This window comes from Loxodonta africana, chromosome 7 (genome assembly GCF_030014295.1).
Source record: "Loxodonta africana isolate mLoxAfr1 chromosome 7, mLoxAfr1.hap2, whole genome shotgun sequence".
Lineage (NCBI taxonomy): Eukaryota > Metazoa > Chordata > Mammalia > Proboscidea > Elephantidae > Loxodonta > Loxodonta africana.
In genome coordinates this window covers 64,404,936-64,981,651 of record NC_087348.1, presented here as the reverse complement: position 1 = coordinate 64,981,651, position 576,716 = coordinate 64,404,936, and the positions used below count along the sequence as shown (strand labels likewise).

Sequence of the window (576,716 nt, the reverse complement as noted above, 5' to 3'; positions counted from 1 at the left end):
TAAAATCTTCTATTGCACTGTCCATTTCTGAAATCTTGTTTATCTTTTGGATTTCTAATTGATGCTTTTTGTATGATTTCTAGTTATTTATTTTGACATTTTGTGCCTGTATTATTTTCCTGAATTCTTCCATTGTTTTGTTTGTCTTTTCCATGATTTTTATCTCTTTTTTCCTTATTTTTGTCTGCATTTTCCTTCATCTGTTGGAGAACCCTGAATATTAGAGTTCTGAATTCCGTATCTGATAGTTCTAGTGCTTTTTCTTCTAGCAGAAGATCAGCTGGTGTTTTATTTTGTTTGCTTTCTGGAGCCATCCTCTCCTGTTTTTTTTTATGTTTTGATACTGTCTGCTGTTTCCAGGACACTCAGGGATTATTTTCTTTCTTTATTGATTGTTTCATCCTGCTTTTATTGTTTTATTTTGTTATGTCTGGGCAGGTGGGCTAGGTGTGTTTTGTTGCTTGCTTGCCTGTGGGCATGATACTTCTCACCACCTTGTCCAGGTGCGCAGGGCTCGTCACTCAGCTGTGGTGCAGCAGGGCAGGTCCAGTAGGGGTGGAGTGGTGGGGTTAGGTAGTTTGCAGCATGAACTGGGGGCGACGAGGCAGGTCTAGAAAGCAGTGCAGGGCAGCATCCAGGGACCACGTTGGAAGTGCCTGGGTGCGTGGCAGTGAGCATACGGCTCGAGCCCCCATTTGAAATCTTCCATTCAATTCTTTTACTTCATCATTTCTTCCTTTCCCTTTAACGACTCTACATTCACGAGCAACTTTCAGAGTCTCTTCTGACATCTACTTTGGTATTTTCTTTCTTTCCTGTCTTTTTAATGACCTCTTGCTTTTTTCATGTGTTATGTCCTTGATGTCATTCCAGAACTCATTTGGTCTTTGGTCATTAGCATTCAATGTGTCAAATCTGTTCTTGAGACGGTCTCTAAATTCAGGTGGGATATATTCAAGGTCGTACTTTAGCTCTCATGGACTTGTTCTAATTGTCTTCAACTTCAACTTGAACTTGCATAGGAGCAACTGATGTTCGGTTCCACATTTGGCCCCTGGCCTTGTTCTGACTAATGATATTGATCTTTTCCATTGTCTCTGTTCACAGATATAGTCGATTTGATTCCTGTGTATACCATCTGGTGAGGCCCACTTGTATAGTTCCTGTTTATGTTGTTGAAATGGGTATTTGCGATGAAGAAGTTGTTGGTAGGGCTGGAAAGGGGGAGTGTGCTGTCACATTATAGGGATCACAACTAGTGCCACATAACAATATGTGTATAAGTTTTTGTATGAGAAATTAACTTGAGCTGTAAACTTTCACCTAAAGCAGAATAAAAAAATAATAAATAATAATTTGAGATGCTATAATGTTAAAAAAAAAAAAAAGAAGTTGCTGGTCTTACAAAATTTTATCATGAGATCTCTGCCATCATTTCTATCACTAAGTCCATGTTTTCCAACTACCAATCCTTCTTTGTTGAGGACACAGCTCTTCAGGTCCTGCACATATGCCAGAATCCTGCTTCTTGAATGTGCAGGATTCTGGCAGCAAATTCAAACTGTGGTTAAGGCTGTGGCGCGGTCGGGCAAAACCACAGTTAGAAGCTGTGGCTTGGCAGGCTGCAATGGGGGGGAACTGCGGTGGAGTGTGGGAGGTCTCGGTGGAGGCTTCATTAATACCCATGGGCTCTGTTGTCCCATGGTGGGTAATTAGGGATAGCTCATGTCTTGGGTAGCTATGCAGTGGGAAGTGTTCACATGGAGCCTGAGCCAACAGTCCCCATCCACACAGTAATAACAACCCAGATTTACTGAGCTCTTAATATGCACCAGGCACTGTTCTAAAAGCTTTACATGTACAAATTAACTAGATTAATCCCCAGGCTTAGTCCTTTAATCATGTGAAGTAGGCACCATTATTCCCTTCTAACAGAGAAACTGAGGTACAGAGAGATTAAGAAACCCAACAAAGTCCCAAAGAAGAGCAAGATCTAACCCAGGGACTGCTTTAAAACAATTTTCTTTCCTTTCCAGGAGCTGGAGATATGTTTACAGCATACAGGGACATAAGAGAAGCCAATTTCATAGGTACAGACAAATACTTGCTTGAGGGAACTATGACGCTGTCCAAAGGAGACCTAGGAGAGCCTGAGCGGCAAAAATGATCAGGTAACGCAGATGCCAGGGGTTAATGAGCAAAACTTGGTGGTGCTTAGAGAGTCAGAAGGGGACACATCCTGGAGAAGTTTCCTGTAGGGGCTCTCCCCCTCCATGCCCAGTGTGGGGTCTGTGTGGTCAGCAGAGCCAAATCATGGCTGGTGGGATGCGTGATTCCAATCCTCCCTTGCTGGGTCTCAGGACACTCTTCATCCATCATAAGTGTGATCAGCCTAGGCTGACTAGGACTCTGACCAGGCAGGGTCAGTATTTTAGCCCTTCTTTCCTTGTCTGGAAACCCAGGTGGTATAGCGGTTAGGAGCTATGGTTGCTAACCAGAAGGTCAGCAGTTCGAATTTACCAGGTGCTTCTTGGAAACTCTGTGGAGCAGTTCTACTCTGTCTTATAGGGTCGCTATTAGTCAAAATCGACTGGGTGGCCATGGGTTTTTTTTGCTTTTTTTGATTCCTTGTCTACTCTCACAGTCATCCCTTGGAAATGGAAGAGGATATGGAGGGTAAGCCTGTTGCATTATCAGCCTGGTGATTAATCTCCTGAGTCATAGACTTTTTAAAGTCTGGAGGCCGTGGCCATGGGGTAGAGGATTCAAGGGCTGACAAGGATGCCAATGAATGGGGCTGGAGTCCCAAAGACCCCAAACACTTTAGACCCGCTGGGCTTCCAGTCAAGTACTGAGCTCCGTCTTCACTTGTTCTCAGACACCAGGCTATGAGCCCCTGAGGGCAGGGACAGTTGTTGAGCTAGAGTTATTTGTCTGTCTTCTATGTATCCCTAGTGGTACTTGATATAGAGCTTATAAAATTGCTTAATAAATGCTTGTGAAATCCAGTTTGTTGTTGGGACCTGGAAACAGTATGTGACAGTCTTCTTGGGAACGTGGACCAATTTATCACCCCAGGGAATGATCAATAAACATGATTGTTTTTACTATTAATAAAAAAAGAATAAAGCACTCATGCCATATTAGGAATTAAGACATAACTACACATACAACAGACGTGGCAAAAGATAATAAGAGAATACTATGAACAACTTAAGCAATAAATGTTAAAACTGGACAAAAAACAACAAAGTTTTAGAAAAACGCAACTTACAAAAACAGGCTCAAGAGGGAATGAAAACCTGGATTGCCCTATAATTATTTAAAAAGATCGAATCCTCCCACCAAGAAAACACCAGCCCTACATGGTTCTATAAGCAAGTTTAACCCTTCAAAAAACAAGTAATTCCAGTATGGTACAAGTAATTTCAGAGATTAGAAAATACTATCCAACCCTTTCCATGAAGGTGGGAAAATGCTGGCACCAAAAAAAGTGAAAGAAAGTCCAAAAAAGAAAAAGTACTATGAGTCACTGTGGATTGGCCTCAGCAATGATCATCTCCCTGGGGTCAAAGTGCAGCCCTGAGGTTATACCTCTTGAACCAGGCAGTCATGAAAGGGTTACTAAGGGTTATTAACCATCCCACCATAGTTGTTTTTCAGAAAAGTCTACTCTTGCTACATTTTTGTTACAGCTTTTACAGCACTTCACCATGCCCAGGCTTGTCTTCTGTCCCCAGGCTGAGGCACAGGCGCGCTGACCCCAGATCTGCCCGCTGTATGACCTTCCTGAGGTGGTAGTAGGAGCCGTGGCCATTTTTTCGGGGCTGTGCCGTGCAGTATTTTTAGAGCCTGTGCAAAGAGCCATTCACTAAAATTATGCAGACTGCTCACGCATCACAAGACTGAAGATCTTCCCCTCACTGTTCATGCATATGTATGTCACTCCCTATAGAAGGAGCAAATCTGCCCTGGTTCAGGGAGCTGGCAGCCTCAGGTCATGAGACCCTGCCTGTCTCCCAGTTTGCAAACTGTGAATAAACCTTTCTGTTCTTCCAACCCTGTGTCTGGCTGACTTCAATTCGCTAGTCTGCTTGACAAGAACCTATTAGTTGATGGCTTCACTCTTGCATGATTCCTGAAGATCCTGGAATCTTCAAGATAGGTTTTCAATCTCAGACACCCCATACCGTTTCCTCTCCAGATCTTGCTCGCCTAGGTGTCTCTGGCTACAACGTACTGTGTCTAGATCTCCTCTCTGCCCAGTCAGCTGTGTCCCTTCCCTTCTCTGCCTTCTGAGAATCTGGGTGCCTCAGTGGTCTCTCTCCCTGCCACAGAGGCCTAGTGCCAAGAGTCTGTCCCCTTTCCTGTAGGCTCCATCCTGATCCAATTGTTAACCAGTTCCTGTCGATGTGACTAAAAAGTACCTTTCAAAGCCATTTCTCTACTCTTTCTCCACTCCTTGTTTTGGGCCATGATAGAATGTTACTTCCTCTATGCACCAAATCTGTCGATCCCTAAACCTTTATCCTTATTTCAACATATATTTTGGGGGGACACAGTTTAATCCATAACACACTTCCAAGCCAAGTATAAGTTCTTTGAGAGCAGGGTCTTTGTCTTCTTCCCTGTTGTGTCTCCAATTTTAGTGACACCAAAAAAAATGTGGTGAGTGAGTTAACAAAAACGCACCAAAAAACTAAATGACTGCCTTCAAAATGTTATGCAGCCCTTGTTTTTTTGTGTGTTATTTCATTCCTTTCACGCTTTATTTTCAAGGTTAATTATTTTAATGAGATGTTACCTTGATTTATTGGCATAATGAAACCTTTTCAGAACCTGACTTCCCAGTGGAAGATGTGAAATGCTCCTGGAGTTAACATTGAGACCTTCACAGCACCTTGTGAATGTCCGTTTCCACATCTGTAAAAGCAAGTTGCAGGACTAGATGATCTCCAAGTTTTCTACTAGAATAAAGACAGAATTATCTTTCTATTTTCTCTATAGAAAATAATTTTACAAAACCATTGCTGTACTAGGAAATGATGAAAGAGAACTCAGCCAAAACTTACACACAAAAAAGCATTACAGAGGTATCAGGCTGCTAATTATAAAAATATCTTGTTATTTTTCTATATTTTGGGATATTTATGATACTTGTCCGCTATTTAAAACTTGTTGTGATTTCTTTTTTTCCCATTCTAAATAAATATTTCTTATTGTAACTAATTTAATATTTGTAATTTTGTCCTGTTTTTCCTAAAGAAGGCGCCTCAAATGGCATAAGCTTCATGTCTCACAAAACCTGGATCTGTCCCTGCACATAAGGTAAAAAACTTGTTTGTAATTATCCGAGCCTAAGGCCCAACCACATTTTATATGTCAGCAAAGTATTCTTGTCCCATTTTAATATGCCTTAAGTTTTCCAGAAATGCAACTCTTGTGTAAATTGGAACTTTGTTTTAATAGAAACGTCGCCACTACTTGTTCGTCCTTTTGAGAAGCCATGTCCCTTACACCACACTTGTATCAGTCTGCATTTGTAGCTGTTGGGTTCGCAGTGATTCTATGTATATGTGCAAGCATCTGCCACTGCCACTGCCGTCAAGTTGATTCCGACTCATAGCGACCCTATCGGACAGAGTAGAACTGCCCCATAGAGCTTCCAAGGAGTGCTAGAAGATGTAGTAAAGGTGACCCTGGTGGTGTAGTGGTTAAGTGCTTCAGCTGCTAACCAAGAGTTCGGGAGTTCAGATCCACCAGGCACTCCTTGGAAACTCTATGGGGCAGTTCTACTCTGTCCAATAGGGTCGCTATGAGTTGGAATCGACTCGACGGCACTGGGTTTTTTTTAGTGTAGTTAGTTGTGCCTGGGCATTTAAGATGTTAAGACATATATTATTTTATTATAAATTTATTTTATTTCTCCTTTATTCTTGTTAGGACATTATATTGATATTTTTGAAATTATGGGTGCAGATAGGTTATATCACTATACATTTCATTTCATTATAGTAAAGTAGGTGTTCCAATATATTTGTTCAGGGGGAAGGCATTGGGTCTGAAGTTCTGTATGACTTAACTAAATAGAACCAGAAATAAAAAATACAGGGAGTTCGGATATTGGCATTCTTACTGGAAATTTTGTCTTTCCCAGGATTCCAACCACACCTGGGAGAACAATGAGCACTGGAGTTCCTGGGTGATGCAAATGGTTAATATGCTCAACTGCTCAACTGAAAGGTTGGACGTCCCAGTCCACCCAGAGGTGCCTTGGAAGAAAGGCCTGGTGATCTTCTGAGAAAGCAGCCATTTAAAACCCTATGGAGCACAGTTCTACTGTGACATACACAGAATTGGCATGAGTTCCAGTCAACTCCCCAGTAACTCGCTGGTCGGTTGGTTGCTGATGTCCTTAAGAATGGAAACGGTGGCCAGAGATCAGAGGATGCCAGGGTCAGAAGGCAAATAACTGAGCCCAAGTAGAATAGGGCTGTTAAAAAATATACATATATATAGCATAATTTGCTCTGCCAGACAGAGAAAGGATGGGAGTTTTTATAAGCGATAAGAAGCACAGAGACAGAGGCAGAGAGACAGAAACAAAAGAAAACAAAACAACTTTCATATATTTTGACATATCATTAGGTCATATAAGAGCAGGATGTACAGAATGACCAAACATTTAAACGTATCTCTTCTATTCAAAAGTCTGTATAATGTGTGAACTAAAGCTTCAAGCAGAGATGTTGTGAATATCAATGAGGTCAAAGCTGACAGGAATTCCAAACAAGGGGGGGCCTTGAGGTGGAACTATCCAAGCCTCTGTAACTCTTTCCAAGGGTCTTTTTAACTCCAGCGAGTCTGGAGAATAAAAGAAATTCAAGAGGCACCAAGAGCCTCTTGACCCGGTACCGAGAGACACTGGCCTGTTCCCCACCCTCTACTGTCTCCCTCCAATCAGGCTAAGAGCTCCTGGAGAGATGAAGTATGTGGTCCAGTGAGGATGACAAATAGTAGTAATGATTAAGACCCTTGGTAGGGTGGGGGTGGGGAGATCGAGTTACGGGAGGGGGGAGCGCGGAGCTGGCGGGGCATTCTGGGCTGAGCTGGGCTCTTACGCCCTTCCCGGTTTCCGACAGCAGGCGGCGCTGTGGCAGGAGCCGCGCCAGGCGTTCCGAGGCCTCTGGCGCCTGGCGAACGCTCGCTTCCTCCCTCGACTTCCGGCGCGGTTCCCGCAAGCCGGTTACGGCGGAGCCATGGATCGCAATCCGTCGCCTCCGCTGCTGAGTCGGGACGAGGAGAAGGATGAGGAGGTGGCCAGAGGAGACTGCATCGGGGGCACGGTCTACAGCAAACACTGGCTTTTCGGCGTCCTCAGCGGGCTCCTCCAGGTGCGTAAACTGGCGCCTCGGGTCGACTCCCGTTACCCCGCCAGACACTCCCGTCGCGTCTCTGCGCAGCCCCTTCCTGTCCTTGGAGTTGTCATCCCCGCGCCGGCCCCTCCCCAGGCCCGCGCCACGGGTCCTCACTCCTTGCGTCCTGGCCGCTTCCGGCGGACCCGAAACTGCCTGGGGCCACTGCGGGGCCCCTCAACACAAAGGGAAGCACAGAGGCAGGGATGCTGGAACGCGTGCTGTTAGAATATTTTACTTTTGCACATTTCACAGGAATATATGACCGTGGAAATACATTGCTCTGCCTTTTGCTCCTCATCCCCATTGTCGTTGCGGAAGCCGGCGGCCTGAGTATCTGTTTCATGGACTTCTGTTGTAGTAGAATGCTTGGCGACTTTGGAGTCATAGGGCTTTGCGATCAAAAACCAGGCCTCAGCACCTGCTAGCTGCGTGACCTGGGGCAAGTCACTTAACCGTGCAGAGTCTCAATTTTTTTCTCAGCTCATGTAAGATGAGATTATGATGGCCACAGAGTGCTTAGTGTTGTCTTCTGCTCTCCTTTCCCTAACTAATTTCCTTGCTTCCAGTCTTTCTCCTCGCCAGTCCTCTTTACAGCTACCAGAATAACTTTCAATTAAAAAAAAAAATGCAGTTTATAATATTCCTTTTTGTTTCCTTGGCTACAGCGGAAAAATGCAGATTTCTTAGCTTGGAATCCAAGACACTTTGTAGCCTTTCCAGCCTTATCACATTTTATGTTCTATCAGCACTAAACTGTTGATCATTTTTTGAACTGCCTGGCCCTTTCCTGATTCCGAACCCTTTGCTTTCCTCTGATCTGAACGCCTTTCTTCCCTTTCCCACCTGGCAAACTCTTGTTCTTCCTCCAAGACTTAACTCAAATATCACTTCTTAAGAGATGTTTTCCCCAAATTGTCCCAGGTATAGGTTCTTGGTCTATCGTTTTGCTCCCACGACTCTTTATCCACAATTCAGTTGAATTACTTAGCCTTTTCTGTTGTGATTATCAGTTTATTTGTCTTTTCTCCACTAGATCGAAACTGCTTACACACAGGGATTTATGTATCTTTGTGTCCCTAACCCAGTGCCTAGCAAGTCCTCCATGAAAGTGGAATGAATAGATCTACCCAAGGCAATTTTTTTTTTTATGATTTTTGCAAGAGAAGATAATTTGAGGAGAGTGTCTTTGTGACTTCTGAACAATTATGGGTTAATATTAACTTGGGATGTACTATGGATAGCTTTGACTCATCCCTTTTCTTTGTGTTTCTGAAGATTATTAACCCTGAAAATACCAAATCCACCTCAGGTGATGAGGAGCAGCAGATGGAGCTTGATGAAGAAATGGAGAATGAAATTTGCAGAGTATGGGATATGTCAATGGATGAGGTATGGGTATGGATGGGGTAATAAGCTGTTGGAAATAAAACTCTGAAAAAACTTGGGTGACAAGGTGGTGAATGGATCTTTAAAAAGGTTTATTCCTTCAGCCTCTGGGGAAAGGCCCCCATCTTTAGTGTCTCTAATCACTCTTGTGTAGTGTACGATCTGAAGTCTCAGGAGCCAGAAATGCTAAACTTTTATCTTTGAGGATAGAGTCTGAGCCAGGTAACACTCATTCATTTCAGTTAAATATATAGCTCTCATGAATGTTAGAAGGTTTACAGCCCAGTAAGTTTTGGTACTTATCCACCTAATGAGAGTTCTGGCCTTGTATTTGATAGCAGGTTAAGAGTTGGAAGACCGCTGATGCACCACGATTCAATTAGAAAGGGCAAAAAGGAATTAATGTGTAACTAATTGCAATGATAGTAATATTTTAATATTCATATTATACTCATTTTCATACGTATTATTCCATTTGATCTTCACAATAACCCTGTGATATAAGTAATACTGTCATTTTACAGGTAAGAAAGTAGTGGCAAGAAGAGATTAATTAATCTTACATAAAATCTCATTTTATTACTTGGACTTTTGCAATAGATTCCTGATTAAAATCCTCGTTTTAGACTCTTTCACCTCCCTTATAGCCTCCACATTGCCAGTTATGTTTTTTCTAAAACAGATTCAACTTTTCCGTCTTAAAAATTGTAGATGGCTAATTGTCTTCAACCATATTCTTTTTAGTGGCATTTTTGAGGTATAATTGACAGAAGAAACTGCCTATATTAAATGTGTGCAATTTGATAAGGTTTGACATATGCGTGTGAAAGCATCACCATAATCAAGGTAGAGAACTTATCCATGACCCCCAAAAGTTTTTTTATGCCCCTTTGTAATCCTCCGTTGATCCTCCAGCATCCATCCACCTTTTCCACAAAAAATTCTGCTGTCACTCTTGATGAGTTTGCATTTTCTAGTTGTTAGTTGCAGTCGAGTAGGCTCTGGCTCATGGAGACCTCATGTATAACAGAAGGAAACATCGCCCAGTCCTGCGCCATGCTCTGTTTCTACCACTCTCTGCCTGGAATGGCCAGTGGCTGGCAAAAACCTAATCTTTTATGGTCTGGATTAAATGTCACCTCTTCTGTGATGTCTTTCCAGACACTCCAGGCAGAAGTGATCTCTCTTACTTCTGTGCTTTCATGGAACCTATTCACTGTGTAGCATAATGCTTGTTATTCAGCCCTTGTTTTGCATCCCCTTGTCCCTTGATAGATTTGAGTGTCTTCTCATCAAAGCTTAATGTCATTTCTTCAGAAATACCTTCTCTGATGTCAGATCTAAGTAGCTCCCCTTGTCCTGGTTTCTAACACGTACCATCTTGTTTATTTTCTTCATAGCACTTAGAGATTATGTAGTCGTTTTGTGTTTATTGTCTCATCCCTCTAGAATGAAAACTCCATGAGGCTGCCACCTTATCTAGCTTGTTCCTTGATGTGTCCCCAGAGCCTAAAACAGTACCTGTTACTTAGGTCTTTCGGTAATTATTTGATGAATAAAGAATGAATGAGTGAGTGAGTACATCCCTGAGAAGGTAACATGGTGTGGTGGTTAAGAGCATGGCCTTACATCAGACTAATCTCAGCTCAAATCTTGGCTTTGTCCCCCTACCGACTGTATAATCTTGGACAGTTTTGCTTAACCTTTTACAACCTCAGTTTACCAAATCAAACCCATTGCCATTGAGTTGATTCCGACTCATAACAACCCTATAGGACAGAGTAGAGCTGCCCCTTAGGGTTTCTAAGGAGTGGTTGGTGGATTTGAAGTGCCGACCTTTTGGTGAGCAGCCGAACTCTTAACCACTGTGCCACCAGGGCTCCTTAATAGTATAACGGAACTAAACAAAGTGATTTCATGAGGTTGTTGTGATAATGAAATGAGATAGTATGCAAAGCACTTAACTGTGCCTGGCGTTTAATACTCGTTCAGTAATGTTAACTGCCATTTTTATTGTTGGTGGTAATATCATTAGGCCACTCTTGTTTTACTGCAGGAATTATTAGCCGTCATTAAATAAATAAATCCCCACATACTGCAAAGAGTTGAGAAGCAGCTTAATCTCCTACAGTGGAGAACGTCTGCTGTGTTACTTCCAATTTGGGGCAAATCTTTGAAAACATAGTGTTCTCTGACCCTGGTCTCTTGGTGTGTGTAGTATGTCTCTCCCAGTCAGCATCACACAGGTTACCTCATTCTCAGCTGTTCTAGGGGTTAACTGCCTCTTTCTTGGAGGTCCCCAGGGTCCTTGAAAGTGAATTTTAACCTTAGCCAAGTAGCTTGTATTTTAAGTTAAGCTATCCCAAATGTACACTCCAAATTTGGTGAAAATCAGTGGTAATGGGCAGTCAGAAACTTAATTTTATTTACATAGTTTACAATGCAGATCTCCACAGCTAACTTAGTTTTTGTGTCCCACATTTCTAGGCAAGATTTCCCCAGTTTGCGTCACGCGTCCACTCCAGGTTCAACTGCCTGTGTGGTATGCCCCTTTAGGCGCTGTGGACTGGGTATACTGTCTGGGAAGGAGGTGTGAAACTGTCGTAGTTCCATTGGGATCAGAATTTACTTTCTGTTGAGGATTTTGCCAACCTAAGTTCTGATGTTGGACATAATCCAATAGTAGTTTTCACCTGGTTTGTTTGAGCTCTCAGAGCACAGGAATTAGGAGTTTTACTCTTTTGTCTCCTTCTTTTAGCATGAAACCTGGCAATCAGCAGGTCTATTTGAATGAGATAATAGGAATTCCTGGTGGGTCGGAAAATCATTAAGGTAAAGGAAATGTCTTCAGGGCAGAAGAGGGATGATTCTCTGGAGTATCACAATTAGCTTAGATTTGTTTATGGAATAATTCCATTGCCTTGGGACCAGATACCACAAGGACTCTAACGTTATTTTTGTTTGCTGACACAATTCCTAACCTTAAGGGTGAGTGTGAGAATGTGTGTGTGTGTAACATTAAAAGGAGGTATATATAGAATTAGAATTTATTTTATTGTTGCCTACATAAGTTACGGGGTTTTAAGAGCAGTATTTAGCATCTAAATAAATAATCATATTTATTTCCAGGATGTGGCTTTATTTCTCCAAGAATTTAATGCTCCTGACATATTTATGGGAGTACTGGCCAAATCCAAGTGTCCTCGATTAAGAGTAAGTATGTACATTTCTAAAGCCTTTCAGGTAGTGTAGGGTAGCCTTTCATTTTTCTCACTTTAATTTATTTTCCTAACTGGCTATACATCAGCACATCAGTCTGTAAATGTTTATTGTATATCTGCCAGGACTGTGCTATTTAAAATGGGTACAGTCATAGGATTTTAGATTTGGACTGGACCTGGGAGACCTATGTTTTGATTTACAGCTGTGGAAAACCTGATAGGTTGTTTAACTTTACCAAAGTTATGCTGCTGATATTTGGCAGAAAAGAGAACAGTGCCAGGATCTCTCATTTCTCAGTTCATTGCTCTTTTTAACGTAGAAAAATCCCCCTTAAAGATTTCTAACCTTCATTCCAAACTCAGCCTGTTGCTCAAGGCTTGCCACAATCTGAGCCTAACTAGTTTTGCCAGGCCTGCCTACTCCCCAACTCATGAGTTGACTGTACTCCTCGCCCCCCTCTGCCCCCCTTTGTATACCTTCCATCTTCTATTGTTATTCACATCTGTCATCCCGGGTGGTGCTTTTCTTCCAAGCCTTTCCTAGTAAGTGAGCTCTCAGTGATGGTTGCTGATTGTAAACTCCCAAGAACGATCATCTGTACCTTTCATTTAGTCTGTATGTACTGTGCAGTGGTCTTGTGCTTTATTGCATCGAGTCGATTCCAACTCATAGCGACCCCATGTGCCAGAGAGTTAAACTGCTTCCTAGGGTTTCTTGGCTGTAATGTTTATGGAAACAGACCTCCAGGCCTTGTTTCCATGGCATCACTGGGTGTGTTCGAACCACCAGCCTTTAGGTTAGTGGGCAAGCACAAGCTGTTTGCTCTACTCAGGGACCTCCCAGGATTATGAATAATTACTATGTGTTGAGTATTTGGTTTTACTATTCCTATCAGGTAGATATTATCTCTGCTTTACAAATTAAAGAACGAAACCTCGGATTAAGAAATTTGTCCAGAGTCACACAGCTAGGAAAGAATGGAGCTGGGATCTGAGCCTAGGCCTGTGAGGTTCCAGTGTAACGTTGTACCGTATTTCCTCTCTTCTTTGAGATTAAAAAGTGGGTAAATCTGCACTATATTGATAAATTGTATTATATTTTTACCAATTGAATATTGAATTAAAATTTCTTACTTAGTAGAATGCTCCACTTGCATTGGGACCTGATGAACTACTTTTTCCTTGAGTCATTGTATTAATATAAAGATTTGATAACCATTTCCCATCAGGTTGATTCTAACTCATGCTGACCCCATCTGTGTAAAAGTAGAACTGTGCTCCATGGAGTTTTCAATGGCTAATTTTTCAGATTTCAGAAGTAGACCGCCAGGCCTCTCTTCAGAGGTGCCTCTCCTCACTGCCCCCCTCCACTGGGTGCAGTGAAAGTTTTTGTTCATGTTGTTATTTTTGTACGTGTGTGTTTTACCTCACAGCCATTGCGTCCTGTGAAATTTGATTTTGCAGGAAATCTGTGTGGGAATTTTAGGCAACATGGCCTGTTTCCAGGAAATATGTGTGTCCATCAGCAATGATAAAAATCTTGGGTAAGTTTGACTACATAATAATTTTTTTTCACAGATTCGTATTTTATATCCCTAAGGAAATTCTAATACATAGGAAAGATAGGAGAATATTTTTTTTATAGTCATACATATATTCTTTCCTTTAATGAATACTTTCCAGGAACTTGATTGTGTGTTGATGGTGCCAGGGTCTTTGTCACTATTTATAGATATGACTCAGGTTTTAGACATATTTTTTTTTAATCAGTAGAAAGGGGACCTAAATTATCAGCAGATAGTAAGTCATATGTAGGATAAAAAATAATGGGGCAAAACTTGGAGTTGGGGACAGCCAACCATAATCCAAAACAATTTATAAAATAAGCGATTACCTCTTTAGGTGTGGAGGGATTTTACAATCTTAGTTGAAGGAATTTATTCCTCAGTAATTTACAATATTCATGGAGCAAAGGACTCAGGATTATGTTGGGTCTTTGGTGTTCCACATCAAAAATCTGATTATGAGACATAGTAGCAAGTTTTGTAAATTGGGAGGGAGGACTTATCCAGTTGAATGCTTGTCTTACCATGAATTAATACAGAACAATTTATGTTGCTAGTGGGATGTATTACAGGAGCACTGCTTGAAATAGCCCCAAATTGGCATCAGCCCATATGCCTACCAGTAGTAGGCTGGACAAATGAATTGTGATATTGTCATACAGGAAACCCTGGTCGGCGTAGTGGTTAAGTGCTATGGTTGCTAACCAAGAGGTCGGCAGTTCAGATCTGCCAGGCGCTCCTTGGAAACTCTATGGGGAAGTTCTACTCTGTCCTATAGGGTCTCTGTGAGTCAGAATCGGCTCGACAGCCCTGGGTTTGGTTTGTTTTTTTATAGTCTTAACAGTGGAATGTTCTACAGCAATGAATCAAAAGAACAGCAGCTACAGGAACAACATGGTTGATTCTCACAGACATAATGTTGTGCAAGAGAACTAAGATTAAAAAGAATACACTCAGTGTAATTTCCTTTATATAAAGTTTAAAAATAAGCAGAACCAAAATATATAAAATAATAAAACTATAGAGCAAAGTAAGGAAATGACTGCTGGAAAAATCCAGATAGTTGTCATTTCTAGGTAGGAAATAGGGAATTCTAAGGGACGCATGGGCTATGGAGGTGTCACACTGTTCCCTTGGAAGCATGAGTGTTTGCTTTATAATTGATTAACTGTAGATTTGTATCCTATGGGCTTTCTGTATGTATGCCATATTTCACAATAAGAAGTTTAAAGAATTAAATGAGAACTCTACTTTGATATTTGAAAAGAGAGAAGTGAGACATACTAGGTGAACATTTTTGTTTTTGCAGACAGGTATTATTGCACTGTTTGTATGATTCAGACCCCCCTACTCTGCTGGAAACAAGCAGGTATGTGTCTCTCTTTATGGGTTCCATATACTCACACATAAGGGAATCCAGAAAAATATAGTTAATTCTTCCTGTGAAAGATTTCTACTTGCTTGAATTTTCTTTACTGTTATGAAAGATAGAAATTAAGGTCACATTTGTCATGTAGGTTGTTGCTTACTTGCCTTTCCCAGACAGAAGTGGCCAGGGTCTGGGTTGAAATGATCCGTGAACAACCAGCTATTTATGATAGCCTTTGCTTCATCATGTCAAGTTCAACAAATGGTAAGTCACCATGTAATACTAGAAAAAATTTTTTCTAGATTCTGTTTAATTGTTGGGAAACCATGTAACTAATTCTGAAGCACACTTTAATTTAAAAAACAGAAAAAGCTGAGTATGAGGTGAAAAAGTATTTCTATTCAAGCTATGAAGTTTCTTCTTAAACTCCTGAGGCTCCATTTAAACTTAAACTCCTGGGACTCCCTTTAAAAATGAAGGAAAACAGCAAATGTAAATGTAGGAGGTAAAACACATGGCCCTTGGAGTATGTAATGCTTTGTTTGTCAGGACGTGACTTTCTTGGAAAGCTTTAGGAATTTACATGGACCATATTGCTTTTTTAACATTTTGTTTCTCTTTTCAATATCTGTTTTATTCTCTGCAGTTGACTTGTTGGTGAAGGTGGGGGAGATGGTAGATAAGCTGTTTGATTTGGATGAGAAACTAATGTTGGAATGGATTAGCAATGGGGCAGCTCAGCCTCTGGACGAACCCCAGCAAAATTCTGAAGAGCAAGCAGTGTTTAGGATTGTGCCCTGTGTACTGGAAGCTGCCAAACAAGTACGGTAGGTGAGCCCTTTTGTGCAAAATGTTGGGGAAAATCCAGTTACTAGAAGCATCCTCAGATATAAAAGTTTCCTTTTGACAGGATAAATAGCACCCACCTGGGTTTGTTAGGTTTACTAAATTTGTAGTGACAATGTATTTACTCGTTGCAAGAATCATAATGGTTACAAAATACTGTTCTATCATTTAGTTACAGGCTAATCGCTCATTATTAATTGTGGTTACGATCTAAAAATCATCTGCAATTTCGTGTAATTTATATCAAAGAGAAATGCTTTTCTTGTGCTTTATTTTATATTGAACATTTAACAGTTTCTTAATTAGCATTAGGTATTATTTGTTTCACTCTTTGTGTATGTTTGCCCATCTTGGATAAGTGACTGATTTTGGGCTCTAATATCTTGCAAAGAGTGACTACTAGGTCTTGCAGGTCATGAAACTACTATTAATCACTTAGAAGATTAATTTATACAGTGATCTGTTTAATGGTGACTAGTGCATTTTTGCTGCTTAATAAGCTACAGTAAACCCTACTAATTTTCTGTCCTTAATTCAAGTGAGGATTAAACTCAGCTCTTTTCCCCTAAACCGGCTTCTTTGGTGTTCTGTCTCTCAGTAAATGATGCATTCATAATCCATTTGGAGAACGTGAATGAAATGTGAAAGCCGTCGCTCTTCCCCATCCCACTCTTTTCCCATGGCCAGTCGTCCTCCAACCTTTGTTCTTGACTTTTTCTGGGATCCCATCTACACTGGCCACTCTTGTCTTTCACCTGGACAGCTGTAACATTCTTTTAGCTGAACTCCCTACTTCTAGGCTTGGCCCTTCCAAGCCTAGACTGCTACAGCAGTCTTTCTAGAACACACTCATCTCACTTTCATGTGTAAAACTCTTCAGTTGCTTTCCTTAAGATAAAGTGCAGATTCTTTTTCTCTTTAAATATGGCTTAAAAGCTCCGCATAGTGCCTTTTCATCCTATTCCTTGTACTCTGTTTCAGCTATATAAAATTTCCTTCATCAAATGAATCAAGCTCTCTTACCTCTTAGCCTTTGCACAGTATAGTTCCTGTTCCTTAAACACTTGTTTTCCTCTTCAGGTTTCTGCATACATACATATCGTTTCTCTTAGGATATCTTCACTGACCCTCTAAACTAAATTAAGTCTGCTTGCTATGTGGTCCACTAGAACCTTGAACTTCCTCAAGTCCTCTAGTGTAACATTCACAGCACTTTATTATAATTACCCCTTCAATTATCTGTCATTTTAGACTTTTAGGCTTCACGAGGGCAGGGACAGTGTCTTAGACATTGCTGTTTTCCCGGCCCCTAACTTAGTACCTGAAAACAGTTAAGTAATTAATACTTGCCAAACCATCTTTTTAATTGTTCGTATCTTTCCCCTTAATTGTTAGAAGAACCATGAGTGAGTTTCTGGGAATGCAAATTGTTGATCACAAGAATTATGTGGTGAGACCTGTGAGAGCTAGAACTTGGTAGGACTGCCTTGTTTTTCTGGGTCTCAGAAGTTTTCAGCCTTTGACGGGGTGCCCTCTTACCACTTTTCTGTTGCTCATTTTAGTGGAAAATATTTGAGTTTTCTTTCTCTGACAGGTTTCCACCTTTCACAGGTCCTGGCTTTCACAGGTTTTATTGTACTTACATGGTTTAACTGTTTCTCAGCTAGGAAGCTAGGATTATGCTGTGACATTTTAAGAACATCATTATTGTTGATGCTTGACATAGTGGGTCATACGTTCACATTATAAAGGTCTCGGTCACTTTTTGTTCTGATTATTCAAGAAAGCCAGATGGTGAAGCATGATGTAGCCGGTTTCTGTATTGTTGCTTTTGTGAAGCAGGACCAGTGAGGCGTCTTAGTTCTCGTTTTATATGTATTGATTATATAATATTGGTTTGGTTTTTTGACTCTTTCCCTCATTAGAATGTAAGCTGTAATGAGCTTAGAAACTTTGTCCTGTCTCTTGTTTTATCCTCAACATCTAGGGCAGTGGCTAGCACATGATAATAAACGTTCGTTGGTTGAAGTGTCGACTGAGTGATTGCAATCCCCTCAACAGTAAAGTTGTTAATTCAGTGCTTTTGCTTTTTGTATTTAGTTCTGAGACTCTAGAAGGGCTGGATGTTTACATGCACATCTTACAGCTACTTACCACTGTGGATGATGGAATTCAAGCAATTGGTAAGATGGCTTATGGGGACGTGCTATAGTTATTTGTTTTTTGCTTTTAAATTACTGTTTTCTTTATCATCTTTATCAAGTACAGTGTCCTGATGCTGGAAAAGACACTTGGAGTTTACTTCTTGACCTGGTCTGTCATGAATTTTGCCAGTCTGATGACCCACCCATCATCCTTCAAGAACAGAAAACTGTGCTAGCCTCTGTTTTTTCAGTGTTGTCTGCCATCTATGCTTCCCAGGCTGCACAGGAGTATCTAAAGATAGAAAAAAGTAAGTATCATTTCAGTTCACTGAATGAAGTTTGAGTCTGTCCGATTTTAAACCCAGGCTTTTGTTTGTTCAGTAGGTTCTTTCTCCCATTTTATTTTTTATTCCCTATTTACAAAAATATTACATGTTAAAAAATTGTAAAATTTATGACAGTCATCAAGAAAACATAGAGCTTGTAATCTGTCATCCAGAGATGCTACTATACACACACATGCATGTACAGATATTTCTTATCGATACACAAAAACCCAGTGCCGTCGAGTCGAATCAGACTCATAGCGACCCTATAGGACAGAGTAGAACTGCCCCGTAGAGTTTCCAAGGAGCGCCTGGCGGATCTGAACTGCTGACCCTTTGGTTAGCAGCCGTAGCACTTAACCACTATGCCACCAGGTTCTTACTGATAGGTGTGAGTTTATCGTAGTCATACTGTTGTGCCCCCTCCCCCCCTTTTTTTTTCTGTGGTGCTGACGTTTCTTTGTTCCTCTTACTTTCCTGTGCTGCATTCCTTTTGTTTGTGGCTTTTTTTCATTTCTTTTATTATATTTTGTGTTTACTGAAAGACTGTGTTTTTCTTCTTTTTTATTCTGATGAGTAGTTTTGTTAACTTTCTTTATGGTTATCTTGAAATTTATCCTATCTTCCTCAGTTTGAAGCAGTCTTTTATTACTTGATACCGCCTTAACTTTGTCTCCATTTGACAAGTTCTGTACCTACACCATTTATTCCCCTTTTTATTGTTTTGACGTTGTCATCGTTTACACACTGATACCTCTGTTTCCCTGTTTTAAGTCTTTTAGCTTTGTCTATTATTGGGAATTCTTTACCCAGGCTGGTATCTGGCTGATGCTGTCCTGTGTCATAGGCTCCGGTTGTTGTCTGATGTTGTTGGTTCTCTAACCGAAGGACTCCATTTAATTTTTTTTTTTTAATTTTTATTGTACTTTAAGTGAAAGTTTACAAATCAAGTCAGTTTCTCGCACAAAAACTTATATACACCTTACTACATACTCATTTAATATTTCTTTTAAGTTTGGATTGGTTTTCAGGAATTCCTTTAATTTCTGTTTATCTGGAAATGTCCTGATTTCGTCATTGTATTTGAGAGAGAGATATTTGGTATATATTGATATGTATTTGAGAAGATAATGTTATTCTTTGTTGGCAGTTTTTTTCTTTCAAGGTTTTATGTATGCCATGCCATTGCCTCTTGCCTGCGTAGTTCCTGCTGGGTAATCAGAGCTCAGTCTTAACTGTTTCCCCTTTGTAAGTTCCTTTTTGTTTTTCTCTAGCTGATCTCATGATTCTTTCTTTGTCTTTGGTTTTGGCAAGTGTGATTATGATATGTCTTGGTGACTTTCGTTTGGGGTCTTTTTCTCTGTGGGGTTTGTTGAGCATCTTGGAGGGTCAGCTTTTCATCTTTCATATTTGGGAAGGTTTCTGCCAGCAGATCTTCAACAGCCTTCTCTGTGTTTTCCCTTTTCTTCCCCTGTTTTGCAACTCCTGTCACATGCATATTTTTGCACTTGATTGTTCCCCACATAATTCTTAGGTTTTCTTCATTCTTTTCTGTCATTTTTCCTCAGACAAAGTCGGGTGTCCGTGGATTTGTCTTCAGTCTCACGGATTCCATCCTCCGTTGTTTCAGATTTCCTCCTAAACCTTCTATTGAGTTGTCCATTTCTAAAGCTGATTTCCAGTTGCTGTTTTTGTATGATTTCTAATTGTTTTATTTATTTTGATGTTTTATTCTTGTATTATTTTTCTGAATTCTCCTATTGCTTTGTGTTTTCCTTGATTTTGGCTGTGTTTTGGTTGGTTTTCTCTGTGTTTTCCATGATTTTGTCTGCATTTTCCTTGATCTCTTTCCTCATCTCTTAGAGAGCCGTAAACATTAGTCTTTTGAATTCCATATCAGATATCTCTGTTGCTTTTTCTTCTACCGGAAGGTCCTCTGATTCTTTATTTTGATCACTTGCTGGAGCCATCTCGTCCTGCTTAAATGCACCTCTCACTCTGGCCTGGGGATGATAGGCTTCTGTGTGGGCGAAGAAAACCTCCAGGCCTCAGGACTGCGGTAGCAGCCAGAGGACTCTGTTCCTGGCCCCCTGAGCAGCCAGGATGCAGGGTGGGTTGGGACAGGGCTCTGCGTATATGTTTTTAAGTACTGCTTTTTAGCTAGCTTTTTTCACTTAGCAGTATAAAAAGACTATTTCTCTGTGTTAACAAATGTTCTTTCGCAGAATGGTTTTTTATGACTGAAATCTGTGATGCATCTAGAATTTATTCTGGTGTCACATTTGAGATATAGTTTAGTTTGAGCTTTTTTCTAGATAGCTATCCGTTTTTCTCAACATCACTTAGTGAATAACCCAGTTTATCCAAACTGATCTGAAATGTCATCTTTATTATTCTCTAAACCACCCTATAGATTTTATTCATCTCCATTGCTCTATTCCTGTGTTATTACTCACACTGTTTTAATTGTTAAAGTTTTTTGTTTTAATACCTAGTAGGGCTAGTCACAAGGAGTCCTGGTGGCATAGTGGTTAAGTGCTTGGCTGCTAACCAAAAGGTTAAAACCCAGCAGCTGTTCTGTGGGAAAAAGATGTGGCAGCCTGCTTCATAAAAATTTACAGCCTTGGAAACCCTGTGGGGCAATTCAACAGTGTCCTGTACAATTGCTATGTGTTGAAATTGACTTGAGAGCAGTGGGTTTGGTTTTGATATTTTAGGGCTAGTCACCTTTCATTCTATCTTTTCAAAAAAATTTTTTTTAACTATTATTCATGTTTAACAATGAATTAGATTGACAAATTTCCAAAACCAGAAAATCTTCCTGATATTTTTATTAGGGTCATGTTCAATTTATAAAGTATCCGAAAATACATTATGCTTTTCTCTTTGTTCAGATCTTATTTTGTGTCCCTCAGTAATGTCTTAAGGTTTTCTGCATGTAGATCCTGCATTTTGTTTCTTTCTAGATATTTTATCTTTTGGATTGCTATTATCTATGAGGTCTTTTCCTCCACTGATTATTTCTGTTGGCATATATGAAGGCTATTTATTTCTGTATTAATTTTACATTCAGGAACAATATTGAATTCTCCTACCGTTTTTAATAGTTGTTCTGTGATAATTTTGGGCTCCATCTGGTACTGCTTTAGGCTTAAGTTAGATATGTTTTTTATCACTTTTCTAACTGAATTCTTTCTCTTTTCTAATCAGGTTTCCTAGTATCTTTGGTGTTAAATAATAGTGGTGATAGACATCGTTACCTTGTTCCTAATATTAATGGGAATGATTTTAATGTTTCACCATTAAGCATGATACTCTTTTGTGTTTATGCTATTTGTTTTATCATTTAAGGAAATTGTAATTTATTCCTATTAAGAGCTTTTAATCAAGAATGAATGTTGCCGAATGTTTGCATCTGTGTTTTCTTTATCTATTGAGTAGGTGACATTGAGCATAGACCTGATAGAGGTAACAGAGTGAGCCATGTGAATACTTAGGTAGAAAAGCATCCCAGACAGTAGGAACAGCAAGTGTAAAAGCCCTGAACTAGAAGTATGCAGTGAGGCCCCCATGCCTGGGGTGGAATTAAGAAAGGGAAGAGAAGTAGCACACGGGACCAGAGAGGTAACGGGCTAGATTATGTAGGCCCTGATTTTACCTTTTACTCTGAAGGAGATGGGGAGGCATGAATGAACTTGAAGTGACTTTGATAGGCTCACTCTGACTACTGTGTTGATCAGAAATGTATGTAACCAAGGGTACAAAAGGGAGACTACTTGGAAGGCTATTGTGATAAGTGAGACAAGAAATGATGTACCTTGGATCAAGGTGGTAACAGTGGAGTCGGTGGAAAATAGTAAGACTCTGATACATTTTTAGGTGGTGCCGGCAGAATTTGCTGACAGATAGGTTGGGAAGGTGAGAGGAGAAAAGTCAAGGATATCTCTAGAATTTGAGGCCTGAACAGTTGCCGTTTACTGAGATAGGGAAGACTGGTTTTAAACATGTTAAGTTTCAGATGTCTGATAGACGTCCAAGTGGAGGTATTGAGCAGGTGGTTGTATTCATGAATCTGGAGTTGAGGAGAGAGGCCTGAGTTAATCGGTTTTGGAGTTGTCAGTTGTTACGCTGTTTAGGTCTTCTGTATCCTTAGTCATTTCTTTTGATTCGATTTGATGTGGACTGAGAGTAAATTAATGTCTCTTTACTATTAATTTGTTTGCTTCTCTTTTTATCATTTATAGTTTGCTTTATGAGTGTTGATGTTATGTTAAATGGTATGTAGACATTATTATAAGTTGTTCTTCTTTGTCCCTTTTAATACTTTTTTTCCATTAACCCTATTTTATCCCATATAAAGATCACACCCCTGTTTTCTTTTTGTTTGCATTTGCCACTGCTACCTTTACCTGTCCTTTTCAGTCTTTCTAAATTGTTTTAGGTATATCCTTTTCTTTTTAATGGGTGAGTTAAACTCACTTACATGTATTGATCTGATAGATAGGTTTGATCTGAGTGCTGTCATATGATATTTCCTATTACGTATATACATGCTTAGAAGGAGCTTGGTGGTATAGTGGTTAAGAGCTTGGCTACTGAGAGGTTGGCAGTTTGAACCCACCAGCAGCTCCGTGGGAGAAGAGACCTGGCAATTCACTCCTGTAAAGAATTACAGCCTAGGACACCCTATAGGGTGGTTCTACTCTGTCCTATAGGGTCCCTATGAGTCAGAATTGTCTTGACAGCACACAACAACAATAATAACATACACATTTAAATATTCTACTACGTGGTTTATGTGCTTTGTTTTTTGTATGTAGCTCTAACATTTAGGATGATTTATATTGTGGTTTAGTGGTTACCTTTATAATTATAATTGTCAAAAAGATATATTTTTTGTTTTATTCTTAAACTGTAATGACTTAAGAAAGATATATCTCAGTGTTGACCGTTCCTTGTCAGTTTTTCCTGGTACTTTTCAAACTACATATTCAAGTTCTTGGGAGTAGGTTTCTTCCTGAGTTTGATTCTTTAAATATTCGTTGTGTTCCATCATTTTTGCTTTCTTCGAGGGCTTGAATTATGTGAGTTCCCCTTTCCTGTCTTTTGTAACTATTATTTTCTCTCTTCTTTTTAACTCTGTATTTCCATTCCTTTTTTTTCTTTTTCTTGATCTCTGTGTCCCTTAGTGTGTTTTCAGCAGGGTATGTTCCCCTTTTTGCTGCTGCCAGTTTTACCTTCATTTTGGTAATGGCTGAAATTTCTTCTATTAACCTCTTCCTTGAGTTCTACCAGCTCAGGTTTCCCCTTCTGTTGTCTTTCATTTCTTAGTCTGAGTGAGCTCTTCTATCTCTGCTTTGTGCTTGTTTACATATTGTTGTTTTAAAACACATGACTAATTATTACCTTAATACTCATAAGCTTCACGTCAATATTTTTGATGAGTATTACTTACGAGCTATTTTTTTTTTTTCCAGGCCCTTTTTTCTTTTAGTATCTTTTCCTTGTGCCTATTCTGGTTCTGTTTTGCTTACTCATCTTTGAACTGAGTTTTTCCTGGACTAGCTTTGCAAGAAGTTCACGTAGGAGAGGGCCTGCGGCTAAGTTGTAGGCTAACAGGAATTTGACCTGTGAGTCTTTTAGTGCTTTTTCCCAGATGAGAAGTAGCTATGGCAAAGTCTCCCCTTTCCCCTTGCCCTTTGCTTCCCGCAGATATGGCCGTATGTGGGACATGCTGACTTTGAACCCCACTGCTCTTCCTAACCTTCTGTTGGAAATCATATATAGAGTGTTTATCTGGAATGCCGGGAACACATCTTTCCTGATATTAAGGGTCTAGGAATTTTTTATCTTTCTTCACCCTGCCCAAAACTTAATGTACGATTTTTGTATTAGTAGAGAGAATATAAAGATGCTTCTTTAACTGTAAGCCACTGATTAACTTTCTCCTCCTCCTCACCCTTTCCTGAGCCTTTAAAAAGAGCATTCCGGAGTCAGTTGGGGTGAGAAAGAGAGAGGGGAGGCTGGTATAGACTGATGTGACCTATAGGGAGGTCATGGAATAAAGAATTGAGCCATTAGTGTCAAGAGTGATATAGTGTAGGAGTAAATACACAAGAACATGAGTTCTAGTGTTTGTGGGTTTATCCGTTAAGGAGCTTTACAGGGGCCAACTGAATTTCCTTGGCTGCTAATTTTTTTTTTTATGTAATTTCCATTTTGTAGGTGACTTAGGTTTGGAAGTGAAGTTAAATCTTTTGAAAACGTAACTCAGTGTCACGGAAAACTTTTCCTGGAATTTGTAATTATCAAGCAGAAATTATGAAGTTAGAATCTGTGATTAAATCGGAATGAGATACCTTTTAGCCTTTTCATGCTGTAACATATTTTGAGACTGAGGTTTAGTTTTATGTTCAGCTTTTATTATAGGCTAGTTAGAATAATGGTTCAGTCTTTTAAGAGGTCGCACTGAATGTTTTTATGTGTAACGATAAAATTTAAAAGCTTTGTTTAAAAATTTCATGATAGCTAAAGTATGAAATTCTCTTCTTAGTGTGGCCTCCGAGGCCCTGCACAATAGAGCCCTTGCCTGATTCCCTGACCTTGTGTTGTGCCATGCCTCCCCCTTGCTCACTAGGCCCAAGCCACACTGTCCTCCTTTATGTTCTTCAGGCCGTCTGACATATTTCTTCTTTGGGCTTTTGTACTTGTACCCTCCGTCTGAAATGCTTTCTTTGAACTACTACTTATCTTTAATTCTCCACTGTGTGTCACCTCTTCAGAGTGTTTCCCCTGCCCAACTGCTTAATTATATACCCTTTTTATTTCCTTCATAGGAGTCCTGGTGGAGCAGTGGTTAAAGCACTTGGCTGCTAACTGAAAGGTCAGCAGTTCAAACGCACCAGCTGCTCTGTGGAAGAAAGACGTGGCAGTCTGCTTCCTTAAAGATCTACAGCCTTGGAAACCACACTGGGCAGTTCTACTCTGTCCTGAGGAAACACTGGTGGCATAGTGGTTAAGTGCTACGGCTGCTAACCAAAGCATTGGCAGTTCGAATCCACCAGGCACTCCTTGGAAACTCTGCGGGGCAGTTCTGCTCTGTCCTGTAGGGTCGCTATGAGTCAGAATTGATTCGACGGCACTGGGTTTGGTTTTGGTTTTTTTACTCTGTCCTGCAAGGTCACTATGAGTAGGAATCGACTCAGTGGCAGTGGGTGTGGGTGGTATTTCCTTCCTAGCAGTTACCAAAGACCAAAATGATCTGTTTTACTTATTTAAAGTGTAAAAATGTAAATACTTGAAGGCTGAGGCCTTGATGATCTTGTTTACCACTCTGTCTGTAGTGCCTGAAATAGAATGCCTAGCATAGTAGATGTTCAGTACATGTTTGTTGAATAAGTACATGAATGAGTGAATGAAAAACCAAAACTTACTGGTCTATCCTATGCCTGTTTATTTTTGTACAGTTGCTCTTCCTCTGATTGACAGCCTGACTCGGGCCTTACAAAATGTGGAACGTTGTGAGAAGAAACCAGAGAACTCAGCAGAGTCTAACACAGATGAGACTAAGAAGTCTGACTTAGTGGCTGATGATTTACACTTGAAAATCTTGAAGGATGTTTCGTGTGAATTTCTTTCTAATATTTTTCAGGCATTAACAAAGGTATGGAAGCAGTACTGATGATTTCTTTAGCAAAAGAAAGTATGGATTGCTTAATGTTCCAGACTTTATTAGTATTATTTTTTTTTTTATATGTAGAAAAATAGTAGAACAACTATAGTACGTAAATGTGGGGAAATAGAGGAAAGTTGATAAACCAGCAAATGTTGTGGTTTGGTATCATTTCCTTCCAGTCAGTATTTACGTATGCATCTTTTACGTGCATGTAACCCGGTATATATAATTTTCGTAGACTGTTTTTTTCACTTAACGTTATAGGTGCTTTTCCTGACTCTAGATCAATTCCCTGAAAAGCATTTCTCTAAGAGTCAGTTGATTAACGTTCGACTTGCCAAATAGTTGATTTTCCAAATTTATCGTAAACTTGTTTTAAGGAATATTTTTCCTGAATATGTGTATTGAGCATTTTTTTCCTTTGAGCATGCTCTTTTTATCCATATGTTTAAGAAAAAATATATATACGAATATAGCTATGAAGAATATGTTCTTTTCAAGTAGAATATTCCTTAAAACAAGTTTTTGTTATTCTGGTGAATTGTTTTTTGATGAGTCGTCCTCCTTACCTTTTCCATATTGCTATATAGTCTTAATAACTATGATTTATAATGTCCCTGTGATATTTATGTTAATAAATTTACCATATTTTACCTAATTATTCCTTATTAGTCATTGTTTAGGCAGTTTCTAAATTTTTTTCTCTTCTATTTTAAAAATGCTTCAGTAAACATTTTTGTATTTTCCAGGTTTGGGGTTATTACATTAGCATAGGCTTTCAGAAGTTAAATTACTGGATTCGATGTTGTAGAAGTGAAAATGACTGAGGCATAATGGTTATGTATTGTCAGGATGCTTTTGACATGTGAGAGCATTGGTTTTGTTGTTGTCGTTAGGTGCCTTCAAGTCAGTTCCGACTCATCGCGACCCTATGCACAACAGAACGAAACACCGCCCATTCTGCACCATCCTCACAGTCGTTGTTATGCTTGAGCTCATTGTTGCAGCCACTGTGTCAATCCACCTCGTTGAGGGTCTTCCTCTTTTCCGCTGACCCTGTACTCTGCCAAGCATGATGTTCTTCTCCAGGGACTGATCCGTCCTGACAACATGTGCAAAGTATGTAAGACGCAGTCTCGCCGTCGTTGCCTCTAAGGAGCATTCTGGCCACACTTCTTCCAAGAGAGATTTTTTCGTTCTTTTGGCAGTCCATGGTATATTCAATATTCTTCGCCGACACCACAGTTCAAAGGTGTCAAGTCTTCCTCAGTCTTCCGTATTCATTGTCCAGCTTTCACATGCATATGATGTGATTGAAAATATCATGGTTTGGGTCAGGCACACCTTAAGTCTTCAAGGTGACATCTTTGCTCTTCAACACTTTGAAGAGGTTCTCTGCAGCAGATTTGCCCAATGCAATGCATTTTTTGATTTCTTGACTGCTACTTCCATGGCTGTTGATTGTAGATCCAAGCAAAATGAAATCCTTGACAACTTCAATCTTTTCTCCGTTTATCGTGATGTTCCTCATTGGTCCAGTCGTGAGGTTTTTTGTTTTCTTTATGTTGAGGTGTAATCCATACTGAAGGCTGTGGTCTTTGATCTTCATTAGTAAGTGCTTCAAGTCCTCTTCACTTTCAACAAGCAAGGTTGTGTCATCTGCATAACACAGGTTGTTAATGAGTCTTCCTCCAACCCTGATGCCCTGTTCTTCTTCATATAGTCCAGCATCTTGTATTATTTGTTCAGCATACAGATTAAATAGGTATGGTGAAAGAATACAACCCTGATGCAAACCTTTCCTGACCTTAAACCAATCAGTATCCCCTTGTCCTGTCCAAACAACTGCCTCTTGATCTATGTCAAGGTTCCTCATGCGCACAATTAAATGTTCTGGAATTTCCATGCTTCACGGTGTTATCCATAGTTTGTTATGATACACACAGTTGAATGCCTTTGCATAGTCAATAAAACACAGGTAAACATTCTTCTGGTATTCTCTGATTTCAGCCAAGATCCACCTGACATCCGCAATGATATCCCTGGTTCCACGTCCTCTTCTGAAACCGGCCTGAATTTCTGGCAGTTCCTGTCGATACACTGCCACAGCCGTTTTTGAATGATCTTCAGCAAAATTTTGCTTGCGTGTGATAATGATATGGTACTATAATTTCCATATTCGATTGGATCACCTTTCTTGGGAATAGGCATAAAAATGGATCGCTTCCAGTCAGTTGACCAGGAAGCTATCTTCCATATTTCTTGGCATAGACGAGTGAGCACCTCCAGCGCTGCATCTGTTTGTTGAAACATCTCAACTGATATCCCATCAATTCCTGGAGCCTTGTTTTTCACCAATGCCTTCAGAGCAGCTTCGACTTCTTCCTTCAGTACCATCGGTTCCTGATCATATGCCACGTCTTGAGATGGTTGAATATTGACTAATTCTTTTTGGTATAATGACTCTGTGTATTCCTTCCATCTTCTTTTGATGCTTCCTGCATCATTTAATATTTTCCCCATGGAATCCTTCACTATTGGAATTTGAGGCTTGAATTTTTTCGTCAGTTCTTTCAGCTTGAGAAATGCCGAGCGTGTTCTTCCCTTTCGGTTTTCCATCTCCACCTCTTTGCACATGTCATTATAATACTTTATTTTGTCTTCTCGAGAGGCCCTTTGAAATCTTCTGTTCAGTTCTTTTACTTCATCAATTCTTCCTTCTGCTTTAGCTGCTTGATGCTCAAGAGCAAATTTCAGAGTCTCCTCTGACATCCATCTTGGTCTTTTCTTTCTTTCCTATCTTTTCAATGACCTCTGACTTTCTTCATGTATGATGTCCTTGCACAACTCGTCTGGTCTTCGGTCACTAGTGTTCAATGTGTCAAATCTATTCTTGAGATGGTCTCTAAATTCAGGTGGGATATACTCAAGGTCATATTTTGGCTCTCGTGGGCTTGTTCTGATCTTCTTCAGTTTCAGCTTGAACATGCATATGAGCAATTGATGGTCTGTTCCACCGTCGGCCCCTGGCCATGTTCTGACTGATGATATTGAGCTTTTCCATCATCTCTTTCCACAGATGTAATCGATTTGATTTCTGTGTGTTCCATCTGGTGAGGTCCATGTGTATAGTCGCTGTTTATGTTGGTGAAAGAAGGTATTTGCAATGAAGAAGTCGTTGGTCTTGCAAAATTCTATCATTCGATCTCCGGCACTGTTTCTGTCACCAAGGCTATATTTTCCAACTACTGATCCTTCTTGTTTGTTTCCAACTTTCTCATTCCAATCGCCAGTAATTATCAATGCATCTTGATTGCATGTTCCATCAATTTCAGACTGCAGCAGCTGATAAAAATCTTCTACTTCTTCATCTTTGGCCCTAGTGGTTGGTGCGTAAATTTGAATAATAGTTGCATTAACTGGTCTTCCTTGTAGGCGTATGGATATTATCCTATCACTGACAGCGTTATATTTCAGGATAGATCTTGAAACGTTCTTTTTGACAATGAATGCAACACCATTCTTCTTCGAGTTGTCATTCCCATAGTAGACTATATGATTGTCGGATTGAAAATGGTCAATACCAGTCCGTTTCAGCTCACTAATGCCTAGGATATCGATGTTTATGTGTTCCATTTAATTTTTGACGATTTCCAATTTTCCTAGATTCATTAGTTTTTCTTGACCCTTATTACTGGATATTATCATTTTTATATCAAGTAAAGTTTAATAGGTGAGAAATTATACCTTATTTTGATTTGCATTTTTAATTTATTACTGAGGTTAGGCCTCTTTCCATATGTTTGTGTGTTATTTGTAGTTTTTGTTTTATAGATTTCTTCATTGGTATTATTAATTCGTATGAACTGCTAGGGTAATAATATATCTTTAACATATTCATTAAAAGTATTTTTCCCTTTGTTTGCCATTGCTTTTGTTTTATGTTAGTAGAGTCATAATTATTTCTTAATTTTCAAGTGACAGGAGGAAAACGTGCTGAGAATATGCCAATGATATGTCGTAAAAATTCTTATATGCCATGCTTATGGAATTTGGACTTACTCTTGATGAGGCTGAGAGACTACTAGAGGTTTATTTTTTTTAGCAGCAAGCGATAGGATCAGTTTAGAAAGATTATTCCAAAAACAGCAGAGAGGAAGGAAAAGACTCCAGGTTGAAGGCTAGGAGACCATTTGACAAGCTTTTGTAGATAATCTGCAGGAATAATCTGACAAATAATGAGGGCCTAAGCAATAGAAGAAGTGTGAATGGAGAGGGAGTGGGATAAGAGAGATTTGGGAGATGAAATCAGTAGAATGTATTGAACACTTGTGGGAGGGTCAGCAACAGGAGAGAAGTAGTCTTGGCAGTGACCCAAGTTTTTGGCTTGTGTAGCAGGGTGGTGGCGCTGTTCACTAAAATAAGGACTACAGTGGAGAACATTTCTGGGTTATGGAAGGACGAATGGTGACTGGAACATTCAAAATGGCTGTGGGATCAATAGGAAAGTGTATATACCGATACAGCTTTAGGAATTTCCTCTGATGACATTAAACCCTATTTTGTTTTAGGAGACTGTGGCTCAGGGACTAAAGGAGGGCCATTTAAGCAAACAGAAGTGTTCCTGTGCATTTCAAAATCTTCTTCCTTTGTATAGCCCTGTGGTGAGTATGGGTAAATGTATAGATGGCTAAGCTTAAGAAGATAACTAGGTAAACCATTTTCAAGCAAGTGCTTGATCTTTGAGGGCATTGTTAAAGAAGGTAGTGCTTACTATTCACAGAACTTAACGCCTTTGTTGGATAGATGACTCAGCTCCTTCTTGGGACTTGCCTGAGTAACAATTTTAACTTTAAAAGAAAGGAACCAGTGCTAAATTTATGTACATCTTTTTGTCGAGAAGTAGATAACATATATATTAAGCAAAAGTAAGATTCTTAGACAGGAGTAGTTAATAAAGTTCTATAACTATTCAAATGACATTGTATTTGTTACTCTGAAACCTGTTGCTGTCAAGTTGATGCCAGCAAACGTGAGACAATTCTAAAATAGGAATTTTTTTTGGAAAATGACGTATAGCATGTGAGAGCGAGGGGTACGTAAGCAAGGAGGATGGTAACAAAACCCCCCAGTGATGGACCCTAAAGGGGAAGCAGTGGAAGATAGGTACCAGCACAAGAGTAAAACGAGAATGTTAAGAATAGACACTTGGTGATGTTTCAGAGGAGATTCAGGAAGTACTGTCCTTGTCATCTGGGGATCTATCAACACTTGTCCGTTGGACCACGTAGATACCATAGGTAAAGCATTTCTGCAGTCAGCTATCAATATCTTAAACCGCCTTTCTTCCACTTATATTTATTTGGTTCCTTTGTTTGACTCACAGGTGCAAGACTTTCTTAAAATCCTGCATGAGGTTGATAAGACCCTTGCTGATGACCTGGAGAAAAGCTTCCCAAGTTTGAAGGTTTAGACTTAAGACCGAATTGAAATTTCCTCTGCCCAAGAAATAAACTTTATTTTTCCTCACGACAGTTGAAAATCACATATGGATAATATCAGCTAAAGCCCATTTTAGACCATAATTATCTGGCAGTACACTCATGCCCTCCTTCTTTCCCCAGCTTTATCTCACATTTATTTAGGATTAGGGCCCGGAATTTCAGATCACTTATCACTTTTTCATAGTTAGAAACATAAACCACCACCATCTCACCACTTGTTTATATTGGTTATTTGGTATTCAGTATCTTTACTTGAAGAAAACAAAAAACACAAGCTTATCCTGAGGTTCTTTTTAGGATATTTGAGGGGTTGGTGAGGATTTCTTTATAATTCTTAGTTCTGGTTTTTATGTGAGAATTTTGTATTGTGTCTGTTGCAGGTGCACTCAGCTGCGCTAATAGAAAACCCTACTACAGTTGCTTAAACTGATAGCTTGTATGTATCTTTTGCAATAAGAAATCCAGGGGTGTATGGTCCAGGCCTGATAAGGTAGCTCAGGGACCCTGACTCCTTTTACCTTTCCACATGGTCTGCCATGCAGACCTTTGTGTTTACGCTTATTTTCGTTGTTAAAGGGACTTCATCATTTGTGGGCCCTTGTCCACATTTAGGGAGGAAAAAGGAGAAAGAAGCAAAGGAGCTTTCTTCTAGCAAGTCTGTACCTTTTCATTTGGGAAGGGCAGCCCACCCTAGCCAGAACCCTGTTGCATGGCCATCGTTAGCTATAAGTGTTTGAAATTAAGAGCTTTTTTCTTCCTAGCTTCTATAGGAGAAAAAGGCAAGACTGTCAATCCATGGTGTTTGACACAGTATGCAAACATATTTTAGCCATTTTGTGAGTGTAATTTGTGTTGATTCCACACCAGATTGTTAGTAACAGCTCAAAAGTTACTGCTTTTAGTTTAGCTTTGTTCAATTTCAAAAATCCTTTTTTCAGTATGAAAATAGAAATGCTAACATTTGCATTAAAACTCACTAAGAATATGCTCTATTTTTAGCATAATTCCAGTGGTAGAATTTCAAGAAATTATTTGTGTCAGTGAATACAAGATTTTTAATTTAAGATTGAGGAAGTTTAATAACTTCTGAATGTTCACAAACTGTGCTGTACGTGATGTTTCCTGTCAGATGTCATCACTCCTTATAGTGCTTCCTAATGAGACATACTCAGAGAATCGGCCAGGTACACTTAACAAAAGTAGCCGTTTGTATGATTTTAATTTCTGAAATTGGATTTTTAATAGATTTTGAGAAAATATCAGTTATGAATAACAAAGCTTTTTAAACATCTCTTCTGGGTTAGCCTCTTCCCAGTTTATTTCAGGACCTTTTTGGTTTTGAAGCATTGCTCTCATGTCACACTTTTATTTTCCGTGAGTGACTTTTGCAGATAAAACACAGAGGATAGCATTATTAGTAAGAGATACACCGTTTCCATTTAGGAGGTAGTTTTATTATTGAAAGTGTCACTGCTGAAAACAATTAAACGGTAAGATTCAAATCTTAGAGTTGCATCCCTAATTGGTAGATTTACTTTATGTGCATTTGCCTGTTTTGGGGCGCTGGCCTAAACTATAGGCTGAGTACGTGACTTTTTAACGTAGATTTCAAAGGCACCAATGAAAGCACGCCTCTGCCCGCTAGCTGATATTAAAATCTCCACATTCATTATTCCTTTAAGTTTAAAGTCGTTAGGATGCAAATATACTTCAGGTTGTTAGTTTTCATTGCCTACATGCATATGAACTTCATTTTTTCATGAGAGCATGTTTTAAAAAGGGGAGCATAAGGTCCTTGGATATCTGAGGGAGGGAGTGCCACCCAAAAAGAATAAGTTACAGAGAGAGAGGATACATTATGGGAAGACTGGGCATGTCCAGGTTGTCTGTTGTACATTTCTGCCTCCAGCCTGCCCTGTTTATTTGTTACTTCTTGCTATTGTGATATTATGAGGTGGCATTTTCATAGTATTTTGATATGTTGGAAAATTTCCTGAATCTACAAATATTAATAAATTGTTTTTTTAAAACAATACAAACCGTAAGCAGTGTTAAAAACTTTTTTTTAACCCTTGGGTGACATGTGGGACATATGGTATCTCAACAATTTTTATGCCTCTGGAGTTCTTTGGGAAGGAGGTAGCCAGATTTTGACTCATTTAGCCTCAAGGTGGGAGCCTTTTGAAATGTGTGAAACTCAAGAACCGGAAATTGGAACCCAATTTTCGTGTAGATTGAGTGTTGTCTTAGGTGATGCCTTATGGATATGTGAATTTTCTAAACTTTTGACAGGGTCTGCCTTTATTTCTGTGACATAAGCCTCCCCACTGTATTTCCTAGTTACTATGTTCTTTTGAGGATGTACTTATTGCTAGAATAAGCTATTCCCAGTCTTCATTCAGTCATAGTGGCTGTTTTCTCTTGGATGCCATTCATTGTTTCTAGGTGTTACTGGCTCCTGGCTTCTCTAGCTTCAAAACAGTAAATAATGCCTTTGCAATAAAGAATAATGCATTGCAGTGGTACTTCTGTTCAAGAGACACAAACTCCTGTAAGTTATTTTTATCCTGTATTCCGTCTTAGGGCCCAATCATTGCGTCCATGTGTAGCAGGTGGAATGTGCTGCTGTGAGCAGTTCTACAGTATTCCAGGGCAGCTGTTGCCACTTCTTAGTTGTTAGTTAGGACTGCTTTTGTTACGATAAAGAATACATCCTAGTGGTAATTTTCCTGAGATTCAAACTCCTTTAGTTTCATTTATTTGGCCTGTCAGTACTGCTTTTACAGTAATAAATACTGCATTTTAACAGTAATTTTCCTGAGATAAAAAATCCCTTGGCTTTCTTTATTTGGGCTTGTAAGTACTGCTTTTGTAGTAAGGAAGAATGAATTGTATCATGTTTTGAAAAGCTTCATAAAAAGTAATAAAAAAGTTAAGAAGAATGAGAAGAAAATGTATGTGCAGTCATTGCCAGGTGCCTTCATGTTTTCTGAATTTCCAAGAAATAAAATGAAAAAAGATTTTATCATTGACTCGTATCAGTAGAATTTATGACATCCAGGGCCTGCTGGGACCCAGGACCCAGGTAATGAGTATCAGAATCCATAACTCACAACAAAAATCCTGAATTGGTCTTTTAATCAGCATGCCTTCTGTTAGTGAAAACACATGGTAGCAACAAAAAGTTCAAAGCTGAAAATAATTGGGTGACCAAAGGGTTTTAAATGCTACATGATATGAAGAATTCACCAAAAAAGAAAAAAAATTTTTTTAAGTACTTGAATCAGTTACGTTGGTGTTTTGAAATGGTGTTATCCCCAGAAGCATAAATATGAAATTATATGTACAAATGAAATAGAAACTTATTTTCCCATATTTTTTTTTTTTTGCTGAGTAGGCAAAGAATTACAAGAGGAACTTGAATTAGCATTTGTCATAAGTCATTCTCTTTCTAATTGACTTTGAGTTTAATTTTTAAATATCTGAACCACATAGAAAGAAGACAGTATATTTCCTTCTACCCTTTTTTTTTCCAAGAGATATTTGTCCCCTGCAGTTAATGGGATATAGTTAAACTGTTGTTTTCTCGACTGATCCATCTTTCTAGATCAAAAGGCTTTCCACATTATTTTTCCCATTGCCCTGACTTGAAGTCAGTTACCTTGAATAACTTTGGTATGTAAATGAAAATGGAAGTTTAAAAGCCGCTCTAAGCTTGTATATATACTTGGGGTGTTTTTGTTTTTTTGATGGACTACATGCAGAAACCATCTGTAGACACTGAGAAAATTGGGGATTGAGAAAATCTTAAGTGCATGATATGTTGAACACCATCTTCTGTTCTGGGCCGGGTGTAGCAATGCTGTGTCTAAGCTAGCTGTGAATTCAAGGGAACTGAAGAAGAGGAATACGGGGACTGTAGATTAGCTTGTGTTTTAAGTAGTATTCTTTAGAAATTTGTCGACAGATTAAGCCTAGCCTATTTTTTCAAGAAATAAATCTGTTATTTTTAGAACTGAACTATGTGTTCTACTATGTGTCCTACTTGAGCATGTGTTCTCTTCCATCACTTTGTGACTTCAGTCTCCTTTCTAGCAGAAATTTAAGAAAGGGAGAATGATAAACATCATCTTTATTTAAGCCAAAAATCCAAGAGCCACTATTAAAAGTCATGTATTTATAGTGAAATTATATGATGTGTTGGATTTGCTTGATAATAGTCTGGGGTGAGGGGAAAGAACTGGGTCAAGGGAGTGGCTGAAACAAGATTGATCATGAATTGAAACTGTTGGAGCAGGGTGTCTTAGTGGCCTAAGGGCTGCCATAGCAAAATACCAAAAAGTGGGTAGTTTTATCAAACAGAAATTTCTTTTCTCCCAAGTCTGGAGGTTAAAAGTCCAAATCAGGGTGTCGGCTGTGTTGATTCCTCCGGAGGGCTTTGAGAGAGGAACTGCTTACTCCATGCCTCTCTCCTAGTTTCTGGTAGCTGCTGGCAATCCTTGGTGTTCCTTTGCTGCTTGTGGATGCAGCCACCTCCATAGTTATTTGGTGTCTGTTTTCTCCTGTGTGCGACTCTCCCTAGCTTCTGGTTTACGCTTCTATAAGACACTAGTCAGAAATGATTAGGACCTGGACCCATCCTAGTCTGGTCTGAATTAACTAATAGTATCCTCAAAGAAGACCCTATTCCCCCAAACAAGGTCACATTCACAAATGCAGGGGTTAGGACTTCAACTTTTTTTTGCGGGTGGGACACAAGTCAGTCCATAATATTCGGTGATGGCTATATGTTGAAGTCCTAACTATGAATGTGACCCTGTTTGGAAACAGGATTTTCTTTTGTTATGCTAATAAGATAATATAAGAGTTTAAAAAAAAACAAAAACAAACCTGTTGTCCTCAAGTCAATTCCAACTCATAGTGACCCTATAGGACAGAATAAAACTATCCCATAGGGTTTCCAAGGAACACCTGGTGAATTTGAACTGCTGACCTCCTGGTTAGCAGCCAAACTCCTGACCACTAACACCACCAGTGTTTCCATGTAAGAGTAGGGTAGGTTCTAAACCTAATTCCTCGTGAGTGGTATCTTACAAAGGGGAGTACAAACACAGAGAAACACACACCAGGGGGAGATGCCATAAAACAAAGGAGGCAGATATATCTACAAGCAGTGAAGAAATGCCAAGGATTGTGGCAACACCAGGAACTAGGAGAGGTCCACAGAAGGAATCGACACTGCTGAGACCCTGATTTGAACTTTTAACCTCCAGAAGTGTGAGAAAATAAATTTCTATTCTTTAAAACAAAAAAAGTAAATCACATGCAATTTAAACCTGAATTTAATTATGAATGATGCTTATTTCTTTTATGTCTAAAAAACTCAAACTGTTGTGTTAGCATTAAATACTATTGAAGCCAACACAAATTCTTGATAGAAAAGATTATCGTCAATATATGACCGATGATATAAAAACTTAGTATCTTCATTGTTTTAGCAGATTTGGCAAGGAAGCTTTTGCCATTTCTGTGTTTGGAATGCAGAACGTTAGTGACTACTAACCAGATAGAAAACTGATGTCATATATGTTTTAGCACCATAGTGAGCTGCTTTTACTAACAAAAATCTTTATTGGTGATCTTGAAAGGTGTATTTTGTAGGTAGAGAAATACTAAGGAAAGGGAGCAGAATCATAGAATTTTAAGAAGGACAAGTTCTTAGAAATCACCTATGTCCAGTTTTTATTCTTTGGGCTAGTCAACCTACAAGAGCCTGGGCCCGTGTCATCCCGAGGGCCAGGCTAGACCTAAAGCAGCAAGCAAGGGAAACCAGGTGAGACTGGAGGTGGTGGTGCTGAGCTTCCACTCTCACCTCACGGTGTTCATTCATCATCGGACTCTTCCGTATTGTTGTGTAGAGTACAAAGTCATCTGTATTGCTAAAATTATGCAGTACCTTAGGTAATTTGTATAAAGTCACGTTTGTTTAAAGCGGATTTGCATAACTCAGGGAATATCTGTAATATAAAAGCTAAAGAACCTCCATGAGTTTTTAGTTTTCAAAGCCAAAGATTTTGGAATATTAGGCCAGTCCTTACACCATGGGCATTGTGCCTGCAGTGACCCTTAACTACAGGAAACCTGCAAAAGCTGGAACCTGTTTCATGTGGAATCTGTCAGAGAAGGAAAACTCAAATATTTTCCATTAATAGTGATAGTGGAAGTGATAAGATTGCACCCTGTCAAAGGCAGAAAACTCGTGAGACCCGGAAAAACAAGGCAGCCCTGTTCAGTTTTGGCTTTCACAGGTTTCCCTGTGTATTGTGCCCACAATGACCCTTTCAGCTCTAGTGTCCCTGGATGTCCATGTCTGCAAGCTTTCCATAAGTTGGCACCTTAGACTTGGCCATTCTCATTTTACTATAATTGTCCATGCATCAGAGCCCTGGCAAGAACACCATTCTGGGAAAGTGCTATGCCACGTTGAAAGCAGCCTGGAAAGGAGGGATCTGTTCCCAAGTGGATAGCATCCGGAGTTACTGATAGGCTCTGCTTCTTCAAGTCCCAGTATCACTTGACTTCCTTAGTTCAGTCCCAGTTACTGCTATGTTAGGACATCAGCTTGTATGTAGACCATCAAAGCCCAGCCACTGTAATTTTTGAGATTGTGTTCTCCCTGCTTAATCACTTTGTTCTGTTGGTATTTTTTACTTTAAATTTGTGACAGAGGGATTCTTGCCTAGTTACTAGTTAGTCGTTTTATATCAGGCAGGTGTGGTCACTGCCCAGCTTGTGGATTGGCTTCTTTGGCCTAAGTGTGCATCCCTAGTACAATCAGCTGAAACTAAGATTAAAACGAATGTGATACAAAATCTGCCTAAGGGCACAGAAGGTTGCGGTATATACCAGACCTCCACGCCAGGTAGAAATGGCCACCATTTATGGAGGGCTTATTATGTGTCCACACTCCATGAAGGGCTTTACATCCATTATATTATTTAATCCTATAATAATCCCATAAAGTAATTGTTACCATTTTACTGATGGGGAAATGATGTTTCAGAGTGGTTAAGTAACTTGCCCAAAATTATGTAGATAGTAATAGCTGACGAAGGTGGCAAAGATACTTTCCAGTACTGGGTGGCACATGACTATGTTAAGAGTTTGACCCTGTAGGCAGTGAGAAGCTGTTGACAGATATGATGCTTAAAGTGTCGTGATCATGCTCTGGAAACCTTATGAAGGAGGAGGGAGTTGATGAGAGATTTAAACAGTAGAGTCAATGAGATTTGGTAGTTGATTTGAGGCAGGGGAGAGTGAAGAGTCTAAGATAATTCCCAGACTTCTGGCTGGAATGACTGAGTAGATGATGGTATCGCTCACTCTGATAGAGAAGTAACCTAGGGGGATGGGTGAAGGATGTGTACTTTTTTGAACTTGTTAGATTTAAGCTGTTGGACATCCAAATGGAGATGTCCAGCTTACATGTAGACCTGGAATTCTTGTTAGAGAGTGGGGCTGGAGATATAGATTTGAGACTAAGGACAGAGCCCCGAGGAGTACAAACATATATTTTTAATTTTCTTATTGTGTTTTAGATAAAGGTTTACAGAACAAACTAGTTTCTCATTAAACAGTTAGCATACATACTGTTCTATGACACTGGTTAACAACCCCACGACCTGTCAACACTTTCCCTTCTCAGCCTTGGGTTCCCTGTTAACAGTTTTCCTGTTCCTTTCTGCCTTCTGGTACTTGACCCTGGGCTGGTGTACCCCTTTAGTCTTGTTTTGTCTTATGGGCCTGTCCAATCCTTGTTTGAAGGGTGAGCCTCAGGACTGACCTCATTATTGAGCTGAAAACGTGTCCGAGGGCCATACTCTCAGGGTTTCTTCAGTCTCTGTCAGGCCAGCAAGTCTGGTCTTTCTTTTTGAGTTAGAATTTTGTTCTACATTTTTCTTCAGCTCTGTCCGGGACCCTCTATTGTGATCCCTGTCAGAGCAGTCAGTGGTGGTAGCTGGGTACCGTCTAGTTATACCGCACTCAGTCTGGTGGAGGCCCTGGTAGATGTGGTCCATTAGTCCTTTGGACTACTCTTTCCCTTGTATCTTTAGTTCTCTTCATTCTTCCTTAGAGCACAAACATTTAAAGGACTGACAATGTTGACAAGAGAAATAGGAATTGGACAGGGAGACGTTGGACTAAATTGGAGGAGATATACAGCTGACTGGATTTACAAGGAAACAGTATAATAAAAAGGTGTACTCCCTATCCACCATTCCCGCCTTTGAGTGACAGCTCCCCCAAGAGCTCAATAAAAACAGTTTTGAGTGATGAATGGGCATTGGGCACTCAAAACCACCAACCTTCTAACAGAAAGACTTTCCTATAAAGATGTTACATTCTACACCCATGTTTGGCGTAGTGGAAAGCACATTTTTAAAAAGGTTGTAGCATATCGTCTATGAAATATGATTTCGATTGTGTTAAAATGCATAGAACATTGACTAGAAATTGATCACATACTAATTGTGAAAATGAAAAACCATTGATCTGGGGTCATTATTACCTTGACCAAGTCACTTAGTGTTTCTGAGCATCCTCTACCAATGATGTTAAGCTCTGCCTACCTTACAGGATTATTATAAGCGTTAAATGAGATCATATAAAAGCACTTCAGAAACTGTAAGTCCATACAAATCTAACATTAAGGAGCTTCCAAACACTAATGTTTTGTTCCAGGAAAATCTGAATTTCAGGGACCTCACCAAGATGATGCTTGATGTTTGTTAAAAGAGTTTACTGATTGCTTTTTAGGTCTTCTTGAATGAGATCTGAGAAATCTACTTGAACAATATTTGAAAATCCTGCAATCACATTCATTTTTCACTGGAGATAAACGAAGTGAAGAAGGTATACCATATTTGGTATTTCCTTGCAAACCTGATTTGTACTAGAGCATCAAGGGCTTTTTAGCTGTGGTCTTACCTCTTGGTGCCTCCAAATGCCCTTCCTTATGAAATGGTTTTAAATGAACTTCTTGTAAACACCAGCTTCCTCTGTCCCACTGCTGGGGCTGCAGCATACATTTATAAAAACTTTTCTGTTCGTTAGGACACCCAGTTAATTAAATACTGAGCTTGTGTCAATATTGGGCTTGTTGACCTGCAGGCTGTTTAGAAGTTGAAGCCTTACCAGACCATCTGCCAAACCCAATGCTGGAAATGCTTTTCTCTATTACTGTAATGCAATCACTAAAATCATTTCCTGTTCCCTGTCCTCCTTCAGATCTTCTATCTTCTGTCAACAAGAGGATATTAAAATACTCAGGAAAGTCCACACATCCTTTTTATCCTGCTCCACAATGTAAGCACATGGCTTTGTGTTTTAGTATTGGAAATAATAATGACGTCAAGCCTATTGTAATAAAAGAAGGCTGGTTATTAAACTCCCTTTCTCTAGCTGTTTTTCCTTTGACATTATGGAATCTGTTTACAATAACTTTTATGGGTTTTCCCCCTTACCGTTCAGGGTTTATATGATTCCATGAGAGATGGAAAAGTCTGGGGAATGGTCCTTTCACAGAATTGATACCTTCCTGCTCAGACCTAATGTGTATGCAGACTCCAGCAATGGGGTAGTGGAAAGAGAGAAAGAAAAGGCTTTCTGTGTTCTCCTGGGGGAGTTTGACCTACTGAAGTAGGGGCTTGCTTCCAGGAAGGAGTGAATGTCGAAAGCACAGTTGGGTGGGTGGGTGGGTGGGTGGGTGAGAGGGAGTGCATATTTATCATAGCTGCCAATTCAAGAGAATGTATATACAGTGGCTTTATTACGTCATTCAGTCAATGTAGGATCATGTAGTTTTGTTTTGAGTGCTGCCTGTTGGCCCTGTAGCATTTGAGGAGTTTGGTATCTCTAGAAATTCATTCTACCTTTGGGACTGTATTTGGGAAGGCTGGTGGCATTTGCAAATCCTTGAGTGTGTTTTCTTTAAAATGCTACTAGTGTTGGGCTTTCCCTACCTATAACCCAGGAAAAGGCATTCTCTTGGACAATCAGCAAGTACTTCTGGAGGTAACTCTTAAGTCCTTTAACTCCCCCTTGACACATAATTCTGTACTCTCATCGTTGGAAGAAAAAAAAATCTGTTGTTGTGGGCCTTGGAATGGAGGCTCTAAGTTAAATTCTCTTAATTTTTTGGTTTGTCTTAGGCTTGGACAAACCAAATAACTGTCCTATTTGTCCTAAATTACCTCTAGGAGTTATTTACATTTCTAGGATGTCTTAGTCATGTGGTGCTGCAATAACAGAAATACAAGTGGATGGCTTTAACAAAGAGAAATTTATTTCTCACAATCTAGTAGGCTAGAAGTCAAATTCAGGGCTTGGGCACTCCAGGAGAAGGCTTTCTCTGTCTTCCCCCAGACTAGAAGCTTCTTCAGGCAGGGTCTGGGTCCAAGGATGAAGTCTGCTCCGAACACTGCTTTTTTGGTGTATGAGGTCTCCTTGTCTCTCTCCTCACTGCTCTCTTTTATATCTCAAGAGATTGGCTTAAGACACAATCTAATTTTGTAGACTGAGTCTTGCCTAAACAACTGCCGCTCATCCTCCCTCATTAACATCATAGAGGCAGGATTTACAACATACAGGAAAATCACAGAATACCGGGAATCATGCCCCAGCCAAACCGACACACACATGTTTAGGGAACATAATTGAATCCATGACATTCCACCCTTTGGCCCCCCCCAAAATCACATCCTTGCAACATGCAAAATATTCGCCCCATCATATCATAGCAAAAGTCTTAAATCCAAGTCCAAATTCCAAAAATTCCTCTTCATCTGTGAAACCTAGAATACAAACTGTCTGCTTCCAAGGGTACAATGGCAGAACAGGCACAAGCTAGACATTTCCATTACAAATGGGAGAAACTGGAGGAAAAAAAGGGATAGCAGGCATGAAGCAAGTCAGCAGAACACATTACATTAGCCCTCAAGGCTTTGAAAATAATCCTCCATTCTCTGAGACAATTTACACAATGGCCTTGCTGTAGGTATTGGTCAGACTCTCTGGATTCTGAGTGGAGGCCCCTTGGCCCTGGGCTTCAGCTCCACTTTCCAGGCTCACTGGGACATCAACTCTGCTCCCTTGGCTTTAGGCGCCGTTCTCCTAGTCTACCTGAGTGGTAACTCCATCCTTAGAAACACCAGAGGCAATGGCTGCACCTTTTGAAACCCCAGAGGTCCTGGCCATACCTTTTGAGACTGAGGCAGCTTGGCTTCTTGTGTTCCTTGTCTCTTCAGCTTCTGCTTCCTGTGGCCTCTTGGCCCTTGGGCTTTACATCTGCATCTGCCCTGTTGGGACAAGTGTTCCGAAGCTCTGTAGCTCTACCAATAAGTGCCTGGAGGCACCGCAATCCACCAGGAAGCCTCCTGAACACAGGCATTCAGCTCTTTGACTCCATGGGCTGGCTCAAGCACTGTCTGGCAGTGGTCTTCTGGTTTTGCTGCTGTTGGTTCTCAGCTGCTGTCAATTCTCTGCCACCGCAGTGGTCCTTTGCTACTGCCACTCCTCTATCCACAGTTTCAAAACCACTTCTACATTTTAGGTATCTGTTAGAGCAGCACCCCACTCTTGGTACCAAATTCTCTCTTAGTCATGTGGTGCTTCTATAACAGAAATACCACAAGTGGATGGCTTTAACAAAGACAAATTTATTTTCTCACAGTCTAGTAGAAGTCCCAGCTGCACTGAAGGTGCTGGCAAAAAACAAGGCTCCAGGTATTGACAGAATGTCAATTGAGATTTTCAAGCAAACAGATGGAGCTCTGGAAGCATTCACTGGTCTATGCCAAGAAATTTGGAAGACAGCTACCTGGCCAACTGACTGGAAGAGATCCATGTTTATGCCTGTTTCAAAGAAAAGAGATCTGATATCATTAATATCACACACAAGTAAAATTTTGCTGAAAATCATTCAAAAGCGGCCGTAGCAGTATATTGACAGGGAACCGCCAGAAAGTCAGGCTGGATTCAGAAGAGGAAATGGAACCAGGGATATCATTGCTGATGTCAGATGGATCCTGGCTGAAAGCAGAGAATACCGGAAAGATATTTACCTGTGTTTTATTGACTATGCAAAGGCATTCGACTGTGTGGATCATAACAAACTATGAATAACATTGCGAAGGATGGGAATTTCAGAACATTTAATTGTGCTCGTGAGGAAACTGTACATAGATCAACAGGCAGTTGTTCAAACAGAACAAAGGGATACTTCGTGGTTTAAAGTCAGGAAAGGTGTGCATCAGGGTCGTATCCTTTCACCATACCTTTTCAATCTGTATGCTGAGGAAATAATCCAAGAAGCTGTACTCTATGAAGAAGAATGGGGCATCAGCATTGGAAGAAGACTCGTTAACAACCCGCATTATGCAGATAACAGAACCTTGCTTGCTGAAAGTGAAGAGGACTTGAAGCAGTTACTAACAAAGATCAAAGACCACAGCCTACAGTATGGATTACACCTCAACATAAAATAAAAATTCTCACAACTGGACCAATAAGCAACATCATGATAAACGGAGAAAAGATTGAAGTTGTCAAGGATTTCATTTTACTTGGATCCACAATCAACACCCAAGCAGCAGTCAAGAAATCGAAAGACACATTGTGTTGGGCAAACCTGCTGCGAAAGACCTCTTTAAAGTGTTGAAAAGCAAAGTTGTCACCTTGAAGACTAAGGTGCGCCTGACTCAAGACGTGGTATTTTCGATCGCATCATATGCAAGCGAAAGCTGGATGGCGAGTAAGGAAGACCGAAGAATTGACGCCTTTGAATTATAGTGCTGGCAAAGAATATTGACTATACCATCGACTTCCAAAAGAACGAACAAATCTGTCTTGAAAGAAGTACAACCAGAATGCCCTTTGGAAACAAGGATGGTGAGACTATGTCTCACATACTTTGGACATGTTATCAGGAGGGATCGGTCCCTGGAGAAGGGCATCATGCTTGGTAAAGTACAGGGTCAGTGAAAAAGAGGAAGACCCTCAATGAGATGGATTGACACAGTGGCTGCAACAATGGGCTCAAGCATAACAACAACAGTGAGCATGGTGCGGGACCATGTGGTGTTTCATCCCGTGAACACAGAGTCGCTATGAGTCGGGACCAACTCGACGGCACCTAATAACAAAAATAACAGTAGCCTAGAAGTCCAAATTCAGGGCATCAGCTCCAGGGAGCATAGTATCCAATATTGAACATAGTTTAGGGGCTTTCTGCTCTAAATGTACCCCTTTGCTTGTTGCCTACATCTAGTGATAAATGAATGGTCTTAAAAGATCCAACTTTCACATTTTTAGATGAGCCTTGAGTGACCTGAAAATCTCTTAGTTGATTTTTCTATTTATTCTATTTGAATATGCTTTAATGTGGCATGGCCATTTCTCTCTTAAGAGCAATTGTGGGGAAACATGAAATTTCCCAGAACAACTCATGGGGAACTTAAGGGTTATTTTGTCTCTTAGGAAATCACCACAGGTTGCCCTCTGTGTACTTGTGGCCCCAAGGGAAACCAGGAGGATCATACTGCAGAAACCCTTTGGAAGAACGTGCCAGCTGCTCCGTAACCATTACCTGGCTGTCCTTTGATGAAGAATAATAGTTTCCATAATCATATCATCCTGGTTGCTCTGCGCCCAGAGTTTACTCAGACTTGAAAGAAGTGAAGTTAATTGAAAAGGGGGTGGGGTGGGGTGGGGTGGGAACTCCTCTTCCTCTCTCATCTCCTCTCCAAACCTCTCATCCAGAGAATAGATGAGAAAGCAATTCAAGGATGTTGCCAGTGAAAACCTACATGTTTATTTTCTTCAGCAATCTGGATAAAAAGAACCAGAGGAAAGCAACTGGATGATGGGGAGGAGGTAGGCACAGGGAGAGGGGTCCAGCTATGCTTGAAAAATTCATAACAGCACAGACACTGGGCAGTGGACCCAATACACATGTGGAGGGGTGTCCTGTGGAGCCTGGACATCTGGTCCTGGAAATCAGTGCAGAGGGAGAAGAGAGGGGGTTTTGTAGCTGATGTGATTGTCATCAGAAGAATTAGATTGGCCTAGTGATTTTTATTTGTATCTACTACAGAGGAGGAGGCCTGGTGGTGCAGCACTTAAGAGCTATGGCTGCTGTCATGGATTGAATTGTGTCCCCACAAAATATCCGTCAGCTTGGTTAGGCCGTGATTCCCAGTATTGCGTGGTTGTCCTCCATTTTGTGATTGTAATTTTCTTCTGTGTTATAAATCCTACTCCCTGCCTGTGGTTGATGAGGCAAGATTAGATTATGTTAAAGAGGATTAGGGTGGGATTGTAACACCTTACTAAGGCCACATCCCTGACCCGAGTTTCTCCGGCATGTGGCCTGCACCACCTTTTATCTTACAGGAGATAAAAGGAAAGGGAAGTGAGCAGAAAGTGGGGGGACTTCATACCACCTAGAAAGCAGAGCATCCTTCGGACCAGAGATTCCTGCGCTGAGAAGCTTCCAGACCAAGGGAAGATTGATGACAAGGACCTTCCTCCAGAGCTGCTCAAGAAAGACTTCCTGGAGCTGATGCCCTAGATTTGGACTTGTAGCCTACTAGACTGTGAAAAAATAAATTTCTCTTTGTTAAAGCCATCCACTTGTGGTATTTCTCTTACAGCAGCACTAGAGGACTAAGACAGCTGCTAACAAAAATATCGGCATTTTGAATCTACCAGCTACTCCTCGGAAACCCTATGGGGCAGTTTTGTTCTGTCCTATAGGGTCGCTATGAGTTGGAATCAACTCAAGGGCAACAGGTTTGGTTTTTTGGTTTTTACTACAGAGGAGCTGCCATGAGCTCACCACTGTGCTCGGTTGGTAGGAATACAAAGGTGAAAACTCAAAGTAGGAGGGAAAAAAAAGGAGGGGGGAGCTAGTTAATAGCTATTCATCTCATCAGTTTCTGAAAGTCAAGGCCCATGTCACTTCCGTGAAATGATGTACTTTCACTGGTCCAAGTTACAATTCAGTTGAGATCTGGGGCTCTCCTCAGGCTTACCTAACTGATACAAGAGATCCATAGGTCCTTTTGTAGGAGGCTGTCCCTCTGCAGTTTATATGTAATGTCAATAGCACCCTTCCACCACTGGACACCCTCCATGGCTTTTAAGGACAGGACAGATAAATGCTGGCCCCACTTCTCTTGTGGGACTTTACCTCCCAATCCAATGTAGGGCTTGGCCATATCCTACCTGCCTAGAGAGACTGACTTGTAGCTTTCTCAAGCTGGCTGAAGTTCCCATGTACTATCAGTGTTGAATTGAGAGCTAGTGGGCATGCCAACAGGCCTGCCATAGCAGAGCAAGATAGGTCCATAGCAGAGGATGAAGGGGAGGGGAGGTGCTGGTCCAGGAGACTGGAGGAATGGGGTGTATGTAAGCTGAAATGAGGCCTAGTCATTGATCTCAGGGTGCACTATGGGGCTTCACCCAAGCCAAAAGAGACAATATCCTGAGTTTACATTACCTGTAGGATATAGCCTCAAATACTGGCGGAACAACCTGCACTCTGGAAAGTAAAGGCCAGAGTTAGAAAGGACACAATCCTCTTTACACCCATGTGAGGTCTCATAGCTACACTGTTTCTCCATCCACCCGGACACCATCTTAGGGTGAGATGCAAGGGCAAATGGAGGCCATTTAAGACACTAAACTTTTTATTTTTTTGGTTAGAGACTGGGCAATTCTTCAGCCTGAGTAAATTTAAACTAGATCAGATCTTTGATTTTTCCATTTTCTTGCTACTAACGAATGTGGGTTCCAGAAAAAGGTCATATTCATTGTGGACAAAATGAAGCTGTTACCTTTTCCCCCCATATCTGAATAACACAGTGAGTTGAATTTTGAGACCGTGCATTATGGGGAAAGAGTAAGAGGAGATGAAGTTGCCAGTGTTTTAGCAGGTAAGTGAGAACCCTTACAGACTTCTTTCAGAATCTCAATAGGCAGATATACTGAGAATTCGTCTCACATATATGGTTTCATTTCCAAGAAAACAAAGAGGAGGACGATGGATGAAAAAGAGATTTCAGAAATCAGGATTTGCTGACTGGCTTCTTTTAACCCAGAGTTCATCAGGACCCTCTCATATGCACAGTGGAAACCCAGGGTTCTCTTTTAAAATGCTGACATATCTAAAGGAGGAGATAAACCAGAGAATTCCAAATCCGGTCTGCAATCAGTCTCCTGTGAGAAACAGGAGGGATTGTCTAGCTTGTAATGTTCATTCATACGGTGTCATGGATTGAACTGTGTCCCCTCAAAATAGTGTGTCAACTTGGCTAGACCGTGTGATTGTCTACCGTTTTGTCATCTGATGTGATTTTCCTATGTGTTATAAATCCTACCTCTATGATGTCAATGAGGCAGGATTAGAGCAGTTATGTTAATGAGGTAGGACTTAATCTATGGGATTAGGCTGTGTCTTAAACCAATCTCCTGAGATATAAAAGACAGAAGTGAGCAGAGAGATGGGGGACCTCATACCATCAAGAAAGCAGAGCCAGGAGCGTACATCCTTTGGACCTGGGGTCCCTGCATTGAAAAGCTCCTAGACCAGAGGAAGATTGATGGCAAGGAGCTTCTCCCAGAGTAGACAGAGAAAGAAAGCCTTCCCCAGGATCTGGCACCCTGAATTTGGACTTCTAGCCTCCCAGACTGTGAAAGAATAAATTTCTCTTTGTTAAAGCCATCCACTTGTGGTACTTCTGTTATAGCAGCACTAGATAACTAAGACCTGCAGTTGGTAAGCATTTACTGATTGCCGGCTACATGACAGGCCCAGTGCTAAGCACTGGGGATACAGTGTTTGACATACGTCAATTGCTCCACAAATGTCAGCCGAATAAATGAATGGGAACTGTGCGCCCTCCCAGAGGCAGACTCTCCTGAAGCTAACGAAGCTTAAACTTAAGGCAGTGGTTCCCAAACTTTGATGGACCTTGGACTCACCTAGGGAATCTTTAGACAATACTGATTCCTGGCTCCTAGCCCCAGATGTTCTGGGTTCATTGGTATGGGGAGCAAACTGGGCATCAGAATTTTTTAAAGTTTTCCATGCGGCTCCCTGATGTACAGCAAAGTTTGGGAACCACTAACTTAAGGGCCTCTTACTTGCTCAGATCCCTCCCAAGGCACTGAAGGGGCCTAGCAATTTTGGATTAATTTTGTATGCTTTTTCTTGAACAGGACTCCAAATTGAATGAACTTCAGGTACCACAAAACCTACATCTGCCCTTCTCTATCCTTGAGGCAGTTTTAGTCCTGCCAGCTGGTTACTTAGCTAGCTTAGCTTTTCCAAAGTGTGATTTGGCTGTAAGATGCTGATTAACAGCCCTGTCATGGCTACCACCACAGGAAAGCGAAGCAATTACAAGCAACGGATGTCACTTTTTGTGATCTTGTCTCTCTTTTTTTGGCCTATGACCGTAACAATCATTTTTGTAATGCTCTCAGAAGGAGCTCCACTGTGGTGTGGAAGAATTAGTTGCTGCAAGTGGCAGGGTTCTATAGTTTTATTGCAAAATTATACTGATTGGGTTTCATGGTCATTGATTATTATTTCATAGCATTTTCTGTGCAAGGCCTTCAAAAGAGATAGGCTGTGGCCCTTTTCGGTATCCGTGGAGTTCTATACCTCACCATCAGCAGCTCCCCTTCCCTGGAGGAGTTGCCTAGTGACTCTTATGAGACTGATTTAGAGCTCTACAACATTTATTCAGTGATTTTATTACAGAGGCAAACAGTAACCATTTCTGCTAGACGTGTGTGCAGGTTGGCAGACAGGATGGCCACATGTAGAACTTCCTCTTCTTTGCCTTTGGCCAGGTGCGCACCTGGGACTGTGTCTCAGTGAAGTGAGCATGAATACAGCCTGAAGAGGAGAGAATGGAGCCCAGTGTGCAGGAGGTGACAGGAGGCTTTCAACGGTGTTTTAAAGTGGCTCTGAGTTGCTAAGGGGCTGTGTGAGCTGTGCTTACCCGTATCATCTGTAAAGTACAAAGGCTGCTCTAGGCTTCTCTGAGGCTTCCTATTTCTGGCCACACTTTGTTGTGAGTCCTCTTGGCCCCTTCCATGTATCAAACACGTACAGTACCAGGTCACATCCAGATTATTTATGCAGCTAATTATCTGGGACTGTGTTTCCCACTGAGGAAAATCTTACATAATACATAAGCCAGATGATGAATAAAGTGGTGACTAAAGGCAGATTAAGGGCATGGCTGTTTCTCTCTCTAGGGAAAGACTAGGGATTTATTGACTAATTTTTGCCACAACAGAATGTGTAAACTCTTCTAATATCTGGCATCTCTGGGGCCTGGGACATTAGTGCCATGGAGGTAGGACTTTGTCTCAAAGATGAGAGGAAGATCTTTCTGTCCATATAGAACTCCAGAAGTGGCATTCCTTGTCTCTCCACAGATTTATTTTCTTGTCTTGACTGTTCCAGGTGGTCACATCTGGATTTTGTGCAAATCTTCCTGATCACTGTGAAGACTTGGTCACGCTACCTTGAGCTCAGCTTGGAAAAACAAAGAAGGAAAGTTAATCATCAAGTTTGCTCATTTCCCTTGATGTAGACTTAGAGATGCCCTTTCATAAAAGCTTCAGAGATTGTTAATTAGACAAATGGAACTGGCTTTGCTTTCTGCAGCCCCAACAAATGCTGTTTGACTCATAGGAGTAAGGACCAGTTGCACTGAATGAGAGGTGTGTTTCTTTAAATACCACAAAGCAAACATTGAAACAGCAGACGCTGGGGGAGGTTAACCAAGTGTGCCCAAGGAGCAGGGCCTATTTCTCCAAGCACAGTTGTTTCTCACGTATAAAATCATCTCCCTCATCCTAAAAATCCTAATAACCAGCACTTCCTAATGATTCAGAAGTCTATGTGTTTCTCTAGTCAGTGACATTTGCTCAGATAATTTGCATTGTTAACTTCAGCAGGAATGCAATGTCACCCAACTCCAGGGGGCACCATTCATATGCTTTTGTGTAAATGGTGCTCCCTGGACTTAAAATGTCTTGACTCTTCCACATGGTATTGGGGGCTTTCTTAATTATCTCTTAATAATAGACTGAGAGTTTTCCATGTGACTCTAAACCTTAACGAAGAAACTAAAAATGAAATAAATTCTTTGGATCCTTCCGTCCATTTTTTTTTTTTGAAGTTTTGTGGTGCAGCAAGGTGAAAGATTCCTTGGGGTAAGTGAGATCTTGGATTCTGGTTCTCCTCTCTCACTGTGTAGCCTTAGGTAAACAGTAACACACAGGAAATGGAAAGCTTTGTCATTACAGATATTAACTGGGCTATTTTACCCAATGTGCTTGAAATGACCACAAGCCAGTATTTCTCGGAATGATGTGTTGAAGGAAAGCATGATAAACAGTTTCCAATTGTAATTTTTAAAAGTGCATTTGAGCAGGGAAGCAGATAGGGAGTGAAGCTTGCATAAAGCCTTTCAGGTGCTATTTGGAGATGTGTTCTCACCAAAGACGTCGTGTTGGGAAGATCAGTGTCCTTTTTGGAGGAAGATTTAGTAGGTCTGGATTTTGAGAACTCAAGAGATTATGCCCTGGCCTGATCTCTCTCCTCCATCCCTTTGCCTCATCAAATTAATTTCCATTTGAACATGGACAGAATCCCATAGGGCCTCTAATATCTGAGTTCTTGCAGAAGCAGCCTCTTCTTCATACGAGTAGTTAACATAAATGAGGCTTTGACCTTTCAGATTAAGGATTACAGACAGCATTTTGTTGTATTAGCACATCTTTCATTTCTCTCATGTAGACTTGTTCATTTATGGATTCATTCATTCTCAGCAAACTTGTATTCAATAATGATTTATTGAGCACCTTCTCAGTAAGGAGCACCGTGTTAGATCTTGAGCCATAGAGATGAAAGGCACAGTCCTTGACCTCAAAGGCTTTATGGTTGGTCAGGGAGAGAAAAGAGGAAACAATCACAATGCCATAGACAAAAATAAGCTGAGGGTGCCATTCTCACTGCTATTGTGGTTTCTGAAGGATGGTTGTTTCAGGAATCTCTTCCATTAAGTGCTAAAATCTAAAGTAAGCACATATTCATTCACTGGAGTTCAAACTAAATTTCCTCTCAGAAGTGGTAGCGTGGTGTTGGATAAAACAGCAGAGGCCTGAGAGAGAAAAGCTGGCTTCTAGTTCTTGATAGATCACTTACAAGCTATATAACTTTGGACAAGTCATGAAGTCTCAGCTACTTAAAGACCATGTTAAATGACATAAATAAAAAGGCTGTGTAAGATGTAAAGCACTGTATAAATTTAAGAGATTATTATTGGGAAAAACCTCGGTTTGCTGCATGCATACAGGAACACATCATAATGCTGGAAAATTATAAGCACAACTTGTACTCTGGGCCTAACTTTTTTTCCTGAGTATTTTTTCTTGAAAGGATTTTTTTCTTTATCATACACATAAATCACTTTGGGATATCTAAAACAATTTTTTCTTTTATCTAAGTCTGCAGTCATAAGACAATTAGAAAGCATGCATTTTAGACCCTTAATTTGTGTATAACATGGTATTAAAGTTCCCATAGATCAGCCTGAGCATAACTTTGCAGAAAAGATTCCTCCTGAGGCATGCATACTTGGAGGCAAGGCTGTACTTTATATTGATCTTACTGCACACAAAAAGAGAAAGCTCTCCATACTTTTCATACAATATATACCCACATTTGATATATCATTTAATGACTCAGCATTAAAGATTTGGTATAGCTTTTGCTCTTACAGAAGTATCATACCTTGGAACTATAACTTTTGAAAATAATTGTGTAGGTCACAAATGCTGGTGTTGCTTTTCAAACCTTGATAAAGTGTTTATGTAAGGACTTGGGGTTAAGACATGTATTAAAATCAATGTTCCTGTCTATGCTAATACTAGAGTTAGTGCACTGTACTGAAAAACCATAAGGAAAGGGAAGGGGAAGAAAGCTTGCAATTACTGAGTGCTTACTTTGTGCTCATTCAACTCCACTGCAATGGTTTTTGGTTATTTTGTGCTGGGACCTGATCTAGGAAATTTACATAGATTATCTCAATGCAGCAGTCTTACACGGGAGATAATATCATCTCCATTTTTGGATGAAGAAAGTTTCAGAGAAGTTAAGAAATGTGTCAGTGATCACAAATGGTAACTGGAAGAGTTGGAATTTGAATTCACATTTGTCTGAGTATAAGGCCCATTTTCTTACCTTAAAATGCTTCTTCTTCTACATCTCTAAGACATGAACATGATCTTCGGACACCTATGGGTTCCGACTCATAGTGACCGTATATGACAGAGTAGAACTGCTCCATAGGGTTTCCCAGCCTGTAATCTTTACAGGAACAGATTGCCAGGTTTTTTTCTCCCGTGGAACTGCTGATGGATTCGAACTGTCAACCTTTTGGTTAGCAGCTGAGCGCTTAACCATTGTACCACTAGGGTTCCTTGTTGATAGGGATATATGCAATTTAAATATACTTGTTAAACATTTAAGGGTAATCATTATTAAAACAGAAGAAGGATGTAGGCTTTTTAAACCACTAGATAAAAAAAGGAACGAAAAATATCATCGATCTGCAAAAATCAGGATGGACAAGAGCTGTCCTGGAGAGTCGCTCAATGCATGCTAGACTTAGAGCAAGAGAGAAATAAACTTTTGTTGTGTTAACATTAAAAAGGGGTAATTTGCTCTTGCAGGATTGCTTACTTGTCTCTTGATTTTTATGTACCCCAAAACAGAGAATTGACACTCTTTTCAAATGTAAATGGAACATCCATAAAATTAGAAGATATGATGAGCCACAATGAACAGCCTAATAAATTTTCATAAGTAGAAACCATAAAGCACATTCTTCAATTCCAGTGAAGTAACACAAAAAATCAGAAAAGGAAAGCCAAAACAAAATAATCACACAGAAATTAAAAAAAAATTTTTTTATTGTGTTTTCAGTGAAAGTTTACAAACCAAGTTAGTCTCTCATACAAAACCTTATATACACCTTGCTATATACTCCTAGTTGCTCTGTCCCTAATGAGACAGCACACTCCTCTCCACCTTGTATTTCCGTGTCCATTCAGCCAGCTTCTGTCCCCCTCGGCCTTCTCCAGACAGGAGCTGCCTACATAGTCTCCTGTGTCTACTTGATCCAAGAAACTCAGTCCTCACCAGTATCATTTTCTGTCTTATAGTCCAGTCCAATCCCTGTCTGAAGAGTTGGCTTTGGGAATGGTTCCTGTCTTGGGCTAAGAGAAGGTCTGGGGACCATGAACTCCGGGGTCCTTCTAGTCTCAGTCAGACCATTAAGCCTGGTCTTTTTATGAGAATTTGAGTGCAGTGCATCCCACTGCTCCTCTGCTCCTTCAGGGATTCTCTGTTGATCACACAGAAATTTTAAAATAATGGATAATTCTCTGGTAAGATTGTAAATATTAAAAGTAACCCAGGAAGAGGTAGAAAACATTAAAAGGCTAACAGCGACATTGAAAAGTTAGCATAAGAACCACTTCCATTCCTACCCCAAGGCAACGAGAAATGGTGGGAAATTTCCGAATTAGCTCTTCAGGAATAATGTAATCCCGATAACAAAAAAAAAAAGATAACAAAGCAGATATAAATTGTCTTATCGAAAAAAGAAAACTAAAGGCCAATCTCATCTATTATGGATGCAAAAATTCTCAACAAAATGCCACCAAATAAAATTTATTATGACAGTAAAAATGTAATAAAAATATAGATTTAAAAAACTTGGCATGATAACAGTTTACAAAGAAAATATTCTACATTCTACTTTGGTGAATGGCATCTGGGGTCTTAAAAACCTGTGACTGGCCATCTAGGATGCTCCACTGGTTTCACCCCTTTGGGAGCAAGGAAGAATGAAGAAAACCAAAGACACAAGGGAAAGAGTAGCCCAAAGGACTAATGGACCACATCTACCACAGCCTCCACCAGACTGAGTCCAGTACAAGTAGATGGCGCCCAGCTACCACCACTGACTGCTCTGACAGGGATCACAGTGGAGGGTCCTGGACAGAGCGGAAGAAAAATGTAGAACAAAAATCTAACTCAAAAAGAAAGACCAGACTTGCTGGCCTGACAGAGACTGGAGAAACCCTGAGAGTATGGCTCCTGGACACCCTTTCAGCTCAGTAATGAGGTCACCCCTGAGGTTCACCCTTCAGCCAAAGATTGAACAGGCCCATGGAGCAAAACAAGACTTAAGGGGCACACTAGCCCTGGGGCAGAGACTGGAAGGCAGGAGGGAACAGGAAAGCTGGTAATAGGGAACCCAGGGTTGAGAAGGGAGAGTGTTGACATGTTGTGGGGTTGTTAACCAATGTCATACAACAATGTGTGTACTGACTGTTTGATGAGAAACTAGTTTGTTCTGTAAACCTCTGTAAAGTTCAATAAAAGAAAAAAAAAAAACTCAGCATGACCAATAAGCATTTAACTCAAGTATTTAAGGCTATTAGGAAATCTTTTAATGTAATTTGCTATATTAATAGATTTCAAAAAATAAAACCCATGTGATTATTTCAATAAATATCATCAACACGTGATAAAACTTAACATCTATTTCTGAGAAAAACCTCTTTGTAGTTTGAAATAGAAGAAAACGTCATTAACATGATAAATGGAATTCTCCAAACTCCTATAGCAGACATGGTTCTTAAGATATTAGAAACATTCCCATTAAATGCTGGACCAAAATGAGGATGTCATTATTGAATATCGTCCTGCCAATCCTAGTCACTACAATGAGATGAAAAATAGACATAAGGTATAGATATTAAAAAGGATAAAAACGCTATTATTTTTTAATTTTTTGTTAATCTTTTTCTTGTAAAATAAAACAGAGACATCTGCAAGAAACATATGTACATATTACCAAATTATTAAAAAGCAAATATTTCTATATTTACCACCAAGATCAAGAGATGGGATTTTGCCAGCCAGCCAGAAGCCTTTCTATATGCCTCCTCTTCTCCCAAGGTGAATCAGCGGCCTGACTTTTATGATAATCATTTCTTTGAAAAGTGCCATTTTTTTTTTTTTTAGGTACATTTTCAGGTGACATAATTATATACCTAGGAAGTCAAAGGATGCACCTGACTGACCCATTAGAGGTAATTAGAGCCCAGTAGGACGGACTTACCCATCCTGCTTTCTTAAATCATTCATTTCTCTACTGGATCACTCTCTTTCTCTAGTATCACCTTTCTTTAAAAAAAAAAAAAATTCCCTCCTTTCACCCCTCCAGCTACTGCCACATTTTTCTGTTCCCCTTCACACCAAAACTCCGTAAAAGAGCTGATGTATAATCTCTATGGCCTAATCCCACTTCTGCTCAGGTAAACTGGATTTCCTCTGCCTCACCACCAAAATTGCTCTTGTCAAGGACTCCAAAGATTTCCCTGTTGCTGACTGAATCCAGTGGTTACACTTCTGTGCTCAACTTGAAGCTCTTTCTTAAAGCACTTTGTCCTCTCGGCTTCTGTGACATCATGTTCGCCTGAGCTTTCTCCCTCCTGGGTGTCCATTCCTTCTCAGCTCCTTTTCTGGTTTCTTCTCCTCTTCTGTAGGGTCACTATGAGTTGGAATCGACTTGATGGCAAAGGTTTCTTTTTTTTTTTTCGGTTTTCTTGTCTCCTTAACCTCTGAACATTGGTGTGCCCAAGATCCCAGTACTAGGCCTTTTTCTAATCTCTCGATAAGTCTTTCTCCAGGAAATTTTAGCCAGACCTGTGATTTTACATAATATCTTTATATGTGATCATTATGCTCCTGACTTCTACATTTATATCTCTGCCTGTAGCTTCTTTCTTAACACAGACTCCCATTTCTTTCTTTTTTTAAATAATCTTTATTGTGCTTTAAGTGAAACTTTACAAATCAAGTCAGTCTCTCACACAAAAACCCATATACACCTTGCTACACACTCCCAATTACTCTCCCCGTAATGAGACAGCCCGCTTTCTCCCTCCACTCTCTCTTTTCGTGTCCGTTTCACCAGCTTCTAACCCCCTCCACCCTCTCATCTCCTCTCTAGCCAGGAGATGCCAACATAGTCTCAAGTGTCCACCTGATCCAAGAAGCTCACTCCTCACCAGCATCCCTCTCCAACCCATTGTCCAGTCCAATCCATGTCTGAAGAGTTGGCTTCGGGAATGGTTCCTGTCCTGGGCCAACAGAAGGTCTGGGGGCCATGACCACCAGGGTCCTTCTACTCTCAGTCAGACCATTAAGTCTGGTCTTATGAGAATTTGGGGTCTGCATCCCACTGCTCTCCTGCTCCCTCAGGAGTTCTCTGTTGCGTTGCCTGTCAGGGCAGTCATCGGTTGCAGCCTGGCACCATCTAGTTCTTCTGGTCTCAGGATGATGTAGTCTCTGGTTCATGTGGCCCTTTCTGTCTCTTGGGCTCGTAATCGCCTTGTGTCCTTGGTGTTCTTCATTCTCCTTTGATCCAGGTGGGTTGAGACTCATTGATGCATCTTAGATGGCTGCTTGCTAGCGTTTAAGACCCCAGACGCCACTCTTCAAAGTGGGGTGCAGAATGTTTTCTTAATAGATTTTATTATGCCAATTGACTTAGATGTCCCCTGAAACCATGGTCCTCAGACCCCTGCCCCTGCTACGCTGGCGTTCGAAGCATTCAGTTTATTCAGGAAACTTCTTTGCTTTTGCTTTAGTCCAGTTGTGCTGACCTCCCCTGTATTGTGTGCTGTCTTTCCCTTTACCTGAAGTAGTTCTTATCTACTAATTAGTGAATACCCCTCTCCTACCCTCTCTCCCTCTCCTCCTCGTAACCACGAAACAATGTTTTCTTCTCAGTTTCAACTATTTCTCAAGTTCTTGTAATAGTGGTCTTATACAATATTTATCAGACTCCCATTTCTTAGTGCCTGAGTGACATCTTCTTTTGGATAGCTAGGAGGCACCCCAAATGTAAAAAGCCAAAACAGTTCCTAATTTTCCCTTCTTTGCCTAACCTGCTCTCTCCCTAGTCTGCCTCTCAGTAAATGGAACCAGTCTACCCAATTCCCAAATAAAAAGTCTAGGAATCATCCTCCTTTCCGTTACTGTTCCCTGCCATCAGCTGATGGTGTTGGCTACATCTCCAGACCCTCAGTTGGTCCTGCATTCTCTTCATCTCCACTTACTCTATGTCCACCATCGTATCTCACTGGTACTCCTTCGATAGCCTTTCAACCAATCTCAGCTTCCACTCTTACTCCTTGCTTGCCCTTCCTCGCCCCCCAACCAATCTCCATCTGCCTGGTTTAGAAATAGGAGGAAGGGGAAGAGTGTGATTTTTTGGCCCCTTAAACTCCAATATCAAAGATTGATTTGACTTTGTAAAAACAAACCAGAAACAGTTGTAAAGTATAAGAAATCTTAAATGAAGTTAAAGACAAATGAAAGGCTTGGATAACAGCAATGCCTATAACAGATGAAGTTAATATCCATCATATTTAGAAAGTGCCTACTTATCAATGAGAAAAAATGATTGAAAAATGAGCAGTGACATTAGAAATTTGCATGTGAACAAATGAGAAGATGCTCAGCTCTGCTAATAATTAGGAAATGCCAACTGAAAAATGAGATACAGTGAAACCTGTGAGAACCAGAACTCGATGGGACTGCCTTGTATTTCTAGGTCTCTCAAGTTTTCTACCTTTGACAGGGTGCAATCTTACCACTTCTCTATTGCTTGTTTTAGTGGGAAATAGTTTTCCTTCTCTGACAGGTTTCTGCCTTACACAGGTTCTGGCTTTCACAAGTTTTACTGTACTTGTTTATGTTACTGAAATTACCAAAAATTAAGGAGGTTAATAACATCCACTGTTGGTAAGGATGAGGACATTGTTTTATATTCTTTTGAGTAGGAATGTAATTGGCATAATCTTTTCAGATGGCAGTTTGGCAGTATTCCACATCTACAAATCAGTTTTACAGAAATGCTAGAATGAATGCATATATACACATGTATTTGAACATAAGTTCTATCACTCATTTGTAATTCATTGGAATTCAACAAATATTGATTGAGAAACTACCATATGCCTATGTGCCAGGTGCTAGACTAGCTAAGGGAGATACAATGACAAAAAGAAAAGAAAGAAAAAACAGACAATTCTTTACCTGTGAGGGACACTGAGATAAACAAATAGTCACACAAACACCTGTGTAATAACAGGTGTTACAAGTGCCCTAAAGTAAAAGGGCAGAGTGTACAAAAGAGGCTGATGGGGAACCTGATTTAGACCTGGGAGGTAGTCTTAGTTCAGGGAAGGAATTGACTCTTAAATGAAAACCTAAAGAATGAGAAAGGAGTTAACCAGGTGAAAAGGCAGAGGTGGGTGTATAGGGGTGGGGATGTTCAGGCCTGAGCCTGTGGGAAGGCCCTGAGGTGGGAAGGAGCTGGGATTAAAGGAACAGAAGACAGGCCAGTGGGGATGGAATGCAATGGTGAATGGGAGAGTGATGGGATAAGAGGCCAGAAAAGTGCAAAGGAGGCAGATTTGGGGCCTTTACAGGTCACATAAAGAATTTCAAACTCCATCCTGTGGATAATGGGGAACCATTGTATAGTTTTAATCAGAGTAGTGACATGATCATCTTTGCGTTTTTAAAATATGGCAGATTTTTTGTATAAACTCTACACCACAGTTTTTAGCATATTTTGTAAATGACAGTAGATAGGAGGAGGGGCTAGGCTGGAAAAAGGGAAACCAGTGAGGAGAAACTGCAGTATTTCAGAGAAGAGATGAGGGATTGAACTAGCATAGTGGCAGAGAAGATGGAGAGGAGTGGATGAATTTAAGTATATTTATTGGAGGTAGTGTAGATCAAACTTGATGATTTATGGGATGTAGGAGGTGAGAGAGATGGATATGCAGGAAGGAAGGTTTGGAGGGTGAAGAGATCAAGTTCACTTTTTTGAGGTGAAATTCATATAACATAAAATTATCCAATTTCAAGGAAACAATTCAGTGGCATTTAGTACATTCCCATTGTTGTGCAACCATGACCTCTATCCAGTTACAAAGCATTTCCATTGCTCCAAAGTGAAACCCTTTACCCATTAAGTAGTCACTTCCCATTCCCCCCTCCTCCGGTCCCTGGAAACCACTGCTCTGCATTCTGTTACCTATTCTGAATATTTCACGTAAATGGAATCATATATGTAACCTTTTATGTCTGACTCCTTTCACTTAGCATAACCTTTTGAGATTCATCCTCATTGTAGCATGTAGTGGTACATCTTCTGAACATCTCTTTCTTGAGATGGGGAGATTGTTCTGGACTATCTGAGTCCTTCCAGTGTAATCACTAGGGGCATAGTAAGTGAAAGAAGGAGGCAGGAGGGTCAGCTTGCTACACAGCTTGCTTCGATGATACAGGAAGGAGTCATGAACCAAGGATTGCAGGCAGCTGCCAGAAGCTGGAAAAGGGAATGGATTCTTCCCCTAAAACCTCCAGAAAAAAACGCAGCCCGGCTGACACCTTGATTTTAGATGAGTGAACTGACCTCCAGAACTGTGAGATGATAAATTTGTGCTTTTTTAAACCACTGTTTGTGGTAATTTGTTACAGCAGCAATAGGAAACTAACACACTCCCTGAAGACTGCCCTCTTTTCTTCAAACGTCTTCATATGCTTTTTCTATAACTTCCATGGAAATGTTCCCCCCCCCCCGCCCACTCTATAATATCAGTTTGGGACTAGGAATTAATTAAACAATTAGGCAAATATATACAAAGTTTTATCCAGCAGATGGTCCTTTCCCTGAGCCTTCCCAGAGTAAGCGAAAATTCTCAATTGGTGGAATTCCAGCCACAATGCTGAAGATGTTTTGGGAAGGGTTGGGGTCTTCTTAAAATTCTGTCAGAGGAGAGGGAAAGCCCACAGGTCTCGAGTTTTCCAAGGTCGTGGGTGCCTGTGGATGTTCAGAGAGGCTTGGAGAAGGTTCTTGCTGTGCTCACTCCTTCAAGGTGACCTTAAACAGGAGTGTGGGGGATTCCTGTTTTGGTCACCAACCCTGAGAGACAGTACACGCCCATAGAAGGTCATTCTGTCAAGATAATAGATATTATCTTGGTTTGGAGGGAGCTTCCACCTCTGCACTGTTTAGTATTAGTCAGACTTCTGTAGTTAAGGATGGCCTAAAGTTAGCTTAATTAAAAACACGTGCCAGATATACCCAGTGGGTGAGTGTCAGGGCGCAGGTTGGCGGGGGCGGTTAGCCCCGAGCGGAGGTCAGCTCCAGTGGAAGCTCCCCGGCTAGCAGGCGAATCCCAACCACGCCCGTCGGTCCTGCCTTCTCATTGGCCACTGTCCGGCTGCCCCCGGCGCCCATTGGCCAGCTCCAACGCCCGCTCCTATAAGAGGCAAGCAGCGCGGCCCGCGGGCTGACCCAGGCGGCAGCTAGCGGCGCCCGAGGTGAGTGGGTGGCCTTTTGCTGCGGAGATCGGGGCCACTGTGGAGAAGTTGGGGGCGCTAGGCTGGCACGGGGCAGGGGCAGGGCCATCCTCTCAGCAGGTAGATGCCTACGCGGAGCCGAGTCTGGGAATTGTGAGTTGACTCCTGAGGGCACTTTACACGTCCTCTCATTTTACCTCCACAGCAAACCCTGTGAGGCAGGTATTTCCTACATTATACAGATGAGGAAACTGGGGTTTGGAGTTGAACCCAAGTCCGCGTGACTCCTCTTTATCAGCAGAAACGCTTTCTTCTTCCTCTCCTTCTTCAGAGGGCAACATCTTTCTTTCCTTCTCCTCCCATAGATGGAACCCCACCCTCAAACATTCCCCACGCCACAAAAAAAAAAGGAAGTGTCAGGTGCAAAACCTTGTAGCATCACACCCAACCCATCAGCTCCACCCCAACACAGGGACTAACCTTGTGTCCTGTTGCCTTAGTGGATTCAGAGTCACAGAAACCCTGTAGGACAGAGAGAATCCAAGGCTGTAATCTTTAGGGAAGCAGACTGCCACATCTTTCTTCTGTGGAGTGGCTTGTGGGTTCGAACTGCCTACCTTCCTAGCAGCTGAGTACTTAACCATTGCTCCACCAGGGCTTCTTAAGAGCTTGGGCACAAGGTTACAATGGCAGAGAGGCACAGGTCATAGTAGATCAGATCCAGTGAATGGTCCAGGTAAGCTTAACCTTGACTCTGACAGTTTGATTTTCAGAAGTTTAAAATTATCTCCCTGCTGATGTTGTACTCTAATTGGATTTGGGGGAAAAAGACTACAGTTGAATTCTAACCCAGTAAATTTGGCACTTGTCAATTAATTCTCAAAGAAAGATGGAATTTATTTATTTGGTCTAAAAGTAGATGTGAGCACAGCTTAAAGTAACTATAAATGTTTCTGTAAAGCTATAATCTGTGCATTATGTATTTTATCACTGTATTTGTACGTGTATTATTATCATATTAGACCATATTCAGATAGGGATGTGCCTTCTATTTCCATTTTCTTTGCCAGTGTCTTTATTTCCTAGGATGATGTTTTCCTTGGGCAGTATTTTCTCTTGTATTTCATCTTAATTTTCATTCTTAGTCTTATCTCCTGTTTAGAAAAGAAAATCAAGACCTCTCTAGAGAATTTGCTCCCTGTGCACTGTTCTGACCTCAGACAGCATCCATGTCTTTAGAAGGTTTTAATTTGATAGTGCTTTGTGCTCATTGGTTAAGAGCTATGGCTGCTAACCAAAAGGTTGGCAGTTCGAATCCACTAGCATCAGCTGCTCCTTGGAAACCTTGGGGGGCAGTTCTACTCTGTCCTATGGGATTGCTATGAGTTGGAATCGACTCGACGGCAGAGGGTTTTGTGCTTCCTAGATCAAATGAATTCTTTTCACACATCCTACTGATTAAGCCAAGGGGAAAAAGAGTTAGTCAAGAGTTAGGGTACAGATTGCCTTATATTCTACCAAGGGGCTATTGATCTTCCAACCTCCTTGGTATGTCCTCCTTATTTCCTATGGCTGACGCCTCTTCCGTCAGGCCAGGAAATGCAATGGGAGAAGAGCTCCCTGCCTTTCTCAAGAAGAGAGAAAGTGCCAGTTGACATCGGTCTGTCAGAGTGTTGATGTAAAAAGAAAATCTATACTGCTAGCAGTTATTCTTCTAGTCTACATGCGTCTGGGGCTGCTCAGGCCCTTGAGTTACAAAAGAAATGGAAGGCCTTTTTCCTGCTTTCATGGAACTTGCTGCTTTGTTAGAAGATAAGACATGTATGAATAAAACAGTTGAAAAGCAATTCAAGACCTTGTATAATCAAGTGCTAAATCTGTGTGCGTGGCGGCGGGGTAGAGCTTCATGGAGGAAGAGAGCTCAGCTCAGGCTACAGTAGTCAGGGAAGTCTGCACGAAGCCAGTTGGCTTGAATCATGCCCTGAACGAAGGATTGGGTTAGAAAAAAGAAAAGAGAACTATGTGTACTGTATGCCTGTTACTTCTGAGCACTGTACTAAGCAGCATTTCATCTTTCTTTGTTCTTATAACAGACTTTCAAAGCATGTCTGTATATTTGTGTTTTACAGATGAGGAAACTGAGGCCAGAAAAAGTTAATGTGCCCTCAGTTGTCAAATATTGTCTACGTTGCACAACTTATTTAGCCTTTTATCTGTATTTTCCTATTTTAATTTTAGAGAAGCACACCAAATCCATCATGATTGAAGACAATAAGGAGAACAGAGACCATTCCCTAGAAAGGGAAAGAGCAACTCTCATTTTTTCCTTAAAGAATGAAGTTGGAGGACTTATAAAAGCACTGAAAATCTTCCAGGTAAACACTTCCCATATTTCTGTGTAAGACTCCTAAGTACAAGCCTCTAAAATTATTTTAAAAATATAAATTACTGTAAATTATTTAGAGATGGGGCACAGCAATTTGTTAAAAACTTAAAATATTGCTTCATTCTAAAAACTGGGCAAAGGATAGAAACAATTTACGGATGAGGAGCTACAAAAGCTAATAAGGAAATGGAGGAGAAAATGTTCACTTCATAGATTTTAAAGAAGCAAATTTTAAGAAATCTGTGATTTTTTTTTTCATATAGTAAAAGAGCAAAGATTCTGCATTCCCTACCATCCATACATCTGACAGTCACATACACCTCCTGTATGAGGATAAATTGGTGCAACCATGTGGAGAAACAATCTGGTGATATGTATTACCAAACCCACTGCCGTCGTGTCAATTTCAACTCATAGCAACCTTGTAGTACAGAGTAGAACTGCCCCATACAGTTTCCAAGGCTGTAAATCTTTATGGAAACAGACTGTCACATGTTTCTTGAGGGGAGCGGCTGGCAGGCTCGAACCACCAACCTTCCGGTTAGCAGCTGAGCGCTTTAACCACTGTGCCATCAGGGCTTCTTATGAACCTTAAAATATTCGTATGTTTTGACTCAGTATAAATCTGTATTAAGTAAATGGAGGTCAGTCAGGCAAGTATTTTTTCAAATTAATAGTATTTATTAAATACCAGATGAAACCCTGGTGACACACTGGTTAAGAGCTTGGTTGCTGGTCAAAAGGTCAGCAGTTCGAATCCACCAGCTGCTCCTTGAAAACCCTGTGGGGTAGTTCTACTCTGTCCTATAGGGTCACTATAAGTCAGAATTGACTAGACAGCAATGGGTATGTATGTACCAGATGAGGGCAGTGGTGTTCAGTGGTAGAGTTCTCCCCCATGTAAGAGATCCAGTTCAATTCCTAGCCAGTATTCCTCAAGTGCAGCCTCTATCCGTCTGTCAGCGGAGGCTTGCATGTTGTCATGATGCTGAGTTTTCAGACTAAGACTAGGAAGAAGGGCCTGGCAATCTACTTCTGAAAATTAGCCATTGAAAACCCTATGGATCAGAACGGTCCCATCCCGTTGTACACAGGGTCACCATGAGTCAGGGCCCAGGTTTGTGCTAAGGTAAAAAAAAAAAAAAAAAAAAAGGTAAGGGGTGAGTTAAATTATGCTACTAGAGCGACATTGTAGTCAGGGTTTTGGGCTGCAGACACAAACCTTCTGAGTTTACATCTTGGCTCTGTCACATGTTAGCTGGGTGATTGTGGACAAATTAATTAATCTCTTTGTGTTTTAGTCTTTACATCTACAAAATGAGGGCTTTTGTGAGGTTTTGTAGAGGTAATATATGTAAAGTGCTTAGGATAATACAAAGTAAATGATTGATAAATGTTAGCTATTTTTTTTTTAAATCAAGTTTATATGGCCCCCCGACTCTCTGTTAGCCCAAAACTAAAACCATTCTCAAAGCCAACTCTTCAGACAAAGATTAGGCTGGACTATAAGACCTAAAATGATACTGGTGAGGAGTGTGCTTCTTAGCTGAAGTAGACACATGAGACTATGTGGGCAGCTCCTGTCTGGAGGAGAGATGAGAAGGCAGAGGGGAACAGAAGCCGGTTGAACAAACACGGGACATACAGGGTAGAGAGAAGGAGTGTGCTGTCATATTGTAGGGAGAGCAACTAGAATCACACAACAATGTGTGTATAAGTTTTTGTATGAGAAACTGACTTGAATTGTAAACTTTCACTAAAAGCACAAAAAAAAAATCAAGTTTATGATCTATATGACATATTAATATATAAAAATATATATATAAAAAATAGCTATTTTAAAATCATATTTTCAAAGAATTAAATTTTAACAGATTGGTTAAGTACTCAAATGGTCTAGAAGAGTTTGTGATGACAAACATTGGTTTTCCTACTCAGCACAACATCTGTTCAGTCCCACTATCTAGAGGCAGCCTCTTTTAACCATTTCTGTTCTTCAGTTCTTTTAGTGGTAAACTTTAAAAATCTAAATATTGATCTTGTATCTCTCTTTAAGCTATCAACTTCACAGCACAATATTCGTTTACTCCCTTTTATGAACACTCTTACTCATGATACCACCTCCTTCCCTTTCCCCTGCCCCTCCCCAAATTTGATAATTATATTATTATTATTAGCTATTCTGCTGATTACTGTTGGATATTTAAATTATCTATGTTTCTTCTTCCATCAACTTTCTTTTTTATTTTTAATCAGAGAATATTTGGATATGGTTAAAAAGTCAATCTGAACTATAAAACTTACTAAAAAATAAAAACAAAGAGAAAAACCCCAGCAATCCTCTGCTCCATTTCTCTTCATTCTCAAGGTCCACTGATTTTTTTTTTATTAACCTTAGGAGCAGGGGGTTGAGTTAATCATACTTGTTAGATTACATGTACACTGTCATCATCATCATGGACCCATGTAATCTCCTCTTGTTTTATTTAGCTGTTCCCTTTCAGCTCCATTTTCTCCCCCTTGCCCATAGACAGCTGCTCTAATACGTTTGATATCTACATTCATTTTTTTAAATAATTTTTATCATGTTTTAAGTGAAAGTTTACAACTCAAGTCAGTCTCTCACGTATAAACTTATATACACCTTACTGCATACTCCCACTTACTCTCCCACTAATGAGTCAGCCTGCGCTCTCCTTCCAGTCTCTCCTTTCGTGACTGTTTTGCCAGTTTCTAATCCTTTCTATCCCCCCATCTCCCCTCCAGACAGGAGATGCCAACATAGTCTCAAGTGTCCACCTGATGCAAGTAGCTCACTCTTCATCAGCATCTCTCTCCAACCCATTGTGCAGTCCAATCTATGTCCCATGAGTTGGCTTTGGGAATAGTTCCTGTCCTGGGCCAACAGAAGGTTTGGGGACCATGACCACCAGGATTCTTGTAGTCTTAGACCATTAAGTCTGGTCTTTTTATAAGAATTTGGGGTCTGTGTCCCACTGTTCTCCTGCTCCCTCAGGGATTCTCTGTTGTGCTCCCTGTCAGGGCAGTCGTCGGTTGTGGCCGGGCACCATCCAGTTCTTCTGGTCTCAGGATGATGTAGTCTCTAGTTCATGTAGCCCTTTCTGTCTCTTGGGCTGATAATTACCTTGTGACCTTGGTGTTCTTCATTCTCCTTTGATCCAGGTGGTTTGAGACTCATTGATGCATCTTAGATGGCTGCTTGCTAGCATTTAAGACCCCAGAAGCCACACTTCAAAGTGGGATGCAGAATGTTTTCTTAATAGAATGTATTTTGCCAATTGACTTAGATGTCTCCTGAAGCCATAGTCCCCAAACCCCTGCCCCTACTCCACTGACCTTTGAAGCATTCAGTTTATTCAGGAAACTTCTTTGCTTCTGGTCCAGTCCAGTTGTGCTGACCTCCCCTGTATTGAGTGTTGTCCTTCCCTTCACCTAAAGTAGTTCTTATCTACTATCTAATCAGTAAATAACCCTCTCCCACCCTCCCTCCCTCCTCCCTCTCGTAACCACAAAAGAATGTGTTCTTCTCAGTTTAAACTAGTTCTCAAGATCTTATAATAGTGGTCTTATACAATATTTGTCCTTTTGCATCTGACTAATTTCACTCAGCATAATGCCTTCCAGGTTCCTCCATGTTATGAAATGTTTCACAGATTCATCACTGTTCTTTATTGATGTGTAGTATTCCATTGTGTGAATATACCATAATTTATTTATCCATTCATCCATTGATGGACACCTTGGTTGCTTCCAGCTTTTTGCTATTGTACATTCATTTTTATGTATACTTGTAGAATATGTAGCGTTTTTGTATGTACGTACCTTAGGAATTAATATCAATGTTACTGTACAGACTTTTTGTTTTTACTAAGAACTATGTTTTAAAAAACCCTTCAGGCTACCGTGTGTACATCTTGTTTTTTCTAACTGCTGTAGTGTTCTTGGGGGCCACCACCCCATTTTACTTATCCTCACCCCGATAATGGACACCTACATGAGGCAGCCATATTGCAACTCTCTTAGCTATTTTTTTCTAGCATTTATTTCCATATTTCTAAATAATATGTTTATTCCGCTGTTTTTTTTTTTTTTCAATTGTAGATATTATCTATTGGGTTCCTACAATGGAACTAAAGGTTTAGCTTTCTTGACACAATCCCCTCAGTTTCGCTTCCCCCCATGCTCCCAAAGTAGTTGCATCCCAATTTTTGGCTATATTAGTCTTTAATATCTTCATTACTGAGTTTATGCAAATATTGTTCAAAGAAGAGCCATATGATCCACTATTTTGACTCTTTCTTTCTTGTACAAGAGGGTTACAACAGTGTTTAAGAGCATGGACTATGAAGCTGGACAGCTGAGTTCGAATTCTAGCTCCAACCCTTATTAGCTGTGTGCCTTTGGGTAAATGGCTTAACCTCTCTTTGCCTTTGTTTCTGTGAATTGAAATATCTGATAGGGAATGTCTCATTTATTACTCGATTTTGTCTGAATTTTCCTGAATTTTTGACTGCATATTTTTTCTAGATGAACTTTAAAATTATTTAGCTACATTTCCTCATCAGATTCCTCTGAAATTTTCATTTCAATAACATTTAATTTATAGGTTAATTTAGGAAGAATTGATTCCCCATAGTTTAGCTCCATATTTATTCAAGTCATTTATGTCTTTACTAGTTATTTTTTATATATATCCTATAAATTTCTTTAGAATTTTCTATTTTATAATTTTTACTGTTACTTTAAATAGAATATTTATATATTAATATACATATCACTATTTTAATCTGTTTTTAAAATTAAGTTTCTAATTGCAGGAAATAGTTATGAATGAATTCTTATAAAAATTAATAAGAAATAGATGAAATTCTCCTTTACTCCCAATCAATTCCTGTGTATTTTTTAACTGTCTGTCTTTTATTAATTCCATGATAAATTCTCTGTTCCAGGATAATCCCTACTTACTCCAATTTCCCAGTACCCCTAACACTCACTCTCCTTTTTTGTTGGCTCGTTGATAATTTCTATCTACCCCAACCCTCTCATTTTTTAAAAGTGAAAGTAGTGTTGGGTGATTGGTCCTCATGTTTCACTGATGCCTTATCTCAGTTACCCAAATCATAAGAGAAGATAGCCCCCTCCCAGGTGTTCACAGGGGACCCACAGCTCAAGCTGACACAGGAAGAGATCAGAAAAGGCAATCTGGTGCAGCTGGTTACTAGGCTTCTCGTTTAGGAGATTTGAGGTATTAAACACTCTGTGTTCACGCTTTTCATCTAAATTTATTAAATGCATTTGTGCAAAGTAAACTTCTCTTTCTAAAGGACTAACTTGAATATCACTTCTCTGAAAACTAGCTTTTACTTGTGAGAATTTTCAAAAAGCTTCTTTTTATCCAGGACACTTGGTATTTTGATTTGAGTGGTAATCAATTTTGACAACCTGATGACCTCTTAAAAACAAAACAAAACAAACCTCTAGTGGATATTATTTTATTGGTTTCTTTTGAATAGTACCTGGTATTTAAGGGGAATTATTTTTGCTGTTGGCGTCACTAAAAACTGCCTTTTTTCCTTTTGGCCATTATGACCAGTGTGAAACTGATTTTTTTTTTTAAATTGTACTTTCAATGAAGGTTTACAAAACTAGCTTCTCATTAAACAGCTAGTATACATATTGTTTTATGACATTGGTTAACAACCCCGTGACATGTCAACACTCTCCCTTCTCAACCTTGGGTTCCCTATTACCAGCTTTCCTGTCCCCTCCTGCCTTCTAATCCTTGCCCCTGGGCTGGTATGCCCCTTTAGTCTTGTTTTGTTTTATGGGCCTGTTCAATCTTTGGCTGAAGGGTGAACCTCAGGAGTGACTTCATTACTGAGCTAAAAGGGTTTCCAGGGGTCATCCTCTTGGGGTTTCTCCAGCCTCTGTCAGACTAACAATTCTGGTCTTTTTTTGTAAGAAGAATTTTGTTCTACATTTTTCTCCAGCTCTGTTGGAGACCCTCTATTGTGATCCCTATCAGAGCAGTCAGTGGTGGTAGCTGACAATGTGGTAAGAGACAATGCTAGAGGGTGACCAGGGGCCAGATCCACTGAAAGATTTTAAGCAGGGGAGGAACAAGATGGGATCATGGTTTGTAAAAATCATCCTGAATGCTGGGCAGAGAGGTAAGGGAACAAATGTCCTGTTTTGCTGAGGACAATCCCAGTTCGTTCCTATCGTTATTAGTTGCCATCCCACTCATGGTGACCTTATGTGTAAAAGAATGAAATGCCCAGTCTATGCCATCTATTTGGTCCATAGTATTACTGTTTGAGTCCATTGTTGTGGCTACTGTATAGTACCTTCCAACCCAGGAGGCTCACCATCCAACACTATATTGGACAATATTCTGTCAATTTTTCATTGGCTAATTTTTGGAAGTAGATTGCCAGGCCTTTCTTCCTACTCTGTCTTAGTCTAGAAGCTCCACTGAAACCTATCCACTATGGGTGACCCTGCTGGTATTTGAAACACTGGTGGCATAGCCTCTAGCATTATAGCAACACACAAGTCACAACATTACGACAAACTGACAGATAATAGTGCCTGTTGGTGTTACCCTGACATAATTATTAATAGGGCCCTTTTTCACTCTTGAAAGTTACCTAAGTTGTATAATAAATTTTATAGTCACCCTAATTAGAAGCATAAAAGCAAAAAGCAGTGAAACTAGAAAGGAGGCTAGTGCAGTAGCCTTTAGTTCATGGTCATGCAGAAGTTTTCAAGAAAACTAAAGAGGCCTGACCTCACGGGCTCAGGCCGGCTGAGAGTTCTCTGGGTACAAACACACAGCCAAGGCTCCCCCTTCATGCTGGTGCTCTTTGGTCACCCCTCGGTACCAAAAGTGATCACAAAGAAGACACGGTTTTTCCACTAATTCCATTTCTTAAAAATTTATTGGGAACCTGTGATGTGCCCTTTGCTAGCTTCTGGGGACACAGAACTCAATAACCCTGTGTCCCCACCCTCAGGGGCTCACAACCTCATATCTGGGAGCAAGTGAAGAGGAAGCTCAGTACTTGTCAGGCAGCCCATGAGGTCTGAAGTGATTGGGGTCTTTGCCACTGCGGCCCCATTTGTTGGCTTCCTGGTCAGCCCTCGTGTCTTCATCTCCACGGCCTGTGAAGGACTGAAAACCCTCTCTGGCATCGCTGGAGTCAAGGAAAGGAAGGCAGGAGATGAGTCTCCAGGCTGATGTGCAACAGTCCCGCCTTCTGTACCCTTTCCCGTTTTCAAAGATGACGTGAGAAGAGACAAGGAAAACCAGTCCTCAAGGAAGGAGGGACTACAATATTAACCCTGCCTGGGCAATGTCCCAACTCAACCCAGACGTATCACCCTTGTGCCAAATGAACGGCCAGAGGGGACAGGTTGGGAATCACTCTTTGGTCCTCACTTGCATTTGTGGCAAGTGTGACATGTCTGCACCAGCCATGCCCTGGCTCTGCTGGCCACCAGGCCCAGTATGAGGCGTCAGTGGGTAGGGTGGGCAAATTGGGCATGAGGACGAGGGATGACGGCCCTCCTGATTGTTTAAGGCAGCCGAGCTCTGCTACCCCTTCGCTAGCATCCCTAGGTGTCTGCATTACCTGATCACTTCAGCTGCCCAGGCACCCCCAGGTCCCCTTCGTGCAGCGTCATAGTTCCCTCGAGCATGGAAGTATTTGTCTGCACCTATGTAATTGGCTTCTTTCATGTCGCTGTAGGCCCTCCACATGTCCCGAGCCCCTGGAAAGGAAAGGAAATGGCAAAAGGGATGTCATGTGAACACAGACACTCTGACAACACCTTAGAGAGGAATCTAGTAGTGAAAAATCTTCCCCTGGCTTTAGATTTCAACCTGTGAGCACAGCATCCTTAAGCACCATAGGCTGAGAAGAACATTCCTTAATCCTGATTGGCTTCTGCAGGTAATTATAATCAGAGGCATTTAGATGGGGCTCACCTGTATTGTCCTGGGTTGTGTAACTGCTATGTTGCACCTTACTTAGGGCTAAATGTGATATGCTTAAAGGAGAGAAGGGAGATGTTACCCAGAACGAAGTTTCCCAGCTTTGGCGCTTTGAAATATTGGGCCTGGTGACCCTTTTGGGGCACGGCTGCCTCGTGCACTGCAGGGTGTTTAACAGCATCTCTAGTCTCTATCCACTAGATGACAGTAGCACCTGCCCCTCAAGTTGTGACAGCCAAAAATGACTACAGACACTGCTCAGTGCCCCCCTGGGGCGCAAGGGAGAACCACCCTCACACAGTGCAGCTGCGTATGGTGAGATCCAGGGGACAGTGTGAGCGTGGTGGTGACCTGGGAGGCAGATCCTGACAGAGGCGGCAGACATACAGCACTTTGTCCCTGATGCTTTAGAAGAATGTATTCTTGCAGTCCAAGTGCAGATAATTCTGACTTGACTCATTCTGACCATTAGGGACATAAATATCACCCTGAAAACTTTCAGAATCGGTTATAGTGATGATGTGAGTTGCTTTGGGCAGCGCAATAGCAGTGGTGCTCAGCCTTGGCTGCACATTGTAATCACTTGGGGAGATATATAAGGTTTCATTGCCCAGGCCACAGCCAGGCCAATTACATCAGACTCTGGGGGTGGGTCCCATGAGTATTTTCTAAGGTTCTCCAGGTGATTCCAGTGCATAGCTGAGACTGACAACCTCTGTGCTCTAGGAACAGGCTAATCAGATGCATCTGCCTGGCAGAGCTTTTGCATCCTGCACAGCTAGGGTCAGACCTCCACTCTGCCACCTACTGACTGGTGGGAAGTCCCTGGGCAACTGACTCAACTGCTCTAAGCCTCAGCTTCCTCACCTTCAAAATGGGGAAAGACGTCTGCCTCACCAGGTTCTTCTGAAGTTCAAAGAGAGTGACCAATTGTCCCGGTTAGCACTGAAAGTACTTTGTCATGGGAAACCCCTGAGACCTGGCACACCGGGATGGTTGGCCACCCTAAATGACAGGAAAGTGCTCAGTTACTTCTGGAGACTTGCTACACACTGGTTCCCTTTGCCTGTCAGTTCAAAGGCTGCAAAAGGGAAGGAAACAGACCAAACCAGGAAGAGAGTCATAGGCAATAGGAAGCATCGGGAAGAGCTAGGCTGAGGTTCTCTTTAAATTATCCAGCTAGAAAACGGAAGGAAGAAAGGAAAGTGGAAGGAAGGAAGGAAGATAAAAAGGAAAGGGAAAGAAGGGAAAAAGTGCTAATAGCTTTAATTATACTTTATACTGTTTGGTCTGAGGGAAATTTATACCAGTTCCAGGCCTTATTTTGTGCCTTCTAAACAAACAATCGTTTACCTTTCAGCTAGGAATGATAGTTCTTTTCTGAGTAACTGAGATAGATCCTGTGGTGTCCGATGTGTTTAAAGACGAGCTTCTCAAATGCCTGGCACATTCTACCACACAGAGCAGCGCAGCCTAAGACACAGGCTCCTACCCTTATGAGTGCTTAGGGTGAGCCCGGTGGCAGATGGGTGCCAGCCCCCGCCCTCCTCCAGTGGCCTCACCTCCAACAGCCTCAGGGATGAAGCTCCACCAGCCTTGGCTGCTGACTCCCAGGACCAAGGAGCAGAACATGAGGCCTGTGAAAAGCTTCATCGTGCTGCAATGAAAGCAGACGTCAGGGAAACAGGGACAAGACTCATACATACCACTCTGGAATCTGTACCTCAAAGAGAGTCTGGGTATTTATGTCCATTTGTTCTAGGAAACATTGCATGCAGTGGGATCTCGCTCAAAACCACAGCCCTCAATCCTTACTCATTAGCCCTGAACCCCAAGATTGTATAAGAGGAAACCAAGGTGGCACTGATTCAGGGAGAGGGGAGTCATGACCAAATTGCCACTCTCTCAATCCGCCTATAATTAATCACAAAGCATGCCCCATGTGCTCAGTCAGCACAGACCTCGTATAGGAAAAACAGAAAACTGAATAAACATTTTTAAAAGACAATGATAATCTTGGTAAAGAGACACCAGAGTAAATTTTTTTAAAAAACCCTCTTTGAAGTAACCCCTCACCTGAGTTCTGGGGAAGCAGAGCTGCTGATCCTGCCTGCTGGGGAGAGGCAGCTGGTATTTATACTGAGCCTTCCCTACTGGAATCAGGTGGGAGGAGAAAAACCAGACAGGGTGCTGGGAAAATCCTTCCCCAGGTCATTCTTCCCAGAAAACTGCAAAAGAAAATTTACAGGACACCTGTGTTGTGTTTCATCCAAAGGCATTTCCCCTATTGTGCAACCGTGTGGAACCAAGAAGGGCTTGCTGTGGGCTGGCAGCACCAGGTCAGGTCAGGAGGACAGCTTCTCAGCAGTGGAGGAGCTGAGGCAGGAGCGACCCTGGGGGGCCGGAGAAAGGGGTGTAAGAAATGGGGGGACAGAAGAGGGCCCTGCTGGGCCAGATGGCAGATGTGTTAGAAATGAAGCCCTTTTGAGCTCATGTCTAAAGCCTATGATCCTGAAAACTGACAGGCTTCGTCCTATAAATCACATGCATGACCTGAGAGGTTCCCTTCACCTCTCTTCCTTGATTTATTAAGCTTTCAGCTCCAAGTCCTAAACTAGATGAGCACAACACCCCTGCTCATCTAGTTTAGCCAATTAGGGAGTATATTGTCTAAGCTGCATCCTGAGAAGGGGGCAGTCTAGGGCAGGGACCTTTCTGCTTCCCGGAGCCCAATCCTGGAAATGCCACATAGTGACAGGGAAGTATTTAGGTGTAAGGAACTAAGGCGTCAACGCTAAGCCTATAGTAGGACAGAAGGAGGTCCAACCTGGTGTGGTATAGATTGGTGGCTCAGGCTGGGGACAGGTTGGGGAGAGGACTTTGTTTACTGAATTAGCCTGGTGTCTGCCCCCTTTTTTTCTGTGAGACAGAAATATCAGCAGAGTCAGCCCAGCTCCTCAAGGGCTGATGGAGAAGAAGCCTGGGGGTGGGGGCCCTGGTATGAGTTCAGAACTCAAGACTCACGCAGTGCCTTGGCCCAGAAAGACTGAGGCCGGGATGATGAGTAGAGGCTGGTGGATATTATAGCCCTGCTGGTTTCTTCTGTTTTCCAGCTCTTTAGACAGAATGTCCCTTGTAGTTCATCTTAACCAAAAGCATTCTACAAGGAGAATGCCAGAGATTGTAGTTCAGCTTAAGACAGGTCAACAAATCAAAAAGCCATTATACACAATTACCCTGCTTCCTGGGAATCATGCCTTTCCCACTACGCTTATTCTCCCAGAGCTGTTGTGGTTCTTTCTTCTTGAATGATGAGAGACAGTTTTCTGAGGTTGTGGTTTTTGCCTCTTGGAGCTCTGCTGGGACTGTGGTGAGGGGAGAGGAAGACTCCCAGAAATCCTGCATCAGGGTACAATCAATAAACCAAACCCATTGCCATCGAGTCGATTCTGACTCATCTTGACTGCATGAGTTTGAGTGGAAGTGCTCCATAGGGTTCTCTTGGCTGTAATCTTTGCAGAAGCAGGTAACTGGGCCTTTCTTCTGCCGTGCTGTTGGGTGGGTTCAAAGTGCCAACCTGTAGGTAGTACTTGAGCACAACCGTTTGTGCCACCCGGGAACTTTTTTAAGTGAAAGTTAACAAATCAGGTCAGTCTCTCATACAAAAACTTACACCTTGCTATACACTCTTAATTGCTCTCGCCCTAATGAGACAGCACAGTCCTTCCCTCCACTCTGTCTCCTCATGTCTCTTTAGGCAGCGTCTGGGCCCCTCTACCCCCTCATCTCCTCTCCAGGCAGGAGATGTCAACATAGTGTCATGAGTCTACTTGATCCAAGAAGCTCGTTCTTCACCAGTATCATTTTCCATCACATATTCCAGTCCAATCCCTGTCTGAAAATTGGCTTTGGGAATGGTTCCTGTCTTGGGCTAACAGAAGGTCTGAGGGCCATGGCCTCTGGGGTCCTTCTAGTCCCAGTCGGACCATTAAGTCTGGTCTTTTTATGAGAATTTGGGGTCTGCATCCCACTGCTCTTCTGCTCCCTCAGGGATTCTCTGTTGTGTTGCCTGTCAGGGCAGTCATCGGTTGTGGCTGGGCACCATCTAGTTCTGGTCTCAGGCTGATGTAGTCCCTGGTTTATGTGGTCCTTTCTGCCTCATGGGCTCATAATTACCTTGTGTCTCTGGTGTTCTTCACTCTTCCTTGCTCCAGGTGGGTTGAGACCAATTGATGCATCTTAGATGGCTGCTTGCTAGAGTTTAAGACCCCAGATGCCACTCTCCAAAGTGGGATGCAGAAGGTTTTCTTAATAGAATTTGTTTTGCCAATTGACTTAGATGTCCCCTGAAACTATGGTCCCCAAACCCTCAACCCCCTCCCCCCCTCCACTGGCCTTCGAAGCATTCAGTTTATTCAGGAAACTTCTTTGCTTTTACTTTAGTCCAGTTGTGTTGACCTCTTCTGTATTGTTTGTTGTCTTTCCCTTCACCTAAAATAAAACTTAGTACTATGTAATTAGGGAAAACCCCTCTCCTTCCCTCCCCTCTCTCGTAACCATCAAAGAATATTTTCTTCTCTGTTTAAACTATTTCTCCAGTTCTTATAATAGTGGTCTTATACAATATTTGTCCTTTTGCAACTGACTAATTTCACTTAGCATAATGTCTTCCAGATTTCTCCATGTTATGAAATGTTTCATGGATTCATAAATGTTCTTTATCAATGTGTACTATTCCATTGTGTGAATATACCATCGTTTATTTATCCATTCATCTGTTGATGGGCACCTTGGTTGCTTCCACCTCTTTGCTATTATAAACAGTGCTGCAGTGAACATGGGTGTGCATATATCTGTTTGTGTAAAGGCTCTTATTTCTCTAGGATATATTCCAAGGAGTGGGATTGCCAGATCATATGGTAGTTCTATTTCTAGTTTTCCAAGGAAGCGCCAAATAGATTTCCAAAGTGGTTGTACCATTTAACATTCCCACAGGCAATGTGTAAGTGTTCCAGTCTCTCCACAACCTCTCCAATATTTATTATTATGTGTTTTTGTATTAATGCCAGCCTTGCTGGAGTGAGATGGAATCTCATTGTAGTTTTGATTTGCATTTCTCTAACAGCTAATGATCGTGAGCATTTCCTTATGTATGTTTTAGCAGCCTGAATGTCTTCTTTAGTTCGTGTTGTCTTCTTGAAGTGGAGTTTTTGCAGAATCATGTGGATTTTAGAGATCAGGCGCTGATCAGAAATGTCATAACTAAAAACTTTTTTCCGGTCTGTAGGTAGTCTTTTTACTCTTCAGGTGAAGTCTTTGGATGAACATAGGTGTTTGATTTTTAGGAGCTCCCAGTTATCTGGCTTCTCTTCAGCATTTTTAGTAATGTTTTATATACTGTTTATGCCACGTATTAGGGCTCCTAATGTTGTCCCTATATTTTCTTCCATGATCTTTATCGTTTTAGATTTTATGTTTAGATTTTTGATCCATTTTGAGGTAGTTTTTGTGCATGGTGTGAGGTTTGGGTCTTGTTTCATTTTTTTGCAGATGGATATCCAGTTATGCCAGCTCCATTTGCTAAAAAGGCTATCTTTTCCCCAATTAACTGACTTTGGGCCTTTGTCAAATATCAACTGCTCATATGTGGATGGATTTATGTCTGGATTCTCAATTCTGTTCCATTGGTCTACGTATCTGTTGCTGTACCAGTACCAGGCTGTTTTGACTACTGTGGTGGTACAATAGCTTCTAAAATCAGGTAGAGTGAGGCCTCCCACTTAGTTCTTCTTTTTCAGTAATGCTTTACTTATCCAGGGTCTCTTGCCCTTCCATATGAAGTTGGTGATTTGTTTCTTCATCTCATTAAAAAATGTCATTAGAATTTGGATCAGAATTGCATTATATCTATAGATGGCTTTTGGTAGAATAGACATTTTTACAATTTTAAGTCTTCTTATCTATGAGCAAGGTATGTTTCTCCACTTATGTAGGTCTCTTTTGGTTTTTTTGCAGTAGTGTCTTGTAATTTTCTTTGTATAGGTCTTTTACATCTCTGCTAAGGTTTATTCCTAAGTATTTTATCTTCTTGGGGGCTACTGTAAATGGTATTGATTTAGTGATTTCCTCTTCGATGTTCTTTTTGTTGGTGTAGAGGAATCCAACTGATTTTTGTATGTTTATCTTGTATCCTGTACTCTGCTGAACCCTTCTATTAGTTTCAGTAGTTTTTTTTTTGAAGATTCTTTAGGGTTTTCTCTGTATAAGATCGTGTCATCTGCAAATAGAGATACTTTTAACTTCTTCCTTACCAATCTGGATGCCCTTTCTTTATCTAGCCTAATTGCTCTGGCTACGACTTCCAGCACAATGTTTAGTAAGAGTGGTGATAAAGGGCATCCTTGTCTGGTTTCTGTTCTCAAGGGGAAAGCTTTCAGAATCTCTCCATTTACGATGATGTTGGCTGTTGGCTTTGTATAAATGCCCTTTATTACACTGAGGAATTTTCCTTCTATTCCGATTTTGCTGAGAGTTTTTATCATGAATGGGTATTGGACTTCGTCAAATGCCTTTTCTGCATCAATTGATAAAATCATGCCACCCAAGAACTTTTGAAGAAATTTTGACTGAACCAGTTGATAGGTAAGGAAGGACATAATAAAAGAGCTTCTTACTCCTTTTCCTTTATTACAAGCAGCATGGAAAACTCATTCACAAGGCCTCAAATCTTACAAAGAAAAATTGACATAGAAACATATCATGCCATAAGAGTTCTTCCTCTAGTCCAGTTGCTAGTGGACCCACAGATTAGACTCTACCTGTAGATAGATTGCAAAAATGGACACAACATTTTGTATCTCTTCCCATCAAGAGGCGTAATCTATTCCCCACCCTCCTTGAAATTGAGTTGGCCTAATGACTGCCCTGGAGCCCTGGTGTCACAGTGGTTAAGAGCTTGGCTGCTAACCATAAAGATCGGCAGTTGGAATCCACCAGCTGCTCCTCGGAAACCCTATGGCTCAGTTCTACTCTGTCCTATAGTGTTGTTGTGAGTCAGAATTGACTCAATGGCATACAACAACGACTGCTGTAGTAGAATGCAGTGGAAGTGATGTTTGGTGAGTTTTGAGCCTAGAACTCAATAGACCTTGCAGATTCCTGTGCTGCTGTTTTTGGGAATCCTACAGCCACCATTTGAATAACGGTGGGACTGGCTTGCTAAATGATGAGAGACATGTGGCCAAGTTTTCCCCACCATTCCAGCCAAGAGTCAGCCAGCAATAACTGGCCAACTGCCAGCCATGGAAGTGAAGCCATTTTTGATCAACCAGCCTCCTGCCAAACGCCAGCTAACAGTAGATGCACGTGTGAGCCCAGTAGAGATCAGCCAAGCCAGTATAGTCCAGCTGACTCACAGAATCATAAACTAAAAAAAATGGTTGTCGTCGTAAGCCACTGAATTTTTGGGTGGTTTCTTACACAGCAAAAGCTAACTGATACAACACTTTCTTTTTATTGTGCTTTAAGTGAAAGTTTACAAATCAAGTCAGTCTCTCCTACAAAAATTATATACACCTTGCTATATACTCCTAGTTGCTCTCCCCCTAATGAGATAGCACATTCCTCTCCACTCTGTGTTTCTGTGTCCATTCAGCTAGCTTCTGTCTCCCTCTGCCTTCGCATCTCCCCTCCAGACAGGAGCTGCCAACATAGTCTCATGTGTCTAATACATACCACTTTTATTGCGTGAGCCAACCCTTAGATACTTTGGCTGCAGGCAAAGCAATAACAATGACAGAAAGCCCTATATACAGGTGAATTCCAAAAACACTGTACCAGTTAAGATAGGCTAGGTTATGATGCAGTACGAACAACTCCAAAATCTCAGTGGCTTAAGACAACAACGGTTTTTGTTTTCGTTTTTCTTGCTACACATCCATCCATAATAGATTGCTGTAGGCTCTGTTTAGCATTGTCCCCTGTTGGGGACACAGGCTGAGTAGCCACTATCTGAAACATGGCCAGTCATGGTGGCAGAATGAAAAAGAACTCATGAGGTTCTCAGACCTACAATTGAATGCTTCAGAATTAGTCACATAGCTCTACCCAACCCTTAAAAAAAAAAAGTGCCTGAGAATTGCAATTCTATCATGAGCCTGAAGGTTGTTGTTAGTAGCCATGGAATTGATTCTGACTCATGGTGATCCCATGTGTGCAGAGTAGAACTATTCCATAGGTTTTCAAGGCTGTGACCTTTTGGAAGCAGATGGCCAGGCTTGTCTTCCCAGGCACTCTGGGTAGCTTTAAACTGCCAACCGTTCTGTTTGCAGCACCCAGGGACTCCTCAGCCTAAAAGTAGAGAGTAAAAGACTATTTGGTGAACAAAGCAATAATATTGTAATACTTTCCCAAGGTTTTGAAAGTTTTCTTAGCAAACAAATCTTTAGCTCCATTGTTCTAAATTGTCTAAAGAAAGATTGAAGAGAAAAGGCTTAAAACCAAATGAAGTTTATTCTTTCTTTCTTCCTTCTGCCAGGCTTTATTTCGACTAGCCAGCAGGTACTACTATTTTTCATGCTCAAGTCCCTGCTTGGTTTAGTCATCTGTTATCTTGTCACTGTTCACCAATATAAATGAGATATAGACTTTCAAATTCTTGATTTAAATATCTAGCACATTGGAGAATAGGGACAAGCCAAGATTTTCCTTTGACTGTCTTTTGGCTTGTAGGTATTTATACCGTTAGATAATAAAAGATGTAAAGCGTATCCATTATAACACTGTTGGGGATGGTGCGGGCCAGGGCAGCATGTGCGTGGGGTTGCCACGAGCCTGGCCCACTCCACAGCAGCTAACGACAACAATCAGGGCAAAAAATCATCAGTTAAGACAACCAAGCAGATTTCTTTTTTGGAGGTTAAAGGTACAGGAAATAGAAACAATTCTTGAAGTCTGGTTGCCTTAGCTTAAATAATTCTTCCAAGGACCAATTTAAATTTAAATTAAAAACAGAAACCAAAAGGAGAGTAAGAATGGTTACACAACTTGAAGAATGTAATCCATGTCAATGAATTGTACATGTAGAAATTGTTGCTGTAGGTTTTGCTGTGTATATTCTCAACAACAACAAAGTAAATTATTAAAAAAAAAAAAAACAGGAACCATGTCTGGCTCGTCACCCTTGTCTGTATACCGGTTACCACACTATCTAGGATATAGCAGGTGCTCATTCATTTACCCATTCATGACAGACACTTCAAAGCCCAAGGACCCCAAAGACCAAGTGGACTATAAAAAGAAGCAATGGGGATGCCTTTCTGAACTCCTGCCAAAGGTGCTAAAGTCTGTTACTAACAGGAATTGTTCAGGGAGAATGGAGGCACAAGGGAGGACGATAGGGAAAAGAGTAGTTAGTAAGAGAGATAGAGTATACTCCCAACACCTTTGTAATATGAAAAATATATAAATCAGAAGTTAGTTTTTAAAGTTGACACACAGCCTTCAAATCTGGAGGCAATAGGCCTAATTCAAAAGACCAAACCCACTGTCCTTGAGTTCAACTCTGACTCATGGTGACACCATATATGACAGAGTAGACCTGAGTGCCACAGGGCTGTCTTGGCTCCAATCTGTACGGAAGCAGATCACCAGGCCTTTCTTCCGAAGCACTGCTGGATAAGTTCCAATCACCAATCTTTAGGTTAGCACACAAGCACGAACCGTTTGCACCACTCAGGGTCCATAGACTTACTAGGCCAGGTGTTTCTATTTTCTCAGATCTACTACTAGAATCAAATTACAAGAATCAAATCGACTACATCTGTGGAAAGAGATGATGGAAAAGCTCAATATCAGTCAGAGCGAGGCCAGCGGCCAACGGCGGAACAGATCATCAATTGCTCATATGCAAGTTCAAGTTGAAGTTGAAAATTACAGTAAGTCCACAAGAGTCAAAGTACGACCTTGAGTACGCCCCACCTGAATTTAGAGACCATCTGAAGAATAGATTTGGCACACTGAACACTAACGACCAAAGACCAGATAAGATGTGGAAGGACATCATACATGAAGAAAGAGGTCATTAAAAAGATAGGAAAGAAAGAAAAGACCAAAATGGATGTCAGAAGAGACTCTGAAACTTGCTTTTGAATGTTGAGTAGCTAAAGCAAACAGAGGAAATGATGAAGTCAAAGAGCTAAACAGAAGATTTCAAAGTGTAGCTTGAGGAGAAAAAGGAAGGTATAATGAAATGTGAAAGACCTGGAATGAGAAAAGAAAAAGGGAAGAAAAAGCTCGGCATTTCTCAAGCTGAAAGAACGAAGAAAAAATTCAAGCTTTGAGATGCAATATTGAAAGATCTATGGGGAAAATATTAAACGATGCAGGAAGCATCAAAAGTCGATAGAAGGAATATACAGAGTCACCATACCAAAAAGAATTGGTCAATGTTCAACCATTTCAGGAGGTAGCATATGATCAGGAACTGATGGTACTGCAGGAAGAATTCCAAGCTGCACTTAAGGCACTGGCAAAAAACAAGGCTTCAGGAATGGACAGAATATCAACTGAGGTGTTTCAACAAACAGATGCAGAGCTGGAAGCGCTCACTCGTCTATGCCAAGAAATTGGAAAGACAGTTACCTGGCCAACTGACTGGAAGAGATCCATATTTATGCCTATTCCTAAGAAAGGTGATCCAACTGAATGTGGAAATTATCAAACAATATCATTAATATCACATGCAAGTAAAATGTTGCTGAAGATCATTCAAAAACAGCTGCAGCAGTATATCAACAGGGAACTGCCAGAAATTCAAGCCGGATTCAGAAGAGGACGTGGAACCAGGGATATCATTGCTGATGTCAGATGGATCCTGGCTGAGAGCAGAGAATACCAGAAAGATGTTTACCTGTGTTTTATTGACTATGCAAAAGCATTCAACTGTGTGAATCATAACAAATTATAGATAACATTGGGAATACTGGGAATTCCAGAACCCTTAATTGTGCTCCTGAAGAACCTGTCCATAGATCAAGAGGCAGTCATTCAAACAGAGCAAGGGGATACTGTGTGGTTTCAAGTCAGGAAAAGTGTGTGTTGGGTTGTATTCTTTTGCTGAGCAAATAATCCTAGAAGCTGGACTGTATGAAAAGAATGGGGTATCAGGATTGGAGGGAGACTCATTAACAACTTGTGTTATGTAGGTGACACAATCTTGCTTGCTGAAAGTAAGAGGACTTGAAGCACTTACTGATGAAGATCAAACACCACAGCCTTCAGTATGGATTACATCTCAACATAAAGAAAACAAAAATCCTCACAACTGGACCAATAAGCAATGTCATGATACACAGAGAAAAGATTGACGTTGTCAAGGATTTCATTTTACTTGAATTCTACAATCAACAGCCATGGAAGCAGCAGTCAAGAAATCAAATGATGTATTGCATTGGGCAAATCTGGGGCAAAAAGGCCTCTTTATTTATTTACTTTTGAACTTTTTGAAAATTATGCTTTTTAAAAAATTTTATTGTGCTGGACTCTCATACAAAAATGTATAAACACCTTGCTATATACTCCTAATTGCTCTCCCCCTAATGAGACAGCACACTCCTTCCCTCCAGTCTCTCTTTTCGTGTCCATTCGGCCAGCTTCTCACCCCCTCTACCCTCTCATCTCCTTTTCAGACAGGAGATGCCAACATGGTCTCATGAGTCTAATTGATCCAAGAAGCTCATTCTTCACCAGTATCATTGTCTATCCTATAGTCCAGTCCAATCCCTGTCTGAAGAATTGGCTTCAGGAATGGTTCCTGTTTTGGGCTAACAGAAGGTCTGGGGACCATGACCTCCGGAGTCATTCTACTCTCAGTCAGACCATTAAGTCTGGCAAAAGGCCTCTTTAAAGTGTTAAAAAGCAAAGATGTCACTTTGAGGAATAAGGTGCATCTGACCCAGGCCGTGGTGTTTTCAATCACCTCATGCATGTGAAAGCTGGACAATGAATAAGGTAGACCAAAGAAGAATTAATGCCTTGGAATTATGGTATTGGCAAAGATTATTGAATATACCATGGACTGCAAAAAGAATGAAAAAATCTTTTGGAAGGAGTACAACCAGAATGCTTCTTAGAAGCAAGGATGGCGTGACTTTGTCTCACATACTTTGAATATTTTATCAGGAGGGATCAATCCTTGGAGAAGGACATCATGCTTGGTAAAGTAGAGGGTCAGTGAAAAAGAGGAACACCCTGGACAAGATTCATTGACACAGTCGCTGCAACAATGGGCTCAAGCATAGCAACGATTGTGAGGATGGCATGGGACCAAGCAGTATTTCATTCTTTTGTACACAGGGTCACTATGAGTTGGAACTGACCCGACAGCACCTAACAACAATAAAAATTACTGTAAAGAGGACCCAGTTCTTCTCCCTAGGAGGTGCTTTATTTACCTATGAATTCATCTTTTATACAGTCACAGACAATTCATTCTTTTAAACATGTACACCAGATTTCCTAGGAATGATTCTCTTTTTCTCATGAAGAAATAATCCACCTCCAAATGCCTTTTTGATGGAGAACATAACTGGCTCACTCAAGGTTCAGAACCCCAGATTCATACATAGCCTTGGCCAGAGCCCTTTCTACTCCATCTCTTTGCTTTCATAACTTAACAAAAGTTCTTTTCTGGGAACTGGTGTACCCCTTGAAAAGCAGAGGGGTGATTTATGGTAATTCCATGTTGTATGATTTTGTTTGGGAGAATGCCACGGGACACAGCAGCCTCAGCTTCTTGCAGTAGAAACCTGGACTTTGCCCCATTCCATTTTGCCATACCTCTTACAGAAAATCCTATTACAAAACCACCAGAACAAGAACATCTTTCCAGTAGAGGTTGTGACCCTGAATTCCCATCAGAGACCTGACACCCAGCTATCTGGACTTGAAGGCAACATGGCACAGAGGTTAAGAGCAAAGCCCTGGATTTAGTCAGTTTTTTTTAGTATGAGTTTAGCTCTGCCATATACTGATATTGTGGAAGAACACTGAATGACATGGAGAAGTGTAGATAATGTCTTAAGGGAAAAGAGTGCAATGGAATATGATCCCATTTTTGTTCAAATACATGTTCTCACAGTGAATCACAATACAGAAGTTGCAAAGTTTCTAGGTAGTGAGTTCTGTTATTTGGGGTTTCAGAATGTCCTACAATGACTTCTGCATTTTTTCATCAACAAACTATTCTTTGAATGCCTTCTATGCAACAGCCACTATACTAGATGTTGGGCAGCAATGTGGGGAGGAGGGAATAACCACATCCAGGCTGTGCTTTCATGAAATGAGACTTGTAATGGGGGTGGGGATGATTACAATATACATATATATAGAGAAAGCTCATACTTATTGTAAAATCAGTAAGATTCCATTAAATGAATGGGAAACATTATAGTATACAGAATGTATAATGACAGAAAAGAGAGGGTAAGGTGTCACTAATCATTCTTAGGTTGCTGTGTCCCCCAAAGAACTACAATTCCCAGGTACTAACTTCACTGCTCATCCCCATCCCGTTCCCCTGAAACTAAATAAAATCAGGAATGGCTCAGCTGTCAAAAGCTCTCCTGCCCCTTTACTTTCTGCCCTCTCCCAGCTAACCTGGTACCAATTACTGCAATTGGCAGGACAGGAGAAAAGACATCTGTCCTGTTTCTTCTACTTAACAAGCCAGTCATCAGGAATGTGGAAGAACCAGCTATTTAACTGAAGGATATAGAATCCTAATTCTGTCTGGTGTGTCCCTTCTTACAAAGCCCATACCTCCTCATGAAGAGAGAGTACTTTCCTCCTATCTTCGGGTTTCCTATTTGCACTCTTTAGGCATCAGGAAACCCTGAATTCAAGCCCGTCTGTACTTAGTTCTGTGTCTTTTCTCCTAAAAGCTGTGGGCTGGGCTTATTGTCTCTCGAAGCCTCCTGCCCTCAGTCTGATGGAACACACGAACATAAAAGGCATGTGAGGGGAATGTGATGAGGCTGTCACCTGCCCACTGCCAGCCACAGCAAAGGCCACGCTCAGAGCCTGGAGCTGGTGTTGTTGAATTACAAACAAGCTCTGCACTGGGTTTGTTGTTAGGGGCCGTCAGGTAGATTTTAGACTCACAGTGACCCAGTGTGACAGAGCAGAACTACCCCATAGGGTTTTCCAGGCTGTAATCTTTACAAAAGCAGATCACCAGGTCTTCCCCAGAGCTGCTGGGTGGGTTCGAATCGCAAACATTTAGGTTAGCAGCCCAGTGTTTTAACTATTGCACCACCAGAGATCCTTGTATTGGGTTTTCTTTAGAAAAAAAATTTTTTTTTTTTTTTTAATGTTTGCTAAAGGGAGTAGTGAATTATAGATGTCTCAAAATCCAAAATCTCCTTATGGGATTTTATAGTGTTGGGGGAAACTAAGAACACATTTGGGGAGGGAAAAGACTTTAAATCCCAATAATTCTTTTTAAGTTCTGTTTAACTTTGAAGTGATTAATAATAAGTACAACTTACAAAAGGCGCCTGGGTGGCACTAGCAGTTTGTGATCAGCTGCTAACCAAAGGGTTGGCTGTTAACACCCAGCCAGCAGGTCCTCGAAAAAAAGAAAGAAAAAAAAAAAAAGAAGGCCAGGTAATCTGCTCCCATAAAGATAACAGCCACGAAAACCCTATGGAGCAGTTCTACTCTGAATGTGGCGTCGCTATGAGTCAGGGGCTGACTTGACGGCAGCTAACAACACAACACACCGTATGAGCCATCATTAACCTTCTGTACCAGTTATGTTATTTAAATATTGAAACATGTAAATATTTCACAATTTCAAAAAATATAAAAGGTTTTCATTTTAGATGAGCGGTAAAATGTTATGTCAGCAAGAGACTCCATTTATACTCATTGGCAGAAAAATACAACAGGGGAAAGTTGCCAACTAGGATTGAGCAAAGTCAAATTTTTAGTTTTACTAGAGTGTCTGTCTCAATCTGATTAGTTCACAAAACAAAGAGTTCTTGTTTGGCTCTCTGTGTCCTAAACTTTCATCAACGTTCTGGTTTCTTACTTTCAGAGAGACATGATTTATAACATAGTGACTGGATAAACAAAAAATGCTTTCTGGTCCAAGCGATCTGCCTTCCATTTTACTTTGACCAAAGCTGATTCTCTGACTAAATGGGAACTCACATCTCTCTTGACGTATTGACTCTCTCCATAATCCCAATAATGATCTTCTCTGGTCAGACCTGCTGGGTGGGCACACTTCCCAGAAGCAGAACCCACTACCTCTCTGAATTCCTCGATCTTATTCAGGAGCTCTGGGCTCACCACATAGACTCCCAGGTATGGGGAACTCACACCAAGGAGTCCTGACCTGACCCCACCAGATCTTATAAGAGTTCACAGTAGCCTTCCCATGAAATCCCATGCTCACACATTCCAGAGGCAAATACATGAGAGGTTAACACAGTCTACTAACCTAAAGGTTGGCAGTTCAAACCCACCTAGTGAAACCAGAGAAGAAAGGCCTAGCAACCTGCTTCCATAAAGATTACAGCCAAGAAAACCCTATGGAGCAGTTCTACGCTGTAACATGTGGGATTGCCACGAGTCAGAACTGACTAGACAGCAATGGGATTGGGCTTGGGTTTGTAGCTCTGCAGTCTTGTTATACCCCCTCTTTGCACACATTTGATCTAATGAACTCTCCACTTGGCCTCTCCAAGCAGAAGACAGACACAGCAGAAAGTTTCTGGGTATGATTCTCAAGCTGTGTACCGTTACCCCTCTGCTTATGCCCCATAAATGAGGAAATGGTGGGGAGTCTCACAGAACACACATGCAATTTGATGGGGATCAGCCTGTTTGGAGGCTCATGGGCGTTAGACTCAAAGAGACTTAATTCCTGATGCCTCGGCAGTCTGGCCCAGTGGGGCCCAACAAAATGAGGTGACCATAAAGCCAGGTCCTTTCTGAAGAGCTGTCCTCTAACACCACACTGTCCTGCAACAGCTGCCCTCACACACTCTGCACCCCCTTCTCCCAGCCAGGTGTCACTCCTGCCTCAGCTCCTCCAGCGTTTACAGATTGTCCTCCTGACCTGACCTGACCTGGTGGCTGCCAGCCCACAGCAAGCCCTTCTTGGGTCCACAGGATTGCACAATAGGGGAAATGCCTTTGGATGAAACACAACACAGGTGTTCTGTAAATTTTCTTTTGCAGTTTTCTGGGAAGAATGACCTAGGGAAGGATTTTCCCAGCACCCTGTCTGGCTTTTCTCCTCCCCCCTGATTCCAGTAAGAAAGGCTCAGTACAAATACCAGCTGCCTCTCCCCAGCAGGCAGGATCAGCAGCTCTGCTTCCCCAAAAATCAGGTAAGGGGCTACTTCAATGAGGGTATTTTTTTTAAAACTTACTCTGTTGTCTCTTTACCAAGATCATCATTGCCTTTTAAAAATGTTTATTCAGTTTTCTGTTTTTCCTGTACGAGGTCTGTGCTGACTGAGCACATGGGGCATGCTTTGTGATTAATTATAGGCGGATTGAGAGAGTGGCAATTTGGTCATAACTCCCCTCTCCCTGAATCAATGCCACCTTGGTTTCCTCTTATACAATCTTGGGGTTCAGGGCTAATGAGTAAGGATTGAGGGCTGTGGTTCTCAGTGAGATCCCACTGCATGCAACGTTTCCTAGAACAAATGGACATAAATACCCAGGCTCTCTTTGAAGTACAGATTCCAGAGTGGTATGTATGAGTCTCGTCCCTGTCTCCCTGACCTCTGCTTTCACTGCAGCACGATGAAGCTTTTCACAGGCCTCATGTTCTGCTCCTTGGTCCTGGGAGTCAGCAGCCAAGGCTGGTGGAGCTTCATCCCTGAGGCTGTTGGAGGTGAGGCCACTGGAGGAGAGAGGGGGCTGGCACCCGTCTGCCACCGGGCTCACCCTAAGCACTCGTAAGGGTAGGAGCCTGTGTCTTAGGCTGCGCTGCTCTGTGTGGTAGAATGTGCCAGGCATTTGAGAAGCTCGTCTTTAAACACATCGGACACCACAGGATCTATCTCAGTTACTCAGAAAAGAACTATCATTCCTAGCTGAAAGGTAAACGATTGTTTGTTTAGAAGGCACAAAATAAGGCCTGGAACTGGTATAAATTTCCCTCAGACCAGACAGTATAAAGTGTAATTAAAGCTATCAATTAGCACTTTTTCCCTTCTTTCCCTTTCCTTTTTACCTTCCTTCCTTCCTTCCCTCCCTCCCTCCCTCCCTCCTTCCTTCTACTTTCTTTCTTCCTTCCGTTTTCTAGTTGGATAGTTTAAAGAGAACCTCAGTCTAGCTTTTCCTGATGCTTCCTATTGCCTATGACTCTCTTCCTGGTTTGGTTTGTTTCCTTCCCTTTTGCAGCCTTTGAACTGACAGGCAAAGGGAACCAGTGTGTAGCAAGTCTCCAGGAAACTGAGCACTTTCCTGTCATTTAGGGTGGCCAACCATCCCGGTGTGCCAGGTCTCAGGGGTTTCCCATGACAAGGTACTTTTAGTGCTAACCGGGACAACTGGTCACTCTCTTTGAACTTCAGAAGAACCTGGTGAGGCAGGCATCTTTCCCCATTTTGAAAGTGAGGAAGCTGAGGCTTAGAGCAGTTGAGTCAGTTGCCCAGGGACTTCCCACCAGTCAGTAGGTGGCAGAGTGGAGGTCTGACCCTAGCTGTGCAGGATGCAAAAGCTCTGCCAGGCAGATGCATCTGATTAGCCTGTTCCTAGAGCACAGAGGTTGTCAGTCTCAGCTACGCACTGGAATCACCTGGAAAACCTTAGAAAATACTCATGGGACCCACCCCCCCAGTCTGATGTAACTGGCCTGGGTGTGGCCTGGGCATTGGAGCCTTAAACATCTCCCCAAGTGATTACAATGTGCAGCCAAGGCTGAACACCACTGCTATTGCACTGCCCAAAGCAACTCACATCATCACTATAATCGAGTTTGAAAGTTTTCAGGATGATATTTATGTCCCTAATGGTCAGAATGACTCAAGTCAGAATTATCTGCACTTGGACTGCAAGAATACATTCTTCTTAAGCATCAGGGACAAAGTGCTGTATGTCTGCCGCCTCTGTCAGGATCTGCCTCCCAGGTCACCACCACGCTCACACTGTCCCCTGGATCTTACCATATGTAGCTGCACTGTGTGAGGGTGGTTCTCCCTTGCGCCCCAGGGGGGCACTGAGCAGTGTCTGTAGTCATTTTTGGCTGTCACAACTTGAGGGGCAGGTGCTACTGTCATCTAGTGGATAGAGACTAGAGATGCTGTTAAACACCCTGCAGTGCACGAGGCAGCCGTGCCCCAAAAGGGTCACCAGGCCCAATATTTCAAAGCGCCAAAGCTGGGAAACTTCGTTCTAGGTAACATCTCCCGTCTCTCCTTTAAGCATATCACATTTAGCCCTAAGTAAGGTGCAACATAGCAGTTACACAACCTGGGACAATACAGGTGAGCCCCATCTAAATGCCTCTGATTATAATTACCTGCAGAAGCCAATCAGGATTAAGGAATGTTCTTCTCAGCCTATGGTGCTTAAGGATGCTGTGCTCACAGGTTGAAATCTAAAGCCAGGGGAAGATTTTTCACTACTAGATTCCTCTCTAAGGTGTTGTCAGAGTGTCTGTGTTCACATGACATCCCTTTTGCCATTTCCTTTCCTTTCCAGGGGCTTGGGACATGTGGAGGGCCTACAGCGACATGAGAGAAGCCGATTACATAGGTGCAGACAAATACTTCCATGCTCGAGGGAACTATGACGCTGCACGAAGGGGACCTGGGGGTGCCTGGGCAGCTGAAGTGATCAGGTAATGCAGACACCTAGGGATGCTAGCGAAGGGGTAGCAGAGTTGGGCTGCCTTAAACAATCAGGAGGGCCGTCATCCCTCGTCCTCATGCCCAATTTGCCCACCGTACCCACTGACGCCTCATACTGGGCCTGGTGGCCAGCAGAGCCAGGGCATGGCTGGTGCAGACATGTCACACTTGCCACAAATGCAAGTGAGGACCAAAGAGTGATTCCCAACCTGTCCCCTCTGGCCGTTCATTTGGCACAAGGGTGATACGTCTGGGTTGAGTTGGGACATTGCCCAGGCAGGGTTAGTATTGTAGTCCCTCCTTCCTTGAGGACTGGTTTTCCTTGTCTCTTCTCATGACATCTTTGAAAATGGGAAAGGGTACAGAAGGTGGTGCTGTTGCACATCAGCCTGGAGACTGATCTCTTGCTTTCCTTTCCTTGACTCCAGCGATGCCAGAGAGGGTTTTCAGTCCTTCACAGGCCGTGGAGATGAAGACACGAGGGCTGACCAGGAAGCCAACAAATGGGGCCGCAGTGGCAAAGACCCCAATCACTTCAGACCTCATGGGCTGCCTGACAAGTACTGAGCTTCCTCTTCACTTGCTCCCAGATACGAGGTTGTGAGCCCCTGAGGGTGGGGACACAGGGTTATTGAGTTCTGTGTCCCCAGAAGCTAGCAAAGGGCACATCACAGGTTCCCAATAAATTTTTAAGAAATGGAATTAGTGGAAAAACCGTGTCTTCTTTGTGATCACTTTTGGTACCGAGGGGTGACCAAAGAGCACCAGCATGAAGGGGGAGCCTTGGCTGTGTGTTTGTACCCAGAGGACTCTCAGCCGGCCTGAGCCCGTGAGGTCAGGCCTCTTTAGTTTTCTTGAAAACTTCTGCATGACCATGAACTAAAGGCTACTGCACTAGCCTCCTTTCTAGTTTCACTGCTTGTTGCTTTTTTCTTTTCTAATTAGGTTGGGTGCAAAATTTACCATCCAACTAGGTAACTTTCAAGAGTGAAAAAGGGCCCTATTAATAATTATGCCAGGCTAACAAGAATAACCACTATTGTCTGTCAGTTTGTCATAAGGTTGTCACTTCTGTGTTGCTATGATGCTAGAGGTCATGCCACCGGTGTTTCAAATACCAGCAGGGTCACCCATGATGGATACTTTTAAGTGGAGCTGCCATACTAAGACTAGGAAGAAGGGCCTGTTGATCTACTTCCAAAAACTAACCAATGAAAGTTTTCTGATCACAACACAATATCGTCCAATATCATGCTGGATGGTGAGCCCTGGGTTGGAAGGCACTACACAATAGCCACAACAATGCACTCAAACAAACCATTGATCACAAAGATGGCACAGGCTAGGCATTTCATTCTGTTACACATAAGGTTGCCGTGATTCGGACGCCAACTAAAAATAGGAACAAATGGGGACCATCCTGAGCAAAACAGGAAATGTGGTCCCCCTACCTTTCTGTCCAGCATTAAGAATGATCTTTACAAACCATGATCCAAGCTTGTCCCTCCCCTGCTTAAAATCTTTCAGTGGATCTGGCCCCTGGCCACCCTCTAGCATTGTCTCTTACCACACTCTCCCAAGCTCACCACTCTCCAGCCATAGTGGCCACATTCAGTCCCACCACCAAGACAAGCTCCAATTTGTTGCAGTAAAGAGCCTGCTGTTCAACGGAAAGGAACGCAGTTAGCTGACAGCCTCTAGCTATTGGCACCTTCAGGACCTTTTCAGCTTTCAACCCAAGGTCACACTCTTCTCAGGATTCCCAGCCCATGTATGAGCATCGCAGCATATTAGGACCCGGCCATTTCTGTCTAATGTAAGACTCCTCTATGTGGCAGTCTGTGCTCCTGTGCCCCCACTGGGTTGGCTGAGACTCTGTGATATCTGCTTTATGTTCTGAAGGCTTTCCCTGCCCAATCGTGCTGCTTCCCAGAGGGCCCATCTAGATACATATCCCCTGAATCAGAATCCACATTTTAACAAGATCCCCTGATCTTGTTTTAGAAGTACTGGTCTACAACTAATGGATTAGACTAATGAGTAATGGGAAACATCTCCTAGGTAGAACTGAGGCAGGGATGACCACGAGGTTTTGAGCCTACACTAGGGCAATGACAAATCTAATAAGCACAAGGAAATGAACTTCAGTTTTGGTCTCACCACTCCTGGTTTCATATAAAGCAATTTGTATTGATCTGATGGGCGGTGCAAACGGTTAATGCACTTGGCTGCTACCTGGAAAGGCTGGAGGCTCCAGTCCTCCCAGGGGCACCTAGGACGAAAGGCCTGGTGATCTACTTCAAAAAATCAGCCACTGAAAACTATGGAGCTCAGTTTTACTTTGACACATGTGGGGTCACCATGATTCAGAATTAACCCAACGGCAACTGGTGATGGTGGTGGGGGTGGCTCACTACTACTTTCAACATTACCTGCTCACTATGTCACAGGCACTGTGCCCTGCACTTACGGTCCCATTTAATTCTAATGGCCTCCTCTAACTGCACTCCTTCTATGTGCCACCGTGCTGCATGCTTTATGTTCATTATCGCGTTTAATTGTTGAACCACCCTGAGTGAGTGCTACTATTATCTCCACACTGTAGATGAGTCTGTCACAAAAGGACAATTCTTGCATAATCCCAATGATACGAAATGTCTAGAATAGGCAATTTTATAGAGACCACAGTTTATTAGTGGTTACCAGGGTGAAGGGGCGAGAGGAAGAAAGGAAGATACAATGCTTAGGGGACACTGATTTTCTGTTAAAAGTGATGGAAAAATTCAGGAAAGGTTAATGGTGATGGTTGAACAACATGATAAACATAATTAATGTCACTGAAATGCACACATGAAAACTGTAGAAAAGGCAAATGTTCTGTTGCCAATATACTTACCACAATTTTTTTTTTTAAAGGAAAATGAGGCAACCATGAATCACACTCAGTTCTAGAATTTTTAGGCAAGTGCCAGATACAAGTTGTTTTTGAAAACATTGCCTAATACCCAACAGATTAAATTAAATGTTTAACTGAAGAGGAGTTTTTTGTTTGTTTGCCTTGGAAAATAAGTCTAGAAGATGATACGATTTAAAAACATTTTTTTAATGCTGGAAATTTCTCTGTACCCTTTTGGCAAATGAGGACTGCTAGAATATGCCCTGGGAAGGTCTGTCAGGAAATAATTGCACAGTCATGCCAGTTCAGGCTGTCTCCTCATCATGGGATTCCCAGTGGGCACTCTTTTGGACAGTCTCTGTAGAATGACTAAAACTGACAGACAGTGAAGGGAAGCTCTCATCCTTCACCTTAGTACAGAGTCACATTCAACACAAAATAATACAGCCAAAATCCAGTTGATCCTAGTGGAAAAGTTTTCCACACTTCCCAAAATTCTAATCTTTGTGAAGTCTCCTTTCCCTGACAATCTCTTGAGTCCATCTGGTTGTATCATACTCAAGTGTCATGTGTAGGTATGACAGCATTTTTGGTCTGTAGTTCTTTTTTTTTTTTTTTTTAGTTCTCTGTCTCAGTCAATGTATCCAACACTTGGCTTACTCCACACTGAGTTTACCCCATGCCTTCCTGTGAACTGCTCAAAATAAACCTTCTCAAGGCTAAATTCTGGTCAAATGAAAACTTTAATCAGATTTTACATTTACATTCGTCTAGTTATATAACTTAAATAGTAAAAGCACTTGCTGATGTCTTTATTAGTACTCAGCTTTTATTATGGCTTTTAAAAAATAATACTTAAAAGTGCACGATGATTAGTTAAACCAAGATTTAAGACAAAACATTTCCAGTAATAAATTAGTCCATTGCATACAGGTTCAGGTTAGAAAATATCAAATAAGTACTGGGAAAAATATATTTTAAAATTAGCTCAATTTAGGTATGAAGCCATTTTATTTAAATATCTAATTTAAACCTTCAGTATTTCATTTATTTCATGCATTAATTCCATTATAAGAGGTCCTTTATTCCAGCAATTCCTAGATTGCCCAAATGAGATATAAGAAGAATTCCACTCTGCTCAATAACATAATCTGTTTTCATAGGACCATGACTAGAAATTCTGCTCCCAACACAGGAGCCAGAGTGGAAATATAATTCCCCAATCCAGTGGCAAGGAGCTAATAATGCTGCAGTCCAGAATAAGGAGTGCACAGCTGGGAATGATCACATTCTGATCCCTGAGCACTTAACCTGAGCAAACAAGGCCTGACTCCTTTCAAAATTCAACTTTGGTTGAAAAATATTGGGGTCACAGACAGAGACACAAATGCCAAGGTGAAAGACACTGACAGAAAGTACCCCAAACAAGGTGGCAGGGTTTTCAGGTGGTGCTTTTCCTTCGATAACAACTACATTCAGAAAGTTCACATTCCATTTTCTCAAATTGCCATGACATTGTACCAAATCTTCTTCCGCTAGGCCTGCTGGGACCAAAAAAACCGATCACATTTTTCAAGCATGCTTTGAATCAAGGCTCTGAAATTCCAAAGAAAGAAACAAGCAAAATTAGTTGTTACTGTTCATTCTTCATTTAAAACCACAGAGAATTACAGTTTTAAAAAGTTGACTGAGCCCATTCGATACTCGGTATCAATAATACAGAATCAAGTACACATCAGATTTGAGTATTTGTGTTCATCTCAACAGTAGGAATTATTACCTTAACTGTTTTCATTAACAGATAGGTCTCCGTTCCCTCATCTGTTATTGAGGGGTTATAAATGGATGATCTCTACAGTCCCATCTCTCTCTGAAAGCCTGTGGGGTTTTACGTTCTCCAAGCACCTATGGAGAGGGCATTACGGATATGCATTACCTCTGCCTTTTCTCAGCAATCCTCAGGATATCGCAGGTTCTGGTAAACCTCTCTGACAACTCAAGGGCCAAACCACATTCCTGTAGCAGAGACCAGGCCCGATCTGGGCCCATAGCCTTAGCTAATAGAAGCGCCACATTTTCCACACTGATGGGGGAAGGCCCATCACTGAAGTTCCCATTTGGTGACTCTTGGGGGGCTGGCCTGGTGCTCCTGTTCTGTACAAGATGTAAGAGAAGCTTCCATTCCTCCATAGTCTCTGGGATCCAACCTACACACACAGAGACACAATGTTGCTCTGACTGCTCTTAGTATACTGCCTGAATATAGAAAACGATGGAAGTTATATGTGAACATGCTTAATACAAAAACATAAACATATTCAAGAACATAATCTAACACAAAGTTGTTTTCTGAACACGCTGAATAAATAGTTTATGATAAACAGCAATCACAAAATTAGCTTCAACATTCTTTGTCGTTGGTGTGTGCTGTCCCGTGAATTCCGACTCACAGCGACCCTATGCGGCAGAGTGGAACTGCCCACAGGGTTTCAAAAACTATAATCTTTATGACACCAGACTGCCAAATCTTTGTCCCACAGAGTGGCTGATGGGTTGGGACCGCCCACCCTTCAGTTAGCAGCTGAGTGCTCGACCATTGCACCACTAGGGCTCCTTATTCTTTCATTTAGTCACCCAATAAATAATTAGTCCAGGACACGCTCTATGCCACACAATGGATACACAATGACGAACAAAACAGATACGATCCCTGCACTCTTGTGGAGCGTACGGTCTGGTAAAGGAGACAGAACTTAACGTATAAATAAATATATACTTTCAAAATGTGCTAAGTGGTGAGAAAGAAAAGAACAAGGAACCATTAGAATGGCAGAGGGAGATCTAATTTTGTTTGCAGGATCTGAGAAGAGCTCTATGAGGGCATGAACATTTATTCAAGCAGACAGCTGAAAGATGAGTCGAGCTTGGAGAAAGGTGTGTGCACGGGGCCCACGCAGGTGCAAACGTGTGGGAGAGTATCAGGAATGGAAGGTGAAGGGGCACACATTTCTGAGAAAGGAAACATGGAAGATGGCTTGAGACAGAAAAGAACGTGGTGAGTTCACGAAATTCAAAAAAGGCTTACAGTGTGCAAAAGGAGTAGTGAGTGGTGAGAATGAGATGACAGGGCCAGGCCTTATGGTCCAGTTTAAGAATTTGGGTTTTATTCTGAGTGTAACACACAGGGTTTCAAAAATGAGAGCCATAAAATCCATTTTTTGTTTTAAAAGAAACATTCTGGCTGTTACATGGAAAATGGATTGAAGATGGGCAAGAATGGAAGCCAGATGACCAGTTATGAGGTTACTGCAGTAGTTTAGGCAAGTAGATAGGACGGACCAGTGATGGTTGTGGGGAAGAAGAAAGTGGATGACTGAGATACATATTTCCGGGCAAAATCAACAAGTCTTGGAGAGGGACTGATACGAGTTGTTAGGAGAGAGGTGTGTCAAGAAAACACCTCCATTTAATACAAGGGTAAGAATCATTCTTGTTATTACTAATATTCTTATGATATTAACAAAATATTAAGAGTATTTTTATGTGACAGGAGGATTTTAGGTGATACTTATTCTTCCTTGAATTTTGTTTTTCCTATAACACACACATTATGTTGTAATTTAAAAAACGTAAAACATTTATATCTTAACTTTCCTGGTTATTTTTCAGAAAGGTGTGCATATCTATAATTCTATTCCTACTAAACCACCTGGCTCTCTTGTTTCATTCTGGAAACAAGGATGATCTCAGCAATTAATGCTACAGCTGGACATACGAAACCAACCCTTGCTAGTCAACTGGCTTCTTTGTTCCACCTCTGACTTTCCATCTCCCGGGCCAACAGGGCTGAAAAAGGCTGTAGGTCACACTGCTAGATAAAGGGCCTTGATGTAAAGCTGTTGACATCTGTACTGAGATGAATAAAGCAGCACCACAAAACAGACCAAGACCACCTATCTGAATGCAGGACAGACTCTCAGACTTCAGGTATTTGTGTGTCAAAGTCCTGGTGTTCTGCAATTTCAGCTGCACTGGGTTGATTTAAAAAAAAAAAAAAAAGTGTATCTAAATATGTATGAAGGTTAGGGAGTTTGATCACTACTCCATTTAAGTTTCATCATACTTATCTCTACCACTTGATTCTCTGTGGAAAGACAACATGATACAGGGAAAAGCAGCTGAGCACAGGCTTTGGAGATAGTCAGAACTGAGTCTGAACACCAGCTCCAGCACTCACTAGCTGTTTGACCTTGGGAAAATTAATTGCCCTTTCTGGCCCTTAATTATAATATCTGTTAATCAGGAGGAAACCCTGGTGGCATAGTGGTTAAATGCTATGGCTGCTAACCAAAGGGTCGGCACAGTTCGAATCTGCCAGGCGCTCCTTGGAAACTCTATGGGGCAGTTCTACTCTGTCCTGTAGGGTCTCTATGAGTCAGAATCGACTGGACGGCACTGAGTTTGGTTTTTGGTTTGGTTAATTGGGAATTATATAACTGTTCTGAGGGTTTGTTACCTCATTTAAAACAGTGTATGGAAAGGACCTGGTATATTGTCTAACATATAGTAGTCATTCATCAAGTAAAAAGTTACCTAGTTTTATTCCTAATTATGATTTCATAATATATCAAGTGGTACAAAACCTATGGATCAGTTCTACTCTGCACACATGGGGTTTCCATGAGTCAGAATCAACTCAACAGCAACTAACAAAAATAAAAAGTCCACAATTTGACGGCTAGCTAGAATTATATACATGATCATTGAAATGTTCACCCTATTTCTTTATTGAAAAATCTGAAGTGGTTTCTAAACACTATAACCAAGAGTAACCAACTGGGATTTACATACCATCGTCCCCTTCCATCAGACTCATATCATTCAGATGCACGATGTTAGTGAATGCCTCTCTTCTTCTCTCCAGCTCCAAGCAGAGAGTAAGATATCCAGGCCAGAAACTTGAAAGACACCAAAGTTGAGGAAAGGGATAAAAGGTAGTGAATTTATCTAGAGCTGTGCTATCCAAATACAGTAGCCACTAGTTACAGGTGGCTGTTTAAGTTTAAATTTAAATTAATTAAAAAAACCCAAAAACAAGCCCATTGCCGTCGAGTTGATTCCAACTCATAGGGACCCCACAGGACAGAGCAGAATTGCCCCATAGGGTTTCCAAGGAGTGGCTGGTGGATTCGAACTGCTGACCTTTTTGCTTAGCAGCATAGCTCTTAAGCAGTGTGCCACTGGGACTCCAAAATTAGTTAAAAGTAAATAACATTAAAAAGTCAGTTTTTCAGATGAACTATTCATATTTCAAGTACTCAATGGCCACATGTGGCTAGTGGCTACTATACTGGACAGCACATTAGAACATTTCCGTTATCACAGAAAGTTCTCCTGGATAGGCATCATCTAAAAGGCTTAAGAAAAAACTAAAAGGTATTAGTAAATACAGACATTTGAGGCCAAACACCAATCATAAACATTTATGCTTATACCTTTATCAATTTTATAAGATTCAACACCAAACATGCACGTTTCTTCTCTAAATTATACGCAAACCTTGGCAGTTCTCAACTGTCCCCTCTCCTTCATGCGCTATATGCAGTATCAACAAGTCCCACTGCACCTTTCTTTGAAATGTCCGTTGGTTCTGCTCCTTCTGCTGCCCTGCTAATCACCAATTCACTCATACTGGAATTACCAAAATGGCTTTCTTTCTCTAATCCCTCTTGCGTATGACATCAAAAATGATCTCCAGAAAACGCCACTTTGATCATGTCATTTCCTTACCTAAAAGGGTCTCTAACCAGACCAGTTGTTGATGACTTGATTCCAAATCATGGAGACCTCATGTGTTTTCAATAGCTGATTTTTCAGAAGTAGACTGCCAGGCCTTTCTTCCAAGGTGCCTCTTGAGGTGAGCTTGAACCGCCAACCTTTTGGCTAGCAGCTGAGCACATTAACCGTTTGCACCATCCAAGGATAAAAGGTCTCTACTGCTAACTAAATTCTTCTGACCAGCTTTCAAGGTCCTGTATGACCACGTCACCCATCACCTGCACAGTCTCACTGTCATTATCCAAAAGAAGCAACTGCTGCAGTCACCCAGGTTTTAATGAACAAACATGTATTAAGCACCTACCACTGCACAAATTAGGCATAATGAGAGAAATGGAAGACACCAGTCCTTATCTCCAAACGATTATAATCCTGGGGGAGTGATAAAAGAATATGACCAGCCAATAACTAACTAATACGTGGTACAGAAAACAAGCAACATCAGTTTTTTATGCCTTTGCTCTTGCTGTTTCTCTCACCCATCCTGCCCTACCCCCTGGCTCCTTTACAAATCCAAATCCTATCCAGGCTTCTGGGCTTACTTCCACAATCTCACCTCCTCCCTGAGTCCTTCACCAGTGATTTTATTGAACCCATTCGCTTCTCCGAAGCCATATTATATATCAACTTTAACTAGTATCACATAATCTGGTGTTTAGTTAAATACCATCTACATGCCTAAAAATGGGTCAGCAACTAGGCTGGAGGACAAGAGGGAATTAGCAAGGGTCAATCTTTCCTATACGAAGAAAAATTATACACAAAATTTAAAAGAAAATGTTTACTATTACTGAAAACAAAAAAGTACTTTTATGTAGCAAAGAGAATTCCCAAATGATACAACATATCAACTCAAGCCCTTAGCTGAACAGTTATTAACTGATTCTGTTCTTCACCGCAGCATCTAAGAAAATTCTCACTTACCCACAAGACCTACAGATGTCAGTCATTTTTTCTTTTGTTGTAAAATCTGCAGGAAGTTTAATTAAATGAAGGATCAGCTGACTGTAAGTCCAGGAAAGTAAGTGTGAATGAGGCCTGTTAAAGGGAAAAATACTAGTAAATTAGATGGGAAGTAAACTTTAAAAGTGCGTATTGGTCCCGTCATAGGTAAGAATAGAGTTTAATGATCTTTGTTTCATCATTGTAACATTTTTCAAACATTTCTACTTGGCCTTTAGAAAACTAAAAATGTTAATTTTTCCTATAACAAACACCTGCTCATTTTTTAAAATTAGAGATTTTAGGTAATCAAAATTACAGATAGCCATTGTATCTTCTTCTAGACCTTTTCTCTATGCATATAAGATAGGTATTTTGGGCTTTTCTCTATGCATATAAGATAGGTATTTTGGGCTTTTAAAAACCTTTTTATGGAGAAAACACAAGGAATTTTTCTGATCCATTCTAAGTATCAAGATGCATTTTTTGTGAATTCCATTTTTTCTTAATCCTAATCAGAGGGTTATGTTCAGAAATCTCTTGGCAAAATTTCTAGGAAGAAAACACACATGGGCGCACACACACACACACAATATTTTCTCCCTCTCACCCAAGTCTACTAATCGGGGTCTCTTGATGTGAGTCCATGGAAGAGCTTCAGTGTGTCAGTATAATTCTCTCAAATCATGTGCTAAATATTCCACAAATGTGCATTTTTCTGAGAGGAGTCATCAGATTCTCTAAAGATCTATGACCCCAAACCACCAAGAACTAAACTCCGTCTCTCTACTACCATGACTTGCGTCAGCCTCTTCTCCCACCATAACAGTTTTTGTAAGTAAGCTCAGAATATTCTACATGAATAAACCATTTCCACTTCCAAGGATTTTAGGAGCTTAGTAAAAGGACTCTTCCATACCTGGGGTATCCTTCATCATCCATAGTGCTTGTGCTTGGTGGTGCACCATGGGACACTGCCAAAAGCAGCCAATCCAATTTTAAAGACTCTGGCTGTAGAAGGGACTCAAGGAAAGATGGCCTGAAAGAAAAGAAAAGAGAAAAATCAACAATCTTCATATGAGAAAGGAAACAAAGTATGGGCAGGTGAAGAAAATTTAATTACAGAATCAATATTGTGCATGAAAGAACTAGAAAATCCATCAGGAACAAAAAGTACAGAAATGCTGATGAAATCAGAATAGTCATTTAAATGCATAGTTGGGCTAAAAGATAAAAATTTGAAAGGGCCAAAAAAGGGGGAGTAGAATGGGGGATGAAAACCAGTGTGGCAAATATGAAACATCAGAGAAAGAAAGAGACAGGGGCAAGTTGCTAGTCTCAATAGCCAAGGCGGATGGTGTTTATGGCCACATGGAGATAGAAAATGAGGCCTCAGCCTAAAAAGAGGTGAAGAGCTGGAACTGAGATCCACCCACAAAAAGCTGGGACGTCGTCAATAAATACGTGAAGGTAAAACTCTACTCACTGGCAGAGAGATACAAGGAAGCTTATCTATGTTAGCCCAGGCTGTGAGGCAGTGGTTTAATTTTACACTGATGCTGTAAGAATCCCTGAGGAGGAAGAAGGGAAGAGCAGTACATTACGTGCATGTTTTTGGTGTGTGCTGAGACTGGTACGAGATTGCCAAAATGCCCCAAATATGTACTAGCTAATAGTCAAAAATGTTAAAATTGCTTATAAAAGGGTAATAATGCCCTGTCGAGAGAGAGGGAAGAGCCTGCAAACCTGTTGTCTTTCTCACCTTTGATCTTCAGGCCTTGATTTCACCAGGCTGTCTAAATAGGCCAAAAATTGAGCAGGATGATCATGACAAAGTTGTATGATATCCGAAGGCAAAACGGATGGGTAAAACCTGATTAAGGACCGAAGGGCAGATTCACCAAACTTCTCATACAACCTGCATTTAAAAACAAAACACTTTCCATTCCAACAGCAGTGAGATGATAAAACTTGTTCACACAAAGTACTTTTTAGAAATGAAAATGAATACACTAACAAGTAAACAAGATGCTGCCAACATGAAATTAGTAAAAATTTAAAGACTAAGATAAGAAAATGCACGTGCTTTAGTTCATATAAACAACATACAAGACAACCTACCAGGTAGCAATTTTTTTCCTAGGTTGAGTTAGTTCATATAAACAACATACAAGACAACCTACCGGGTAGCATAGGCAATCAATAAAGGACTATCAAAAGGGACTGAGTCATCTAGTAACTTCAATCTTGTTGGTAGGTCTCCTTCTTCCATGGCCATATACGCAGGATCGGAACTTGCCATTTCTGAAAGATAAAGCACTTTCTTTTCCTTTCACTTCTTAGCTGTAAATATTCATTAGCACATTTATTTTACAATCATTAGTCATGCGCCTAATGTGTGCAAGGCCTAAAATCTATTAAGCGTTGTAGGAGAGACAAAAAGGAACGTTTAAGGACTTTAAAATCAAATCAGGACAGGGGACACAACAGAGAACTCCAGAGGGAGCTGGAGAACAGTGGGATGCAGACTTCAAATTCTCGTAGAAAGACCAGACTTAATGGTCTGACTGGGACTAGAAGGACCCGGGAGGTCATGGTTCCCAGATCTTCTGTTAGCCCAAGACAGGAACCATTCCCAAAGACAACTCTTCAGACAGGGATTGGACTGGACTATAAGACAGAAAATGATACTGGTGAAGAGTGAGCTTCTTGGATCAAGTAGACACATGAGACTATGTGGGCAGCTCCTGTCTGGAGGGGAGATGAGAGGGCAGACGGGATGAGAGGCTGGCTGAATGGACACGAAAATAGAGGGTGGAGAGAAGGAGCGTCTCATTAGAGGGAGAGCAACTAGGAGTACACAGCAAGGTGTTTATGAATTTTTATATGAGAGGCTGACTTGATTTGTAAACTCGCACTTGAAGCACAATAAAATTTTTTTTAAAAATCATCTATATGAGATAAAAAGCTCAACAATTACACTAAAGATGAGAAGGGCGACAGAAAATCAAGAGCACAAAAAGGGAACAACCAGAATGCAATTAAAGAGAATGTTGACACATTGTAAAAAATGTAACTAGTATCACTGAACAATCTGCGTAGAAACTGTCAAATGGGGACTTAATTTGCTGTGTAAACTTTCACTGAAAATACAATATTATTTTTTAAAAAACAAACAAAATCAAATCGGGAGGCAAAGCATATTAGAGGTTTTAAACAGAAGAAAGGAAAAGATACCTGAAACATTTAAGCATCTGGGGAGACTGTGTACGTATCTACTACCCATGTCAAACTGCTCAGTTTTTTTCCTAGAACCATTGCCGCTACTCTATCTTTTAGAATAGAATAAATAAATTTAATTTAAAATATCTGATCCACTTTGTAAAATATCAGTCATAGCAAATCTTCATCTTTTGAAGAAATGCTTAAAAATGATTTGAATTCAATTCTGGTGAGTGAAGTGAGTGATGATATAGTTTAAACTATTCGTAGTAAAAAAAAAAAAGGAACTTAGAGTAACAAAATTCATTTTTTCAAGAAGTTCTCAACTGGCTCTGAAGACAAATACCAAAGAATGGTTGCAAAAGCTGTTTTCCATAATAACATCATTAGAAGAAGTGCAGACAGTTCATTTTAGAAGAAGTGCAGACCATTTTAAAGAGCCAATCCTCAATTTCTGATATATCTATTTTTTAAAAAAGTCTCATTTTTCCCAGCCAGTCTCATCGGCTCCCATTTGACTAGTCAGGTAATAAATACGTAAAAGAGTCAGCAAAGGAGCGCCCCACTTAGAGCTGGAAATGTGAGGGAAGGCTTTAGGATTGAGCGGCAACTAAGCTGGATCCACAGCATACTGTGTCCATCCAAAGTCAAGCAGTTACAGCTTCTCCAACTGCCCATCACGTAAGTAAACAGTCATTCTGGCTGATGGAGACTTTTCTCTGCTATCTCCTGTGATCACAGTTGGGTGTGAGCACATAATAGAGACAGACACAGCAAACTTCCTGTGGATAATAATGATAAACAATTCAACCTATGTGAAGACATTTAAATAACTTGTTTCTAATTTCACATAAAAGACAATCTACCTCTTCAACTTAGAAAAAGAAAATGAAATCATTTTCTACGCTTTTAACTGCTTAAATGTGAATTAAAGCAAAACTGTGTGTATATATATACACACAGGAATATTTAATAAGTACATTTACATATATACATATGTAAATATATATATTTAAAAATCTATATATATAAATACACACATTAACTATATATAACTATCGGGTCCCTGTTGGTGCCGTGGTTAAGAGCTGGGCTGCAAACCGAAAGGTTGGCTGTTCAAATCCCCCAGCCACTCTTTGGAAACTCTATGGGGCAGTTCTACTCTCTCCTATAGGGTCGCTGTGAGTTGGAATCAACTTGATTCAATGGCCAACAGGTTTGGTTTTTTTGGTTATGTATAACTATATATCAGTGTTTCTAGAAATCTAAAAAATCTTTAAGTCAGATAATATAAAAACGTATCACTACCTGTTTACTTTGGTAATGAATAACAAATATTTCCAAAGTCTAAAATCAGTCATCAGAAACATGGCATCTGTCACTCAACAGGGTTTTGAATTAAGAAGATTCACCTCTTCAAAAACATGGGCCTATGCAGTAGAATGGGCATGCATGACCTTTGGGATACAAGAGCTGGTTTCTACATCAGGATGACAAACATTACGACCTTCACACAAGTCTGAGGCAGAGACTGCTGGCTGCCCACCAAAATCTCTGAGACAGACATGTAAGCTCTTCACCCATATCTGTTCTCTTCCTCTTGGATTCCTGGACCGGATACATTTCCCAGCCTTCTCTGTAGTTAGGTATGATTGTGTGGTGAAATTCTTACCAATGGAACATGAATAGAAGAGATGTGAACAACTACCAGGGTAGATCTAGGAGAGAGCACTTCTGCCCCTTATAGCCTCTTCCCCCTGGATTTATCAACTCAATCTCAATGATAAACCCAGAGGAATGATGAAGTTCCAAAAAATGGCAAGCACCTGGAATTCTGAATTACCATATGGAAAAGAGCTGCCCAGTGGCCTGACACACTTGCCCTGAACTGTTGTATCAACAAGAAAAAAAAAAAAAAATCTAAGTAATTACATTATAACATTGCTCCACCATTTTCTGAAAGTAACTGTCTGAGAGAAATAAAACTAACTTCTTATAGGAGTTACAAATTAAACCAATGCTTAAAAATCTATTAAAAATTAAATTGGGCAGAAAACAGAATGAAGCATTAACTAGAACAGAGGTGATCTTCTACTTAAATCTTTTTTTTTAAACTCCAAAAAATCCAAGATGCCACTGCCAATTTCTATCCTTGGTAAGGCAATCTGATTATTACCTTTCAATCCTTCAATGAAAGTATCCCAAACACAAGGACTGTTAGCATAACTAAGCTTGACACTCTCCTTTGCTCTTTTCAAGTCCAGGAGAAAAAAGTACTTCTTTAGGAACTGACAAGCCAGAATTTCAGGAGAGCACTGTTGCAAACTGAGGTCCACGTGTCCATCTGTACATTCGACCTTAGAATTCAATACATTCAACTCCAAGCACAACGTTGTCAATTCAGCCAGGTCCTGCCGAAGGTCATTTGCTATGATGCATGGAGAACACACTCGGAAAAAGTCATCCGAGGGCTCTCTCAGACTACTTACAGATTCACGTGCTGCTTGATCCATAGTTTCTTCATTGTCTAAAGAGTCCCTTTTTTCTCTTTCACTAGCATCATCTAATATTCCCTTTTCTGACTCATCAAGCAACAGCGTATCCTGGTAGGATTTCACAGATAAGCTGCTGGTGTCCGAAATGCCTGAAAAGTCCTTCATGGCAAAAGTTTTTTCTAACTGTAACAGCCACTCCTGTAAAACCATTCTCAGAGACCTGGGTTCAAATAAAACCAGTGGGTCCTGCAGCAAGGTCCTATATAAGACAGACAAGTATGAAATTTATGTTTTATATGTTTTTCTTTAAAAAATGATTTGATGCTAAATAAACCTAATCCATACAACATACTTATCTGGCATACAGACTACTTTTCGACTCTTTTAAACGACAATTATCAGAGCAAGACGATAATACAGAGAACATTCACTTTGTAGTACTTCACTAATTCTTGAATTTCAGTTTCAGTTTACATGACTCTGCCCCAAACTGTCTCTTCACCACTACTGATGATCTCAGAAAGCCATTCCCATTCACTATAAAACTTTCTCATTTATACTCACATTGCTTCTGTTGTTGCTACTTTGAGCTCTTGTAACCAGTCTTGTTCTGGAGGTTGACTAGTTGCCTCTTTTTTTTCCCTAGACAAGTATGAAAAAGAGACTTAGAAGAATTCAGAGCTTTCTCGGACAAATATTTCTAAGCATTTACTGAGTGGCAGGTACTGTACTTAATGTTACATGAGACACAGATGAGTATAAATAATGGTCCATGGCTGCAAGAAAAGTAAGCTCAAGTCAGAGTAAACTCAAGTCAGACAGAAACACATGCAAACAAGTAACTATAATATAATGAGAATAAAATGAATGCTAAAGAGCAGCACAAGCATTGTGCTATGGAAGCACAAAAGAATGAATCATTATTCTGATAATCAAGGAAAGCTTTCCTGAGAAGGTAGTATTTATGTTAGGAAAAAAATGGTGGAAGAATACTCCTGACAGCTGAAACAGAATGAAGAAAGGTAATGAGGTATCAGAGTACCTGCCCAGTTCTCTGAGAGGCCTGGAAGTCAGAGTTCTTAGAACGATGTGGTTGGAAATGAGGCTGGCAAGATGGGCTAAGGTCAGACTGGGGCTGCCTGAAAGGCCATGATAATAAACTTATGCTTTTTTCCTAGAAACGCGGCAGACTTGCTAACTTATTCTGAGGATGACACACTTTTTATTTCATCTGACTGTTCAGGTACTCTGGGTCTGTGCAACTCTTTCCCAATTCCTGGATGTGTGCTGAGCTTGTTTGCCTCTATTGCACATACACCCTGAGCTATGAGATTAGGTGGAGAACAGACAGACATGACACTGCACACTGTGCCAGGTCAAGGGCTCTGCTACAACATAAGGACCATACCACCAGCATATCATAGTAAAGGACATGAGAGGACATCAATGCCAACACTCTCATCTCACAGACCAGACAGCACTAGTGACTTACCCAAAGACACACGCAGGTCAGAAGCAGAGCCAGGACAAGGCCTAGGTCCTTAGTCATCCTACTCTTAATCTAATACCCCTTCTCTGCATCCAGAAGTTTAAAGAGTGGGGGGGTTTATGCAGGTCAAAGATGGGAGAGGTGCACGATTAAAACTCTCTCAATAGATTTGCTGTAGGTTGAAGCAATTTTCTAGTACCTTGTGGCATTCACAATTTTTATGAGCTGTACAAACAATCTACAATGAACGGGATCATGCAAGCACTTTTTCCAACAGGGTTTCTTCAAACTGGCAGCTGGCTCCTCCAGAATTTACACAGATTTACAGGCAAGGGCTTACACAGTGTCTTCCTCCTTTGGGTAGGTGACTGGACTCATATCCTCTTCACATGACTGTTCATCATCCCTTGGTTCTGGTCTCACTTTCAGATCAGGGCTTGTATGAAAGGTGCCAATTTTCTCAGTAGTTTTACGCACAAAGCTAGAAACACTGGAAGCCAAATACAGAAAAAAACTAACATGAAAAAAATATCTCAGCTCTGCCAAGATGAAAAATTCAGTACCTGAGCTCCCTATGGTCCTATAAGTCCCAGGATGGCAACCTGGACTTGACAAAAAGACTCTGTTTATAGTAACTTCCCTACTCGCATATATATATATATTACATAAGGTCCATGTAAAATTCACAATATAATGATTCACTTCATTTACTAAGCTATCCTGAGAAATCAATTACTCAGTGCTAAAGAAAAGGTTATTAACAACAGCTGTGTCTGCAATGTTTCTGTCAATTTAAGCAAAGTAAGTCACGTGATCACCTGCCCCATCCTGGCCATAGGATAACGAAGAAATTTTTTCATAGAAACTCAGTTGCTGACTAGTCACAATACACCCTTAACAAGCAAAAGGTGTATCCAGTAGGACTCCGATAATCAGTGAAGTAGCAACACAAAGTTACCTCTTTCAAACTCAAATGCCAATCCTGGTCCCAGAGAGTAAACAGAGTTCCAAAAAGTCTCTAATTCTGAGCCCAGGCTGAGTAAGGATCGAGAAATGACTAATGACATATGGAAACTGTTCTTATTAAAAATGAGGAAAAACACAGCTTTTTAAACTTTTGCTCTGTCTGGGGAAAAAACATACTTGTAACAACTCAAATATCCACTTATTCAAATAAAGAAAGAAGATAAATTCTCCAAGACTAAAACGAAAAGTTAACAGCTCTTGGAAAAGAAATAACCTAGCAGAATTTCTTTTTCTCATTTAAAATGTTTTCCCATTTTCACCACAAAGAACCTAATGACACAACTGAAACAAAACCAGAAATGGGATTAAATGACAAGACCAATTGGTTTACCTTTCCTTGACAGCCTGAAGAGACACGAGAGGAGATGGAGAACGAAATGATAATGGGATGCCAAAGGGGAGGAAAGATTCATTCTTCTCTGCCTCAAACGTCACTGAAACATGAGAAACACTGTCTAATGAATGGAGTTGGGGAAAAAGAAACAAAGTCTAATCCCATGGGAGTTTTCCATTTTTAAGAAATGCTGAAATGAATAAACCAAAGGAAATGAAGGATTTGATACCAAAATCACAACTGATCCAGATACAAATGAGCAGAACACAGGTGTACAAGATGCACAGGATGGTCCACAAAGAAAACACTTAGGCAGGTACCTTCATTTCCTACTAACCCTGAATCCCCATAAGTCAAAAAGGAAGTTTAGGGTCTCTATTAATCTCTTCTCAACAGTTCGGTCACAGGAAAACTTGAACATCAAGAAGTGAAGGGAATGGCCCCCAAAACTGTAGTAATTTTTCATTCCTGATGGAAAATAATTTGGTTAGTCACAATAAAAATCTTTTCACTCTTTCGGTTAATGACCACCTTTCTTAACCTTTCAAGCATTTTGATGCATGATCAAATTTAAGTACTTACCAATGTTAGCCTAAACACGAGGGGCAAAAAACCTCTATATATAAATCCACTCTTCTAGTGGTGAGCAGATGTATAGGTCAGGATGGAAAGCCTACCAAATAAAGTACTAAAATGATTAACGTTTTATAGAAAACTCTATGCACAAGATAATACTGACAACCAGAAGTCATGGGAGATAATTGCCTCCCATCAGCATCAACAACAGACACATTCGTCACCTTCGTTTTCGTGTGAGCCACAGCATTGCTCTGGCTGGTCTTCTTCCTGATGTGAGGTGAATTCTTTAAGTCTCTCGTCTTCTGAGAGGGTTTGGCTCTGAAGAGAACAAGAGTCTTCATCTGACTGACTGCCTCTTCTACTACTAATGATACGATAGATACCAGAGTCCAAGATGCTGAAACTTTCCTAAAAATAAGAAGTCCAAAAATTCAAAGTAAAGTTTTATTTTATAACACAATATAGCCTTTTAAGAGAAATACCAACACCAAAGTAGAAAGTCAGGAAAAGCAGTTATGAATATTAGATTAAACTGGTGAGCAAGGTTTTGGTTGCTGGCAGCTGGGTCACTCTGATTTGCCAGTAGTATAATGCTACAGCATTTCTCTACCTTGCCTTCATAAAGCCCGACAGTTAGAATGGGGATTAGATATGACAATTCTGAGATGCACTGAGACACACATTAGCATTAGCATGAAGCACATAAAATCACATATTAGGAGCAATATAACTTATGCTGGAGGTCATATGAAGTCTCAAATGCATTTGGGAACAGGAAATAATAATCAATTACAAAACAAAAATGTGGATCCAAGACACATCTAGCCAGAGGCTTCCTGTGGCCGTCCAACAGCGAGAAGAAAGGCCCCCCAAATCTATTATATAGAAACTTTCCTAAATCTCGTAGCTAATAACTGGATATTTGAGTTGTTAGCTTATTCTGAAATAAATAAACCAAAGGAAGGATTCGATTCCAGAATCACAACTGATTCAGACACAAATGAGCAGAACACAGGTGTACGAGATGCATGGAATGGTCCGCAAAGAAAACACTTAGGCAGGTACCTTCATTTCCTAACCCTGAATCCCCGTAAGTCAAAAAGGAAGCGTAGGGTCTGTGTTAATCTCTTCTCAACAGTTTAGTCACAGGAAAACTCGAACACCGAAAAGTGAAGGAAAGTGAGTGCAGCCTGAAGAGGAAAAATCTTACTCCACAGCAAAATGCTTTTAAAAGCAGAGAACACCTACATGTGATGAAATGGAGCTTCTTCTACTGCTGCAAGCTGAATCCAAAGGTTCAAATTTTAAGATCAATTCTTCCAACTGAGAAATTAGATCGCTGCAGCTTGAGTGGTCCAGCTGAGATTTCAAATGCTCCAATTTATCAACAGTCAAACTTTTTCTTGCCTAATAAAAGAAAAAGTAAACATCCATGGGTACTGTCAATAATGGAATAGTTTCTTGTCTGCAACTAAATCTATACTCAATGGCCAATATAATGAAAGAGGTCTAACATAGCAAATAAAACATCTGAAGTGCTTTCTAACAGGCTGATGAAAGCCCTAATGAGAATCACCTTAGGAATTAAAAATCTAATCAACAATAACCACACACATATGTATAATCAAGCCCCTTAAAACAAGGCCTGAAGTTAAAATAAATTTGTGGGTATATGTGATATGCCTGAAGTTAAAATAAATTTGTAGGTATATGTGATATTTTTAACAAAATAAAAAACTAATGAAGACAAACAATTTTATAACACAATCGTGCAATTTAGGATGGCATTAACAACCCATGATGAACACACCTAGGTAAGTTCTCTGACTTACTCTGCTGGCAATAATAGAATTTTGGAAGAGACAGCAAGTATGAGCAGCCAGGTTCCATAGGCCTCTCCTTAGCAGGCGTTCCACACAGCGTTCCACAGATAACAGCGAAAGATGTGAGACTTTCCCATTTAGGTGCAAACAAAACAGCTCATTCTTGCAAACAGCCACATCCTGAATATCTATAAAAACCACAGAAGTTAACATGCAAGATGTTAACCAAATCACCCTTTTTCATTTTCTTAAGGGCTAAAATTATTCTGGAGCCCTGATGGCACAGTGGTTAAGAGCTCGACTGATAACCAAAAGGATGCAGTTTGAATATACCAGCTGCTCCTTGGAAACCCTATGGGGCAGCTCTACTCTGTCCTACAGGGTAGCTATAAGTCGGAATTGACTCAACAGCAATGCGTTTGGTTTTTTGTTAATTATTCTAATACATTCACTTCTTATATAGGGTCTGGCTTGACTGAATTTCATCTCTATTTTTGTATTTGCATTTCAACAAAGAAATAATATTTTAGACATTTTCTATTCTAAAAAGATCAAGAATAAAGGATATGAAAAAAGAACTGCATCTCTTTGATTTAAAATCCTGTGTTTAAATGCTATTTTCTGTGAAATGAAATTGTGACTTAAAAAGAGGACAATCTGCATTAGAGGCCAGACTATAACATTTCTAAGAGTTACAATTTGATGTTCAATGAATAGGCTGACACACTGTATGTAAACCAATAAGCAATTCATGAGAAAATATGTCTTGGCAGAGTATCTTTTTTTTTTTTGGCAGAGTATCTTGAAAGGACTTAAAACCTGAAAAGTCAATTCCACCCAAAGCAATATACAAATACAATGCAATCCCGATCCAAATACCAACAGCATTCTTTAAAAACTAATCATTAATTTTATATGGAAAGGGAAGAGGCCCCAGATGGGTAAAGCACTATTGAAGAAGAAGAATAAAGTAGGAAGACTCACACTACCTGATCTCAGAACCTACTATACAGACAGCTATGGTAGTCAAAACAGCCTGGTACTGGTACAACGACAGACACATTGACCAATGGAACAGAATTGAGAACCCAGATGTAAATCCACCCACCTCCAGTCACCTGATCTTTGACAAAGGCCCAAAGTCCATCAAATGGGGAAAAGACAGTCTTTATAACAAATGGTGCTGGCAAAACTGCATGTCTACCTGCAAAAAAATGACACAGGGCCCATACCTCACACTATACACAGAAACTAATTCAAAATGGATCAAAGACCTAAATATAAAACCAAAAACTATAAAGATCATAGAAGAAAAAACAGAGTCAACGCTAGAGGCCCTAGTACACAGCATTAACAGGATACAAACCGTAACTAACAACATATAAACTCCAGAAGATGAGCTAGGTAACTGGGATCTTCTAAAAATTAAACACTTAAGCTCATCAAAAGACTTCACCAAAAGAGTAAAAAGAGAACCTACAGACTGAGAAAAAAATTTTGGCTATAACAAACTGAACAAAGGTCTAATCTCTAAAATCTATAGGAAAATTCAACATCTCTACAACAAAAAGTCAAATAATCCAATTAAGAAATGGGCAAGAGATATTAACAGACACATCACCAAAGAAGACATTCAAGCAGCTAGGAGATACATGAGGAAATGCTTATAATAACTAGCCATTAGAGAAATGCAAATCAAAACCTCAACGAGATACCATCTCACTCCAATATTACAGGCACGAATCAAAAAAACAAAAAATAATAAATGTTGGAGAGGCTGCAGGAAGACTGGAACTCTTGTACACTGCTGGTGGGAATGCAAAATAGTACAACCATTTTGGAAAACAATATGGCGCTTCCTTAATAAGCAAGAAACAGAAATACCATATGATCCAGCAATTCCACTCCTAGGAATATATCCTAGAGAAATAAGACCTGTCACACAAATAGACATATGCACACCCATCTTCACTGTTTCACAACAGCAAAAAGGTGGAAACAACCTAGGTGCCCATCAATGGATGAATGGATAAACAAACTATAGTACATACATACAATGGAATACCATGCAACGATAAACAACAATGATGAATCTGTGAAGCTCTCACAACATGAATAAATCTGGAGGGTATTATGAGGAGAAAGGATAAATATGAGACCTCTATTACAAAAACTCAGGAAAAGGTTTACATGCAAAAAGAAACAATCTTTGATGGTTACCAGGGAGGGAAGGGATGGGGATGGAAAACCACTAAATAGACAGTAGGTAAGTGGTAACTTTGATGAAGGGTAAGACAGTACACAGTACTGGGGAAGCCAGCACAACTTGACTAAGACAAAGTCATGGAAATTCCATAAACATATCCAAACTCCCTGAAGGACCAAATTACTGGGCTGAGGGCTGTGGGGACCATTGTTTTAGGGAATATCTAGCTCAACTGGCATAACATAGTTCATAAAGAAAATGTGCTATGTTCTACCTTGGTAAGTAGCATCTCAGGGCCTAAAAGGTTGTCAGACGCCATCTAAGATACTCCACTGGTCTCACCCCATGTGGAGCAAGGGAGAATGAAGAAAACCAAAAAGATACCAGGAAATTTTAGTCCAAAGGACTAATGGACCACAAGTACCACAGCCTCCAGCAGACTAAGTCCAGCACAACTAGATGGTGCCCAACTACCACCACAGACTGCTCTGAGAGGGATCACAATAGAGGGTCCTAGACAGAGCTGGAGAAAAATGTAGAACAAAGTCTCTCTCTCTCACACACACACACACACACACACACACACACACAAGGACAGACTCACTGGTCTGTCAGAGACTGGACAAACCCCAAGAGTATGGCCCCTGGGCACCCTTATAGCTAGTAACAAAGTTACTCCTGAGGATCACCCTTCAGCCAAACATTAGACAGGCCCATAAAACAAAAGAAGACTAAATGGGCACACTAGCCCAGGGGCAAGGATGAAAAGGTAGGAAGGGACAGGAAAGCTAGTAATGGGGAACCCAAGGTTGAAAAAGGGAGAGTGTTGACATGTTGTGGGGTTAGTAACCAATGTCGCAAAACAATATGTGTATTAATTATTTAATGAGAAACGAGTTTGCTCTGTAAATCTTCGTCCAAAGCATAATAAAAAACATTAATATATATATATATATACACACACACATGTATATCGTTTTCAAGGGACACCTTTAAGGAATTTGATCCACAAGAAATCAGTGTTGATCAGACCAACACATAACAGTTTCTTTCTCTGTTTGTTTTTACAAAGTAGAAAAAGACAAAAAACTCAAGATAGGCTCTACTGCCCAGCAGTACTAAAAAGAAGTATACTTTCCCCATATCTGGTTTTAATTTAAAACACACACACACACACACACAAGTATACTTTCCCCATATCTGGTTTTAATTTAAAACACACACACACACACACACACACACACACACACACACAGATTTTCTCTGTTTTAGGCGCATAAAATGGCTGCTGTTCCCACAAGGACTTTTTAAACCCCCTAAACTACTGTGAAACAAAATGGGAGTTAGAACATGACTTCTAACAGAGATAGAGAATTAGGATAATTAGTGGGAAGGTGGTAACCCATTTAATCCTTAGCAGTGGTTACTAATATTTAATAATAAAACAAAATAACATTTAAAATTACTGATGAAACAATAGGTCAAAATTGTTGCCCTGAAATAGTCTTTAAACCTTGAACTAAAACTATTCCTCCCGATTGGTAAGGAAGAAGTAAAAGTATCTCTATTTGCAGATGACATGATTTTATACACAGAAAACCTTAAAGAATCCTCAAAAGAACTACTCAAACTAATAGAAAAGATCAGCAGAGTATCAGCATACAAGATAAACACACAAAAATCAGTTGGATTCCTCTACACCAAAAAAAAAAGAACATCGAAGAGGAAATCACCAAATCAATACCATTTACAGTAGCCCCCAAGAAGATAAAATACGTAGGAATAAATCTTACCAGAGACGTAGAAGACCTATACATAGTAAACTACAAGACACTACTGCAAGAAACCAAGAGAGACCTACGTAAGTGGAAAAACATACCTTGTTCATGGATAGGAAGACTTAACATTGTAAAAATGTCTATTCTACCAAAAGCCATCTATAAATATGATGCAGTTCCGATGCAAATTCCAACGAGATTTTTTAATGAGATGGAGGAACAAATCACCAACTTCATATGGAAGGGAAAGAGGCCCGGATAAGTAAAGCATTACTGAAAAAGAAGAACAAAGTGGGAGGCCTCACTCTACCTGATTTTAGAACCCATTATACTACCACAGTAGTCAAAACAGCCTGGTACTAATACAACAACAGATACATAGACCAATGGAACAGAATTGAGAATCCAGACATAAATCTATCCACATATGAGCAGTTGATATTTGACAAAGCCTCAAAGTCAGTTATATGGGAAAAAGACAGTCTTTTCAACAAATGGTGCTGGCGTAACTGGATATTCATCTGAAAAAAATGGAACAAGAGCCATACCTTACACCATGCACAAAAACTACCTCAAATGGATCAAAGACCTAAACATAAAACCTAAAATGATAAAAATCATGGAAGAAAAAAATAGCAACAATGCTAGGAGCCCTAATACATGGCATAAACAGTGTACAAAACATTACTAAAAATGCCAAAGAGAAACCAGATAACTGGGAGCTCCTAAAAATCAAACACCTATGCTCATCCAAAGACTTCACCAAAAGAGCAAAAAGACTACCTAAAGACTGGGAGAAAGTTTTTAGTTATGATATTTCCAATCAGCGCCTGATCTCTAAAATCTACATGATTCTGCTAGAACTCAACCACAAAAAGACAAATAACCCAATTATAAAATGGGCAAATGATATGAACAGGCACTTCACTAAAGAAGACATTCGAGCTGCTAACAGATACATGAAGAAATGCTCACGATCATGAGCCATTACAGAAATGGAAATCAAAACTACAATGAGATTCCATCGCACCCCAACAAGGCTGGTATTAATCCAAAAAACACATAATAATAAATGTTGCAGAGGTGGTGGAGAGACTGGAACACTTATACACTGCTGGTGGGAATGTAAAATGGTACAACCACTTTGGAAATCAATTTGGCGCTTCCTTAAAAAGCTAGAAATAGAACTACCATACAGTCCTGCAATCCCACTCCTTGGAATATATCCTAGAGAAATAAGAGCCCTTACACGAACAGATATAGGTACACCCATGTTCACTGCAGCACTGTTTACAATAGCAAAAAGTTGGAAGCAATCAAGATGCCCATCAACAGATGAATGAATAACTAAATTATGGTATATTTACACAATGGAATATTAAGCATCGATAAAGAACAATGATGAATCTGTGAAACATTTCATAACATGCAGGAATCTGGAAGGAATTATGCTGAGTGAAATTAGTGAGCTGCAAAAGGACAAATATTGTATAAGACCACTATTGTAAGAACTCGAGAAACAGTTTAAACAGAGAATATTCTCTGATGGTTACAAGAAGAGGGGGGGAGTGAGAGCGGGAGAGGGGTTTTCACTAATTAGATAGTAGATAAGAACAATTTTAGGTGAAGGGAAAGACAACACACAATACAGAAGAGGTCAGCACAAGTGGACTAAACCAAAGCAAAGAAGTTTCTGGAAAAAACTGAACGCTTCTAAAGCCAGCACAGCAGGGGCGGGGGTTTGGGGACCATGGTTTCAGGGGACATCTAAGTCAATTGGCATAATAAAATCTATTAAGAAAACATTCTGCATCCCACTTTGGAGAGTGGCATCTGGGGTCTTAAACGCTAGCAAGCAGCCATCTAAAGTGGCCATCTAAGATGCATCAATTGCTCTTGACCCACCTGGAGCAAGGGAGAATGAAGAACACCAAAGACACAAGGTGATTATGAGCCCAAGAGGCAGAAAGGGCCACATAAATGAGAGACTACATTAGCCTGAGACCAGAAGAACTAGATAGTGCCAGGCTACAACTGATGACTGTCCTGACAGGGAACATAACAGAGAGCCCCTGAGGGAGCAGGAGAGCAGTGGGATGCAGATCCCAAATTCTCGTAAAAAGACCAGACTTAATGGTCTGACTGAGACTAGAATGACCCTGGAGGTCATGGTCCCCAGACCTTCTGTTAGCCCAGGACAGGAACCATTCCTAAAGCCAATTCTTCAGACAGGGATTGGACTGGACTATGGGATAGACAATGATACTGGTGAAGAATGAGCTTCTTGGAACAAGTAGACACATGAGACTATGTTGGCATCTCCTGTCTGAACGGGAGATGAGAGGGTAGAGGGGGTCAGAAGCTGGCTGAATGGACACGAAAAGAGAGTGGAGGGAAGGAGTGTGCTGTCTCATTAGGGGAAGAGCAAGAGTATACAGCAAGGGGTTTACAAATTTTTGTATGGGAGTCCGACTTGATTTGTAAACTTTCACTTAAAGCACAATAAAAAAAAAAAAAAAAAAACTATTCCACGAGGTCATTTTTTAGATAAAAACAGATTGTCTCATGAAATCAAAAATATCATCCATGAGAACTCTGCTCCTTTAAAAATCATTTACATGAGACCAAACAGGCAACATTTACTCCAAAGCAAAGACAAGAAGGCAAAGGGGCGAGGAAACTAGATTACTGGAAATGGAACAACCAGAAAGGAAATGAGAAAGGTGACACATTGTGAAAAATGTAACTAATGTCACTGAGCAAACTACGTAGAAATTGTTAAATGGGAACTTAATTTGCTGTATAAACTTTGAAAACACAACAAAATATTTTGATTTAAAGAAATAAACAAAATAGGTGAATACAAATTTACAAATGTATGCTTGGGAAGTACCTTACAATGAGAAACATTTATGATTTTAGTCTTTAAAGAAATGTCACCCCATTCCATTTTTCTACCTCTTACTCTCCAAGAATTAAATCTTTCACAAGCATGAGATTAAAATTTACGTAAGGTAGATAATTATAATTACCTTTGACTTCACTCCAAAGAAGAACTTGAACATTCTGAGGAACGAAAATGTAAATTCCTCTCTCTGTCCAAGTCAGCACACAATGTTCACTGAAAGAGAAAATGGAAGAAGCCAAGAGAGTTACAGTTTGCTGGAATATAGAAGTCTATGATACAACTCCCTGAATTCAGGTCTTCATTTAGTTATTCAAATATAGCCAGGCTGTACAAAAAACACCACAGTCATCCAGCTTATCAACTCTTAATGTGGCTTTTCTGTTAACAACTCACTAAAAAACAACAGCATAAAAATGATCCTAAATTGGGAAAAATCAGATACCTACTAAATATCTTCTTAAAAGAAAAGGCTGGTTCTGGAAAAGTTTAGGGACAACCTACCTGATGTTTGTTAAAGCAGACAAACTCCCTGTATTTGGTATTACAAGGGCACATTTAAAACAAAGACAAAATAAAACATCTTACCACCACACTATTGGAAATCACGGCTCTACCGAGCTTTTTTAAAAAAAAAGAAAGAGAGAAAACCCAACCTGTTGCCAGTCAATTCCGACTCCCAGTGACCCTATAGGACAGAGTAGAATCGCGCCATATGTTTTCCCAGGAGCACCTGGTGGATTCAAATTGCTGACCTTTTGGCTAGTAGTCATAGCTTTTAACCACTACACCACCAGGGTTTCCAGTGAGCTTTTAGGGATGTTAATATTTCAGCTCCCTTAGTCATGCTTAGTCATGTGTGGGTGACAAAAAGTTGAAAACTCCCAGTTAACCAGGTGCCATGAGCTTTATTAAGGGCTCGACCTATATTATCTAACCTTTTAGCAACCCATCAAGGTAGATGTGTTACCCCATCTTATAAAAAAGAAAACTGAGGCCCAGAGAGATTAAATCATGTGCCCAAGATTGTTTAACAAGAACGTAAGAGTCAGAATCTTACTAAGGGCAGTCTGGCTCCAAAACCTGGACTTCTTCCTCTATATCTCACAGAAGCCATTTCCTTCCTCACTTATCTTCACTAACCAACCCACTATTATCTGGAATCCTGATTACTCCACTGAACTGTATTCTCAAAAAGTTATTGCCAAACACAATAAGCTCTCCTCATATTTCCCTTCTTCTTGTCTCCCATGCAGGGGCTGACCCTGGTAACTGTTTTTCCTTCCTGAATCTTAGCTCCTGGCACCCTGGGACCTTGCACTTTCTTGGTTCACTACCTTCCTCTGCAGTCCTTCTCTAGCTACTCTTCATCTCTGCTCATCTCTTTCTATACTTCTCTCCTCATCTATCTCATTTACACTGTCAAGGCTCCTGCTAACACTTGTATTTAAGAAACTGCCAAATGCTATCATCTAACCTTCCTCAATATCCATGTGTGTCTCTTCTATATATTTCCTATTTGGTATCCCATGAGCACCTTGAACTAAAACCAAACTCATCTCTCTAAATATCAGCTTATCTCTGACTGCTCTTATGAATGTTTCAAACACATTCCCTACTTGCCCTTCTGTCCCACATTCAGTCATTCTCTAATGCCTCTCATAAGAAAGTCCCTTCCTTTTTATTCTCATGGTCACTAGGCCTCATAAGCCCTCATAGGCCCTCATTACTTCTGCCTCCTCACACTGGTTTTCTCCCCTTCAAATACCCAACAGTGAAAGACTTTGTATATCTAAACTTTCACCCTAACAGCCTCCTATCCCAATGTCTTCAAGCTTGAATTGAAGGTTGTTCCACTCATCACAGGTTTAATCTATTCTTCCTATCTCACTTCACACTGCTCCCTTTCAAGAATCCTCTGCTCTACAAAACTGGGAATAGTCCCCTGAATATGCCACTGGCAATCTCCCCTGATCAGGGCATTCCCCACCTTGCAGTATTCTCATTCTAGCCACCTCTCAAGGATCAGAAGTTCTACTCTCCTCTGAAATTCTCCCCACAGGCCCTAACAATCTCTCCTCCTCTTGTACGCAGACTATTTCTGGTCAACACTGCTCATTTGACAATTACATACTGTGCTGTCACAATGCTTATTTTTTGCTGTTAAATTTTTTATAGAAATAAACTCCCTAACAAAATTATAATCTTAATAAGACTGTTTTTCTTTTTTTTCCCTTTATGTCCCTAGAGTACTAAAATTCTACCATGTGACTATAAACTAAGAATGATACATAACAAAATTGGATCCTCACGCGAATATAAAGCATTTTGTCAAGAAGGAGGAGGAGATCACTGTTCCTGCAAGAAAATAATCTTTGTCACAAGAATGGAAGAAAAGGTCAGAGTCCTGGCCCAAAACAAGTAGAACTGGGAAGGCTGCCTTCAGGAGCTAGAGGAGGGAAAAACAAGTCAGAGGCTCTCTGAGTAAAGAGATATAGGATCATGACTTTGCAACTGAAGCTGACATTGAGTTGGTAAAATACCTTCGGAGTAACAACCGAGATTAAGTGGGGGGAGAGAGAGGCTTGGATAAGAGCTGATACTTTGTAATATACACATCCTTCATCCCTTCACTGATAACAAACAGACTGGGACACAAGCCTAAGAGCATACTTTAAAAAGTCAAGGAAGGGAAAACTGATACCAGTGTATCCAAAAGAAAAGAAAATATATATGGGTGTCCCATGTGGAATCTGGGGGTGGTGACAGTAAAGGTTACCACAAGATACAGGTACACAAGTAAAAAAAAAAAAGTAAATAAACAGTAACAAAAAGCTCTCCTATTAATGTTTGCTTAAAAAAAAAAAAAAAAACCTTTGTAGAATTCATTAATGTTGTCAATATTTGAAAGTCTTCTATGTGCCTGGGGCTGTGCCCATGGTAATGGAGTTTACAAGCCGGTACTGGGACAGATGGTCATAATACAGTAAGACACTCTATGGGGGAATGAAAAAGGTGGAACAACAGTACGTGGGGTCAAATATCTAATCTAAGTCTGCTGAAGGAGTCAGCAAAGACTTCAAAGTAGCATTAATTATTGCTCAAGCTGAGACGTAGGCAGAGCCAGGTTATGAAGGGTTTGCTGCCCATGGCAGGAACTGTAACAGGAGCTTTAAGTAGCTAAACTCAAAGGAGTAACTCCACCAGGAGAACCAAACCCACTACAGCCTATCCTTCAGAAAACATACTCTGGGGTAACAGACTCTTCCACACCCCACCTAACACCACAGTCAATAAATATTACATGTCTACACTACCTACCTAACACAAACAAGCAGAACAACTAAATAGACCCTTAACAAAAAAAAGAAATTGAAAAGATAATCAAAAAACTCCCAAACCAAAAAAAAGCCCTGGCCCTGATGGCTTCACTGCAGAGTTCTACCAAACTTTCAGAGAAGAGTTAACACCACTACTATAGAAGGTATTTCAAAGCATAGAAAAGGACGGAATACTACTTTTTCATTCTGTGAAGCCAGCATAACCCTGATACCAAAACCAGCTAAAGACAAGAAAAAAAAGAAAATTACAGACATATATCCCTCAGGAACACAGACGGAAGCAGCCTCAAAAAAATTCTAGCCAATAGAATTCAACAACATATCAAAAAAATAATCCACCATGAGCAAGTGGGATTTATACCAGGTATGCAAGGATGGTTCAACATTAGAAAAACAATTAATGTAATCCACCACATAAATAAAACAAAAGAACCACATGATTTTATCAATTGACGCAGAAAAGGCATTTGACAAAGTTCAACACCCATTCATGATCACAACTCTCAGCAAAATAGGAATAGAAGGGAAACTCCTCAACATAATAAAGGGCATTTATACAAAGCCAACAGCCAACATCACTCTAAATGGAGAGAACCTGAAAGCATTTCCTTTGAGATCGGGAACCAGGCAAGGATGCCCTTTATCACCGCTCTTATTCAATATTGTGCTGAAGGTCCTAGCCAGAGCAATTAGGCTAGACAAAGAAATAATGGGCATCTAGATTGGTAAGGAAGAAGTAAAATTACCTCTATTTGCAGATGACATGATCTTATAGACAGAAAACCCTAAGGAATCCTCAAGAAAACTACTGAAACTAATAGAAGAGTTCAGCAGAGTATCAGGTTACAAGATAAACATACAAAATTCACTTGGATTCCTCTACATCAACAAAAAGAACATCGAAGAGGAAATCACCAAATCAATACCATTTACAGTAGCGCCCAAGCAGATAAAAAACTTAGGAATAATCTTAACAAAGATGTAAAAGACCTATATGAAGAAAACTACAAGGTACTACTGCAAGAAACCAAAAGGGACCTGCATAAGTGGAAAAACATACCTTGCTCATGGATAGGAAGAATTAACATTGTAAAAATGTCTGTTCTACCAAAAGCCATCTATAGAGTACAATGCACTTCCGATCCAAATTCCAATGACATTTTTTTTTAAATAATTTTTATCGTCCTTTTTTTTTCTTTAAGTAAAAGTTTACAAATCAACCCAGTCTGTCACATATAAGCTTATATACACCTTACTCCATAGAGTCAGCCCACTCCCTCCTTCCAGTCTCTCCTTTCGTGACAATTTTGCCAGTTTCTAACCCACTCTACCCTCCTATTTCCCCTCCAGACAGGAGATGCCAACACAGTCTCAAGTGTCCACCTGATACAAGTAGCTCATTTTTCATCAGCATGTCCCTCCAACCCATTGTCCAGTCCCTTCCATGTCTGATGAGTTGTCTTTGGGAATGGTTCCTGTCCTGGGCCAACAGAAGGTTTGGGGACCATGACCTCCGGGATTCCTCTAGTCTCAGTCAGACCATTAAGTATGGTCTTTTTATGAGAATTTGGGGTCTGCATCCCACTGATCTCCTGCTCCCTCAGGGGTTCTCTGTTGTGCTCCCTCTCAGGGCAGTCATCGGTTGTGGCTGGGCACCATCTAGTTCTTCTGGTCTCAGGGTGATGTAAATCTCTGGTTCATGTGGCCCTTTCTGTCTCTTGGGCTCATAATTATCGTGTGACCTTGGTGTTCTTCATTCTCCTTTGATCCAGGTCAGTTGAGACCAATTGATGCATCTTGGATGGCCGCTTGTTAGCATTTAAGACCCCAGACGCCACATTTCAAAGTGGGATGCAGAATGTTTCATAATGGAATTATTTTGCCAACTGACGTAGAAGTCCCCTTAAGCCATAGTCCCCAAACCCGCCCTTGCTCCGCTGACCTTTGAAGCATTCAGTTTATCCTGGAAACTTCTTTGCTCTTGGTCCAGTCCAGTTGAGCTGACCTTCCGTGTATTGAGTATTGTCCAATGACATTTTTTAATGAGATGGGAGAAACAAATCACCAACTTCATATGGAAGGGAAAGAAGCTTTGGATAAGTAAAGCATTACTAAAAAAGAAGAACTAAGTGGGAGGCCTCACTCTACCTGATTTTACAACCTATTATACAGCCACAGTAGTCAAAACAGCCTGGTACTGGTACAACAACAGGCACAAGGACCAATGGAACAGAATTGTGAATCCAGATATAAATCCATCCACATATGAGCACCTGATATTTGACGAAGGCCCAGTGTCAGTTAATTGGGGAAAAGACAGTTTTTTTAACAAATGGTGCAGGCATAACTGGATATCCATCTGAAAAAAAATGAAACAGGACCCATACCTCACACCATCCACAAAAACTAACTGCAAATGGATTAAAGACCTAAACACAAAATCTAAAACAATAAAGATCATGGAAGAAAAAATAGTGACAACATTAGGAGCCCTAATACATGGCATAAACAGAATACAAAACATTACTAAAAATGCCAAAGAGAAACCCGATAACTGGGAGCTTCTAAAAACCAAACACCTATGCTCATCTAAAGACTTCACCAAAAGAGTAAAAAGACCACCTACAGACTGGGAAAATTTTTTCAGCCACCACATCTCCGACCAGTGCCTGATCTCCAAAATCTACATGACTGCTAAAACTCAACCACAAAAAGACAGACAACCCAATTAAAAAATGGGCAATGGATATGAACACGCACTTCACTAAAGAAGACATTCAGGTGGCTAACAGATACATGAGGAAATGCTCTCGATCATTAGCCATCAGAGAAATGCAAATCAAAACTACAATGAGATTCCATCTCACTCCAACAAGGCTGGCACTAATCCAAAAAACACGAAATAATAAATGCTGCAGAGGCTGTGGAGAGAGTGGAACACTTATACACTGCTGGTGGGAACGTAAAATGGTATAACCACTCTGGAAATCGATTTGACGCATCCTTAAAAAGCTAGAGGAGGCGGGAACAAGATGGTGGACTAGGCAGATCCTACCTTGGATCCCTCTTGCAACAAAGACACGGAAAAACAAATGAATCGATCACATACATGACAATCTACGAACCCTGAACAACAAACAAAGATTTAGAGACGGAGAACGAACTAATACGGGGAAGCAGCGATTGTTTTCAGAGCCTGGAGCCAGTGTACCAGTCAGGTATGGCACAAGCACAGAGAGCTGCTCCACCCCCCTGAACTAACACCGGGAAGGGGCCCAGCCAGATCACGCCTGTGGCGTGGTGACGCAGCCAGTGGGAGAAGGCCCCGGGAGGAAGTGACTGGTCTTGGAGCGGGGAGAGCAGCGTCCCAGCCGGGGAACCGTCTCACCGGGATTTGGACTGGACGCAGGTACGGCATAAACACGGACAGCTGCTCCACCCCCCTGAACTAACCCTGGGAGGGGGCCGAGCCGGTTCGCTCGGGCGGCGTGGGACGCAGCCGGTAGGAGAAGTCCCCGGGAGGCAGCGACTGGTATTGGAGCGGGGAGAACAGCGTCCCAGCCGGGACACTCGGTCAGGGCACAAGCACAGGGAGCTGCTCCACTCACCTGAACTAACCCCGAGAGGGGGCCCAGCTGATTAGCGGAGGCGGCACGGCAACGCAGCTGGCGGGACGAGAACTCCCCGGGAGGCAGCGACTGATTTTGGAGTCGAAAGTGCACCGACCCAGCAGGGGAGCCTTGACCCTGGGCGAGGGGCTGGAAGCGGAGGATCTGACCGTGACTCCAGCAGGCCAGACCCCCTGGGGGCAATCTCCACACAGCCAGCATACATAGGCGACGCGCCCCACGGGAATCTCAGATATGACAGTCATTCCAAGCAAGACAAGCAACTCTGGCTATATTCTGAGGTGCTACTCTCCTATCTCTCTGTTCTCTCCCCCACCCTCCCCAGGTGGCTTCATTAACATCCGAATAGCCTAAGCCAGAGGGAGAACTCTGATAGGGATCTGACTGCATTTTTTTTTTAGCGGATTTTCTGGAAAAACTAGTTTCCCAGTGATGGCTCGGAGACAGCAAGCCATATCAAACCACATAAAGAAGCAGACCATGACAGCTTCTACAACCCCCCAAACAAAAGAATCAAAATCTTTCCCAAATGAAGATACAATCCAGGAATTATCAGATACAGAATATAAAAAACTAATTTACAGAATGCTTCAAGACATCACAAATGAAATAAGGCAAACTGCAGAAAATGCCAAGGAACACACTGATAAAACTGTTCAAGAATTCAAAAAGATTATTCAAGAACACAGTGGAAAAATTAATAAGTTGCAAGAATCCATAGAGAGACAACACGTAGAAATCCAAAAGATTAACAATAAAATTACAGAATTAGACAACGCAATAGGAAGTCAGAGGAGCAGACTCGAGCAATTAGAATGTAGACTGGGACATCTGGAGGACCAGGGAATCAACACCAACATAGCTGAAAAAAAATCAGATAAAAGAATTAAAAAAAAAGAAGAAACCCTAAGAATCATGTGGGACTCTATCAAGAAGGATAACCTGCGGGTGATTGGAGTCCCAGAACAGGGAGGGGGGACAGAAAACACAGAGAAAATAGTTGAAGAACTCCTGACAGAAAACTTCCCTGACATCATGAAAAGACGAAAGGATATCTATCCAAGATGCTCATCGAACCCCATTTAAGATTGATCCAAAAAGAAAAACACCAAGACGTATTATCATCAAACTCGCCAAAACCAAAGATAAAGAGAAAATTTTAAAAGCCCCCAGGGAGAAAAGAAAGGTTTCCTTCAAGGGAGAATCAATAAGAATAAGTTCAGACTACTCAGCAGAAACCATGCAGGCAAGAAGGGAATGGGACGACATATACAGAACATTGAAGGAGAAAAACTGCCAGCCAAGGATCATATATCCAGCAAAACTCTCTCTGAAATATGAAGGTGAAATTAAGATATTTACAGATAAACACAAGTTTAGAGAATTTGCAAAAACCAAACCAAAGCTACAAGAAATACTAAAGGATATTGTTAGGTCAGAAAACCAATAATATCAGATATTAGCACAACACAAGGACACAAAACAGAACGACCTGATATCAACTCAAATAGGGAAATCACAAAAACAAACAAATTAAGATTAATTAAAAAAAAAATGAACATAACAGGGAATCATGGAAGTCAATAGGTAAAAGATCATAATAATCAAAAAGAGGGACTAAATACAGGAGGCATTGAACTGCCAGATGGAGAGTGATACAAGGCGATATAGAATGATACAAGTTAGGTTTTTACTTAGAAAAATAGGGGTAAATAATAAGATAACCACAAAAAGGTATAACAACTCTATAACTCAAGATAAAAGCCAAGAAAAACGTAACGACTCAACTAACATAAAGTCAAACACTATGAAAATGAGGATCTCACAATTTACTAAGAAAAACATCTCAGCACAAAAAAGTATGTGGAAAAATGAAATTGTCAACAACACACATAAAAAGGCATCAAAATGACAGCACTAAAAACTTATTTATCTATAATTACGCTGAATGTAATGGACTAAATGCACCAATTAAGAGACAGAGAGTCACGGACTGGATAAAGAAACACGATCCATCTATATGCTGCCTACAAAAGACACACCTTAGACTAGAGACACAAACAAACTAAAACTCAAAGGATGGAAAAAAATATATCAAGCAAACAATAAGCAAAAAAGAAGAGGAGCAGCAATATTAATTTCTGACAAAATAGACTTTAGACTTAAATCCACCACAAAGGATAAAGAAGGACACTATATAATGATAAAAGGGACAATTGATCAGGAAGACATAACCATATTAAATATTTACGCACCCAATGACAGGGCTGCAAGATACATAAATCAAATTTTAACAGAATTGAAAAGCGAGATAGATACCTCCACAATTATAGTAGGAGACTTCAACACACCACTTTCGGAGAAGGACAGGACATCCAGTAAGAAGCTCAACAGAGACACGGAAGATCTAATTACAACAATCAACCAACTTGACCTCATTGACTTATACAGAACTCTCCACCTAACTGCTGCAAAATATACTTTTTTTTCTAGCGCACATGGAACATTCTCTAGAATAGACCACATATTAGGTCATAAAACAAACCTTTGCAGAGTCCAAAACATCGAAATATTACAAAGCATCTTCTCAGACCACAAGGCAATAAAACTAGAGATCAATAACAGAAAAACTAGGGAAAAGAAATCAAACACTTGGAAAATGAACAATACCCTCCTGAAAAAAGACTGGGTTATAGAAGACATCAAGGAGGGAATAAGGAAATTCATAGAAAGCAACGAGAATGAAAATACTTCCTATCAAAACCTCTGGGACACAGCAAAAGCAGTGCTCAGAGGCCAATTTATATCGATAAATGTACACATACAAAAAGAAGAAAGAGCCAAAAGCAGAGAACTGTCCCTACAACTTGAACAAATAGAAACTGAGCAACAAAAGAATCCATCAGGCTCCAGAAGAAAACAAATAATAAAAATTAGAGCTGAACTAAATGAATTAGAGAACAGAAAATCAATTGAAAGAATTAACAAAGCCAAAAGCTGGTTCTTTGAAAAAATTAACAAAATTGATAAACCATTGGCTAGACTGACTAAAGAAATACAGGGAAGGAAACAAATAACCCGAATAAGAAACGAGAAGGACCACATCACAACAGAACCAAATGAAATTAAAAGAATCATTTCAGATTATTATGAAAAATTGTACTCTAACAAATTTGAAAACCTAGAAGAAATGGATGAATTCCTGGAAAAACACCACCTACCTAAACTAACACATTCAGAAGTAGAACAACTAAATAGACCCATAACAAAAAAAGAGATTGAAACGGTAATCAAAAAACTTCCAACAAAAAAAAGCCCTGGCCCGGACGGCTTCACTGCAGAGTTCTACCAAACTTTCAGAGAAGAGTTAACACCACTACTTCTGAAGGTATTCCAAAGCATAGAAAATGACGGAATACTACCCAACTCATTCTATGAAGCCACCATCTCCCTGATACCAAAACCAGGTAAAGACATTACAAAAAAAGAAAATTATAGACCTATATCCCTCATGAACATAGATGCAAAAATCCTCAACAAAATTCTAGCCAATAGAATCCAACAACACAGCAAAAAAATAATTCACCATGATCAAGTGGGATTTATATCAGGTATGCAAGGCTGGTTTAATATCAGAAAAACCATTAATGTAATCCATCACATAAATAAAACAAAAGAGAAAAACCACATGATCTTATCAATCGATGCAGAAAAGGCATTTGACAAAGTCCAACACCCATTTATGATAAAAACTCTTACCAAAATAGGAATTGAAGGAAAATTCCTCAACATAATAAAGGGCATCTATGCAAAGCCAACAGCCAATATCACTCTAAATGGAGAAAACCTGAAAGCATTTCCCTTGAGAACGGGAACCAGACAAGGATGCCCTTTATCACCGCTCTTATTCAACATCGTGCTGGAAGTCCTAGCCAGGGAAATTAGGCTAGACAAAAAAATAAAAGGTATCCGGATTGGCAAGGAGGAAGTAAAGTTATCACTATTTGCAGATGACATGATTATATACACAGAAAACCCTAAGGAATCCTCCAGAAAACTACTGAAACTAATAGAAGAGTTTGGCAGAGTCTCAGGTTATAAAATAAACATACAAAAATCACTTGGATTCCTCTACATCAACAAAAAGAACACCGAAGAGGAAATAACCAAATCAATACCATTCACAGTAGCCCCCAAGAAGATAAGATACTTAGGAATAAATCTTACCAAGGATGTAATAAACCTATACAAAGAAAACTACAAAGCTCTACTACAAGAAATTCAAAAGGATATACTTAAGTGGAAAAACATGCCCTGCTCATGGATAGGAAGACTTAACATAGTAAAAATGTCTATTCTACCAAAAGCCATCTATACATACAATGCACTTCCGATCCAAATTCCAATGTCATTTTTTAATGTGTTAGAGAAACAAATCACCAACTTCATATGGAAGGGAAAGAAGCCTCGGATAAGTAAAGCATTACTGAAAAAGAAGAAGAAAGTGGGAGGTCTCACTCTACCTGATTTCAGAACCTATTATACAGCCACAGTAGTAAAAACAGCCTGGTACTGGTACAACAACAGGCACATAGACCAATGGAACAGAATTGAGAACCCAGATATAGATCCATCCACGTATGAGCAGCTGATATTTGACAAAGGACCAGAGTCAGTTAATTGGGGAAAAGATAGTCTTTTTAACAAATGGTGCTGGCATAACTGGATATCCATTTGCAAAAAAATGAAACAGGACCCATACCTTACACCATGCACAAAAACTAACTCCAAGTGGATCAAAGACCTAAACATAAAGACTAAAAGGATAAAGATCATGGAAGAAAAAATAGGGACAACCCTAGGAGCCCTAATACAAGGCATAAACAGAATACAAAAACATTACCAAAAATGATGAAGAGAAACCCGATAACTGGGAGCTCCTAAAAATCAAACACCTATGCTCATCTAAAGACTTCACCAAAAGAATAAAAAGACCACCTACAGACTGGGAAAGAATTTTCAGCTATGACATCTCCGACTAGCGCCTGATCTCTAAAATCTATATGATTCTGTCAAAACTCAACCACAAAAAGACAAACAACCCAATCAAAAAGTGGGCAAAGGATATGAACACACATTTCACTAAAGAAGATATTCAGGCAGCCAACAGATACATGAGAAAATGCTCTCGATCATTAGCCATTAGAGAAATGCAAATTAAAACTACGATGAGATTCCATCTCACACCAACAAGGCTGGCATTAATCCAAAAAACACAAAATAATAAATGTTGGAGAGGCTGCAGAGAGATTGGAACTCTTATACACTGCTGGTGGGAATGTAAAATGGTACAACCACTTTGGAAACCTATCTGGCGTTATCTTAAACAGTTAGAAATAGAACTACCATACAACCCAGAAATCCCACTCCTCGGAATATACCCTAGAGATACAAGAGCCTTCACACAAACAGATATATGCACACCCATGTTTATTGCAGCTCTGTTTACAATAGCAAAAAGTTGGAAGCAACCATGGTGTTCATCAACGGATGAATGGGTAAATAAATTGTGGTATATTCACACAATGGAATACTACGCATCAATAAAGAACAGTGACGAATCTGTGAAACATTTCATAACATGGAGGAACCCGGAAGGCATTATGCTGAGTGAAATTAGTCAGAGGCAAAAGGACAAATATTGTATAAGACCACTATTATAAGATCTTGACAAATAGTAAACCTGAGAAGAATACATACTTTTGTGGTTACGAGGGGGGGAGGGAGGGAGGGTGGGAGAGGGTTTTTTATTGAATAATCAGTAGATAAGAGCTGCTTTAGGTGAAGGGAAAGACAACACTCAATACATGGAAGGTCAGCTCAATTGGACTGGACCAAAAGCAAAGAAGTTTCCGGGATAAAATGAATGCTGCAAAGGTCAGCGGAGCAGGGGCAGGGGTCTGGGGAACATGGTTTGCGGGTACTTCTAAGTCAATTGGCAAAATAATTCTATTATGAAATCATTCTGCATCCCACTTTGAAATGTGGCGTCTGGGGTCTTAAATGCTAACAAGCGGCCATCTAAGATGCATCAGTTGGTCTCAACCCACCTGGAGCAAAGGAAAATGAAGAACACCAAGGTCACATGACAACTAAGAGCCCAAGAGACAGAAAAGGCCACATGAACCAGAGACCTACATCACCCTGAGACCAGAAGAACTAGTTGGTGCCCGGCCACAATCAATGACTGCCCTGACAGGGAGCACAGCAGAGGACCCCTGAGGGAGCAGGAGATCAGTGGGATGCAGACCCCAAATTCTCATAAAAAGACCAAACTTAATGGTCTGACTGAGACTAGAGGAATCCCGGCGGCCATGGTCCCCAGACCTTCTGTTGGCACAGGACAGGAACCATCCCCGAAGACAACTCATCAGACAGGAAAGCGACTGGTCAGCGGGTGGGAGAGAGACGCTGATGAAGAGTGAGCTAATTATATCAGGTGGACACTTGAGATTGTGTTGGCAACTCTTGTCTGGAGGAGGGATGGGAGGATAGAGAGAGAGGGAAGCTGGGAAAATTCTCATGAAAGGAGAGACTGAAAGGGCTGACTCAAGAGGGGAAGAGCAAGTGGGAGTACGGAGTAAGATGTATGTAAACTTATATGTGACAGACTGATTGGATTTGTAAGCGTTCACTTGAAGCTTAATAAAAGTTAATATAAAAAAAAAAAAGTAAAAAAAAAAAAAGCTAGAAATAGAACCACCATATGACCCAGCAATTCCACTCCTCAAAACATATCCTAGAGAAATAAGAGCCTTTACATGAACAGATATATGCACACCCATATTTACCGCAGCACTGTTTACAATAGCAAAAAGATGGAACCAACCAAGGTGCCCATCAACAGATGAATAAATAAATAAATTATGGTATATTCACACAATGCAATACTACGCATCGATAAAGAACAGTGACGAATCTGTGAAACATTTCCTAACATGGAGAAACCTGGAAGGCATTATGCTGAGTGAAATTAGTCAGTTGCAAAAGGACGAATGTTGTATAAGACCACTATTATAAGATCTTGAGAAATGGTTTAAACGGAGAAGAACACACTCTTCTGTGGTTACGAGACGGGGGAGGGAGGGAAGGTGCGAGATGGGGGTATTTACTAAATAGATAGTAGACAAGGACTACTTTGGGTGAAGGGAAGGACAACATTCAACACAGTGGAGGTCAGCACAACTGGACTAAACCAAGATAAAGCAGTTTCCTGAATAAACTGAATGCTTCAAAGGTCAGCAAAGCAGGGGCAGGGGTTTGGGGACCATGGTTTCAGGGGACATCTAAGTCAAGTGATAATAAAATCTATTAAGAAAACATTCTGCATCCCACTTTGGAGAGTGGCATCTGGAGTGTTAAATGCTAGCAAGTGGCCATCTAAGATGCATCAATGAGTCTCAACCCACCTGGATCAAAGAGAATGAAGAACACAAGATAATAACGAGCCCAAGAGACGGAAAGGGCTACATGAACTAGAGACTATATCACCCTGCGACCAGAAGAACTAGATGGTGCCTGGCTACAACCGATGACTGCCCTGACAGGGAACACAACAGAGAACCCCTGAGGGAGCAGGAGAACATTGGGATGCAGACCCCAAATTCTCATAAGACCAGACTTAATGGTGTGACTGAGACTGGAAGGACCCTGGTGATCATGGCCCCCAGACCTTCTGTTGGCCCACTACAGGAACCATCTCTGAAGCCAGCTCTTCAGACATGGATTGGACTGGACAATGGGTTGGAGAGGGATGCAGGGATGCTGGTGAGGCATGAGCTACTTGGTTTGGGTGGACACTTGAGACAATGCTGGCATCTCCTGTCTGGAGGGGAGATGCGAGGGTAGAGGGACTTAGAAGCTGGCAAAATGGTCAGGAAAAGAGAGAGTAGAAGGAGGGAGCGCGCTGTCTCATGGTGGGGGAAGTAATTGGGACTATGTAGCAAGTATGCGTTTTTGTGTGAGAGACTGACTTGATTCGTAAACTTTCACTTAAAGCACAATAAAAATTATTTTTTTAAAAATTACATGTCTATCATGTGCTAGGCACTATGCTTAGCACTGAGAATACAACAGTGAACAAAATGACTTGATCTCTGCCCTCATGGAGCTTACTGTCTAGGGGTAAGACAGATATAAATATTATATGAACGTATAATTATAAACTGTGATAATTACCATAAAGGAAGAGTGCTAAGGGAGAAAGAGTTTTTAAATATGCCTTATCAAATTATGGGCATATAAATAGCTGTCTTTCTCCAGTAACTTTGATGAATTATGAATTTATGGAAGTATTATATTGTCTATAATTTACTTTTAAGTACTTTAATATACATAGTTAGGGGCAATGAGTTAACATTTCAAGTGTATTAAAAAAATTTACATTCCAAGACTGATTAGTTAGCCCTTGAAAAAACCCAATCAGAAGTCTACACCCCAGGGTGCCCTACAACAACCCCTAAATAACACTTTCTGAATTTGCATTAAGGAGCTTATAATTAGCCTAGGGCATATTAGAAGTAATTTTCACTGATGAAATGAGTAGAGCTCAAGATATATCGATTGACTAGAGAACATACATAGGCACCCCCACCCTTACAGAATAAGGTGTTCAAATTAACAAGCCCAGAAGTTGACAGCCTTTATCTGCCCCATCATTTAGTATCAGATTTTGGCACTTAAGCCAACTAACTGAAAGGTTAGCTAAACCCTGACTGACGTCAGAAATTGACGGAATATGCCTCAAATGGTTCTTTCATGCAAGGTACCTGTCCGAGTACCGAAAGGACAGAGAGCTGAAATTTCACCAGGTTACGAGAACAAGTTGCACAACTATGTTTGTCTCCTTGCTAATAAATACACACATGTGTGGCAGATCTCAATCTGAGATTTGCTTTTATTGTACCATCTCACCAGGTTATGAGGGAAACAGTACCCGTAGTTCTTACCTCCAACTGTCAAAACTTTCTAACAATTTTATATTCCTCAACTGGCTAAGTCTGGCTCAAAACAAAAGGGAAACACATTTCCAGGCTGTTTTTATTCTTCTTCTATGCAGAACACTTCATGTAACATAGTCTTTTTTTTTTTTAACATAGTCATTTTTAACTTTCTAAAAATAATTTAGTACAAAAACAACTTCAAAAAGCTAACTGCCCCGAACAAGAAACAAAGAGAAAAAGCTATTATATTTTTTCGCAAATAACAGGTCCACGCATACAACATACGGAAATTATGAAATTAAGTAAAACAGTTTTGGCATAATGTGTCCATTATTTGCATATAAATACGGAAATTGTGTCTTTTTTTTTTTTTAAAGGATCAAAGGGGAAACTTACCTAAGATGCAAGAGTTTGGGGAAAGACAAAGACTGAGAGGATCCAACCGTCTGATCATACTGAGGTTCTGATCTAGGAAGTAAACACCTCTGTTAATGATTTAATCACAACATAAAATAGCTTTTTCCCTAGGAGGCATAAAGTTTTGCCTCCAGAAAAAAATTAAGGGCCTAGTTGCATCTGCCCTTATTCAATTCACTCTGATCATAAGAATGAAGGATAACTGATTAAAAACTTTTTTGTTCCTCTGAACCATTTAATAAAAATTCTATTTCACTCTTAAAAAGCACAATAAAATCTTTAACACATAGAATACCAGTGATTTCAACCCAACCTCTTTAATAAACTCCTCAAACAATCCCAGCCAGTCATTACCTTAGATTAATCACAGGGAGAGGTGGTGATGAGAGGAGTTTCTTGAACTGATGTGTACTTATAACATCCCCATCAAAGGTCACTTCCCACATCCTGGACCCAGGGCGAGCACAGTAGATCAGGGGTTGCTGGCCCCCAGAACATCTTCCAGGGAAGAAACAAGCTCCATATTCTCCATCTCTTTCCTTGTTTCCAATTTTCCAAAACTTCTCTCTAATACCCCAAAAGGAATAGAAAGCATATTTACTTACAAAAAAAGTCAAAACAATGGTACTACAATCAGCATGGACATGATAATCCTACCCACAATGTCCTCTCCTTTATTCATACTAGCAGTCACTGGAAAGAACAATAAAGTGGGAAGGCTGAAATAGGGCCCTGGTTCTGATTTGCCATTAGCTGTCTCTGTGACAGGAAGGAAACCACTTTACACTAGTATTCAGTTTACTATCTACAAAGTGAGGTGCTCAGAATTAATGTGAAGGCCCCTTTCAAATCTAAAAAATAAGTCCTACCAACCTATTTCATACATCCTTGAATCCCACTGATTGTTTCCCAACTCATCTTGTAAAATGTTCTTTCAACACTTCATAGAAGCTGTTACTTGACCTCTCCAACCCTGTCTCCAAGTTACTGCCCCACCACAAACACTAAACTCCTCACTGTTCCCTTGAAATGCCAGGCCCTTCTGAAACTGTATACCTTGGAACGTCGTTCCCTTAGGATTACATGAGGTAGATACGAAGAGAGCTTAGTGCACTGCCTGGAATACGGAAAGTGATAATGATGGGGATGAGAAATGATGTCCCTCCTAAAAACTCCTATTTATTCTTTTTGTTGTTGGCAGTAGTTAAAGTAGATTTTCTATTAGCATATTACAGTCAATAATGAGAAAATTATATGTGTATACATAAATAATAATTGCTAAAACATCGGCAGGCATTATGATTAAATAATAAAGATACCTTTTTAATTTTACTTAATACCATCTGCCACAACTAGCCTCCTCCCCTGGTGCCTTTCTCATCCCAAGAAAATAAAAACAAAGTGATGTCTCCTTGTTATCCTCCCTTTACCACCTCTAACACCAACATACATTCCTTTCTCTTTTCCTTCAGTCTCCTGCTTTCGAGAATAGCAGTCTTCAAACTGAGATACATGAACCCTCGGAGATTTTATAAAGACTTCCTAAGTTGAAGAGAGCCTGAAGAGTTCTAAGGGAATCAATTTTCCAGCCATGATGTTTCATATGAACGCTCTCTTAAAATAAGTGTTCTGAGAATCCACCTGCTTCTTTAGTGTGACATTTAAGGCTGTCACTCTCAATGTGGAGTCAATTTACCAACTTCCCTTTCCCTTTCTAGCTTTATCTCCCACAACTTCCCTACTCAAATCAGAAGGACAGATTGTAAAATATGCCTGATTCTTTCTCACGTTTCCCCCCAGAGGCTGTTCACTCCAGTTAGAATGTCTCTTCTTACCCCTTCTTCCCCCAAACCTCACCTACCAAAAATTCTCATCAAAAATACTAAAGCTGGGTATTGGGTTCATGCGGGTTCATTATACAATGCTCTCTTTTTTTATGTTCAAAATTTTCCATAATAAAGCTTAGGTTTTTTTATAAATAACATTTTATCATGTTTTTGGTGAAAGTTTACACAGCTAATTAGGCTCCCATTGAATAATTTCTATACATATTGTCCAATGACATTGTGTGGTGCCATAGATTACTTTTATATGACCTTTTTCGCCATGGTCTTGTAAATCCCACCAAATGACTGGGTGGCGCTATGCAAATAAGGTACTAGTGGCCCACCAAGGGGACTGGACAGCTTGCTAATAATGCAAATAAGGTGCATGGTACCCTTGGGGGGTGGGTAGGACCATGCAAATAAGGTATACAGAACTCTAGTGAAGGGATTGGTCAATTTTGCCACCTCATTGGGCTTAAAATAAACCATCCCAGAGGTAGAAAGAGGGTACCTCACTACCACCAAGAAGAGCCGGAAGTGGAGCACGTCCTTTGGACCTAGGGTGCCTGCACTGAGAACTACCTAGATCCAGGAGACAGACAGAGTGATCTGTGACACCGGAGACAGCACAAGATGGCAAGAAGCAGCAGGACAGAAATGGCAGCAAAAGAACCAGGAGGCCAGTGCAAGACGGTGCGGTGGGCTTCCTGGCCCATGAAGCAAGGCAGTTACAGCAGGTGTACTGACCCATGGAGCGAGAGAGCTGAGTGCCTTTGAGCAAAAGGCTTCCTGGTGGAGTTGGGGTCCCTCTGGGCACCTGTCAGCAGAGCTAGGCTTGCCAACCCATGGAGCAAGAGAGACTTCAGACAGACAGCCTCCTGGTGGAGTGAGGTGTACCAGGCACTTATTGGCTGAGCTAAAGAGCTTTGTAACACTTGCCCAAGCAAGGCAGATGCCAGGTTGAGGGGCTGAAGGCCAGCGACAGGCCTGCCTGTGGGCATGGTCAAGAAGCTGTCCTGATGAAAGAACTATATCCTGAGTTGTTCCTGATCCTGAATAGAAACCTGTTCAAACCAAATCAAACTCATTGCTGTGGAGCTGAGTATCAACTCATAGGAACCCTGTAGGACAGAGGAGAACTGGCCCATGGGGTTTCCAAGGCTGTAATCTTTTCAGAAGCAGACTGTCACATCTTTTTCCCTTGGAACGGCTGGTGGGTTCAAACCACCAGCCTTTCAGTTAGCAATTGAGTGCTTACCCCTGCACCACCAGGGATCCTCATAATCTCTACTTCCCTAAGAAACCCCATAATCATAGGTATTGTCTGTGAGTTCTGTGTGACCACTGCAACAAATTCTCAAAATCCAGAAGAGAAGTAGAGAGCGCCACGGAGGGATGGCTAGTGTCAGGATTCGTAAAAAAGTTGGAGAGAGGGGGTATGTCTGATCTCCGCCTCACAGGAATCAGCCTTGGGTTGTTGATCTTGATTTTCCTTCCACCTTATGAAGTTAGAGGAGGCCAGACACCCCTGCCTCACCATTTTTACACATTGGTCACATTTTTTCACAATGTGTCAACATTCTCATTATTTCCATTCTGGTTGTTCTGTTTCCATTAATCTAGTTTCCCTGCCTCCCCTTACTTTCTCATCTTTGCTTCAGGGTATCTATTGACTGTTTGGTCTCATATAGATGATTTTTTTTAAAGAAGCAAAATACTCACTGGTGATATTGTTTATTTTATGAACCAATCTGTTATTTAGCTGAAAGGTGACCTTTGGGAGTGGTTTTGGATCAAAGTTTTAAAGAGTATTTCAGGGTGATACATAATAAAGTTTATAAGTGGGATGGCCCTGAGGAATATGGTGACTGACCAGGGCCAGTGAAGAAATATGGTCAGTGAGAATTTCCCTGCAGTGAGGAACGCTGAGGAACTTTAGCCACATTGATACATAACATTTGTTTCCTATTCTGTTTTCTTAATCTCACAACTACCTCTAATATACTCTTTGACATTGTACCTTTGATCTTTAACTCTACTCTTGAGATTTTGTTAAAATATTAGCTTTATAAAGTTCTTCATTATTCTCCATCCAATTCAGCAAAATCCTATTAAACACACAACAAATTTAAAAAACAACTCAATCAAGGAAGTCTTCCTAATTCCCCATATTGAATCAGCAGTTGCCTTTTGTTTGGCCTTCTCTCAGTGCTTAGTCAGATCGTGCCTCATAATAAGTGTTATGGATTGAATTGTGTCCCCCAAAAATGTGTGTCAACTTGGCTAGCATTGTGGGGTTGTCCTTCATTTTGTGATCTGATGTAATTATACTACGTGTTATAAATCCTAACCTCTATGATGTTTATGAAGCAGGATTAGAAGCAGTTATGTTAAAGAGCCAGGATACAATCCATAGGATTAGGTTGTATCTTGAGTCAGTCTCTTTTGAGAAGCAAGCAAAGAAGAGAGGGACCTCCTACCACCAAGAAAGAATAGTCAGGAGTGGAGCTTATCCTTTAGACCCAGGGTCCCTGCGCTGAAAAACTCCTAGATCCAGGGGGAGATTGATGATAAGAACCTTCCCCGAGAGCTGAGAGAGTCTTCCCCTGGAACTGGTACCCTGAATTTGGACTTCTAGCCTCCTAAACTGTGAGAGAATAAATTTCTGTTTGTTAAAGCCATCCACTTGTGGTATTTCTGTTATAGCAGCACTAGACAACTAAGGCAGTATATTTAATTGAATACTTGTCTTAAGTCACCCACTGAACTGTCTGAGTCTCCTCTATATCCTCTCTACAACATCTTGCATGCAGCTGGCTCCTTATTACTATCTGCAGAATTGAATTGAGGAGTTTGGGCTAATGACTTCTAGGTCCCTTTCTGTCTTAAAATTCTGTAATTCTCATGACTCATGGTTGGTCAATATACCTCTCAGTGTCACACAAGAAGGATCGAGTAAGTGAAGATATAAGCAGTCTTCCATCCAAATAATCTAACTGGACAATACAGGAGTCGACTGTTGTTATTGTCTGAACAGGAAACATCACAAAGGCAGCAGCTGCCTAAAACGAATGTGAGAGGAAATGAAATTTATTTCATCATAACATAACCTCTTCATCTTTTAAATAAAAACAACTTGGATAGCAAACTAAAATTTAAAAAATAAGTCAAAATTTAATTTGCCTGTTAGAATATCAAAGTTCCACTCATTTAAAAGTGTTGTGAAATAATTTGGTGTATAACTGCAGAAGAAAATTAAGGCTCTCTTTGTGATTATCTAACCTTAGACTAGAATGAAAAAGATGAAGCAAGTTTTGGAATGTTTGAGAGGATTTTCCCCCTGTGAATAGTAGTTTTCCCTTTGGAAAAAAGGTAAATTAAGAATATACCATGTCAGGGTTCCAACTGTAAATGTTCTGGCTCAACCATATGCTAGGAATCCAATGGTAACTGAACGGTCATCAATGTGGTTGTTATGTGCTGTTGAGTCGATCCCGACTCACGTGACCTTGTATGACAGGGTAGAACTGCCACCACAGGGTTTCCTAGGAGGTAATCTCTACAAGAGCAGATCGTCAGGTCTTTTCTCCTTTGGTCACCGTTAGCAAACCAATAATAAATTATGATGTGTTAATCAAAGTAATTTAGCCAATAATAGTTATATTCCTTCTCTTTTGCCAGGATCCTACACGGAAATAAACAAATGAGAGACAAGTCCCCCCTAGTGACATAACAGCTTTGGAGAAAAGGGACAGTGAGAAGCTGATCTGCTCCAGCTTAGAGACAGACTCAATCATTCTGTTAGGGTAACACGAGACTCAACACTTCTATTCCAGCAATTACTGTGGTAGGAATCCTAGGGGCCTGCACAGTTAAGCACAATCCAGAAAGAGCCTTTAAGATTCCATTCACAATAAGTTACACCCATCCTGAGAGAAGATATACTTAGACTACAAGCTTCTTCTACACAGGGACCAGGAAAAGAACAGAAGCCTGGAAAACTGGTGCCATTTCTATCTCTGCAATTTAATTCATACAACTAATAAACAAATATCTTTTCTTTCTTAAAAGCCTACCATTAAAGAATGCTTTATGTAAGCGAACCGTACATGTGGGTTAGGGAGAACTACATCAAGCAATGCATGGATTTTTGAAGTTAGCTCGCAGGAGCCATTCTACAATAGTATCAAGCTAACAACAGGCTACCGTATGTGCTATATACAAACAAATCTCCACAAAATTAATAGTCTGGGCTCTAGATCAGTCCCCCAAGAAAGACAGTAGGGAAAATCATCTTCTTTAATCGAAAGGTCTGTAAGAAAACACCTTATATCTTATCCACATACATAAGGAACTGGACTAGCTCTCACCTTTGCTTGTTTAGAACTGTTGAGTTTGATGGCAGAAACTTTCCCCACATGATCACCTACAAAAACTCTAAGAATAGCTGTATCCCAACAGAGAGCTGTCACTTTTCGGCCTTTGTGTTCTGAAGACACATAAATTCGTTCTGGTTTCCCACGGCGCTCTTGATTTAATTCCCAAACAACCACAAGACCTTGACTGCAAGAACGGGTTACGGAAAGAAATTTTTGGTAACGGTGAAAAAGGTTCAGTTTAATTGCATCACAGTATCAAGTATATCCCTGGGTGGTGCAAACGTTTTGCACTTGACTACTAGCCTATAAAGATTGCTGGTTCAAACCCACCCAATGGTGCCATGGAAGAAAGGCCTGGCAATCTTTTCTTTCCAGCCAAGAAAACCATACGAAGCAGTTCTACTCTGTCACGCATGGGGTCACCGTGAGTTGGAATCAACTCAACAGCAATGGGTTTGGTTCTGGTTTGATTTGCCATGTATATAAAACATATGTGCAACTCATGCTCTTCAGAAAAGAGAGAATAAAAAGTCAAGGTATTAATTTCTTTGTTTTAGTCACAAACCAGTATAACAGAAGAACTTAAATGTTCTAAATTATCTCTGTTTCCTTTCTCTTTTAAGAATTTTTGAAATGTTGTTACCTCACATTAGTATTCTCCACAAACAATAGGGTAACCAACTGCCCAGGTTTACCAGGACTGAGAGGTTTCCTGGGACACAGAACTTTCAGTTCTAAAAACTGTCAGGCTAGTCCCAGGCAAGCTAAGGTGGTTAGTCACTCTAACAAACGCACTTGCCAATTTAAAACACATTTGGCAAAGATCAGCCAGTTTGACAACTGTTTCTCACCTGGTAGCTACAGCAACATAATCATCATCATGTAGGCAACAAGCAACCTGAGAAATTGCACCTTCCTAGAGCACAGAAGGAAAAGTATTAGGCAGCTTCTAAAAAGTATTCTTTTTTTATTTTAAATCTTAAGTTTTACATTTTTCTTTATTCCAAATGAGTATAATAGAGAAATCAGTATTTATGAAATCTGCTCCAAGCAGTATAGGACAGGGCTACCCTCAATCTTACCTTGTGTGAAAGAAAAAGCCTCTGCTTCCAGCCTTCTTTCTGAATGAGATTGAGTCCTCCTCCTGAACTGCCCAATGCCAACCATCTCCGAGACACAGCTATGCTCGTGCACTGAAGAACAGACAAAACCAAAACCAAACCAAACCCATTGCCGTTGAGTCGATTCCAACTCAAGCAGAAGATAATCACAGTCACTCAACCAAATAAAGTATCCACCAGAAATAAATTATGAGCATTTGTGTACCAGGTTCCTCCTGGTGCCCCCATACCCCACCCAAATGAACACCATGTAGTGACGCTCACTGTCTAATTCTAGTACAGTGAAAAATATAGAACATTTTGTTTTTAAATTTTTAATTGAAACTCCAGATGGCCGAACAGGCCATTTTGTGTAAATTAGTCATCTTCACCTGGCAAAGGACCATTCGTATTTTGTGTAATTTGTCTAGGTCATTCCAATACTGACCACAAGAGTGCAAGATCAAGTAAGTCTCCAAGGAATAAAGTAACCACTTTAACTGTTTAGGAGCCCTGGTGGCACAGTGGTTAAGAGCTCGGCTGCTATCCAAAAGGTTGGCAGTTCAAATCCACCAGCCACTCCTTGGAAACCCTATGGGGTGGTTCTATTCTGTCCTTTAGGGTTGCTATGAGTTGGTATTGACTCAATGGTAACGGGTTAACTGTTTACTCACTTAAATCACTTCTAGTCTGCATAATCAGCTCAAACACCCACAGCTCTTAGAGCAAGTGAGAATGCACAAAGGGCACAGATATAGGTCACTGCACTGCCATGTCCCCCCATAGCCTCTGATTCCTCTACTCATCTAGCAGAGAGTAGTGGCCATGCTGTGCCCAATGCCCCATGGAAGAAAGTGTTGGCGGGCTGCCTAACAGACATCCCAACCCTCTCCAACCTTGTTGCTTTCCATGATAGAGGATGGAAAACCTAAATATTCACTTGCCCAGTTTTCCTTGCAGGCAGGGATAGTCATGTGACTCAACACCAGCTAATAAGATTAAGCCTGCTGGGGGTTTCTTGGGAAGCTGTACCTTCCTAGATAAGAGGCAGAATTTAAATGGAAGAAAATCTTTTGCCCTTTAAAAAAAAAAAACCCATTGCTGTTGAGTCAATTCTGACTCATATGACTCTATAGGACAGAGTAGAACTGCCCCATAGAATTTCCAAGGAGTGCCTGGTAGATTTGAACTGCCAACCTGCTGGTTAGCAGCCATAGCTCTTAACCACTACACCACCAGGGTTTCCCTTTTACCCTTACTCCCTTCTTTCTTGCTTGAGATGCTAACTGGAACATCAAACCTGGAGCCAGGACAGTTATCTTGCAACTGTGACTAAAAGCCAACATATGGATGATGGTAGAGCAGGAAAGATAGTTTGGGTTGTCAGTGGTGTCACTGGGCCACTACACTAAACCCAGAAACAAGCACTATCCTCCAATGAGGTTATAAATGTCTGTATTGCTTGAGCCAATATTAGTAAGATACTCTGTAACGTGCAGCTGAAATAATTCAATACTGACCCCTCACAATTGTTGCTCATATTACTTCGTCTATTACTTCCTACTCTCCCTTCCCTTGGAAGGTAGAAAGGTGCTATGGAGTGGCAGCAAAAGTGTAAGAAAGAAATTATTTTGGAATATGGCTATGACAGTTTGTCCTTCACCACATTATTCCCAGATTTAATACAAAGAATTAAGGATTTGGGGGAAGCACATACTTCTTCCCACAGAGCTAACTCACTTTTGCTCTGTTTGCTAAAACGGGGGCTACCACAAACTCCATGTTTTGAAATAAGTTTAGTATAACTACAATAGCTTATGTTGTTCAAAATACAATACGGTATACTCACATACACTATTTTCAATCAAATACATTACTTTCTGAGAAAAGATAGCAAGATTAAAAAAAAAGGAAGCCTTTGCCATCGAGTTGATTTTAATTCATGGCGACCCTATAGGACAGAGTAGAACTGCCTAGGGTTTCCAAGGCTGTAATCTTTATAGAACCAGACTGGCACATCTTTCTCCCACAGAGCCACAGGTGGGTTTGAACTGCCGACCCTTTGGTTTGTAGCTGAGCACTGACCCATTGCGCCACCACGGCTCCTAAAGCAAGGCTGCTGAGAGGGAAAATTAATCTTTATCATGGTTGGGAAAGAATTCAAATGATAACTCCGAGGATAAATTAAGAGAGAGGTACGAGCATGTTATTTCAGTGTAAGGTATTATTAGGACAGGTGATGAAAACTCCCATGATTCCACAAAACATAAGGAACTAGAGGGCAGGTGACACACGTGACGGCATCCAAAAACATGAAAATGATACAAGGATCAAGAAATTCACCTTCAGACGACTGGAGTCGAGCCTCAGAGCTGAGAGTAAGAGATCCAGAGAATCGAACTCTGTGAGAACATGGCTGTAGGACTCTGGTATCACTGGCACAAAAGTCATTTAGCCAGAAAGCTGAAACAAGGTTGGGTGACAGACTGTATTTCTCACCTGAATGAAACCTGCAAAAATATAATTAAAAAAACTAACTGTTCATTTAGCTTATACTTAATGAATATGTTCTACACATGAGGAAACATGAGAAAGGACAGATGATCCCTACCCTGGAGGTACTCAACATCTACTTGGAAAACAAACACACTTAGATAACGTTATATGCAATAGTTTGCTTGCACCGTCATTCCCTGAGTCTAAAACTCCCAGAAAATCAAATCTATATTCTCCAGCCCCTCCATAATTCTATCATACTCTATTTATCTACAGTGTAAGTACGTAGATTGCATACAGTAGAATTTAAAAGGGGACTTGGCCAAGCCCCTCTGCTGTAAAACAGCAGTCCTGCTACATTTCTTTTAGTTGTAAAGCTTTTTCTGTCTTTAAGAGTCTTCCATTAAAATGCAATCTTCTGTAAAGGCCTTAAACTATAAATCCTTAGAAGGAAATACTATAGTTATGGCTAACAATTCAACAGGAATAAACAAAAAAAATCCATTGCCATTGAGTCCATTCTGACTCATTGTGACCCTAAAGGACAGAGTAGAACCGCCCACAGAATCTCCAAGGCTGTAATCTTTACAGAAGCAGACTGTCACATCTTTCTCCCACAGAGTGGCTGGTGGGTTCAAACCTCCAAACTTTTGGTTGGCAGCCCAGTACTTAACCACTGTACAACAGGGCTTCTTTTAACAGGAACAGGCCTCTGGGTCTCTCTCTCCAGGCCTAGCACAATGCAGGTGTTCAATAAATACCTATGAATGAGTGAATGCACCTACTAAATGAGGACTAAGGTAAAGGGAATTACAGCTACAAAAAGGAATAAGAGCTTCAACAAGAGAGACTGAATAGGAATAAGAATACGCACTGCCATCAAGTCAATTCTGACTCAGCGACCCTGTAAGACAGAGTGGAACTGCCCCATAGGGTTTCCAAGGCTGTAATTTTTATGGAAGCAGTCTGCCACATCTTTCTCCTATGGAGCGGCTGGTGGGTTCAAACTGCCAACCTTTCGGTTGTCAGCCCAGCGCTTAACCAATGCACCACCAGGGCTCCTAGGAATAAGAATACAAGGTAGGCCCGTTGCCATCAAGTCAATTCCGACTCATAGTGACCCCGTACGGGAGCATGCTGCCACATCTTTCTCTGGTGGAGTGGCTGGTGGGTTTGAACCGCCGATCTTTCAGTTAACAGCCAGTTACTTTAACCACTGCGTCACAAGGTAGCAAATGCCAAATGCCCAATGAAGCCTTTGTAAACTAATACACAAGAGTTTTTATCTTGGTGTGGGGGTAGGAAATGGTAGTGACCAGCTCAACCACTTTCAAGGGTACATCTTTGTCAAATTAGACCAATTTCCAGAAAAAATAAGAGAAAAGAATTTTCATTCTACCCATTAATTTTAGCTTTTCTCAATTCTTTGCCACCTGCCAAATTAAGAATAAAAAGCAAATTAATACCACAGAAAAAATAGTATCATGGAAGCAATTTATTCTACCTAAATTTGACACTTGTATTTTGTTGTTTTTCAGAAACATACGTATTCACCCATTCATTCATTTAGTCAACAAATACATATTGAGAATGAATTACATGCCAGACATTGTTCCGGGGATGGAGGTACAAAAGATGATTTAAAAAAGAAGTCCCAACCCTCAGGGAGTGTATTTTCTAATAGTGCAACATACATAAGGTTATGTTGTTTTTTACTGCATATGCATAGTACGGTCCTACTTTGTTAGTAACGTTGTTCCTAATAGAGCTGAACCTCTGCAAAGAGAATGGTATCTAAAGATCTTTAGTATTCAAAATATTTGAGAATCCTTGATCTTAGAAAAATCTTCCAAAATTAATCAACGTAACCTACCACATAAATAGAACAAAAGAATCACGTGATCATCTCAATCAAATGGAGAAATGACATTTGATAAAGTCCAACACCCATTCCAGATAAAAACTCTTAATAAAGTAGAAATAGAAGGGAAATTCCTCAACATAATAAAGGGCATCCATACAAAACCAACAGCCAATACCATTCTCAATGGAGACAAGCTGAAAGCACTCCTCCTGTGAACAGGAACAAGACAAGGATGCCCTTTATCACCACTCCTATATAACATTGTGCTAGAAGTCCTAGCTAGAGCAATAAGGCAAGAAAAATAAAGGGCATTCAAATTGGAATGGAAGAAGTGAAACTATCCCTATTTACACACGATATGATACTACGAATAGAGAACCCCGAAGATTCCACAAAAAAACTTCTGGAACTAATAGAAAGATTCAGCAGAATAGCAGTATCGTAGATCAACATAAAAAAATCAGTTGGATTCCTATATACCAACAAAGAGAACTTTGAAAAGGAAATCAGGGAAACAATACCATTTATAATAGCCACTAAAAGGATAAAGGATAAAATACTTACGAATAAATCTAACCAGGGACGTAAAAGATCCACATACAAAGAAAACTACAAAACACTACTGCAAGAAACCAAAAGGAACCTACATAAATGGAAAAAACATGCCATGCTCATGGACGGGAAGACTGAACATTCTGAAAATGTCAATTCTACCCAAAGCAATCTACAGACACAATGCAATCCTGATCCAAATACCAACAGCGTTCTTTAACAAAATGGAAGAACTAATCATCAAATTTATATAGAAAGGAAAGAGATCCTGGATAAGCAAAGCATTACTGAGGAAAAAGAACAAAGTAGGAGGCCTCACACTACCTGATCTCAGAACCTACTATACAGCTACAGTAGTCAAAACAGCCTGGTACTGGTACAAGGACTAACATATAGACCAAGGGAACAGAATCAAGAAGCCACACTTAATTCCATCCACCTATGGTCAGCTGATCTTTGACAAAGGCCCAAAGTCTATTAAATGGGGAAAAGGCAGTCTTTTAAACAAATGATGCTGGCAAAACTGCATGCCCATCTGTAGAAAATTGAAACAGGACCCATACCTAACACCATAAACAAAAACTAACTTAAATGGATTAAAGACCTAAACACAAAACATAAAACTATAAAGAACATGGAAGGAAAAAAATATGGACAAAATGCTAGGGGCCCTAACACATGGCATAAATAGAATATAAAACATAACCAGTAATGCACAAATGCCAGAAGATAAACTAGATAACTGGAAGCTCCTAAAAAGTAAACACATATGCTTAACAAAAGACTCCACCATAAGAGTAAAAAGAGAAGGTACACACTGGGAAAAATTTTTTGGCTATATCTGAGAAGGGTTTAATCCCTAATATCTATAAAATACTCAGCACCTCAGCAACAAAAGGAAAATAATGCAATTAAAAAGTGGGTAAAGAAGGTCACACGACAACTAAGAGCCCAAGAGACAGAAAGGGCCACATGAACCAGAGACCTACATCACCCTGAGACCAGAAGAACTAGTTGGTGCCCGGCCACAATTGATGACTGCCCTGACAGGGAGCACAACAGAAAACTCCTGAGGGAGCAGGAGATCAGTGGGATGCAGACCCCAAATTCTCCTAAAAAGACCATACTTAATGGTCTGACTGAGTCTAGAGGAATCCCGGCGGCAATGCTCCCCAGACCTTCTGTTGGCACAGGACAGGAACCATCCCCGAAAACAACTCATCAGACAGGAAAGGGACTGGTCAGTGGAGGGGAGAAAGATGCTGATGAAGAGTGAGCTAATTAAATCAGGTGGACACTTGAGATTGTGTTGGCAACTCTTGTCTGGAGGGGGGATGGGAGGATAGAGAGAAAGGGAAGCCAGGAAAATTCTCACGAAAGCAGAGACTGAAAGGGCTGACTCAAAAGGGGGAGAACAAGTGGGAGTAGGGAGTAAGATGTATGTAAACTTATATGTGACAGACTGACTGGATTTGTAAACGTTCACTTGAAGCTTAATAAAAGTTAATTAAAAAAATAAAAAAAGTGGGTAAAGGATATGAACACTTTACCAAAGAAGACACTAGGCAGCTAACAGACACATGAAAACATGCTCATGATCATTAGCCACTAGAAAAATACAAATCAAAAGTACAATGAGATACCATCTCACCCCAACATTACTGGCATTAATCAAAATAAATAAATAAATGCTGGATGTTGTGGGGAGGCTAGAACTCTTATGCACTGCTGGTGGGAATGTTAAAAAACCACTATGGAAAACGATATGGTACTTCCTTAAAGAGCTAGAAATAGAAATATCTTACAATCCAGCAATCCCACTACTAGAATACATCCTAAAGAAGAAAGACCTATCACATGAATAGACATATGCACACCCATGTTCACTGCAGCATTGTTCACAAGAGCAAAAAGATGGAAACGACCTAAGTGCCCATCAACAGATAAACCAAAAACCCACTGCCGTTGAGTCGATTTCGACTCATAGCGACCCTATAGGACAGAGTAGAACTGCCCTATAGGGTTTCCAAGGAGCGACTGGTGGATTCAAACTGCTGACCTTTTGGTTGGCAGCTGTAGCACTTACCTCTACGCCACCACGGTTTCTGAACAGATAATGAACAAATTACGGTACATACACACAATAGAATACTATGCAAGGATAAAGGACAATGATGAATCTGCAAAACATCTCACAACATGGATGAATCTGGAGGGCATTATGAGGACTGAAATAAGTGAATCACAAAAGGACAAACATTGCATGAGACCACTATTTAAAAACTCAAGAAAAGGTTTACACATAGAAAAAAAATCTTTCATGGTTACAAGAGAGGGGAGGGGGGAAGGGAAACCACTAACTAGAAGTAGAGAAGTGTTAACTTTGGAGAAGGGGTGGACAACACACAATATAGGAGAAGTTAGCACAACTTGACCAAGGCAAGGTCATAGAAGCTTCCTAGACACATCCAAACACCTCGAGGTAACGAGTTAGAGGCTGAGGGGTGGAGGCCATGGTCTCAGGAGACATCTAGGTCAGCTGGCATAACACAGTTCATAAAGAAAATGTTCTACAACCTACTTTGGTGAGTAGCGTCTGGAGTCTTAGAAGCTTGCAAGCATCCATCTAAGATACATCTACTGGTCCCATCCCGTCTGGACCAAAGGCCAACGAAGAAAACCAAAGATACAAGGAAAATATTACTCCAAAGGGCTAAATGGACCACATGAACCACAACCTCCACCAGCCTGAGCCCAGAAGAACTAGGTGGAGCCTGGCTACCACCCCTGACAGCTCTCACAGGGATCACAATAGAGGGCCCCAGACAGAGGGGGACAAAAATGTAGAACAAAATTCACATTCACAAAAAGAGACCTGACTTACTGGTCTGACAGACACTGGAGGAACCCCCAAGACTCTGGCCCTCGGACACTCTGCTAACTCAGAACTTAAGCCACTCCCCAAATCTACCTTTCAGCCAAAGATTAGGCCTATAAAACAAACAATAACATTCATGAGGAACATGCTTCTTAGTTCAGTCAAGTACAGAGAGCAAGCGGGCAACACATGCCCAAAAGCAAAGACGAGAAGGCAGACAGGGAAAAGAATACTGGACGAATGGGCACAGGGAACCCAGGGTGGAAAGGTGGAGAGTGCTGACACATTTTGGGGATTACAACCAATGTCACAAAACAATTTATGCATAAATGTTTGAATGAGAAACTAAATTTGTGCTGTAAACTTTCACCTAAAGCACAATCAAATTAAAAAAATCCTCCTTCACTTTTTTCATTCATTTATTTTACTGAGTACCTAGTTAAGTATCAGGAACAGTGTTGGGAATAAGACAATATAATTCTAGAAGTCAATGAATTTATAATTAAACCGGATGAAAAAGACAACACACAGATACACACTCATAAGGGAGACCTAAGCAAAATGCTGGGTGGTACAAATGGACACGCTGGATCGCTAACAGAAAGGATGGAGATTTGAGCCCACCCAAAGGCACCTTGGAAGAAAGGCCTAACAATCTATTTCCAAAAACATCAGCTATTAAAAATTCTATGGTGCACAATTCTACTCTGACACACACGAGGTCTTCGTAAGTCAGGATCAACCCAGCAGCAACTAATTACTGTTGGAACTTAGAAGACAGAGGAAGCACATTGAGTTAAAGTGAACCATAGTAAACTACTGGAGCTGAGTAGGCCTTCAGCATAAAGTAAAGTGAAAAGGGTAGCAGGTAGGGTAGCAATAAGCAAAAGCATGGCGGTGGAAAACAGCAAAATATGTTTGGAGAACACAAGTTCAGCCTTTGGTTAAAACACAGGCTATGATCAATGGACTAATAAAGAAAGCTGGAATAGTAATTTGAACCCAAATTACAAAACACTCAAACCAAAGAATCTGAACTTAAACTGGCAGGCAATAGAAAAGCACTGAAGGATTTGGTGTTGGGAGGTCACATGATTTCTGTGAAGTAATGTGGGGAGATGCTAGAATACCAGGGCTTGAGAAAAGGGGTGGGTGGTAAGGAAGTGAAGAAAAAGCATTTGAACTACTCAGAGTCTGGTGAAAAAGAATCTCTCTCTCTAAAAGCAAAGTCTGCAGAATGAAAGAAACTGAAGATACAAAAAAGATAAAGATAAATTCATGGTTCAAGATCCTACAGTAGAAAGGAATGGTATCAAGGTCATAGGTGTCTTAGTTATCTAGTGCTGCTATAACGGAAATATTACAAGTGGATGGCTTTAACAAACAGAAATTTATTTTCTCACAGTTTAAGAGACTAAAAGTCCAAATTCAGAGCACCTGCTCTACGGGAAGGCTTTGTCTCCCTGTCGGCTCTGGAGGAAGGTCCTTGTCTCTTCTGAGCTTCTGCTCTTGGGCAATCTTCACATGGCTTGCCATCTCTCTTACCCTATCTCTTCTCCTGCCTTGCTTGTTTATTAGTCTCTTTATATCTCAAAAGAGACTGACTTGAGATATAGCCTACACTAATCCTGCCTCATTAACATAACAAACATAACTCATTCCCAAATGGGATTATAACCACAGGCATAGAGGTTAGGATTTACAACACAAATCTTGGGGGAACACAATTCAATCCGTAACAGTGTCTTTCACTTGATCTTGAAACAAAGACACTCTGAGGTACACAGGCCATTTGGCGTTGATCTCATTGAATAGGGAATTTCCTGGAAGTAAGCTATAATGAGGGATTAAAAAGTTCCTATTTAAAAAAAAAAAAAGAAAAATATACATATGAGTCAAAATCAACTCAATGACACACGACATAGTCAAAAATAAACGACTCAGAATACCATCAACAGATTGCTATGCAGGTTTAATAGAAAACTTTAAAGTTGGGCAGCACTCCATCCTTGAGTGAATTAACTCTTAAGTAATCTTAACTGAGTAAATAAAATTTTCAGGGTACTTAAACGTGATTTTATCAGGAACTCTGAACAAAAAAATTTTTGATTGGTTGACAATTACATATGTCAGAATACATGATCCAATGTAAAGAGAGAGTCCCTAGAGTGTGGCCTGCACCACCTTTTATCTTACGAGATAAAAGGAAAAGGAAGCAAGCAGAGAGTGGGGACTTCCTACCACCAAGAGGGCACGCTGGGAGCAGATCACATCCTTTGGACTCGAGGTTCCTGTGCTGATAAGCTCCTTGACCACAGAATATTGATGACAAGGACCTTCCTCCAGAGCCGACAGAGACAGAGAGCCTCCCCTGGAGTAGATAGCCTGAATTTGGACTTCAAGCCTACTAAACTGTGAGAAAATTAATTTCTGTTTGTTAAAGCCATCCACTTGTGGTATTTCTGTTATAGCAGCACTAGATGACTAAGACAGCAGTATGTGCTGAAACATTATAAAAAAATAAAAACTTGCTAAAACAATCACAAGATCAGTGAGCCATGATTACAAGACCTCTGGAGTTTTGAAACAGGAGATGTACATTAAACTTCAATTGTTTTCTGAAAGAATAAGTTTCAAATGTTTTAGTAAGCCCGATCACCTAAACACAAGTACATGAAACTAAAATAAGCTACTTCTAAAAGTTATACCTCAAGCCATAGTTATAGGCATTAAAAATTACATACATATACACATACATGATTATATAGCACAGAGGTTCCTAACATCTAATAAGACGAATAACTGATAAAATTATTAGTGGGTATTAGGTAAAAGAACTGTTTTCATAAAGCAAAATGTATACCTTTAACAATTCATATATACATATATACGCACACATATCTATACCTATGTGTATATACACACACACGTGTGGAGCCTTGGTGGCACAGTGCTTAAAAGCTCAGCTGCTAACCAAATGGTAGGCAGTTCAAATCCACCAGCTGCTCTTTGGAAACACTATGGGGCAGTTCTACTCTGTCCTATGGGGTCGCTATGAGTCAGAATAGGCTTTACGGCACCAGGTTTTTTCTTTTTTTTTAATGTGTGTGTGTAGTGAAAATGCAAAAAAAAAAACACCAGCATAAACAAAGTCGGTTCTCCAGAGTAGTTGCTGGGTGACTGTTACACCAACTTTTCATGCTTACTCTGTCCCTGAAATGACTCCTTCCCCTCCGATCTACTTATCCAAATCTGCCCAGGCATCATCAGCCAGCATAAGTCCCACTTCCCAGAATTCTCAAGGTGGAAGAGGCCTCAGAGGTAATTCAGTGCACATGTCTACCTAATTCAGAAATTAGTTGTCCATGAACCCTTTTCATGGACAGTGATGGAAAACGAAGCACCCTCAGAAAGCCGCCCATTTCATTACTCCACAACTCTGTTATAAGGTCCTTTTTAATACTGGGCTGAAACATGATCATCTAGAGCTTTTACTGATTACTCCTAACTTGGGCTTCTACAATTTAAGGGAGCAGATAAGTTTACTCCGTTTTCCAAAACAACCCTTCAAATAATTAAAAAGCATTATCGTGTCTGCTGAAAGTTTAAAATTCCCAGTTATTCCAATGATTCTGACAGCAATTTCCAAATTCCTATCTGTCCTTCTGGTCTACTTTCTACAGAAGCACTTGTTTGCCAATATCCACCCGAAAATGTGGTGCCGAGAAGTGAACGTAATATTCCTCAAGTAGGTGAATGAGAATAAGCTGAAAAACCAAAAGCCAAACCCACTGCCGTTGAGTCGGTTCTGATTCATAGTGACCCTACAGGACAGGGTAGAACTGCCCCCATAGACTTTCCAAGGAGCGCCTGGTGGATTCGAACTGCCAACCCTTTGGTTAGCAGCCGTAACACTTAACCACTACACCACCAGGGTTGAGAATAGAGTAGAAAAACTAACTTACTTGATCTGGACCCTAAGTTTCTATCAAAAAAATCCACTGCTGTCGAGTCACCTAAAATGGCATTAGGTGTATTTTTTAAGTGGTCATGTCACACTGTTGGTTCATACAGAGCAAGCAGTCAACTAAAACCCAAAGAAATTTTTCATATAAAACCAAAGTGTACATAAAATGTGTATACTTAGATACAGGGTGAAGGAAATATAAGGGGTAGAATTGAGCCCAAATTGAAAGCTGCTATTAATCAAGTATGGCAATGGATATGAAAAATACCTAGAAGTTTAAAAGCTCCATATAAACAAGAACAGCAGAATGCTGATAATTGCTAAAGTTGGGTGATGTATGCATGAGGGTTCATTATATTATCCTACTCTCGTTAGTGTTTGAAACTTTCCATAAGGATAGTATATACCGAAAAGGGAACAACAAACAAAAAACCTCTGTACAAACCTTCATGAGCTCCTCTTCTTCCAAGATAATCTAAACACCATTCAGGATCTCATCTCTACTTCTCTTTCCGGTCTTATCTCCTCTCACTTTACCCTCTTCTATTCTCCAACTACACCGGGCTATCTTTGTTCCCTTTTCATTCTAAGGACTTTCTGTGCTTCCGTGGTTTAATATATGCTGTTTCTTGAATCTTCCATCTAACAAAACCTTACTTTTTTTGCAAATGTCACTTCTGTGAAGTCTGTCATAGGTCAAGCCTACCAAAAAACTAAGGACATACAAAAAAAAAAAAAGAAGGACATACAAGGTGGCCATAAATGCTTATCAAAGTGAATGAGACAACTTGAGACTGGCTTGTCCAAGATCACAAAGCTTGTAAATTACGGAACTGAGACAAGAATTCACGTTTCCTGAATCTAGATCTAGTTATAGTCCACTCCCCCGCATTATCTGATGGTAATGTACAGTGAGATTAAGAAAAGATTTTTCACTGTCCTAGCACTAGGTTACTAACGGACCAGTGTTTGCTGCTCACACATCAAATGCAAATTACAGCGTTCTTTTCCCACTAGGTGCGCAGAAGAGGAGGCAAGGGGAGAAGGAAGGTAGAGAGTAAAAATGCGATAAATGATACGCAGGGGATTCTCCCTTTCTCCATAACCAGGCATCTTTCCACCCAAAAAGTAATGATCATTAAACAATTCTCGCCTTAGAAAAATGGCGACTCACTCATTCATGCATTCATTCATTCAACATTCACAGAATGTTTGCTATATGCCAGGCCCTGTACCCAGCAATGAAGACATAGCGATGGACAAGATACAGTTCGTGCTCACAAGAAGCTCCTCGGCTAGCGGAACTACTACCTTTTCAACAGCACTAACTTTACTACTGTATTCAGATCTCTTTAGAAGAGGACCACGGCAAGGCTCACAGACCAGCAGCCCAGAGGTCCCAGGCCCGCTCCACCACCTCTATGCCGGTCGCCACCAATTCTTAGCTGGTCGGACCCTGTCTCCGAGGTCGGCGCCGGAACACTCACCCCGCACCAGAAGAAGCACCTTAGCTTCAATCTCCCCTCCCACTGCGCCCCTTCCTGGATTACGTCATCCAAGAGCGCCGGGGACGCGGGGACAATGCTGTTAACGGCACTTCCTCGTCACATGACGGTTACGACCCTCCTTGCGCGTGGTCCCTCCCCCTCAGGCCGCGGTCGGAATTACGCTCTCTACGGCCTGCTGGCAGCGGACCGCGGTCGGCTGAAAATGCGGCGCCGACCGAGACTGGAGGAGCTCTGGGCCAAAGGGGTGGGCCAGCAAGGATCCCGGGACACTTCACCGCTTGAGGCCAGTGAGGGGAAACGAAACAGGCGGGAAGCGGTGAGATCCGGAGAGAGCTAGCGGAAGGTGTCATGGCGGCCGCGCTCTCGGTCACGTGCCCCACTGGCCCGCCTCGGTGCTTCCGGTCACGTGCCTTCAGAGTTCTCGCAGCCAGCGATGGAGGCGAGACCCCCCAGTAACAGAGGCGGTGGTGACGGGGGTGGCCGCTGGGTTTCAGCGTCTTCCTCGCAGCTGCTCTAAGAAGCGCAGTGGAACTCGACCCGACCAGGCCCAGTTACTTACTCTCGGTCCAGGGCCATAGCTCCCACCTGGTAAGTTTATACCGAAGAATGAGGGTGGGTGGGCGGGTGAGGACCTGACAGGCCCGGGGGCCGCAGTACGGCGCGGATTCTTTCTTTCTCCCCAGCGTCGTTGTCGCCACCGTCACAACTCCCAAGCCTGCGTCCCGGCTGCCCTTTTTTATTCTAAAGCAGTGAAGAGACGACCTCTAATCTACCTGTCTGTACGAGTCCTGCCGGTCTACTGGGATCAGGGACTCGAAGGATTACCCAAAACCAGAATCAGACTTGGCTCTTGAGAATGAAGGAAGTGGAAACCTCTCCCGGGCAAAGAAGCCCTTCCCGTTAGGACATGTGCTGTTGGGTCTTTCGGTTTCTGTAAGAGAGGAACGCTCACCTTGGTGTCCGCACACCTTTTGCTCCACCTGTCAGTCGCACCGCTTTTAAAACATTAACACCCATATAGGACATGTGCCTATCCACACCCCCCAATTTTGGTTAATCTCCAATTTGATTCTCAGATAACGCCACGTGGAAATACGTAATTATCTTATATATTCCCCACTGTTCTCAGGGATCAAATTGGCTATGAATGTGTATCTGATAGACTCTTAAACGCCCATTGTAAAATGGGGGATAAACTTACCTTTTTCCCAATAGAAGGCCTAATTTAAAAAACATACAAAAGCTAGGTGGCTTGAAATCATCTTCCAGGAAGTATTGACTCCATTAAACCAGTGTTCTCATTATCCAGGCTTGTGAACAATTTCTCCATTAATTCTTAACCTGGAACCGCAGTATATAAGGCTGACCTTTAGCAGTGCTGCTGATTGAATAACTTTGAGTCTGTCCTAGGTGATATTAGATACGATTACAATGGAAATGTTAAAAAAAAAAAAAAAGTAAATGTAGAGAGGGCTTTTGACGTCTTCACTCAGCTGACCTTTAGTAGTGCTGCTGACTGAATAAGTTTGAGTATCTCCTAGGTGGTATTAGATATGATGGAAATGTGAATTAAATAAATGCAGAGTGGCATCTTTAAAAATACTGGGAAGATTGGTGTAGTCAAAGGGAGGATTATCAGTTAAAAGAAGTAAAAGATCAGCTCCAGTCAGTTGCAAATGCTTCCTCTGTATACTGCCTTCAAGGGTTATATCTTCTCCTTTATGGTGTATACATCATCAGGTCTTAAAGCCAACCATCAGAATGTTGTCTGGTGTATCTTGAGGTTTCCTAGCATTCTGGCCACTATTCTTACCTAATGTGGTAGGAAGTGTCTTGGTGCCTTTTTTCCTGCCATCAGTGCTCTTCCCAAATCAAAATTTCTATCCAGGATATGCCTTCAGTGTGGCAATGTCAGGCTCCAATCTGATAGTCCCTCCTTTCTCCACTTTAGTTACCAGCAGACTGCCCATCTCAATATTAGTAAGGTACTCTTAGCAGCATGCAGTATTTATTAGTGGATATAGGCACATTCCTTTTTATCTTGCTTCTCTGTGTCGCATTTTCCTCCTCCTGCCTCTCTCTGCGCTGCTGTAAAATGAAAACTGAAAAGATGCTCAGTCCTAAAATTGCCACATCAGCCCTTTATAATACCAGATTAAAAATGCCATATCTTCCTTGCCTGTGTAACTGGCCATAAAACACTACATTTTAGCCGTTCTTTACATACTTGTGAGATCTTACTTCTGCTAAGAATGTATTAGCAAATGTTAAAACATTTTTGGATTGCCAGTGGCAAGCAAAATTCCAAATCTCTGTTTTTTATCTGGCAGATGTAGCAACTCTCCAGTAATCTCTTTTTAGAGAGTGGTAAGGAATTTATACTTCACTTGTTTTCATCTCCCATTTATCTCTATATGTTGGAAAAAGGAATGTAGATAATGGAAATGCGGAGATGTAGTAATTCAAAGATTTCTGCTCAGCAGTTTCAAATTCTTCCTATCACTGTTTTCTTATAAGAGTAGGAGCAAGTTATTGGAATCTGTGTGGGAAATGGTGCTCTGATCTATGCATTGAGAGCTATAGTGCTTCTTGGCATTTAGCAGTGGGGGTATGTGCAAAGGTTTTGTATGTCTTGTCTTTGTGTCTTACCAAGATTGTATTTTTTAACAGCAGAGATCTTAAGTAGATGAATGTGTCACAGATACTTGTTGGACCCTACCTATGGGCCAGACATTATGCTCAGGGCTGTATTGCAGTGAACAGCCTGGGTCCTCCCTTATGAAGCTTATAGGCTTATAGTTATAGTCTTTCAGGAGAGACAAACATTAAAAAAAAAAAATTACCTGAATAATTATAGTTGTGGTAAGTGCTATGAGAGAGAATAAATGAGACCTTACCTAGTAACTCTGAAGCTTAGAGTAGACTGAAAAAAATTAGTAAAAGTTACCCAGTTCATGGGAAGGGAGGATCATCATGAAAAGCTTAGACTAGGGCATATATTAATATATTCATCTGCATGCAGATGAATTTTTAACTGCAGGTGAATTAATGCCATCGCTGAAGGATCTTGCCATTTAAAGAGGTGTCATGGCAGATTATTTTGTAAAGTAAATAATCTTTTAAGTAAAGCTACGTATTCACCTAGCTGATCTGTTTAAATGTTAACTATATGAATATTTTTCATAAATGAAGTATTCTGTGGCTGTTATAGAGTTCTACTAGGAAGAAGTGTTTGCCACCCAAAGAGGGCCCTTCAAGAAAGACCTGGAAGTCACAAAAGCCATTATAGGACAGCCCCACTGGTTCTACTAAACTTCCCAAAAACTGGCCCTTGAAATTGACCGGAAAAATTTGCCAAGCAAATTAGCTGTGAGACAGTTAACCAGTAATGCCCAGTGTTCAATAACTTACCAGAGATTTATTAAAGCTTCTCTTAAAATGAATTTTAATATGAATGGTTTTACGTTAATATGTAAGAGGTTGTGCTTTTCCCAAATTGATTTAAAGTAGCTGACTCTAAGTCAGTTCTCTCAATCTAATTTATTCTCCACTTTATAGTTTCTGTCTTCATTCATTTTTTCTTCCTTGTCTTCTTAACTCAGAAAAAAAATTTTTTTTTTCCAAAGCTAATTCGTGCTTGTAAGCCCACTCTTTAAAAGCCTGGTTAAGTGGAAACTTGCTGACTGCTTTTTCTGTTGCTGTGGACATACTTGGAAACCCTAGTGGCGTAGTGGTTAAATGCTAACGGCTGCTAACCAAAAGGTCGGCAGTTCGAATCCACCAGGCGCTCCTTGGAAACCCTATGGGGCAGTTCTGCTCTGTCCTGTAGGGTCACTATGAGTCAGAACTGACTCAACTGCAGTGGGTTTGGTTTTTGGGTTTATGGACATACTTAAAATTTTTTGCATAAGCCCTCACACAAACCATCCCTTCCCATCTTTTCTATATTTTAATTCACATTTCCCAAAATGTGGTTTGCGTAGTATGCAGTATAATTTTACATAATGCAGATGATTTTTTTAAAACACTTAACATGTTTATTATAATGAACATTAGAGAGTTCATATTAATTAACCTTTTAAAACTAAATAATAATATAAATGATACATGCATATTACAGAAGTTGAAAACAAACAACTGAAAACAGGGAATACTGTTTTAATTCTTATCCCCATTACCTGTAACACTTTTCCTTGTTACCTTGTAAACATTCAGTTTGCTAGGGAATAAACTCTTTGGAAGACATATTTATTAAGTATTTTTTTTATTATAAAATACGTATTTGGTAGAGACATTTCAGACAGTAAAAAGAACATTCAAATCATCTGCAATCTGATCATCCATAGATAACCACTATTAAATTTGGTATATATCTTTTCATTCATATATATTTGTGAAATAACATAGTGAAACTTCAGGGTCAGACTGACCCGATTCTAACCCAGGTCTACTTCTTTAATGATTTGGAAAAGCGTCTTTAATTTCTCAAATCCAGTTTTGTGACCTACAGAATGCAACTAATAATAAAATCGATTTCATAGAACTGTTAACTGGGACTTACTGAGATAATACCTATAAAGAGCTTACCCCAGTGCCTGGTACATAATATTAAGCATTTAATAAATTTTAGATCAGTTTCTATAAAATTTAAGAATATGGAATCACACCCTGGCATTACTGACACGAATCAAAAAAACAGAAAATGACAAATGTTGGAGAGGCTGCAGGGAGATTGGAATTCATATGCACTGCTGGTGGGAATGCAAAATGATACAACCATTTTGGAAAATGACTTGGTGCTTCCTTAGAAAGCTAGAAATAGAAATACCATATGATCCAGCAATCCCACTCCAAGGAATATATCCTAGAGAAGTAAGAGTCATCACGAGTCGACATAATGCATACCCATGTTCATTGCAGCATTGTTCACAGTAGCAAAAAGATGGAAACAACCTGGATGCCCATCAACAGATGAATAAACTGTGGTACATACACACAGTGGGGTACTATGCAACAGTAAAGAACAATGATGAATTTGCAGAGCATCTCAACATGGATGAATCTGGAGGGCATCATGCTGAGTGAAATAAATCAGTCACAAAAGGACAGATATTTTATGAGACCTTACTATAAACATTTCATGAAAATGTTTACACCCAAGAAGAAAAAATCTTTGATGGTTACGGGGGTGGGGGTGGAGAGAAAAACACTAAATAGACCGTAGATTTTAAGTGATATCTTTGGTGGAGGGTAAGACAGTACGCAATACTGGGGAAGCCAGCACAACTTTTCCAAGCCCGTGGAAACTCAATAGACACATCCAGACTCCCTGAGGAACCGAATTGCTGGACTTAGGGTTATGGGGACCATGGTCTTAGGGAACATCTAGCTCAAGTGGCACAACATAGTTTATAGAGAAAATGTTCTATAATCTACTTCGGTGAGTAGCGCCTGGGGTCTTAAAAGCATGTGAGTGGCTGTCTAAGATTGACCACTGGTCTCACCCCTTCGGGAGCAACGGAGAATGAAGAAAACTAAAGATACAAGGGAAAGATTAGTCCAAAGGACTAGTGGACCACAACTACCACAGCCCCACCAGGCTGAGTCTATTACATCTATATGATGCACAGCTACCGCCACTGACCGCTCTGTCAGGGATCACAATAGAGGGTCCTGGATAGAGCTGGAGAAAAATGCAGAACAAAAGTCTAACTCACCCAAAAAAAAAAAAAAAAACAGACTTACTGGCCTGACAGACTGGAGAAACCCTGAGAAAATAGCCCCCAGACACCCTTTTAGCTCAGTAATGAAGTCACTCTTGAGATTCATCCAAACTAAAGGGGTACAGCCCAGGGGCAAGGACTAGAAGGCAGGAGGGGACAGGAAAGCTGGTAATAGGGAGCCCAAGGTCAAGTTGGTATGTTGTGGGGTTGTTAACCAATGTCCTAAAACAACATGTATACTAACTTTAATAAGAAGCTAGTTCTGTAAACTTTCATCTAAAGTACAATTAAAAAAGGTATATGGAATCAAACTATATGCTTCTTTGGCTAGCTTTTATCACTTAGTAGTGTATCATTTTGTGTCATTACATAGACTTTTAAAACAGTGGTTTTCAAACTTTTTTAAGCAGCAGTAATGCTAGTGAAAATCTTAGGGGGGGACATCAAATAAGTAAATCATTAAAAGATAGTATTACATATATAGAGAGAATTTTAAACCGTTTATCATACATGGTATAACCAAAACCCGAACTTGATGCCATTGAGTTGATTCCAACTCATAGCGACACTATAGGACAGAGTAGTACTACAGCCCCATGGAGTTTCCAAGGGGTGGCTGGTGGATTCAAACTGCCAGCCTTTTGGTTAGCAGCCTGAGCTCTTAACCACTGCACCACCAGGGCTTCATGTATGGCATATAGATATTAAAACTATGAAGCTAGTGAGACAGGATGGGAAAATGTTTACATTGGCAAATGTAAAACACAAGATAATTGACTTGGATGTATCCTGTGATCACAGTTGTAAGGTGGGTACAGGAAGGTAAACACAGTTAAAATGAAGAAAATTGATTTTAGGGTTGTGGGATTATACAAGTGTTTTTTAAATCTGTCTCTGTTACTGGCGTTAGTTAAAAGCATTTGTCTTGTTGTGCCCCGTGCCAGCATTTACAAATGCCAATGTAATTCAGAACATCACCTGAATGACTCAGCAGCACCTCACACTCATCATGTCCAAAGTGGAATTTCTTGTCTTCACTTTCAAACTTGTTCTTCCTTCTTATTTATTTCTATAAAGGGCACTACTGTACTCATATCAGTAAGGCTTAGAAGTGTGTTATGTACAAGCAGCCTTGACACCTCCTTCACCATTTGCAATGTCTGTTGATCCTGCTTCCTTAGTAGTCCTTTTTGTCCCTTCCCCTCCATTCTCACTGCCACCAGCCTGCCTTGGACCCCTTATGGTTCTTCTCTTCAGTTTCATACTGCCCTCAGATTAATTTCCTAAGATATAAATCACTCTCCTATTCAAAACCCTTTAGAAGCCCTCCGTTGTCTATGGCATAGGGTGGCATTCTCTTCCACTCTCTGGCTCCATCATAACCATCAACTTCAGACCCCACTGACCCCTATCATGAACCTTATGCTGCAGCCAGAGCAGAATATTTACCATTTCCCCTGGGTGACGTAAACGGTTAAGTGCGTGACTGCTAGCCACACTCACCCTGGGGCTCCTCAGAAGACAGGCCTGGCAAGCTGCTTCTAAAAGGTCACAGCCTTAAAAACCCTTTGAATCATTTCTACCCCACAGCAATAACAGTCTTCAAGTCTTTTCCTGAAACTGCTCCCTTTACTTTTTCTGCCAAAGTCTTCTCTGGTCTTCAAGACCCAATTCATAACTAATATGTATAAAAAGAATGAAATGATACATGCAGCAATATGGTGAATCTCAAAAACAAATCAAAAGCCAGACACAAAAGAGTTACATACTGTATGATTCCATGTATGTGAAATGCTAGAATGGACAAAAAAATAATCTGTGGTGTTAGAAATTAGGAAATGCAGTAGTTACCCTTATCTGCAGGGGATAAGTTCCAAGACCTCCCATGGATGCCTGAAACCTTGGATAGTTCCAAACCCTATATATACTATGATTTGTCATGTACGTACGTACATGTGGTAAAGTTAAATTTATAGATTAGGTACAGTAAGAGATTAACAACAATAAAATAGAACGATTATAACAATTTTTTTTTTTTTTTACTGTAATAAAGTTACGCAAATGACAGTGTGAGATTTTATGCTACGTACTCATTTAACATTTTTGAACCGAAGTTGACCGCAGGTAACTGAAACTGCAGAAAGTGAAACCACTGGTGGAAGGGGGCTACTTTAATTGCTGGAGTGTGGGAAGTGAGAATTGACTAGAAAGGGGCACGAGGGTGATGGAAGTGTCCTATATCTTATTTTGGATAGTGGTTCCATGGGTGTATGCAGTTGTCAGAACGTATCAAACTGAACACCTAAGAGTCCATTTTGTTGGTTTGTTGATTATACCACAATTTCTTTTTATTAAAAAAAAGTCTTCAATGAGGCTTCCATGTGAAGAAATTGCCTCTGAGTCGTAATTCAAAACATTTTCTGTCTCACATTCTACTTTGTAGACACAACATGCGCGCGTGCACACATGCACACTGCTAACTAGACTGGGAGCTCCTTAAGAGCAGAAATCACTATTGGCAGACATTCGTTTTTTTTTTTAACAGTCCCTCGACTCCTTGACTCTGTACAGATTTAATCGAGCCCACCCAGCCAGCGGCTCTGGAGGAGAACTGGTGATCTGTTCCTGTAAAGATTATGGCCTAGGAAACTGTGTGGGGCAGTTCTGCTCTGTCATGTGGAGTCAATATGAGTTGAAATTCACTTGACAGCACCTGACAACATTTTCAGACAAACAGGAAACTGAGAACAGAAGTCAGGGTGTGGCCTTAGCTTTGGGAATGGCTCTGGCCCTAAGTTATTTCATTTGAAACACATTCGAACTGATTATTCAGTAGGTTCCTGTGTAATTTTTTTTACTGTGCTCTAAGTGAAAAAAAAAAATTTTTTTTTAAGTGAAAGCTTACAAATCGAGTCAGTCTCTCACACAAAAGCTTATGTACACCTTGCTACATTCCTGTGTAATTTTTAAGTTCTACAATTCTACATATAAAGACTGCGTATTTGTTGTCAATCGTGTATTTAATATTTAAATAATTGAGAAAAATAAAAGCGTATTTTGAAAATAGTTTGAAAAACTGCCAGGTGTTACGTAAGTGTAAATTCATACCTATGGTAGGAGGAAAATGAAGTTTGGTTTTAAAAGAATAATGCCATACAACTTCAACTTTGAATGAGGAAAGAGACTCTCTCCCTTCTCCTCCTCTTGTTAATTTCTTACAGTTGAGGTTTTGGATTTGGAAGGGACCCTAAGAGTCAACAAATCTAACCCTAATTGACGTGACTTCTTGCCATAGTATTGATGACACTATCTAATCTCTTCCAGCCCCTACCTGTATATGTAACTTGAGTAGCTTATTAACACCAAGTCTGAAGGAGCCTTTTTTTCTTTTTTCTTTCTCTGTCGGCACCTTCTAGCCATCATGGCAACTTCATCTGAGGAAGTTTTACTGATTGTAAAGAAAGTGCGTCAAAAGAAGCAAGATGGAGCACTGTACCTCATGGCAGAAAGAATTGCTTGGGCACCTGAAGGCAAAGATAGATTTACAATCAGCCATATGTATGCAGATATTAAATGTAAGTCAGCTATACAAAAGTCTGATGTATGTCATATTTGCTAGTAATTTTATAAAAAGATTGTATAACTGGTTTTTTTTTTTAATAGCATCAAAAAAATCAAACCGTATAGAAATAATTACAAAGTGGGATTATAGAGTATATACTGTTCTTTTTACTTTTCAGTTAATAATGGAGCTTGTACAGCTTTACAAATATAGATCTATTTCACATATAGATCACATATGCCTTATTTTATGAGTATCTTAACACTCAGCTGAATGGATGTGCAATCATGTATTTAACCCAGTCATCTGTTGAAGAACATTTAGGAAGTTTCCAGAATTTTGTTACTGCAAACAGTGCTACAGCACAGATCTGTGCACTTAATATCTTCTGAACTTGTATGTATAGGATGCATCTCTCCAATGAACTGGTTCCAAGGGTTCATGCATTTAAATGTTAGTAGATGCCAGATTGCCCTTCAATAAAATTGTACCATTTAAGCAGGTTGTCTAATTAATCTCTGGTTATGTGGTCATCATTTGTTGAAATGATAGACTCAACTTTATACCAGATATAGATGGGAGAAATACGGAACATAATATTTTATAATTTTTTTTTCTCCCCCAGTTTTTTCAAGTGTGAAGGGTTAAAATCAAAAACCTTTCGCTTTCCAAATTTGCAAGATGAGCTTTGAATTTATTACCCAGAGGATGTGCCACTTTGTGGCTCGATAATGATTTGGTTTAAAAATACCTGGTGAATCCTGGGATTTAGATACTTAGAAATTCCTCTGAAAGGAATTTCTGCAATTCACCTTTTTTTTTTTTTCTTGAATAGAAGAGACTGAGGGTAGACTAGTCAATCAAGCCCTTGGCAAATTGTGGTGTCTTAACTGACCATTAACATGGATTCGTTTATTTTCCTGCATGTAATATTTTCTCCTAGATAAAATCTTGTTTAGGTTTCGAGAAACATGACACTTCCAAAAACAGACAACCCTCAACTTACAAGTGCTCAGTTTACAAATGTCCTTTATGTATGAGTGAACAGCTGCCCTAGTCCCAAGGACTTACCTCTACTTTGCTGCTGGAAATGACCAAGGTCTCCAAGTAATTACTGTTTAAAATTCATCATAGTTCTTTACTACATAAACCATTTGGTCTTTTATCCACTATCTTGGTAATAATATCTTCTTTTAAAATTTTGTTTCTGTGGAAAAGTGCATCAAGTTTCTGATAATAGTCTCACGGACTAACATTTGTGCTATAATAAACTCATAAATCAGGAGCTGCCAGTATTAGCATTTCTCTTGAACGAGAAGCTAGCCCAGCAGCTTTGCAGAGCACTCACTAATTGTGAGACCCACAGTGCAGTACAGAATGTGTCTGTCTGCCGTCTCTCAACAAATCTCAGCTGTCAGGAAGGGAACAGATGATCCAAATGTAGATCTACTTCAGATTGGTTTTCATTTTAAGTTTAATATTGGAAAGAATGCCCATTTCTGAAAGAAGCCATTGAAAGTTACCAGTAATATGTTACTAAAGTGAAAATCAGCATTATTTCTTATCATAGCTAAAGTTAGCTAGTCAGAAAGTTTCAGAAGGAGGCTTCTCAGAGGCAGGAGCTAAGTAAGGTTAAAAGCAGTGATTAAGAAAAAGTGCATAGGAAGGAGTAATAGTCTGTTTTGGAGGAATGGTACAATGGAAGGTGCTGACTAGCAGTGTGAATTCCTTCGTATTGCTGCATTTAGCAGTAAGGTATTTCATCCAAACTGTTGGTCTGGAAGCATCATCTTCATTTGCAAAGTTGCTGTATATTTACGGTTTAGTGGGTCATTCAGGGCTGAGCTGAGAGCCCTAGTTAGCATATACATACTACCATTACTCATCCATCCAATGAGACAAAACCTGTTCTTCATGAAGAAGAGAAGCACTACTGTTGCCATGAGGCTCAGTCCTTAAGAATCCAAGTTCTTCATTAGATGGGTATATTTTAACATTCCCATTTCTAATTTTTTATTGGGAAAATCTTCAAAGCTACAAAAAAAAAAAAAACCAAAACATTAATACCTAAATAATGAATCCCACCTAGATACTACTCCTATTAACATCTTCTCTTGTTTGCTCTATTGTGTGTGCTCTCACTGTGTATGTGTACACTTTTGTTTAGAATATCATCGCACCAAGGAAATTTAATAATGAATATCCAGACCATTGTTACATTTCCCTAGTTGACCGATAATGTTTTTTATAGCTGTGAGGTGTTCCGTTTTGAGACCAGTATCCAAAATCTAAGTTCATGTATGTGGTTGTTTCCTTTGTCTCTTTGAGTATAGGCTTATAGAATATCACATTCTGAGTGTGTCTGTTTGTCTCCTTAGGGTTTTGCTTAATTTATTCCTGTATACCTGTATTTCTTGTAAACTTGAAAGTCAGGCCCAAAGACTTGATTATATTCAGGTTAAACATTTTGGGCAAGAATATATCATAGGTCGTGATGTTTACCTCTTAATGTATCACCTCAGAAAACGTATACTGTCAGGTTGTCCCACTTTTAATGAGGCTAAGTTTGATCACTTGGTTAAAGGGGTGCCACCAGATAGCTCTAATACAAGATTACATAATTCCCTTTGCAGTTAATAAGTAAGCCGTAGGCTTGTGTTGTACAAGTTTTTGAAATCATGCAAAATCTTTTTTTTTTTTTTTTCCAAAATGATATCGATTGGAGGCAGTCTGTCCAGGATGGATTCAGGACTCCTAGTTGTGTTTTAGAAAGCTTTAAAAAGGCCTGCCCCCATTGAATGGAAGCAAAAACTCATTAGTATCTGGAGGTAGAAGCAGCATGTGAGAAGAACCACACAAAAAGGATACTGAGGAAGGAAGCAGGGTGATTGCAATGAATTCCTTTAGCCATGCTCTGGTTGTACGGGATTATAACCCATTTATCTCTGTAGATACGTCAAGATTGGAACAGGACAGCTAAAGCCCAAAGGAATCCTACCTCTTCTTGAGAAGAGAAGTAACCTATTGTATGGCAATTTTCACAGCATGTCCTGATCTAATTAGTGGTGTGCTTCTTTTTAGGCCAGAAAATCAGTCCAGAAGGAAAAGCTAAAATTCAACTTCAGCTGGTCCTGCACGCAGGGGACACAACTAACTTCCATTTTTCCAATGAAAGCACAGCAGTGAAAGAGCGAGATGCAGTAAAGGACCTTCTTCAGCAGTTGCTGCCCAAATTCAAGAGGAAAGCAAATAAAGAACTGGAAGAGAAAAACAGGTGAAGGAGGAAAAGAATTGTCTTTTAGAGAGACACTAGGCCTCTTAATAGAGTAATGACTATCTTGTTACTTCTCACTACCTGCACTACAATAGTGTAATGTAGGAAAATACTGACTTTGGTGTCATTACCTCTGTGTTTGGTTCTCAGCTTCAGCATCTTACTAGCTCTGCGGCTATGGGCAGGTTATTTCATCACTTTAAGCCTTATGTTCCTCATCTGTATCAACCTCCAGAGGTTTTGAAAATTCTGTTAGAAGTATATGTAAGATGTTTGGCTTCTAGAGGTTAAACATTTGTTGCTGTCTTGCCATTTGTATGACAACTTTTCAGGGCACTTTTATATATCTTTTCTTTCATTATGAGGAGCCCTGGTGGTATAGTGGTTAAGAGCTTGGCCACTAACCAAACGGTTAGCAGTTTGAATCTACCCGCTGCTCCTTGGAATTCCTAAGGGGGCAGTTCTTCTCTGTCCTGTGGGGTCGCTATGAGTCAGAATCTGCTCGACAGCAGTGGGTTTTTTGGTTTTGGTTCAATCATAACAAAATAAAAACGTGTTTCATATCGTTGAAGTTTTTCTTTTAAAAATGTTACTTGAATGGTGTTTTATTCCAGAAGTTTAATTATATTCAATATATTCTACCACCAGAATGCTGCAAGAAGATCCTGTTTTGTTTCAGCTTTATAAAGACCTTGTTGTCAGTCAAGTGATCAGTGCTGAGGAATTCTGGGCCAATCGTTTAAATGTGAATGCAACAGATAGCTCTTCCATATCCAATCATAAGCAGGATGTTGGAATTTCTGCAGCGTTTCTGGTATGTGACCCTTCTAGATTTCTGAAAGGATGGAAAGATTGAAAACTGATACATATGTGTTAACAATGCCAGTTCCGTTGTAAAGCTTTAACATTTCCTTAAATTATCTGAAAGTTCAGTATCCATTGTATTCTAAAATATTTTAAAAATATATACAGTATTTTTTTAATGCATAATGATCATTATAGAAAATGTAAGATTTATAAAATATATTTGATAGCAAAATTGGGAATAGTTTACATATGGAATTAGAAAATGGGATTTAACTAGTCTACACTCCAACAGATGCAGGGCAGAATTTACTCAAAATTTGAGTACCAATTTTTTATGGTATCTTTCTGGGTGCTCTGTAGTGAATTGAATTACTAAGGCCTCTCCTAAAGAAACCAGTTGGTTAGATAATGTTACTTTAACTATTCAGTAACCAAGGTTGATGGTGGTTCTGGTAACTACCCAAGTTTTATGTTCAAGCTTCACTAGCTATCTGCCTTCGCCCACACTTAAATGTTGGACTTTGAGGGAGGCTGATTGTATAGGTCACTAAGACTGCGTGAAACCCGGCCATGCCTCCTTGAGCCTTATCTGTATGTCAGAAGTGAAGGTGAAGGATTTACTCTGTCGGTGCAGTTCACTCAGAAAGTCTGTATTTCACCAGTGTCTAACTGAGAATTAGACATCTTCCCCCAATGTTCTTACTATTATGTGGTCTTTATTTTAGGCTGATGTCCGGCCTCAAACAGATGGCTGTAATGGCCTGAGATATAATTTAACATCTGATATCATTGAGTCCATATTTCGGACTTACCCAGCAGGTAAGAAGAATCAGTTCTTCCAGATAGTTAAAGTGTTTGTTTGGGTGAGTTCTGAATATATATCAATGAAAAATAAAAAACTTCCCCTTTATTCCTGTTTAAGTGCCATAATACGTGTAAAGTACATTAATCACTGCCTGATAAACATGGTAAATAGTAGATAATTTATGTCCTATCATCAATTAATTGGTGTGATGACTGCCAGTCTTTGCATTAGTGGTTCTTAAATTTTAGCCCTCAACACATATGAGAGAGATGACATCTCCAGAGGCATCAGTAAAAGAGTCTGTCTGCAGCACCAGCACATATCATCCTTCATGCTGCCTCCAGAGTGACCTAACCCACAAATCATTCCCCATGCAAAAACCATCCTAAAAATTCAGATTCCTTGATCCCAGCCCTAGTGATTTATGATGTACAGCCAACCCTGCTTCATTCTTTCTTCTGACCATACAGTGCTCTCTTAAGCTATATGCTGTTTCCTCTTCCCACTTCCTTACTTAGGCAGCTTTAGTCCTTAGGAAACATCTGTCCCTCGGAACTCAGCTCAAACATTGCCTCATTGCCACCTCTATAAATTCCTGAGTTCCTCAGGCAGACAGTGCCTTGTGTTTGCCTCAGTAAGTTATCACATTGTACTGTAATTTTTTACATATATATGTCTGATAACAATAAGAAACGATTGTGTGGTATTTAAGGAGCCCTGCCATCACAGTGGAAACCCTGGTGGTGTAGTGGTTAAGAGCTACAGCTGTTAATCAAAAGGTTGGCAGTTTCAATCTACTAGGCGCTCCTTGGAAACCGTACGGGGCAGTTCTCTGTCCTACAGGGTCGCTTTGAGTCAGAATTGACTGGATGGCAATGGTTGTTTTTTTGTTTTTTTTTTAGATAGCACAGTGGTTAAGCATTCAGCTGCTAACCAAAAGGGTCAGCAGTTCAAAGCCACCCAGTGGCTCCACGGGAGAAAAGACCTGATGATCTGCTCCCATAAAGATTACAACCTAGAAAACTCTTGCTCTGAGTCAAATCTATGAGTCGGAATTGACTCAGCGGTAACGGGTTTGGTTTTGGGTTTATGAGTCAAAGCGACTTGATGGCACACAACAATGACATGTAGTGTTTACTATGTGCCACACATTGTTCTAAGGGCTTTATGTGTTATTAACTCATTTAATCCTCACAACAGCTCTATGAAGGTAGGTACTATTACTACGCCCATTTTACAGATGATGAAACCAAGGTACAGAGAGAATAATTTGCTCAAGGTCGCACAGATAGTCAGTGGCTGAGCTAGAATTTTAAACTCAGTCTCTCTGACTCAGAAAACTATGCTGTTAACCAGTTATGCTCAGTAGATAGTAAGCTTCTGGACTGCTGCACTTACAGTCCAGTGAGTGTTGGAGCCGTCACATCCCCAGCACCTGACACAGTGCCTTGGACTGAGAGGGCCCATGTGTAGGTGAACAAACACGCAAACTCAGATCTATCCGATTCCAAAATTCTTGGTATTTTTTAAAAATGATTTTCTACTTGCCTAATTCTCTTGATGCAACATAACATTTTGTTTGTGATTTGTTAAGATTCATAGACGTATGTTACCTCATCTCTCAAGCTATATTTCATATTAGTTCACAGTATGTAAAGTTGAGCAGATTCATAATCTAATTTTTGTTTTTAGTTTGTATTTCAGGTATCTAAGAGGTTTTAAGAAATTAAAATTCAATATATGACTAAATGTTTTTTGGCTTTTTTTCACAGTAAAAATGAAATATGCAGAAAATGTTCCCCACAACATGACAGAAAAGGAGTTCTGGACACGATTTTTCCAGTCCCATTATTTTCACAGGGACCGGCTGAATACAGGGTCTAAGGACCTCTTTGCAGAATGTGCCAAAATAGATGAAAAAGGTAATTCTTTATCCCTGACACACTTGTTATATGCTCTGTAGTCTTTTTTTTTTTTTTAAGCCACTAGAGCTGCTAATGAAATTTTTTTTTTTTTTTTTTTCCCGAAAAAGATAAGACTTAGGTCAACTTTTTGTTATGTTGATTTTTCTAGGGTTAAAAACAATGGTTTCATTAGGAGTGAAAAACCCACTACTAGATTTGACGGCTTTGGAAGATAAACCATTAGATGAGGTAAGCAGTGAAAGGATTTATCAGAGAATACAGTCCTTTTCTAATCTTCAAAACTTTTTTTTTTATTGTGTTTTAAGTGAAAGTTTACTCATCAAGTCAGTGTCTCATACAAAAACGTACACACATCTTGCTATGTACTCCTAGTTGCTCTCTCCCTAATGAGACAGCACACTTCTCTCTACCCTGTATTCCCCGTGTCCATTCAGCCAGCTTCTGTCCCCCTCTGCCCTCTCATCTACCCACCAGACAGGAGCTGCCCACACAGTCTTATGGGTCTACTTGAGCCAAGAAGCTCACTCCTCATCAGTATCATTATAGTCCAGCCCATTACCTATCTGAAGAGTTGACTTCAGGAATGGTCCAGTCTTGGGCTAACAGAGGGTCTGAGGACCATGACCTCCCCGGGTCCTTCTAGTCTCAGTCAGACCATAAAGTCTGGTCTTCTTGAAAAGTTTTATAGTTATGAAATTGTCCTAAATGCAAATGTTACACTTGGGAGAATGCAGAACAAGGAAGACACTGTTATTTGGAGTCATTTATCAAAAATGCTTTTAAGTAGCACTATGTGCTTTTAAAATTGCCTTCAAGAACTGAAATTCCTGTATGAGTTGCTTAAAACATTCTTAAAAACAATTTTCTACCTCCCCATCAGTATTTCTCTAGGTAATAATGAAGACTACTTGGTGATGAGTCCAGCTTGATGCTCTAGCTAACATTTAACCTAAGGAAATGTTGATAAGTATTAAGAGACAAGGAGAAGGAAGCACTTGTTCATTGCCCACTATTTGCCAAACCTTGAGTGCCCTTGTGACCCTTATCCTACCTAACCCCAGTATGTTTCAGCAACTAGACCATCCAGGATGAGCTACCTTAGCATCATGTCTGGACCTACAAATTTATCTAGTCACAGAGATGCAGGTGGCTCCTTCTAATCAGGGCTAATTCCATTCCTGCCTCAATCTGCTAGCCCTGGGACCCAACTTCCTCAGTTTTTCCCTTCACTCTCTAATTCATTTTCTTGCCCTTCTTTTTGCTTCTTTCCTGCTGACCATATAAACATGCTCGCACTGTCTTTGTTCATTTCTTTCCCACCTTATTTTGGCACATGTTCTCACCAACTGAGAAAACCAATGTTAAAATTTTGTGCTACAATCTGATTATAAATTAACAGAAAATAATCCCTGGCACTTAGATGAGTCATTATCCTTTATGAATTTTAGTCATGTCCTTGGTGAACCTCAGCACATGACAAACATGCCTTCCTAATCATCCTAAGAAGACAAAGCTTAATGTGACGCTTAGCGTGCTGGAAATTTTTGTTTGTTTTTTTAAATAAAAATGCTGGCATATTGTACATGCATTTTTGTTAACTTTCTTTTTCACTTTTGCTTGTTATCAGTATCAGTCCCAGCTAAATATAGCATAGTTGTTGAGGAAGTAGGCTTTAAAATCAAACTATCTGGCTTAGACTCTGCCATTTTTTAACCTTTCTAAGCCAGCTTTCTTATAAAATCAGGATATAATAGTATTGGCCTTATAGGATTGCTACCAGAGTCAAAAGAGCCTGTTAGATAGTAAGTGCTTAATGAGTAATAGCTGTGAACTATTATTATCTACATTTTTTAATACCTACATAGTATTTTATCGTGTGGGTGTACTAACATTTATGTAAACGGTTCCGTATTAGAAGTATTGATTGATCCACGTTTTCTTCTTTCCCTGTAAACCTCTAAATGTAAGTGTCCCAGAATATGGTCTCTGGCCCCTTCTGAATACATTCTGTCCATGCCAGTGCTTTAAATATCATGTAACAGTGACTCCGCAATAACCCTGGTCTGTCTTAACCCCTGAAGGAGCCCTGATGGTGCAGTGGTTAAGCACTCCACCGCTAACCAAAAGGTTGGCAGTTCAACTCCACCAGCCGTTCCAAGGGAGAAAGATGTGGCAGTCTGCTTCCTTAAAGATTTACAGGTGGTTCTACTCTGTCCTGTAGGGTTGCTGTGAGTTGGAAGCAACTTGACGACCACGGGTTTGGTTTTTTTTATTTTAACCACAGGATATATCAGAAATCCTATATCCAGCTTGTCTGCTTGAAATTTCCACTTAAGTGTTTCAGACATCTAATCTTAACATGTCCAAAAAGGAACATTTGATTCCCATCCTCATAAACCTGTTTCTCCCTGGGTCTTTGCTATCACAGTACAAAGCATTACCATGGACTCAGTTGCTGAAGCCAAAAAACTCCGAAGTCTCTGTGATCCTCCCCTTCTTTTACCTCCAACATCCAGTTTATCAACAAGTCATCTACATCTGTTCTGTATATTTCTAGCTCCGCAGACATACCCTTTTGATTTTAATTTATCACCAACTTTGGCTTGATTGCTTATGTTAGCCTCCTAAGTGATCTTCCTGCCTTCACTCTTGTTCCCTATAGCTCATTCTCCCCTAGCAGTAAGTTATAATATAAATCAGATCATACTGTTCTCCTGTGTAAAACTATTCAGTAGCTTCTTACTGAACTTAGAATACAATCCAAGCCCCTAAAGGCTCTGCTTAATCAGGCCCTTTCTTGCTGCTACCTCAAGTTGGGCCACTTTCACTTATTGGGTGTATTTGAGACCACAATGGCCGCCTTTCAGTTCCATGCCAAGTTTCTTCTACCTCAGAGTCCTTGCAGATAGTGTTCCTTCTGCACTCTTCCACTAATTAGCTACTACCCATCTCTGAGACATCTGCTTTAATGTTTCTGAGAAGAGACCTTCCCTAAACGCTATTGAATGTAGCTGCTCTCCAGTCCAGTTACCCCATCATGTCACTGTCTTATTTTCTTTATAAAATTGATCTCTTTCAAAAAAGATCTTTTCTAAAATTGTTTTACTTAACAATTACCAGTAAAAAGTGTCCCCTTAATACAGTGTAAGCCCTGTGAGGCAAGCTCTTTTCTTGCTTACTGGTATATCTCCAGTACATGGCATATATTAGGAACTCAGTAATTACCTGACGAATGAATCCCATGTGAGTCTCTCTATGATCTCTTATCTCTAATATCTTACTAATCCCTGACCCACCTTTCATTCCAGCTGTACTGAAAAACATATAATCCCATGACATAAATACACACTAACTTGCTTCCATACCTTTGCTTAAACAGTTTCCTCCCCCTGAAATACTGTATCCCCCATGTCTGCCTTGCAAGCACCATCTTATGGCACTCCGTAAAGCTTGTCCTAACCCACCTCCTCTCCTTAGGTAGAATCGACCACTTCCTCTCTCAGAGTTACCTATAACACGTAGCTGCATTTACTGGTTTAGAGCCCAGCTTCCCACTAACTAGTATTTAGGCTCCTATCGGGTAGGGTATTATCAACTTTACATGTATAGCGCCTAACACATAATACGCTTTCAATACTTGTTTGAAAAGTACCTCATGGAATTCTTCAGGATCTCATTTTGTAGAACTTGGACAAGTTGATTAGCTTGCCTAGACTTTTATTAAGGTCCCTCGGTGGTGCAAACGGTTTGTGCTCAACTGCTAACCTAAAGGTTGGCAGTTCAGTCCCACCCAAGGGTGCTGCAGAAAATAGGCCTGGTGATCTACTTCCATTAGGATTACAACCAAGAAAACCCTATGGAGCAGTTCTACTCTGTAACACAAAGGGTCGCCATGAGTCGGAACTACCAACAAGCTTATGTTAGAAAAAAGTGATAAAGCCAGAATTTGAATCCATATCTTTTTGACTCCAAAGTCCATGTTTGTTTGTTTTTGTTTTGTTTTGCTTTTTACTATATCCTGTTCCTTCATTTAATGGTTTACTAACTAGATCAACAAATACTGTTTTTTTCTTTTTTTTAACTGAGATTTCTTTTTTTTTTTTAATTGTGCTTTAGGTAAAAATTTACAGCTCAAGTTAACTTCTCATACAAAAATTTATACACATATTGCTATGTGACACTAGTTGCAATTCCCATGATGTGACGGCACACTCCCCCCTTTCCGCCCCAGGTTTCCGGTGTCCATCCAGCCAGCTCCTGTCCTTTCCTGCCTTCTCATCCTGCCTCTAGATAGGAGCCACCCATTTGGTCTCATGTATCTGCTTGAACTAAGAAGTACACTCCTCATGATGATTATTTTATGTTTTATGGCCTAGTCTAATCTTTGCCAGAAGAGTGGGCTTCTGGAATGGTTTTAGTTCTTGGTTAACAGCGTCTGGTGGCCATGGCTTCAGGGGTTCCTCCAGTCTCCCTCAGATCATTAAGTCTGGTCTTTTTACAGGAATTTGAGTTCTGCCCCATACTTTTCTCCCGCTCCATCAGGGACTCTTTGTTAAACAACTACTCTTTAAAAAAAGTACAGAGTTTAAAGTTAAGATTTTTTTTTCCTAATACTTAAAGGAGTAAATGATGTTTCCTAATTTTTTACATGTACAGTGTCATTTATGTATTTTTAAATGTTCTCCTATAAGTATTTAGTAATGCTTATAAAAATTGTTAATCTCTTCAGCAAATCCTTCCAAGTAACCATGTCTGTTGGAATAGACAAGAAAATCAGAACCTCGTTTTGATTTTTAATGTACTGAATTGTTTTTCATAGGGCTATGGCATTTCCTCTGTGCCATCTACTTCTAATTCTTCTAAATCCATAAAGGAGAATAGTAATGCTGCCATCATCAAGAGGTTTAACCACCATAGTGCCATGGTCCTGGCAGCAGGTCTCAGGAAACAGTTAAGTATACATACAAAGGCTCTGGGCTTTTCAAGATAGCCAAATGGAATTGTGTTGTTCTCGTTTTGGTTTTTTTAATGTTAATTTTTTTTCACCTTTGTTTTAAGAGAAGCACAAAATGAACAAAACAGTGAGCCCAGCAGCGTGGATGGGAATTCCAGAGATGCAGACTGCTTTCAGCCAGCAGTCAAAAGGGTATGAGCAAAAAATCTGGACCATTTAGGACTCAGGTTTCTCCAGATACCTTATATAGCTGCGAGTACTTTATGTTAACTCTTAATTATTGCATGTGACCCAATTCTTTTGACCAAGGTATTAAGTGTTTGGATTAAAAGTAGAGCGTTATGACGAGTTCTTCCTCAGCTTTGGATTGCCATGGACTCAGTCTGTTAACCATTTCTTTTTTTTTTCCCTTCACATGTGCAAAAACGCAAAAATTGACACAGTTTTGGTTTTTCCGGGGAAGATTATATAACAAAGGTAGTACGACAGAAGGAAAAACTTAAGTTTCATGTGTATGATTTAAAAAGAAAGCAATTTGTCCCTCATGTTAAACCTGTCATTAATTTATATATTTTTAAGCTTCCCACCTTTCTCCCAGTGTAAAAGCAAATTACGATAAAATCTTAGAGGGCAGTTTGACGATACGTATCAAAAATTTAAATGTTTATGCTCTTTGATCCAGCAGTGTTCCTCTCCTAGACATTTAAGGATATGTGCACAGATTTAGATACACATATTCATTATAATATTAGAAATAGGAAACATCCTAATATCCATTCCATGGACTTTGGTGCAGCCATTAATGACTTAAAAAAGATTTAACAATAAATTGAATCAAAAAGAGTTCACAAAACAGACTGTATGATGTAATTTCACATGTTGGAAAAAAAAGTTCATAAATTTTACAAGTCCTTTAAAGAATATGCTAAATGGTTATCGTTTGGTAAGGGGATTATGGGGGAGTCTTATACTTTGTATTTCATATATTTCAGTAATTTAATATCTTTATAAGCATGTGGTATCTTTAACAAAACTAGTAAGTTTTTGAACTAAAAAGAGTAAAACATTTTAGTGTAAGTTGTAGAGAGATGTTATAGAAGAAATCTTTTTAAAAAAAAAAGAAATCTAGGCAGTGATGCTTTCTTTTCAGTACTGCTGCACTAAGTGCCCTTCATTCTTGGTAACAAAAGAGTTACCAAAGATCATTGTTTCTCTGTGTAAATTTTCATAATATTGAAGAGTAAATGCTAGCCCTGGATATTCTTTCAAGTCAATAGTTGACTGCTATGTGTTCTACAAAGGATTTTATAGAATTAGAGTCAGGATAATGGCAGGGTCCTTGCACCTACAGAGTGTTCAGTTAAGCATGAAAGTCAGGTGACCTAACTCTAGGTCTTGGCAGAAGTTTAGGGTTTGGATTATTACGGGAGCTTGAGTGAGGTCATAGCTTAGGTAAGGTAACAACGGAATAGAAATGAGAGTGACATATGGGAAAGGCAGTGAAGACATCAGTATGCTTTGAAGTTGGGTGAGGTATAGTGTTGAGGAAAAAACGTGTAACGTTGAGTCTAGCCAAAGGAGGACTGATCGGTGTGTTACTTTTGAATATCATGTTGAGAAAGTTCGATTTGTTCCTATACTATAAGGGAACCATTCAGATTCTTGAAATAGGGGCAATTTAAAATACCGAGCTTTCAAATTCATCTCTTTTGAGATAATATTTAGTAGCATAAATGTTTTGATCTTAGCTTCGGTAGCTGCATTTGAAAATCGATTAGGTGAATTTCTTAGCTGTGTAGAGGATGAGGTATTGTAGAACTGAGTTTTACAAATATTTACGTAGGTTATCTTTACGTGTCTTTTATAATTACTGTGTTTTTATTATAAAGCTCTATAAATTTAAGTAGTTTGTTACTAGCACAGGAGAAAACAAATTAGTAAAACCGAAACAGTCCAGAAGTAAACCCAAACACATGGGAGCATTAAGTGTTTATAAACATGGCATTTCAAAATCAGTGGGAAGAGACAAATTATTCCATAAATGGTGTTAGAATTACTGGTTAATCATTTAATAAAAAGAAATTTAGAGTCCTTACCTTACTCCTTATTCCAAAATAATTTCAGGCAGATCAAAAATTTAAGCAAAAAAATGAAACCGCAGAAAAAAGGATGGGAGTGAATTTTTTATAATCAAAATAAAAAACACTTCAGTCTGGGAGAAAAAGTATTTGTAACAGGTATAATAAAAGATTAAATTCCTTAATATTTAGGGAATTCCCACACACCACCACCCCCCGCAAAAAAAGGTATACCTAATATAAAAATAGCAGAAAGCATCAGTAGATAGTTCATTGGGGAAAAACAGTAAAATTTTCACCTACCAAATTGGCAATAATTAAAAGTTCAGTAATACTTAGCATGGTAGCGGTGTGGGAAACAGGTACTCTTCATAAGTGGTGAATAAGAGTGTATATTGGTTCGATTATTTGTAGGGCTGTCATCTTGAGGAGACTTTATTTTATACCCTTTGTCTTGGTTATCTTGTGCTGCCGTAACAGAAATACCACAAGTGGATGGCTTTAACAAAGAGAAATTTATTCTCCCACAGTCTAGTAGGTTACAAGTCCAAGTTTAGAATGTGGTAGCTCCAGGGGAAGGCTTTCTCTCTCTGTTGGCTCTGGAGGAAGGTCCTTGTTCTCAATCTTCCCCTGGTCGAGGAGCTTCTCAGGCGCAGGGACCCCATGTCCAAAGGATGCGCTCTGCTCCTGATGCTGCTTTCTTGGTGGTATGAGGTCCCCGCTCTCTGCTAGCTTCCCATTCATTTCTTGAGAGATAAAAGGTGGTGCAGGCCACACCCCAGGGAAACTCCTTTACGTTGGATCTGAGTAAGGGTGGTGTTACAATCCCGCCCTAATCCTCTCAACGTAAAATTACAATAACAAAATGGAAGACAACCACAAAACACTGGGAATCATGGCCTTAACAAGTTAATACGCATTTTTTGGGGGGGCGGGGGGCACAATTCAATCCATGACACCCTTCTGTACAGTTGTTTTGTTTTGTTTTGTTTTTTCCAGTCATGTTCATTACTTGTGTAAGGGACAGTTTCTGACAAAAAGTATTGTGTTAATAATTATAGGCGAAGTTACAAGAGTCCATTGAATATGAAGACTTGGGAAAAAATAATTCCATAAAAACAATTGCACTAAACCTCAAGAAGTCAGATAGGTAAGTTTGGATTAACTTGATGCAGAATAGCTATATAGCAGTTCAGTACAGAATATATTCTGCAAATATAGTGTTTGAATTTTAGTAAGTTTGTTACCATAAAATTACATTTTTTCTTTTAAAAACTTGCTTTGTGGACCTCAAGTAAGCTTCCTAAATGATCAAAGCCAAGAAGATAAAATTTGGATCTCTGTGATCTTACCTTTTTATTGCTCTTTTGGAAATTAAATTATTTTATTGAAATCTCTGTAACCTATAGTATTGTGTTTTGCTTTGAGGGAACATTGTATTGCCCCATAAAATGTTTGAAAGGCAAATGTTTAGCATCCTTACTCTGCATAATTAGTCATTTCTTTCTTCTGTGCTGACCTTCAGGTATTATCATGGTCCAACTCCAATCCAGTCACTACAGTATGCAACAAGTCAGGATATTATTAATTCTTTTCAAAGTATTAGGCAAGAAATGGAAGCTTACACACCCAAATTAACTCAGGTAGGTGGCATGTGCTGTTCGAAGACCAGAATTCTGTGGTTCCTTCTTCACTTTATGAGTACAACTAGATTGAACTATACAACTGATGTTTTAATTGGGTTTAAATTCATATTTCTACTAGTAAATTATTCTCAGTTTTAAAAACAGGTAGGGAGAAGAGGTATTTGGTCATATCTAAGATGTATCTGAAGATAAGATGTTAACAGAAGGAAGTATTGAATTTTATAGTTGCTAATTTTTTCCTTACGTGGTTTTATTGGAAAAATCTCTCATATTTCTCAGTTCCTTCTGGACATCACTTTGGATGGTCTGCATGACTTCAAACTCAGAATATTTAAAGCAAAACTCATTGCTCTCCTTTATTTTTCCCTGGCTGTATTCATACTTCAATGGATCAGCGCAAGCTCTATCAGTTCTTCAGTGTTTCTTGATTTCATCAACTTGGTTTAAGCAAACCAAAGCCATCTTCCACACTGCCACAGCAAGTTATCTTTCTGACAACATTTATCTGATCTCATCACTCTACAACTTAAAAACCTTCACTACCTCCCTTCATTGCCATAGTTAATAGTCTGGACACCATAGTCTAGTATGCAGGACCCTTTACAATCTGGGCCCAGCCCACTTCACCAGTCTCAGCTCCAGCCGTAGTCCCTACCTCTGCCTTCCACCCACAAGCAGCAGTCCTGTACTTGAGCCTGACACGTTAGCTACCTCAATTTTTTTAATCACATCATCTTTTTCATGTGTGCTATTATTTTGCTCATTCCTCTTTGCTAGAACGTTCTGAGCCCTGTTTCTGCACCTGGGAGCGACTACTAATTATTCATTACTCAGCCCAAATTTCATTGCCTCTGTTTAGCAGTCCTCAGCATGCCCAGGGAGGAGTTTAGTTTTTTCCTTTCCTCTGTGTTCATAAGCACTGAGGCCCTGAGTACATAACTGTATTGGGGTGCTTATCATGTATTGGGACTTAATTTCTTTCTTTTTTAGTTTGAAATAATCTTAGATTTACTAAAAGTTACAAAAATGTGTTTTCGTGACCCATTTTGAGAGTAGATTACAAACGTGGTACTCCTTTACCCCTAAATATTTCAAATGTCAGTAAGGTATTCTCATGAAAGTACAGTCAATAAGTTAGCATTGATTATTATTATTATTACCTGACCTACAGGACTTACCCACATTCACCTCTATAGCAAAAGAAAACTTTTCTTCTTGGTTCAGCAGCCAAGCCAGAATCACAAGTTGCATTCAGTTGTCATCATTTTAGTTTCCTTTAAAATGGCACAGTTTTTCAATCTTATTTTGTCTTTCATAGCCTTGATATTTGGAACTGTATAGGCCAGTTTTTTATAAAATGCCCTCAATCTGGTTTATTCTAATGTTTCCTCATTATTAGATTCAAGTTATTCATTTTTGGCAGAAATACTACAGAAATGATGTGTCCTCTTGGGAGCATTGTGTCAGGGGCAGATGGTAATCTGTTTGTCCAGTTATTTTTCATATTAACTTGGATCACTCAGTTGAAGTAGTATCTGCCTGATTTTACCACCGAAAACGTATTTTTCCCTTTGTAATTAGAAGTCTCATATGGATAGATGCTGAGAGACTATGCAAATTTCCTCTTTCTCATCAAATTTGCACCCACTAGTGTTTCAAAATCCTGGAATGATTCTTGCCTGAAACAGTTATTATTGTGGTGGTCGTTAAATGGTGATTTTCTGATTCTAGCATCCCTTCCACATTTATCAGTTGACATTCTACTGAAAGAAAGAACTTTCCCCTTCTCCAGTTATTTATTTAACTCATATCAGTATGGGTTTATATATTCTTACATGATTCTATGGGTTATACATTGTTTTTTCTTTTTTTAATTACAGTATAATTTATGTACAATAAAATTTACTCCTTTTAGTCTTTTGTTCTACAAGTTTTAATAACCACATGCAGTAGTGTAACCACCAACACAATCAAGATACAAAACATCTCCATCACCCCAGAAAATTTGGTAACTATGTCCATGTCCCTTTGTAGTCAGACTACCCACATTCTCCAACCTCTAGCAACCATGGATCTGTTTTGTTTTTATTGTAATTGGTTTAAATGCTTACTGTTCTGGATGTGGCCAGCAGGAGCCTCTTCACAGTGGCTTCTATATCTTTTTGACATGTCCTCATCATTCTTTGAGCAGCTCCTTACTTTCTGGCGCAATAAGCTGTTCCAAGCTCATCTCGCACTTTCCCTTCTCCACTCACAGAACCAGCCATTTTTCCTGAGGAGCCAACTGGTTTCTTTTAGTGGTGAGTGGATTTAGAAACCAAGATCTGGGCAGTAGGTATGCGTATTGCTTCTATTGTCCTCTCAGCAGAGACGGCGAGGAAGTATACACGCGTATGTATATGCAGACACAACAAATTTGGGATTATTCGGCCACTTCTGTCCTTCTAGACTGTAATTTGCCCTTGAGTCCAAGTAGACCCACGTAATTTTTATGTTGTGGTCCATCTTAAATGTTTACCCTCCTTTCCCCCACAAAAGAAACCCTGGTGGTACAGTGGTTAAGAGCTATAGTGAGCTACAGCTGCTAACCCAAAAGGTCAGCAGTTTGAATCCACTAGTCACCCCTTGCAAACCCTATGGAGCAGATCTGCTCTGTCCTGTAGGGTCACTATGAGTTGGAATCAACTCGATGGCAGTGGGTTTTCTTCCAAAACATGGTTATTTGATTATCTGTCAGAACGACCCAATAGGCTATCTGTCTTCATTGTGTGTACCTGATTGCAGCCAGGGGCTCATTAGTAAGCTTAGCAATTGTTGAAAAGGAAAGAGGAATAAAGTGAGCTACCATATGCTCTTTTTTTTTTTTAATTTTTATTGTGCTTCAAGTGAAAGTTTACAAATGAAGTCAGTCTCATACAAAAATTTATATACACCTTTCTATATACTCATAGTTGTTCTCCCCCTAATGAGAGCACGCTCCTTCCTTCCACTCTATTTTCGTGTCCATTCGGCCAGCTTCTGTCCCCCTCTGCCCTCTCATCTCCCCTCCAGACAGGAGCTGCCCACATAGTCTCATGTGTCTACTTCATCCAAGAAGCTCACTCTTCACCAGTATCATTTTCTATCCCTTAGTCCAGTCCAATCCCTGTCTGAAGAGTTGGCTTTGGGAATGGTTCCTGTCTTGGGCTAACAGAAGGTCTGGGAACCACGACCTCCAGGTTCCTTCTCGTCTCAGTCAGACCATTATGTCTAGCCTTTTTACGAAAATTTGAGGTCTGCATCCCACTGCTGTCTTGCTCCCTCAGGGGTTCTTTGTTGTGTTCCCTGTCAGAGCGGTCATCAGTTATAGCCGGGTACCATCTAGTTCTTCTGGTCTCAGGCTGAGGTAGTCTCTGGTTTATGTGGCCCTTTCTGCCTCTTGGGCTCATAATTACCTTCTGTCTTTGGTGTTCTTTATCCTCCTTTGCTCCAGGTGGGTTGAGACCAATTGATGCATCTTAGATGGCTGCTTGCTAGCATTTAAGACCCCAGCCATATGCTCTTGACTCATGGTTGCCGCATGCCGTATTCTTAGACCAGATTAAGTTGTTTTTTTTTTTAATCCAGTCCCCTCACACACATAGAATTCTGCTCATAGAAACCCCACTGGAAAATCTTAGATGTACCAGCCCAGCACTTGATCTGTTCTACAAATGATTTACTCTTCTTACAGCCACAGTTCCTGCCACTTGTTAGATATTCATTGAATAGGTGGGTGAGTTATATCTCTAAATATTGACATTCAAACAGTGGGGAATGTATTTTCAGTATTTTTTCCTTTTTTGATTATTTTGTATTCACTTTCTCAACTTGAAAAATAATACATTTGTTTGTGTGTGTGTGTTTGTGCTTTTAGGTGAAAGTTTATAGCTCAAATTAATTTCTCATTCAAAAATATATACACATATTGTTTTGTAGCATTGGTTGAAATCCCCCCAATGTGACAGCATGCTCCACTTTTCCACCTCAGGTTCCCTGTGTCCATTAGTCCAGGGCCTGTCCTTTTCTGCCTTCATATCCTGCTTTTGGACAGGAGCTGCCCATTTGGTCTTCTGTATTTGATTGAACCAAGAAGCACATTCCTCACATGTGTTACTTTTTGTCTTACAGGCCTGTCTAATCTTTGTCTGATAAGTGCATTTCAGCAATAGTATCAATTCTGGGTTAGCAGAACGTCCAGGGACCATAGTTTTTGGGGTTCCTCCAGTCTCTGTCAGACCAGTAAGACTGGTCTGCATTTTTCTCCTGTCTAGGACCCTCTGTTGTGATCCCCATCAGGACCATCATTGCTGGTAGCCAGGCCCCATGTAGTTCTTCTGGTCTCAGGCTGATAAAGTCTCTGGTTCGTGTGGTTCTTTAGTCCTTTGGGCTAGTATTTTCCTTGTGTATTTGGTTTTCTTTATTCTCCTTTGCTCCCGGTGGGATGGGACCAATAGATATATCTTAGGTGGCTGCTCACAGGCTTTTAAAACCCCTAAATAATACATTTCTGCAATTTTGATTTGTGTTTTCCAACTGCCATCAGGGTATATGTCAAAATATGTTGTTAATACAATCTTACCTTGAGTGGTAAGAGTTCGTAAGTAAATTTAGTTGGTGCTTGAGAAAGAGCTTATTAGGCAAAAGATCATCAATTTTGCAGTATCTGTGGATTTGCCAAGGAGCCCTGATGGTGCAGTGGTTAAGTACTCAGCTGCTAATCAAAAGATCAGGAGTTCAAATCCACCAGTCACTGTTCCGGAGAAAGATGTGGCCGTCTGCTTCTGTAAAGATTACAGCCTTGGAGACCCAATGGGGCAGTTCTACTCTGTCCGTAGGGTTGCTCTGAGTCGGAATCGACTCATTAGCAACAGGTATGGATTTGCCTGGTGTTGGAAGATTTGTGTTTTGTTTCTACACAGATTTTGTGTTTCCTGACTCGTGGAAAGTAGTTTACACTGGTTGCAATAAATGGCGCGTTTGTACAGGAGTATCTGACATTTTGCTATAAAATGGGAATGTTAAATAAGATGCTAAAAAGGAAAAAAAAAAATTCTATGTCTTCATTTCTTTCAGGTTCTTTCCAGTAGTGCTGCCAGTAGTACCATCACAGCCTTGTCACCTGGAGGAGCACTTATGCAGGGAGGGACACAGCAAGCCATAAACCGTACGTGCTGGGCCACTTCTGCTGCTCTCAGCTCTAAAGAGCAAGTGGGAGGGGTGCTGAAGGGTCTTCCTGTGTGTGGTGTTCTTTGATATATTTCTGGGACATTTGTTTTATAGATTTGCTTTCGTATACCTATAGATACTGAAATATATCTAGATAAGAGCATAGGTTTCAGAACTGTTCTAATGTTACAAAAAGTTGTACATTGGTAGTTTAATATATCATAGTAATATAGTAATAAACCCACTGCCATCGAGTCGGTTCTGGCTCATAGCGACCCTATAGGACAGAGTAGAACTGCCGCATAGAGTTTCCAGGGAACGCCTAGCAGATTCCAACTGCCCACCTCTTGGTAAGCAGCCATAGTACTTAACCACTACGCCACCAGGGTTTCCAGTATAGTAATAGCTTTCTTTTTTCTTCCACTACCCTTTTAGTAAAAATAAAGGAACTTTAAAGTCCCAGGCGATTTTAAATTCTGTGATCTCTCAATCATAGAATCAGTAACTTATCTCAGACTAGCATACCTTGATCTGTCATTGGTAAAGGGTGCATTTTCTGGTTCAGTCTCTGGGTGGTCATTTTTTTCAGAAATTGCACATGTGAAGCTAGCTTTAATTCTATGAACCTCTTCCTTTGCAGAGATGGTGCCAAACGATATTCAGTCTGAATTGAAACATCTGTATGTGGCTGTTGGAGAACTTCTGCGGCACTTCTGGTCCTGCTTTCCTGTTAATACGCCATTCCTAGAAGAAAAGGTCAGAACCAGTTCCAGAGAGCTGCCTTTTGGGGGATTGAGATTGTTGAGTTGTTGTGTGCCATTGAGTTAGTTCCAATTCACTGTGACCTTATACAGCAGAATAGAACTGCCCCATTGGGTTTCCTAGCCTGTAATCTTTACAAGAGCAGATCACCAGTCTTTTCTTCTGCAGAGCGGTTGGTGAGTTCAAACTGCTGGCCTTTCAGTTAGTAGCTGAGTGCTTTAACCATTGTACCACCAGTGTTCCGTTAGTGTAAATTAGGTATTATTTTGAAGTTGGAAAGATTTATCGAGTGTTTACCACGGGCCCAGCTTTGGGATAACCACTTTACTTATATTATTTCACTTAAGCCCCGCAGCATCCTCATGCAGTCAGTATTCATTATGCCCGTTTTATAAATGAGGGAACCGATAGTCCAGACCCATTGCATAACTTACCATCACACAGCTTAAAAGTTGACTCTACCTCCAAGCCAGTGGTGGTGATTGAAGAACAGAAGCCCAAAACAAAGTAGCAGCAGTAAAGTTATATATTTGGTTCATTTTTTAAGGGTTATGAAATTTGAAGTGAGGATTGATGATAAATATAGCACTGGCTGTTTAACACTAAAACCTTCTTAACCAATAAAAGGACAGTTGGCAAATGGAAAGTATGTATAGCGTTAATAGTAATAGCTTTGCTGTATAGGTTGTTCTTCCAAATGATCTTTAAGAAAAGATAAACACCCATTAAGAACAATGGGCAAAAGACTTCACAGGCAATTTGGTGAAGAATGCAAGTGGCCTAATAAGCCTAAGAGGAAATACTCAGACTCACTAATAATCAGATAAGTTACTTTTGAAGCTACAGTGAGAAAACATTTTTTTACCTATTAATTTGCAAAAGAATGAAAAATGATCAGTGTTTGCTAAGTTCTTACACTGCTAGCACCAACTTTCAGGTGCTTTGACTTAGAGATTCAACATTCAGAAATTTACCTTAAGGAAATAATTAATGTTTGTAAACATTTAGTCACAGAGATGTCCCTCTACCACTGTCTTTGATATTTAAAAGTGGGAATGACCTAAACACCCACCAGAAGCAGATTGGTTAAAGAAGTATTTGGTATATGCGTACATTGGAATACTGTACATCCATTTAAAATGGTGTTATTGATGAATTTTTTAGAAGTATTTTATTGAGTTTTTGGTGAAAGTTTACATAGCAGGCTAGGTTCCCATTTGACAGTTTCCACACAGATTGTTCAGTGACATTAATTCCATTGATCAGGTGGCAACATTCTCTTTACATGCATTCAGTTTGTTCCCTTTCCAGTACTCTAGTTTCCCTGCCCCGTTATCTTCTCATCTTTGCTTCTGAGTAATTGTTGACCTTTTGGTCTCTCATATTGTTGGTTTTTAAGTAGGGTGCCAATTTTACCAGTAATATCCTTTGTTCTTTGTGCCACTCCGTTTCGCTAAAAGGTGATCTCAGGGGCAGAGATGGATTACCCATTAAGCATGTGAAATTGCACGCTACAGATTAGTAAGTAAACATAAGTAAGCCCGTGCGTACCCTGCTTACTGGTTAATCCACCCCTGCACTGTCTAGTTCTTCTGGTCTCTGGGTAGGTAAGGTTGTGGCTCATGTAGACTTGTTTCCTCTCTTCGCTTTTGGTTACTATCTTAATGTTTTGCCCCTGGCTAGTAGAGACCCATAGTTCTGTCTTAGATGGCCACTGGCAAGCCTTTGAGACCCTAGACGCTATTCATTTCACTAGAATGCAGGTTGTGATTTTTGTGAACTATGTTACGGCAATTGACCAGGTTGTTCTATGAGATTATGTTTTGAAGCCTTCAAACCCAGAAAACCAATGTTAAAAGGTGTTTGGTTATATCTAGTGAGTATCCGTATTTGTGTCTTCAGTGAATATATGTGCCTGCACACACATACTTGTATTTACATGTACTTATAGATACTTCTATCTGTTCTCACCGATGTGCACACCTGTACCTACCCATATACCAATTTGCCTATACCCGTCCATATGTGCTCAAAGACTTGTTTTTACTTTGGTTGTGCTGTGGTCACTATATTCACTTTCAGTACCGCTTTTGCCATCACCAAAAATAGTCTCTATGGTATAAAGCATATTTCTCACACCATGACCCCCTCCTTGGTAACCACCAATGAATATTGGTCTCTCTGTGTTTATCTATTCTTGTCTTTTTATAAAAGAAGGATCATACAATATTTGTCCTCATAAGCGTGACTTGTTTCACTTAGCATTATGCACTGCAGGTCCACCCATATCATAATACCTTTCACAGGCTCACCATTGTTCTGTATGGTTGTATAGTGTTATATTGTATATATATACACCACAGTTTGCTTTTCCACTGGATAAATATTAACTAAAAGTTGTCCACATTATATTAAGTGAATTTTTAAAACAGTATATACCATATTTCTACAAATGTATACATTTTACACATACACAAAAAAATATCTAGGAGGATATGAGTTATAAACCAAAGTGTAAATAATGAACTCTTAAGTGGTAGGATATAATAGATATATTTTTATTTTCTTCTTTTTACGTTCTTAAGGTTTTATCTACAGCAACCACGTAATGCTTTAAGATACAGATTTTTAATTTAAAAAGAAAAAAACTTTATGTATTTGCTTCTTCACCTGGTAAAGCCAATTAATGGTCTTTTTTTTAAAAAAAAAAAAAAAAGTGACCTTCGTATTTAGAAGCCAGTGCTTTTGTCTTGGTCTCTGTTGGTTCTTCTGAGACTTCTCTGTAATCTGTATTTCTCTCACCTTTTTCAGGTAGTGAAGATGAAAAGTAATTTGGAACGATTCCAAGTAACAAAGCTCTGCCCATTCCAAGAAAAAATTCGGAGACAGTATTTAAGCACAAATGTAAGGCACAATCTGATTTTGGCCGGCTTTTCTTTTGGTAGTAAAATGATGAAATTAGCTATGCTTTTGTGTAAATAATAAATAATCTGTTTTTTTTCTGTTGCTCAGGATATTGTTTTTTAATTGTAAAATGTATCATACATTCAAAAGACTGTATAAAATAGGTATATTTTTAAAAACTGGTTTCTTAAAAATGGTATCTGCATAGCTACCAATCAGGGTAAGAAATACAACAGTACCAATACGCCTACCAACACCAATACCCGTAGTGCCTGAGTGCCTCGGTCCAATTGTATACGCTCCCTCCCATCCTCCAGACACAGGTAATTACTAACCAGACACTTGTGATAATCATCTCCGTGCTTTTCTTTATGGATTTACAACCTACGTATATGTTCCTAAACAATATTTATTTTGAAAAATTGAGTAGCTAGCAGAAGCCTAGCAGTATAAGGATAGAGGCCAGTGTTGCTACCCCATTACAGTAAACTGAACAATCTCTGGGTTATAATCTGGCTTCAGCTTCCCTGATTGGTTATAATCAGAAAAGAAGCTTCTCATGTCCTTCCCACAGCAGGGCCAGGATGTTAGATAGCTTCAGCTCATGTGCCTTCTCAGTTGATTATAACTGCCTGGAGCTCTATGTTGAAAAGGATCCTGAGGCCCTGCATAGCCTTACAGGAGAAGGATATGGCGTTCATCTCTTCTAAATGGTACTGTAAGAGCCACTGCTGCCCATCAAGCAAAACAAATAGATTTGATCATTTCCAGACAGACCTAAATAACACAACCTCGAGATAATAAAAACAGGTATGGTAAATCAGGGATTTTGTTTTTTGTAACTCTGTACCTCAGATTGGACCTAAGTCATTGACATCCTAAAAGGATTTAGGACTTCTGATCTCCTGTCTCAGGAGTCTCTGTCAGCTCAGATCAGTTGTGGTCCTGTTGCCTTCCGTAATGAAGACAAAACTCTTCTCCACTCATGATTTATAGTTCTGAGCTACGATGTGACGTAGTATTTGTGTAAGCATTGGAATAGTTTAGATTTTCTGTAACCTATGGAGTTACACTGAAATCCTGAAATATTAGAGCTAGAAAAGACCCTAGAGAACGTAGAAAAGTGCTTCACAAAATTGTCTATACATCAGAATCAACTGCTGAAGCTTTTGAAAATTGAAAATTCCTGGGTCTCACCCCAGACCTGCTGCATCAGAATCTTCAGAGGAGTGAGTCATTTTTCAAATGTTCTGTAAGGTAATGTTGATGCCACCATCCTGGCCTTAGCAGAAGAGCATTTAAATCTAGAAATCACCAATCTAGTTCAGCTCCTTTATTTGACTGGAGACTGACTGGACTAGAGCTCGGTTATGACTTTCATACTGTCCAGTAGCTGGTTAGTGATAGACAAACATTACAACCCAGACAGAACAGGGTTCTAAGCACCCCCACCACTTCTTCCTTTCTGTACAGAACATGTCAGATATGATAGCGCCTTCACAGAGGGCTTGCACATAGCCTTCTTGACTGGGGAAACACAAACGAGCTTGGAGACTATGCTCTGAAGTATGTGCCAGATTTAGGGCAGAAGCATTAACTTCCCCAGCCGTCGCCCAGTTGTTGCTGAAGTGTCTTGCTGTGTTTTTCAGTTGGTAAGTCACATAGAAGAGATGCTCCAGACAGCCTACAACAAGCTCCACACGTGGCAGTCACGACGCATGATGAAGAAAACGTGAAGTGCCCGTGGCTGTCAGTTTTGTGAGATTGAGAGAACCGTGATCTGCAGTAACTCCGGAAACCTGACCTGACAGACGTGCAGATCATCGCACAGAAGTTACGGGAAACATCTGCATCATGTGTACTTTTGGAGCTGATGCATATTGTACTTGCACATTGTGAAGTGAGAGGAGGAAAGGGACTGATTAAACTAAAAGCGGGGAGGTAAATTAAGGCCAGAACCAAAATGAGCTAAGTTGCAAATACATATAAATATATATATTTAAAAAGATACTGTTTACTGCAGTTACTCAGGAACTGCTTTTGATTCACATTAAGCTGCTTTCAGAAATTTAAAACCAACACTTTTTTAAAGGGTGCGTTGATAAAATCTGAGGGTTTTTTTTTTCCTCTAAATGTTTTTCCTAAGTTTATAGCACAGGGTAGTTATTAAGTATTTCTCCCCCATCCTCCGTTTGGATCCTCCAGTTTTACTGAATTCTAGTTGTACCTTACATCAGCAAGTTAGAGAATATTTTAAAGTAAAGCAGAGGGAGACTGTTGCTCAACCATCAGGAAACAGTTGTAGTCAGAAGGCATCATTGGTCCTGTGTTTCCTACGGAAATAAACAGTAAATGTTGCACTGAATGTTTGTGGTTTGGGGTCCCTATATGATAAAGAGGGAACATATTTGCAGAAAGTCGCGTGGGGTTTTTTATGCAGAATTTTGTCAGAAGACAATGGCGCTGCATGTTTTCTTTTGAGTGCAAATGTACATTGCTAAGATTTTTTTTTTTAAGATGGCATGTGCTTTGAAAGAGGAAAATGCATTTTTAAGAGTTTAAAAATCTTATGAGTGAGAAATATATGAAAGCTTACTTATTTTCACCTCTTTAGAAGAAATAAAAGATGTTTCTCATATCTCTTTTTCTCCAGCCTCTATCTGACTGTTAACTGTCTTTGGCGAATCGATAATCAATGCATAGTGACTGAAAAGCCTAAATGCAAAAACAAAAAAAGATATGCTATATTTTCTGGATTCTGTGCCATATTGTGTTCCTAATAATATCAACTGTTTTATCTAAGACTTCAGATGTATTAAAAACTACACAAAAAAGTAAAACTTTTATACATAATCTTTCTAACTGTAACACATCTTGTGGTTTCTCATTATGTGTGATATTTACTTGGATGGGCTACTCATTCTTTTTTAAAGCCATTATTACAAGTTGGTCGTGGCGGTTGTTGGGTGCTTCCCAGTCAGTTCTGACCCATGGTGACCCTGTGTACAACTGAACGAAACACTGCCCAGTCCTGTGTTATCCTCACAATTGTTGCTGTGTTTGAGCCCATTGTTGCAGCCATTGTGTCAGCCCATCTCATTGAGGGTCTTCCTCTTTTTCACTGACTTTAACAAATAGGATGTCCTTCTCCAGGGACTAGTCCCTCCTGATAACACGTCTTAAGTACATGAGATGCTTCCAAGGAGCACTCTGGCTATACTTCTTCCAAGACAGACTTACTCAGTCTTCTTGCAGTCCATGGTATATTCAGTATTCTTTGCCAGCACCATAATTCAGAGGCATCAGTTTTCTTGGGTCTTCCTTATTCATTGTCCAGTTTTCATATGCGGTGATTGAAAATACCATGTCTTGGGTCAGGCACACGTTAGTCCTCAAAATGACGTCATTCTTTTGAACACTAAAGAGATCTTTTGCAGCAGATTTGCCCAATCCATCATTTGATTTCTTGACTGCTGCTTTCTTTCATGTCATGGCTACAGCAACTCAAAAACCTGTTCAAACCTTCAGCTAGTAAAAGGAAAGAGAGGTAACCACTTTCTGCCTGCAGTCTTTCATTTCTCCTTCAGATCACTGTAGTAATAGTGTAATCACTTATGTTTACATATCTCATTACAGTTTTACAAAGTGGTTTTCAAATGCATTGGTTCATAACTATAACAGCAATGGAGCAGAAACAAAAATGTTTGGAATAAAAGAGTATAGCCAATTGGGAAAGACAGATGTAAGCAAATAAAATGCTCTGTTGGGTGCTGGGATAAAGTGGCACCCAAAGGAAGAAAGTTTTCAGGAATTGGAGTAGTCTTCACTAAAGAGGTAACATTTTATTTAAGTCTTAAAGGTTAAATAAGTTTGCTGAATAGAGAAGAAACAGGCATTCGATTTAGGTGGAGGGAGCAGCATAATGGAGGTGTGAGGGCTTGAAAGACTCCTGTGTGTTAGGGAAACAAGAAGAATTTGTTAGATTGGAAATGAAAAGTGAAGAGACTGGGAAAATCAATTTATTGTTAATGGCCTTGTATGCCAAAGTGTAAAAAATTCAGACCTTACCAGTTAGGCATGTGAGATCCAGGAGAAATTTTTGAGTGGGAAGTTTTATGGGTTTGTTTTGCTTTTATTAAAGTAACAGCCAGGAAAACCAGAAACGAGAATGTGTTTGGAATATATAATCCAGACTGAAATCTGGGCACAAATTAAAATAGGATCCTGGTAAATAGAAGGGAGATGACTGAGTAACGATACTCCTACACTAGGAGACTCGTGTGTGACCAAGTCTCAGGAAGTGAAGGAATCAAGGGTGATCTCACCAGAGATGGCTTTTAATCAGATATCTAGCTTGCGTTTGAAATAGGTGATCCTGAGAGTCTTAAAAATGAGTTTTGGAAGCCTTATTGGCCTCCTGTGGTCCCATCTTCAGCTTGTGGAAAACGATAGCTGCTGGTGATTGAGGGCTACTAGGAACCAGGCCTGTACCAAGCACTTTTCCTGCTAATTTCACTTCATTCTCACACCAATGAGGCAGGTAGGTACTACAGAATGATTTTAGCAGATTGAAAATGGGTTTACAGATTAAGTAACTCGCCTGAATTCACACAGCCAGTAAGTGGCAGAGCTGGGATTTTACCTCAACTACCATAAAGATAAAATCTTTTTATTTTTTTTACCATGTTTGTGAAATTGGAAGCTTTTATTCCCCAGCGAGTGGTCACATTGCCTGGCTTTTCTCTTGGCTGCCCTGTCATTCTTGCCTCTGATTCTATTCTGTGCTTCATTTGTGGTGAATCACATTATGGGATTATTCTGCCTAGTGGGTTCCATTAACCCCTAGGGCTGCAAGATACAATAAAGCATTTTCTACCCTTCTGAGAATGAGTTTCTTCCGGAAAGGAGCTCAGTGGGTGGTGCTACTCAGATTTGTAATTAACCCTGTGTTAATGGATCAAATTGCATCCCCCTAAAATATGTTTTAAATCCTAACCCCTATACGTGTGGTCTGAGGAGCCCTGGTGGTGCTGGAGAACCCTGGCAGTGCAGTGGTTAAGAGCTACAGCTACTACCAAAAGGTTGGCAGTTTGAATCCACCAGCTACTCCTGGGAAACCCAATGGGGCAGTTCTCTGTCCTATAGGGTCACTATGGGTCAGAATCAACTTGACAGCAATAGGTTTGATTCGTTGTTTGGTGGTGCAGTGATTGTGCACTCAGCTGCAAACCCAAAGGTCGGGGATTCAACCCACCAGCTGCTACACAGGAGAAAGATGTGTCAGACTGCTTCCATGAGGATTTATAGCCTTGGAAACCCTATGGGGCAGTTTTACTCTTTCAGGGTCCCTGTGAGTTTGAATCATTCAGTGGCAATGGGTTTTATACCTGTGTTTATAATCCCATTTGGGAGTGGTTTTCTTATGTTAATGACACCAAACAAGCAGAGTTGGGGGAAGATGCCACACCACGTGAAGATCACCAGGGAACCAAGGTACAAGGACCTTCCCCCAGAACCTATAGAGAGAGAAAGCCTTTCCCTAGAGCCAGAGCCCTGAAATTTGGACTATCATCCTCCTAAACTGTGGGAAAATTTATTCTTATTTGTTAAAGCCACCCACTTGTATTTCTGTTATGGCAGCACTAGATAACAGATACCCTGCAAAATGAGTAGGTTATCTTGTGATATACACTTCAGTCTGGAAAACAGAAGAATGTTTTAACATCTGTACCTAGATAGGTAGCCCACTCATACAGGCTAAGTGTTTAATCCAGAAAGTGATTTTCTATTGGTAAATACACCCTCTGGAGCTGAGAGTGGCCCTTAGTGGAAAGCTACCCATTTTAGACTTAGATTTGCTGTCTCTAGTGTCAGTACTGGCCAGGAATTCCTCGGTGCATTACCTCTGCCCTTTCCCAGTTTAGCTCCTTCAAGACTCAGCTGTTCTCCCAGTTTCTAAGGCCAGGGAAGTCTTGGTTATTTTCAGCTCTTAAATTGTCCAGAACTGGAGCATTGCCTACAACCTGGTTCAAGGGTGATCAGCCCTTAGTTTGTAGCCCATATCCTCATTTGGGTGTATGCAGTTATAAAGAGGCTTTGGAAATCTTCTCTGGTGTTTTTCAAACTTTATAACTGCAGGACCCTATTTTCATACAGTCTTTCACAGAATCGCTAATACATGTGACAAATGTGAAATTGCACCAGCTGAGGTCAGACTAGGCATCCAGCTTCTCCCAGCAGAATACAGCATGGAAATCACCAATACCCCCTCTGACCATCGGGCAGATGTCTGTTGGAAGTGTTCGTTGAAAACAATCTGAAGTATAAAATAAATTCTGGCTGAGATTATACTTTTCTGTGGTCACTGAAATAAAAAACAAGATGATAGACTTAACTCCAACTCTATCTGCAACTACTTTATACAAATAAAAAAAAACACTCTAAAAGAAAGGTTGTCATATTAGCTTAAAAAACAAGACTTCTTTTTCTGGGTAAAAGACAGATTGTCAGATTAAAAAACAAGACTTAGCTGTATGCTATTTTTAACCAGAAATATCTACACCTGGCTTGACTTGCCCTCCCATCTGGGTCATTAGTGTGTTAAGAGTTCACAAACCTTTATTACTCTCACACTGATTTCTCTCTCATCTGATCTTGCAACTAAGTGCCTGGCACAAAGTAAGCATTCACTAAGTGTTCTTCCTGTCATTTATTATTTACCTGTACCAGGTGTGATGGTTAAAGTTATGCGTCAACTTGGATAGGTCATGATTCTCAGTGGTTTGGCAGGTATTATATAATCACCCTCCATTTTGTGATCTGATATGAGCAGCCAATGAGTCGAAAAGGGATTTTCCTTGGGAGTTTGGCCAGCATCCAATATATATGGGTGTTCTGGCAAAGCTAAGCCTCTCTCAGTCCTGCATCTGACTCATCATCCTCTGACCTCCAGTTCTTGGGACATGAGCCATCAATCTGCTGTCTGACCTGTAGATTTTGGGATTCACCAGCTATCGCAGCCCTGTGAGCCAACAGTCTCCCGTCTAACCTGCCAGTTTGGGGTGCCTCAGTCCCTGGAACTGTGTGAGTCAGGAGAAGCCTCCAACCTGACACCTGACCCACGGATTTGGGACTTGCCTCCTGTACAACTGCATGACTAATTTCCTTGAAATAAATCTCTCTTTTTATATATATTTATGTATATGTCTACACCTCACTGGTTTTGCTCCTCTAGAGAACCCAGCCTAAGACATTTGGTACCAAGAGTGGTTCTAGAGGAAAAAAACCATAAGGATGAGTTATCTGAATTGATTCTCAAGTCTAACTGATCTTAAAGGCACCAATGACTCTGCCTGCAGTAGTGAAGAAAAAAAAAAAAGTGAAGAAGACACTGCTAATTCATGATGAGAAGCGGCAATAGAAATACAAAAAATATCAACACCAATGGATCAAATATTTGTGAGAGACAAGGCTCTTGGTGACTGTATATTTCATATTTCCTACAATTTTGTCAGAATAAGAAGTATATGGAAGCAGGTCGGGTGGTCATACTTTTGCAAGACAAACTGGTCAAAGAAAGGGATGAACTCAAAGCTTCAGAGTCACATCTAAGCTGCTGCATGTTGTTGTTAGGTGCTGTCAAGTCAGTTCCAACTCATAGCGACACTGTGTACAACAGAATGAAATATTGCCCAGTCCTGTGCTATCCTCACAATCATTGCTATGTTTAAGCCCATTGTTGCAGCCACTGTGTCAATCCATTGCATTGAGGGTCTTCCTCTTTTTCACTGACCCTCTACTTCACCAAGCATGATGTTCTTTTCCAGGGATTGGTCCCTTCTGATAACAGGTCCAAAATATGTGAGACAAAGTCTCACCATCCTCGCTTCTAAGGAGTATTCTGGTTATACATCTTCCAAGACAGATTCGTTCATTCTTCCAGCAGTCCATAGTATATTCATTATTCTTTGCCAACACCATAATTCAAAATCATTAATTCTTCTTTGGTCTTCCATATTCACTGTCCAGCTTTCACACGCATATGATGCAATTGAAAATACCATGGCTTGGGTCAGGCGTATCTTAGTCCTCAAAGACACGTTTGCTTTTTAACCCTTGAAATGGGCCTTTTGCAGCAAATTTGCCCAATGCAATTCATCATTTGATTTCTTGACTGCCGTTCCATGGGTGTTCATTAGAGATTCAAGAAAAACAAAATCCTTGACAGCTTCAGTATTTTCTCCATTTATCGTGATGTTGCTTATTGGTCTAGTTGTGAGGATTTTTGTTTTCTTTATGTTGAGGTGTAATCCATACTTAAGGCTGCAGTCTTTGATCTTCATCAGTACGTGCTTCAAGTCGTCTTCACTTTTGGCAAACAAGGTTGTGTCATCTGCATATCACAGGTTGTTAATGAGCCTTCTTCGAATCCTGATGGTGCATTCATCTTCATAAAGTTCAGCTTCTCAGATTATTTGCTCAGCATACAGATTGAATAAGTATGGTGAAGGGATACAACCCTGATACACACATTTCCAACTAAAAAGGCACAATGCCTTGTGTCAACATATCCTTCATTTGGGTATGCTATGCCGGCTTATTTATCAAGTGATTCAAAAAAGCTGCTAGGGTTGAGCGGGGCCCAGAACAAGAGTAGGTTCTGCAACAGGTTCTGGCTGCTGTGGAAGCCACTCTGCCACTTGGGTCATATGATCTTTATGACCCAATGGGTGCTTTAAGTGTCAGTGGCAGATAGAGATGTATTTGGAGTTTTTGGCAGACATCTATTGGTGAATCACAGCAAAGACCGTTACGATTTTGGAGCAAAGCTCTGCCATTCTCTGCCGATAACTACTCCCCTTTTGAGAGGCAGCTTTTGGCTTGTTACTGGGCCTTAGTAGAGACTGAACATTTAACCATGGGCTACCAAGTCACTGTGTGGTCTGAGCTAGCACTAATAAACTGGATGTTATCTGACCCACAGAGTTATAAAGGCAGACATGCACAGCAGCACTCCAATATTAAATGGAAGTGGTAAATACAAGATCAGGCTCGAGGTGGACCTGAAGGCACAAGTAAGTTACATGGGGAAGTAACTCAAATGATCATGGTCCCCACTTCTCTCATGTTACCTTTCATCTTCCAGTCTGCATTTATGGCCTCATGGGGAGTTCCTTACGATCTGTTGACTGAGGAAGAGAAAACTTATGCCTGGTTTACAGATGAGTCTGCGTGATATGCAGGCAGCCCTTGGAAGTAGACAGCAGCAGTGCTGCAATCCCTTTCTGGGACCTCTCTGAAGAACAGTGGTGAAGAGAAATCCTCTCAGTGGCCAGAGGTCTTGGTTCCAAAGCCAGGAATGCTCCCACCTGGAGACACATCACTAATTCCATTGAACTGGAAGTTAAGAATTCCACCAGACCACTTTGGGCTCCTTATGCCTCTGGATCAACAGGCAAAGAAAGGAGTTACTGAATTGACTGGTGTGATTGATCCTGATTACGAAGGGGAAATTGGATTGATATTACATAATGGAGGTAAAGAAGAATATATCTGGAATACAAAAGATCCCTCAGTACATCTCTTAGTACTACTGAGCCTTGTGATTAAAGTCAATGGAAAACTACAGCAAATCATTTCCAACATGACTGCTGATGGCCCAGACCCTTCAGGAATGAAGATTTGAACCACCCCACCAGGCAAAGAACCATGACCAACTGAGGTGCTTGCTGAGGGCAAAGGGAATACGGAATGGGTGGTGGGAGAAGGTAGTTCTAAATACCAGTCACGACCATGTGACCAGTTGCAGAAACGAGGGCTGTAATTTTAGCATTTCTTCCTTGTTTTGTTATACATGTATGTGTACATATGTATGTAGCAAATATCTTTTTTTCTTCCCTCCCTTATTTCATTACTTATTATAAAATATAAGATGTAAACGGGGTTAGTGCATTCTCAGTTGTACACATTTGTTGCATCATGTCAGGCACAAGTATGACTTTATAATTGTCTTTATTTAGAGATTATGTATCATTTAAGGAAATGTGTACAGGTGCCAAGCTGACAAGGGGTGGACTGTGATGGTTAAGGCTATGTGTCAACTTGGCTAGCCCATGATTCTCAGTGGTTTGGCAGGTATTATGTAATCATCCTCCATCTTGTGATCTGATGAGAGCAGCCAACCTGTTGAAATGGGAGTTTCCTTGGAGGTGTGGCCTATATCCAATAGATATATAGTTGTTCTGGCAAAACTCCCCCTGTCTTGATCCTGCATCATCCTTTTACCGCCAGTTCTTGGGATGTGAGCCAGCAACTTACCATCTGACCTGCTGATTTTGGGTTTGTCAGCCTCTTCAACAAACCATCTGACCTGCTGATTTTGGGTTTGTCAGCCTCTGCAACCATGTGAGTCAGGAGAAGCCCCAGCCTGACAACTGACCCATGGATTTGGGACTTGCCAGCCTCCATAACTCCTTGAGCCACTTCCTTGAAACAAATCTCTTTATACAAAGTCATCCCTCAGTATCTTCTGGGGACTGGTTACAGGACCCTCCCCCAAACCAAAATCTGCAGATGCTCAAGCCCTTATAAAAATGGCATAGTATTTGCATATAACCTATGCACATCCTCTCCTATACTTTAAACCATCTCTAGATTACTTATAATACCTAATACAATGTAAATGCTATGTAAATAGTTGTTAATGCTTACACTTAATGCTTAATATCTTATCAGTCTTTGCAAACTCAAACAATGAGTGCTGGAGAGAGGCTGATGATCTGTGAAATGGTGGGAGGCTACAGCAGGGTGCGCCTACACATCATTTCATTTTAATAGATTCTGCATAGTGCTTGTCATACCACAAATTCAGTTTTTGCTTTTTGGAACTTTTTTTTTTTTCTGAATATTTTCAATCCGTGGTTGGTTGAATCCGTGGATGTGGGATCTACAGATACGGAGGACAGACTGTATACCCTTCACTGGTTTTGCTTCCCTGGAGAACCCAGCCTAAAACACCAGGCTTCAGTTCAAAGCTTATTGACTCAGGCTGTCCTGTAATATCAACATAGATAGGGAGCTGAGGCAGAAAATAAGGGAAAGAAACTAACATCTATTAGGTCTATTGCCAAATATTTGCTATGCTATATATAAATTCTTATTAAATTTTTAGGATTCATTCAACAAATATTTATTTAGTTCCTGCTATGCATCTGGCTGGGGGTTGGCAACACCAGCCTACAGTCCCCGGCCCCCATATAAAGCTTCATTTCATGAAAAGGCACTGTTTTTTTTTTTTTTTAGATGATAACAGAATAGGCAGCCTCTGCCCTCATGGAACTTTGTGGTTGTTCTGTGCTGTCGAGTCGATGCCAACTTATAGCGACCCTATATGATGGAGTAGAACTGCCCATTAGGGTTTCCTAGGCTGTAATCTTTATAGGAGCAGATTGCCAGGTCTTTTCTCCTGTGGAGCCGCTGGGTAGGTTCCAATGGCTGACCTTTCAGTTAGCAACTGAGAGCTTAACCATTACACCACAAGGGCTCCTTTCTTGGGACTTAAGAAAAAACAGACTCTTAGAGAGGTGAAATCACTTGCCCAAAGACTCTGACTCCAACTTGGGAGTGGAGCTAAGATTCAAACCCAGCTCTTGAATGCAAAATCTGTGCAGCTGGAAATTGTGACCTCTCCCTACCCTCCTCATTGTCTCCCCAATGTATGCAGGCAAGTTGGAGCTTTTTCTTCTACTTGCTATAAATAATGGAGAGGAGGAGAACTATTTTATTTCTTCAGGCCACACACTGACAAGCACAGATGGCTCTGAGGCTGAGAGTCAGCTTCATCTTCCTGACATGCAGTAAAGGACATCAATCAATTCTTGGATCTGAAGTCACTAGGAAGGGCCACCTAGGCTCTAATGCTGCCTTTGGTACCACTAACACCATTATGCCTCAAAGGGCCTTATCAGTCTTGTTTTCTCTTGACACTTGGCCTTTTTAAAGTTAATTTTGTTTTTCAGCAAAGTTATACATGCTTATAATATAAAAAGTTAAATGCACTAAAAGGTACATACCAAAATACCGTGTCCACTGACCCACTGATCCCTACCTTTCACTCCCTCTTCATAGAATCGCTTACTTTCAACTCCTTTAGCTTATACCATTTTTTTTTTTTTAATTTTATTATGTTGTTGTTGTTAGGTGCCACTGGGTCATCCCCAACACATAGTGACCTTGTTGGTAATAGAACAAAATGGTAACTAGTCCTGTGTCGTCTTCATGATTATTGCGATGTCTCAGTCTGTTGTTTTGGCTATTGTGATGGTTAAGGTTGTGTGTCACCTTGGCCAGGCCATGATTCTCAGTGATTTGGCAGTCATGCAATGATGTAATTTGGCAGTTGTGTAATGATGTAGTCACCCTCCTTTTTGTGATCTGATGTAGTCATCCCTCATTTTGGGATCTGATATGAGCAGCCAAACAATTGAAAAAGGAGTTTCCTTGCGGGTGCGGCCTGCAACCGATATATGTATGGATGTTCTGACAAAGCTCTCTGATTGTGGATCCTGCATCTGGCTTGTCATCACCTGACCTCCAGTTCTTGGGACTTGAGCGCGCAGCCTGCTGATCTTGGTATTCATCAGCCTCCGCAGCCTGTGAGCCAGCAGCCTGTCGTCTGACCAGTCGGTCTTGGGTTCATCAGCCCTTGCAGCTATGTGAGTCAGGAGAAGCTTCCAGCCTGACCCCTGACCCACGGACTTGCGACTTGCCAAACTCTATGACTGCCAAAGTTTCACCACGCTTGCTTCTAAGGAGCATTCTAGTTGTAAAATTTTATTATAAAATACATAATAAAGCATAATAGTAACATAAAATTTGCCATTTTACCCATTTTTAACTATAGAATTCAATGGTGTTAGTTATATTCACAACATTGTGCAACCATCACTGCCATCTATTTCCAAAACATTTTCATTACCTCAAACGGAAACTCAGAAACCATTTAGCAATAACTCCCCATTCCTCCCTCCTCCTAGCCCCTGGTAACCATTAATCTACTTTTGTCTATATGCGTTTACTTAAAGTTTGCTTACATTAGATATTTCATATAAGTGGAACCATACAACACGTGTCTAACTAATTTCACTTAGGATAATTTTCCCAAGATTCAACCATGTGGTGGCATGTATCAGAACTTCATTTCACTTTATGGCTGAATAATATTCTGTTGTATGTATATATATATATACCACACTTTGTCAATCTATTCATTTGTTGATGGACATTTAGGTTGTTTCTATCTTTTGGCTATTGTGAATAATGCTGCAATGAACATTGGTGTACAAGTACCTGTTTGAGTCCCTGCTTTCAGTTCTTTTGAGTATATACCTAGGAGTGGAATTGCTGGGTCATATGGTAGTTCTAGGTTTAATATTTTGAGGAACTACCAAATTGTTTTCCACAGTAGCTGTACTGTTTTGCATCCCCATCAGCAAGGGGTGATGTTTTCCAAATTTCTCCACATCCTCACCAACACTTGTTATTTTCCATTTTTCTTTTTTGGTAACAGCTGTCCTAGTGGATGTGGAGTGGTATTTCATTGTAGTTTTGAGTTGCATTTCCCTGAAGACTAATGATGTTGAGCATTTTTTCATGTGCTTATTGGCAATTTGTGTATCTTCTTTGGAGAAATGTCTATTCAAGTCCTTTGCCCAATTTTTAATTGGGTCTTTTGTCTTTTTGTTTTATTTCTTTATATTCTGGATATTAAACCCTTATCAGTGTTAATGTTGAATTTTACCTGAACTCTGTGATACTGGAAAACAATGATAATTAAAGAAATCCTCTCAGTATGTTCAGGAAAATGGCTTACTCCAAAAAAGCACCCTTCCCATATCACTTAAATAAGGCTCACCGATGCCCCTTTGTTTACCTACCACAAGGCTAGACACACATCCTCCAAATTCCCATTCCTTGCCTTGCAAATGAGTAACTGAATTGCTTGTCTCCATTTATCATTCAGAAAAAAAGTGCTTGTGTTAATCAAACTTTGGTTAAGCATCTCTTCTTCCCACGAGTCCCTGAACTTTGGCCCACCCTCAGCTGAACCAATATGTTACTGCTTTTTAAGGGCCCCTCCCGGAAACAGATTGCCTCACTGTAAAATATTTTGATTTATTGTCCAATGATATCATCCTTTCATGACCCACCTGGGTTTTTTTCTAGCCTTGCTTATTCTGTCTCTATAAAAGAAAAATGCTTTTTTCCTTAGCTCTTTGAGACCCTTGCAGGTGTTGTGGTCAGAGCGTTCTCCCTGTTGCAGTCTCCCTCCCCACTGCTGTCAGTCCCTTTCCCTTTCCCCCTTTTCTTTCTGAATAAAGCATCTCCCTATCAAAGTCTGGGTTTGTTTTTTACTTGACATCAGGTGTACAGCTTCCAAAATATTTTCTCCCATTCTCTAGGTTGGCTTTTCACTTTCTTGATAATGTCTTTTGATGCACAAAAAAAAGTGTTTTTTTTTTTTTAATTTTGACAAAGTTCTATTTATCCATTTTTTTCTTTTGTTGGTTGTGCTTTTAGTATCATAACTATTCTTTCTTAATTTATCAATTTTGTTATTATCTACCAACTTTCTATTCCCTAGGTGATGCAAACATGTAAGCGCTCAACTATTAGCCAAAAGGTGGGCAGTTTGAACCCACCCAGAGACGCCTCGTAGGACAGGCCCGGTGATCTACTTCCGAAAGGTCACAGCCTCAAAAACTCTATGGAACAGTTCTACTATGTACACATGTGGTTGTCATTAGCCAGATACAACTCAACGAACAACAAAAACTGGCTTTGTGTTCTAGTAGCTGATGATTTCATGTTCTTACACCATTACTCTCTTTTCCCCTTCTCCAGCCTCTCAATATTGTTAGTAATCAATAGTTAGTGTTTACATTATGACTATGTAAATATTATTTACTGCTTAGTCAATGCTCCAACAGGGAACAAATAACACCCTCAAGTTCGGTTATTTGAGGAGAGTTCAATAAAGTGATTGTTTACAAAGATGTAGGCAAAGTATACAGAAATCATAATGGCTAGTACAGATTTCTTGATTTTGTATGTTCTTACGGCTATGCTACCCCCAAATTCTCTTTAAAAAAAAAAAAATCAAAACCAAACCCATTACCATCAATTCCGACTGATATCAACCATGTAGGACAGAGTAGAACTGCCCCATAGGGTTTCCAAGGAGCGTCTGGTGGATTCCAACTGCCGAGCTCTTGGTTAGCAGCCAAGCTCTTAAACACTGTGCCACCAGGGCTCCAAACTCTCTGAAAGAACTGTAAAACTGCTCAGCTGTCCCTTCAGGTGTGACAAAAAAAAAGACCAAACCAGTTGCCATCAAGTCAATACCAACTCATGACGACCCCATATGTTACAGATAGAACTGTGCTACATAGGGTTTTTAATGTCTATGATCTTTTGGAAGTAGATTGCCAGACCTTTCTTTGGAGGAGTCTATGAGTGGACTCGAACTTCCAATCTTTTGGTTAGCAGATGAGTTTGCACCCCCTAGTGACCACTCTTCATATTTAACTGAAGTACTTTAAAACTGATTAGAAGCTCAATGTGCATAGGCAGAGCTGTCAACTACAGTGTGATTGGAGGAGAAGCTGCTTTTCCACAGCAGGACTCTCAAATGTCAGAATTAATGGGACTTTTCTCTGGGGCCATTCAGACTCTCCAGAGAAGGAGATTCCAGGTTTCTATCTAGGAATATAAGCCTGGAAGCTAGCTTTCTGAGAATTGCCTAGGTATGGGAGTTGTCTGTTCCGTACATGGACCTTATGCCTGTCTTCAGTCATTACCTCTCACAAGTACCACTGTGCTTGGGGTCCTGAGAAGTCTTTCTGGTTGCATTTCCTCCAGAGAATAAACCTCCCACTCCAGAAGAGGTGAAGACAGAAGATAGCCACCTCGTTTCACATGGTGGGGCTAGGAATTCCTTAAGGTGGTGGTGGTTCAGTGGTAGAACTCTCTCCTTCCATGCCGGAGACCTGGTTTCATTCCCAGCCCGTGCACCTCATCTGCAGCCACCACCTGTATGTCAGTGGTGACTTGCGTGTTGCTTTGATGCCGAATAAGCTTCAGCAGAGCTTCCAGACTAAGATGAACTAGGAAGAAAGGCCTGGCATTCTACTTCCAAAAATCAGCCAGTGAAAACCCGGTGGATCACAGTGGTCTAATCCACAACGAATCATGGGAATGGCACAGGACTGGGCAGCGTTTTGTTCCATTGTGCATGTGGTCACCATGAATCAGTGTCTGACTTGACAGCAGCTAACAGCAATAGTTCCTTACACTTCTTGTTTCAGTATCACACATTACTCCTACTTTCCATGGTATCTAGCGCCTCCAATTCTTTAGCCTGTCCGGTATACTACAGCTTCCATTTCTTCTGTATCTCTCTCTGCAGGCACTTGGGTTTCAGCTTCATCACTCTAGTGTAGGTCAGCCCTGATTTAAACTTTCCAAAATATTGTGGGCAGACCTTATCTGCTGTGGTCTACTCTCCCAGTCTCTTCATCTTTGTGTGATTATATTTTTTTATGCTCTTTTCCTATCAGTTTAGTAGGCTATGAGGAAGGAGTTTAGTTAAACTTGTGAGTTCAACCCATCATGTTTAACCAGAGGTTCACTAGCACTGAATTGTAGTGTTGAGGTGAGGGCCCACCATTTCACAACCGGAGGCCCCATAAGACGGTTGCTCTAAGCTGATGCTACCCAAGCCCTTATTAGCTAGCACAGTTCCTTGGATACACCAAGCCAAATTCACCAAGCTCACAGTTCTCTACCCTGAGTTGAGCATGTTGCTATGGTTCCATCACTAAGTTCTTCAGCTTTGTCTTTGGGTGTCGTTGAGTCAATTCTGACTCATAGCATCCCTACAGGACAGAGTAGAACTGCCCCACAGGGCTTCCAAGGCTGTAAATCTTTACAGAAGCAGACTGCCGCATCTTTCTCCCTCAGAGTGGCTAGTGGTTCTGAACCGCTGACCTTTCGAGTTAGCAGATGAACGCTTTAACCACTGTACCACCAGGGCTCCTTTGAGGTTGAGAAGTCCGTAGTGTTAAAGAAAGCTCTCTCCTGGCTCCTCTAGGCATTGCCTCTTCTTAGACTGGGCTTCTGGGAGCTTCCCAGGAAGTTAGTTCAGCATCTTAAGATGCCCCAAAGGGATAGAAAAGGAAACTAGCATTTTTTGAGCACCTACTGGGTGCCAGGTGCTTTACATTTAAGCTCACAATAACCTAAGAAGATGGTATTATCTCCATTCTACATGTAATCGAGTAACTTGCCCACTAGTGGGTGGCAGAGTCAGTATTCAAAATCAGAGCAGTGTAAGGCCGAAACAAAGGGCCATGGTGGGGCTCACTTTGCTGCTGTCTGGATATTACATGTCTACCTCTCTTTCCGATTTGTCAGAAAGACAAAGCTAGGGGAGGCCAAGGCCTCTCGGGCAGGAGCTGCCATTCTGAATCAATGTAAGGGAGAGAGACCACTTGGTGTGTGACAGTGGCCAGCTCAGGGTGGCCAGAAACAACCATGTACTTTGCATCATAGACTAGACAAAAAAAAAAAAAACCACTGCCGTCGAGTAAATTCCAACTCATAGCGACCCTATAGGATGGAGTAGAACTGCACCATAGAGTTTCCAAGGAGCGCCTGGCGGATTCGAACTGCCGACCTCTTGGTTAGCAGCCATGGCACTTAACCACTATGCCACCAGGGTTTCCTCACAGACTAGAGACACCATAAAAAACTGGGAAACTGGCAGAGCCTCCTTGGCAGCCCAGTCCTCAGTACATGACTGACTGTAGTACTAAGTAATAAGGCTCCTTTTCCTTTCCTCTTAAAAAAAAAAAAAAAAAGGCTGAATAAGCCAGGCATTATGGGCAGGTTCTGTGGAGCAGCCATAGCCTGAGGTCAGGGCTAGCCCTGGGTGCAGGACCAAGAATTCCGAACAAAGTACAAGTCAAAATAAATTAAACAAACTGTCAGACAGTGACCACAAGCTTGCCTCTTATCCCCAACTCATTTCCTGAGACAGGAATATGGTCTACTGAGCAACTGCTATGTGCCACACCTGTGCCAATTGTGTTTGTTTGCATTAAGTCTATTAGGTGGCTGGCATTATTTTTCCCTATCTCACGGATGTTTAGGCTCAGAAAGGTTAAGAGACTTGCCCAGATGCATGCAGATAGTAGGAGCCGAGTCAGAATTTGAACCCAAGTCTGTCTGGCTCTCGAGCCTAAGGTTCCCACTATGTGATGATTATTACCTGGGTGTGGGACAACGAATTGCTTAATATGGTCCTTCTAGCCATAGTCTTTGTGATTCACACACAATGATTGAGTAGACTATGCAAATAAGGTATATGGAACCTTAATGAAGGAACTGATCAGTTTTGCCATCCCTCTAGGCTTAAAATGAGCCATCCCAGAGCTGGGAGTTGAGGATCTCACCACCACCAAGGAAGAAGAGCCAGGAGCAGAATGTGTCCTTTGGACCCAGGATGTCTGTGCTGAGAAGGTCCTGGAACCAATAGACCAAGAGAAAGCTGTAGAACTGAAGATGGCGAGAAGTGGTGGCTGAGAAACAGCAGCAGAAGAGGATCAGCAGGAGACAGCACAGTGGGCTGGGAGCCCACAGAGCGAGAAAGCTGAGCACCTTTGGGCAGGAGGCTTGCTGGCAGGGCAGGGTGCCTACGGGCATTTGGTGGAGCTAGAGCTGAACACCTTCAGGCTGAGGATTACTGGTGGAGTGGGGGTGCCTCTGGGCACTTATCGTCAGAACAAAAAGAGCTTTGTAACACTTGCCAGAGCAGGACAGAGGCTGAGGGGCCAGACAGAGGCATGCCTGACAGCATGGCTGAGAAAAAACTGTCCTGACCGAAGAACTGTACCCTGAGTGTTCCTGGACCTGTTACTTCCCTAATAAACTCCGTAATCATTAATATTGTCTGTGAGTTCTGTGTGGCCATTGCAGTGAATTATCAGACTCAGCAGAGACATAGACAGCACCATGGGAGGGGTGGCTGGTGTCAGAATTGGCAAAGATGGCGGACAAAGGAGGCATGTCTGACCTCTACCTCATAGGAATTGCCTTGGGCTGTTGATCTTGATTCTCTTTCCTCCTTGTGAAGACAGAGGAGGGCAGACTCCTCTGCCATGCCATTTTTATACTGGGACTCTCTTCCTAAAGGACAATAGGTTTGGTGCAATGTAGAGGAAGACTGTGCAGATGGAGGCCCTCCTGTCTGGCTTCCTTGTCCCTTGGGAGATGGGAAGATCTTTTCTCCAAGAAGCAGGAGCAGGAGGGATGTGTCCCCACATTCTGAAAGGCCTGGGCAGAAAGTTAGAAAGATAGGGCCTTCTCAGAGGGAGTCACTCTGTACTCTGTGTCACTCCTCCTTCTTACCTCACCTCCTGTCCCAGGACTTGATGAAGCGACCCAGAACAGGCTGGCAGGAACTGCTCCAGATGGTCACTTGGCCCCCAGTGCATTCCTGGTGCTCAGAGCAGTGAAGGAACAGGCTCAGCACAGTGATGGCTCATGTAACCCTCATTGATTTTCTGCTTCGTTAGGTCAATGAGAGTCTGCGGCTCTCACAGAGAGCCCTCTTCAGCAAGGCCACACAATGTTCTTGGAAGAAAGGAGGAGAGCCAGCCTACTGGAATGGATTCTTTATCGTTCTGCGATTGGCGGCAGTGGCTGCCTCTGGTCTCCAGCAGGGAGCCTACCTAGATGCTGCCTGGATTTCTAGTCTTTGAAGTCTGGCTCCAGCACATTGGCTGTGTGAACTCGGGCAGATGACTTTACCTCACTGTTTCTGTAAACGGGGATAATGATGTGCTTTACTCTGTAGGGAAGGAGCCCTGGTGGCACAGTGGTTAAGGGCTTGGCTGATACCTGAAAGGTCTGGTTCGAACCCACTGTGGGAGAAAAGACCTGATCATCTGCTTCCATAAAGATTACAGCCGAAGAAACCTTAAGGGACAGTTCTACTCTGTCATATAGGATCACTATGAGACAGAATTGACTCGACAGCACACAACAACACTCCATAGGGTAGTTGTAAGAATTAAACAAGATAACACACTTAAGAGTTTAACAGGAGTGCCAGTACAAATTAAGTGTGCAACAGATATGTGAGGAATTATTACTGCGATTCTCACAAAATCTGGACCCATGAGGCTTGATCTCTGAGAGCGAGTCTAAGAAGCATCCTTCAGCAATCAAAAGCAATTCCAAAACAGCTTTAAACGCTTGACTTGCCCTTTGACAAAGGGATAGTGGAGATTCCAATGATGTCCACATTTTAACTAGAATCCTCACCCTCTCTAATCTACTTTAATCACAATCTACAGAAGTTAGGACAAATCTCCCATCCCCTTCTGCCCCCCTCACCCCAAATTTTCTCTTTATTGTGCAGATTAACAGCCTGTTGGCCCAAATTCTTCTCTTTCCTACCATCCAAAGCAGTCTTTCCCTAACCAGATTCTTGATTCTCCATCACAAAAGCCCAAAGAATAAGTTGAGCAAAGATGGAACTCCCCTCTTAGGATATTGGGAAAAGCAGTTGAACAGGAAAAGAAGGAAAACCCCTGGGAGCAGGGAAGGCTGTGAACTCTTGGCTGGTATGTTCCTTATATAATGGAATCCCAGGCTCAGTCCTTCCTCTGCCCAGAGCTGTTGTTGGGAAAAGAGGAGATGTACACAGAGTGGTGAGAAGAGGAACCGGGCAGTTCTAGATTGCGTTCTGATTTGTTTTTCTCCTGGAAATGGAATCTCTTTGAAGAGACCTCCCCAATTTCGAGATTATGGGAGCAAGGCTGCCTCTATCTCTGCTCCTGGGGCACCTGCCAGGCCTTCCCACAGTCTTTCTTCTTCTAGGGAACCAACAAGGGAGCAGGTCTACTTTCTCTCTGGCCAATCTTGCTAGTCACCCTCTAACTCTGGAGTCTTTGGCTGATTATAATGTAATAAACACCCTTCTGGAAACCCTATGGGGCAGTTCTAGTCTGTCCTATAGCGCCCTTAGGAGTCAGAACTGACTCAACGGAAACAGCTTTTGGCTAGAGCCTGCCAGCTCCTCAATTTCCCTGGGGGTCATTTTGTGGGAGTGGGAGGTAGCAAGGAACTGGGGTTATTGCTTAATCAACTGCATCTATCGCCTGTACCTTTACCCTTTCCATGGGGGACAGCGAAGTCAAACTGTGGAGTTTTCAACTTTCACCTATTGCCCTGAAGAGGGTCCATAGCCTTCTCAGAGGAATCAATCAATCCCAAGCGGGAGCAAGGGGCCAGGCTTTGAAGCAGGACCTTCCCAGCCTGCCCCTTTTTAGGGCCTCTCTCAGAGAACCCCTGCTGGATCTGAAGTCTTCCAGTGCAACCCCCTGGTGGCCTCCCTAGGCTGTTCCCAAGTCCAGTGATAACAGTGGAGTGTGGTGGGACTGCAGCAACACCCAGCTCTCTGGGAGTCTGCCAGTGAGCCCTGCCAAGAGTGCAGACTCTGGACCCTTGCCAGAGGGAGAGATGTGTCCTTGGTTACTATGGAGATGCCGGCAAAACCTGTGTCCGTTCATCTGTGGTTGACAGGCAGCTTACCTGAGGGAAGGGGGAAGAGGAATTTAGGTGCTTAAGAACTAGCTCAGCTTGGGGGAAGAGTCTGTGACATCTTGAGCAAACAAATTGAGGAGGCTGGACAGGGGGCTGAAGCTTGGAGCTCTGTGACAATGGTGCTCTACTGAGGTGGACTCCAGCCAATTCTGTAGCTTTTCTGCCTGCGTGTGGCTTCCTGCAGAGTGAGGCTCAGCTGCCAATCCCAAGCAAGGGCTGTTGGAAGAAGCTCTGAGACAGTGGAAAAACCCCAGGAGTCAGAGAGTGGAGGGAGAGCCACGCCCACAGTGCTAAGGAAAGGTTCGGCTTGTTGAGAAAGCCACAGATACCGGATATGAAGGAGAAAACCACTAGACTGGTTGGGAGGCAACCTGGTTCTGATCTAACACTTATGTGCTGTGGGAGCCAAGAGCACGTCCCTTCCCTTCTCTGAGTCCTAGTTCCCCACTGTGTACATGCTTGCCCTGTGGGTTGGATGGGATTACTGGGAGGCCCAGTGGGTCGTGTAAACAAAGCTGGGGCAGGGGTAAGGAGCTGGTGGTCTCCTTCTGATTCAATAGGTAAAGGAAGGCCAAGGCTGTGAGGGCCTCTCCTAGGTTTTCATTCCCTCAATGGGTAAAACTGGAGAATGAGCTAAGGCCCTTTGAGAGGGCCTGACGATGCAAGTGTGTTTGTACAAAGGGCAGAGCTTGGGCCCTGCACCCATGTGGGTTGTACAAGGTTAACGGAGAGCCAGAAATAGGGAGGCTGACTAGATAGAGCCCCGATAAGCACCTGTGGGCCAGGTGAGCTGCCTAGACCTTGCAGCCCTGGGTGGAAGGGCTAAAGGAGTATCTATCACATTTGCCCTTTGATATTCAGGGAACAAAGGGCTAACTGCTTCCCTACTGGCCTCCTCCTAGACTGTGGGACACCCTGTTACCTTGCGGATTTATGCCGCCTGCCGCAAAGCCAGTACTGAGACAGGAGCAGGTAAGCAGCAAGACGGCTTTATTGAATGATGGTATTCAAGAGACAGAAAGGGTTAAATTTCTGTCAAATTCTGTCTAAACCTAGAAGACTAATTGGAGAGTTTTTATAGGGGGGAAGGTCAGGGTTTAGAGGTTTTCAGGAATGTTGGTTTTTCTTTGAGGTAGACACAATGATAAAGTGATCTATTAGTGAAGTCCTGCAAGTTTCTTCATGCCATCCTGGAGTCCTGCAAGTCTCTTCATGCCATCCTGGTTTCTGTCACAAGATGGACCTAAGCTTTGTTCAGCTACTTCAGTTTTGTGTATTTTTTTCCTTGGGAGGTGAACATAGTTTAATCAGCAACTGAAAATTGATTACCTTGTTTTTCTTTAAAGGAACAATCGTGGGACGGATTCCAGAGCAAGTAGTTACGATTTAAAGACTAGTTTATACAGTTATACTGAAACATTAGAAAATGCATTCTCTCTCCTTCATAAAGAAAATATGTTTTCTCTACTTCAACCCCAGAAAAGACAGGCAGAGGGGTGCAGGGAGAGGAAAACTAATCTGGGGGTTTGAAATCTACCTGGTAGCTCTCCAGCTGCATAGCCTGGTTTGGTAAAGCCAAAAAAACAAAAACCAAACCTGCTGCTGTTGAATTGATTCTAACTCACAGACTTACCGGTAAAACAGAGGTAACAACTCCTGCTCTGCTTTCCTCTCCTGCCATAGAGAACGGACGTGAAAGCCATCCTAAGCCATGGACAAATGAAGGACCCACTGAGTTTCACCTAGCTGCTGGGGGGCCATGTCTGCACCATCCCCACCAGCACCCCCAGGAGCTTTCCTTTGTTTCCAGCAGAGTCCCAGGCTTTCCAGTCGAGCCAGAACCCCTTTTAGTACCCTAAAGAAGTGAGGTGGGTCTCCCTTTTCAGGGTAGGGGCCTCTGAGTAGGCTCAATCAACAGGGATGGGCAGAACGCCTCCTGAAGACACACCTGCCCGCTGAGATTGGCCAGATGAGTGGTTGTGTTTGATATTCTAAATAAAAACCCAAGGCCCAAAAGCTGTACAGATGAGAAGACTCCTTTCCTTTTCTATACCGCAGCCCCAGGAAATTATGAATAGACTTTTCTGGTTGTATTCAGGAGCCCTGGTGACTGCTTTTATTAACAAATTCCACACCTACCAGTGCCTTAGGAATTCTGAACCCAGTTTTAAAACTAGTATTAGGGATAAGAGGATGCTAGATCTGGATTTAATATTTCTATGAGGGGAGGGAAGGGAAGCAGATTCCTTGAATACCTTCCTCTACCATAGGAGCAGTTCTAATCACTTCCAAAAATGGGGGCCACTTTGCCTCTGAGGCCTGTGTGATTATAAAAATGGATGTGTGTGTGTGCGCGCGCGCATGCGCGCGCGCATGCATGTAGGCTTGACTCACTAACTCAGAGCCTCTCTGGATATTAGAGCTGGAAGAGAGAGACCCTCTTAGGTTTACAGTCAAGCTGCTGAGGCTATAGAGGGAATAATTACCACAGTGCCACCCAGACATCCATGACAAGAGTGGGACAAGAACTCAGTTTCTTTACTCCTAGATTAGTATGTCCCCTTTCCACCAGGCTGCCCACTCATCTCACCCAAGCCATGTCCATCACTGTCCTTGCTACCCAAGGTGTCAGAGAAAGGCAGTCCTGCACTCCATAGTCCTCCCCTGCTTTGAACAGACAAGGGACACCTTCAGCTTACGGGCACCCACAGTGCGTGGTTTGGGAGAGCCTTGGGATTCCCTTCACATCCCTGTTTTGGGGGCCCTCAGTTTGGAAGCCACTTATATTCTGGTGATAGTCTTTGCCTTGGAATCTGTCAATGGGATGAGAAGTTTGAAGCCTAATTCCCTGGCAGGGAAGGGTGGAGATATAACAAACAGCACAGCTCTTGTTTCTTTCGTTCAGTATGAAGTGGTTGAGAGGGAATCTAGAGTTTCCAAGATGGATTCTGTTAGTGAATTATGGGAGGAATGAATTCAAGTAAAAAAACAGAATGACAGTCCAAGTAAAAAAAGGGAAATAGAGGCAGGATCCAGTGCAGAGGATGAGCCCAGCCTGGAGGAGACGAGAAGGAGGAGAGGAAGAATGGCATCAGGGTACCAGAAGAGATGTCACCCAGGAGAACTTGAGGAGTTGGGGTGGAGTCTTCTGGCTTTCACTCCCACCTGAGTGATGGATGGGATTGGAGGAATGACATGAAGCAGTTTCCCAGAGGCTGCTGCCTGTTCTCTTGTCAGAGACAGGAGCCTCTACTTTGGCACGTACACAGCAGGGCCTGGTTTGTCAGGGACATTGGTCAATGAGGTCATCTGCATCTTGGGTCCTGCAACTCAGGAAAGTCATCAGCTTTGCAACCATGGAAAAGGTAAAAAAAGCCAGGCTGTCAGTGAGTTTTCAGAGGGGCTGTGGGGCTCTGCTGTGTTGTGTCAGAGAAGTGTATGTTCTGTACAGATGTGGTTGGATCTGTATCTGTTCTGAGCTTCATGTCATTGTATTATTACAAAACGAGGTGCCCTTCTTTCTGCAGCTTCTCATCCACCTTGCTTTCACTCTTTCTCTTCCATTCTCCAAAAACTTCATTGACTTCCACTGACCACCAAAAAAGCCCAAATTTTTTAGCCTGGCATTTAAGGCTAAATATTCAGTAGACATGCCTTGTACTTTCCTACCTCCACGCATTTACTCATGCTGTGTTCTGTTTTGTAGTGCCTGAACTTCACCAACTGGAATATTTTTCTAGCCCTAGCTCAGACCCTACTTCTTCATGGAAGCCTTCTCTGGTATCTTTGCCAAAGGACCTCTCCTCTGGACACTAGACCACTTCTCGCTACCTCTTTTGTGGTAGTGTTACATTCTATCTTGCATTTTAACTATTGAGAGGGATTTTCTTGATCTTCCCCACTAAAGGGTAAACTCTTTGTAGGCTTATAAATTTGACTTATTCATTTTCGTATCCTCAGCATAGTGGCCTTTATATAGTATGCATTTCACTTAAAATACATTTATTAAGTAAATGTATGAACTGGGGATACAGAGATGAGTAAGGAAGTTTCTGTCCACTAGGAGCTTACAGTCTAGGGAGAGAAAAAGATCTACAGCAATAAGAATGTTGCATAAAGCCCAAGGAACATTTGATCTATGAATATGTAGGGCTTGGATGGGAGTGGTGGGGATGGTGGGCAAGGGGGATTGAAGGACCTGCCTCAGTGGAAGGCTGGAAGTGGGATAAACCAAAAACCAAACCCAGTGTGGTCGAGTCGATTCCGACTTCTAGCGACCCTATAGGACAGAGTAGAAAAGCCCCACAGAGTTTCCAAGGAGCGCCTGGAGGAATCAAACTACCAACCTCTTGGTTAGCAGCTGTAGCACTTAACCAACCATGCCACCAGGGTTTCCGGAAGTGGGAATCGGGGAAGGTGGTAAGTAGCCTCTGGGACTAGCATGTAGGACGCATAAAGGAAAATAAGAGATAAGGTCAGAGAGGTGATGTGGGCACTGGATCACAGAGCTCCTCGTGTGCCTTTCCAAGAAGTTTGGATTTTATTCTGGACTCAATGAGGAACCATTGAAAGTTCTTGAGGATGAGTGTAACAAATACTTACCGAATGAAGGAATGACTCAGCACTGTGTTTTGGGTGGACAGCACCCTATAGCGAGGCCCATTTCAGGAAAAGCTTACGGTGGGTGCTGAGTATGCCCATTCTCTGAGGCCAGCCAGTGCCTTTGACAAACCATGTCTTTGTGGGATTTTCCCTTTTAAAGAGATCACCCCCCAAAAAACACTTGGTCTGAATTGAGATGTCTGCTCTGCCCTCTGATACAGTATTCCCTGACCCATTTCACTGAGCCCACCTTCTGCTTTGGCTTTAGTACAGAAATTCTGCTGCTTGGCTTAACTAACTGACTGAGACCCCTGCTTCTCACTAAAATTTGAACTTTCTGAGCCTGGGACTGGCTTGAGCCCCGTAGGTATTTTTTGCCCTTCACATGGACAAAATCCTGAAGAGAGAAAATCATAGGCTTTGGAGTCAGTCATCTCTGGGTTAAAATCCCAGCTTGTAACTTGTTAGTTGCACAACGTTGGCAAAATTACTGACCTCTCTGAGCCTTGGTTTTCTTATCTGAAAAATGGGGATGATTATACCTACCCCCAAAAATTAAAACGAAGATGAGTATGGAAATTGTCTAGCTTGCTGCTGGACACATAAAAAAAAATTTTTTTTTTAAATGTAGTAGGTGCTTAATAAATGGTACTTTTTTTTTTTTTTCCATGTTTGTGGAAGCAGATAGATGCTGTGGTTCTGAATAAGAAGAAGGAAGCTGTGTTTGGAGTAAGCTGTTGTCAGGTGCCTTAATTTAGGAGAGTGGAGATTTTCCACCTGGACTATTTCCAGAGGTAATCTATGCGACCAACTTTCCTTTCCTCTGGGAGTTACCTGTCTCTCTGGTCTAACTTCCGTTGTCTGCCCTCTGCCCTTGCCTGAGCAGGTCACACTTGTGGTCACATTTGATAAGTAGGCAGGAGCCCAGCCCTGACTGAGTCGAGACATGGTTGCAAAGACTGAGGAACAGAAGACACTGTTGCAATCTGCTCTGCCCTGAGGGGTGCTGGAGAACCTGCGGCTCTCTCAGTTCTGCCTGCGTGTTTACTTGAGGCTGAGGGCTTAGGCTCCCGAGTAATGGGAAAACTGTTAGGATGTGCTAGAGAGATGCCCTTGCTATTATTTTCCCTTTAAAGCCATGAAACCCACAGTTGTAGGTATCTCTCAGAGCTGGGCGCTGAGCTGGGTACTGGAGGTACAGGGAGGAAGTAGGTACATACATGCCCTTGAGAGGCTCACTGTTTGGTAAGGGAACAGAGCCACACTCACACCTCTAATGCAAACCGGTTTGAAGGATATACAGACCAGTGTGGGGGGAGTAGAGAGGAGGTGCCAACTCTGTGGATGTAAGAGGGAGAAAGGGACTTATGGGAAGACGGGGACTATTAAAGAAGCAGAGATGGAGGCTAGAGGGGAAGGCAAATGAACCAGAATGAGCAAAGGCCCGGAAGTAAATATAACCAGTTATGTTCAAAAAACAAATCCCAGCAGTTCTTGGGTGCGGCTGAAACCCAAGATGCAACAGTAGGGAGTGCAGACATGGAAGTCATTTATACCTGAGCCACCTGGTGGGAGAGGTCAAGGCCTAATTTGGAAGGTTTAACAACAGGTGAAAAAGCGTCAGTGAACACCATCAAGTTTTGGAGATCGCTGGACTTAGGCAAGAAGTACAGACTGGAAAAAAAAAGGAAGAAGTACAGACTGACACTGCGCTATGAGTTTTCCTTCTTTCGACACATATTTCTCGGATGCCTATTATGTAGCAACAGCTATCGTGGGCAGTGGGAAACAGCGGTGGGGATACAAATCAAGCCTTTCCTGAAAGTATCCTCCACTCGTTACAGAAGAGGAAACTGAGGGTCAGCCTGATTCCGCCCGGGGTTCTGGGGCTGCAGGAGGGCCACGATGCTCTGGGCAGCGGCTCAGACGTCCGGACGTACGCTGGTCCGTCAGCCTGCCCACCGTCGGGCTGCGCGCGCCGCCGGGGCCTCTAGACTGCCCCGCCCGACTCGGCGCCCGCCCCCAGCCCAGCCCACACGTGGGTTCCCGCACGTCCGCTCGGCTCCCCCCCTGACGTCAGCCTCCCGGTGCCATTTAAGGCCCATCCCGCGCTCTGCTGCGAGTCCTGGAGCTGCTGCTGCCGAGTCAGGATATCACCTCCCCGCGCGGCCGACGCCCTCCCGACGTGCAGTCCCGGTAGGGTCGGGCCCGGTGCGCACTGCGCCGGAGGGAACGGGAGAGCGAGTTGCCTGGGGCCAAGCTAGTTGGGCGTGCGCGGCACTGCATGGGCGCCGCAGCCTGCGAGGGGGACCCTGCTCTTGGAGGGTGTAGGCGCCGCTTCCCAGACGCTGTGTCCGGAAACCTGGGCGGTGGCGCACGCCATGCGTGGGCTCGGAGCTCGCGGCGTTCTGCTTTTGCCCTAAGGGGGTACCGGGGTGTCTGGCCGGGCCGGAAAACCGAGGAGGTGGCCTCCCATTCTGGGTTTAAAGCCCACGTGGATGCGGAAGGACAAGGAGATGGCAGAGCTCCTCCAAGAGATTTAAAGGGTGGGGAAAATCAGTGAACGGGCAGAACTCGAGATCCAGTTCCCGGAGCCCGTGGAGTCGAAAAAGCCTCAGCATGCCCGGGGCGGGTTCCTGGCAGCCGGAAAGCCATTGGGCGTCGCGCGGGTTCCATTTTCCCCTGGAATGCTCTAGTGGTGGGCACCATGGGGGCGGCTGCTGCCTGCAGATTACAGGGCGCTTTTTTGATCAAATGGCATTAAACAGCTGCTAGGGTATTGATGCGCTGTGCTAGACGCGGTGCATGCAAAGATGAAGCAGATAGGCTTCCAGCCCACTGGCACCTAAGCCTTGAGAGTAGGATCCTTTTTTGACAAATGGGGAGATCTAGATAGAGCTCGGGGAGGGTTTAGGGCATATCTAAAGTCACAGTGAAAGGGCGTAGAGGTGGGGAGTAGACCCTCGTACTGCAGGGCTTCCTCCACTAGATGTTCCTCTACCCCTCACTCCAGCCTCTACATTGAATGGGGCGCTGGAGGCCAGGGCTGAGGTTTTGGTGAAGCCAGGGGTCTCTACTGGAAGAACGTCTTCCTTCCCCCTGCCAGGCTGCAGAAACCTTACAAGGCTGTCTAGAAATAGCAGTGATTTGTAAGGAGAGACCCGATTCTGGCTTAGTGGCTCTGGGCTGCCTGCCTAGAGGTCCTCCGGGATATTTTTGCCCTTTGGAACGGTGTCAGGACTAGATGTAGCCCTTTCGGGATGCAACCTATGACATTTCAGTCCAGTGAGTGCAGTGCAGTTGGAATCAGCAGAGGCGAAGGCCCCCTTCCTGGCTCTGGAAGTCTAGGTCTCCACAAAGTAGCTATTACCTTAAACACCAGGCCTTAGGCCCTCTGCAGCTATTTCTTCACTTCCTGTGCTGACAAAATTTCCTCATTCCGGGCCTTATGCCGTTGCAACAGGGATCACGGCAGAAGCCGCACGAGGCGCCTCCCTCCGGTTGGTTAACATAGGCCCCTGGTTCCTGGTATCGCGTTTTAAAGCCTGGCTCTGGCTGCGTGCCCGGCCAGGGGGGTTGTCAGCCAGGCTTCACGTTGCTCGTGTCTGCTCCGGGTCACTGGTTAAGTCTAAAGTCTGACTCCTAGCTCGCTTTCTCTGACCCAGAGAGCAGGATGGCTCCCGATTGCCCTTTGCTTGCCAGGCGAGGCCCGCTGCGCACCTCTCAGTGCCCAGCGGCCACTAGACTGTACGCTCCGCCCCCTAACCCAACCCTAGCGCACTGAAATGCGCAGGCGCGCAGGTTTCTTAGCGGCAGCGAATCTTCTGGACCTGGGCCTGGTGTAGAACCCCACAGCAGCTTTACAGGGCGGGGAGGGGAGGAGGAAGTGAGCACGCAGGCGCAGAAGTCATTACACGGCCCCTTGCATCTAGGACATGCTTTGTGGCGGTTAATGGCGTTTTCTTCGTGTGTATCTGGTTCTTACTTTAGGGGCTTGGCAGTGTACTTGCTCTAAGAGGCCTTGGTAGCTGGGGTAGAGCTGGGAGGGCAGCTCACAGTGATCTTGGCTGAGGCTAGGCTAGCCCCACCTGGGGTTAATAAACCAAGATGAGTAAGCCGTCAGGAGGCTATACTTACACCGAAACGTCGATATTATTTTTCCACGCCAAGGTGAGGTTCTTCACACCATGATCCTGGCCAAATCAGACCCTAATATTAAACCTTTTAACTCTCCTTTGACCACTTTTATGCCTTTTTCTTGTTTTAATCGCCCCTTTGTGATTTTTGGTGGCAGATACCCCCCAAAAAACTTTTTCAGAATAGCTGTTGGTTAATAAAGCATTAAAGAGGGTGCAGTGATACTCCATGTTTTTCTCTTATAGGTTCCTTCCTCTTCCAAAACCAGTATGGCAACTCTCAAGGATCAGCTGATTCACAATCTTCTTAAGGAAGAACAGACCCCCCAGAATAAGATTACAGTTGTTGGGGTTGGTGCTGTTGGCATGGCCTGTGCCGTCAGTATCTTAATGAGGGTAAGTGAGAGCCCATCACTCTAGAAGCCAAAGATATCTTGATTCCTCTCCTTTCCCCACCCCACTACCAAGAATTACATCATCATATTGTATATAAAAAATATTTCAATTCTTGAAATCATTCCAGAAGCTGTATGTGAAACTAAGTTTTAAAACATGATGCTGTACAAAAAGTATCTGAACTTAACAAGTATAAAAGGTTATTTATCTAGAGGCCCAGTTCCTTGAATTTGCTGTCCTGTGTTAATATGTACTGCTTACAGATGAAAAGGGAGAACCCATACTTTAAAGGAGCTAAACCTCTTTTAAAGTAATTTTTGAATTGAAAATAATACATACATATAGTAAAATAAAAATCATACTGAATGTGGGAAATCTTAAGTCTTCTCCCACCCCAAACCCCCGTTGTCCCTCCTTGGATAACAATTTTTTTTTTTTTAAACCAATTATGGAGTTACAATTTAATTAGAAAAGGAGAACTTTCGAATGAAGAATGCTTTTTACAGTATTCACACCTGGTTTATTTCAAAAAGAAATTGAGGGAGGTCACAATCTTAAGTTCAGATTTGAAGCTCCTAAAAGCATTCTCGGTCTGAACCGAAATGGAGTGAAGTGAGCAGGAATTGAAGGCAAAAATGAGCTACGCGGAGGTCTTATAACAAAACAAGTTGCTATGTATATATTTTTAGGAGAAGCCATATAATACAAAAACTCTTATTTATTCCCACTGGATCATACAAGGAGGGCATCTGTTTTCCCATTGAAGTAATTCTCCCACACCTATAAACTGAGGTCTTTTTCTGCAGTGACCTCTAACTCAGGTGTGGGTAAAAAGAGTTAACTGCCAGGGGACTCATTATATTGTAGATGATTTAGGGGTAGATATGCAGCCCAAAAAAAAAATTTTTTTTTTTTTATGCAGCCAGTATAATCTCTGTGATGACAGTCCATATCTCATTTATACTAAATCTTTTGTTGGTACTTCTCATCTGAGATACACTTATGAACTGACATAGGTTCAACTCCAAGAATATTTTTTGCCAGTACTATGCAATGCCCAAATCTCTCTCTATGTAAAACTATTAGTGTTGGTTCATATATGGAAAGCATAATCAGGCAAAACAAAACAAAAACTTAGTTACTGTCAAGTCAATTCCAATTCATAGCGACCCTATGAGTCAAACGGGAACCCTGGTGGCACAGTGGTTGTGAGCTCGGCTGCTAACCAAAAGGCTGGCAGTTCAAATCCACCAGCCATTCCTTGGAAACCATAGGGTTGCTGTGAGGTGGAATATAACCAGGGAATGATCCAAAATATCACTTTTTAATTCCAAGTCTTGATACTGGTCAGTATCACCCATTTAATGAATAGCAACCTAAAATCAACGTGTAAAACTGAATTTGAGAGGATAAATAGAGCAACTTAACATAATTAGAAGTTATTCTAACAACTGCAAGTCAGTGTTCTGCTTCCAGTGGTGGAAGCGGCAGTGGTGGAGCTTCTGCAGAGGTTCCAGTGAGAGGGGGTCAGTGTCTCCTATATGTGGATCATCTGTGAGTCCAGTTTTTAAATAGGGGCCTGCCTCTACTTTTAAGTATATCCTGATGAGCTAATAAAGCAGCAGGAGCTCTTCTATGCCAGAGATACAGTCACATGCCCTTCTAAAAATCTGCAAGTCACAATTTCCCATTTAACTTAAAAATTGTGTGTCTTTAGTAATTGGGAGTGTATAGCAAGGTATATATAGGTTTTTGTATGAGAGACTGACTTGATTTGTAAATGTTTACTTAAAGCACAATAAAAATTATTTTTTAAAAAAAATTGTCTTTTAGGACTTGGCCGATGAACTCGCTCTTGTGGATGTCATAGAAGACAAACTGAAGGGAGAGATGATGGATCTCCAACACGGCAGCCTTTTCCTTAGAACACCAAAAATTGTCTCTAGCAAAGGTTGATTTCAATTCAACAAGTTTATATTATAGTTTCTGTTAGACTTACTTCTTCATCAGGCTTGAAATACTAGCTCTTTAAAGATTTTTTTTTTATGTGGGATAGGAGAGCCTTGGAATAATTTGGCATTGGTATCTATGGTTATCAAAGTTTTGATATCTTGTAAGTGGTTTTAAATGGAGGTCCAATTTGTCCATGACATGGAAACATCTAAATTAGGATGTAGTTAGTAAAGCTGCAAAGCTGTCCATGTTTAACCACATTGCTTCTGTTACTTAAACTAAACATACTTAGCCTCCACTTCTTTTTACACACTAACTCAAGTGTGAAAGTAGGGTCAATGAGCCTGTTTAGCAGATATTTTTGGCTTGACCATTTCGCACTTAAAAGCCAGGAAGCCTGGAAACAGACCCAAATAGCATTTTTCCCCTGTAAATTTACTTATTGTTGTTGAGAATATACACAGCAAAACATGTACCATTTCAACAGTTTCTACATGTACAATTGAGTGACATTCTTTGAGTTGCACAACCATTCTCACCCTCCTTTTCTGAGTTGTTCCTCCCTCATTAGCAAACTCACTGTCCCCTGAGGTTCCTGTCTTGTCTTTTGAGTTGCTGTTGTCAATTTGACAGCTCTTAAAAGAGCATAGTGCTCAAGGCAGACTTTTTTTTACTAGTTAAGCCAAACTGTTGTTTGCTTTTAAGAAGACTTCAGGGAATATTTTCGGTTTGAGGTTTAAAGATTATCTCAGGGCAATAGTTTTTGGGGTTCATCCAGCCTCCATAATAAGGTCTGTTTCGATACTTGAAAATCATTGGCCTGTTATTGGATAGGTGACTCCCTTCATCGTTGTTATCCTACGTTAGCCATCCTGTGCCACAGGGTATCTAGAAAGAAGACTTGCTTGTTAACGATCATGGAAGCTCCACAGACTCATCCAGACTCCCCGAGGGACCAGTTTACTGGGCTAAAGGCTGTGGGACCAAGTTCTTGGGGAACATCTAGCTCAGTTGGCATAACATAGTTTATAGAGAATACGTTCTATATTGTACTTTGGTGAGTAGTGTCTGGGGTTTTAAAAGCCTGTGAGTGGCCATCTAAGATACTCTCCTGGTCTCACCCCTTCGGGAGCAAGAGAGAATGAAGAAAACTAAAGACACAAGGGAAATATTAGTCCAGAGGACTAACAGACCACAACTATCACGGCCTCTACCAGACTGAGTCCAGTACAACTAGGTGGTGCCCGGCTATCACCACTGACCGCTCTAACAGAGAAATCACAATAGAGGGTACCGGACAGAGCTGGAGAAGAATGCAGAACAAAAGTCTAACTCACCAAAAAAAGATCAGACTTACTGGCCTGACAGAGACTGGGGAAATCCCGAGAGTATGGCCCCAGATACCCTTTTGGCTCAGTAATGAAGTCACTCCTGAGGTTCACCCTTCAGCCAAAGATTAGACAGGCCCATAAAACAAAATGAGACTAAATGGGCACACCAGCCCAGGGGCAAGGACTAGAAGGCAGGAGGGGACAGGAAAGTTGGTAATGGGAAACCCAAGGTTGTGAAGGAAGTGTTGACATATCCAATGTCATAAAACAATACGTACGTATATTAACTGTTGAATAAAAAGCTAGTTCTGTAAATCGTCATCTAAAGTACAATTAAAAAAAAAAAAGACTTGCTTGTTACATATAAAGTCTCCTGTGCTTTAAGAAAAAAAAAAGAGCCTCTACCTGAGCTGATGTGAAGTAGTTACATAATTAAGTAGAAATAGTCTGGAAAAGTATGAACACTGAGCTCTGGTAGCAGAAAATTTGGGGGTAGGTAGGAATTGATATGAGAATCAAACTTGATTCCTTCCAGCTCCATTTGTAGTTACATGAAGTCACAATATGACTGAAACTAGAGAGCAAGGATGGTGTTGACGTATTCTTTCATTTAAGGGGCCACAGTGATAAAACTGCGAAAGGCAAATGTGGGGGTACTTGTCTGCCACTTACACAAAACACTGATAAAACTACCCACACAAGAACCTTACGGAACAAAGTTTTGAGAGTTAGGTAAAGAGTTTGCTTCAAGGCCTTAACCTGGTCATTGTTTCTTTTTTCTCTAGACTATAACGTAACTGCACATTCCAAGCTGGTTATTATCACAGCTGGAGCACGTCAGCAAGAGGGAGAGAGCCGTCTTAATTTGGTCCAGCGTAACGTGAATATCTTTAAATTCATCATTCCTAACGTTGTAAAATACAGCCCGAACTGCAAGTTGCTTATTGTTTCTAATCCAGGTGAGACTTAAATTGCTAGAGTGAAACTGATAATGCATGTTATATTCCGTATAAGCATGTTTATTCATATTTTTTATTCCCTCCTGAGAGTCGATTTATTGTGTTTATTTAAAAACATTAACGGGGATATAATCCCTTTAAACATAGTTGAAACTTAAAATTACTTTCCTACAAAGATCTTGGATAAGGAGTGAGTTCATGAGTAATGTGCCATACTCTTAATTGATGCACAGTTTATTTTCATAAAATTACATTTCCTAAATAATGGATTTGGTACGCTATACATAGAATAGAGGCTTAAAGATTGACAAAAATATTGATTAGTCATGATTGGTATATTAAGATTCATACAAAGCCATATATCTTATAGCCAGTCATTATCTAGTGATTGATTTAGTATCTGCCTGAATGTTTTCTTCATAGTGGATATCCTTACCTATGTGGCTTGGAAGATCAGTGGCTTTCCGAAAAACCGTGTTATCGGAAGTGGTTGTAATCTGGATTCAGCACGGTTCCGTTACCTAATGGGGGAGAGGCTGGGAGTTCACCCATTGAGCTGTCATGGTTGGGTCCTTGGGGAGCACGGAGACTCTAGTGGTAAGCATAAGTTATTTTCCCTTGGTTTTTAAAAAGACTGTGTAAGAAATTGACAGAAAGTTTATTATTATATCAGGTCCTAAGTCAGGTATTTATTCCTCAGGGTAAAATGTACTACAGAAATCTACCTTTTGGTATACTTATATGCTATGAATTGTTAAGATTTTAGTTATTTTGTATGACATTTTATGGCAGGGGAGAAGAGGGATGAAAGTTCTTACTTTTTACCGTGAACATCTTAGGATGACCTCAAACATTTAATATCATAGCCGTTTATATTTGACTTGAACTACCTAGCCCTGAGAAGGCTAGCTAATCCAACTGGGGCGCATGTAACCTGTAGAGAAAATTCTGTTGTCTATCACAGTGGAAAGATGTTACAATTTGTGCAGAATTCGTAAAATTTCCTATGCCAAGAACATTCACCTTGTGGTCTTTTATACTGTCTTTATAATTAAAATCTATACAGATTAAATGTCCAGTAGGTCTAGGAAAACAGGTTAGGGTATATGAAAATTCTTAGTTTTATATAATCTAAAGAAATGAAAATCTAATCTAAAAGTGAAAACTTTAAGAATTTGAACAAAGGTAGTCTGGATCATCTACCAAAAGAGGTAAGCCTCCCAGATAAGAAAAGAGAATTTGAAAAATGGACAAGAATTAAAAAGAAAAGTGGGGGGCAGGGGATAGAATTATTAGTCTGCTGTTGTGTGGAAATAAGTATGTTCTGTGCTATTTCTTTTAGTGCCTGTTTGGAGTGGAGTGAATGTTGCTGGTGTCTCCCTGAAACACCTACACCCTGAATTAGGCACTGATGCAGATAAGGAACAGTGGAAAGAGGTTCACAAACAGGTGGTTGAAAGGTAATAGAGCTCATAATTGGGCAACATGTTCGATTAAAATATATTCTTTTTATTTACAAGATTAAAATCTGTAATACAATTTGCATTTGCATATTTTCTTAGAAAACTTGTTTTCTTAAGCTTTGTTAAAAGTGGTACTATGAAACAAGTAAAAATTCTAAAAACTAAAGACAGTTATTAATGCTATAGTCTATCTCTTTGTCATAATTCTCAATTTACAGTCTGATAAATCTGTGGTTGTATGGTAAACTATTAAGATAAAACAAGCTAGATTCAGTCCACCGTGTTTGTGAGTCCGTCTTCAACAGCATATAATATTCATTTGGTTAGGAATAAAGCCTTTTAAATCTAAGTTCCTATTGTAGGCTTTATGAATAGAATACAGCTAGCTTCTTATTCAGATTCTTAGAAAGTTTTAAGCAATTTCTAGATTCTTAAGGGTACTAAAAATTTAAATAATACAACTGTTAGAAATTGTTGAAATAAAAAGGCTTTCAACTTGGAATTACTGTTAACTATGTGCTCATGTGTGGACCTCAGGTCTATAGAATTGCATAATGAATCATAATTCTTGGTTAATGACACATTCTCATGATTGGTCTATGCAAGGCCCTATTTGTTTAATTAGTTTTTTTTTTAAACGATGAAACCTGTGAATCTACCACCCAACACAAGAACTAAAACATTGGCAATAGTTGTCAACTAACTATAGCGTTCGGTCAGAATTATTAGTCTGCTGGTACTTGAATTCTTGATCAGTGAATTCAAGAAAGGCGTAAATTATAAATACGATACAATAGTTAATGAGGAAATGTTAAAAGTATTATTAAAGTCAGGAAAAACATTGTTCTGGAGATTGTAATCAATGTAGTAAGATAAAATTTTAAAAAATTTTATAAACATTGAAAAAATTACATTTCTAAGAATCACGCTTTTTGTTGCCCTTGTCTATCCTACAGTGCTTATGAGGTGATCAAACTGAAGGGCTATACCTCCTGGGCCATTGGACTGTCTGTGGCAGATTTGGCAGAAAGTATAATGAAGAATCTTAGGCGGGTACATCCCATTTCCACCATGATTAAGGTAGGTCTATGTAGTGATATATTTGAATGCCATGATTTTTTTTTTTAAGGCTCTTTTGAGAAAGCAGATTAATACACGTCCTCAACTACTGATTTAGTGAAATTAATTCATGCACCCACGCTTTTCTTCTTTGGGCAGAAATGGTTGAACTTTAGGGTTAGTGTTCAGTAGCACATAGATACTCGGTAATCTGTTGACTAAAAAAACTCCCTCAATTATGTTGAGGTGGGTGGAAGACTATAAAAGAGATAGTTTTTTTGGGGGAAAAAAAAAAATTTACACTCAAGTTAGAGTTACTAAAAGTATTACACAATAAAAACTGCAAAGTACTTGTGGGCATTGCAGCCAGTGTCACAAAACAATATGTATATAAATTTTTGAATGAGAAATTAACTTGAGGTGTAAACTTTCACCTAAAGAATAAAAAACAAAACAAAAAACTGGAAAGTACTGTGGATAATGACAACAGCTCAGATTTTCTTTGAGAGTGGAAATCTTGCTGCCAGTTTAATGGCTGTCTTTTATACTGCTCAGTACGTCATAGCTGAAAATCTGGAAAAGATTTTCTACTTACCAACTTGTATTAAATAGGCTTCATATTAGAGAGAATGAAAGTCTTGGGAGACCCCAGAATACAGATAAAATGTAAAATAATTCTCATTTTGCTCTCAGGGTCTCTATGGAATTAAAGATGACGTCTTCCTTAGCGTTCCTTGTATCTTGGGACAGAATGGAATCTCTGACGTTGTGAAGGTGACCTTGACCCCTGAAGAAGAGTCCCGTTTGAAGAAGAGTGCAGATACACTCTGGGGGATCCAAAAAGAGCTGCAGTTTTAAGCCTTCTCTTGTACCATTTCACTGTCTAGGCTATAAAAGGATTTTAGTTGGGGGCTTCCGTGTTGTCCTTTTTACCTGGTCTATGATTAAAGCAGTAAAATTGTGACTTAGGAAAAATATCCAGTTTCCTAAAGTTAGACATAAGAATGGTACATAAAACCTTACATCTGTATCCTGATGGTGGGTAATACTTAATCTTGTGTAGTTCTCCATAGTTGGTATAAAATACTTCACCACCTCTGAGACATCGCTGCCAGTGTTGCGCATGCTGCAACTGCCCTTCCAACCAGAAGAATGTGTTTACTGTGTGTTACTGGTTCCTTCACCCAACATGCCCAGTTTTTTTTCCCACTCGGTCACATCCTGGGCTCCAAAGTGTAAATCCAATATTGCATGTCTTGTGCATAATTGTTCTAAAGGATTTTATTTTGTGTGCTATTTCAGAGTAGTGTACATTGCCGTGTAATGTAAAAAGATCTACAGATAAACAATGCTGTCATACCAACTAAAACACCAAATAAACCATGAACAGTGACAACTCTGTTAATTTATTGCATTAAGATATAAAGTCACAAAGCTGCTGTTTATTCATTATATTATTGGTATGGTACCCTACAATTCATGTAGGGAACATTCTATATACAAATGTAAAAAATAGATTTTTTGCCAACTGAACACAGCAATGAACTTTGCCACTGCAGGTAACAGATTTTTAAGAAACTTCGCCCACTGGAAACACATACCATAATGGTACTCAAGTTTTAAGCTAGTTTTGGTGGTTCTTACTGGATTCCCTCAGAACATTTCTAGAACCATAACCCTGATACAGGCCTGAAAACCTTACTTCTAGAGGTTAACTACCTGTATCAGTGGCTGTTGAGCTGATTCCAACTCATGGCAACCGCATGTGAATCAGAGTAGAGCTGTGCTCCGTAGGGCTTTCAATGCTGATCTTTTGGAAGTAGATCACCAGGACTTTATTACAAGGTGCCTCTGGGTGGACTTGAACTTTCAACCTTTTGGTTGGCAGCTTCCTTAATCATTTGCAGGGCCCAAGGACTTTTCCAGATACAGGAAACAACAAAAAGTTTTGAGCCAGGGAAAAGCTGTCCAAAGGCTGGTTGGAGGGGGAGTGTAGTGAGAAGGGAGAGTGACTTGAGACGAGGTTGGAGGAGTAAGAGGTCCAGATCTCAAAGGCCTCCCTTAGGTTGTGGTAAAAATAGTTTATTCTAAGTAATAGAAAGCCATTGAAGGGCTCTAAGCAGGGTAAATGACCTGAACTATGCATAAAACACAGGCTTTATCATGGGAAATGGATTATCCTTTAGGATTTGGAAGGGGCTCAAAGCAAGTGTGTGACAAAAGACTATGGAGGAGATTGTGTTGCCTTCTGTGCATTATAAATTATTGGTATAAAAAGTACCCTTAGAGATGGAAAAACTAGTACTAAATAGACAATAAGTGGTAACTTTGGTGAAGATTAAGACAGTACACAATACTGGGGAAGCCAGCACAACCTGTACAAGGCAAGGTCATGGAAGCTCCATAGACACAAACTCCCTGAGGGACTGAATTGCTGGGCTGAGGGCTGTGGGGACCATGGTGTTAGGGAACATCTAGCTCAACTGGTGTTAACAGTTTATAAAGAAAATGTTCTACATTCTACTTTGGTGAGTAGCATCTGGGGTCTTATAAGACTGTGAATGGCCATCTGAGATACTCTACTAGTCTCACCCCTTCAGGAGTAAGGAAGAATGAAGAAAACAAAACATACAAGGGAAAGATTAGTCTAAAGGACTAACAGATTATATCTACCACAGCCTCCACCAGACCGAGTCCAGTATATCTAGATGGTGTCCAGCTACCACCACTGACTGCTCTGACAGAGCTCACGGCAGAGGGTCCCAGACAGAGCTGGAGAAAAATGTAGAACAAAAGTCTTAACTCACAAAAAAAGATCAGACTTCCTGGCCTGACAAAGACTGGAGAAAGTGTGGCCCCTGGACACACTTTTCGCTTAGTAATGAAATCATTCCTGAGGTTCCCCCTTCAGCCAAAGATTAGACAGGCCCATAAAAAAATGAAACTAAAGGCATACCAGCCCAGGGGTAAGGACCAGAAGGCAGGAGGGCACAGGAAAGCTGGTAATAGGGAACCTATGATTGAGAAGGGAGAGTGTTGACATGTCGTGGGGTTGTTAACCGATGTCACAAAACATTTTGTGTACTAACTGTTCAATGAGAACTAGTTCTGTAAACCCTCATCTAAAGTACAATAAAAAAAAAAGCACCGTTAGAAAACTAGACTTGGCCTTTCATTTTCACTACTACCCAATGTTCACCCAAGAGAAATCGAATTTTAAGGGTTTTAGGACTCAGTCCAGAGGTTACAGAGCTTAATAACTAAAAACAAAACAATTTCAAGTAAATGCGTGGGCAAGGACGTGATAAGCGCATCCAGAAGTATTTTCCTCAAACTCAGGTGGGTCATTCCTAAACCCATCCTTTAATTCTTTTTCATCCTGAGGGCCCAGGTCCCTTCAACAGACCGTCTCAAAAAGAGCAGTTAGGTCGGTCACGGACAGGCGCTCCGCGATGAGGCCCTTGCCCAGCTAGCTGCGCATCTTCAGTCTCGCCTCAACCAACCACTGTTGCTTCACTATGATTTGTCAGAAATGCCCTAAGGGAGCTTCCCGGGGCTGGCACCGTTGTGAGAACAGACACCGTTGTGAGAACAGAAGGCGTGCCCAGAATTCCTCCCTCAAGGACCTCGAGGCTGACCCCCTAAGCACCCGGGTAGCGGTGATGTTACCAAAGAAGTCTGGGTCCTAAAATCAGTCCCAGGTCAACTGAGGGAAATGAAACAAAAGTCCAGGATGCAGTCTCGTAGGGCCAGCCTACAGTTATTCACATAAACGATACCGACATTTGACCTCAGCCGTATTAAAGACTTGGTTCAGGTAGAGAGTTTGCCAAGCGCTTGCCAATGCGCCGGCGCCAGGCAGGCCCGGGGCGGGGCTTGCGTGGTGACGAACGAGAGCGGTGCGTGAGGGCGTGAGTGCGTACGTGCGTGGCAGGGTGGAAAGTGTAACCGTCGGTGGGCTTCGCGCTTCAACTGCTTTTACTGTTTTTTTTTTTTCTGGTGCCGCTTTTCTTCCTTCCTTAAAGGCGGTGTATTGCGCTTTCTGCCGTGTGTACTGAGTTGTGCCAAGCAAACGTTTGTGAGCATCTGGTACTGGGGTGAAAATGGTGACTGGGGGCAGGGAGAAGTAAAATCAGCCTGTAAGCGCCCAACCCCTACCACTGATAGGCTGCTCCTTTCTCTACCGCCTCCCCGCCTTGAGCAGGAAATTCTGTCTTTGACTTTCCCTCACCCGCGCCCCAACTTTCTGGGAGCTCAAGAGGTAGTTCCTTAGGTCTTCAGAGTGGTAGCTGTGAGATATTAATTTAGAGAGTTTGAATTCACTAAAATTGCATTATCCCTACCAGGTTCTCAAAATGTCAACTGTCAAGGAACAGCTTATAGAGAATCTAATTGCGGAAGATAAGATCCCTCAGCGTAAGGTCACCATAGTTGGAATAGGTGCCGTAGGCATGGCTTGCGCTATTAGTATCTTATTGAAGGTAAGTGACAAGCCCATCCTGTAGCTAAAAATCAAATAAGCACTTTTACGTCTTGTATATGTTGATGGGTTCAGGATTGCGGGGTTAATCCCTTGATATGACAAATATGTTTCTTATCATCAGATTTTGACCTAATTTAAGAACATTTAGAATCTACTCTGTCAGGGATTGCTAGAATATTTAGCTTTATTCATAGAAGCACATTTAAAAAATTACTTTCATAATGTTATAATCTGGCCTGTGGGAATGTACCTTTTTGTCCTTGGAAAGTAGAGTGAAAATCATATTTCTCAATGGTTTATACTTAAGATTTTTTAATTGTAAAAGTAGTACATGCTCATTGTAAAACAAAGTAGCAAATTTGATCAAACAGCAATGGGAGTTCTTTTATTTTCTCATTTCTGTTTCCAGAGGTAGACCTTGTTAACAATTTGGTGTATGTCCTTCCAGATATTTACATCTGTAAGACATTTAACAAAATGTATTAAACAAGAATAAAGGGGGAAAGGGGATTATAAGCCCACAAATAAAAGAAACCAGAAGAGGAGACAACAGTTTGAGAGATGTCACTATAATTTTGAAAGATGGAGATCAGATTCCCAAGTGGTAATTGACTTAACAGAGCCAATAACACTGAAACTTAAGTACTCACAAAAGAGAAATCCAAAAAGAAGCAAGCAGATTTCAGAGGCAGAACCCAAAAAAGGATCAGGTACCAGGTACTTTTGAAGGTTAGGGTAAGAGGGAGTTAAAAGCAGGAGCGTATCTCCTTCTAAAGACTCCTTATTTAGGCTGTTGACTCTTACTCTTGCAAAAAGAGGTCATTTAGTTTAGGAAGAATTGAACCAGAGAGCCTCTAGTGATAGGAACATCAAGCAGAGTTGAAGGGTGTGTGTGTGTGTGTGTTTGAAGTGGGCGGAAGTACCAGATGCTTCAGAAGGTAGAAGCGAGGGATGGGGCAGAAAATAGGAGGATTGGTTGAAAGTTTGTGTAAGGAAAACCACCGGGTCCTCTTTTGCACCCTTATCAACTAGGCAACCTCCTCTGTCACATCCCAGCAGGTGGGGGGAAGGAACTTATTCTTTGGAGAAATTGAACCAGATCAACTCTGAACTCAAGAGCACCCAGGTTCGTAGAGGACAGGCATCTTATTAAAAGCAGTAGGATTAAGTGAAAGTCTATGTGTTGAACAGTGATGCACCAACCCTGTTACCCCTCATTGGGTTATTAGAAGGCAGACTTTCAGAATAAGATGGAATATAGTAGAGCAAAGAAATGAAATTAGAAGATCAATCAGGAGGTCCAACAACTTATTAATTGATGTTTCAGCAAGAAATGAGAGGGAAGACAATTATTCAAGAAATAAAGCAAAAATTCTAAAACTGAAGGACATGAGTTCGCAAATATAAAGGAGTCACTGATTGCTGAGCACAGTGAATCAAAAAAGGCCTACTCTAAGGTATATTATGAAATTTCAGAACTATAATTGTGGGAGAAAACCAATTGTTGGAAGCCATTTATTTTCTAGGAGTCCCTGGGTGGTCCAAACAGTTAAGCGCTCCAGTACTAACTGAAAAGTTGGCGATTTGAATCCATCCAGAGTCTTTTCAGAAGAAAGGCCAGGCATTATACTTCTGAAAGGTCCCAGCCTTGAAAACTATGGAGTGGGGTTCTACTCTGCAACACATGGGGTAGCCATAAGTCAGAATCTACTCAGCAGCAACTGGGTTTTGGTTTTTTTTTCCACTAGAATCCGTTGTACTCTGGCAAATAGCCAAGTGAAGCAGAGTAGTTCAGGACCTTGTCTGAGGTCACATTGATATATATTATGGGATAAGTTACTTCACTTTGTCTTCTTGATTCGCCCTTTGAAATCTTCAGTTCTTTTACTTCATCAATTCTTCCTTTTGCTTTAGCTGCTCAATGTTTGAGAACAAGTTTCAGAGTCTCCTCCGACATCCATCTTGGTCTTTTCTTTCTTTCCTGTCTTTTCAGTGACCTCTTGCTTTCTTCATGTATGATGTCCTTGATGTCACTCCACAACTTGTCTGGTCTTTGGTCACCGGTGTTCAGTGTGTCAAATCTATTCTTCAGATGGTCTCTAAATTCAGGTGGGATGTACTCAAGGTCATATTTTGGCTCTCGTGGACTTGCTCTGATTTTCTTCAGTTTCAGCTTGAACTTCCATAGGAGCAGTTGATGCTCTGTTCCACAGTCGGCCCCTCGCCTTGTTCTGACTGATGATATTGAGCTTTTCCATCGTCTCATTCCACAGATACAGCCAATTTGATTTCTGTGTGTTCCATCTGGCAAGGTCTATGTGTATAGTCGCCGTTTATGTTGGTGAAAGAAGGTATTTGCCATGGAGAAGTTGCTGGTCGTGCAAAATTCTATCATTTGATCTCTGGCATTGTTTCTATCACCAAGGCCATATTTTCCAACTACTGATCCTTCTTCTTTGTTTCCAACTTTTGCATTAAAATCACCAGTAATTATCAATGCATCTTGATTGCATGTTCCATCAATTTCAGACTGCAGCAGCTGATAAAAATCTTCTATTTCATCATCTTTGGTCCTAGTGGTTGGTGCGTAAATTTGAATAATAGTCGTATTAACTGGTCTTCCTTGTAGGCGTATGGATATTATCCTATCACTGACAGCATTGTACTTTAGAATAGATCTTGAAATGTTCTTTTTGACGATGAATGCAACACCATTCCTCTTCAAGTTGTCATTCCCAGCATAGTAGACTATATGATTGTCGGATTCAAAATGTCCAGTACCAGTCCATTTCAGTTCACTAATGCCTAGGATATTGATGTTTATGCGTTCCATTTCATTTTTGACGATTCCTAATGTTTCTAGATTCATACTTCGTACATTCCAGGTTCCGATTATTAATGGATGTTCACAGCTGTTTCTTCTCATTTTCAGTCATGCCACATCAGCAAATGAAGGTCCCGAAAGCTTTACTCCATCCACGTCATTAAGGTCGACTCTACTTTGAGGAGGCAGCTCTTCCCCAGTCCTCTTTTGAGTGCCTTCCAACCTGGGGAACTCATCTTTTAGCACTATATCAGACAATGTTCTGCTGCTATTCATAAGGTTTTCACTGGCTAATGCTTTTCAGCAGTAGACTGCCGGGTCCTTCTTCCTAGCCTGTCATAGTCTGGAAGCTCAGCTGAAACCTGTCCTCCATGGGTGACCCTGCTGGCATCTGAATACTGGTGGCATAGCTTCCAGCATCACAGCAACACGGAAGCCCCCACAGTACGACAAACTGACAGACAACACGTGACATGTTGTCAGGAGGGATCAGTCTCTGGAGAAGGATATCATGCTTGGCAAAGTACAGGGTCAGCGGAAAAGAGGAAAACCCTTAACGAGGTGGATTGACACAGTGGCCGCAACAATGGGCTCAAGCATAACAACGATTGTAAGGATGGCGCAGGACCAGGCAGTGTTTCGTCCTGTTGTGCATAGGGTTGCTATGAGTTGGAACTGACTCTAGGGCACCTAACAACAACAACAACAATAGGATAAATGGAAACTGATGAAGGACATTAAAATATGCATGCTCATATTGTTCGTTGCCTTGAAGGAACTTGTGGGCTGTATTGGGAACCATGTATCTGCATACCTGATTGACAGGTCACTTTAAATGGTTTATAAGGTCAAGTCAAGCTTTTAGCAGTTGGGTAGCAATACAGCCTAATTCCTTGTCTGTACAGAGCAATGTGGCCACAACAGTTTTCCCTAGATCTTAATTCTCTTGTTCTGTACCTTACTATGGTTAATCTGGCACTCCCTGGAGAGAAGATCCTTGAACACTCATAATTATTTTTACAAGATTTCTGGAAAACTAAACAAGCCCAGGCTCTCTGTTTGGAATTCTATTTGAGAAGTGACAAAGATATAGCTAACTTTCCAAAAACAAACAAAGGCTTTTAGGGATTATCTGAACTTTGTCTTCCACAGACATGGTAAATGGATTTGGGAAGACCTTGATAAGAGAATTGTAACCTGTTGAAAAGGGAGATAAATCAAATTGGGAATATAATTTAAAAGCAGGCTGTGTTGGTTATTAAATGATTGTTACTGAACTCCAAATCCAGCTATCTATGCTCTGTTTTGTGATCCTGGCACTGGGTCTCTTCATAGAATGTTTCTCTTTTTCCATTAAGCATTTCGTTAGGTTCTGCCGATGGGGCGGGGGAGGGGGCGGGGGGCACTAGCAGGAAGTTGGAAGGCAAGAGGAGGGGAATGGTGGCTTCTTCCTGTTTTCTTAATGTTCTGGTCACTGTCATGTGAGCAGCAGCCTTTTGCCCCAAAGGCCGAAGTTGGTTCTAGCCTCAGCTTCTTTGGGAACTCCCAACGTCAGCCACATCTTGCCCCTTTAGGAAAAAACCAGCAATAGCCGGGTTCTGCCTCCCCTAGAGGTCTGAGTCTAGCTCCATGAAGCACCTCTTCAAGTCTCTCCCTTTGTACTCTCAGCCTTAAGAATGGTAGCTTCTAACTGTAGTTATTACCTGTGGCTTATCTCAAATGTTCCGTTTTTGCTCTTTCAGCTTTCCAACATCTGTTTAACCAATTCCCTGTATTAAACTCCCTCTGCTGGAATGCTTAGAGTGGTTTCTGTCTTTAGGACCAGACTCTGAGAGAGAACACAGACTGATGTAAAATGGATCCATCAACATGATCTGGTTTTCTTATCAGTTAGCTGAGAAGCGTTACGTGATTCTTCTGGATGAACCTCCTTATCCTCTTCCCATTCCTGATACGTAGCACACAATGTAGCAAATTTTAGAATGTACAGTTTTTCGGAAAGGCCGAACGGTACCTTATCTAAGAAAAAACAGCAGTGAGTAGGCATTTGACCCCCTTTCCTTACTGTTCATTTTTGAAATCTGGATACTGGAATCTGAGGGAATGCACTCCTTCAATATAATTTTATACTCTGTTACATGTGATGACAGCCCAGTTCAAATTAGAGTAAGCAAAAAAGAGACTATATGTTGCTCATATAATTAGGAAATCTAAGAGGTGAGTGAACTTCAGGTACTACTGGATTCTGGAGTTCAGACATATCAAGACAGAGTTTTTGCTGCTTTTGGTTTATATTTCCTGTACTGGCTTAATTCTCAGGCAGGGTCTTTCTGTGTGGTAGTAGAGATGACTGTAAGTTTGTTCTTAGAGTCTTATATCATTCTTAGCATTCACAATTTCAAAGAAAACAGACCTAATCTCCCATCTTCCACCTTCAAACCTTATATACATTGTGCTTATTGGTTATGCCTGGATCACATACCCCTTTGTGAGTTAACTATTGCGGGCAGAAGGAAAAGATGCAACAGTTGTCTGGGTCTGGTTATATGCCCATCTACCCCTAGGTTCAGAAGCCCTGGTGACACAATGGTTAAGCGCTCAGCTGCTAACTGAAAGGTTGGCAGTTCAAACCCATCAGCTGCTTAGTGGGAGAAAACACCTGGCACCGCTCCTGTAAAGATTACAGCCTAGGAAACCCTGTGGGCCAGTTCTACTCTGTCACATAGGGCTGCTGTGAGTTGGAATCGACTTGATGGCACACGATGACGATAACAACAACGATCCATAGGTTGGAGAACCAACATTAGCTCTACTGCATAAAGCGCATGAAATGGGTTCCCAAATAAAAGAGGAATTCTATTATTAGAAAAAGATATATTGGACAGGTAAGAACAATAGACATCTACTATAAGGATGTATACTGAAAACACCTACAGTGAACTCAGAAGTTAGGCTTGAGGGTTAAATATAATTAAATCCTTTGAAAGAATTTCATTACTTTTTGTTGGTTTTAAACTGTTAAGTGAAAAAAACCAATTCTAAAATATTCTAACAATTATATAAGAGCAAAACAGTTAAAATTTTTGATACAGCCTATTATTTACCTAGACTTCTGGTCACTCTAAACCAAAACCAAACCTGTTGCTGTCTAGTCATTTCTGGCTCATAGCAACCTTACAGGACAGAGTAGAACTGCCTCATAGGGTTTCCAAGTCTGTAATCTTTATGGTAGCAGACTGTCCTATCTTTCTCCTGCGGAGCAGCTGGTAGGTTTGAACTGCCAGCCTTTTGGTTGCCAGCTGAGTGCTCTTACCATTGTGCCACCAGAGCTGCTTCTGGTCACTCTAGACCTGTTCAAAAACTAATATTTTTATATCATTTCTCTATTAAAAATATAAGACTACTTTGATTATAAAGTAGGCACACAAAAATTCTTCTCATTCTCCTAAAACTCAAGTAGGAGCACTTGCCAGACATTTTATTCAGAGCTTTCATGTATTTTAGGATTTGGCTGATGAACTTGCCCTTGTTGATGTTGCAGCGGACAAATTGAAGGGAGAAATGATGGATCTTCAGCATGGCAGCCTTTTCTTTAGTACTTCAAAGATTGTCTCTGGACAAGGTTAATTTTAGTTTTATAGTTATTTTCAGAGCTTTAAAAATAATGAATTTTATTAAACTGATATCAGTAAATATTAATTTAAAAGCACCACTGTCAATAGGGTATATAGTTTAAAAGGCTAATATTTTTTTTAAAAGCATTTTATTATAATTTGGGGAAAACTTTGAAAATACAGAAAAATATAAGGAAAAATTTATATCTCTTCTGTTAGTGGTTTTCTATATTTATTTCAAATCCTTTTTCTATGCATTTGTTTTTTACATAACTGACATTATATATATAGTTTTGTATCCTTTTTAAACTTGTCTTTCTGTCTTATGTATTTTTCCAAGGATATGCACTTTTAAGTAGTTTTTACAATATGAATATTTGACATGTGAAAAGGGATTAAGACACATCAATGTGTCTGCCACCCAGCAAAAAAAAAACAAAAACAAACAAATCAGTTAATGCATTCTGTGTGTTACACATCTATTCACATCTCCCTGCCCCCAAACCTCAGTTTTGAATGTAGTGTTTATCTTTACCGTGCATTTCTTTCACACTTATATTTTAATGTTTTACATCATATTTTATTATATAATCAATAATAAATACAAGTGACATAAATACATCTGGGTACAAACATGAATAGCTCTTCATATGCAGCAGCCAGTGAGTTGACATACACACACATACTAGACAGTAGGCTACTACTTGAGAGTGTTCAGTGTGCCTAGGAATTTAGTATGTTTTTTATCAGTTAATCTGGTGAATCAGGTAAGTAGAGCCAAGTTAAAAGAGCTACTGTATTAAAATATTTTTAAAAATTGCTGAGCCTTCAGTTTCTAGTAATATAGTAGGATAAGTACCTGGATCAGTCCTCTTGCTGTAAACAACAGAACTTCTGCATAAAATATTAAAGAAACAAATATTAATCCTTAAAGAGCTGATAAGCTACTAAGAAAGTAAGACATTTTTGGAACCAGCACTTGAATGAAGGCAGGTAATCAGAAAGTTGGGTGGAGCCCTGTAGCTAGTTTTCACCCTGATAGCATTAGCCAAACCTAGTGAACCTGAATTTTGGTTTTCACTGCTTCATAGGACTTAGGAGACTAGAGACAGTGCCTAATTTGGGGAGTCTCATAGGAGATTGCCCCATAAATCTAGAATCCTGATAAGACTACACCAGGGGTCAGTAAATAGATGATAAATATTTTAGGTTTTGCAGACTGTGTATTCTCTGTCTTAACTATAACTCTACTGTTACAGTAATGCAAAGCAGCCAAAACAATATGTAAATGAGTGAGCGTGGCTATGTTCCAATGAAACTTTCATTTACAAAAACAGGTGGTGGTTCTACCTGATTTCAGAACCTACTATACAGCCACAGTAGTAAAAACAGCCTGGTACTGGTACAACAACAGACACATAGACCAGTGGAACAGAATTGAGAACCCAGATATAAATCCATCCACATATGAGCACCTGATATTTGACAAGGGCCCAGTGTCAGTTAATTGGGGAAAAGATAGTCTTTTTAACAAATGATGCTGGCATAACTGGATATCCATTTGCAAAAAAATGAAACAGGACGCATACCTCACACCAAGCACAAAAACTAACTCCAAGTGGATCAAAGACCTAAACATAAAGACTAAAACGATAAAGATCATGGAAGAAAAAATAGGGACAACCTTAGGAGCCCTAATACAAGGCATAAACAGAATACAAAACATTACCAAAAATGATGAAGAGAAACCCGATAACTGGGAGCTCCTAAAAATCAAACACCTATGCTCATCTAAAGACTTCACCAAAAGAGTAAAAAGACCACCTACAGACTGGGAAAGAATTTTCAGCTATGACATCTCCGACCAGCGCCTGATCTCTAAAATCTATATGATTTTGTCAAAACTCAACCACAAAAAGACAAACAACCCAATTAAGAAGTGGGCAAAGGATATGAACACACACTTCACTAAAGAAGATATTCAGGCAGCTAACAGATACATGAGAAAATGCTCTCTCGATCATTAGCCATTAGAGAAATGCAAATTAAAACCATGATGAGATTCCATCTCACTCCAACAAGGCTGGCATTAATCCAAAAAACACAAAATAATAAATGTTGGAGAGGCTGCGGAGAGATTGGAACTCTTATACACTACTGGTGGGAATGTAAAATGGTATAACCACTTTGGAAATCTATCTGGCATTATCTTAAACAGTTAGAAATAGAACTACCATACAACCCAGAAATCCCACTCCTCGGAATATACCCTAGAGAAATAAGAGCCTTCGCACAAACAGATATATGCACACCCATGTTTATTGCAGCTCTGTTTACAATAGCAAAAAGCTAGAAGCAACCAAGGTATCCATCAACGGATGAATGGCTAAATAAATTGTGGTATATTCACACAATGGAATACTACGCATCGATAAAGAACAGTGACGAATTTATGAAACATTTCATAACATGGAGGAACCTGGAAGGCATTATGCTGAGCGAAATTAGTCAGAGGCAAAAGGACAAATATTGTATAAGACCACTATTATAAGATCTTGACAAATAGTATAAACTGAGAAGAACACATACTTCTGTGGTTACGAGGGGGGGAAGGGAGGGAGGGTGGGAGAGGGTTTTTTACTGATTAATTAGTAGATAAGAACTGCTTTAGGTGAAGGGAAGGACAATACTCAATACATGGAAGGTCAGCTCAACTGGACTGGACCAAAAGCAAAGAAGTTTCCGGGATAAAATGAATGCTTCAAAGGTCAGCGGAGCAAGGGCAGGGGTTTTGGGACCATGGTTTAAGGGGACTTCTAAGTCAATTGGCAAAATAATTCTATTATGAAAACATTCTGCATCCCACTTTGAAATGTGGCGTCTGGGGTCTTAAATGCTAACAAGCGGCCATCTAAGATGCATCAATTGGTCTCAACCCACCTGGATCAAAGGAGAATGAAGAACACCAAGGTCACACGACAACTAAGAGCCCAAGAGACAAAAAGGGCCACGTGAACCAGAGACCTACATCATCCTGAGACCAGAAGAACTAGTTGGTGCCAGGCCACAATCGAGGACTGCCCTGACAGGGAGCGCAACAGAGAACCCCTGAGGGAGCAGGAGATCAGTGGGATGCAGACCCCAAATTCTCATAAAAAGACCAGACTTAATGGTCTGACTGAGACTAGAGGAATCCCGGAGGTCATGGTCCCCAAACCTTCTGTTGGCCCAGGACAGGAACCATTCCCGAAGACAACTCATCAGACATGAAAGGGACTGGACAGTGGGTAGGTGAGAGATGCTGATGAAGAGTGAGCTAATTATATCAAGTGGTCACTTGAGACTGTGTTGGCATCTCCTGTCTGGAAGGGGGTGGGAGGATAGAGAGAGTTGGAAGCTGACAAAATTGTCACGAAAGGAGAGACTGGAAGGGCTGACTCATTGGGGGAGAGCAAGTGGGAGTACGGAGTAAGGTGTATATAAACTTATATGTGACAGTCTGACTTGATTTGTAAAAGTTCACTTGAAGCTCAATAAAAGTTTAAAAAAAAACAACAGGTGGTGGGCCAGATTTGGCCCGTGAGTCATAGTTTGCCAGTTCCCTTAAATGTAAGGGGGACCTAAAAATAATTCCCCTTTCCTTAGCTCTGGGGACTGTAAGTAAAATCAAGTGTCTCAGACTCATTAGTAAAGAAGAAATGGCTACAAAAGGATTTGGAATCACATACTCACCCTTATTTGAGTTAAAAAAAAAATCTTAAGCAATCAGAAATAGTCTCTGGAAGAAATCCACTTTACATCAGGCCCTAAAAAACTTCCAAAAATCAAATTCTAAGGAAAACGGACACCTTACAGTAAGAACAGTTAAACCTACAAGAAAATGCATAGATAAGAACAAGCAAAGACAACAGAAACTGGCCACCACAGATTTTGGATACTGGAATTATCAAAGACTAATTATAAAATAATTATGATTATTCCATTTAAAGAAATAAAAGACAAATTAGAAAATATCAGCAAGAAACACGAAAATATAAAAAAAATTAAAAAATAATCAAGTGTAACTTCTAAGTTGAAATAAAATAAAAACTAAATTAGTAGATTTAATAATAGATCAGACATTTGAAGAGAGAAGTTTGAATTGGAAGATAGATCTGAGGTAATTACCCAGAAGACATCAAGAAATGGAAAGTGCGACAGGTTAAGAGTCGTGGAAGATATAATGATAAAATGTAATGCACATTTAATCAGAAAAATAAATGGGCACAGGAAATATTTGAAGATATTATGATTGAGAGTTTTTGAAAAATGAACGACATACAGATTGAAGAAACCAAATAATCACAAGAAGGATAAATATAAAATCCATACCTAGACACTTTCTTGTGAAATTAGAGAACAATTAAGGCAAAGAAAAGATTGTAAAAATTGTCAGAGAAGACAAATTACCTACAGAAAGGAGAGAAGGTGACAGGCTAATTTATCAATAGCAGCAGTGGAAGCTAGAAGACAATGGAATTATATCTTTACATTTGAGAGAGTAAATGCAGGGTAGCATGTCTACCCAGTAAAAATATCTTTCAAGAATGAAGGTGAAATAAAGACATTTTCAGTCAAAGACTGAGATAGTTACCATAAGACCTTCATTAAAGGAAACACAAAAGAATGTATTTCAGCCAGTAGAAGTGTGATCCTAGATACCTCAAGGTGTGAGACACAAGAAATGAAGAGCGCAGAAAATGGTAAAAATGAAGGTAAATCTAAACAAATATCAATTATATAAAACTATAATGTCTTGTGGGATTAAAAAATTTAAAATATATATAACACGTAAGTCTGGGGTTGAAGGATGGTATTCTAAGTTCCTCACATAATTAGGAAAAAGGGTAAAGGTGGTGATTAACCTTGGACTTTGATAAGTTAGATATGAATGTTGCGATTTTTGTGGCAATCGTTAAAAGAGAAACTGTTGTTGTTAGGTGCCATCTAGTCAATTCCGACTCATAGCCACCCAATGTACAATAGAACGAAACACTGCCCAGTCCTGCACCATCCTCACAATCATTATTGTTGACTCCATTGTTGTAGCCACTGTGTCAGTCCATCTCGTTGGGGGTCTTCCTCTTTTTCACTGACCCTCTACTTTACCAAGCATGATGTCCTTCTCCAGGGACTGATTCCTCCTGATAACATGTCCAAAGTTTTTAATGATTGCTACAAAAATTACAACATTCATACCTAACTTATCAAAGTCCAAAGAAACTATTGTAACCTCTAAATTAGTAAAGGATAAGAAATAAAATTAGAAAAACATGGCCAGTGAATCAAAAAGAAGGTAAAAAAGAAATATAAGAGGGACAACATATAGAACTAAGAGTTTAGCAAGCATGCCAGACACAAAGTTAGTAATAAAAAATCCATTATATTTCTAGACACCAAAAACAAGCAAAACACAGAAAAAAAATTAACCTATTATTTACAATATCAAAATAGGAATGACCTGGGAATAAATCTAACAAGATACGTATAAGAGCCTTTAGATAGGAAATCATACAACCTCACTGAAAGATATTAAAGATGGTTCGATAAATGAAAAAATATGCCTTGTTCACATGGAAGATCCAATATTGTAAGATGTACATTCCTCTCATGTTGATCTATAAATTATATGCATCCCAGCCAAAACTCCAACAGATTTTTGGTGTTGTTTGCATATTTCGAGCTAATTCTGAAATTTGAAGATCCAAGAATAAACAAGATACTGTTGAAGGAAGAACAAGATCAAGACTTACTATAAAGCTATCATAGAAGGAATACACAGAGTTACTATACCAAAAAGAATTGGTCAACGTTCAACCCTTTCAGGAGGTGATGTGTGATCAGGAACCAATGGTACTGAAGGAAGAACCCCAAGCTGCACTGAAGGCATTGGTGAAAAACAAGGCTCTGGGAATTGATGGAATACCAATTAAGATGTTTCAGCAAATAGATGCAGCACTGGAAGAGCTCACTTGTCTATGCCAGGAAATTTGGAAGACAGCTATCTGGCCAACCAACTGGAAGAGATCCATATTTATGCCTATTCCCAAGGAAGGTGATCCAACCAAATGTGGAAGTTATTGAACAATATCATTAATATCACATGCAAGCTAATTTTGCTGAAGATCATTCAAAAGCAGCTGCAGCAGTCTATTGACAGGGAACTGCCAGAAATTCAAGCTGGATTTAGGAGAGAACATGGAACCCAGGGATATCACTGCTGATGTCAGATGGATCCCGGCTGAAAGCAGAGAATATCAGAAAGATGTTTACCTGTGTTTTATTGAGTATTCTAAGGTGTTTAACTGTGTGGATCATAACAAAGTATGGATAATATTACGGAGAATGTGAATTCTGGAACACTTAATTATACTCATGAGGAATCTGTACATGGATCAAGAGGCAGTCATTCGAACAGAACAAGGGGATACTGCCTGGTTTAAAGTCAGGATAGGTGTGTGTCAGGGTTGTATCCTTTCACCATACCTATTCAATCTGTATACTGAGCAAATAATCTGAGAAGCTGGACTATACGAAGAAGAATGGGGCATCAGGATTGGAGGAAGACTCATTAACAACCTGCGTTATGCAGATGACACAACCTTCCTTGCTGAAAGTGAAGAGGACTTGAAGCACTTACTGATGAGGATCAAAGACCACAGCCTTCAGTATGGATTACACCTCAACATAAAGAAAACAAAAATCCTCACAAGTGGACCAATAAGCAACATCATGATAAAGGGAGAAAAGATTGAAGTTGTCAAGGATTTCCTTTTACTTGTATCCACAATCAACATCCATGGAAGCAGCAGTCAAGAAATCAAAAGACTCAGTTGCGTTGGGCAAATCTGCTGCAAAAGACATCTTTAAAGTGTTGAAAAGCAAAGATGTCACCTTGAAGACTAAATTGTGCCTGACCCAAGCCATGGTGTTTTCAATCGCCTCATGTGCATATGAAAGCTGGACAATTAATAAGGAAGATTAAGGAAGAATTGATGCCTTGGAATTGTGGTGTTGGTGAAGAATATTGACTATGCTATGGATTGCCAAAAGAACGAACAAGTCTGTTCTGAAAGAAGTGCAGCCAGAATGCTCCTTAGAAGCAAGGATGGGGAGACTATGTCTCATATACTTTGGACATGTTATCAGGAGAGATCAGTCCCTGGAGAAGGACATCATGCTTGGTAAAGTAGAGAGTCAGCTAAAAAGAGGAAGACCCGCAACAAGATGGATTGACACAGTGGCTGCAATAACGGGCTCAAGCATAGCAACAATTGTGAGGTCGGTGCAGGACCGGGCAGTGTTTTGTTCCACTATGAGTCGGAAGCAACTCGATGGTTCATAACAACAACAACAAATTAAGTTTAGAGACAAAAGATCAGTGGAACAAAATAGAGGCCAGAAACAGACCCAGGTATTTCTAGGCACTTGTTATGTAACAATGCAGATTAATAGGAAATTTATGGACTTATAAAATTTTTTTGTATGGCAATGGTTATCTTTATGAAATAAATAAAATTGTACCCCTAACTGACATCACACACAGAAATCAATTCCAGTTTGGTTAAAGACCAAAATGTGAAAAACAAAAGCTTCAGTTTAGAAGATAACATAGACTATCTTTGTGACCTTAGGATAGGAAAGAATTTCTCTTTTTACATTTTTTTTATCATAGGAAATGTCATGGTCCCTTCTGCTGGACTCACTTAAAAAGCCCAGGGCCCATTTAATATATAAATTTCAAGACCTACCTCTATTTATTGTACTTTAGATGAAGGGTTACAGAACAAACTAGTTTCTCATTAAACTATTAGTACACATATTGTTTTATGACATTGGTTGTCAACCCCACGACATACCAATGCTCTCCCCTTCTTGATCTTGGGTTCCCTATTACCAGCTTTCCTGTCCTCTCCTGCCTTCTTGTCCTTGCCCCTGGGCTGGTGTGCCCATTTAGTCTCATTTTGTTTTATAGGCCTATCTAATCTTTGGCTGGAAACTCTGGTAGCATAGTGGTTAAGTGCTACGGCTGCTAACCAAAAGGTCGGCAGTTTAAATCCGCCAGGCACTCCTTGGAAACTCTACGGGGCAGTTCTACTCTGTCTTATAGGGTTGCTATGAGTCGGAATCGACTCGATGGCAGTGGGTTTGGTTTTTGGTTTTTAATCTTTGGCTGAAGGGTAAACCTCAGAAGTGACTTCATTACTGAACAAAAAGGGCATCTGGGGACCATGCTCTCGGGGTTTCTCCAGTCTGTGTCAGACCAGTTAAGTCTGGATTTTTTTTTTTTTTTTGGTGAGTTAGAATTTTGTTCTACATTTTTCTCTAGCTCTGCCTGGGACCCTCTATTGCGATCCCTGTCAGAGCAGTCAGTGGTGGTAGCCGGGCACCATCTAGTTGTGCTGGCCTCAGTCTGCTGGAGGCTGTAGTACTTGTGGTCTGTTAGTCATTTGGTCTAATATTTCCCTTATGTCTTTGGTTTTCTTCATTCTCCCTTGCTCCAAAAGGATGGCCGTTCACAAGCTTTTAAGACCCCAGACGATACTCACTAAAGTAGAATGTAGAACATTTTCTTTATAAACTATGTTATGTCAATTGAGCTAGATGTGCCCCGAGACCACGGTCCCCACAGCCCTCAGCATAGTAATTTGGTCCCTTAGGGAGTTTAGATGTGTCTATGGAGCTTCCATGACCTTGCCTTGTACAAGTTATGCTGGCTTCCCGAGTATCATTTACTATCTCACCCTTCACGAAAGTTACCACTTATCTATTGTCTACTTAGTGATTTTCTCTCCCACCCTTCCCTTCCCTTGTAACCATCAAAGACTGTGAACCTTTTGACGAGTTTTTGTAGTAGTGGACTCATACAATATTTGTTCTTCTGTGATTGACTTATTTTACTCAGCACAGTGCCCTCCAGATTCATCCACGTTGTGAGACGCTTCACAGATTCATCATTGTTCTTTATCGTTGAGTAGTATTCCATTGTGTGTATGTGCCATAGTTTGTTTATCCATTCATCTGTTGATGGACATCTAGGTTGTTTCCATCTTTTTGCTATTGCGAACAGTGCCACAGTGAACATGGGTATGCATGTGTCTGTTTGTGTGACAGCTCTTATTTCTCTAGGATATATTCCTAGGAGTGGGATTGCTGAATCATGTGGTATTTCTATTTCTAGCTTTTTAAGGAAGTGTCATATCATTTTCCAAAATAGTTGTACCATTTTGCATTCCCACCAGCAGTGCATAAGAGTCCCAAAATCCCCACAGCCTCTCCAACATTTGTTATTTTCTGTTTTTTAAAAAATTCCTGCCAGTAACTACTTTAGGTGAAGGGAAAGACAGCACACAATACAGGGAGGTCAGCACAATTGGACTAAACCAAAAGCAAAGCAGTTTCCTGAATAAACTGAATGCTTCGAAGGCCAGCATAGCAGGGGCAGGGGTCTGGGGACCATGGTTTCAGGGGACATCTAAGTCAATTGGCATAATAAAATCTATTAAGAAAACATTCTGCATCCCACTTTGAAGAGTGGCATCTGGGGTCTTAAATGCTAGCAAACAGCCATCTAAGATGCATCAATGAGTCTCAACCCACCTGGATCAAAGGAGGATGAAGAACATCAAGGACACAAGGTGATTACGAGCCCAAGAGACAGAAAGGGCCACATGAACCAGCGACTACATCATCCTGAGACCAGAAGAACTAGATGGTGCCCAGCTGCAACTGATGACTGCCCTGACAGGGAACACAACAGAGAACCCCCCTGAGGGAGCAGGAGAGCAGTGGGATGCAGACCCCAAATTCTCATAAAAAGACCAGACTTAATGGTCTGACTGAGACTGGAAAGACCCTGGTGGTCATGGCCATACCTTCTGTTGGCCCAGGACAGGAACCATTCCTGAAGCCAACTCTTCAGACATGGATTGGACTGGACAATGGGTTGGAGAGGGATGCTGGTGAGGAGTGAGCTTCTTGGATCAGGTGGACACTTGAGACTATGTTGGCATCTCCTGTCTGGAGGGGAGATGAGAGGGTGAATGGGGTTAGAAGCTGACGAAAAGGACACGAAAAGAGAGAGTGGAGGGAGAAAGCAGGCTGTCTCATTAAAAAAAAAATTTTTTTTTTTTTCTCATTAGGGGGAGAGTAATTTTTTAGCAAGGTGTATACGGGTTTTTGTGTGAGAGACTGACTTGATTTGTAAACTTTCACTTAAAGCACAATAAAAATTATTAAAAAAAAAATTCCTGCCAGTAATGTTGAGATGAGATGGTATCTCATTGTGGTTTTGATTTGCATTTCTGTAATGGTAGTGATCGGGAGCATTTCCTCATGTGTCTGTTAGCCGATTGAATGTCTTCTTTGGTAAGTGTCTGTTCATATCCTTTGCCCATTTTTAAATTGGATTATGTGTCTTTTTGCTGTAGAAGTGTTGGGTTTTCCAGTAGATTTTACAAATTAGATGCTTGTTGAATTTGTACTAGCCAAAAAATTTTTCCCAGTCTGTAGGTTCTCTTTTTACTCTTTTGGTGAAGTATTTTCATGAGCATAAGTTTTTAATATTTAGAAGATCCCAGTTATCTAGTTTATCTTTTGGAGTTTGTGTGTTGTTAGTTATTGTTTGTATCCTGTTAATGCCGTGTATTAGAGCCTCTAGCGTTGATCCTATTTTTTCTTCTATGATCTTTATAGTTTTTGTTTTATAGTTAGGCCTTTGAACCATTTTGAATTAGTTTTTGTGTATGGTGTGAAGTATGGGCCCTGTTTCATTTTTTTGTAGAGGGACAGCCAGTTTTGCCAGCACCATTTGTTAAAAAGACTGTCTTTCAATATACAGTACAGGAGAGGGCAGCACATCTGGACTAAACCAAAAGTAAAGAAGTTTCCTAATTACAACCAAATACTTTGAAGGCCAGAGTAGCAGGGGCAGGGGTTTGGGGACCATGGTTTCAGGGGATATCTGCGTTAATTGGCATAACAAAATGTATTAAGAAAACATTCTGCATCCGACTTTGGTGAGTGGCGTCTGGGGCCTTAAACTCTAGCAAGCAGCCATCTAAGGTGCATCAGTGGGTCTCAACCCACCTGGAGCAAAGGAGAATGAAGAACACCAGAGACACAAGGGAAAGAGGGAGCCATTGCTTAAGGGCCACTGAGTTTCTATTAATGGCGGTACAGTAATCTGGAAGTAGGTAGTGTTGATGGTTGCACAACATGATGAATGTGGTCAATGTCACTGATTTGTATACGTAAAAATTGTTGAATTAGCAAATTTTTGCTATATACTTTTTACTGCAATTTAAAAATGAGTTTATGTTTATAAAAACACACCATAAAAATGCTGGTGAGGAGTGAGCTTCTTGGGTCAGGTGGACACTTGAATCTATGTTGGTATCTCCTGCCTGGAGGGGAGATGAGAGGGTGGAGGGGGTTAGAAGCTGGCGAAAAGGACACGAAAAGAGAGTGGAGGGAGAGAGCGGGCTGTCTCATTAGGGGGAGTGTGTAGCCAGGTGTATATGGGTTTTTGAGACTGACTTGATCTGTAAACTTTCACTTAAAGCACAATAAAAATTATATTAAAAAAAACACACCATAAAAGAGTAGCCATAAACTGAGAGAAGATATTTGCAATATAAACAATTGACAAAGAAATAGTGTTTAGAATGGAAAAACTTCTATAATAAACAAGATAAATCTAAATAGCTTAATGGAAAAATGAGGAAAGATTTGAATATGTCACAAAAGAAGAAACTCAAATGGCTTATAAACATATGAAAAGAAAATATCAATAATAACCAAAACAAACAAAAATATCTGGACACATGGTGACCCTATATGTGTAGAGTAGAACTGTCCTCCACAGGGTTTTCAAGGCTGTGATCTTTTGGCAGCAAATTGCCAGATCTTTCTTCTGAGACACCTCTGGGAGGACTTCCTCCCATAACCTTTCGGTTAGCAGCCAAGTGTATTAAGTGTTTACACCACCCAAGGGCTCTGCAGCCTGCAACATAGGAGGTACTAAAATATTTGGGGAAGGAAGGGAGGAATATGAAATCAAAATCTGTTCTTATGGAGCTTATAATCAAGTTAGAGGTGTAAGTAAGACACGACCATGAGAAAATAACAATATAAAGCACTATATTATAAGAACTGTTTGAGAATTACAGACAGTAAATGCTAGAAAAATTCAATAAAGTAGGATTGTATTTATGAATGATATTACTAGGGAATGCCTGGCAGAGGAATTGAGATTTTAATAAGTATATGATCAACAACATAATAGTCATATTGGCAACCAGTGTCACAAAATAGTATGCCTATTAACTGTGTAATGAGAAACTGTAAACTGTCTAAAGTACAATAAAAAAATAATAGTAGTAATGATAATTGCTAACACTTATTTAACATTTAATATGTTCCTAGGCATTGTTCTTTATGTATATTAACTCACTGAATAATCTTCCTAAGAACTGCATAAAAGAAAAAGTGTTATTAACTCAGTCTTACAGGTGAGGAACTGAGGGTGAGAGGGTAAGCAAAGAACTTGCTCAGGGGCACACAGCTAAGAAGTGGAAGAGTCAGGATACAGGCAGTTGGACCCCAGAGCCTTTGCTTTAGACCATTATGGTTTGCTGTCTCTTTGAGGCTTGAGGTATATTTAGAAAGGAAAATAAATAACAGGTAAGGAGATGATGGCGTTAACAGAATCAGGGAAGTTGGAAAATAAAATAAAAAAATAAGGCATAAAGCCAGTAAGATAATTTGAAGTCAGATTATGAAAAGACTTGGTATTTTACTTTGGTATATGCTTTAACTAAATTTGATAGTATAATTACTAATATTTCAAATAATCTATCATAGTCATGCAAAGATGACTCTGGAGAAGTTGCAAGGTCGTTTTGCTGTTTATCCTCTAGAAATTAGAGAGGGAGAGAAGGAGAGAAGCAGAGAAGCAGAGAGGGCGAAAGGTAGAGAGGGCGACTTATTTGGTTGGATATAGCTGTGTGAAAGGTGAAAGCTGAGCAAAGTCTTGGAGAAAGAATGAGTAGACTGCATATGCAGAGAGAGCAGTGAACTTCCAGCTGTAGAGTTTTTACTTGTCATGAGGGAGAGATGATCTTTTAGTTTAATGTGTAACATGTCAGCCTAAGAAATGCCACCCTTCTAAGCTTATAAAAATCTTAACTGAGGCAGGAAAGACATAAAGGTATTTAAGTGTTTATGTTTCATAAATTGTCTAAATTTTAGATTAGAAAGATATGTGAATGACCATAAATGGAAATGCAATATTAAAAAATTAAGCAAATTTCCTTCTCTAAGAAAGCATAAAAATAAGTTAAAAAAAATAGAGATGGGCACGTAGAGGAAGAAATTTTACCTAATTTTGACATCCATCTGAAAAATAACTCCCAGCTATATAATACTTTTAAAAAATCGAGTATGGGTTAGTGAGTGTTATCATATTGACATTGGATTCAGTAGATGAAATGAGGCTGGTCATCACATTTAAGAGGTAGTTTATTTTCTTTTGTGGATTAAGAACTTGTTCCAGTCTCTTATGTTAATTAGAAGCAAATACTCTAATAATTAGAAGTGAATACACTCTTCTTGTTGTTAGATGCAGACTCAAAATGACCCTGTGCTCAACAGAACGAAACACTCCCTGGTCCTGCCCATCCTCACACAATTGTTACTGTGTTTGAGCCCATTACTGCAGCCACTGTGTCAATCCATCTTGTTGAGGATCTTTCTCTTTTTTGCTGATCCTCTACTTTACCAAGCATGATGTCCTTCTCCAGGAACTGTTCCCTCCGATAACATGTCCCAAGTACTTGAGATGAAGTCTCGCCAAACCTGCTCCTAAGGAGCATTCTGGCTGTACTTCTTCTAAGACAGATTGATTTGTTCTTCTGGAAGTCCAAGATATATTCAGTATTCTTCACCAAAACCATAATTCAAAGGCATCGATTTTTCTTTGGTCTTCTTTCTTCATTGTCCAGCTTTCACATGCATAGGAGGGAATAGAAAATACCATGGCTTGGATCAGGCACAGCTTAGTCCTCAAAGTGATATCTTTGCTTTTTAACACTTTAAAGAGGCCTTTTGCAGCAGATTTGCCCAATGCAATTGGGTCTTTTGATTTCTTGACTGCTGCTTCCATGGGTGTTGATTGTGGATACAATTAGAATGAAATCCTTGGCAATTTCAATCTTTTCTCCTTTTGTCATGATGTTACTTATTGGTCCAGTTGTGAGTTTTTTTTTTTTTTTTTATGTTGAGACGTAATCCATACTGAAGGCTGTAGTCTTTGATCTTCATCAGTAACTGCTTAAAGTCCTCTTCATTTTCAGCAAGCAAGGTTCTGTCACCTGCACACCGCAGGTTGTTAACGAGTGTTCATTCAAACTTGATGCCCTATTCTTCTTCATATAGTCCAGCTTCTCAGATTATTTGCTTAGCATACAGATTGAATAAGATGGTGAAATGATACAACCCTGACACACACCTTGACTTTAAAACACACAGTATCCCCTTTTTCGGTTCGAACAACTGCTTCTTGGTCTATGTACAGGTTCTGCATGAGCACAATTAAGCGTTCTGGAATTCCCATTCTTCACAATATTATCCATAATTTGTTATGATCTACACAGTGGAATGCCTTTGCATAGTCAATAAAACACAGGTAGACATCTTTCTAGTATTCTCTGCTTTCAGCCACAATCCATCTAACATCAGCAATGAAATCTCTTGTTTCACATTGTCTTCTGAATCTGGCTTGAATTTCTGGTAGTTTCCTAGTGATGTACTGCTACAACTGTTTTTGGTTTCTCTTCAGCAAAATTTTACTTGCGTTAAGTGCTACAGCTGCTAACCAAAGGGTTGGCGGTTCGAATCCACCAGGCGCTCCTTGGCAACTCTGTGGGGCAGTTCTACCCTGTTCTCTAGGGTCGATATGAGTCAGAATCAACTCAACGGCACTGGGTTTTTGGTTTTTTTTTTATGATATTGATGATATTATTTGATAGCTGTCACATTCTGTTGGATCAGCTTTCTCTGGAATGGGCACAAATACGGATCTCATCCAGTCGGTTGGCCAGGTCTTCCGAATATCTTGGCATAGAAGAGTGAGAGCTTCCAGGGTTGCATTGTTTGTTGAAACATCTCAGTTGGTATTCTTTCAATTCCTGGAGCCTTGTTTTTTGCCAATGCCTTCAGTACAGCTTGAACTATTCCTTCAATACCGTCCATTCTTGATCATATGCTATTTCCTGAAACGTTGAACAGCGACTCTGTATATTACTTCTGTCTTTTTTTTAAATGTATTGTGCTTTAAGTGAAAGTTTACAGATCAAAATCAGTCTTTCATACAAAACCTTATACACACCTTGCTATGTATCCCTAGCTACTCTCCCCGTAATGTGACAGCACGTTCCTCTCTGCCCTGTATTCCCCGTGTCCATTCAACCAACTCCTGTCCCCCCCGCCTTCTCATCTTGCCTCTAAAAGGAGCTGCCCGCATAGTCTCATGTGTCTACTTGAGCCAAGAAGCTCACTCCTCACCAGTATCATTTTCTGACTTATAGTCCAGTCCAATCCCTGTCTGAAGAGTTGGCTTTGGGAATGGTTCCAGTCTTGGGCTAACAGAGGGTCTGGGGTCCATGACGTCTGTTGTCCCTCCAGTCTCAGACCATTGAGTCTGGTCTTTTTACGAGAATTTGATGTCTGCATCCCATGTTCTCCTTCTCCATCAGGGATTCTCTGTTGTGTTTCCTGTAAGGGCCCTCATCAGTGGTAGCTGGGCACCATCTAGTTCTTCTGGTCTCAGGCTGATGTAGTTTCTGGTTTATGTGGCCCTTTCTGTCTCTTGGACTCATATTTACCTTGTGACTTTGGTGTTCTTCAATCTCCTTTGCTCCAGGTGGGTTGAGACCAGTTGATGCATCTTAGATGGCTGCTTGCTAATGTTTAAGACCCCAGATGCCACTCACCAAAGTTGATGCAGAACGTTTTCTTGATACCTTTTGTTATGCCAGTTGACCTAGATGTCCCCGGAAACCATGGTCCCCAGATCGCATACCTGCTACTCTGGCCTTTGAAGTATTTGGTTGTATTCAGGAAACTTCTTTGCTTTTGGTTTAGTACAGTTGTCCTGACCTCCCCTTATTGTGTGTTGTCACTCCCTTCACCTAAAATAGTTCTTGTCTACTATCTAATTAGTGAATACCCCCTCCCTCCCCCCCACACTCGTAACCATCAAAGAATATTTTCCTCTGTATTTAAACTTTTTCTTGAGTTCTTATAATAGTGGTCTCACAAAATATTTGTTCTTTTGGTACTGACTGATTTCACTCAACATAATGCCTTCCAGATTCATCCATGTTATGAGATGATTCACAGATTCATCGTTGTTCTTAATCATTGCAAAATATTCCATTATGTGAATGTACCATAATTTATATATCCATTCTTCTGTTGATGGGCACCTTCGTTGTTTCCATCTTTTTGCTATTGTAAACAGTTCTGTAATGAACAAGGGTGTGCATATATCTGTTCATGTGAGGGCTCTTATTTCTCTAGGATATATTCCAAGAAGTGGGATTGCTAGATCTTATGGCAGTTTGGTCTTCACAAATTCCCTAAACTTCTGTTTTCTGGGAAATGTCCTAATTTCGCCTTCATATTTGAGAGACGGAAGCCCTGGTGGTGTTGTGGTTAAGTGCTACAGCTGCTAACCAAAAGGTCAGCAGTTCGAATCCGCCAGGTGCTCCTTGGAAACTCTACAGGGCAGTTCTACTCTGTCGTATAGGGTCGCTATGAGTCAGAATTGACTTGACGGCAGTGGGTTTTTGGTTTATTTGAGAGACAGTTTTGCTGGATATATGATTCTTAACTAGCAATTATTTTCCTTTAAGGCTTTATATATGTCATCCCATTGGCTCTTGCTTGCATGGCTTCTGCCGAGTAGTCCGACTTTATTCTTATTGACTCTCCTTTGTAGGTAACTTTTTGTTTATCCCTAGCCGCTCTTAAAATTCTTTAACTTTGGTTTTGGCAAGTTTGGTTATAATATGTCTTGGTGACTTTCTTTTGGGATCTACCTCGTGTGGGGTTCAATGAGCATCTTGGATAGATATCTTCTTGTCTTTCATGATATCAGAGAATTTTTCTGCCAACAAATCTTCAACAATTTTCTCTGTATTTCCTGTTCTCCCTCCCTGTTCTGGTACTCCAATCACTCGTAGGTTATTTCTCTTGATAGGGTCCCACATGATTCTTAGGGTTTCTTCATTAAAAAAAAAAAAAAAAAATTATTTTATCTGATTTTTCTTTGAATATATTGGTGCCAAGTGTTTTATCTTCAATTTCACTAGTTCTGACTTCCATTTCCTCAATTCTGCTCCTCTGACTTTCTATTAAGTTGTTTAGTTCTGAAATTTTATTGGTAATCTTCTGAATTTCTGATTGCTGTCTTTCTATGGATTCTTGCAGCCTATTATATTTGTCGTTATGGTCTTGAATAACCTTGTCATATTCCTCCACTGCTTTATCTGTGTGTTCCTTGGCTTGTTCTGCATTTTGCCTGGTCTCCTTCCTGATCTCTTGAAGAGTTCTGTATATTAATCTTTTGTGTTCTACCTCTGGCGATTCCAGGAGATATCTTTGTCTGAAAGATTCCATGATTCTTTCTTTTGGGAGCTTGTTGAAGCGATCGTGTTCTGCTTCTTTATGTGATTTGATATTGACTGTTGTCTCTGAGCCATCTATAGGTTATTGTATTAATTTATTTTATGTTTGCTTACTGTGTCCTAGCTTCTTGCTTTGTTTTGTTTTGATATGCCCAAATTAGCTGCTCAAATGAGCTAGTTTGATTATTGGAAGCTTTGAAGCTCTAACGTCCTGTTAACAGGTCACTACAGCTGTTACCAGGTGTATGAGCCCAAGAGTGCATTCACTTTTCTTGTATGGATTCAGGTGAGGTGTCTAGGTAGTCTGTCACCAATTTTCTGGCGCAGGCTCTCACCTACAGTCTTAGAGGAGCAGGGGTGATTGGTGTAGGCTCAGGTATCTAGCTGCAGCAGGAGGTCATGCACTGAGCAAGGCAGGGGGCTGACAACAGTCCCTCATGTGTCTGTGACAGAAGCACGTCTCTGTTCCCTAGAGCGCACAGGTGGGTGGGCTCTGCAGCTGGACCATGCACTCCTAGTACTTTTGGTTGTAAGGACTGAGAGGCACCACTTATCTTTGGACACCTGTTGCAGGTGGCATGGGTGGAGCCACCAATCCTCAGGCCCCTGATGTGGGTAGGTGAGGACCTTGCTTAATGGGCAGTGTCAAACGTCAAAAACCTGCCTCTCCACCACACAGCTGAAACAGTTAAAGTCAGACCTCAGGCACATGCACTGTTGCACTGTGGCAGCAAGGGCCTAAGCTGCTGAAATGGGCCCACACAGGTCCATTCAAGGGTGAGAGGCACTCAAAATACGTGGACCACTTGTACCTGTAGCCCAGGAAAGGAGCTGCTTCTGTCCTGAGTTCCCAACTTAGGAGAGGTGGCAGATTATTTTTTCCCCATTTGTTAATTTGTTCCTTCTCCAAGGCCAAGAGAATGGCTCGGTGCACACAGCAGGACCTATCTCAGGCCCAGGGAAAGCAACTGCCACTGAAGCTGGCTTGAGGACTGCAGCAGAGAGAGGAGGGATCAGATATATGGGAGAGAGCTCTTTCAAAAGGGTGTTTTTTGGTCTGCATGATAGATTAAACACAAATACTTATCTTTTGCTGAGAGTACTGTTCTTCACTGATTCTGGGGGTGTGCATAGACTCTGTGCCACTTGCTCTATCCCGCTATGAAAATGCACCCCAAATGCTACTGCCAGCCCTGCTGTGGTCACACCAGGGTATTGGGCCTATGGGGTACCAGCTCCCACCAAGTCAGGTCCAGCAACTCCTCACTGCTTCTGAACTGTCTTTGCCTCCTCCTGCTGCTCAGTCTGATTTCTTAACTTTGCGTTTGCTATTTTTTCATGTCTTTGCTGTAAGAGGGACTACCAGAAGCATCTGACTCTCCATCATCTTGTCCCTTCCTCTATTCTGTCTTCTTTTGATACTTCCTGTGTCATACAATATTTTGCCCATAGAATCCTTCACTATTGCAACTCAAGGCTTAAATTTTTTCTTCAGTTCTTTCAGCTGGAGAAATGCCAAGCTTGTTCTTCTCTTTTGGTTTTCTAACTTCAGGTCTTTGCACATTTCATTATAATACTTTGTTTTGTCTTCTCATATCGCTCTTTGGAATCTTCTGTTCAGCTCTTTTACTTCATTGTTTCTTCCATTCCATTCTGACATCCATTTTGGTCTTTCTTTTCTGTCTTTTTGGTGACGTTCTTCTTTCTTCATGTTTGATGTTGTCCCACAACTTGTCTGGTCCTTGGTCATTAGTGTGCAATGTGTCAAATCTATTTTTTAATTATTTTTTTATTGTGGTGCAAATATAGACAAAAAACACTCACCAATTCAACAGTTCTGTATGCACACTTCAATGACATCAGCTGTACTCTTCATGTATTTTTAAAAAACATTTTATTTTTTAGGTGAAAATTTAGAGAACAAATTAGTTTCCTGTTCAACAATTTATATACAACTTGTTTCATGACGTTGGTTGCAAATCCCTTTGCAATGTGTCAGCACTGTCCCCTCTTCATCCCTGGGTTACCCATGTCCATTGGCCCAGCTTTCCTGCCCCTACCATCCTTCTGAATTTTGCTCTGGGGCAAACGCTGCCCTTTAGGTCTTGTTTGGTTGATTCTTCTGAGCTATACATTCCTCACTGATGTTACTGTAAATTTTATAGGCCTGTCTGCTGTTGGCTATCATGGATTGAATTGTGTACTCCCAAAATATGTGTCAACTTGGTTAGGCCATGATTCTCAGTACTGTGTGGTTGTCCTCCATTTTAAGATTTTAACTTTACATTAAAGGGGATTAGGATGGGATTGTAACACCCTTATTAAAGGCACATCCCTGGTCCAATATAAAGGGAGTTTCCCTGGGGTGTGACCTGTACCACCTTTTATCTTACAAGAGATAAAAGAAAAGGGACGTGAGCAGAGACTAGGAGAGCTCACACCACCAAGAAAGAAGCACGAGGAACAGAGTGCGTTGTTTAGACCCAGGGTTCCTGTGTGGAGAAGCTTCTAGTCCCAGGAAAGATTGATGAGAAAGACCTTCCTCCAGAGCTGACACAGACGGAAAGCCTACCCCTGGAGCTGACACCCCGAATTTGGACTTCTAGTCTACTAGATTGTGAGAAAATTAATTTTTCTTTGTAAAGCCATCCACTTGTAGTGTTTGTGTTATAGCAGCACTAGATGACTAAGACAATGGCTATAAGGTGGTCTCTGGAAGTGATTTCAGTTCCAAGTTTGAAGGATGTCTGAGGGCCATAGTCTCAGGAGTTCTACCTGTCTCTTATCAGACCAGTAAATCTGGTCTTCTTTATGAGTTTTAATTTTATTCCACATTTCTCTCCTGCTCTGTCCATGAGGTACTATTGTGGTCCCATCGGAGCAGTTGGTAGTGATAATGAGGCACTGTCTAGTTCATCTGGTTTCTGGCTAGTGAAGGCTGTGGCTTATGTTGTCCATTAGTCCTTTGGACTAATTGTTTTGCTGAGTCTTTGTTTTTCTTCAGTCTTCTTTGCTCCAGATGGGAAGAGACCAATTGTTATATTTTGGATGGCTGCTTACAAGCATTTAAGACCCCAGTTGCTACTCATAAAGGTAGGATGTAGAACATTGTCTATATGGATTATGGTATGCCAATTGATGTAGATGTCCCCCAAGACAATGGTCCCTAGCCCTCAAGCCCAGTATCTCAGCCCTGGGAGGTGTATGGTTATGGCTAAGGAGTTTTCATGACTGTGTCCTCTGTGCACACTATTGCATACATGGATGTATTTGTAATATGTACACTGCATATATATATATATATATATATATATATATATATATATATATATATATATATTCTTCCATATACATCAAATCTATTCTTGGGATGGTCTGTAAATACAGATGGGGTATACTTATGGTTATACTATGGCTCTTTTAATTTTGTTCTTTCAAGTTGAGGTTGCATATGAGCAACTGATGGCCTGGTCTGCAGTTGGCCCCTGGCTTTGTTATGATTGATGATATTGAGCTTCTCCATTGTCTCTTTCCACAGATGTAGTCAATTTGATTCCTGTGTATGCTATGTGGTGAAGTCCACGTGCATAGTCACTGTTTATATTTTTGAAAGGAGGTATTTCCAATGAATATGTTATTGGTCTTTCAAAATTCTATTGTGCCGTCTCTGGCATCCTTTCTATCCTCAAGGCTGTATTTTCCATCTACTGATCTGTCTTCTTTGTTTTCAGCTTTCGCATTCCAATCACCACAAATTATCATTGCATCTTCATTGCATGTTTGATCAATTTCAGACTGCAGAAGTTGGTAAAAATCTTCAGTTTCTTCATCTTTGGCATTTGTGTTGGTACATAAATTTGAATAATCATCATATTAACTGATCTTCTTTGTAGGTGTATGGATATTAACCTATCAACGACAGCACTGTATTTCAGGATAGATCTTGAAATGTTCTTTTTGACAGTGAATGCAACGCCATTCCTCTTCAATGTGTCACTTCTGGCATAGTAGACCATAATTGTCTTATTCAAAATGGCCAATATCAGTCTGTTTCAGCTCACCAATGCCTAGGATATTTGTCATCAAACATTCCATTCTATTTTTGACAACTTTCAGTTTTCCTAGATTCATACTTTTTACATTCCACATTCCAATTATTATTGAATGTTTTCCTCTGTTTCTTCTCATTTTGAGTCATGCCACATCAGCAAATGAAGGTCCCAAAAGCTTTACTCCATCTATATCATTAAGATCGACTTTACTTTGAGGAGGCAGTGCTTCCCCAGTTGTATTTTGAGTGATTTCAACCTGAGGGGCTTATTTTCTGGCACTGTATTGGACAACGTTCCACTGCTACTCATAAGGTTTTCACTGGCCAATTTTTAGAAGTAAATGGCCAGTTCCTTCTTCACAGTATGTCTTAGTCTGGAAGCTCAGTTAAAACCTGTCTACCATGGGTGACCCTGCTAGTATTTGAAATACTGGTGGTATGGCTTTTAGCATCACAGCAACACGCAAGCCACCACAGTACAAAAACACTCTTCAAATCTTAAAACAGACACATAAATTTTCAGATTTCTAAGCTTTGATTCATATGGTATTCTAAGCAGCCAGAGAGCTAACTTGCATTGCTTCTGGCCTTAATACCAAATGGAAATGTGGGCTAGAGGGGGTGGTAAGTTCTGTTATTAATGAAAAATTAGAGTTAGCTGTGTGAAAATTGGCAACTCATGGTGACAAGTGTTCCTTCAGACTATACAAGACGGTATTACTACATGGAATGTCTGTTGCTCTGCAAAAAAAAAAAAAAAGTAGATAAGCACTTGAATACAAACAGACTTTTAAAGAAATAAGTCACAGTGATTATAGCAATCTTGATCCAAATATTATCTTTTGTTTCCTTTTTAGATTTCAGTATGTCTGCAAACTCCAAATTAGTTATTGTCACAGCAGGTGCACGGCAACAGGAGGGAGAAAGCCGTCTTGCCCTGGTCCAGCGTAATGTGAATATTATGAAAACAGTCATTCCTGCCATAATCCGTCATAGTCCTGACTGTATGATACTTATCGTTTCAAATCCAGGTGAGTCTTCTCTCCTCTCTTTTATTGAATAAGGTCGATCTTTTCATATCGTACTTTTTAAAAGACAATTTTATTGAGGTATCATTTATGTACAATAAATGGTACCCATTTAAAGTGTGTAATCCAATGAGTTTTGATAGATATAATCATCCATTAAACTACCACCATAATCAAGATACAGAACATTTACATTACCTCTGAAAGTTTTCACTGCACCTGTGGCTCCATTTTATGTAATTTTATATGAATGGAAAGATACAGAATGTAATCTTTTCTGTCTGGCTTCTTTTACTCAACATAATTTTTTTGGGTTTTATCCATGTTGTTGGGTGTATCAGTAATTTGTTCCTTTTTATTGCTGAAGAGTAATTATTTTTTTGTTTATACATTTTAAATACTCTTTTTTTAATCCATTCACCTGTTGATGGATATTTAGGTTATTTCCAGTTTTTTACTATTATAATAGTCAAATTGTGAATAATATACAATATTCAAATAATGTATAATAGTCAAATTATAAATAATATAAATAAAGCTTCTATGAACATTTGTGCACCAGTGTTTGTGTGAACGTATGTCTTCATTTCTTAGGGTAAATACTTGGGAGTAAAATAGGTGGCTTATATGGTAGCTATATATTTAACTCTATTAGAAGCTACCAAGCAGTTTTCCAAAATGGTTGTCATGGATTCAGTTGTGTCCCCCAGAATATCTGTCAACTTGGCTGGGCCATGATTCTCAAAATTGTATGATTATCCACCATTTTGTCATCTGATGTGATTTTCCTATGTGTTGTAAATCCTACCTCTATGATGTTAATGATGTGGGATTAGAGGCAGTTATGTTTATGAGACAGGATTCAATCTACAAGGACTAGGTTGTGTCTTAAGGCAATCTCTTCAGAGATATAGAAGAGAGAAACAAACAGAGAGATGGAGGACCTCATACCACCAAGAATCAAGAGCCAGGAAAAAAGCATGTTCTTTGGGCCCGGGGTCCCTGTGCCAAGAAGCTCCCGGACTGGGGAAGATTGATGATGATGACCTTCTCTCAGAGCCAACAGAGAAAGAAAGCCTTCCCCTGGAGCTGGCACCTTGAATTCTGTCTTCTAACCTACTAAACTGTGAGAGAATAAATTTCTTTTTATTAAAACCATCTACTTGTGCTATATCTACTATAGCAGCACTAGATAACTAAGACAATGGTTGTATCACTTTATACTGTATAAGAGTTGTAGATGCCCACATCCTTATCAACACTTAGTATTATCAATCTTCTTAATTTTAGCCATTCCAGTCTTATTTTGGTTTTAATTTGCACTTTCTTGATGATTGGAAATGTTGAACATCTTTTCACATGCTTATGAAGTATTTGTTCAAATCTTTTGTCCATATTTAAAAATTAAGTTGCTTGTCTTCTGATAATTGAGTGGTAAGAGTTCTTTATGTATTGTGAATACAAGTCCTTTTGTCATATATATGTATTACATATAACTTCTCTTAGTCTGAGGCTTGCCTTTTTCTCAGTGTTAATATAAACTTTTACTTTTGATGAAGTCCAGCTTATGAATTTTAAATTTATGTTTCATGCTTTTTTGAGTCCTATCTAAGAAAACGTTGCCTACTCTAAGTCTGAAGATATTCTTTTGTGTTTTCTTCTAGAAGTTCTATCTTTTATAATCAGGTCTATGATTCATTTTCAGATTAATTTTTGTGTTTGATTTAAGTAAGGGTTGATACTAGTTTTTTTCATGTTGATATTCAGTTTTTCTAGCAATATTCGTTGAAAATATTTTTCCCCTTTGAGTTGCCTTGGTAATTTTGTTGAAAATAGTTACCACATATGTGGGTTTGTTTTGGATTCTCTGTCTTTTGTCACTACCATAATAGGTTGGTTATGGTAAATCTTGAAATCTGTTCATGTAAGTCCTCCCAACTTTGTTCTTCTTTTCTAAAATTATTTTGGCTATTCTGTATCATTTGCATTTCTACAAAAATTTTAGAATTAGCTTGTCAATTTCTATACAAACCCATCCCAGAGCTTTGATTTGGATTATGTTAGCTCTGTAGTTAATTTTAGGGAGATGGGAATTGTAACAGTTTTGAATCTTCCAATTCCTGAATCTGACATAGCTCTCTATTTATTTATTTACTTTCAACAATATTGTATAGTTTTCAGGGTATAGATCTTGCACAAATTTTGTTAAATTTCCCCTAAGTATTTCATATATTTGATGCTATTGTAAAAGGAGTTGTTCCTTACATTTCATTTTCCAATTGTTCATTGCTAATACATAGAAATATTATTGGTTTTTATGTATTGACTGTATTATTGATCTTTGTGATGGTTAAGGTTACAATGTCAACTTGGCTGGGCCATGATTCTCAGTGGTTTGGCAGTTATGATGTAGTTTGGCAGCTATGTAATGATGTAATCACCTCCCTATGAGATCTGATATAACGTAATCACCTCCATAATGAGATCTGCTATGAGCAGGTAGTTAGTTGAAAGGGGGGGTTTCCTTGGGGGTGTGGTCTGCATTCAATATATGTAGACTTTCTGGCAAAGCTTGCTGACTTTTGCTTACTTTGGATTATCATCTGACTTCCTGTTTTGGGGACTTGAACTAGCAGTTTACCTGCTGATCTTGGGATTTGTTACCCTCCAAGCCTGTGAGCCAGCAGCCTACTATCTTATCTGCCAGTCTTGGAATTCGTCAACTTCTGCAGCCTGTGAGCCAGAGGCCTGCTATCTTACCTACGGATCTTGGGTTCACCAGCCCCTGCAGCTATGTGAGTTGAGAGAAGCCTCTAGCCTGACTCATGGACTTGGGACTTTCCAGCCTCTACAACTGCGTGAGCCATTTCCTTGATATAAATCTCTCTCTCTCTGTATATATACACACACAAACACACACATGCTTCACTGGTTTTGCTTCTCTAGATAACCCAGTCTAAGACAACCTTGTATCCTGACACATTGTTAAATTAACTTATCGATTCTAGTAATTTTCTTTCAGCAAAGTTTTTTAGTTTTCAGTGTATAAGTCTTGCACCTCCTTGTTTAAATTTATTCCTGAGTATTTCATTTTTCTTAATTCTATTGTAAATCAAACTGTTTTCTTTTCAGATTATTCATTGTTTGTAGTTGTTGCTGTTAGGTGCCATTGAGTAGGCTCTCACTCAGTGACCTTAAGTATAACAGAATGAAATGTTGCCCAGTCCTGCAGCATCATCACAGTCATTGCTACATTTGAGCCCATTGTTGCAGCCACTGTGTCAATCCATCTCATTGAAGGTCTCTGTCTTTTTTGCTGACCCTCTACTTTACCAAATATGATGTCCTTCTCCAGCAGTTGGTCCCTCCTAATGATGTGTCCAAAGTGTGTGAGGTGATGTCTCATCATCCTTGCTTCTAAGGAGCATTTTGGCTGCATTTCCTATAAGACTGATTTATTAGTTCTTCCTGCAGTCCATGGTATATTCAATAATCTTCACCAACATCATAATTTAAATGCACCAATTCTTTAGTATTTGCTTAAAAAAAAAATTTTTTTTTTTTAGCATATAAAAAATACTACAGATTTTTGTACATGTTGATTTTTGTCTTAGTCATCTAGCGCTGCTGTAACAGAAATACCGTAAGTAGATGGCTTTAACAAACAGAAGTTTATTCTCTCACAGTCTAGTAGGCTAGAAGTCCAAATTCACGGCATCAGCTCCAGCGGAAGGCTTTCTCTGTCAACTCTGGAGGAAGGTCCTTGAAGTCAATCTTCTCCTGTACTAGGAGCTTCTTAGCACAGGAACCCCAGGTCCAAAGGACATGCTGTGCTCCTGGTGCTGCTTTCTTGGTAGTATGAGGCCCCCCTGTCCCTCTGCTTGCTTTTGTATCTCAAAAGGGATTGTCTCAAGACACAATCCAATCTTGTAGCTTGAGTCCTGCCTCATTAACATAACTGCCACCTATCCCACCTCATTAACATCATAGAGGTAGAATTTACAACACATAGGAAAATCACATCAGATGACAAAGTGGTGGACAATCATACAATACTGGGAATCATGGCCTAGCCGAATTGATACACATATTTTTGGGGGCTACAATTTAATCCATGACAATCTTGTATCCTGCAACTTTACTGAATTTATTAACTCTATTTTTTTTTTTTTGTGGATTCTTTATGATTTTCTATAAATAAGGTCATGTAAATTAAAAAAAAATTTTTTTTAAATCATCAAACAGAGATAGTTTTATCAGCAAACAGAGATAGTTTTACTTCTTTTTCATGTTGGATACCTTTTATTTCTTTTTCTCACCTAATTTCTCTGGCTAGAACTTCCAGTACAATGTTGAATGTTCTTGTTGTTGTCAACTCTGATGCATAGGGACCCCATGTATAGCAGAACAAAACATCGCCCAGTCCTGCCATCCTCACAATAGTAGGTATGTTTGAGTCCACTGTTGCAGCCACTGTGTTAATCCATCTTGCTGAGGGTTTTCCTCTTTTTCAGTGACTGTATTTTACCAAGTATGGCGCTATCCATCTCCAGACACTGGTCCCTCCTGATAACATGTCCAAAGTAAGTGAGACAAAGTCTTACCATCCTTGCTTCTAAGGAGCATTCTGGTTGTACTTTTTCTTTTTTATGTGGTGAAAAAATTTATATTTAGAATTAGCCAGCTGGACTCAGCTTATATGATCCCAATTTTGTTGGCAACATCCAAAGCATCATAGTCAGAAGCCAGTCGAACATATGCCTTCTTCTCTCCATCAGGTCTGATCAAGGTGTTGACCTTGGCCACATCAATATCGTAGAGCTTCTTCACAGCCTGTTTGATCTGGTGCTTGTTGGCCTTGACATCCACAATGAACACAAGTGTGTTGTTATCTTCTGTCTTCTTCATGGCTGACTCAGTGGTCAGAGGGAACTTGATGATGGCATAGTGGTCAAGCTTGTTTCTCCTGGGGTCGCTCTTCCGAGGATATTTGGGCTGCCTCCGCAGCCTCAGTGTCTTGGGCCGCCAGAAGGTGGGTGAAGTGCGGATCTTCTTTTTTGTGTGGCTATGGACGCTTTCAGCACTGCCTTCTTCACCTTCAACGCCTTTGCTTTGGCTTCAGTTTTGGGAGGGGCAGGGGCTTCCTTCTTAGCTTTCGGCGCCATCTTTTTAAAAAAGGCCTGGTTGTACTTCTCCCAAGACAAATTTGTTGCTCTTCTGGCAGTCCATGGTATATATTCAATATTCTTTGCTAACACAATAGTTCAAAGGCATCAATTCTTCCTATATCTTCCTTATTCATTATCTAGTTTTCATGTGCATATGAGGCAATCAAAAATACCATGGCTTGGGTCATGTGCACCTTAGTCCTCAGAGTGACATCTTTACTTTTTAACATTTTGAAGACATCGTCAAGTCAATTTCAACTCATAGGCACACCCTATAGGACAGCATAGAACTGCCCCATAGGGTTTCCAAGGCTATAATCTTTAAAGAAGCAGAGTGGTACATCTTTTTCCTTTGGAGTGGCTAGTGGGTTCAAACCACTGACCTTTTTCAGTTAGCAGCCCAGTGTTTAACCACTGCCCCACCAGGGATCCTTGAGTATATGTTAGGTGTGGGTTTTTCATAAATATCCTTTACTAGGTTGAAGAAACTCCTTTCTTCATAGTTTTCTGGGAGACTTTTAGCCTCCTAAACTGAGAGAATAAATTTCTGTGTGTTAAAACCATTCATTTGTGGTATTTCTGTTATAGTGGCACCTGAAGCAGCTGGCTTGATAGAATGAGGGAATGGCCTTTGAAAGACACAATTATGGTGTCATCTAGGTAGTAATACCTTGTGGGTTGGGGCAATGTTCTCCAGGAGTCTGTATATGCTCTAAACCATCATCCAATGTATGGTGTTGTTTTTCCCATAGCCAGGATTCATGGGTCCAGGAATCAAGGGCTGGAAATGGGATTGGCACCACTCATATTACCCCTATTGACCCCTTCACAAAATTTTTGCTTTCTGTCCCTGTGATCCTATGCTCTGTGAGTCTACAGATCTTAGTTCCAAAGGGAGGAATGCTCCCACCTGGAGACACATCACTGATTCGATTGAAGGGAGTTGCCATATTGACTGGTGTGATTGATCCTGACTACCAAGAGGAAATAGGATTGATATTACATAATGGAGGTAAAGAAGAGTATGCCTGGAATGCAGGCAATCCCTTAGGATGTCTCTTAGTACTACCACATCCAGTGATTAAAATCAATGGAAAACTACAGCAACTCAAATTCCAACATGACTACTAATGGCCCAGACCCTTCAGGAATTAGTGTTTGGGTCACTGCACCAGGCAAAGAGCCACAACCAGCTGAGGTGCTTGCTGAGGGCAAAGGGAATACAGAATGGGTGGTGGAAGAAAAAAAAAAAAAAGGTGGAAGAAGGTAGTGCTAAATACTAGTTACGACTACGTGACCAGTTGCGGAAATGAAGACTGTAATTGTTATGGGTATTTCTTCCTTGTGTGTGTGCATCAAATATTTTTGTTTTCTTTACTAATAACACATAAGACATAAACATGGTTAGTCCATTTTCGGTTATACATGTGTTAGTTGTATTATGTTAGGCACAAGTATGACTTTTTATAATTGTCTTTATTCAGAGATTTTGTTGACAAGGGGTGGACTGTGATGGTTAAGGTTAAGGTTGTGTGTCAACTTGACTTAGCCATGATACGCAGTGGTTTGGCAATTATGATGTAGTTTGGCAGTTGTATAATGGTGTAATCATCTCCATGATGAGATGTGATATAATGTAATCACCTCCATGATGTGATCTGCTGTGAGTATCCAAACAGTTGGAAGGGATTTTCCTTGGGGGTATGGCCTGCATCCAATCTATGTGGTCTTTCTGGCAAAGCTTGATGGCTTTTGCTCTGCTCTGGATTCTGCATTTGGCTCATCAGCATCTGACTCTCAGTTTTTGGGACAGCAGCCTGCCGTCTGATGTGTGGATCTTGGGTTTGTCAGCCCCTGTAGCTATGTGAGTCAGGAGAAGCCTCCAGCCTGATGCCTGACACTGGAAGCGTGACCCATGAATTCGGGACTTGGCAGCCTCTACAACCACATGAGCCATTTCCTTGAGATGAATCTCTCTCTCTATGTAATATGTATATATTTACACGTCATCGGTTTTGCTTCTCTAGAGAACCCAGCCTAAGACAAGATCTTAAGGAGGTAGAATTGCCCTGCTAATGGTTAGATATACATATAGGCACATATGGCATCTCAAAAGAGGATTCTTGTTTTAAAAAGCTGACACTGAATAACTTAACATTTTTTAAACCATATGAAAGAGGTTATCCATATTTCTTTGTTGATTTTCTTCACTTTGAAGTCTGTAATGAATTTGTATTTGAATCCAAGACAATCGAACTGTCTATTCAGTGAATTGTGAAAAAAAAAAAAAAAAAGTTACTGTAAATTTTTTTCTAACTAGAAATTTTTCTTCCTAGTGGATATTTTGACATATGTGGTCTGGAAGCTAAGTGGCTTACCAGTCAATCGTGTAATTGGAAGTGGCTGTAATCTAGACTCTGCCCGTTTCCGTTATCTGGTTGGGGAGAAATTGGGTGTCCATCCCACAAGCTGTCATGGTTGGATTATTGGAGAACATGGAGATTCTAGTGGTAAGTATAAAATTATTATGTAATCACTTTTCTCATATCTAATAATGCTTATTTTCTTTAAAGTCAATTTTTTTTCTGATACTAATATAGCCACATAGCTTTAATTTTGTTGGTATTTCCCTGATGTATCATTTTCTATTTCATTACTTTCAACCTTTAGGCATCATTGATTTGGCTATCTTTTATAAAATAGTATGTAGTGCATATAGCCATTTTAAAAGTCAATCTGATTCTTGGATCAAGTAGACACATGAGACTATGTGGGCAGCTCCTTTCTGGAGGGGAGATGAGAGGGCAGAGGGGATCAGAAGCTGGCCGAATGGACATGAAAATAGAGAGTGGAGAGAAGGAGTGTGCTGTCTCATTAGGGGGAGAGCAACTAAGAGTATATAGCAAGGCGTATATAAATTTTTGTATGAGAGTAAACTTTCACTTAAAGCACAATAAAAATTTTTTAAAAAGTGCATTAAAATTGCCTTAAAAAAAAAAAAAGTGCCTTCTCCCCCACAATCTAAGAAACACTGTTAGCTCTTTGTCAATCTGGTAAATAAAAACTAACTCATTTTTGTTTCTATTTGCGTTTCTTCAAAAAAGTCCATCTGAATGTTTCTCTTCCTTATCTGGAACACTTAATTTCATTGTGATTTTTTTTTAAACAGCTTTATTAGTATGTAATTCACATACCATAAAATTCACCCATTTAAAGTACACAATTCATTGGTTTTTAGTATATTTACAGAGTTGTGCAGCTGTCACCACAATGTAATTACAGAACATTTTCATCATCCCCAAATAAACCTCGTACCATTAGGAGTTGCTCCTCATTCCTGCCCCACCCCCAACGCAGCCCTACACAACCACCAATCTACTTTTCTTTTCTCTATAGATTTGTCTACTCTGGACTTTTCATATAAATGAAATCACATAAGATGTGCGAAGACCTACATTTTCACTATTACTTCAGGCCACACTGATCTCTTTCTTTTCTGAACTAAAGATTTTATCTCTTCTACATAGTTAGACCTTTATGCTTATACCAACCAACCCACCAACCCACCAATCCACCAACCAACCAACCCATTGCCCTCAAGTTGATTCTGACTCATAGTGACCGTATACTTATATTGTTGGCTAATAGTGTCATATGTATAAATCTTCTTTCCATAGTGGAAATAAACTCACTGAGAGTAGAGACCATTTGTTCATTTATTCAATTATTAATTAATTTATTCAAAACATTTAATGAGCCCTTCTCATTTCTATAGAGTTCAAGAACCACAATGTAATACTTTCAATTTGACTTGGTCAGGTACTTTTTGACGACTGACTTAATTTGACTCTGTTAGTTTGTGTTATGGTCCTAACCCGTCTTTTACTCCAGAAGGTCATTAAGAATAATTTCCTCAGATATATTACAATTTCTCACAAATAATTATATTTTTTGGAACAAAGTATATTCGATTACTATTAATTTGAATACATTTAGTATTCTATTTAGTGTGATTTTCCTTTGCTTTTTTTCTCCTTTTCTGCTTTCTACTGGAAAACCCTGGTGGTGTAGTGGTTAAGAGCTATGGCTGCTAACCAAAAAGTTGGCAGTTCAAATCCACCAGATGCTCCTTGGAAACCCAATGGGACAGTTCTTCTCTGTCCTGTAGGGTGGCTATAAGTCGGAATTGACTTGATGGCAACGGTTTTGGTTTGGTTTTTGGGCTTTCTACCGGATCAGTTAAACTTTCTTAACTTCTACTACTTTGGATTGTACAATTATTTCATAAATGGTTACCTATAAATTTTTAACATTCATACTTGACTCAAGAATTAGTGTCTGTACTGTTTTTTGGAACAGTACAGACCTTCGGCTACTTTAAGTTTGATCACCATCTTTTTGTCTTAGTAGAGTTATTGACTACTATTCTGGTTCCGTGCTGTTTTATATCCCCAATACTAATTGTAATTAGTTTAAATAGTTTAAACTTAAATAGTTAGTACTTGTTTAGATTTCATTGCTTATCTTTGTTTTCTGCATTTAGCTTTTTACTTTGTATTTAATTTATTTCTTCCTGAAGTATATTCTCTCCAAGTTGTTCATACAAGTATGTTTTTTAGTTTTACCTAAGTCTTGAATGACAGCTTAAGTGGATATGAGATTCCAGATTGACAGTTATTCTCCTTTAGCACTTTGCTGCTGTATGGCATTAATTTGTTTTTCTTTCCTCTTTAGTTGCTTATATTTTGTCTTTGTTTATTAATCTTTTTCTTGGTAGATTCTGCATTTTATATCTCGCCTAAAAGTGCCTCTTATACTACACAGTTATAAATATGTTCTACTATATATTTTTCTAACACTTTATATCTTACACTCCCTCTATTGTCCATTTGAAACTTATTTTTATATATGGTGTAAGGTAGTAACCCAGCTGTAAAAAAGAGACCACTGAACTCAAATAACTGATGGAATACTAGGAAGAAAAGTTCATTCTGAGATATATTTCTTTTAGTGCCCTTATGGAGTGGGGTGAATGTTGCTGGTGTTCCTCTGAAGAATCTAAACCCTAATTTAGGAACTGATTCGGACAAAGAACAATGGAAAAATGTTCATAGACAAGTCGTTGACAGGTAACAGAACTTATTCAGTTTCTTAATGCTTTCGTAATCAGGCCTAAGAACAAATTTCACACACATATATAATTAATCTTTGCTGTTTGTGAGGTAGATAACTCTAGACCTTTGGAAAGCCCCCAATTCAGACTTATTTCTTGGATAGCTTTCTTTTGCAGGCATTTTTCAAAAAGAGAAGTCTTTATTGTTTCATGTGAACTAAAATATATTTGAGAGGTAATATAGCATAGTGATTATGAGCATGGACTTTGGAGACAGACTGGCTTCACCATTTATTAGTGGTCTTGGGAAGTTACTTAAAATATCAAAAGCTCAGTTTCCTCATCTTTAAATGGGATAATAGTAACCTATGAGGGCTGTAAGGAAGATTAAATCAGTTAGTACCTGTCAAATGCTTAGAATAGTGTCTGGACTTTATTAAATGCTCATCATTATGACTTGGTAAGAAACATGAAGCTGATGCAGGTAATCAGAAGTCAACTAGGTTTACTTATCAATGAAGTATCTATCTGACTTACATAAAAAAAAAAAAAATACATCAGCCTTAACAGCACACCTGCTGCTCTTTCATGTTTTAGGCAAGTTACTTATTAGTAGAAGTTACAGAACTTAGGAATCATTTTTGGATATTCAAAACTTGGAATATGAAATCTATAAACGCCACAAGTCCCCTATATATATCTATGATGATAACCTCACAAAACTGTGGAAGAATTAGGGCCGAGACTAAGAAGGCACACAACACAACACAAAAGTGATTATGGGCGAGTTTTATTCTCTAAATGCCTTTTAATTTAAACTATTAGAATTTATTTTCTGTTTATAAAAATACATGGCCACCAATAGTGTTGTGAGTTCAGACTGACAATGAGATTCACAGGTCGTGATGTGTAGCTTCCAGGCCCTATCACTGCATGGGGGCACAATCAGTTGTAACAGATGAAGTTGACATTGGGGCAGAGTACCCCAGCATAGGAAAGCTGCTGCCTTTATTTCCCAACATTTTTAATACAGTCCTTGTCACATAACCTTCAGAGTCTGCATGCTAACCGCCAGTCCTCTCAGTACTGGTGCAATCCACAAATTAAGGGTTTTATAATACACATTGCTGTTAACTTAGTTCTAGTATGGTTAACCAGTAGCCAGTTGCCATAGAGTTGATTCTCACTCATGGTGGACCAATGTGTGTCAAGAGTAGAACTGTGCTTATAGGGTTTTCAATGGCTGATTTTTCAGAAGTAGATCACCAGACATTTTTTCCAAGGCATCTCTGGATGGACTCTAACCACCAACTTTTCAGTTACCAGCTGAGCACCTTAACCATTTATACCACACAGGGACGCCAGTATGGTTAATATTCCAGATTTATCTTAACTGATTTCTATACCTAGAAAATTGTTGCATAAATAGAAACTCAAGGTATTAGGTACTACAGAGTCTTTGCTAAGAATCCCCAACCTTGGTTATTATTGTTGTATCATATATTCCTCTGAGGTTCCTTTGACAAACATACCTTCAATATTTTATATACAAATACAAGCTAGTACACCTACAATCACCAGGATCTATAAGATCTAATGGGTAGTGGGATCCCTTTCAGAAAACACATTAGTGCAATCAGAATCCTCTCGGGTCTTTTGGTAATCCTTAACCAATTGTACTAGTTTCTTTCCCCCTTTATCTACTATCACTTGCACCTTACTAAAGCTATTCATAGGCACATTTAATTGTGTGTTTGATATCTCTAAAGCAAATTTATTTCCTCTTCTGGTCAAACTATTTCCACAGGGATCACATCAATTGGAAGTTTTAGGTCAATTCCCCAAAATATCTTTTCATTTGGATAGTTATCATTGGTGTGATTCATTTCCTTAAATTCCCTCAAGGAAACCTACAAGCCTTTTGTTGCACCAAATAGCTGTGGGTAAGAAATTAAAGTAATGCCTAGCAAAGAAAACATGTTAACAGAAGATATATGTTAACATTATAGTATCATTTCCTATCCTTCTCAACAAAATTGTGTCTTGCCCATATACTATGTATTTCCAGTTACAGAGGCCATACGTCCTATTTTTCTAGGACTGCCATAACAAAATACCACAAGTAGATGGCTTTAAAGAATAGAAATTTATTTTCTCACAGTTCAGGAAGGTAAAAGTCCAAATTCAGGGCTTTGGCTCTAGGGGAAGGTCCTTTTTTTTTTTTTAATCTCTTTCGGCACTCCTTGGAAACTCTATGGGGCAGTTCTACTCTGTCCTTTAGGGTCGCTATGAGTTGGAATCGACTCGATGTCACTGAGTTTTTTTGGGTAGCTTCTAGTAGCTGCTAGAAATCCTTGGCATTCCTTTGCAGCTTATAGGTGCATCTTCCTGCGTCATCACATGGCATCTCCCCCTGTATCCATTCTGCTCTTTTTGTAAGACACCACTCAGAAAGGATTAGGTTTAAGACACATCCTATTCCAGTTTGATCTCATCAGCATAACAAAAGAAAAGCCCTATTCTCAGTCAGGGTCACATTGACAGGCACAGGGTTTAGGACTTCAACATATATTTGGGGGGGGGGGACACAATTCAATCCATAACATCATTAGAAGCTATTCGTCAGTAAATTCAGGGATCCACCTGGTCTGGACAACCATACTCCAGCCATTAACGAACAAGAAGTCCAGGCTACACTGAAGACACTGGTGAAAAACAAGTCTCCTGGAATTGACAGAACACCAATAGAGACGTTTCAACAAACGATGCAATCCTGGAAGCGCTTACTCATCTATGCCAAAAAATTTGGAAGATAGCTACCTGACCAACCGAATGGAAGAGATCCATATTTGTGCCCGTTCCAAAGAAAGGTGATCCAAGGGAATGCAGAAATTATCAAACAATATCATTGATATCACACACAAGTAAAATTTTGCTGAAGATAATTCAAAAACTGTTGCAGCAGTACATCAACATTCAAACCGGATTCAGAAGAGCACATGGAATGAGGGCTATCACTGCTGATGTCAGATGGATCTTGGCTGAAAGCAGAGAATACCAAAAAGATATGTTTTATTGACTATGGAAAGACATATGGCTGTATGGATCATACTTCTGGCTAACATTGCGAAGAATGGGAATTCCAGAACACTTAATTGTGCTTATGCAGAACCTGTACATAGATGAAGAGGCAACTGTTCAAACAGAATGAGGGATACCGTGTGGTTTCAAATCAGAAAATGTGTGCGTCAGGGTTGTATCCTTTTACCAACTTATTCAATTATTTGAGAAGCTGGACTCTATGAGGAAGAATGCTGCATCAGGATTGGAGGAAGACTCATTAAGAGCGTGCGTTATGCAGATGACACAACCTTCTTGTTGAAAATGAAGAGGACTTGAAGCACTTACAGACGAAGATCAAAGGCCACAGCCTTCAGTATGGATTACACCTCAACATAAAGAAAACAAAAACCCTCACAACTGGACCAATAGGTGATCTCATGATAAACAAAAAATACTGAAGTTCTCAAGGATTTTGTTTTATTTCGATCCACAATGAACGCCCATGGGAAAGCAGTCAAGAGATCAAATGATATATTGCATTGGGCAAATCTGCTGCAAAAGTGTTAAAAAGCAAAGATGTCACTTTGAAGACTAACATGTGCCTGTCTCAAGCCATGGTATTTTCAGTTGCCTTGTATGCATGTGAGGAAACCCTGGTGGCGTAGTGGTTAAGTGCTACGGCTGCTAACCAAAAGGTCGTTAGTTCAAATCCACCAGGTGCTCCTTGGAAACTCTACGGGGCAGTTCTACTCTGTCCTATAGGGTCGCTATGAGTCGGAATCGACTGAACGGTAGTGAGTTTTTTTGTATGCATGTGAAAGCTGGACAATTATAAGGAAGGCCAAAGAATTGATGCCTTTGAATTATGGTGTTGGTAAAGAATATTGATATGCCTTGGACTGCCAGGAGAATGAACAAATCTGTCTTGGAAGTACAGCCAGAATATTCCTTAGAAGGGAGGATGGCAAGACTTCATCTCATATACTTTTGAGATATTATCAGGAGGGACCAGTCCCTGGAGAAGGACATCATTCTTGGTAAAGTCATTGAAAAAGAGGAAGACCCTTAAGGAGATTAATTGACACAGTGTCTACAACAATGGGCTCACGCATAACAACGATTGTGAAGATGGTGGAGGAGTGGGCAGCATTTCATTTGGTTGAACATAGGGTTGCTAGGAGTCAGAACCAACCTGACAGCACCTAACAACAACAACAGTTTTCAGGTGTCATGGAGCGACCCATCTGTTTTCCATAGGGATGGCACAACATTGATCTTTTATTTGCTCAGTCTCTTTAATTGTGTAGGGAATGTTATCTCCTTTTTAATTTGAAAAACTGTGCTATAAGGTAATAATGATTAAGATCACATTTTCTTCTGAAGTCTGCTATGATCCAAATGCCAAACACTGCAAAACATGACAGATCAGTAGTCATTCCAATTGGTCCTGTGAACTCTGCAGTATCTAAAACTATTTGCCCCTTGACCATTTAGCAGAGGATCTATAATTATAAAGAATCCTCAGGATACTGCTAGTATTTATCTAAAAACTATTCAGTTCTTTTCACTGTAGCTCCTGTTTTTCCTGTGCCTAACCAGCAATTGCAGGGAATGACATCATGATTTAATAGGATGTCCTTGCAGATTCCCAAGAGGCCATTCAGTTTACAGTATGGATTAGCTTTTGTTTTAAGACCCAGCCTTAAAGCTATTTGTTCTACTTGCTCCCTTTACCCTTCCTCTTCTACTAGCAGTTTTATTTTCATTAGGATGGTTAACACAAACTAATAATTATGTTTTTTGCCATTTGCCTCTCAACCTCTACTCTTTCTTAATCCATTTTGTAAATTCCCAAGAGGATAAATATGTGTCATTCAGAATCCATTGGTAATATTTATCCCAGTTACCTGCTGCAGGGCTTTCTTTAATTCAACTCATAGATAGAACAACATCTTGGGAGAACCTCCCTCCCTTTCCTTTAACGTATCTCACAGAACCTTGGCTATATTGAATTAATGGCCATTTTGACATCAATTTGCATGGCCTCTAATACTGGCCACAGTTTGGATTGACAGAGCCACGGGTTACTTGCTATGGATTGAATTGTGTCCCTCAAAAATATGTGTCAGCTTGGCCTAGGCCATGATTCCCAGTATTGTGTGGTTGTCCACCATTTTGTGATCTGTGATTTATCCTATGTGTTGTAAATCCTAACTTCTATGACATTGATGAAGTAGGATTGGAGACAGTTATATTAATGAGGTAGGACTCAGTCTACAGGGCTAGGTTGTATCTTGAGTCAATCTTTTCTGAGATATAAAAGAGAGAGTCAAGCAGAGAGGAAAAGGACCTCCTACCACCAAGAATGAAGAGCTGGGAGTGGAGTGTGTCTTTTGGACTTGGGGTCCCTGTGCTGAGAAACTCCTAGACCGGGGAGAAGATTGATCACAAGGACTTTCTCCCAGAGCTGACAGGGAGAGAAAGCCTTCCCCTGGAGCTAGTGCCCTGATTTCAGACTTCTAGCCTCCTAGACTGTGAAAGAATACATTTGTTTGTTAAAGCCACCCATTCATGATACTTCTGTTACAGCAGCACTAGATAAGTAAGACAATACCCCAATAGGCACAGGCCAGGCCCAAGTTCCCTGTGCTGAAATGGTCTATATATACATCAGCCTTATTTTATGTACATTTTTGTGTATATTTATGTATAGAAACTGCCTAGGTGGTTTCAAGACCTCCTGATAAGAATAATGATGCTGCATATGCTGTGTTTCCTGTCCTGTATCCTTTCACAAAGCTAAATAAAGTCATTGCTAAGTTACACCTTCTGTATCCTGTGAGTTTGACTGTCAATCCAAACCTGAGACCACTGCTGGTGGCAATGAAAACATATAATACATATTTATTGTAGAAAATAAGAAAATTCAGAAAAGCATAAAGAAGATAAAATCACCTGTATGCTCATCATTCAAAATAATCACTATTAATAACTTGGTGGATAGATGCAATTTCAAAGTTCCTATAGAAACTTATATTTTTAGATAAGCCTGAGATTTAAAAAGTGTGTATGTTTAGAATTGTGAAATTTTTCTTTGAAAAAGTATTATGAATATTTTCCCATATCCATTTATTACTAATTTAATGATATAGTCTTGGGAAAAATAAGTGCATATAGCTTACAACTATATAATGTTACATGGGCACTCTAGTTATAATTGAAAATGGCTGGAAAGAGGTATATGATAACTTGCAAGATGATAATATTCTATGTTTGAATATTTAAGCAAAATTACAAAAAAAATTGACAACTAGTTTCATCTTGAATGGCACATATGCCCTAGTAATCTTTCCAGATGATAAAAGGAAGGGTGAATTCATTCTTATTTAACATGAATAACAAAGTTTATGAGCATAGTATGGAAACTTTCATTACCTGTTCATAAATGGTTTTGAGAAAATGTTAATAGAATGCTACAAAGTAGATACTTGAAGAATATTTTCTCTAAGATGACTTCTTATGAATTTTTTTTAGTTATTATTAAAGCGTATTCATTCAATAGTCATTTTTTATTGTGGTGACTATATAGGTAACAAACCATTTGCTATTTCCACAATCTTCACGTGAACATGAATTTGATTTTATTTTCTACAATTATAGCGCTTATGAGATTATCAAGCTGAAGGGGTATACCTCCTGGGCTATTGGACTGTCTGTGACAGACCTGGCAGGATCAATTTTGAAAAATCTTAGGAGAGTGCATCCAGTTTCCACTATGGTTAAGGTAGGCTTACATTCAAATCTTCATTCATCATTCTTTAATAGTTATTGAGTGCCTCCTGTATGCTAAGTATTGTGTAAGGTGTTCAGGATATAATGGTGAACAACAAAGATAGAGGTCCTGACCTCATAGTTTAGTGAGAGAAATGGACTCAATAAAACAATTACAAAAGTAAACATGTAATAACAAACTGTGATAAGTGCTATGATGAAAAACTATAACATGCTAAGAATATACAATAGGAGGATTTAACTACTCTGAGAAGGGGCCAATGGGTAGTGGTTAGGGAAAATTTTCCTAAGGGAGTAAAATGTGATATGAAACCTGAATTATAAGTAGGGGTTAATTTAGAAGCTGGATTAATATCCTAAGAAGAGGGAATAGATGTGCAGAGAATCTGAGGTAGATATGAGTACACGACACATTTGAAGATCTAAAAAAAAAACAAAAAAACAAAGGTCAGTGTATTGAAGTGCAGAGAACTAAGAGAAAACGGTGCATGGTGAGGCTGGAGAAATAAGTAGGGGTCAGGCCACTGAAAGCCTTACAAAGGAGTTTGAATCTTTACCATAAGAACAATAAAAAGCCACCAAAGAATTTTAAGCAATTTTTTGTGTTAAAAAGATTGCTGTACCTGTGATGGAGAGAACAGGGCTGAAGGGGACAAGAGTAGATGTGGGGAAGCTTGCAGTATATGCAGTAGCTCAGGCTACAGAGAATAGTAGAGTAGAGGTGAAGAGAAGGGGACAGATTTGCCATACACTATATTTAAGAGGTAAAATTCACAGGACTTGGTAATGGAATCAAGTGGGGAGTGAGGGAGGGAGAGGTCAGTTCTCAAGTTTCTGTTTTGTATAGTTAGACAAATGGCAATATCATTCACTGAGTAAGGAGATGCTTGAAGAGAACCAGGTTGAAGATCATGTTTGCAGTTTTGGACAGGTTTAAGTTGAGATGCCTTTAAGATATTCAAGGAGAAATTGACAGTTGGGTACAAGACTCTGGAACTCATCGAAGAGTTTTGGGTTCGAGTTATACATGTGAGTACTATCAGAAAAAGAGATGCTATATAGGCAAAGACAACACATATTCCTTACAGATGATAACTTAAGTAATGACTTTTAATGGCCTTGCTTAGAGAGAGTGTGTAAAGCTTGATAAAGATTGAGATTGAGCCTTGAGGAATTCCAGTATTTAAAAGTTGAATTCATAATGTGAGTCCACAAAGGTGACTAAGAAGTGGCAGCCAGATAATGAAAAGAAGCCAAGAGAATATGGAATCATGGTAACCAAAGAAAAGGACAATGTTTTAAGATGAAGAGATTGGTCTTTTTTGTTGATTGATGTAAAATGAGGATTATCGTGACCTGAGCGCTGGAATGGAGAAGGCATTTGGGTGTTAAGCGAAGAATGTGAAAAGGAACAGAGAGGGGAGTTGGGAGAGAGGAAGAAGGAAAAGAGGAGAGGAGGGGAGAGAACAAAGAGAGGGAAGAGAGAGAGAGAAGAGAGTTACAGTTTTGGCTTGCATGCATATTGAAAATAGGTTCGACCTTCTGCCAAAAGATTGCAGATAATGCATGTCTTTGTCCTTGTTTGTAATCTATATATACATGAATCAGTTATAAAAAGAAAATAATAATAAAGATAAGAATTTTAAAAATATTTATAAAAGTTGAAACGTGGAAGAAGCAAGGGTTTTAAGGTATGGAAAAAGGGTTACTGAATAATGGACCATGGAATCTAAGTTGGATATGGAGGAACCCCATAACAAAGTCCAGAGTAGGAAAATTGAAGTAGGAGGAGGAGGTCACAGGATCTAAAGTTAAGAAACTGGGAAGAAAGAGAATTCATTGGTTTATCTGCATGGCAGAAATAGGGATAGAAGGCAGGACTGTGAGCCATTTGTCAGTCCTCTGTGAATGAGATTGTATAACCAGAAGGTTAGTAGATAATTGTCATTAGAAAGGGAAGAAGAGCTGAATAAGATGCGCCTCAAAAAAAAATAGGCAGAGTATTTTTTCTGTTTTTACAAGATGATGAGATTACTGATTTGGAAGAAGCAAATGAGAAGTACAATGGGCATCCCCTCCCGCCTCTTTTGAGGATACAAGGGGTCTTCGTTTCCTAGGGCTCTTGTAACAAAATACCACAAAGTGGATGGCTTTAAAGAACAAAAATCCATTTTCTCATAGTTTTGGAGGCTAGAAGTCCAATTCAGAGTATTGGCCGTGTCAATTCCTTCTGAGGTATTTGAGAGAGGATGCCTTTCTCCTACCTCTGGTTTCTGCTGGCAATCCTTGGGATTCCTCTGCTCGTCACAAGGCATCTTTCTCCTGAGTGTGACTTTGTTTCTATGTGTGTTCCCTTTGATAAGACATGATTTAGGAAATAATATTGGAGTCATTATTCCCTGTGCTTGAGCATAGAGAATGTGACCCAGCTGGAGCTAGGCTCACGAGGACTCACAATGACACATCAACTGGGTCCTGAGATAAAGAGGATAGGACAATCTTGGAAATTATCTTTTAGGGAAGAAAAATATCTTCTGGGAAACTTTCACATAAAGCCAATCAAACAGAACACAAAAGACTTTTTTTTTTTTTCCCACTCTTATTGTTTTCTGTTAGCATTTAGTGAATAGAAATTTGTTGGACCGATGAAGGCCCTCCTGACTGTCGTTACTGAAACCTGTACCAATGATTATTAAGAAAGGCAATTAAAAATGTAAGATCACAATTTCTAGCCAACCTGTGCAAAGGTGAAGCTTTCAGTGGTTTTGCCCATTTGTAATGTTAATATATACTGATGATTCTGTAACGTTCCTGGGACTTGGGCAGACATGGCTGTGGCACCATACTTGTCTGTTTTCCCATCCTTGCCTATTCTGTAATATTCCCTGGACTCGCGCAGGCATGGCTGTGGCAGCATGCTTGCCCGTTTTCCCACTCTTGCTTATTCTGTAATCCTAGGACTCAGGAAGACATGGCTGTGGCAGTATGCTTGTCTGTTTTCACATTCTTGCCTGTTCTGTAATATTCTTTGGACTCGGACAGAAATGGCTGTGGCAGCGTGCTTGTCCATTTTCCCATTCTTGCTTCTTCTGTAGTTTCTAGCCTGGATGTCTGTTTCCCACTTTTGCCTTTTTGAATATATGCCGAATAAAACTTTCTTTCTGCTTTACTAAACTTTGTGATGTTTTTACCCTATAACAGACATCACTCAGAAGCGATTTGGACTAGGACCCACCCTACACCAGTATGGCTTAACTGATAATCTCTTCACAGGTACAGGGGTTAGAACTTCAACATAACTTGTTGGGGGACATAATTCAATCCATAACACAGGGAATATAGGAGAATAAGCAACTATCCCTAAAGGGCTCCTCAGGAAAAGTCAGAGAGGTGTCGAATGCTCTGAGAAGAGAGTGACTAATATGATGTCATGGACTGAATTGTGTCCCCCAAAAATGTGTGTATTAGTTAGGCAGAGCCATGATTCCTGGTATTGTGTGATTGTCCACCATTTTGTCATCCGAAGTGATTTTCCTGAGTGTTGTAAATTCTGACTGTATGATGTTAATAAGGGAGTCGGCCAGCAGTTGTGATGAGGCAGTACTCAATCTATGCGATTGGATTGTTTTTTGAGCTGGTTTCTTTTGGGATATAAAAGAGAGCCAAGGGTACCTCATACTACCAAGAAAGCAGCACCTGGAGCAGAGCGCATCCTTTGGATCTGAGGTTCCTGTGCAGAGAATCTCCTAGTCCAGAGGAAGATTGAGAGAATAAACTTCTGTTTGTTAAAGCCATCCAGCTGTGGTATTTCTGTTATAGCAGCACCAGATGACTAAGACATATGAGAATTTCATAGCCTTACTTCAATGGATGAGTTATATCTGATAGGAAATGCTTAAACATTTGACATTAAGAGCAGAATTGTCTGAAGCTCTCTTTCAAAATCTCTCTTGCATAGTTGCTTTTCTGTATCACATTACTGATCTAATTTTGTCTTTCAGGGCTTATATGGAATCAAAGAAGAAATTTTTCTCAGTATCCCCTGTGTCTTGGGGCAGAGCGGTGTATCGGATGTTGTGAAAGTTAAATTGAATCCTGAGGAGGAGGCCCTTTTTAAGAAGAGTGCGAATACACTTTGGGAAATCCAAAAGGACCTTAAATTTTAAAGCCTTTTAATGTTCCACTGTTTTATTGAACAGAAAATAGCAGACTGTGTGTATATCCTACATTTTGGAAAGCATTTTTATCTGATCTGTAAAAAATTAAAAAAAAAAATTTGAGACCTATGACATGACTCTAGTCTCTTAAGATTAGAAAAAGGGAACGGTAAAGAGATTTCTCCCTGTTATAAATCCCTGTAGCTCTACTATTGATACCCAACCTGTACAGATTTAAGTTTTATCTCTGAAGTATGTCATATATACAAGAATTGCCTTTGGGTTCAGTAGAATATGTATGTTGTTGTCGTTAGGTGTCATCAAATTGATTCCAACTCATAGCAACCCCATGTGATACAGTAGAACTGCCCCATAGAGTTTTCTAGGCTGTAATGTTTACAGGAGCAGATTTGCCAGGTCTTTTCTCTCACGGAGCTACTGGATGGGTTTGAACCACTGATCTTTCAGTTAGCAGCTGACTGCTTAACCGCTGTACCACCGGGGCTCCTTAGAATATATATACTAATCCATTATAATATAGAATTTATGATTCTTCACACAAAACAAGCACTTTTTCTAGTATCAGAATTTCATCTTGTATTTTCTTCCAGCATATTCATTTTATATTGCTTCATTACCTTCATGTGTTTGTGTATTATCTTTCCAAAATATTTATTTTTACTCCTGTACATATCAGAAAGAAAATAGATATATAACTCTATGCTGTAAAAAAGTTAAAAAGAAATATCTTCAACTCTGCAAATGTTATACCAATTCATATGAACTCAAATAATTGATTTGGTGTCTCTAACTACCACACAGGGATCTTAGACCAACCTTTGGGTCATTTGTTCAGCAAACTACTACTCTGCGGCTGTGTTATAGTTACAAGGTCATTAGAGCATTATCTCTTTCCTCAAGGATTGTACAGTGAGTAATCATGGTACTTCAACTAATTATTGATGAATGCTTTATCAGTCCAAGATAGGAATACATGTGTCCTGATTTATCTTTTAAAAACTATTTCCTTGATTCCAAAAAGAATTTAAGGCAGCTATAGGAAATATGGAGCCCTGGTGGCACAGTGGTTAAGAGCTTAGGCTGCTAACCAAAAGGTCAGCAGTTCGAATCCACCAGCCACTCCTTGGAAGCCCTATGAGGAAGCTCTACTCTGTCCTATAGGGTCGCTATGGGCTAGAATGACTCGACAGCAATGGGTTATAGGAAATATATAATGAAACAAAAACTAAGAACTCAGGACCACAGTAGTTTACAACTTGACTGGGACAGGACCAGTGGGAAAAATTGGAGCGCAGATATGCATGCCCTGAGGACTCACACAGTTTCAGCTGAGGTACTAATTTGGTCAAAATCACAATTCACTCTAATAGTCTGTTATTCTTGCTGTCTTAATTTCATTCCAGTCCTCGACTACTGAACCTAATTAGTTTCCCATTATTGTGTTCTCCTTCCTTTTTCTTCAACCTTTCCCTCAACTGTACAAATATAGTTGCAAATGAGAGTTTAGTTAGGGTGAGGAGAGAAAAGGGAGTCTTCTGTGGGTGTTGCCCTCTCTAGAGCTTTTTTTTGTACACCAGATTAAAACTTCACTTTAGGAAATCCTTACAGAGATTGAAAGGCTTCAGAAAATATATAGTTTCTGCAGGGAATATTCTAGGAAGAAAAACTATATTCTCAATGGAGGCAATATTACCCCCAAGAGGGTGAAAATGGATTCTTGGAGGGTTGGTGAAAAGAAATCTTAGCTATTACATGGGTTGGGTGTCCAAAGCTAAGTCCTACCTGACAAAATCTTATTCATTAGTATTTAATGTCATGGTGGTGTGGGGAGAAGGGAACAAGTAGGAGCAAATGTCTAAAAAGGTTGGGGAGAGAGGTGAGGGTTTTAATAGTGAAACAAAAGGTTGAGAAACACTGCTCTACATTTCGTAAACGAATTTGTCAGATGTGTATTATGTATGATACACAGATGAGTTAGAAAGCAGATAATTAGATAGAATGTGGTGGGGGAAGAGAAGTGGAAACCTTGTTTTATCCTAGAGAGAGAGATTAGGGAGAATTTTGGATTCTGCATTTAACTACTTCATAAATCATGAGTTGAACTTTCCCTTCCACTTGTAGAAATGAATATGGATTGCACTGGGTGGTGCAAGTGGTTTTCCCTCCACCACTAACCTACGGGTTGGAGGTTTGATCCTACCCAACAGCACTGCGGAAGACAGGCCTAGTGATTTGCTTCAGTAACGATTACAGCCAAGAAAACTCTTAAGGAGCAGTTCTACTCTGTAACATGTGGGGTCTCCTGGAGTCAGAGTGACTCAACAGCAACAGGTTGTTACTGGTTCACACTGATCAAATTCTTAGGGTTTCATATTTTATTTCAGAATTCATTTGCACAGGTTTTACAATTTGATTTTTTCTACTTCAGCTCACATATGTGGTGGTAAAAAGTAGCCCTGAGATCCCTTTCTCCCACAGTCCTGGCGAGTCAATCAGCCCTTAATTGGATCCAGCCAACCAGGTCTGGCGAGAAACGTATTTTCTTGGGGCAGTTGGTCTGCTCCCCGGTGGACGGGCTCTGGGTAAGCAATACTCCCTTGGACAGCTGAGGCCCTCCAGTTCAACGTGCCTGCTGCACCTTGCGAGCCTGGAGCCTAAGGAGACTTTCAGAAGCTAGCCAACCTCAGACACCTCAGCCCACCATTAGCGAGCCTGTGACAAGGCAGCAGGCGCAGGCGCCCAGACCCACCTTCTCACCTTGGCACCACACCAGGCGTGCTAGGCCCCAGCGAGGCCGCACAAGCCGGGCGCGACTTCGCGCAGCCGCAGTAGTGGGGGCCCGGGGAGGGGGGCGGGGGGGTAGTGTCAAAAGGCCAACCGTTGCCTGCCTTCATGCCTTAACGACCGCTGGTGTCGGTTTTCCACGTCCTCTTCTTCCATCTCTTGAGCCATGAACTGGGCTTCGGGAGCCCTGCGGACTAACTGGAGAGCTGTTGCTGCGCAAGCGAAGTTCCTTTGCCCGGGGATGGCTCTGTGTCTCCGCCGGGTGGCACGCATTCAGCTCAGGGGCGGCTGGCCCTTTGTCCCCGTGAGTGTGGCCGGAAGTACCTCATGCCTGGCCTCCCTTAGGGTCTCGGGCGCGTTCCTGGAGCTGAGAGCTAGGAAGGGGGGAGTTGGGGAGGGAAATAATGGCCAAGTGGGGGAGAGGAGGGAGATCCGGCCCAGATGCAGTGTCATTTTTGGTGAAGCAGCCCCATTTCCTTCTTTCTCCCCCTCTTAATCGTTTCTACCTTCCTCCTTCTCCCCCAGTTATTTTTGTCAGACCCTGTTGTGTCCTACCATACTGGGGTCGAGTTCTCTGTAGATCCACTCACTACCGACCAATTCCAAATGTGGAATGACTGGGTTTATCACGTTTTGAAGATGCTATTTTTGTTTACTGTTAGGTTTCCAAGATGGCGACTTTGAAGTGTGAACTTATTAAGAATTTTACTCCAGAGAAGGCCATTCATCACAATAAGATCTCTATTATAGGAACTGGTTCAGTTGGTATGGCCTGTGCTATCAGCATCATATTAAAAGTAAGTTAGGTACTCTGCATCAGAGGATTAACTGCATATGGTTGCACAGGCTGTGCATTGTGTCGTTGGGTGAGTGGGGGCCCTATATAGCCCCTGCTGGTTTAGCCCAGAGGAACAGGTGCCCTTTTCTAATTGTTCCATCAGAGGAGACTTCTTCTAATTTTTATGTTGACATTTCATCGTGTGATGACAATATGAGGTACTCCTTTGTTTGATTAGGAACTTCAGTTCACAAATTAAGAAACTAGAGAAATAAAAAAGAGTACACAACCTGTCAGTGCTGGGTAAAAAAGGGTTCTCCTAATACCAAATACAACAATGTTTTAAAAAATCTTTCTCCCATTTTATATTTCCCTTCCTTCTTCATGTTAGGTTAGTTTTAGTGTTTAGCTGTATTTAGTATTGATGTAGCTGATAAAGTTATCTTCTATTTCAATGGCTACACATGACTAAAAAGATTCTGATCCCTTTTTAAGATTATTATCCTGATCTGTTAAATCATAAGTTTTTTGAACTATAGTTTTTTTTTAAATGGAATATCTGTCAAGATTCTTTAAGCCACCTCTCTATAACCTTTAGACCTACCATAAAAGCCACCTCTCTAAAGCATTTGGAAACCCTGGTAGTGTAGTAGTTAAGAGTATTGGCTGCTAACCAAAAGGTCACAGTTCGAATCCACCAGGTACTACTTGGAAACTCTATGGGGCAGTTCTACCCTGTCCTGTAGGGTCGCTATGAGTCAGAGTCAACTTGATGGCAGCAGGTTCTATAGCTTTCAGTCCTAGCATGAGTTGTTGAGTTTAAAGGATTGGCCTTGGGTTTCATAATCTAGATGACATAAGTATCCTTAAGGCAGTAAAAGCAGCAACTGCTGTCAGCTGCTGCTCCGACCTATCATAAGAATTCCCCATGGCTCATTTTGTCCTCTCAACTGTAATGCCTTTATCAGCAGTGTCCTCATTGCAAATGAATAAGACACATAGATGAAAACCACATATTTTTTGGCATTAATAATAATGATTATAACAATATGCTTTAGATGCATTATGTAATACAACAATTCTGAAAAGTAAATATTATATCTATTTTATAGAGGAGAAAAAAGGCACAGATTATCTCAAATTGCACGCATAGGTAAGTATACAGATAATACGTATAGAACAGCTTGAAGTAAACTAAAGGTTTACTTGCTATCTCTGCTTTGAAGGACCTTTCTAGGGCAGATTGAGCCCCATCCCTAAAAAAAGGTAATAGCCACAAACTTCTAGATTTTGAATTCTATTAGTATGTTGCAAACTATAGCACCTGTATATTTTAGAAACTATGGTGCACCATCCTCCTGCAAACCCCCAGATTAAGGCTCACTTTAATCTGTCCCTTTTCTGGTCCTGGAGACCCTGGATGGTACAAAGGGTTAATGAACTTGACTGCTCACCAAAAGGTCAGAGCTTCAAGGCCTACCCAGAGGTTACTTAGAAGAAAGGCCTGGTGAGATACTTCCAAAACATCAGCCGTTTGAAAACCCTGTGGAACACAGTTCTACTCTGCCATGCATGGGGCCGCCATGTGTCGGAACTGACTCGATGTCTACTCTGCCATGCATGGGCCGCCATGTGTCGGAACTGACTCGATGTCTACTCTGCCATGCATGGGCCGCCATGTGTCGGAACTGACTCGATGGCAGCTGGCTTGTTTCTCCTGACCCTAGACTCTGCAACTTCTTTCATCCCAGGAGGTGATATCTTAAAACTCCTTGCTGGTGAAGAAGGCATTCTTATGGGTAATTTATCTGTAGGAATTTGTGGTATGAACCTAGTAGAGAAACACCAGTATCTTTTCAAATTACTGAATTATGCCATAATACATAAACTTTCGTTACTAGAATGTGAGCTCCGTGAGAGCAGGGATCTTTATTTCATTCAGTGTTATGTCCAGAGAGGCATAAAAAACACTTAGCCAAATGAAAGAATTTCTGAAAGCCAAATGCATATTGAAAGGGAAAAAGCACTGGATTGTGAATACAATGATGGGCAGTTCTACTCGTCTTCATTTTGTATAAAGAAGGAAATGAGGATCCAGAGAGATTGAGTTAGAATACAGTTTTATAGCTTCAGTTTTCAGAATGCTTTAGATTTATAGAAAAACTGAGAAGATAGTACAGAGAGTTCTCATATATCCTATACCTAGTTATTAACATTTTACATTAGTATGGTATATTTCTCACAATTAATGAACCAATATCGAATCATTATAATGAACTAAAATCCATACTTTATTCATATTTCCTTAGTTTTTACCTAATGTCCTTTTTCTGTTCCAGGATCTTACCTACGATACATTACATTTAGTTGTCATGTGTAATTAGGTTCCTCTTGGCTTGGACAGTCTCTTAAACTCTTTTTTTTTTTTTTTTTAATTTATTTTATTTTGTTGTTGAGAATATACACAGCACAGCCTGCACCAATTCAGCAGCTTCTGCATGTGCAGTTTGGTTGATTACATTGATTACATTCTTTGAGTTGTGGAACCATTCTCACCCTCCTTTTCTGAGTTGTTCCTCCTCCCTTATCATAAACTCACTACCCCCTAAAATTCATATCTAATCTTTCAAGTTGCTTTTATCAATTTGATCCCATGTAGATTTTAAAAGAGCATTGTACTCAAGACCTTTCCTTGTTTTTGGTGACCTTGATAGTGTGAGGAATACTGGTCAGGTATTTTGTAGGATGCTCCTTTATTAGAATTTGTCTGGTGTTTTTCTCATGGTTAGACTGGGGTTACGGGCTTCTGGGAGGAAGACCACACAGGTAGAATGCCATTTTCATCACATCAAATCCAGGGTGATTTATCACTGTTGATGTTGACTTTGATCACCTGGCCGAGGCAGTGTTTGTCAAGTTTCCACTGTAAAGTTGCTGTTTTTTCCATCTTTCCACACAGTACTCTTTGGAAGGAAGTTTGTATGTGCAGCCCATACTTAAGGAGTGGGGAGTTACGCTCCGCCTCCTTGAGGGTGGAGTATCTGCATAAATTATTTGGAGTTCTTCTGCATGGGAGACTTATCTTTTCTCCCCCACTTAGTAATTTATTCAATTTATATCAGTATGGACTCAAGGATATTTATTCTACACTCTGGGTTATAATACTTTTTAATTTATTTTTTGCTCATATTGTTCCAGCTTTGGCCATTGGGAGCTCTTTTACTTGGCTCCTGTGTCCCTTTGACATACCCCCATCAACATAGGGTTGGTTTGTTCTGAGCACTTCCTTATTTTCTGGCACTACAAAATACTTCAGACTCATCTTGTATATTTCCTGCCTCAGTCCTACAATCAGCCTTTTTTCCAAGGAGCCCTGGTTCCTTTTATTGGAGAATGGTATTAGAAACCAAGATTCAGGTGCTTACCATTTCTGGGCTTAGAATACATTTTTTAAACCATCTTTCAAAGATAATTTTATCAATATTGTATAATTTTGCTCCATAATACTCCAGTGTCTGTGAATAATTCAGATTACCCAGAAAGCATTGGCATCTCACTAAGCTACACCTTTTTCTTGTCATACAGCTTAGACTTCTAGGCTAATCAGTTATAATCTAGTTTTAAATTTAAAGAGCTTGGCTTTGGATTTCCATTGATTAGAATAAAGTGAAAATATTCAATAGTATAGTTGGGCATATACTTAAATGAGAGATATTTCTAAGTACTAGAACAAAGTCATTTTTTTCCTCAGGGAATTTTTTTTTTATATAATGCAGTTATTAAAATCATTTTGAGAAGGTAATATATTCACAAGCTTAAAAAATAAGGGTAATGTAAAAAGATACACATGGAGTCTTAAATGGAGAGAGACTGAAAGCATTCACCTTGAGAATGGGAACCAGACAAGGATGCCCTTTATCACCACTCTTATTCAACATTGTGTGGGAGGTCCTAGCCAGAGCTATTAGGCTAGATAAAGAAATAAAGGCCATCCAAATTGGCAAAGAAGACATAAAAGTGTCTCTGTTTGCAGATGACATGGATCTTATACAGAGAAAAACCCAAAGAATCCTCAAGAAAACTACTGAAACTAATAGAAGAGTTCAGCAGAGTATCAGGATACAAGATAAACATACATAAATCAGTTGGATTCCTCTACACCAATAAAGAGAACGTCGAAGAGAAAATCATCAAATCGATACCATTTACAGTAGCCCCAAGAAGATAGAATACTTAAGGATAAATCTAACCAGACATGTAAAAGACCTATACAAAGAAAACTATAAGACTCTACTGCAAGAAACCAAAAGAGACCTACATAAGTGGAAAAACATACCTTTCTCGTGGATAGGAAGACTCGACATTGTAAAAATGTCTGTTCTACCTAAAGTGATCTATAGATGCAATGCATTCCTGATCCAAACACCAGTGACATTTTTTAATGGAATAGAGGGACAAATCATCAACTTCATATGGAAGGGAAAGAGGCCCTGCATAAGTAAAGCATTACTGAGAAAGAAGGAGGCCTCACACTACTTGCTTTTAGGACCTATTATATCACACTACTTGCTTTTAGAACCTATTATATCGCCACAGTAGTCAAAACAGCCTCGTACTGGTACTACAATAGATACATAGACCAATGGAATAGAATTGAGAATCCAGACATAAATCCATCCACAAGTGAGCAGCTGATACTTGACAAAGGCCCCAGGTCAGTTGAATGGGGGAAAAGACAGTCTCTTTAACAAATGGTGCTGGCATAACTGGATATCCATCTGCAAAAAAATGAAACAAGACCCATACCTCACACCATGCACAAAAACGAACTCAAAATAGATCAAAGACCTAAATCTAAAATGATAAAGATCATCTAAAATGATAAAGGACAACATTAGGAGCCCTGATACATGGCATGAACACAGTATACAAAACTTTTACTAACAATGTACAAACACCAGAAGAGAAACTAGATAACTGGGAGCTCCTAAAAATCAAACACCTATGCTCATCCAAAGACTTCACCAAAACAGTAAAAAGATTACCTACACACTGGGAAAAAGTTTTTAGCTATGACATTTCCAATCAGCATCTGATCTCTAAAATCTACATGATATTGCAAAAACTCAACAACACAAAGACAACCCAATTAAAAAATGGGCAAAGGATATGAACAGACACTTCACTAAAGAAGACATTCAGGTGGCTAACAGATACATGAGGAAATGCTCACAATCATTAGCCATTAGAGAAATGCAAATCAAAAGTACAATGAGATTCCATCTCACCCCAACAAGGCTGGTATTAATCCAAAAAACACAAAATAATAAATGTTGGAGAGGATGTGTAGAGACTGGAGCACTTACACACTGCTGGTGGGAATGTAAAATGGTACAACCACTTTGGAAGTCAATTTGGCACTTCCTTAAAATGCTAGAAATAGAACTACCGTACAATCCAGAAATTCTACCCCTTGGAATATATCCTAGAGAAATCAGAGCCTTCACACAAACAGATACATGCACACCCATGTTCATTGCAGCGCTATATACAATAGCAAAAAGATGGAAGCAACCAAGGTGCCCATCAATGGATGAATGAATAAATAAATTATGGTATATTCACACAATGGAATATTAAGCATTGATTAAAAACAATGATGAATCCATGAAACATTTCATAACATGCAGGAATCTGGAAGGAATTATGCTGAGTTAAATTAGTGAGCTGCAAAAGGACAAATATTGTACAAGACCACTATTGTAAGAACTCGAGAAACAGTTTAAACAGAGAATATTCTTTAATGATTACGAGAAGGGGGAGGGAGGGAGGGGGGGAGAGGGGTTTTCACTAATTAGATGGTAGATAAGAACTGTGGTTAATGCGCTTGGCTGCTAACCAAAAGCTAGTAGTTTGAACCCACCAGCCACTCCGAGGGAGAAAGACGTAGCGGTCTGCTTCTGTAAAGATTACAGTCTTGAAAACCCGTATGGCACAGCTCAGTCTGTTGAGGGGTTCCTTCTACAGAATCCCTGATTTATCACTGTGCAGCCTCAGTTTAAATTGAAGGGGTGTGTACTACCTTCAGAGATTGTTCTACTTACTAAACAATTTTTGTTTTCCTAGTGATGATCTGAAACTTTCCCCTTTGACACTCGAATCTCCCTGGTTTAGACTTTTATCATGATGAAATGCTGAACAGCTCTGTCTTCTCTTGAGTCTAATAATTCACAAGAGAAACAGATTACCAATATAAGAATTTTCTTTCATTCTCCAATTAATCAGAAGTTAACTCCCCCCCTCCCCGTTCTGCCTGATGTCTTTTAGGGCTTGAGTGATGAACTTGCCCTTGTGGATGTCAATGAAGGCAAACTGATGGGTGAGACAATGGATCTTCAGCATGGCAGCCCTTTCGTGAAAATGCCAAATATTGTTTCCAGCAAAGGTTAATGTCACAGTTAATTAAATACTTTAAATACTCTAATATGGTGTGAACAAAGATCTAAGATAATCACACCTTTATTTCCTTTTATGAAGACTTCCCCTCTTCTTATAGCTACAGCTAGCTGCTGCCTACTTTATACTCTCAAAATATGTTTAGGTTTCTTCTTAAAGCATTTGTCACAGTAGATTGTACTTTGTTTACAAGGCTCCCTACTCCATCAGACTCAGCTCCTTGTGAACAGCAGTAATGGTAGTTACCACAGTTGCTGTCATTGACGGCCCATTGTGTGCCAGACACTGAGCTAAGCACTTTACATATATTACTTAATTCTTAGCACGACCATGTTTTACGGATGATGCACCAGTGAACTGAGCTTAAATAAAACTGAGAGAGTGGGGATTTGAACCCAGTTCCATTTGACTCCAAAGCCTAAGCTGCACTCAGGAAATCTGAACAAATGAATGACCCAAGATTTCCCTGTTCAAGGCTCTTTACACACCATATCTATCTCTATGTAAATATTCCTATTTGGCAGGCTAATTCACATTTGACCTCTTAGGAGGATTTTCCAAATGTACAAGGAAAATTTAGTAGTAATTTCCTGAAGTTAAAAAAGTACTGTGGGCATAGCAGATCTAAGGGAGACTATTCTTTGGTAAACATAGCTAGGAGAATGAGGTGGATAGGAAATGTATACTTAAATGTCAGATGTTTTCTTTCCTAATCTATTTTCTATTCAAATCTTTCCCCAGATTACCATATCACTGCAAACTCCAATCTAGTGATTATCACAGCAGGTGCACGCCAAGAAAAGGGAGAAACACGCCTTAATTTGGTCCAGCGAAATGTGTCCATCTTTAAATTAATGATTTCTAATATTACCCAATACAGTCCCCACTGCAAACTGATTGTTGTTTCCAATCCAGGTCAGTTTCAGTGAGTATTAAATTCTAAACTACAAATATAACTCCATATTCTTTTCCTGTTTCATTAATGCAATGTTTTTTTTTTTTGCACAGTTGTAATCAGTGTGTATTTACTATAATGAAGATTTCTTTAAACGGTAGTCTGTATGCGAGAATAATCTGCTTAATCATATGACTTCAAAGTTTAAATTCTAAAGGCTGTTACACTTGAAGTATCTGTTTTACAGACTACTGTGTGGTGGTGGTGGTGTGTGAGCAGCACTCTACTTTCACATCTGCCTGACTCTTCAATGTTGTACTGTTCACTGGTCCAGGCATAAGGTGAACAAATTCAAGATATACTTTGGAGATAAAATGTACAAAACTGCTGATAGATTAAATGTGGTGAGGGAAAGGGAGGAATAAAAAACGACTTCTAGATTTCTCCCTTGAGCAAGTGGCTGGATCACCACCCAACCAGTTCCATTTACCTTGGTGAGGTGCTTTTTTATTTTTTTAATTGTGGTGAAATATATATAAGAAAATGTAACATTTCAACCATTTTTATGTGTACAATTCAGTGACGTCAATTACATTCCCCATGTTGTACAACCACTACCACTACTTGTTTTCAACTTTTTTTTCATCACCATTAATAGAAGGAAACTCAGTACCCCTTAAGCAATGCCTCCACATTTTCTTCTACCACCTGCCCCTGGTAACCACCAGTAAACTTAGATCTCTGCTTTTGCCTATTCTGGATATTTCCTATAAGTGGGATCATACAATATTTATCCTTCTGTGTCTGACTTCAGTCAACATGTTTTCAAGATTCATCCATATCGTGTCAGAATTTCTTTTCTCTTTATGACTGAATTTCATTGTGTGTCTATACCGCATTTTGTTTATTCATTCATGTTTTGATGGACTCTTGAGTTGTTTACACTTTTTGGCTATTTTGAATAGTGCTGCAGTGCAAATTGATGGACAAGTGTCTGTTTGAGTCCCTGCTTTCAAGTCTTTTGAGTATATAGCTAGGAGTTGAATTGCTGGGTCAAATGGTAGTTCTATGTTTAACTTTTTGAGGAACCACCAAACTGTTGCCCACAATGGCTGCGCCATTTTAAAATCCCATCAGCAGTGGATGAGGGTTCCAATTTCTCCACACCCTTGCCAACACTTGTTATTTTCATTTTTTCTGATAATAGCCATCCTAATGGGTTTCAAGTGGTAACACATTGTGGTTTTCATTTGCATTTCCATAATGACCAGTGAAGTTGAGCATCTTTTCACGTGCTTCTTGACCATTTGTATATCTTCTTTGGTGAAATGTTTGTTCAAGTCCTTTGCCCATTTTTTAATTGGGTGGTTTTGTCTCTTCATCGATGAGTTGTAGTTCTTTATATATTCTGGATATTAAACCCTTCTTAGATATATGGTTTCCAAGTATTTTCTCCCATTCTGTAGATTATCTCTTCACTTTGTTGCTAAAATCATTTGATACACAGATTTTTCATTTGCATGAAATCCAATTTATCTATTTTACCTTTTGTCGCTTGTGCTTTTGATGTCAATATAAGAATCCATTGTAGGTCCTGAAAACTAGGTCCTGAAGCATTACTTCTGTGTTTTTTGTTCTAAGAGTTTTATGGTTTTAGTTCTTACATTTAGGTCTTTGGTCCATTTTGAGTTAAATTTTTGTATATGTGACGTATGGCACCAACTTCATCCTTTTGAACGTGGAGATCCAGTTATCCGAGCACTATTTGTTTTAGAGACTATTCTTCCCCATTAAATGAACTCAGCACCCTTGTCAAAAATCAGTTGGTCATAGATGTGTGGGTTTATTTCTGGACTCTTGATTCTATTCCATTAGTCTACAGGTATGTCATTATACCAGTACCACACTGTTTTGATTACTCTATAGCATGTTTTGATATTGGGAGGTATTAGTCCTCCTACTTTGTTCTTCAAGATCACTTTGGCTATTCCTGGGCCCTTAAAATTCCATGTAAATTTGAGGATTGCCTTTTCCATTTCTGCAAAGATGATGTTGGGGGTTTTGGTAGGGATTGCATTGAATCTAAAGATCACTTTGTGAAGTATTGACATTTTAACAATATTAAGTCTTCCAATCCATGAACACGGAATGTCTTTCCATTTATTTAGGTCTTCTTTAATTTTTTCCAGATATGTTCTTATAATTTTCGATGCACAAGTCTTTCACCTCTCTGGTTAAATTTATTCCTAGGTATTTTATTCTTTTAGATGCTATTGTAAATAAGATTGTTTTCTTAATTTCCTTTTCAGATTGCTCATTGCTGGTGTATAGAAACCCAACTGATTTTTTTGTGTTACCGTATACCCTGCAACTTTGCTGAATTCACTTATTAGCTCTAGTAGCTTTCTTGTGGATTCTTTGGGGTTTTCTAGATCATGTCGTCTGTGGATAAAGATCATTTTCACTTCTTTCCTGATTTGGATACCTTTTATAATCTTTTTCTTCCCTTGCTGCCCTGGCTAGTACTTCCAGTACAATGTTGCCTATCAGTGGTGAGAGCAGTCATTCTTGTATTGTTCCTAATCTTAAGGGAAAAAGTTTCAGTCTGTCTCCACTGAGTATGATGTTAAAAAAAAAAAAAAAAGTGGGTTTTTCGTAAGTGCCCGTTGTTATTGATGAATTTTCCTTCTATTCCTAGTCTGTTGAGTGTTTTTATCATGAAAAGGTGATGGACTTTGTCAAATGCTTTTTCTGCACTGATTGAGATGATCATCATGTGGTTCTTTTCCTTTAACCTAGTTATATGGTTGTATTACATTGATTTATATTCTCATGTTGAACCACCCTTGGATTCTTGGAATAAATCTCACTTGCTCATGTTGTTTCATCCTTTTTTTTTTTTTTTAAATAATTTTTATTGTGCTTTAAGTGAAAGTTTAAAATCAAGTCAGTCTGTCACATATAAGCTTATATACACCTTACTACATACTCCCATTTACTCTCCCCCTAATGAATCAGCCTGCTCCCTCCTTCCATTCTCTCCTTTCGTGACCGTTTTGCCAGTTTCTAATCCTCTCTACTATCCCATCTCCCCTCCAGGCAGGAGATGCCAACACAGTCTCAAGTGTCTACCTGACACAAGTAGTTCACTCTTCATCAGCATCTCTCTCCAACCCATTGTCCAGTCCCCTCCATGTCTGATGAGTTGTCTTCGGGAATGGTTCCTGTCTTGGGACAACAGAAGGTTTGGGGACCATGACCGCCGGGATTCCTCTAGTCTCAGTCAGACCATTAAGTCTGGTCTTTTTATGAGAATTTGGGGTCTGCATCCCACTGTTCTCCTGCTCCCTCAGGGGTTCTCTGTTGTGCTCCCTGTCAGGGCAGTCATTGGTTGTGGCCGGGCACCCTTTAGTTCTTCTGGTCTCTGGATGATGTAAGTCTCTGGTTCATGTGGCCCTTTCTGTCTCTTGGGCTCATAGTTACCATGTGACCTTGGTGTTCTTCATTCTCCTTTGATCCAGGTGGGTTGAGACCAATTGATGCATCTTAGATGGCCGCTTGTTAGCATTTAAGACCCCAGATGCCACACTTCAAAGTGGGATGCAGAATGTTTTCATAATAGAATTATTTTGCCAATTGACTTAGAAGTCCCCTTAAGCCATAGTCCCCAAACCCCCGCCCTTGCTCCACTGACCTTCAAAGCATTCATTTTATCCCGGAAACTTCTTTGCTTTTGGTCCAGTCCAGTTGAGCTGACCTTCCCTGTATTGAGTATTGTCCTTGCCTTCACCTAAAGCAGTTCTTATCTACTAACTAATCAGTAAATAACCCTCTCCCACCCTCCCTCCCTCCCTGCCTCGTAACCACAAAAGAATGTGTTCTTCTCAGTTTATACTCTTTCTCAAGATCTTATAATAGTGGTCTTATACAATATTTGTCTTTTTGCCTCTGACTAATTTCACTCAGCATAATGCCTTCCTAGTTCCTCCATGTTATGAAATGTTTCACAGATTCGTCACTGTTCTTTATGGATGCGTAGTATTCTACTGTGTGAATATACCATAATTTATTCAACCATTCATCCGTTGATGGACACCTTGGTTGCTTCCAGCTTTTTGCTATTGTAAACAGTGCTGCAGTAAACATGTTTCATCCTTTTAATATGGTGTTGGATTCAGTTTGTAGTATTTTGTTGAGGGTTTTTGCATTTATATCATAAGGGATATTTGTCTGTAGTTTTCTTGTGGTATCTTTGTCTGACTTTGGTATCAGGTTAATGTTGGCCTTATAGAATGAGTTAAGAAGTATTCCCTCCTATTTTTTGGAAGGGCTTAACAGGAACTGGTGTCAATTTTTCCTTAAATGTTTCGTAGAATTCCCCAGTGAAGCCATCTGGTCCAGGACTTTTTTTTTTTTGAGAGGTTTTTGATTACCGATTCAGTCTCCTCAGTTGTTATGGGTCTGTTGAGATTTTCTTTTTTGTGTGTGTGTCAACCTCAGTAGTTTATGTTTCTCAGAATTTCTCAATTTCATACAACTGTTCATAGTATTTCTTATGATCCTTTTTATTTTTTGTAGGATCAGTTGTAATGTCCCCATTTTCATTTCTGATGTTATTTGCATCTTCTTTTTTTGTTAGTCTAGCTAAAGGTTTGTCAATTTTGTTGATCTTTTGAAGAACCAACTTCTGGTTTTGTTGATTCTGTATTTTCTCTACTCTATTTATTTCTGCTCTACCCCGGTGCCTTCGAGTCGATTCCGACTCATAGCGACCCTATAGGACAGAGTAGAACTGCCCCACAGAGTTTCCAAGGAGCACCTGTAGGATTTCTGCTCTAATCGTTGTTATTTCCTTCCTTCTGGTAGTTTTGGGCTTAGTTAACTCTTCTTCTAGTTCCTCAAGTTGTAGTGTTAGGTATTGAGTTGAGATCTTTCTTCTTTGTTAATGTAGGCATTTAGTGCTATAAATTTCCCCTGAATCACTGCATCCCATAAGTTTTGGTATATTGTGCTTTCATTTTCATTCTACTCTAAGTATTTTCTGATTTCTTTCTTGACCCATTAGTTAATCATGTGCTGTTTACTTTCCACATATCTGTGTATTTTCTAGTTTTCCTTCTGTTACTAATTTCTTATTAGGTGCTGTTGAGTTGGTTCCGGCTCATAGTGACCCTATGTACAACAGAACGAAACCCTGCCCAGTCCTGTGCCATCCTCACAATCATTGCTATGTTTGAGCCCATTGTTGCAGCCACTGTGTCAATCCATCTCTTTCAGGGTATTCCTCTTTTTCAGTGATCCCTACTTTACTGAGCATGATGTCCTTCTCCAGGGACTGGTCCCTCTTGATAACATGTCTAAAGTTAGTGAGACAAAGTCTTGACATCCTTACTTCTAATAAGCCTTCTGGCTGCACTTCTTCCAAGACAGATTTGTTTGTTCTTTTAGCAGTCCATGGTATATATTCAATATTCTTCGCCAACACCATAATTCAAATGCATCAATTCTTCCGTCTTCCGTATTCATTGTCCAGCTTTTGTATGCATATGAGATGATTGAAAATACCATGGCTTGAGTCAGGCGCACCTTAGTCTTCGAAGTGACATCTTTGCTTTTTAACACTTTAAAGAAGTCTTTTGCAGCAGATTTGCCCAATGCCATACATCATTTGATTTTTTGACTGCTGTTTCCATGAGCATTAATCTCTAGTTTCATTCTATTGTGGTCTGAGAAGATATTCTGTATGATTTCAGTCTTTTAAAAAATTTATTTTATTACCTAGTGTGTGGTCTATCCTGGAAAATAATGATCATGTGCCCTGGAGAAGAATGTGTATTATTCTGTTGTGTGGAGTGTTCTATATATGCCTATTAGGTCTAGTTGGTTTGTAGTGTTGTTCAAGTTCTCCATTTCCTTATTGATCTCCTTTCTAGATGTTTTGCCCATTATTCAAAGTAGTGTATTGGAGTCTTCAACTATTAGAGAACTATTACTCTCTTCAATTCTGTCATTGTTTGCTTCATATATTTTGGGGCCCTGATGATGATGCATATAGATTTATAATTGTCATATCTTCTTGATGAATTGGCCCATTTGTCATTATATGTCTTCTTTTAACAGATTTTGACTTAAAGTCTATTTTGTCTTATTGTCATCCCAGCTCTTTTTTTTGTTACACTTGCATGGAATATTTTTTTCTATCCTTTCACTTTCAACCTGTTTGTGTCTTTGGGCCTAAGATATGTCTCTTATAGACAGCATATAGATGGATCATTTTTTTTTTTAATAATTTTTATTGAGCTTTAAGTGAACGTTTACAAATCAAGGCAGTCTGTCACATATAAGCTTATATACACCTTAGTCCATACTCCCACTTACTCTCCCCCTAATGAGTCAGCCCTTCCAGTCTCTCCTTTCGTGACAATTTTGCCAGTTTCTAACCCTCTCTACCCTCCTATCTCCCCTCCAGATAGGAGATGCCAACACAGTCTCAAGTGTCCACCTGATACAAGTAGCTCACTCTTCATCAGCATCTCTCTCCTACCCATTGTCCAGTCCCTTCCATGTCTGATGAGTTGTCTTCGGGAATGGTTCCTGTCCTGGGCCAACAGAAGGTTTGGGGACCATGACTGGGGACCATGACTGCCGAGATTCCTCTAGTCTCAGTCAGACCATTAAGTCTGATCTTTTTATGAGAATTTGGGGTCTGCATCACACTGATCTCCTGCTCCCTCAGGGGTTCTCTGTTGTGTTCCCTCTCAGGGCAGTCATCGGTTGTGGCCGGGCACCATCTAGTTCTTCTGGTCTCAGGACGATGTGAGTCTCTGGTTCATGTGGCCCTTTCTGCCTCTTGGGCTCATAGTTATTGTGTGACCTTAGTGTTCTTCATTCTCCTTTGATCCAGGTGGGTTGAGACCAATTGATGCATCTTAGATGGCCGCTTGTTAGCATTTAAGACCCCAGACGCCTCATTTCAAAGTGGGATGCAGAATGTTTTCATAATAGAATTATTTTGCCAATTGACTTAGAAGTCCCCTTAAGCCATAGTCCCCAAACCCCTGCCCTTGCTCCACTGACCTTTGAAGCATTCAGTTTATCCCGGAAACTTCTTTGCTTTTGGTCCAGTCCAGTTGAGCTGACCTTCCCTGTATTGAGTATTGTCCTTGCCTTCACCTAAAGTAGTTCTTATCTACTAACTAATCAGTAAATAACCCTCTCCCACCCTCCCTCCCTCCCTGCCTCGTAACCACAAAAGAATGTGTTCTTCTCAGTTTATACTCTTTCTCAAGATCTTATAATAGTGGTCTTATACAATATTTGTCCTTTTGCCTCTGACTAATTTCACTCAGCATAATGCCTTCCTAGTTCCTCCATGTTATGAAATGTTTCACAGATTCGTCACTGTACTTTATTGATGTATAGTATTCCATTGTGTGAATATACCACAATTTATTCAACCATTCATCCGTTGCTGGACACCTTGGTTGCTTCCAGCTTTTTGCTATTGTAAACAGAGCTGCAATAAACATGGGTGTGCATATATCTGTTCGTGTGAAGGCTCTTATTTCTCTAGGGTATATTCCGAGTGGGATTTCTGGGTTGTATGGTAGTTCTATTTCTAACTTTTTAAGAAAACATCAGATAGATTTCCAAAGTGGTTGTACCATTTCACATTCCCACCAGTAGTGTATAAGAGTTCCAATCTCTCCGCAGCCTGTCCAACATTTATTATTTTGTGTTTTTTTGGATTGATGCCAGCCTTGTTGGAGTGAGATGGAATCTCATTGTAGTTTTAATTTGCATTTCTCTAATGGCTAATGATCGAGAGCATTTTCTCATGTTATCTGTTAGCTGCCTGAATATCTTCTTTAGTGAAGTGCGTGTTCATATCCTTTGCCCACTTCTTGATTGGGTTGTTTGTCTTTTTGTGGTTGAGTTTTACCAGAATCATATAGATTTTAGAGATCAGGCGCTGGTCGGAGATGCCATAGCTGAAAATTCTTTCCCAATCTTTAGGTGGTCTTTTTACTCTTCTGGTGAAGTCTTTAGATGAGCATAGGTGTTTGATTTTTAGGAGCTCCCAGTTATGTGGTTTCTCTTCGTCATTTTTAGTAATGTTTTGTATTCTGTTTATGCCTTGTATTAGGGCTCCTAAGGTTGTCCCTATTTTTTCTTCCATGATCTTTATCGTTTTAGTCTTTATGTTTAGGTCTTTGATCCATTTGGAGTTAGTTTTTGTGCATGGTGTGAGGTATGGATCCTGTTTCATTTTTTTTGCAAATGGATACCAGTTACGCCAGCACCCTTTGTTAAAAAGACTATCTTTTCCCCAATTAACTGACACTGGGCCTTTGTCAAATATCAGCTGCACCTATGTGGATGGATTTATATCTGGGTTCTCAATTCTGTTCCATTGGTCTATGTGCCTGTTGTTGTACCAGTACCAGTACCAGGCTGTTTTGACTACTGTGATGGATCATTTTTTAAAATACATTCTGCCACTGTCTGCCTTTTGATTGGAGAGTTTAATCCATTTATATTTCAGATAATTGCTGATAAGGACTTACTTCTGCCATTTGGCTTTTTTTTGTGTGTGTGCGTTTGTGTTTTTATACCTTATTTGTCTCTCGTTTCCTCCAGCACTGCCATCGTTTGTGTTTAGTTGATATTTTGTAGTGAACCATTTTGATTCCCTTCACATTTCCTTCTTTGTGTATTTTTTAGGTATTTTCTTTGCAGCTACCATGAGGATTATATTTAACATCTTAAATTTATAACAGCCTAGTTTAAATTAATACCAATTTAACTTCAGTTGGAGCCCTGGTGGTGGGGTGGTTAAGAGCTTGGCTGCTAACCAGAAGATCAGAAGTTCAAACTCACCAGTTGGTCCTTGGAAACTCATGGGGCAGTTCTACTCTGTCCAGTAGGGTGCTATTAGTTGGAATCGACTTGAAGGCAATGAATTTGATTTTTTCTTTGTTTAATTTCAGTAAGATACAAAAACTCTATCCCTATACAGACTCTCCACTTACTGTTCATGTAATTGTTGTCACCAATTACAGCTTTATATACCATGTGCCCAGTAATGTAAATTTATACTTATTTTTTAAGCATTTGTTATTATAAAGCATGTAGGAAAATACTATAAGACTAGTCCCTTGCCCATGGAATTCTTTTTTCTATGTATGGCTTGAGTTACAGTCTAGTGTCCTTTCCTTCCCATTTGAAGGACTCCCCTAAAGGACTCTCCTTAGCATTTCTCTTAGGGCAGGTCTGGTTTTAACAGACTCCCTCAACTTTTGTTTATCTGGTGATGTCTTGATTCCACCTTTGGTTTTGAAGGACAGCTTTACTGGATATAGAATTCTTGGTCCACAGTTCTTTTCTTTTAGCACTTTAAATACTTCATTCCACGGCCTTCTGGCTGCCTAGGTTTCTGAGGAGAAATCAGCACTTAATCTTATTGGGGATTCCTTGTATGTAATAATTTGCTTCTCTCTTGCTGCTTTCAGGATACTCCCTTTATCTTTGGTTTCCAGGAATTTGATTATAATGTGTCTTATTATGGATCTCTTCGGTGTTATTTGAGCCTCTTGGATTTTTAGATTCATATCTTTTGTCAAACCTGGGAAGTCTTCTATTATTTCTTCAAATTGTGCTTGTGTTTGCTCCATCCTTGTCATGTGATTCCCATGATACGTATGTTGGTTTTCTTGGTGGAGTCCCACAATTCCATTAGGCATTGCTTATTTTTCTTTATCCTTTTCTACTGTTGCTTTTCAGACTCAATAATTTCAATTGCCTAAAATCTTCTAATTCATTTTCTTCTGCCAGCTCAAATCTGCTGTTAATCCCGCTAATCGATTTTTTTAGTTATTGTATTTTCAGCTCCAATATTTGTTTGGTTCATTTTTAATATTTTCTCTTTATGGAAATGCTAATTTTGTTTCTGTATCATTTTCCTGGTTTCCTTTAGTTTATTGTTCAGGAGCATGAATGGCTAAACTGGGAGAATTGCACTTCTTCAGTCCTTCAGGTTGACCCCAGACAGATATGAAAGGTCACATACAACAGTCTGCCAGCAAGAGCTAAGTCTGTTCTGCACACTCCCGAGCCAAGGAGCAGGCTCATCTCTGGGAGCGTGGTTCGCAGTTCTACACCAGCACTTGCAAAGCCCCTGCTTCTGCAGAGGGGAGGAAGAAGAAATCTAGCGTAGAAAGAAAAGTTTTCCTACTGTTTGAAAGTCAGCTTTTCCTTGATTCAATGTTGCTTAGATGCTGTTTAACTCTTAGATGGTTTCAAGTTTTAAGGCTTGGTGCCATCAGTTTCTGCTTTTTTTTTTCGGGTTTTGTTGTGGGGAGATGGAAGCACCCAGGTGCTTATATCACCATCTTGCCTCCCTGGAGAACTCTCCTAGATGGAGTGCTTTTAAGATTAGGGGCTCAGTGAGGGAAGTAGGAAGGGTGTTGGGTTTAGAGGAGAAAATGAAGATTTCCAATTTGAAAGTGTTAAATTTGAGCTTTCTGAAAAGACATTTGAGAGGAAACGTAAAGCCAGGTAACTGATTATGAGTCTAAAGCCTAAAGACAAGTCTAGGCTGGGATCACAAGTCAAATTAATTTACCTTAAAGTCATTTGGAATAGTTTTTCTCTGTGTGAACAGGATAAAATTGTCTACATAAATATATGTTAATTCTGATTTTTTGGAACTGCTATTTTAATTTCATAATTTTATAAAATATTTGCCTGGCTCCAACATCAAATCTAGACAGCAAGAATTATTCGAAGACACTTAGCTTCTAACTGCCTCAGAAGGCTTGGCAATCTTCCAAAAAAAAAAAAAAATCAGCCACTGAAAACTCTTTTTGTGCACAGTTCTGCTGACACACATAGGTTTGCTGTGAGTCGGAATCGACTCGACAATACCTGGTAGTGTATGTGTCTGTGTAGCTCTATGAAATTTTATCGCATGTATACATTTATGTAATCATCACCACAATCAGGATACAGAATACAGAGCTGTTCCATGACCACAAAGAACAGTTCTTGTGCTACCCTTTTATAGTTACAATTCCTTCCCCAGCTCTAACCATTGGCAACCACTGATATATTCTTTATCACTATACTTTTGTCACTTCAAGATGTAGCCTTTTGAGTTGGCTTGTTTTACTCAGCATAATGTCCTTGAGATCTGTCCCAGTGTAGTATGTGTCAGTAGTTTGTTGCCTTTTTCTGTCAGTTTCCATAAAAAAAACCCTTTTGGGGATTTTGACTGCGATTTCATAGAGTCTCTATAGATTAATAAAGGAGAACTGATATCTTTACAATATTGATGTTTTAATTCCTGACCATGTTGTTGTTAGGTGCTGTCGATTGGGTTCCAACTCATAGTGACCCTATGTACAACAGAACAAAACACTGCCTGGTCCTGTGCCATCCTTACAATCATTGTTATGCTTCAGCCCATTGTTGCAGCTTCTTTGTCAGTCCATCTCATTGATGGTCTTCCTCTTTTTTGCTGACTCTCTACTTTGCCGAGCATGATGTCCTTCTTCAGGGACTGGTCCCTCCTGATAACATGTCCAAAATATGTGAGTCAAAGTCTCGAGATCTTTGCTTCTAAGGAGCATTCTGGCTGTACTTCTTCCAAGACAGATTTGTTTGTTTTTTTAGCCGTCCATGGTATATTCAATATTCTTTGCCAATACCATAATTCAAATGCATCAATTCTACAGTGTTCTTTATTCATTGTCCGGTTTTTGCATGCATGAGGTGACTGAAAATACCATGGCTTGGATCAGGCACACCTTAGACCTCAAATTCCTGACCACAGTATATATTAATTCTATATTAGGCCTTCATGAGTTCTCTCATTAAAAATTTTAGTTTTCTATACATAGATATTATATACATTTTTCATAATTTATTCCTATTGTTAAGAGTTGTGGTACAACTGGAGTTGAATATAGAACCACTGTTTTCCCCACGAAACATCAGATTTACCAATTTTAATTTAGATAAATTTAAAAAATGTGTCACTTTATTTAATTTTATTGTGCTTTAGGTGAAAGTTTACAGCAGAAATTAGTTTCTCGTTCAAAAATTTATACACAAATTGTTTTGTGACATTGGTTACAATCTCCACAATGCGTCCACACTCTCTTTCAACCGTGGGCTCCCTGTGCCCATTCATTCAGTTTCCTGCCCCTTCCTAACTTGTCTTGCCTTTGGGCAGGAATTGCCAATTTGATCTTGTATACTTGATTGAACTAAGAAGTACCTTCCTCATGTGTGTTGTTTGATAGATCTGTGTAATCTTTGGCTGAAACGTGGACTTTAGGAGTGGCTTCAGTTCTGAGTTAGCAGGGTGTCTGACGGCCATAGTCATAGGTGTCTTCAAGTCTCTGTCAGACCAGTAAGTTTGGTCTTTTTTTATGAAATTGAATTTTGTTCTACATTTATCTCCTGCTTTTCTGGGACCTTTATCATGATCCCTGTCAGAGCAGTCAGTGGTGGTAACCAGCACTATCTAGTTTTTTTGGGCTCAAGCTCGTAGAGGCTGTGTTTCATGTGGTCCTTTTGTCCCTTGGGTAATATTTTCCTTGTGTCTTTGGTCTTCTTCATTCTCTTTTCCTCTGGATGGGATGAGACCAATAGATGTATCTTAGATGGCCACTTGCAAGCCTTTAAGACCCCAGACACTACTCACCAAAGTTGGATATACAACATTTTCTTTATTAACTATGTTATGCCAATTGACCTAGATGTCTCCTGAGACCATAGTCTCCAGCCCTCAGCCCCAGTAACTTGGTCCCTCAAGGTGTTTGGATACATCTAGGAAGCTTCTGTGACTGCCTTGGTCAAGTTGTGCGGATTTCCCCTATGTTGTGTGTTCTGTCCTTCACCAAAGTTGATACTTGTTTACTATCTAGTGATTTCCCCTCCCCACTCCTCCCTAAAGATGTATCACTTTAGATGAGAACTTTTTCTGACTTCAATTTTTTCTTCTCAGTGGATATATTAACTTATGTGGCCTGGAAGTTGAGCGGCTTTCCTAAAAACCGTGTTATTGGAAGTGGCTGTAATCTGGACACTGCCCGTTTCCGTTTCTTAATTGGACAAAGACTTGGTATCCACTCTGAAAGCTGTCACGGGTGGATCCTTGGAGAGCATGGAGACTCAAGTGGTAAGCCTAAAGCACCACTGAGCCCTGCACAGTCTCTGAAATATATTTTTAATGTATTGATGATATGGAGATTTAATCATAAAGTAAAATAGCTCTAGGTGAGGAGAAAGAACTTTAATTTTTAGCATATTTATTATTTTTATAATAAAATAATCCACCAAAAATACTTTCAAATTTGAAAGTGAGAATTTTAGTATAATTCTACCTGTGGGTGCTTAAGATTATAAGGCTTTCTTATTACAAATCAGTAAGTAATGTGACATGGTTTATATTTTTTGTTTTTCTCTAGTTCAGAAAGATCAGCATTGTCATTTAAGTAGCATGAATTCTTCAGATTAAGGGACAGGCATAGCTGGAGAAAATTAAGGGAAAGAGAGAGGATACTATGGTGATAGCAGTCCCTTTCTTAGTTATTTCTGGTTAAGTACCTTTCAAATTCTTCTAAGACAAACCCTGGCTATGGAAAAGGACTTGAAGTTATAAAAGATGAAACCTCTCTATAATTAAAAGTTGAAAGTGCCACTTTCTTGTCTGGAAAATCTCTGCAAAGATGACAGAACTCTGGGCCCATTTCCTTGGTTTAACAGATCTGGGTTGGGGCTCAGACATCTGAATTTTGATGGTTCTGTTGAGTACTCAAGAGCCTTGGTGTTGCATTGGTTAAGAGCTTGACTGCTAACTGAAAGGTCTACAGCTGCTCTGTGGGAGAGAGATGTGGCAGTCTGCTTCCATAAAGATGACAGCCTTGGAAACTCCATAGGACAGTTCTACTCTGTCCTGTAGGGCCACTATGAGTTGGAATTGACTCAGCAGTATACAACAACAACAACGTTGAATACTGCTGGTTGAAAATCAAGGCTATAAGAACAGTTTTGCTAAGGTAAAACAAAACAAAACAAAACAAACAACCCCCTCCCCCCATGTAATGAATGTATTCTTTGGTATATTTTTTTCTTAGTTCCTGTGTGGAGTGGAGTCAACATTGCTGGTGTCTCCCTGAAGAACCTGAACTCAGATCTAGGAACCGATAAAGACCATGAGCAGTGGAACAACGTCCATAAGGAAGTGATTGCCAGGTAATATGTTAGTTTCACACTTTTGGGGCCTTGAAGTTAGTTGTGAGCCTGAATTCTGCCAGATGGATATTAGCCCCTCAAGTGTTGTTAAAGTTCTCATAGTTTTCTTTCATTAGCACTTCAACTTTTATTTTTTGTGAGATTATATGATTGTTTATTTACCAGAGTATAAATTCTTAATAGGGGCTGGGTCTGTTTTGGTCATTGCTGAGCCTAACCCAGAGTCTAGCACACAGCAAGCACTCAATTGTCGACTGAGAGAATGTATCTTTGCTTATAGTGGTCAGACCGATTTCATATTATTTTCTGGATCGGTATACACAACTTCATAACTCCAATGTTTATCTTAAATAACCAATTCCTGTAAGAAGTTTCTAGGAAAAATTATTGATGTAAACATTTTAGTTCTGTGGCACTGTCGGGTAAGTAACCACAAAACGGATATCCAATGATAAGTATTTCTTCCAAACTAACTTCTTGTGTTCATGGTTTCTAATTCCACAGTGCCTACGAGATTATTAAAAGGAAGGGTTTTACTTCTTGGGCCATTGGCCTGTCTGTAGCTGATTTAACGGAAAGCATTTTGAGGAATCTTAGGAGAGTGCATCCAGTTTCCACCATAATTAAGGTAAATGTTCATGTCCGAAAAGTCACTAACTTTAACATAAAATAAAGGCAAAAACATTTGACTAACTCTTAATTTTTGAAGTTGATCTTCTGGAAGGACCTTTTTTCCTAAAGGCTATCCTTTGTTGCCGCTAAGAGAAAATCCTGTCTCTGTAGACCTTTGTCCTGTCCTAGAGTAACATTTCTTATTACATTCAGTTAGGTAAAAAAGTAAGTCGTCTTGTACCTTTATGAGTTAACTGACTGAATTAATTCTACAAATATCTAGTGACATTGGGAACCATTGTGGGTAGTGATTTGTCCACATTTTGAGTTCTCTAACATATCAGTTACATCCCATGAAGAGACCTAGGGAAGAAGCATTAGTCACAAAAGTATTCAGAGTTAGTCTTCTGGGGGAGACTGGGATGTGGGTAAGATCCCTCTGCTAGTCTGAATAGAAGTTAAAACAAATGGAACTAAATCATTGGGAATAAATAGAAATTATGACACAGTCCCAGTAGAGCAAGGAGGGTAACGATGGTGGGCTCCAGCAAACACGGCAAGAGGCTGGGGCCTATGTGGAGAGATGGCTGATGAATCTGAACAATAAATATGTTGAATAATATGTTTTAAATTGTTCTCTCTCTGGAGGCGAGATGAGAAGGCAGAAAGGGATGGGAGCTCGCAGAGTGGACATGGGAAATCTAGGGTGGAAAGGAGGAATGTATAGTCACATTATAGGGACAGCAACTAGGGTCACATAACAATGTGTGTATAAATTTTTGTATGAGAAACTAACTTGAGCTATAAACTTTCTCCCAAAGCACAAAAAAAAAAAAATTGTTCTCTGCCTTGGTGCTCTATTTCTCCACCATTATCCATACCTGTGTATCTGTTAAACACTCATTCACCCGGCAACTTCTGTGTATCACATTGCAGACTTTTGTTAGAAAAAATAAATTTTAAGTCTTTACTTTCAGGACCTCTATGGAATAAAGGAAGAAGTATTTCTCAGTGTTCCTTGTATCCTGGGAGAGAATGGCATTACAGACATTATAAATGTAAATCTGACCCCCGGAGAGGAGGCCTGCTTAAAGAAGAGTGCAGAAACACTTTGGAAAATTCAGAAGGAGCTCAGTCTTTAAAGCTGATTAATACTAGCACTCTGTAGTTTTTGAAGAAAAAATAGTAGTAATGGGATTGCATATGTCAAACTTTTGAATAAATCTGAATTCCTAAAAGTTGGAAACAGGATAAGGTAGAGTGATGCCCCTGCTTATTTAGCCCTCCAGCTCTCTCAGATGCTAGATGATACTTTATTTTTTATAATTCGTAAGTGATTGCACCAAAGGAGGTGTTTTTGGTAACTGTGATGTACCAGTACTTGCCTTGAATATATATAGCTGCCAATTGGTCCAAAAGAATGTATGATGTATGTGTTTACTGTGTTATAGAAATTCTTATTGTTTTCATCAAGTATATGCTACTTCTTTTCATTCTGGCTGGCTTAACCTATTCTCATTTATATGTAAAATGAAAGTTATGTACACACAAAAATAACTGTTAATTCTAATTCTAATAACAATAAAATAAATTTTGATTTGACCTTGCTACTTTTATTCTGATAATTTTTGTGAATGGATTGTACTTTTAAAAGAAAGGATCTAAATTGTATAAACCCCCCTCAATGATGACTAGGACTAACTAAAATTTAGTCGTTCTTTCTTGGGAGAGGTATAGAGTGGGCTACTTGGCTCCCTAATATCTAGAAAACACCCTCTCAAATCAGAATATTCTTTCTTTGTACCCTCATGAACCTTCTAGTGTTCTTATTTTGACTGAAAACCTTCTGTTCTAATGCACAGGCCCTACAGGACATAGAGCAGCTATGTAGCTTACTAGCTGGTCACAAACTTGGCTACAGAATCACTCCCTATAAAGACTGATTTCAAATGCCAATAAAAAAAGCAGGGAGGCAATGTACACTATACCTTCTGCTTTTTTCCCAATTATCTTCTCACAACTACCCCTTTAACTGTGGCCAGGCCATCTTACCTAGTTAACATTAAGCCCCAGGTACATAGCTCTGCTTCTAGGATTCCCTCCATTTTATTTGATGAAAATAGTCATGGTTTAATCAGATCTAGAAAGGAAATAAATCTAGGCAGAACTGATAGGAGGTACCACCCAGGACCTTTCACAGAAAAAAAGTCACTCAAATCCCTCCATTTCAAATACTTCAAAATTTCGATTTCTATGTGGTATCCAAAGGAAAAAAACAAACAAACCACCAAACCCATTGCTGCTGAGTCGATTCCAACTCATAGTAACCCTACAAGACATAAAAGAACTGCCCCATAGGGTTTCCAAGGCTGTAATGTTTAAAGAAACAGACTACCACATCTGTCACAGAGCAGCTGATGGGTTTGACCCTCCAACCTTTCATTTAGCAGCTAAGCGCTGAACCATTGTGCCACCAGGGCTCCTTGCCTATGTGGTATATCCCATATTCAACAGAATTTACTTTATATGCCATAGAGTAAATAATAATACATTTCAGTGTAAGATGGGTAACGTGTTTTTGTTTGCTAAATTAAAAACTGTGCTGCTTAGTAGTTTCATCGATTTTTCCTAACGGAATTCAATGAAGAAAAGAAGATTTATGCAACAAATTTTATTTAGCATAGTCAGTCCCAACATTCAGCACAAAAAGAGTTTACAGAGAATAGAAAGTGCATTAATAAAAGCCAGTCTTTACCAAAAGAAAACAGAAAATATATTATTGATTCAAAATATTTTACACTTGAATGATGTACTGCAATAACTTATTCTGGGCACCTACCGATTAGGGAAAGGAAGAGAAGGAAAGAACGCTTTAAGAAGAGCTCAATCTCCGCTGCTCTCAGAGTAGTCAGTAGAGGTCACTGAGACCGGCAGTCTTTCTTGCTTTTTGCATTAGTGCCCTCAGCTGGAACTGTTTACGGGACAGAAGACGTACATGCTAGGAGAGGGGAAAAATTTCAGTAGTTTAGAAAGGCTTTGATCCAGGCCCAGGCATTCAGTATCAGACAAGTTTTAACTTAGATGGCTTAAACACCCTAAACTTAATAGTTATATCAACCTTCCTTTGGAACCAGTACCACATTAAATGTGGCTTCTTTAATTCTACCAGATTGATGCTGGCTGACTACGTTAAGGCAAGTAGTCTTCTGAGACCTGCTAATGGCTTATTCACAGGGAAATTGCTACATTACAGGGTTTGGCTCAGCAATTTTAAGTTGCATCTTGAGACAGTCAAGATGCCAAGGAAACTTGTACTGTGACTGTAACAAAAGTTACAAAACAAAACTTTGGTAATCGTGACTGTTTATCTCACTTGGCTAAAAGAAGGGGGAGTGAGGAGCAGCAAAGGAAGAGCTTTTGTCCCCAGTCTGGTGCCCTGCAAATGGCAAAAGCTCAATTCTTTTCCCCTCTTGCATCTCCATATGTGTCCTTCCCTAGCTGTGCCACCCAAAGAGGGGAGAGTATACTGAAAGGGAGTTTTCCCGAAGGGTCTGGTTTATACCCACGGTTCTGGGTATCCAAGTACTTGCACCAGGTCCCAGGTATGTGGTCTGGCCACTCACCCATAGTGAAATAGGCCAGCTCAGCAAGCGACCTGACCAACGAGGCACCAGCAGAAAGTTATTATTCTTAAAACCAGGTTCTTCATGACCCACTAGACAGCAGTAGCAAGTATGGCTTACTGGATCGTCATGTCTGTACAACTGTATTAAGCCTGAGACAAGCTTCACTCAACAGGGCTCTAGTATCTGCAGAGCTGTTTGATCTGGGAAAACTGGTCTAAAATTATGAAACTCTAAGAAGGTATATGGAAAAATAATGGAAGTGGGTCAGTGGGTGATCTCAATTTCAGTGGTAAGACCTGAAAGAACCAATGAAACCTGATTGTGCCTCCTGTACCGCTCAGGCACAGCACTAAGAAGAATTACACTCATCTTGATGTTGCCTGGTGTGGTGGGGGACAGCAACCACTAGCCCACTTTCCTCCCCCTACTCAGACCAATTCTAGCACTCTACAGATGGAAAGACAGTGCTCACAGCTATACAACTCACTAGCTCTCTTTTGGGGAGGCAAGGAATCTCAACCTACCCTACAGAGAAACCCTCCTGGCTTGTGGTTTTCATGGTCAGTGCCTGTGAAAGCAGGAGTTCCCAAATCCTAGAAGGCAGAGTAAGGAAGTCATACCTTCAGGAAGACATCCAGGTCTATTACTCCCCGCCGCAAGGCTTCTCCGAGGTAAAAGATAGTGTCTTCAATAGCATTTTCCTCTGCGTACAAATTTAGGATCTGTTTGTATAGTGGGGCTGTGGGAATGATAACTTCATCGATATCATTGTTTTCAGACTGATTTTCCATTTTCTCAAGAGCAGAGCTGAGTTCTTCATCCTTCTTTTTCAAAAGTTCGATGTTTTTATCAACCTCAGCCTGAAAACAATAATAGTCCCAAGGTGATGATTTTTATACTAATTGTACACAATTATCAGTTTGTTAGCCATTTACAACTCAGTTTCACAGAAACAGACTTGAGAATAAAAAAAGCTATGTTTACACAACTCATGCCATAAGATTACTGTTTCTGTTAACACACTGATCCAAGGTAAGAGGAAGAGGTGTGATCTAATATACTGAGTGAAAACAGGATAATGCTGAAATACTCTGGGCTGAGCAGTGACACATGTGCTTGCAAACTAAGCCATCAGACAAGATGCTTTCCAGTAAGAGGTTCCCTGCATGGACAATGATAAAAGAGGTCTTTCCTCCAAACAAGTGTGAGCATCTGCTGGACAACAGTAACCTTCCTTGGTCTGGAAAGAGGATTCAATGCACAGAGCCCTGGAATGCTTGCACTCTAGTCACAAGACATACCAGGTGGTGGCTGTGGCTCTGAATTATACTGGTGTCACTTTCTTGAACTTCTGAAAACAGCTGGCTGATGCGAAGCTCATTTACACATTAGTGCCACTTTGTAAGGCCAAATCACTTTGTCCAAAGCTCTCAAAGTCTCAATACCTCTTTACCTTTTCATCCAAAAGGCACATTTATTTGAAGAAATTCTCCCTCATGCGGATGAAAAGTAGAAAGTAGAAGCTGGCCCTCAAATTATGCTAGTGCCCTTTTTTTTTTTTTTTGGTAATTTTTGATAAAAAAAGTATATAGAACATTTACCATTTCAACATTTTTTTACAGGTCTAATTCAGTGGCATTAATTACGTTCATCATGTCATGCGACCATCAATGCGAGTGCCTCTTAGTCACCATTAAGCAACAAAATCACAGGGCCGACTTACACACTGACTGACTCTCCAGGGCCAGCAGTTTGACAGAATAAATATGAGAAGGCTTAAAGAGCTAAAGTTTGCATATACTATGTTAGTATGTAGCTCTTAAGTCACATAACTATGTCTAGATTATTATGTCAGAAGGGTTCAATGAAGATGCTTTTTAATACAGCTGAAACAACATTTGGAAATAATAAAATAGAACTGTCCCTTCAGCCTGCAAAAAGATCTGCAGATCTTCATCATGGCTCAGAGCTCTCTCAAATTCTTATTTCTTGGTAACTGTCTGGCAACATCAAGCATTCAAATAGTCCTCCTTTGGGCCCAAACATTATCTCTTAGGGTGAAGATGCAATAAAAATGCTCTAAATATCATCCAGCTCCCTATCAAAGACCAAATTTCAAAAATAAACTCCATTTTTAACAAAGCAATAGGAAAACTATACTCAAATGCTTAAAGACACCTATAATTTTCTGCAATCTTACACTCACAACATCCAGGGTAACCAAAGTACATATAGAACACTTTGCCATGGCTACAATTCAGTCTGAAAATAGGAACTCTTCAACAAGCTACTTACTACTTCTTGATCTAAACGGGTAACCATCTCTTCCAGTTTCTGGTGACCTTTTTTTAGGTCTTCCTCTGTTCGCTTCAAGGCATTGAGCTCTGCCTGGGCACGGTCCATTTCCTCCTTCATCCGCCATCTAAGTTTGTCACTGACTGCAGAGATGAGAGAGGCTCGGATGGTGTCCTCACTGATTGTGCCATCCCTACTGGGACCTGAAGGGAAAAAGGCAAAAACCATTTGCTTGTTTCTGAAACTCTTTCTATTCCTCAGGAACCTTCAGAAAGCAGGACAAAATATGAGCTGACACTTTCAAAGTGGGAGGAAAGAAGAAAATTTATATGTTAAATGCTATAATTGCATCTGAAACAACATAAAAATCTGAGTTAAATTAAATTCAGAAATATTTGCCCTGAAGGAGATACTATTAATCTTTATTTCTCTACTATTAATCAAGCCACTTTTTCTACTTATAGCCTAATGAAGTATTGGGTTATTTTCTCAATGAGGCTGGCTATGCCCCTAGATATTACAACGATTTCTAAGTAAAAACATGACTTTTACTCCTATCTCTTGCTCTGAGCCTCCCCTGAGATGTCAGCATACTAAAGCATTTAAAGGACATTAGTTTTGGCCACTGTACTGGTCTGGTCCAGCATGTGCCTCCCCCTTTCACAGTTACAGCTTCAACAATTACAGTGTTTACAATTACATATGTCACCATTACATTTTTTACCATCACAACCTTCAAAATTACATTTGTCACAATTACATCTTTTAGTAATCAGTCCTGCTTCCGTTACTCACAGCCGAATCATACAGTCTTACCAGCATGTTCCCAGCCCTCTCTTCCCCAGATCCACCTGGAAAAGAGGAATCTATCTGTGGGGATCCTCCCTTGTGTCCCCATATTTTGAGCACGAGCATACATTCTCTTTATCTCCACCTGTTTCAGAAAACCAACGTGTAAGTGGCTCATCTTTATCAAATCAATGCTCTGAGGAGAAAAGCATGTGCCTTGTTTTGTAGAATCTTCTTTTCTGGCTATTTCACCAAACTCTGAGCCTCTGCATCCATCATGGGCAAACAAAGCCCAATCTAGGGCAAGCCACCAAATTATAGTTAAGTCCTGCTGCCTACGCTAATTTGTGGTGTCAAATCTCTCTCATCCCATCACCTGGGGCTAGGTCAGCAGGTACTGGCCACAAGCTCAGGAGCCCACATGACTTTCTCCCACTTCAGACTATCTGGCCTCAAAATCTCTCCTTCCCCATTTACCTGGTCAGCGGACAAGACTACATCATCTCACATACTTTGGACATGTTGTCAGGAGGGATCAGCCCCTGGAGAAGGACATCATGCTTATTAAAGTAGAGGGTCAGCAAAGAAGAGGAAGACCCTGAGTGAGATGGACTACACAGTGGCTGCAACAATGGGCTTATGCATAACGATTGTGAGGATGGAGCAGGACCTGGCAGTGTTTTGTTCTGCTGTACATGAGGTCGCTATGAGTTGAAACCAACTTGATGGCACCTAATAGCAACAACAACAGGTCAGCAGGTGCAAGAAGAACACACTCAGACTCAGCCCAATTCTGCACTGCTGCACTCCCTCACTGCCACTCATCTCATGGACCCAGGTGGTTACCTCAAGTGAGCACACCGGGCTTCCATTAACTTCCAGTCTTGTAAGGGGTTCTTCTGATGGGCACTGACATGTTCTACTTTGATGCACCCATCTGATTTCTGCAGGGTTGTGCCCCACATGGGTACCTCTTTAATAAGCCAACAGCTTGCCGACCTTCTTCTCGGAAGTCCAATATCTAGCTAGTAATTGCCTTTTAAATGCAAATCTCCTGGTGTCATAGGTTTCTGGCATTAACACCTAATCAACGCTGCACACAGGACTATTATAAATTAACAACCTGTGTGGACTTGAGCAATCTTCCTACTTCCCCTTTTAGCATATCTGTTTATGCCTTGTATTAGGGCTCCTAAGGTTGTCCCTGTTTTTTCTTCCATGATCTTTATTGTTTTAGTCTTTATGTTTAGGTCTTTGATCCACTTGGAGTTAGTTTTTGTGCTTGGTGTGAGGTATGGGTCCTGTTTCATTTTTTTGCAAATGGATATCCAGTTATGCCAGCACCATTTGTTAAAAAGACTATCTTTTCCCCAATTAACTGACTCTGAGCCTTTGTCAAATATCAGCTGCTCGTATGTGGATAGATTTATGTCTGGGTTCTCAATTCTGTTCCACTGGTCTATGTGCCTTTTGTCGTACCAATACCAGGCTGTTTTGACTACTGTGGCTGTATAATAGGTTCTGAAATCAGGACGAGTGAGGCCTCCCACTTTCTTCTTCTTTTTCAGTAGTGCTTTGCTTATCTGAGGCTTCTTTCCCTTCCATATGAAGTTGGTGATTTGTTTCTCCATCACCTTAAAAAATGACATTGGAATTTGGATCGGAAGTGCGTTATATGTATAGATGGCTTTTGGTAGAATAGACATTTTTACTATGTTGTCTTCCTATCCATGAGCAAGGTATGTTTTTCCACTTAAGTATGTCCTTTTGAATTTCTTGTAGTAGAGCTTTGTAGTTTTCTTTGTATAGGTCTTTTACATCCTTGGTAAGATTTATTCCTAAGTATTTTATCTTCTTGGAGGCTACTGTGAATGGTATTGATTTGGTTATTTCCTCTTCGGTGTTCTTTTTGTTGATGTAGAGGAATCCAAGTGATTTTTGTATGTTTATCTTATAACCTGAGACTCTGCCAAACTCTTCTATTAGTTTCAGTAGTTTTCTGGTGGATTCGTTGGGGTTTTCTGTGTATAAGATCATGTCATCTGCAAATAGAGATAATTTTACTTCCTCTTTGCCAATCCGAATGCCCTTTATTTCTTTGTCTAGCTTAATTGCTCTGGCTAGGACTTCTAGCACAATGTTGAATAAGAGCAGTGATAAAGGGCATCCTTGTCTGGTTCCCGTTCTCAAGGGAAATGCTTTCAGGTTCTCTCCATTTAGAGTGATGTTGGCTGTTGGCTTTGCATAGATGCCCTTTATTATGTTGAGGAATTTTCCTTCAATTCCTATTTTGGTGAGAGTTTTTCTCATAAATGGGTGTTGGGCTTTGTCAAACGCCTTTTCTGCATCAATTGATAAGATCATGTGGTTTTTGTCTTTTGTTTTATTTATGTGATGGATTACATTAATGGTTTTTCTGATATTAAACCAGCCTTGCATACCTGGTATAAATCCCACTTGATTGTAGTGAATTATTTTTTTGCTGTGTTGTTGGATTCTATTGGCTAGAATTTTGTTGAGGATTTTTGCATCTATGTTCATGAGGGATATAGGTCTGTAATTTTCTTTTTCTGTGATGTCTTTACCTGGTTTTGGTATCAGGGAGATGGTGGCTTCATAGAATGAGTTGGGTAGTATTCCGTCATTTTCTATGCTTTGAAATACCTTCAGTAGTAGTGGCCTTTTTAGCATATCTGATTAGTACTGCCTAAAGGGCAGGCTTACACGTCTTTGTTTTTCACAATATTCCATATTCATTTCCATAATGTATTCAGGTCTGTTTTACAATACCAGGTAGGGGAAACAGCCCCTCAGTCTGACCAATATTCATAATACATTTACATAAACAGATAATGCCTTTACATAAACCTTTTTAAACACTGCAATTTCATCTTTTCTCTTTTCCACCCCCTGACTATTTTACTTATTTGTATGCCTACGGTCTCAGGTCCCTGGCTGGGTCGAACCAGAAGAACTCTGGTCCCTCACCATTCATTATGATTAACCTGCCAGGCACTCGTCCCAGGCCACTCCAAGTGTGGCTTTTCTTTCCTCACTATTCGGGAATAATAACAACCAAAGTAGCCATCCAAAAAATCAAAAGATTCTCATCCTCCTGTTTTCCCTTCTCTTCAAAATTCATATATTCCAATGAGCTCAAACCATTGCAGCAAAGCTCACCAGCCTGACACCAATCTGAAAGATAACCATGAGAATAAGAATCACAGAATTCTGATTCCTATGAGGCAGAGGTCAAGTATATCTTTGCTTTCAAACTTTTTCATTATCTCTGATATCAGCTGGTTCGATAATTCGCTGGAACACTTCACAGAGCTCACAGACTATACTCATGATTACGTGGTTAAACAAAGTAGTAACAGGATATAACCAGAACAAGATACAAATAGAAGTAAGGAGACACAACTCATCTCCAGCATCAGGAAGAGGTACATGAGCAAGGTCTGGAAAGGTCCCCGAAGTAGGGGGCACGTCCCTCCCTTCAGCAATCAGGACAGCCCCTGAAGCAGAAATGTCCCTGCCTTCTCCTGGCTGCCACCACTTCTCAGCTGGTCCAGGTTGTACAGGTCATAGTGCAGCGCTCACAGCTGTCCAGGCTCTCAGCTCTTGCAGCTCTCCATCAGTGCAGCAGCTCTTCATCACTGCAGCAGCTCTCAACCAGGTTTGAGAGGATTTTCAGCATGAGGCTTCCATGTCCCAAAAGATGGGCCATTTCTCCCAGCTTCTGTCAACCAGGAAGCCTTCAAACCTCCGTGCTCCAGGGCTTTTATAAGCCAGTCCACACGCTCCTTGTCAATTACTGACTGGAGCTTTCTTGTCAGTTACTTCGACAATTACAAGATTGTGGGGAGGCGGGGACACCCTAGCCAGACCTGACAAAAGTAACAAACCGTCAGGGGTAGTTGTTTTTCCCAAGAACTGAGAACAAAGGTCACATAAGGCAATTCCACACCTCATAATTACCATTCACAGCAACTTTCTGGTAAAGAGTGGAGGCCAGATTGTCTCCTGATGGGTGTGATATCCCCAATAATTAAGGCTGCAGCTTTTTATTATTTTGGACAAAACTACATAAATTATATTAACTTTAAACATCTTTCCACCTAAGACTGTATAGGTATAGTACCTTGGACCTTGCCAGAGTTCAATTCTTGTTTAAAATTACATATAAGAGTATTAAAATATCTGGAGTGCCAGGTTAAATATGGTAAGAGAGAGGGTCATCATTAATATTTGTATATTTCCATAAGCATCTTGCCTGGAGAGCTCCCAACCCCTGATTTTGCCAAAAGATGGTAAGAAAAAAAAACAAAACAAAAAAACTTAAAATGAAAAAAATATAATTGGGAATAAGCACCCATTCTTCAATATTATTAGACTGCAACACCAAAAATCATACTGTATCTCTGCTAAAGGCCTAAGATCTAGACTTCAGAATTATGAATCAGCTATCATCCTCTACATAGCCTTCTGAAATCAGCCTTCAAAAGAGAACTTCCATACTTTGCTAAGACTGAGATTATAGGACTGCCAAAGTCTTTGAAATGTAACTCCTCTTTTTTTGATGGAGGTAGGGGAATTCAACAACTTCATGGAAAGGAATCAGCATGAATCCAACCCCCAAAATGTGGAGACTGATCGAGGCCCCACTTTCTCATTTCTCAATCATTTGACACCAGCTGCCCCTGTGGCACACTCTCCTTCTGACCCTAGCCACTCAAAGCTGGGGCAGATCTCCCAGATTAAAAGAATACCATCCTTTAGATTGCCAAATAAGCAGATGCCAGTCAAAAGTCTGGCAGTCTATATGACATACTCACGTTTAACCTGTTGGTTCTCCCTTCTCCTTTGGGTTCAATAATTTGTTGGAACAACTCAGAGAACTCACAGAAAGTACTTATGATAATAGATTATAGCAAAAGGATACAAATCAGGGCGGTCATAAGAAAGAGACACATAGGCAAGGTCTACGAGGGTTCCAGTACAAAGCGTGCATATCCCAAAGAGGATGCATCACCCTCCCTTCACCAACCAGGAAGCTCTCTAAGTCTCCATGTTCAGAGCTTTCATAAGTCAGTCATGATTGAGCCCTCATGGCATATGCATGATAGGCTAAATCATGCCTCCTGAGCTTAGTTGACATCAGCCTACCAGGTAAGTCTTTTCTGGTCTGGCTACCCCCGATTTGTTAGCACAAATCTTCAGGTATGGTCTGGAGGTTTCAGACAAAGGCACCGCAATCACGCCCAGGGTTATTTCACAGAAAACAAGGACAAAGGCCAAAATTATTTTCCACTACAAAACAGAGGATGGCTAAGAAACCTTGTAACATCTCACATGGTGTTCATACCCATCATTTTTTAAGGATCTTGTATGTAAAACTGGTTAATTAAGACATATATATATATGAATAAAATCATGGACAAAGTAGTTTCTCTTTTTCCTGTGATACGAAAGACCTGTTTGTATTGTTTCAATACATATTACCACCTAGATTTTTAAAAATGTAGTTCATTTTTTTTGCTTTCCATGAGAATAGGTTTGTTCTTTCATTACTCACTGGTTACCAAAGTAAGGATGAATTAAAAAATTTCAACAGCCTAGACAATGAGCAGTCTTTAAAGCTTTGGTTTTGAGATTTTGTAGAAATTGGTTTTATTTTGCTCTGAAATTTTAAATCCATTTTAAAAGTATGATGCTGCTTAGCATATAATGAATGGCCGTGACTAAAACTAAATGACAGTGTTTGTGTCTTGCTTTAAAAATATAGTGAAAAAATTCTATTTCACTTAGGCCCTAACATATCCTCCTATAAAATATAAATCAAAGTCCTATGGCAACAATGCAAAGGAAATCCCGTGTCGCAAGACCAATAAATTACAATATAACCAACGTGTCACTTTTTAATAAGCTAAAAATAAAACAAACCTCTGAGCTTACTTAGTAGGGAATTTGGAATATGAGATAGAACAAATCACTACATGGGAGGGGGCAGGGCTGATCTGAAACCAAATATGATTATCTAATACTACAATGGCCCAAACTTCTATTAGCCGTTATTGTTATCAGTTAAGAACATCATCAAAAACATTCCAAAATCAGTAACAACTTGATCAAAAACACTCCAAAATGAGCTCTTGCAAAGTAGGTTAGTGTGATGTCAGGAGTAGGAATAAAAATATCCAAGTGGGATATGGAACAATGAAAAGATAATTTTTTTCTAATGTCAGAAAGAAACTATTAAAAGTACACAGCATGTGTATCAAGGCAAAAATGATTTTCAATATGAAAGACTTATGTAGTTTGTGTTGAAAATATCAAAAGTTGTTCATAAAAATATGAGGCTTACTTTCTCTGACAGTATCTTTTAAAATAAATTACAAGCATTACCTCATACACATAATACAAAACTTTCTATTTGGAAATGGAATTCCACTGGGACAAAGGAAAAATTAATGTTATACATCACAAAGGCACATCTATCCCTTCATGGATTATTTTCTCCAAAGAACTGTCCCTCAAGATATGCTGTAGCTACCTACATAACACCTTTCGAGGACAAAAATCCAAACAATAGATTCTAAGGTGTCCAAACACCAGATCCGTCTTACTCAAGGTCAAGTTCCTAGGGCAGAAGCACCTCATTTTGTTATTTTCCTTCTGACCTGCCCTCCTTGATTATATCAAAGTTTCCAAAACACTAAGTAAATCAAGATTGAAGATATCTGTACCACTTTCTGATAAAACTACTCCATTGAGATGAAATAAACCTGGAGATTCTGGCACAAGGGAAGCATGGCTGATAGTAGATCCTGGGACCAATTGGTTCATTGCCCTTCTTCACACATTTATTCATAAAATGTGGCTTTGCTGAGTTATACTTTTCTGGGTATCATATTGGACCACATTATAGTAACATTCTTGAATACTTGCTTGATAAATCTTAAATCTTTCTTAATTCGGGTTATAACATCCAACAACTCCATCCCTCCCAGGTCACTGCCACCCAGGTGCACCACCAGCACATCAGGATCTGGCAGATGGCACTGTGCGTGGATTAACTGAGCCCACATCACGCCACCCTTCCTATCCAGTGGAGTTTGGCATCCTCCACAGAAATGCCCAGCTGGGAACCAAAGCTTCTCTTGAGTGCCCGTTTTTCAACCCAGAAAACATATGAATGACCACATATCCATACCTGCTTCTACTTTCTTCTGGCATCTGCTATTAAGAAAACATAAACACATATTAATGTTGCCTCCTTAACTTATACTTTTTAACTTGGTGGTGGTTTTAAACCTTTAAAATCAGAGTTCAAGTTCTCTGATAGTTTGGGAATGCCAATATGGTAAAAGTTACATGCCTAGTCCTAACACAAATGTTTCACTCTTAAGAAACATATGCTTCAACCTGAAGAAACAGAAATTTAAATTTTAAGTGTTTTAAAATTTAAGTTTTATCCTCAGCTATCAAGAAAAGTTTACGTTCCTCCTGATGTTTTTGCTGGAAAACAATGCCTGCAATGGCAACGAATTTTAAGGTAAGTTGCCCAGCTCCACATCTTTTCCCTTCGGTCTTCCAGTGGAAAATTTTCTTGGAAAGACAATATCTAAAATACACACCTGGCTTTACAATGATTTCTGGAAAGAATTTAAGTTACAGATCCCAACTTTTCCCTCCCTTAAATAATAAAACAAGTTTATTAAAATATCACTGCAATTGCCCAGACCTGATGGGGAAGCACCACAGACCACCCGGTCCAGGTTTTCCACTATTCAACAACTGTCTGCACTACTTAGTCAATGCCCTCGGTGAGTTCCAATCTCATGAAGGGCTGTTTTGAAGTCAAGGTCGGCAGGAAGTTGTCTGCCCATGTAACAGAAAAGCTGTAAAATGAAATGGAAAAATAAATAATCTTCTTTCAGATGTTAAAAACTTTCCATCAGAAAGAGTCAGAGAGAGCTACTTTAAGTCCCCAGATCTGCATCCATCCTCAGCCTTCTTCACTTACTGTCTCTGAAGAGGCTGCTATAAGGAATGCCATCTCTTATTACTTTTTAGATGATTCTTTTACTTCAGCGTTGTTGTAGATGGGTGAAACCAATACTTGCACAGGCAGCCACATCAATAATAAAAAGACAAGTTGGTTAACGGTGCCTTTAGTCAAGTGTTGTTTTACAGTATAAATTCAAAACTCTTAAGAGTGAAACTACCAAGTTCCAAAAGTACACGGATTAATAACCACATTCATTTTATTATATTCTCATGGCCTCAGTAACACAGAGAATAACAACACAAATCCTGACCATTGATATAGTGATCATTTGCTAACCCTCATATTCAAATGATACTTTTATGTTTCTACTTTCCTTTATTCCAATTTTAAACTTCAGTAGTGTTTTGCACAATGCACCACTAAAAAACAATGAAAAAGATCAAGTAGACAAGCAACAAAGGATAGAAAAACAATGTGCACTAAAAGATACCCTCTGTTTTTTGTTGTTAGTTGCTGTGGTTCTAGATTATCATAAAAAAGGTCATTTGTTTCTAGCCTAAGATAGTACTGTTGAAAAATAAATAAAATTTAAGTTTTTTTAACAACCTGTTTTAAAATCACAAACATAAGATCTGATCTGAAATATATCATTTTCCCACACGCCTATTTTCAGAATATATGAAAATCATTTATTCTGAGATATAAAATGCCTCATGTATATTGTACTGAAATGGGTTAACATATAAAAGTTTTATAAACAAAGGCCTTTACAACTCAAAGGGATTACAGCAGCATCCCAATTAGAAACAGGGTGACCAAGAGTACTACTCTCATTTTATTCATGATGTCTGAATGAAAAAGGAGGGCTTACCAAGATTTGGAGTGTTCGTGGATTAAAGAGCTCCCTAACTCAAATCATTTAAATTATACTGTAGAAAAAGAGCTACATTAAAGTAAGAGCACATTTTAATAAATCAAAATCATGGCACTAGAACTTCAATACCTAGAGTGTACCAATGGCAAAAACAGTAGAAATAAACAGAGCATATACATCAGGAATCAGGGTAACTGCAAGGTATCAGAAAATGTAAGAGAAAAATAAATTTCATAAGATTCCAAAACCATTCAGGCATTCGGCAGAACACTGAATGGCAAACTTCGATATATCAAGCACCATTCTGGGTATTGATGGTGTGTATGGGAAGAGGTTAAGGGTGGGGGGTGGGAGTGGCAGATTGATCAGGGCAGGCCTGGCTGTTTCATGCAAAGGAAAAAGGCAGTGGAGAAGCCCTAAGACAGGAGAATAGTAGCAGGTGATGAGTTCTGAGAAGTTACTAGGTGGGTGGTTAGGGGGAAGTGGAAAGAGACACAGGATCACGTAGTGCCTTCTAGGCCTAAGAATGCTGCACTGAACTGACTACAATGGGAGAATATTGGAATATTTTCGGCAGCAGAGTGACGGGAAAGAGTGATTAAGAGTAAACAAGACAGAGTAATAAGACAGATTTGATAAGACAGTGATAAGAGTTATAAAATAGATTTTTATGCCCTTGTGGTGAAGTTGTTAAGCTCTCGGCTGCTAACTGAAAGGTCAACAGTTTGAACCCAACAGTTGCTCTGTGGGAGAAAGGCGTGGCTGTCTGCTTCCATAAAGATTACAGCCTTGGAAACCCTAGGGGACAGTGTCACTCTGTCCTGTAGGGTCACTATGAGTTGGATTCGTCTAGATTGCAATGTTTTTTTTTTTTAAGGCTTATTTATATGATTAGAAATCACTTCAAGTTTTACATTATGGGACACTGACCCATTAAAGTTTTTCCTTTAAGGAAGGGAAGTATTCTAACATTGTACACATAAAAGTGAAATGCACTTTTTATAACAGGAGACTTTGATGTTCCCTATGTGGAGAAATACCTTTTTACGCAAATAACGCGTGCCTTTTTTTTTTCTGTTTGTTTGCCAACCACTCCCTCCCCGCTGCAAGGTATTTTCTTAAGTGCTGCTTTGTGAATTTTTTTTTTTTTTTTTTTAATATGTTGCTGTAAGTTTTCAAGGGTACTTACCAACAGTGGTCACAGGAGGCTGAGAAGGGTACTGGGAACTTGTTGTGGCAGGATATTGACCACCAGGTGGGTAAGGACAGCCTGGATAACCACTAAAAAAAGAATAAAAAATACTAGATATTTAGATGATACATTATAGTATCTTTAAGTTAAGCTTGACATATCATTGTTTCACCAGCCAATGAGTTTTAGAGCTACAGGTGTCTATTCAAGTAAAGTTCTATGGAAATGGCATTAATCACACTGGATTTATTTATTAGTTTTAAGTAAAAGCCTACACAGGAAATTAGGTTCCCATTTGAAAATTTTTTTAAACAAATTGATCAGCAACATTAGTTACATTTTTCACAATATGCCAACATTCTTTAATTGCATTCTGGTTGTCTGGATTTATTCTTAAAGTAAGTGGTTAAAATACTCTTGCTTGGCCCTGGTTATTTAAACGTCACCTTCACAACAGCAGAAAGCAGCTAGAATATTCCTCAGGGAAGTCTAAGTACCAGGACTGGAAGCAACAAACATTATATGAGAGAACTTTTTCCCTTTTGATTTCCTAGGCTACAGGAAAATGGTACTATTTAATATTCACCTGTGGTTCACTGGTAACCCTTGCAAACACTTATTGTAAAAAAAAGTCCTTTTTAACTAAATAAAGCTGTAAAAAATTTCTTCTCACTCTATGGCTAGTTTGTGACATTTATGTATTTCCATCAGAGTTGAAAGGAACTTTACTTAGAAGCATTCTACTCCAACTCCTATCCAACACTGTCTATAAATATCATTTGATGACATCCCTGACAACTGGTCATCTTTTTGGAACACTAAATATCATATCAATATAACTTCTAACTATGGTCCTAAATTTGCATTCTGGAAGGTCACAGAATAAGCAAATATTTGAAGACTTCTAACATTTTCTCTTCAGTCTTTTCTTCACCAGGTTAAATAGTCCTAGTTCCTTCAACCACTCTTCACAGGACAGATTAGATTTTCGGATACAGTCACCTTCCCCTGAATGTTCCACAGTTGTTAGTGTTTCCCTTATAATAGAGAAGAAAAGTATAGTAAGATGATTATTAGCTACCTGTTAGCTGGACAATAAATTTTGATTATTCCTACTTTAGTTATAACTGTCAGATCTATAACATCTGTAATTCTGATCAGCATGCCCCCTATAAGTCCTTTCAAGTTATTGAATAAAAAGCACCAGCTGGTGTACTGGAGCGAGAGCTCTGAGTTCATGGTCAATAATTCTTTTTCAGTACTGCTATTCAAAGATTTCCCTATTTGTACTACCAGCTCACATTTTAACACTTGTTCCCAACAATATCATGGTTAGAGTAGACTTGCTGAAGATGAAATGTAATCACAGTACTTCCTTGCAAAATCAAAACAGAAAAAAGCTAAGTGCTTTTATTCTGGTGGGCCCATGTTGGAGGCTACTGAACACGACTTTCATTTCTAGTCTCTTTAGCAATCCATGCTAGAATGTTGCAAGGAAACATTGTCAATCTTACTGTAATTTCTGAACCTGCCTTTTTGAAACCTGGAATAAAAATTTTTTTTTTCTTGAGTTCTCCCCATTTTGCATACCTTTTCAAATATAAGCTATGATAATATTGCTGAGTTTTTCAGTAATATGGGATAAAACTTTTCTAGGACTACAAACAGTAACTTCAGATAACTCCCTGTCTCTTAATGTAGTTTGCTCAACTTCCCCTTCATGGTTAGTCTCCACATTCACGGATAATAACTTTTCTTGAGTAAAAAAAAAAATTGAGTGGTTTATTTTCTATCTTTGTACGTTATTAAAGGAGACATGGTGGCATGGTGGTTAAGTGCTCAGCAGCTAACCGAAAGGTCGGTGGTTTGAACCCACCAGCTGCTCCATAGGAGAAAGGAGTAGCAATTTCCTTCTGTAAAGACTACCAAAAATCCAAACCATTGCCATTGAGTCTATTCTGGCTCATAGCAACCCTGAAAGGCAGAGTAGAACTATTCTATAGGGTTTCCAAGGCTCTAATCTTTACAGAAGCAGACTGTCACATCTTCCTCCTATGGAGCAGCAGTAGGGTTCAAGCTGCTGATCTTTTGGTTAGCAGCCAAACATGTTAACCACTGCACCACCACCAGGGCTCCTTACACAAAGATCACAGATTGGAAGCCCTATGGGGCCGTTATACTCTATCCTATAGGGTAGCTATCATTTGGAATTGAGTCAACCGTAATGTGTGTTGACTTTGGTACATTATTAAACAATTTGCCCTGTGTAGTAAATCTTTTTTTCAATTTAAAAGCCCTTTTTTACCTAAGTGTTTTTAAGAAATAATTTTCCAAGACTCTCATATTCCTGTTTCTTTATGTGCCCCTTCAAAAATTCATTTATTTATTTATTTTGTTGTTGTTGCCTCTGTACCTTTGCTCACGTAAAATGAGTGGGCTGGGTTTGATAATCAGTAAGTTTCCTCCCAGTTATAAAATGTTATGACCTACTTTTGGTGAAGGGAAGGACAATACTCAATACAGGGAAGGTCAGCTCAACTGGACTGGACCAAAAGCAAAGAAGTTTCCAGGATAAACTGAATGCTTCGAAGGTCAGTGGAGCAAGGGCGGGGGTTTGGGGACTATGGCTTAAGGGGACTTCTAAGTCAATTGGCATAATAAACTCTATTATGAAAACATTCTGCATCCCACTTTGAAGTGTGGCGTCTGGGGTCTTAAATGCTAACAAGCGGCCATCTAAGATGCATCAATTGGTCTCAACCCACCTGGATCAAAGGAGAATGAAGAACACCAAGGTCACACAATAACTATGGGCCCGAGACAGAAAGGGCCACATGAACTAGAGACTTACATCATCCTGAGACCAGAAGAACTAGATGGTGCCCGGCCATAACCGATGACTGCCCTGACAGGGAGCACAACAGAGAACTCCTGAGGGAGCAGGAGAACAGTGGGATGCAGACCCCAAAGTCTCATAAAAAGACCAGACTTAATGGTCTGACTGAAGAATCCCGGCGGTCATGGTCCCCAAACCTTCTGTTGGCCCAGGGCAGGAACCATTCCCAAAGACTACTCATCAGACATGGAAGGGACTGGACAGTGGGTTGGAGAGAGATGCCGATGAAGAGTGAGCTACATGTATCAGGTGGACACTTGAGACTGTATTGGCATCTCCTGTCTGGAGAGGAGATGGGAGGGTAGAAAGGGTTAGAAACTGGCAAAACGGTCACAAAAGGAGAGACTGGAAGAAGGGAGCGGGCTGACTCATTAGGGGGAGAGTAAATGGGAGTATGGAGTAAGGTGTATACAAGCTTATATGTGACAGACTGACCTGATTTGTAAACTTTCATTTAAAGCACAATAAAAATTATTAAAAAAAAAAATGTTATGACTCTTTGCTGCTCCCTCCACCTCCAAATATCTAATATTCTCCTTTAGGGTTGCTATGAATTGAACTGTGTCCCCCAAGAGATATGAATTCATCTCTCTCTCAATATGCTAATAATCCAAACAGGGCAAGATCCCTGTCAACAATTCGGACAGGACAAAGGAAACAACAAGTGGTAAATAAAAGTTGAGAAAATGTGCAGCAGAAAATCAATACCAACTAAAGGAGATCAGGGAAGATTTTGGGAGTTCTGGAATATCTATGAAGTTGTACCTTTATTCCCTTCAATTACCTCACTCATACCTACTCATGACCCTATATTTTCTACCTATACTAGAGTGTTTCCCTATTCGTTCCTTGGACTTTTTTTTTTTTTTTGCCTCTGTACCTTTGCTCACATAATAATGAGAGGGCTGGATTTGCTAAACAGTAAGTTTCCACCCAGTTATAAAATGTTATGACTCTTTGTTGTTCTCTCCACCTCCACATTATCTAATATCTTCCTTTAGGATTGTTATGGATTTAATTGTGTACCCCAAAGTAGGTATTGTAAATCCTAACTCCTATACAGGTAGATATAATCCCATGGGGAATAGTGTTCTTTGTTATGTTAATGAGGCTGCATCTGTGTAGGGTATGCCTTAAATCAATCACTTTTGAGTCTAAAAGGAGCACCTTAGGCACAGAAGCAGCAAAAAACAGAGAGGGAGACACATGCCACATGACTACCCAGGAACCTAGTAATAGAAGCTGAAGAGACAAGGACCTTCCCCCAGAGCAGACAGAGAGAGAACCTTCTCCAAGAGTTGGTGCCCTAAATTGAGACAGATGTCTAGCCTCCTAAACTGTGAGAAAATAAATTTCTGTTCATTACAGCTAATCACCTGTGGTGTTTCTGTTATAGGAACACTAGATAACTAAGACTAAGGTTGCTTTCAAAATCCAATTCTCTCACTCGTGAAGCTATGACCAGATGTGACTGCTCCTTTGAAGCTTTCTTTCTCACAGCACCTACCAGGTATCAGGAGCTGTTTCCTAGTAATCGTAATACATGCTTGCTAGTACACATACCAAAACTGAACGACTGTTGACATGCCTTTTAGTTTCCTCGTATACATGCTGAAGGTGCTAAATAAAACTCCAAAAGTTCTTAAGATTTGGAAGAGACCTTAGAGGTCATCTAGTCCAACTTTCTACAGCCAGAATAAAGGCTCTCATACTCATTGTTTTAAGATAAAGAATCATATAGTCACTGATTAATTAATTCTCCTTCAGGACAAAGGGAGTCTAGAAAGAGGTTCTAAGGCTTCTGCCAGACTGCCAAGACCTTAAATATAAAGAAAGAAGAGACAAATGGCAATTTGAATAGTTACCCTTAACAATTCATTAGTTTGCAATGCTTTGAGATTAAATGTATATATATTCCACAGTAAAAAAATATCACATCTTTGAAAAACAGCTGTCTCAAAAGGAACTTCTTACAAATAACCTCACAAAGGACACATTACTGGTTGCTTAAGACAAACGAGGGAAGCCCTGATGGCATAGTGGTTAATGACCACAGCTGCTAACCAAAAGGTTGGGAGCTTGAATCCACCAGGCACTCCATGGAAATCCTATGGGACAGTTCTACTCTGTCCGATAGGGTCACTATGAGTTGGAATCGACTCGATGGCAATGGGTTTTGTTTTGTTTTGTTTTTTAAGACAAATGAGGAGCCCTGGTGGTGTAGTGGTTAAGAGTTTGGCTGCTATCCAAAAGGTCAGCAGTTCAAATCCAACAGCTGCTCCTCAGAAACCCTTTGGGGTGGGTTGTTCTTACTCTGTCCTATAGGGCCGGTAGGAGTCGGAATTGACTCAACAACAATGGGTTTTTTTTTTTTAAGACAAATGAATAAAATTTACATTTTTGTCAATGTTTTCAACCTTCATTTTTATCTACAAGTTTCTCTTAATTGGCTTTATTGTTTAGAAGTCCATTTCCTTATTATATCTCTAATAACTGTTCCCTCTATGTCCAAAGTTCTTTCTTTCTTGCAATTGATAATCATCATGGTTTGCAATTTCAAGGCTTCGGAAAGGATTCCATTTGCAGAGTTTAATAGGAAAATTTAGGGCCTCATAGAGCCTGTTTATATATTATTATTATAGAAATCTTTATTGTCCCTGACAATGAAATCTCTGCTTGCCTATCTAAAGTGACAGACTGCTCACTACACCATAAGGTGGGTCACTGGAATTAAGAAAGGCCCAGATAAGGCACAACTCAGAAAAAGAGGGTGAGAACGGTTACACAATTTGTCACTGAATTGTACATATAGAGATCGTTGAACTGGTATATGTTCTGCTGTGTATATTCTCAACAGCAAAAAAATAAATGAAACACATTTAAAAAAAAATCAGAAAGGTGCAGAAATGAAGCTTGCTAAATTTAACTTACAAAATTCTGGATATATAGTATATATGCACATACATTTAGTTATGATAGGTGTTCGGGAAATTTGGCTGCATTTGTTTATAAGGATTATATGAAACTAAGAAGAGTTAGTAGAGTTAAAAACTTCTTGTTAATTGTTAGAGTAGCTGGAAATCTTATCCAGGTACCAACATATGCCACTCTTGCATTTTAAGTTAGCACAAAGACCACCTTTGGAAAACACTCCTAGATTACCACTGGAACAAGCACACATTTAAAAACACGGGTTAATAATTATGTTTCATTGATATTCTAGTATGTGTTATTATTCATAGATTGATTTTACTATGAATTTAATTTACCTATGTTGTGTTACTACCAATGTAGAATAGCTGGTAGTGCATACAACTTATGAACTGAAAGAACAAACATCATGGGGACATTTCCCCATTATATGAACGATTAACTGGTTCTCTGTAATTTACACAAAATACAAGTTTTTTTTTTTTTTTAAGATACTAAAATATTTTTTCCTTTCCTGAATTTGTTACGATATTCTATTAACCTTTTAGCTATCTACACCGGATAGACAAAGTTTTTAAGAGAAACATAGCAAGGATTTCAAGACCAATTAAGATCATCATCACCATCTCAACCCTTTCCTTCCAGTAAGTAAAATAATGCTACATTTCTCTAGAATGAAAAAAACTCCTTTCAAACTATATATGTGTGTGTGTGTGTGTGTACACATATATGTCAATCATAAAGTTCTCCCAATAAACCGAGTTTTATCTTCCATTAAACTGCAAATAATTTTATTTTAATGCAACCATTATTTTGATTCTAGATCTAGTGACAGAATTTCTGATAACACTATTCGAAAGATAATTTTTCATTACCTGGGATTGGGAGGGTATCCAGATGGGTATGCTGAGATTCCACTTGGCATACCCGGCATGTAGGAAGCTAAAAACAATTTTTAACAGTTTTTAATAACATGCATAGTCCTGAGTATGTAAGCTAACAAATAAGATATACATCACTATCAAACCACAGCAAAATTATATACAATCAAAGAATCCAAATCTCAGCACCAAAACACAACACTCCACCCATAATAGTTCTTAACTTTAAGCAGTAAATATTTTCAAATCACATAATTCCCAAGTCATTCAACATGAGTTACGACACTTAAAATAATCCCAACAAGGAGTAACTGGCAAGCAGGTCAAACTGGTCAGTTCTACAACCTCTCAAGGAGTCTTTAAGCTGAGACAGGAACTGGTTCAATTTGGAACTTAGAGGAAGGTAGTTCTGCTGTCGCCTGTCCAACATCAGCTTCTCAGAAAGTGACACATTTATTTTACCTAAGCAATCTTTTGATATTTCTTTTAAGATTATGTTGCCCAATTAGCACAGCTGGTTTTTGTTGGCCTGACTGAGGACTTTAAAAGACCTCAGACTACTATGAGAAGTGCTACACAAAACTTATATTCAGAGAGTCTGGTTAAAAATAAAAGCAAAAGCTTGGAAATACTCTATAAATGTTATACTAAGAAAAAAAGGTTAAAATCCAGCAACCTGAAAAATGCTTTACATATTCTTTAAAGAGAACATTAATGGCAGTGGTACGAGGTTGCTGAAGAACATAGATGAAAGAGAGAAGTTAATTTTGGTCTTAACTGGAAATGACTTATTCTGAGAACCAATTTTTCTTCAGTGAAACTTTTTTCACTGAATACAATAATGAATTAGCCCTTAATTCAATAAAAAAATGTTTTACTGCCTACTTTGTGGCCAGCACTGGGGATCCAATGAAAAAAATAGAAATAATCCCTGGCCTCAAGTTGCTTGGAGTCTAGTGGAGGAGATAAGGAAGTAAGCAACAACAATACTGTAGAGTGGTCAGTGTCATGACAGAGTAAGTACAGAGTGCTGTATACAGGATCAGCCTAATCCTAGGGAATGGGAGTGAACAAAAGTGACAGAAGAATGATACATGAAGGTTTAAAGGCAAGAGAAGAGATTTCAAGAAATGAACTTTTAGAGCAAAAAACGCAAAGGGGTGGGAGAAGTATGCTAACCGCAGACCAAGAAAGGCCTTAAAAGCCTTTACCAGATGTCATGGGTTGAATTATGTCCCCCCAAAAATGTGTGTATCGACTTGGTTAGGTCATGATTCCCAGTATCCTGTGGTGGTCCTCCATTTTGTGATTGTAATTTTATGTTAAAAGGATTAGGGTGGGACCGTAACATCCTTATCAGGTCACATTCCTGATCCAGTGTAAAGGGAGTTTCCCTGGGGTGTGGCCTGCACCACCTTTTATCTCTCAAGAAATAAAAGGAAAGGGAAGCAAGCAGAGAGTTGGGGAACCTCATCACTAAGAAACCAGTGCTGCGAGCAGAGCACGTCCTTTGGACCTGAGGTTCCTGTGTTGAGATGCTCCCAGACCAAGAGAAAACTGATGGATCACAAGGACCTTCCTCCATAGCTGACAGAGAGAGAAAACCTTACTCTGGAGCCGGTGCCCTGAATTCGCACTTCTAGCCTACTTGACTGTGAGAGGATAAATTTCTCTTTGCTAAAGCCATCCACTTCTGGTATTTCTGTTATAGCAGCACTAGATAACTGAGACACCAGAGTTGGTGGGCATAAACGTCCAAATAGCAGTGTTCAGTCTTCTGGTTAGGACTAATACTACAGATGGCCACTAGTAAATTTTTCTTAAGCATAATAAAGCCATGATGATGTTCAATGATATTTCAGAAAGGAAAAACCTCTCAAAATGGCACAATTTTTTCTTCTCAGGCACAAAGGACGCTCTAACATCCTTCTGAAAAGATGGGGTTACTATCAAGTGTCAGCAAAACACTTAGTCAATTACTATTCCTCCATGATGCTATTTCTCACATATACAAACCACCAACTCATAGTTATAAGTAGTTTTCTCACAATTATAAACAATTTTCCTTTGCCACCCCAAATCTATATGGTTCTGAAACACAAATAATTTCACCAAAATCTTCGAATTGGTGGACAATAAATGTCATTTGGATCCAAGACTGGAAAGAAACCAGGCAACAAGGCCAAGTAATTTTAGAGCCAGAATAAAATGGGATAGTAATACATATAGCATAAGGGGTTATTGTGGAGATTAAATGGAAATGTACATTAAGTGCTTAGCTTTGACACAGTTTAACCATTAAATAAATGTTTTTTTTTTTTTTTTATTACTGTCGCTGGTCAAAAAGTAAGGTTTCACTGTGACAGTTTCTTATTAATAACTCAAAATGGAAGCTGGAAAGTCATGTAATTTTAATGTAAGCTCAAAAGTCATCCTAAAAGAGGAAATAAAAAATATTTTCAGTAATGATAATAATAATAGTAGAAGTATATAATTTCTCAACTTCAAATATTTAAGTATATGTCCAAATTTCTGGTCTATTCTTTGTTGGGGGTGGTGGTGGAATTCAGATGTTCGTTTCTTTACAGTCATACCTAACAATAATGTATATTGTTTATATGTATAAAACGAATTACCACAATTAGCAATAAGTCTCTTTTAGTAATTTACTTAAGTTAGGTCTAGAGTGTTTATTGCGATGTACATCGAGTAAGTGCAAAACTGGACTGTAATAGTGACCGTGGTGTGGTCTCTCTCTGGAATGCTGCACTTCCAATATCAATACAAAACTGGAAGAACTTTTTTTAAACGTGGCTCAGAAGACTACTTAAACTTGTGAAAAGGTTGCCTTTATCCTAAGTGGTCACTGGCTGTATCATCTGAGCAACTAAACGCTGAATGATGAGACTAGAGAATATCTGATATTCCAAATTTAAATAGGAAAGAGTCTTCAATTTTGGGTTCTAAAGACAGCAGAATTACATAAGATGAAAACAAATTTCTTGCCCAAAAGAAGCACCAGAATCTCTTTTATTAAAAGAGCTGCTAAATCCTAAAATCATACTTATTCTGGAAAGGTAAGAAAGGGAAATGGGTTCAAAATGTCCCTTCTTTTAGATTTCCATTTCAGTTATGAGTCAAGATGCTCCTCAGGATAGAATGGATTAAAATAGGGTAATTTCAGTAGAAGAAAAATGAAAGCTCACATAATTTGGCTTATGAGACAAATCTGGTTACTTATTAACAATAAACAAAAAAACAACTCAAAACAAAATGAAATCAATACAGGTTTGGTAATGTCAAAACAAGTTAAGTACAACCGACTCTCAATCAGGCTGATTTTAAACTATCAGGATTACTTAAAAAAAAAAAAATAGAGATAATATGTATCAATTAGGGAAGAAGTAATACTGTCTCCATGCCCCCACTCCCTCCACACAAGAAAAAAATCATGAATTGGCTGTACTTAAGAGAAGAAAGCTGAGAGCTAGATGCTCAGTTGTGTATAATCAGAATAGCCGAATGCAAATAATTTAGTTCACCTTGTAATTGATTCTTATCTACAACACTGATCCTGGAGTGGCGCAAGATTATATATGCCTCCAAGCTGATCAAATAAGGCAATTCCAGGTGTGGCAAAATTAAAAAAAAAAAAAAATTCTAGCATTCTAGCATTTTTTTTCCTCCATTTTAGAGTCCAGCACACCCAACTTAGATTTCTACCCACAAATTGAAGCCCAAATGCCAGTCTTTGGTGGGAATCTGTATATGCAGATGTGGGGTCTCAGAATACCTCCCCCAAATCCACTAACTTGATAACCTAAAAAGTAAAGTGAAGTCATTAATTAAATTTCCACAAGGTTTTTGTTTCGTTTACATGAGTTTTAAAATCAAATCTCAAATCTACTTACTATTTGGCGGCCCAGTTGCCTGGTATGGTGGATAGGACGCTGAAACGTTAGGACGAGAGAAGACTGGAGGTTCATCTCCAAATACCACAATCATCACCTGAATAAGCCCCAACAAGTCTGACTGTGGCTAAAGAGGAAAACAAATCTGAGTCAGCTACTGATTTACTTTTCTACACAAAGGAAACATTTGGCCATTTCTAATTAGTGTTCAGCTTGGTGGGATAATTTTCTTTGTGGGCTCCCAAACATGAAAATTCTACTTAATTAATTAATCTTAACAAAGAAGTTGTTTTATTATTATTAAATTGTTATTTGAGGTAAAGTGTTCCCTCATGTACATAAAAACAGCACTAGCTAATGCTGTATATTGCAAAATTCAGATAGTATTCTTCTTCATTCTTGATTTCATATAAAACTAAAATTTATTTTACTAAAAATGGACGAATTAAATATACTGGTACAAATTCAAGGGTGACTGTAAGCACTAGTCATAATATTACTTAAGGTCTTTAATAGACACGTTACACTAGAAATACATGTTCTTTGAATTAATTTTTATTAAATACATTACTATGAATTCTGAACATTACAGGTAACCTCGAGCTTAGAAGTACAAATACTAGGTTGTTGTACAACAGATGCAAACTGATAAAGGGGCCTTCTTTGCAATACCATAGTTAGAAATAAAGTGCCTGTTTTTCCATAGAAATGGCTTAATTTTCTATTTCAAATATCTATTGACCACTAATTTAAGACAAACTAGTTATTCAAATGGCTTAGTTGATGGTCCCATTTTCAGTCCTTTACATATTTAGTTATCTCACATGCTTCTTCATTCATTCGTTCATCAGGTTGTGGAGGATTACTCAATCATTCTCATCAGCCAACCATGTTCTTAACAAGGTTTGTTGCTAAGTCCTGATCTTCTGTAACTTCTCTTCTTCTGTTACAAGAGTTCACTAGCAGTTTTCACCTTTCCAAAGCACCAAACCTATCTTGTTTGTTCAATTTTGTCCCAACTTAAGAAAGATAGACAAAAAATGACATTTCTGAAAGCTTTGTGTGTAAACTTGCTGATTCCCACTGTCGCATGCCTTTCTCTTATCAGTCCATGAATTTATATGCTGAATGGGTGGTAAGCACATGCAGGAACTGGACAGCAACCAGGAATGTGAGCTAGGGTGGTGGCTGGTGGGGGGATGACCACTGAGACCATATGCTTTTACTTCTTATCAATTTTTAGTCTATTGAAAAACTCCCAAACTAAATCATAATATCCTGCACTCTCTTTTTAATTGAGATTTAATTCACGTACAATTCATCCTTTTAAAGTGTACAGTTCAGTAGCTCTTAATATTCACAAAGTTGTACAATCATCACTACTATCATTTTCCTCACCCTAAACAGAAACCCACACCCGTGAGTAGTCTCCCCCTCTCTGTCAGCCCTTGGCAACCACTAACCTACTTTCTGTCTCTATGGATTTGCTTATTCTGGCCATTTCATATAAATGGAATCATACAATATAAGGACTTTTATGTCAAGCTTCTTTCACTTAGCATAATGTTTTAAAGGTTCATCATGTTGTAGCACGAATCAGTGCTTCATTCATGCATTCTTATAACCATAGTTTTGTTAGCACAAGTTTTATACTATTCCTTCCATACTAAATTCTCTGAAGGAAAGAAATTTAATCTAAACTTTAATATTTACTTCCAGGCCTATTATAAATCAACACGTCATGAATTCAAAGTAGTTCAAAATGACTTGGTAATTAAGTTGGTGCTGCTGCAAGTTGCTGTCAAGTCGATTTCAACTCATGGTGACTCCAACTGTGCAGAGTAGAACTACACTTCATAGAATTTCAGGGCTGTGACCTTTTGCAAGTAGATCGCCAGGCCTTATCTCCACGGTGCCTCTGAGTGGGTCTGAATCACCAGCCTTTTGGTTAGCATTACTGTCATTAGCTGCCGTCGAGTAGATTCGACTCAGTGACCCCACGTGTGCAGAGTAGAACTGCTCCAAAGGGTTTGCGAGGCTGTGACCTTTCAGAAGACGACTGCCAGGCCTGTCTCCCAAGGAGCTGCTGGGTGGGATCAAAAACGCCAAACTTTTGGCTAGCATTCCAGTGTTTTACCATCTGTGCCACCCAGGAAGCTGCAGATTAAGTTGTACAGGATATGAAAAAGCAGTGCAGTGAGAGTAATGCAGTTTAGTTGAGCTCAAATACCCAAGGGTCAACTGAAACAGATAATCTTTTGAGAATTGCTTTCCCATTTAAAACTCTGCAAACTTAAAGAGCAAAATTCCTCTCTCCCATCCCTTTTTTACTTGTTTGTTTTTCCAACAAGTAATAAAAAGGTCAGGTTTTACATTCTAAGCAGTATATGACAGATGTTCAGGATTAGAATTAATAAGCAAGTGAACTGGCAAGATCAAGATAAATGGCAGTAGCCATAGCTTATGGCTTATGTCCTGCGTTATGCTAGATTAGTGCAGCAGCCTGAATGACCTCCAGTTTTACTTATCTATCATGACTGAGATGATTTTCTACCGAAGTTCATGCTCCCCTCCATAATACAGAATTGTTCCAACCTTCCTTACAACTAGTTCTTACTGATGCAACATAAATAGAGGCGATGGGTTTAACTTCCAGCCCCAGGTGAATACAGAAAGGGGTATTATTTTACCACTCTCCCCTTCTTTTTTGATGCAGAGAACTCTGAAGTCCTGGGTGGCACCAAAAATTGGAAACAGCCTTGGTTTCTGAAGCATCAAATGGAGGAATGCTGTCTGCCAGTGAGGAACACTCACATGGGAATATTATGTGGGCAAGAAATAAATTTCTACAGTGTTAGGTTTCTAACATTTTGGGAGTTACTTTTTAGGTTTGCTGGCATTACTCTAAGATATTTATCCAGTACACTTTAGCCAGTATGCCTAATAATCACTGCTTTTTAGTATGCTACTATTGTTAAAAAATCTAAAACAAACTGTGTCTATTCAAGGACAAAGTCAAGACATTCAAGATCTTCTGTGGTATAACCTGGTCTACCATACCAAACTTGGTAACCACTATTTTTTTTTTTAATATGTTATACCTGTAGAAATGTATTAAAAATACGTATGTTATAAAGAGTAACAATAAAGAACACACCTGTGTAGAGATCCCCCAAGTTAAGAAACAGAAAACTGCCAGTGATTTAGAAGTTTCTCAGGCTTTCCTCCATGGCCACATCCTCCTCCATCTGCTGCAGAGGTAACCACTCCTCTTGATTTAGTTGATAATCATTCTTTCGCTTTACTTTAAGCACACTACCTATGATTTCCTGTACAGTGTAATGTTTAGCTTTGTCTGCTTTTGAACTTTACGTAAATTCAACCAAACTCTGTGTATTCTTTTTTGACGTGTTTCTAATGTTTAGCAATATGTTTTTAAGGTTTATTCCTGTTGAAGAATATATCTACAGTTAATTCATTTTCACTTCTACATGGTGTTTATTAATGGTCTATTCTACTGAATCCAATCTGCCACTAACCCCATCTATTGAGGTCTTAATTACTATTAAGAAATTGGTTCCTTTTTAATAGAATTTTCCATCTTGTCATCTATTTTCTTGAACATATTAATCACAATTATTTTCAAGTCTCTGTCTGATAACTGGGTCACCTAGTTAAGAGGGTCTGTTTTCACCGTTTTTTTTTTTTCCCCTCTTGGTCCTCTTTCTTGGTATGCTTGATAGTCAGTGATCAATCTCTCATCTGTACTTGCAATCCTTCTCTAGCGCCAATAAAAAGCAGATGCTAGTGATCAAAATACATAAAATAAAACCAATTCATAGAACACTGTTAATACTTACATGTTTCCATTCATGTAGATAAGGAAGATATATTTTCCCATTTGCATCAACATGTTTTCCTGTTTTAATAGTCATAGAGCTGGTAGGCTTAACAAAACAGATAGGCGGATTATAGGGATACGTGTCCAGCAGCCACAGGCATATTGGAATGTTGTATGTATTCCCTGAGAGAGAGAAACTTCAGTTACTCTATTTTTATTATTTTTCAGTAGTAGCAAGGGAGAGCTATAACTAACACTTAAAAAAAAATCATGAAAAATATTTTAGGGCATTATATTCTTCTGTTTCAAAATTCAGTTTAAGACCAGTTTCTCAAATTTTTACTTTGTAAAATACATCAGCAGGATTAAGGAGCTAATAGATCACAAAAATCTACTGGATCAAAGGATCTGGATAAAGTTAATATACTGAACATCAATCAGATGGAAATTGAGCAGTCTTATAATAACTATTCAAATAACTATTTAAATCACCTAACAATGCAGAGATATTTTCCCGTGAGAAACCAAATCAAAACCAAACCCAGTGCCGTCGAGTCGATTCCAGCTCATAGTGACCCTATAGGACAGAGTAGAACTGCCCCATAGAGTTTCCAAGGAGCGCCTGGCGGATTCAAACTGCCCACCCTTTGGTTAGCAGCCGTAACACTTAACCACTATGCCACCAGGGTTTCCCCATTACAAACAGTTTGACTTTATACAAGGATGTACACATATATTTCACTTAAAGAAATTATATAGTTATAGGGCTTTGGATTCATTTATTTCTCCAAATTGCTCCTAAAATGTGAAGAAAAAGAAAACCAATAGAATATATCTTAATACATAAAACAAGTTATTCTCACCACCCAGAATTCTTTGCCTTAAGAAAATGAAGAATTTCCCAAAATTACTTAGGCTTGGGAACTATACAAGGAATGGTTGAGGAAAATGAGGCTTAGTTTAGATAAAATCAAGAGCATATATAACAAATGTCTTCAATTATATCTTCCAGTTTCCTGCTCCCCCCCTCCCCCCCACATAAACATACAAACCCATTTCCCTTACCAGAGTTTACTTCCTGAGGGCAAAGTCAAGATCAGTAATCTTAAACTTTACTCAGTCCATCCTAAACTTATCATTCTTGCTTTACACAGTGCGGATACTATTTTTTCCCTCTGCCTGGAATGTCCATTCTAAATGGCTACTTATCCTTTCATAAGCCAAAAAAAAAAAACAAAACCCACTGTCATCAAGTCGACTCCAACTCATAGCGACCCTATAGGACAGAGCAGAGCTGCCCCGTAGGGTTTCCAAGGAGCTGCTGGTGGATTCAAACTACTGACCTTTTGATTAAGAGCTGAGCTCTTAACCACTGTGCCACGAGGACTCCTGCTAAATCTTTAATACCAAGCTTAAATGTCTGTGATCTTCCCATGTGGCCTTTTTCTCCTCTGATCTCATTGCACTTTTATATTTTATCACTCTATAGTAGTTTTATGGAGCCCTGGGGCACTGTGGTTAATAGCTACGGCAGCAAGCCAAAAGGTCGGCAGTTTGAATCCATCAGCTGCTCCTTAGAAACCCTATGGGGCAGTTCTACTCTGTCCTACAGCGTCACTGTTGAGTCGGAATCAATTGTGTCCCCTACTAGAGTGAGTTCTTCCAAAGTAGGTCCATCTTTATTTATCTTTGTATCCACACAGCCCCAATCGCTATGCCTCAGCATAGCTGGTACTGTGTAAAATCAATGGGTAAGAAGTTACAGGGAAACATGCCTAAGCTAGTCACGAGGAAGAATTACCTAACAAACAGAACTGTCTCTCATGAGGCTGAATGCTTGCTTATCACTAAGTATTCCAGCAGAGGTGGCACAGTGGTCAAGAGTTTGGCTGCAGACCAAAAGGTTGGCAGTTTAAATCCACCAGCCACTCCTTGGAAACCCTATGGGGCAGTTCTACTCTGTCTTATAGGGTCGCTATGAGTGGAACTGACTCAATGGCAACGGGTTTGGTTTTAGGTTTTTATCTTAGCCTCTACACTATACAGCTTTCCATTGTCAGAAAAGTCTGAATGAGGTGGGAGGCTGAACTAGGAAGTTCCGTTCTAGTTCTAAGATTTTTAAGGTCCCCTTCTAGTTCTAAGATTCCCCGATTCCTCTTGTACACTTAGGCATTTATTTGTTGATGCATCTTTTGGTACAAATGGGGAAAAAATGTTGAAAATGTTAAGTGCTGCCGCCACATGAAGATCAATTAGAAGTTAAAATCTCTGTACCATTGTGAAAGCCATGAGAAAGAGATTTAATTTATGTGTAACTCTTTGACAAAATATTATTGTGTAAAACACTGCATCCATACTGGAAATATAAAATGACAAAAGATATTTATTTACCTCTATAAGGCACAGGAATTGTTCCAGTGAGGTTCATTAGCTCCCTGGAACTGCCATCATTAAAAACTGAAAGGCAAGAATGATTTAATCATAAGTATTTTCAAAGATAATCCCATATAAATTACTCTTCCAGAAACACTGATTAAATTCATTATTCTCCTTGAAAGAGGCTAATTTGTTAATGTATCATCCATTTTGCCCAATAGCAAAGCATCCTTTGTTGAACGAGTACAGAAAAGATGCTTTGAGTTACTTGGAAAAATGGATATGAGTAAATATGAGCTCTGGGTCCCCAGTTAACATGAGGATACAATTATTTAAAAATCACTATCAAATGATACCATACTCAATGTTAACCTAATATCCATATAATTTAGATTCCCCAGACGTTTATTCCTACTCAGTGTCATCTCAATTCCAATAAAGTATATCACACTATAGTATTAAAAAGAAAGAAGTTTTCAGTGAAATATAAACATTTTTAATACAAACATTTCTTATACAAGTTTTTCTGTCTACAACTGTCTGATTGGTTAGGGCACATAATGGGCATTACATGGACCGCTATTATTTACAAATGATCTAGAGTTAACACTATTACACAGGGAAAAGGTTGTTAATGAGCAGCAAAAGAACTTACAGCTTCACTTTTTTTTTGGCCACATCAGGTAAATATAATTTATTTATTTTGGGGGGATTTTTTATTTTATTTTAGATGAAGGTTACAGAACTAGCTTCTCATTAAACAATTAGTACACATGTTGTTTTGCAACACTCGTTACCAACCCCACAACATGTCAACGTTCCCTTCTCGACCTTGGGTTCCCAATCACCAGCTTTCCTGTTCCTTCCTGCCTTCCAGTCCTTGCCCCTTAGCGGGTGTGCCCCATTAGTCTCGTTTTGTTTCATGGGCCTATCTAATCTTTGGCTGAAGGGTGAACCTCAGGAGTGACTTCATTACTGAGCTAAAAGGGTGTCTGGGGGCCATACTTTCAGGGTTTCTCTAGTCTCCGTCAGGCCAGTAAGTCTGGTTTTTCTTTGTGAGTTAGACTTTTGTTCTACATTTTTCTCCAGCTCTGTCTGGAACCCTCTATTGTGATCCCCGTCAGAGCAGTCAGTGGTGGTAGCCGGGCACCACCTAGCTGTGCTGGACTCAGTCTGGTGGATGCTGTGGTAGCTGTGGTCCATTAGTCTTTTGGGTTAATCTTTCCCTTGAGAACTTACAGCTCCACTGTTGGTCTCGGTTCTCAAAGTTACTATTGGTAATTATAAGCTGTGCTGTAATGTATTTTGATTTTATGCTTTCTAAAAACCATTATATATGAATTTGTGGCTTTGTTTACTGTAAAAACAGATTTTGATGACAATGGTTTAGACTTGGTCCAGTTATACAAAGTTATACAAGGTTTGTTCAATAATGCTAGAATCTGTCAGTTTTGATCAACATATTCATTCTTTTAGGGTGCAGTAAAACTATACACTTACAGTAAAGTTCTAGCCCCAGTCACTTTTTTCCTCCCTTGAAGCAATTTTTTAATTAACTATAATTTTGGGAATATGAGGATTTTAAAAAATTGTAAATACCATACTGTAGAATACTTTATTCTAATTTAACAATGTGAACAGGTATAAAAAAGTATAAGGTAGGTCAAAATGAGGGAGAATTGTGCCCTGGGTTTGGCAGAGGATTTCTGTTTCCTGTCTTTGCTGTTCAGGAAATGCAGGGTTGACTGACCCCTCCATTGCCTACCATCTCTCTTCACCAGGCTCCAAAGGTTTTCAAAGTCCTAGGAGTGGGTGGAGTTTAGAAGACTAGTCTAAAGGAACTTTAAATTCAGTTCCTTGCCCTCAGTGCCAACCATAATGGACAGGAGGCAGCATGGGCTATCCTTTAGCCCTTGCACGTTAGGTATTTACAAGGACAGAGGGTCGGAGAGATTCATGTTAGGATCGGTGGGGACAGAAAAGACCTTTTTAAAAAAAATCAACTCAGGTAGTATCATTTCTTACTTAAATCTCAACTTTATTTTGTCTCAAATAAAAAGTGGAGACAAACTGCCACGTACCACATATTCCTTAATTCGACCATATTGGAAAATATTTTCCCTGTCTATAAAATGAAAGGGATACTCTACAGTACAGTTTCACAAAATGTGCTGCCAAGAACAAAGAGATGCTCTGGGGTATAAAACCTGAAGCCACTGAGTTGATTCTGACTCATAGTGACCCTACAGGGCAGAGAAGAACTACCCCACAGCATTTTTAAGGAACAACTGGTGGATTCGAACTGCTGACAGCAAGCTATTAAGTACTACACTACCAGGGTTCCTATGAAGCTCAATAGTCAAGTAACTTCAGGATATACTATATAATATATTCTCTTCTGGAAACCCTGGTGGCATAGTGGTTAAGTGCTATGGCTGCTAACCCAAGGGTCTGCAGATCGAATTTGCCAGGCACTCCTTGGAAACTCTATGGGGCAGTTCTACCCTGTCCTATAGGGTCTCTATGAGTCGGAATCGACTCGATGGCACTGGGTTCGGTTTTGGTTTGGATATCCTCTTCTATTCCCTCTTGGTGATGCACAACACATTAGGACATTAAAGGCTGCAAATAAACCTATTTAATTTTGTTTAACTTAGAATTGCTCAAACTTAATCATAGAACTTTCCCTGACCAAGCAGCATTCTTCAAAACTAGGGATCTATCTATACTTAACATTTTGGGAAAGCAGACTAAACTATCTTTAACATCCCCTCTTGGCCTAAATTTGCAAAATTTTATGTTACTTTTAAAAACTTAAAAGAAACAAATATAAGATGCTATTATTAGATCTCATAATTTCCCAGAAGTCTTTTTAGGCGGAGGGTCCCCCTTACAATTGTAAAACCAACAAACTTAAAAGGAAAATGGGAAACTCATAATGATTAACAAAAAGAGCAAACTCAAAGTACAGTAACTGACATTTTCATTACATAAACTCACCATATGAATCCAACACAGGTTTGAGATCTTTGTATAGAGTAATAACATTGATAGTTTCACGTACAGTTAGGTCTCTGTATTTGTACTGAAAAGCAAAATCACATAAGAATTTAGCTTAAAACCAATGCACATATTTTACTGCCAGATTAAAATATTTTCTTCATAGCACAAAAGTATAATCGTTCTCACTAATTATTAAAATTAATTAATGCCTGAAAAGAACCTCAATAGCTTTCTCTCCTGCCACCTATTAGAATCCTATATTGAAGCTTATCACCATTTCAGCTCTTCTTTCCAACCTAAAAGGCCCTCTTACTAAGCCAAATTTTAAACATTCTCAGACTTAGCTTACATCTTCCTCTTCTTAATGAATCCTTTTCCAGACTTCTCTTTAGCTCCTAATGATCTCTCCTTTTTACCAAACCCCAGCATTTATTGTCAATACCAATTATGTCCCAATTTATCATTTGCTGTTATTTATCATTTTGATACTCCCACTTTGTACCACTCCACTCCAGGTAAACTAATAACCTGGTTTACCCACACCCAGTTTATTAGGAGATGGGATACCCATCCGACCACCACAGAATGAGAAGCTCATCAGTTGACAAGCTCTATCCATGCCCACAAGCTTTCGATCAGATTTTAGTGCTCCCCTCTTAGAGACTGTAAAACAAAAAGGAACCCTGAAATAACAGAGATAATGCAAGAAGCAGAAGACTTCAAAAATAATTAGCATTAATAATCTCAGAGAGAAGAAATGATATTGTAACCATAAAAGAACACTCATAGAGCAGAAAGATCTCTTAGATACAAAAATATGTGCAAGCAGAAACAAAACATTCAATTGAAGGATTAGAATATAAAGTCAAAAGAAATTTCATAAAGTATAGCACAAAAAGACAAAATGGCAGACAATAAGGGAGATATATAAGAAATATTAAGAAATAAATCCTAGTAAGAAATAATAAATAAATAAATAATAAATAAATCCAGAAGGTCTACTCAAAGGACAAAAGGAGCATTTCCTGCTCCTTTTGTCCTGTGAAAGGAATAAACATATCCTTATTTCTCCTGTCTTATTCAAACAAACACTCCTGATCTCCCTTTCTCTTCCAGCTACTGCCACAATTCTCAGTTCTCCTTTACAGCAAAACTCCTCCCGCAAGGAGCCGCCTATATTTGCTATCTTTCAATGCTCTCTTTTTAAAACTTTTTATTATGGAAAATTTCAAATATACCCAAATGTAGACAGCATGGTATAATGAACTGTATCCACTAACCAACTTCAATAATAATCAATTTACAGGCAGTCTTTTAAATCTGTAACTTCATCCATTTTTCCCTCCACCTGTATTATTCTGAAGCAAATCCTAATATCATATCCTATCATCTGTAAGAGTATTTTGGCATATATTTTTAAGATAGGGTTAAAAAAAAAAAAAAAGCCACAATATGTTATCACACCAAACAGTCTAACATTTTTTTTTTTAGTTTGTTTGAAGCAGGATGCAAATAAGGGCCACGTATAGCAATTTGTTAAAATAATTTTAATCTATAGATTCTCCCTCCTCTTTTTATAACAGCTTTACAGAGACAGATTTACATATCATATAATTTAAAGAGCACAACTCAGTGGTTTTTAGTAGTTTCACAGAGATGTAACAACCATCACAATCAACGTTAGAACATTTTCATCACCCCAAAAAGAAACCCCGTGCCCTTTAGATGTCACTACCCACTGTTTCACCCTCCCCGGCCCTGCTGTTATGTGCCATCGAGTAGATTCTGACTCATGGCCACCCTATGTACAATAGATTGAAACGCTGCCTGGTCCTGCGTCATCCTCACAATCGCTATCCTTGAGCCCACTGTTGCAGCCACTGTGTCGATCCATCTCACTGAGGGTCTTCCTCTTTTTTGCTGACCCTCTACTTTACCAACAAGCATGATGTCCTTCTTCAGGGACTGAACCCTCCTGGTAACATGTCCAAAGTATGTGAGACGCAGTCTCACCATCCTTGCTTCTAAGAAGTTTTTGGGTTGTATTTCTTCCAAGACAGATTTGTTTGTTCTTTTGGCAGTCCCTGGTATATTCAATATTCTTTGCCAACACCATAATTCAAAGGCTTCAATTCTTCTTCGGTCTACCTTATTCACTGCCCAGCTCTCACATGCATGAAGCGATTGAAAAACACCAGGGCTTGGGTCAGGCGCACCTTAGTCTTCAAGGTGACATCTTTGCTTTTCAACACTTTAAAGAGGTCTTTTGCAGCAGATGTGCCTAATGCAAAGCGTCATTTGACTTCACTGCTGCTTCCATGGGTGTTGATTGTGGATCCAAGTAAAATGAAATTCTTGACAATCTTGATCTTTTCTCCGTTTATCATGATGTTGCTTATTGCTCCAGTTGTGAGGATTTTTGTTTTATGTTGAGATGTAATCCATACTGAAGGCTGTGGCCTTTGATCTTCATCAGTAAGTGATTCAAGTCCTCTTCACTTTTAGCAAGACTGTGTCATCTGCAAGACGCAGGTTGTTAATGAGTCTTCCTCCAATCCTGATGCCGCATTCTTCTTCAGACAGTCCACCTTATGGATTATTTCCTCAGCATACAGATTGAATAAGTATGGTGAAAGGATACAACCCTGATGCACACCTTTCCTGACTTTAAACCATGCAGTATCCCTTTGTTCTGTTTGAATGGCTGACTGCATCTTGATCTACATACAGATTCCTCATTAACCCAATTAAGTGTCTGGAATTTCCATTCTTCAAAATGTTAGCCACAATTTCTGATCTATACAGTCAAATGCCATTGCATAGTCAACAGAACAGGTAAAGATCTTTCTGGTATTCTCTGCTTTCAGCCAGGATCCATCTGACACCAGCAACGATATCCCTAGTTTCACATTCTCTTCTGAACCTGGCTTGAACTTCTGGCAGCTCCCTGTTGATGTTATGCTGCAGCTGCTTTTGAATGATCTTCAGCAAATCTTTACTTGTGTGTGATATTAATGATATTGTTCGATAATTTCTGCATTCAGCTGGATCACCTTTCTCGGAAATAGGCATAATCATGGATCTCTTCTAGTTGGTTGGCCAGGTAGCTGTCCTCCAAATTTCTTGGCAAAGACGAGTAAGTACTTCCAGTGCTGCATCCATTCGCTGAAACACCCCAACTGATATTCCGTCAATTCCTGGAGCCTTGTTTTTTGCCAATGCCTTCAGTGCAGCTTGAACTTCTTCCTTCAGTACCATCGGTTCCTGATCATATGCTACCTCCTGAAATGGTTGAACGAGGACCCATCCTTTTTGGTATGATGACTCTGTGTATTCCTTCCATCTGCTTTTAATGCTTGCTGTGCTGTTTAATATTTCCCCTGTAAAATCCTTCAGTATTGCAACTTGAGGCTTGTATTTTTAATTCAGTTCTTTCAGCTTGAGAAATGATGAGCTTGTTCTTCCCTGTTGGTCTTTGCACTTCATTATAATACTTTGTCTTCTCGAGCCACCCTTTGCAATCTTCTGTTTAGCTCTTTCACTTCATCATTTTTTTTTCTTTTGCTTTAGCTACTCGACGTTAAGAGCAAGTTTCAGAGTCTCTTCTGACATCTATTTTGGTCTTTTCTTTCTTTCCTGTCTTCTTAATGAACTCTCACTTTCTTCAAGTATGATGTCCTTCCACAACTCATGTGGTCTTCCGTCATTAGTGTTTAACACATCAAATCTATTCTTGAGATGGTCTCTAAATTCAGGTGGGATATACTCAAGGTCATACTTCAGCTCTGGTGGACTTGTTCTAATTTTCTTGTTTCAACTTGAACTTGCATATGAGCAATTGATGGTCTTTTCTGCAGTTGGCTCCTGGTCTTGTTCTGACTAACATTGAGCTTTTCCATCGTCTCTTTCCACAGATGTAGTTGATTTGATTCCTGCACATTCCATCTGGTGAAGTCCACATGTATGGCTGCTGTTTATTTTGCTGAAAAAAGGTATTTGCAATGAAGAAGTCATTGGTCTTGCAAAATTCTATCAAGTGATCGCCATCATTGTTTCTATCACCAAGGCCCTATTTTCCAACTACTGATCCTTCTTCGTTTCCAACTTTTGCATTCCAATCACCAGTAATTATCAATGTATCCTGACTGCATGTTCGATCAATTTCAGACCGCAGAAGTTGGTAAAAATCTTCAATTTCTTCATCTTTGGCCTTTGTGGTTGGTGCATAAATTTGAATAACGGTCATGTTGACTGGTCTTCCTTGTAGGCATATGGGTATTATCCTATCACTGATATTATCCAGCCCTAGACAACCACTAAACTACTTTTTATTTCTATATATTTGCCTATTCTGGACATTTCATAAAATGGAATTAAACAATGTGTGGTCTTTGTGACTAGCCTTTTTCACTTAGCATAATGTTTCCAAGTTTCATCCATGTTTTAGCATGTATCTGTACTTCCTTCCTTTTTACTGTTGAGTAACAGTACATTGTACGGATTACCATGTTTCATTTACATACTTATCAGTTCTTACGCTCATCTTTTTTACCCCTTAAAATTTATTTGTTGAAGAAATCTGTTCATTTTTCCTATAGAGGTTTCCACAGTTTGGATTTTGCTAATTGTTTTCCCTTTGTGTAGTTTAATTTGTGTGTTTCTCTGCCCTCTATATTTCCTATTAGGAGTATTAATTATTAGAAGTACTAGATTATTGCAATGGCCTCTCTCTAGGTGTTCCTACCTGTGTTCTTAGTCTCCTACAGTATAGTTTCAACACAGCAGCTAGAATGATCCTGCTAAAAGTAAAACAGATTGATGGTTTCCCATCATACTTCAAGTAAATGCCAAAGTCCTTACGATGGTCTGCAAGACCCTCTAAACTCTGATGACTCCCTTCCATACCCTTATTATCACTACTTTCCCCCTTGTTCACTGCAGTCCAGCCACCCTAGGCTCCTTTGTTGCTTCTCTACCATGCATGGCAAACTTCTGACTCATGGCTTTTGCATTTGTTTTTCCTTCTTCCTTGAACGTTCTTAACCCAGACTGTTCCATAATTTGCTTCCTCATTTCTCTCAGGAGCCTGCTCAAATAGTTCTCAGAAAGGCCTTCCTTGACTATTCAATATAAAATTGCAACCCACCGCATCCCTACTCCCTATCTCCCTTTCCTGCTTTATTTTTTTCCAAAGCATTTACCACTTCCCAACACACTATTTAATGTACTTATAGAGTTGTTTATTGCCTTTCTCCTTTCATGAGAATTTAAGTTCTGGAAGCGCTGAGTTTTGCCTCTTTTGTTCACTGATGTCTTCCTAGCACCTACAACAATGTGAAGTGCCGTTGAGTCGGTTCTGACTCATAGTGACTCTATAGGATAGAACAGAACTGCCCCATAGAGTTTCCAAGGAGCAGCTTGTGGACTTGAACGCCGACCTTTGGGTTAGCAACCATAGGAGCCTGTGAGATGCACGGCAATCTTGAATCTGTCATCCCTCTTCTACCCATTTAGCAGTGGCTCCACCTATAGGAATACTGTAGATATACTATGTAAGAACATATAGGTGGCCCTCTGTATGAAAAATCTAAAGTAGAAAGTTGCTTATGTAAAGCGAGATGGACTAATACAGTAGAACCACACTTCTGTTAAAATGCTAAAATGATGACAGAGAAGAGTGTTAACTAAAAACATTATGTTTAAGTTGGGAGCTAAGATAATGCACAGAGGGAAAAATTATCTGTAATTATATATATAAACATATACTTATAATTACAAATACAAATAATATATATATATAAATATAAATTATATGTAGCTTATTATTATATAAAAGACTGGTAGAATGCTCTCTCCCACCTCTTACCTATCTCACTTTTGGTTCTTAGGGTAAAAAAGAGGTGGGATGGGAGAGGCACGCAAAGGTATAAAATATCTTCAAAGATGCCCTTCCTCTGTCTTTGAAAGCAGGTTCCTCTAGGGGAAGATTCAAACCCCCCCCAAAATTAGGACTCTTAATTAGGTTTTAAAAAATTCAGAACCAGTATTTGGGCACAAAAGTAAGTGGGAGAAACACCATTTGTATTCAGGCTTTTACTCAAAAAATCTACATTTACTGTATCAATGGTGTCCCAGTTTTGAGATACTACACTGCTTTGCAAAAAAGAATTTCTATTATGACTTTAACTAAACCAATCCTCAAAAAATGGCCAATGATTTAAAAAGATTTCTGCAATGAAACAATTGACAGTAATAAAAATATAAGCACTAGAGAACAGAAGGAAAAAAGACAGCTGAAACTTCTGGTAGACACTCTCTGTCAGACATATTGAAAGGTTTAAATAAGGACAGTCACAATTGGCGTAACAGACTGTATTAAGAAAACACTCTGCATCCCACTTTGGTGAGTGGCGTCAAGGGTCTTAAAGGCTAGCAAGCAGGCATCTAGGATGCACCAACCGGTCTCAACCCACCTGGAGCAAAGAAGAGTGAAGAACACCAAACACACAAGGTAAACATGAGCCCAAGAGACAGAAAGGACCACATAAACCTGAGACTACACCACCCCGAGACCAGAAGAACTAGATGGTGCCCAGCTACAACCTATGACTGCCCTGATAGGGAACACAACAGAGCATCCCTGATGGAGCAGAACAGTGGGATGCAGACCTCAAATTCTTGTAAGAACACCAGACTTAATGGTCTGACTGAAACTGGAGGGACCCCGGAGGTCACGGTCCCCGGACCTTCTGTTAGCCCAAGTCTGGAACCATTCCCGAAGCCAACTCTTCAGACAGGGATTGATACGGTCAGGAGTGAGCTTCCTGGATCAAGTAGACACATGAGACTATGTGGGCAGCTCCTGTCCGGAGGCGAGAAGAGAAGGCAGAGGGGGACAGAAGCTGGCTGAACGGACACGGGGAATACAGGGTGGAGAGGAGGAGTGTGCTGTCTCATTAGGCGGAAAGCAACTAGGAGTACATAGCGAGGTGTGTATGTTTTTGTATCAGAGACTAACTTTCATTTGTAAACTTTCACTTAAAGCAAAATAAAAAAAAAGTTAATAAATAATGACAAAGGCATTTGAAATGATCAAGGTCTGAAATATGGCCTTACATACACTATAATAAATCTTGAAACCTTGACTAAGTGTAGTATAAACCAAACCAAACCCATAATTGTTGAGCTGATTCCAACTTATAGTGACCCTATATAAGACAGAGAAGACCTGACCCCATACAGCTTACAAGGGTATATATCTTTATAGAAGCAGATTGCTACCATCTGTCTCGTGCAGAACAGCTGGTGGGTTCGAACACCAACCTTCCGGTTAGCAGCTGAGTGATTTAACCACTGTGCTACCAGGGCTCCATAAGTGTAGTATAAGCCTTCTACAATAGCTAACAATAATATGAAGCCACTAAGATTAGCAAGATATTAAAAAGAACTGAGTCAAGTGCACTATACTACCTCACTAAAGTGCAAGGTCAATGGACTGACACAGTGGATGCAACAATGGGCTCAAGCATAACAACGATTGTGAGGATGGTGCAGGATTGCACAGTGTTTCGTTCTGTTGTACACAGGGTCGCTGTGAGTTGGAACTGACTCAACGGCACCTAACAACAACAACAAAGTGCAAGATCCTACCTGAAATCAAACAAAACATGAAAAATGCTGGAATTCTTAAAAATTTTCTTCCCTTCATATAGATCAACCTGACAACATTAAATTATTTTTACTGTTTATTACAATAGTCAATATTAAGAAATTCTCTTGGGTACAATTTATAACAAAAGTAATGGCAAACAATATACATCTTTACAGCCATATGCATTCTGCCACTTCTCATTTTTTCTACTCCACAACTCTTAATTTTGTGCAAGACTTAATCTGATGGACAAGTCCTAGCATAACCCAGAAGCAGGAAGTAATCATTAAATATCAGCTTTTCAAATTTTGCTAACTTTTGCATTTTTCTCCCAACGGATATTTTAAAATAAAATTTGACAGTTGAAGGGAAGGGAATGACAGTGTCATCCAAGATACTGATCAAATTTAAGGTCCACAAAAACTTTCCAAGGGGTAGGCAAGCAAGGATACTGTCATGGATTGAAGTGTGTCCCCTGTTCCCATCTAACCCCATTATTTATAGGAACAAGGTTTCTCAGTACTTGTTGTTAGGTGCTGAGTTGGTTCCCACTCATAGTGACCCTATGGACAACAGAATGAAACACTGCCTGGTCCTGCGCCATCCTCACAATCTTTGTTATGTTTGAGCCTATTGTTGCAGCCACTGTGTCAATCCATCTAGTTGAAGGTCTTCCTCTTTTTTGCTGGTCCTGTACTTTACCAAGAATGAAGTTCTTGTCCAGGGACTGGTCCCTCCTGATAACATGTTCAAAGTATGTGAGGTGAAGTCTTGACTCAGTACTTACATAAAAATAACAGAAGTAAAACTGATGCTGAGCCCGAGCCATTCTAAAAAAAAAGTAGTATTTAGCCACAATTTTTTGGGTTTTTTTTAATATAAACTTGTGAAAGGAAAAAGGATCATCACCTCATTGAGTATGTTAAAAAATATTTTACTATTAATGCACAGCAATGTCAAAAATTGTGATTTTTGATAAATTGTATATTATTAAATGTAACTATACTCATGAAGTAACACTTTAACACTTAGAGCCTCAGAATTACAATTTTTTAAAGTTTCAATGTCAGTGTATGTAGATATTTTTGTTACAGAGAAGTATGACAAGGTAATACTTCAATAAGTCAATGAAAGATTCTGAAGCATAAAAATATACTATTAAACCCAAACCAAACCCATTGCCATCAAGTCGATTCCAACTCATAGCGACCCTATAGGGTAGGGTAGAACTGCTCCATAGAGTTTCTGAGGAGCACCTGGTAGATTTGAACTGCCAGCCTTTTGGTTAGCAGCCATAACACTTAACCACTATACCACCAGGGTTTCCAAAATATACTATTAGGACAGGATAAAATTATGTGGGGGGGAGGTACAAAGTTTTTCTCAAAAAGATTTATTGGTGGTATGGAAGAAAAAAGACCACTATACTATATTATAAATGACTCAAGGATAAAAGGCATCCCCCTTCATTTTCTTTCCTTCTTTCTTTCGTGAATCAGTGCTAAGGACAGAGGTGGTGTTTAATAAAAATGCCTGTAAAAACTGAATCATCATAATGAAATTAAGTTTATGGTAAAGGAACTTAATAATCTATATATATACACTTCACATCCAATTATTTCAAACTAAATCGTTAACTTCTTTTTTTTGGAGTGGGAGGCAATTGCATAGTACATAACCAAAATTTCAAGGAGCCCTGGTGATGCAGTGGTTAAAGCACTCAGCTGCTAACTGAAAGGTTGGCAGTTAGAACCCACCAGCTGCTTTGTGGGAGAAAGATGTGACCGTCTGCTTCCATTAAGATTACAGCCTTGGAAATCCTATGGGGCAGTCCTACTCTGTCCTATAGGATCAGGATCAACTTGAGAGCAATGGGAATCAAAATTTCAAATGTGCATATCTTTTAACCCAGAAATTCCACTTCTAGAAATCTACCCTGAAGAAACACCACAAATATGCAAAGATGAATACATGTACAAGGATGTTCAAAATGGCAATATTTGTGCTAGTAGAAAAACTGTAAACAGCTTAAATGCTATCAACAGGGAAATGGCTAAATTGTGAATTGTCTATCATTAGTCTAGTCATATTGGCTACATTAGGTAGCCATTTAACAGAACAAGCAGACCTGTATGTCTAATATCAAAGGATGTCTGTGATATGCTACCGAATAAAAAAAAAATACATTTGAGAACATGACAAGGATGACCCCACTTTCGTTTAAACACCCAAGGAAAATAAAGCTGGAAACACATGTATGCATGTGCTTTAAAATGTGGCTAAAGTAATTACTGGGACTGGGGGTGGGGGGGGGTTCAAAGTTTACTACATGCACTTTCCCATTCCTCGAGTTTTTACAAGCGTTAACTGCCTTTCGAATTAAAATACTTTTAAAATAAATTCACACTACTTGGAATTGGGTGGATAAAGCTGGTGATTCAAACAAGTCTGAATTAGTTATCTATGTTAAGGAATAAAATTTAACGACTATGCTATCAATTTAAAGATCAAAAATGTCAGGGAACAGACACTCATCACTCACATAGTATGGAAAACAATATACTGCTTTTGTTTTTTTAACGTGATGTATAAATGTTATAACATAGACCTTTACATGGGCCACAATCTTCTTGCTGCTCCCCAAAACCTTCTCTACGATGGAAGATAACTACTTTATCAAAAGAAAATCAAGAAGCCTAGAAGTTATGACTAGACAACTGAATGCTGATTTATTTCAAAAACTCTCTCTCTCTCTTTAGAGGTCATTTGCTCTTCAACCACAGACTATAGCAACGATTTTACCGTAAAAAAAAAAAAAAAGTCTACTTTTCGAAGAAAACTGCTGAAATTACTTTGATTTCTACCATTTTTTTTCTGACAAAGTATCCAAAGCTAACACGTTGAACTGAAGAAGATTCAACTCTCAAAGCCTTCACATGTATCTATTTCAATCACCTTTGTTCAAAGCAAACAAAAATAAGAAATGAACAAAATTCCACTCTCTGATGTCAGGTGCCACATTTGAAGCAATGATCAAAATAAATCACGTCTTTAACATACAAAAAGCCTACCTGCTTTTTAAAAAAATGGGGGAAAAAAATACATCGGTCTTGAACTATGAGGGCTGTAATTTAAGCTCAAAGCAAATAAATACGCATAATAAGCATACAATCAACGATAGTTACTCTTAGCAAAACGATGTCTCTGAAATAGTGATGGAATTCTATTTATTTCACCCGGGGTAGTGAGACACTGGTATTTTGGCTTCTATGGAAGTTATAATTGAGTCAATTCAACCAATAGTTACTGAACTCCCACGGGTCGAGTTCAGTAGATTACGAAATTGAAAAGGCCCCATTCTCGGGGGGCCGGATCTCTACTTCCGTATAGTAGGAGTAGAGGACGATTGCCCCTCATCGAGAACTAAGTACGGTCCCCTCTTTGTGTTTATAAAAACTGAAACGATAACTATACTGCCCCACAGCTAGCTCCAAACTCTCCCGAAGAGAGGAGGGCGGGCGGCGGGCGGCAGGTGGCAGGCGGACTCCACTCCGTGCCTTTGTTGACTGACACCGCCCCCCACCTTCCCCGCCCTCGAATCGGGGCTTCCGGCGCAAAGCGACAGGCGCCTCAAGGCTGGGTGGGGGGGAATCCCAAAAGCTGCCAAGGACGGCACTGGGAGTTCCGAGCCACGGGAGAGGCTCGCTGGGCCGAGATGAACCGGGCCAGGAGGTGAAGGGAGCGGACACCGCGCGCCGCGGGCCTCACCTTGGACACCATTTTCTTGAGCTGGCTTTCCGACACCGCCATGGCGGCCGCCTCGCGACTCCCGTTCCCACAGGCAGAGGCTCAGCCACTCCCGGGCTGCCCCAGGCCGCCCCACACAATCACACACCAAATGGCCAGCCCCCCACCCCCCCGCCTCTAGCAACAGGAAGTCAACGGCCACGACAGCTCTTCCGCTTCCTGTACGTCACTTCCGAAGCCGCCATCCTTGGGAGAAGGGTGGACAAGATATGGGACTGACGCTTACGGTGGGGTGGGGTCTCATCAACGCTGTCCCTCGTAGGGCAGACATGGCAAGACAGGAACAGTCCTAGTGGTGAGGGCAAGCCTGTTCCAAAGGCCTAAGTCTGGGCCTGCATAAGATTGACAGTCGCCCTTAGACTAAGGAGACAGGTCTAGGGAGGGGAAGAAGTATGAGCCTAGTGACTGACTCATCAAGTGGGAGGGCACTGCACTGCAAGTCAGAGAACTGTTTGGCCACTGACTAACCTTATGATAGGAGTAGTCAAGGGCACTTAGAGCGCGGGCTTCCTCCCTCCCCCCCCAACTCTAAAATGAGAGGCTTTCATTAGAGGATACCTGGAGTTTCTGATATATCGGGGATTTAAAGATATTTTTTTAAGCTTGAAAGCTCTTCGTGCTACGTTCACAAGGGCAAGGTGCAGAGCTTTGGTTTCACAGGAGTCCACACAGTAAGTTTTTCTCCTCTAGGAAACCTTTCCTTTAAGTCAGAACTTAAGCCCAGGCATTAAGTGATAGTACAGATTGCATCTTACCTCGCACTTAATTATTTACAACCAGAGTGTTCCTTAGAAGCAAGGATGGCAAGACTTTGACTCAATTACTTTAGACATGTCACCAGGAAAGACCAATTGCAAGAAAAGGCCATCACGGTTGGTAGAGGGCCATCGAAAACAAAGGAAACCCTCAATGCAGTGGACTGACATTAATAGCCACAACAATGAACTCAAACATACCAATGATTAAGACAGGATTAGGCAACATTTGGCTCTATTAAACATAAGCAGGGCTGACTAGAGCAATTAATAACATATTTGTTTACTAGCCTAAGTCCAAGTCCTTAAGACCAGGGTGATCTTCATATCCTCATTGCCTTGTGTAGTACAAGAATAGGAACTTGTTCTTAATTGAATTTCTACTACCCATGGAAGTTCTTCAGGGTCACATATTAAAAAACCTGTTGCCGTTGATTCTGACTCATAGTGACCCTATAGGACAGAGTAGAACTGCCCCCATAGAGTTTCCAGGGAGTGCCTGCTGGATTTGAACCGCCTTTTGGTTAGCAGCCATAACTTAACCACTATGCCACCAGGTAGCTGTGAGTTGTAATTGTCTGCACGGCAACAGGTCACGTTTTAGTCATTGTTATTTCACATCACTGTCAGTTTTATAAGCACATTGTCACTTACGGTAAAGATTGGGTTTTATGATGTGAAGTGTAGTTTGGATGATTTTAGATAGTTTATGAGGACAAGGCTGTGGTGTTGATTCCCTTCTAAGTTGGCCTAATTGAAAGCATGTGAAAGCAGCATCATAAATTATTGCCAACACACACAAAAATAAAACTATCCCAAAAGGTATCATCATTTTTGGATATGGACACATGTGAAACATACAGCTTGAGTCAAACTATAGGTGAATATTTATGTTCTTCCATTGCTTCTACTGTTTTGTCACTTAAAAGCAATGTTGTTTTCAAACTGTTCTTAAAGCCACAGCTTCCTCAGGAGTACTTTCAATTACAGCTTTTAAAAATTGGGGAGGGGTGTGAAGATTTCAGGTTTAAAAAGCTTGAAAGGTTTTTTTTTTTACTAAAAATAGTTTAATTAAAAAAAAACTGATAAAATCCAGTCTCGTTTGCGCTGCAGCCACTGAAAATATCCTAAGTACTGGTGGCATAGTGGTTAAAGCACTCGGCTGATAACCAAAAAGTTGGCAGTTCGAAATCATCAGCCGCTCTGGAGGAGAAAGATGTGGCAGTCTGCTTCCACAAAGATCTACAGCCTCGGAAACCCTATAGGGGCAGTTCTACTCTGTCCTATAGGGTCACCATGTGTCGGAATCAACTCAACGGCAGTGGGCTTGTTTTTTTCGGTGTGTATTATATGAAAGAACCTCTCCTCAAACTGAACAAATTTCTGTCCACTTAATAAATCAGGCATCATCAGGTGATTTTAAAGCCAAAGTTTATTTTACTCATTATTTTCCAAATTTGGGGAAAACTATTATTTACAATGTAAATAGGAACATAACAGATTTTTGCTACAATATCAAAGAAGCACTAAAAAAATCATAAGAGGAGGCACTACATGATTCTGGAAAGATGAAGAAATTAAAATTAATAGACGCATCACGAATGCCATATTCTCACCAAATCGTAGTGGAGTAGTGGTTGCGGTAGTACTGTTTCTTGACTTAGAGGACTTACAACATGTTTGCTTATGCTTAACCTTAACTCAAGGAAATAATCTGATACAGAGAATTCCATATTGTGGGCTTCCAGAGGGCAAAGACTATATTACTCACCTCTGGATACTCAAATTCTGACACAGTACTTGGAACAACAGAAGGTGCTCAGTAAGTATTTGTTCTATTGATGTGTTCCTTTTATAATTACTTTAGTTACTTTAGTGAATTCTTGGTAATTCATCTATTATACAGTATGTTGCAGTTAGGTTAAAAAAGAAATGGTTGTTTCAGTTTCACTCTCCTATTACATACAAAAGGACAATAAGGATACATTGTTAGAGTCACACCAGAAAGATCTACCTGTGTAGTGAAATTACACATAACTAATCCTTCTCTCTTCAAATGTACAAGATTTTTATCCTAGTCATTTTTGGTAGAAATCTTCCCAAGTATATTAAATACTTCTCCACATTCTTAAACACATGATACTGGATATATGCTTTTATGATTTAAGCTTATCATTGTAAACATCCATTATTACACGAACCAACATTGGTTTGTTTCCCCTCCACCTAGGATGTGTTTGCCCTTATAAACCATCTGGCTTCTGTCTCCCTGACCACTTTTGGGATTTCCCTACTATATGCTTTCAAAGCATGCTGGACTTCTTCACAGTACTTACTACATTTGCAGTTGTACATTTATTTGTGCTATTATTTGATTACTATGTTTCCCATACTAGAATGTAAGGGCCATGAGGTCTTATACCTCGGCCAGTTTTACTCACCATTGGGTCTGTAGTGCCTACTGTGGTGCCTGATGAATGACTAAATAAATAAATGCCTACCTTAGTGTATAACCCTCTGATAATTTCCCAAGTCTGGGAAGCCAGGGAATCAATCTTTCAAAAAACTATGTTAAAAAAGAAAAGTAATCCCCTATATGAGAAGGAAAGCAATTCTTCCAGAGTATACAGAACCCCAGCTTTACTGTCCTGTGATAACTATTCAGGCTGTTAGGCCTTTTCCCTCCTCTAGTGCCTAGAAAAAGTACAGGTTGTATGGATAAGTGCCACTTAATAGCCATGAGATCTTGGGCACTTAAACTTCAGTTTCCTCCTCTATAAAATGAGGATGACAACAAACACTACACCTCATTGGGTTATTAAGGACTCAATAAAATAATAAAGTGCTCATGACAGTGCCAGATATGTAAGAAGTGTTGATGTTAGCTGTTACTATTAGTTGCCTGTTATAATAGTAATAATATGCTATCTTTCACTTATGATGATATTGCTGTTGACCCATCACTGAAGGGTATGTACTCTAAACCATTTCTTCAGGAATTAACGATTAAAGGATTTGTTCAGAACCATCAGTCCATTCAACCTTTCCCCCATAAGATCTACCGTGTTTATGAATACCTCATATTTTTGGCTTTAAACTGCTTGGCTTTCATTTATAATCTATTTCTATTAAAAACACATTTTTCTACCATTCTAATAACATCAGTTAGTTTATGAAATGTTGGAAATCTTACACAGCCCAGGAAGAGGTTATAGAAAATTTCAGAAAGGACAGTTTCACTGGAAATTTAAGTATACTTTGTCTTTAGATATTCAGAAATTTCACTTTCACTAAAGTGCACGTAAAATTCTTTTCCATTTTTGGTAGCTAATTAATTTGAAGAAGGAAATAAAATGCTTTACCATTAATACCAACTACGTTTTGCAGAAGAAACATTCACATCTGACCTTAAGCTATGGATCCTTTGAATGTGTACTCAGCATGAACTTTATAAATCCATATTGGGCCTTTAGCTATTAGTGTTTTTATTATAAAAGCCAAAGAATAATTTTATTTTAAAAATGTATCACTTTCAAAGTATTCCCAATGTGCTGAATGTGCTTCCAGTTTAGGGTGCACACTTTAAAATGACGCACACTGCCGGTGAATGTGTATCACTGCTGTAGGTTTCAGGAATGGTGTACCGATCTTGAGAACACCAAAGAATATTAGATTTTTTAAAATCCCCATTTCTAACTCTAAGGATTCAAATTACAAAGCTGACCAAGAAGCCATCTACCTTAACCAAGCAGTTTTTAAGAATAAGTAATAGGATACAGAAGTTCTCGACCCTGTATTTGTTGGCAAAATAAGATGACCTTTCCTTTTAGGCAACTCTGCACTTTTGGATCAAAGTTTTAACTGCTGCTGGACACCATGGATTGATGATGCACTGCCCTGGAGTTTCTCCATCACTGTATCTTCTTTCACTGTGGTTTTGATGACTTCAGATACCCCACTGGTTCCAAGGATACAAGGCAAACTTAAAAACACTTCACTATTTATATCATAATGTCCCTGAAATGAAAAATAATGACTATAATAGAGCTGAATCGTTGGGGGGGGGAAAAAAAAGTTAAATATACTTTCTTACTTTTCTAGTCCTAGTACAAAGTGTTACAAATTGAACTTTAAAAGTTTTTTTCTTTTGTTTCATTCTTCTCTAAATTCAAGATATTGTTTCAAAAATTCAACTGCTATAAGGGACTTGGTCAAAGACATTCTCTTTGTAAGGAAGTAAGCTAGAACCTGCAACACTGATACCAGGCTGAGGGCCAAGTAAAAAAGATGGTCAGGGTGGATTCCTTGGGGATGGAGGGAGGGTACCGCATGGGCTCTGGGTGGAGTCAAACACAGTACCTGTTTTAAGTTTTCCTTTCTGTGTTGTATTTCCCCTCCTCATATTCCTAGGTCTTCAAGAAAATTTAGTTAAGCATTTATGCCTCATCTTACCTGTGCTTTGTTGTTGTTGCTTGCTGTTGAATTGATTCTGACTTACAGTGACCCTATAGGTCAGAGTAGAACTACCCCATAGGGTTTCCCAGGCTGAAATCTTTATGGGAGCAGATCTTTTCTCCCACGGAGCCATTAGTGGGTTCAAACTGCCAACCTTTTGGTTAGCACCTGACTGCTTAACCACTGTGTCACCAGGACTCCTTTACCTGTACTTTAAAACAAAACAAAACAAAAAAAACCCTAATCTATTGCCATCAAGTTGATTCTAACTCATAGTGACCCTATACTTTAGGGAATTTAAATTTGGGGTAAAGTGGTGAAGGGAAAACTGTGAACTACAGAAGACCAGTTGGCTGGCTGAAATGACAAGTGATCAAGTTATTTATGAAGTATATAAGTACTGCTTGGGGATTCCAAAAATTACATGAGCGTTGAGGGGTAGGGGGAAGATGAAGCCTGGCAGAAGTCTAGACTCCCCATAGTCAAGCAAGATAGGACTTAGACTATATGCCTCTTCCAAGTGTTACTCTAAAAGCTAGTGGCATTAAAGACAGAAATTTTGTTGGTTTTATATTAACAATATGAAAGTTTAAAAATAGGAGAATGAGAATAGCAATTACCTTTGCTAAAATTGACACAGAATGCACTTTCCTTTTATTGTTCACAATACTATCAACCAGATCAGCTACCGATAGTCCCACAGACCAGGATCTTTGACCTTTTACCCTTAACAGTTCCATGGCTCTAGATTACAAAAAAAAAAAATCCAGAAAATGCACAGAATATACACATTTAGTTTTACATTCTGTTTAAGGCATTCATTAGATATTTTTATGGCACAACGATTTTTAGGAAAGCCTACAGATAATCTAATAATTATTTATGCTTTTCTTGATGCCAGATAGGCAGTTCCCAGAGAGAAAATACAAATGGCCTAACAACATACGAAGATTTCACTACCACTAATATATAACTAAATACGAATTAAAACAATATCAGTTTTGCCTATCGAAATTGGCAAAGATTAAAATGACAGATAATTTTGGAGGGGCTAGAGAAACAGGCATTCCCCTGACTGCTGCTGAGAGTGTAAAGTGATGCAGCCTTTAAAGAGGGACTAGTACCTGATCTAGAAATTCCTCTTCTAGGAATTTACCCTACAGCAATATGCTCAATCGGGCAAAGATATACATACAAGCTTGTTTGTTACAGGATAGCAAAAATTTAGAAACAACCCATTAAAAGGGGACTGGTTAACTAAATCACTACCAAATGTAAAGCCATATAGCTGTTGAGAAGAATAAGGTAGATTTATATGTAAAATATGGAAAGATGTCCAAGATTTATCATTAGGAAAAGAAGTTGCAAGGTAGTATGAATAGCATAAACCTATTATAAAAAATAATAATATGTTTGTGGAAGCACTGAAAAAAAATTCTGGACAAGCAGACATGGAACTGTTAACAGTGGTTGTCTCTGGAGGATAGAACTGCCCCAGATTTTCACTTTGTACTTTATAGGTATTTGCAGTATTTGAAGTTTTATAATAAACATACATTTCTTTTGTAAATAACCAAAACGTTGATGTAAATTAAACAAAAATGACTGAAATTCTTCCTTTTAAAAACTGTGAATGCTGGATTATACAGAGATTCAGACTAGAATGGATTATCCCACACAGCACTCTTTTCAATAAGAAAGATGACATTCTTTCCAGTTGTTATATTCTAAAAACCATAAGCTGAGAGTTTAGAAAGCTAAAAATCTCCACCAATCACCCTGCAGGTAAATCTGTTATTTATGATGGTGGAACAAAAATGGCATGAAAATATATAGTGTGTAGTGTTCAACCTATGGGGCACAGACACCTGGAAGGCCTCAGAATTAAGGCAAAAGACACAAGGACCTGTGCACTACACTTTGTTTTGTCTGAACATAAGATATGGCTTATTCTTTCATATTAGGCTAATTTCTAAATATATTTGTGTGATTAATAAACATTTTAAATGGTATGTACAAATTCTCTACTACATTAAGAAATTTTTAATATTCTCAGATATTTAGATACAAAAGCAGTAAATCACTGTTGGCAAGTAAGGAACCTGCTCTACCCTTCAAATGTCACCTGTATCTAAAACAGAGTCTGCAAAGCACTCTTAGACCTACCTTCAGATAAGAAATCAAAGAATATAAAACACTGCTCCCTTGTACTTTTGTCCATACTAGCTAGTTTTGTTTGCATAAACCTGGTTAAGTACACACTATGTAAACAGTGTTACGTTAGCTATGAAGTATATAATTTTTAGTTGGATAAATGCAAATCTGCACTCAGTATTACCTGTTGGACAGCTGCACCTTAGAGTTATGACTCGTTGCTTCTTCTTGGACACCCCATGTGGGCACTAAAAATGAAATGAAAAATTATATTTTGCCAATGACTCTCTTAGGAAGAGATATAATAAATGATCTTTTGCAGTCAAAAGGTACCTGTATTAAACTTTAAGTCTACTCAAAACGTTCCTCCCTATTTTCTGTCATTAATACAGTTCTACAAGAGCCATTTTACCGTTCCAGTAGAAAGCTTTCTTTCCTCAGCAGGCTACTTATAATAGGCTCTCACATGCTGCAAGCACTTGCATTTGTTCTTCTGGGAACTGCCCTAAGGCTAATTTCTTTCACCAGGTAAGAAATTTGGGGCAAGAATTTCCAGTTGTTAGAGAGGCGGGGTCCTGTTTTCTGAGAACATCTTCTGGGTTACCCATTGTCTCTCACCCGTACCATTCATAAAAACAATCCAGTAATTCAAAGCTGTGCTCATGAACTGGATATTTAGACCATGCTTGACTTTTTTTTTTTTTTGACAATTATATCAGAATTGCCAATAACATTTTGAAACCTTTCCAATATTCATTTGCTTCTCATCTGTGTGAAGACATTCTTTGGTATAAATCTGTATATGGGTAGGTGAAACAAAAATATATTCAAATGTATAAGAATATCTTATGTTTAAAATCCACATTCAAAATTAGGCTACTTGGTGATGGTTTCTGCACCATGTGTAACAAGATGCGTCCCTTCCTCAAACTAATTAACAAGCTTCTGGATGGCAGGAACCATGTGTCCTTCCTTTGTGTCCTCCCCCACATATTCTTTAGCATAGTGTTGGGTATACGGAAGATAATACAGAACTGGCCTTGCGCACAATCCAGAATTTATTTTGTAATAGAAAGAAAAACATATGTTCCAACAGTAAGTTGAAAAACATGGAAGTTTTTATGTTATGGAAAAAAATAAAACCAAAAACCATTATATAAAAAATAAAAATACATGTGGACAGAAACTAAGGAATTTTTTAAAGTTTTACTTGGGAGGGAGGATTATACATGGATTATTTTCTTTAAAAAATTTGAAACATAATTAGTATACTCACAATACATTTAAAAACCAGGAAAAATGATTGCTAAACGAAATACATCATTTACAGACCTTGGAAAGAGGAATAAAAGGGTCAAAGTGGGTTTAAGAAAAGACTCATGAAGGACAAAAAAGTCTGAAAATTGTATTACTGGCATGTGGCTTATATATGTATATATCACATTCTTCCCCTTTCCTGAGTCTTGACTTTTTAAGAGCCATGAGAAAAGAAATGTTCAGGAAGCAGGAGAAAGCTTCACAACGTTCAAATTTGCTGTGACACGATCATTAAAATTTAAAAATAAAGATTAGATGGACCTAATTGTCTTATTTTCTCCTTGCTTAGTGTCCAGCCCTTAAAGACTTCCTAAATGTATACATATCCTTGTTTAAGCAGCCTTTTCAAATATTGTACCTAATTAATTCTGATCTTTTTGGTTCTGCTCTTCAAGAACAGTAATCCTCTGGCCCCAAACATTTTAATGAAAAAATGACTGTGGGATAGTTCTTTTCTATTACATATAACACCTACACCTAAGCTAAGACTGATGCCCAAAACAGGTGATCTAACACTCTGCTCTCAGGTTGAGTCCTTGGATTCCTGAAATGCCATTTGAAGGGGTTCTCTGAAGTTTACGTAGGATTTCAACATCACAGCTGAAATAGCTCCACAGCATATGCTCTGCTGACCATTTAATTCAATGTGGCATGATATGAATGACCTTTGGACACAAGGAGGTGTCAGGAACATTTGTTCATTTCTAAAAACATCATTTACAAGCCATTAAAAGCTCAAGGAGCTTAATGTGTGGCGGGGGAACAAATAGGTCAATATACAATTATAAAATAGTGTGATTAATAGTTACAATAGAGGCATGCACTAACTTAAGCTGCAGAATTAGGGAAGGTTTCCTGGGAGAGGTAACACTCAAGCCCAGTGTTGAAGAGTAAGTAGGAGTTAGCCAAGTGAATGAGGATTCGGGGAGAGGAAGCAGCAGGTACAAAGGCAAGGAAGCATGAGAGTGCATGAACCTTTCCGGAAACTCAAGTTGACCATCTGACTAGCATAGTGTCTGGCAGAATGGCAGGAGATGAAGCTGGGAAGGGAAGCAGGAAGCAGATCCTAAAGGGTCTTACATGTCATGTGATTTCTCCCCCAGGCTGTAGCTGCCATTTGTCTGTGAAATACTCTCCCAGAATTTTTTTTTTTTACTTACACAACTGCTATTCTTGTAACTTTGTTTCCCAATTCTAATGTTTTACTTCAAAGTGTGATTTTTCGTATCCTTTTGACAGTTTTTTTATTCATCATCATCTTGCAGATCACTGTTAATACAGCTATCATTTACTGAATGTTTACTGTGCTAGACACTGTGTTAAATGCTTTAAATTATCTCATTAAATCACAGCAAGAAAAAGCACAGCTTTGGAGTCAGACAGATTAGGGTTCCAAGCTCAGTTCTGTCCTTACTAGATGTGTAACTTTGGGCGAATTACTTAACCTTACTGAGCCATAAATTTCCTTATCAATAAATTGGGTATTTGAAAAATTTAAATGAGATATGCAAAGCATTTAATACAGAGTGTGACACACAGTAAACCCATTGCTGTCAAGTTGATTCTGACTCACAGTGACCCTATAGGACAGAGCAGAAATGCCCCATAGGGTTTCCAAGGAGAGGCTAGTGGATTCGAACTGCCGACCTTTTGGTTAGCAGGGGACCTCTTAACCCACTGTGCCACCAGGGCTCCTGACACACAGTAGGCACTCAATAAAAAGTAGAATTGCTATTACCGTGGTGGCATGTCACTTATGCAATATAATATAACGAGTGATTGGCCTCCACTGAAGTCAAAGTAGGGTACTGGTGTCTACATATAAAGCTGCAGAGGGAGCCTCTGATCCATTTCTGGCTCCAGGAGCAAGGTACGCATACCTATCCATGAATCTAACTATCTCTGAAACAAGAGTAGCAGACAGGATAAAAAGTGATCTAACAGTGGTTAACTCTAGACGGGAGACAGGGAGATGAGTTGGGGGGAAGCACATAGACAGCTTCAGTGGTATTGATAATGTTACAGTTCTTCAATTGAGTGTGGATTCATGGGTGTTTGCTCTATTATGCTTTAAAACTTACATATACATTACATATATTCTCTTATATATGTCAAATATTAAATAATACTATATTTAAGTGGAACCTGGTGGCATAGTGGTTACACGTTACGGCTGCTAACCAAAGGGTGAGCAGTTCAAATCCGCTAGGCGCTCCTTGGAAACTCTACAGGGCAGTTCCACTCTGTCCTATATGGTCGCTATGAGTCAGAATCGACTCGATGGCAACGGGTTTACGGGTTTTTTATATTTAAGTGATTTGAATTCACATGTACCTACAGCCCTCTATTTCCAGTTCCCATTTGATTACTCAAGACAGAATTACCATATCCTTTCCCTGTGCTTTTCTCTTATTTTCCTTGTACCTCTCTCATAGTCAATACTGCCTTCTGTTACAGTCACTTCCTGAGTAGACTGAGCTTCCTAAAGACAGGGACTGGTTCTTACACATCTAAGTAGCTCCAATAGCAGCTAGCACAGTGCCTTAAGTAAAGCAAGTCCTCGAATATTTTCTGAATTGAATTCCTACATTTGTCATAAAAGCTCATTTAATCAAACACAAACAGCTTTTTGGTAAGTCTGAAGAGCTCACAATTAAATCCTATTAAATTATATTCTTCCTTTACTCAGATATACTGGGTTGGGGTAGGTAGGGAATTATTTATCAACTCCTACCATCCTTTGTTTTCTAAGAATTGAAAAACAAACAGTACAACCTTATTTTTAAATGTTCTTATTCATTCAATATTTATTGTGTATCCACTATGTGTAGTACATTCCTCAAAAACTAACTTATTAAGGGGACTGGCAAAACAAATTATGGAATATTTAGTAGTTTAAGAGAATGAATGAGACTCATGTTATTATGCAATTATTTTCAAGGCACACTGATAAGTAAAAGGACAAGGAGAGGAATGAAGTATTTCATGTGTATGCTTGTCTATGCATAGAATGAAGTCCTGGTGGCACAGTGGTTAAGAGAGATGGTTGCTAACCAAAAGTCAGCAGTTCAAATTCCCCAGTTGCTCCTTGGTAACCCTATGGGGTAGTAGTTCTATTCTGTCCTATAGGGTCGCTATGATTCAAAATCAACTCGATGGCAAGAGGTTATGCATAGAATATTTCTGGAAGGTTACACAAGAAACTGGTAGTTGTGATTGCCTCTGTGAATGAGTATCTGGCATAGGGGGAGAATTATTTTTCATGACATATCTTCTAGTACTATACAGTTGTTTGCTGTGTACATGGATTACTTTTTCAACTAAAAAACAGCTTATTGTTTACACTTTCAATAAGGAGAAGGTACACACAAAAAATCAAATTGTATAAGAAAGAACAGTGTAACTAAAGAAGAAATGTCATGAGACAGTATGTAGTTAATTACCATATAAACAGCAATTGCTTTTAGCTTAAAGGAAGAAATCACTGTGAAATGATGTGGTCAGGGCAAGTTTCATAGCATAAGGGAGACTTGACCTAGATCTTGAAGAATGAGACCTGGATATACTGCAGGGGCAGGGAGGGGTGCGTGCAGGTGGGGAGGAAAATGTAGCGGCCAAAGGGCTCTGTGGGCTGAAGCAAAGCTGTGGGGTGGGGCTAGGAGGCACAAGACCTAAGCTCTAGTCGTTCTTTGACCCTGAAAGCTGAAGGCTCCTGGCAGGTCACTCTTAACCTTCCCTGCATCCACTGCTGGGTCCCTAAAACAAAAGGTAACACATGGTCCCTTGGGTCTCTTCCAGCTCTATAATAACATGGCTACCTCCATTACTACAGTTGGGAAGGAAGATGAGGGCTACGTTTTAGGGCTCTCTGAGGGATAAGCAAAGGAATTTATTGGTTTTGTCACAGAAAACCAGTGAAAGTTTTCAAAAAAAATGATTGTTTTAGGAAGATTGAGTTAATATGTGAAAGCGTCCAGTAAACACTATGCAAGTTTTGGCTAATATTATTATATGTCTGGCATCTTTTACAGGGTAGACCAGAGGGAAGGGCAAACTAATTGGGAGATTTGCAGTAAGCGAGGCAACCAAGAGATCAACATGGGTCAGAACTTGAATGGCAGTAGAGAGTAAAATTCAGGGTCTTGGGTTTGTTTGATTCCCTAGACATTCCTTTCTCTAACAAATCTGTTCCAAGTTCTTGTTCCCTACCATTTCGCAGGGTCCTATTGATTAGTGTTAGTGACAAGGAGCATTTGGAGCCTGAAAAGTGTTTCTGCTCAATCAGACTGTCAGGTTTTCCGTTTATTCTATAGTCTGCCTCTTTCTAGCACTGACCTTTCTAGGTAGCCAGTGCAGATTTACACAGGTTTAAAATATTGCTATACTTTATTAAGATAATTTTCTTAAAAATTATACAACTACTACATATCTATAATGGCAAAATTAGAAGACACAGAAAAGTACAAATTTTAGAAAGTAACGTACCCAATCTGAAACTTATAAATACAATGAGATGACAGATTTCAAGACTCCATTTACAATACAGGGCCTGTTCCACAGAAGGCAGTCAATGTGGAACAGAAGCCAACTAAGGGCCATGATTCTGGACTTCTAGATATATACCTGAAAGCCATGACTACTGTCATTTAGGTTATCAATATAAGTAATAAAATGTTAGTTCTCACCTTTGTCTTCTCCTTGCTCACCGATAACCCAGACTTCTTTTCCTGAAGTCTGTGCTTTCAAAACATTTGCAATAATATATTGTAATCTCTGCGAATCCAGATTACATCCAATTCCAATTACTCGACTTTCAGGAAATGCACTCAGTTTCCACGTCACATAGGTCATGATTTCCACTAAGTTGTGCATGCAAATTGAAGGCATGAAGGTTATTTTTCATACACGTCTAGCCTAGCTCACAAACAAAATATTTACTATTTTAATAAGTATATTAGTGCTTCTAAATACTCTTCTTAGGTGCAATATGCACTATGAGGTATGATTTATTTTTTATGTATATTAAAAGCACTAACCACATTTCAACATGATTTTACATAACTTTGTTGTTAAACATAAAGAACCCTGGTGGCGCAGTGGTTCAGCACTTGGCTGCTAACCTAAAGGTCAGTGGTTCGAACCCACCAGCAGTTCCACAGGAGAAAGATGTAGCAGTTTGCTTCAGTAAAGAAGGTAACAGCCTTGGAAACTCTTTGTGGTAGTTCTATTCTGTCCTATAGGGTCACTATGAGTTGGAATCAACTTGACGGCAATGAGTTTTAGGAGCTGTTAAATATAAATTGTTAAGACTGGAAATAGATAATTTCCTAGAACAGTTAAGCAAGAAGGATGAAAACAGGGTATAGAAGACTAGAAAACAGTAATTTCTTTTCATATGAAGTTTTCTTTTATATCTGTTTTAATAAGCTGAATTTCTATCTTTAAATGAAAATACTGATTCATATACCGTTATACGGTATAGCATTATGAGCAAAAACATAATTGCTTTTTTCTTACATGCCAAAAAGACGTCAGGAACTGAAAACAAGAGCGTCTCTCAACTACCACAGAAAACAAGTAAACCGCATATCATGCTCCAAATGTATGCTAGATGCATTTAAAAAGTCCGTTCACCAGTTTAGATCTAGTGCCACCTAACTCTGAAGATATATATAAACATTTTTAGTTGTGCTGTACATGAAAGTGTACAAAGCAAATTAGTTTCTCTTTGAACAGTTAATACACAGATTGTTTTGTGACACTGGCTGCCAACCCCACGATGTGTCAACATTCTCCCCTTCTCCACACTGGGTTCCCTGTTTCCGTTTGTCCAGTTTTCCTGTCCCTTCCTGCCTTCTTGTCTTTGCTTTTGGGCTGCTATAGCCATTAGTCTCGTATACATGATTGAACTATGAAGCACGTTCCTCACACGTGTTGTTACTGGCCCTAAAGACCTGTCTAATCTTCAGCTGAACCTCAGAAGTGACTTCAATGCTGAGTTAAAAGGGTGTCTGGGAGCCATACTCCTGAGGTTTCTCCAGTCTCTGTAAGACCAGCAAGCCTGTTTTTATTTATTTTTTGTGAATTTGAATTTTGTTCTACATTTTTCTCCCTATTCTGTCCAGGACCCTCTATTGTAATCCCTGCCAGAGTAGTTGGTGGTAGTTAACTGGGCACCATTTAGTTGTTCTGGGAAAATATTTCTTTTTTAAGTAAAATAGTTCCAAAGCAATTCACAAACTACAAAATATAACATACTTTATCACTCACTAACATTTATGACACTTCAGAACTAACAAAAGATCTTTCACATAAACCGTTACATTTTTCTCCTGGCTGTTGCACCATTTTCCCACCAAGAAAGGGATGGCTGACAACCTGAATTTATCTCGTTACACAAAAAATTTGAAGCTATAACCTTACTAGTTAATGCCAGTAAAAAGAGGTAAGTGGTTGAAAAAAAAAAAAAAAAAAAAGTGGTTGACAGGAAGTGTAAGTACTGTATCGTTCCTTGTAAGAGCAATTTAACTGAATATCGTCTAGCTGTCCCTTTATAAAGGACCCCCGGTGGCACAACGGTTAAAGCGATTGACTGCTAACCAAAAGGCTGGCAGTTTGAAACCACCAACAGCTTCGTGGGAGAAAGATGTAGCTGTCTGCTTCTGTAGAGATTTACGGCCTTGGAAATACCTTGGGGTCGCTGAGTCAGAATTGAATTGATGGCAGTTAGGTTTGGTTTGGCTGGATCCCTTCATAATACAAAATTGTATTACTTTTATCAGTAATGGAAATTCTACTGATGCACTGGGCCATCAAATTAATTTAAAATAAAGACTTTTACCTGGCTGAGATGCGACGAGCAGGACACCGTGTTGACTATAATGTCCCAGAGCTGGGACAAGGGCTCTGAACATATCCACATTGCTCTGCACCACATCAAGATAGGACTGAGAACTACCCAGAGAATTGACTGTAAGGATCACCACCTTGGAATGAGCAGAGGCAGACAAATCTAATGAATGAAAAGAAACAGTCTGAGCTCAAGATCTAGGTTTCAATCAAGTTCTAGTTCATGACAATAAGGTCTTTTCTACAAGTAGAGAACTTTTAGGCACATTTGCCCCCAGATCAATCCCATCTCCATAGGAAGTATATAGCTCAGAAGTTGCTGAGGTTTGCATCCTGAAAGAGGGTTAAGAGCAAAAGTGCACTGAAAGGGAGAAAGACAGCACTAAAGATAAAATAAAGGATCTAGAACCTACAAACAAGGACTTACTGCTTTTACTTAATTTATAATTTTATAAACAGAAAATAAATAATATGCTAAAGACAAAATGCACCTATAATCAATTATATCTATGATTTTTAAACTGTAAGCTTAGGAGTCCTAGAGTTTCTTCAAAGTGAATCTGAGGTCATCTGGGAGAAGTGGGGAGAAATGGAAAGAATGCTGGTGTTAGGGCTCCAGGTCCTTTACTTTGACCTCTCCAAGCAGAGCAACTCTCCAAGCACGGTCTTATTTAATAAGGATTCTACTCCAAAGGGAAAAAAATGGCTTGACAATTAAAGCGTCTTGGGTGATTTGTAACCAAATCTTTATTATACTGAAGCCCTGTTGTCCTTGGTTTTAGGCTCTTCTTTCAATAGGACTTACAGGTAAGCAACTTTTATAACTTCAGAAAAGATGGTTACAGAGTTCAATCCTGTGATCTTGAAGCACACATATGCTGTTTTACAACTACATTACTCTCTACTGCACAGTGTATTTTGTAGTAAGTGAATGGGGTAATAGGAGTGACTGCTTAATGGATATGGAGTTTTCTTTTGGGGTCATAAAAATGTTCTGAGACTAGATAGTGGTTATACTTGTATACCATCATTAATGTACTAAATGTCACTAACGGCAAATTTTATATTATATGTATTTTAGCACAATAAAAAAAATACACTGTTAAGTATAAGAATGGGTATGAACTAGTTCTCACCAGTTCCCCCATTCTCTACCCCTGAAGCAACTATTCTTACCAGTTTCTTAGTGTCTTTCCAATTTAATCTCCTCATGCACTAGCAGCACTGTTTGCATATGTATGTATACGTTTGTATGTTTATCTGCATGCTCATATGTACATATGTACATCCTCTCAAAAACGTTTTAACAGCTATTTAAAAAAATCCAAACAGAGCAAAGTACAACTCTAGGATGACCAGTCAGTTGCAATAATCTATGCCTGTCATGATGGGTTATTATTAAAATTTCCAAATGAGCTTTATTTCCCAGAATGATTAATATACTTCTTCATGCCATAGCAGATTATTTATTGGACGTTAGTTAGGGTAATATTTAAAATTACTTCTTGTAATTGTAATTAAGTGCTATTAGGAATATAAAAATGAAAACAAAAACCACTGCTGTCAAGTCCATTCTGACTCATAGCAACTCTACAGGACAGAGCAGAACTGCCCTATGGGGTTTCCGAGGCTGTAAAATCTTTACAGATGCAGATTGCCACATCTTTCTCTTGCAGAGCAGCTGGTGTGTTCGAACCACCACCTTTTGGTTAGCAGCTGAGCACTTCAGTTGCTGCCACCAGGGTTCATATTAGGAATTTACAACACCAAAATTAATAAGGTGGACATGAGCGTTGTCCCAAGATGATGTATACTCATTCAACACTGAACAAGTAATTGAGTCCCTACTAGGTACCAGGCACCATGTGCTATACATTTACTTCAAGGACTCGCTTCTTTCTATTACCTGAAGCAATACTTGTTGATGGTTAGTGAGACACATTAAAAAAAAACCCTGTTGCCATCAAGTCGATTCCGACTCATAGTAATTGTATAGGACAGAGTAGAACTGCCCTATAGGATTTCCAAGGAGCAGCTGGTGGATTTAAACTTCTGACCCTTTGGTTAGCAGCAGAGCTCTTAACCACTGTGCCACCAGCGCTCCAATGAGACACCTAGGAATAAACAATTTCCTCAGGTCCTAAATGGCCTTACAACCTCTAGAGTCTATGTACTAAACAGTCTCCTAAAGTGATTTGGAAAAGCTAAGAAGTCCCTTAAGAGCTTCAGTACCTGGAAATGATAGGCACAAGAGAATATCCAGCTCCCCAAGGGATCCTCTACACGAGGCCTACAAAAGGGTCATTAAAGCAACTATTGTATGCTTTCCAGAGTTGGAAAATGAATGAGTTATATCCTCAGGGATCCAGAGGCTTACTAGAACTATTACGACCAATTTTTCTTTTTATTGTAGTAAAACACATATAACCTAAACTTTGCCATTTTAACCATTTTTAAGTGTACAATTCAGTGACGTTAATTACATTTGCAGTGTTATGCAACCATCACCACTATCTATTCCCAAAACCTTTTTATTGCCTCAAACAGAAACTCAGTACTCCTTAAGCAATACCTCCCACTCCAACCCCTGCTCCTGGTAATGAACTTTGGTTTCTATGCATTTGCCTATTCTGGATATTTCATGTAAGTGGGTTCATACAGTATTTGTCTTTTGTGTCTGACTTATTTCACTCAGCATAATGTTTTCAAGGCTCATTCATGTCATAGCATGTATCAGAACTTCATTTCTCTTTATGGCTAAATAATACTTTGTATGGATTTTTTTTTTTTTTTTTTTTTATGGATATACCACATTGTATTATCCATTCATCTGCTGATGCACACCTGGATTGTTTCTACCTTTTGGCTATTGTAAATAATGCTGAAATGAACACTGGTGTACAAGTGTCTAAGGCCCTGGTCTCAAGTTTCTTGGGTATATACCTAGAAGTGGACTTGCTGGGTTATATGGTAACTCTGTTTACCTTTTTGAGGAACTGCCAAACTGTTTTCCACAGTGATTATACCATTTTACATTCCTACCAGCAATGGATGAGGGTTCCAATTTCACCGCATCATCTCCAATACTTCTTTTCTTTTCTTTTTTTATTTTTTTACCAGCAATGGATGAGGGTTCCAATTTCTCCGCATCATCTCCAATACTTATTTTCTTTTCTTTTTTTTTAATAACAGCATCCTAGTGGGTGTGAAGTAGTATCTCACTGTAGTCTTAATCTGCATTTTCCTAATATGACTAATGATGTTCAGCAAATTTTCATGTACTTATTGGCCATTTGGAAACCCTAGTTGGTGGTGTAGTAGTTAAAAGCTATGGCTGCTAACCAAAAGGTCGGCAGTTTGAATCCACCAGGCACTCCTTGGAAACCCCATGAAGCAGTTCTACTCTGTCCTATGGGGTCACTATGAGTCAGAATTGACTCGACATCAACAGGTTTGGTTTAGTTTTATTGGCCATTGATGTATCTTCTTTGGAGAAATGACAACCAGTTTTTATAACATATAGGTATAATTTCAACTTTTCTGACCCACTGTTCTTAATACATTCAGGCTTTTTAGACCATGGGTCTCAATATTTTATTTGGAAAATATGGTCAATGAATACACTGGATCTAAGGAAAGGCAAAGGAAGCCCAAACAACTATATTATAATCTGATCACAGCTACAACCTGGAAGAAAAAGTTTAGGAAATATGTCTACTCTATTTTAATGGTCTTTCAACAGTTCTGACCATGCATCTCTGTGAGTAAAGTATTTTTAAACCTATACCCTCAAATATGGTGTGTGTATGTATACACATACATATATGCTAACATTTGTACATGATTACAAAATAAAAGTAGAATTTTTAAAAATTAGAAGGATGAGGTAAAGAAAATAACTTTTTAAAAACATTTTACTTTTATTTTTAATGATACAAAAACTATTTGTTCTTATTAAAGCTTATTATTAATGATATATTTTTAGTGAAAGCAATGTGAATTTTTTTTTTTAATCTTGGTTTATCACTTTGCTATATACTAATGTGTGTATTATTCCCACTTTACAGGTGAGAAAACTGAAGTTTAAGAGACTATATAGCCTAAGAGATTTTATAGAATTAGGATACAAATCCCTTCCTGTCTAATTGTAAAATTGTAATACTAATTAAATATTAGAAAGGAAGCAGCCAGAGAAAACAGATTCATACTAAGGTATAAATCAAAGACAAGGAATAAGTCCTCCTGACCAATTCGAATGTTATTTGCTCATTTTACCCTTGTTAATGTAATCAGTTATAATCTCTCTATGAAACTGGACAAGCCACTTAATTTATTTGAACCTTAGTTTCCCAGTATGTGGAGCCCAGGTGGTACAGTGGTTAAAAGATCAGCTGCTAACCAAAGGGTCAGCAGTTTGAATCCACCAGCCACTCCATGAAACCCTATGGGGCAGATTTACTCTGTCCTACAGAGCTACCTATGAGTGGTAGTTGATTCAATAGCAATGGGATTGGTTTGGTTTTGGTTTCCGTTATATAAAATAAGGGATTTGGATAAGGTGAACTTTAAGGTGCTTTTCAGTGTTAAAATTCTAGGACTCAACATTGTTCAGGTAGGAAGCATTGAGTTTTTGGTTATGGTGATGGAAAATTTGGCCTAGATATTACAGTGATTCCACAACATGATTAATGTAGCTGATGTCACTAAATTATAACATCAACATGTTAAGCTGGCAACAGTTGTGTTACATATATTTTTATAACAAAAAATTTTAAGACTCAAATATGAGAGCAAACAAAGCAAACATCTTTCAAGCAGAATATTCTGACCTTTGCTGATCTCCACATTAGGTAGGCTGAAGATGTCAAGGTCCATCGTCCCTCCTTTAGTCCCTTCTGAGAGGTCTAAGAGGACCAGCCTGTCCACAATGTTCTGTACAGTACAATTAAAAAAAGAACAGCATTACATTGGATGTGGCCAGTTACTCGATTTAAACCAAGTGAGGGCTAAGGGAATATATACTGGCCTTATGTGCTGTCTCAAGAAGGAAAAAACACAATAGCAATAAAAATGACATGCAAGCAAGAGGTTATCCTGAACTTGAATGATGTGATCCTTTAGGCTTGACTACTAAAAACTTGACTATTGAAAAAACTATCATGATAAATGGAGAAAAGATTGATGTTGTCAAGGATTTCATTTTACTTGGATCCATAATCAATGCCCACAGAAGTAGCAGCCAGAAAATCAAAAGCCATTATTGCATGGGGCAAATCTGCTGCAAAAGACCTCTTTAAAGCGTCAAAAAGCAAAGATGTCACTTTGAGGACTAAGGTGCACCTGACCCAAGCCATGTTATTTTCAATTGCCTCATATGCATATGAAAGCTGGACAGTGAATAAGGAAGACCAAAGAACTGATGCATTTGAATTATGGTGTTAGTGAAGAATACTGAATATACCATGGACTGCCAAAAGAACGAACAAACCTGTCTTGGGAGAAGTACGACCAGAATGCTACTAAGAAGCGAGGATGGTGAGACTACAACTCACACACTTTGGACACGTTATCAGGAGGGACCAGTCCCTGGAGAAGGATATCATGCTTGGTAAAGTAGACGGTCAGTAAAAAGGAAGACCCTCAATGAGATAGATTGACACAGTGGTTGCAACAATGGGCTCAAACATAATGACTGTGAGGGTGGTGCAGGACTGAGCAGCGTTTCATTCTATTGTACACAGGGTCGCTATAGGCCAGAACCAACTCAACAGCACCTAAAAACAACAACATTGAAAACTGGGATCTGCTGGGGCATAACTCAGTCAGACAACATAGACTGCAGGTTTCTTTTGATGGGATAGTGAGTAATAAAGATGACCTGGTACACTCAATATGTTTGTTATTGTTCTTCAGTTTATGTTTCATTTTGAAGTCAAAATTTCTATTCTGAAAGAGCTCAGGGTGATTTGTTTGATCTATTTTAGCAGCTAAATTCTAGCATGAAAGCAAACACTAATACCAGGTTTTTCTTTCAAAAAACAAAAGCTAGCTCTTTGCTGCATCTACTGTGAGAAAGAAGACCATTCTCAGCAACGAGACTGTCGACATCCCAGAAAATACTGACGTCACTCTTAAGGGACACAGTTATTGTGAAGAGCCCCAGAGGAACCCTGCAATGGGTCTTCAAGCACATTAAGGTAGAACTCAGTCTCCTTTGAAAAAAAAAATAAGAGGCTTCAGGTTGACAAATAGTGGGGAAGTGAAAACGAAATGGCTACACTCTACACTATCTGTAGGCATGCACAGAACATGATCAAGGATGTTACACTGAGCTTCCATTACAGTTCAAGGTCTATGCAAGCTCATTTCCCCATCAACATCGTTATTCAGAAGGGTGAATCCTGTGTTGAAATCTGAAATTCCTTGAGTGAAAAATACATCTGTAGCGTTTGGATGAGGTCAGGTGTTACTTGTTCAGGATCCCAAGCCCAGGAAGATGAGCTGATTCTTAAAGGAAACTACATTGAACTTGTATCAAATTCAGCTGCTTTAATTCAACAAGCCATGACAGTCAAAAACAAGAATATCAGAAAACTTTTGGATGGTATTTATGTCTCTGAAAAAGGAACAGTTCAACAGGCTGGTAAGTAAGATCTAAAAGTTGTCCAGTTACAGAAACAAGAGGCCAGATGATTCCTAAGTCCTAGTGATGATACATAGATTTTTTCTTTTTTTATTGTGCTTTAAGCGAAAGTTTACAATTCAAGTCAGTTTCTCATCCAAAAACTTATACACACATTTATGTGACCCTAGTTGCTCTCCCTATAATGTGACAGCACACTCCTCCTCTCCACCCGGTATTTCCCAGGTCTATTCAACCAGCTCCTGTCTCCCTCTGTCTTCTCATCTCGTCTCCAGACAGGAGCGCCCACATAGCCTCATGTGTCTACTTGAGCTAAGAAGCACACTCCTCACCAGTATCATTTTATCTCTCATAGTCCAGTCTAATCTTTGTCTGAAGAGTTGGCTTTGGGAACGGTTTTAGTTTTGGGCTAACAGAGAGCCTGGGGGCCATGTCCTCTGGGGTCCCTCCAGTTTCAGTCAGACAATTAAGTCTGGTCTTTTTACAAGAATTAGAGATTTGCATCCCACTTTTCTCCTGCTCCATCAGGGATTCTCTATTGTGTTCCCTGTCAGGGCGGTCATTGGTGGTAGCCAGGTACCATCTAGTTCTTCCAGTCTCAGGTTGATGGAGTCTCTGGTTTATGTAGCCCTTTCTGTCTCTTGAGGTCATATTTTCCTTGCGTCTTTGGTGTTCTTTGTTATCCTTTGCTCCAGGTGGGTTGAGACCAACTGATGCATGTTAGAATAGTGGTGATATTTTAAAAATGCAATAAAAATTCATCTATTGATTTGGTGGGGAAATAATAATAAAAATAAGTAAAAATAAAGGCTAATAGTCATACATCTAAAATCAAATATGATCACAACGAGGCACTCTATGCAGAGATCTCACATAAGAGTATTCCACATGCCTCTGCATGGTCCCTGAATGGCATGGTGGGCTGACTATAAATAATAGCATGGAAAATCCTAAGTCAGTTTGCCTTGTGGAAGGTCTTTGCTCTCTGAAGTTATAGGGGACCTAAGGATCTCTCCTATAGGGTGTGGGAGCAAAAGTATCCAGGGATCCACCAGACTATCAGGCAGAAAGTATAGTGGTTAAAAAACAACAACAAAAAAACCCAGCTATTTGGAATTGACTCATGGCAATGGGCTCATACCACTTATTAGCTACGTAACTTTGGGCAAGTCACTGAACTGGGTCTTACTTCATGTGCTCGGGAGGCTTATTATGTGACACAGAGCCAGCATACAGTTGCCTCTCTAAATCACAGCTATCAATTTTATTATTGCCAATATATCAGAAAAACCAGATATTCTTAAAATGGGTCTCTGCAAATAAAAATTAACTAGTAGTTAATAAGGCCCAGTATGAAGCAGTTTTCCTTTTTAATTAAAATTTCTAATTTAATTTTTAAAATAGGTAACATATTCATATGGTTCAAAATTCAAATGTTCAAAAAGAAAAAAAAAGAGAATATAAAGTAAAAGGTCTCTCTTCCTTTCACTACAGCCTAACAACTGTGATTACATCTCTTATTTTTTAACTCTTCTGAGCTGGCTTACAGGGACAAGAGAAGTCACCTGGGATTCTTTCATCCAAAACCTAAATATAAATGTTCAGTTCAGGAAGTGTTACTATTCTCAGTAAGTACTACTCCGGAAATGAAGCATTCTACAGAAAAATCTCTTCCAAAGCAATCAGTAATACAAATACTTTTGTACTTTAAAATATTCCATCGATTCATAATACTTATCACAAAGGGAAAATTTCCTAAATATACAAAATGCTCCTATGAACTATTAAGAATCTAATAGAAAAAAAATTGAGCAAAGGTTGTGAAGAAATAGCTCACAGGAAACGAACACAAATGGTTCAAGGGAAATGCAAAGAAAACTATGAGATACCGTTTTCATCTATCAGGCATGCAAGCACCCAGAAGTTTAATAACGGTAGTATGGGAAAACAAGAATTCTCATATACAGTGCATGTAAGGGTAAACTGGTAGAACTGATACGGAAGATAATCTGACAAATTTTATCAAAATTTTTAAATGCAGCATTTCCTTTAATCCACCATTTTTATTTACAGGACAGGAACCAACATACAAGTCGAAGCCCTGGTGCCGAAGTGGTTAAGAGGTTAGGCTGCTAAACAAAAGGTCAGCAGTTCAAATCCACCAGCTGCTCCTTGGAAACCCTATGGTGCAGTTCTACTCTGTCCTAAATGGTCGCTATGAGTCAGAACACACAACCTACAAGTTTACTAGCACTTGTGTAAAATGACACAATATGTATAAGATACTCATTCAGGTACATCATATCAAAAGCCTACAAACAACCTAACGTAAACGTCCACCAACAATGATGATGATGATGACAATAATAAGGCAGTATAACAGCAGTTTAGAGCAGAGCTTCTCAAGCATTAATATGCATTTGGATTACCAGGGATCTTGTTAAAATCTTCAGTTTGCTTCAGTGGGTCTGAGGTATGGCCAAGGATTCTGCATTTCTAACAAGTTCTCAGGTGATGCCAGTGCTGCTGATCTGAAAACCACACTCTGAGTAGCAAGGGTCTAGAATACAGGCTCTGTAAACAGGTTCCCTGGGTTCAAATCCTGACTCCACCATTTATTAACACTGTGATTTTGGGTAAGCTGGGTAACCTCTCTGTGCCTTGGTTTGTTCATTTGTAAAATGGCAATAGTGATAGTACCTAAGCAATTGCATTGCTGTGAAAATTACATGAGTCAGTGTTTAGGCTACTGCCTGACACACAGTAAGTACTCTGTAAAGGTTAGTTACCACTGTTATGACTACTATTATTGTTGTAGTATTTGAATTTTGTCAAAATATTAATGTTTAAAATTATGTTAAAATGTTAATGTTTAAAAAAGAAAAGGGGAAAAAATTTTCCACCTAGACAGTTCACAAAGAAATACTGACACTTAAAGAAGCATGACTTTAAGGTGCCTCCCTATATTTATCAAAAATAAATAAAATTAATAAAACTCAGCATTGTTAAACCAAAAAACCAAAGCTGTTGCCATTGAGTCGATTCCGGCTCATAGTGGCCCTACGGGACTGAGTAGAACCATCCCATAGGGTTTCCAAGGAGCTCCTGGTGGATTCAAACTGCTGACCTTTTGGTTAGCAGCCAAACTCTTAACCACTATCCCACCATGGTTTCCCAGCATTGCTAGGGATGTCAAAAAGTAGGTCCATGAGCACATTATTACTAGCAGCATAAATTAGTTCTGCCTTTCTGAAGAGCAAGCTAGCAATATGTCATCAGTACCAAAAAGACCATTCATGCCCTCTGATTCACTAGTACTATTTCTGAGATACACACACCCAAAAGAAAACAACTCAGGGAAAATAAGCAACTTGTAAAGTGATGTTTACCGAAGTAGTTTAATTAGCAACAAAAGAACTGAAAACAATTCAAATTCTAAGTAAAAGGGAATAGTGTATTCTGAAGGAGAGCGGAGGAAATGAAACTATAATATGGCAAAAGTTAGCATATGTTGTTCTGAGCAGTCAGTTTTTAAAATTTTCTAGCTCCCTGGATGTAATTTATTTGCCAGAGAAGAACCTGCCCCCAAGATACATGCAAGTATTAAATGGAAAGGGAAGAATTTAGATGGCAAAACAAACAAAGTTTAACAGAAAAGAAAAACTAATGCCAGCCACCAAATAAATATATAGAGGGACAGCTACCCTATTTTGAGCTACATCCCTTACATGACACGAGGCATCCTGTTGCCATGATACTGGGCCCTGGAGAGAGACAGGCAGGTCTTTGAACCTATCTGGAAAGGGATTTAAGACTTTCTGTAAACAATTTATATACAGAAGATCTAGTAAAAAGGACTGACCAAGAAAATAAATTAATCGCAAACTAGTGTAAAATATCAACTTAGCAACTATGATCCTAAAAAAGTCAATCCTTCAAAAAAATGCTTATTTCAGAAGGAGCTAAAATTTAATAAACACTTGACTAAATAAGAGTTTAATTAAAGCAGCATGACTCAAAAAACACAGGAAAAAATTTGTGGCTAAGTCAGACGAATGTCAATTTGAGATATCCCTTGGAAGAGAGTGATGAGCCCATTTAAATTACTTTTTCAAAGCCTTATTCCATGACTAACTACTAATTAAGAGACAACATCACTGACAAGAGCTTTTTGTCAACTTATTAAACATATTTTAAGCAAAATGAGGTTTTCCTACATGACAAAATGAAGCCATTATTTCTTGAATGTCAAACACAAACTGCGTCAAAGTACAGCACTATGACAGACGTATTTACAGCAATCATGATTACATACCTTTGCTAAAATTGCTAATGTGCATGCAATGCCCAACTCTCCACCTCCAACCACGGTAATTTTATTAACTGTTTTAGTCTCATGATTTGCCCAGCTCCTTGAATTTATGTCTGAGACACCTAGAAAGAAAAGTAGATGATCACAAGAATTTTAAAGTAGTATCAAAAACTATTTTAGCATCTCCAAAAAAATACACCAGGGTCGATAACTCAAACAGAAAACGCAGCCTTTATCCACAATCAAGTCAACCAGTTGCCATCAAGTCGACTCTGACTCATTCCTATGTGTGTCAGCCCAGAACTGTGCTCCACAGCGTTTTCAATGGCTGGTATTTCAGAAGCAGATCACCAGGCCTTTCTTCTGAGGCATCTCTGGGTAAAGTTGAACCTCCAAACTTTTGGTTAACTGTTTGAACCACCCAGGGACTCCAGTCCATAATAAAAACTTATTGCCACTGAGTCCATTCCAACTCATGGTGAGCTTACAGGACAGGGCAGAAATGCCCCATTTTCCAAGGCTGTAAATCTTTACACAAGCAGGCTACCACATCATTCTCCCTCGGAGCAGCCAAGTGCTTAGCCACTGCACCACCAGGGCTCTGTCCAGTCCATAATAGGCACTCAAAAAATATTTGTTGAAGAAATGGATGCATGAATGCAAGAAAAAGAGAATCTAAGTTCTGAAGTTAAATATTTCACTAAACAGAGGCTAGCCTTTTAAAAAATAACTTTCCAAATATCTTAAAAATATTATTAATAAGACTTTAAAAGATGTTAAGGTATGGTATTTAAAAATAAAAAATAGGATTTCTGTAATTCTAAAAAAAATTCTGATTTTTATGCTCTGGTCTACAATGCAAAAAAAAAGTGTAACATCTTACTAAAATTTCCAAGCATGTGTATTTGGCTTTATCCTCAATCAGAAACATTAAGAATCATAGATCTTCTGGTCCAATATACTGAATGAGTCAATAGGGCCACATAAACATGATGAAAAAGGCTTGTGATCAATAGATGTCAAGTGAGGAGTCCCTGTGTAGCAGAAACCGTTAAGCGCCGGGCTACTAACTGAAAGGCTGGCAGTTCAAACCCACCCAGAGGTGTCTCAGACTACCAGTCCACTTTTGAAAGATCACAGCCATGAAAAACCCTATGGAGAGCACTTATACTCTGAAACACATGAAGTTGCCATGAGTTGGGCTCTACAGCAACTAGGTTGTTTTTTAACTTAGAACAAAACAAGAATTATTTTACCTATCCATATAAAAGTACATTTTTTACATTTTAGGAAACCATAGTTATTGGAACTGATGGTAACGCTGACCCATGATAGATGTACGGGAATTTTTGATCTTATACACACACATACACATACATACATAACACTCACACACATATTTACTTACGGAAATGAAGTAGAAAGCAAGCAGCAGAAAGTAAAAAATGTTAGTGAGAAATATAAAATGATAACTCTCAAGGCAATTTAACTGACAAAAATACAAACCTTCAGTGATTTTTGCAATATAGGCTAGCAAGTCTACCTGCCGTGCCTCATCAGACGATGACAGAGCATACAGGGGAAGTTCTTCTTGAAACTTGGCAATCATTTCTTTAATTAATCCAACAATGACAGATTTAGGCTACAGAATATACACAAAGGAAAAAGTTACACAAACATTTTGCTGAAGAATAAACCCAAAACCCAAACCCACTGCCATCAAGTCAATTCTGACTCATCTCGACCCTGCAGGCCAGAGTAGAACTGCCCCTTAGGGTTTCCAAAGCTGTAAATCTTCCTGGAAGCAGACTGCCACACCTTTCTCTCACAGAGCAGCTGGTGGGTTCGGACTGGAACCCACCTTTCACTTAGCAGCCAAGCACTTTAAAATTGCGCCACCAGAGCTCCTTTGCTAAAGAAGCCAACCCGCTGTCGTCTAGTCAATTCCGACTTACAGTGACCCCACAGGGTTTCCAAGGCTGTAAATCTTTATGGAAGCAGGCTGCCACATCTTTCTCCCATGGAGCCTCTGGAGCCTCTGGTGATTCTGAACCACTGACCTTTTGGTTAGCAGTCAATCACTTTAACCACCGCATCATAGTACCTTGTTAATCGATAGTTAGCCAAAAAGAAGAATGCCATCAGGCTGTCATTTTTTGAAAACGACTACAAAATTATTTAATACTTGTAACTGCTGTAATTTTTTTCAACTAAAAGGAATGAATAATAAATTCATATCTCCCAAAAGTGAAAAAAGCATAAATGTTTAATAGCAGAAAATCTAGGTTTGGGATCAGTCTGTTTTAATATGTTGAAATGATTTCAGACTTAAGAGAAAAGTTACAAAAATAGTACGAAGAATTACCATTTACTGGTCAAAACAGAAAATTAACGTTGATAAAATATTATCTAATGTGATACAAGGAGTCTGTGGGTGGTGCCAATGGTTAACGTACTCGCTGACGGAAAGGCTGGCAGTTGAAGTCCACCCAGAGGCAACACACAAGAAGGGCCTGGTGATCTATCTCTGGAAGGTCGTCCACTGAAACTGCTATGGAGCAAAGTTCTACTCTGAAAACACACGGGGTCACCATGAGGGCAACTGGGTTTTTTGTTTGTTTTGTTTTAATCAGATATTGTTTCTTTTAATTTAACTGGATGAGTAACCTTATTGAAGTTCGCTTAACCTCTCTGACCTTCAGTGTCATCACAATACAACATGAATAATAAATCCCAAATAGCTGTATGAGAAACAAATGCATTAATGCACGCAAACTAGAAGCTGGGAGGGCAAAACAGATGTTTGTTATTACTGTTACGAATAATTAGTAGTATGCTCATTTTAAAAAGTGCTTAATTCCTCAGAGTACGGTTTCACTATTTATAAACTAAGAGGATAAGACCACTAGGATCGAAAAAACTCAAATATCTTCATGGACCAGGCAGGTAACATAAGTAACTGTGTAGAAATGTTTACTGTGGCAAATTGAAATGGGCATGCCTATTCAAATTCTTAACAGATTCAAATTCCTGTTAAGGATAAAACAAAGCAAAACAAAATCACTATGTTCTTCAAACAAAATTTTGTAGGCCCAATGCAGCAATTTCAATGTCTTGGGGAAACAGTCTGCAATCTCTGGCATAGATGACCTCTCAATTCCTTCCTGTTCCAAAATTCTATATAATTATACTCCATGATTATAATTTCAACTGCATGTGGAACTTATTTAAACAATGTAGTGTCTTCTTAAAACTAGTTTACCTTATAATATAGAGGCTCAGAATAGTAAAATCAATACTGTCTGAACTGAAATCAAACACAACCTCAACTAGATTATAGGACTATCTCTGATTATTCATTAAACAAATAAAAACAAACTATAAAAAGAGATGCCAGAGAAAATAAACATCCAGAGGAAACATCCTGTGTCTGGGTACAGATTTCAAACCATTCTTGGAAGGGTGGGGGGGGGAGGGGGATGGATGAAGGAGATAAGCAGACAAGCCACAAAAGAAGAAACATACATGGTTAAATATATGAAAAGGATTTCAATTTCTGAAATAATGGAAGAATTGAAAATTAAAGATACCATTTTGTCTTTCCAACAGGCCGATTTTTATCACATCTACTCATCACATTTAGTCTGTGCGTGGCACACATGGCTAGGTGCTCAACTACTAGCCAGCAGATGGGTGATTAGAATCTACTCAGAGGCATCCTGGAAGGTCTGCTTCTGAAAGGTCACAGACTTGAAAATCCTACCGAGCAGTTCTGCTCTGCACACACGTGGTCAACGTGAGCTGGAACCAGCTTGGTAACCAACAACAATTATCACATTTAACTTACAATCTTATTTAAATATACAAGTTCATAAAGTAAAAGGTCAATGATTCCCCACCTCAACTCTACTGTTGACAATTTGCTGTGCATTCTTTCTTTTACTACTTTTTTCATTTTTAAAGGTTTTATATATGAAAAATATAAAAACCATAAAAAACAAAGCAAAATACATTCATAAGTGTACTTTTTTCCATTTTGTTATTTTTGAGAATATATACAGCAAAACATTTTCTACATGTACCATTTGGTAACACTGATTATGTTCTTGAGTTGTGCAATCACTCTCACCCTCCTTTTCTGAGTTATTCCTCCTCCGTTAACATAAATTCACTGCCCCCTAAGATTCCTATCTTTCAAGTTGCTTGTCAATTTTATCCCAATAGATAGTTCTTAAAAGAGCATAAAGCTCAAGGCAGATATTTTTTACCAGTTAAGCTAAACTATTTTTTGGTATTAAAAAGATTCGGTGCTATTTTTGGTTCAAAGTTTAAAGATAATCTCAAGGAAATAGTTTCAGGGGTTCAGCTAACTTTCACGGCTTCAGGAAGTCTGGAGTCCATGACAATTTGAAATTTCATTCTGCATTTTCCCCCTTTTGATCAGGATTCTTCTATAGCATCTTTGATCAAAATGTTCAGTAACGTTCAAATTCTCAATTGCAAGCTTTTTTAACAAGAGGACTTCAAAGGTACAGATAATTTCTTAAGGTCAGAAGTGGGTATGGGGGTGTTGGTTCTATAATAAATGTTTATGGCATTTACATTGTATATAACTTTGGAATGTATATTTCACAATTTAGGAAAAATGGGGAAAGATACAGTGTACCACCAAGTAAGGATATAATTTGACTAGCAGCATGAGTCAATCTGAAACCTTCTCTGTAAAAGTGTATGTGCATCGCCAGCTTAGACAGCTAAGGGAGGAGGGCTGCTGCACACACTGCACGTTGGCAGGCAGCTCCTGAGCGCCCAAGTGAGGAGGAATCCGACGTTGTACAAGCCAACACCAACCTGGAAGTAGATCTTTAAGGGCTAGCAAGTAAACTTACATTTCACAATTTAGGGTGGTTTTTACTCCTAATCTGGTGAAAATGTCACTTATAAATTCTGAAAGTGTGCCCTCCCCCCACCCCCACCCCCCAAAAAATCTAAAACAAATCAAGACACTTCAGGAAGCTGGGCAGAAATACATTTTAAAAATCATAAAAGTTCAAAAATGGGATTAAAATTATTTTAGTATATTGTCTAATAAAGATTAAAAAAATTTTTTTCTAAATGCCAGGTCTGGCTATTTACCAGGTAATAGTATGGAAATAAATCATAAGCACCAAATCCTTTGATTCAGTCTGTATTGAAATTATAGTTGAATCCATAAGCTATAAATTTTCAATTCCCAACTGAATATAAGTTCCATGAGTCAGAAATTTTTATCTTTTTTGTTCACTGCTGCATCACAATGCCTAGCACACAGAAAGCACTGAATATTTGTCGAATAAAATGCAGGAATGATAAGGAGAAATTCTGAGTGAAGAAGTTGCTGACCTAAGTCCTTTTGAGAATGCAGAGCATGGAGTTGGAGATTATTCTTTAGCATAAAGGTAAGGAGAAAAAAAAATTATAAATCTTGTCATCGTAAAGTGAGTAGCTTGTTTGCAAGATGCCTTCCTGTGAGATCCACCTTATCTAAGATGGCTTGTTACTTTAACCTTGAGTCTATGATGTCTGTTTTACATGTCTGCACTGTTTACTCATTATATGTTTCTTGCAAGAAGCTGAATTTACTCATCGGTCTTATTATTCATTGATCACACTTTCACTGACCTTGTTATAATTAGCCCAGACAGCACTATATAAATAGTGTTTATTCCCTTGTAGTTTAGAATCTGTTTTCCTCCTTGCACATGTTTATGCAAGTAAAAAATAAATGGCATATGATACTTCAATAAGTTTGATTTTAAAAAAAATGATTATAACAATCATTTTCAAATGAAAGCCAAAGTATTTTTTTCCTGCAGCAGAATATATATTTTTCTAAGTTTGTGGGGAATATAATACAAAAATGTTTAAATGAAAATTTACCTTAAATGTTGTTGCTGTGTGCCACTGAGTCGATTCTGACTCATAGTGATCCTACAGGACAGAGTAGAACTGCCCCAGAGGGTTTCCAAGGAACGACTGGTGGATTCGAACTGTGACCTTTTGGTTAGCAGCCTGATCTCGTAACCACTTCGCCACCAGGGCTCCTATCTAACTAACTAAAATAGTCTATTATTACATAAACCTTAACCTCAAGGTACTATAGTACTATCATTCTTTCCATAAGATATGATCCCCTAACTTTGTTATGAATTTCAAATTATTTTTGAAGATCATATAGTCAATACCAGTGAAATAAAATGCAGTATTTTACTTATTTGTATTATCAAATCAAAGATAAACATGCAGAAAAATGAAAACATTTAAAGAACCCATACTGATCTTACATGGCTCCAGTTTTGGAGATAGGGCAAGTATATCCTGCCTTGAGCATCCACATGTTTTCCAACAGAGATTCCCATATTTGCAGTTGGCTTCAAGAAGCAAATGGGTGGAGCAAAAGGGTGAGAATCCAAAATCCATAAACGAATTGGTATGTTATATGTATTGCCTATTTAAGATAAAATAAACACAGATTCAAACAATAATGAAGCATGTACATCATATTTATGGAATGACTACGTATCATTTGAAGAAACATATGTAGTCTAGTCAAGCTTGCATATAAAGTATTTATGTAAACCAAGGACTATTTCCCCATTTTGTCCACATTCACACTGGAGTTATGTTCTGGTTAAGATAATACCAGCGTAATATTTGAGGAAATTTAATTAAGACAATGACCAGCCCATCCAATTCAAGTCAATAAATATTTATAGGGCATACTCTGCCAAAAGTTTGGGATATAGCATCTTCTCTATGTAATCTTCTTTGCCCCACCCAAGCAGAGCTATCGAATTTTCCTGGGAAGGTAGTAGGTACCTCCATTTTCGAATTTATTCTGCATTTAAATTATTTGCTTATAGGTCTGTTTCTCCTTCTATACCGTAAACTTCTAAAAGTGATTATGTCTTATTCATTTCCATATCCCCAGCTAGTACTGGCTGTTCAGTAAAGTTTCTTATATGAATAAGAATGAATAAATCAATGAATGAACAAACAAAAGAAAACGAATGAATAAACAAAGATAAGTTTGATGCTTGCTCTCAAGGAGCTCAATAATTGCAGATACTATCACACACAAATTATGGATAACATTGGGAAGAATGGGAATTTCGGAGTAATTGTGCTCATGAGGAACCTATACACAGACCAAGAGGCAGTTAGTTGTTTGAACAAAACAAAGGGATATTGAGTGGTTCAAAATCAGGGAAGGTGTGCAACAGGGTTGTACCCTTTCACAATACTTATTCAATTTGTACGCTAAACAAATAATCTCAGAAGCTGGACTATACAAAGAAGAATGTGGCATCAGGATTAGAGGAAAACTCATTAACAACTTACGATATACAGCTGACACAGCCTTGCTTGCTGAAAGTAAAGAGGACTTGAAGCACTCACTGATAAAGATCAAAGACCACAGCCTTCAGTACTGACTACATCTCAACATAAGGGAAACCAAAATCCTCACAACTCGACCAATAAGTTACACCATGATAAACAGGAAATATTGAAGTTATCAAGGATTTAATTTTGCTTGGATCCACACTCAATGCCCATGGAAGTAGCAGTGAAATCAAACAACATATTACATTGGGCAAATCAGCTACAAAAGACCTCTTCAATGTTTTAAGAATCAAAAATGTTACCTTGAGGACTTTAAAAAAAAAAAAAAAAACCCATAGCCGTCAAGTAGATTTTGACTCATAGCGACCCTAAAGGTATCCCTGATCCAAGCCATGGTATTTTCAATCACTTCCTATGCATGTGAAAGCTGGACAACAAATGAGGAAGACCGAAGAACTGATGCATTTGAATTATGACGTTGGTGAAGAATATTGAATATATCAAGGATTGCCAAAAGAACGAACAAATCTGTCTTGGAAGAAGTATAGCCAGAATGCTCCGTAGAAGCGAGGACAGCCAGACTTCCTCTCACATACTTTGGACATGTTATCAAGAGGTACCAGTCCCTGGAGAAGGACATAATGCTTAGTAAAGCAGATGGTCATCTAAAAAGAGGAAGACCCTTATTGAGATGGATTTACACAGTAGCTACAACAATGGACTCAAACATAACAACGAATGTGAGGATGGTACAGGACCGGGCAGTGTTTCATTCTGTTGTACACAGGGTTTGCTATAAGTCTGAACCAACTCAACGGCACCTAACAACAACAACATCACACACAAGCTGGGCTGGTTACATAGAATTTAGAGCTGAAAATAACCTTAACGGTCACCTTGTCCAGTGGTTCTTAAGTTTTAGTGTACATCAGAGTTACTTCAAGAGCCTGAAAAACATGCAGATTGCCGGGACTCACTTCCAGAGATTGAGATTCAGTAGGTGTAGGATGGAGCCAAACATCTGTATTTTAAACAATCTCACACATACCCTCTGTCCCCGACCCAGCCGCTCCGCACACTGAAAGAAATTATCACCTTTTGGAAACAGTCCATTATCTTCATTTTGGAGTCCCTGGGTGGTGCGAACAGCTAAGCACTTGACTACTAGCTGAAAGGCTGGCAGTATGAACCTACCCAGAGATGCCCTGAAAGGGCAGGCCTGGCGATCTGCTTCTGAAAGGTCACAGCCATGAAAACCCTATGGAGCAGTTCTACTCTGTCAGCTAATGCTCTGCCTCCTACCCTACCCATTTAGCTTTCAGGCATGATGGTCTAGGAATTACCATAAAGAAGCACCTACTTTGAAAAAGATTCCAAGAAATGCAGCTTCCTGGTATCTTTTAGGCCATGTATGCCTATCATATAGGGCTGACCCCTTCGTGAGAGAGAGTAAACTCTGCTGTTCTCTCCCTGTTTGGATTCCAGACCCTCCTCAGCCCCCTTTCAGTACACTCTCTTCTTTCAAATACACAATAAATTCATTTAATCCTAAGCACTTCAGGAATAATTGAATAAAGTAATTCAGTCAACAAATACTTATCAATCATTTCTAGAAGCACAGCACTATGTATTGACTTTGGATATATCTCTCCTGGGATTACCTGCATTTTAAAAGAGAAGTGAATTTTTAATGAAGGAATTTCAGACACTGCTCAGGGAAATATATTGGAAACAAATCACACAGTATAAGTAATTTCCTATGATACCTACCTGAAAGGTTAGTCCTTACTGAACACAGGAGGAAGTAGGTCTGGACAAATAGGAAGAGTTAAGTATAGGGGAAATCAGTGGTGTTTTTTTTGGGGGGGGGGGGCGGTGCAAACACTTAGCTATTTTAACCTGTCGGGTCACCCTAAAATGTATCGCTTTCTTTGAGGCTTAATGACACCTGTGTTTTAAAATTTCCGATTGGAGCCTGAAGTTCCAGTCCCTAACATTAACTGGCTGTGTTGTCATTGTTAGCTGCTTTCAAGTCGACCCCGTCTCATGGCAACCCCATTCACAATGGAAGGAAATGCTGACCAGTTCTGCGCCATCCTCACGATGGGTGAGTTGGTCTGTTGTGATCCACACGGTTTTCACTGGTTGATTTTTGGAAGTAGATTGCCAGGCCTTTCTCCCTAGTCCATCTTAGTGTGGAAGCTCTGTGAAACCTATTCAGCATCATAGCAACATGCAAGCATCCACTGACAGACAGGCAGTGGCTATGCATGAAGTGCACTGGGTGGGAATCAAACCCAGGTCTCCTGCTCACAAGGTGAGAATTCTACCACTGAACCACCACTGACCCTATAACTAGCTGTGTAGCCTCGGGTAAATCACTTGACCAGGCTGAGATTCAATTTCGCCTATAAAATGGGGATAATGCTACATCATATGGAGGAGGAAAGAGGAACAAAACATCAATGTAATAGAGAAAAAGGTGGCACCCCTGCAGCTTTCTATGGAAAGTAGAGATAACCTTCCACAACAGCAAGCCTATGTCTGCGTTGGTCTCCTCTGTACCCCAGCACCTAGCACAGTAGCAGGCAACAGATGACATTCAATAAATAATTGTTGAACTGAATTCAACTTGTTCACATTAACCTAGACCCTCCTTGACTAGGACAGCACCATGCCATACCCCATAAGTTCTGTATAAATCACGTATATATACGAAAATACTTTGAGAATGTTATAGCATTAAACAAATGTTTAAGATCTCATTATATGAACTGCTGTTTAAAAAAATTTCCACATTTTTCAACTTCCAAACTTACCTTGATACATCACGGGAATAGTGCCAGTAAAATTCAGCAGGTCTTTCTGGGAACTATCTTTAAAAACTAGAGAGGAAAAAAAAGCCCCAAAATGTGCAATCAGAAGTTGAAAAACTGTATTAAAACACACACACATATACAGTCTCTAAAAACCATCATCCAGGGATCAGTAACTACACTCACAAGGAGAAATTACTAGATGCCGTTTTCTTAAAAGGCGGAGGGGTATAGCTGAAAGAACGCAAGTTCTAGGCCCATCTTCCCACTTAGAGACATGTTACTTTTGCTCCTTTAATCTCTTTGACCTTCACTTTCCTCATCAATAAAATAAAGATAATAAGACTGCTTCACAAAGTTTTCATAAGGATAAATAATGTGAAAACCTTTAATAAGTAGAGTATTATAAAATGTGGGGACGTTATTAGATAATTGTCACGTGTAACAAATCAGCTATAATCACTTTCAAAAATCAGATTAAAACCTTCGTAATAATAAAAAAAAGTTAGCTTATCTTTTAAAGCAACTTCTTAGAAAGATAATACCTATTTTCTTTGGTTTCTCTGACCCAATTATTCTTAACCTTTTTTCAACCTTCACTACCTGAAAATTCAACCTTCCCGTCTATAGCTGGGACACACTGGTGGAGAATCAATGCCCTAATCTCAAGACTGAATACAAGTAACATTACCTCTGGTTTCAAACTACCAAAAAAGGAATGTAGTCCTTTTAGTACCTCAGATACTATACTATTTGGGCAGAGGAAGAAAAAATTCTAAATAGATTTGATGACTGACTAGAAAGGGTAAAGACAAAACCAGGTTAAGATAGAAAACTCAAGGCCAAGATTGTACTTAAGTACAAACATTTACCTTAAATTCTATGAGTGAAAGTAACGACAATGGGTGAAGGGACCACTCCACGATAAAAACTAAAATGGGTGGAGGAGTGGAGATGGAATTGTTATACTCAGGGACACAAAATAATCTAGAAAGGTGGTAGAGAAATGATACGTGTGAATATTCATTGTCCAAATTATTCAAAAAGCTGGAATAGAATTATGATGCATGACTGTCATTTTTTCCAAGAGTAAACTGTACATTGACGATATTAATCCTGTAATTTGAGGGTTTAATGGCAGCTGGGATCACTTTCTCTGGACAGGTGGACATGAGAATAAGAATAAACTAGTACAACAAGGTTTTTAGTACAACAAAGAATCAAATCCACATCATGAAGAAAGACACTGTATAAGATCATCAGTAAAATGGGTACTCAGACGTGGGTACAAACCCCAACTCCTAGCTAGCTGTGTAATCTTGAGCAAGGTATTTAAACTCTCTCAGCTTCCATTTCTTTATCTGAAAAATGAAGACAATAATACTACCTCACAGATTTGGTAGTAAAAAATACGTAAGATAATGTACATATAACATTTGGAAGCATATCTAGCCACAGAAGGATTAAAATCGAATAGTTTCTTCCACATATAAAATTATATATTCCTAAGAAATACTTAACTCAAGATTTCTGATACATACATCTGAATTAGATAATTTTCTTAACTCAAACTAAATCAAATATAAAACCTGTGTAGAATAAAGAAGTTTTTCAAAATTGTGTGTTTTAACTAAGGAGTTCATGGATCCTGAAATCAATTTCAGTGTCTCAACCAGCATTTGTTTTTAAATGGAATAGAAGAGAAAATGCTAGACTGGATACAGGATTTTATTTATGTGTATATGGGGTTATAATGTAAATTGTATTTACAAGTCTGGGTTGTGGGCAGAAATTTTTGAAAAACAGTAAAGTAAAATCTTTTTAAATTTCTAGATCTTCTATAGTAAATGAACAAGATAACCAAAACTTTGTTATTAAAAATTTAGAACAAACCATATATGTGGTAGGCAGAATAATGCTCCTGCCACCCCAAGAGGCCCACACCCTAATCCTTGAAACCTGTGAATGTTATCTTACTTAGCAAAAGAGAATTTTAGCTGTGATTAATTTAAGGGCACTGAGATGGAGAAATTTTCCTCTATTACCCAGATGGGCTTAATCTAATCACATTAGTCCTTAAAAGGGAGATCTGACTACAGAAGAATGGTCAGCGAGATATAACATTGCTGGCTTTGAAGACGGAGGAAGGAGATCACAAGCCAAGGAATGTGAATGACCTCCAGAAACTGGAAAAGCTAAGAAAACAGACTCTCCCCCAGAGCCTCCAGAAAAGAACAAAGACCTGCCAACACCATGATGCTGGCCCAGTCCGACTTCTAATCTACAGAACTATAAGATAATAAAATTGTGTTGTTTTAAGCCACTCAGTCTGTAGTAATTTGTTATAGTAGCAATAGAAAACTCATACAATACATATTCTATCAACAAACTTAAATTTCATCAGAAACCACAGGTCACAAAGTGTAACTCAAAATCAGTGTATAAGAATGAAAAATCATGATTTTGTAGCTCTCTAGGACCAAACAACTAATTTTTATTTTTTTATAGGACCAAACAACTAATAGTCCAAATAATGCAGCAAACACTAGAAGATTCTTACCATAGGTGTCCACGGAATATCTGAAATGTGGGTAAAATGTATTGACATTCTTTAGTTCTTCCACAGTTAGATCTCTGAATTTGTACTGAAAAGGAAAAAAAATGATCATAAAATTCAAAAAAAACTATGATGAAGGGACTAATTACTGTTAACATTTAACTGAGCACTTACTGTATGCTAGGCTATGAGCTTTACAAACCTGAACAGTATTTGAAATAGTCCTTACGAAGATGACCCTATGAGGTAGGTAGGGTTTACCATTGTTCCACTTTACAGAAGGAAATAAAAGCTAGAGAATCAAAGAAACCTGCTGAGTCACACAGCCAAGTTAAGTGATGAAGCTAGAACCACTACATCCAACTTTCTCCATTTTGAAGAGTGTCATTGGTCGAATTGTGTTCCCCCCCTTCCCCCCAAATGAGTGTATTAACTTGGTTAGGCCATGACTCCCAGTATCCTGTGGCTGTCCTCCATTTTGTGATTGTAATTTCATGTTGAGAGGATTAGGGTGAGATTGTTAACACCACCCTTACTGAGGTCACCACCCTGATCCAATGTAAAGGGAGTTTCCCTGGGGTGTGGCCTGCACCACCTTTTTATCTCTTTAGAAAGGCAAGCAAGCAGACAGTTGGGAACCTCATACCATCAAGAAAGCAGCACCAGGAGCAGACTGTGTCCTTTGGACGTGGGGTCTCTGTGCCTGAGAAGCTCCTCAACCAGGAGAGGATTGAGGACCAGGACCTTCCTCCAGAGCCGAGAGGAAAAGCCTTCCCCTGGGTCCGGATGCCCTGAATTTGGACTTGTAACCTACTAGACTGTGAGAAAATAAATTTCTCTTTGTTAAAGCCATCCACTTGTGGTATTTCTGTTATGGTAGCACTGGATAACCAGGACAAAGAGTAATAATAAAATGAAAATGAACATTCAAGGAGCAACTCACCCACTTATGATCTAGAACAGTGCTGTCCAATATAGTTTTCTGAGATGATGGAAATGATGCATATCTGTGCTGTCCAACATGGTAGCCACCAGCCGCACATGGCTACTGAGCACCTGAAATGTGGCTAACATGTCTGTGAAACTGAATTTTTAATTTTATTTAAATTTTGGTTAATTTAAATTTCAATTTAAATAGCCGCATGTGGCTAGTAATCACCGTATTAGACAGCCCAGACCTAGGACATTTCTAATACCATGACGTCTGTCTAGGTACTCTCTCCCATTTCTCTGTCTCCTCTAAGTTGTATATTCACTCCTTTTTCTCTCCACATTTATACCGCATGTTTATACCCCTAAACAACGTATTATTTATATATTCCTCACACATTGTTTAGTTTTGTTTCTGGGCTTATCAAAGTATAATTTTGTATATAACCTCTAATTTGCTTCCATTCAGTATGTTTTTAAGATGTTATCTGTATTGTTGCATGCAGAAGTTCATTTCCACTCCTACATAATACATTGTTTTCCATTATACGAATGTATCACAAATTATTCTTTCGCCTGAAAATGAACATCTGAGTGCCTTCTGACCAGGTAGCTGGTGCTAGTAATGCCCCAGAAATGTAGGTCAGGCTTCTGGGCCAGCTCTCCCAGGAGACAACCTTTTAACATAAGCGGATCTCTCCTGGACATTGAAACCTCTATCTTCATTCCTAAATCTACTCTGGTCTTTTCACTCATTGAAGTTATTTCGCGTCTACTTTGTTGGCACGCGGAGCACTGATGGCTCAGTGAAGAGCTTGGCTGCTAACCAAAAGGTCAGCAGTTCGAATCCACCAGCCCGCTCCCTGTAAACTGTATGCGGCAGTTCTACTGTCCTACAGGGTTGCTGAGTCGGAATCCACTCGACCGCAACGGGATTTTTTTTTTTTTTTTGGTTTGTTGCCAGGCACAATTCAAAAGAACAGTTTCTGACATCAAGGAGTTCATAGCAGGAGTAAGGTTTGCAAATAAATAATTACTCCACAATGTGATAAGTGATAGTTTTTAAAAGTTGGTAGAAGAGAATGATTCAGTCTTCCAGGAAGTGACATCTAAGAAATCCTTAGAAAAGATGAGTGTTTCAAGTCAAGAGAAAAAAAAGCAGGCCATTAGAAGACAGATAAAAGCTAAAGGCAAAGCGTGTGCTGGGAGCTGTTTCGAGGCCAGGGAAGCTGGTGGCGTGCGACCGTACCGCACCGGGTGGTGATTGGGGGACCAGAAACACGGAGATGGGGGCGGAGCCAGACCTCGGACCTCTGGATGGAAGGGGCGGCCTCCGAGCCCCGCAGCCTTCCTGGGGCCGCTCCCCACAGCCGGCGTCACATCAGCCAGCACAAGTCCCCGCCCCCAAGCCCACGGCAGGCCGGGGACCCCGGGTGAGAAGGCAGCCTGGCTGGGGGCGCGGCGCCGATAAGGGGTGCAGGACGCCCCCCAAGCCCAGTGCTCCCAGACCCGGAGCAGCAGGCTGCCCGTACCTTGCTAAGCAGCCGTCTCAGACCCTCGCAGTCGAACTCCATCTCCAGCCAAGTCTCGGAACTAGGTTTCGTGACCCCAAACCTGCAACCTTCTTCCTGATCCGCCCCAGGACGGCGGCCGCCGAGGACCAAACTTCCTCAATGGCCCAAGGCTCCGCCCTCTCCCAAACTCGGAATTCCTCTCGCGTTCCTTCCCCGAGGTTCTGCCTTGGCTCCACCTGGAGCCGGGCAACGTTTCCAGCGTGAGCCCTGAGCAGGCAAGTTTTCGGAACGCGGTCAGGAACGTGCTAGAGGTAAGGGAGCCAAGACCCAGCTTGCTAGAAGGAAAATTGGGACATTTATGAAGCGAGAAATGGTGAAGGACCCTGTAGGAGCAGGGAAAGAGGTAAAAGCAACACGCAGTCTTCTTGAAGAGAGTTTCTAGCAGGGTGTGTTAAATTCAGCAGAGTACTGAGAAAGATCAAGACCAAAAATTGTAGCTAGATTTAGGAAGGAGAGGGTAATGAAACTTCAAATTTCAGGGAATTAGAACAGGAAAAAAGTGTTAAGAGGAATCTTGTCAGAGAATTGGGAGATAGGAGAGTGCAGCATGGGTAGGGCAGGGGAGGTAGGTTTTTTTTTTTTTTCCTTCTTTTTTTTTTAAGCGGGGAGCCATAACCATGTTGGTGGTTGAGAGAGGAAAAAGCCAAGTGAAAAGATGTTTGAAAATAAGAGAGAGGCATAGATTGGTGGATAAGGTCATCTGGAGAAGGTAGGAGAAGGCATGAAGGGCACACCAATTTTCTGACTTTGTTTGGTCTCTTCAACTTGAGGTTACTTACCTCCTTAGTATCTCTGGCTTGAGTCACTTGGGCTAAAAAGTTACAAAACCAAAAAAAAAAAAAACAAAAAAAAACCCCAAACCCATTGCCGTCAAGTCGATCGACCCTATAGGACATTGTAGAACTGCCCCATCGGGTTTCCAAGGAGTGGCTTGTGGATTGGAACTGCCAGCCTTTTGGTTAGCAGCAGTAAGTCTTAACCACTGCGCCACCAAGGCTCCAGAAGAGTTGCAGGAGCTGAATATTGTAATTGTTAAGTTGGGCTTGTTAGTGCCCGCCAACCAAAGGCCATCAGAAACCCACCTATACTTAAATGTGTTGGTTTATTACTCCTTGCAGTGATAGAGAAGGTACACCATGGGGGAGGGAGATAACCTTTGTGAGGGCTCAGTAAGAGAACCTATTTTAGGACTTGGGCTTTGGGTATTATGGGGAGGGTTCACAGGATTGAGGATTCCCTCTGGATTGGGTGCTGTCAGAAAGGAGGGCCAAATCTATGATTGGGTTTATCTCAAATTTTATCTATAGGGAATGCAGATAAGAGCCAGGACTAAGCTGTGATTAGTGAAGAAGCAGTTGTCACTCTTATTGTTTGGTATTCTGACCTTGTTTTTGTCTCTGCTTAGAGGAAATTTATGAAGTGGCCTCGTTTTATCTCACTATAATGGTGTGAGTGACCTTATCTGATGTTGGTATTCTTTGAGATTGTTTATGTCCAGTAAGAGAATAATATGGCCTAATTAACTGTTGGTGCCAAGCCAGCATGTAACAAAACTGAGGCCTATGTCAAGCCAGTTTCTGGATGTCAGGGGCTTCCCCCCCCGCCCCCCCACCCCAGGTTTTACTCTAGGAAAAAGGGGAAGAAGCCACCGGAGGGTTTTGAACAGAGGAGTAACATGATCTGCCTAAGTTTTAAAAGAATAACCCCGACTGCTACATAGGACCGCTGGTGGTGCCGTGGTTAAAGCACTCAGCTGCTATTCGCTATGCGGGAGAAAGATGTGGCAGCCTGCTCCCATCAAGATTACAGCCTTGGAAATTCTGTGGGGCAGCTCTACCCTGTCCTATAGGGTCGCTATGAGTCAGAATCAACTCGACAGCAGTTTTTTTTTTTTTTTTTCCTGTTGCTGTGTTGTGGAGAGATTGTGGTGCAAAGCAAGAGTGGAAGCAGGGAGACAAGTTAGGAGGCAAAAAGATCACCGGGAGAAATTGAAGGATAAAGGACCTGTTAAGTGTGCCTCAGCCAGATCTAACAAACCTTGGTAACAGTAGAACTTCCAGGGGCTGCAAGATCTAACAGATCCTACTAACTTATTGCCGTCGAGTCGATTCTGATTCATAGCAATCCTAAAGGACAGAGTAGAACTGCCCTGTAGGGTTTCCAAGGAGCGGCTGGTCTATTTGAACTGCTGATCTTTTGGTTAGTAGCTGAGCTCTTAACCACTGTGCTACCAGGGCTCCAACAGGTCCTACTAGAAATTCATTAATCAATGAAAAGATATCAGGTTAGTAGGGAGGCTTGAGCAAGGTCCTTCAGTCTTTTATGAAAGACCCAGGAAAAAATACAACTTAAAGGGCTTTCGTACAAACCAACAATTCTGTCCTAGTCTAAATACTCTGAATGAATTACAGGTATGATGAACACTTTATGCCTGTGTGTGTGTATATAGGTATTATTTCCTATGTGGGAGGCACATTGATAAGAGTTTTGTGTGCTTTGTCTCAGTTAATCTTCACAAATCCCTATGACCTAGACTGAATTATTATCTCATGGTCTCCCCAAGCTTGTTTTATTGATGAGGAAGCTGAGGTTTAGTGTTATACTACTTTTTTGCTTGATTCTGAGATCTTGTTAAATAAGAGATGTATTAATGAATTTTTGAGGAGAGAAAAAGACTACAAAATTAAATATGCACACCAGTTTTAACACTGATGCCTATTTCAAGAGTTTAAATGTGAAAAAATGTGTACCTTAAAATAGAAGATATATAGTATATTTGGTGCCATTTTACACATGGGGAAACCAAGACTCAGAAATTGTTGCAGAAGGTGATGTCAAAGACCGTGTTCCTAATCTGTGCATTATATGCCTCATTATATGTGAAATTGTTTTAACAATCTCTAGGAAGTCAGAATTCCGTACCTATTGGTACTGAGTCCCAAGAGGAAGGTTCTTTAGTACAAACAATGGCTTTTTAAATCCTGTACTGCCTCCTGGCCTGACCACCCTCATCTCCTGAAACTGGCACTTTTAGATCCTGTAATCTAACCAGGCTGAAACATTTGTCCTTCCTTTCCTGTTGTTGTCCTGTGACATCGAGTTGATTCCGACTCATAGCGACCCTAAAAGACAGAGTACAACTGCCCCATAGGGTTTCCAAGGAGCAGTGGGTGGATTTGAACTGCCCACCTTTTGGTTAGCAGCCTGAGCTCTTAACCAGTTCGCCACCTGGGCTCCTTGTCCTTCCTAAGTACGTTGTATTCTTCCTGGCCCCTCACCTTAGGTGTACTTGTGTTGTAGGGTAAAATCACCACAAAGTTACAGCAAAGCAAAAAGAAAGGTTTTATTCCACATGTGTTCAAAGAGGCAGAAGTGGGAAAACAGACAAACGTGCTGCCAGAGCCATGTCTGCCTGAGTCCAAGGAGTACTGCAGAATCGTCAGTATATGTTAACATGAAAACCAGAAAAAGTCGCTATGGAGTCAATTCCAACTCATGGTGACCCTATAGGACAGAGCAGAACTGCCCCATATGGTTTCCAAGGAGCACCTGGTGAATTTGAACTGCTGACCTTTTGGTTAGCAACTGTGGCTCTTAACCACTACACCATCAGGGTTTCCATATTAACATTACAAATGGGTAAAATCATTGAAAGCTTCACCTTTTTACAGATTGACTAAAAACTGCTAAATCACTGTGATTCTACATTTTGAATCTCCTTCTTAAATAATCATTGGTAGAAGTTTCAGTAAGAACAGTCAGGAGGGTCTTCATTGGCCCAGCAAATCTTACTGCTTAACCACCCACCAAAAAAATCTTACTGCTTACTAAACGCTAATAGAAAAAGAGATAAGAGTCAAAGTATACGGATCTTTTGTGCTGTTTATAATTTATGTGAAAGCTTCCCTAAAAGATGATTTTCCAAGATTGTCCTAGCTATTGTCTTTATGGTAACCCTGGTGGCATAGTGGTTAAGAGCTATGGCTGCTAACCAAAAAGTCAGCAGTTTAAATCTATCAGGTGCTCCTTGGAACCCTATGGGGCAGTTCTACTCTGTCCTATAGGGTCGCTATGAGTTAGAATTGACTCGATGGCAATGTTTTTTTTTTTTTTTATTATTGTCTTTACATCTCAGGGCCCAGTTCTTGTGTCCTTGTGAGTCCAACTCCAGTTTATGGTCAAGAACAGGGGATAATGACTCCAATTTTAATCCGAAATCATTTGTCTACGTCCATTTCTACCCCCTTTCCATTCCCTAAAACTGGAGACCGTGGCAGATAGTGGTCAAATCCCATATATTCATTCCCAGTGCCTAGCATGCTTATATTTATATGTATATTAATTCTGCTAATACTTGTTGTTGTTGTTGTTCTATGCCAGCAAGTTGATTCCAGTTTATAAGGACCCTATAGGACAGAGTATACCTGCCTCAGAGGGTTTCCAAGGAGCAGCTGGTAGATTCGAACTGCCAACCTTTTGGTTAGCAGCCTGAGCTCTTAACCTCTTCACCACCAGTACACTAGATATAAAGAGACTGTCAATAGTTTGCTGAATGAATAAAAGTGTAAAGTGATCAAAGCCAGAGGGAGAAGGCATAGGGTAGTAGTTCTCAGCCTTATTTGGGTCTCAAACTTTTCAAAGATACGTTGAAATTTATAATCTGCCCCAGAAAAATGTTGTCTGTTTTGTGTCCAGTTTCAGTAATGTTTATGGAGCTGCTGAAGCTCACCCCTGGACCCCAGCTTAAGAAACTCAAGTGTAGTTGGTGGGAGCATAAATTACTATAACTTTTGGGAAAAGTAATCTGACATACTTTTGACCTCATGACCCCAATTTTGGGAATCTTTTTTATCATATAGAAATATAAGTGCCCACAAAGATATTAATTTTATGTTAAAAGAAATCTTCCCCAAGCTAAGAAATGGTACAGTTATATATTCTGCATCTTTGTTTGCAGCTTGAGAAAAATGCCAATGGCTTGTTTTGAATTAGAGCGTATTTCTTGGTAGTCTGCTTCTAGTCTCTGTTTCACACCCTTGATTGCTTTTATAATGATTGTTAGGGAATGAAATCTTGTTATTCCAAATAACAGCACAGATGTGTCCTTATCATTGATTTCTTAGCTATGTGGAATGTCTTAGTTATCTAGTGCTGCTCTTACAGAACTTGTTGTCATTCCCAGCATAGCAGACTATATGATTGTCCAATTCAAAATGGCCAGTACCAGTCCATTTCAGCTCACTAATGCCTAAGATATCAATGTTTATGTGTTCCATTTCATTTTTGATGATTTCCAATTTTCCTAGATTCATATGTCGTACATTCCAGGTTCCAATTATTAATGGATGTTTGCAACTGTTTCTTCTCATTTTTAGTCATGCCACATTAGCAAATGAAGGCCCCGAAAGCTTTACTCCATCCACGTCATTAAGGTCAACTCTACTTTGAGGAGGCAGCTCTTCCCCAGTCATCTTTTGAGTGCCTTCCAACCGGGGAGGCTCATCTCCCAGCACTATATCAGACAATGTTGCTCACCTATTCATAAGGTTTTCACTGGCTAATGCTTTTCAGAAGTAGACTGCCAGGTCCTTCTTCCTAGTTTGTCTTAGTCTGGGAATGACAACTTGAAGAGGAATGGTGTTGCGTTTATCATCAAAAAGAATGTTTCAAGATCTATCCTGAAGTAAAATGCTGTCAGTGATAGGATAATATCCATACGCCTACAAGGAAGACCAGTTAATATGACAATTATTCAAATTTATGCACCAACCAGTAGGGCCAAAGATGAAGAAATATTTTTATCAGCTGCTGCAGTCTGAAATTGATTGAACATGCAATCAAGATGCATTGATAATTACTTGCGATTGGAATGTGAAAGTTGGAAACAAAAAAGAAGGATCAGTAGTTGGAAAATATGCCTTGGTGACGGAAACAACCAGAGATCGAATGATAGATTTTTGCAAGACCAAGGACTTCTTCACTGCAAATACCTTCTTTCACCAACATAAACAGCAGGTATACAAATGGACCTCCCCAGATGGAACACACAGAAATCCAATTGACTACATCTGTGGAAAGGTGATGGAAAAGCTCAATATCAGTCAGAACAAGGCCAGGGGCCGACTGTGGAACAGACCATCAACTGCTTATATGCAAGTTCAAGCTGAAATTGAAGAAAATACAGAGCAAGTCCACGGGAGCCAAAATATGACCTTGAGTACATCGCGCCTGAATTTAGAGACCATCTGAAGAATAGATTTGACGCATTGAACACCAGTGACCGAAGACCAGACGAGTTGTGCAAGGACATCATATATGAAGAAAGCAAGAGGTCATTGAAAAGACAGGAAAGAAAGAAAAGACCAAGATGGATGTCAGAGGAGACTCTGAAACTTGCTGTCGAATGCCGAGCACCTAAAGGAAAAGGAAGAATTGATGAAGTAAAAGAACTGAACAGAAGATTTCAAAGGGCGTCTCGAGAAGACAAAGTATTATAATGACATGTGCGAAGAGCTGCAGGTGGAAAACCAAAAGGGAGGGACACGCTCGAAGTTTCTCAAGCTGAAAGAACTGAAGAAAAAATTCAAGCCTCCAGTTGCAATAGTGGGGAAAATATTAAATGATGCAGGAAGCATCAAAAGAAGATGGAAGGAATACACAGAGTCATTATACCAAAAAGAATTAGTTGATGTTCAACCATTTCAAGAGGTGGCATATGATCAGGAACCAATGGTACTGAAGGAAGAAGTCCAAGCTGCTCTGAAGGCATTGGCGAAAAACAAGGCTCCAGGAGTTGATGGAATATCAACTGAGATGTTTCAACAAACGGATGCAGCACTGGAGGTGCTCACTTGTCTATGCCAAGAAATATGGAAGACAGCTTCCTGGCCAACTGACTGGAAGAGATCCATATTTATGCCTGTTCCCAAGAAAGGTGGTCCAACCGAATGTGGAAATTATATATATATATCATTAATATCACACGCAAGCAAAATTTTGCTGAGGATCATTCAAAAACAGCTGCAGCGGTATATCAACAGGGAACTGCCAGACATTCAGGCCGGTTTCAGAAGAGGACGTGGAACCAGGGATATCATTGCTGATGTCAGATGGATCCTGGCTGAAAGTAGAGAATACTAGAAGGATGTTTACCTGTGCTTTATTGACTATGCAAAGGCATTCAACTGTGTGGATCGTAACAACTGACAGATAACATTGCGAAGAATGGGAATTCCAGAACACTTAATTGCGGTCATGAGGAACCTCGACAGATCAAGAGGCAGTTGTTCGGACAGAACAAGGGGATACTGATTGGTTTAAAGTCAGGAAAAGTGTGCATCAGGGTTGTATTCTTTCACCATACCCATTCAATCCGTATGCTGAGCAAATAAGCCGAGAATCTGGACTATATGAAGAAGAATGGGGCATGAGGATTGGAGGAAGACTCCTTAACAACCTGTATTATGCAGATGACACAACCTTGCTTGCTGAAAGTGAAAAGGACTTGAAGCACTTACTAATGAAGATCAAAGACCACAGCCTTCAGTATGGATCGCACCTCAACATAAAGAAAACAAAAATCCTCACAACTGGACCAATGAGCAACATCGTGATAAATGGAGAAAAGATTGAAGTTGTCAAAGACTTCATTTTACTTGGATCCACAATCAACAGCCATGGAAGCAGCACTCAAGAAGTCAAAAGACTCATTGCATTGGGTAAATCTGCTGCAAAGGACCTCTTTAAAGTGTTGAAGAGCAAAGATGTCACCTTGAAGACTAAGGTGTGCCTGACCCAAGCCATGGTATTTTAATCACATCATATGCCTGTGAAAGCTGGACAATGAATAAGAAGACCGAAGAAGAATTGACGCCTTTGAATTGTGGTGTTGGCGAAGAATATTGAATATACCATGGACTGCCAAAAGAATGAACAAATCTGTCTTAGAAGAAGTACAACCAGAATGCTGCTTAGAAGCAAGGATGGCGAGACTGTGTCTTACATACTTTGGAAATGTTGTCAGGAGGGATCAGTCTCTGGAGAAGGACATCATGCTTGGCAGAGTACAGGGTCAGCGGAAAAGAGGAAGACCCTCAACGAGGTGGATTGACACAGTGGCTGCAACAATGAGCTCAAGCATAACAACGATTGTAAGGATGGCTCAGGACCGGGCAGTGTTTCGTTCTGTTGTGCAAAGGGTTGCTATGAGTCGGAACCAACTGGACTGCACCTAACAACAACAATTACAGAAGTAGCATGAGTGGGTGGCTTTAACCAACAGAAGTTTATTTTCTCACAGTTTAGGAAGCCAGAGTCCAAAATCAGGGTGCCAGTTCTAGGGGAAGGCTTTTTCTCTCTGTCCGCTTTAGGGGAAAGTCCTTCTCTCTGAGTTTCTCCTCCTGGGAGATCTTCATGTGGCCTGACATCTGGCTTTCCCCATCTCTGCTTCCTCCCTGGCTTGTTTAATTTCTTTTACATCTCAAGAAAGATTGACTGAAGACCCACCCTGGAATCCTGCCTTATTAACATAACAAAGATAACCCATTCCCAAATGGGGTTATAACCAGAGGCAAAGAAGTTAGGATTTAGAACACATATTATTGGGGGACACAATTCAACCCATAACATGGAATTTCGGTTGTTCGTTGACTATCAGCATATTCTGCATCGCAGGCCATTCTTCAACAAACATCCTTTGTAGGAACCTATGTGACCATGTTTTAATGACCTTGTCAAATGAAACTGCAGCCTTTTTTTTCTTAAACTTTTTGTAAGGATCTTACGTAACCTTCCATTTCAAGTTCTGTCAGAATTGGCATACGCTTGTCACCTGGCTGATTCTATGAGTAAGAGGTAATCAAAAGGCAATGGTCAAGAGAAATTTGTCTGAAAAATGTAGTTTTTAATAATTACAGCATTGTTTATGATGGTAAAAATTAGAAAAAACCCAAACGCCCGTTGTGTTCATTATTAATTTACTGCTTTTCAGCTCCTAAGCCACCATTCAATGCTTGCTCTGCCATAATGGAACTGGACCCTGTAAGGGTGTCTCCTTTGCTAGCTGGCAGGATGTTAAGTTTTGTCAGTAGATGGTATTGGGGGATATTGCAGGAGGAAGAACCTTCTCTTCCTTGTTTTAGTGTGCTTCTATTCTTGGTTCCACTCTGTGGCTACCAGTGGCATGTGTTGGGGGTATCTTGTGGCACTCATGAAACAGGCTGCTCAGCCATGTCCTGAACAGTACCTGAGCCAATTTTTTTTCCTTCTTTCTTCTTTCTCTCCTTTCCCTTCCCCTAGCCCATCCCTGTCTCCAAGTAAGACCCTGATGTCAGCTCCCCCAAAAGGTTAAGTGTTAACCAACGTTTCCTGTATGACTGTGGAAAACAAGTAATATCGATCTAAGCCTGTCAGATAAGACGAAGGATGGCGTCGGCCACCCCCTGAGCCAATGGGATAATGGCAGGAAAAGATCAACATGTTTGAGATACTACCACTGAAACCAAACAGAAGAAAGAGAGCGCACATCCCACAAGTCCCTAAAACTTATGGCCCTTTTCCCTTAAAAACCCGAGGTGACGTGTAGTCCAGTGAGACAGATGACTTTAGGAGGAGATCATTCCCCTCTGTCTCTGGTATATATAATAAAGCTCTTAGTACCCACCTCAACCGTCTCAAGAATTGGCTGTTTGTGGCAGGTGGTTCTAACTTGCGAAATTGCAGTAACACTCACTCCTATTGAGATTCAGTGGCATCCCTGGGGACCGCTTTCCATTGAGTTTTGGTGGCACCCATACAGACACTTTGCCAGTGAGTTCCATCAGCACCCCAGAGAGCAGCTTCTCAGTGCACTCTCCTGGCACACCCCCAAAGGGTGGGTTCTTAACAACAATCAGTAAACAACTCCCTTTGGAGGCTTCCCAGCAAATTCCATCAGCACCTCAGAGAGTGGTTCATTAATTGCCAAGCTAGTCTGCAGAGCTCATTGGACTTTTTCACCATCCAGTTGGCCATAGCCAGGACTTCTTCAACAAAGTTTGGATTCCAGACTTGGAGGGGAGGGGATTCTTCCAAATTCTTTCCTTCTTTGGGTGCTCTACTTCAGCCCTAGAGGTAGTGGCCAGTCCCTATATATGCTATTTCTGTAGTATTTCGAGCTACCTTTACCCCTTCCCCAGTTAATCTCTTATTCCTAGTTAATAATTTTCTCAAACTTTTCCCAGCCAAATTAGTGTGTGGTTTCTGTCTCCTGATTGGACTGTGGTTGTTACTTCCATCATTAGAGGAAAGATGACATTATGCAGGAATTAAAAAAAAATAAGTTAGGCTTCTGCTTCTGCCCATGAAGGATTAGCTGCTATAAGAATTGCCTCCTTGCCATAAACAAATAGAAAATTGGACAAACTATACGATGGCACTGTTGTTTTTTTTTTTTTTTTATATGAAACAAAGAAACCCTGGTGGCATAGTGGTTAAGAGCTACAGCTGTGAACCAAAAGGTCAGCAGTTCGAATCTACCAGGTGCTCCTTGGAAACCAGATGAGGCAATTCTACTCTGTCCTGTAGGTTCACTATGAGTCGACATTGACTTGATGGCGACAGGTTTTTGGTTTTATATGAAACAATTGTTTTCAGATTTTGGACACGAGGCAGTACAGGACTGTGACCTTTGAGAAAAGGGAAGAGATGAAGTGAACCCTCTGATTGCCCAGCCTAGAGTCAGTTTTCAGTTGCAGAGGGAGAGGTTACCCAAAGTGAGGTAAGTGGTCTCACTGAGTTGAAGAAAAAGACAGCAGAGTACAAAGGATTCCAAATGCCAGGAGTTTGCAGAGCAGAGTATTGAGAAGAGGGAGCTCCACAGAAAAAGAACTCTGGAGGTCTCCATAAGGCCCTCATGAGTCCTTAACTGAGTACTATCTACTCATACCTCGTGTAAAACTCAGTAGGGCCAGGGGAGGAGCCACCCAAAAGTCAGTAGGCCAAGCAATTCTTGCAGCTCACCAGGGGCCAGGAATTGTGGAAAAATTCATAGATTGGAAAGATCTAATACAATAGGCATCTCAGAGAGTGTGTAGAAGAATCATAGCTCAATAGTGGGGATAAATTAACCCTGAAGTAAGACTGCTCTTAGCCCACCATAACAAAGTTTAAAACAAGCCTCAGAAGAATCCTATTGATCCCAAGTTACCTAAATGCATCCCAGAACAAAATCCAACATTCTTGAATACAACAAAATCTAGCACTCGGTACTAAAATTACCCGTATCCAGCATTCAGTCGAAACTTACTGGTCATTCAAAGAAGCAGGAACATCTGACCCACAACAGAGAAAAATCAATCCATATAAACAGACCCAGAAATGATGGAGATGATGGATTTGCAGGCAAGGCTCTTGAAACATTCATTATAAATCTTATAAATGTGCTCAAGAATGTAAAGGAAAACAAACATGAGAAAAATCAAAGATATTTTAAAAAAGACAAATTGCAGAGATGAAAAATACAATACAAATAAAAAACATTGAATGGAATTAACAAAAGGTTAGACACTAGGAGAAAAGATTGGTGAACTTGAAGATATGTTGTTATTGTTGTTAGGTGCCATTTAGTCAGTTCCAACTCATAGCGACCCTGTGTACAACAGAATGAAACACTGACAGATCCTGTGCCATCCTCATAATTGTTGCTGTGTTTGAGCCCATTATTGCAGCCACTGTGTCAGTCCATCTAATTGAGGGTCTTCCTCTTTTTCGATGACCCTCTGCTTCACCGAGCATGATATCCTTCCCCAGGGACTTGTCCCTTCTGATAACATGTCCAGAGCATGTGAGACAAAGTCTTGCCATTCTCGCTTTTAAGGAACATTCTTCCTGTCCTTCCAAGACAGATTTGTTTGTTCTTCTGGCAGTCCATTGTATATTCAGTATACTTCGCCAACACCTAATTCAAAGGCATGAATAATTCTTTGGTCTTTCTTATTCGTTGTCCAGTTTTCGCATGCGTATGAAGCAATTAAAATACCATGGCTTGGGTCAGGTGCACCTTAGTCCTCATAGTCACATTTTTGCTTTTTAATAGTTTAAAGTACTATGAAGACATAGCAATGAAAGCTATCCAAAATGAAACAGAAAAAGACTGAAAAAATTAACACAGCACCAGGAAGCTGTGGGACAATATCAGTTGGCCTAACACACATGTAATGGAGGTCACAGAAGGGGAGAGGTGCATAGAAAAAATACCTAAAGAAACAATGCCTATCTTTCCAATGTGATGAAAACCATATCCTACAGGTCCAAAAAGCTCATCATACCACAGGTAGAAGAAACATGCAGAAATTACACAAAGGCACATCAAAATCAAATTGCTGAAAACAGTGATAAAATTTTTAAACATATGACCATGCCATATGACCCAACAATCCTCCTCCTGTGTAATTTACCCTAGAGAAATTAAAACTTACATTCACACAAAAACTGTACATAAATATTTATAGCAGCTCTGTTCATAATAGCTAAAAACTGGAGATAATTCAAATGTTCTTTGACAGGTAAATTGATAAACTGGTACATCCATTTTATGGGAATACTATTTAGGTAAAGCAGAACTAACCACCGTGTAACAACATGGATGATTCTCAAAAGCATTACGCTAAGTGAAAGAAGCCATTGAAAGAAACTTACGATTCTATTTATACGGGTTTCTAGAAAATGCAAAACTAGTGTTAGAAAGCTGGTGAGTGGTTTTCAGGTCCCAAGGGGTTAAGAAGGGATCAGCTGCAAAATGACACTACGGAACTTTTTGAGGTGCTCAAAATTTTTTTCTATCCTAATTGTGGCAGTAGCTCCAAGATGGTACACGTTTTTCAAAACGCATCAAACTGTACTCTAAAAATGAGTATTATGTTAATTATATTTCAATAAAGCTATTATTAAAAGTGAGAAAAGGAATGTCTTAAGTTTTTTTTTATCAGTTGACCGAGGGATGTCCATGATGTATTATTCTCAGAGAAAAACAACTTGCATAATAGTGTATACGGTATGACTACATTAAGTGAAACAAACTGACAGAAACTTCTCTATACTTGTGTGTATGTATATTGATGATTACAAGCTCATGGAGGAGTCTTTGGCAGAAGGATATCTACTAGGCTGATAACATTGTTTATATCATGAGAATGGGAGTTAAGAAGAATGTATTCAATTTTTCTTTATACATATCTCTGGATGGTTTCCCATGTTATAATAAAAAATAATTACAATTATTTTTATAATTCAAAATAAAGGGGCTATAAAAATAATAATAGAGAGTTGTGTATGTAGGAACCGTGGTGGAGAGAGGGGTCCACTGTGTCAGTGCAGGGAGGTCAAAGGGAAGGAGAGGAGGTCATTGGACTTGACAAAAAGGAGATCCTCGTGATCTCTGAGAACACCGAAAGTAGTGGGGTGAAGGCTAGAAGTCAGAATGTGAGGCATAGAAGAAAGGTATAAGTTAGAAAGAAAGGCTTTGAGTGTGGACCGCTTATTTGGGAAGTTTGGTCATGAAAGAAAGATAAGAAACAGGGACCCACAGCATCAGTTGGAGGTTTTTGTGAGGAGAGGAGAGGGATACCTGTAACTTCTTAAAAGCCAAGAAGAACCAATGAAGAGGAACTGAGCAAATGTGCTGAAGATTGTTGGTATAAAATGGAGGTGAGATGGTCCTTGAGATGGGACGGAAGGGTTGCAGGGTCAGAAGTAGAGAGATTCTAATTTCTCTAGAATTCAGTTTGCTTCATAAACAGCTATCATTAACCCAGGAGCACGCCTTTCAAAAAAAAAAAAACCTGTCTATAAAGAGCCCAACTTCCTAGCAGACAGCTGGATCCTGAGTGCTGGCTCCTGGTCAGGCACATGAGCTCTAGGACCTAGGGTAGGTCACTGAGGCTTTTTCTTTTTTTTTTCGGGCCACCTGCATCCTACAACACAGGAAAATCATATCAGATGACAAAATGGTGGACAATCACACAATACTGGGAATCATGGCTTTCTAAGCCTCAGTTTTCTCATTACAGTAGTAAAGGCTGGTTAGTGATAGTACCTACTTCATAGGGTTGCTGTGAGACAATTCATACAAAAAGCTTATTTTGCAACCCTGCTGCTCAGGTATTGGCCAGCAGGTAGTATCTATGTATGGTGAGGCTGGACATTTGACCAGTGATGTCACAATGCCCTACTAGATTCCAGCTTCTCTACTAGAGAGTTGCAGATCCTTTGGAGCCAAAGACTGGAACTGACATGCGGGGCTTCCACCAACTGAGGGTTTCATGAGCACACTCCTTTGCCCAGATCTTGGTGAATAATCTCTCACTGTGCTGTTGTATCTTAGAAATTTTTATTTTTGTCATGATCGTGCTTGGCTGGATGCTTTTTGTTGGACTTGAATGTTACATGGGCACATTTCCAGAGTTCATGGTAAGCAATGACCCTCACTCCCCACCCCCCCCCAGCCTATAAGTCCCTGGTAGTTAGTCTTGGCTTTGGCTCACCCTCCCAGCTGAGATTTTTGGCCAAATGGAAAAGATAGTTGAGGTCTGATCACCAATTAGAAGTCAGGATGTGATGGGAACAAAGTTAGTCTCCCAGGCTACTTCCCATTCACTGGAGCATCCTTCTTTTAAGTACTTTTTTTCCTGAATATATAACTTGTTTCAAGGTGTTATGGAATTTTTAAAGGGTCTGCTGGAGACAGCACGTGACTTCTGTTTTCTGTCCCACTGTGATGGAGCAATTTCAGGTCATGTGGAATAGTAGTTCCTGGCAGGAAAGGGAAATATGTGGATTGGTGGGACCTTTCAGTAGCCCTTCTTGTTACCACACAGTCAGCTACCTGGGCCAATGAGTAGAGCCACTTCTGCCTTAAGGTATCTTTTTCTTTTTTCTGACTCAGCCTCCGACTCTGAAGTGGAAAGAGAGGTGGTCTGTTAAGGAGAGCAAGGCACAACTGAGGAGCCGGGCTTTAGATGAAGATCTGCAACTGTGAGTGGGTACTTAGGTCTGTTGGGCTTGATTCCTCCATTTCCAGAGAATTTGTTAGCACCTGAAATTTTAGTGGAGAGCGGATATTCTTCTGGAAACTACAATAAACTGTGGAAGGTGAAATTATTTGAAGTATATGGAAAGAGAATTTGGGGGAACACTACAGAGGACAACAGGCCAAAGTTCAAAGATTTGTTAATACTCATGCTACACAGGTATTCTTTTCAAAGGCTATTCCCACCTATTATTGGTCCTCACAAACTCTATGATAAGTGGGATCAGCAGTTTTAGCATCTTGTCTTAGTTATGTGATGCTGCTGTAACAGAAATGCCACAAGTGGATTGCTTTAACAAAGAGAAATTTATTCTCTCACAGTCTAGGAGGCTATAAGTCTGAATTCAGGGTACCAGCTCCAGGGGAAGGCTTTCTCTCTCTGTCGGCTCTTGGGGAAAGCCTTTGTCATCAATCTTCCCCTGGTTGAGGAGCTTCTCAGTGCAGGAACCCCAGGTCCCAAGGACATACTGTGCTCCTGGTGCTTCTTTCTTGGTGATATAAGTTTCCTTCACCCTCTGCTTCTTCTCTCTTTTATCTCTCAAAAGGGATTGACTGAAGACATAACTTGATCTTGTAGACTGACTCCTGCCTCGTTAACATCATAGAGACAGGATTTACAACACATAGGAAAATCACTTCAGGTGACAAAATGGTGGACAGTCACACAGTACTAGGAATCATGGCCCAGCCAAACTGACAGATATTTTTGGGGAACACAGTTCAATCCATGACATTCCGCCCTCTGGTCCCAAACAGCACATGTCCTTGCCACATGTAAAACACATTCACCCTGTCATATCATAGCAGAAGTCTTAAATCAGCTCCAAGTCCAAAATCCAAAAATTCCACTTCATCTGTGAAATCTAGAATATAAGGTATCTGCTTCCAAAGTACAGTGGTGGAACAGACACAAGCTAGACATTTCCATCACAAATGGGAGAAACCGGAGGGAAAGAAAGGATAACAGGTACCAAGCAAGTCAGCAGAACACATTACATTAGCCCTCAAGGTTTGAAAATAACCTCTTATCTGAGACCAAAAGAAGATGGAAGGAATACACAGAGTCATTATACCAAAAAGAATTAGTCGATGTTCAACCATTTCAAGAGGTAGCATATGATCAGGAACCAATGGTACTGAAGGAAGAAGTCCAAGCTCTCTGAAGGCATTGGCGAAAAACAAGGCTCCAGGAATTGATGGAATATCAACTGAGATGTTTCAACAAACGGATGCAGCACTGGAGGTGCTCACTCGTCTATGCCAAGAAATTGGGAAGACAGCTACCTGGCCAACTGACTGGAAGAGATCCATATTTATGCCTGTTCCCAAGAAAGGTGGTCCAACCGAATGTGGAAATTATATATATATAGAATTAATATCACACGCAAGCAAAATTTTGCTGAGGATCATTCAAAAACAGCTGCAGCGGTATATCAACAGGGAACTGCCAGACATTCAGGCCGGTTTCAGAAGAGGACGTGGAACCAGGGATATCATTCCTGATGTCAGATGGATCCTGGCTGAAAGTAGAGAATACTAGAAGGATGTTTACCTGTGTTTTATTGACTATGCAAAGGCATTCAACTGTGTGGATCGTAACAACTGACAGATAACATTGCGAAGAATGGGAATTCCAGAACACTTAATTGCGGTCATGAGGAACCTCGACAGATCAAGAGGCAGTTGTTCGGACAGAACAAGGGGATACTGATTGGTTTAAAGTCAGGAAAAGTGTGCATCAGGGTTGTATTCTTTCACCATACCCATTCAATCCGTATGCTGAGCAAATAATCCGAGAAGCTGGACTATATGAAGAAGAATGGGGCATGAGGATTGGAGGAAGACTCCTTAACAACCTGTATTATGCAGATGACACAACCTTGCTTGCTGAAAGTGAAAAGGACTTGAAGCACTTACTAATGAAGATCAAAGACCACAGCCTTCAGTATGGATCGCACCTCAACATAAAGAAAACAAAAATCCTCACAACTGGACCAATGAGCAACATCGTGATAAATGGAGAAAAGATTGAAGTTGTCAAAGACTTCATTTTACTTGGATCCACAATCAACAGCCATGGAAGCAGCACTCAAGAAGTCAAAAGACTCATTGCATTGGGTAAATCTGCTGCAAAGGACCTCTTTAAACTGTTGAAGAGCAAAGATGTCACCTTGAAGACTAAGGTGTGCCTGACCCAAGCCATGGTATTTTTAATCACATCATATGCCTGTGAAAGCTGGACAATGAATAAGAAGATCGAAGAAGAATTGACGCCTTTGAATTGTGGTGTTGGTGAAGAATATTGAATATACCATGGACTACCAAAAGAATGAACAAATCTGTCTTAGAAGAAGTACAACCAGAATGCTGCTTAGAAGCAAGGATGGCGAGACTGTGTCTTACATACTTTGGAAATGTTGTCAGGAGGGATCAGTCTCTTTGACAACTTCAGTCTTTTCTCCGTTTATCATGATGTTGCTCATTGGTCCATCATGCTTGGCAAAGTACAGGGTCAGCGGAAAAGAGGAAGACCCTCAACGAGGTGGTTTGACACTGTGGCTGCATCAGTGAGCTCAAGCATAACAATGATTGTAAGGATGGCTCAGGACTGGGCAGTGTTTCTTTCTGTTGTGCATAGGGTTGCTGTGAGTCAGAGTCAACTCACCGGCACCTAACAACAATAACTGAGACCATTTAGGCAATGACCCTACCTTCCAGACTCTAGGTATTGGCCACGCTCTCCGGATACCAAGTGGAGGCCCCCCCTCCCTGAGCTTCAGCTCTGCGTTCCAGGTCCACTGGAATGGCAACTCTGCTCCCTCAAATTTGGATGGTCCCATTCTCTTAGTCCGAGTGGCGACTCCACCCTTTGAGAACCCAGAGATTGTAGCCCTACCCTTTGAGACTGGGGCAGCTCTCCTTCCTGTGTTTCTTGTCTCTTCGGCTTCTGCTTCCTGATTCCTTGGCCTCTCAGCCTTTCGGGCACTTGATCTGCCCTGCTGGGGCAAGTGTTCCAAAGCTCTTTAGCTCTACCGATTCGTGCCTGGAGGCACCCCACTCCGCCACTAAACTTCAGCCAGAAGGCACACAGTTATCTTGCTCCAAGGGTTGGCAGGCCTAGCCCCACCAATAAGTGCTCAAAGGCACCCCACTTGGCCAGGAAACCTGCGAAAAGGTGCTCAGCTCTCTCACTCCATGGGTTGGCTCCAGCACTGTGTCGCTCTGGTCTCCTGGTTCTGGTGCTGCTGCTTCTTGCGTTCTGCGCCATCTCCATTGTAACAGCTCCCCTCACTTCCTTCTGAGTCCTCACCAGAATTGTGTTTGATTTGAGTCCTGCCTCATTCACATAACTGCCTCTAATCTAATCAGGCCTCCTTAACATCTTAGAGGTAGGATTTACAACACATAGGAAAATCAGATCAGATGAGAAGATGGTGGACAATCACACAATTCTGGGAATCGTGGCCTAGCCAAGGTGACAGATATTTTGGGGGTACACAGTTAGTCCATGACACACCTCTTTTGGCAGATTCCAAACCTGGAATTAACATGCACTCGTGTTCAAGTCCGTACTTTGCAGCTTTCTAGCTGTGTAACCTTGGGTGAGTTTAATCTCTTTGAACCTCAGTTTCTTCACCTGCAAAATAGGAGATATCCTTTACTGTATTTGTATTACATTTGAGAATGTAAAGCATTTAACGCAAAGCTTGACAATTAGCATTTAGTAAATGCTAATTTAACAAAATGATGAACCAGTAGACAAAAATTTACTGGTGACGATGACCTCAGCTATTTACCCAAGGTGACACAATCCAGCTTGTTAGCGAACCTAGGATGCAAATATCGATCTTGGGACTTAAAATCTCACGCTCACTTCACTAACCTGGCTGCCAAGAAGAAATATTAATGGCAGTATCCCTTTTTGTAAACCATCTGCTAGGTGTCTTGAATTCCACTTCATTTCATTCAGACCTGCTTGTTCACAGCTGTTCTCAGTGTCGGAGTAACTTAACTCTGAGAGTCTGAATAATATACTGGTTACAGACGCAGAAGATTGTCTTAGAAGCTAGCTATTCCAGAAAGTAGGGGTGCCAAGCCCCAGCCCCAGGTATACTCAGAACAAGGCATGATGGTTGATCTTTTTTTCTCTGTCTACTCCAGAATTTCTGGTGAGAGCACTGGCCCAAAGCAATCAGACCTCTGTGAGAGTAGGGATGTGGGTGGAGGCACTGTGCTCTTGAGCTGAGCCACTGCCACAGTATGTGATCCTGGCCAAACTGCTTAGCTCTTCTGTGCCTCAGTTTTTCCAGCTGTGAAATGAACATAATAAACACCCCATCTTCTGCTTCCTTCTCAGGGAAGTTGTGAGGAGGCTTACCCTGCATAATGAGGGTTTAACTGTTCCAGTTCACAAAATGCAAGATTTTTCTTCCTTGAACAGCTTAACAATAGCACATAAAGTAATTGCTCATAGTTGGTTAATCCTCCCAATTAATCCAGTATTTTGTTTTTTCTTTACATAGCAATATTTTATGCATCTGGTGGCATAAAGACAGTAGTCAAACATTTTGGCAGGTGACGAGTTAATAAAAGTGTGATGCAAGCTATGCCCTAACCACATAGAGTTACCAGAGAACAGGTCCCTTGTCATAAGGACTCTTTAACCCCAGCCCCTCTGTCATTCCTGGCCAACCATCTCATAGCTATTCACAACTGGGTCCCTGAGGTCATAGGCTGATGTCACAATTGGTGTCTGAGCTCTGTCTCCCAAAATGGCTATGGAGAGCCATTTCAGTTCAGATAAGACCACACAGTTGCTGAGCCAGGAGCTGTCATGCTGGGCCATCCACCATCTGGTCTCTAATGAAGACAGCCCAGTTCCCAGGACTCAGGGAATAGAACACCACACCTTCTAGAACCACCCATCTGCCCCTGCATACACCACCAGCTGAGAAAGAAGCCCCACAATGATTGTCGTCTTATGGATGCTTCTCATTGCAGGAACGATGTGGAAGGGATATAAGTATCCCCCGGGAGGGGTAAGTGTACTTCAAACTTTGTTCTCTATTCCTATTTTGAAATGTATTCCCCCAGATAAAAAATGAACAAGCATGAAAATCCAATTCCAGTAACTTGGGAAAAAATACTCTATTTAAAAAAAAAAAAGTTCTTGTAGCTTACCTACTTCTATCATTGCAATCTACTTAGCTGGGCGAATTGCCACTTTCTTTCATGTGATCGTTTATATTTTCCCAAGTGTCTTTACTCTTTCTTAAGTTCAGTTTCTTTCAAATAAACTGGAGAAGGGATATCTGAGGCCCAGAGTCGGAGCCATCTGGCATGGGCCATCTAGTCTCTGTCCTGCTAATAGACTTTGTGTGCTCAACTTCAATACCATTTCCTGAATCAAACACTAGCAACCCAACTTAACTCTCCCTCACTGAGTAAACACTGGTCTCTAGAAGGGTTCTGGTGGAAGATGACTTCCTTTCTCCTCCTGTTGGACTTTGGAATGTTTGTCTTTCCCCTGCCTCTTTTCAGCTCCCACAGTAGTAAGCCCCTCTGACAGTTGGGATTGGAGGCAGTAGATTAAAAAGAACTGGACACAGCCACCCCGGCCTGTCCTTGGCAAGGACAATTGCCTCAACCCCACATTTAGCAACCACTAGGCAAGACCCACCTGATAAACTTTTTTTCCCCTAGAACCCGGTGGAAATAAGCAAAGATGATCCTGGTGAAGTAATGCAGCTCTGAAGCTAACCTGACCAGCTGTACAGTTCCTGTTGGTGGTTTCTCATAAAGCAATTGCACATTATTTTGTCATATTTTATGTAAAAAGTTACTGCACTTTCTAAGAGAATGAAGACATCGGTGCTCTGTTAGCTTGTAACGGGGAGTCAAAGGTAGTCGCGGTGGTGAGGAGGTGATTGGGTCCCTCTGTTTCTAGTCTGTGTCCTTAAGGATCGAAATTCTCTAGAGCTCTTTTTAGAACTATTTCCCAAGTAATGCCTTTCTCTTGAGTCTAGGGCCCAGGGTCCCGAGGTAAGAGAAATGTTTTAGAGTGAGGTTACAGCAACATTAAGCCTATTCTTTAGTGGTATTTCTCGTGGCCCCTACTGACCCACAGCTTACATGTCATTTTTATATTGGGTGCTAGGTACCAAAGCATACATTATTTTAGTCCTTAAAATAACCTTCTGAGCTGGTTATTAGTCTTGTTTTACAAATGCAAAAAAATGAAGTTGAGGGGCTTAAGGATCTTGCCAACCCACACAGCTCTGAGTTGCAGAGTCAAAATTAAAATTCAAGACTTCTCCTTTGCGCACCAAGGAAAAGAGCCAAATAAGAGTCTGTGGGACCTCCAAAATGTGCCGTCTCTTGGCTCAAATGTCTTCCTCACCTGAATGGCCATGAAGTCACCTGATGATTCTCTTAGCAGTGACTGTTGCTAATGCAGGCAGCATGTGTAGAAACAAAGGCAAACTGCTCAGCCCTCAATGATTCAGTTTTATTGACTTTACGAGACCTAGGATGGGAACCTAAGACCCATGCAGTTAATAAGGGGTTTGAGCCCTAATAAGCAGAAGCAGCACTCAAAGGTTGTTTGGAGCTTTCAAACCCTAAAACAGAACAAAACAAACCCTAACTTTAAATACTTCTAAAATATATAAAACTGTTCCCATTCTGTAGCTGCTTGGGGAGGACCAATAGCTCCATTTTTCAAGAGAAGTGCACCCTTACCAGCAAAGATCTTTTAGTTACACAGAAATAGTTTGTTGATAGCTATTTGGTACATGTTTGCAAAACTATTTGTAAGAGGCCCTTTGCATGAAATGGACTACCCTTTTTTATGGAGAGAAAAGTGAATTTCAACATCCACAAGCAAAACTAATTTCTAAATCTAGGATACTAGTATCTCTTATAATACTTAATTCTTACGTAACCTAGACTCAACACAGTCCAGTGGGTTAAGTACCTACATTCTTTGCTTGGCTGTGCCCACTTGCCTCATATAATCCCTAATGACTCATCTTCTTGCCCATTTCAGGCTCTTATTACAGGGGGTCAGAACCTACTCACTTTTGACCAGAGGAACTATATATATATATATATACACACACACACATATAAATATACACATAGCTCTGCTTCCTCCCTCCAGTTCCCTGAGTATGTCACCAGAATTCGGGCCATGAAGTTAGTCTATTGCTCTGTCCACTTAAGAGTTCTCCTGTGTGTCTGGTAACAGTTCTCTAAGGTGGTGAGGGAAAAGGAAGCAGTAGCTGGGTCTCAGCAGATGGGAAATGTGTAAGGGAATCAACAGAGGTGTGTAGGAGGCAAACTCCATCTCTGAAGTCTGATGAGTCAGCTGGGGTTTCTAGCTAGAAAAATGTTCAGGGGAATAAGATAAGGAATATCTCAAGGTTTTCATAAATAAATGCAAGCCAGTGAAAATAGCAATAAAATATTTTTAATGCCTACAATTTCTTATATACATAAATTGCAAAACTTTCACCTGTATATGCAAAAGTATATATTCTTTTGCAGGTCAACAGCACCAGAAAACAAGCTAAGCTATGTAAAAGTTCTTTTATTTTAACTTGATTTGTCCATTATGTAAAAGACGATGGATTTAGTAACTCCAAAGAAATCTATATCCATCCTTAATTATACACTAAATACCTGAATATTTCATCACATCCACTCACAAAATAGTAGTCTAATACATCCAGCACACTGAAAATAAAACAGCCAGACTCTCTTCATATATTTATTCTCTTTCCAAATATGTTTTGGTCTTCTGCTGTATCTCAGAAAGGTACCAATAGCTGCTTTTAAGTTACAAAATGCAAAACGATATTGGAGAAAATCTTGGGAGCTACCTTAAAAAATGAATTCTGAGTTCCCATAAACTTTCTGTTGTTAACAGTCTTTAAACCTCACACCACACATGTAAGGCTGCCTGTGACGTGTGGTACCCTGGCCTCCAAATGGACATAACTGCGTTTATAATTTAGAGAAAATATAAAAACAAGTTATGAAAGTAGCCTTAAAAGAAAGTGCCCTTGCTTTGACATAGCAGTCTCAAGAGCAAGTGGGACTGTGCAATCAGAGCCGTAGGCGTTTTATGGAAACGACTTTCCTTTCACGCCATTTGTGTTAGAGAATGCTGCACCCATGATCATGTAACATTATTACAATCGTGAAATAACATCACTACATTCGTGATTTAACATTACCCAATAAAAGGCACATCTTCAAATATTGAATTAAGAAAATCTGAAAATCAAAACAGGATACATTTAAAATCAAGCACTTAATTTGTGAACCTCAATAACAGCTATTCCAGTTTCTTCAAAGGCTTGTGAACTTTTTGTAAGAGTGGTCAGAAAGTGCAGAACAAAATGGAAGACGGGGAACAACGCCGAGATTAATTTAAATGGCTTGCTCAGGACTTTGCTGTTTTTGTTTTTAGTTATGGAAGTGCCCTTCTATGATGTTGATACAGGGGGAATATTAAGATCAACATCTGTGTTTACAAGAAGTGCATTCAGAAGTGATGGACATAAAAGGACATAACCTGACTCTTCCTATCAAGTCCTGGGACTTTAATATAGCACAATGGTGCCTTTCTGTACAAATAACTGCAGAATATTATTGACTAAAGTGCTAGTAAATTTTAAGCCACCACATCTTTCAGTTATGACAGTCACTTGATTGTAATTACAGATTCCAAAGAGTCTGAATATTAAAAAATATATACAAGAAAAAAACTTTTGATGGGGGAAATAAAGCACAAGAATGACGGCAAAGGAAACAATGTTCCAAACCTCTTATTACATGGAACATCCTATTACATTTCAATCAATTTCACTTAAGGTATCTGAGATGGGTGACAAGCAGCCACTACGATTTTCTGCCACCAGAGTAACAGTTCTGTGTGGAGTTAGAAAGGGTAATTCTAGTGAAGACACCTCTCAAAGGATTTAACTTCAAAATTAAATCCTTGTACTTTTCAGAATTTGAACTCAACTGAAAATTAGAGTCTGAAAGGACTGGGTTACGTGGTCCCATCAAAGGAGGCTAACAATGGTAATTTATAATACCCAAACTTGAAAAATAAAAGCTTCACGGATAAAGGTGTATACAGGCAGTCCCCGGGTTACAAATGAGACAGTTCCTAACTGTGTGTTTAAGTCTTTAAGTCAAATTTGTAGGGAAGCTGGAACAGGTGCACATGGTTCTTATTTAGCCTCATTTTTGGAGACCTGGTGCGCAGTGGTTATGGTTTGGCTGCTAACCAAAAGGCAGTTCAAATCTACCAGCCACTCCTTGGAAACCCTATGGGGCAGTTCTACTCTGTTCTCTAGGGTCAGTATGAGTTGAAACCAGCAGGTTTTGTTTTGTTTTTTGGTTTAGTACAAGAGAAGACTTGAAACTTTTCAATGATTTAAAAGTTACACATGCAGCAAGTGAAGGTGATTGTGATGAATTTGTTACGAGTAGAGGGTTCAGTAGTTACAAAGCCAGGGCAAATTTATGTAACATTCAAGGACAAGTATGAGTTGTCCAACTTTTCTCTACTAAGGTGGACGTTCGTAACCCACGGGCTGTCTATACACAAAAATAAGTTTTGGCCCTGTTGAAAACTAGGGATTCTTTGTAGGACAACCCCTTCTACATCCTAATCCCCACCTTCCAACAGCTTGAGATAGCCACAAAGTGTATTATAGGACTATTCTACAAACTTATTTTTAGTCAAGGACAAATGCCCTCTAGCATCATATTTATTCATTTTCTTCTGCTAACTTGCCTTGAGACGAGGTCAGGCTGATCGGAATTGCTTGGACTTGAGACTCAAGAATTACATAAGCCTATAAATATGACTTAAAGAAGGGTAAGAATGAAGAAAGTTCCACAGTAATGAGACACATTCTGTAAAATCCTTTTCTACCCAGGAAAGTCTCTTCACAGTGCATAGTTTGAAATAAAAGTGCAATATGGGTGAAAAAGAGAAGGTGGTGCTCTTGATTCACACGAATTTAGTTTTTGGTTTTTTGCCATTACTATTTGCTAAGGAATTTAAGATAAAAATGCAAAGTCATTAACATCAAGAGGTATATGGGCACACTGGGGTTCCAAAATATCTTTATGATGGGGAAGAGAAGGGTAGGTAAGATGGGAACCTCATATGTAGCTTATTTTTTAAACTATTACTCTTCCAAATCTAATGTTTGAATACGTTTTCTTCAATATAAAAATGGATTTTTTAGAGAAAGATCAATCAGCACAGTGGCCTTGTCTATCTTAAACAGCCAACACACTAACAGTAAATCTGAAAGGAAAACTTGGAAAAAAATATTCTTATACTAAATGGTATAACTTGTATTTTAACTTGGAAAAATTGTTAATTGCTTAATCACCCATATTAGTGATTAAGAATGTTCCACATCAAATCCATGAATAATGCAGAATACAATATAATTTATTCTGTCTTTTACTTCAGAGTCACAGGGAGAACATCCATATGATAACTATAAAGCCTTCTCTACATTTTCAAGTTCTCAATCCAAACATATAGATTAGGACAGGTCACTTTATTGCTGGCAACATTCATAGAAGGGCCAGGTTCCTTATAAAAAGACAGTAAGTTTAATCGGGAGTTGGGCATTGCCCTATCACATCAGAGGAATTACACAAGTCAGGCGGCAATTCTTTTCCTTTTAAAGTAGCAAAGGAACAACAGAAGATTGGCTGACTGGTGAGCGGGCCCCACATTAGAGTGCATAGCTCATCAGGATCAAGGCTGGCAACTGTGAACAGTTTACTTCATAAGAGCATTCAATGGGCATTATATCACCTACATTACAGATTTCGCCCTGGAAAGTATTTTAAAATACTTTGTGCTCAAATGACAGCCTGCAAACAACAGGATACATTCCTTCTCCTTGAGTACCCAAGTATAAATTTAAAATGATAAGGGCCTTCCTTGGTCTGAAGGCAGGAATTCCGCAGCAGAGTGTCTCCAGAATGTCACAAAAATAGATAAAAGCGGCAGCTAACGCCTCTTCAGCTTCTTGGCCTTTCGACGTTTCATTTCTTCTTCTTCACGTCTCATTTCTTCTAAGTCCTCTTGCATACCTAGTCTTAAACTGACCAAAAAAAAAGGACATTTGTCAATACATGTGAGATTGCCACTTTCTTTAAAAAAACAAGAATGAGGTTTCAAATGGGAAGCTGCATGGAATGTGCTGATGCGCTCAAAATACCTCAGAGCAACTCCTAAGGTTCACCCGTCAGCCGAAGATGAAACAGGCCCATAAAACAAAAGGGGACTAAAGGGGTAGAGCAGCCCGGGGGCAAGGATGAGAAGGCAGGAGGGGCAGGAGAGCTGGTAACGGGGAACCCTAGGTCAAGAAGGGAGAGTGCTGACATGTCATGGGGTTGTTAACTAATGTTATAAAATGTGTACTATTTAGTGAGAAGCTAGCTTGTGCTGTAAACCCTCATCTAAAGTACAATAAGGAAACCGTGGTGGTGTAGTGGTTAAGAGCTGTGGCTGCTAACCAAAAGGCTGCAATTCGAATCCACCAGGTGCTCCTTGGAAACCCTATGGGGCAGTTCTGCTCTGTCCTTTAGGGCCACTATGAGTCGGAATTGACTCAATGGCACTGGGTTTTAAAGTACAATTAAAACAAAACAAAACAAAACCTCAAGGCAAGGTTTTACTGCTGGAAAAGATTAGCTAAAATCTTTTTTACCAGGGGCCACTGACCCAAATTGTAGTGGAAAAAAGACCTCACACACAACCAAAAGCAATGTAATATTTCCACTAAGGTAATAAAATATGAATTGTTTATCTCAACAGCTTTAAATATATAGAAACATTTATTCAATAAATAATTCTATTTGTGCCTTTCTGCCTCTTCCCAACACTTTGGTTGATATTTTATCTACTTATTGGAAAGAGAGCAGGGTAGAGAAAGGGTTTAGTATTCTGCACGGAGACTGGGGTGAATTATTTTACCAAGTTAACACTATAAACAAAACAATCACTTATTATTTATCCCTACCCAGGAACTTATCATTAGTTTATTATGAGGTAGCTAAAAAGGAATCAGAGGAAATTTAATATATTCCCATCAAGTCCCTGAGGCCAGCGGTGTTACAGGTTAGCGAAATTGAGATGTGTCTAATGCGGGCAGGGAATTAAGGATGAGGGAAGAAAAGCAAGAGCATGCTGTAACGAGCAGGGATGGCCCCTAGCATTTATTGTGTGCCTACCCTATGTGAGGCCACTTGTAAACATTGTCTTAATCCTCACAATACCTCAGTGGGTAAAAATAGTATATTCTTATGAATGAGAAAACAGATCTAAAAAGGCTAAGGAATTTGTTTAAGGCCCCATTGCAAGTAAGCAGGTATAAGGCCCAAAGTCTCTGCTCCCAATGATGCAAGTAAAGCAAGAAGCAGAAAAAAATTTAGGACAATTCAAACTAAACAGATGTGTTATATTTTCTGCTTACCTCTTTGCTTCTTCCTTTTGCTGCTCTTTCCAACTACTCTCCATGTAACGTAAGGCATAATCACTTTCATCTTTGTATCTGATAACAAGAAATAAGAGTTGTAAAAGAACAAAAATTCAATTTTCTAAAGGAACTACATTTATTTTTGTTGTTTTTGAGAATATACGGAGTAAGATACACCAAGTCAACACTTTCTACATGTACAATTTACATTGATTACATTCTTCAAGTTGTACAACTATTCTCCATCCTCCTTTTCTGAATTGTTCCATCCCATTAACATGAACTCATTGCTCCTTAAGCTTCCTATCTAATCTTTCAAGTTGCTGTTGTCGATTTGATCCCATTCTTTACTAATTAAGCTAAACCATTGTTTGGTTTATAGAAGACATCAGAGGATATTTTTGGTTTAAGGTTTGACTCTTTGATCAAAACGTAGAGTAATGGCAGCTGGGCACCATCCAATTCTGGTCTCATGGCAAAGGAGGCAGTTGTTCATGGAGGCAATTAGCTACATTCCATTTTCTCAACCTACTCCTGTTGCTCCAAACAAATAGAGACCAATTTTAACTAAGGTGGCCATTTGCAAGCTTTTAAGACCCCAGGCACTATGTAATAAACTAGGAGGTAGAACCAAACAAAAAAAAAATCTAACCCGTTGCTACAGAGTCGATTCTGACTCATAGTGACCCTACAGGACAGAGCAGAACTGCCCACAGGGTTTCCAAAGCTATAAATCTTTTATGGAAGCAGACTACCACCTCTTTCTTTCTCCCCTCCCACATCTTTCTCCCATGGAGCGGCTGCTGGGTTCAAACCACTGACCTTTCAGTTAGCAGATGAGTGCTTAACCACTGCACCACCAGGACTCCTTAGGAGGTAGAACAGAAGCACTAAACAACAGCCTCCCATTTTCAAAATGTACATCTCTATTATTAAATTAAACGCACATTTAAGACTACTCCTTCTTGCTTGGCAAGGTGTGAGGGGGTCAGAGGATGGGTAGCGGTAAGTTCCTAAAGACAAATAGGTCCATATTTCTCCCAGAAGGTTCCTACTGCTGAATCAAATGCTGATAAAGGTGCCAGTCCAACAATGCTTACTCAACTCACTCACCTACATGTACTTGATAATCTATATTAAAATCCTAAAAGCACAATATACATAAAAATTATTTTGTATAGATTAGTCTCATTTGAACTTCATGACACCATGACTTTATAAGAGAGGACAGTGAAGCAGAGGTTAATAACTTGATCAAGAACATATAACTAGTCAGTGATAATGCTCAGATTAGATTTTTTAGACCTGATTTTTAATCAAGTTCTTCTACTCTGTTAAATGTCCTAAAAAAAAAAAAAAGGGAACGGATTGTGTTTCTCATATCCACAGGCTTCTAAGGAGGTAGGAATTACTGGCTGACAGGCACTGTGACAGCTGTGTTTTGTTTTACATATACACCATCTCATTTAATCCTTCCAAATGTCATTTTAAAAGTAGTTTACCCAGCTAGTAAGTGGTTGAACTTCAATTCAAACCCTGATCTTTCTTCTACAACAACCAAACCCGTTGCCATCAAGTTGATTCATGACTCATAGCGACCCTATAGGACAGAGTAGAACTGCGCCACAGTTTCCAAGGAGAGGCCTGGTGGATTCGAACTGCCGACCTTTTGGCTAGCAGCCTGAGCTTCTCTACACCCAAACCCACTAACGTTGAGTTGATTCTGACTCATAGCGACCCTACAGAACAGAGTAGAACTGTCCCATAGAGTTTCCAAGGAGCGCCTGGTGGATTCGAACTGCTGACCTCTTGTTTAGCAGCTGTAGCACTTAACCACTATGCCACCAGGGTTTCCATCCTCTACACCAGTGCTTCTCAAACTTCAGTGTGCATATGAATCACCTGGGGCCCTTATAAAGCAGATTTGGATTCAGTTGAGTCAGCATTTCTAACAAGCTCCCAGGTGATATCAATGCTGCTGGTTCAGGGAACCACACTTTTGAGTAGCAAAGCTTTTAAAAACAAGCAAAAGCAGGTGTCAAACCAGGCCAACTTTCAACACGTGGACAGCCATCTGAATTCAAAAGCAATGTATTTCTACTATACTAAATTTCACTCATTAAATTCACATTTTGTAAGGACAGCAATTAAAAAGGGTTATTTTTTTGGCCCTCATAAAAATAACTAAAGAATTCTGAACCAATTTTTAAATATTAAGTGCCAAAGAGTAACTCTATTTAAAGCAACAATCATCTAACCCATCGCCATCCAGTCAATTCCAACTCAGATCGACCGTATAGGACAGAGTAGAATTGCCCCATAGGGTTTCCAAGGCTATAAATCTTTACAGAAGCAGACTGCCACAGTTTTCTCCTGTGGAGTGGCTGGTGGGTTCGAACCACTGACCTTCCAGTTAGTGGCCAAATGCTTTAACCACAGCACCACTGGGGTTCCTAATTATGAATTTTATTCAATGCCTATACTATTAATATTTATTTCTCCCCCCAAACATGAATTATTCAAAATAAAAAGAGTATCACATTTATCTAAATACTCTTCAGCCTTACTTTTTTCGGTCATAGCCAAAAATTTCTCGAATGTGCTTGGATATTTCTTCCTGAGGTTCTCCTTCATCTTCAATAAAATCTTCCATTTCAGAGTCATATTCTTCCTCATCATCTTCCTCATCATATTCTCGCTGCCTTTTGTAACCAGAAGAGAAGGGGAGCCTTTGAGGACCTAAGAATAGGAGAGCCATTACTTACAAGAGCATTTTGTTCTGTTTGCTATGAAACATTAAAATTTTATAAGGGTTTACAATTTATAAATTATAATTTTTATAAAATTTTATAATAAAAAAAATATTAGAACTAAAATATAACCTTTTTTACAGGAGACCAAATAAAACGGTCTTAACAGAGTTCTACGTAAACAGATTTTGAGAACTCATTAAGACCATATCCTTCAAAAATCAGAGCCAGCAGGTTGGCCCTCAGCATGGACTCATACTGGGCCACCCCTGCTGCTTCCTGGTATCCATGAAGGAACAGAATTCCTGTCTATCCCAGGGCTTATTAGAAATATCCATTACATTTTCTAGTTTAGTAATAGTTCCCATACTTAAAAACGGATTTAAAAGACCAATAAATTTCCAAAGGTAGCAACCTACAATCCACTATCACCACAATTACATTAAAATTTTTTAAAAACCAAAAAAGTATGAAAGATTCTCAGAGTTAAGGAAAACTGTTCAAATTGAGTAAGTCTGACTTTAGGAAAAACTATTTCTGTCATTTTGCCAAAAGGTCAATAAAAAGTTGGCTAAAGACAGGAACTGATGAATAGATTAGCATCTGGGAACAACTACCTTCTAGTCCTTGATTACAGACCCTCCCTTTGTTCTTCTTCCGTAGTTGTTAATATACGTGGCTTGTCTCCCTAGCTCAGGGTCTCCCAACCTCAGCAGTACTGAAACTTTGGGCTAGACAATTCTGTTGTGGGGGTGATATCTTGTGCATTGCAGGACATTAGCAGCATCCCTGGCCTCTACCCATTAGATGTCAGTAGAGTCCCCTGCCCCAATTGTGCAAACCCAAAATGTCTCCAGTCACTGGCAAATGTCCCCTGGGACACAACTGCCCCTGCTTGAGAACCACTGGTCTCGCTGAATTAGGAAGATTAAAGCAGGGAACACCTCATCTTTAGTTTCTTTTTATATTTTTCATGGTGCCTACCAAATGCTTTAACAAACGCATATTAGCATGATACAACTAGGACCTAGCAGCTAGCAGGAGTCACCAATGATCCTGTACCTTGGACACTATAGATTCCTGAAGGACTAGTAACTAGCACCCTGATGTTGCCCATTATAAGGAGAAACACAAGAACTGTCCAGAACAGTATAGTATAGTGGGTGCTTAGTATAGTGGCACATAGTATAGTGGGTGCTTAACAAGTATTTGCTGCATAAATAATGCACCAAAGGGCCTCATGCACACAATTACACTCACAGGTGTCTCTAAGCCTCTTAAAAAGGTAAAAATGAAGGCATCCATTGAACTAGATAAGGCATGTGTAGCGGTGTGTTATGGACTAAATTGTGTCCCCCAAAAATATGTGTCAATGGAGCCCCGGTGGCACAGAGCTCGGCTGCTAACCAAAAGGCTGGCAGTTCCAATCCACCAGCTGCTCCTTGGAAACCCTATGGGGCAGTTCTACTCTGTCCTATAGGGTTGCTGTGAGTTGAAAGCAAGGGGGGTTGGCTTGGTTTTTTGATATGCCTTTGGTTATAATCCCATTTGGGAATGGGTTGTCTTTGTTATGTTAATAGGCAGGATTAGTGTGGGGCATGTCTTGAGTCAATCTCTTACAAGATATAAAAGGAGTTTAAGGAAAAAGAGATAGGGTGAGATAGATGCCAAAACACATGGAGATCCCCAAGGAACCAGAAAGCAGAAGCTGAATAGATAAGGACTTTCCTTCTAAAGCTGGCACCCTGATTTCAGACTTCTAGCTTCCTAAACTGTGAGAAAATATATATCTGTTTGTTTAAGCCACCCACTTGTGGTGTTTCTGCTGTAGCAGCACTAGGTAACTAAGACACTATGTGTGCACTCATCACATTTCCCAAACCACACAGCTAAGTTTATAGCATTGGGGACATTGCAGAGGTGAACACAGAAAGCCCTAGATGTCTCTTTCTAAAAGCTTTTCCAAGCCATGATAACTGAAGGAACTCTCAGGCATAGGGCATACTAAACATCAGAGCAAACAAAACTAGAGTGCACTAAAAGACACATGGAAAGGTTCACAGGGTCTCTGGTTATACAAAGCAAAGTACTCTTTCCAATTTCCTAGTGATGAATATATACTTCTAAGTTGAGGGGAACTTTACCTTGGGCAGATCTATAGCCAGACAGGGGAGGTTTCATTCCATTCATCTGTCCATTGCTGGGCCGGCTGATGATATTCTTGGAAGAAATTGTTTCTGAAACAACAGTGCACCTGGGCTTTATGGGGGGACCTAAGCTATTAACTGTTTGCCCAGGTCCCAAGCTGCTTACTGGTCTATTGACAGTCCGTCCAGCTGAAACTGAGCCACTTCCTGATCGCCCCAGGCCACTCACTGGCCGGCTAGGGGGGCCGGAACCAGTCACTGGTCGCTGGAGGTCACGTGGACTGCTCACAGGCCTCCCAGGGCCACCAGAGCTGCCCATAGGTCTCCCAGAACCACCTGAGCCACTGACAGGCCGCCCAGGGCCACTGGAGCTGCTTGCAGGTCGTCCAGGGCCACTTGCACCACTGACCGTCCGACTAGAGGGATTTGAGTCACCAGTTGGCCTCTTGGTCCCACTGATTGATCGCTCGGGTCCTGAGCTGGAGCTGCCATTCTGGCGCTTGGACACAGAGCCAGAGCTAACGGTGGGTCGAACAGTTACTGTGCTGGGCGGCCCAGGGGCTGAGCTAGAGCTGCTGCCTGGCTGCCTGACACCTGGACTCTTTACCTTGTTGTTCTGGGTGACCGTGGGCCCAGACCTGGAACGGCTAGGATGGGAAGGAGATTTTTTGGCTTTGTGCTCAGTAGCAGATTTCTGAGCCCCAGTGGCAGAAGTCTTTGGGACAGCTGAATAGGTGCTGGAGTGGAGTTTTCCTGTCCCATTGAAAACAGGTCTGTCATGGCCCTCACGAAATGAGGGTTGGGAGCAATTGCCAAATCCTGCCTTGGTCCTCTCTCCTGAGATTAATTTAGATGATGACAAAGCTAAGTGCTTCTCAATGGCTGTGCTGGGTCTGGGTTTCTTCTCAGCATGAGGAAGGGGGATTCCCTTAGAAGAAGGAATCTTGTCTCCAGAACCTTTGCTAAGTTTTGTGCCCACACTTTGTTTCTGAGAGGGTGCCTTTTTGGACATAGTTGGAGGTAGTCTTGAATCTGTCTCTGGCTTCTTTTTCCTATGCTTTCGTTCAAGGAATTCTCGCTCCCTAAGTTCTTCTGCAGTCAGAGGCCGCTCCTCTGTTTTCTTCACTACCTTGATCTCCACCGGTTCGTACTGCTTTTTCTCAGCCAACTTGAGTAGATCAGTGAAGTTCATAAGTGGTGTTGCACTTTTAAGGGAGACCTTTGGTTTGCGTTCAACTTTGGGAGGTTCTGGCTCTTCCTCATACTCCTGCTCTGACTCTGCTTGATTGTATTCTAAGAATTCATCCTCGTCTTCCATCTCGTACTCTTGGTCTGTTCCCTGGCTGGCATGGCTTTCCACTGCCTGCCTCTTCTTTGACTTTTCCTCAACAGGTATCCCATTATAACCATGGAAATTATCCTTTGTCCTCTTAGCCATGGCTCTTGCTTTCTTGTCATGTTTTAGTTCAATTCGCTTTTTAACTAGTTCTTCTTTTCTCCTTTTCTCCTCTAAGGCTAAAAGGGACAAAACAAGAACACGTTATTATTTCACAATCTCAGGATAACACAATGTTGATAAAGGATATAACAATTTTGCAACAACCAAAAAAAATGTGTGTGGTTGCACAAATATGTATACAGACATATGTGTATAGATGTGAATAAGTGAGTACATACGTGTGCACAGATAATCTATAGGCATATGATATATAAGTATGTGTGTGCATGCATGTATATCCATATATATAATAAACCACATAGGGGACACAGTTACGGATACTTCTTAGGCACAACCAAACACCCTGCAAGATTGGCGTTTTGGGTTTGAAGGCTTAGAACCATAGTCTTGTGGGACAACTCAGTTAATTGGCATAACACAGTTCATAAAGTATATGCTCTACATTCCAATGTGGTGAGTAGCGTCTGGAGTCTTTAAAGCTTGCAAGCAGCCACCTAAGATACAAATATTGGTCTCTATTCATCTGGAACAAAGAAGAAAGAAGAAACTAAAGACTCAGAAGAAAGTAGTTTACAGGACTAATAGCCTACATGAACCATGGCCTCACCCACTCTGAAACAGAATTAGATGGTGGCTAGCTACCACTACTGACCTTTCTGATTGGGGCTACTACAAATAGATCCTCATAGAAGGGGAGAAAAACATGGAATAGAATTCAAATTCTTAAAAAGTGCAGACTTCCTGGACCAGTTAAGACTAGAAAACTCCCTGAAATTATCACACTGAGATATTCTTTAAACCTTAAACCGAAATTATTCTTTGAGGTCACCCTTTACCTAAATAACACACTGGCTCATAAAACAATAAATATCACCCATTAGTAATGACCTCCTTTAAAAAAGTCATCTATATAAGGCCGAAATGATCAAAAATTACTCTAAAGCAAAGATGAGAAGGTAAGGGGACAGGGAAACTAGAGTACTAGAAATGGTACAAACAGAATGGAATAAATGAGAATGATGACACATTGTGAAAAATGTAACCAATATCACCAAATAATTTGTGTAGAAATTATTAAATGGGAACCTAATTTGCTATGTAAACTTTCACCTTAAACACAATAAAATATTATTAAAAAAAAAAAAGGATACCAACATGCTCATCTGAAATCAGTAGGTGGCCAAAACACAAGCAATGTTCGTTACAGTTTGAAGACATCTAGGAATCGAATAAGGAAGTCACTTGAACAATTATCAATTGAGTCATCTTTTCATGCTGGGTAGATCACAAATGGGTTTTTCAATATGACTAATCAAGTGGGAGACTCGGTTTTCAGCTTTAAATACAGAAAATGGTTCATACCAAATAAACAGACTAAGTTAAAGGAATATTAGTACCCACTTAGCAGTTGTTATTATAAATCAGTGAATACATAAACTTATTGAATTTATTTCTTTGTCATTTGCATGAAATAAAAATACTTCCTGGGCGTAGTGGTTTTCATAAATTGTCCCTATTTTAACACTTAAGACGGTATTCTTAATAATAAATAAATAAATATGCAAAATAGGTAGCAGACAACTTAGAACCCAGGGACCTACCATGGCCAATTAGAAGACATGGTCACTGTCCCCATCAGCCTTTAATTTTAAGGGGACTAAAAGATGACTTCTGTACAAATGATAAACATAACACACATAAAGCCAGACACACAAAACAAATCCATTAGCCTGTTATGTTTTTCCAAAGATTCACTGGTTAAGTACAAGCTAGTTGTTAAGGAGGAGCACTGGGAGTACAGTAGTTAGGAGCTCAGCTGCTAACTGAAAGGCTGGCTGTTCAAACCTACTAGCTGCTTCGTGAGAGAGAGATGTGGCATTCTGCTCCTATAAAGATTTACAGCTCTGGAAACCCTATGAGGCAGTTCTACTCTGTCCCATAGGGTCACTATGAGTCAGAATCGACTCAATGGCAACAGGCATTTTTTTTTAGTTGTGAAGGTAGAAGACTTTAAAATTGAGAGTAAAGATATAAATACATACTTTTTCGTCTGAGTTCCTCTTCTTTCCTTCTGAGAAAAGCTTGTACTGCTGCTGACTGAACACCCTTAACTTTTGGGTCTTTTTTGGGAGGCCCCACTGCCAAACTGTACCTTTTCTAACAACAACAACAAAAAAAAAAGAGTAAAAGTTACAAACAATTACACTTTACAAATATATTGTCTGTTAAATATAAGGCCCTATGCCAAACACTAAAGAGGTTTAAATGTTGACTGAAAAACCAATTCCGAATAAGAGATCATATAGCCCACATTAAACCTTACCTATAAAATTTCAGGCTAAATATGATCATGAATGGCTATTTTTTTAGGTGCAGGGTTTCTCTGTAACATCCCAAATAATGCATAAACAACTCAAAGAGACACTGTTTTTGAGCTGTTTTCCAAAAAGGCACCTGGACTGGGTGACTAAAAGATCACCATTTAGAACAGAATGGATTATCTAAGGAGAACATGCTTTAAAATACTGATTAAAAAAATATGCCTTCCTCTGACTCCATAGAATTGAGCATTTAACAGTTAAACTTTTCAAACAAACAGAATAAACTATTGCTCACATCCATTTTCTCTCCTGACTACCCTAATCCAGGTGATTTTCTAATAGGGACTCATAGCTCCACAGATTCTTTTCCTTAGAATGTAGAAACATGAAGATTTTACTTATCACAGGCTAAAGGTATGGGGCAAGCCATAGCTAAAAAGCATTTCAAAGAAACTATTACCATCTAAACAAACAGCAATTCTCTGTAACCTTTAACTGTAGTTCTTATCTAGATTAAATATTAATTTGCCACACGAACTCTCTTTTATACAGGTTTCCATATCACCCCAAAAGCGCTAACATTATCTTGGTACAGATGGCATTTCTCTGGGCTTCACTTCTTATGTAATTGTATCAGGAAATGACCAAAGCTAGAATAATGTTAATCTGAACTACAAAAGGAAATATATTTCCATTTTATGTCTATCATTAGAAAAGTATGATCTATACAGAGCTAATAACTCAGGACCGGGGTGATTCATCTCTCTGACCATTCCACATTAAATTTATGGGTTAGGAAATAAACATTTTAACATGTCCTCCCTCTTTTGCCTTGCTAGGCTGATGCCGTTCTTATACACTAAACCTGTCGCTGTACTAGTTAAAGAAACACCAACCTCTGAGAACAAACTGAGCTACTTAGGAACCAAAGAAGTGATTCCCAAAATGTGTATGAAATTCCTGGAGGAAAACCAAAGGACTCAGGCTTAGTACAGGGCTGCCAAATAAAAGCATCTTGAAACAGGCTGGAAGTTCCAGCTAAGTTAGTCTACCAACAAAGCAGCTTGCCAAGGAAAGCCCTAATTCAACCCGAAAATCCTGCATAATAGCAGCGCTGAGCCTGACACATCCCTGACAGGGAGAAATCCCAAAAGAGAGCATCCAGATTCCTCTGCAGTCACCTAGGCTTCTGGGTCACAATAAAAAAAGCAAACAAACCAAAAACCAGTGCCCTCGAGTCAATTCAAAGTAAGATCCTTTAATTCGCCCACATCTTTGTCAGTTTAACTTTATACTCTTTCTGTAGTGGATAGGGGTCCCAATACTTGAAGAACAAAAAAAAGAGAGGAAAAGGAAGAAGCAATAATGTTTACCAAACTAGATATGTAACATTGCCCTGGTTTACAAGAAAAGAACTCCCAACACAGGCTTTATCCACAAGAAGCTCACATTTTCATTGTGGAAGGGCCACCATGAATATGAACTGAGTGCATGATACCTACGCAGACTCCTAAGCAGAGGCACACACCTAACCCTTCCCCAGGCAGATCTGAAAGAAGAGAAAGGGTGTATTTTTGTCATCAAGACAAGATTTTCCTGTCTCCACCAACCACATAGCTCATAGATTCATCTACCAAATCAACTCTTATAGAGAGGGCTTCCCCAGAAAAGTGCCAATATATATGTTAGTGTTAATTATTTAAAACAGGACTGGTTCATTATCTAGATGTTATAGCACTCGACACTACCTGACCTGACTTCAGGATAGGCATCATTCAACCAATCTGGGACTCCAAGAGATAAATAATGGAATATGACTAGCAAAAAAGCTACTCTTGATGGAACACAGATACCCAAAAGGGAAAACAACAGTGTCACTGCGGTATAGTTTAATGAAGTGTTACCAAGCTTCAGCCATTCGCATTTCACATTTATGATTTCTGTATTTTTAGTGTACCAACAACTTGTGCGATGTACGAATTTAAAAAAATAGACCTAACGCCATGACATTATTATAGCTTTACCTTACACAATAATATCCATGAAACCACTGGCTTGAGGGGCTAGTTCTAGTTTTCCAATTCATATTAAAATATGTAATTATTAACATAAAAAGTATTTGTGCATCACCTAAAATCATGGTACAGCCAAGTACAGCCAGGGGTACATGTACTGTTTTAAGCAACACTGACTTACAAAGCACAGGTACAAGAAAGGCAGAACAACAAGAAGGGAGGAAGGGTAAAAAAGGAATTCCAAAGACAACTTTCAACTTTTTTCGAAGTGTATAACTATTTCCATCAATTCACACGCCAATTTCAATTTTTTTTTAAAGATCTGTAATCCGTAAGGATAAACTGACCTCACATTTAACCCAACAAATTTGCAATACTTTTTGTCCTGTCCCTGTGATGCAGAAGTAATTTGACATTATCTATAAAACGGCTACTTAAAAAAAAAAGTCTGCTTCACGGGTCTGGTAGGAAACAATTTAAAACAAAAACAAGCAGTAGGGCAATGTCAGCACCACCCTGGTGAGTCTTAATCTTGTTTACTGACATATGAACTGAGTCATAATTAATCATTTCTTATAGTCTCTGTAGCTTGAAAATGCACTCAAAAGGGCAGCTGGAGAATATTAAAACAGTCTCTTAGGCCAAGTTTAGATCAAAACCTATAAATCAGGGCAAAAGATAGCTAAAAAATATATATCTTTATTGAGATATAATTCACATGCCATAAAATTCACCCATTTAATTGATGTATACAATTCAGTGGTTTCTAGTATATTCACAGAGCTGGGCAACCATCACCACAATCTAAGTTTAGAACATTTTCATCACCCCAAAAGAAACTCCCCACCCATTACCCTTTGAGCAGTCACTCCCTCTTCCCCAATACCTCTCAGCCCTAGGCAAGCACTAATCTACTTTCTGTCTCTACAGATTTGCCTGTTCTGGGCTTTTGATATAAATGAAACCATACAATATGTGTCCTTTTGTGACTGGTTTCTTTCATTTAGCATAATGTTTTCAAGGTTCATCCTTACTGTAGCATGTATCAGTACTTCAGTTGTTTCTATGGCTGAATACTATCCCATTGTCTGCATAAACCACATTTTATCTATCCATTCATCAGGTGATCAACATTTGGGTTGTTTCTACCTTTTGGCTATAATGGTGCTGTGAACATCTGTGTACAAGTTATTGTGTGGCTGTATGTTTTAATTTCTTCTGGGTATATAACCACAGATCTTCTTCACTGAGCTGGCTAGACCTTTCAAAAAGGAGTAGCAATCAGACCCTGGTATCAAAAGAGTTGCTGTAATAGAATATTTTATAAGGCAGTCTCTCCACTCCTGCAGGGGGAGCCCAGTAGAGAACCACATGTTAAAAAAAAAAAAAAGCCTCAGGCTGCGATTACATTATATTCTGTTTAATAAGGTGGAAGAACTATCTGGCACTTTCCTCTGCATTAGATGGTCCCATTTAGCTCCAACAGCAGCACGTGAAGATGCACACACCAATTCTCAGTCCGATCCAAGGCACCAGGCTGCGTCATTGTCCGAGCTTCAGGAAAAGCAGCTGGACAAGAGCTTCTTTTATCCTAAGCATATCCATTTTACTACACTGCAAGCCAACTCGGTCATTCTGCTGGACCCCGACGAATGATTCACAGCAGTGAAGCTTATGCCACTTAAATATAGCGTCAGAGATTTTGGCAAGATGCGTAATTCTGAAGCCAACAAATCTAGAAACCACTTTAAAATGTGTTTGCTCTGTGCATTGAAGCTATACTGTCAAGGTCAGATTGAGAAAATAAGGAGCTTTCAGGCTGGAAATACTTGTTCACCAAATTTGTTATGCTCGACTCAATGATCAATCCCTCCATGAAAGCTGTTCTTTACACATATTGTCGTGATTGTGGGAAATATAAAGTTCCTAATGGCTTTTTTTTTTTTTAATGGCTTTACACAAATTATAAATTTATTACTGGTTAGAATTAAGACTATTTAAGAACACATTCTTAACTTTAATAATCACCATATAATTCTAAAACTGTTTTCAAAACATCAGTCAGGGATGAATGCAGGCCTGGAAAACCAACGGTTTGCATTATACTTGGTTAGCTGGGTGGCTAAGAGGGTGAACAATAATAAAACACCCAAAAAGCAGGCTATTCCAGATTGATATGGGGTTAAATGTAAAATTTACTGTGTAAAAATATACCCGACTGTAGAATGTAATAGTATCAGAGACAGGTACCTCACAAAGTCTCGAGTCCAAACTGTTTTAGAAATGGTCCAGAAAAGACAAATGTGTGTTTACTGGCAGCCACTCAGTCTGCAGCCGAGGGAGAAGAGAATCCAGATCTCCTGACTCAGGTCCCGAAGTGTACATAATGCCTCAGTTCTACATGAAGCCCAGCATGTTCATCTCTAGCTCTAACCTCAATCTTAAGCACCATTCCCTAATTTTCACCTGCCTCTTGAATAATACTACCACCTCAAACAGGGCTACAACTGAACTTTGTATCTCACCTTCCTTACTCTAAGATTCATTATTTCTGTTAACCATGCCGGCATTCTCCCACACCGGCTATAAATGTCTCAATTCACTAGTTTCCAAATCCTGATGATTTGGCCTTTAATTTTCTCTCCCATCAACTTTACTGTACACTGAAATGTGTCATCAACAAATCAACAGGGTTATGGACGAAGGCTTTATTATGCTGGATTTGGGGGTAGAGAGCTGAATGGGTTCAGGCTATAGATGACAAGTTTTCTTGCTACCCCATCCTCAAACTCTCCTCATTCAGCACAGGGTCATGATTAAGAACAAGATCTCTGGAGCCAGGCTGCCCAGTCTGAATTCTCTGCTGTCATTTAAGAACCATGTCACTATTAGCTATGTGAGCTTGGGCAAGTTTTTGTGCCTCTCTGGGCCTCAGTTTCCTCATCTGTAAAACAACTTCCCTTATATGGTTGTGATAAGGATTAAATTAATACACATAAGGTATTTAAGGTATTTAAAACAGAGCCTGGCACAGAGTAGGCATTATAAATGTTAATTGTTATATTGTCATCACTATTATTCAGAAACAGATTCTCAAGGTAGTGACGGGGAAGAGAAATAACAGAATCTCTGTGGGGGAAATGTGGCAGCAGTTTCTAAAAGACCCCCTTCCTAAAGCCCTTGCTGAAAAGTACTGCTTTAGGTTAGAAATCCAAAGCTGCCCTGGGCACTGGACAAGTCAGCTTCAGATCCAAAGACTGGGGAAAAATCTGGCTGTAATGTTATAGATCAAGGGTTACAAACTGCAGAAACTTGTCTTGTTGGTCCAACAGTTCTTTAAAAGAAACTGTAACTACTATATAAACCATAGGCTTCTGTTCAGTAGTACATGGAGCTTGGCACCTATCATTTTACATTCGGACTACTTCAAAATTTTACATTATCCTCCCAGAAGAACAAACAAATCAATCTTAAAAGAAATACAACCAGAACACTCCTTAGAATTGAGGAGTGTAAGACTTCTGCTTGCTTACTTTGGACATGTCATCAGGAAAGACCAATCACTAGAAAAGAACATGGATAGCAGAGTACAGGGTCAGTGAAAACATGGGAAGCCCTCAATGAGACGGACTGACACAAGAACCAACACAACGAACTCAAACATACCAATGATCATGAAGATGGCACAGACCAGGCAATGTTTCATTCCATTATACATGAGGTAGCTACAAGTCCTAGGCCTCTCTACTGCACCTAAGAACAAAAATACCTGGCCCCTGAAGGCATCTGAATTTGCCATCCCAGTTACAGTCCCTGCGCTCCATCTTCAGTACCTATGTTATCTTCAAGGAGCTGCAGCCACAAAAATTCTTATATACTTGATACCTCAAGAAGGTTTTTCTTCCACCTTTTAGATTGAGGGTCACACCATACATTATGCTGTCTAGGATGATTTTCAGTTTGAATGTTATTGTAGGCTTCCGTGGCAGTCCCATGCACAAAAGGATCGGCTGTTGTGAACCACAGGGTTTTCACTGGCTGATTTTCAGAAGTAAATTGTCTAGGCCTTTCTTCCTAGTCTGTCAGTCTGGAAGCCCCGCTGAAACCTGTTCTGCATCATAGCAACACACAGCCTCCACTGTCAGACAAGTAGTGGCTGTGCTTGGGGTGGACTGGTCAGAATCAAACCCAGGTCTCCCACACGGAAGACAGGAATTCTACCATTGAACCACCAATCCCCACCCCCATCCCTCAGCCCCTGCACACACACTACAAACCAATTATAGCTATGTGAAGCTTACAAGAACCGTATCTAAGCTCACTACTGTATCAAAAGATTAACACAACCACTTTTTTTAAAAAATCATTTTATTGTGCTTTAGGTGAAGGTTTACAGAGCAAATAAGTTTCCCAATCAATAATTTATACACAAATCGTTCTGTGACATTGGATGCAATCCACACAATGTGTCAGCATTCTTCCATTACCACCCTGAGTTCCCCGATTCCATTCGTCTGGTATTCCTGTTCCTTCCTGCCTTCTCATCTTTGCTTTTGGGCAGATGTGGCCCTAATGGTCTCCTATAGCTGACTGTTCTAAGGAGCACTTTCCTCACAGATGTGAGGAAATAGGCCTGTCTCTTATTTGGAAGCCCTGGTGGCACAGAGGTTAACAGCAACAGCTGCTAACCAAAAGGTGGGCAGTTCAAATCCACCAGGCGCTCCTTGGAAATGCTATGGGGCAGTTCTCCTCTGTCCTATAGGGTTGTTATGAGTCAGAATCAACTCAACAGCAATGTGTTTGGGTTTTGTGTGTGTGTGTGTGTGTGTGTCTATTATTTGGGTGAAAGGTTATCTCTGTGAGTGGCTTCAGTTCCAAGTCAGAAGGGTGTCTAATGGGCCACGGTTCCTTCAGTGTCTATCGGACCAGTAGGTCTGACAGCCACTTTGTTTTTGCTAAAGAAACCCGGGGAGAAATATCTTACATGCAAGGTTACCAAAACTATCTTTTCTTCTTTAAATATAAACAGAGCTTAATGACAATGACTGATTATATCACCTTGATCAGCTGTTATTTTGTATTTAGGTTTCCACTGGGAAATGACAGCGTGCCTAATATTTCTAGGTATGATGCAATCCTACCTTAGTTTTAACTAAAACATTTTAAGATAGCTATTTCTCTTAAAAAAAAAAAAAAATGTTGCTTTTCAAGAGAGATACAACAGACATCTCTTAAAAATCAAGCCCTGCAAAGAGTCTGACGCGGCTGTACAGGTGTTACAGACTTTAGCATCCCTTGGATTTTAGTCTAGAGCCCTAGTGGTGCAGTGGTTAACAGCTCAGCTGCGAATAAAAAAAGGTCGGCAGCTCAAATCCATCAGCTGCCTACTGGAAACCCTATGGGGCAGTTTTACTTTGTCCTATAGGGTTGCTATGAGTCAAAACTGACTCAACGGCAACGAGTTTAGTTTTTATCTTGGCTCTGGATTTTAGTCTAATCAACGCCAGTCCTGGATTTCCTGTTACAAAGCCCTGCTCTAGGAACTTTGAAAACTGAAATCTGATAAGATCCAAATGGAATATGAGGGGAGGACTGGGCTGAAGGGGGAAAATTAACCTGTGCTGTGAACTGCACTATTAAAGGGACAAGGTGGGCAAACCCACCTTCATCATCAACTGCACAAGAATCTCCATGAATCAGCACAAATCCAATTGCCATCTGCCAGGTTTCACCTTCCCGTATCTCCGTTCCTCCTCATCAGCCACTTTTGTGGCACTTCTCTCACCCTAACCACCCAGTGTTAGGTCAGCATTCATCCCCACCACACTGAGCCAAGTCAAAACATCCTTGGCCGCCCAGGGCCAGGGTACTAGTCATTGGCTCAGGAGTCTACACTTTGTGTAAACTCCCTGCATTTCAGATCAGCTGGCCCCTTCTCACTCTCTAGCCCCCTGGGGCTAGGTCACAAGCTAGGAATCCATCTGTTTTCATCAACTACTCATACAGCCTGTCACCCAGCCACCCAAAGCTGGTTCCTCACATTAGGATTCTGTCCTTAAGACTGCCTGCGCAGCCCTCCTCTGAATTAGCCACCCCAAGCTAAGTCAGAGTTTCAGTGCCCTTTGTGGGTTCATTAATTCTCTGAAGTGGCTCACAAAATTCATGGAGGCTATTACCTATACTTACAGTTACCCATTTATCATAAGCACAAAGGATATAAGCTAAAAAACACATTAGGCAAGGTCTGGGAGAGTTCCCAGCATGAAGGCATACCACAGGAAGCCCCCCAAAAGAGAGCTCCAATATACAGAGTCCCTTGTAAGTCACTAGGGCCTCAATGCATATGTATGACTGGAGCGTCAATACATATGCATCAATCAGTGATTATGTATGACTGATTCCATCATGCCCCCCTCCCTTTTGGAGTTTTGCAGGCAAATGGAGTCTGTGCCGCCCCTACTCTATTTACACATGTTTAAGTGATGCTCGGAAACCCTGGTGCCCTAGTGGTTATGTGCTATGGCTGCTAACCAAAGGGTCGGCAGTTGGAATCCACCAGGTGCTCCTTGGAAACTCTACAGGGCAGTTCTACTCTGTCCTATAGGGTCGCTATGAGTCGGAATCGACTCGACGGCACTGGGTTTTTGGTTTGGTTTAAGTGATGCTTGGCCCTGATAGTGCAGTGGTTAAGAGCTCGGCTGCTAGCCAAAAGGTTGGCAGTTTGAATCCACCAGCCATTCCTTGGAAACCCTGTGGGGCAGTTCTACCCAGTCCTACAGGATCGCTATCCGTGGGAATCAACTCAAAAGCAAGGGGTTTGGGTTTTTTTGTTTGTTTTTGGCTGTTTTAGAAAACAAAAGGCACCTTCATTGCTCAGGAATTCCAAGGGCTATTTTCAGAAACCAGAGACAAAAGGCTAAACTGAGTTCTTGTCTCACACAGAACTATAGCACTAGAGAGGCATGTAGCCATAGCCGCACAGCCTCTGTGCTTCTCAAACCTTCAACCAATCAATATACTTCATGTCAAGCAGTACATGTGGAGAATGGAAGATGGCTGGCAATGCTCTGTTTCTTGACCTGGACGGTGGTTACAGGGTTGTCTGCTTTGTAATAATCTCTTACTCTGTACAACATGTCTGTTAAATTTCACAGTTCCAAAAGAAGGGAAAAAAAGGAAATAGAGGGTTGGAGGAATCTTCAACTGTATCAGCTAGGCATTATCTCTTTTTAAAACAGATGAAGTAAATACGGCAAAATGCTAATATACGTTAAGTATGGGATGTGGGTACATGGGATATATTAATATTTTGTATGCTCGTGAGTTTGCAAAACTTAAAAAATTTATTTCATAAGAATGTGTCTCTTTCCTATCTTGACTAAAAAAGACTAAAAAAGAAGAATCCTGCAGAAAGAAAGCAGTTTTGCTGAGCCTTATATACACTGTTTTGCACTGGTGGTGTGCTCTAAAAAGCCTTACTTTGAGCTGATAAAGAAAAGTAAATAGCTTATAATAGTTGGGTGAATCAAGTTAAAGCAAAATCATGGGTTAAATTTAATTACCTAATTTAACTATAATCCTGCTCTATTCCTCAAGATTTCCTTTGTGACTTACTTCCATTAGTTTTAAAAAGGACAAAAACTAAATCAAACATCTAGGCTTGCTAGCTTCTTTGGGGCATGGGGAGACAGGGAAAGCATGATTTCATAAAATATATGCCTGTTATCCAACTCCCACCCAAACCCCAGTGCCGTCGAGTCGATATCCATCTATTAATTTTTACATGACCTCACCAATTTATCTTTTTCTTTTTTTTCCCTTTTGCTTTGTGGTAGTGTTGCTCAAAACTCACATTCTGTTAAAACTGAAAGCAAAGAGAATTTATTCAGAGAATAGAAATAGCCAAGCTGGGAAACAGTGTAATGCCAGAGTACACAGTGTTCCAAGACTCTTGAGGGAGAGGTGAGCTTACATACAGAAAAGTCATAGGGGCTCGAGATGACATATAGTTAAAATAAAAACAAACAAACAAAAAAATGAGTCAATTCCAACTCACAGCGAACAGTTTGCATAAGGGACAGAGCAGGGGAGCAAGCAGTTTCAGCAAACATCTAATTTTAAATTGGCTCTCTTGCTTATCTTTCAGCATTTACTTCCAAGGGCTCCTTCCCCCTTGCCTCTGCTTGTCAAAACACGGAGTGCACTGCTCCGTTGTCTCAGGCGTGACTCAAGCGCCTTCATTTTATAGAAGTCCATTAACTCAGCTTCCTCTCTTTGTTTTTCTGATCATAGATACATACATATATTCACAATGTATATATTCTAAAATATAAACATATTCTGATATTTTCTGCTCTAGGAATATCTGTTTGCTTTTCTCCCAGAAACTATTGGTTTTTAGAAATTACTAACGATTGTGATTTTTCCACAGATATTATCTATCTCTGCCCTCCACTGAAATTCAGGAATATCAAGGATGAATCTAATTGTGCAAAGATGAGTGGTTACCAGACCCAGTACTGACTTATCTTGGAAACTTACGATACAGAAACCAATTCTGCTGTTCCAGGTTTCAAAAATCTGACCCCACATTTTCAATCTTCAGAGTTTATGACTCATGGCTTAGGGGAATCATTACTCATAGTACTTGGAATGGGGTTTTGGGGTAGTGTATATATAATAAACGAATTAATATAGGCTTTTTTTCCCCTTTTTACTAGTTATTTTACTATCTTCAGATCAATATTCTCAACGTTTTTAAAAAAGGTGGGGCCATTCTCAAAGGACAAAAAAATGGCAAGAAAAAAAACTTAACATTGCAATATACAAACATCTAGAAAATGAAGAGCACACAGTGAGAGCTCAATAAATTCCAGCTGAATTGACTGTAACGAGCTATTTGAGTTCTACACCTCATTGCTCAAACCGCAAGTATCACAATGCAATTTATCGGTTTGCAGCTGTGCTGTGGGTACCGTGTGAGGATCAGAAATGATTAGTTTATGCAAAAAGGCTACACCCCCATAAACCAAGCACTCTCCACCTCTTTGGTATTTACATTTTAAGTCTTACAGCGCTACACGTACAGTATTGGTGAATCGGCAATTATCCACTGAGCAAATGAGATCTAGATTTCAAACCCAGACTGAAATCTGGAAGGCCACAAGTAAACACAAGCTGGAACTAGCTGAAACCCCTTTGGCCCCGATTTTGTGGAATCTGCTCAACTTCTCCTCCCAATATAAAGTTATCTCCCTTTTGGGAGGTGATAATTTAATCACAACTTTGGCTTATGGGTGGGGACGCAAGCTAGAGAACACGTCGAAGAAATCATTAAAAATTTAACCTCAAGACCGCGGAAACCAGGAAAAAAAAAAGCTACCAGGCCAAGTTCCTGAAACCCCTGAACTCCTCTATGTTCATGTTTCCTTTCTAACCTTTGGGCTGAAAGTTTATGCCGAAACCAGAAATTCCTAGCGCTAGATTCCACTATTTGTCAGGCACAGCTCCACTCACCATCTTTCACGCAACTCTAACTCAAAACATCCAACCGCAAAGTCCACGTTGCAGGAGTAACTAAGCCGGTGAGACCCACTAACAGGAAGGCTCCTGCCTCCAATCTCTAGCCCTTTTCACCCCGAGCTCGCAGAAGAGGGAGACAATCCGTCCAGGTTTCCCCTCCTGGAACTGACAGGCGGATGCCTGGACGTTCCAGGCCGGGCCACACATTCCGAAATTGGAGCCTGGGGTCTCTCCTACACTTGCGCATCGACAGTGGGGAGACCGAGGTATCATCCCCGGCTCAACGCTGGTACTTACCGGCACATTGTTCACACCTTGTCCTTTGGAAGCTATCAGGAGAATTTCCCTGAAATCCATGTTGGCCGCGGCAGAGGGACTGGGCCAGGGTCTCGGAAAGGAGGCACGCCGCGCCTTACCGAGGCGCCAGCTACAACCAACTGAACTGCCTCGCCAGCTCCTCTCCCACCCCTACTCAGCGCGACCACTTCCGGCGCCTTCCAATGCCGTCCGCCCGCCCCCTTTCCTCGAGCGGCCTATATCCTTTTAGCTCCGTCACTTCGCTCCCGAGTTCCTGGCGTAACTTCCGCTCTTAACCCCGAGACACGTAGAAACGTGATACGTGGCCGCTGGCGTCAGCCTCAAGAGGCGGGACTAAGCCCTTTACCTACCAAGGAGAGGCGGCCTAGTAAGCTGCGGGGTGTGGCTAAGCGGCTTCCTTGGCAGCGCTGGTGCGCGGCCTGATTGTATTGGTGCTCGTAGTAAGCTCTGGGTCGGGAAAGCGAGGGAGTGGGGGATTACCTGCGAGGCCTGGACTCGTTGGGTGTCAAGGGTGGATGCTCACATCCGAAACGGCAGTAGCCCAAGAGAAGAACCTAAAGCTCTCCAGCCGGTGATTGCAGTTACTGGTTTCTAGGTGCTCCTGAAGGTGCGCAAGCGCACACGACACCGACTGGTCCTCTGTCTTGGATATTACTCATCACGTCCTGGCACATGCAGTGTGCTCACCTCCTACACAGATGCACACCTGCCATGCATAGAGACACACGCGTACTGCTTTTACCCCATTTATATAATAAGCTCCACGTAGGGCAGCCAACCTGTGTTTTTACTCAGAGGAATGAAGGAATTCGTGCCCTGCGCTTCCTCACACACAGACCCGTCCTTGACACACTTGGCTCACTGATAAACATATGCCCCGCATTCATTGCAAGTCTAGTCCCGGTTTCCTTTAAAGAGCTATCTTCGGTCTGTAAGGTCATTTCGACTCAGTAAAATACAGAAAATATGAGGGAAACCTGGGGCTGGGAAAGGGCAGGAGATTGACGGCAAACGTGTACTAGGAACCTTTTCAGTGTAGTGGAAATGCTCCAAAACTGGACTGTGATGTTGATTGCACAACTAAATTTACTAAAAATCGTTGTGCACTTAAAACGAGTGAGTTTTATGGTATGTAAATTATATCTCAAACTGTGTAAAAGAAAATTCATGAAGCCTTTTTGATCAGGACTAAATGATTGAATTAAACTGTTTTTGCTAAATTAAACTGATCCTTTTACATGACTGCCCTGAACTCTTTATTTGCCTATCTGCTGTCAGCAGAGTTAACCCAGACTTTTCACAGGCGCCTGCCATTTGGCTCCTTAATTGCTAGTAGCCCTGGGAACTGAGGATTTTTCTCTCTGTTGCCAGGCCAGGATGTGAAAGAAACACACTGTAAAGAAGGAAATCTTGACACAGATGTCTTTTTGTGTAAAGTGGGCCTAAAAAAATGTTTCTTTATGAGAAAGATGAAAAAAAAAATTTTTTTTTTGAAAGGGTCTTGGAGCCAGCCTTATCTGAAGTTTTCCAGACAACTTAAAAGGGTTTTGTGTCAACCAACTTTCTGGGAAATGAGGACCTGGTACCAAATAGTTACCAAAATCTTCGAGACATCTGGTTTGAGCTGTTTAACATCAGACAGTGATGTTTTTATGACCCTTCCTAAAAGATGCGTAACTATAATTGAGACCTCAGTAATTAGTCCCTGAAATCAATCACTGTAAACCTCTGTACCCAATTATCCATTAGAAGCCCATTCCCTGTGTCTTAACCCACCCTTCTTGTGACCTCCACCAAAGGCTAATCAGTCAAAATATGTAAACCTTGTTCTTTGTCTGAACTGTATAAATTTTTTGTGTAATTATTGTGCCTCGTACTCCAAGGTTTCATTTGAATGGGCTTCGTAGTTCCAGATTTGAACCATTCTTTAAACCCTTAATAAATCTGTTTTACTCTAAAACAGCGTCTGGAGTTTTCTCTATGACAGTTGTTAAGATATTAGGAAAAGCTACTCAGTTTCATGGTCCTAACTACATTTCTCCATCTCAGGCTTCTCAAGGAAGAGATGAAGATTACACCTTTGTCCTGTAGCAGAACTGAAATTTTCAAATTACAGATCACCTATATCATACTTAACTTTTAAATACCAACCTGTTTTATGTAATTCACATTTGCAGGAGACCCACACTACAAATATTTTACCCTCAAGATTTATGAGTTATGTGGTGCAGTGTATTGAAAAAAGTGACAGGTTTCAGGTTCTTCATCTGTAAAAACGTAAAACTAAGAGATCTCTCAATTTCTTTCAGGTGGTTCTCTGCTAAGCAGGCAGAGTAGGAAACCACCGGCAGTAATCCTTCAAAGGTTTCCCATTGTCCTTAGAATAAAGACCCAGATCCTAACCCTAACTAAGGCCAGTAAGGACTGCCATAATTTACTTATCTGCTAGACTCTCTCACTTCCTCAAATGTGCCAGGCTCTCTTCCACTCCAGGGCCTTTCCATATACTTCCCTCTGCCTGGTATTCTCTCTCTAATCCATTTAGCAGGCGTGCTCCAACCAAGGCTTCAAATTGGTTGATTCCGGTTTGAACCCCTGCTGAGAATTTGCATTTCCACCCCATATATACTGAATCAGAATCTACAGTTCAACAAGATCCCTGGGCGATTCTTACCGTATAATAAATTTTGAGAACCACTGCTTTACTAATGGTTCTCTGAATTGGCCGCTAATGATCGGCATTAGCATTGCCTGGGAACTTGTTAGAAATGCAAATTATCAGCAGGTGTTCCAACCAGAATGTACCCAGTCTGAGGTCTGGCTTCAACTCTTACTCCAGCACTCCATAAAACCTTTAGGGGAGGTTATCTGGGTTCAAGTGCAGAACTGTATTGATTTCTAGATATTGTATGACCTTAGGGAAGTACTTAACATCTTTGTACTTCAGTTTTATAGTCCATGAAATTAAAATAGCAATGATAGGGTTGCTGTAAAATAATTCACATAAGGTTTGTAAATTAGTATGTGGCATATGGTACCCAAAAAAAACAAAACCAAAACCCAGTTCCGTCAAGTCGATTCCCACTCATAGCAACCCTATAGGACAGAGTAGAACTGCCCCATAGAGTTTCCAAGGAGCACCTGGCCTGACATTTATTGAGCATATGGTAAGTGCTCAATAAATGTCAGGTATTATTTCTCAGGGAAGCTCTCTCTGAAATAGCTCAGAACCTCTTTTATAAATTCTTAGAGCCCCCAGTATTTTCCTTCATATAATCTTTCACAGTTCCTAACTACATGTTTACTTTTTTTTTTTTAATTAGCAATTATCTCTTAAGTAAGACTGTAAGATATGTACATGAGAACAGGGCCAATCCTATTCTACCCATCACTGGAAACCCTGGTGGCATAGTGATTAAGTACTACAGCTGCTAACCAAGAAGTCAGCAGTTCAAATCCACCAGGCGCTCCTTGGAAACTCTATGGGGCAGTTCTACTCTGTCCTATAGGGTCGCTATGAGTCGGAATCGACTCGACGGCAGAAGGTGGGTATTCCCATCACCAGCACGGTTACCTGCTCATGCATATGAAAGGTACAATAAACATTTTTTTTTTACAAAATCAATGATCGGCATTAGCATTGCCTGGGAACTTGTTAGAAATGCAAATTATCAGCATAAATAAAAAGCCCCCAATATTCAATATTATAACAGGTCTTGGGTCTTTATTATATGCTAAGTGTTTCACATAGTTTATCTAATTTAATCATAAACACCTGTAAGGTGGAGATATTTTTGTTACTCTCTTATAGATGAAAAACTGAGGTTTAAAGAGATGAGATAACTGGACTAATACTATTCAACTAGTCAGTTGGAAAGCCAGGATTTGAATTCATGGGATATTAGCCACTGTGGTAGACTGCTTATTTATATTTTAATTAACACATTTCAACATGTATAAATAAAACATATCAATGCATGAAGTTACAGATAATTTAAAAGGGCTTGGATTAGGTAGCTAATAGGTAAAAAACCCACTGCCGTCCAGTCGATTCTGACTCATGGCGATCCTATAAGACAGTATAGAACTGCCCCATAGGGTTTCCAAGGCTGTAATCTTTACAAAAACAGATTGCTGTCCCACATCTTTGTCGTGCAGAGTGGCTGGTGGGTTTGAACCACTGATCTTTGGGTTAGCAGCCAAGTGTTTAACCACTGTACCATGAGGACTCCTGGCTAATATATATTTATTCAAAATCACCAAGAACAACTTCTGGGGGTGGGAGTGAGGTAAGGAGTTAGGGGGAAGGAGCTATTTATATATATCCCTATGTTATAGGTTGAATTGTGTCATCCCCCCACCCTCCCAGAGCTACAGCGCTTTGAAACACTTGCCCCAGCAGGGCAAATGTGGGTGTGAGGCCTGAGAGGCCCGAAAATGAGAAAACAGGAGCTAAAGAGACAAAAAACCACAAAAAGCTGAGCTGCCTCAGACTATGGCCACAACCTCTGGGGTTTCAAAGGGTAGAGCCATGGCCTCTAGTGTTTCAAAGGACAGTTGCCACTCAGTCAAAAAAAACTGGTGTGCCTAAAGCTGAGAGAACAGCTGTCCAAGTGGGCCTAAAAGGCAGAGCTGAAGCCCAGGGCCAAGGGGCCTCCATTCAGAATGTGGAGAGTGTGGCCAATACCTAGAGTCTAGAAGACAGGGCCATTGTGTAAATTGTTATTTTCAAAGGCTTGAGGGCTAATAGGGAAACCCTGGTGGCATAGTGGTTAAGTGCTCAGCTGCTAACCAAAAGGTCAGCAGTTCAGATCTATCAGTAGCAACTTGGAAACTCTACCAGACAGTTCTCCACTGTCCTACAGGGTCGCTATGAGTCAGAATCGATTTGAGGGTAATGAGTTTGGTTTTTGGGGTTTTGAGGGCTAATAGAATGTGTTCTGCTGACTTGCTTGGTGCCTGCTGTCCCTTCTTTCCCTCCAGTTTCTCCCATTTGTAATACATATGTCTAGCTTATGCCTGTTCTGCCATTGTACCTTTAGAAACAGATAACTTATATTACAGATTTCACAGATAAAAAAAATTATTTAAATTTTAGACTTAAAGTTAAGACTTTTGCTAAGGTATGATGGGGTAAATATATTTTATATGTGTTGAAGACATGAATTTTCGAGGGCCAAAGGGTGGAATGTCATGTATTAAATTGTGTCCCCCTAAAATATGTGTATCGATTTGGCTAGGCCATGATTCCCAGTACTGTGTAATTGTCCACCATTTTGTCATCTGATGTGATTTTCCTATATGTTGTAAACCCTACCTCTATGATGTTAATGAGCTGAGATAGGAGGCAGTTCTGTTAGTGAGATAGGACTCAATTTACAAGATTGGATTTTATCTTGAGACAATCTCTTCTGAGAAATAAAAAAGTGAGCGGAGAGACAGGGGGACCTCATACCAACAAGAAAGCAGCGCTGGGAACAGAGCTTGTCCTTTGGACCCTGGGCTTCCTGTGCAGAGAAGTTCCTAGTCCAGAAGAAGATTGATGGTAAGGACCTTCCTCCAAAGCCTTCCCCTGGAGCTGACACCCTAAATTTGAACTTCTATCCTACTAGACTGTGAGAATAAATTTCTATATGTTAAAGCCATCAACCTGTGGTATTTCTGTTACAAGAGTACTAAGACAAAATCCTAACCCCTATACCTGTGTATGTAATCCCATTTGGGAATATGGTTTTCTTTGTTACATTAATAAGCCCATGTTAGTGTAAACTGTATCCTAAGTCTAATCATTTCCCAGTTGTAATGGATTGAATCACGTCCCCAAAAAATATGTGTCAACTTGGTTAGGCCATGTGTAGTTGTCCTCCATTTTGTGATTTTCCTATGTGTTATGAATCATAACCTCTGCCTGTGGTTAAAAGGATTACTCAGGTCACCACCCTGATCCAAAAGGGTGTTTCCCTGGGGTGTGACCTATACTACCTTTTCTCTCTCAAAAGATAAAAGGAAAGGGAAGCAAGCAGAGAGTTAGGAACCTCATACCACCAAGAAAGCAGCACCAAGAGCAGAGCACATCCTTCAGACCCGGGGTTCCTGTGCCTGAGAAGCTCCTCAGCCAGGGGAAGATTGAGGACAAAGACTTTCCTCCAGAGCTGACAGAGAGAGAAAGCCTTCCCCTGGAGCTGACGCCCTGAATTTGGACTTGTAAACTACTAGACTGTGAGAAAATTAATTTCTCTTTGTTAAAGCCATCCACTTGTGGTATTTCTGTTAAATGGCAGCACTAGATGACTAAGACAGAATTTGGTACCAAGAAAGTGGGGTGACCTAACAAATATCTAAAATGTGGAAATGGTTTTGAAACTGTGAATGAACAGAGTTGTGACAGCGGCAGAGGACCAGCGCAGCAGAGAACCCACGATGGCAAAGAAGGGACAACAGCAACAGAACCAGGAGACCAGTGCGAGACAGCGCTGCTGCCAACCCACAGAGCCAGAGAGAGCTGAGTGCCTGTGCGCAGGAGGCTTTCTGGTGGAACAGGGTGCTTTGGAACACTTGCCCCAGGAGGGCAGATGCTGGCATGAGGCCAAAGAGCCAAGAGGCCTAAGAAACCAGGAAGCAGAAGCTGAAGAGACAACACAAGAAGCCGAGCCACCTCAGCCTCAAAAGGTATGGCCATGACCTCAGTGGTTACAAAGGGTGGCGCCATGGCCTCTGCTGTTTCTAAGGGTGGAATTGCCACTCAGATGGACTAGAAGAATGGCGTGTCTAAACCTGACGAAGCAGAGTTGCGGTCCCAGTGAGCCTGGAAGGCAGAGCTGAAGCCCAGGGCCCAGTCGCCTCCACTCAGAATTCAGAGAGTGTAGCCTCGACGGCATGGGGTTTGGGTTGGGGTAGCCAATACCTAGAGGCTGGAGGGCAGGGTTATTGTGTAAATTGTCTCAGAGAACAGAGGATTATATTCAAAGCTTGAAGGCTAATGTAATGTTTTCTGCTGACTTGCTTGGTGCCTGTTATCCCTTCTTTCCCTCAGTTTCTCCCATTTGTAATGAAAATGTCTAGCTTGTGCCTGTACCTTTGGAAGCAGATAACTTGTATTCTAGATTTCAAAGATAAAGAGGAATTTTTGGATTTTGGACTTGGAGTTAAGACTTTTGCTATGATATGATGGGATGAATATGTTTGCATGTTGCAAGGATGTGAATTTTTGGGGGCCAAAGAGTGGAGTGTAATGGATTGAATCATGTCCCCCCAAAATATGTGTCAACTTGGTTAGGCCATGTGTAGTTGTCCTCCATTTTGTGATTTTTCTATGTGTTATAAATCATAATCTCTGCCTGTGGTTAAAAGGATTACTCAGGTCACCTCCCTGATTCAAAAGGGAGTTTCCCTGGGGTGTGGCCTGTACCACATTTTCTCTCTCAAGAGATAAAAGGAAAGGGAAGCAAGCAGAGAGTTAGGAACCTCATCCGTCCAAGAAAGCAGCACCAGGGGCAGAGCATTTCCTTTTTACACTGGATTCCTGTGACTGAGAAGCTCCTCGACCAGGGAAAGATAGAAGACAGAGCCAACAGAGAGAGAAAGCCTTCCCCCGGAGCCGATGCCCTGAATTCGGACTTGTAACCTACTAGACTGTGAGAAAATAAATTTCTCTTTGTTAAACCCATCCACTTGTGGTATTTCTGTTATGGCAGCACTAGATGACTAAGACACCGGTTATAAGGAGAGCATATTGTTGCTAGGTGCTGTCGCGTCGGGTCCGACTCATAGCAACCCGATGCACAACAGAACGAAACACTGCCCGGTCCTGAGCCATCCTTACAATCGTTGTTATGCCTGAGCTCATTGTTGCAGCCACTGTGTCAATCCACCTTGTTGAGGGTCTTCCTCTTTTCTGCTGACCCTGTACTTTGCCAAGCATGATGTCCTTCTCCAGGGACTGATCCCTCCTAACCAAAGTATGTAAGATGCAGTCTCGCCATCCTTGCTTTTAAGGAGCATTCTGGCTGTACTTCTTCTAAGACAGGTTTGTTCGTTCTTTTGCAGTCCATGGTGTATTCAAGATTCTTCCCCAACACCGCAATTCAAAGATATCAATTCTTCTTCGGTGTTCCTTATTCATTGTCCAGCTTTCACACACATATGATGTGATTGAAAATACCATGGCTTGGGTCAGGCTCACCTTAGTCTTCAAGGTGACATCTTTGCTCTTTAACACTTTAAAGAGGTCCTTTGCAGCAGATTTACCCAACGCAATGCGTCTTTTGACTTCTTGACTGCTGCTTCCATGGCTGTTGATTGTGGATCCAAGTAAAATGAAATCCTTGACAACTTCAATCTTTTCTCCGTTTATCATGATGTTGCTCATTGGTCCAGTTGTGAGGATTTTTGTTTTTTTATGTTGAGGTGCAATCCATACTGAAGGCTGTGGTCTTTGATCTTCTTTGGTAAGTGCTTCAAGTCCTTTTCACTTTCAGCAAGCAAGGTTGTGTCATCTGCATAATGCAGGTTGTTAATGAGACTTCTTCCAATCCTGATGCCTCATTCTTCTTCATATAGTCCAGCTTCTTGGATTATTTGGTCAGCATATAGGTTGAATAGGTATGGTGAAAGAATACAACCCTGACGCATACCTTTCCTGACAGTATTCCCTTGTTCTGTCCGAACAACTGCCGCTTGATCTATGTCAAGGTTCCTCATAAGAACAATTAAGTGTTCTGGAATTCCCATTCTTTGCAATGTTATCTATAATTTGTTATGATCCACACAGTTGAATGCCTTTGCATAGTCAATAAAACACAGGTAAACATCCTTCTGGTATTCTCTGCTTTCAGCCAGGATCCATCTGACATCAGCAATGATATCCCTGGTTCCATGTCCTCTTCTGAAACTGGCCTGTATTTCTGGCAGTTTTTTGTCGATATACTGCTGCAGCCGTTTTTGAATCATCTTCAGCAAAATTTTACTTGCGTGTGATATTATAACTTGAGTGTATCCCACCTGAATTTAGAGACCATCTGAAGAATACATTTGATGCACTGAACACTAGTGATGGAAGACCAGACCAGTTGTGGAATGACATCAAGGACATCATACATGAAGAAAGCAAGAGCTCATTGAAAAGGAAGAAAAGACCAAGATGGATGTCAGAGGAGACTCTAAAACTTGCTCTTGAATGTCGAGCAGGTAAAGCAAAAGGAGAGCAGAGACACAGAGAAAAGGAAGCACAAAGCTGGGGAGCAGGGGAGCAGATGATAGATGCCCGTGAAGATCACCAAGGAACTGAGGAATACTGGGTCTACAGAAGCTGAGACAAGGATCTTCAACCAAAGCAGACAGAGAGAGAGAGCCTTCCCCTATAGGCGGTGTCCTGAATTCAGACTTTTAGCCTCCAGCAGTTAAGCAACTGCCCCTCTGAAAGCAAGGCTTTTATAAGCAGTTTCATCAGTGTGGCAAGGGGAGAACACAGTGATTAGGTTAATGGAATGTGAGGTGACTGTGTTATTTCAAGACAATTCTTGTTGTTGTTAGGTGCCCTTGGGTTGGTTCAAATTCATAGCGACCCTATGTACAACAGAAGAAAACACTGCCCAGTCCTGGCCACCTTATGAATGTCATGCCTGAGTCTATGTTGCAGCCACTGTATCAGTCCATCTCATTGAGGGCCTTCCTCTTTTTCACTGACCCTCAATTTTACCAAGTATGATATCCTTCTCCAGGGACTGGTCCCTCCTGATAATATGTCCAAAGTATGTGAGATAAAGGCTTGCCATCCTTGTTTCTAAGGAGATTCTGGCTATACTTCTTCCAAAACAGATTTGTTCATTCTTTTGGCAGTCCACGGTATATTCAATATCTTGGGTGAGGTGCACCTCCGTCCTCAAAGTGACGTCTTTGCTTTTTAACACTTTATAGAGGTCTTTTGCAGAAGATTTACCCAATGCAATGCATTGTTTGATTTCTTGACTGCTGCTTCCATGGATTGTGGATTCAAGTAAAACAAAATCCTTGACAACTTCAATCTTTTCTCCATTTATCATGGTATTGCTCATTGATGCAGTTGTGATGATTTTTGTTTTATGTTGGGGGTAATCCATACTGAAGGCTATAGTTTTTGATCTTTATCAGTGAGTGCTTCAAGTCCCCTTCACTTCCAGCAAGCAAGGTTGTGTTATCTGCATATCACAGGTTGTTAATGAATCTTCCTCCTATCCTGATGCTGTGTTCTTCTTCAAATAGCCAAGTTTATGGGATTATTTGCACAGCGTACAGGTTGAATAAGTATGGTGAAATGATACAATCTGACATACACCTTTCCTGACTTTAAACCACGCAGTATCATCTGTTCTGTTTGAAGGACTGCCTCTTCGTCTATGTACAGATTCCTCATGAGCACAATTATGTGTTCCGGAATTTCCATTCTTCACAATGTTATCCATAATTTGTTATGATCCACACAGTCAAATGCCTTTGCATAGTCAATAAAACACAGGTGAACACCCTTCTGGTATTCTCTGCTTTCAGCCAGGATCCACCTGACATCAGCAGTGATACCCCTCGTTGGACGTCCTCTTCTGAATCAGACTAGAATTTCTGGCAGTTCCCTATTGATGCACTGCTGCAACTGCTTTAGAGTGAACTTCAGCGGAAATTTACTTGGATATGATATAAATAATATTGTTTGATAATTTCCACATTTGGTTGGATCACTTTTCTTTGGAATAGGCATAAATATGGATCTCTTCCAGTTGATTGGCCAGGTAGCTGTCTTCCAAATTTCTTGGCATAGACAAGTGAGCAATTCCAGAGGTGCATCCGTTTGTTGAAACATGCCGATTAGTATTCCATCAATACATGAAGCCATGTTTTTTGCCAATGCCTTCAGTGCAGCCTGGACTTCTTCCTTCCGTACCATTAGTTCTTAGTCATATGCTTCCTCCTGACATGGTTGAACGTCAACCAATTCTTTTTGGTACAGTGACTCTGCATATTCTTTCTATTTTCTTTTGATGCTTCCTGAGTTGTTCAGTGTTTTGCCCATAGAATCCATCAATATTGCAACTCGAGGCTAGAATTTTTACTACAGCTCTTTCAAGTTGAGAAATGCTAAGCATGTTCTTCCCTCTTGGTTTTCTAACTCCAGGTCTTTGCATGTGTCGTTATAATAATTTACTTTGTCTTCTTGAGCTGCCCTTTGAAACCTTCTGTTCAGCTCTTTTACTTCATCATTTCTTCCTTTTGCTTTAGATGCTTGACATTCAAGAGCAAGTTTCAGAGTCTCTTCTGACATCTATTTTGGTCTATTCTTTCTTTCCTGTCTTTTTAATGAATGACCTTTTGCTTTCTTCATGTATGGTGTCCTAGATGTCACTCCACAACTTGTCTGGTCTTTGGCCATTAGTGTTCAAAGCATCAAATCTATTCTTGAGATGGTCTCTAAATTCAGGTGGGATATACTGAAGGTCATACTTTAGTTCTTATGGACTTGTTTTAATTTTTTCAGCTTCAACTTCAACTTCTGCATACAAGAAATTGATGGTGTGTTCCACAGTCGACCCCTGGCCTCGTTCTGACTGATGACATTGAGCTTCTCTATCGTCTCTTTCCATAAAAAAAAAAAAAAAAAAAGACGTAGTCAATTTGATTCCTGTATATTCCATCCAGTGAGGTCCACATGTATAGTCACCATTTATGTTGTTGAAAAAAGGTATTTGCAATGAGGAAGTCATTGGTTTTGCAAAATTTTATCATGTGATCTCCATTATCATTTCTATCACCAAGGACATATTTTCCAACTACCGATCCTTCTTTGTTTCCAACTTTACCATTCCAATCACCAGTAATTATAAATGCACACTGATTGCACGTTCAATCAATTTCAGACTGCAGAAGTTAGTAAAAATCTTCAATTTCGTCATCTCTGGCTGTAGTGGTTGGTGTGTAAATTTGAATAGTAGGTATATTAGCTAGTCTTCCTGGTAGGTGTATGGATATTATTCTATCACTGACATCAATGTACTTCGTGATAAAACCAAGCCAGAAACCAAACCCACTGCCGTCGAGTCAATTCCAACTCATAGCGACCCTATAGGACAGAGTAGACCTGCCCGATAGAGTTTCCAAGGAGTACCTGGTGTATTTGAACCCCTGAGCTCTTGGTTAGCACCCATAGCACTTAACCACTACTCCACCAGGGTTTCCATACTTCATGATAGATTTTGAAATATTCTTTTTGACAACGAATGTGACACCATTCCTCTTCAATTTGTTATTCCTGGCATAGTAGACCACACGGTTATCCGTTTCAAAATGGCCAATACCAGTCCATTTCAGCTCACTAATGCCTAGGATTTTGATGTTTATGCGTTCCGTTTCATTTTTGATAATTTCCAGTTTTCCTGGATTCATACTTTGTGCATTCCATGTTCCTATTATTAATGGATATTTGCAGCTGTTTCTTCTCATTTTGAGTTGTGCCACATTAGCAAATGAAGATCTCGAAAGTTTTACTCCATCTACATCATTAAGGTAGACTCTACTTTGAGGAGGCAGCTCTTCCCCAGTCATATTTTGAGTGCCTTCCGACATGAGTGGCTCATCTTTTGGCACTATATCAGACAATGTTCCACTGCTATTCATATGGTTTTCATTGGCCAATTTTTTTCAGAAGTAGACTGCCAGGACTTTCTTCCTAGTCTGTCTTAGCCTGGAAGCTCTGCTGAAACCTGTCCATCGTGGGTGACCCTACTCGTATTTCAAATATTGGTGGCATGGCTTCCAGCATCACAGGAATACACAAGCCACCACTGTACAACAAACTGACAGATGAGTGGTAGAGTATTGTGCATAGGGAATAATAAAATCTTCTGGGTTTTTGCCAGGCTCTAGTCTAGGTTTTAATCTTAGCTTTGCCATGGAAGGGCTATGTGACTTTAGGCACTTTTTTCTTTTTTAATGTATGCATTACACAGTATTTGAATATAATGCTTGATGTAAAAACATTGTAAACAATATAAATAACATAAAAGTTCCCCATCAGCCCCACTCAATCTCACTCCTCTCACCAGAGAAAACTACCACATCAGGTTGCTGTGTGTTCTTTTGAAACATTTTCATATGCACGATTACTCCTAAAATGTACACTATGTAGGTATTTACATAGTATACATTGAATATACATATAAATAATATTTGCATACCAATACAAATCTAGAATAAGTATATTCAGTAATACATAATTCTATTTTGTGTCATTGGCTTGTTTATAGAAATTGGATCATTCTATGTATTTTATGTAGCAGTGTTGTTTTACAGCTTGTTTTTTCACTTTAAGATATGTCTTGACGCTCTTTTTGTGTCAGTACATGCAGATATACTTTATTTTTACAGCTGCTTCAGCGTATTCCACAGTATGTATTTAGCATGGTTTTTTTAAACCACTTCACTATTAATAAATTTTAAGGCTTCTTACAATTTTTACTATTATGAACAATGCTGCAATGAATATCCTTGGACTTTTTTTTGTGCAAATGTGCTCATGTCAACCTACGTTTATTGTTTTGTTGTTGTGTGCTATCGAGTCGATTCTGACTCATAGTGATTCAAACCAACAACCAAGGACAGAGTAGAGTTTGATATTAGTACCAAGAATTGAACCGCTGGGACGAAGGACATGCACATTTAAAATTTTGATAGCTACTGCCACATTGCGCTCCAAAAAGGGTGGACAAATTTAGGTTCCCATTAACAATTTTCTTTTTTTTTTTTTTTTTAACAATTTAGGAGCACCCTTTTCTCTATACCTCGTCAGCTCTGGATATTATCAAACTTAATTTTTGCCAATTTGATGGGTGAAAAATATCTCATTGTTGTTTTATTTTGCATATTCGCAATTACTAGCCAACATCTTTTCATATGCTAATTGATAATCTGTTGTTGTTTTTCTTCTCCTTTAAATTGTTCACATCTGCGGTGGATATTTCAATTATTTCCCTGGCATCCATCCTATTCCTTCATCCATTGTATAGCAGAAATTCAATCTGGGTGGGATGGACTCCCCTCCCAGGTCTAGGGTGGTCCCTGATTGCCATAATCTAATCTGCATAACACTACCCTCATTTTCCAAGTGATTAAATCAAAGAAATCCATCAATCCAGGCTTAAATCTATCATGCAAACCACCCCCCCCAAAAAAAAACCAAACCCATTGCTGTGGAGTTGGTTTCCGACTCATAGAGATGCTATAGGTCAGAGTAGAAGCGTCCCATGGGGTTTCCAAGGAGTCAAACCACCACCTTTTGGTTAGCAGCTGAGCACTGAACCACTGGGATGATCTATCCTTCAGGCACAGTAGGCATAGTGTCTAGAGCTCACAGTCCTTTTAAGGGCCCTTGAAAATGTTTTACATCCAGTAAAATCAGAAAGAAAAAAAATGCACATCTATGCTAAAGATGTTTTTAAAAGATATGTTATTAAGATACTCATCTTTACCACCAATGTAGTCGTAAAATACAATTTTGAATTTTTTTTGTTTTAAACAGAGGATGGTTCCCACGAAGGCAAATGGGTCCAGGGCCCGTGAAATCATAGTGTGGCCCTGCAATTAGGCCCTGACATTTTCCAGGTCCGGGACTTTAGTACCATAGTAGGTGTTATGGGTTGAATTGTGCCCCCCTCCCCCACACCCAAATATGTGTTGAAATCCTAACCCTGTACCTGTGGATGTGATCCTGTTTGGAAATAGAGTTTTCCTTTTGTTAATGTTCACAGAGTCATAGGAGGGATCGGTTCCTGGAGAAGGACATCATGCTTGTTAAAGCAGAGGGTCAGCGAAGAAGAGGAAGACCCTCAATGAGATGGATTGACGCAGTGGCTGCAACAATGGCCTCAAGCATAACAATGATTGTGAGGATAGCGCAGGACCAGGCAGTGTTTCCTTCTGTTGTACATACGGTCGCTATGAGTTGGAACTGACTAGAAGGCACATAACAATAATAGCGATGAGGTCACATCAGATAGGATAGATCCCAAACCTAATCACGTCTGAGTTATAAAAGAGCAGAATAGACACAGAGACACAACCAGGGAAAAGGCAGTGTTTGCCTAGGGTTTTATCTTATAAAATTAAGAAAGATACTCAGTTTATTATGCATAAACTCGTTTAGTTTATTGCAAGGTAGTCCTGGCAAGGCACACATGTAAGACCTGACAACATTCATTCAGAACCAGAGAATCAGAATTAACAATTAAAATGGCAATGTCAGTTAAATAGCTAGAATGCAAATTTTTAGACTTCAGGCTTTTACCTTTAAGGAGAGATCTCAGGGGAAGGCTTAACTATGGCTCCATTTCAGTAGAGGTACCTCATAGCTAGGGTCTGAGATCAGCAGTGGCAAGCAAAGTCTCCGCAGCCTCCTGGTCTTCAGAGAGAGGAAGAGACTATAGAAAGATCCCTTTGCCTCTTCTCTTAGTAAGTGAGCAGAACTTTAGGGTTTATGTGTGAAATTCTCACCTGGGCCTCACACAAAAAGGCCAGTGTGATATCAAAAACTAGTATATCTTTCCAGGGTTGGAGATTAACTGAATTTCACATTTGTTCTTCAAGGTTAGAGATTAGGGAAGTTGTTTTCTCAGTTCATATTATTACTGATTGTACATATATATTTTGAAAGCATAGTAGTGATTTATACCTTATGGGATCTGAGATCATTATAGAAACATACCATGGAATGCCAAGAGCTCCCAGGACTACAGACAAGGAAGGACCTCCCTCTAGGGACACTCTCTGAATTCAGACTTCTAGCCCCTTGAATTGGGAGAAAATTAATTTCTGTTCTTTAAAGCCACCCACTTACAGTACTTCTGTTACAGCAGCACTAGGTAACGAAGACAGTAGAGAAAGACAACTGCTCTAGATGGTTAGGTATGCTAATATGAGGCCTGTAATGGCTGAAGCTACTTTACTATCACAAGATACCATCCCAGAGCCAACCAGTCTCAACTCTTGTGAATGCTTCCCCTGATATTTAACCTTTATATGTAAATAATATCTATTATAATTGCCATGTCTTGTTTTTTCAATTTTAGACTGTATCTACCTCTCACTATGCTAGATAAGGACTCAGCTCTACTATAACATCACTGCCTTTTTCTCCAATCTCAACATAGATAATACCACAATTTTTAGAAAAATAATAGCCCATGTTTGCATTTTTCTTATCTAACTATTGTTCACTGTGGAGGCACATAGTACAGTACCAACATCTTTTTTTCACATGCAACTCATTTTCTTGGAATTAATAATTGCCTTGTTTATTGCTGTTGTTCTTATTACGATTTTTATTACGTTAGTGAGGGTTCAAGAGGGAGAGTGAGTTGAATCATGTGACCATTTTCCATGTTTATTCAACATTTCTCCTATGCTTTTTCAACTACGTGAGCCAGTTCACATACTGTATATTTAAAAAAGAATAATAGCTCTAATTTATTGCATACCTACCATGTCCTAGGCAGTTGGTGTATATTACCATGCCTCTTTTATTATAATATATTTCAGAAAAACAAAAAGGCACAAAAGATAATATAATGATCACCTATGTAGTCACCACCCAGCTTATGGGCTGAAACATTACAAACATAGCTGAAGCCCTTGTGTACCCATCCCAAATCACATTTTCCTCAGTTTACTGAAGAAGTGACAATTATTCTAAGTGCGGTATTTTTCATTTCCATGCATGTCCTAGTATTTCTACTACATACTACTCCTTATGTTTAAGCTAATTTGAGTTGGATTTTTTTCCTGTTCCTTATAACTAAAGCATCAGCTACCATATTTAACTGTTATGATATATTTTGCCCTGTTTTTCTATTGCATTTTTAATTTTTCTTAATGATTTGAGTAAGAGCCAAGAAAAGACACTGAGGAGTGGTCAGAAAGACACAGGGAGAACTAGGAAGGTCAAACTGAGGAGGAGAAAGTTTTTAGGAGGATGTATTCAGCAGTACTGAAGTGCAGAGACGTTGAGCACAATGAAGCACAAGAAAAGTTCTTTGAATTGGGATTAGTACATAATCCTTGACTTCCTAGGCAGTAGTTTCAGTAGAGTATATGGCAGGGGCAGTGACAGAGCCCAGATTACAAGGGAGAAGGGAAAATGAGATGAGAGAAAGTGGGGGCAGTGGGAAGTTTACAATAAAGTCAAAGAGTGAGAAAGAAGCTGGGTACAGGGAAGCAATCTTTACAGAGGGAACATGGCAACACCTGTGCAGGCTAAAGGGAAGGCACCAGTAGGTAGGACATGTCTGAAGGGATAAGACAGAAGCCTCAAGATAGAGCAAGCTTCAAGAAGAAAGTTAAACGGCACTGAGAGTACAGGAACTGTGTCTTGTTTATCTCTACATCCCTAGCCCCTAGTACAGGGCCTGCCTCATAGAAGGAGCTCAGTAAATGCTAGTTTAATGAACAAAATGGATGAAACACAGAAGGCAAGGTTAGCCTTGGAAGAGGGAGAGACACTTTTCCTCAAAGAAAAGAATAAAGGAAGAGGGAAGATGAAAATAAAGATATTTTGAAGTAGACATGAGGCCACCATATGAGACAGATTTCTTTTCTCAATCAAATAAAAAGCAAGACCATTTGCTGAAACAGGAGAATGAGTGGGACAGGTTACGTAGGAGAACGATAGAATAAAACCATGGAGCATCCAAACCATGCAGTATGGCAGATATTGTATCCGTCTGTGTACAATCAGGAGAAAGAAATCACACAGTAATTTGAAAAAGAAGTTTAATATGAAGAGCTATTAACTATAAGAGGAGACTGGAGTGATGAAGGATTGACTAGTAAGAACAAAGGAGAATTGTAAAGAATATAGAAATAGTAGATATAAAGAGTAATTTCTACCTCCAGGATGCAGGTAGAGCATTCAAGGAAGATCGCCACCACCTCTGTGGCTGAGATCCAGACCTTGTTGGGCAGGACATGGCTGTGGCAGATTGACTGGCAGAGAAGCTGGAAGAATTTGCTGGCAATCTCCCCTCTGGAACTTGTTGGAAATCTGCCCTCTAGGGTGCTGGGGAAAGCTGTTCACAGGAAGGTATCTCACTAGATGTTCTCCACTACAAAACCACCCAAAGGAGGGCGCTGGGGGGAAAGCTGCTGGTCACTGGTGCTACTGACTGCTACGCAATGCAGGAATGGCTGGAGGGGATAGAGAAGCCAAGCGGACTGCAGAAGCCTGCTTAGAGAACACAAGGGGACTAACCCATTGCCGTCAGGTGGATTCCAACTCATACCAATCCTAGAGGACAGAGTAGAGCTGCCACATAGGGTTCCCTAGGCTGTAATCTTTGTGAAAGTATACCGTCACATCTTTCTCCGCAGAGTGCTGGTGGATTCAACCGCTGACTTTTCAATTAACAGCGAGCGCTTAACTACTGCATTCTACAGGGCTATTCACAAAAGGACTTAAAAAAACCAAACAAACCCTTTCCATCAGTCAATTCCGACTCATAGCAAGAACTATGAGTAGAACTGTCCCATAGGATTTCCAAGGAGCACCTGGTGATTCAAACTGCCGACCTTTGGTTAGCAGCCTGAGCTGTTAACCATGATACTACCAGGGTTTCCACAAAGGAACTGGGAAGCAAAAATCTTTCCTTCTTCATGTCTCTCCTGCGCCCTCTAGCTTCGGTGTCCCAGCAAAGGAAAAATATTTAAAGGGTCCAGATCTATTTTCATACAGCAGTCAAAAAGGGTGAATTTGGAGCTGCTGCTTCCATGGGCATTGATTGTGGATCCAAATAAAATGAAATCCTTGACAACTTCAATCTTTTCTCTGTTATCATGATGTTGCTTATCGGTCCATTTGAGAGGATTTTTATTTTCTTTGTGTTAAGGCGTAATCCATACTGAAGGTTGTGGTCTTTGATATTCATTAGTAAGTGCTTCAAGTCCTCCTCATTTCCAGCAAGGAAGGTTGTGTCATCTGCATATCACAGGCGGTTAATAAGTCTTCCTCTAATCCTGATGCTGCGTTCTTCTTCAAATAGCCCAGTTTAACGGGGTTATTTGCTCGACATACAGATTGAATACGTATGGTGAAAGGATGCAACCCTGACACACACCTTTCCTGATTTTAAACCATGTAGTATCCCCTCGTTCTCCTTGAACAACTCGCTCTTTGTCTATGCGCAGGTTCTGAATGAGCACAATTAAGTGTTCTGGAATTCCCATTCTTTGCAATGCTATCTATAATTTGTTATGATCCACACAGTCAAATGCCTTTGCATAGTCAATAAAACACAGGTAAACACTTTTCTGGTATTCTCTGCTTTCAGCTAAGATTCAGCATCACAGCAACACGCAAGCCACAGAGCACAACAAACTAAGAGACAAGTGGTGGGGTTGTTTCTAGTCTGGAGCTATTGTGAGTCATGCTGCTGTGAATCTGGAATATGTATTTCGGTGAATATACGAACATGTTTTTTATGAGTGTATTTCCCCTTTTATTTTTAATGAGTGGACATTTATTGTTTATCATGGACAAATTACTCTTCCAAGGGCTTTGCATTTTAGTTCATTTAATCCTTGTCCAGTGCAGTGAGTTACTTAATATATGGCCCCTTTAGCCATCTATGGTCTTAAGACTCCCACAGAATGACTGGGTGAGACTATGCAAATAAGGTACTATGGCCCACAAGGGGATTGGACAGCTTGGTGATAAAGCAAATAAGGTGCATGACACCCTTGTGGGGGTGGGACCATGCAAATAAGGTGTATGGAACCTTAAAGGGGGGATTGGGCACTTACAGGTGGAGCTAAAAGAGCTTTATAATAACACATATCTAAATAGGGTGTAGGCCAGCCCAAAGGGCCCAGGGGCCGAGGGAGAAGCCTCTTTGTGGGCACAGCCAAGGAGCTGTCCTGACCACAGAACTGTATCCTGAGTCATTCCTGATCCTGAATTGTAACCTATTACTTCCCTAATAAACCATAATCATGAGTATGGTTTGTGAGTTCTGTGTGGCCATTGCAATGAATTATCAAACCTAACAGAGAAGTAGAGAGTGCTGTGGGAGGGACGGTTGGTGTCAGAATTGGTTAAAAGATTGGAGAATGGAGGTATGCTGCCACACCATTTTTATAGTTGGTACCATTTTTACACCTCACAATTTATGAGACTGGAGTCATTTATCTCCATTTTACAGTTGAGGAAATTAAGGCACAGGGAGGTTAAGTAACTGGCCCAAAGTCACACAGCTGAGGACCAAGGATTTGAACCCAGGCAGTCTGACTCCAAACCATGCAGAATTAACTACTATGCTTGAACTCATATATACAAAAGAGTAAAATATCATCACCATATTATATATAAAGCAACGCTATTTTTTTTTTTAAGAGAAGAAGTAAAAAAAAAAAACTAAATTACAAACATTCTTATTTCACTGCCTTCTTAGAATCCTTCAACAGGAGCTGAACTATGGATCTGATTCAACTTCAGGGAAAAGTCTCCTCAGCCTGGAAGGAGGAGTCCTCGGAATTATTAAATAAATAGATTTTAAACAAAGTAGATTTTTGAATCTGAAAGTTCTGAGAAAGCCTGACATCTGATCACCTGACCTTTTTGCTCAAACACCTCCAGGGATAGAAGTTTCCTGTTCTAACTGCTGAAAAATTCGTATTTTACTTTTCTTGGGTCAAAAACCTGCCTGTGCTTCCTTCCATCCTATTCTTGGTCCTAGCAATGTGTTCTGAAGCCACCAGTTCTGGGCTTCTCCCTCTTCTCTCTCACCCACACCTCCCATTTCACCCAGGATTTATAGGCATCTTCGTGTCCCGCCTAGGTCTTCTTACCCTCCCTCACCGTCCTCTAAATGAAGTTACTATATGGCTTTCAATTCTTCCTCCCCCTCAAGGTTATAAAGGTAGGTCCCTTTTGAAACTTCACAAAAAGTAGAACATCCCACATGTGGATATAGTTAGTGCAATTCAGCCTCCTGCTATGTGTTGTTTCTTAGGATGAGAGCAAGACAGTGTTTTCCAAATTTAATCATTTTCGAGAAACTTTTCATGATTTTTGCCATTCGTACTATTTAATTGCTTATTATTTCTCTTTAAGTCATGTTTATAAAGGTTAAATTTATTTAAAAAAGAAATCTGAGAACTTAACATCACTTGGAATAAATAGAAGGCAACTGTAAAAACAAATGCAATAAAAACGTTAAATTTTTGTTAGACACTGTTTTAAAAGAAATTCACAAATTAGGAAGTGTTGGAGCAATACTAGCAGAAATTAAGGTTTCCTTTTGAATAATCTTTAAACTTTAAACCAAAAATATTCCCTGAATTTCTTTAAACCTAACAATACCCATTCCTGTTGAGTTGATTCCGACTCACAGTGACCTGATAAGATAGATAGTATAGAACGGCCCCACAGGGTTTCCAATGCCGTAATCTTTACGGAAGCAGATTGCCACATCTTTCTCCTTAGGAGCAGTTGGTCAGTTTGAACCACTAACTTTTTGGCTAGCAGTTGAGCTGTTAACCACTATGCCACCAGGGCTCTTTAAACTAAAGTTTAGCTTAATTAGTAAAGAATGTCTACCTCGAATGATGTGCTCTTTTAACAACTTTTTGTATGGGATAAAAATGACAGCAGCAACTCAAAAGGTTAGATAGGAAATTTAGGGGGCAATGAGTTTATGTTAATGAGGGAGGAACAACTATAAAAAAGAGGGTGAGAATCATTGTACAACTTGAACAATGTAAACAACGCTACTGAATCATGCATGTAGAAGTTGTTGAATTGGTGCATTTTCTGCTGTGTACATTCTCAACAAAAACAACAATAAAATAAAATAAAAAAAAAAAAAAGCTAAACAAACAAAAAGCCTTCTTAAGTAATTTATTTCTTAAAAGGTAATTTTTTTTCCTCAAATGATAACAGCAGGAACTGACTGACACGTTAAGACCTTATGTACAACAGCAGGAAAGGTTGTATCACCCTCAAAATCATGGCTGTGCTTGAGCCCATTGTTGCAGACACACTATGTCAATCCATCTCTTTTCTACTGACCTGCTACTTTACTAAGCATGATGTCCTTCTCCAGGGATTGGTCCCTCCTGGTAACACGTCCAAAGAGCCCTAATGGTGCAGTGGTTAAACTCTTGGCTGCTAACAGAATGGTGGGCGTTTCAGACCCACCAGCCGCTCCCCAGGAGGAATATATGGCAGTCTGCTCTGTAAAGATTACAGCCTTGAAAACACTATGGGACAGTTCTACTCTGTCCTATAAGGTGGCTATCAGCTGGAAGGCACACAACAACAACAACAACATTGTTTTGGTTTAAAGAAGACTTCAGGGGATATTTTTGGTTTATGGTTTAGAGATTGTCTCAGGGTAACAGCTTCAGGGGTTTATCCAGCCTCCATGCCTCCAGAAAGTCTGGATTCCATGAGAATTTGAAATTCTGGAAAACCTCAAATTTGTAGCCAGCAGGTCAGAAGTGACGCTGCCATGTGGATTCCCAAACTTGTGTCTGGCATCTTGGGCCTGCTTGGCAGTCTTAAGGACTGTGTGTCCTTAGCTTATGAGTTCTAATCTAGCTCCAGTTGGTTAGGGCCAGAGGAAGAAATGCTGTATGAACAGCTGGTGTAAGAACTGAACAGAGAAGTGAAAAGCAGGATTTGGTTATTTATTCTCCCCTCACAGTCCAAGGAGGAAAATACTATATTATTCTTATTCTCCTGATGAGGGAACAGAGGCTCCAGAGAGGCTGTTACTTTCACAGGGTTTCATACCTTGTAAGTGGTTGGAGTCAGGATTCAAATCCAGGGGCTCCAGAGCCAAGGTCTTAACGGTGATGATTCATGTACCACCTAAACCACCATTTGGAGAAACATCAGGGTGGAATGTAGTGCAATAGAACTTGTGAGTATAAAGGATGTAAGGCTTGAAGGACTGAGGGCCAGGATTTAGTGGGAAGCCCTGGAATAGGGCTGCCAGATAAAATACACAATGCCAATTATATCTGAATTTCAGGCAAACGATGAATAATTTTTTAGTATATCCCAAATTTAACTGGATGTCCTGAATTTTTATTTGCTAAATCTGGCAACTCTGAGAACCAAGGGTGTGATTCCAGCAGGAAGTTTAATCCCAGATAGGGGCCAACTGTTGGTGCTTCATTCAGCCTGTGGTAAATCCAACCCCTGTCACTAGGCGGCAGGAGAGGCCTGAGCAGGAGTGGGTGAAGGCTGGATGGTGGGGAAAGAGCAGGCTAGGGAAAAGGGCTTTTGGACTGCTCTACATTTTTTTACATACATACATACATATGCAGACTCAAATCAAATCAGCAAAAGACAGGAAGAGGAGCTCACAGAAAGAGAACAGCTTATACGTGACTGATAAACATGGAAAGATGCTCAATCTCACTCATAGTTAAATGAATAAACCTAAAATAAAATGTCCTGGAGAAGGACGTCACGCTCAGTAAAACAGAGGGTCAGCGAAAAAGAGGAAGATCCTCAACGAAATGGATTGACACAGTGGCTGCAACAACAGGCTCAAACAGCCACAACTGTGAGGATGGCGCAGGATCTAGCCTTGTTTCGTTCTGTTGTGCATAGGGTTGCTATGAATTTGAATTGACTCGAAGCTACCTAATAATAACAACAAAATAAAAAGAGGCATTTTCCATTTCTCACATTGGCAAAAGCAAAAATATAAAAAAAAAATAATAGTGTTGTCAAAAGTGTGAGGAAATACACACCATGTGAGTGGAGACTGATGTATCATCTTGGGCTAATATGAAAATAAAAAATGCATGTAGCCTTTTAACCAGTAATTTAACTCCTAAGGGATTTGTCAGGCAGATTTACTCTCGCAGGTGTGTGAAGAAATATGAAGATGTTCATTGCAGCATTGTTTATGCTAACCAAAAAACAAAACAAAACAAACATACAAATCAAAACCATAGAAACAACCTACACATCCACCCAAATGAGACTGACCACATAAATAACATCTCCAGATAATGGTATACTGTGCAGCCATTTAAACAATGTGGTAGATCTATGAATGTTAAGAATTCCAGGATATTTTACTAAGTGCAGACCAGTACGTATGGTTTTATTGAATGTGTGTCCAAGAAAGAAGGGGGATGAGATATATTTATAAATTCACAGAACATTTCTGAAAGGGTAGCCAAGAAACTATTCACAGTGGCTGTCCTTGGGGAGGGTAGAGGGTTCTTCCTTGGGAAGGAAACTTATTGTTCATTGTATCGTGTTTATACCTCAATTTTTTTTCCCCACTACACACAGATATTACCTTGAGAAATTTGAAATTTTAAAAAGTTTGAAAAACCTAGAATGAAGAACACCAAAGACACAAGGTAATTACGAGCCCAAGAGACAGAAAGGACCACATAAACCAGAGACTACATCAGCCTGAGACCAGAAGAACTAGAAGGTTCCTGGCTATAACCGATGACTGCTCTGACAGGGAACATAACAGAAAACCCCTGAGGGAGCGGGAGAGCAGTGGGATGCAGGCCCTAAATTCTTGTAAAAAAATCAGACTTAATGGTCTGACTGAGACTAGAAGGACCCCAGTGGTCATGGTCCCCAGACCTTCTGTTAGCCCAAGACAGGAACCATTCCCAAAACCAACTCTTCAGACAGGGATTGGACTGGACAATGGGATAGAAAATGATACTGGTGAAGAGTGAGCTTCTTGGATCAAGTAGACACATGAGACTATGTTGGCATCTCCTGTCTGGAGGGGAGATGAGAGGGCGGAGGGGGTCAGAAGCTGGCCAAATGGACAGGAAAATGGAGAGTTGAGGAAAGGAGTGTGCTGTCTCATTAGGGGAAGAGCAATTAGGAGTACATAGCAAGGTGTGGATAAATTTTTGTATGAAAGGCTGCCTTGATTTGTAAGATTTCACTCAAAGCACAATAAAAATTAAAAAAAAAAAAAGTTTGAAAAACCAAAGAAGTGAAAAAGTCAGACTAAGTGGTAGAAGGAAATACGTCCAAAAATGAAGTAGGAAAAGTGGATATGGATCCAGCCCCTGGGCAATGGAGTGAGTTGCCAGGCAAGTCTGTCTGGAACACACAGAGAAAACTTTGGTTTCCAAGATGCCTGGCCTTGCCTTCCCTGGGGTGAGCTAGGGAATTATCCACCATCTCTGTATTTAGACATCTGCTGTGTATGGACACTGCCCACTGGTCCCTTCTTCAGCGGCCTGAGGATAAGATGACACATTTCAAACTGTGGATGAGAGGAGGCCAGCACAGAGCAGGACCTGAAGTCTCTCTTCACCTGGGTACTTTACATCTATTAACACAGTCTTTGGCATCACTTATTTTTGAGCTTCACAGAGAGCTTGTGATCTGGTAAACCAGTGGCATTTTTGATCCTTCTTACAGAAAGGAAAGGCCTAGAAGATTAACAATAGCAAGAAGAGAAGGGCAGGAGAGACGTGAAGGGGGGTCAGGTGCTCAAAGGGGACACAGGAAGAAGTTTAATCCAGCAGGTAGAATTTACAGAGAGAACGGCGGTTCTCAAGGTGTGGACTGCAGACGGGGTTCTAAACACTGAAAAATACTGCTCCATCTCCTACCTTCTGTGTAATTAAAAAATAAAAAGGTGAGGAAGTTCAGCAGAGTTCTGATTTTTCCCATGGTGACCACTTTCATCCTTTTAAAAATACCAAATACAATATATTCACACAATGGAATACTACACATTGATAAAGAACAATGATGAATCTGTGAAACATTTTATAACATGGAGGAATCTGGAAGACATTATGCTGAGTGAAATTAGTCAGCTGCAAAAGGACAAATATTGTATGAGATCACTATTATAAGACCTCAAAAAATAGTTTAAACAGAGAAGAAAATAGTCTTTGATGGTTACAAGAGCGGGGAGGCAGGGAGGGATAGCTTTTCACCGATTAGGTAGTAGATAAGAACTATTTTAGGCAAAGGGAAAGACAACACACAATACAGGAGAGGTCAGCACAACTGCACTAAACTAAAAGCAGTTTCCTGAATAAGCTGAATGCTTCAAAGGCCAGCGTAGCAGGAGTGGAGGTTTGGGGACCATGGTTTCAGGGGACATCTAAGTCAATTGGCATAATAAAATCTATTAAGAAAACATTCTGCATCCCACTTTGGAGAGTGGCATCTGGGGTCTTAAATGCTAGCAAGCCGCCATCTAAGATGCATCAATTGGTCTCAGCTCACCTAGAGCAAAGGAGAATGAAGAACACCAAGGACACCAGGTAATTATGAGCCCAAGAGACAGAAAGGGCCACATAAACCAGAGACTCCATCAGCCTGAGGCCAGAAGAACTAGATGGTGCCCAGCTACAACCGATGACTACCCTGACAGGAAACACAACAGAGAAGCCCTGAGGGAGCAGGACAGCAGTGGGACGCAGACCCTAAATTCCTGTAAAAAGACCAGACTTAATGGTCCGACTGAGACTGGAAGGACCGCAGAGGTCATGGTCCCCAGACCTTCTGATAGCCCAAGACAGGAACCATTCCCAAAACCAACTCTTCAGACAGGGATTGGACTGGACTATGGGATAGAAAATGATACCGGTGAAGAGTGAGTTTCTTGGATCAAGTAGACACATGAGACTATGTGGGCAGCTCCTGTCTGGAGGGGAGATGAGAGGGCAGAGGGGGACAAAAGCTGGCCGGATGGACATGAAAACAGAGAGTAGAGGGAAGGAGTGTGCTGTCTCACTAAGGGGAGAGGATCTGGGAGTATATAGCAAGGTGTATATAAGTTTTTGTATGAGAGACTGACTTGGTTTGTAAACTTTCACTTAAAGCACAAGAAAAATTAAAAAAATATATATAAAGCATAAAAAAAAAAAAAACCAAATAGAATTTTTTTCCTTAATCATTTTGCTTCTCTGATTTTCCAACACCTTTACTTGTTCTTTAGTCTTTCTGCAGATAATTCCACACTGTTTGCAGACCACCAGCATCAAAATGACATGGCTTTTTGATGCCTGGTTCAATACTACTGAGAAGCTCTAGGGGTGGGGCTGGGAACCCGAATTTTAACCAGATTAAGAAAAAATAATAATAAATACCGTAGTGGCCAGACTCCAACATGGCACCCAATGGTTTTTGCCTCCTGGTACTGATTGATACCCTTGTACTGTATCTTCCCATGTTGTACCAGTGTTGATCTGTGTGACCCATAGCACACAGCAAAGTGAAGGTCAGGTTATAAAGAGCCACAGCTTCGTCTTGAACTCTTGCTTTCTCTCTCTCTTTCTTGGATTTCTCACCCTGGGAAAGCAAGTTGTTATATTGTGAACAGTCCTATGGAGAGGCCCACATGGCAAGGAATACAGGCTTCTGTCCAGCTAGGAACTGAAGCTTGTCAACAACCACATGAGTGAGCTTGGAGCAGAGCAGATCCTCCAGCCCCAATCAAGCTCCGAGATGTCTTTATCCCCAGGGTCCCAGCTAATATCTTGACTGCAACCTCAGGAAAGACACCAAGCGAGCCAGAATCACCTCCGCTAAGCCCCTTCTGGATTCCTGATCCTCAGAAACTGAAATATTAATGTCTGTCATTGCAACAAATTACAAATTTAGGAGTAATTTGTTATGCAGAAATAAATTACTAATACCAGTACTATTTGTTGAAAGCTTACTAGGCACCACACTCTCTTCTAAGTGTTTAACACACATTATCCCATGAAAATTCCGCAACATATTTGTGAGGTAGGAATTATCATCCCATCTTACAGGGGAAGAAACTACAGTTCAGTGGAAGTGCTGAAATACCACCATTCTGCAAATAAAGCTTGGAAGAGAATATCCAAAATGTTAAGTGAAATTATTATAATCCTGCTGCTTTAACCATAATTTTTTTTACTAAACCGTATTTTGGTATAATTATCAGGAATAATCATTTTGTATATATTTAAAAAATGTACCCCAAAATACACTCAGAATAGCTGAACTAGTTGGCTTTTCAGCATAGTATTTTTCATTGAAATTTTGGAGAATTTCTGCCAGATACAACATCTTAAAATTTAGCCATAATTAATGCTAGGCCAGCCTTTCCAACAGTTACTTGGCAGTGAGGTAAGTTCCTTTTTTCTGTGAGTTTACTAATTTGTGGAAACAAAATCATGACATCAGCACAAAGGAAAAAGAAAGATTAAGGGAATATAAGTGACCTACCCATGTTCTCATAGTGATTAGGTGACTTGCTACCCCAGGGTTAGAGCCTGGGCCTCCAGACTCATGGGCTGGAGCCATTCCTATGGCTTGAGACTTCCTCTCTTTACTTAGTGAAATCCTGTGTGGCTCCCAGATAAGTGCAATTTGGAGCTGGGTTGCAAGCCCAGAAGGCACTTTGGATATCAATGTCAACTATGCCAGCTGTGATGTGTGACTTGACCAGTGGGAGGAGAAAGGGGGAAGTGTTTGCATCGTGTTATCTGTTTCAGCTCTCCACCTCCTGTCTCCCAACTATGCTCATCTCTGCTGCTCTGGGAATCAGATGTAGTGTAGAAAGTATGGATTTTTAGAACCATTTAGATCTGGTGTCAAATCATGGTTCTGCCACTTCATTGCTGTGTGACTTTGGACTAGAAACTTTGCCTCTCTGTACCTTAGTTTCTTATTTTCATTCATTCATTCAATTTTGTTGTTGGGTGCCATCAAGTACATTCTGACTCATACCGACTCCATGTGACAGAGTAGAGCTGACCCACAGGGTAATTTTTAGGGAAGCAGATTGCCGTGGAGTGGCTGGGTGGGTTCGAACCACCAACCTTTCTATTAGCAGCCAAGTGCTTAACTGTTGAGCCACCAGGGCTCCTTCATTCAGTCATACATTTATTTAAAAAAGATTTATTGAGAACTTACTACGTTCTTGACACTGGGAATCCATGGTGAACATGACAAAGGCCCTCATCTCAAACAGCATTCATTCTAGTAGGTGTGGAGGGTTGTTGGAGAAGCAGACAGCAAACAGGAAAACTAATGTATAATGTCCTATGGGAATGTTAGGAAGTGCTACAAAGGCAATAAAATAAAGTGATAGAGCGATTCTGGAGGCTAATTGAGATTGGGAATGCTGCTTATACGTAAAAGGAGATGGTTATCCCTACTTCACAGGGTTGTTATAAAGATTACATACAATACTATACATAAAACACTTAATACTGTGCCTGGAACAGAGTATTAAGGGTAACAACTATTGAGTCCTTGTTATGTGGTAGACAGTGTTCTAAGTGCTAGAGATATATTAACTCATACATTCAGCTTGGTTCATAGGTGAGGTAACTGAGCACAGGTAACTGCAACCCAGCTCCACCTTGCACTTACATGGTAACCACACAGGATTTCACAAAGTAAGCTATAGGAATGGCTCCAGTCCGTGAGTCCAGAGGCCAAGGCTCCAATCCTGGGTTAGCAAGTCACCTAACCACTGTGAGAACATACATAGGCACGTTAGGGTTGTCTAAAGTCAGAAAACAAAGAATAAGGCTCAGTAGTTGGAAAATATGGTCTTGGTGGTAGAAATGATGCCAGAGATCGCATGACAGAATTTTGCATGACCAATGACATCATCATTGTAAATACCTTTTCTCAACAGTATAAATGGCTACTCTACACATGGATCTTGCCAGAGGGAATGCAGGGGAATCGAATTGACTACATCTGTGGAAAGAGACAATGGAGAAGCTCAATATCATCAGTCAGGGCAAGGCCAGGGGCTCACTGCGGAACAGACCATCATTTGCTCATATGCAAGCTCAAGCTGAAGCTGAAGAAAATTAAAACAAGTCCACGAGAGCCAAAGTATGATCTTCAGTATATCCCACCTGAATTTAGAGACCATCTCGAGAATAGATATGATGCATCGAACACTAACAACTTAAGACCAGATGAGTTGTGGGATGACATCAGGGACATCATACATGGAGAAAGCAAAAGGCCATTAAAAAAGACAGAAAAGACCAAAAGGGATGTCAGAAGGGGCTCTGAAACTTGCTCTTGAATGCAGAATAGTTAAAGCAAACGGAAGAAATGATGAAGTGAAAGAGCTGAACACAGGGTTTCAAAGGGTGGCTTGAGAAGACAAGGTAAAGTATTACAATGAGAAGTGCAAAGACCTGGGGTTAGAAAACCAAAAGGGAAGAACAAGCTCAGCATTTCTCAAGCTGAAAGAACTGAAGAAAAATTCAAGCCTTGCGTTGGAATATTGAAGGATTCTGTAGGCAAAATGTTGAAAGATGCAGGAAGAATTAAAAAAAAAGATAGAAGGAATACGTTCAGTCATTTCAAAGAAAGTAGCATATGATTAAGAACTGATGGTGCTGAAGGAAGAAGTCCAAGCTGCACTGAAGGTATTGGCAAAAAACAAGGCTCCAGGAATTCACAGAATACCAACTGAGATGTTTCAGCAAACAAATACAACGCTGGAAGCGTTCACTCATCTATGCCAAGAAATTTGGAAGACAGAGACCTGGCCAACCAACTGGAAGAGATTCATAGTTGTTTCCATTCCAAAGAAGGGTGACCCAACAGAATGTGGAAATTATCAAATGATATCATACGCAAGTAAAAATATGCTGAATTAAAAACAGTTGCAGCAGTACATCGACAGGGAACTGCCAGAAATTCAAGCTGGATTCAGAAGAGGACATGGAACTAGGGACAACATTGCTGATGTCAGATGGATCTTGGCTGAAGGCAGAGAACACCAGAAAGATGTTTATCTGTGTTTTATTGACTATGAAAAGGTATTTGACTGTGCGGATCACAAGAAATTATGGATAACATTGCAAAGGACGGGAATTGCAAAACACTTAATTGTGCTCATGAGGAGCCTGTACATAGATCAAGTGGCAGTCATTTGAATAAAACAAGGGAATGCTGCATGGTTTTAAATCAGGGAAGGTGTGCATTGTGGATGTATCCTTTCACCATTTTCATTCAATCTGTATGTTGAGTAAACAACCTGAGAAGCTGGACTATGTGAAGAAGAATGCAGCATCAGGATTGAAGGAAGACTCATTAACAACCTGAGACATGCAGACTATAGGACCTTGATTGCTGAAAGTGAAGAGGACCTGAAGCACTCATTGATAAAGATCAAAGACTCTTCAGCATGGATTACACCTCAACATAAAGAAAACAAAAATCCCTGCAACTGGGCCTAAAAGCAACATCATGATCAATGGAGAAAATATTGAAGTTGTCAAAGATTTCATCTTACTAGGATCCACAATCAATATCCATGGAAGCAGCAGTCAAGAAATCAAATGATGTATTGCATTGGGCAAATCTGCTGCAAAAGACCTCCTTAATGCGTTAAAAAACAAAGAAGTCACTTTGAGGGCATGACCCAAGCCATGATATTTTCTATGGGCTCATACACATGTGAAAGCTGGGCAATCAATAAGGAAGATGGAAGAAGAGTTTATGTATTTGAATTATGGTGTTGGTGAAGAGTACTGGATATACCATGGGCTGCAACAGAAGAATCAACAAATTCGTTTTGGAAGAAGTACAGCCAGAAGGCTCCTTAGAAGCTAGGGCAGTGAAAGTTTGTTTCAAGTACTTTGGACATGTTATCAGGAGGGACCAGTCCCTGGAGAAGGACATCATGCTTGGTAAAGTACAAGGTCAGTGAGAAAGAGGAAGATGCTCAATGAGATGGTTGCAACAATGGGCTCAAACATAGCAATGATTGTGAGAATGGTGCAGGACCATGCATGTTTTGTTTTGTTGTACATAGGGTCACTATGAGTTGGAATCGACTCAATGGCACCTAACAACAACAACAGCAACAAAGTCAGGTAGCCAATAAATGGTAGAATTGGTACTTGAACTCTGACATTTTGGCCTCAGAGCCAGTGCTCTTAACTGCTTTCCTAATGGTAGTAGCTCTCTTTACCCTCCATTTCATGGAGCCCAGAGGAGGGCATGTTCAATTCCGTTGGAGATGTAGGGCCATGGAGGCCAGGTGGGACGCAGGGCAGCTTGCGGTTCAAATGTAAGGGTAGCTGAAAGGTGAGTAACTACATAATCTGGTGATGGTACCAGATGACAAAGAAAAGGAGAGTTGAGGATAATAGAGCTATGAGATAACAGGATAAAGAGGCGGGTGGACAGAACCTATGAAATTTATGGCCAAAATTCAGATCCGCAAAGTTTTCCATGTTCAAGAATCTAAAAGAATTAAACACAATACGAAAAACTATACTCTGAATTTAGATTTAAAAAATTGCAAAAGTCCAGGAGGGAAGAAAATTGAGAACAGGCCTATGATTATTCTATTTTAATGGTACAAATCCATTTGCAGGCCAGCTCAAAAAACATTAAGGAACCATTGGAATTCTACAGGAACCTGGTTTGAGAACCACTGTTTCATCATACAACCATCTCCATTCTCATCAACTCCTTAGCTGCCCCATTACCAGTGAACATTTTTCCTCTGGTTAAAACATCTAGTTCTTCTACTTTTCCCTCTTCATCATTCCTAGCTCTCTTCCCTCAATGGGATCCCTACAGGTTGTATAGCATGGCAGTTCAGGGCTTTGGAGTCAGACATTCATTAATTTATTCAGCAAATACTTTTTGAGCACCAACTATGTGCCAGGCTCTGCTTAAGCACTGGTGATATAATGGTGAGCAGAAACAGGCATGGTCTCATCTTCTAGGGAGCTTATAGTCTTGTGAGGTAGACAGAAAATCAAATACTCTATGACCTCATAATTACAAATTGAGCGCTTCCATGTTCACTGTGGCATTATTCATAATAGCAAAAAGATGGAAACAAGCTAAGTGCCCATCAAAGGATGAAAGGATAAACAAACTATGGTACAGGCATACAATGGAATACTATGAAACAATAAAGAACGATGAATCTCCAAAACATCTCACAACATGCATGAATCTGGAGGGCATTATGCTGAGTGAAACAAGGCAATCACAAAAGGACAAATACTGTATGAAACCACTACTATAAAAAAAATCATGAAAAGATTTACACACAGAAAAAAACTATCTTTCATGGTTATGAGGGAGGGGAGGGGTGGAGAGGAAAAAACACTAAATAGACATTACAAAAGTGGTAACTTTGATGAAGGGTAAGACAGTACACAATAGTGAGGAAGTCACAATATGACCAAGGCAAGGGCATGGAAGCTTCATCCAGACTCCCCGAGGGACTGAATTACTGGGCTGAGGGCTGGGGACCCTGTTCTCAGGGAACATCTAGCTCAACTGGAATAACATAGTTTATAAAGAAAATATTCTACATCTCACTTTGGTGAGTAGTATCTGGGGTCTTAAAAGCTTGAGTGGACATCTAAGATACTCCACTGGTTTAACCCTGTATGGAGCAAGGGGCAATGAAGAAAACCAAAGACACAGAGAAAGAGTAATCCAAAGAACTAATGGACCACAACTGCCACAACCTCAGCAGACTGAGTCCAGTGCAAGTAGATGGTGCCCGGCAACTACCACTGACTGCCCTTACAGGGACCACAATAGAGTGTCCTGGACAGAGCCGGATAAAAATATAGAATAAAATTCTAACTCACAAAAAAAGACCAGAGTTACCGACCCGACAGAGACTGGAGAAACCCTGAGAGTATGGTTCCCAGACACCCTTTTAACTCAGTACTGAAGTCACTCCTGAGGTTCACCCTTCAGCCGAAGATTAGACAGGACCATAAAACAAAATGAGACTAAATGGGCATACTAGCCCAGGGGCAAGGACAAGAAGGCGGGGGGGGGGGGATAGGAAAACTTGTAATGGGAAAGTGAGAAACTAATTTGGTCTGTAAACATTCATCTAAAGCACAATTAAAAAAAAAAAATTACCAGTTGAGCTGACTTCCATGAAGGAACAAAATGGTATAAGCACCATGACAGCAAATATTGAAAACAGTAGTATGGTGCTTTTCAACTAACAAGTGACATCAAATCTCTTTGTACTAATAAAGTTACTTAACCACATTAGGGAAGCCATAGAGAATTAGTTACCACATTTTGATGGCTGAATTCGACCTATGATAAGCATAGTTTATAACCTTGAGTAAACAACAAACATTTTAACAAAAGTAGTTTCTTATAAAAAAAAAAAAATGTATGGTCTCAAGTTTGTTAGTCAACCATCCTTGAAACCATGAAACCAACCTATCACATTATAAGGAAGCCTTTTGCTGTTCTTAGTACACAAACTTGGAAATTTACCTTTATAATGACAGGATATAAAATAAAAGTAGAGTTAACATAAATTTAATGGTAACTGATTTGTAAATATTCTCTGTTCTTTTCATTATCTATCCAAGATGTAATGGCCAGTTGTGCATTTTGTCATCTCCAAGTACTTCTGTCAACAATCTTGCTATTCTTCTCAAAATTCTTCATTGAATGAGGAACTAAGGCTTGTGGCTTCTGGCCAAGGCTGGCTAGAAAATTATTTGGGGTTTATAATTTTCTCTTTCCTCATATGTGACCTAGAGCAAGTCCCTGAGACTCTCTGAGCTTCAAGTTCTTCATCTGTAAAATAGAGTTAAAAGTGCCTATATTATAAAGTTATTGAGAGAATTAAATGAGAAAATAAAAAGAATTAAATGAGAAAATAGAGCATGTAGGAAACTAATTGAAACAGAAACATGATCTTTACATCATGCTTAAGAATTTACGTGGTCATTTACCAGATGAACTAATGTTTTTCATTAAAAAAAAAAGACAAAATTTTTTTGTCTTTTTTTTTAATGAAAAATAATGTTTTTCATAGCTGTCACAAAAGCAGAAACTCTTTCTGGAGGATAATTTGGCAATTTATCTGGGGAGCTACTTGTGAATAACAAACATAATAATTCCCTGTGGTTCAATCATCTTACTTCTAAGAACTCATCTTAAGAAAATAATGAGAGATATAGACAAAAATTTATGTTGAAGATGTTCATTACAGCATTATTTATATTAGGGAAACAACTTACATATCCAATAGTATGGAAAAACTAAATAAATTACGGTAGATTTATATATTAAAGCCTGAAACATGCATGTAAAATAATTGTAAGGAATTCATAAAAACATTCAAACATAATTACCTCTGGACTGTGGGGTTATAGATGACTTCTATTATATTACAGTATTTATGCTTTTGTATATTTTCCAGAATTTTAATAATGAATATGCATTACTTTTATAAACAAAAAAGTTCTTTTAATAGCCCCACAGTTATTTTTTTTCCCCTAAAAGAGTTATGCTGGGTCAACAGAATCCCAATACAGAAAGGAACTACATAAAAATCTTCTGTATTAGTCTTTATCCACTGTTTCCACATTCCACTGTTCCAGTTCAGATCTTCTCCAGCTCTCTTGTGGACTGGTTTCCTAATTGTTCCCCTTATATCCAGTATTGACTGTGCCACCCCATTCTACTCCCTGCTTACTACTAGAAAGATCTTTCTACAGTGAAAATCTGATTGCTCCCCCATGAACTTCAGGATAAAGCTGAAAAGGCCCATCAGTCTTGTCCCAAAACACACACCTCTTGCCTTATTCCTACCACACTCTCTTCTCGACTCCAGCCATACCTAGTCACTCTCACACCTCTATTCCTTCGCACATATCCATTACTCTGGCTGGTAAACCCTACTTAAGCCATCAGATATCCCCTCCCCTAGGAAGCCTTCTCAGGCATCTCCCTCTGCGGACACCTTTTAGCCACCCTTTCCTTGGTACCCACTTTTATCACAAGTCCTCGTGGCTATTTATTGATGTGTATGTCTATCTTCTCCACTAGAGGCACCTTCTCGAAGCCTATCTTTGGCAAATATTTATTAAGTGATCAATATCTACCAGGCCCTGTGTTAGGCTCTGGTCCTCCCAAGGACACGTTGTTTTCTTCTTTGTCTCTGCCCACACCCGGCACATGCTTATGAAATAAATGGCTGGATGAGCTATCTAGTACAGAAGTTCTCAGACTTTGGTATGCTCCTGAGTCACTTGGGGACCTTGTTAAAATACAGGTGCCGGGGCCCCACCCTAAAGCTACTGAACCAGAACCTCCTGGGTGAGGTCAGGTCATCTGCACCTTTAACAAGCTTCTGAAGTGACTCCATACCCTCCCAAGTTTGTGAACATGACTACCTCACTCACTCCAGGCAGATAAAACCCCACTATGTATTTAAGTTTCCTTTAAGGAAGAAAACCACTGTTTACTGAGCACGTATTAAGTATTTGGTGCTTCATTGGCTTCATTATATTCAGATGTTTCATATATTTTTCTTATTTAATTCCCACGAAAACTCTCTGAGGAAGCTACTGGTTTCCCCATTTCAAAGGAAATCGAGGCTCAGAAAGATCCAATCGCCTTGGTGGTGTGGTGAATCTAACCAGGAGTGGCTAGCCTCTGAAACTTGCTTCCGTGACACCAGGCCACCTCCCTGAGCCTACCCCAGCCAATGCCTCTTTGTGTCTTATTTCTCACCACTCCCAAATGCCCACCAGCAAACTGGTGCTGGTTCTTGATGGTGATTCCACCGGGCCTTGAGAAATGGGAAATATTAGAATAATACAATTGTTTTTACAAAGCTAAAGTCTACTGAAAGAATTGTCTTAATTCTGAGATTATTGTCTTCATTTTTCAGAGTTAAAATGTCTTTTCTTTGTTGAAGTGATGGTGGTGGTAGTTGACAGGTTTTTTTTTCCCCCTTTTCTAATAGTCTTACTTGATAGAATAAAAAATGGATAATCCTTATTCGGTATCCTTTTTCTTTTTGTTTGACTGGTTCTGGAAATCCCAAAATGTGTCCCCCCCGCCATTACTATGGAGATGATTCCAACCTATTCATGGTGACCCCATGTATTTCAGAGTGGAACTGCCCTCCATAGGTTTTCCATGGCTGTGACCTCCTGGGTGCCTTCGAACCACTAACCTTTTGGCTGATAGCCCAGGGCCTAACTGTTTGAGCTACACAGGAACCCTAAAACATGGCTGTTTTTAGTTAATGGAGCCCCGGTGGTACAGTGGGTAAGCACTGGGCTGCTAACCGAAAGCTCGGTGATTCAAAACCACCAGCTGCTTTGTGAGAGAAAGATGTGGCAGTCTGTTTCTGTGAAGATTACAGTCTTGGTTAGTCCAAAGGACTAATGGACCACATGAACCACAGCCTTCATCAGCTTGAGCCCAGAAGAACTAGATGGTGCCCGGCTACCACCACTGACTGCTCTGACAGGGATCACACACAGTAGAGGGTCCCAGACAGAGCAAGAAAAAAAGGTAGAACAAAATTCAAATCCACAAAAAAGACCAGACTTACTTTTCTGACGGAGACTGGAGGAACCCCGAAGACTACGTACCCCGGACACTCTGCTAACTCAGAACTGAAGCCACTCCTGAAGTCCACCTTTCAGCCTAAGGTTAGACAGGCCTATAAAACAAACAACACAAGTAAGGAAAGTGCTTCTTAGTTCAATCAAGTATGTGAGGCCAAATGAGCAACACCTGCACAAAAGCAGAGATAAGAACACAGGAAGGGACAGGAAAACTAGACAAATGGACACTGGACATGGGGAACCCAGGGTGTAAAGGGAAAAGGGGAGAGTGCTCACACATTGCGGGAATGGCAACCAATGTCGCAAAACAATTTTTGTATAAATCTTTGATGAGAAACGAATTTGCACTGTAAACTTTCACCTAAAGCACAATAAATTTTTTTTTTTTTTAAAGGATTACAGCGTTGGAAGCCCTATGGTGCAGTTCCACTCTGTCCAATAGGATCACTATGAGTTGAAATCAACTCGATGGTAGTGGGTTTGGTTTGGGGTTGTTAGTTGCCTGCTAGTTGATTCTGACTTACAGCCACCCAATGTGTGCAGAGTAGAATTGCTCCATAGGGTTTTCAAGGCTGTTTGTAACCTTTTGGAAGCAGGTCACCAGGCCTATCTTCCGAGGCACCTCTGGGTGGATTTGAGCTGCCAACCTTTTGGCCAGTAGTCCAGCATATATCTGTTTGCACCACCAGAGCGTGGGTAATGATGCTTTAAATGCAATCCCCCTTCTACAGTGGGAGGCTGTTTCCTCAGCTTTCCCTGTGGCAAGTGAAAATCACTCAGAACACTTATTTGCACAATGGTTCAGACACTTGTTGCTGTGTGTGGTAATTGAGGAGGATGGGTGGATTTTTCAGTTCTTGAGAGAGAGACACGGGGGAACTAGTCTACATCCCCACCTTGACTTCCCGAGGAGCCTGGCCAGCAGGGCTGTCAGGCCAGGGTGGAGGAGGAGTGTGGTCACAATCCCAACTTGTTTTCTTTTGCAGTTGAAACCCTATTGTAATACACATTGCCTTTCCTTGGCTCCCAAAGCCCTCTCTTCTCCGGATGGGAAGCAGGAAGCTGAGCTGGAATAGGAAAGCGTTTGCAGAGGGCTAAGGTAACACAAATAACATCTTCAACCTCTGTACAGGGTGTCTCAGCCTCACTGCCCTTTGCTCCATCTGGTAGAGAGAAATCTCCTCCAAGGCCCAGGCAGGCCCAGGCAGGTCTTGGTGTTTCTACCCTCTTTTCTGATCTTGGGACATCTGAGGAAAGAGTGGTTGTATTAGTTTCCTGGGGCTGCCATAACAAATTATGACAAACTGGGAGGCTTAAAACAACAGAAATTTGTTTTCTCACAGTTCTGGAGGTCAGGAGTTTAAAATCAAGGTGTTGGCAGGGTTAGTTCCTTCTGGAGACTCTGAGAGACAATCCTTTCCATGCCTCTCTCCTAGCTTCTTCTGATGGTTGCTGGCAATGCTTGGTATTCCTTGTCTCATAGACACATCACTCCAGTTTCTGTCTCCATCTTTATATGGCCTTCTCTTTGTGTCTTTGTATATGACTTTCTTATAAGGACAACATCTTAATCCAATATGATCTCATCTTAGTTAAAAAAGTTACATCCACAAAAGAAAAAAAAAATTAAATACATTGCAAAAGGTAATTATCATAAAAACATTACATCTGCAAGAGCCTATTTCCAAATAAGGTCATATTTTGAGGTTACAGGTGGACATGAATATTTCGAAGAACACTATTCAACCCAGTACAGTGGGGGTGGGCGTGAGATAGGAAACTGAAGCTATAAATCATCATGTCCAGCTCTCCCTTTGGGCAATGAGCACCATGAGGACAGGAAAGTTCAGTTTGTTCAGGTCCGTATCTCAAATACAGCTCAGCCCATCACAGTTTAATAGATACCAGATACATGAATGAAGACTGCATCTGAGTGAGGTAACTAGAGTATAGATCTGGGAGGGAAAGTCATCTGTCTGGGAAGATGGGGTCTCTGAGTTGAAAAGACAGTAAAGTCTGCTCTGGCTTATTATCCAAAGATTGGTCCTTGGGTGCTGATGTTGACAGAGAATTACTTACTAATTCAGGGTGCTGGTGCTTGTTGAATGGAATCTTCCAAGGTTTTTTTTTTTTTTTCTGAAAGGCCATCCTCCTGCCTAACCCCCAAACTTTCTCCTTTCTTATTTTTACTTCCTTCTACTAATTCCCCAATGCTGAGGAAGAAGCAACACAAAGGAGCAACTCAGGGAGCTTACAGTACAGGTGGGAGGAAGGTCATTAGATGACCCCAGCGCAAGGACTTACTAAGACACACAGACTTCACTGAGCCTGGAAATGTGAAAGCTCTGCATTGGAGGTCATCTAATCTCATACATCTCATAAGCAGGGATCCTTCCTTGGCCACCCCTGATATCGAACCCCATTTTAGAAGTCCCTTGGTTTGCCAGCTTTACAGATAGAGAAACTCATTTATGTCTCAAGGCCTAATGATGCCCCTGTCAACAGAAAAAGGAAAGAGGAGTAAACACTGTACAGGTGAAGAACTGTGCTGGACACAGTACCAGCATTAACTTACGTACTTTTTACACTACCCCTGCCAGGTCTGGTATCTTATAGAAAAGGAAACTGAGACTTAAACAATTTGTCCAAGGCCACATAGTAAGTGAAAAGCCTGGACTTAAACCCACAGTGAGTCTAGCCCCAAGCCCAGATGACAAAGAGCCCAGAATGTTCTTAGGGGCATTGACTCACATATTCTCTCAGAACATCATCAAAATTTAGCCCTAACTGAGTGTCTAGAAAGACAAGTTCTGCTAAAATCTTTGTCCTTGTAAATGGCTCCAGGAACAGATTCTGTATCATGGACCACATCTAGTTACTCCAGGGCTCACCTCCCTGGCCCAAGTGGGGTCCAGCATGACAGAGACATTCTGTGATGAATATCTTCAGAGAATGGATGATACTGGGATTCCTGTATTCCTAAACTGATTCCTGTAAGCAGAGAGGGCAGGAGGAACCTGTAGGTCTGCTCCTGGCTGGGACTGGTGGAGTGAAGCTGATGAAGCAGACTGTCAGGACTGGAGATGGCTCATGGTCCTCTGCCTTCAAAGCTTCTTGCCCACCACAATGTGAAAGCAAAGCCACCATCTGTCTAGAAGGAGGCAACCAAGCCACAAAAGTCACAAACCATCTGTGTGAGCATGTACCTCTCTGGGTATGTCTCTTTCCCTCTGAGTATACTTGGATCGAGGAACCCTCATGGCACAATGGTTAAGCACCTGGCTGGTAACCAAAAGATTGGTGGTTCGAACCCACCAGCCACTCCAGTCTGAACCCGCTAGCCACTCTGTTTGAACTCACCAGTAGCTTCATGGAAGAAAAGACCTGGCAATGTGCTCCCATAAAGATTAGGGCCTATTGGGCAGTTCTACTTTATTCTATAGGGGCCCTATGAGTTGGATTCAACTGGATGGCACATAACAACAACAACAACATACTTGGATCTGAGTGTATCTGTGTGGGCCTGGGTGTGGCAGATACATTCCCCAGCAAATTTGTTTACCTGCGAGTTTGTTTCCTCCCTGGCTCTCCTTTTTCTGCCATTCTCTTGTGTCATTCCCCTCCAGGTCTTGACCTTGACACAACATCCTTAACATTTTTTCACTTGTGTTTAGTTTCCTCCCCAGATCCCCAGACAGGAGAGGGTAGAGGAGGGGGGTTCCGAGAATTGCTTAGAAGTGGTCTAGGGTCTGGAACAGACACAGAAAAATTAGCTGAGGTCCAGCAGCAAGTTAGGAATAAGGTAAACAGTTTAGAGCTGGATTACAAAGCCAAGAGGGACAAACTAAACAAGGAGAAAGTTTCCTGTAGCAAACCATTGGGGAGTCAGAGACAGAGGAGCCTACCAGATGAGGAAAAGTCCCACAAAGGAAGCAAGACAAGCCCTGAATGATGACCATTTCTACGCATCACCCATGGTCTCTGCTGTGTGTGAGCTGGAGTCAATCCGAGACGTGCAGGAACAAAAAACAATCAACTCAGTGTCATCTTCTGACTCATAGCGACACTATAGGACAGAGTAGAACTGCCCCATAGGGTTTCCAAGGAGCAGCTGGTGGATTCAAACTGCCGACCTTTTGGTTATTAGCCAAGTCCTTAACCACTGCATCACCAGGGCTCCTATTGTCATCTACTCACTATCAACTGCTTAGAACATTTGAGACCTTTCCTGACCTGGCTATGCTTACTTTTCCAGTTTCACCTCTTCCATTTTCCAATTCACCTCAGTGCTATAGATATTTCCATGAGTTCAGTGTTTTCTCTTGTGCTTCCGCGTGCACACACAATTCCCTCTGCCTAGAATGTCATTTCCACTGGTGTTTGCCCAGAGAAGACCAGCTCACTATTTTAGATTTAGCCTCAGCTTCCTCCACTCCTCCGGGTACAATTAATAATTCCCTCTTTCTGATGTCACCTGTGACATACCTTCATACCTCAAGTATTTCTATTGTCACACTGCATAATAGTTGTTTACTTGCCTAAATGGAACTGTGTGCTCCATGAGAACTGAGTGCTCCAAATATATCCTCTTTAATTTTCTAAACCCCAAGCACCTAACATAGTGGCTGGCACATAGTAGGTGCACAGTAAACATTTGTTGGATAAATGAGCTTACATTCTTAGAGGGGAGACAAGCAAGTCATGAGAAAACTACAAAGCTGTATGAAAAGGCCATGCTAATAAGTTGTTTTGGGTATAGACAGGAAAGAGTACCTAATTTCAGGCAGCCCTATCCGGCTCTCTGCCCCTGAAATATGAATCTAATACACAAACACTAAAAAAAATAAGCAGGAAATAAAATTTTGTTTTTGAAACAAAACAAAATATCTTACGTATATGAATGAAATAAGAATAAGCTCTTTCTTTTTGGGCAGAGGGCAGTGCCTCTGCTTTGTTGGTGCCTGTATCAGTATTGGTGCCTGCAGGAGATAGCACACTCAAGAATCGAACTGAAGAGAATGTCCTGACTATTTGCAGATATGTGGGCAGGGTTAAAGAAACCAGCCAGGGATGATGAGGCACCTCAGGGCTAACGAGAATGGGAAGCTGTTGCAATCTCTAGGCCTAAGGGTATAGGGAGGGACCCTGGAGCTGCAGTGGTGGAGGAGCACAGCCACTGTCAGACCCTCAGCCTGTCCGGCAGGCTGGTGGTGAGGGAAGTAATACCTCATGCTTTCCTCCCACCCTCAAATTTCCTGCCTTTGATTCTCATTACCAGAACTCAAACAGAAGCCAGAAGGCAAGTGAACCCTGGAGATGCAGTCCGTAGAGGTCAGCCTCCTGGGCAGGGTGAAGGGTCAAGAATGGATCTAGGTAGGTAGAAGGGCCAAGGGAGAATGACTAGCATGGAAGGGGCATGCCTCTGCTTTGTGGGTGACCTATGCATGTGATTGGGTGGCCAAGCAGTTATTTGAGCCCTAGATGACAAGTCTGGGTTTCATGTTTTATATATTTTAGGTATCTGTATATTCAAGCTTATTAAAATCTGTGCCACTGAATTAGTAAGACTGAGGTGGGACAAGGGCATCTATGTTTTGAAAAAGCTTCCCAAGTAGTTTTTTTTTTTTTTTTTTAATTTTTATTGTGCTTTAAGTGAAAGTTCACAAATCGAGTCAGTCTCTCATACAAAAATTTATATACACCTTGCTGTGTACTCCTAGTTGCTCTCCCCCTAATGAGACAGCACACTCCTTCCCTCCAGTCTCTATTTTTGTGTACATTCGGCCAGCTTCTGACCCCTTCTGCCCTCTCATCTCCCCTCCAGACAGGAGCTGCCCACATAGTCTCATGTGTCTACTTGATCCAAGAAGCTCACTCTTCACCAGTATCATTTTCTATCCCATAGTCCAGTCCAATCCCTGTCTGAAGAGTGGGTTTTGGGAATGGTTCCTGTCAAGGGGTAACAGAAGATCCGGGGACCATGACCACTGGGGTCCTTCTAGTCTTAGTTGGACCATTAAGTCTGGTCTTTTTCAAGAATTTGGAGTCTGAGTCCCACTGCTCTCCTGCTCCCTCAGGGGTTCTCTGTTCTGTTCCCTGTCAGGGCAGTCATTGGTTGTAGCCGGGCACCATCTGGTTCTTCTGGTCTCAGGCTGATGGAGTCTCTGGTTTATGAGGTTCTTTCTGCCTCTTGGGCTCATAATTACCTTGTATCTTTGGTGTTCTTCATTCTCCTTTGCTCCAGGTGGGTTGATACCCACTGATGCATCTTAGATGGCTGCTTGCTAGAGTTTAAGACTCCAGACATCACTTTCCAAAGTGGGATGTAGAATATTTTCTTAATAGATTTTATTATGCCAATTGACTTAGATGTCCCCTGAAACCATGGTCCCCAAACCCCCACCCCTGCTATGCTGGCCTTTGAAGTGTTCAGTTTATTTAGGAAACTTTGCTTTTAGTTTAGTCCAGTTGTGCTACTTCTCCTGTATTGTGTGTTGTCTTTCCCTCCACCTAAAATAATTCTTATCTACTTAATATATTTATAATTTAACTAGTGAAAACTCCTCCTCCTCCCTCCCTCCCCCTCTTGTAATTATCAAAGATATTTTCTTCCCTGTTTGAACTATTTCTTGAGTTCTTATAATAGTGGTCTTACACAATATTTGTCCTTTTGCAACTGACTAATTTCACTCAGCATAATGCCTGACAGATTCCTCCATGTTACGAAATGTTTCACAGCTTCCTCACTGTTCTTTATCGATGTGTAGTATTCCATCGTGTGAATATACCATAATTTATTTATCCATTCATCCATTGATGGGCACCTTGGTTGCGTCCATCTTTTTGCTATTTTAAACAGTGCTGCAATGGACATGGGTGTGCATATATCTGTTTGTACAAAGGCTCTTATTTCTCTAGGATATATTCCAAGGAGTGGGATTGCTGGATTGGATGGTAGTCCTATTTCTAGCTTTTTAAGGAAGAGCCAAATTGCTTTCCAAAGTGGTTGTACTATTTTACATTCCCACCAGCAGTGTATAAGTGTTCCAGTCTCTCCACAACCTCTCCAACATTTATTGTTTTATGTTTTTTGGATTAATGCCAGCCTTGTTGGAGGGAGGTGGAATCTTATTGTAGTTTTGATTTACACTTCTCTAATGGCTAATGATCGTGAGCATCTCCTCATGTATCTGTTAGCTACCTGAATATCTTCTTTAGTGAAGTGCTTGTTCATATCTTTTGCACATTTTTTAATTGGGTTATTTGTCTTTTTGCAGTTGAGTTTTTGCAGGGCTTCCCAAGTAATTTTGATAAGCCCCCTCTTGTTGAGAAACACTGATGTAGTCCCACCTTCTCATTTTTATAGATTGAGAAACTACGGCTCAGAGAAATGAAAAATGCCCTGACTTAGCTGCTCTCTGTTTGAGAACTATCCCCTAGATAACCTTAGGCGGTTTGGCTGAAAAACTGCCATGTTTGCCTGTATCTTCTGGCACAATTCCCCCCATTTTATGGATGAGGAAACTGAAGCTCCAAAGATGGAATGATATGCCCAATTATACAACTAGAAAGTCACAGAGATAAGGGGTTAATACCAGGTATTTCTAATTCCCAATCTAGTGTTCTTTTCTGGCAGTACACTTTGTAGGTATGTGTGTGACAAAGCCCTGGGAGCAGCAATTCAAGTCCCCCATTCTGGTAAGGTGGGCCTCCTGACAGCCTGTGACCGAAAATAAAGTACAGCAGGCAGAGTTCATTGTTCACTGGGGCTCTGACTAGGAGGGGATTGCAGGGGATGAGGGAAGGCTATGTTAACCCTGAGGTGCCTATTGCACTTGGCTCAGAACTTGTGGTTGTCAATTCTGTCACTAGACGAGGCTGCTCCTCCCTCTGAATGGGTGTCAGGCTGACAGCACAGGCTTATGGAAAGCTGACTAGGGTACAGCAAAAAAAACAAAAAAAGTAGAGGCCCATTGTGGGGAGAGCTCCCAGAAGACCTTGGCTGGGGCTCTTCTTGGCCAGCATAGGGCTGGACTCCAGCACCAGGGCCTCAGTGTCACCATCCCAGGATACTAGAAACTTCTCAATGGCTGCTAATGAGGACTGGCCACCCCCCACCCCAATTCCCAAAGTCCAACAGACAACTACACCCCTGCTACTGCAGATCACAGATCATTAGTCCATCCTTGAAAATGTATCTGAAATCTCCTTCTCCAGGAAGCCTCCTAGATTTACATTTTCTGAAACCAGCAGCTCTTCCCCATCCTATGCAACATGTCAGAGTTGGGGGGAACCTTAAAGATCATCCACTCATTTTATAGACAAGGAAATCAAGGCCAGAGAGGGGAAATGATTTGTCCAATCACATGGCATGGAAGTGGCAAAACTGGGACCCGATCCCCACTCTTGACTACCTGTCTCCTATGTAATTCTCACGATTCTGAACACAAATGGTTCCAAATGTGCCTGTGTGCTTTCAATCTGCGTTTTAGCAACATTAAAACCATTTAAGTTTTATTTTTGGCAAAGTCAGTTCCCATTCCTTTGAGTCCCTAAGGATGCTCAGGTCTGCCTGCCTGTCATTTCTGGTGTGTTCCTGTTTGTGCAGTTGTGTTTCTGAGTTGTGAGAAGTGTGTGCCTAAGGGCAATTGAGTACCTGTGTTTGTTTATATGTTAGCGTTATGGGTTTGTGGGCTGCTGTGTGCCTTTATATGTGTCTCTGATTTTATGTTGAAGAATGTGTTTCCACCCGTCGTTTCTCTGTGAACTTGTTCGGTGTCCAAGGGTAATTGTGATTCTGTGCCTGCATGTATGTTAGGATTTTGAGTCTGTGGGCTGCTGTATACCTGTACATACAAGTGTCTCCATGTTGAAGGTTGTATGTCTGCGATCATTGTGTGTCCAATTGAATGTGTTTGTACACAGTGAAGGTTTTAGGTCTAATTTCAATTGTGTCCGTGTGGAGTGCATGATTAAAGGCTAAAGGGAATCTGTTTGCCTTTTGTCCCAGGGTTATGAGAATATATGTGTAGCCATGTGTCCAGGGAGCCCCGGTGGCACAGTGGTTAAACATTTGGCCAAAGATCAGCAGTTCGAATCCATCGAATCCACCAGCCGCTCCTTGGAAACCCTATGGGGCAGTCCTACTCTGTCCTATAGGGTCGCTATAAGTCAGAACTGACTCGACGGCAACGGGTTGGGTTTGGTTTGGTTTTGGTTTCCTGTACCCAGGTCAGGAATGTGTTTGTCTAACATCCAAACTTGGCCCCGCCCAGGCGCTGGGGTCGGGGTCACAGTCACGTTCCGGGATGTTTTGGCACGGCCTCCCGGGGGGGTGGGGCCTCAGAGGCCCCGCCCCCTACCCCCGGGGGAGGGCTCAATTCCCCTCTCGAAGCCCGGGGGAGGCCTGGCCCGCGTCGCCAGCAGGGCCCCGCCCCCCGGGGCTCCGGCCTGCGCATTGGCTGTGGCTGCGGTGACGTCGCAGGGTTCTCAGACACAACCCAGAGCGCCGGGCGCGAGGGAGGCATTGTCCGTCACCCCGGGCTTTGTTACGTCGTCGCCTCCTCACCTGGCCGCGGGCGCGTCCAGGCTGCTGCATCCCGGAGCCGGGTGCTGGCCGCGGTCGCTGCTGCCGCCGCCGCCGCCATGGTGTCCCCGGTCACTGTGGTGAGTGAGTGAGCGAGCGAGCGAGCGAGCGAGCGAGCCGGTGTTCGGCGCGGCCGGAGCCCACCGGCCTGGGCACTGGGCTGCGGCAGACCAAGCCGTTGAGGCCGAGGAGGAGAGGGGTCCCGCGGCGGCCGGCGGCCTCGGGCTGGAGTCCGGCGCTGTCACGGCCACCGGCTCAGCAGATCCGCGGCGCCCCTCCTCCGCTCGCCCCCCGCCCGCCCGCCTGCCTGCTTGCCTGCCCGCCTGCCTGCGGGAGGGAGGAAAACAGTGGGCACGTGACTCGGAAGCGTGACTTTGTTGATCTCTGTGTGTCTGGCCCGGGTCCGTGGGGTCGCGGCCCAGGAGAGGGAGGGGGCGGCAGGAGACCTCCGAGTTCTGCTGTGGTGGACCACAGCGGGGGATGGGAGAAGGCGAGGGGCAGGAGGGTGACAGGGACCTCCTTGGAATCCTTTCCAAATTAGTTTTTTCCCCTTCCTCATCTTATAGACCTGTCGGGGTGGAGGAGGGGACGCCCCTGGGTCTAAACAGGGTTGAGCTGAGCCACTGCGTTTGACTGAGCCCTGGGGAAAGAGGAGACAGTCTCTGTTGACACCTCTACCTTTTCAGGCTTTCCCAGCTCGAACCTTTGTCTCCTCTTCCGGCTTTCTTCTTCCAGTGCTGGCTTCTCTGTGCTTTTCGAGGTCTCCCCAGCTACTACTTGTTTCTCCTTCTAGATGTATGGGGCTGAGGGAGGCGGGATGGAGTGCACCTTGGTGCTTCCAAGGGCTGGCAGGTGGGTGCTCGAGAGACCTGGGGCTGTGCATGTCGTCCAGTCATTCCCCTCCTCCCTGACCCATGCTTCCACCCTTGCCAGCATTGATGGGGGTAATCTCTATGGGGAGGGACTTGGTCATCTTTTCTCCCTGCTCTCGCCCCTGGAAGTGCAAGGGCAGGCATAGACCTTAGGCCCACCCACCTATCCCTTCCCATTCCCCTTCATCACAGTCTAATAAATCCCCAAGCATCTGGTGGTCTGTGAGTCTGAGTGTGTCCCCGGAGCCCTGTACTGGACAACTCATCCAGCCAGAAGCACAGTCATTTTGGGCAGAGTGTAGTTGTGGAGGGAACCCCAGGTGCTCTAACACACGCTCAGAGAGAGGAACTTCAGGGGATCACAGATTCTCTAGTCCAGATTCAGAATTTCCTGCAGCAGCCACCCTCTCCCAATTTGGACAGTGTCTGCAGTGGCTTTGAGTACAGCCTTTAACTGCCCTCCCCCCTAACCCAGCTGAGCTCTCGTCAGCTGCTCTAACTTCTCCCTCTCAGTTCCCCATCTCCTCCCAGCCTGTCTCCAGAAGAGAAGCTGGGAATAGAACCCCTCCCCCCTTCCTGCCTCTCTTGTCTATTGTGCCTCGAGTTGCTCAGTTCTTTGGAAAATGAAACTGACTGCTCCCTTGCCCCTAATCCCTGAAATCACAGCTTCGGGGACACTTTTCTTGACCCCAATTCATGGGTCTATTTCTCTAGCCAACATCCCTATCTCCTCCTTGTCCTTGATGACACCTTTAGGCTGGGGCAGGGAGATGGAGGATGAGGAGCAGACTGTCAAGCAGGGGAGAGTCTGTGGGGGCGGAGGTGGTTGGCATTCCTGGCACTCACCTGGTGTTGCCAGGGCCGTAAGTCTGTGCCCTGGCCTCACTGCTGAGGATCACAAGTTGGCTATCCTTGGCATCTCTATGGTTTCCCACTGATTCCACTCCATTCCAGACAGCTGGGGGCTGATATGGGTGGTGGTGCTGGGAGGGAGGGGTTGAAAGAAATTTGGAGAGGGAGAGGGAGAAGCATTGGGCTGCTGGAGGGGTCATTATCCCAAGGTCTGCTACTCAGTGAGTGACCATTCTGGTTCAGCCCCAGGGCCAAGAATGGCCAGGACAGTAGGAATGGTAGAGCCTTTCCAATAAATTGAGCGTCAGGGTGGGGATGGGCTTGTCCACACCCTGCGGGCTGGTGGGGCAGGCCAGGCTGGGTTTCTCCATATCAAACCTCCTTGTTTGTGGGGTCGGCCTGTCCTGGGTGGATGCCTGGGTCAAGTGTGCTAGCTCTGAGCCTCCATGGGAGCCCCCCAGCCCTGAGTGTTTCCCTTTGTGTCCTCCAGGTGAAGAGCGAGGGTCCCAAGCTGGTGCCCTTCTTTAAAGCCACCTGTGTGTATTTTGTGCTGTGGCTGCCCTCATCCAGCCCGTCGTGGTTCAGCGCCCTCATCAAGTGCCTGCCCATCTTCTGCCTTTGGCTCTTCCTTCTGGCCCATGGCCTGGGATTCCTGCTGGCCCACCCCAGCGCCACCCGCATCTTTGTGGGGCTCATCTTCTCTGCTCTGGGTGATGCCTTCCTCATCTGGCAGGATCAGGGCTACTTCGTGCACGGTCAGTAGCCATAATAGCTGCCTGGGAGGTGTCCTGGGGCTGGGTGCTAGAGGGTCCTTGGTGGGGTGAGGGGGTCCAAGGATTTGGTGGAGGGAGCTTCTGAATTAGAAGATGGGAAATCTGAAGATTCCTGAGGTCAGGGACCATGGGGCCTCTGCCAGGAGATGACCTTGCAGGTGATCTGGAGTTCCTGAGGGTTGTGGCAAGGGGAGGTGTCTTTACCTTTGTGGGTCTCCTCCCACCCTGTTACTCCCTACAAAGCTGCTAGGTTGTTCCAAGCGTCCCCACCCCTACCCCAGTTACTCACCTGAACCTGCCCTCAGCATCCCTTCTCACTCCCAGGTCTGCTGATGTTTGCTGTGACCCACGTGCTCTACGCCTCAGCCTTTGGCATGAGGCCACTGGCCTTGCGGACAGGACTGGTGATGGCAGTGCTGTCAGGCCTGTGCTATGCCCTCCTCTATCCTGGCCTTTCAGGTGCCTTCATCTACCTGGTGGGGGTCTACGTGGCCCTTATCACCTTCATGGGCTGGCGGGCTATGGCAGGGCTGCGGCTGGTTGGGGCAGCCTGGCGCTGGACTGAGCTGGCAGCTGGCAGTGGTGCATTGCTCTTTATAGTCTCAGACATGATCATCGGCCTTGACAAGTTCTGCTTCCCTGTGCCCTACTCCCGGGCGCTGATCATGTCCACCTACTACGCCGCCCAGATGCTCATCGCCCTGTCTGCTGTCGAGAGCCGGGAGCCACTGGAAGACTATGGACTGAGCAAGGCCAACTGAAGAGCTGGGGTCTGGTCACCTCTCTGTCCTCCTGGGACTGGGATTCAGGACCTGGGAACCTGCAGGAGCTGGATCAGGATGGCTGCAGTGCCAACCTGGGGCAGCAGGTACCGCCTGGCAAATTGACTAGTTTGAGGGAATGAGCAGGAAAAGGATCTCCCTAGCAGAACTAGTGGTCCAGGATAATGGTGAGAGCTAAAGAGAGCTCTGGACTGTCAAAGCCCCCTGAGGGTGATGGTGCTCAGCTTCTTAACCCCTCCTTCCTACTAGGGGGAGGACTCTGACTCCATGTCTTATGCCCAGGACCAATGGCAATGCTGGGTTCACCCGCTCTCACCCTCTCTTATCTGCACAGAGTTGAGGGAAAGGGGAGAAATTTGTGCGGAGATGACCCAGGCCCGGGGCTTGAAGCCCTTTTCACAGGCCCCTAGTTGGGAAGATTGGATGAGGGTGGAGTCTCCCTTTCTCTCATCTATCCTTATTACTTGAACAATCTCAATCTCTAAGGGGTGGGTGGGAAGGTAAAGGGGTGTCTGTTCAGGGTAGGCAGGAGAGGAGACTGCCTTGGCTTGGAAACTTGGGGTACCACCTCTCTCACAGGCCAGTCCAGAGCTCAGGCCTCACGCCACCCTCAGACCCCATCCCTGGGGCTAGGGTAAACCATGCCAAAGGAAGGGACCAGCCTTTGCGCATGCATGCACACGCGTGCGTGCGTGCGTGTGTGTGTGTAGTCTGTGTCCCAGCTTATCTGTCTTTGTCTGCCATCTGTGTCTTGCTGTCTGAGGCGTTATGAGCCTGGCTCAGAGAGCTGCCCACCCTCCACTTACAATGCTTTCTTCCCTGCCCCTCCTGCACTGGGGGCAAAGGGAAGGGGCTCCAATGACACTCTGGGGTCACTGAGACCCAAGGCACATTCAATGCAAGGGGAGTAAGGGTGGGGCAACTCCATCCTCTACTGCCCATGTGAAAAAAAAATAAAAAACAAAGGCCGTAGCTGCCCTGCTTGTCTGCCTGGATGGCATGTGCCTGTCCTGGAGAGGGGGTGGGGGCATGGTGCCAGGGGCCCTGGCTGTCTTCACTGTCTGAGTCACAGTCCTGGCCAGTGCATTTTGGCGCCAGGCTGGTTCCCTGGCTCTGGTGACACTGTGCTGTTTGGAGTGGGTCTCACTTCCCTGGTCACTTGCATGGGCAAGGATCTGGTTCAGGAGAATGAGGGACTTGTAGTATTTGCCATTGTCCCAATTTGTCCTTGATGCACTCTCCTGATGACAGATGCTGAGCACCCTTGGGTAAACTCCTAGTTGTCCAGTGTCCTCCAATACGGCCTGTACTCGCTCCTCCCTGCCCAGACCTATTGCCTGCTCCAAAATGAGCCAGATTCCCTTCTCTCTCCCTGGATCCTGGGGTCAGTTGAGCAGCTGGGAGAAATGGGATTAGATTGACTGATTCATACTTTAGATGTGAAGACCTGGCAGAACAATGTGTCATCCCACTCCAGGGGCATTTGCATTTTTAACCAGCAGTGACCTAACCTAGAAGTGGAAAGGGAAGCCTTGGGTGGTGGTGAGTGCCCTGTTAGTGGAGGTGTTACACAGTTGTGGGGATACGATATAGGAGATAGGGTGTTGGATAAATCAGTGATTTTCAAACGAGGGTTGTTACAGAGATCCCTAGTTGGGGGTGATAAGGGAATAAGGAGGGGAGGGGGCTCAAAGACTCCCTATCTTTGTTTCAAGTCCAGTAGCTTCTTAAGGTTCTTTTTTTTAAAGGAAGTGTACTGCTGCAAAACATAAGTTTGAAACCTAGTGAACTGAATGACCAATCAGTCCCTTCAAGCTCTGACATGCTCTAATTCTCAAATGGTGGGAACCCTGTACACTGAAGCGGCCAGGTCCTGATGCCCTCAAACCCCAGAACTCTGAAGACAGACCTGCTCTGAGGACATGGGAAGGAGCAGGACGGGGAAGTGGATGAAGAGACATACCCTTAGGGGAGGGGAGGATGCAGTGTGGCTGAGGCAGCAAATCCAAGTGCAGTCAGAGGGGACTTGTCACTCCCCATGTGGGTGGGCTTAGGTCAGGCTTTCAGTCATCCAGGCCCCGGTATTCCCATCCCACACCCATGTCCATCCCCTCGGTCCCTGCTGTATACCACCCTCGGGAATAGGCAAGGGTGAGCTCAGTGAGTTTATTGACCCATCCATTCACTAGATGTTTACATTGACAAGCACCAGAGGGTAAACTGGGCTTTCCATTCTGGGGCCATGCAGAGGGTAGTCCCAGAAGCTGACATCACAACATTCTCCTGATGCTGGGGCTCGCATAAGGTGCTTTGATTTCTTCTGTAAATTCTCAGTAATGGATGCTAGAATTGACTTGTCATCTTTGTCTGAAAGAACAAAGAAAGAATTTGTTAGTGTTAATGATGCTGGGAGGAGCCCTGGTGGCAAAGTGGTTAAATGTTTGGCTGCTAACCAACAGGTTGGTGGTTTGAACCTACCCAGCTGCTCTGCCAAAGACCTGGCAGTCTGCTACTATAAAGATTACAGCCTAGAAAACCGTATGGGGCAGTTCTACTCTGTCACTTGGGGTCACTATGAGTGTGAATTGACTCAGTGGCACCCAACAACAACAGTGATGCTGGGGGGAGGGGACCTCTAAACTCCTGCTCTTGTAGTTACTACACAGGACTCAGGAGCTGGACCCTGAATCCTCCCCTGGGGGTGAGCCCCAGTTCCCAACGGTCAGCTAAGTGTATGGGATCAAGAGTTGCCATTTATTCAGAGCTTCACATTTGCTGGGTACCATGCCAGGCACTTCATACACGATCTCATTTAAGCCTGACAACAACCCTATGAAGTAGATGAGAATACAGGCACGGAGAGGTGACTTGCCCAAGGTCACACAGCTGATCAGTGGTAGAGCCAAGGCCCTTGACGCAGGGATCCTTTGTCAGGGATCTCTCTAACTATGGAATGAAAGCTGGATAATCTCCCACACTGCCTTCCTGGCCTAGTTCTGTTATACAGTTTGGCAGCCTCTCTGGCAGCATCACCATCTCAGTGCCAGACACTTAGCTGCACACTTGAGAGACAGCAATAGGATATGGTCCCTATTCCAAGGAAAGACATCTATAACAGGATGAACCAAGGTCTGTAACCATAGAGACCGCAGCTGATGGAGTGCCATGTGAATTCGAGGAGGGGTGCAGACAGTGTTTGGGGGTGTGCATGTGGTACTAGGCTGGGACGTGACAGAGGATGAGATTGAAGAGGTGAGGGAGCCTTGTTGGTTGGGATTTTATCATGAGGATCATGGAAAATGAGGGGCGAATTTAAGCAAGGGGGAGCAAGCTTTGCATTTAGGAAGTTCGCTCTGCTAGCTGTGAAGACTATAGCTTGTGTGGGGAAAAACGAAATATTTTTCCCTAGGTGTGCACAAGTGAGCAATGCAGAGGGAGTGACTCCATTTGCCCTTATTCTTTCAATCTTGGTTGCACATCAGAACCTCTTACAAAATGTAAACATAGATATACTTGCCTTTTCAGTTTTAAAGGCAAGTCTAGGAGCCCTGGTGGCGCAGTAAAGTACCCAGGGGCTAAACAAAAGGTTGGCGATTGGAACTCACCCAGTGCTGGGGGGCAGGGGGAAGCTAGCAATCTGCTCCCACAAAGATAGCCTAGAAAAATCTATGGGGTACTTCTACTCTGTCACATGCGGTCGCTATGAGTAGGAATAAGTCCAAGGCACTTAACAACTGACTAGGCCCCCCAAGGGTTCTGTAGTCAAACCACAACCTATCAAGGGATCACAAAATCCCATACCACAGGGGCTAGGCAGGTAACAAGTCACATTGAGAGGATGGGACAAGAAATTGCAGCAAGAACTGAGGTTAATTAGAGAATGCGCCACTTGAGAGCAGCCGGGTTAAATTAAAAACGGCCCAGCCAAATAAAAAGAGTGTGGCACCGGTCCACGCGATCGCCGTTTCACTCCCCGGGACCCGACTCTGCACGTCGCCCTCACCATAGACCGTGAGCGTGCAGGTGCTGCGGTCCTTGCCCAGCTCATTCTCCACCAGCACGCTGTAGTCTCCACTGTCCTTGACAGTGCAGGTGGGGATGACTACAGTGCAGACGCCACTCGTGGAGTTGTACCAGAACTTGGAGTTGGCCGTGATGTTGACGTCGCCCTTGTAGAGGGTCACCTTGGGCTGCGGGTTCCCAAGAAAGGCGCAGGTCATGGTGCAGTCCTGGTCGCGCACCACACTGTGAGGCTTGAGCAGGGTCAGGAAGCGCGGCGCGTGTCTCCAGTCCTTCTCGTGTGGCTTCAATTTATCTCTCAGGTCTTCGACTGTGTGAAGGACGGGAAGGGCTGTGAGTGTTCCCTGTGGCCGCCCGCCCGGGGCACCCCGCATTCTCCCCTCCCCCATGCCCGCCCGCCGTCTTAGACCTGGGAGGACGCCCAGGAGACCAGCTCACACGCAACCCCAATGACCCCTGTCAGATTTCCATGTGCAATCAACTCTAGGGGCCCCAACGCTCTACTCGTCCCTAGAACCTTCCTCCTACACTAGGTTCACGGAGTTTTCACCTTTCCAAGACCCCAGCGTCTTTGACGTCTTTCCAGCCTCCTGCTTCCCCCACCTGGGGTATTCACAGCTTAAGCCTTTAACCCCTCACCAATCTTCTCCGACCTCATCCCAGCCTCCAGGTCTCCTTTCTCCCATTTAGTCCCTCCAGAGTTTCCGGGACGCTATCTCCACCCTCAACTTCACCCTCCAAGGTTCCCTGGCCATCATCTGGTCCCCTAGACCCTTTGCCATCCAGTCGATTCTGACTCATAGCAACCCTCCCTCCCTAATTTTCACCTTCCATTAGCCTCCCCTCCCCTCAGTGTTCAAATGGTGTCTTCACCCCCCCATGTCACTTCTGCCCCCAAAGGCATCTCCCCACCTTTTCCTTTGTCCCCTCTCTCAGAGTACCCCTAGCCTTCCCAAGGAAACCCTGGTGGTGTAGTGGTTAAGAGCTACCGCTGCTAACCAAAAGGTTGGCAGTTCGAATCCACTAGATGCTCCTTGGAAACTGTATGGGGCAGTTCTACTCTGTCCTATAGGGTCACTATGAGTTGGAATCCACTGCACGGAACATAACCACAGGCTTCCAATGCCTTCTTTCCCAGCTTCCTTGACATAAACCCTCCCGCCTCAATGGTTCTCTGATTTTATCTCACCTCTTGGGTCCCCCTCCTACCCTTATGTTATCTCCACCATCAGGGCTCCCAGATGTAAGAACCTACAGTTGCCCAACTCACTGTGGTCCTTGTTGACAAGCCAAGTATCCTTGGAGTCAAGAGGGTCACTGTCACTGATTTCATTCCGGGTCACTACTTGGAAGTAGTACTTCCTGCCCGGGAGTAGCCCTGTCACTGTGTACTTATTGCTGAAGACTTGCTCCGCAGCGGTGAACCAGGTGGGGGTGCTGGCGTCCCGCTTCATGATAATATAGTGGGCCTCACTGTCCTCTTGAAAGTCGGGGCTGTGGTTCCAGGTCAGAGTCACCGTGTTGGGGACCTCCTCAAACAGCTTCAGGTTTGTTGGTGGTCGGGGGAAATCTGGACCAGTCAGAAGGTCTGTCAGCCACCCTGGGAAGCCTGCAGTAATGTGCCCTCACCTAAGCTGCTTGCCAAGTCTGATGGGGGATGGGATGGACCAAATCTCTTCTTTGAGACTCAGGAATCTGGTATCTTGGAGTCAGAGCTATTTCTGAAGTGCAGCTCTGCCCTGTGACCTTGGGCAGGTTATTAATCTTTTCCGAGGTCCATTACTTCATTTGCAAAATGGGGCTAACAGTATTTCATAGGAATATTAGATAAAGTGCCTGGCATGGAATAACTGTTCAATAAAAGTTCATCCCTTCCTTCCTTGTGGGTTTAGGGCTTTATTTTTAAGCTTCTAGCCCTTTCTTAAGAAATCACCCTAGTTTTTTATAGACATATCTCCACCTGTCCCTCCTGTCCCTCACTCATTCTCTGCCAGCCATACTTTGTGTATACCCTGAAGCTCACTAGATATGATTGCAGGAACTGAGATAAGGATTTGGTCCTCGTTCAATGCCTCCAGGGCTTCAGGAGTTTAAGAAAAAGCTGGGCAACATCCTCCCTACCGTGACAATGGCTGATAAAGTCTTGGTTGGTGGTGCCAAAGAAGACTTCACTACGTTTCTTCTTATTGTTGTGAAAATATATATAATACAACATTTGCCAATTTAACATTTTTCACGTGTACAATTTAGTAACATCAATTACATTAATCATGTTGTGCAACCGTTACCAATATTTATTGCCAAATTTTCCATTACCATAACCAGAAACTCAAATGCTTCCTAAACAATGACTCCCTCTTCCCCCCGCCCCCCCCGCTCCTGCTCCTGGTAACCACTAATAAACTTTGGTATCTATACGTTTGCCTAAGACACGACTTTACAGTGGTAGGAACTCAGGCAGCAGTGGAGAGCTGTATTTTGGAGAGAGTGCAGAGATGCCTCCCCAGGGCCTCTGCCCACTGTCGGTACCTGCCACATGCACGTGAATGTCGTAGTGTGCCTCTCCAAACTCATTCTGGAGCAGGATGCGGTACACCCCTGAGTCAGAGCGCTTGGTGCTGTTGATGAGGAACTGAGAGTGGTTTTTGCCCTACGTAATGGTTTCCTGGCCCTTGGTGGGGATGCCACCTTTCTGCCAGATCACATTGGGTGGTGGCGAGCCCTGTGTGGTGACAGGAAATGGGCATGATGGGTCACCCAGATGGTATCTGGGGTCAGGCCCTCCCCTCTGGTTGAGGAGTCTCCTGCCAGGCTTCAGTGCCAAGGTTTAGTGAGGGGCAGGGTCAGAGACAGAGGCTATGATCATTACAGCAGACAAGGAGACCATCTTGGCTATGTGAAGGACACATAGAGGCTAGGGTAAGGGAGTGACTCATGGAGAAAGCTGCATGGATGCAGAGGGCTGTCCCAGCTCGAACCACCATGTGACTCTTCAGCCGGGCACTGAGGTCAAACTTGGGGGCAGCTGAGATGGAGGACAGAAGGGACGGCCTCAGCTTAAGCCTCTCACCTCCAAAGCCTTTCCCAACCTTCCCTCCTTCACGCCCCTACTACAGGCCGTACAGCCACCTAGCACAGCCCTGCAGCTGTGGAGCATTTGTTTTCGCCTCTGGCTCCCTCTACTAGTATCTAACTCCCTTGAAGGAAGGTCCTGTGTCTTACTCGTTTCAATATCCCTAACAGCTAATGGCACATAATGGGTATTATTTGGCACAAAGTAAGTATTTTTTTTTGGAGGGGGAGCCCCTGAATTCACCCCTAGCTCTTGTCCAGGCAGGATAAGTATGGATGACTTTCTATTGATCACAGCACCATTGTATTCTCCCCTGTGGGATGAGGCCCTAGGGAGGGAGGTTTGGAGCCAGGATGTTGGGGCTTGAACCCCCAGCCCTCTCCCCACCCTCACCTGGTGGTGGCATTGCACGGACCCCTTCATCCAGCTCCACAGGCTCCCCAACCCCAGCCTCATTCACAGCCTGGATTCGGAAGAAGTATTTCTGCCTCTCAGTGAGGCCTCCCAATATGTAGCAGAAGCCTGAGATGGGGATCTTTGTGCACTTGGACCACTCCTTGGTGTCTTCAGCCCGCATCTCAAGGATGTAGCCAGAGGGTGGGTCTCCCTCTACAGGCTCCTGCCAGGCCAGGGAGATGCTGGAGTTGGAGGAATCAGACACGTGCAGGCCCTGCACCAGACCTGGGGGTTCTGGGGTGTCACAGATATTCAGTCAATCCCCAAATCACCCCCTCTCAACCCAATGCCTGTTTCCCACACTCTGTACCCATAAACTCTACTTCATCACTTCTATCTCCAACTCCCAGTCAATGTTCTTAATACCCTGCACACTCATCAACCCCCAAAATTCAATTTTCTCACCAACTCAACATTTATCCTTGAATTTAAAACCAAAAAACCCAAACCCATTGCCAAAGAGTCAATTCTGACTCATAGTGACTCTACAGGACAGAGTAGAACTGCCCCATAGAGTTTCCAAGGCTGTAATCTTTACAGAAACAGGCTGCTACATCCTTCTCCTGTGGAGCAGAAGATGGGTTCGAATTGCCGACCTTTTAGTTAGCAGTTGAACACTTAGCCCTTGTGCCACCAGGGCTCTTCCCTTGAATTTAATACCCTTCAAATTCAACATACCGTATACACTTAACTTCTCTATATTAAAAACTCCAGCCTTTAATCCATCCATCTCTCACCACCTCCATTCACATAGAGCACCTCCACCCTCACTTCCTAAACTAAAAACCCTCCCAATCGTCTACCCAACATCCCTAGTCAATCCCTGAAACATGCCTCTAATGCCTCACCTACCCAGAAATACTCAAAGTTGACCAAAACTCTTTCTACCCCCACCTCCTCGCTGTCCCCAACTCAGTCTCTGTTTGCTGGCTTTGTCTTGTGTGTGAATCCTGTCCCTCTATCAGGCTGGCACCACCCAGAGAGTGGAGACTATGTGATCCTTCCTGTTAGACTTTCCCAGGGAAGAAAATCTCTCTACCTTGAATTGGCTAATTCCACTAAGTGTGTGGCCTGACAGTGCCGTACTCACTGATGGGGTCTTTGGCCACCACTGAGGTGGACGGCATGCTGGGCTGCCCGGGACCTGCCTTATTCACAGCTATAACTCGGAATTCATATTCTGTGTCCTCCAGGAGCCCATCTACCATGCATTTGGTGCCTGAAATAGGAAGACAAGGGATCATGAGGCCAAGGGGGTCAATGGAGTAGGAGAAGCCATTAAAACCCCCAAAATGGCATATGTGCGTGGGAAGTATATTCAGAGCACCAGAGGTATGTGGGCCCACCTAGCAAAGCCTCTATCCATCCCTGCTGGGCTTCTGTCTCTAGGAACTCACCCTGGATGGGGTCCTTGTTGACTGGCACCCACAGGTTACTGCCTTTCTTTCTCCGCTCCACAATGTAGCTGAGCACTGGGGCTCCCCCATCCTGGGTGGGGGCATTCCATGTGATGGTCACAGCCTCTTTGGTCACATCGGATACTTGAGGCTGGGAGGCAAGACCGGGGGGCTCTGTGGAGGGCAGAGGTTAGGAGGGGGAGCATGTAGATAGCTGCCCAGTCCGTGCTGAACTCTGCCATACTGACATCATTTAGGAAGTAAAAACAGAAACACAACAGCTAGTGTCTGGGCCCTACCCCTGGATATTCTAATTGGCCTGGGGAAGCCCAGGCATTAGCATTTTTAAAAAAATCCCAAGTGATTCTAATGTGCAGCCAAGACTGAGAATCACTGACTTAAAACCTTCCCAACTTATATTACCCTAAATGCCATAGTTCTTAGTGTACTGAGACATGGAGATTGGTTGGGAGGGGTATCGCAAGTCATTTATTAGCAACCATAATTAAAATGGAGAAGTCTGTCAAGGGTTTCCTTAGGGGAAAAAAAAACATTAGAGTGGTCTTAAGATTTTCTCTAAAGTAAATCACTCTCACTTGAATTCTGGGATGATTTCTGGAATGGAGAAACAGGGGAGACAGTGCCTTGGAATTATGCACAGTTCTGGATATACTCACGGGGATGTGTTGTGATCTGGCTGGAAAAGTTGAGAATTCCTGCCCTAAGGGATGCTCTGCCTTTGCCCTGGAATTGTTCTGTCTTATGAGATCGCTAGAGAGATGATCCTGTGGAATTCCGCATAGAGTAGTATTTCTCACTGATAGAAGGACCCATCCCAACCCCTAGGTAACCCATTGAGCACTGGGCTATCTCACTGACTGATGGGATTTCCTGCAAACACTTTGTTGGTCTCCAGTGGGTCGCTCACACCTTCCGAATTGACTGCTAGGATACGGAACTGGTATGCCTTTCCCTCTTCTACCTTGTTGGTGGAGAGGTTAGTGAGTTTGCCGTTCACCTCGCCTATCTTAACCCAGGACTTCTTGCCGACCGCCCTCCGTTCCACTATGAATTGTGTCACAGGCCGTCCGCCGTTGTCCTTCGGGGCTTTCCACTTCATGTGCACACAGTTACCTGAGAGCTCCAGGAACTCCACCCGGCCTTGTGGAGGCTTGGGATGGTCTGGGGACCGACAACAGCTTCAATGTGGAGCAAAGGACCTGGAGATTCTCCTCCCACTTACTGGAGAGTTAGCCAGACTGGGGCATAGCTGGATTCTGAGCTTTCTGGATCGCACACCCTTTCTCGTGTCCATCGCTCCTTGTTCTAAGACTTCCCCAAAGAGTTTGATCCTTGCCCCCTGAACTTCCCACCTGCCTAGGAATGGTAGGCTGGAGACCTGAGGTGCCCCTGCCTTGGCTGATCCCTTCTGTCCCCTTCCAGACGCAATCCCCCCAGTGCTCCAGTACTTTCTGGTATCTCAGTTGACCTTATGTTATAATTACATGCTTACCAGTTTTCATCCCTTTTTGGTTGAAGGACTGCTGAGGCTACTTCGTCTCTGTGTCCCCAGCACTGAGAACACAGAGGCGGTGCTCAGTCGTGCTGCTGAGTTGAATCGAAACCCAAACCTTCCCACCCCACAGCCTGATGAAGATGCAAGCGCAGGAGATGGTGATGTGTGTGAGTGTTGCATGTTGAGAATGAGTTCACTAAGGCCAGTTCCTCATCTTCATATTCGCACTGATCCCAAATCCCATTCTTACCCTCATTCCATCTTATCTCTAACCTCATTTTATCTCCAGCCTTATCTCAGCTCCAACCCACCCCATTTCATTTCTAACCCCACTACTCCCTCCAGCCAACCTGTCCTCCATCTCTAAATCCCAGCTTTTTCACCTCATTTCTACCTTACCTCCAACTGCGTGCTCATCTCCAAATCAATAACAACACTAAGTAACATATTTGAAAACTTATTATGTGCTGCGCACTCTGCTGTGTGTTCTATATTCATTTGAAGTAAGTACTAAAACAAACAAACAAACCCCACCCCTCAAAACCGTTCCCCTGTTGGAGATGAGAAACTGAGGTCTAGACTGAGTTTAAGTGACTTGCCCAAGGCCACCTAGTTAGGATGTTAGGAAGTGGGATTCTGGTTGCAAAGCCAGCTCTTCAGTGTCATTTTCAACCCACACTCCAACTCTATCCCCAGCCTCCTTCCCAAGACTGCCCCCGATCCAGAGAGCTGGCCAATAGGTGCCCTCCAACCAGCTCAGCCTGGGCCCAGCCCCCACCCAGCACACTGAGGTGCAGGGTGGCTGTTACTGAGCCGTAGTCATTCTTGAGCTTGAGCAGGACGAGTCCACTGTCCTCACGGGCGCATTTTGAGATGGTGAGCAGTGCCAGGTCTTCCCCGCGCTCCATGGACACACGCTCCTCTTCTGTCACCTCCATGCCGTCCTTATACCAGGTCACTTTGGGTAGAGGCTTTCCCTGGAAGGGCACCTTGATGTTTGCCATGTGACCCACCTTCACGGTCACTGGGTGAGCAGCCAGTGCCTCCAGCTAAGACGGGTCGATGGTAGGGGGATCTGCAGGGCAGGGTGGCAGGAAAGGCTAGTTCAGCGGGAAGGAGGAGGAGCTGAGCTGAGGGGATGGGGAAGTAGCCTAGGCCCCAGGTTTTTGGGGAGGAGCCATGAATATAGTGGCCGGACCAGCAGTGGTAAAGCTTTGACTACAGTGGACGGTGACCATACCTGCGATGAACGCTGAGGCTTCGCTCTCTGCGCCCTTCGCCTGGAACGTGTATTTGCCCTCCTGCTCGGGGCCCATACCGGGGAAGATGAGCTTGTGCACTGCCCCCTGCTTCACGATCTGCACACCGGGCAAGTCCGTGATCTGGGGGGCGAGGGATGGGTATGAACAAGATCTTCGGCCAGGTTTACCTTTTCTTCCTTCGCCCCCTTCCCTAGCCCTTGCCTCTGACCTCCTTGCCATCCTTCAGCCACACGCCCTCCACCTTCTCGTCATGTCATTCGGCACAATGCACAGCTCAGCCAGGCTCCCAGTGGCTGCGTGCACATCTGACATCCCGCTCTGCACTGTGGCCGATGCTCTGGGGAAAAACAGGCAGGGGCTGGATCAGGATGTTAGGGTGGAAAAGACTCAAAGGAAAATGGGCTGGAGGCAATGGTCATGGAAATGGTCAAGGTGAAGCATTGATCAAAATAATTTATGATGAGAGGTAGTTTGGAACAGATCACTGGGAGATTGGGGGATGGTCAGTAGGTGGAGGAGGGGTGTGGGGGAAAGGGAACTGGGTGACCAAGAGAAAGGTCAGTGGAGGATTGGGGGGAAATCAGTGGCATTGGGAAACAGTGACCAGGAAGACTGGGAGATAGTTGACGGGGGATTGATCAGTGGGGACTTAGGATGCTCCCTTGAAGAAGAGGAGTAGATGGTGAAGATGCAGGTGGTTAGTGGAGATGGGATGTTTGGTGGTGATTATGCTGGTCTGTGGGATGGCCAGGGTCATTGGGAGCTGAGGATGGTCAGGGTCAATGGGAGAGTCAGGGTTAGGGAGTAGAGAATGGTCAGGGTCAAGGCATGTGGGATGATTGGGGTGCTAGGGGATGGCCAGGATCCAAAAGTGAAGGATGGGTGAAGTCAGGGGATATAGGATAATTAGGGTTCGAAGATGGTGGGTGATCAGGGTCTAGGAAGTAGGGATGTTCAGGGCCTGGGAGGTCAGAGATGGACAGAATTTGGGAGATGGGGGTGGTCAGAGTGGGGAGGCAGAAGATGGTCATGGTCTGTGGGTGTATTAGAGTCAGTAAAAGGGCTAATCAGTGTCCAAAGTAGGAGAAACCCAGGGTAAGGGGTAGGGTTGGTCAGTGGAGACTGACAGGGTGGGTGTATACCCTCCACAGTGACCGTGGCAGTACTGCAATATTCAGTGGAGTCCCCATCCTGCATGGCCACTATGGTGTACTCGCCACAGTCGCTGAGCTGTGCATCCTCAATGACCAGCTCTGCTTGCTTCCCCTCATGGTTCATGCTGTACTTGGTGCCATGATACAGTAGCTGTCCATCCTTCTTCCAGTGCAGTCTCACATCCTTGGATGTCAGCTCACACTCAAGGCATGCACAACTCCTCTCTTTCACATGCACATTCTTGAGGGTGCTCACAAACTTGATGGGGATGCCTGAGGACAGACAGACAGTTGCCTGAGCCTGCTTCCAAGCCCCTACACCCTTTTTCTGCAACTCCATGCTGCCCCAGAAAACACAGGGACTCTTGAGGTTGAGTGTACTTGTGTGTGACATGTGACCCATGGAGTTATACCTGGAAGGGAGAATCCCAGCTCCCTTACTTGTTAGTTGACTGCACGCAACCCATTCACCTCTCCAAGTCTCAGTTTCTTCACATGTACAATTGGCTAAAAACCATTACACCATCACAGGACTGCAGTCAGTATTGATAATGTCCCTGTTGAAGGTCAGATGGCGACTCCTTAAAAAAATATGTCCATAATACCTGGAACCTGTGAAAAACCAAAAATTAACCTGTTGACTTTGAGTTGATTCCGACTCATAGTGACCCTATAGGACAGGGTAGAACTGCCCCATTGAGTTTCTGAGGAGCACCTGGTAGATTCAAATTGCTGACCTTTTCGTTAACAGCGGTATCACTTAGCCACTACACCACCAGGGAACCTGTGACCTTATTTGGAAAAGGTCTTTGCAGATGTAATTAAGTTAGAGATCTTGAGATAAGGAAATCATCTTGGATTATCTGGATGGGCCCTAAATGTAATGACAAGTGTCCTCGTAAGAGTGGAATAGAAGAAGATTACACAGACAGAAGTGGAGGAGGCAATGTGACCACAGAAACAGAGATTGCAGTGAGGAGGCCTTAGCCACCAGAAACTGGAAGAGGCAAAGAATGGATTCTCTAGAGCCTCCAGAAGAAGTGCAGCTCTGCCAGATTTCAGACTTCTAGCTTCTAGAACTGTGAGACAATAAAGTTGTCTTGTTTTAAACCACTCAGTTTGTGGTAATTTGTTATGGCAGCCACAGGAAACTAATAATGCGGCTACTTAGAGCTCCAGCCATACTTGGATCGTCTGGTGTCTGTGACTTTGCACATGCTGTTCCCTCTGCTGGGAATGTCCTCTCCTCTTTCCCTTTCACTGAAAGCCAAACTCTTTTTTGTTCTTCTTACTAAAGCTTAGACATCACCTCATTTTGGACGTCCCCAGGTGATGCCCCTTCTAAGGGCTCCTGCAGCCTCTGCATCTCCCTCTGTCACAGCAAGGATGGTTCTTTCTGACATGGATCCCAGGTACAGGTCACATGTGAGACATGCTCATTGGTGTGCCCACCATCATGTACAACTCCTCACTTTAGCTATATTAGAATAGTCAAGAGTGACATAGGTGTGCTCTAATATATGCTAGTAGAGCCATAAAGGCCAATAATTTCTTGGTCCGTGATCTCCTAGCTGATAATAAGACCCTGATGTGTCTTGACTCCTTGTTTGGAAACTGCTGTTTTAATTCCATTTCTGCATCTGCCTCCCCCCACTAGACTAGGAGTTAATAGGGAGGAGGACCTTGTCTGTCTGTCCAGCACCCACCTCAGGGCATTGTAAGCAGGAGATGGATGGATGGGCATTGTAAGGAGGAGATGGATGGATGGATGGGTGGAGGGAAGGAGGGAAGATGGATGGATGATGGATGGATGATGGATGGATGGATGATGGATGGATGACTTCCCACATGAGGGTTACTATGATATGAAGCCCACCCTTCAGGCTTTGGCCAACTACTCACGGTCAATGGTGAGCTGGGCCTTCTGTACCGGGCTCCCTGCCTCAGCAGAGAACTCGCCCTTGTTGCTGAGTCTGGCATCCTTGATCTTAAGTGTGTGGGTCAGACCATCCTCAGACACCGTGATTTCATATTTTTCGTCCCTCTTTAGTTCCTTCCCATTGAACTTCCACACAAAGTCGGGCACTTTCTTGGAGAGACGGATCTCGAACACAGCTGTCTGGCGCTCTGTCACCTTCAGAGGCTTCATCTTTCCAAAGAACTTCAGCGGCTTATCTGCAGGAGCAGATATGAGGGGAAGTCACTGGGCTGTAGGTTGGTCCCTCCTGAGGGGTGGGATGGTGAAGGGGGCATGGAGACTCAGGTGTCATTGGCATTCTGGAGCCCACAGTTGGGAGAAGTACCCTTCCTTTCAGTCCACTTGTGATCCCTTTTTCCCTGGAGCCCGCTCTCATGAGGTTCATGTTAACATCCCCAGTAATGTTAACTACAACACTTATGTTAATAAAGTACTTATGTAGTTTTAGATATGTGCCAGGCACTATTCTAGCCAATTTGTATGTATTCACTCATTTAAATCTCACAGCTTAGAGATAGATTCTACTATTATTCCCCATTTTACAGATGGGAAAACTGAGGCAAAGAGAAGTTAAGTTGCTTGCCTCAAATCACACAGTTCATATGTGGCAAAAGCTGGGATTTGAACTCAAGCAGTCTGGCTCCAGAGTCTGTGCCCTTAACCACTCTTCTATACTGCCCCACGGCACTTATTAAAGTACTCTCTGTTACATGCCCATGTTTCCCTTCTGTTAACTCTCATCCTCATGCAGTCTTTTCCTGCATAGCCCCACAATTCTCTCTCCCATACCCTCATGGACCCCATTCCTGGCCATCTCTCTCCCCCAACCCTGACCATGTCCTCCATGTGTACCCCCCCGATGCCCACACTCATACCCAGCACTGTGAGCTCTGCACTGATCCGCTTGTTACCCACGGACAAGGTGTAGATGCCTGCGTCATTCATGTTCACGTTGGTAATGACCAGCATGTACTTGCTTCCTGTCTGCTTCACATAATTCCTGCCCAGGGAGTACTGGATCCTCAGTGGCTCAGTACCCTGCCTCATGGAACAGGTGGGAAAGCTGATAAAGGCGTTTAGGAGGAGACTTCCAGAGCTCCCTATTTCCCAAGGGCAGTCTGAGCTGGAGGGTGTCTTGTCTACCTCTCTAAGCTCCTCAGACACACTGAGAGGCCTCTAAAATATCTCTAGTCTCATCATCTGGCTCCGTGGGGTCTGAGGTCCTTGCATTTCCCCAAGGCCCAAACAATGTGCGTGGGTTTATTAGATGCTTTCTCTAAAAGGCACAGATCATCAGTGACCCTGAGCACTATCTAATCCAGCCTTTTCAGGTTACAGAAAAAAAGTCTGAGCCTTAGAGAGGGGAAGTGACTGTCTCAAATTACATAGTACCCTGGTGTAAAACCAAGAATCGGGCCCAACCCTCAGCCTCTTTCAATCATATCAGGAGGCATCCTCTTGATAGAATAGAAGCAAGGCCATGTGAATGATGCATAATGAGAAGGTCTGAGTTGGGAGGGGTACAGAGAAGAAATGATATTGCCAGGATGAGCCCTGGGTAGGTATCCCCTCACCTTGATCCACACCATCTTGACATTGGGGTCCTTCAGCTCCATGATACAGTCAGAGGTCACTGTAGTGTCAATCTTGGTCTTTATGTCTTCCGGGACTTTAAAATCCGGATGGCCTAAGAGATGGTGATAATAAAACAGTAGGTGTCAGGGGCACCTGGACCCTGCCCAGGTTTTGTTCCCAATCCTGGAGGAGCCTCCAAGGATATGGTGAGAAATGGCTAGAGTGATTAGCTAGCAGCCCACTGCTGACCTACTGGAAGATGTGGGGGGGAGACGGAGATGATGGGGGATGAGAAAAACTATCACTTAGGGAACAGTCACCATGCACTTGCTCCTTGCTGGGCACTGACCTTCTCTTCCACTTTCTTCATCTCTTTGAGCTTCTTGAGCAGCCCCCAGAAGTCAGTAAAACCATACTCCATGCAGACTCTCTCAAAATCTTTTTTGGGCACCTTAGACAAAATCTCCAGCATCTCTTTCTCATCTATCACCTTCTTCTGCTTCTTCTTAGGAGGAGGGGGGCCGCTGGGAGGAGGAAGAGAGCAAGCTTGGACTCAGAGTGTCCCCTTGAAGACAAGAATCTTGAAGAGCCTCTCCCAACCTTGAGATAGCCCTCCTCACTCCATGGATTCTGGGACCCTAGGCCATTAACTCAGGGTCCCATTAAGAAGCGTTCAAGAGGCTTCATCCAGACTGGAGGACTGGAGGCTGAAGGACAGCTCCCTGGGGGAAGGACCTCCCAGCCTCACCTCTTCTTCAGCATCTTTTTGAAATCCATTTTATCTTGACCTGAGAACAGAGAGAGGGACAGGATCAGACAGGGGAATCTGGTCCCTAACAGGAGAGGGCAGGAGGAGGGGCTGGCTCACCCTCTGTCACCAGCAAGGACACAGTATAGATGGCATCTGCATGATCGTTGCTTGCAATGCACTTGTAGTTATCAGAGTCATCGGAGGTCAGTGGCTCCAGCTAGATCAGAGTCAGGACATTAGTTGGGGAGAGGGGAGGGAACCACAGGGGGCTGTCTGAGAGGGGGAAGGGGCTTTTTATTTTTAATTTTTTTGGAGGGGGAGCTGACCGTTGGGTGTATGTGTGGAGAAGGATTGAGCAGCCTCAGTGATTTGGAAATACCAGGTAGCAGTCAGTGTGAGTACGTACGTGTGTTTGTAGACTGATTCCACAGCAATAAAACTGTTTCCCCATCTGACTCTCCTCCATGGCTGTGAGCTCCTGGAAGTCAGGGGCTTTGTTTGAGTTATAACTCTATCCACAGCTCCTGGCACTCGGCTGAGTATTTCTTCATTTAACACATGTCTACTTCTCTGTAGCAGGCACTGACTGGGCTGGGACCCTGAGGAGTCAGTGGTGAATAAGGCCAATTTGGTGTCTATCTGCATGGTGTTTATAGCCTGGTGGGCCCTTAGGAGCCAAGGCTTTCAGAAAAACCTCTGCTGAATGAATGAGATCTGAGAGGAGTGGCCAGTAGGGGGCCTTGGGGCACCTTGTTGTGTGTTGTGTGACCAGCCATGGGGTCTTTGGGGAGGAGCAGGGACCAAGTGCTCCTTGGGGAAAAGGGGAGATTCTTTGCCTTTCACAACAAGAAGCCAGAGAAAGACTAGTTGGGACAGGAGTAATTACAGGCCTCGGAGTCTCACTGACCCATGCCTCCCTCTCCCCCAAAGGGCCTGGAGCCAGAGGTTTGCAGCCGGGCAGGCTCAGCCCTCAGGAGACGGTGGAGAAGCTGGTTAGGCCTAGGAAGGATCTGCTGTTGGAGAGACTCTTCTGGGAGGCTCCGCCGAGGAGCCCAGGACCCCTGACCCTCATTTCTTCTATATGAACAGTTCCTCCCACCGTCGCTGCCCCCGCCCCATCTCAGTCTCTCTCTGCTCACTATGATCAGCCCCTTTCTAGCCCTTTTCTAGCCTCTTTGAGCTCACCTTTCCTTTCGGCTCGCTCACTTTCTAGCCTTTTCCACTAGGCACCACCCCTTCTCTCCTAGACTGGGCTCTCCATTTGGTCCCGCCCCCGCCTCGTTCTGGGTTTGCCTTAGCCCGACCCCCTAATTTTGGTCCCCCCCACCCCGCTTCCTGGCAATGCCAGCAGATCCCGACTTGGCCTCTGTCTCATACTGCTCTTCCTCTAGGGCAATGATCGCTTTTTTCCCCACCTCTGCGTTCTTGGGTCGCTGTTGAGCCTCCTGTCGCTGAGAGGACAGGCGGTCTGTAGGGGGTCCCTGCCTCCGGCCTCACGGTAACCGGACCTCTGGTTCGGCCCCCGCACCTTCAGTACGTGCTCCTCGTTGATGCTGTCGTAGAAAATCTTGGCGGACTCCTTGATGCGGATGCCGCTCTGCCTCTTCCAGGAGATGTGAGATTTGGGGTTCCCCTTCACCTGGGCTCGGAACTCGGCTTTGTCCCCTGTGGTGGGCATAGGACAGTGGGCATAGGACGCAGCCTTGTCTCTTAGCCCCCAGGCTGGACCCTCTGCTTGCTCCCTTCCTCCTCCCAGGTTCTGGGCCCAGCTACCCGACCTGGCTCTGCCAGTGCCTGTGAATGGGGGAGGGAGGCTGGGGCACACAGGAAGAAAGCAGGGCACCCCGAAGTTGGGGAGACACGGGGAGCGGCGTACTCTCGGGCGCGGCGATCGGGTGAGGCTTCTCCACGAACTCAGGGACGCTCTCGCCAGCGGGGATGTTGGAGTTTCGGGTCACCAAGCTGAATAACTCCACGCTGCTTGAGGACTTCCTCGTCACGACTTCCTCTGTGGGAGCCAGACGGGAGGTCAGATCGGCTGCAGGCGGGAGGTCAGCCCGGGATTGGAGGGCTCATCTTTTCAAGAGGGGATGGTGGAGCATGGGAATAAACAGCGTTAAGCCTGGAGGGGGCAGGACGGACTTTGTTCAAGAACTTTGATGCCTTGGGTCATTGTGTTATGGCAAACCTCAACCACTAGAGAGCGCCAACTCCTTTTTCCCTGCTCTTCAAGGTCAATCACCTTTGTTGGGCCATGACCCTGCGTTCTGTTTATTTAATTAGTTTTGTTTACTTTTTTTTCTTTTCAGGAGACTAATGTTTGAGAATTTTCTTGGTGTTTTGGGCTTCTGATCTCGAAGTCCTGGTCCCCCAGTAATACCAGTAGCATTAAGACCAACTTGGGCCTGCTACTCTTCCAGAAGACTGATAGCTCAGCTGAGCTCCACTCCAAGCCTTCTCCTTGGAAACCCTGGTGGTGTAGTGGTTAAGTGCTACAGCTACTAACCAAAAGGCTGGTAGTTCGAATCCACCAGGCGTGCTTTGGAAACTCTATTGGGCGGTTCTACTCTGTCCTATAGGGTCACTATGAATCGGAATCAATGGCGATGAGTGCTAACCCATTGCCATTGGAGTGGTGGTCCGTGGGTGGGGTGATAGGACACACTCCCATTCAATGTACTAATATGATTGTATATCTGGAAAGCAAAACTCTTTATTTTATTTAATCCTCACAGTATCCCAGTAAAGGAGGTAACTGTATTATCTCTACTAATGTGGGGCAGTGAGATGAGAAAAGGTGTTAAGAAGCTCTCACGGCCTGCTTTTAATTAGTGACCAGACGTCTTAAGCAGGCACTGTGCAGGCTGCATTAGGCCTGCAGATGTCTTTCACTTGACGGTCACAAAGTTAAAACAAAAATTAACCCTACGTCTAAGAACTGGGCAACCTCGTATAAAAGTCCAGATTTCTAGATTCTCGGCATTGGGCTTGTGTTTCCACACGGTAACAGTTAGGGAGGTGAGTACTGGCCACCCTCTTTAGATGGGGTGTGTTCCCTCCAGTCTACCCCAGTCTGCTGTCTGCACTTACATTTCCTGCGTGCACCCTGCTGGCCAGTGCTTTTCAACTCTGCCTGCACATTAGAGTCCCCTGGAGGGCTTTAAAAAGATACCTGATCTAATGGTCTGAGGTGAGACTCGGGTATAACTTTTTTTCTCCCACTCCCCTAACCTCCTTCCCTGACCTCTGCACTAAGATGATTCTAATGTGCAGACAGGGTTGAGCATCACTGCTATAATCACTTGAATTTGCAACCTCTGGTCTAGACCATTGGCCTTGAGTTCTGGCTGTTGCACTCGTTCTGCCTCACGGACCACGAGGGGTTGGTAAAGAGTATTTATGTGGCCTTGACCTCTGTGCACAGAGGACTTGGGCGGATTCAGTCCCTCCGGGATTTGAGGGAGGGGTGATGGCTGTGTCAACAGGTATCCAATATCCTGGCCCCTGGCCGTCTTTTAATCTCTTTCCACTAGGGACAGGACTAAAACAGTCTGTTCTGCTCGGAGCCCATTTCTCTGCTTTCCCTTGGATCTGTCCTTTCCCAGGTCTGGTCCCCAAGGGCTGACAGCCTGGGAGCTTAGGTCACTAGTTTATGTGCTCATCCTCTCTCTACTGGCATCTCGGAGTCTCCTGTTAAGTGGAGCAGGGTCAGCATTACTCATACGTAGGTAGCTAAGGTGGCTCGCCCTGACATTCTACCATCTGAGATACAGTCCACCGGCCTCCAACTCTAATCTCCTTAAGCAATCAAGAGTTCATCAGTCACTCCCAGGCCTCCATGTGACCGATTCTTCCTAAACCATTTTCCTGGAGATCTGGTCTTCCGGTGAACATCCAACTGGCTGAAGCTTTATCAGAGCATGGATTTGGAATCTACCACAGATTGGGAGGGGGGCGTTGGTATCTCAGACTTCTGAAAAGCCCATAGTTTCTAAGACTGAGGCCACCCAGGGGGTGGGCGTGGAGGAAGAAAGGCTGTCCCTTATGGGTTCCCCCTCCCCACTCCAACTTGCCTCCCCTGATCTTGGTTGTCTGGGAGAAGGTCTGCACGTGGGTGGTGGAGCTGGAGCTGAACTCCATGGACACGTGCTCCTGCAGCATCTGCTCGTGCTGAATGGTTGTCATGGTGACAGCAGGCGCAGGCACTCACCTGTGAGGACCAGGAAGAGGATGAGGCCTCCAAGAACAAGGGAGGGAGTAGGAGGAGATTCAGAGATGTTCTTGTGTTTGTGTGTGTGTGTGTGTGTGTGTGTGTGTGTAAGGGAGTGGACACAAGGGGAGATGGAAGCGCACAGGGGAGGGCAAGGAGAGAGGTCAGGTAGCAAGTTGCTCTCTTCTCTTCATTTCACATTGCCCTGTCCCTGGTTGGCTGCAAGACCAATAAGCCTGTTCCCCCACTGAGTAACCCCAAGCCATTCCAAGCTCTTGGTGGGGTAGGGTGGGAGGGTGGGGTGGGGGACAATGTAGAGCTTAGGCTTATCCGTAGAATCAAGTAAGGCCCAGAGGGAGTTTGAGGCTACCACTTGAAAATTACATAGGATTAGGGAGGCAGTGCTGGATGTTTCATCAGGAGAGAATGAGGTCAGACCTAAGAAGGAACTTCCTAAATAAGCCATACTAGAGTGGGCCTTGGAAGAAGCTTCGGATCTTCTTCCTGGGCCCCCGTGATCCCTGGCATTTGTGGAATGCTAAGGCAGATGACGGAAACCCTGGTGGCATAGTGGTTAAGTGCTGTGGCAGCTAACCAAAGGGTTGGCAGTTCGAATCCACCAGGTGCTCCTTGGAAACTCTATGAGGCAGTTCTACTCTGTCCTATAGGGTCACTAAGAGTCGGAATCGACTCAATGGCACTGGGTAAGGCAGATGACATCGCACTTCTAGAACCCTACTTTCACTTGTGAAATGGTAAAGCCAGAGGTTCTGTGTTTACCTTGTAATTTTTTTCTTTTTTTAGGATCCTCTCTGGCGAAAGTGGCTCATGATCAGCTGCTAATCTAAAGTTTGGCAGTTCAAACCCACCCAGCAGCTCTGCGGAAGAAAGACCTGGCGATCTGCTTCCACAAAGATTACAGCCAAGAAAATCCTACGGAGTAGTTCTACTCTGTAACACATGGGGTTGCCATGAGTTGAAACTGACTCAATAGCAACTGGGTCTTTTTTTTTTTTAAATCAGCAATTCAATCACTTGGTTAAAAAAAAATATATATATAAAAATATATATGAAGAGGTGCCCTCCCACTCCCAAGGCTCCCTCCACCTCCATCTCCTAACCCTCTCTCACCAGATAACCACTTATAGTCTCTAGGCTCTGGAGTTCCTTCATGTAAATATGAATATATATTTTTGCTCCTTTGTTTTTTTAATATGTAAGATAAAAAATATACACATTACTCTCCCTTTTTCTTTTTTCACTTAATCCATCTTGGACATCTTACCATACCAGTTCTTGAAAAGTTTCCTCATTCTGTTAACAGCTACACAGTATTTCAACATATGGATGTACCTACCAGCATCTGGAAACGCTGGTGGCATAGTGGTTAAGTGCTATGGCTGCCAATCAAAAAGTCAGCAGTTCAAATCCACCAGGTGCTCCTTGGAAAGTCTATGGGGCAGTTCTACTCTGTCCTATTGTGTCGCTGTGAGTTGGAATCGACTTGACAGCAATGGGTTTGTTTGGCTTACCATCTATTTATCCATGGCAATATTTAAATTCCTATTTTGTATATGAGGAAACTGATGTCTGAGAGAAATAACTTGCCCGAGGTCACTCAGACTAGAATCCTTGCCTCATCAGTCCAGTGCTCTTCCAGGGGACCCAAAAGCTTTGTTCGGAGACAGGCAGGTGGTTTCAGGGTTGTGGCTAAATTTTACCTGCTCCCTTCCACCATGATACATCTCTACCTGACCTGCTTCTAAACGATCAGCTGCTAATGAAAAGGTTGGTGGTTTGAGTCCACCCAGGGCACCTCAGAAGAAAGGCCTGACAATCTACTTCTGACAAGTCAGGTGCTGAAAATCCTATGGAGCATAGTTTTATTCTGACACACGTGGGGTCACCATGAGTCTGAACTGACTTGATGGCAATCGGTTTGTTTTTTTGGATTTTGGCCTGCTTCTACCTCTTTGGGTTCTAAGACCACTCCCCTGTTGTGGCTCCTGCCCTCTACCCTCTGGGTTCAGAAATAGCAGGCTCTGCTCCCTTCTGGAGGGAAAAAGGAAGCCTTACCTTCTGTGCTGACCAGTCCCTCCTAACGCTTTGGAGGCTCAGTGAGTGTCTGGGCCATGAGAGTGGCCAGTCTCCTCCTTCCTTTGTCCCAACAGTGGGGCCACCAAGAGTCATCGGGTCCTTAAATGCCTGGCCCCCTGAGGGCGATTCTTTACTCAGGTTCCACAGCTGTCCCAGCTAGATGACACATGGTTTTGGTGGAGGGCTGGGGGAGGGGAGGCTGGATCTTGGAGAAAGTGTTGGGGACTGGGTGGGAGGGAGGCTGGGGGTAGTCGTCCAGGGGTGCTTAGCCTGTTCTCTGTGGCAGGGCTTTTGGTTCTCACTACTGCTGGGTGAGACCTCTCTGAGCTGAGGGGCTGGGGGAGGTGGGGAGAAGGAGGGAGAGGGAGAGAGAGAGAGAGTGTGTGTGTGTGTGTGTGTGTAGTTCAACAGGACTTGGGGAACAGAGTAGCAAATCCGTATCCACCAGGGTCTAGGAGGAAGTGAGTTGGAAAGGATCTAGGGGATTGGCCACTTGCACAAATTCAGGGGATGCCATTCTAATGCTCTCTTTCCTCCCTGCTCCCACAGCCCACTTTCCCTATTCTGGATAGAAGGGTAGGAGGGCCTATCTTGTTAGGGTGGGGTAAGCTCTCTCTTTGAAAGTGTCTGGAGAGCATGGCCCATGCTCCCCTTGCCCCAATCCAAGCCGCTTCCGCCACCCCTGCTCTTTCCTCAGCCTCCACAGCATGTCCTGCCTGCCAAGGTTCTGGTGTCTTGTAAGGACCTGCTGGTAAGTCAGTAGCCCTGCCCTGGAGTGAACCCCACCTGTGGGCAGTGCCATCCCAGCTACTTTTGCTCCATCCCGGGGGGCAGGGGTAAAATAGAACAGGAGTGTCAGGGATGGCTCAGGATTCCCTGGGCCCCTTGGGAGAGGCTACTCTCAAGCCAGGCCTTACAAGGGAACATGCTGGGCTGCACCTGCTGTTGGGAGCTGAGGGGCTAACATGGGGTAGGCGGGCTGGCCAAGAGGGAGGGCCTGGGTGTGACCTGATGTCCCCCAGCCCCAGCCTTGGCTTCTCTGGCCCATCCGTCTGAGCTGGTGGCCTGCCAGCCACTTGACCTTCCCTGGAAGCCTCCACACCTGTCCTTGAGGCCCCTGTGGCCCAGGGCAGTGGCTGGACTGGGGATAGAGGGATGTGAGAATCCTGCAGAATGGAATTATCCTGGCTTCCCAAATCTAAACTTTGTCCATGGTAGGCAGGTAGTGAGACTGCAGGCCAGGCACTGTGGGTCTGCTGGGACGGAGGGGCACAGACACTTTGGTGCAGGGAGGTGGGAAGGGTGGGGAGGGCAAATCACACAGACCCAGGAGGCTAGTTTTGCTCAAAATGCTCCGTTTATTGCTCTATTCAATGACCACGAGCGAATTATAAAAAGACACCAAATGTCTCTGTCTGCCATGGGATAAATATTTAAAGTCAGCAATAAAAACACGTGGCTCCAAGATAACACATGTTGCCAGAGTCATGCATGCCCCGCTGAGGGGGCTCTCAACACACGCGTGGACACAGGAACACACGCAGAGCTACACACAGCAAGATTTGGGAGTGCTTTTTTTTTTTCCCCACAGTGAGACAGAAAAATGTTTTACACAGATCTGGGTCCAAGTCCTCATCCCCCCTGAAATTCCCCCTTCCCCACCCCCACCAAGGCCCACAGCCTCTGGGCTCACTGCCCCCATCTGTCCCCTTCCTTCCCCAATGCCTCAGAGGCTGGTCATTGCTTCCTGAGGGCATCTGACACGCAGGTCTCCCCTGGCTGGGATACCCCCACCCCAGAGACTTCTTCCCCAGCTGAGAGCTCTCAGCCAGTCCCTCAAGGGCTCCGCATGCTTGGCCTCCAGGTACTCAGGGGCCCTTATCCTGATCCCACCTGGTCCAGATAACTGGGGAGAAGTGGAGGTGGTGGCCCAAGGCAGGCCCCTCTACCTGGGCTGCTCAGGGGCTGGAGTTCATCACCCCTCTCCTGGCCGAGGAGACACAGTGTCCGGTACAGACGGCAGAGACAGATGGTCAGACAGACACGCACGCTGCGGCAGGACACTTGTAGTGTGGCATGGAAACGTTTTGGATCAAGTAGCAGAGAAGCCATAGTTTAAAAACTGAGGCCCCCCCCGTCTTTGTGGTGTGGGTCAGGCCCCAGGGCCCTAGGCCTGGCCTAGCACGTCCCTCCCCCGCCCTCCCCCCACTCCCCAATATTTACAGTAGGAAGAGCTATGCTAGGGGGCAGGTGCCAGGCCGAGTTGAGAGAAGGAAGGAAGCGGGGGGTGGGGGGTGGGGGGGGACAGGGACAAGGAGCAGGCCCAGGGCCTGAGGCAGTGCCCTGGGGGTAGGGGTCTGGGGGGAGGGCCCAGACTCAGGCTGGGCGGGGCCCAGAGGACCTGGGAGGGGAGCGTGGTCACTCCTGGGATTGGCGCGACAGCTGCTTCTCGTAGAGGCTCATGACGTGGTGCACAAACTGGTACTGCTCGCACGTCTGGATCATGCCGCCCCTGCCCGGCAGACGCATAGCTGTGACCACATTAGCTGCCCCATCCAACCATGGAGGACCAATCATCTGGGGGGTCCGTTAGGGGCCATGGCTTTGTGTAGCTTGGAGAGCCCATTCTTTGCTAGCCCTTCCCCTCTGCCCTTCTGCCTCTTCCCAGCTCTGGCAGATGGATTGCAGGGACAGAGGCGACATGTCCCACCACCCTCAGCTGCTGTCCTTCTCTCCACCAGCTCTGTTTCTCTTCTCTCTTCCCTGAGCCATCAGTTGACTAGATCCTGACCCTCTGTCAATCTGTACTCTCTACTTCCTGTCTGCCAGTCTGTCCATACTCCAGTGTTCATCTGTCCCTTACCTCATGCATAGCCTTTCCCTGCTGTCCCTGGGGCTCTAGCTCCTCCACGTCTCCCCACCCCCGACTGTGAGCTGACCTGTCCTGGCGGAGCTGGCACGTGGTCTTCAGGATGTCCACCACGCCCTCCTGCCGCAGCTGCTGACAGCAGATGCTGGTGGCAATGAAGCAGCCAGTCCTCCCAATCCCTGCACTGAGGGCAGATGGTCGGGTGGGGTCAGGGGTGGGGCAGTCTGTGGCAGTTGGGGGGGACAGCCCTGCCCAGGGGGTGGCTGGGAGGACCCACCTGCAGTGGACAATGATGGGGGCGCAGTGGGGCCCCTCCTGCTGGGCTGCCTCCTCCACCTCCTGTACCAGGTGCAGGAGTGGGGGGGCATGGTCTGGGGTCTTCTGGTCGGGCCAGGATGTGAACCAGTAATGTTTCAGGCCTCGCTCTTCCATCCCACTCTGTCCAGGAGCAGAGGCCCACCCAGACACATGTGAAATCTTTCAGCCCCACAAACCACCCAGAGGTAGAGACAGGAGGGAAGGAGAAAGAACGCAGGAGGAAGGACACAGGGAATGGACCCCAGCCCCTCCCATCGATACCACAGTGCCCAGTGGTGCTAGACAGTGAGCTTGGTTACCGGTGCTGGGTCAGTGACATTGACATTGGTCTCACTTCAGCTTTGCCCAGCAACTCCAGGATCATTTGAGAGGGGTGAAGAGCCCCTTTCTCCAACTCATTCCTGTCTGCAGGGCTCCTTATCTTAAATGGCCCAGTCGTCCCTTGGTCACATAACCCAGGCCCCCAGGACTCTATGCTCACCTCACTATGCTTTGGCTGCCTACCTGGTGCCATGTTCACGTCTTCCAGCCTTCGGAACTACTATAGTGGGCTCCACCTTCCCCAAACACAGGTTTTATTATTTCTCAAACACAGAAGCCACTAATTCCTCTGAGTCCAAAGGAACAGTTTTCTCTATTATGCTGATTCTAGAAGAAGCACAACTTCAAGGTGGGAGGAACCTCCCCCTACTCTTCTGGGCTGTTTTGTATTGCTCATATTTTGTGTGTTTTCCTTTTTTTTTTTTTTTCCGTTTTCTCTCTAACCACAGTCTCCCCGTGCAACCCAAACACGGCAAAGAACGCCTGCCCTCTGGTGGACATAGTGGGCATTACTATCGCCAGAAGCCCAGCATCCCAGGTGAAACGGACATTTCTTGGTGGGATCTCAAAGGCCCAATGGACCTTCAAGTCATAAGGTCAGTGCTGGAGGCTGCTGAAGCTCCCTCACTCAGCCAGTCCTGACCCTGGGTGCATTCAAAGCACAGCTGGAAGGCACTATGAATTCACACAGAGACAGACACCCCAACAGAATTAAATCAGACTAAGGTTTGTGAAAGAACCCTGGTGGCACAAAGGTTAAACACATGGCTGCGCTAAATGAAAGGTTAAAGACCTGGCAATCTGCTCCTGTAAAGACTACAGTCTAGAAAACCCTATGGGGCAGTTCTACTCTGTCACATGGGGCCAATGAGTCAGAATCCACTCCATGGTACCCAACAACAACAGGGGGGCTCTGGCTGGTGCATAACCATAACACGCTTGACTGCTAACCAAAAGTTTGGAAGTGCGAGTCCACTCAGAGGCGCCTGGGAAGAAAGGCCTAGCAATCTGCTTCTGAAAAGTCAGCCGCTGAAAACTCTACTGAGCATAGTTCTACCGTGAACATACAGGGGGTGGCCATGAGTTGGAATCAACTCGACAGCAACTGATGTTTGTGTGGTTTGGGGATGTGGGTCCTGCTTCTCGCTCCCCAAGTCCATTTACGCCTTCCTTATCCCTGCTTATCAGAAATTCCTGGAGTGTCACAGGCCTCAACTTCAGCTACTGTGGGCTCTGGAACTGTGTTCCCTGTGGGTTCCCCAGTCAATCCCGAGCCACCCACCTCCCCACGCTCCATCAGCCCAGTCCAGCCTGAGGCCTCACCCTGAGGGAGATGAGTCGCAGCCGGTAATCCTCAGTGTGAATGACCTTCCGCACAGTGATCTCGACACCATCGTACACCACCTGCTCTTCTGGCCAGTACTCCGTGCACTTCTGCAGGGGCCCAGACCAGGCTGCCGTGAGACCCAGAGCTCCCCTCCCATACTCTCCCTGATACCCCTCCAGGGCCAGTGGGAAGAGATATATGAAAAGGCAACATGTTCGCAGTTAGAATATTGGGTTCAAGTCTCAACTTCATAAACTGTAAGTTACTTCCCTCTCCTAAGCCTCAGGTGCTTCATCTGGAAAATGGGAGTACTAATTCCCTTTCTGAAGGACTTTTATGGGGGTTGAATTAAATGGGCTATTATGGGTATGAAAGCAGACAAGCCAAGCCTAGCAGACTTGGAGGCAGCAGAGTATTGTGTTTAAGATCACAGGCACTGGAGATGGAGACAGAGGCCTGGGTTCAGCTCCAGACTCTGCCCTTGACTATTTGTGTGGCTCTAAGCAAGTGACTTAGCCTCTCTGAACTTTACATTTCTTCATCTTGAAATGGAGCAGGCACTACTAAGGATTGAGGTAAGCATTAATATGAAAGTGAGATGCTCAGCCTAGGGCAGAAAACAGAAGACACTTGGTACTTGTATGGGGTCCCTGTGTAGAGGGGTCCCTACCTCGTTCATCTCCTCAATGTTGGTGATCATGACGATGATGGGTGTGTGCTCCTGCCACACCATGCGCCAGAAGTCGCCGACCGTGCTGACGATGGGTCCCTGAGTGGCGATGTACACCTTCTCCTCCCCACCGTAGCCCTGTGGCCAGCCGAGGCCAGGCTGTCAGGGTCAGACGCAGTGCTCCCAGAGACCAGTCCCCACCCTCAGGCTCTTCTTGGGGGCTGGCAGGAGCCACACTGGCTTAGGGACAAGCCTGAAGGGGGTACTTTATGGGCCCGGGGCCTCCCTTTCAGGGAGAGGCAGTTGGGGTGAGGGTACATACCCGGATGTAGTTGGCATTGATGTAGGAAATCAGGGGGTCATCGGGGTCTGGCGAAGTCAGACACACTCTGCTGTGAGGGTCTGGGGTGGAGGGAGACAGGTGAGGCTGAGAGCTGGGTGCTCTGGTGCAGGGCCCACCTTCTCCAGCCCACTCTAGGGCTCCCATGTTTCTGCTGGGACTCTAGTGGTTTCTCCTTCCCCTGCCCAATACCAAAACACTGAATGATCCCCAGGCCCACTCAGGCAGGTGAGGGCCCAGGCTGAGGAGGAAGGGTGGAGAGAGGGGCCCTGAGTCTCTACCTCTGTAGGATCAATGCCTATGCCTCTTAAACTGCCCTGCCCTCACTGCACCTCATGTTCTAGAGAGGAGAAAATTAAGTCAAGACAGGAATGACCTACAGTACAGACCCTGGACAGCAAGAGCCAAAGAGAATCAGCGTATACACTGCCACTGAGCTGCTGTGCCTGCTTGTAAAGCACATGACCTTTCTAAGCTTTGGTTTCCTGGGGGTAAAGATGTCTACCTCTTAAACGTTGTTTGGAAGATCAGTGAGAAAACAGATGTAAAAGTACTGTGTAAGCTGTAAAGTGCTTTATAAATGAAAAGGGCTGTTAAGATTTTGGGGTAGCCTGCCCCTCTAAGACTGTAGGACAGAGCCTGTACCACACACTTGATGACCAACTACCTGGACACGTGAGCTGAATCCATGCAAGAAAAGTGAATAGACTTCTAGGCTCATAAACCTGACAATAGCTCCAACCATCTGGTGACCGGACGTTAAGAGCTTCAAAGGCGAAAATAATCAAGCTAGCTCACTCAAGCAGCCTATTTGGGCATATCAAAACAAAAAGAATAAAGAAGCTAGGATACAATAAGCAAACATAAAATAAACTAACACAATAACTTATAGATGGCTCAGGGACAAAAGTCGATATCGAATCACATAAAGCAGCAGACCGTGATTGCTTCAACAAGTTCTCAAAACATAGACTCAAGGAATCTTCTAGATGAAGTGTTTTCCTGGAATTACAAGATGTAGAATACAAAAGATTAATATACAGAACTCTTCAAGACATCAGGAATGAGATCAGGCAAAACATAGAACAAGCTAAGGGACACACAGATAAAGCAGTTGAAGAAATTAAAAAGGTTATTCAAGAACATAATGAAAAATTTAATAGGCTGCAAGAATCCATAGAAGGACAGCAATCAGAAGTTCAGAAGATTAGCAATAAAATTACAGAATTAGACAACTCAATAGAAGGTCAGAAAAGCAGAACTGAGGAAATGGAAGGCAGAATTAGTGAGATTGAAGATAAAACACTTGGCAACAGTATATTCAAAGAAAAATCAGATAAAAGAATTAAAAAAAATGAAGAAACCTTAAGAATTATGTGGGACTCTATCAAGAGAAATAACCTACGAGTGATTAGAGTACCAGAACAGGGAGGGATAACAGAAAATACAGAGAGAATTGTCAAAGATTTGCTGGCAGAAAACTTCCCGGATATCTTGAAAGATGAGAAGATATCTATCCAAGATGCTCATCGAACTCCACATAAGGTAGATCTCAAATGAAAGTCACCGAGACATATTATAATCAAACTTGCTAAAACCAAAGATGAAGAGAGAATTTTAAGAGCGGGTAGGGATAAACGAAAAGTCACCTATAAAGGAGAGTCAATAAGAATAAGCTTGGATTACTCGGCAGAAACCATGCTGGCAAGAAGGCAATGGGATGACTTATATAAAGAACTGAAGGAAAAAAATTGCCAGCCAAGAATCATACATCTAGCAAAATTGTCTCTCAAATATGAAGGTGAAATTAGGACATTTCCAGATAAACAGAAGTTTAGGGAATTTGTAAAAACCAAACCAAAACTACAAGAAATACTAAAAGGGAATTCTTCAGTTAGAAAATCAGTATCAGATATCAACCCAAGACTAGAACACAGGACAGGGCAACCAGATGTCAACCCAGATAAGGAAATCACAAAAATAAATCAAGATAAAAAAAATGCTCCACACAGGGAAACAGAGATGTCATTATGTAAAAGATGACAACATTAAATCAATAAAGAGGGACTAAAAAATGTAGCCATAGATCTTTCATATGGAGAGGAAGTCAAGGTGATATAAAGAAATAAAACTTACATTTAAACTTAGAGAAATAGGGGTAAATAGTAAGGTAACCACAAAGGAGACTAACAATCTTACTCACCAAAATAAAATACAAGAAAAAAATACTCAGCAAAAACAAAAACAACAACAAAAACAATATATAAAGGAAAACTACTCATCACAAAAAATTAAGTGGGAAAAAGAAACTGTCAACAACACACACACACAAAGATTTCAGGGTAGAAGGCAAAGGTAGAATATAGGGGTGAATGGGGTAAAGCCTTCCATGTCTGAGACGAGCCTGTAGGCATCTTAGTGACATAGACACCTGTGCACAAAGGCTTTTTCCCCCATAGATTCACATGTCGAAGGAGGCCCGGTGGCAAAAACGGTTAAGCGCTCGTCTATTAACCGAAAGGTTGGCACTTTGAACCCACTCAGCAGCTCCTTGGGAGAAAGACCTGGCAATCTGATTCCATAAAGTTACAGCCTAGAAAACCGATGAGGCAGTCTGACTCTGTCATATGGGGTCACTATGAGTTAGGATTGACTCAATGGCACCTAACAACAACATTCGCAGGTCAAACCCCATAGTAACAAATTTCCCACAACATCCTGCTTTTCTCCCTGGAGAAGAAAAATTTGTTTTGTTCCAGCTAGCCAACTATCCTGTCATCTTGCAGAGGCTGGGACTGAGACTGGGAGGTTGGGTGGGGTGGGCAGGGAAGCTGGCTGGGGGCCCAGAGCCCTGGGTTCTGGTCTAGCCTTGTCAGCAGCTCACTGTGTGACCATGGACAAGGCTCTCCTTTCTCTGGCCCTCAGTTTCTTTCCTATAGTCAGGAGGATTGGACTAAAGGCACTTTCAGTGTGCATATTGGTGGTTCAGAGTACCCACCACTGAGCCAGACAGTCTGGGTTCAAATGGGCTCAGCGACTTACCAGCAATTTACTTAATCTCCCTGTGCCTTATCTGTAAGCCAGGGATGCTCCTTTCAAAACCATATCCCTTATCTTGTGAAGGTTCAACGAGCTAACATCAACAAGGAGAGCCCTTAGAGCCATAACTGGCATACCAAAAACCAAAGTCATTGCCATTGAGTCAATGTTGACTCATAGTGACCCTATACGACAGGGTAGAACTGCCCCATATGGTTTCCAAGGAGCACCTGGTGGGTTCCAACTGCTGACCTTTTGGATAGCAGCTGTAGTTCTTAACCACTACATCACCAGGGTTTCCAACTGGCAAACAGTCAACACTATACAGCAGGCAGTTGCTGTCATTGTTGCTATTATTACAAGTTTTACCATTATAAGGTAACAGGTAAAAAGCAGGATCCCAAGCCCAGGAGGAGAAACGGGAGAGGACATCCACAAGCCTCCCCTCCCCAGCTCTGTTCTTGCCCCCACCTGGTTGCCTGGGGTTTTGGCAGGTGATCTGGGGGACAGCTGAGGGTGGGGCAGTTCTTGTGGAGAGGCATACAGAAGAAGGGTGGCAGGGGCTGCAATGTCAGGAGTGGAGAGAAGCAATGGTCAGAACAGGGGCTTCTGGGAGACCAGCAGAAGAGAGGGAAAGGGAGCTCTGTGGAGGCCACCTCCCTATTCCTCACCTGTATCTATCCAGATTAGGTGGCCAGAAGAACAGAAGTGGGCACTGCCCACTCTGGCCGGATGCCAGGGTCTTTGGTATTGAAGAACCACTCTGTAATGGATTTTTCTCTAACTCATTCAACAAACCCTTACTGAACACTGACTCTGTGCCTGGCACTCTGCTTGTCAGTACAGGCTCCTAGAAAAACAAGACATGGTCCTTGTCCCCAAGGAACTCACAGTGTAGCAGGGAAGAGAGATGGGCGGGCAGACAGGTACGGTGTGTGGCATGTGAGCACCGAGGCTGAGGGACCAGAGGGGGCCCTTGACTGGGATAGAGTGATAAAGCTTTCTGGAAGAGGTGTCACTTGGGTTGTGTTTGAAGGACCAGAAGGAGAAGGAGTAGGGGACACCACTGGGTCTGATTCAAGTGCAGAGGGCAAGATGGGGGTTGTGAAAGATGAGGCTGGAGAGGAATCAGATGATAAAGGGTCTTTTAAACCATGCTCAGGAAACTAGATCTAAATCTGAGGACTGCAAGTCACAATGACGGTGTTTAAGAAGACAATGACATGATTTGACTTCTGTTTTGCATCATTCTGGTAACAATGGTAGAGATGGATAAATGGGGAGAATCCGGAAATCAAGAGACTAGTTAGGATATCACTACGATGATCTGAGTAGCAAGTGTCATGGGATATCCTGCCCTGCACAACTCCAGGGACATTTATATCAATGCAGTCTAAGTAAATGGCACCCCCTGGAGTTGGGCAACATGGAGGCCCTGACACCAACAAAGCCATTGGCAGTAGGGATGGAGAGGAAGAGCTAGATTAGAGATATCCGTCCATCCGTCCACCCACCCTCCCACCTACCCACCCATCCATCCATCCAAGTAGGTCCTAAATGCCGATTAGGTGCCAGGCACCATTTCTGGTACGTGGGACACTGTAGTGAATGTAGTGAAATTGCTCCCCTGAGCCTTATTCTCAATGTTGCCTGCTGGGTTACTGGTCTCTCCCACTGGACTGTGAACTCTTTGCTGGCAGAGTCTGTGTCTCATTCATGGCTGAATTCTCAGCCCCTGGACAGGATCTGGACTACAGAAGGCCTCAGAAAACGTGTGCTGAATGAGTGAGAGAACAAACCTCAGGATGCCCTGGATCTGAGTGGGGACCTCTGCCAGGCCTCATCTGCCCTCTGTGCCCCCGCTCAGTCTCTGCAGGGGACAGGGTCAATCCTTGCTGGGCACAGAGAAGATTCGACGAGGCTCGGAGCCCAGAGGCTTATGACATGGATGCTGGTGGCTCGAGGCCCCCATAATCCAGTGGGGGCCACATGGACTGACTCTCTCTCCCCGCTGCGGCTATTCTGGGTGGCCACCAATGCCCTAGGTTCTGGGGTATTTGATCCCCTCCCTCCAGGTACGGCTAAGGTGGGGATGAGGAAAGAGGTGAGCAGCCCCGAGTAATCCATCCTGGCCTTAAATGGTGCTTTGTTTAACCGGAACTACCAGAGACAGAGTAACCATAGCAACCACAAGTGGAAATTTTAAAAGTTAAAAATAAGCCATGACATCTTACATGTTGTCGGAGGTGCTGATGGTAAAACTGCTTGTTAAAAGCCTCACTACTCCACAAACTGAGTGCAGTAGGTCTGTGGGGATTCACTTTCAACAAGTCGCCCCCAAGCTAGACCTGGGGCATGGGGCCAGAGCTTGGCAGGGGCTGCTGGAAGACAGGTGCTTGATGAAAACTAGCTGAAAACACCACCTCAGGGCTGAAAGAGGAACATTAGGTTACCTGGTCTAACCACCCCCAAAGGGGTAAAGACCTTCCAGGGGACTGCTCATGAGCCTTGCTTGAATACCTTAAGTGACAGGGAGCTCACTACCTGAGAGAGGCAGTTCATTCCTCTGTGGGAGAGCCCTGCCTGTTAAAGGACTCCCAATCTGACCAAACTGAACTCAAGCAAAGACAGACGAATCAAACTCTGGAGTCACAGAGGCCCAGGTTTGAAACTCAGCTCTGTACTTACTAGCTGTGTGACCACCACTGACTTGTTGTGCAAGCTTGTAAAAGCACATGACCTAAGGCTCAGTTTCCCTATCTGTAAAATGGGAGTAAAGACACTTAACCTCTCTGAGCCTTAGTCTTCTCTCCTGGAAAGTCTTCCCACTCTGAAGAGATGAAGGATGTACGAACATTTTTTAGTCACCACACACTGTCTAGGAGCTGCTGTTACCATCATCCCTTCTCTCTGGGTTTCCACTGAGCCCAACACAATACCTGGCCAGGGCAAGGGTTCAGAGAATGCTGTGTCAAGGAATGAATTAGCTTCTGCTCCCACCAGGGATGTTTCCCTTCATGCGCACCCTGACACCATTGACACCCTCTCCTCCAGTGATGAACGTCCTTTGCCCCTGGAGGCCCAGCTCTGAGGGTAAGATCCTCTTCAGTGTGAGGGAGCACCCAGGTGAGGGTGAGCTTGCCCCATTACCCTGGGACAATAAGTACTTACTGGGAAGGATGGTTTTGTATCGGTTCTTCCGCACCAGCCCAGGGATGTCATATTCTTTTGGATCCACAAAGTTCATGGGGATTTCCTGCAGGAGGAGGACACAAGGATGTAACCAAGTGTGGCTGGTCTTCATGGATGTTCCAATCCAAGGGCTGCTGTGCCCCCAACTTCTAGTCCAGGGGCTGGCTTGCGTGTGCGTGTTCATTCAACAAACATTTACTATTAGATAAGTTAGCTCACGTGCGGCATTTACAAGTGTCTGGCATATGCCCAGTGCATAATAAATGTTATTGCTATTGCTTATTGAGAGCCAGCCTAGCACATAGTAGACACTCAATAAATGGTTGATTAATGAAGAACAAGAGAAAAGGGGACCTGGCCAATCACTGCCTCCTTCCACACTCCCTGCCCTGCAGCAAAACTGAGTGATTTAGCCATTCAGTGTTCCTGCCCTGGGTGTCCCTGCCTGGGGCCTTGGTTTGTGCTGCCTGCTTTTGGGTGGCACCCAGCCTGTCCTCATCTCTTTATCCTTTTTAAAGGCACCTCCTCTGAGGCACCTTCTCTGATTTTCCAGTAGGAGAGGCACCTCCTTTGAGCTCCTGTGGCTTTATATGCACCTCCCAACCACTCCCTGTGCCAACAGCTCCAAGTCTGCACTTCTCAGCCTGGCAGCTGAGGTCTTCTCAGATCTGACCCCTCTTTATTTCTGGCTGACCTCAAGGGACACCCCACCTCCATGTATTCCAGACTCTTCCATCTTGCTAATATTCCATTACCAGTCCCACCTCCAGGTCTTAGTCCGTTGCATTCCCCTTGCCGGGAGCGCTGCCTCTCCCCTCTCCCCGACCCTTTCATGTTCACCTCCAGTCCCACCTTCCCCAGGATGTCCTTCAGAATGACCCCCAACACTTTTTGCCCCTGACCTCCCTTTCAATCTGTTCACAGAGTTTAACACCAGGCTACATACAGTTTTATATTGTTCTCTCTTTTTTTTTTTTTGAGACACACTGAGTACGGGCTTTGTAAAATGAGAATCATAATACCTTCTGGGGTTGTTATAAGAATTAAAAGAAAAATACACGTACAAAGTGCCTGGTAGAGTGGGTGCTTGGACTATGTTCCTTTCTCTCTGGGTAAAGTCAGCAGTGCTACCTGAATGTCTTCAATACTCATGTGGGGAAAAGACGTAGAGGATAAAAAATGCAAGCTCTTTATTCAAGGGGAGGTGATGGTGGTGGGAACTCAGAAGAGGAGTTGGGGTTGGGGTGGCCGAGGAGGCTTTCTTGAGAGGTTGGGCCCCCCAGGAAGGCTTGGATAGGGTGTGGGAGAAAGGGGCCAAGCAAGGGCATGTCAGGTGGGGGGCATGTTAGTAAGGGCATGGAAAAAGGAAGGTGAAGGCGGGTGGCCAGTTTGAAGTGGACAGTCCTGCGGAGGTAGAGGGGGCAGAGGTTGGAAAAGGAGGCTGGGGGTAGATCACCTCAGGTAAGGTGGGTTTTTTCTCACACAGGCAGTGCCCAGCTTCTGGAGAATTTGGAAAAGCGGTCACAAGGTGACAGAAGTCTCTTCAGACTTACCAGTCCAGGCAGGGTTGAGGGTGGCCTGGGGCGAGGGGCCAGAGGCAAGGAGACATGAGGGAGGCACACTGCTTCCGCTGCTCTGGTTTCTACCAGGAGGAATTTCCCCCAAACATTCTTGGCCTCTTGCCCACACTCACTCCTCCCCTCGAAGGTGGGGGAGTTGCCTGATGGGTACATTTGGGTGAGTAACTAGGCTTTTGGGCACCAGCCCCTTCCTCCCTCCTCCTCTCAGGAGTTCTCCTACCAAGAAAGAATGATGCAGTTGGGGGGATCTGTGGGGTGAGGCCTGCAGTGTGCCAGCACCTCCTGTTGTGGGGGGTGGGACATTTGTGCAATTCTGAGGGTGGGCATTAGAAACTCACTATTGCTACAGTTAAGTGTTTGCCTGCTAACCAAGAGGTCACCAGTTCGGATCCACCAGCTGCTCTGCAGGGGAAAGATGTGGCAGTCTGCTTCCATAAAGATTTTCAGCCTTGGAAACCCCACGGGGCAGTTCTACCCTGTCCTGTGGGGTCGCTATCAGTCAGAATCGACTTGACAGTAATGGGCTGGGTATTGCTACATACCTAGGCCTTGTTTCAAACTTAGCTTTTATCAATAATAAAAGGGGGCTGTTGTGCTCTCTTCTGTCTTAGCTCTTAACTGGCTCAGAACTCAGGCAGGTAAAACAAGGATGTCATTTATTCAGGACACCTCAAAGCCTAAGAGGAGGCACTTGGAGGCTGCTGCAGAGGTCCAGGGGAGGTGATTAGGACCTAAGCTAGAGTCACAGGAGTGGGGATGAGGGCAGGTGACTGGAGGGATTTCAAAGGAAGGGAGGAACAATACTTGGTGACACTGGGCGGGAGAAGGGTGGGACAATTGGACAGTCATAAGAGAAGGCTTTCAGAGTACAGTGCTTGGCAATAAAGACTCAGAAATGCCTACTGTATACCAATCACCCTGCTGGGTGCTTTGCACATGTTATCCATCTCTTTAATCCTTGCAACAGCCCTATTACTTGTATCCCTATATTCCAGACAAGGGGAAGTAGCTTGCCCAAGCCGGGGGGAGAGCTGATAATGAAATGGTGTCCCTAGTCTACCTGAGATGCTGAGTTCTAGACACTATGTCCCACGGCCTTACTGGCAGATGATGGCCATGAGCAGAAAGGTATGCCCACTGTGGGGTGGCCGGCTTAGGGGGACTCACAAAGAATTCTGCCTGCAGCAGGAAGGGGTCCAGGGCCTTTTCGTGAAGCTCCTTGGCTTGGAGGACGCGGGAGGCGCTGAGCAGGTACTCGCGGGCGGACTCCTCACGGGGGGACATGATGTAGCCAAAGCCCTCCTCGTTGCAGCCCGGAGTGCACATATCCAGGGTCAGGGAGACGTTAGAGCCCCTCCTGGAAGGGTCAGGAAAGGAGGAGTCTCAGGGGCAGGGAAGCGGAGGGGAGGGGAGTGGGAGGTGAGAGCAGTGGAGGATATACCTGAGTAAGGTGTTTGGGGCCCCAGTTACAAAGGGCCGTGCCTGGCTGCTCCATCCAAGGCAACCCCAACACTGCCCTCCCCTGAACTCATCTGTGTCACGGCTGGAGGCAGGTCCCAGCACGAGAGACAGAGAGAAAGAGAATCTGTCTAGAGCAGAGAAGCAGGGCTTGGCCTGAGGGTGGGGCTCCAGATCCTCTGCTATTACCATCTTGGGCCCAGTAGTCCTGGGATGAGGGTGCCACTGGGTCAAGGACATCTCATCCAGGAGAGACAAGGACCCTTGGCTGTTGGGGAGCCCCAGGGACAACACAATGGGAGCAATGATGTCTACTAGACAAACTACTGTGCTCAGAATCTAAAACCACAGAACAGGAAGTGCCTTCATTATACAGAAAGGGAAACTGAGTTCCAGAGAGGAGACAAGAATTGCCTAGGCTCTCATGGTAAGGAAGTGGTGGAGCTGAAACAAATCAGGGTTTTCTGATTCCTCATTCAGGGCTCTTTCTACGGCATCAGCGGACTAACTCGAGTCTGGTGTGAGGCTCTGAAAGAGGGTGTCTACAGCCCTGGTGGTGCAATGGTTAAGAGCTTGGCTGCTAACTGAAAGGTCAGTGGTTTGAACCTACCCAGCAGCTCCACAGGAGAAAAGACCTGGTGATCTGTTCAGGTAAAGATTACAGGCTATGAAATCCTACGAGGCAGTTCTACTCGTCATGTAAGGTCGCTATGAGTCAGAACTGACTTGGTGGCACACAACAACACTTCCCAAAGTATGTTCTGTGGAACACTATGAACCCTATAAAAACAGAGTTCTGTGGTCAAATGAGTTTGGGGAATGCTGCATACTACTCCCATTGCTGATTTACAATGCACGTGGGCATGTTAAAGGCCCTGACAAGTCCTGCAGTAAAGAAACCTCTTTAATCTCAAAATTTCCCGAACTAATTTGAGCACAGGTCATTATCTGTGAGTGCATGTGGGTATGTATGTGTGTAGGCCTGTGTATGCCTGTGTGCATGTGTGTAGTAACATGGTATTTCTTAGCACTCACTTTGGGCCATGATCTACATAAATCAGACCTGAAGAGTATGTGTCTACATTGGCTAAGCTGTGAGGACAACTTTGTCCTGAGCACAGGGTCAGGCATCTGCTGTTCTGACTGAAGCTGAGAGCTTGAGGACCCGTGTAGCCCACCCCCTCCTCTACCCCTCCCACCTCTCCTGCAGACCCATGGACTTGACGGTCAGCGAGGCGGGGTCGGCCTCAGGCTTGATGTCCATCACGCAGTCAAACACAGGTGTCTCGGGGACGGGGTCCAGGTCCAGGAAGTCATCCTCGACCTTCTCCTCCATCCACTCTGAGTAGGTGAAGGAAGGCTGGCGGCTCACCGACTGGCGCCTGTCCTCATGGGGTAGCGGGATGGGTGGCTCTGTGAGAGCCCTCAGGAGGTGCCATGCCTGGTTGGGGGCATGTGCGTCATGGGCCTGGGGCCATGCCAGCTGCTCCCTGGGTGACTGGGGTGCCCATGGGATTAAGACCCCTGTCCCTCAATGCATCCAGAGCACCCTCACTGTCCTGGGAGCTGTCTGCCTCTCAATGCCCCTCTCCTAGGCTGGAGACTCCACCCCCTGTCCCTGCCCTCCCTGACTCCTCTTTCACCCAACCCTCAGTTTCCTGTGGACTATCCCTTCTTGGTGGGGCATGGGGGGCTTTTCTACCCATCTTCTCCCTGCCTCAGCCTTTTCCCCAGTCCAGATCACTACTAACCAACTTTTAGAAAGAAAGTGCCTCATACCTCAGGCTAGGCACTCTGTTGGAAGGAAATAGGTACCCCATACCCACCCCTACCCAGAATGTCTAGATCTGGTGAGATGAGGGCCACAGGGTCACAAGGGAAAAACACTGAGGTTGGGGTCAGAAGGCGCCTTACCAGGGTGGTAACCAGGACCAGGGCTACAGACAGAGAGACCAGTAGCAGATTGGGGGCTTCCCAGGTCCCAACACCCAGCCAGGCCTGGGGAACATCAGACAAACAAGTCAGGGTGGCAATGGGGGGTAGTTTTCATCCATTCCAATGGTGACAAAACTGAGGCTCTGAAAACTACATACTAGGTCTGATGTGGGGAGGAGGGAGAACAACTTCAGGGGCTTGGAAGTATCTACTGATTTCAGAGAAGCCCCAGCCCCAGAGGGTGGAATTGGAGGTCCTTAGCTCTTCCCTCTTACCCTAGGGTAACCCAGAGTTACTCACCGTGGGTCCTAGGACCAGATGTTCCATGAATGTGAAGAAGGAGGAGATGAAGCCTGCGGCATTCTTCAACCAGATGTGGCCGAGGCCGCTGTACCAGAGCACGCCAAAAGCAAGCTGGGGCAGCCAGTGGGAGTGGACTGAGTTCAGAGCCTGGGCTCCTTGCCCCTGTATGCCCCTTGCAGAGTTCACCTCCGACCTCAACCTGGGCCACCAAGGAGGCTCCTGAACCTCCAAGGTCCAAAATGGGAGCTAAGGGTAGGAGCCAGGTACCATGTGCTCCGAGGAGGCCTCAAGAATCTCCCTTGAGAAAAACTGACTGAATGGAGCCAAGAGAAGCCCTTCCCAGACAGGGCTTCCCAGGTACATACAGAAAAAGAGAACCTCCCAGAGATGCCTCCATAGACAAGAAGTCCTCAAAGAGAACCCTACAGGGATGGGGCGTGAGGAGGGGAGGTCCTGTGTTCCTGCCTCCCAGATTAGGGATTGTGAGGGGCTTAGCTATTGAGGGTGTAACTCAGAACTCCAGCCTTCTCCTCACTCCAGCCTTCTCCTCTGAGCTCCCCTGGGGGCTCAGAGTCACTGAAGGACACCAAAAAGGTTCCTCTGCCCTCCACAGACCCAGGCAGCCATTTTGGGAAGGAAGTGGAAGGCTGTCCCTAAACCCATCTTCTCTCCAGGGCCTTGTGAGGCCTGTGATATCCTTACCAGGAAATGTGAAACAGCAAACAGGCACAGGCTGCTCCAGAGAATGACGGAGTCGCTCCAGGTGACTCGAGGTGGTGGTTTCTGAGATGGCTCTGGGAGCCGTGAAGGAGGTGGGGGTGGTGGCATCTCTCTCTGCAAGTCCGGGAGCCCTTCAGCCTCGTCTGGCTCCTCTACCACAACCGGCTGGGGGAGACCTGTGGAAGGCGGGACACGCAGGCCGTGACTCCGGGCTCTGCCAGCACACAGGGCTCTGCCGGCCCGCGGCGGGCTGCTCCTTTTGGGGTTGCTGTGGATTCCTCTCAATCCAGGATCAGTCAGCGTGGCTCCACTTCTAGCAGTTACCCTCGATTAGCAAAGCAATATTCACCTACCTTCGTCAGAAAGAGCTAAGTGTGGGTGGACAAATTATTTCTCTTTTATTTCTCCAGTAACAGAGTAAAATGGCAGGAGGCTTTTCAGGGAGTTAATATCGTTGTGTTTACGCAGCTTCATTCTTTCCCATTTCTTAAAGAAACAAAAAACAACCACCTCAAACTCAATTAAAAAAGAGAAAAAGACATGGCATAACCAGGCTGTGACCCTGAACAACCCACCCACGCCTGCCCTCTGAATTTTTGTCTCTTGTGGTCTCTGCCCCAGCTGAGACTGGGGGTGGACACTTGACAAGATCCACAACCAAGTGCCCTTCCTCCTTCTTTGAGACCCCATACTGAAAGGGGCTGGGAAGCAGTCAGGGTAGCATGGAGGAAAATCTGGGTAGAAGAATTGACATTAGATACCTGATTAAGAGCTCGGCTGTTAGCCAAAAGGAAATGACTTGGGATCCAGTTCTGTGCCTGTCCCTGGTTGTATGCCATCCCCTCTCAGAAGCTCAGTTTCACCGTCTGGAAAATGGGGGATTGGGCTCAAGCCTTGGTTTCTAACGTGCTTTACAAAGCCCTAGGGTTTTTCCAAGTGCCCGGGGACTGTTGTGAGCTGCTCAGAGTCCTACGTCTGTGCCTCAACACTAGAAGCTCTGCTTGTCCCCGTTTCATATATTGGGTTTCCTCTAAGATTATTTCAACACTAGGTGCTACTACTGAAAAAGTCTGCACACCACTGGCCTAGATCTGAGGCCCTGGTGGTAGCCTGGGGCTCCAGTGGCAGCCACCTTTGTGAGTCCCAGATATTGGAGGTTCCCATTCAAACCCGCATAGTTCAGTCTATTGCTAAGAACAGAGGGACCAGCAAAATGGACGTACAGGGTTGACAGTGGGGATGGGGCTGTCCACACAGGCAACCCTGTAGACATGCTTCAGGTATCTACATCAGTGTGTATATGGGAAAATGGACTCCTTGGTTGGGCAACACCAGAACACCTACAGCCAAAACCACGTGAGGCCAAGACAAGTGTTTGTCCATGTGATTCTTGGCTCAACTGACAAACATTTACCAAGCATCTTCCATGACCTGGATCAACAGTGCAGTACAAGGCACCCCGGTCCTTGAGACACCTATATTTATATCACAGGCTCCCCCTTCCCAGCTGCTGAACCTGCAAGGCTCTCACCTGCTGTCTTCCAGCCACACTCTTTGAAGTTCCTCTGGTGAGCCTACCCCGTACCTCCCGCAAGTTTACCAAGTTAACTCTTATTCATCTTGTAGATCTCAAAGCATCAACTGAAGTAGGTCCTGCCCTGTCATATTCTCCCACCACCCCATGCCTCTCCTTCATACCACCAGCAGCAAAACTACACCTGGATATACAAGGCTCTTTTCTGAGTGCTTTACAGATGTTAACTTATTTAGTCTTCATAGTTTCCTTATGAAGTTTGTTTCAGTATTATCCTCATTTTACGGAAGAGGCAGATGAGGTGCAAAGAGGTTATAGGACTTTCCCGAGGTCACCAAGCTAGTAAGCGGTAGAGGTATGTGCAGTGGAGGCAGTCAGACAGGTACTGGGCTACTTACACTCATTATGGTTGGTGTAATTATTTGTTGAATATCATCTCCTTGACTCGTCTGTAAGTTCCATAAGGCCAGCAGCTGTGTCAGTATTGCTCACCATGACCATCCCCAGCATCTTGCACAAGTCCTGGCATGTAAGTTTGCAATAAACATTTACTAAATGAATGAATGAATGATGATGAGCAAGTGATAATCTCTTACTCAGTTTTCTTATCTGATAAATAGGGTAATGCATACTTTGAAAAGCTGCTATGAAGACTGTTATTGTTCTTAATTGCCATCAAGTTGATTTTGACTCATGGTGACCCCAGTGTCACAGAGTAGAATTAATCCATAGGATTTTCTTGGCTGTAATCTTAATGGAAACAGGTTGCCAGGCCTATCTTCCACAGTACTGCTGGGTGGGTTTGAACCACCAACCTTTAGGTTAGTAGTTTAGCGCAAATTGTGCCACTGAGGGACATTATGAAGGCTGCACCTGCTATATATGAAATGCTTAGCATGGTATTTGGCATTTAGTAGGTTATCAATAAATGGAAGATTATAGTAATAATGATAACACACAATTCCTACCTCCAAAAGGCTCCCAGTCTGGTGAGTAAAACAGACCTGCAAATACCTGTTTACAATATATTAAGTGGTATATCTAAATGCTGGTGGAGTCTAAGATGGGGGGATGCATCTCTGGTTGCCTGTAGAGGCTACAGTGACTGACCACATAAGCAGACAGCTCAGATCCTGGCCAGGCAGAAGAAAAAGGAAAAGCTGGTGCTAAAACATGGATCGCTGCGAAGTTGAAAGTTTCTGCTGTTGACAAGCAGAGGGTTCGTTACTCCAGGGCAAGGTGTCCACCCATACCCTTGTCGACAGGTGATGCCAAATGTGGAAGGGAAGGAAGGGTACAGGTCTGGGGATACCTGGCTTCTATACCTTGGCTCTGCAATGGACACGCTGTGGACCTTGGATGACTCCTTCTTTCCTCTGGGCCTCAGTTTCTGGAGCTGGAAAATGAGGGGCTTGAATTCAGTGCTTCTTGAATGTTTCTGCCAACCTCAGAGAAGAGGAAACATGGACCTCTGGGGGAATGGCAGCAAGATCACATTTTGTTGGACTCTGCTGCTTTGTTTTAAAATTCAGGGGTGTTCCGAGTTCTGTACAACATACAGTATATCTGTACGTGTTTTGATATTAAAGTAATGGTTTTACTTCCTTACAAAACTTCGAATGAAATTTATGCTTCAGGAAATGTGCTGCATTTATCTTGCGGCTTTGCCCTCAGGAGTACACATACCCCAGTCTGAGAAGCACGGAACCTGCCTGCAATAAAACGTCATGCAGCCATTATAAATGACTCTGTAGATGAATATTTAATAATGCCGAAAGGAATTTCGAAGCTATTGAGTGAGAAAGGCAAGGTTACAAAACAATATGATCTCACTGGCCTTAAAAATTAAGAAAATATACATGTGCAAACAAAAAATGGTTGAAATGTTTTGTTACATATATTTCACCAAAGAAACAACAACAATAAAAATGGTGGAGAATACTCAATGTAAGGCAGAGGTTGACATGAGACAATGTTTGTAGAGCATAAAGCACAGTGAATGGATGCCTGGCACACAGTAAATGGAATGAATGACTGGCACACAGTAAATGCCTGTACATGGTAAATGGAAGAATATAAGCAAGGTGTTAGCAACAGTTCTCTGTGGGAGTGAGATCAGCGCTGATTTTTTCCCCTATTGTTTATATATTCTCAATTTCTTCATATGTATCATTGTCATAAAATTACAGACCATCTAAAGAATAGATCTGACATGCTGAACACTAATAACTGAAGCCCAGACAAGTTGTGGAATGACATCAAGGACATCATACACGAAGAAAGCAAGAGATCATTAAGAAGATAGGAGAGAAAGAGAAGATCTAAATGGATGTCAGAGGAGACTCTTGAACGTGGAGTACCTAAAGCAAAAGGAAAAAATGATTAAGTAAAAGAACTGAACAGATTTCAAAGCTCAGCTCGAGAAGACAAAGTATTATAATGACACACGCAAAGACTTGGAGATAGAAAACCAAAAGGGAACAACACACTCGACATTTCTCAAGCTGGAAGAACTGAAAAAAAAAAAATTAAGCCTTGGGATGCAATACTGAAAGATTCTATGGGGAAAATATTAAACGAAGCAGGAAGCATCAAAAGAAGATGGAAAGAATACACAGAGTCACTATACCAAAAAGAACTGGTCGACGTTCAATCATTTTAGGAGGTACCATATGAGCAGGAACCAACGGTGCTGAAGGTAGCAAAGCTCAAGCTGCACTGAAGGCACTGGCGAAAAACAAGGCTCCAGGAATGAACGGAATACCAATTGAGTTATTTCAATAAACAGATGCAGTGCTGGAAGTGCTCACTTGTCTATGCCAAGAAATTTGGAAGACAGCTACCTGGCCGACTGACTGGAAGAGATCCATATTTATGCCTATTTCAAGAAAAGTGATCCAGCTGAATGTGGAAATGATCGAACAATATCATTAATATCACAGGCAAGCCAATTTTGCTGAAGATCATTCAAAAGCGGCTGCAGCAGTATATTGACAGGGAACTGCCAGAAATTCAGGCCGGATTTACAAGAGGATGTGGAACCAGGGATATCATTGCTGATGTAGATGGATCCTGGCTGAAAGCAGAGAATACCAAAAAGATGTTTACCTGTGTTTTATTGACTATGCAAAGGCATTCGACTGGGTGGATCATAACAAATTATAGCTAACATTGTGAAGAATGGGAATTCCACAACACTTAATTGTGCTCATGAGGAATCTGTACATGGATCAAGAGGCAGTCACTCGAACAGAACAAGGGGATACTGCATGGTTTAAAGTCAGGAAAGGTATGTGTCAGGATTGTATCCTTTCACCTTACCTATTCAATCTGTATGCTGAGCAAATAATCCAAGAAGCTGGAGTATATAAAGAAGAACGGGGCATGAGGATTTGGAGGAAGACTCATTAACCACCTGCATTATACAGATGACACAACCTTGCTTGCTGAAAGTGAAGAGGACTTGAAGCACTTACTGATGAAAAAGACCACAGCCTTCAGTATGGATTACATCTCAACATAAAGAAAACAAAAATTCTCAAAATTAGACCAATAAGCAACATCATGACAAACAGAGAGGAGACTAAGGTTGTCAAGGATTTCATTTTACTTGGATCCACAATCAACACCCATGGAAGCAGCAGTCAAGAAATCAAAAGACACATTGCACTGGGGAAATTGGCTGTAAAAGATCTCTTTACAGAGTTAAAAAGCAAGGATGTCACCTTGAAGACTAAGGTGCACCTGACCCAAGCCATGGTGTTTTCAATTGCCTCATATGCATGCGAAAGCTGGACAATGAATAAGGGAGATTGAAGAAGAATCGATGCCTTTGAATTGAGGTGTTGGAGAAGAATATTGAGTATATCATGGACTGCCAAAAGAATGTACAACCAGAATGCTCCTTAGAAGCAATGATGGTGAGACTATGTCTCATATACTTTGGAAATGTTCTCAGGAGGGATTAGGCCCTGGAGAAGGACATCATGCTTGGTAAAGTAGAGGGTCAGCGAAAAAAAGGAAGACCCTCAACAACATGGGCTGACACAGTGGCTGCAACAATGAGTTCAAGCATAGCAACGACTGTGAGGATGGCACAGGACTGGGCAGTGTTTGGTTCTCTTGTGCATGGGGTCACTATGAGTCGGAACTGACTCAACAGCACCTAACAACCTAACAACAACAATCATTGTCATAAGAAAAATAGATTTTTTTTTTTAAAAAGATCAAAGTTCTGAGTTCAGATATTGTGAGGCCTAGTTGGTATTCCCGGTTTCCAGGCCCTGACTCCCACGTGTCACATCTAAATGCATATGCTAGAAAACGGAAGGACGTGGGTGAGTGACAGAGTGTGTGCCTGGCTCTGTGAAACCCACTGAGTGGTAGAAGAGGCAGAAGAGTCATTGGAAGGCAGGCCCCACAGATGATGTATGATCATTGTTTTCGCCTACGAAAGATGGCCGTTCACTGCCTTGCATGTTATGGACGTGGAGGGAAAACTGCAGGCTCGGAGACCTGCATATACATCTCAGAGACAAGGTGAATGGAGGCTGTATTTTTTTCTTTTATTCATAGGGTACCTGGCAGCCCAAGGAACTGAGCACTTGGTGGATGAGCATGCTACAGAGCAGGGCTTACTGAAAGATTTTCTGGGTAGAAATCTGCTATCTCTTTACCCAAGAAGATATATTCTTTTTTTTCTAATTTTTATTGCATTTTTTTTTCTAATTTTTATTGCACTTTAAGTGAAAGTTTACAAATCAAGTCAGTCTCTCATTCAAAAATTTCTATACACCTAGCTCACTCCTCACCAATATCATTTTCTAGCTTACAGTCCATTCCAATCCCTGTCTGAAGATTGGCTTTGGGAATGGTTTCTGTCTTGGGCTAACAGAAGGTCTGGGGGCCATGACCACCGGGGTCCTTCTCATCTCAGTCAGACCATTAAGTCCGGCATTTTTACAAGAATTTGAGATCTGCATCCCACTGCTCTCCTGCTCCTTCAGGGGTTCTCTGTTGTATTCCCTGTCAGGGCAGTCATCGGTTGTAGCCAGGCACCATCTAGTTCTCCAAGAAGATATATTCTTAAATACATATTGTATTCTGCATATAATTTCATGGGGAGGAGGGGAATCCATGGACCCCAGGTTAGAAACGCCTGATTTCACGTGTGGAAGTTGGGAGTCTGTGATGGAAAGTGATGGAAGCAGTGGAGATGGAGAACTGGGCTGGGAACCTGTCTCCCCAGATCTTGTCTCTGCTCATTCATGAGCACCAATTATATGCTTAGCACTGGGAACACAAAGATTCAGTTTCATGCAATTCAGTAGATATTTCCTGCGTGCTTACTTTGCCAGGCAAGGGGCTAGGCCTGGGGGATACAGCAGTGAACAAGATGGTCCCTGCCTGTAGAAACCACTGTGGTACTTGGCCCGTTTGACTTTTGACCTCTGGTTCCCTCTCCCAGAGGCAATGCCAGCTCTTCTCCCTGCTCTGCCCCACCCTTCCACTTACTGTCTTGTTCAGGGAGTGACAGCACCGCCTCCCTGCGCAGGCTCTGCACTTCCCAAAGCGTTTGTGCGCACGTAGTTGTATTTGCTTCTTTTGGTAGCCGTATGAGGTAGACATTATCATCATCAGCCCTGTTTTGTTGGTGAGAGGCGGCTGCTTGTGTCAAGGGCTGGCTTTTCAATAGATCACAACGAGGTAGCTGCTTTGCCACGCATGAAACCCTGACTCAGAGGCAGCTTGCTGACAAGCGATTTAACATTGGGCTCCTCACAGGCTTGCCTCTTGTGCAGGGTGAAGGGGATTTTCCAGGCGAGGAAATTGAGGCAGAGAGAGGCTAAGTGGCTTGTCTACCCTAAGTAAGTGTAAAGCTGAGATCTGAACCCAGGGCTCCCCGATACCAAATGATCTTTACAGTTTGCTGCATCGCTTCTCAGTAAAGGATCCCTGCAAGGAGCCTTGCTGGCACAACGATTAAGGGCTCAACTACTAACCAAAAGGTCGATGGTTCAAATCCATCCAGTGGCTCTTCGGAAGAAAGACCTGGTAATCTGCTCCTGTAAAGACTACAGCCTAGAAAACCTATGGGGCAGTTCTATGCTGTCACATGGGGTCACCATGAGTCAAAACTGACTCAACCCACACCCAACAACAATAATGGTCTCTGCAGCAGAAGGAAGGTGAGAGTCTGGGAGGGTGGGCGCCCCTGCGTCTGGGGGAACCTTAGACCCTAACCAGCTTGCATGAGAGCAGTGGTGCAGCTTTGGTGCCTGATCCCCAGCTGATGGGTCCTCAAAGGCTCTAGGGTGCAGAGGGAAGGAAAGTAGTACCAGAAGGCAGGAGACGAGCATCCTAGGCCAAAAAAAAAAAAAAATTTTTTTTTTTTTTTTTTTTTAAAGCTCTAGGCAAATGGCCTTCAGCTTCTATCTGGAGGACGTGGAAACACTAGGATCCCTCTCCTGTCACCCAGCACCTGAATCCACCGTTAAACTCTGCAGCTCCCGTGCCCTGGGCCTGGCACCGCCTGAGCTCCAGCACCTGTGGCTGCTTCTGTTGGTGACTCATTCTCAGAGCTCTCTGGCTGCCAGCCTACCGGAACTGGAGCTGGAGCGGAAGCTTGGCTCAGCCAGTTCCTGTTTACATGCGGAGGGAGGCTCTGTCCCAAGCAGCTTTTCTTCCCTTCCCAAACGCAGAGCTCCGACTCCTTGAGTGACCTCCTGGACATGCTCACATAGTCTCAAGGTGCCGTGCCCAGTAGAACATCACACTCAGTCCGGCCTGGGCTTCTAGAACCATTGCATTTCAGAGCCAGACAGGCCCTATGGGGGCATCTGGTCCAGCCTGCTAATTTCTTAGATGGGGAAACTGAAGCCCAGAGAGAGGAAATGGCTTGCCTATGGTCAATAAAAGCCAGCCAATAATATAGCCAGGACATCAACTGCTACCATGACCACTATCACTAACACATATTGAGGGCTCACAATGTACTGGGTGTCTTTCTAAGCTTTACATATATTAAAAAAAATCCCCAAAACCAAACCTGTTGCTGTCAAGTAGATTCTGACTCCCAGTGACCCTGTAAGACAGAGTAGAACTGCCCCATAGGGTTTCCAAGGAGCGGCTGGTGGATTCCAACTGTTGACCCTTTGGTTAGCAGCCGATCTCTTAACCACTGTGCCACCAGGGCACCTTACACATATTAGCACAACTAATTCTCACAAGAATCCCAGGAAGTAGCTGTTACTCTTACTCCCATTTTATGGATAAGGAAACTAAGGCACAGGGATGTTAAGTCACTTGGCTAGGGTTAGGCCGATAAATGGGTAGAAACTAAGGCTAGAGCCCAGGATGTCTGCCTCTAGAGCCCATGCTATTAATCAACACACTAACAACTAACTCCCTAAGCCTAGGACCCAGATTCTCAGACCCACACGAAGTGAAAGTCTCAGGTCTCAGTTTGGGCTGAACAAGCCTTATCTCCTACCACCCATAGGATTATATATTTTTTCCTTTCTATTACAAAGTCTAGCAAGGCTTCCTTCCAAGCACTTCAGTGAATGCTTTACAAATACCAACTTATTCAATCCTCAGAGCAACCCTATGAGATAGGTAATAGAAATGTCCTCATTTTACAGATGTTATTGTTGTTGGAGCCCTGGTGGTGCAGTGGTTAAGACCTCGGCTACTAACCAAAAGGTTGGCAGTTCAAATTCACTTGAAAAACCTATAGGGCAGTTCTACCCTGTCCTATAGGGTTGCTATGAGTTGGAATCGACTCTACAGCAACAGGTTTGGTTTGGTTTTTGGTTTGTTATTGTTGTTAGTTGCCGTCATGTTGGTCTGCGACTCATGGGACTCCATGCACAATGGAATGAAAGCTTGTTCAGTCCTGTGCCATTCCCATGATCAGTTGCTGATCAGACCCTTGTGACGCACAGGATTTTCACTGGCTGATTTTTTTTTTCTCTTGAATGTTGTATTTTATTTCTTTAGTTTTTATTGTGCTTTAAGTGAAAGTTTACAAATCAAGTCAGTCTCTCATACAAAAATTTATTCACACCTTGCCATATACTCCTAATTGCTCTCCCCCTAATGAGACAGCACACTCCTTCCCTACACTCTCTTTTTTCTAGTCCATTCGGTCAGCTTCTCACCCCCTCTACCCTCTCATCTCCCCTTCAGACAGGAGATGCCAACATAGTCTCATGTGTCTACTTGATCCAAGAAGCTCACTCCTCACCAGCATCCATCTCCATCCCATTGTCCAGTCCAATCCCTGTCTGAAGAGTTGGCTTTGGGAATGGTTCCTGTCCTGGGCTAACAAAAGGTCTGGGGGCCATGACCTCTGGGGTCCTCCTAGTCTCAATCAGACCATTAAGTCTGGTCTTTTTACGAGAATTTGAGGTCTGCATCCCACTGCTCTCCTGCTCCTCAGGGGTTCTCTGTTGTGTCAGAGCAGTCATCAGTTTTAGCCGGGCACCATCTAGTTCTTCTGGTCTCAGGCTGATGTCGAGTCTCTGGTTTATGTGGCCCTCTCTGTCTCTTGGGCTCGTAATTACCTTGTGTCTTTGGTGTTCTTCATTCTCCTTTGCTCAGGTGGGTTGAGACCAATTGATGTAACTTAGATGGCCACTTGCTAGCATTTAACACCCCAGATGCCACTCTCCAAAGTGGGATGCAGAATGTTTTCTTAATAGATTTTATTATGCCAATTAACTTAGATGTCCCCTGAAACCATGGTCCCTAAAGCCCCAGCCCTGCTATGCTGGCTTTCGAAATGTTCAGTTTATTCCGGAGACTTCTTTGCTTTTGGTTTAGTCTAGTTGTGCTGACCTCTCCTGTGTTGTGTGTTGTCTTTCCCTTCACCTAAAATAGTTCTTATCTACCATCTAATTAGTGAAAACCCCCCTCCCTCCCTCCCTTGCCCTTCTCGTAACCATCAAATAATATTTTCTTCTCTGTTTAAACTATTTCTCAAGTTCTTATAACAGTGGTCTTATATTTGTCCTTTTGCAACTGACTAATTTCACTCAGCATAATGCCTTCCAGATTCCTCCATGTTATGAAATGTTTCATGGATTCATCATCGTTCTTCATTGATGCATTGTATTCCATTGTGTGAATATACCATAATTTATCCATTCACCCACTGATGGCACCTTGGTTGCTTCCATCTTTTTGCTATTGCAAACAGTGCCACAATGAACATGGGTGTGCATATATCTGTTAGTGTAAAGGCTCTTATTTCTCTAGGATATATTCCAAGGAGTAGGATTGCTGGATAGTATGGTAGTTCTATTTCTAGCCTTTTAAGGAATCACCAAATCAATTTCCAAAGCGGTTGTACCATTTGACATTCCCACCAGCAGTGTATAAGTGTTCCAGTCTCCCCATAACCTCTCCAACATTTACTATTTTGTGTTTTTTGGATTAATGCCAGCCTTGTTGGAGTGAGATGGAATCTCATTGTAGTTTTGATTTGCCATTTCTCTAATGGCTAATGATTGTGAGCATTTCCTCATGTATCTGTTTGCTGACTGAACGTCTTCTTTAGTGACGTGCCTGTTCATATTCATATCTTTTGCCCATTGGGTTATTTGTCTTTTTGCAGTTGAGTTTTTGCAGTATCACGCAGATTTTAGAGATCAGGCGCTGATCAGAAATGTCATAGCTAAAAACTTTTTCCAAGTCTGTAGGTAATCTTTTTACTGTTTTGGTGAAGTCTTTGGATGAGCATAGGTATTTGATTTTTAGAAGCTCCCAGTTATCTAGTTTCTCTTCTGCATTGTTAGTAATGTTTTATGTACTGTTTATGCCATGTTTTAGGGCTCCTAGCATTGTCCTTATTTTTTCTTCCATGATCTTTATCATTTTAGATTTTATAGTTAGGTCTTTGATCTATTTTGAGTTCGTTTTTGTGCATGGTGTGAGGTATGGGTCTTGTTTCATTTTTTTGCAGATGGATATCCAGTTATGCCAGCACTGTTTGTTAAAGAGACTGTCTTTTCCCCATTTAACTGACTTTGGGCCTTTGTTACATCTCAGCTGCTCACATGTGGATGGATTTATGTCTGGATTCTCAGTTCTGTTCCATTGGTCTATGTATCTGTTGTTGTACCAGTACCAGGCCGTTTTGACTACCATGGGGGTATAATATAATAATTCTAAAATCAGGTAGTGTGAGGCCTCCCACTTTGTTCTTCTTTTTCAGTAATGGTTTACTTATTCTGGGCCTCTTTCCCTTCCATATGAAGTTGGGGATTTGTTTCTCCATCTCATTAAAAAATGTTGTTGGAATTTGGATAGGAATTGCATCGTATCTATAGATGGCTTTTGGTAGAACAGACACTTTTACAATGTTAAATCTTCCTATCCATGAGCAAGGTATGTGTTTCCACTTACGTAGGTCTCTTTTGGTTTCTTGCAGTAGTGTCTTGTAGTTTTCTTTGTATAGGTCTTTTATATCTCTGGTAAGATTCATTCCTAAGTATTTTATCTTCTTGGGGACTACTGTAAATGGTATTGATTTAGTGATTTCCTCCTCAATGTTCTTTTTGTTGGTGTAGAGGAATCCAACTGATTTTTGTATGTTTATCTTGTATCCCGATACTCTGCTGAACTCTTTTATTAGTTTCTGTAGTTTTCTTAAAGATTCTTTAGGGTTTTCTGCGTATAAGAGCACCTCATCTGCAAATAGAGATACTTTTACTTCTTCCTTGCCAATCTGGATGCCCTTTCTTTCCTTATCTAGCCTAATTGCTCTGGCTAGGCCCTCCAACACAATGTTGAAGAAGAGCTGGGATAAAGGGCATCCTTGTCTGGTTCCTGATCTCAATGGGAATGCTTTCAGGGTCTCTCCATTTAGGATGATGTTGGCTGTTGGCTTTGTATGAATGCCCTTTATTATATTGAGGAATTTTCCTTCTATTCCTATTTTGCTGAGAGTTTTTATCATGAATGGGTGTTGAACTTTGTCAAATGCCTTTTCTGCATCAATTGATAAAATCATGTGATTCTTGTCTTTTGTTTTATTTATGTGGTAGATTACATTAATTGTTTTTCTAATGTTGAACCACCCCTGCATACCTGGTATGAATCCCACTTGGTCACAGTGAATTATTTTTTTGATGTGTTATTGAATTCTATTGGCTAGAATTTTGTTAAGGATTTTTGCATCTAAGTTCATGAGAGACATAGGTCTGTAATTTTCTTTTTTTGTGGTGTCTTTACCTGGTTTTGGTATCAGGGATATGCTGGCTTCATAGAATGAGTTTGGGAGTATTCTGTCCTTTTCTACTATGCTTTGAAATACCTTTAGCAGTAGTGGTGTTAAGTCTTCTCTGAAAGTTTGGTAGAACTCTGCAGCGAAGCCGTCTGGGCCAGGGCATTTTTTGTTGGGAGTTTTTTTTATTGCGTTTTCAATCTCTTCTTTTGTTATGGGTTTATTTAGTTGTTCTACCTCTGTTTGTGTTAGTTTAGGTGGGTAGTGTGTTTCTAGGAATTCATGGATTTCTTCTAGGTTTTCAGATTTGCTAGAGTACAATTTTTCATAGTAATCTGATATGATTCTTTTAGTTTTGGTTGGGTCCGTTGTAATACCGCCATCTTATTTCTTATTAGGGTTATTTGCTTTCTCTCCTGTTTTTCTTTTTTTCAGTTTGGCCAATGGTTTATCAATTTTGTTAATTTTTTCAAAAAACCAGCTTTTGGTCTTGTTAATTCTTTCAATTGTTTTTCTGTTTTCTATTTTATTTAATTCTGCTCTAATTTTTTTTTTATTTGCTTTCTTCTGGTGCCACTGGCTGATTTTTGGAAGTAGATCACCAAGGTTTTCTTCTTAGTTTGTCTTAAGAAGCTCTGCTGAAACCTGTTCAGCATCAGAGCAAAACGCAAGCTTCTACTGACAGACAGGTGGTGGCTACACATGAGGTGCGTTGGCCAGGAACCGAACCTAGGTCTCCCACATGGAAGGCGAGACTTGTACCATTAAACCGCCAGTAGGAAAGGGGAAGTACAAGAGGTTAAGTAACTTGCCCCAAGTCATCACAGCCAGGACTCAGACCCACACAGTTTGGCCTCAGCATCTTTCCTCTTAACCATACTCTGTGCTGCCTGCCCCAGAGTGCACCTCCATTGCTTCTTCCTCTTCCCTGTCAGGGGAGTCTGCTTGAGAAGGAGCTCCAGTCCATTCCAGGGCAGAGTAGACAGGGACATCCCAGACAGAGGGGACAGGACTTCATTGCATAGTCCATCACACCCTGCCCTGGTAGGGCTCCTCTGGGAGGGGGACATGGACACAGAAAAGTGGGACTGGGACCAAGAGGCTGGGAAGATGTCTGGGAGCCAAGGGTGTCAATACCCAGTGCGGAGGAAGCTAGAGGGGGGCGGGGCTGAAAGCTGTTAGCAGATCTCTGAGAGGCTGTGCTAGGGAAGGGAGCATGTCAGGAGGCAGGCACAGGACCCTGGTCTGGATGCTCTGGGGAGGCAGATTTCCAAGTTACAAGCCCGGCCCCTAGGGCCTGACCCTTCAAGTCTATATTGCAGTTCTTCCTGTCTCCACAAGCAGGTAGCTTATTGAAGTGGCTTGCAGCAAAAGCTTTGGAGTCACACAGACTTAGGTTTGAGTCCTGACTACCATTTACTACCTGTATGACTGTCATGGATTGAACTGTGTCCCCTCAAAATATCTGTCAATGTAGCTGAGCCATGATTCTCAGGACTAGGAGAATGGTGCATCTAAAGCCTAGGGAGCAGAGTTGCCGTCCCAGTGGGCCTGGAAGGCAGGGCTGAAGCCCAGGACTGAGGGGCCTCCACTCAGAATCCGGTCAGTGTGGCCAAAACCTAGAGTCTGGAGGACAGGGCGATTGTGTAAATTGTCTCAGAGAACAGAGGATTACTTTCAAAGCCTTGAGGACTAATGTAATGCATTCTGCTAACTTGCTTGGTGCCTGTTAACTCCTTCTTTCCCTCCAGTTTCTCTCATTAGTAATGGGAATGTCTAGCTTGTGCCTGTTCTGCCATTGTACTTTTGGAAGCAGATAACTTGCATTCTGGATTTCACAGGTGAGGAAGAATTTTTGGATTGTGGACTTAGAGTTGATTTAAGACTTTTGGTATAATATGATGGGGTGAATATGTTTTAATGTGGCAAGAACATGAATTTTTGAGGGCCAAAGGGTGGAATGTCATGGATTGATTGTGTCCACTCAAAATATATCTGTCAACTTAGCTGGGCCATGATTCTCAGTATTTTGTGAATGTCTACCATTTTATGTGATTGTCCACCATTTTATATGATTTTCCTATGTTGTAAATCTTACCTATGATGTAATAAGACAGATTATTGGCGCTTATATTGATGAGGTCTACGTGATTAGGTACTGTCTTAAGCCAATATTTTTTGAGATATATAAGAGTGAAGTGAGCAGAGAGACAGGGACCTCATACCACCAAGAAAGCAGTGCTGGGAGCAGAGCAAGTCCTTTGGATCTGAGGTTCCTGCTCTGAGATGCTCCCAGAGCATCTCAGGGAAGACTGAGAGTGTCCCAGAGTGTCAAGGAAAGACTGATGACAAGGACCTTCCTCCAGGGCTGACAAAGACAGAAAGCCTTCCCTTGGAGCTGGCACTCTGAATTTGGACTTCTAGCCTACTGGACTGTGAGAGAATAAGCTTCTCTTTGTTAAAGCCATCCACTTGTGGTATTTCTATTATAGCAGCACTAGATGACTAAGACAGTGACCTTGGGCAAGTGACTTAATCTTTCTGAACTTTAATCTCTCCTCTGGAAAATGGGCATACTAAAACTTGCCTTATAAGATTTTTAAAAACATATTTTTATTTACTTTTGGGGGCAATATACACAACCAAACATACATCCATTCACAATTTCTCTAAGAACACTTCAATGACAGTGTTTACAAATTTCACATTCTGTCACCATTCTCTCTGTCCATATTGTTTCATCACCATTAATTGAGGCTCTCTTCCCCTTAAAGTTTTCATGCCTTATAGGATTTGAAGATAGCATGAAGTACAACACGCACAGTGCTTAGCCTGGTGTCTGGCACACCATAAATGCTCAGTATGTGGTAGCCAAAATTTGGGGGGGGAGGGGCAGAAGGTAGGGAGAGGGGAGCGTGAGGAAGAGACTGCAGCAAAGATTCCCCTTTCATCTGCCAGGTGAGCCCCCAGTAGGACAATGGGCACTTCATCCCACGTGAGCAGGGGCTTTGTGGCTGCTGGCTGGCGACTGGGGTCTGTGGATGGAGCGGCCGGGGCTGGGGGTGCAGAAAGTGGGGCAGCTTTGTCCCTGCCAGTTAATTAAATCCGGGAATGCTAACAAGCCTTCAAAACAAAATGGAACTCAAGTACTCTTTGGATGGGAAATAATAAAATGGTTCTATCTGAAATTGCAAACAGCTTTGTTGCTCCAAACAAAGGCTCAGTTCTTTGTGCCTCTCTAAAGCGGAGGCCCAGAAGTATGAGGGTGCAAAGGGTCAATGAAACTCTAAGGGTGCAGGCCCGCCCCCTAGAGAGCTGCCCACGCTGAGAACTCAAAGAACCAGCAGCAGAGGCTCTGCGACAATGGGGGCGCCAGAGGCCCCAAGTGCCTGAGACTTAAGCACAAATGCTCCGTGGAAGGGGCCGACTTGAGAAAGCATCTTTTTTTTTTTTTTTTAATTGTGCTTTAAGTGAAAGTTTACAAATCAAGTCAGTCTCTCAAACAAAAATTTATATACACCTTGCTATGTGCTCCTAGTTGCTCTCCCCCAGTGAGACAGCACACTCCTTCTCTCCACCCTGTATTTCCATGTCCATTCAGGTAGCTTCTGTCCCCCTCGACCTTCATTTCTCCCCTCCAGACAGGAGCTGTCCACACAGTCTCATATGTCTACTTGATCCAAGAAGCTCACTCCTCACCAGTATCATTTTCTGTCTTATAGTCCAGCCAAATCCCTGTCTGAAGAGTTGGCTTTGGGAATGGTTCCAGTCTTGGGCTAACCGAAGGTCTGGGGACCATGACCTCTGGACTCCTTCTAGTCTCAGTTAGACCATTAAGTCTGGTCTTTTTACAAGAATTTGAGGGCTGCATACCACTGCTCTCCTGCTCCCTCAGGGTTGAGAAAGCATCTTGCTTTTACTCTCCCATATCATAGATGAGGAAACTGAGGTGCAGAGAATATGAAGCAGAACTAGGTTTGGCACTTGTGTCTTTGACCCTCTGGTTCAGCTCTCTCTCATTCGACCTGCATGAGAAGTTTAATAGGGGCTGCCTGTGGGTATCTGGAGGGTTTGAGTCTGAAGCCCATGGGAGTGAAAGGCTGGGGTCCTGGCTTGTGATTCTTTGGTGGGTCCTCCCAAGTGCCATCAGAGGTCTAGGTAAGAAATGAGCAAGAATAGCTTGAGGTTCACACCGGGGTAGCAGCACTGGCAAACCCCAAGCTTCCAGAAGCTGCCACTCTCAGATGGCCCTTGGTAACCAGGAAGGCTTACAATGCTGGGACTGGAACACGGTGCTCCTGGCACCCTGCTGAGTTTCAGTCCCAGCACTGCCTCTAATGGGCTGTGTTACCTCTAACAGGCATCTCACCGCCTCCATGGGCCTTAGAAGCTTTCTGAAAATTCTAAGAATAGGACTAGGGGTCTTTAAAGGCCTTTCCAGCTCTAAAGACCCACTGCCTTTCTTTTTTTTTTAAACTAGGCTCCTGCTTGAGTTTGACGCAATGGCTTCCCATTGTCTTTAGGATGAAGACCACAGTCCTTGCCAGGGCCAACAAGAAGGGCCTAGCAGGCTCTGGCCCTTCTTTATCTCCCCAACCTCTACCCACACCACCTTCCCCCTTGTTCTCTCTACTGCAGATTCTTCTGGATCCTCTGTGGGAACTGATCTGGGAACTACAAACATCTGGAAACCACAGGCTCTGCTCCAGGATGTAAGTCTCAAAGAAATTCTCACACAGTCCCTAAGGGGTACGTAAGAGGAAGTTCACTCCTGGGCTATCCGTGGTGGTGGTGGGGTGGAGCCATCCGTGTGTCCGTGCAAGGGTTGCCAAGTGTTGCAGGCACACATCATGGAGCAAGGGGTCAGAGTACACATGGCACCAGGGATGGACCTTAGAAACATGCAGCTGAGTGAAAAGACCAATTACACAGAATAAGATTTACCACAATACTATACACATAAACTAAAAACAAACCAAAACCAAACCAGTTGCTGTGGAGTCAATTCTGACTCATGGTGGCCTCATGTGTGTCGGAGTAGAACTGTGCCCCACAGAGGTTTCAACAGCTAGTTTTTTGGAAGTAGATCACCAGGCCTTTCTTCCAAGGCACCTTGGGGTGGACTGGAAATCTCCAACCTTTTGGTTAGCAGCCAAGCCCAGTAACAATTTGCACTACCCAGGGACTCCAACTAAAAATACATGCAAATAAAATACCACCATCCACTTTGCAAGGGCCCACAGGAACAAAAAGATACATGTTAAGCTCATTAGAACACTTGGGGAGAAGGAGCGTGGCAATGGGAGATAAAAGAAAATGAATAAAACCAGACAGAAAAGTCAGCCTGATAGGTGGGGCTGAGTGGAAAGCAGCCTTGGTCTTTCAGAACTGGACTGCTATATGTGCAGTTTTGTCTTTGTTTAGAAAAACAGCATGGAGTGGGCACTTTGGGGGCAGGCTTCTCATCTATATCTTAAAAGAGAATGTGAGCCCAGCTGACTTCTGGGTAATTCCGGTTGAGACAGTCTAGTTCCATCTCTGCTGATGACTTTCTCTGGTTCCTTAGATCATTCAGGTTTTAATCACTCAGGATTAAACAACACTGGAGTTAAATAAGCAGCCCCACCTGTCCCATGAGGTTATTTTCACGTGTGTGTGTGTGTAATTCCAAAGCTTAGAGAAGTAAAGTAATTCATCCAATATCTCAAACTCGAAAACAGCAGAGCTCAAATTCCGAATCCAATCATAAAGCATTAAAATAGCATGTAAAGAAGACTTTATGGTTTACAAACCCCCATCATATCCATTCTCTCACTATCATGAGATTACTTTTTCCTTTTACAGTGGAGCAGGCCAATGTGAAGGGTGGTACAGTACAGGCTCTTGTCCAAGTGTCTTTGTGAGAGGCTAAGCCCATGGCCAGGGGCGGATCAACCAGTAAGGTATGCACAGGCTTACAGTAGCCCGGGTATGCACGGCCTTAATTGTGTTTACTTACTAATCTGTAGTGAACAATTCCACATGGGCTTCACCACCTCTGGTAAAATTATTCACCACGGATTAGTAAGCAAGCATATGTAAGCCCATATATACCTTGCTTATTGGGTAATAAGTCCCTGCCCATCGCTGAACCCTGAAGCCTGTAGCCCAGTACAAGGGCAAACACAAATCAGTACTGCTTCTAGATCCAGGAAGACAACCCCTGCCATGGCCCTATGCCTTAGAAGGTCCTGCTTCAATTCTTTGCCAGGCATGCCCCTCGTTGTGGGTGAGGAGTCCATGGAGGCAAAAGGATGTTCCCACTTGGAAACAGTTCCTCCTTTTAGACCGTATCTTGGGTGCCCAGAACCCCAGAATTCTCTGCTTAAACAGGGGAATGTGTGGCTCTCTTCCCTGACTGCTTTATGAGGATAAACTGTGGTGCCGTGTATATCTCTAGGGGTGGCTGTTTACAGAAGGTGTAGATGGTATTTGGATGCATGGGCTTGGGCACCCATCCATATGAATGCATGTGAGACCCCTTGTGAGGTTGGACAGAGCCAGGGTGGGGAGAAAGGGAGTAGGATGGGGACTGGCTTTTCCTTATGCCCCATATTTTGATACAGAACTCAGAGGAGTCAGAAATCTAAATCTGAACCTGGCCTTTAAGCTCATTCCAAACCAAACCAAACCCATTGCCACTGAGTTGATTCCAACTCATAGCGGCCCTATAGGACAGGGGAGAACTGCTCCATAGTGTTTCCATTTAGGACAGGGAGAACTGCCCCACAGTGTTTCCAAGGCTATAATAATCTTCATGGAAGCAGACTGCCACATCTTTCTCCCAGAGACCTGCTGGTGGGTTCGAACCACTGACCTTTCAGTTTACAGCCCAGCGGTTAACCACTGTGCCATGAGGGCTCCTTTTTAAAGCTCATTACAAAAGTACATTTGTTATGGACAGACATATTTCATTTAAAAGTCTATAGCTTGATTTCTAATTTTTAACTATTTATATACACACACACATACATACCAAATCAAACCAAATCCACTGCCGTCGAGTCGATTCCCACTTATAGCGACCCTACAGGACACAGCAGAACTGTCCCATAGGGTTTCCAAGGCTGTAAACCTTTACAGAAGCAGACTGCCACATCTTTCTCCTACAGAACCACTGGTGGTTTCAAATCGCTGACCTTTTGGTTAGCAGCTGAGTGCTTTAACCACTGCATCACCAAGGCTCCATATGTAGCCTTTATACAGCTAATTTCAACACAGTTACAGCAAGAAAAACCAAAGAACCAAAGATTTAATCTTCAAAGGGTCAATGGTGTAAATAATGGAACACGGGGGGAAAAAACGGGACATGGAATAGACGCTGAGGGTAAGGAGATTTAGAGAATGGAGAAGCTAGGATGAGGAGGAATATGGAAGTGTATCAAGAGGATACTCTGGTGGATTAAAGAGGGTCCCAGATTGTTTTACTCCTCAGATGGCATCTACTTCCCTCCCCTTGAATCTGGGCTGCCTCTGTGATTGGCTTTGATTAATAAAATGTGTGAAGTGACACTGTGTAACTTCTACTACTGAGCATTACAAGACCTGAAGCTTTTGTTTTTGCTCCTCTTGGAACACTCCTTAGAAACCAGCTGCCGTGTAAGAAGTCTGATCACCCTGAAAACACCATGCTCTGAGGAAGCACTAGTTAGCCACACGGAAGAAAGGCCAAGTGAAGGAGCATCAAGGCACCAGACATGCAAGTAAAGCTTTCTTGGACCTTCTAATCCAGCCCAGAACCAAGTGAATAGCCCCAACTGATGCTACATGGAACAGAAGAGCCACCCAGCTGAGCCCTGCACAGTCCTCAGAATCATGAATAAGTTTTTTTTTTTTTTCAAGTAGACCCTGATTCATGGCGACCTCATGTGTATCAGAGTAGAACTGCTTCATAGGGTTTTTTTTTTTTTTTTAATTTTTATTGTGCTTTAAGTGAAAGTTCACAAATCAAGTCAGTGTCTCACACAAAAACTTATATACACCTTGCTACATACCCCCAATTGCTCTTTCCCTAATGAGACCGCCCACTCCCTCCCTCCACTCTCGCTTTTCGTGTCAATTTCGCCAGCTTCTAACCCCCTCTACCCTCTCACCTCCCTTCCAGGGAGGAGATGCCAACACAGTCTCAAGTGTCCACCTGATTCAAGAAGCTCGCTCCTCACCAGCATCCCTCTCCAACCCATTGTCCAGTCCAATCCCTGTCTGAAGAGTTGGCTTCGGGAGTGGTTCCTGTCCTGGGCCAACAGAAGGTCTGGGGGCCATGACCACCGGGGTCCTTCCAGTCTCAGTCAGGCCATTAAGTCTGGTCTTTTTATGAGAATTTGGGGTCTGCATCCCACTGCTCTCCTGCTCCCTCAGGGGTTCTCTGTTGTGCTCCCTTTCAGAGCAGTCATCGGTTGTAGCTGGGCACCACCTAGCTCTTCTGGTCTCAGGCTGATATAGTCTCTGGTTTATATGGCCTTTTCTGTCTCTTGGGCTCATAATTACCTTGTGTCCTTGGTATTCTTCATTCTCCTTTGGTCCAGGTGGGATGAGACCAATTGATGCATTTTAGATAGCTGCTTGCTAGCGTTTAAGACCCCAGACACCACTCTCCAAAGTGGGATGCAGAATGTTTTCTTAACAGATTTTATTATGCAAATTGACTTAGATGTCCCCGAAACCATGGTCCCCAAACCCCCGCCCTTGCTACGCTAGCCTTTGAAGCATTCAGTTTATTCAGGAAACTTCTTTGCTTTTGGTTTAGTCCAGTTGTGCTGACCTTGCCTGTATTGTGTGTTGTCTTTCCCTTCACCTAAAGTAGTTCTTATCAACTATCTAATTAGTGAATGCCCCCTCCCGCCCTCCCTCCCTCCCCCCTCTCATAACCATCAAAAAATATTTTCTTCTCTGTTTAAACTATTTCTTAAGTTCTTATAATAGTGGTCTTATACAATATTTGTCCTTTTGCAACTGACGAATTTCACTCAGCATAATGCCTTCCAGATTCCTCCATGTTACGAAATGTTTCACAGATTCATCGATGTGTCGTATTTCATTGTGTGTAAAATGGTATCGTTTTAAGTCACTAAGTTTTGAGAGAGTCTGTTAGGCAACAACAGGTAGCCAAGACAGACCCGAACAAGAGGAAATGAGCTTAAGTGGAAGGATCAGTTTTTTTTTTTTTAATATAAAGAACTTGCTAAGAGCTGAGGTGTCCTGTCCTCTGGGACAGGACAAAGAAAAAGGTGACAGCATCTGTCACTGCATATTTTAGGAATAAGACAGATGCCCATCTGTCTGAAGGGCTTTAGTACCAACCTTTGTGAGGGCAGAGGACTGGACCAGATGGCCTCTTTCTTCTGGTTGCAAGGAGTCTCTTTCTAGTTTCATCACATATCCAGGTAATTCTCTAGGATATCAGAACTGTCTCTATCCTGGTGAAGGAAAATGGATGCTTATCTCCTCAGCAAGTTTGGCCCCCTGCTCTCGCCTAACTGCGCAAGTAGGCAACACCCCTGTTGTGTCTGTGCAGGCTCTGTGAGTTCTGTGTAGGGATTCATGAAAGATTCACAAAGCGACCCTGTCTACTCTGCTGTCAAAGCACTGGCCTGGGACTTGATGCCTGTGCCCTGGGAATGAGGACATGAAGATGCAAAGGTTTTTCTGTTCACACTCCATATTTTGGAACAACTGTCAGAACTGTTAGCTACCATTTATTGTGTACTGTGTAACAAGCAATTTACATGCATCGACTCATTTAATTCTCACAAAACCCCTGTGAAGATCTTATCATACCATTACCGTCACTTCACAGTGAAGAACTTGGAGCTCAAAGCAGTTAGATAATTTACCTGAGGTCGTGCTGCTGGTCAGTGGCAGGGCTGGGATTTGATCCCAGGTCTGTCTGCCTTCCCACAGTACCCAAGGCCCAGCTAGATAGACTTCTGCCTCCATATAGCTCCTGATGTCTGAGAAGAGTTAACCTCTACTGCTGCTGATCAACAGGGTACCTGGGTTAACCTACTTCTCTTCTCAATGCCCAAAACAAAACAAAACGCCTGTTGCCGTTGAGTCAATTCCGACTCATAGTGACCCTACAGGTCAGAGCAGAATTGCTCCATACGGTTTCCGAGAAGCACCTGGTGGATTCGAACTGCTGACTCTTTGGTTAGCGGCCTGAGCTCTTAACCGCTATGCCACCAGGGTTCCCCTTCTCAATACGGTGGTATCAGGGTCTTTAGCACATCCACATGATGTTTTGTTTTTTCTGTATCTATTCTGAAGACTCAAGTTCAAAACAACTCATCAGTCCCCATAAATACCCTAACATGCCTTAAAAGTCTTGAAAGAAAACAGAATCATGAACTACACAAAGGAAAAAAAAAAAAAAAAAGATCAGCAGAACCTAAACTGTTGAGTGTTGGTAGGCGTAAGCAACATCTCAGCAATGATGTCATATCCAGTCTGTCTTCTCTACACATGCCCATCTGAGCTCCCGCACGCGGTCGCAGGCCAGTATGAACCAGTACTGAGCATCAGACAGGGGGTTCTGTGAGAACAAGAGTTAGCAGCTGCGGGATAAGGCCCCTCCCTTATGGAGAGGTTAACCTGCTCTTTAAAACGCTTTGACAGCAGGTTCCTAAAGACATGAACTGGGATTCCTGCTTATACTTCAGGTCACAGCTTAAAGGCTACTTCTTCCAGGAAGACTTCCCTGACTCCCAGATAAGGCTACACTATTGTTACATCCTTCCACAGTGCCCCGAACTCCTGCAGAGCAGGAATGATGTCTGTCTTGGTCTTCACTCTATCGCCGGTACCTGGCACAGCATCAGGCACCACGTGGATGTTTGATAAAAATTTGCTGGATCAATAAAAGGGTCGGGCAGCTAATGGAACCTGTTGGCCTCTGGCCCAAGACCTTATCAGTGTCAAGGTGAGACCCTCGTGAAGGCTCTGACCTCACCCCGTCTTACGGGCAGTATTGGCTGCAGAAGTGTAACAGGTTTCCTCAACAGAGACTTCCCCTGTACTGTATAAAGTGGTATCCAGGATGAGCAGCGGCTTCTTGCTGAGACCTAAAACTTGTCCCTGGCCTCAGAGGAGAGCCCACTTTATACCAACATGAGGCACAGCCTCGTGCCTAGTGTTGGGCTAGGGACAGCTTTCAAGGCACTGGACTTGAGATGGGGCATGGCTGCCTGAGCCACAGGCCCAAGAGTTTAGCTACTCTCACCAAATAGGCAATGGCTTATTCAGACCTTCAATGTCCACTTACAACCTTCCATGTCGCTGTTGTTAACTGCCATCAAGCTGGCTCCCAACTCATGGTAACTGCATGTGCAAAAAGATCAGAATGTTGTGATCTATAGGGTTTTCATTTGATGATTTTTCTGACGTAGATTGTCAGGCCTTTCTTCCTAGTCTCTCTTAATCTAGAAGCTCTGCTAAAGCTTGTTCAGCATCATATTAACACGCAAGCCTCCAGTGACAGACGGGTGATGGCTGTGGATGAGCTGCATTAGCCAGGAATCAAACACAGGTCTCCTGCATGGAAGGTGAGAACTCTACCACTGAACTACCACTGCCCCTACAACCTTGCATGCTGTGATTGTTGTTAGGTGCCATCGAGTTGGTTCTGACTCATGCTGACACTATGTACAACAGACAAAACACTGCCCAGTCCTGCACCATCCTCACAATCGCTGTCATGCTTAAGTCCATTGTTGTGGCCACCGTGTCAATCCATCTCATTAAGGGTCTTCCTCTTTTTTGCTGACCCTCTACCTTACCAAGCTTGATGTCCCTCTCCAGGGACTGACCCCTCCTGAAAACATGTCCAAAGTATGTGAGGCGTAGTCTCGCCATCCTTACTTCTAAGAAGCACTCTGGCTGTACTTCTTCCAAGACAGACTTATTCGTTCTTTTGGCAGTCCATGGTATATTCCGTATTCTTCTTCGATACCACAACTCAAAGGCATCAATTCTTCTCTGGTCTTCCTTATTCATCGAACAGCTTTCACATGCACAGGAGGCGAATGAAAACACCATAGCTTGGGTCAGGCACACCTTAGTCTTTGAGGTGACATCTTTTCAACACTTTAAAGAGGTCTTTTGAAGCAGATTTGCCCAATGCATCTTTTGATTTCTTGACTCCTGCTTCTATGGGTACTGACTGTGGATGCAAGAAAAATGAAATCCTTGACAACTCCTATCTTTTCCCTGTTTATCATGATGTTGCTTATTGGTCTGGTTGTGAGGACTTTTCTTTATGTTGAGGTGTAGTACATACTGAAGGCTGTGGTCTTTGATCTTCATCAGTAAGTGCTTCAAGTTCTCTTCACTTTCAGCAAGGAACAACCTTGCACACACCTAGCTAATCCTGACACACATAAATCATAGATGGCAGTAACAGTCATGGCTCTAGCCATGCCACGGGAGCATCTTGTTCCCATGAGCAGTGTTGCCCTTCGACCTGGGCCCTGTGCTCTCGCCAGGGGGTAAGAAGTTCACGGGGCCCTGGGAATGTGCCTACCTGCAGTCTATGATCATGTTTCCCTTTCTAGATATGCTCTGTACTGAGCCTCCAGAACTCCCTGCTCAAATGGCCTGAAGACTGCAATGGTCTCCTTCCCAGGTTCATCCTTCTGAGGGTGGACACTGCCTCTTGCATGGATGTCTTTAGGTTTGAGGGGTGGTCAAGCGGCAATATGGGGCCAATGTGGACCTTGCTTAAGACACACAGACTCACGTGCTCACATGGGCCCTGCAGTGCAGGACTGAGTAGTGGATAGTACATAGATTGGGGCCTCATTTGTAGTGGTCTTGGTCCCTGTAAATGTTAGGGGTGGGCCTTCCCATGACACCAACACTTGGTGCTGTCGCTTCACTCCTGTACTGGCCATCACTAGCCCTACTGTTGCCTTCTCTACCTCCTTCTCCTGAGGAGGCTGCTGGGTCCCAGGTGAGGCTCCCACTGGCGCTGGGTGGGGAGAAGGGGTGGAGGCCCCAGCATCAGCAGTGTCGCCTGGTTTCTTGCAAATGTGAACACCTACACACAGAGGTGGGGAGAGTGTGAGTTTGAGTTTACAAGTGTACTTGGGTGACGGAGCAAGTGAGTGAGCAACCAAGGGAGAATTAGAGAAAGGAAAAGCAGGCTGCTCATGTGTAAAACAACGTGAGCATGAGGGAGAAGAAAAATACACGAGTGTATGTATACACGGGGTGGAGAAGGTACCTGGGTATATGTCCAGAGCTTGCCACAGTACCTGTGGGAAAAAGAGAATGTCCAATGAGAGGATATGTTGCTGATATCTGTATGTGTGTGTGGCTGCAGAAGAGACCAAAAGAGGGACCCAGAGAACAAGGACGTGTGCTCATCTCCAGGGAGCATGTGGGCGGATGGTGTAGCTAAAGGAGGCTGAGTGTGCAAGAGCAAGCTGGCATGCAGGTGCGTGAGCTTGAAGGTGTGTGCTCGCCCCTGCAGGGCTGTGTGACATGGAGAGACCAGGCATGTGCCTGGGGGATGGCCTGTGGGTATGTGCTCGTATGTGTGTGACAAGCAAGAACCAACATGAGTGCGTGGACACATGAGTGGAGTGCTGGCAGCAGGTTTGGGAGCCAATGAGCAGGTCTCCGGCAGCTGGTGCTGCCTGGGGGTGTTGGCGATGCCTGAGGATGTTTTCACCCCAGAAGTCTCCATCTGGGAGGGCTGTATGATCTGCCCAGCACTGGCTTAGGTCCGGGTGACCGTGGCCGGGAGTGCTAGCCATGTCGCCCCCGCCTGGTGGTGTGTGTGGGAATGAGTGAGTCACCCAGGCATGGCTGTCCCTCACTCTCCTCGCCTCTTGCCTTGCCCAGTGGGTAGGGCAGGTGGGAGGGGGAGAGATTACTCAAGGGCTGCCTTTAAAAATTTTTTTACTGTGGTAAAACATATCCAGGAGTCCCTGAGTGGCGCAAATAGTCAAGCACTGGACCACTAACCAAAAAGTTGGTGCTTCGAACCTAGCGGCCAAACCTTGAAGGTTCAAACCTTGGTTGGGGGTTCAAACCTTGGAAGATAGGTTTGGTGATTTGCTTCTAAAAGGTCACAGCCTTCAAAACCCTATGGAGCAGTTCTACTCTGCACACACGGGGTTGCCATGAATTGGAATCAACTTGACAGCAACCAACAACCACAACAAAAAACATACATAACAAAAAGTTTTGCCAGTTTAACCATTTTCAAGTGTCCAATTCAGTGACATTAATTACATCCACCATGTTGTGTGACCACCACTACCACCCATTTCCAAAAGTTTTACATCACCTCAAAGAAACTCAGACCCTCTTCACCAATAACTCCCATCCTCTCCTTCCCCCTGCCCCTGGTAACCATGAGTAAGCTCTGGCCTCTATGTGTTTGTCTATTCTAGACATTTCATGTAACTGGGATCATTCAGTATTTGTCCTTTTGTGACTAACTTACTTCACTCAGCATAATGTTTTCTAGGTTCACGCATGTCTCTGGTTCATCCATGTATCAGAATTTCACAGTTGAATAATATTCCATTGTACGTATGTACATTTTGCTTATCCATCTGTCTGTTGATGGACACTTGGGTTGTTTCCACCTTTTGGTTATTGAGAAAAATGCTGCAGTAAGCATTGGTGTACCCATATCTGTTTGAGTGAGGGTTGTATTTTTATACCATCATTGTGCAATTGCTTACAGTGCCCACGGGCTCTTTTTCTTAAGGCCCAGAACCCCAATCTCTTGGCCTAACTATACATCTTCATCTCTGTGAACAAGTTACAGTTTAGGCTGACAAGCATTTGTGGAAGTCTACTTTATGCTGGGTTCTAGGATCACCCTATTTATAATGCCAAACCACTTCCCAGGCCCCAGCTATACCCCTTTTCGGCTTCCATTTTCTCTATGGCACTCACCACCATCTGCCATGCTATATATTTTACTTACTTATTTTATTTATTGTCTGTCTTTCCATTAACAGCAAAAACCTATGCAGCACTTGCTATGTGCCAGACACTAAGCTCTTTCTACATTAATTCACTTAATCTTCCAGCCAATCATTCTTCCCATTTTGTAAACATGGAAACTAAGGTACAGAGAGCTTAAGTAACTTGCCTGTGGTCACCTGTCGGTAAGGGGTGGAGTGCCAAGCCTGGATCCTGAGTCCCTGCTCTTAACAGCCCACAATACTGCCCTGTGAGGGCAGGAAATCTCCTCAATTGGTTCACTGCTGACTCTCCTGTGCCTACAGCAGTGCCCAGCACATGTGAGTGCTCAATTAATAGTTAATGAATAAAGGAATAAATGAGCAAATGAATGCTGGACATGGAGGACATAGAGATAGTACTTGACTTCCAAGAGCTCGTGGTCTCAGGGAAGAAAAAGACAAATAATTACTGCAATACTATATAAAGATGGCATCGTGGGAGTCTAGAGAAGGCACCTAACTCGCCTGGCTCCTGGCAGGCAGGGCTTCCCAGAAGAAAGACAGAAAGTGGGACAGGCACACGGACATGGCTAACCTTCTCCAAACTCTTCCCTGGGCACAGACACATCCTAGCTCTTCCTGCCTTAGTCAACAGGGTACCAGGAGATGATGGAGACTCTGATGGTGACAGTGGAAGCAGAAAAGGGTAGCAGTCAGGAGCATAGGCTCTGGGAGAGATGGCTTAGATTGTATCCTCATTCTAGACCTTGAACAGACTGCCAACCCTCCTTGAGCCTTGGTCTTCTCATCTCTAAGATGGGAATAGCAAATGATACCAAGTTCCTAGGGTAGTAGAGAGGATTCCATGAGATATATGTATAAAAGTTTCTGGAACAGTGCCTGACACACGGAAGCAAATGTGCCAGCTCCAACTATGATGACCATTACTCCTCTTCCATTCTACAATGGCTGATACTTTTTTGGGCGGAATGGGAAAAAGGGTTAGAATTAAACATATGCTGCTTAATACTGCCACTTCTCTGCTGTGGGTTCATCTAACTTTCTAGAAATAGCTCAAAGCAGGACTTGTCTGTGAAGCTTCATCAGGGCATAGATTACGTTTGTTTTATTCATCGCTGTATGTCCAGTTCCTAGTACAGTACCTGCCACATAGTAGGTGCTCAATAAATATTTTATTGAATGACTGATTACATTTATTGACTCCTTTAGTCCTCTGGCACAGTGGGTAAGAGCTCAGGCTGCTGACTAAAAGGTCAGCAGTTTGAATCCACCAGCCGCTCCTTGGAAACCCTATGTGGCATTTCTACTCTGTCCAATAGGGTCGCTATGACTTGACGGCACCTAACAACGGTCCTCTTATGAGGATAAATACTCATTGCTGTTGTTTCCAAGTTACACGTGAGGGACCAGGGGCCTAGCAAGGGTAAGCGACTTGTCCACAAACATACAACCTGCAAGTAGAACAGTCAGGTTCTGACTCTAAACGCCATGCTCTTTCCTCCACAGGATGTGACTTTCTGGACTCCTCTATATCATGTCCTATTTTCTGTGGATTTTTTTTTTCTAGCCAGCGGGCCATCCCTGATTGTAGAACCATATCCGAATTCTATGACTCACATGTGAATCACAGAACTGTTTAATAGCTGAAAGGGACTTTTGATGTCATCCAGACCTCCCACCCACTGTGGAAATTTCCTCTCCGATGTCTACCAAGTCGTTACTTGAATGCCTCTAGTGATGGAGCACTCATTTTTTTCCCCCTCTTGAATTACAAGTTCTACGGCTGGGTCACTTTGAGAGTCAGAAAGCAAGTTCTGCCTCCTTTGAGCCAAGAGGCTTCTCTTTAATTTCCATGTCTTGAACTTACGCCATCCTCCTAAGATACACAGAATGAATTTACTACCCCCTCCACAAGACAGCCTTTCAGATATTCACAGCTCTCACATCCATTCTGAGAATTCTTTTCTCCAACCTAAATGTTTCTGGTCCCCACAAGGACTTCTCTGATGAGATGGTGTCCATCCTAGACCATCTCTGCATACTGTTCAAATAGGTGTCCTCTAGGTTTTTTGAGGAAACCCTGGTGGCGTAGTGGTTAAGTGCTACGGCTGCTAACCAAAAGGTCGGCAGTTCGAATCCGCCAGGTACTCCTTGGAAACTCTACGGGGCAGATCTACTCTGTCCTATAGGGTCGCTATGAGTAGGAATCGACTCAAAGGCAGTGGGTTTGGTTTTTGGTTTAGGTGTTTTGAGCAATGGCACCCCCTAATGGAGAAGGGGTGAACTCTACAGTAAAGCCCTCAATCCTCATTTGGATGCTGGGCCACTTACATACGGTAATAACTGCTTATTTTAAAGAGTAATTGATTTAGAATCATATCTAGTTGCTTTCAATGTCCATCTTAAAGACTGGCATGTGAAAGCTCTTGCCAATCGTGAGGTTTCTGCTAAAATATAGGTTTGAGACTTCAAAGTTAGAATTCAAAAGGCTGCTTTTTTAACAAAAAGGCCTGGAAGAATAGATATTAAAATGCATGGTATTTTGCAGGATTATGGAAATTTTTATTTTTTAATTGTCTTTATTTTCTAATACTTCTACAACAGATATTAAAAAAATATATAAACAACCCAGAACTTCCTCCCTTTATTCTTTCCCAGATTGTTTATCACCACCTGTGTATTTGGTCTACAATTTGTAGATGCTGCCACCCCCCGGTAATGTCTCCTTGGTGACTAATTGTCTGTGGTCAGACAGCCAGGCTCCTCAGAGGTGTGGTCAACCAGACTCAAGCAGATATTTTACCGTCACAGCCAGGTTTCCCCACATCATCCATCCCACCCTGGTTCATGCCATGTTCAGGTTATCTGCTTGTGTTTCCTAATCCTACCTCTTGAGTCCCTTAGGTCCACCCAACACATTGTCAATCAGTGGTCATGTCCCTACCAGTCCCAGCTCTTCCCTCTTCCCCCTTCTCTCTACCTTGCCTGCTCTTGCTTCTACATGAGCCCAGAGAAGCTCCAAAATGATAATGGGCCAGAAAGACGTCAGAGATTAGAAAAACAAATTCTCGTTTAAATGAAGACCTACGGACCAGCTGAGTCACTCCTTTCAAATGAGTTCACCGCTAACCAGCTTCATTCCAGCCTCAGCGTCAGCCTGGGCTCTTTCCCTCCACGCTGAACTCTGGGGGACAGCTGGGTGCTGGGAAGACTCACCCGGCAGCCTCTCACTCCAGCACATGTCCAGGGTCCCTCCCTCGGAGTCATCAGCAGCACGTTTCTCTCTCTCACTCCTGCAGCAGGATGGAAAATGGGAGATGATGCTGTTGAGCCAGAACAAGGCAAAACCCTGGGCAAAGATAAAAAGCCTTCCCCTCCTGCACTCTGCCTCTTTTTTAATAACATCACCCCCCCCCCCAGGGGAACCTGAGGAGGAGATCATCCTATCGAAGGGTCAAGCTACAGAGGCAGGAGCAGAATTTGCAGGTGTCTTCCATGTGGAATCAACAGCAGCAGCATTACGACCATCATCATCACCGTCATCTCCACCATGGAAGGAAGGTGAAGCACTTTATGAGCTGTATCACACCAATTCCTCATCATGACCCCATGCATTAGGGGTCACTGAACAGATTCAGGGAGGTTAAATAACTTGTTCAAGGTTACACAGGGTTTGACTTTGAAATTACAGTCTAGGAGTCTAGGCTCATGCTCTCACTGCGGTGCTGTTCTGTATCCTGGTTACTGTGGGTTGAGCCATGGATGAGCTTGGAGAGGGGTCTGAGTCACACACAGTCCCGTGTCCAGCTCCCCGCTGCCTGCAGTACACAGTGACTCTGGGGCTCCCCATACAAGGTCCCAAGCAATGGAAAGTGGCATGCAAGGTTCTTCTCTAGAAATTGCTACAATAAGTAGTTACATATATTTTGCATATACTCAATGTTCTGTTTCCTTTAAAATTAGAAAGCCCTCTTTCTAGTCCATCACGATACCTTACAGGACTGTACTGGGGTCTATCTTTTCTCCTTTACCCAGTAGGCTGGAAAAAGGTTGCTGGAGATCAGCCAGACCCTCTCAAGTGACCGTAGAGACATCCTGAGAACAACTACACAGCTCACAGAGGCTTCCCTTGTCTAGAAATGGCCTGAGATACAAGCATGAGCTCCAGTGGTCCCATCTGCCTTTCATGTCTCCAGCCCTGGCAGCAGCTGACTGATCCAGGGGTAGACACACAAACTAGGTTGGGCCAGTCAGATCCTCTCCCCTGTACATTTAAAATGCCTCCTGGAGGGCCTGGAGCCTGCAGTTGCTGGCGCTAAATCATGGAAACTGCAGTGCCTTCAAGAGAAGATCACGAACATCTGCCACTGAGGGCCTCAGAGCTGTTTTGTTCCTACCTGTCCTGAGTCTTGATTGGGCAACATGTCGGTCAAGACCATGAGATTCCCCAGGATCCTTCTGATACATTTCTACACTTTAGCTTAAGCCAGCTGGATTTGATTTCTGAAGTTGGCAACCAAAAGAACCTCTCATAAAGCCTCACTAGCATCATACTAAGGAGCCCTGGTGGTACAGTGGTTAAGCACTCAGCTGTGAACCAAAAGGTCGGTGGGTCGAACCCATCAGCCACTCCGTGGGAGAAAGATGTGGCAGTCTGCTTCCATAAAAATTTACAGCCTTGGAAACCCTCTGGGGCAGTCCTACTCTGTCCTATAGGTTCACTGTGAATTGGAACCGACTCAACAGCACCAGGTTCGGTTTTTTTGATTAGCATCATATTTCCAAGAACTCCAAGGGGTCAGATGCCTCTCTCCTTGCCAGTCCTGCCTCTCTGAGTGGTCCTCGGACTCTCTCAGGCTCAGCTGCAGATTTTAAACAATCGAGGGCGGACAGGCTGAGTTGAGGTCGACCTTTCTCACTCTGACATGTTTTGCTCTCCAGTGGCACAGTCTCTGAGAATCCCAAGTTTCAAGGCCTAGCTCTCCTGAAGAAAGAGGGCTACTACCTTCAAGGCCCTTTAAATGTCTCCTGAGTTCTCTACTTCTCTCTCTACCACCTCCATCTTGACCAAAGCCAGCATCGCCTCTTGCCTAGCCATCTTCTAACTGGTCTCCAGCACCTATTCAGGCTGGCCTCTGAAATATTCTTCACATAGTGCCAATGCTTATGGCTACGTAGATTATGCAGTTTACAAGCTGCACAACTGGATGAGGCAGCCTTGAACTAGAATCCTACTGAACTTAGTGGCATCCTACTGAACTTAGAATAACGATAATTTTTTTTTTTTTTTTTAACATAGCTTACTAGCTCTGGAACAGTGTAACAATAGCCAGCTGCCTTCGAGTTGATTCTGACTCACGGCAACCCCATGTGTGTCAATGGAGAGCTGTGCCCCATAAGGTTTTGGGGGGATGGTTTCTCTGATGTAGATCATTAGACCTTTCTTCTGAGGCACGTCTGGGTGGACTTGAACCTCCAACCTTTGGTTAGCGCATTAACCATCTGACCACCCAGGGTTGTACAGCCTAGCCCATTTATCTCGCCAACCTTATCTCATGCCACTCCTCCCCTTAACTTCTGTACTCTAGCCACAGCAGACAGACTCTTCTCTTCATGGTGCCCTTTTTTTTTCTTTTAAATTGTGCTTTAGATGAAGGTTTACACAGCAAATTAGTTTCTCATTAAACAATTAATACACATTGTTTTGTGACACTGGTTGCCAACCCTACAATGTCAACTCTTTCCCGTTCTCGACCGTGGGTTCTCCATTGCTAGCTTTCCTGTTGGTATGCCCATGTTGTCTCATGGTGCCTCTGCACATGTTTTTCTCTCTCTCTGGAGAAGTCCCCCAGCTCTACTTCCTAGTTTCATTCATTACATTGGTTGCAGTTTGAAATTTCTTTTTAATTTATGCCATTCTTTGATTAACATCTCTCTCAACCATGAGGGCAGGGACCACCATTTCTGTTTTATTTACCACTGACTCTTCAAAGGCTAGCACAGTGCCTGGCTCATAGTAGATGCTTAAGAAATACTTGTTGACTATGTGAATGCTGCCCTGACGTTCTTGAAAAAAATGAACCTGAAACACAGCCCTCGTCTGAGCTGCCCTGTGGAGAGGCCTTTAAGTCACCTGGAACCCTCCTCTGCAGCTGCTGTCCACAGCAGTCACAGGATCGCACATCTGGGAGGCCCTTCATTTTTGCAGAGGAGTAAACTGAGGCACAGAAAGTGTGTCTGACTTGCCCCAGGCTGTATATTGAGTTGGTGGTCATGGTGATGGAGAACATCTATCCCCAACCCGAGCTTTTTCTTTCTTTCCTCTGAAGACTGCCCCAGCTGGAGGGCAGCCTATAAGGGGTGGCCCCTAGCTGAGTGCAGAGAAGTAACCAAGGTATCCGGATACCTCTGGAAGGGGATCCACGGTGTGACTCACACCTGTTTTCACACCTTAAGCCTCCCAGGCCCAAGTCCTGTTCAGAATAGCTCAGTGTTGCATATGTGCAGCGGACTCTATAAATAAGCTTCCTAGAAAATGACTAATTTCATAATCAAAAGCAGAAAGAGTAGCACCTCTAGACTGCAGATGAGAATGGAACAAGAGCCTAGTTCTCTGTCCTGCAGTCAAAGGACTTAGGCAAGCCCAGTCAAAACCCACATGGTTAGGCTGTTCAGGAGAGGGTTTTGATTAGATTTCTAAAGAGAAGAGATGCCCCATTCAGCATGAATGGACAGACAGCCCAGTCTCAGGGCATTGCCCTTCTCCCTCCCCACCAAGATAAGAAATAACTGCTTGCAGTGGATTGCTTCATGCTCCTTCTCTCTCCTTCTCCACTTGTATCAGCCAAGAAACACAAGCAGAACACTGGCCTGTGACAACAAGCAGCAACTTGCTGGGCTGGCCGCCCACCACTGCTCTTAGAACCAGAAACCCCAGCAGTGAAGGGACTGGGACATTGTCCAGCCTGTCCCTCATTCACCCATGGGGAAGGGCCTGGAGGACAGAACCTTCCCAAAGCCATTCCCTTCAGCGCTGAGGCCCTCCTGTGAGCGAAGCACCAGACCACGGCTGTCCCAGGAATACAAAGATAGCAAGCCAGGCCCCTCCCGGCACAGTTCCCAGTCTTCTTGGGAGCAAGACCTGCAAACATGATTGCACTGTGATACCTGCTTTAATTGGCCTATGTGCACAACACCTTGGGAGGGCTCAGCTCAGTATGTGGTGAGGGGGAGGAAGATGGGAAGTCTTCCCCAAGGGTAAGATGGAAGCTGATTCTTGAAAGATGTTGTTAGGCGGATGAAGGATTGTGAGGAAAAGAACTTGGGCAGTACAAGTAGCATGAACAAGGCATGGAGACCTGAGATGTATGGAATGTTGGCACTCACTGGAAGTAGGCTGGTCAGTGGGATGGGGAAGCAGATGGAGCTGGGTGTCAGCAGAGGCACGTGAGCCAGAGACAGACCTGGATGATGGGGATCCTGTCTCTTTGGTACAGCAGCCCTCCTCCACCTGACCATGTGGTTTCCCCTACTCCTCGCCTGGGCTGGGGAGGTCTGTACCAGGAAGGGGGGTTGGCAGCGGGGCAGGTCTGTACCAAGAAGCGGGGGGACGGGGGCAGCGGGGCAGGTCTGCAACCGGAAGAGGGTGGGCTACAGTGCCAGCGGCATGTGGTGAGGAATGGGGGGGCGGGGGCAGCGGGGCGGGTCTGCAACCAGAAGAGGGCGGGCTACAGTGCCAGCGGCATGTGGTGAGGAATGGACACGAGACCCAGTTGGTGGCATCTGATCTTGTCCCAAACTACTCTTTAAAAATTCTTTTTCTTTTATTTTGGTAAAATTCACATAACATAAAATTCCCCATTTTAAAATACACTACAATTTAGTGATACTTCATACAGTCAAAATGTAGCACAACCACCACTACAGCCCAGTTCCAGGACATTTTCATCAGCCCAAAGCTCTGGCCCCACCAGACATCTCTGCTTGCTGAACCAAACCTGCCCATTCCCACTTCCGGACCTTTGTTTGTGCTGTTCTCTCAGCTTGGAATTTCCTTGCCATCTTTTGCCAAATCTTATTCATTCTTGAAGCCTGTCTCACCCATCACCACTTCCTTGATCTCCCAGGTAGAAGCAAGCTCTCCATCTCTGGGCTCCCATACACACCTGGCTCACACTTCTCTTTGTATCTTACTTTGTTCTGCTGCTACAGTTAACTGTTTATGCACCTTCCTCCTCACTGGGTTGTGCGCAACTTGGGAGCATCCTCACCCCCTCAACCACCTCTGCACCCCAGGTGTTCAGCACAGGGGTAGGCCTGTTTGTGTTAATGTTAAAGACCAAATGAAGGGTGGTGGCAGGGTTGTCAGGTTTGAGGGCTCTAGAGGGTAGACTCCAGGTAGGAGTTTCCAAATTTGGGGAAGATGGTCAAACCACAGCCAGGAGAAAGGAAGCCCATAAAGTCACCCAGATTTTCATCGGCATTTTTGGCCGTCAGGGCGGAAAACATGCTGATGCCATGGAAAACCAATGATCAGGCTGACCACCTCATGCAACTGAGTCATGTGTCCCAACTTGGAGAGGGCTGGCCCTGCTCCATGGGGTCAGTTGCAGGGGCCCACATATGTGGCATGCTCTCTCACCTAGCTGCCTCGTAATTCACTCCCAAGCTGTCTGGGTGGGGAGACGTGAAATCTTGGGCCAAGGCAGGAAGTACAAGTAGTCCTTGACTTGCAATAAATCTGAATTAAGATGAACTGCACTTACGACTATCTTTGTTTTCTTGTACATCTTATATGTCCTACATATAATGTTGCAGCGTGTAATTTGCTGATGTGATCATTTCAGACGTAATGTTTCCAACCCTCAAAGACAAATAAAGATTGGATTTATAAAGATACGGATAATAAAAGGCAATAATAATGAAAAAAAAATGAGGGATTTGACTTATGTCAGAACCGACTTACGATGGAGTAGTCGTTGGAATAGAACCCCACTGTAAGTTGGGGCTGCTTGTATTTTCAGCAGAAAGCAAACTGGAGATGTAAATGGAGAAGAGAGGTCCAGAACATCTAGATTGGGAAACTGCGGCCCAGACAGGTTAAGTGACTTGTCCGAGGTCACACAGTGTTGTAGACGATTGATGCTTCCAGGTAATAACAGAGCACTGATTTCCTTTTTGGAGTTTCCTCTCTCCCTCTCCCCCAGTGCCCTGACTGCCCCTTGTCACAGGGAGGGGCCAACAAACAGCAGAGCTCACTTACCTGTGAATTCTGTCATATCCCAAAGCCTTCTAATGAACATCTTTTCTGTCTCAGTTACTCGGAGTCAGTTTCTGTTGCTGGCATCTGAAGAATCCAGACTGGTGTGTGCAGCAAACTCATGGAACAGAAAGGCTCTGAGCCCAGGACTCCCAATGCTTAGTTCACTGCTATTTTCATCCTGCCAAGCTGCCTATCCTCCCTGCCCAGCTGTCCACTGTCCGGCCATCTGTCCCCACGTCTGAGCAGACTGCAAACTTGGAGTGTTCTGGATCCCAAACATAGGGTCTGAGTGTTCTCTGCTTGGATGTGCCCAGATAAATGATAACTTCTCTTCCAGCTCTACCTTGTTGGCAGGAGACTGGGGCATGGGGGTGGCAGAGACCCAAGGGAAGGAAAGACGAAAGGGCGCTGGAGAGGTCTAGCCTGCAGGGGTGCTCAGGCAACACAGAGCTTTCTGTATTTCATGTGAGACTGATTCAGGAAATGAATCATTCACTTGTTCAACTCACGTTTACTAAGCACCTACTATGTACAGGGCATGGGTGTGAGGTCTGGGAATACAATGCATTGTAAGCTCTCTTAGTGTAATGGTGGGGAGTAAGGAAAATAGCAATGGCAAGGCAGGTGGCCTGTTTTATAGGGGAAGTGCAGGGGGTTTCAGGACCCCTTATGAGGCACCCAGCCCAGTGCAGAAGTCAGGGGAGGGTTCCTGGGGCAGAGCGTGGATGATGAGCTACGAAGGATTAGTGGGGTCTGGCTGTGGGATGAGAGAGGAGGGCGTTGCAGGCAGAAGGAGGGCATGTGAGAGGGCTGGGTAGTGGGTAGGAGAACGCGAGGCATGTGCAAGGAACAGAAAGAAACTCAGTCTGACAGGGTAGTGTGGAAAGGGAGTCCGGCGTGGGGCAGGAAAATTTACAGAGATGCTCCTTTGTGGGTTTTTTCCCCATATTTTCCCAGATATGCAAGGCAGGTCTCCCTTCCCTCAGGTTTGGCTGGAGGACCAAAGGGAGAAGTTACTGGTGGAGCTACTCCTTCATGATCTTGTTCTGTGAAGGCTGGAGACTCTCGAGGGGGAGGCGAGGGTGTGAGGGAGTGGAGAGGGGTCTCCAGGCACGGGAACATGACAGGGTCCTGCTGGTTCCATGACTGGTGACTAGTGTATGCTGGGCAGTGACAGGACCTCTATAGGCAGCTTTGAGGTGTGTGGACTGGGCTGGATCTTAGCCTCTGGAGTCTCCTTATCCCACAAGGGGCAAAGAGGCAGCAGACCCAGAGGAGGCCCTTCAGGCTGGGCTGGGGGTATCTCAGCTGTAACCAGTGTGGGTTCCTTCAAACATCCTTGGTGTGATGGTGGGGTGGGGAGAGACACCTCAGTAATGATCGAGATTGAATCTCCTACCAGCTGGGGGTGATGGGGAGTGCTGAGTCTGACCTAATTTCATTTCAGGAACACAATGAGACATTTCTTCCATAGCCTATATTGAGGATTAAGAGGTCCACCAGTGCCAAGAATGGATTCTTATTCTGGAAGAGAGGCCTGGAAGTCAAGAAACCAGATGAAAGGTGGTTGCAATAGTCCAGGTAAGAGACAAGGGTGGCCTGGGCTTGCAGCTGAGAGTTGATTTGGGGGTGTGGCAGTAATACCTGCCTAGCCCCAGGGTTTTGTTTGCCTCCTTTGCTGGATCACCTGCTCCAGCCACCTTGGTCTTTAAAACGCAACCACCTCTCCCTCATCCCAGTGACCACTGGACATATTCTTTCCTTTGCCCCTTTGCTTAGGCTGTCCCTCCACCATCCCTTCTTTTCACCCTCCTCAAAATTCAGCTCAGGCTTTAAGGTCCAGCTTAACCTTCAACTCTTCCAGGAAGTCTTCCCTGGGGATGGATCATCACTCTGCTCTAGTCAAGCTGTGTGGCTTTGGGTAAGTTTTTTTTTTTTTTTTTTTTTTGCCTCTCTGGGCCTTAGTTTTTCTCATTTGTAAAGCAAGGCTGACAATACCTTCCACACAGGATTATGGTGAGGATTATCAGCATGGTACCTGGTAAATAGCAGGTGCTTAGGAGCTGTGCAAGTGACCACCAAAAACACAGGAGAGGAGGGAAAAGAGGGCAGAGGAAGGGGAGAGCAGTGAGTACGTGGACAATGAGCAAATTTCCAGAAACGGGCTGGGAAGCCTGGGTTCCAGACAGTAAAAGCCTCTGAATATTGCCTAGGAGACTGGGGAAGCTTTTTGGAGGCTTAAGGCATCTGAGGAACACAAGCCCCTCCTTCGTGACAACGGGAAGCCTCTGCCAGGCCTGGAGGTGTCTGTTTTGGTTGTGGTCTCACACCGTCAGCTGACCAAAGGCCCAGGATAAACTAAATTTACCTGCTGCCCCTGAGGAGGAGTCAGTCCCCTTGCTTGGAGAAGGGGCTGAAGGGAGGCAGGAGGAGCCTTTGTCTTACCGAATTCCTAGATTGGGTGAGATGGGAAGAGTGGAGACCCAAAAAGGTTCTTTGCTGGTCTTGGCCACCATGCTGGGGTCAGAGAACCAGGGGCCTGTTGTATAGGCGGCAGTGAACATGGTTAGAAGTTCATGGCCCAGACCAAGGCATTTTGTTCCAAACACATCTTTGGGGTGGAGGGTCAAGAACCTTGCTGCAGCCTAGCTCAGGCCCTCAGGTTAGTGGAACCTCCCAGCCTCTCCTGGAGGGCATCCTGATTTTCTTTTAAAATCCACATTCTCTTTCTCTCAAGTTTGGGCTGGTGAGGATGGAAGGGGGTAGGAGGAGGTGATGAGGGTGAGGAAGCAGGATGGGGAGGGGGTAGAGAACCAATCTTAAGGTCACTTGTTCAGGAACATTTTCCACAGCCCCCTGACTGAGAGGACAGCAGCGACTAACAATAGAAGCAGCATCCATCTCTACTGAGCCTTTATCACACACGTCAGTCACGTGTTAGCACACAGAATCCTTACATCAGCCCTGTTGTTGGGTGCTGTCGATTCTGACTCATAGCGACCCCATGTGACAGAGTCGAACTGCCCCATAGGGTGTTCTTGGCTATAATCTTTCTGGAAGTAGATGGCCAAGTCTTTCTCCAGCAGGGCTGCTGGGTGGGTTTGAACTGCCAACCTTTTGTTGAGCAGCCAAGCCCTTAACCACTACACCCCCAGGG

At 41.5% G+C, this 576,716-nt stretch overlaps 14 protein-coding genes, 1 long non-coding RNA gene and 2 pseudogenes across 35 annotated transcripts; 8 read left to right on the top strand and 9 right to left on the bottom strand.

The window, feature by feature from the left end:
- Positions 1-7,213: 7,213 nt before the first annotated feature.
- On the top strand, positions 7,214-31,482 carry LOC100670340 (protein SAAL1). Its single transcript, XM_003411985.4, has 12 exons — positions 7,214-7,394; positions 8,694-8,807; positions 11,934-12,017; positions 13,490-13,569; positions 14,900-14,959; positions 15,108-15,223; positions 15,606-15,786; positions 17,906-17,988; positions 18,069-18,257; positions 25,742-25,938; positions 30,522-30,614; positions 31,337-31,482. The coding sequence occupies exons 1-12, from the start codon at positions 7,260-7,262 to the stop codon at positions 31,421-31,423; spliced, it is 1,419 nt and encodes a 472-aa protein (XP_003412033.2). The 5' UTR covers positions 7,214-7,259; the 3' UTR covers positions 31,424-31,482.
- A 38,805-nt stretch (positions 31,483-70,287) lies between these two features.
- LOC135231699 (serum amyloid A-2 protein-like) lies at positions 70,288-73,563 on the bottom strand. The gene is made up of 4 exons (XM_064288359.1): positions 73,482-73,563; positions 72,968-73,062; positions 71,044-71,182; positions 70,288-70,605 (listed from the first exon to the last, which is right to left on the bottom strand). The coding sequence occupies exons 2-4, from the start codon at positions 73,056-73,058 to the stop codon at positions 70,467-70,469; spliced, it is 369 nt and encodes a 122-aa protein (XP_064144429.1). The 5' UTR covers positions 73,059-73,062; positions 73,482-73,563; the 3' UTR covers positions 70,288-70,466.
- A 14,195-nt stretch (positions 73,564-87,758) lies between these two features.
- Positions 87,759-91,029, top strand: LOC100669763 (serum amyloid A protein-like). Of its 2 annotated transcripts, XM_064288360.1 has the most exons (4): positions 87,759-87,805; positions 88,226-88,320; positions 90,135-90,273; positions 90,712-91,029. In XM_064288360.1, exons 2-4 carry the CDS (start codon positions 88,230-88,232, stop codon positions 90,848-90,850), a joined length of 369 nt encoding a protein of 122 aa, XP_064144430.1. In that variant the 5' UTR covers positions 87,759-87,805; positions 88,226-88,229; the 3' UTR covers positions 90,851-91,029. The 2 variants fall into 2 exon arrangements, with proteins under 2 accessions (XP_064144430.1, XP_064144431.1); XM_064288361.1 differs by lacking the exon at positions 88,226-88,320 and having other exon boundaries at positions 87,767-87,805; positions 90,712-91,028.
- Positions 91,030-93,765: 2,736 nt separating this feature from the next.
- On the bottom strand, positions 93,766-154,907 carry HPS5 (HPS5 biogenesis of lysosomal organelles complex 2 subunit 2). Of its 6 annotated transcripts, XM_023550799.2 has the most exons (24): positions 153,713-154,748; positions 143,854-144,020; positions 141,493-141,603; positions 141,262-141,326; positions 140,402-140,594; positions 138,960-139,093; positions 134,560-134,772; positions 134,185-134,256; positions 117,944-118,032; positions 110,937-111,115; positions 110,353-110,511; positions 109,326-109,512; positions 108,523-108,625; positions 107,506-107,655; positions 106,241-106,318; positions 105,671-105,935; positions 105,358-105,592; positions 102,143-102,263; positions 101,722-101,877; positions 100,879-100,998; positions 99,942-100,055; positions 98,031-98,137; positions 95,116-95,386; positions 93,766-94,775 (listed from the first exon to the last, which is right to left on the bottom strand). In XM_023550799.2, the coding sequence occupies exons 2-24, from the start codon at positions 143,959-143,961 to the stop codon at positions 94,715-94,717; spliced, it is 3,291 nt and encodes a 1,096-aa protein (XP_023406567.1). In that variant the 5' UTR covers positions 143,962-144,020; positions 153,713-154,748; the 3' UTR covers positions 93,766-94,714. The 6 variants fall into 6 exon arrangements, with proteins under 6 accessions (XP_023406567.1, XP_010590499.1, XP_010590500.1 ...); XM_010592197.3 differs by lacking the exon at positions 153,713-154,748 and adding an exon at positions 154,755-154,907 and having other exon boundaries at positions 105,358-105,935; XM_010592198.3 differs by having other exon boundaries at positions 105,358-105,935.
- A 341-nt stretch (positions 154,908-155,248) lies between these two features.
- GTF2H1 (general transcription factor IIH subunit 1) lies at positions 155,249-191,040 on the top strand. 2 transcript variants are annotated; one of them, XM_003411981.4, is made up of 15 exons: positions 155,249-155,363; positions 163,915-164,073; positions 167,142-167,334; positions 167,983-168,148; positions 168,867-168,960; positions 170,719-170,868; positions 171,020-171,099; positions 175,691-175,821; positions 175,930-176,017; positions 178,965-179,053; positions 179,429-179,546; positions 184,644-184,734; positions 185,377-185,492; positions 188,310-188,402; positions 190,052-191,040. In XM_003411981.4, the coding sequence occupies exons 2-15, from the start codon at positions 163,920-163,922 to the stop codon at positions 190,136-190,138; spliced, it is 1,650 nt and encodes a 549-aa protein (XP_003412029.1). In that variant the 5' UTR covers positions 155,249-155,363; positions 163,915-163,919; the 3' UTR covers positions 190,139-191,040. The 2 variants fall into 2 exon arrangements, with proteins under 2 accessions (XP_003412029.1, XP_023406570.1); XM_023550802.2 differs by lacking the exon at positions 163,915-164,073 and having other exon boundaries at positions 155,251-155,363.
- Positions 191,041-216,739: 25,699 nt separating this feature from the next.
- LOC100668729 (L-lactate dehydrogenase A chain) lies at positions 216,740-229,131 on the top strand. The gene is made up of 8 exons (XM_010592195.3): positions 216,740-216,869; positions 219,056-219,205; positions 221,039-221,156; positions 223,275-223,448; positions 223,872-224,045; positions 224,791-224,908; positions 225,868-225,991; positions 226,664-229,131. The coding sequence occupies exons 2-8, from the start codon at positions 219,080-219,082 to the stop codon at positions 226,826-226,828; spliced, it is 999 nt and encodes a 332-aa protein (XP_010590497.1). The 5' UTR covers positions 216,740-216,869; positions 219,056-219,079; the 3' UTR covers positions 226,829-229,131.
- Positions 229,132-229,255: 124 nt separating this feature from the next.
- Positions 229,256-281,274, top strand: LOC100667968 (L-lactate dehydrogenase C chain). Of its 6 annotated transcripts, none has more exons than XM_064288356.1 (8): positions 229,256-230,231; positions 230,317-230,451; positions 236,782-236,899; positions 259,529-259,702; positions 267,204-267,377; positions 269,879-269,996; positions 276,704-276,827; positions 280,837-281,274. In XM_064288356.1, exons 2-8 carry the CDS (start codon positions 230,326-230,328, stop codon positions 280,999-281,001), a joined length of 999 nt encoding a protein of 332 aa, XP_064144426.1. In that variant the 5' UTR covers positions 229,256-230,231; positions 230,317-230,325; the 3' UTR covers positions 281,002-281,274. The 6 variants fall into 6 exon arrangements, 3 of the variants coding, with proteins under 3 accessions (XP_064144426.1, XP_064144427.1, XP_064144428.1); XM_064288357.1 differs by adding an exon at positions 241,777-241,783 and having other exon boundaries at positions 229,256-230,451; positions 236,782-236,811; XM_064288358.1 differs by lacking the exon at positions 259,529-259,702 and having other exon boundaries at positions 229,256-230,451.
- On the bottom strand, positions 263,458-264,881 carry LOC111751225 (large ribosomal subunit protein uL23-like; annotated as a pseudogene).
- Positions 281,275-284,459: 3,185 nt separating the features above from the next.
- LDHAL6A (lactate dehydrogenase A like 6A) lies at positions 284,460-309,162 on the top strand. The gene is made up of 7 exons (XM_023550796.2): positions 284,460-284,594; positions 290,903-291,020; positions 291,773-291,946; positions 304,939-305,112; positions 306,071-306,188; positions 306,693-306,816; positions 307,778-309,162. The coding sequence occupies exons 1-7, from the start codon at positions 284,469-284,471 to the stop codon at positions 307,940-307,942; spliced, it is 999 nt and encodes a 332-aa protein (XP_023406564.2). The 5' UTR covers positions 284,460-284,468; the 3' UTR covers positions 307,943-309,162.
- Positions 309,163-309,456: 294 nt separating this feature from the next.
- Positions 309,457-354,983, bottom strand: TSG101 (tumor susceptibility 101). Its single transcript, XM_003411976.4, has 10 exons — positions 354,849-354,983; positions 343,427-343,511; positions 340,442-340,507; positions 338,070-338,233; positions 334,210-334,336; positions 330,293-330,359; positions 323,588-323,679; positions 312,722-312,924; positions 311,047-311,286; positions 309,457-309,798 (listed from the first exon to the last, which is right to left on the bottom strand). The coding sequence occupies exons 1-10, from the start codon at positions 354,888-354,890 to the stop codon at positions 309,709-309,711; spliced, it is 1,176 nt and encodes a 391-aa protein (XP_003412024.1). The 5' UTR covers positions 354,891-354,983; the 3' UTR covers positions 309,457-309,708.
- A 118-nt stretch (positions 354,984-355,101) lies between these two features.
- On the bottom strand, positions 355,102-396,723 carry UEVLD (UEV and lactate/malate dehyrogenase domains). 5 transcript variants are annotated; one of them, XM_003411975.4, is made up of 12 exons: positions 396,591-396,723; positions 394,132-394,216; positions 391,575-391,640; positions 387,696-387,859; positions 382,879-383,014; positions 381,376-381,494; positions 375,247-375,349; positions 370,410-370,580; positions 368,254-368,427; positions 362,436-362,499; positions 360,718-360,841; positions 356,705-359,659 (listed from the first exon to the last, which is right to left on the bottom strand). In XM_003411975.4, the coding sequence occupies exons 1-12, from the start codon at positions 396,630-396,632 to the stop codon at positions 359,492-359,494; spliced, it is 1,416 nt and encodes a 471-aa protein (XP_003412023.1). In that variant the 5' UTR covers positions 396,633-396,723; the 3' UTR covers positions 356,705-359,491. The 5 variants fall into 5 exon arrangements, with proteins under 5 accessions (XP_010590494.1, XP_064144425.1, XP_003412023.1 ...); XM_010592192.3 differs by lacking the exon at positions 370,410-370,580 and having other exon boundaries at positions 355,102-359,659; XM_023550794.2 differs by lacking the exon at positions 360,718-360,841 and having other exon boundaries at positions 359,521-359,659.
- On the top strand, positions 376,310-377,350 carry LOC111751237 (large ribosomal subunit protein uL6-like; annotated as a pseudogene).
- Positions 396,724-422,178: 25,455 nt separating the features above from the next.
- Positions 422,179-445,010, bottom strand: SPTY2D1 (SPT2 chromatin protein domain containing 1). Its single transcript, XM_010592191.3, has 6 exons — positions 444,738-445,010; positions 432,625-432,739; positions 429,121-430,638; positions 426,794-426,965; positions 424,224-424,301; positions 422,179-422,849 (listed from the first exon to the last, which is right to left on the bottom strand). Exons 1-6 carry the CDS (start codon positions 444,795-444,797, stop codon positions 422,756-422,758), a joined length of 2,037 nt encoding a protein of 678 aa, XP_010590493.2. The 5' UTR covers positions 444,798-445,010; the 3' UTR covers positions 422,179-422,755.
- Positions 445,011-491,658: 46,648 nt separating this feature from the next.
- TMEM86A (transmembrane protein 86A) lies at positions 491,659-517,377 on the top strand. Of its 5 annotated transcripts, XR_002786314.2 has the most exons (4): positions 491,803-494,191; positions 494,534-495,077; positions 503,734-503,872; positions 505,477-506,243. XR_002786314.2 is itself a non-coding variant. In XM_003411974.4 (3 exons), the coding sequence occupies exons 1-3, from the start codon at positions 491,772-491,774 to the stop codon at positions 494,968-494,970; spliced, it is 723 nt and encodes a 240-aa protein (XP_003412022.1). In that variant the 5' UTR covers positions 491,659-491,771; the 3' UTR covers positions 494,971-497,783. The 5 variants fall into 5 exon arrangements, 2 of the variants coding, with proteins under 2 accessions (XP_003412022.1, XP_023406560.1); XM_003411974.4 differs by lacking the exons at positions 503,734-503,872; positions 505,477-506,243 and adding an exon at positions 491,659-491,792 and having other exon boundaries at positions 493,927-494,191; positions 494,534-497,783; XR_010322454.1 differs by lacking the exons at positions 503,734-503,872; positions 505,477-506,243 and adding an exon at positions 517,188-517,377.
- On the bottom strand, positions 497,177-516,483 carry IGSF22 (immunoglobulin superfamily member 22). Its single transcript, XM_064289449.1, is given in 24 exon segments — positions 497,177-497,358; positions 498,995-499,321; positions 500,282-500,581; positions 501,541-501,734; positions 501,949-502,036; positions 502,478-502,774; positions 503,631-503,759; positions 503,938-504,111; positions 504,817-505,119; positions 506,232-506,528; positions 506,694-506,835; positions 506,924-506,968; positions 506,971-507,050; positions 507,858-508,142; positions 509,772-510,044; positions 510,723-510,885; positions 511,422-511,513; positions 511,516-511,534; positions 511,772-511,946; positions 512,171-512,210; positions 512,291-512,390; positions 513,702-513,838; positions 514,050-514,181; positions 516,247-516,483. Coding segments are annotated over 24 exon segments (4,086 nt in total). The 5' UTR covers positions 516,359-516,483.
- A 3,366-nt stretch (positions 517,378-520,743) lies between the features above and the next one.
- Positions 520,744-537,026, bottom strand: PTPN5 (protein tyrosine phosphatase non-receptor type 5). Its single transcript, XM_023550921.2, has 13 exons — positions 537,017-537,026; positions 536,535-536,728; positions 535,830-535,943; positions 535,509-535,592; positions 534,794-535,035; positions 533,304-533,493; positions 530,536-530,620; positions 524,308-524,387; positions 523,986-524,123; positions 523,312-523,422; positions 521,627-521,787; positions 521,420-521,533; positions 520,744-520,992 (listed from the first exon to the last, which is right to left on the bottom strand). Exons 1-13 carry the CDS (start codon positions 537,024-537,026, stop codon positions 520,899-520,901), a joined length of 1,617 nt encoding a protein of 538 aa, XP_023406689.2. The 3' UTR covers positions 520,744-520,898.
- A 293-nt stretch (positions 537,027-537,319) lies between these two features.
- Positions 537,320-539,481, bottom strand: LOC111751224 (uncharacterized). The gene is made up of 3 exons (XR_002786312.2): positions 539,412-539,481; positions 538,485-538,608; positions 537,320-537,418 (listed from the first exon to the last, which is right to left on the bottom strand). It is a non-coding gene; the product is annotated as an uncharacterized LOC111751224 (long non-coding RNA).
- Positions 539,482-576,716: the final 37,235 nt, after the last annotated feature.

What these genes read in the sequence shown, in the direction of transcription:
- LOC100670340 (XM_003411985.4), top strand. Translation starts at nt 7,260, where the DNA reads ATGGATCGCAATCCGTCGCCTCCGCTGCTGAGTCGGGACGAGGAGAAG. An exon ending in GGGATATGTCAATGGATGAG is followed by an intron (nt 8,808 to 11,933) that starts GTATGGGTATGG and finishes ATTTATTTCCAG; the next exon opens with GATGTGGCTTTATTTCTCCA. An exon ending in TTCCTTTGTATAGCCCTGTG is followed by an intron (nt 30,615 to 31,336) that starts GTGAGTATGGGT and finishes TTTGACTCACAG; the next exon opens with GTGCAAGACTTTCTTAAAAT.
- LOC135231699 (XM_064288359.1), bottom strand. Translation starts at nt 73,058, where the DNA reads ATGAAGCTTTTCACAGGCCTCATGTTCTGCTCCTTGGTCCTGGGAGTC. An exon ending in CATCCCTGAGGCTGTTGGAG is followed by an intron (nt 71,183 to 72,967) that starts GTGAGGCCACTG and finishes TTTCCTTTCCAG; the next exon opens with GGGCTCGGGACATGTGGAGG. An exon ending in TGGGCAGCTGAAGTGATCAG is followed by an intron (nt 70,606 to 71,043) that starts GTAATGCAGACA and finishes CCTTGACTCCAG; the next exon opens with CGATGCCAGAGAGGGTTTTC.
- LOC100669763 (XM_064288360.1), top strand. Translation starts at nt 88,230, where the DNA reads ATGAAGCTTTTCACAGGCCTCATGTTCTGCTCCTTGGTCCTGGGAGTC. An exon ending in CATCCCTGAGGCTGTTGGAG is followed by an intron (nt 88,321 to 90,134) that starts GTGAGGCCACTG and finishes TTTCCTTTCCAG; the next exon opens with GGGCTTGGGACATGTGGAGG. An exon ending in TGGGCAGCTGAAGTGATCAG is followed by an intron (nt 90,274 to 90,711) that starts GTAATGCAGACA and finishes CCTTGACTCCAG; the next exon opens with CGATGCCAGAGAGGGTTTTC.
- HPS5 (XM_010592197.3), bottom strand. Translation starts at nt 143,961, where the DNA reads ATGACTTTTGTGCCAGTGATACCAGAGTCCTACAGCCATGTTCTCACA. An exon ending in GGCTTTTTCTTTCACACAAG is followed by an intron (nt 141,327 to 141,492) that starts GTAAGATTGAGG and finishes TCTGTGCTCTAG; the next exon opens with GAAGGTGCAATTTCTCAGGT. An exon ending in CTCCCTGTGATTAATCTAAG is followed by an intron (nt 134,257 to 134,559) that starts GTAATGACTGGC and finishes TTTACTTCCTAG; the next exon opens with ATCAGAACCTCAGTATGATC.
- GTF2H1 (XM_003411981.4), top strand. Translation starts at nt 163,920, where the DNA reads ATGGCAACTTCATCTGAGGAAGTTTTACTGATTGTAAAGAAAGTGCGT. An exon ending in GAATTTCTGCAGCGTTTCTG is followed by an intron (nt 168,149 to 168,866) that starts GTATGTGACCCT and finishes TCTTTATTTTAG; the next exon opens with GCTGATGTCCGGCCTCAAAC. An exon ending in ATTTCGGACTTACCCAGCAG is followed by an intron (nt 168,961 to 170,718) that starts GTAAGAAGAATC and finishes TTTTTTTCACAG; the next exon opens with TAAAAATGAAATATGCAGAA.
- LOC100668729 (XM_010592195.3), top strand. Translation starts at nt 219,080, where the DNA reads ATGGCAACTCTCAAGGATCAGCTGATTCACAATCTTCTTAAGGAAGAA. An exon ending in CCGTCAGTATCTTAATGAGG is followed by an intron (nt 219,206 to 221,038) that starts GTAAGTGAGAGC and finishes ATTGTCTTTTAG; the next exon opens with GACTTGGCCGATGAACTCGC. An exon ending in AAAAATTGTCTCTAGCAAAG is followed by an intron (nt 221,157 to 223,274) that starts GTTGATTTCAAT and finishes TTTTTTCTCTAG; the next exon opens with ACTATAACGTAACTGCACAT.
- LOC100667968 (XM_064288356.1), top strand. Translation starts at nt 230,326, where the DNA reads ATGTCAACTGTCAAGGAACAGCTTATAGAGAATCTAATTGCGGAAGAT. An exon ending in AAAGATTGTCTCTGGACAAG is followed by an intron (nt 236,900 to 259,528) that starts GTTAATTTTAGT and finishes TTTCCTTTTTAG; the next exon opens with ATTTCAGTATGTCTGCAAAC. An exon ending in CAGTTTCCACTATGGTTAAG is followed by an intron (nt 276,828 to 280,836) that starts GTAGGCTTACAT and finishes TTTGTCTTTCAG; the next exon opens with GGCTTATATGGAATCAAAGA.
- LDHAL6A (XM_023550796.2), top strand. Translation starts at nt 284,469, where the DNA reads ATGGCGACTTTGAAGTGTGAACTTATTAAGAATTTTACTCCAGAGAAG. An exon ending in AAATATTGTTTCCAGCAAAG is followed by an intron (nt 291,021 to 291,772) that starts GTTAATGTCACA and finishes ATCTTTCCCCAG; the next exon opens with ATTACCATATCACTGCAAAC. An exon ending in AGAGCATGGAGACTCAAGTG is followed by an intron (nt 305,113 to 306,070) that starts GTAAGCCTAAAG and finishes TTTTTTTCTTAG; the next exon opens with TTCCTGTGTGGAGTGGAGTC.
- TSG101 (XM_003411976.4), bottom strand. Translation starts at nt 354,890, where the DNA reads ATGGCGGTGTCGGAAAGCCAGCTCAAGAAAATGGTGTCCAAG. An exon ending in ATCTACATGAATGGAAACAT is followed by an intron (nt 334,337 to 338,069) that starts GTAAGTATTAAC and finishes TTTCCTCTTTAG; the next exon opens with CCACAGTCAGACTTGTTGGG. An exon ending in ACCTGGATGTCTTCCTGAAG is followed by an intron (nt 309,799 to 311,046) that starts GTATGACTTCCT and finishes CCCCTCTCCTAG; the next exon opens with CATGTACGTCTTCTGTCCCG.
- UEVLD (XM_003411975.4), bottom strand. Translation starts at nt 396,632, where the DNA reads ATGGAGTTCGACTGCGAGGGTCTGAGACGGCTGCTTAGCAAG. An exon ending in ATATTCCGTGGACACCTATG is followed by an intron (nt 391,641 to 394,131) that starts GTAAGAATCTTC and finishes TTTCCTCTCTAG; the next exon opens with TTTTTAAAGATAGTTCCCAG. An exon ending in TAATGTGGAGATCAGCAAAG is followed by an intron (nt 370,581 to 375,246) that starts GTCAGAATATTC and finishes TTCATTCATTAG; the next exon opens with ATTTGTCTGCCTCTGCTCAT.
- SPTY2D1 (XM_010592191.3), bottom strand. Translation starts at nt 444,797, where the DNA reads ATGGATTTCAGGGAAATTCTCCTGATAGCTTCCAAAGGACAAGGTGTG. An exon ending in TGGCTATAGATCTGCCCAAG is followed by an intron (nt 426,966 to 429,120) that starts GTAAAGTTCCCC and finishes TCCTATTCTTAG; the next exon opens with GTCCTCAAAGGCTCCCCTTC. An exon ending in TTTGGCTATGACCGAAAAAA is followed by an intron (nt 424,302 to 426,793) that starts GTAAGGCTGAAG and finishes TCTTGTTATCAG; the next exon opens with ATACAAAGATGAAAGTGATT.
- TMEM86A (XM_023550792.2), top strand. Translation starts at nt 493,849, where the DNA reads ATGCCTGGGTCAAGTGTGCTAGCTCTGAGCCTCCATGGGAGCCCCCCA. An exon ending in TCAGGGCTACTTCGTGCACG is followed by an intron (nt 494,192 to 494,533) that starts GTCAGTAGCCAT and finishes TCTCACTCCCAG; the next exon opens with GTCTGCTGATGTTTGCTGTG.
- PTPN5 (XM_023550921.2), bottom strand. An exon ending in TTGCTGTTTCACATTTCCTG is followed by an intron (nt 535,944 to 536,534) that starts GTAAGGATATCA and finishes TGGCTGCCCCAG; the next exon opens with CTTGCTTTTGGCGTGCTCTG. An exon ending in TGCCAGCTCCGCCAGGACAG is followed by an intron (nt 520,993 to 521,419) that starts GTCAGCTCACAG and finishes TCTGCCGGGCAG; the next exon opens with GGGCGGCATGATCCAGACGT.